The sequence below is a fragment of the Lutjanus erythropterus genome, chromosome 10, assembly GCF_056507025.1.
Source record: "Lutjanus erythropterus isolate fLutEry1 chromosome 10, fLutEry1.hap2, whole genome shotgun sequence".
Lineage (NCBI taxonomy): Eukaryota > Metazoa > Chordata > Actinopteri > Lutjaniformes > Lutjanidae > Lutjanus > Lutjanus erythropterus.
In genome coordinates, this window is record NC_139326.1 from 26,796,256 (window position 1) to 27,350,089 (window position 553,834).

At 38.9% G+C, this 553,834-nt stretch overlaps 29 protein-coding genes, 1 long non-coding RNA gene and 1 other non-coding gene across 47 annotated transcripts; 15 read left to right on the top strand and 16 right to left on the bottom strand.

Moving 5' to 3' along the window:
* The first annotated feature begins 467 nt into the window (after positions 1 to 467).
* rfk (riboflavin kinase) lies at positions 468 to 6,649 on the top strand. Its single transcript, XM_084728822.1, has 4 exons — positions 468 to 1,121; positions 2,972 to 3,123; positions 5,551 to 5,653; positions 5,879 to 6,649. Exons 1-4 carry the CDS (start codon positions 1,040 to 1,042, stop codon positions 6,049 to 6,051), a joined length of 510 nt encoding a protein of 169 aa, XP_084584948.1. The 5' UTR covers positions 468 to 1,039; the 3' UTR covers positions 6,052 to 6,649.
* Positions 6,650 to 10,444: 3,795 nt separating this feature from the next.
* pcsk5b (proprotein convertase subtilisin/kexin type 5b) lies at positions 10,445 to 109,062 on the bottom strand. The gene is made up of 37 exons (XM_084728823.1): positions 108,390 to 109,062; positions 101,858 to 101,962; positions 90,367 to 90,519; positions 87,546 to 87,689; positions 86,394 to 86,470; positions 82,143 to 82,231; positions 81,463 to 81,635; positions 77,621 to 77,833; positions 75,249 to 75,349; positions 67,887 to 67,990; positions 65,926 to 66,043; positions 60,928 to 61,116; positions 60,344 to 60,480; positions 59,609 to 59,740; positions 59,306 to 59,408; positions 54,414 to 54,607; positions 51,870 to 51,954; positions 48,817 to 48,920; positions 48,537 to 48,675; positions 45,726 to 45,841; positions 37,091 to 37,193; positions 35,908 to 36,044; positions 32,423 to 32,623; positions 29,730 to 29,798; positions 21,159 to 21,216; positions 20,918 to 21,063; positions 19,742 to 19,948; positions 19,318 to 19,401; positions 18,219 to 18,405; positions 17,906 to 18,120; positions 16,862 to 17,104; positions 16,539 to 16,772; positions 15,123 to 15,303; positions 14,820 to 15,037; positions 13,877 to 13,977; positions 12,530 to 12,740; positions 10,445 to 11,476 (listed from the first exon to the last, which is right to left on the bottom strand). Exons 1-37 carry the CDS (start codon positions 108,567 to 108,569, stop codon positions 11,064 to 11,066), a joined length of 5,664 nt encoding a protein of 1,887 aa, XP_084584949.1. The 5' UTR covers positions 108,570 to 109,062; the 3' UTR covers positions 10,445 to 11,063.
* A 6,937-nt stretch (positions 109,063 to 115,999) lies between these two features.
* Positions 116,000 to 133,067, bottom strand: LOC146320533 (ubiquitin-associated protein 2-like). Of its 2 annotated transcripts, XM_084728825.1 has the most exons (30): positions 132,912 to 133,067; positions 131,250 to 131,387; positions 130,495 to 130,572; positions 130,237 to 130,347; positions 129,926 to 130,085; positions 129,531 to 129,608; positions 128,438 to 128,501; positions 128,140 to 128,228; positions 127,740 to 127,792; positions 127,413 to 127,477; positions 127,037 to 127,268; positions 126,654 to 126,909; positions 125,366 to 125,503; positions 124,826 to 124,962; positions 123,672 to 123,910; positions 123,213 to 123,459; positions 123,016 to 123,055; positions 122,618 to 122,747; positions 122,344 to 122,401; positions 121,996 to 122,218; positions 121,729 to 121,820; positions 121,229 to 121,279; positions 120,932 to 121,010; positions 120,383 to 120,583; positions 119,638 to 119,808; positions 118,660 to 118,761; positions 118,533 to 118,565; positions 118,123 to 118,196; positions 117,567 to 117,758; positions 116,000 to 116,852 (listed from the first exon to the last, which is right to left on the bottom strand). In XM_084728825.1, the coding sequence occupies exons 2-30, from the start codon at positions 131,343 to 131,345 to the stop codon at positions 116,757 to 116,759; spliced, it is 3,585 nt and encodes a 1,194-aa protein (XP_084584951.1). In that variant the 5' UTR covers positions 131,346 to 131,387; positions 132,912 to 133,067; the 3' UTR covers positions 116,000 to 116,756. The 2 variants fall into 2 exon arrangements, with proteins under 2 accessions (XP_084584951.1, XP_084584952.1); XM_084728826.1 differs by lacking the exon at positions 118,533 to 118,565.
* Positions 122,484 to 122,559, bottom strand: LOC146320534 (small nucleolar RNA SNORD121A). Its single transcript, XR_014771520.1, has one exon. It is a non-coding gene; the product is annotated as a small nucleolar RNA SNORD121A (small nucleolar RNA).
* A 993-nt stretch (positions 133,068 to 134,060) lies between the features above and the next one.
* On the bottom strand, positions 134,061 to 142,494 carry LOC146320535 (uncharacterized). The gene is given in 14 exon segments (XM_084728827.1): positions 134,061 to 134,216; positions 134,325 to 134,418; positions 135,273 to 135,768; positions 135,855 to 137,887; positions 138,026 to 138,135; positions 138,231 to 138,302; positions 138,424 to 138,529; positions 138,659 to 138,780; positions 139,746 to 139,833; positions 139,940 to 140,158; positions 140,337 to 140,434; positions 140,633 to 140,795; positions 141,136 to 141,990; positions 142,084 to 142,494. Coding segments are annotated over 14 exon segments (4,758 nt in total). The 5' UTR covers positions 142,230 to 142,494.
* Positions 142,495 to 144,526: 2,032 nt separating this feature from the next.
* On the top strand, positions 144,527 to 146,985 carry LOC146320536 (Rieske domain-containing protein-like). Its single transcript, XM_084728830.1, has 4 exons — positions 144,527 to 144,771; positions 145,610 to 145,843; positions 145,966 to 146,000; positions 146,222 to 146,985. The coding sequence occupies exons 2-4, from the start codon at positions 145,636 to 145,638 to the stop codon at positions 146,510 to 146,512; spliced, it is 534 nt and encodes a 177-aa protein (XP_084584956.1). The 5' UTR covers positions 144,527 to 144,771; positions 145,610 to 145,635; the 3' UTR covers positions 146,513 to 146,985.
* Positions 146,986 to 147,567: 582 nt separating this feature from the next.
* Positions 147,568 to 151,698, top strand: gtf2h3 (general transcription factor IIH, polypeptide 3). 2 transcript variants are annotated; one of them, XM_084728828.1, is made up of 14 exons: positions 147,577 to 147,682; positions 147,789 to 147,896; positions 148,025 to 148,104; positions 148,204 to 148,310; positions 149,345 to 149,487; positions 149,638 to 149,700; positions 149,994 to 150,023; positions 150,135 to 150,163; positions 150,256 to 150,330; positions 150,417 to 150,470; positions 150,769 to 150,837; positions 150,943 to 151,078; positions 151,178 to 151,214; positions 151,363 to 151,698. In XM_084728828.1, the coding sequence occupies exons 2-14, from the start codon at positions 147,887 to 147,889 to the stop codon at positions 151,430 to 151,432; spliced, it is 903 nt and encodes a 300-aa protein (XP_084584954.1). In that variant the 5' UTR covers positions 147,577 to 147,682; positions 147,789 to 147,886; the 3' UTR covers positions 151,433 to 151,698. The 2 variants fall into 2 exon arrangements, with proteins under 2 accessions (XP_084584955.1, XP_084584954.1); XM_084728829.1 differs by lacking the exon at positions 150,417 to 150,470 and having other exon boundaries at positions 147,568 to 147,682.
* A 487-nt stretch (positions 151,699 to 152,185) lies between these two features.
* psmd9 (proteasome 26S subunit, non-ATPase 9) lies at positions 152,186 to 154,756 on the bottom strand. Its single transcript, XM_084729576.1, has 6 exons — positions 154,586 to 154,756; positions 154,360 to 154,459; positions 153,543 to 153,736; positions 153,333 to 153,434; positions 152,952 to 153,040; positions 152,186 to 152,714 (listed from the first exon to the last, which is right to left on the bottom strand). Exons 1-6 carry the CDS (start codon positions 154,712 to 154,714, stop codon positions 152,687 to 152,689), a joined length of 642 nt encoding a protein of 213 aa, XP_084585702.1. The 5' UTR covers positions 154,715 to 154,756; the 3' UTR covers positions 152,186 to 152,686.
* An 880-nt stretch (positions 154,757 to 155,636) lies between these two features.
* LOC146320539 (rab5 GDP/GTP exchange factor-like) lies at positions 155,637 to 161,691 on the bottom strand. Its single transcript, XM_084728831.1, has 9 exons — positions 161,449 to 161,691; positions 159,743 to 159,929; positions 159,325 to 159,452; positions 158,559 to 158,710; positions 158,392 to 158,461; positions 158,161 to 158,296; positions 157,973 to 158,067; positions 156,613 to 156,869; positions 155,637 to 156,513 (listed from the first exon to the last, which is right to left on the bottom strand). The coding sequence occupies exons 2-9, from the start codon at positions 159,898 to 159,900 to the stop codon at positions 156,097 to 156,099; spliced, it is 1,413 nt and encodes a 470-aa protein (XP_084584957.1). The 5' UTR covers positions 159,901 to 159,929; positions 161,449 to 161,691; the 3' UTR covers positions 155,637 to 156,096.
* A 3,040-nt stretch (positions 161,692 to 164,731) lies between these two features.
* Positions 164,732 to 176,539, top strand: cfap251 (cilia and flagella associated protein 251). Its single transcript, XM_084729577.1, has 20 exons — positions 164,732 to 165,004; positions 166,363 to 166,503; positions 166,629 to 166,738; positions 166,826 to 166,934; positions 168,538 to 168,618; positions 168,722 to 168,799; positions 168,867 to 168,908; positions 169,040 to 169,281; positions 169,383 to 169,559; positions 171,309 to 171,559; positions 171,699 to 171,850; positions 172,344 to 172,520; positions 172,639 to 172,823; positions 172,945 to 173,059; positions 174,134 to 174,297; positions 174,398 to 174,488; positions 175,217 to 175,360; positions 175,489 to 175,717; positions 175,868 to 175,984; positions 176,074 to 176,539. Exons 1-20 carry the CDS (start codon positions 164,855 to 164,857, stop codon positions 176,196 to 176,198), a joined length of 2,880 nt encoding a protein of 959 aa, XP_084585703.1. The 5' UTR covers positions 164,732 to 164,854; the 3' UTR covers positions 176,199 to 176,539.
* Positions 176,540 to 178,078: 1,539 nt separating this feature from the next.
* Positions 178,079 to 198,334, top strand: mlxip (MLX interacting protein). Of its 7 annotated transcripts, none has more exons than XM_084728836.1 (17): positions 178,079 to 178,724; positions 183,175 to 183,281; positions 185,102 to 185,187; positions 185,483 to 185,572; positions 185,676 to 185,717; positions 186,061 to 186,301; positions 187,102 to 187,194; positions 187,371 to 187,465; positions 189,389 to 189,980; positions 191,457 to 191,569; positions 191,857 to 191,977; positions 192,063 to 192,157; positions 192,385 to 192,492; positions 192,646 to 192,773; positions 192,878 to 193,001; positions 193,706 to 193,835; positions 196,466 to 198,334. In XM_084728836.1, the coding sequence occupies exons 1-17, from the start codon at positions 178,402 to 178,404 to the stop codon at positions 196,591 to 196,593; spliced, it is 2,616 nt and encodes an 871-aa protein (XP_084584962.1). In that variant the 5' UTR covers positions 178,079 to 178,401; the 3' UTR covers positions 196,594 to 198,334. The 7 variants fall into 7 exon arrangements, with proteins under 7 accessions (XP_084584962.1, XP_084584959.1, XP_084584963.1 ...); XM_084728833.1 differs by having other exon boundaries at positions 178,082 to 178,724; positions 192,063 to 192,178; XM_084728837.1 differs by having other exon boundaries at positions 178,082 to 178,724; positions 186,130 to 186,301; positions 192,063 to 192,178.
* A 6,033-nt stretch (positions 198,335 to 204,367) lies between these two features.
* On the bottom strand, positions 204,368 to 205,982 carry LOC146320542 (uncharacterized). The gene is made up of 3 exons (XR_014771444.1): positions 205,803 to 205,982; positions 205,053 to 205,201; positions 204,368 to 204,771 (listed from the first exon to the last, which is right to left on the bottom strand). It is a non-coding gene; the product is annotated as an uncharacterized LOC146320542 (long non-coding RNA).
* Positions 205,983 to 206,515: 533 nt separating this feature from the next.
* On the top strand, positions 206,516 to 217,381 carry LOC146320543 (leucine-rich repeat-containing protein 43-like). Its single transcript, XM_084729578.1, has 12 exons — positions 206,516 to 206,699; positions 207,445 to 207,657; positions 208,472 to 208,582; positions 210,552 to 210,691; positions 212,250 to 212,488; positions 212,622 to 212,785; positions 214,120 to 214,277; positions 214,744 to 214,894; positions 214,979 to 215,068; positions 216,293 to 216,511; positions 216,774 to 216,876; positions 217,077 to 217,381. The coding sequence occupies exons 1-12, from the start codon at positions 206,613 to 206,615 to the stop codon at positions 217,235 to 217,237; spliced, it is 1,836 nt and encodes a 611-aa protein (XP_084585704.1). The 5' UTR covers positions 206,516 to 206,612; the 3' UTR covers positions 217,238 to 217,381.
* Positions 217,382 to 218,316: 935 nt separating this feature from the next.
* clip1a (CAP-GLY domain containing linker protein 1a) lies at positions 218,317 to 247,849 on the bottom strand. The gene is made up of 26 exons (XM_084728840.1): positions 247,696 to 247,849; positions 241,925 to 242,129; positions 239,872 to 240,434; positions 238,943 to 239,067; positions 238,614 to 238,830; positions 238,314 to 238,511; positions 238,077 to 238,168; positions 237,735 to 237,795; positions 234,919 to 235,023; positions 231,969 to 232,877; positions 231,736 to 231,852; positions 231,397 to 231,454; positions 231,217 to 231,300; positions 230,924 to 231,080; positions 230,547 to 230,712; positions 230,117 to 230,332; positions 226,421 to 228,874; positions 225,186 to 225,323; positions 224,941 to 225,047; positions 224,726 to 224,846; positions 224,582 to 224,634; positions 223,008 to 223,125; positions 221,206 to 221,356; positions 221,043 to 221,095; positions 219,679 to 219,806; positions 218,317 to 219,411 (listed from the first exon to the last, which is right to left on the bottom strand). The coding sequence occupies exons 2-26, from the start codon at positions 242,013 to 242,015 to the stop codon at positions 219,183 to 219,185; spliced, it is 6,711 nt and encodes a 2,236-aa protein (XP_084584966.1). The 5' UTR covers positions 242,016 to 242,129; positions 247,696 to 247,849; the 3' UTR covers positions 218,317 to 219,182.
* A 1,947-nt stretch (positions 247,850 to 249,796) lies between these two features.
* Positions 249,797 to 256,370, bottom strand: zcchc8 (zinc finger, CCHC domain containing 8). Its single transcript, XM_084728841.1, has 14 exons — positions 256,162 to 256,370; positions 255,961 to 256,000; positions 255,799 to 255,873; positions 254,833 to 254,935; positions 254,670 to 254,747; positions 254,429 to 254,532; positions 254,164 to 254,229; positions 253,982 to 254,042; positions 253,749 to 253,885; positions 253,483 to 253,625; positions 253,256 to 253,371; positions 252,711 to 252,797; positions 251,811 to 251,931; positions 249,797 to 251,010 (listed from the first exon to the last, which is right to left on the bottom strand). The coding sequence occupies exons 1-14, from the start codon at positions 256,337 to 256,339 to the stop codon at positions 250,172 to 250,174; spliced, it is 2,148 nt and encodes a 715-aa protein (XP_084584967.1). The 5' UTR covers positions 256,340 to 256,370; the 3' UTR covers positions 249,797 to 250,171.
* A 292-nt stretch (positions 256,371 to 256,662) lies between these two features.
* Positions 256,663 to 260,904, top strand: LOC146320546 (uncharacterized). Its single transcript, XM_084728843.1, has 4 exons — positions 256,663 to 256,929; positions 258,925 to 259,054; positions 259,161 to 259,294; positions 259,387 to 260,904. The coding sequence occupies exons 1-4, from the start codon at positions 256,810 to 256,812 to the stop codon at positions 260,158 to 260,160; spliced, it is 1,158 nt and encodes a 385-aa protein (XP_084584969.1). The 5' UTR covers positions 256,663 to 256,809; the 3' UTR covers positions 260,161 to 260,904.
* A 335-nt stretch (positions 260,905 to 261,239) lies between these two features.
* rsrc2 (arginine/serine-rich coiled-coil 2) lies at positions 261,240 to 268,365 on the bottom strand. The gene is made up of 10 exons (XM_084728842.1): positions 268,033 to 268,365; positions 266,607 to 266,751; positions 266,313 to 266,353; positions 264,860 to 265,023; positions 264,452 to 264,583; positions 264,223 to 264,339; positions 262,703 to 262,788; positions 262,345 to 262,610; positions 262,079 to 262,168; positions 261,240 to 261,662 (listed from the first exon to the last, which is right to left on the bottom strand). Exons 1-10 carry the CDS (start codon positions 268,036 to 268,038, stop codon positions 261,477 to 261,479), a joined length of 1,233 nt encoding a protein of 410 aa, XP_084584968.1. The 5' UTR covers positions 268,039 to 268,365; the 3' UTR covers positions 261,240 to 261,476.
* Positions 268,366 to 268,713: 348 nt separating this feature from the next.
* kntc1 (kinetochore associated 1) lies at positions 268,714 to 295,624 on the top strand. Its single transcript, XM_084728844.1, has 61 exons — positions 268,714 to 268,882; positions 269,209 to 269,355; positions 269,555 to 269,675; positions 269,964 to 270,079; positions 270,189 to 270,267; positions 270,402 to 270,479; positions 270,565 to 270,599; positions 270,686 to 270,796; positions 271,329 to 271,422; positions 271,738 to 271,790; positions 271,889 to 272,001; positions 272,155 to 272,209; positions 272,300 to 272,398; positions 272,507 to 272,550; positions 272,656 to 272,718; positions 272,825 to 272,900; positions 273,109 to 273,234; positions 273,397 to 273,563; positions 273,671 to 273,782; positions 273,936 to 274,079; positions 274,179 to 274,235; positions 274,929 to 275,000; positions 275,955 to 276,071; positions 276,494 to 276,637; positions 276,735 to 276,830; positions 277,017 to 277,120; positions 277,219 to 277,321; positions 277,410 to 277,544; positions 277,648 to 277,767; positions 278,808 to 278,880; positions 279,255 to 279,322; positions 279,407 to 279,708; positions 279,900 to 280,072; positions 280,454 to 280,554; positions 280,918 to 281,062; positions 281,177 to 281,233; positions 281,318 to 281,481; positions 281,615 to 281,719; positions 281,811 to 281,939; positions 282,706 to 282,822; positions 282,925 to 283,034; positions 283,168 to 283,384; positions 284,274 to 284,363; positions 284,449 to 284,614; positions 285,527 to 285,585; positions 285,705 to 285,921; positions 286,003 to 286,076; positions 286,201 to 286,411; positions 286,974 to 287,086; positions 287,193 to 287,248; positions 287,610 to 287,688; positions 287,773 to 287,897; positions 288,565 to 288,700; positions 288,826 to 288,921; positions 289,168 to 289,224; positions 290,477 to 290,531; positions 291,054 to 291,117; positions 292,558 to 292,687; positions 292,812 to 292,901; positions 294,070 to 294,224; positions 294,840 to 295,624. Exons 2-61 carry the CDS (start codon positions 269,218 to 269,220, stop codon positions 294,982 to 294,984), a joined length of 6,651 nt encoding a protein of 2,216 aa, XP_084584970.1. The 5' UTR covers positions 268,714 to 268,882; positions 269,209 to 269,217; the 3' UTR covers positions 294,985 to 295,624.
* A 2,687-nt stretch (positions 295,625 to 298,311) lies between these two features.
* Positions 298,312 to 299,648, bottom strand: LOC146320549 (hydroxycarboxylic acid receptor 2-like). Its single transcript, XM_084729579.1, has one exon. The coding sequence runs from the start codon at positions 299,591 to 299,593 to the stop codon at positions 298,619 to 298,621; it is 975 nt and encodes a 324-aa protein (XP_084585705.1). The 5' UTR covers positions 299,594 to 299,648; the 3' UTR covers positions 298,312 to 298,618.
* Positions 299,649 to 307,016: 7,368 nt separating this feature from the next.
* hip1rb (huntingtin interacting protein 1 related b) lies at positions 307,017 to 340,387 on the top strand. The gene is made up of 32 exons (XM_084728846.1): positions 307,017 to 307,348; positions 319,824 to 319,887; positions 320,744 to 320,886; positions 321,575 to 321,631; positions 322,222 to 322,302; positions 322,407 to 322,483; positions 323,481 to 323,542; positions 324,982 to 325,122; positions 325,308 to 325,365; positions 326,020 to 326,095; positions 327,191 to 327,358; positions 327,492 to 327,547; positions 327,642 to 327,714; positions 328,542 to 328,725; positions 329,303 to 329,391; positions 329,499 to 329,615; positions 330,559 to 330,660; positions 330,854 to 331,048; positions 332,090 to 332,237; positions 332,436 to 332,522; positions 332,636 to 332,743; positions 332,926 to 333,062; positions 334,421 to 334,531; positions 334,650 to 334,708; positions 334,928 to 334,958; positions 335,078 to 335,140; positions 336,492 to 336,592; positions 337,048 to 337,153; positions 337,463 to 337,586; positions 337,677 to 337,738; positions 338,868 to 339,098; positions 339,188 to 340,387. Exons 1-32 carry the CDS (start codon positions 307,256 to 307,258, stop codon positions 339,194 to 339,196), a joined length of 3,213 nt encoding a protein of 1,070 aa, XP_084584972.1. The 5' UTR covers positions 307,017 to 307,255; the 3' UTR covers positions 339,197 to 340,387.
* Positions 340,388 to 341,007: 620 nt separating this feature from the next.
* Positions 341,008 to 349,603, top strand: LOC146320551 (RILP-like protein 1). 2 transcript variants are annotated; one of them, XM_084728847.1, is made up of 8 exons: positions 341,021 to 341,771; positions 343,070 to 343,220; positions 345,229 to 345,347; positions 345,469 to 345,744; positions 346,437 to 346,628; positions 347,640 to 347,803; positions 348,252 to 348,350; positions 348,601 to 349,603. In XM_084728847.1, the coding sequence occupies exons 1-8, from the start codon at positions 341,481 to 341,483 to the stop codon at positions 348,692 to 348,694; spliced, it is 1,386 nt and encodes a 461-aa protein (XP_084584973.1). In that variant the 5' UTR covers positions 341,021 to 341,480; the 3' UTR covers positions 348,695 to 349,603. The 2 variants fall into 2 exon arrangements, with proteins under 2 accessions (XP_084584974.1, XP_084584973.1); XM_084728848.1 differs by lacking the exon at positions 348,601 to 349,603 and having other exon boundaries at positions 341,008 to 341,771; positions 348,230 to 348,350.
* An 837-nt stretch (positions 349,604 to 350,440) lies between these two features.
* rilpl2 (Rab interacting lysosomal protein-like 2) lies at positions 350,441 to 353,846 on the top strand. Its single transcript, XM_084729582.1, has 4 exons — positions 350,441 to 350,924; positions 351,011 to 351,162; positions 353,035 to 353,157; positions 353,614 to 353,846. The coding sequence occupies exons 1-4, from the start codon at positions 350,631 to 350,633 to the stop codon at positions 353,633 to 353,635; spliced, it is 591 nt and encodes a 196-aa protein (XP_084585708.1). The 5' UTR covers positions 350,441 to 350,630; the 3' UTR covers positions 353,636 to 353,846.
* A 1,494-nt stretch (positions 353,847 to 355,340) lies between these two features.
* kmt5ab (lysine methyltransferase 5Ab) lies at positions 355,341 to 360,828 on the bottom strand. Its single transcript, XM_084728849.1, has 8 exons — positions 360,672 to 360,828; positions 360,342 to 360,436; positions 358,341 to 358,488; positions 357,827 to 358,037; positions 357,648 to 357,735; positions 357,350 to 357,409; positions 356,373 to 356,563; positions 355,341 to 355,931 (listed from the first exon to the last, which is right to left on the bottom strand). Exons 1-8 carry the CDS (start codon positions 360,679 to 360,681, stop codon positions 355,721 to 355,723), a joined length of 1,014 nt encoding a protein of 337 aa, XP_084584975.1. The 5' UTR covers positions 360,682 to 360,828; the 3' UTR covers positions 355,341 to 355,720.
* Positions 360,829 to 361,949: 1,121 nt separating this feature from the next.
* mtrfr (mitochondrial translation release factor in rescue) lies at positions 361,950 to 364,549 on the bottom strand. The gene is made up of 2 exons (XM_084729583.1): positions 364,066 to 364,549; positions 361,950 to 362,243 (listed from the first exon to the last, which is right to left on the bottom strand). The coding sequence occupies exons 1-2, from the start codon at positions 364,342 to 364,344 to the stop codon at positions 362,013 to 362,015; spliced, it is 510 nt and encodes a 169-aa protein (XP_084585709.1). The 5' UTR covers positions 364,345 to 364,549; the 3' UTR covers positions 361,950 to 362,012.
* A 3,974-nt stretch (positions 364,550 to 368,523) lies between these two features.
* LOC146320555 (membrane-associated phosphatidylinositol transfer protein 2-like) lies at positions 368,524 to 429,497 on the top strand. Of its 6 annotated transcripts, XM_084728855.1 has the most exons (27): positions 392,052 to 392,188; positions 392,479 to 392,728; positions 398,801 to 399,015; positions 400,623 to 400,744; positions 402,065 to 402,298; positions 402,899 to 403,234; positions 405,441 to 405,536; positions 409,403 to 409,507; positions 409,605 to 409,669; positions 409,894 to 409,965; positions 411,053 to 411,297; positions 412,230 to 412,419; positions 413,111 to 413,230; positions 413,508 to 413,722; positions 413,828 to 414,003; positions 415,424 to 415,594; positions 417,275 to 417,427; positions 419,292 to 419,456; positions 422,054 to 422,344; positions 422,861 to 423,009; positions 423,113 to 423,229; positions 424,063 to 424,179; positions 424,278 to 424,426; positions 425,124 to 425,273; positions 425,396 to 425,576; positions 425,911 to 426,039; positions 426,128 to 429,497. In XM_084728855.1, the coding sequence occupies exons 2-27, from the start codon at positions 392,651 to 392,653 to the stop codon at positions 426,494 to 426,496; spliced, it is 4,410 nt and encodes a 1,469-aa protein (XP_084584981.1). In that variant the 5' UTR covers positions 392,052 to 392,188; positions 392,479 to 392,650; the 3' UTR covers positions 426,497 to 429,497. The 6 variants fall into 6 exon arrangements, with proteins under 6 accessions (XP_084584977.1, XP_084584981.1, XP_084584978.1 ...); XM_084728852.1 differs by lacking the exon at positions 417,275 to 417,427; XM_084728851.1 differs by lacking the exons at positions 392,052 to 392,188; positions 417,275 to 417,427 and adding an exon at positions 368,524 to 369,220 and having other exon boundaries at positions 413,508 to 414,003.
* A 2,511-nt stretch (positions 429,498 to 432,008) lies between these two features.
* On the bottom strand, positions 432,009 to 434,607 carry arl6ip4 (ADP-ribosylation factor-like 6 interacting protein 4). Its single transcript, XM_084728856.1, has 5 exons — positions 434,322 to 434,607; positions 433,922 to 434,245; positions 432,815 to 432,932; positions 432,420 to 432,489; positions 432,009 to 432,335 (listed from the first exon to the last, which is right to left on the bottom strand). The coding sequence occupies exons 1-5, from the start codon at positions 434,485 to 434,487 to the stop codon at positions 432,279 to 432,281; spliced, it is 735 nt and encodes a 244-aa protein (XP_084584982.1). The 5' UTR covers positions 434,488 to 434,607; the 3' UTR covers positions 432,009 to 432,278.
* A 2,110-nt stretch (positions 434,608 to 436,717) lies between these two features.
* mthfd2 (methylenetetrahydrofolate dehydrogenase (NADP+ dependent) 2, methenyltetrahydrofolate cyclohydrolase) lies at positions 436,718 to 443,389 on the bottom strand. The gene is made up of 8 exons (XM_084728857.1): positions 443,185 to 443,389; positions 439,338 to 439,522; positions 439,104 to 439,226; positions 438,745 to 438,897; positions 438,548 to 438,655; positions 437,765 to 437,857; positions 437,528 to 437,653; positions 436,718 to 437,433 (listed from the first exon to the last, which is right to left on the bottom strand). Exons 1-8 carry the CDS (start codon positions 443,262 to 443,264, stop codon positions 437,285 to 437,287), a joined length of 1,017 nt encoding a protein of 338 aa, XP_084584983.1. The 5' UTR covers positions 443,265 to 443,389; the 3' UTR covers positions 436,718 to 437,284.
* A 5,136-nt stretch (positions 443,390 to 448,525) lies between these two features.
* On the top strand, positions 448,526 to 456,281 carry mob1a (MOB kinase activator 1A). Its single transcript, XM_084728860.1, has 6 exons — positions 448,526 to 448,715; positions 449,829 to 449,995; positions 450,807 to 450,900; positions 452,571 to 452,704; positions 453,887 to 454,050; positions 455,202 to 456,281. Exons 1-6 carry the CDS (start codon positions 448,702 to 448,704, stop codon positions 455,277 to 455,279), a joined length of 651 nt encoding a protein of 216 aa, XP_084584986.1. The 5' UTR covers positions 448,526 to 448,701; the 3' UTR covers positions 455,280 to 456,281.
* Positions 456,282 to 460,959: 4,678 nt separating this feature from the next.
* On the top strand, positions 460,960 to 470,706 carry trafd1 (TRAF-type zinc finger domain containing 1; the record flags this gene model as incomplete). The annotated part of the gene is made up of 10 exons (XM_084729128.1): positions 460,960 to 461,148; positions 461,675 to 461,728; positions 461,825 to 462,263; positions 464,344 to 464,637; positions 464,712 to 464,776; positions 467,065 to 467,325; positions 467,630 to 467,765; positions 468,320 to 468,533; positions 468,662 to 468,719; positions 469,643 to 470,706. Coding segments are annotated over 10 exons (1,749 nt in total), but the record flags the coding sequence as incomplete, so codon positions are not given.
* A 2,057-nt stretch (positions 470,707 to 472,763) lies between these two features.
* Positions 472,764 to 543,869, top strand: smtnb (smoothelin b). 3 transcript variants are annotated; one of them, XM_084728864.1, is made up of 20 exons: positions 472,764 to 472,859; positions 495,710 to 495,867; positions 498,039 to 498,117; positions 498,200 to 498,278; positions 500,065 to 500,144; positions 509,367 to 509,469; positions 514,598 to 515,289; positions 517,348 to 517,399; positions 518,749 to 519,366; positions 522,902 to 522,975; positions 532,762 to 532,947; positions 533,223 to 533,298; positions 533,522 to 533,554; positions 534,766 to 534,945; positions 535,244 to 535,306; positions 535,416 to 535,497; positions 536,111 to 536,287; positions 536,380 to 536,506; positions 536,628 to 536,779; positions 543,372 to 543,869. In XM_084728864.1, the coding sequence occupies exons 1-20, from the start codon at positions 472,809 to 472,811 to the stop codon at positions 543,523 to 543,525; spliced, it is 3,216 nt and encodes a 1,071-aa protein (XP_084584990.1). In that variant the 5' UTR covers positions 472,764 to 472,808; the 3' UTR covers positions 543,526 to 543,869. The 3 variants fall into 3 exon arrangements, with proteins under 3 accessions (XP_084584990.1, XP_084584988.1, XP_084584989.1); XM_084728862.1 differs by lacking the exons at positions 533,522 to 533,554; positions 543,372 to 543,869 and having other exon boundaries at positions 536,628 to 537,044; XM_084728863.1 differs by lacking the exons at positions 472,764 to 472,859; positions 495,710 to 495,867; positions 498,039 to 498,117; ... (1 more) ...; positions 500,065 to 500,144; positions 543,372 to 543,869 and adding an exon at positions 504,016 to 504,163 and having other exon boundaries at positions 533,522 to 533,563; positions 536,628 to 537,045.
* A 247-nt stretch (positions 543,870 to 544,116) lies between these two features.
* On the bottom strand, positions 544,117 to 551,538 carry selenom (selenoprotein M). The gene is made up of 5 exons (XM_084728865.1): positions 551,320 to 551,538; positions 547,937 to 547,972; positions 547,696 to 547,730; positions 547,503 to 547,581; positions 544,117 to 545,854 (listed from the first exon to the last, which is right to left on the bottom strand). The coding sequence occupies exons 1-5, from the start codon at positions 551,413 to 551,415 to the stop codon at positions 545,624 to 545,626; spliced, it is 477 nt and encodes a 158-aa protein (XP_084584991.1). The 5' UTR covers positions 551,416 to 551,538; the 3' UTR covers positions 544,117 to 545,623.
* Between the last annotated feature and the right edge of the window lie 2,296 nt (positions 551,539 to 553,834).

The window sequence follows — 553,834 nt, forward strand, 5'->3', positions numbered from 1 at the left end:
TTTTACATTATGAAACCTCTTCCCTCCAAAGTTAAACAGAAAAAGTGACTGCTGTATCTCCATCACAACAAAGAAAAAAAAACTATTATATGTAAGTTAAACATGAGTGTATAGTCAACACATTAGCTTAATCAGTGTTCATTATATTATTACATTTAACAGGAAGTGCTGCCAATATGGCCGCTGCTGTAACACTGATAAATGCTGCCTCTCTGCAAGTCAAAAAAACACGATTATATGTATTCAATATGAGTGTAGTCAATGTATTAACTTAATAATTTCTTATTAAAACAGTCGCAGCTGCTGTCACCCCGCTTCAAACCATTAAAACCATTTGGAACTATTGCGAGCTACATGAACCACGTGACCGGGGTGGCAGCGAGTTTAAATAGTATCGAAACTCTCATAATATATGGTGCTGCGCCCTACTCCATGAACCAGTCTCTGGGAATGTTTACTCTAGATGGGTCTTTCAATGCCTCAGTTGTAATTCCTATATTTCCGACAACACGTGAAGGCAGCATATAAGTGTCGGCCTGCTTTAATCACGTGGTCGATGACATCAGCAGAAGCGTTACGGACGCAGATGTGTACAACACATGTAACAACCGGCTCTCTATGAGCGCTGGGACTTCATTTTTTCCATCATACTGCGACTGGAGCTAAGTGAAACCGGGACTGTCATCTGTCGAGTGCCGTACAACCATCACCTCTGGATAAAACCATTTTAGGAACAGGGTGCCTCTGAAGAAGCTAACATTGGTTAGCCTAGCTAGCATAGCTGGTGAACTTTTACCATCGCTTATTAAGTAACATTCGACTTTGTCCAATAGGAGCGAGCTAGCCAGGCAGGTGAAACTGTAAAGGCAAGGACGGACATTGAACTCTACTAGGATAAGATTTCAAGTGTGTTAGCTGTCGAAGAGGTGTTAGCCAAAAGAGTAGTTGTGGCTGATTAGCCAATCCGACTTCCTTGTGTCATTCGAGGTCATTCTGTACCGTCCATCGAAGAAAGCCAGCGGTTACCGGGACACTAGTCATGAAGAGCCTCCCGTACTTCTGCCGGGGAGAGGTCATTCGAGGCTTCGGGAGAGGAAGCAAAGAACTAGGAATTCCCACAGGTGAGTTAATAATTTGCTGGTTACTGTGCATTAATTTCATACTCGTTGCGAGCTGCCACACGTCTTTTTTTCGCCTGACTCACTCTGAACAGCACGATGACGCCACATCTTGACGCAATGAGCGAGCATAGTTTTTTTGAACTGCGTAAATGTGAGTTGAGACTTGGCAGATGATTTAAACGCTATTATTTGACCGAATATAGGTCTTGCTATTATGTAATAATAGCTGTTACCCGAAATGTGGTGGCGTCACATCTTAATCAAAGTGAACTGAGGGAAATAGGTGAATACACATTAAATACATGAGTTTTTCAGAATTGGGGGGCGGGGATCACATTAGTAATTACAGTAGACATCAAAATGATATCACATGGAAGGGTCTAAATGTGTGTGATTTGGTTGAAGAGATGGTTTAGAAATCTAGTATTAGGGAAATTAGTTTTTTTTCTCACACTCAAAACTAACAAATACCTTTGAACATACATTTTTATGTATTTTATGTAGTCTGAAGTTATGTAAAACAGCAATATTATGCTGGCTCAATTGCTGAGTGCAATCACATAACATAACCATGATGTTATAGATATCCTGGAATTGAGCGAAACTAAGCATATAAATTGTGTTGTGGTCCTGCATCAACCTGTCTGGATTTATTTCGCAATAATGACCTGCTCATTGTAAATTATCCTGCTCATTACATGGTAACTTATTTTTTAAAAAAGGCACAATGTGTGTGACACAAAACATTAATTGTAAAATTATTATATGGTTTTATTTTAATAGTGACCTGCTCACTATGCATTATCTTACATGTTACATGGTAATGTACCATAAGAAGTAATAATTTGATACAAAATATTAATATTAATATGATTTTAGTAACTCAACACTGACTTTATTGTTACCCCAGCGTCTATCTAGCAGTGGAGAGCAGCCTCTTTGCTGCACTGTTGGTGCTGAGGAAAGACATCACTGTGCAGGAGGCAGAGTGGACACAGTTTTGAGGTGAAACAAACTGAGCAGACTGATTTTCTTCGCTCCAGCAGTGGTTTAAGTTGTTCATTGCAGAAGTGTTTGTCACTCAGCTGCTCTTGTTTGTTACAGCCAATTGCTGCTCCACTGTGTTTACGTCTTAATGTTATTTTCTAGGTGATGGTGTAAAAAGTATCACAATTCACTTCAAGTTTGTCTCGCAAACATATTTATTTAGACACCAAATCAAAACATGATTGCAAATGCTGCCTTTTTGGAAGTTGAAGCACATCTCCCTGTTAACTGCTGACAACTCTAGTGTATGTGCACCATAGACCATCCAGGTACTGAAATGCCCTTGCAGTTGACTTCCGCCTTTTTACGCCGTCACCATCATGTTAATCAACATTTAGAAAATAGATTTTTGACCTTTGTGAATCGATTCAGAATTGTGTAAGTCTGCATTGCGATGCATCTAATAATCGAGCATTTCTCCAACCCTGCTGGTATCATCATTTCTTAGATGACACCCAGCCCTGGAACATATAAATAAATCTCTCAGCAAATCATTTAAAATTAACATAAGATATTTGGATCTAATAATCTTGCAGAGCTTCTAAATGGTTAAAACAATTCCTTAAAGTATCAGATTGATTTCTAACAATGTAATACAATATTTTCCCACGAATGTCTAGCTGTGATTATCTTAACAAACAGTTAAAGGTTACTCTAAATAGATAGTCCTCTGGTTTTCTGCTTTACAGTGCCCTTTAGGAAAACAGTAATATCAGGAGGAGCAGTTCTGTAGATGACCTTACATGCTAACCTTTGTCTTTTCTTCTGCTGGCTCTTCCTCTCTTTCTCTCTCCCATCAAAAGCCAACTTCCCTGACACAGTGGTGGACAATCTTCCAGCAGATATCAGCACAGGGATCTACTATGGTTGGGCCTGCGTCGGTAATGGTGATGTCTACAAAATGGTGATGAGCATTGGGTGGAACCCTTACTACAAAAATACCAAAAAGTCCATGGTTAGTGCAAGAAAACTGGTATTCATTGCAAACTTGGTGTTTTAGTGTGAAAGAAAGCTTGCATATTGGAAATGTGTTTATCAAATGTCAGATAGTCTGTGACAAACTAGGGTTTAAAGGCAGTTGTGGGATGGTCACAAGCTCACTTCTTCCTCCACAGATTTGGCTGAAAATCAATTTCCCCATAGTGGGACAAAGAATATTTGTATTGGGGAAAAAATTAACAACTGCTCATTGAAGTTATGTTATACAGAGCTACACACAACATCCTGTCCTCAATGAATGTATGCATTCGTTTAATTGTAACTGATCAGTCAATATGGTTTCATTCATGATTCCACATGAATGCTCTTTGAAGAATGTTATAAACTCTGATTATTGTCAGTGTCATGCTTTCTCTCATTTGATTCAATATTTTACTGGGAAGAGAAATATTTTGGCATTTCCCAGAAAAATGGATTCAAATGTCAAAGATCATCTAAAGCATCTCACACAAATAGGACTCATTTTATTCAGACAATCATTTGATTATATTGCTTTACTAATTTTCAGACATGTTTTGGATGTTGGACTGAATTGGTCCTTTATGTGCTGCCGCTCTGGAGTCAAATGGGGAGAAAGATACCAAAACAAATGAAATTAAGTAGTTTAATAATTTAGTACTTTGTAATGACTTTTGGGAACAACTCAACAAGATTTAAGCTCGGCAGCATTCATGTGATCAGTGCTGTTGGAAATTCCCATAAAATATTGAGAATAGCATATTTGTGTCGGGTGAAAAGTGTTTCGCCATCAGAGAGTGATGTGCTGGGAAAGTCCTCTTCACTGATAAAGTTCTGCTTTGTGTTTTGTAATTTCCCTGCTGCAATCGCAGAAATTGGCTTCAGGCCTAGCAATGGGACGATAATCAATAATTCAATATTTGATGAAAAATAAAATAGTTTAAGTTTAGTTCATTTTTTCCTATTATCATTAATACAAGAATTTACAGCCCACACACTGGAAGCCTTGCTTTCTTATCATAGTGGAAGAATCATAGAAAGTATAAAAAGTGGACGGCACTTCCAGGTCTAAAAAATTAAGCTAAGATGGAAGCACATTGAACCTTCATTATTTCTAATGGCCAGCAGAGGGCGACTCCACTGGTTTTAAAATGAAATCTGATTGTTCTGTATGTAAGTTTATGAGAAAATGGTCCTAATTCTAACTTTATTTATTACCTCAGTAAACATTTTCCTAATGAGTAAATGGCCTCAGTTGCTAGTTTCAAGTCTTCTTCTACACAGCACAATGTAACTTTTGGTTCCATGTAGTGTAAAACAGACAACAAATCAGTGTATGCTTTAGGGCATGGCTACCTTGTGATTGACAAGTTGCTACCACATAGCAATGTCTGTCACCCTCAGCTCCACCCTCTTATCTAAATATGATCACTTCTGACTCCAAAAGAAACAAAATTAAGAGTGAGAATCTCTTGACACCTCACAATTCAGCTCTATCCCAATTCAGAGGGGTATGATGCAATTATAAAATGATTATCTGTGAATCTTGATGCAATAAAAGTTAAAGCTTTTAAGCCAGGGGGTGCCAGTCAGATTGTATCCATCTGCAGCTGCTGATGGTCAGCTATCCTCAACAAAACTCAAGAAGCAGCCTGGTTTAGAATGTAAAAAATCTGCACGTTTCACACACACGTCTGTTACGTTTCACCTTCCAGTTGTTTCAGCCGTGAACAACATACAGCCTGGCGTTGCAAAATTGTTACAGGTGATCATAATGTTGGGAATTGGGCTTTCAATTTCTGACTATTGAGTTTTCTGCAGCAATGGATAAACTTTAAAAAATAAAAAAAAGTGATGCAACTAAGAATCGATTACTTTCCCCACCTCTAACCAAGATGGTGACCATTGTAGTGCCAGTGGCTTCAGAACAGTAGTCCCCAAACCAGTGGGTGACATTGCAGTGGATTTACACTTGGGAAGAATAAGAAATCAGCAGTTACTTGACAGACAAAACATTGCTTTTCAGTGGGAGGTACGAAGATTTGAGATGTTTTCAAAAGTGCAAAGTCCTTCATAAAATGAACACTCTTGTCTTAAAATGTTTTAAATGAATAATGGCAAAACCTTTAGAGACACTTTTTTCAACACCCCAAAGTGTTCAGTAAAGTGAAAGCACTTGTTTTGAATGGAGTTACAAATTTTATATTTTAAAATTGTGTGCAGCAAAGTTTTTAGTCTAACAGTATTTTTCAGCATTTATTTTGCAGTTCTGTAATTTTATTAATTACAGATTCAAAGGAGGACTGATTGTGAGGACTGAACACCATTCTAATACATTCTGCTTTGATAACACAACAAGAGAAATGTAGTGTATTATATTTAACAGTTGAAGTACTCCTGTAAAGTAATATTTTTTTGGTTCTAGGAGACCCATGTGATTCATACATTCAAAGAGGACTTTTATGGGGAGATCCTCAGTGTTGTCATGGTGGGCTACATCCGTCCAGAGAGAAGCTACGACTCACTTGGTATGACCACTTTCTCACTGACTGATGCACGCACACACACGATCTCTCAAAGATCTGAGTTTTTCTGTGACTCCAGATTTGGTCTCACTGTTCTTCCATTTTACCTACTATGAGTCCATGTACACTCATTATTCTTCTCTTTGCACCTTCCTCACACATTCACTGTGTCTGTTCTGACTTCTTTTCTGCACGTCTTCATTTCTCCCTCATCTCTGTTTCTAATAGAAGCCCTCATCACAGCCATTAACAACGACATTGAGGAGGCCAAGATCAAGCTTGATCTCCCGGACCATCTCAAACTGAGGGAGGACAACTTCTTCACCAGCGCTCCTGGCTCGTCTTCACCCATGCACCCCACCGCCGCATCCACATCACAGACTATTATGAATGGTCACTGACAGCTGGCTGTGACTGTAGCACTTTGAGCACACGCACACCAGAACAACACAGAAGTTTTTATATACGCCCAGACTTGTGTGTATGTACTCATTAAAACACATCCTCATTCTGAGATCTATTTGCTGTCGCCATGGCTGCACAGGACATAATTGTAAACAACCTATCTTTTTAAATGTGTTTTTCTTTTACCTTGTCAACATGTCTGTATTTAAAGAGCTGTTTAACTTCCTGTATAGGTTTTTTGCAGACATTCAATGACTTAATACGTTATGTTTGTCTGTATATATTCACACCAGACTGCCTCATCAAACATCACAGCTGTAAATGAAGGTCTTGGTTCTCACTGGTCCTAATGTATGTTTAGAATCCTTCATGTGAGAAGATGCCTAAAATACAGATTTGTGGATGAGGGTGATCCTAAACTACAAACAGTTTTGTAACAATCTGTATATAACAAATGACACAAATAGACTGAAAACACAACTTTGTGAATAGTTTAGCCATAGTCAACTATTAGCCATTAGATGACTTTATGCATCAATGTGGTAAAATGGCATCTGTATGAGGACAGGCAGATTGAATTATGAAGTTACGAAACATTGTCTTTGGTGTCTTTGCCTTCTCCTTTCATTTTCCTCTTGAAATGTCTTTCACCTTACCTTTTGCGACATAAGCCCTCTAATGTTTATCACTGCCCCTAAAAATGAATGACCCTCTTACATCAGACCCTAGATGAGATTTGGGGTTTTTGATGCACTGTATTGTGTGTACTGTGTACAAAAACATGTTTTAAGGATAGGCTTTTAAAATAATTTCAATATATTACACCTCTCACCAGTAACAGTCTGCAGGATTGAATGAGAATTGTAGATTGATGATGAACGATCCAAGGAACACTAAAGCTGAATTGCCAAGCAAGTTCTTATGCATGTCAGTTAGTTGTGTATGCAGCTTGCCAGATGTTCAGACCTACAGTCCAGCTCTCTGTGTGTTTGTTACAGGTAGTAAAACATAGACAGGTCAGATGAAATGAAGAAGTATAAGGTCCACAGCTGTGTCTGTAATATTTACAAAGGGCAGCAGTCTGTGAAGTGTATAAGCACAAATTTACCATAATGTAGGAGCGTGAACAAAAAATCAACACATAATATCATATATCTATTAGTTATTTTTCTTAGTTCATGTGGTGTTTTAAAATTCAAGAAAATATATTCAAAGTCTGATAAGAGGAGTAGCTCTGTACAATGTGTGTATGCCTGCACCTGTTTTGCTTTTACAGAGAAAATGATATGAAACCTTCTAACATATGAGTGTGTTAAGTTGTTTGAACCCCTGTAAATAATTGTTTTAAATGAATGAAATATGAGTCTAGTTTTGAGACTATTGGATTTTAAGTCTGTATTGTAATTTAATTTGTTCCAGTGTTATTGAGGGAGTAAAATATTTGACTGCGGTTTATGAATGTTGATATTAATCATGCAACAGTGGCTATGATCCTTTCCCTAGCTGTTTCCAGGTACCTCTCTACTTTCTGGGAGTTTTTGTATATTTCCTTTAATCTGTTTAGTTTCTGTACTGAAAAGGAAATGGGTTTCTAATATCTTGTAAATGGTTTCCATTGAGGCAAACTAAAGAATCAAAGATCAGGAAAGCAGTACTTTACTGTACGCTGGCAAATTCACTGCTAAGTAAAGCTCTTCTTCCATGTTGAATGCTACTTCATCCATTATATTCATCCTCTATAGTACTTAATGTACAGAAGGAATCTCACTGTAACTTAACTTACTCTGACTTGTAATGTGCTACTGCTCCAGGCTCATTTGTTTCAATTATTTGTTATTGTTTACACCGGGACCAGGGTTACTGCATGTGTAGTTAAAGATTCAACATGCCTTTTATGTTTTCATTCTTTGTGTTATGTATAATCAAATAAATGGCTTGATCAGTGCTTTTTGAATGTGACTGCAGCCAAGGGATCTTTTGGGGATTTCAACATAATTTCCTGAATCTTGCCTGAATGTTATTGTCCTAGATTCTACATCAGTAAATATGTATATCAACAAACATTGCTTAATTATACAGTATGTCATTTTCTTTAAAATATGTCATTAAAAATGATATTTTCATGTGTTGTTTCCTTCTTAAATGTGCCATGTCATCAAATAAAGGGGACATTTTCTGTTAATTTCAGCACAAGCTGAGAGCAAGTGGGCATTAATCATCCAGATTTTCCTTTAATTGTATTTAAAGCCTAATTATTCATGATGAAATGATTTTTAGACCAGATGCATGATTTTTAGTCTAAATGCATTATGCACCTGATTTAAAACCATGTTTACTACACATACACATTTGAAATTCAGTCACACTGGATATCACTATACAGTATGTGGAGGATGTTCAGTGGCAGATGTCCCTGAGTCAACGTTGTGTCTATTTGTAGAGTTTAGTATGAGATAAGACACTGGACTCAGCCTGTTCTGCTGGGGATTTAGGGTAAAGGTTATAATTCCAAGTGCAAACTTTATGTTGATTTTTCATTATCTCGATAAATCATGAAAAATAATTCGACATGACAGTCTTAAGCAGCTAATTTAGGATTTATCTCTAGAGGCTGTCATTTTCAGGTTGTGTGAGAACACTGAATATTAGACCAGTACGTTTTTTACAGCCTGGACAACAATTTGGACGTGGACATGTGGTTTTAAAATAAGTCCTTGTGACATAGATGAGGAACCAGTTAAATTAAGACTATTATTGTTGCTACTCTGATTTCTGGTCTCTTTCTAAATAATGGTGTCTTGGAAGCCTATTAGAGCTAGCCCATTGTGCATGACACAGTAATAAAAAATTAATTAAATCAAATGAAGTGAAAACTACACTTAAATAGGTCAATATAGGCTCAAAATGAATTGTCCTCATTTAAAATGAACACGAATTCTGCTTTTGTACATAAAACAATCAACCTGTTGTCACCCGCATGTGGATTTACGTGCAGCTCTTCCTCAAATTCACCTGTATTCTCCTCTGTACAACAGCACATCTGCAGGTTAATGCAGGACACAGCATTTTCACCAAGACTGCACACTCATGACGCAGATCAAAGTCCAGCTTTATTGTGACACAATCATTCACACTCACAGGACATTTCACCACAACCAAGTGTGGACCAGAGAAAAATCTTAATTATTCACTGTTCACACTTTCTGGTACGTGGGAGACACCTGTTATTATCAGGGATACTGCTTTATAAGCTAGACGCACACAACCCTGAAGTCAAAACACCATAGAAGTAAAAGAAAATATTTTCAAGAAAAGTCCTGGTAAATCACATCTACTGCAACTTTCTGCTGCGTTTAGAGGAGAAATCCCTGAGAAAAGATTTTCCTCTCTGTGTAAACTAACCTTATAAGATCCAAACAGTACCACACATAATTACAAATGAGATTTTGCTTGCTTTGAATTTTGAGGTGACCCCTGCAGCGTGATACACAGTCCATTTTACAAATTAAACAAAGACACAGTACAACACAGCCAGTACTGACTTCAGTATTACAGCAGTGATTATTAAGTGCTCTAAACCAGATGATGCAGAAACAGAGGAAGTAGATTATATTAGCATTCTGTCCACATTTATCTAAGCAATATAAACAATAATTACTGTATCATTTTGTGATGTAAACATACAATATTTTCTTAGAGTAAAATGATTAGTTCTAGAAAATGTAAACAAACATATGAACATGAACATGACTGTCAAAGCATTCACAACTCACAACTAAAACGAAATCAAACTCTTCACACAATATGTTTAATAATATGTTTAAAGGTTTTGTAATCCGGTGGGAAATTAAAGTTATTGATGTCGAGGGAAAAGATTTGACCAGAAAAGAAATCAACAACCAAATCTGTGACCATTATGATGACTTAATGATGAAACAGAATTTAGATGACCAACGTAGGTCACTAGTCACTAGTCACTAGTCATCTGTGAACAGTGTGACCAGGGTTGGACTAGATCTTTTCACTACTGTGTAAACATCAGATCATTTTGGTCTCATCATACTAGTAGAGCTTTTACTACTACTACTACTACTACTACTACTACTACTACTACTACTACTACTACTACTACTACAGGAGCTTTACTGCTTCTCCTACTACAAATTCTTTTCCATGTTTTTTGGCAATGTTTTGCAATTTATTCCTCTGTATGACTTTTGGTCAGCTACCACTTCTGCATACGGAAACCATTCAAATGTCTAACTTGCTCTATGTAATTAGCAATTAAGTTAGTCTTTGTGATATCAATACAAAGCATTTCTCCTTTCAACCTTTACAGTTAATTTATTTCACCTTGCAGCTTTGAAGTTTTAAAGTTTAGTTGTTTAGTTTCCAGCTTTTCCAGCAATGTTTTGTAACTCATATCTTCTCTAGGTGATACATTTCAGATACCAGTTTTTTTCAGCTGTGCAGTGCATTGTGTTTGAGCTTTCAGGCTAGAGATGCTCCAAAATGTCACTTGGTAAGAAAAAAAAATAATCTTAGTTTGTTAAAAGGATAGGAAATAAACAGCACAAATATGATAAGATAGATAGTGGGATGTGTATTTAACAGGAAAATGTTGATATGATGTTGATTATCAGGTTTCAGTGTTACTTACCCCTATATTATTCTTTAGAATTTCAGTTGCATAAATAACTCAAGTATTAATGTATTGCTATGTTGGTATAGCTTAAGTGTCTTCTAGATTATGTAATTCCTAATAATGTAATTGAAAAACATTTTGGTGTAATGAAAGTGTGTATTCTTCACCCTTCTTCATCTTCTTCAGATGATCTGAAGAGATCCAACTTTTGAATTAAACAGACATCATGTATCTGAAAAGTGGTCAGTCTCCCCCTCTGTGTCAAGCACTTTTCCAACAAAAAACAATTTTCAAGACATGTGCAGACTGCAGTGATACAGAGGGGAGAGCTGCTTCTTTCCAGAGGTCTTCTGTGCTTTCTTTTCATCTGTATTGGTAGCTCTCATCATCATACTCTAGCTCAATTTCATCTTCTTCCAAGAGTCCATACTTGAACTTCCTATACACCGTCCCATCTTGTGCCATGTAGACAATATCATCATCTTCTTCTTCTTCATCTTCCTCGCATTCAATTATTGGGTCGCTATATTCCCCAAATGGAGAAGTGGTGGGTTTTGAGGCTATACCTTCATTGGTGTCCAGTTTCTTATAACCTCCAGCTTTGGTTTTGGATGTGATGGTGAGTGATTTAGAGCGAGCGCTGAGGAAGACGAAGATCCCTCCACCCACAGAGAGGATAAGTAGAACACAGACAGTGACAAAGAGACTGGCAGAGCTCCCTTGAGCTAAATCCTCAGCTTTCCCCATCACAAAGTTGACACCCAGGACACACTCCACTGAGAAGAAGGAAATGGAGCAGCCTATTAGGTTATGTTAGACAAGGGGTCAGGCCAATGGTGGCCCACATTTTGTGTGGCCCCTGAACATAACATTAAATGCATGCATTAAATTTTAATTATCTGTGGGCCATTTCAGTTGTCTACATTTTAACACACTACTCATGAAATTTGTCAAACTGCGCCACCCAACAAGTGTCTGTCAGGTTAGGAACAACAACTTGTGGAAAACTGTTGGTTGGCTGGCAACAGGTGGCACCTTGCAAGCGTCAAAGGAATTTGGTTCTGTCGTCACTGCTAGTGCTGTTAGCATTAAGAGTTTGCTCCGCTACAAACTACAGGTTAGGACTTGTGTTGGATAAGTAAAACCCCCAGACTCAACTAGTCTGTAATAGTTGGGTAAAGTTAGTGATTTTGGTGGACAACTCAGCTGTTTAATGTGGAAGTGAGATGGAAAAGCCACCATGGAAAAACAATGTATGGTTGAGGAAAAAAGGTGGTTGCAGGAAAAACTGATCAACTTTTATTTTGTCGGATTTCGGTGGAGAAATAAAGTGACATACAAAACAGGTGAATCTGATGCATAATGAATTTAATATTAAACACAATTATAAGACCAATCAAAAATCCTGCAACAAGTTTGTGGGTTTTCCTGTGTGCTCTTCAATCATGATGCCTGCTCCCTAAACTGGTGCTCAGTCATCAAAACTTTGGGAATCCCTGCATTAGATAGCCTGTCTGGTATGACTATTTTACAAAAGTCTTACTTGAACGAAATAAAATGTAGTCTTGTCTATGATGACCGGGGGCCAAGACAGCTTGGAAAATTTCTTGTCAAAGGATAATATTTATAATCATTCTGAAATACTCAAAGCCCTGTTTGTCAGGAACATTGCTGAATTAGATAAATTACACACCAACCATAACAAATGAAAGATGCCCTGAAAGAATGTGACAGATGACTCTCACACACGTAATTGCTTTTTTTTCTCAATACAGTCATCTGTGTGTTTTTTGCCGGAAGTGTGTTTTCCAGTGTGGGTTCTTGTTTACCTTGTGAGGCCATGCAGTCACAGCACTCCCTGGATATTGGTTTATCATCATGGCGTGACTCATTTCCACAGCAGGACAAGCAGCGGCCATCATCAGAAAGGATCTGGAGCGCTGGACACACTGTGCAGTTCCACATGCTGGGACCTCGGCAGTCCACGCAGGACGGGTCACATGTCTTGCAGACTGGCTCGTCGCTCTTGGACTCAGAGCCCTGCAGCAACAGAAGAGCATGTTACATAGAAACTCTCACAACTTACTGAACAGCAGCCTTGCCAAACTGCAGCTATGGCTCTAAAAGGCAGAAAGAAGTAGCAGTCCTGCATTCAAAATCTCAAGTCAAAATAGAAAAGTGTTAACATTAAAATACACATACTGAAAGCATTAAATGTAAAAGTACTGATTATGCAGAATGGCTTATTTCAGAACCATAGGTTACTGGATTATAGATATTAATGCAGTGTTTCTCAAATTGGTGTCTGGGGACCCCCAGGGGTCCGTGGCACTCTTTTGGGGGTCTGTGGAAAGCTATCAAATCCACTCATTTAAATTATCATATTAAAAAATATATATTATTATATCTTATTATTAAGAGAAATGTATAAATAGTATTGTTATTTTTCATTATAGCCTGCATTTATTTTATGATTCAACTTTTAACAGCCATTAATTATTTCCACAAACTATTTCCTCTCCACAAACAATTGTACAGGCCTGTCATATTCAAGTCCCAGGCTAGACCTATTATTGTTCTTTCTTATGTTTTTTATTGGGCCTATTTTATTTCATTCGTTATATTTTTTTATTCTAGAATATTCAGAATAATCAGAATCTGCATTTTGTTGCATGTATGCACTAAGAATGAAACACTCTTGATGTGTGTGTATGCATGTTATAGGTACATACGTATATTCTCGGTTGACATCTGGCATATATTTTAATGCATGTCTAATATCATTCTGATATATTTGTCTTGTGATGTTATTTTCAAATCTAATCTAATCTAATTATTTTTTATTGTTAATTTTTATTCCATTATATACTGCTGGCAAGTAGCTTAATTCATAATAATACATCTTAATTTATCATTTATGTTTGATATAATTTGAATCCACAGCCAAAGCTGTGGAGTAAAAAAATGCAATATCTCCCTCCAAAATGCAGTGGAGTATAAGTATAAAGTGGCATAAAAAGGAAATACTCAAGCAAAAGTACAAGTACCTCAGAACTGTACTTGAGTAAATGTTCTTAGTTATATTCCACCACTGCTAATATGTGATTTAGAGTTTGTTGTATATACACAAAACCTAATAATTTTGTAAAGCAAGTAACACACTAGTTGTCTGTCACCTGTGAAGCAGCATAGAAGCCTACGAGACACTGGGATTCACAGATGCCACCCATCAACTTGTAGCCGTCATAACAGGACTCACAGGCCGTAGCGCCCTCATCTGGAAGGAGAGAGACAGGAAGTGAGAAATGGTGTCAAATGTCACCACATTGTTGCAATTTAAGAACCTAATGAGGAAATTCTCTCCCACATTTGCACAACCTATCAAAGATAACTTTTTTGATAACAAAGATATATTTCTGTGACTTGTGAAATCCAATATACAACAATTCATAGTGAGCACCAACCAGGATTTCAATGGTGATTCTGAGTTTTAAAATGTTTGATATTTGGTCTGAACATCTAAGACCTCTTTTCATCCTCTTTTCATACAGCTAAAATGCAGTTACAATATCTACAAGTAGAATATCTACTTTGTTTAATCATTTAGATTATTTGTGCAGTTGTACAGTAAGGTGAAAGAGACAATACAGTGTAAAGTAAGCACTATGTGAACATTGTAGGTGAAATCTGATCAAAGAATTTTAATGCATTCAATGCAGTTTCATATTAAATGTCATAATTGCCAACTACGTATACTAGGTGCTGACAACAAGATGCTACCAGGACACTGTAGTGGCAGAAGTTCTAAGTTCTAATATGGTCTAAATGTTCGAATCAATCAATGTTTTCAAATAGTCAGTGAAAAAAACATTGTTTTTGAACCAATTCTGAACTTCTTATCCCCAGTGACCAGTTATTTTTAAACGTCTTTTTAACAGAAAAATACTCAGTTGGCATGAGTGTAGGGATTATGTCAACTCTTGAGAGGTTTTCTGATGTTTATGTCATTTTAAAACCCGAAAATATCCCAAAAAACAGAAACTGTGACACAACAATTTGTGGTCAATAATGTGAATCACAGAAACACAGCCCAAATAAACCATGGCAGGCTTCCTTTACCGCTGCAGGTCTTGCAAGTAGGGTGACACTTGTGACAGGTCTTAAACAAGGTGTCTTGGTAGTAGCTTGGAGGGCAGCTGTGCAGGCACTGTCCCTGCTGCCTCAGGTAGACGTAGTCCTCCCGACAGCTCAGACAGTTTCTGTTACCACGACCCCAACACCGGCTGCAGGAGGGGTCACATCGCTGGCACACCATGTTGGAAGTGTTGCCAAAGTGACTGAAAAGGAGAAAGGTGTTTAGTTTGTGATGTGCTCTGATGAAAAACAAGACAAGACTTTGTTTATCTGCGGTCTTCTTCTTACCCCTCTGAACAGAATTCGACACAGCTGCTTCCCTGCTTGAAGAATCCAGGTTTACAGGTGACACACTGCACACTGTGATGACCGACACACGACTGACAACTGATGTGACAGCGCTCACACACACGTTCGTCCTTCTCCTCGGCGTAGTAACCCATAGGACACTTCTGCACACAGGTGCTGTCTGATGGACACATGACATTTCCTATCAAGCAGAGGTGGCTACCAAGTCTTTTTTTTTTTTCAACTCAAAAGTAAGTCTCAAGCCTTTGCACTCAAGTCCCAAGTCAAGTTGAGTCCTAAACAAGTAATATTACACTATCCACCAAATGTAATGCTATTTTAACAAAGCTGGAAGTCGTTATGTCTCTGTCCATAATTTCCGACCTGTCCATTTTGCATACTGCAATTCATACTTTATTGACCACTGCACAGCTTTTGTATAATATTTTTGAATTGGACCCCAGTAACGTAACATTATTTCTTCATGGTTGTCTCCTGCAACTTGATCTGGCATGGTCAAATTGATTCATTTGGTTCAGCTGATTAAGTTTGCAAACACCTCATCTCACTCTCCCCTTCTGTTTGTGTAGGACAGGAGTCTCAAACTCAAATTGTCTTGGTGTTCAAGTACTGCAAGAAAATGCAGTATTTTTGAAAATGTACTTTTTTGTTACCACTACTAATACATTTTAGTCACACTTAACAAAAATGCAAACATCAGTTTTTAAATATTTATATATAAGTTAGCTGTGCAATGGCCACAAACTAAGCAACTCAATTTGAACCAGTCATTAAATACCTCTGATGAAAATGGCAAGCTGAGCACTGTTGGTTTTTTGCCTGTGCCACAGAGTATGTGGTTAAAACTCTACCTTTGTTACTGATCATAAATGACACTTGATAACATGCTTATCTGCTCTGCAACTGTGTTTGCTGAAAGAGAAATATTGTCAAACAAGCTATTCTTTTACAACTAGAAAAAAATAATTAAATGAAATAATTTTGCTGGCTGGATTATATTATATTTTTGACATCATGTCACAGGCCAGAAGGATACCGTATTCTATGTCTGGCATATTCTGCCAATAAAACCCTGAAAATCTTTCATACTCACTTAAGTGTCAACTTGCTGTGAATGAATAACATTAACATTAGTTGATTCAGGAAATTAAAGGAAATTAATTAATTTGTGGCACACTTTTGAACAACTTTTTAAGCTTAGGGCTAAGAGGAAGGTGTCAAGTATTTTCAAGTCAAGTGCTCAAGTGTGTGAAGTCAAAGTTGAGGTGCAAGTCTTGCAAGTCGGGTCAAAAATTTGTGACTCAAGTTTGATTTTAAGTCATGTGACTCAAGTCCACATCTCTGCTATGAAGTAATCAAAAATATTTTTTCTTCTGGCTTATTTTAATAACTTACTTAGCAGGAAGTCTGGATCATTGCAGCTGAGGCAGTGATCTTTTCCAGGCCCAGAACAGCGATGGCAGACTTTGTGACACTTTTGGCAATCCCCATTCTGGTCCATGTATGTGTCCAGAGCGCACTGACTGAACCACACACAGTGTCCACTGGCATCTTTACGCCTGGCGGTATCACAGCTGAGGCAGGATGTGGGCTCATGGCCAGAGCAGGTCAGACATGACCTGTCACACTCTGGGAAAATCAAGACACAGTTAAATGATAAACTTTGATGTCATTTTATGTTATTTTGCATGATCAAGATAAACTTCCACCTTCCCTACCTCTGCATTCATTGGTCATCTTATCATGGTAAGTGTTGCTGGGACACTTAGGCAAACACTCTCCATTGTAACGGACGGCTTTCTGGTTGCGGCACATAAAACAGTCATCAAAGTCAGGTCCATCACATGTGGCACATTCAGCATGACAACGCCCACACTCCTGTTGTTTTTCACTGGCAAAGTAGCCATCTGGGCAATCATCCACACACTTATCGTCATGGAGGAAGTAGTACTGGTCACACTCTGGCACAGAGAGAAACAAAGAGAAAATGCTTGATTCGACTAAGCTGCTTACTTGAGGCGAGCCTTTAAGCTCATACAAACAATATTGTAGCTGTTATTCAACAGACCTACATGTTAAAGTATTAGAAATAGAATTTCTGCTTCAATTTCCTTTGCACCAAAGACCATTTTTTCCCTCCTACAACTGAATCATGACTAATTGTGGTTTCCACAATGAAAGCAAGACTGGATTTGCACATATATATGCAAGTCTTAAGTGTTTGTGGTTTGCATTTGACATTCAGTCAGCCCAGACATCCTATATCTCATGCTGGCTTCTGCTTTCCACTTTTCACTTCTATAACAATATGCAATGAGAACCTGTACATTTAGGAAAAACATTCTTAATGTTATGCTAAGTCATTTCCTTCAAAAATCAGTGTGTAGGACTTAGTGGCATCTAGCTGTGAGGTTGTAGATTTGGTAGGTTGTAGCAACCAACTGATTACTGCTCGCCTCACACACCCCTTCCCGACATGTAGGACAAACTGTGGTGGCCTTGAAAATTGCAAAAAGTGCTTATGTGCTTATGTTCAGATGACTATACATGAATGAAAACATTCTTATGAATATTATATTGCATTTCTGCCATATTCTGCGATTAAATACATCTAAATCTCACACACTAAGCCATGGTGCACCATATTTCCTAGTAGTTTAGTCCTAGGATAGAGTGTATATTATAAATTTCAGTCATAAAGATGTTTAGGTAGTGTAGGTTCTAAAACTACTCTGATGTTGACAAACACCGAGCATACTCACTCTGACACAGGCCATCTTGATTGCACTCTCTACAGTGAGCTGGACAGCGATGGCATTCTGTCTCGGCGGTATAGTAGCCCTCTGGACAGTGTGATCTGCAGGAGTGGTCCAGCAGCAAGTACTGTGTCTCACAGCTCAGACAGTGAGAGGAATTTCCCTGGCAGGATGCACAGTCTGGGGCACATGGCTGGCATACACCATCCTGTGGAAACCCTCTTTGAGAGAGCCAGAGGGAGGAGAAGATTTGGTAAAACCGATGTATTACGATGGAGCATGTGCAAGTTAAGAAATGAGAAAAAAAAAAGGAAAGCACCTTGGACACTCCAATACACACACTGCATTGTGCAGGTAAAGACCCCTGCGACAGCGCTGGCACTGCTGGGCGTCCTCACACCTGACACACCCCTTTGAGCAATCATCACACCGGTTGGACGCCTTGTTGGCAAATGTACCAGATGGACAATGAGACATGCAGGTCTGGCGAGCAGTCAGAAAATGACCTGAAGCCACAGAGAAAAATCATTTCACTGACAGAAGAAAAAGAATAAAGGACACAAAGACAGTCATTTTATTTCTCTGCCCTTTTTTTAAAATCTTTGACTCTGTCTTCTATGAATTTATTTTTTGTTTCTCTTTTTTCAATCATGTCTTGTTTGTAATGCTATACTGTAAAGAACTGAGCTGCATGTTATGTATTAAAGTTGATATATAAATAAAAAAATATAAATACATTAATAAGACATTAGAATGCATTAATAAGGTTTTGTAAAACACTTTATAAAGTTTATGATCATACAGGACAACTTAAGGTTTTATAAGTGGCTGACATCCTGCGTTATAAGTTAAGCATTCATAGTGATGTATCATGTCAAAGTGACAACAAGACTTTGAGTCCTGGGTTCCACGGCACATTATAACTAACATAACTGTAGCCAGTTATAAAGATACATAGAGAACTGCTCCAACTTACCATATTAGTTCTAAGTTTATGAAATGAAATAACGTCTTGTAAACATCAATAATGCATCATAGCATTGTCACTTTGTGAGCTTTAAGTAAAGTGACAGCACTATAAGATTATTGGCAATTGGATATCACAATTATGAGGAAGGAGGAGTTTATTTGTATAGTGCTTATCAAAACCATTGTTACATAGTACTTTATGTATATAACACAATAATAAAACACCCAGTAATGAATGAATAAACAGGAAGGCATATAGAATGAATGAGGAATGAAACTTTAAAACAATGGATGATTAAAAACCATTCACAAAACTTCAAGGATAAAATGTACAAACAATCTGCACATTAAAACCTAAAAATACATAAACCAGTGCAAGACCCAAGTGAAACATCAAGAATAAAGTAACATTTTGTAGTTGAGGCATACACACAGCACAGCACGTTTACCTGAGTAGCAGCTGCTGCAGTTCTCCCTCCCTGAATCAGAGCAAGTCTTACAAGACGAGTGACACAGCTCACAGTCGCCCTGACCTGACGGTAAACAGCAGACAGAAACCAGGACAACATATGTAGACATACATGATAAAGAAGAAGGAAAAAACTAGAGGGGACAACTCTGATAAAATGTCATACAAACTGAAAGCATGTGAGATGGGATGAAAAATACACTAAAGGATGTGTTACTGAGTTGTAGAAAGTCAGCCTCACATATTACAAGTAAAACTGCAATCAAAGACAAGCTTCAGATGATTCAGTTCCTTAGTTTTCTTGAAGCGTAGGAAATTAAATTAATTTACATCCACCCAAAACAAAAGGTCAGAGTTTTGTAAATTTTTTGTAAACATTTAGTACTGAAGTCAAATGAACATACTGTTTCTGAAGTGTTGCTCAGGGCAGGCAGCAAGCTGTCTGTCCTCTAAACACTCCCCGTCCTTCAATGTGAACCTGTCCTCACAGGAGTCACAGTCGTCATATCGGGGCCCTCCGCAGGTACGACAGGCACGATGACAAGGCTCACAGTCCCTGCTCTCCTCATCCACAAAGAAACCCTCTCTACAGTGAGCCACACACTTTCCATCTGGACACACAGACACATTTTATATTACCTTTAAATGTATTATTCTTTTAATAAAATAAGTAATTAGTCAGTTTGTGAGTATAGTTTTACTGTGATGTAAACAGTTCTTTAAAAACATTTTCATAATTATTTTCAGGGATATCTTCTAAATTACAGTGTTTTATATCAAAATCAGGTACAGATAACAGTGTCCCAAGAGCTGCCTTTAACTGGAGACATTCTGAAAACTACAGAAGCCCTGAAGGCAAATTCTAATTATCCATTTTCTATGTCCAATCTAAATTGTTTTTTCTCCTCCTACTTATAACTTCAAAACAGATTAATTTTTTTTTTTTTTTCCAGAATGATGTCTAGGTTCCTTATTTATCTATTCTTTTTTGACTGTGAAAACAGTTGTTGTAATACTCATCTCAGCCACAAGAGGCTGAAGTGCAACATTACACCATTTTCTGAATAATAATAGAATTCGTGTTATCTTTCAGTTGTGTTTTAATTTTAGCAATTGCCTTTCCTGTCAGGTCTTTCTTTGGGCTAGAAATGCATTTTAATTGATGTTACATGCTTTTAGACAAGTTTTAGAACATGGCTTAGTGGTACACTTCAGCCTCTTGTGATCAAAATGAGTATTAGAACTACAACAACATTTCAAAATGATCCTGACAAAAAACTCACTTGACAGATTTTTCCCACCTGTTTCACAGATGATTAAAAAAAAATAGAAAGGTTATCCTGGCAAAAATCTTGTTCCCACCTGTTTTCCAGTTAAAAACACAGGAGAGAAAATAATTTAGATCAGACTTATAAGAACTATTTTTTTCTCATACTCCTCTCAGGGCTTCTATAAGATGAGAAGATGGTGACTGGTGTCAGCTTCTCTGGGTAAAGCGTCTTATTCTGGACCCAGAAATTTATCAGCTGATATTCACACAATAACATTTATTAAAAAACTATAAGTGGTTCAAATGTTACCAAAGACATAGAATCCATCTTGACACCAGTAGCACTGGGACTCATCGCAGATTTCACATCGTGTGTCTTCACATGAAGTACACACCATGGTGTCGTCCACACTGTAGGTCCGGTCTGGACAGGACAGATGACAGTCTGTGCCCAACCTGAGCAACAGACAGACAGATGGATAGTATCAATACGAGGACATATGAATATGTGTGTGTTGAAGTCCATAAAACTCTCAGCCAAAGAGACTTACTGGTAGTGATCGTCTTCACATTTGAGGCAGACAGTTTCCTCCTGATCTCCTGAATCCTCTGTGGTGAAGAGCAGAAATGAAAGTGAATCATTAACAGATCAGACACACTGTGAATTCAGTCTGAGGCTATATTTTGTACCTTACTTGCCAGACATTTTATACTCCTCAGTTGGAACAAAGTTATATGACATCTTACAAGTGCTGGGTGGAGGAAGTAATGTCCCAACTTAATCTGTCTGGCAACCATTTCTGTCCATTTTGTGACTGACTTCCCTTCCTATAATATAATGTAGCTAAACCCTCTTCTTCTGTTTTCATGCCTCCACCCTAATGACAGCCGTGGATGGAGGCATTATGTTTGCGGGTTGTCAGTCTGTAGATGACACAGCCCACTCTTGTGACTGTGATATCTCAAGAATGTGTTGAGGGAATTTATTTAAACTTGACAAAAATGTTCATTTGTACTCAAGGATGAAGGTCAAGGTCACTGTGACATCACAAAATGTGTTTTTCATCATCACTGAAGAATTCATATGCTAAATATGACAAAGTTCCATACAAATATTTAATCAAATAAAATGAGATGACACTTTATATCTAAAACGTTTAAGGTCAACTTCACTGTGATATCATAATGTTCAGCTCTCTGTCAGTCCTCTGTACTCCTGACTAGAATCATAAATATCAAGATAACGTCCATTTAGCCCAAAAAATACTCTACATACATTTTTAAAAATTCTTTTGAAGTGCAATAGATATAATACGTACATAATATGAGTCTGGACAGACATTGATGTGCACTGCAACAGTGAGGCATAATTTTAGTTACTTTTTATTTTAATTTAATTTATTTATTTATTTAGTGCCAATTTACTGTATTGAAGTGGTGTTCTACTTGCAGTTTGCAATTATTTGCCTTTATGTCTCTGTGCTTGTTTTACTTTGGTGTATTTAGAACTATTGTGTTTGTACAATATTTGTGAAAATCAAAAAAAATCGTTGAATTATAGTATTGCAAAACTGGAACTTGGCAAAATCCCTCTGTTTTGAATCTCAAAAAACACAAAAAAGAAAGACTGGATCAGCCTTAGTATAAACTGTTGCAGCTTCTGTGTCTGTCACATTTGCGACAGTTTAAGTTGTTCGTTGCAAAATTCATTATAAATCCATAACCCTGTTCAATACAACTGATCTTACTTCAATAAACTCCTCTCGTATATAAAAACTTAATGTGTAGCGTAAGTCTGTTACCAGTGGTGGACAAAGTACTCAACACCAGTACTCGAGTCAAAGTATAGTATAGTATAGTATTATATAGTATTCAACTACAAGTGAAAGTTGCTCAGTCAAAATTTTACTTGAGTTAAAGTACTAGAGTTCTTGCTTTTTTAGTATTGAAGTATTGAAAAGTACAAATTACAAAGTACATTTTCTAATATCAATACATGCTGTATTGTTTTCACGATGCATTTACAGAAACTTGTAACTCTCTGAAACCACATGATGATGCACTGACTTGCTTGTAGAACCACTCTGCTACACAAAGTCTATAGAAACACCTATAAAAACTTCAGCATAGAAATGCAATCAAAAACAAAACGGACAGCTGTTGTCAATTTCTGATGTAAATGTATTAAAATCACATCATAAAATTAGATTAAAGTTAACTGTAAGGAGTTCTCCGAGTCTGTTAAATAACTTTCTGGCTTCAGGGGCAGTATATACATTAATTATGTGATATTTTTCACCCCAATAAAAACAATCCAACTTTAAAAGCTACCTGGGATAATTAATAATTATAAAAACACCTTGAGATTTCATTTAGTCTTTCTCCTGCCATCACCATTTTTTGTTTGAATGAAAGAGGCAGAGCTTGCTTGTTCTTGTTACAGAGCGCCTGGATGATGTATTTCCACTTTTACATCAGTCCCATTTGAGAGGAGCTACTGTGATTGGTTTCCTTTTGTGAGGAACACAGCATGTGACCAATTGCATTTTAGAAAAGAAAAAACACCAACAGCTGACTTCAAAGCTTAGTCGAAAAGTAACAACAACCTTCCTAGAAATGTAGTGGAGTCAAAAGTACAATATTTGTCTTTGAAATGTAGTGGAGTGAAAGTAATATGTTTCCAAAAAAAAAAAACAAATACTCAAGTAAAGTACAGATACTCAAAAAATTTACTTAAGTACAGTACTCAAGTAAATGTACTTCACTACTGTCCACCACTGTCTGTTACACAGCATCTTATCTTATATCCCATCTAATCTACCATGCACTCAAATGCACTTAGATTTCACTGAATTTAGTTCCCTATAACACCAGCAGGAGGCACTCTGATAACACACAATAAACGTGCTCAGTTCACTGTAGAATTGAATGTCACTCTCAGATCAATCACCAGCTGAGTGTGATCAGTGAGGAACGAGCAAACAAATCCAACCTGGAGGCCTTCAAACAAATGTAAAAGTCAAAGAGTCTCTACAGGCATGTCAGCTCACATCTATAATGTTTGTTCATGTCTCTCATCTTCATGAAGTCGGAAGTCAGATTGCTGCCGTTCTGTTGTATTGTGTAAAGTGGTGTGTGTGTGTGTGTGTGTGTGTGTGTGTGTGTGTGTGTGTGTGTGTGTGTGTGTGTGTGTGTGTGTTCAGCTTGCACTGCAAGTGTACTTCTGATGAAGACTCCAAAACAAGCACAATGTGAGTGACAGGTTATGTAAAACACTCAAATATTTGCTGTTAATATGTTGTTGTTTTTGTTTGTTTTTGTTTTTGTTATTGGAATTTGGGAATATATGCAGAAGATATTAATAAGTAATTCAGGTGTGTGTTTGTGTGAGGTGTGTTTTTGTATATACACCAAAGGAGAAAGTTCATTTTTCTTCCAAACTAATTAATTCCTGCTGTCAATCAAAACCACCCAACTGGTAACTGAAGAGGAGCCACGCTGTCATCCCTTAGTCCAACGATGTCAAAATATCTCAGAGGACAGAGACAGGAGCGAAGAGGGGGGCAAGAGTAAGAGAAAGAAAGGATCAGACAGGAAGCAGAACAGAGAGAGAAAGAGAGGGTAAAGGAGAGTTAGAAGTGGGGGAGAGAAAGATGGAAATAACTACTAAAAAAGCACCTTCTGCAGACTTTCCCTTGGGACATTCATCCTCCCCAGAAAAGCCTACATCGACCCCCACACCCCATTCCTCTCTCAGTTTCCTTCCAGCACCCACAACTTAACACTGCACTGGTTTGCACTTCAATGCGGTCGACAAGCCACTACCTGTGAAAGCAATTACTCATACAGAGAGAGACTAGGAGAAAGGGAAGGTGGGAGGGACAGAGGAGCCGGAAATCATGCCTCCAGGCTGTGTCTATGTGAAGAGAGAAAATAGCGCCCGCATAAATATTAACTGTGCAAGCCAGGGGATGGGGGATTTCAACAGAATTTAAACTGGCAAACACATCCTGAAGTATGCACTTGTGGAATGTGCAAGCAACTCATACACACACATTTAGATTCTTCATGCACTCACAAACTACATATTACACTTGTACTTACACACATATGATGATACTTTGGGGATGCACCCAAATCCAAATAAGTTATTTGAGAAAGCACAAATTATACAATGGAAACAGATGCCTCTTCTACCCAAAGTTGCTTGTTATTATTCAGGAATGAGTACTTTTTATATATATATTTTTATCTGAATACATGTTGTCTGAATACAAGTACTCTTTTCATAATTATATTTTTATAATATATTATAATATTAACACAGATGTAGAATAGTCTAGTACTGTGATCTGCAGTAAGATTAAATAGATAGTTTGGATAATTTGAAGTGAGGTTGTATGAGGTATTTATCGATAATCAGTGTATTACTTACAGAAGATGCCTGTTGGCACACTCCAAGTTTGGAGAAGCAGAGACAGTGGTGGTGAGTTTCGGTTCATAAAACAAACTATACTACTACTACTAACTGCTTATATGTCAATATTAAATCAATTTGAGGCATCAATGTCATTGCCAATGAGGTTAGAAAATAACACTTCTGGTATACACATGCATACTTTCGGTGTTCAATCCGAGTACAGATGCAAAGACAGATCACTTTGTTGGCTGAACAAATACAGATAAAGATAATGACGTGTCTGTACCCCTCATACACATGCACCTGCATACAATCACACATTAAAGCGATTACCACCCAGTGTCAGTAAAGAGTGGAGATTGATGAATGCCTTTTTACCACTTTAAATCATCACTTCACTGACGTGTTGTGTTTAAAGAACAGATGCGTGAATAAAATTAAGCGAAACTTTCATGAGAAAGAGCTTTTTTTCAACCACAGGAATGAGCCGGGCAGCATCAAACCAGCTGAACACTGGAGGTGAGGTGAGCTTTAGCGTGCCAACAGCCTCTGAACAGCAAGAGGGGCGGAATGGTGCATTATCTGTGCAAATCATCTCGTCTTCAACAATCATCAGTGAAACAAAAACCCGTCTTGAGATGTTATGTGCGCGACCAGGGAGGAGGACTGCTGTTGTTCAGGGAAAAACTTTGAGCACACAAACTGATTAGAGATATGTCAGCAGCAATGCCCCGTAACTGAGACAGCCACGTGTCAAAGACAGACAAAATAATGAAGCTTTTTTTCATCCCAGGCAAAAGACATCAGAGAGCCCTTATCATGGGGCCAAGACCTGTGCATCACTGCCATTCTTTAAGTTACACAGAGCCTAGACGGATTCAAAACATGACTAATCCAATTATAGAATATTTTACAATGTTTATCCCATGATTAAGGAGTATAGTATGCAGAGAGGATTAATGGCTGTAAAAGTGATGATGAGTTAAAAAGCAGTACTGCAGTAATTTGATGGTGGAGATACGACTGAGTAAGGGCTGCTGCGTCTTATCACACACTGTCAGGCTGCTGAGCTCATTGATAGATCTCACACAACAGCACATTACAAACTCACACCCAAACACACACACACACAGCTCATTTACAAACTTGTGTGCTTAATCTTAAAGGGAAAGTTCACCTCAAAACCAACATCTTTTTTTTTTCTTCTTTTAAACTAATCATGAGATTTTTACTCCAGCCTGTACGGATATTTATCCAGCTAGACTGTTTCGGTGAGAGATGCAGAGTTTTGGAAATGTTTTCTTTCTAAATTTTTCTTTCAATCCATACCACTGCACAGGAAACCATGCAACTACTCATGGACAATTCTCATACTTAAGGCAGAGCGAAATGTAAACATTAATGCCATCCTCCTGGGCTGTAACCCCTCATCCATGAGTAGATTCATGCTTCCATGTAGTTTGGTAGAAAGACAACAGTTCCTACATGGTACATAGTTCAATTATATTAGAGAGAAAGAAGGCATATCTACAGCCAGTATCTCTAAAACTCTGCAGGTCACACAAGAACTATCTAGATGAATAAATAACACTACTGGCCAGAGAAAAATATGTTTTGGATTTTGAGTGAACTGTCACTTTAAATGTATAAATCAAGCAAAATGAAACTAAACGTCAAGTGGAAATATTTGGCTTCAGAGCTTGTTTGGAAACTTTTGTTGCCTTTTGACCTAGTAGTGCAGTTTTTCATAATAATGGCTAAAAAGATAACATTTTGGGGTGAACTTTTACTTTTAATACATACTTCTAAATGTCTTAAAGGGACAAATCAGCCCAAAATCAAAACTGCATATTTTCCCTCTGGCCTGTGGTGCCATCCATCTAGATTTTTTTGGTGTGAGTCGCCAAGGTTTGGAGTTTGGCTGTAGAGATGTCTGCCTACTCTCGAATATAATGGATCTAGATGGCACTCGGCTTGTGGTGCTTAGAGTGCATTTGAAAAAGTCAGCAGCAATGTCTCTCTCTCCAGAAATCATGACCCACTTACTCAAGATAATCCACAGACTTTGTTGTGAGCAGCTTCATGCAGGAGCTTTTTTTTCTGTGGTAGAATCAACTGGAATGACTCTCTTTCTACATGAAAGAAAGTAGTTCCGACATGAAACTGCTCACAACAAGGTCTGTTGAGATTTTATATTATTTTATTGGTGTTTTATTATATATACTATACTATACCATCATATAATATATCATTTTAATAATATATATATACATATATATATAAAAATTCCCTCTCTCAACCCCTCCTCCCCTTTGGGGTTGGTGTGTCTTCCTCAAGCTCGGGTCCTCTACCAGAGGTCTGGGAGTTTGAGGGTTCTGTGCAGTATCTTAGCTGTTCCTAGGATTGCGCTCTTCTGGACAATGACCTCAAATAGTGTAACTGGAATCTGCTGGAGCCACAGACCTTGCTCTTCCCTTTCAGCCGACTTTTCAGGACCTGCCTTACTCTGTGTAAGTATTTGGCTGTGGTTGACTTCCTTGCGGCCTCCTCATAGTTCCCATTTGCCTGTGGGATCACAAGGTATTTGTAGCTGTCCTGGATATCTGTGATGCTGCCTTCTGGTAGTTCAACCCCCTCAGTTCTGATCATCTTTCCTCTCTTTGATACCATCCCACCATAAAAAAACTGGGGAGCATGAAAAACTGCTTCAGATCCAAGAAATGTCTTCACATTACTATAAATGTCTAAGAGACGCAGACATAAGCATAGAAAAATGAGATAGACAATGGTGTAAGAATGCACACACTCATATTGGATGTCAATCTAAGACACTACACATCCTGTTTCATCTTCACTTTAGCCCATCGCGTCGCGTCACAGGGCCAATCATTGCAGATCTCTAATCTGCTGACTGACTTGTTTAGCTTGCAGAATTGTGATTACTAAGAGCGGGTGGGTGGCAAGGAGGCTGTGGTGGGGGTGCAAGTGAAGAAAGATATTCCACCCAGAATGCATAATGACATAATAACAGCCCGTCTCCACCTCAGACTAGTGCAGCACAATAACAACTTTCTGTGGCATGTCAGTAACCATTTCTGGGTGAGGGAAGTGCGTTCGTTTTTATGTGGCTTGTACTGACAGGGTGAGGTGTAAGAGGAAGGACTCATACTGTCTGCTTTACTCTACAACTTTTTACATTTCACAGTGCTGAGAAAAAACAGCAAATCTAATTAAAACGCCATTCAGAAAAATAGGGTTTTAGCATCCTGTTTTACTGTATAACAAAACAATGTTAATGTATATAAGGGATTTACTAAAAGGAAGACAGCAGCAGAAGAACAAATCGTTACCGGCAGCATTTAGTCACAAGTGGAAAATTATTTTTTTTAAACGTTCTGTGAGGTATAACGTCTGCCTCTGGCATAAATTAGATTTCAACTAGCTGTCCTTGTGGACTGATGTTGATCAATCGCCATCACTCTTGCAAAAAGAAAAGAAAAATCAGTAATGTGTCTGATAATTAAAGAAATTAAGCAATTAAGTGCTGTTAAGTTCTAAGAGATGGTCTACGTTGTCAGAATGACTTTCCTAATGAATGAGGCTTATTGGAATAAACAAAACATTCATTAATTACAGAACCTCTTATGTTTTTAATAAATGTAGTTGTCAGGACTGATTTAAGTAAATTTCTGATGATGTATCGGCAGTAACAGAGAACCTACAGCAAAGAATGAGGTGCAACAACAATCAATGGCAGTATCATTAGTAAATTCACACACCCACCTCACAACTACACTGTCCAACTTTATTAGGTGTTGAGTACACTGTACCCCCCCCCCCATACATCAAGTTTGTGTAAGGTATGTCTTGTCTTATAACCATGCTGTTAAAAGGATAGAAACATATTGTTTTTTGTTTATTGTATTTTTAAGCAATCACTGAAGAAAACACAAGCTTTTCTAAATATGTACAGTAACTCATTCTCCATGACCGTGGGTGTGACTTGAAAAAGTTCTCACTGGCCGAAGGATGGCGCACTGAGCTGAGAAGATGAGTGAGGGGAAAAGACTATTTTAACATCTAACACAGTGAATTAAGGATTGATTTCTACCAAGCCAGAGTTGGTGTTGTTTCAATAGTGGAAAGACTGGACAAGACGCTTTTAGTGTGTTTTATTATGTGTCGAGTTTAAATTAAGTGTGTTTTACAGAGTTAAGGCAATTACAGCTCGTCTTACTTGGATAAATGACTGAAACTTGAATTCAGAAGATGATCAGTTGTATTTTTCTGTTGAATAGGGAAAATAGGTGTGAGAATATTTACTTTCTTGACATTTTCTTGAGTTCATTTTGTATTGTTTGTCATGGCCTCTCATATCTCTCAGCTTTCATCTTAATGCATTTAACCACAGTTGTCTTTGTTTTTCAGTTGTTTTTTTTTCTTTTATCTTTCCTTTTTTTGACAGAAGTAGCTACCACAACATCACAGAAAGATGACATTTCAGCCTAGTTATGTGGTCTACTTCTCTGTGTTTGCCACCAGTTTTTCCCTCATTTTGCCCTTTTGCCTTGCAAGTAATGCTGTGACGTAATTGTGACATCGGCCCAAAATGGGTCTGTGAATGCACTTGGTTTTATTTCTACATGCTGAACAACTCAGCGGGTGAAAGAGGTAGAAGGAGAGAAAGATGTGGTCTACTCACTGCGTTTACATTGTTTGCAGCCCTCGTCACAATGGAGACAGTCCTCATTCTCTGCATCTGCAACCTCACCTGATGAAAACAGCAGATATAATAGTGAATTAAAAAATACATGAGACAGGGGTGCTTGGATAGCTTTAGCTCAGTTGGTAGAGCGTGCACCCCATGTACAGAGGCTGTGAGTCCTCTGCAGTGGCAGTGGGTTCACTTCCCGCCCATGACCCTTTGCTGCGTGTCATTCCCCCACGCTCTCTCCCCATTTCCTGTCACATCTTCAGCTGTCCTGTCATTAAAGGCATAAAATGCCCCCCCCAAAAAAATACATGAGACTAAATACTGACTTCAATATGAAGCCTTTGATCGTCTCCCAACCTGGCTGTTTTTCATTCATCCAACCCGCTATTATAAGAATGTGATCATTAAAACATCCCTTACAGTTTATGTTAAGTTCAAGCATTATTTTGGTCAACAATCATTTTCTCAACGGCTGATCATGCTTTTTCTGACTGTTTTTAATGTGGTCAAATACGGGTATCAATACTTTTAAAGACTTATATGTTGATAATGTTTTTGCATATGTTCAGCAACCCACAGACAGATTTTCACCTTCAGATATTTACTGGTGAAGAGACATCCTCTATTTACTTAGACTGGAAAAAAAAAAACAATCTGACTTTCATTAACGTGATTCTCCAATGAATTTGGAAAATATGGGGTTAATTCTTCCAGTTCATTAAAAAGATACATTCTGCTCTCATTCCTGACTGAAGCAACTTCTGTGGTTTGGAAGAGTCTCAGTTTTGTGTTTGTTGTTGTGTGGGTGATTTGCTATACTGACTATTAATGTCTGTTACACAGGTTGCTATCAGGCGACTGATGTTTCTTTGCTATATATTTATTTGCTTGTTTATAGTTGTGTTATGACGGTTTTCTCAGTCTTTGTAAGCTGTTTGGATGTTACAATATGTAACAATATCGCAATTGTCACTTTTTATAATGTCTTTTTATAAAGGGAAGATATACTTTTTATTTTGTATAAATGCTCTGATGACACAATTGTATGTTCTTGCAAAACCCAATAAACAATTAAAAAGAATACATGGTATTTAAATGATATATATTTAACTTAGTGTTGTTCAACACTGGGTGACAGATGTTTCTTAATAAGTATTGTGGTCAAGAAAAAGAAAAAATATATTTAAAGCTACTTCTAAGCCTGCACATTTTTTGTTTGTCACAACCAAACAATGAGTCACAGGTGTTTTAAGTGGAGTGTGGTATATTTTACAGACATGACAATCAAATTACTGCCTGTCTCATAAGTTACCACTGTAATGTCATTCAATTCACATCAATCAATAAGAAGGTGCAGCTTTAACAGCACTTGTCTTAGAACTACACACTTTTTAGTGAAGAGGAGAGGAGAGGAGAGGAGAGGAGAGGAGAGGAGAGGAGAGGAGAGGAGAGGAGAGGAGAGGAGAGGAGAGGAGAGGAGAGGAGAGGAACAAGCTGGTCAAACAAGCACCACGGACTACAGCAGCTAAAGTTTTGTTTTCTCCATAGTTCAAGCTGTCTGTTGAGCATGTAGAGACCTGCCTGACTCATATGATAAGAATTTCGTCTCATCCTCCCACTCACTTCATTCACCTTATATCCTCACATAAACTCTTAACGTTGCTCGTCACCTCTGTCTCACGTTCATCCAGTGTAGTGAAGTTATAACTCCCCATCTAAACCTTTCCTCCCTATCTCACAAAACATCTCACTCAAAACATCTCAGCTCTTTCCCAATCCTCCTTTGGCTGGCATTCACATTTGATCTCATACGATGAGATAAGTGCAAAGTTTTCATCTTTCACAATCTCTCTGAGGATTAAGATACATTCTGGAAATGTTGAGCAGATTAAGAACAGAAAGTAGAAGCAAGAACACAGGCATCAGACAGGCCTTGATAGACAAACTAAGGACAAATCTTTGAGTGGTGGGGCATTTTCATTTGTTTCTTTTTTCAAATGTTTTCTCTTTCTTACAGTATTTGGCTAAATCAACAGACATAATGTGATACCAGTACAGAAATGAAAGGTTTTATATTTCCTTTATAGTGTTTAAGCTTTGTTGAATGCGTTTCATGGCCATTTGTTTTTTCTCTTTCTGATAGTGTTCAGATTCTTCATTGCTATACTTATACACATAAAAAGCACCGTAAAAATCCCCTGAATCACTTTCTGTCACCTTCAGAAGCTTAAAATTCCTCCTTTTAAAGGCACATTTTTCATACCTGACACTGAAATCCAAATGAGTCTCATATTGTACTGTTTCAAAGAAGCCAGTCCAAAGAATAGATCCCTATTCTTTGGTCAATCTATGCATGTGGCTTGGAGCCCTGTGTGTTGGCATGTTTTGAATTTGAATTTTAATACTTGCTTTCAAATGGGGTCACTGTGCTGCATGTGTGTTCCCTGAGGTGACGTTTGCCAAATGCAGCTCGGGTCTGTGACAGTGGTGCTGAGCAACAGTGGCAGCTTTTATAAAATCCTCCCCAAACTCTTCTTTTATTCAACAATAGTGAGATGCAGATGGCACATTTTTTGTTCATGCTTTTATTTTACTCAAAGTGCTGACCTCTGTAGAAGTCACCAACCTATTCAGCAATTCCACTGTGCCTTTCACAGTGACATCAGTAAGGCTTCTCTCACCTGCGCTGCACTCCAGCGGGACGCAGTGGCCGTTTCTGAGCTTGTGTCCTGGGCTGCAGTGAAGGCAGTGATCTTCTGCGGTGCAAATGATGCAGTCTGCAGCACAGGGTTCACAGCGTCTCCTCGAAGAGTGGAAGAACCCCTCTGGACAGACATCCCGACACTGACCGTGAAAGCGGTACCTGACCACCCCAAACTTATCTAGATGGAGCAAAACAAGAAAAAGGAAATCAGTATGCAAAATGTTCTGAGGGACAGGAACTCTGACAAGTGAAGAACAAAGCAAACACACACATACAGCCATATACAAAATAGTTTCTAGACAGGTCTGATAACACTCTCCATATCAAAGGACAACGGCAACTGGAGCTGAATACAATAGGGGACACTGATGCTTTGGAAGACATGTTTGGTGTCCCAAGAATTATAAGAATGTTATAATGAGGTTATAACTGCTAACAGATTATCTCTTCAAAAACAATTCTGCAAACAAATGCGGGAGAAACTGTGGTATGGTCAGTGACCATATTCATATAGTTTGAGACAGCTTGAAAATAAAATATATATCAAATAAAAAAAACTGAGAAAATGTTGGAGACAGACAATCCTTTCGAGCTACTATTGTGCTTATTGGAAATATCACCTGCACACCAGCGTTACATACTGCATATTAGAGCTGCACCTCTATTTATGAAAGCGTAAATAAGGCATTGGAAACAAATATTTAATGTGGCTTCTGATATATATAACACACCTACTTCTGGTATTCTATCCAAATACAATACAGATAACTGTACTGGTTGAGCAGATACAGATGAAAATAACGACATCTCTATACACCTCTACTGCATATTTTGTTGATGGTTGCAAGAAAAATAATTATTCTTAATTGCATGAAGCCTACACCCTTACCAGTGGCCACAAAAAGTCAGACATGTTTACATGGAGCACATGCCCAGCTACGACTTAAATTGCCTTTTTTTAAAAAGGAGATGGACAACAGTTATTAACAACCTGTTAGGAATCTTGTACTTTGCTTTAATGTATAATTTTTGCAGGCACGCATATAGGTAGATGTGTGTCTATCCCTGTGTGATGCTATTTTATCTAATGTGTATATGTATCTGTGAAGTGAAGCTCAATCTCAAGGTGTTTTGTTTCTGTTAATTGCCTGTTCAATATGCAATATGCAGTCCCGGCAGGATTTCATGGGCCTTTTTGGGGATTGTTGCAGCCTAAAATGCCTGATTTCACAGATCCTTTTCTGAAAAAATTACAATGCATGTTGCAATGTTTTTAGGATTTTTTTTACAATGAAAATTACAAAAGAAAGTTGTGATTTTTCTTGTATAATTAATTAAAAACCGAAGGCAACCTGTTATAGGAACAACAAAACCGCTCTGAGTGTTCTGACTAACCTCACCGAAAAGGCTCAAAAAAATACAAAACTGATGATTCTCTTTTATTTGTAAATGAAGAAGTGCACCGTGGGGGAATTAACAATAACAAATATTGTGTTCTTTTCAGTACCTGTGACAATATTAAAGAAAATATATAAATTAAAAGAAAAGGTGAATAACAAAGGAAAATGTTGAGTAGGTTCACTGAGATGTACATGTATGATGTTTATGCAGGGGACTGCTGTGATTGGTGGAATTTATGGGAAGCAATAATGATTGGTCCAATTGTTTGTTTGAACAAAGGTTGCACAGAATTCACACGGACTGGTTAAATTTGTGTGAATTGTTGCAATTGCAACATCACAATTTCCTGAAGCGACTGAATATATAAGTTCTGCTGCCCGAGGTCTCTCACCCTAAAACAATAACAAAAGTAGTTTGGGGACATCATTAAGCAGTGTGGAATCGTGGGATTTGCTATCTCCACTGTTAAACAACTACCATAGCTGATGAAAATCTATCTGACATGACTCAAGCTGAAATCATGCATCGACTTCGTTCCTCACTTGCTGACATATCTGACATATCCCATGTTTTCCTGCAAGTTATAGCAAATAGTGGCCAGCAGGAAACACACTGTTACCTTGAATACATTAAGGATCTTTTTGGAAACATTTGTAAGTAAACAAATCAAAAAATACATAACATATGTCTAGCATTTAATTTTAATATGGAAATGTGGGGATAAAGGGAATGGGAATAAAATAATAAAGTTAAAAAAACAGTCAGTTTGTCTTTAATTCATCATATTTAACATGAAATGGTAAAGAATATACAACAGTCTTCGCTTTCATATGAATAGGACAAAAAAAATTGTACTAGTGTGTTTGCTTGTGTAATGTCAGGGCGTGTGTGTATCAGTGTTTTTAGGTGGACACTTTCATGTTTTTAATAAGCCATTTCTTTTCCTGTCTTCATCTGTTGTTCCTTGTTAGGCTCCTATCTGCAGTTCTTTTTTTTACCCTCTCCAGACAGCAGTGGTGGTGTAAAATCCCACATTATCATCAAAGGTCAGTATCTAGAATTGTCTGCTGAGTATGTACCAGTATGCATTTGTGTATACGTATGTGTGTGTGTGTGGGTGACTGGCCAAGAGAGGAGAGGTTGTTTTGAGAGAGAAATGACACGGGGAGAGACAGATGGAGGGTCTCTTCATGTTATTATTGTTATGTCTCATTGAGCCTCAGACAGACCTGCAATTAAATGGAACCACATTTGCAAACACAGTCTGACAAACTTGCCGGCTAATTGAGAGTGTGTGTGCACACGTGAGGCGTGTGTGTGAAGGGGAAATCTGGTGTTAATCTTCTCCTTGGCTGTCTGGTGTCTTCAAGTGTGTGTATAGGTGGGTGTGTGTGTAACAGAATCTCCCCAGTGTAAATATATTCATTCTGACAGCCATAATACTGTCTGTGACACTGTGATAAACACAGTTATTACTACCACCTTCAGGTTGATATTGCTTCAGCTGTGAGCCTCTAATGAAGTCCGGGTTTTATCATAATGATTGTTTTCACACTGATGAAAAAAGGTTTTTTTAATGCACTTTGGATTGGCTGCACAGGATCCTGAAGGTAAGATTTTTAACGGGAGTAAAAGTCGTCATCAAATCCAGACACAGCTTGTCCTTTAACTGATCTAAACCCCGAGAGACGTGCAGTGACCTCTGCATAAGGATACAACGAATAAATGACTGATGCCCCTGTTTAACACATCTATCAGCAGGCCTTGGCTGAATTACTGCTTTAATTAGATTCATTTACTTTTAGAGGATTGATTGGTGGAGTCTGGCACAAATGAGCCTTGGCTTGATCCATGTGATGTTACCAAAAAGCACGCTTTCATTTACATTCCAGTCACAGCTAGATAGATGGGTTTTTAAGTGAACACCAGTGCACCTCTGCAAAAAGCTACCTGTACCAAGATTGTGTTTATCCTGTCCTTTATCCTGTCAGTTTAAGTAATGCAAAGTTGATTAACACCATTAGAAATATCTAAACAGTTTCTTTAGTGTAGTTAGCATACCTCTGTCGCAGCTGGTGCAGTTGTCAGGTCCCTCGTCAGTACACTCCTGGCAGGTGTGGTGACAGAGGTGGCACTGCCTCCCCATGGCATAACGCCCCTTCTGACAGCGGATGTCACAGCGTCCATCATCAAAGAACCTGCAGGTGGGAAAGTGGTTCACGATGAACATGCAAAATCACTCAGCCACTATAAATAGTATAGCTATTTACAGTGCAACACTTTGTTTTTCCAAAAGATAGTACTTCTGAGTTGTCTGAGACACGTGTTATTAACCACCCAGGCAAATTTGAGTGAGTAAAAAGTCATTAAGTATATAAAATTAGGTCTCAAAACCATGAAGAAATTAGTGTTTTTCTCTGCTCTGAAATGCTGGGGACATGTCCGCCTCACTGTCTCAGTGTCAAACATGACAACCTGAAGACTACCTGATACATGGACACTCTGTCTAGCAATTCTATTGGACATGTCCAGACACGTTTGAACCACCAGAGACATAGGACGATGACAGGATGTGTTTTTTTCTTCTGTCATGTTGTTGGAACTGAAGAGAGCTGAAGTGAACTGCTGGTCTGATTTGAACTGAGAGTCGCTGAGGTTCATAACTGACTGTCTTTAAACCAGAATCAATCATTTCAGAAGAGACTTGAAAATTGCAGTATTAAACATTCTTATAATGAGATACTTTCTACCTTAGTATTTAAAGGGACAGTTTACCCCAAAATCAACAATACACGTTTTTCTTCTTAGCTCTTGTGATTTATTCATCTCGATTGTTCTGCTATGATTTGAGTTTTTGCAGCCATGGAGATGTCTGCCTTCATTTGAATATAGAGAACGTGGATGGTTTTCAGCTTGTGATGCTCAAAGCACTAGTCAAAATGTTATTTCTATAGCCTAATATCACTGACCATTATTTTGATAAGACGACTGAATGGAGGACAGGAAAGCAAGTGGTACATGGGGTGCATACATTACCAACTGAGCAAGATCACTATTACTAGTTAGTAACACTGTCTGTTGTGTTTTCTGGATATAATACACTGGAGATACAAGACAAATCAGACTGAAGTTGAAATTATTTCACTACTACAACTGTCAGAACCTGCTGAGAGTTTTTGGTCGTGTGGTTTCAGGGGCTACCATCTTTTGACTACGCATGTTTGTATGTCAGAGTGATTCTCACCGTGTTACAGAGCAGCTGGTGCAATCTTCTCTCTCTGGACCTGTGCACTGCAGACAGGTAGCATCACACAGGTGGCACAGACCATGTCGACTCAGATACTCTCCTGCAGACAGAGAGCAACAGTGAACAACATGACCTCAAACCTGCCTCATCTTCTAAACCAGTAAATGTGTGTGTTTGTGTGTGTGCCCGCCTTATCTTCTAGAATCACCCCCCCCCCCCCCCCCCCCCCCCAAAAAAAAAAAAAACTCATCTGATTTTTCTGACTAAATTCAAAATGACTTACTTTGGTTGCTCCGTGCTGTTTTTATTTGTTTACCAGCTTTGTTATGTGTTTGCTCACCTTACGTGAGTGACTTCAGTTGCTGTGAAGTATCCTAGCTGAACAGAAAAACAACCAACATTCAGTTGTTGTTGTTGTTTTCATTTCATTGAAGGTCCAGCTCATTATCCCCTGGCTTCTGACACCTCCTGCACAATAACAGCTACATCTCTTTTTTGTTTCTTCTCTTTGTCTTTTTATATGATGTGCAAATACATTTCATGTTTAAAAGCATCTTTGAAAACAGTCAGTTTGAAAATGTCAGTCTCTTTATAATTGCTGAATTCTTTTATGTTAGATGGAGATTTGAATCTGAGATATTTTTGGGCTCTTGTGAGATTTAAGACAAGGTGAAGATTTCCAAAACAACATTCCCAAAGCTTTTTAAACAAACGATTGATTTCTATCACAAGAATAAACAACTAAAATGAGCCATGTATGCCTCTGTTTGTGGTTTTGTTGTCTTAGGTATAACTATATAGTTGGAAAGATTGCTTGACGAACAAACTTCATGCTACCATTGCTGTGTGCAGTCTGTACCCGTCTGTATTCTCTTAAAATATGACAAATACAATAAAATCAGAGCAGAACACTATAAGAAATCTAAGTTACTAATCCTTTAATTTCAAAAGAGGTGGATGACAGTATAAAGCTAAGGGTTATATTAGCAGAGCGACATGTGGCACATTTAGCTGCACAATACATGACTACATGTCACAAAATGAGGGGCACATGAATAACAATATTATTGAATGTGACAACACATACATATGCATACGCACACACGCACGCACACACACATTTACTGCTTTTTCTTTAAATAGTTATCTTATTTTACTCAGTTGAATTGAATTAATATGCACTACTCTTTTTTATTGTATCATTAATGCATGCATTTTAAGACAGCAGACAAATGAGTTTTTGTTTTGTTCACCTAAATAGAAACTGACCTGAAACTGCAATTTTATTCATTAGATAACCACAGTTAAATCATTTCTGAAGGAATTATGTTCTCTCCATATTTGTGTGGACTCCTGCCACAGTCCAACAATATGCAGTTTAAGTGAATTACACAAACATATTTGTCTGGTACACGCTGCTTCTCAGGGGCCACTGGAGCCTTTCTTAGACCTTGAACAGGACAAGCTGAGAAGAAAGTTAGAAAACACTTCTTTGTGTTTTAGAAAACTAGATCTGAGATTTTAAGACTTAAAGGACCAGCATGTAGGATTTAGTGGCATTTAGCAGGGAGCTTGCAGTTTGCAAACCTTGCCTCAGCCTGGCTGCTGGGAAGAGTCATCCTTCAAGGCTTTCTGCCAGAAAGCCCTTTTCTAATACAGAGAGGCCTCTGTATTAGTGGCCCAGCATCAGCAGCTTTAACTATTTCAAGGAGGAGTGAGTTTGCAAATTTGAGGAGAGATACAACAGATCGTAAGCATATCACAAAGCACCATTCTGTAACAATACCAACTTGTCATTTTCCCTTTTTTCACTTGGGAATATTTCTACAGGCCCATGGCCACATCCTCCACTGCTGAATATGTTGAAAATGTGCGTAGGTTTAGAGAGGTCGGAAAGTTTTTGTTACAAGCTGGAAATTGACTTTTGGGTGCCTAAAATCTCCACACCTGGCAAAGCAATTGTTGAGTCACTGACATTGATCAAAAGCATTATCGCACTCCAGGTAGATATACTGTCAGCCTGCAGTACGCAGCAGCAGAAATCACATTTAAGTCATATTTACCAAATTATCTTTTCTTCCATTGCATGATTGAGTGTTATGTAAACTTTGGTCACATTCACCCATAATAGGCATAAAAGCTATTGTGTCCAAACTTGCTGGAGGATTTAGAAAGAAACTCCAAAAAACCCATCAACCTTCAGCTTCACACTTGGCAGCATTGAAAAGAGCCATAACAAAAGAGGCACAAACATTGTCTCCTATTCCACCTTTGTATTAGACAAAGGTGACAGACACTGGCTCAGGCATAAGGATGGAGCTGTGTGTGTGTGTGTGAGCATCCTTCAAGGCAGCGGCGAGGTTGTCTGTGCTCTCTGGCTTTCTGTGAAAAGCTCAATTGTTCCTTTCAAAACAAAAGAGCTTCTTTGTGTACAAACACAACAGGCGGTGGCTTCCCATTCAGTAGAGCTCTGCTGAAACCATTCAAACAGCCCCCGAATAAACGCCGTCACTCTCCCTCACACACACACACACACAGAGAGAGAGAGAGAGAGAGAGTCACACACACAAATTGTCTCCCTGTCTTTCTGTTTGTCTCCCCCTCACTCACGCACACAAACAAACAGGGAGCCAAGTTCTCAAGGGACGGAAAGCCGCACAACTCTACTCAGCAAAAGCAGACACTTTGGACTCCCACTGCCAGACGGGAGAAGAATGGAGTGGAGAAGAAAGAGAGCCTGTCACTCCGGGGAGTAAAACTTTTCCTCTGTTATGGACTGGGCTGACCTTGCAAGGACATTGACAGTCTACTCTGTTAGGAGGGAGAGCTCTGTTGGCAGATATCACACTGACATCCACCACACCTGGTCCTGAATCCCAATTCCCTGGTCTTCCCACCTACTGATACCTGCACAAACTTGGTCCAAGAAAGTAAGACAAAAATTATTCCCTGAACAGGTGGTCAACAGAATATTTACCACTAATACTGTGTGGTTGTTATCACAGAGAAGTGTTCCTTCTTCTTGACCAAATTTCAGTTGCACATTGTTAATCAACATAGGGGCATTTCTCCAGAGTATTTCACTTGTCCTAACTATTTAGTAAGGCAATGGCTTCAAGAGCAGTGTCAGGATTATTACCTAACATGCATGTGTCTTGGTGTGTTAAACACCTCAAGACAAAAAACACATACTAACAACCACCAAGCCACAGTGAAATTTTTTGCAGATGTGCGACCAGTGCTGATGGTAAATCTAGTCAATTAAAACAATAGATCCCTGAGTGCATGTTATACATATATTGTTTGTTATATGTATGTATGTATATATATACACACATTTTTTTTTTAAAGTAGATACATTTATATAGTCTTACACTTACAAAGCCCTCTGAGAGCAACCATAAGGCCCAGGATGAAATTGAGTTTGACACCCCTGCACTAAAGGTTACCATGCCATGTTTTGCCTCACCTAGGAGTGAAAAGTATATATCTGTATGACGGTGCAGTAGTATAATGAGCGAGACACACAAGACTTTTGCATGAGGGGCTGGGGTTTGATTCCTGTGTGAGGCAAACAGTTTATGTTTGCTTTAAAGAAGTAGTTATTTTAACTCCAAACCATGATGTTTTTGTAAACCTAACCCAGTAGTTTTGTTTCCTAAATGTAACCAAACTGTGACCTTCACCTGAACTATTTCTCAGCAAGCTTTATTTTGTAAGTCTTATCGAACATTTCATTATTGCTAACTTGACTGTGGAAGGAGAACGTGTATTTTGCATGCCTTGGTGAGGACATAACACCATCACCATGGACTGCTGGGTGTATTACATACTTTGGCGTGATATTGGGCTGAGTTGTATTACCTGCAAATAACGTGTGATGAGTTGCTTCATTGAAAAAGAAATGAATATGCCAGCATAACCTTAACAGCATCAGTAAGCTCTAGAAAAGAATGATTTCAACAAAATCCACACTCAGAGTCCTGCTGAAACACATTTTCAAGTGTTACACATAATGAATCAGTTTCACAACATGCAAGAACAAACAAAACAAAATATTTGTATAGGATATGTATGTGTCAGGGAGTGTGGCCACAGTTACTTATAAAACACCTGCTTTATCATATATAGGAGATATACAATATCTAACAATAATGTAACACTAAATATCTTACGAGTTAAAATGCTCCTACTAAGTCACAATAAGAAAAACTGTTATCTGTTCCCTGTAGTAGTATATGATGACATCTGAATTATAGCCCTGGAGTTGTCGAAATCTACAGCTACAATATTAATGGCTGCTGTATGGCAAAAAAGAACATGAGTCACTAGCAAAAAAGTTCTACATTCAGGGTCATCTTATTCCTCTCATGAATGTGAAATAGTTTAGACTAAATCCACATAAGACACTTGAGTTTGCACCTATAATAAAACAGCAAAACCTTGCATCGCTGACCTGTTTTTAGCTTCTACCTAATTGTCATTGAGTGCACATGTTTTGCTTTAAGTGCTCTGCCTGGGGCATGTGGAACTTTGATTTAATCAATCTGATTGAGTGCTGAAAAACTAAAAGTTTCTGAGAGCAATGATCTGAATGCCAATGATGTTCCTCCCTCCACGAATGTGTAAAAAATAACTTAATAAAGTGAAAACAGGGAACCTGATGTTTTAGAAAGGAAATTTTAAAAAATCCTGATAAAAAATAAATGAAATATTGCTGATTAATACACTGTCAACATGATTAGAACAGCGTATTAATGAGAACTGAAAAAGAAACAAAAACATGAACAGATTAAACATTTTAATAAGAACACTTAAGTAAAAAAAGATTTTCAAAACTAGGACTTTGAGTAACATTAATAATGCATTGTCACAGATATGTCACAGGTACACAATAAAAACAGCTTTTTATACGAGGGGGGTGTGTGCGTGTCTACTACCACACAATCTAAAGTCAATTCAAGTCATCTTAAACAATGACCAAGAATAAGTTTTTGTTAACCAAAACAGGGGAGTCATCAATCTTTATTACAAATCATCAAGAACCATAACCAGTCGACAGTACAACAATTCATCTAATACTGTAAATGCTCAAGCTGCAGGTTTGAAAACCCACACAAATAGAATAAGAATCTTAAACATTATATTTGCTGTACTTTTATTAGAAACCAGCACCACCAGAATAACTTTTGAGTTTCATCAGGTAAGGTCCAGAGACAGACAGGAGGAGAAACCAGACATTTGACATCTGTCGGTCACATTCCTGGTTGCGCAGTGATACTGTCTGTTTACTTTCAGCTCCAACAATAATAATGTAAAAAGAAAAAAAAATTGATTGCCTCATTGTGTTTGTTTTCTGATTTTTCTTAGGTGGACTAAAAACATAGTTCTCCTGCCAGATGTGTCTCTATGTCTAAATATTGAACAAAATTCCTTTTCTGAAATGACTGAAAGCAAAACTGTCACAGCTCTGATTTGGCACCACAGCAACCTGCCGGTCAGAGAACTTTACCTGCAAATGAAACATGATAATGACAGAATATTTTCTGTGCCGATCATTGACCTTCTGTGTTGAAAGTGTAGAGCAATACTTCAGTTGATATGCACTGCCATTACAATGGAATGAGGAAGAGTAGAAACTTCTAAAACTCTATTTTATTTGAAAACAGTAACATGAAGGGATGCACCGATACAGAGAAAATATAATTATTGGACAAAATTCCCTTTATCGGGGGTACATATGGCAAACCAACACAAAAGAAAAAATGCAGTTCCCTGTAACAAATATAAGTTATATTTCAATTATTTTATCCAGTGACAACAAAGTAACGGTGGAGCTTTAAATTGTTCGGTCACAGTAATGGATGGAATCAATACTCAGTTTTTGGGCAAATGTTTTGTATCCAGAATCTGCATCATGAGTGAAAAATGGGCATCGGTGCATCCCCAGTACCACAAATTCATTATAACTCACTGCAGCGTTTCCTTCCCTGCAGAAAGCTCCAGAAGGAATGACTATCGACTTGTCTTGTAGTACCTCTGGAATGAATCAATGCTGTCTGGGCTTACATTAAGAATTAATGGCATTCTCCCGCACACACACCAATAAAGACAAACACACACACTAATCAGAGGGCAAGTTTATCTTGTTTTAAATAAATGAAATGAGGTGATTTTGGTCAGTAACGTGCATCAGTCTTGGGATACGGTGACACTGTGGCATCTGACTTCAAGTGGTGGCTGATTTATGTGTCTGAGTTCATGTTTATAGGTGTATGTGTGTGATACTTATATATCTTTGTGTGTGTGTCTGTGTGTGTAGACCTGTGTGTGTGAATTTGTCTTCCCTCCCCTAAGTCAGCCCAGACAGACATTATTTTCACATTACTGAGTGAGCTTCTCTTTTTTTCCTTTGACGTATATTTACAGGCAGAAAACCAGGGCCTTTCCTACTGTATGTTCACTTTCCATCTGTTTATCGTTAACACTGGAAAGAGGAGGAGGAAGAGGAGCCAAAATAAAAATGCACACAGACTTATTCAGAGATTCACAGGCTGAGTGGCTCCTGTTTCAAGCTATGCTTCCTACACTGGCAACAAAAAAGAAGGTTCAATTATTTTGGCATCGATGCTTTGGTCACAAAATACCGACACTTTTATTCTTTTGTTTGTATTCACTTTTGTTTTCATTTGCTCATTTGTTCTTGAAATAAGTCCCAGTCATTTTACACCCTGACCACGTGTGTGTGTCCCAGTACAGAAAAAAGGTAGGTTTGTTGTAGTCCTGCCATCGCACCTCCGATGCAGTCCCTTTAAGAGGCACAGATTCTCTTATAAATTATGTGACTGTGAATGAGTGGGCAGGGGGGTTTGAGAAGGAGGGGTGCCCCCTGTGCCCCCACATCCCCCCCGCACTCCCTTTACGCCCAGTGAGTATGTCCCGTCACCCCTTTTGCGAGCACGTTCTGCAGCACAGTTGCTGCAGCACTTTCCTCTGGCAAAGATTGTTCTTTTTAACGAGCACGCAGAAACTGCCTTCCGCCCAAGATTCTTCATTTGCTTTCCACAGACCAGGAAGAAGAAATAGGGGGAGTTTGGAAGGAGGGGAGGGGGGAAGCATTCACACACACACACACACACACACACAAAAATACATGCAGAAACACACACACAGGGCAGAACCATTAGAAACGGTTGAATGGCAGACAGAGCCGTGTGATTGGTCAGGAGAGGGTTCAGATGACAGGAAGAGTTTTTTTGATCCAATCACAGGTGATGTTCATCGAGGTGGAAAATGATTGTAGTCCAGTGGAGTGATTGGATCCATGTCAGGAGAGAAGGAAAACAGATTTGGGAGAAAAAACAGAGAGAGAGAGAAAAACAAACGTCACACAATTAGCAAATTGAAGATATTTGAAATTCAAAAACTTAGTGTCATTTTACATCACAGAAAACTTAAGGTGGACCACCAGTCTGTAAAAAATGTAAGCCAATTCTTTTATTTATAAACAGTTATTAAACATTAAGTTTCACCATCATGAAACCAGTTACCTTTGGTTTATAAAGGTTGGAAACAGACTGAGTGTGCACCTGAAGCAAAGTACTCATCATCAACAAAAAGGTAACACAGTAAAGACATTTTTCTCTTAGAGTTTTATTTCTTCCAAAACCTTTCAGTCTTGGCTTTATTTTAACTAGAAGGTTGAGGCTAGAGCAGCAAATCAGAGGCTGCAGTCAAAGCCTCATAATCAGAGCATCACCTCAGCCAGTTAGTGAGAAACAGGAATATTTATTCTAAAAAACCCAGGCAAGCCAAACATGCAGAGTTCAGAAAATGAAAGCAAGACAAACAAAAATTCATGTGCAAGGAAAAACAAAAGAAATATGAGAAAATTGTTGTAGGGGAGCAGATTATATGAAACACAATAAGAAAAAGGAAAAACGGTAAGTAGATGTTTCAAGAAACTGCTCTGCCTATTTAAAAGTACGGTAAGAACAGCCAGGAAAACAGTAAGTTTATGTTGAAAAAGCAAAAAGAATGTGTGAGTGTGTAATCCCAGAGAGATTTTATATTAATAATATGAAAAGCATGAGTAAGACCTTTTGATAAAGAGCATAAAAGGCAAAAGCAAGGACACACCATCATCCTGCTTTGAAGCTTCAACAATGAGTAGTTTGATTCAAGAAGTTAGTACAAAGCTCAAAACTAAAAAAAAAGAAGGCCACAGGTGAATCTTTAGCTTTTACTTAATAATACCTTGTGCATTCATTTTTTAGACCCCATGAGATTTAGCAATTCAGTTCATCTGGAGATGGAAAATGGTCTCAGAGAGAGATGAAATGTAAAATCTGCACCTCTGAGACCTTTGGCTCTTTGATTAGCTGGGAGTGTTTGGAGCAGAATTTGTATACATTTGCATTTAATATTTTGAAAAAATACTGTGACTCAAATACATTATAAAGCATCTTTTTTCCTTGTGGTAACCCTGTCCAGTTCAATGCTTTAGCTGGTCTAAGAAATTTCACTATGGACCATACTACAATACATTATGACTATTGTATGTGTTGCAATGCAACAAGTATAAAATAAACACATTGAGGCCATCTTGTAGATAAGAAAGCTGACAACTCACCATCTTTGCAGATGGTGCTGACCACACAGGCTCCTGCCTCCAGATTGTATCCACTGACACAGCTGCTGCAGTTTCTTTCACCAGGCCCCAAGCACTCGTAGCAGCTATGGTCACACCTGTCAATGGATGCATGAAGAATTAGACTGTGCTCACAAATCCTCTTCAAAGTTGAAACTGTTCTTTAAAAGGGGTAGCTCGGATTATTTAATGAGGTACTTATCAATAGTCAGTGTATTACCTACAGTCCCTAGTCTAGAGAAGCAGAGAGGAGCACCATTACAGAAGCTAAGCGTTTACTGCAGTGGACAGGGTCAGCAACAAAATGTATTTTAGCTATGAATATTTTCACCACTTTACTTGCACCAGACAGCCTTTTCTGATGCCAAACTGCAGTTATTTGAGCCAAATATCAGTCTCTCCAAACCAGCCAAACTCCAAGGGTGAAATGAGTAATTTTACTTCACACAACATGGGAGTTTCTGGTCTACTGCTGCCTCGATCTGTTTGTTTGTTTATGTTATTGTGTGACTTTGGTGTTTAAAAAAGGTTAGTTTGGATTCACCAAAGTCATGCAGTAACTTGAGCAAACTAACTGATCAAGGAAATAGCAGACCACCAGCTGTGGTGTTATGTGACACAAAATTACTTATTTCACTTATGGAGTTTGGTTGGTTTGGAGAATGGAGCAATATTTGGCTCATATGAAGGCAATTTTCTGTCAAAAAACGCTGTCTGATGGCAAAGTAAAGCAGTGATAATATTAAGCAATATAGTGGACATTTAAAATGACACTGAGATTTTTTTTTTTTGGTACAATTCAACAATGCAACACCATTCTATACAGCCACCAGTGTAATGCTAATAATGTTAGCCTAATTTTTATCTGCAACTGTACATAATTTAAACAGAATGAATGCTTGCAAAAAAAAAACTGGGCATTATTTGAATGTTGATTTAGAATTTGAGTGTACAGTAATGTAGGCCCTTTTATAAGACTTTAAAATTTACCTGACTTGATACTTGATTCTCTGCTTAGTAAGATCTAGCTGGTTAGAATATCATACAGTCATGTGTAATTTTGCCTACAAAACAACTGCTAAGAGAGAAAACTCTTTGTGTGATCAAAGTAGACATTTAAACATGTATGATATTTCCACCTTACATCTTGTGCATTGGACCCACCAAAATATTAAAAGTAAAAATGAAACTATTCCTGGTATTTAGACTTATTTGTTCAACCTCAGTACAAAACTTACAAAAATACTGCCCTAATTCATTCATGCATTTCATTTACAACTGTAGTTTATTACTTTGGCATTTCCGGTGTGTGTGAGCAGTGTTTGCAAAGAACTGGAAGCTCTAAAGTGACGTAAGGGCATTTTGAACACGGTCACAACAAAAGCTACATAAGAAAATATGTGAAATAATCTTATAGGAGGGTAAAATGAGACAACAAGAGAAACAGTTTTCACATGCACAGTCCTGCTAATGTGAAAATGGAACAAAATCTTTACTGGAAATGATCCGACCAAGAGGGAGCTGACAGAGAATTAAGAAATCAAGTAAGGTATAGGGTCAAGTGAGCAATAAATAATTCAAGGTGGCAGAGAAAAGCAGCAGGGAGGCCAGTCCACCTCAAGGAATGATAAGAAAAGCAGACAAGATGTCTGACTGTGGAGGAGTTTGACTGTGGGTGTGATAGTAGCTACAGTAGTCATCATACTGTCATCAACTCCAGGAATCCTCCTTTTTCTCCTTAACCTGGTTAGCATTCGTGAAGGTAAGACAACAGAACTGTTTGTGGGACAACTGCTCATAGCTTAAAGGTAGAAACGATGACTACACTGAAGTGCAGTCCTGAAAAGCTTGTTAAAATGGTGCTGAAATAGTGAGGAAACACCAGTCGCATGTTTTTAAAGTGAACTCCAATTGCCAGCAAAATTGTATATTACTATTACTATTGTAGTTTTTTTGGCTTACCTTTCCCCTTATTGTTACATGACTGCAATTTTTTGATGCAAAGTATAATTATGTCATTCCCTCTTTTCAGTTTTGCAGGTTTGACCAAGTCAGCAACAGCTGAGCTTGTTGCAGGTTTAATATAATCAATCATATGGATCGTACCGTTTATCCTGCTGTAATATTATTTACACAAGTCTGCAAGATTCAGATTTAACTATAGAACATATGCTGCACGTGTCAGTTGCTTATTCTAAGCATTAAGATGTGCACTTAAGTAAAGCAGTCATGCACATGTACATTAACCTCGACTGAAAATTAGGAGTGTCACAATTTCAATATTAAAAAATGAAAATGATCAAAATTAGATTTAAATTTCATAAATCAAAATCAAACGATTCTGCCACCTACTTAGGGCATCCAGCACATGTGTGAAGAAAAAAAAACAACACTTCAAAGACGACAGTGTAGCTTACTGGCTATTGTATCACAATTCATATCACACAAGCTTTTTAAAGGTTTAAAAATGTAAATGACGGTTGTTGTCAGGGCATAAACCCAATGAACTGTTGATCTTTGCGAATCAAGACCCAACTGCCTAACAACTATATAGCCATCAGTGCAAACTAATGTTTAAACAGATGACATGAATCAAATTGTGACATTAAAATTTAAAGTTTAATCTTGGATTTGGAGACACCCCCACAGAAAACATGTGCCTGTACTTGGAATGGCTGAAAAACTTCTCTTGTTGAAGCTCTAGATGTCTCTCTTTATCTCTGTAGACTGGAGGTTTAAAAACTGTGGTGTGTTCACTGTAGTGTCGAGGTGTTGGCAGGTGTGCTGACTCACTTCCTACAGGACCTCTGAACCTGCCCGTTGTCTGAGGTCTGCTCTGACAGGTAGTAGCCAGTGCTGCATGTTGACACACAGCGCCAGTCCTCAAGTAAGTAACCATCTGCACACTTGGTGCACGCCTCTATTCCTGTGCCTGAAAAACATGCAGACACACTTCAGGGATGTTTTCAGGGCATTACAAATTACATGATGAACAAAAAATACACTGCTTTATATGATAAATGTAATTCTAATGCTGTTTGCGCTTCTTGTTAATAATCTTATTATTTCCTACCTGCGCAGGTGGCACAGGCTCGATGACAAGGCTCACACGTCCGTCTGTGGCCATTGTAGTAAGTCCCTGGGTCACAGGTCATCTGACACTTGTTTCCTTGAAGACTGAAAAGAGAAATAGAAAGAAATACAAATCTCAAATTATATCTTCATAGTTAGTGCCAGGAAAAAAGTAAATAAAATAAGTAATATTTTCCTTTAATTAGCATCAAAAAATCTGCACAGGTGAAAGAAAAATATGTGAATGTACTCTCATATTTCCAAACTGTCAGCTGAAAAACAGTTAAAGTTTGTCTGTTAAAATTTTGCGATTTTTAAAAGCCATTTCTTTGTGGGCAAATATTTAGAAAGTGTGCAAAAAATGATTCCTGCAACAGTGATATTTTGTCTGTGTTCACTTTAGCAACTGTTTTTTTCAGTTTAGTCTGTTTCACTGATGTACAGGAATGTGGTGTCTCCTAGATTCAATTATAGTCAAAAATAATTTCATGTTTTGACCAATATATGCAAGAGATTTTGGCAAGTTCCAAGATGTAAGGGTAGAGGTAAGTTAGGAAGTAGGTATGGAGGTTATAAAGTCAGTTCTGTGAAGTCACAGTGAGGACAGGTTGCTGAGCTCGCTGTGCTAAGCTCAAAAACAGCTGGTCTGTGTTAGCTCATGTTTCCCAGAAACGATCTCGTCTGGTCCTCTCTTCCTCCTCTGCTCCTAGCAGACCATGAATGGTGAACCGAGTGGGACACTGTGCGTGTGTATGTGTATGTGCGTGAGCATGTGTCTTACTGTGGTCTCGCTGGTGTTCAGAGGAAATTATGGCTTACAAGTGTCCCCACCTCCACCTCTGGCTATACTGAACACTTAAAGCCCGGTTCAAGACCACAATGTGTTTTAAACACTTCACAAGTGTTTCTTTCATGACCTATAAGGAATTTCAGCACTTTGAAACGCCATATCCTCTGTCAGGTCAAGTGTAGTTGGGGCGGTTTGAAGAGGCTGTTGTGGAAGTGGCCAGAAAATGAACTGGAATATGTCTGCATGGATACCTAAATGGTTTAGATCAGAGGCTCCTCAAAGTAAGGATCACAACCCAAAATAAGCAACAACTCCACTTCTTGTGGGTCTCCACATGACAGGAGTATACATGGGCTTTAATAAGCCTGGGTCACAGGGTGAAACTGTTTACTCAATTTAGGTCCCTAGTGGAAAACAGTTGGGAAGCCCTGGTTTCACTGGTTCATGCAGTGAACCCAAACCACAGTGTAACACAATGTGCTGGTCTAAATTAGCAGCAGTGTATTCCTGCAGCGTTAACACAAAAGGTTTTTATCCTGAAACCACAACACTGGCATTCAAGCCAAATTGGTGCAAAAAGACAAATCCTGAGCTATTTGTACTGGTATGACAGTGGACTGACTTTAAAATTAGAGCTAAATATGAACAAGCTGTAATTAATAGCAGCAGGTCTGATAGCAACAGGCTCACAATTATATAAAAGGATGCATTAAAGGGAAATTAAGTCATATATTTAAGACAGTCACAGAGTTGCATTTGTTTGTACATATAAAACACAACTACTTGTATGGAGAATAAATAAATAGAGATTTAGAAAGAAACCACGGCTGTCCTCACCTAAGAATTTTTACAGTCAAATAAGATTTGGCCATTAAGTATGAATAATCAACCATTCACTCTTTTTTTTTTTTTTGTCCTTCTGTTCAGTGGACCGCACAGTACTCTCTCCCCTCCACACAGCTGGCCAATCACAGTACGGCTCTCCCAAAATTCTGTACTCAGATCACATTAAAGACATTATTTTAAATGATGTCCATGTCAAATATTAAGTTCTAAACTAAACTAAACTTAAGTTAGAGGTGGTTTTAGACACTGTTTAAACATCAAAAAAAAGAATTTCTATTAAGCACACTGACACCTTTAGAGTTAAGGTGATTAAGTAGCTGAAATGGAGCCACTGTGCAACTTTGATGCAAAATAGTGTTAAGACACATCCTGTTTCTGTTTCTGCAGCAGTGCAGAGGAAATCCATTTTAATGTGTCTGCAGCAAGATATAAGGTGTGTAATCACTAATTTTGAGATCTCAACGGAGGAACGGTTCACCTATTGTGAGGTTCAGTGGAAGTGCACCCGCTTGCATACATTGAGAGAATTTGGATGGAACCGTCTAATTAGATTTTTTGATGACCCTAAAGCAGATATCACGCTAGATATCAAGTGCTGGAGACTGTGGGAGCCATGATGCCAATCACTGGCACATATTTTGGGAACGTCCAGTACTAAGAAATGTTCACAGATGCACAAAATATTGTACGGTATGTTTAATACAATAATTAAGTTAATACCAGTTTAAAACTTTTATTTTAGGAAACGCTGACTTTTAAACAGGGAACTACAATGACTATTTATCTGGTGTTCTGATACCTGCTGGTAATAAAACCATTACTAAAAAAAATAACTAAACAAATAAAATGGGGAAAAAAGAAAAATCTCACTTCACTTATGAAGGGATAGATTTACTAAGTTATAGTCTAAATGGGTTTCATATGTACAAAAGTCATGGCCAAACTTTATCAAGTTAAAGAAATATACTATTTGATGTTCTGTTTGTTGTTAAAGTTTTGTATATTTATTTTGTTTTTGTTTGTTTGTTTTCTCTCTCTCCCCTTCTGTTTTTTCTGTCCCCTTCTTCCCTTCTGTCTACAGAAAATTTTAACTTTTTCTCTTAAAACATAGATAACTTACCGGATTGTGTACCAAAACATCAATGCACATCTTTATTATTAGCCTATACATTCCTCTTTCCAAATATAAAATATTCATTCATTCATTTTTTTTTTTTCATGGCTTACTACCTCTTATAATGCTCTGTCACTGCAGCTGTTGAAATACTCTCAACTATCCTTTAAGTGAAGAAGTGAATAAAGGTGTGTGTCATGAGTTATATATCAACAGACACAGCACAACTGAAATCACTCGCTCTCAATGATTTAAACTTTAATCAGTTACTCTGGTTCATTACTCAGCATGGCTCCCAGCTCACCTCATTCCAGGTTTACATTCTGTGCAGATATTGGAGGTCGTGCACCTCTTACAGTTCTCTGGACATCTCCTACAAATGTTGGAATCTGAAAGACACAGGGAGAGCAAGTCACACACAGTGGCTAATAGGAACCAGGAGTCTAGTTGCATTTCAAATGAAGAAAGGGAGCAGAGGAGTAAGACAATGATGAAGAGGACGAGATGGGGTAAAGTAAAAAAAAAAAAAAAAAAAAGTGAGGGAGGAAAGGAGAGAGAATAAGTAAAAGAAGGGGCAGATGAACAAAACCAGAGGACAAAAGGCAGCAGGAAGAGATGGCAGCAGAGGAGGAGGAAAAACTGAAATGTCAAAAGGCTAAAGCTGTGGGGATGAAAAAGAAGATTGTAGCGTTGGTGAGGGAGGATAGGAATGTAGATGAATATTTCAAAAGGCAGACTAAAGGCAATGACACGCTTTGAAACAATGCACATGGACACTTCTGCCTTCAGCAGCGATGAGGATTGCCAAAAAGATACGGGAATAACATGTTTTTATTATTCCTGGGAAACCATGGAGTAGACTATGACTATTAATCATAACTGTTATTTCTACATTTAAAAAAAACACTGCTTATGTATGACACAACCTTTATAGTTTCGTTTGGGAAGTCATATGGTTGGAGCAAAGAGGCGGAGACTGAGAGTAAGTGAGGATTGTTGGTTAGATTTTCAGGAATCTGAAAATCATTATAGGGTGGATGCAGGATGAGGACAGGTCACGGACAGATTTCCATGACAAGAAAGTGCACTTTTACATTGCCTCTGGAGTGTTACTTTTCCATTTCAGTTGAGGACTCCAGGTCAAAATTAGTGCAAAAATGCTAAAAGGAAATTCATAAACAACTGATGATAATTTATTTGTTTAAGAGCAATTATATGCTGGCTCCAGTCTGTCATAGTATGTTGCATATCTTTGGACAGGTAGATACATGAAACAAGCAATCTGAAGACACCACCCTTGGCTCTGGGAAATTGTGGGAAATGTCCTGATAATTCATGCTGAATGATAAGTAAGTTAACTGAAAAATAAAGAGATTAATCCATAAAGAAAGTAAACATTAGTTGCAGTCCTGGTGGAAATACCTTTTATGGGTCCATGGCATTGTCAGAAACTGTTTACACCCTGTTCTTCTATGGACACAATAGTGAAATAACACACATGATGTACATGCTGTAGCTTACATTACTTGGTTCATAATTAGATTAGCATGTCTAAAAAGTTTTCTTGACCGGTAATGAAATCATTATATCAATGTGTCCATGTGTTAATAAAGGCAGGAATTCACCTTGGCTTGCTGTCAGACTGACAAAGAGAAAATAAACTCTAGATAGCTCATTTAACACAACACAACACTGAGCTGTGCCAGCAATTCAAAAGAAAAAAGTATCCACTACATTTTGGCCTGTTGAAATGTTATGATTGAACTTGGATCAGATCACATCAGTTCTGCTGCCAGAGGCTCTCAGAGCTGCCAGGACTTACACTGTCTTGGCTGCAAACCAACATATAGACATAATTATAAGATATACATAGATTCAGCCTCTCATTCCTGCTTTGCTTTCATCCAGGCTGGCATACATCTTGAAGACAAACCAGTATGTATACGCACACATGAAGTACAAACTTTATGTTAAAACTGCTGCACTACTCTACTTTATAATAAACCAGTGTTCAACATTAAGAAAACAAGCTGGCTTTTCGAAAACATAATCCTCCTGGAGATATGTTTTATTTTATGATTTATTCCACATGACACTGATGAAAAAAAGCTGCTTACTACCACAAACTTTCCAGTCCTGTTCGGTTTGGTCAGCGCATGAAAATAAACAACCGGCTAGACGTTACATCAAGAATACAACAGCATCATTCTGCGGTAGTGAAGAAAAGCAATTTTGTTGTGGATTACCTTCCTCGTTAAGAGTTAAGAATTTAGCTATCCTTTAAAGGTAGAATATGCAGGATTGTTTGTAAACACACCCTTCAAAGTTGGCCCCTCCTCCCTGGCTTCGACGAATGAGAGAGAGAAAGAGTATGGCCACGCTTTGGCACAATGCCAGATTTGGTGTGAATGCAGCTGAAGTGAAGCTTCATCCTGTCACCGTGTCTGCCTGTATATGCATCTCTCTTGACAGCTCTCACAGACCAAGAGCAGAAAAAAAAGACAAAGACAGCGATGTAACTGCTGGTCGCTACACTTTTATAGAGTCCGACCTCAAAACCTGCATGTTGTTACTGGCTGGGGGATACACACTACTGGCCAAAGGCTGACACCCAAAAACATCCCAGGCACAGCAAAATATGAGAAAATAAGGAAATACAGACAGAGGGCTGTGTCCTTGCAGATACAGACAACACCACACACTTCTAGTGTGTCATAAGTGATGATTAAAGGGAATTATTTTTATATGAGTTCATATATGAGGGTTCTTTAAGGAAAATACTGCATAGTGTTTTAAAACCAAGAGTCTGGAAACAAATTCTTGACTGCATGGGGTATTAAATACTAACCATGGTCAAGGTAGAAGCCATCAGCACAGTTCGCAACACACGTGTTGGAGCCCTCATTGAGGTGGAAACCGGTCCGGCATGTCGTGCATTGGTCGCTACGGCTTCCAACGCAGGTCTCACACAACGAAGAGCACTTCTTGCAGCGCTTCCTATCATCACGGAAAAAGCCGCTGGGGCACTCTGACACACACATCCTGCAGAGTGGGATGATTGAAGGGAGAGAAAAGAGGGACAAAGGATGAAAGACAGCGTTATAAATGGCAAAAGTGGAACACAATGAAGTTATTTGTATTTCTTAGAGATATATTCAGGTTGTTGAACGACATCATAAAGACAAAATGGACCACACCGTGTCATGATTAACAACCTCTGTAGCTCAGAAAATGTTAATGGGCTCAAAGTGTAAAACATATGTCTGACACAAAACATATGTCTCTTGTGTTAGAGGATTATGGGCATAATATAGTGTGCAATTATAAATATAAGCTCAAGTAAAATAGCTTTAAAGCACTAAAGCTGAAATAGTTTCATAATTACCCACTGTAAAAGTAGGCTCATTTTTCATTTATCATTAGCACATAATGAGTTGGTACAAACAGAAGTAGAGGGACTGAGTGTGTGCGTGCGGGTGCTATATGGTGAACAGGTGCAACATCTGTTGGATAACTTCACAGCCCTCCGTCACCCCCTCATTTCACCCTGAGGCACCCTTCCTAAGGTGAAAAAGATCTCCAAAATCCTCAAGAGCACAAAATACACACACACATGCACACACTCCTTAAGCCTTATTCACACACTACAGAGTTTCCTGCCAAGAAACACATATTGCACATGTGAAACACTTAATCCACGTGTGCACATACACACTGCCATGCGTTTGTCCTCCAACTTCAATACCGTTTCTCTGCTGCACTGAAATGATTATTTAACCAATAAAGATTGTAAAAACACTATAATGTAAGGCCCACCCCAAGGACACAGCCAAATGTGAGAAAAACTTTAAACAGAATTTTCCTGACCACACTGTCAGTGCAAGCAGATGTCTGTGGCTGAAAGTGTAAAGACATGAACTTGTGGTAAAAGCAATTTAAACAAAGGTTTTTCTTCCCAACATGACTCTGATTTTTGTATTTTTGGCCTTCATTCCTATCAGTTAAGATTAGGTTTTAGTCACAGAATTTGTTATCTACATTTTTTTATTACATGTGCTTCAGTAGGCCAAGAAACACAAGCTATCAGAGAAAGAAATCTAAATTTTAGTCACATTATCATAATCACTGTTTGTCAAATGTCAATAAACTTTCTGCTGAAAAAGCACACTTTTTTTTACAATATACTAAAAATTTGTAACTTTGCAAGTGCATGGTAATCAAGATTAATATGTAAACACAAACCCTCCAACAAGTACTGTGCTTTTCATTATGCACTCATATAAAAATGGATTTATCAACCTTAATTTGCATTGCACACACTTTAGATCCAGGAGGTTTTTAGAGAGTGGGGACTAATACATTTTTAGACTGAGTGTTAAATTTGACCATTTTAGGCAAAGAAAAAAAAAGAAACACAAAATCTAATCCATACAATTAAATATTTTCCTACAAGATTTATTCCTAGTGAAGTAGAACGCAGCCTTTAGACAATCACGTTGGGAATCTCTGGGACAGCCTTTTTAAATAAATCACTAATTTACATGTGAAATTGTAAAAAGTAAAAGTAAATTTTTGAATTTTCAAGTTGCTTCAAAATTAATTAACTGAGAATTTATTGGACTTATGACCTGGGCATTACTAAAATTCTGGTCATAGCCCTGTATACAATGCACATACATATGTACACATACACACACAAGTGCTATCTACAAAGTTTCAAAGACCCACACAACCTTTTGGTGACCATCAAACACATATGTAGGGATGTAATTATCTGAACATTAAACACCACCACCATCCCTCCTCCTTCCTCCCACCACTCCCCCAATCTTCATTCATCAATTGCTCCCTGTGGTGGCAGAAAAGGGCAGCACACCTCTAAAGTGGGCTAATGATAAGGCAGCGCCTAAGCTTGCATATTCTCATGCACCTGCATTGGTTTCTCTTTTATTAGTGCAGAGACCCGCCGACACAAAGGCAATTACAACAGACTTTGATCCTAATGGGATCCTAAGGGCACACACGAATGTGCAGACACACACACACACAGACGTCCGCACACTTTTAACAGGAGGAAGAAAGAGACTGAACATGATATGGCCAACAGGAAACAGCATCTCTGTTATTAGACTGACAAGGTGAAAATAATCAGGACACCACCTGCATGGTTTCTTAACTGTATTCACACTAACTTTGCCAAATAACAGGGGCAAGCACTGACCTCTGACCTTTACTGGTGGCAAAAAGGAAACATGTATATGTCCAAACAAACCAAAGCAAGTTATAGCACTGATGAGTGCATCAAAGTGGTTACATGCTACAAAATTAAAATGTGACTCTCAGATCAAAAATTAAACTAAGATATGACCCATGATCAGAATACTGCAACAAGCTAGAGATTATGTCATGTAGTCTTGAAACTGAAATGCACTGAAAATGAGCTTGCTGCCTTTGAAGTTGTGGCTCCTGTGGAAACCTCTAAAAAGCAGCTTAAGACCCACCTGTTTACACTGTTTTATTCATTGCCTTTGTATTGTGTCTCTACTTTGTGCCTCATTTTGTCTTTTGTTGTGAGGCACTTTGTGACATCTGATCTAGAAAGGTGCTACAGTAAAAACAGGAGTGGAGGCTTTGTCGCTTACAAAAGACACAGACAGCATCAAACTTAATGTTCATTCATGCTTCTTAAATGAAATAAAATATGAGATAGAGGTCAAAACAACATTTTCAGAAAACTGATACTCTAAAGTCTTTATGAATGTTCATGACTGTTGCCATTAAGTGTCATTTTTAATGCAAAGTTGACATTGTCTTTATTATGACAACTTAACATTAATCAAGACAACATGACCTGTCATAAATATGTCATAGCAGACCTGATAATTAACCTTACCACAGCCAGTGTCAGAACCAACAACATATATGACAGGTTAATGAAATGTTAAAGTTAAGGTTAAACGGTAAATGCCATGTTTATGACAGGTTATGTTAGGTTATTTTATCTTGATTTTCAACCTCTCATACCAAAGAAATCTCAAATGAATAGAAAATTACATAATTAACTGAATGACACTCAAAGACACCAGTCACAACATTCATAAAGACTCCATGTTCATGTCATAGTAATGATAGTGTCATGTCAGGATTATGACCACACCTCATTACCTTGTTCTTCTGATAATTTGGTTGATGTATTTAAAAAGAAAACATGGATAGCATTTTTTTGCTGAAATGCAGCTTATTAAATGAATATATGCAAACTGGGCTGTTACACAAATGTTTCTTTGAGGCCTGTAAAAACAATCACAATGTTGCATTGAGCTGATTAAATCCTGTTACCTGTCGGTGGATTGGTATGCACCAACGTTCACTTTACCTTCGTAAAACTTTCTGATTGAGACCCTCTCAGCTAATATTGATCCATCCCTTTATTTGTCTGTCTATAGGCTCCCAGGAGACTTCTGCCTCTTTAAAACAATCAAATGTTGCTGAAATCACATGCAAGCGTGCTGTATCTTCTATCTGCAGCACTGTGGCTCAGATGCACTTTTTAAATTAAGAAAAATAAATAAATAAATAAAATAAATTGGCTCTAGTGGAGTCCAAAGAGCAATTACTTTTACATCTTCATGTATACTTTGAGAAAGTCAGTGACACTGAATGGAATTAATAATTATATTTCCAAATTTAATCTACGCTCCAAATCTAACCAGCGCTTTGCAGTACAGAGAAAGATATACAATAGGTGCAAGATTAAACTTTTGCTTTTTTGATCTGTGTAAAAATGCTTTGAAAAATAAAATGCTTTCCCACCATTAACAAGTACAGCCATTAAATCTCTAAAGTCATACAAAACATATTAAAATGTGGGTTATAGGAAAAGTCTGTAACATATTTACTGTAATAATCATAAAATGACTATGATGTGTCATGAGAAATTAATCAAAAACACTAAGTTGAAATACTCGCTACTCTGACAACAACACTACAGCCACTGTTTGCATTCCAGGCTGGAATTACTGTTTTAGTAGATTAGACTTGTAATTAATTAGTGCTAAATGTTAGCTGAATGAGTAAGTGCCAGTTTATGAGTTGTAAGAAACCATTAATAATCTTTTAGAAGTGGAAGATGTTTATAACTTTTAGACTGAGCAATATGTTAATGGCGTCTTGCAGACAGAAATCAGAGAGACACTTAATGCAGAGCAGTGGCCTTTTGTTTTCAGGATAGCTGGTTTAGCTTTACATTGACAGACGACGGACTGGTTGCACAGCTGACATTTTGACAGTAATTCTGACAGACTCAGTTCCAGTAATTGTCCCAGTAACAGTGACAGTGACCCAGCATGAATAAGAGAAGGACCTCTCCTCAGTGGAATGCAACAGTCATTAATACACCTTTGAGTTTTCTGGTATGACATGTCCAAATGTCTGTCAATGGACCAGTTGCTCTGCAGTTATTAAGAGGTGATCAACTAGAGCTCATCGTCACTTGTTATTGTTAAATTATGATACTGCACTAGTCTTGTGCTCCTGCAGTGTTCCTGCAGCTTGCCTGAGCTTCTCATCTGGGGAGGTGGGGGTGAGGGGAAACAACTTGCTTTAACCACAGATTGTATATTAAATAGGATTTCAACTTATTTAAGAAACTCTTTATGGCTCCTTTGAGTAGAAATTCTTTGATGTTCTCCAACACAAGAACAATATTCTACTTAATACTTGTTTCTTAGGCAGACAGACCTCGTGTTGTTCTTGAACTTAAGGAAGTAGTGGAGGCAGTTGATGCAGTGATGGGGTCCAGGACCTTCACAGCCGTTCTCATTGCATTCAGAGTCACAGGGGCCTGGAGACACAGAAGTAGTAATGTAGAGAGGTTATGACTGTGGGAGTAGGTTTTATAGTCTAATAACATTGCCAGTATTAACTGACTTTGTGGAATTATTGATTATAATTTATTGCATCCTTTTATAATGCCCTTATCTAATGCGGCAGTACAAATATAGCCAAAGAATTGGCTAGCCTATCTGTGGTTTTAGCACTTACCGTTGTACTCCTCTGTGAACTCCTCATCGGTGGGCGTCAGCGTGTCTGTGGAGCGGGGCTTATCACTGCGCAGAGACGAGTACGGGTGCACAGAGGTGCCATACAGCACCAGTGACCACTCCTTCAGCTTGCCTGATGAAACAGGAGCATTGTAAAACTCATCTTATAGATCCACAGCGAGCAGCTCAACACCCTTTGATATTAATTTGATTTGTATATTTGATATAAACAACCAGATGTGTAATGTTAGCGAGGTTCTTCTGTTAAGTGGGAGAGCAGTTCAGCCATCTTTCAGCACTGGAATGCAGCAACAGAAAGAGCAAAAACCTCATACTCTAAATTATGCTACCTTCCAGGGTATTTTCAGCTACCATAAGTAGATTATATTACATTAAACTCTTAATGACACACATGAGAAAACTAGGCACAAGCTACATGGGATTATAGTGATCAACTGAACAGCTTCTCTGAAACTGCTACTCTCCATTTGAGACTTTACTATGTTGTTAAATTAGTGGGTCATTTGAGCGGTTAAGTTCACTGCCTCCAGAGCAACATGTGTGCTCCTGCTGGTCCTACACTCAATCCAGCCAAAACTTTTTCCTATTCTATTCAATTTTTAATGCGTCAGTAAATTAAATCATATAAAAATACAAATGGGTAAGCAGACTGATGATTCTCTTTCTCTCTCTCTTTTTTTTTTAAGTTCAGCAAATTAGTAACACTGTGTCATACCGGGTACTTTCTGGCTGCGGAGTTGAGAGGGTGAATCATAGATCTCTAGGACCCAGTCGCCTGCTGCCTTCTCTCCCCAGCAGTGGGTGGTCATAAACTCCCAGTTCTTAAAACCCTCCATGGAGTGATCAAACAACCTGCACGTGCACACACACACACATACACACATACAAGTCACACAGATATATCAGATGAGGAAACAACTCAAGTATTGCAAATACTAGTACAAACAAACGCAACTACTCAACCCAAGTACAATCACAGCCTCTAATGAACTGTATAAACATTGTGCAGGACTGTGGTTTATTTGAAGTGAATGTAGACTAGGTACATACAGCGCTGACACTACATTCAGTATCCCCCACTAAAGGGGACAACATTTTATGGTGTTTGAGCCCAAATTAATAATTATTCTTGTAAACAAAGCCAGCTGACACAAGTAAATCCACATTCAATCTGACAACTTATTTAATCAAAAACTCTCATAGCTACTGTAAATACAAAACCCCATGAGTCACATATTTTTCTAATTAACTGTATTTCGTATTGTCAAGTAGATAACATCTCAACAACTTCTTCTTTACCTGTTAGCAAGCAGCTGAGACTTGGTCCCTGAGGGTGAGGTCAGGTTGATTGACAGGTCCCCACGGCGAGGGTGTGTGATTGTAATACGTACAACCACGTGCTCCAGGTAGATCACATGGTGGTTGGGGTTGTCGGTGCATCCCGTCGCCTTGTACACCGACCGCACCACATGCTCTGGACGGATAGTTCTAGAGGATAGAAAAGGAAGACATGAGGAGAAAATACATTATATATGTTGCTTCTGGGACTTAACACACCAATTAAAGAAAACATTGATTAGATTTTTAACGGTCAATAAATGCTTTATAGAGGGAAAAATTGCATTGTACACACATCGATCTCTTTAAAACCAACAGTCCACAGATAGAAACAAGTGCACTCACAAGCAGCTCAACCATATTTTTGGACACAGTGGCATTATCCATGGAGATTTGCTGAGTATATCAGTACATTTTATTGCAACAAAAATTATATCTCATCTTTTCATTTCAAAGTCTCATCTATACAGTGGAGCCAGGCAGTTGCAAAGTGAAATAAAAGTAGTCACCATATTCAAATTCAGGATTTGGCTTCTGAAATTCACTCTGTGTGGCCTCAGCCATAAAATACCTGTACCTGCAGTCTGTTCTGCTCTTTCAGGGAGTGAGACTGGGGGCTGTCTCTCTACACTGAGATATTCTGCTCAGTCAACCCAAGCCAAAAATTCTGTTAGTGACTGACATAACATTCAGCATTGAGTTTCAATACCCTGGGGCACAGCTAAAAGCAATCACATGTACTTCTTTTTGATTTATCCTCCTCCAGAAACCAAAGAGCATGTACAAGGTCCATATTAAGGTATTCCATTTCCTAAACCTCAACTAGCCAAAGAAACCAAGAGTCATGAGGATGATAAGAAAGACAAAGAACATTATTTGTTCTGTCTGCTATGCAGAAAGATCGCTTAACAGCCAACGCAAACATCTAATGACCTCTTGAATAACAACTGTGGTATGATCTAATATAACAACGATACAATAAGAAAAACAGTGAAAACATGGACAGGTCCAGTACAGGGGACGGAGAATACCATCTCGCCAGAGCGAGAGCAGGAGTCTGCTGCACAACAGCTGACATATTAACAGGGGCTGCTGCTCAGGAGGTAGACCGTATCATCCACTGATCACAGATTTGCTCTCCAGCCACTCCTGTCCACATGTTGAAGTGTCCTTGGGCAAGAAAGTGAACCCCAAATTCCCCTGATGGTCACGCCAACACCTTACATGGCAGTTTTGATAAACATGCTACATAAATACATCCATTTACCATTTTATTCAAGTCACTGCAGTGCTTATTGGAGAGTTTATTCACTGGAAACTGAAACAAAGCTCATGAATTACACTGGCAAATAACGTTTAAGAGGATTACTATACTTTTTTTCACAGAGTGGAGGGTTGAAAGACAATGACTTGTGCTGTTTGATCCTGTATTGGAAACTGTTTTATTAAATTCCCTGTTGTCAGGGTTACAAACACAGCAATTACGTTTTTAGGGCCTAAGTGATACAGCACAGATGTTTATCATTACAAAGAAAATTACCTTGAGGCAATTGTCAGCTGCTGAAGATCATCTTTAACTGTGCAATGACAATGAAGCTTTTTTTTGTTGGAACAACATATTCCTCAAACTTGTCAGACCATTGATTACTAATTACTGCACAAAATACCAATTTGTTTGTGAAAGGCCAAAATTTGCCATCAATATTAAAGGAGCCATATGTACCCACTGCAAGTGCAAAAACACCCCCTCCTCCCAGGACTCAGGGAAGCTCAGGAAGAATGCTGGAGCACAAAACATGGACAACATCTTGAAATTACAATAACGAGCCCTACAGTGCAAATTGATCAGCTCTTTATAATTGTCAGCTCTCTGTCAGTGTAAAGCTAAACTCGGTATCTTGAAAAAAAGGCCACTGATCTGAAATATAGACACTAGACTCTCCAACTTGAGTGACTGCCTGTCTCACATTGCCTGTCAGGCTCCATTTACATATTGCTCAATTTGTCCATTATAAACATACTACGCGTTCTACAAGATTATTAATTATTTTTTACAACTCATAAACAGACACTTACTCATTCTGCAAATATTTAGCATTAATCTGAACTGCAATTAACATGAAATGGGCAAAATAAAACAGTTCTTCTGGCCCAGAATAGGAAAATTCAAAAGGAGCACACTAAAGCTGTAGTGGTGTTGTCAGAGTAGCATGTATATCGTTTATGAATTATTATATCAAAAATATGACATAATTCTCCTCAACTTTAAGCTTTCAATTAAGAAATACATTTTTAAGTTCCAAATTCACCTGTTGCATATCAATTAGATCAACCAATTAACCCGAAAGGGGAAAAAGTGGTTTATTATTATTTAAAGGAATCCATTATTAATCATTTTTTCCAGAATAACAAAAGGTAAACAATCTATAACAATTTCTCCTTTTGCCCTTCAACTCCCTCTCTTATCATTTACATAATTTGAGGGACTATATAAACAATTTACATTGAAACCACTGAAAACAGAGAAATACACAAGAAGATTTAAATGAGCTCATGCAGACATGATGGAATGAATAACAGAAAGAAAACACTGATGTCTCTTTCATAAGTCGTCGATGACTACTTGGAAGGCGGACAGCAGTAATGGCTGGGGAGTCTAGGGCTGATATCACAGCTCTGGCTTCTCTATGACACAACACAGATAACTGAACCATACGCATGGGACCAAGCAGAGCAGATGCACAGCTGATTACCACCAGCCTGATTGCACACAGATCAGGCAGTTTTCCTGGTGCGTGCTCCAAGTGGAGTGAGGCGAGCGATAGCAGACAGACATTACCAAACGCAGTCAGAGGGGCCAGCCAGAGGGTGTGTGGGAACACAGCAATGAGGTGACGGTTGCACTCGTGTAGCAAGTTAGGAGCACAGAACACACATGCACACATACAGTTCACACACACATCTGTAGATTTAGTGACAAAAGAGAAGAGACGCCTATAGACCTGCTTCCAAAAGACATGAGCACAATCTATGAAAAAACACTGGCACTGTCATGCATATACTCAACAAAGGGGTTCTTTAAGGGAAAAGTCTGTTTCAGACTTTTTGGGGCAATTTGAAAATTCAGTTTTGAGCTGTGTTACACATAAAACTTTCATGAATTCTTTGCCTTCGTTCCAAAAACAAAACAAAAACAAAGCCTTTTGTTTCCTGGTGATTGCCTACTTCTTTGCAAGCCTGTCATTTGGCTGGGTGAACCAAGTGTAATTCTGTTTATAAACAAAGCTTGAGCTCCCAGTAACTGGACCAATGTGTGACTGACCATTTCACACATCTAAGGCTACTTATAAATGCACTACAAATGGGGAAAAGGCTAAAACGACGGGGTTGTTTTTTTTCTTTCACACAACAACAGTGGAAATCTCTCCATAAGCCAACACACATTACATGAGTACAGAGGTCTGCGCACGACCGCCTCTGACACAAACTGGACTTAACATAAGCCTCATATGGACTGACTTGTGCACTGGAGCAGAACAGACAGAATGACACTGATAATGCTGCAGTTTCTGGCCACCGAGCCTTCAACTGAAAGCAAACCAGTTCAGGGCCCAAGTTCAGCCAGCCAGCCTAACACAGAACAGTGCTCAGGCTTCCAGCTGCATCAAGAATAACAAGCTGTGAAGCCTTGGCTCTCTCCTTGTGTGTGTGTGTGTGTGTGTGTGTGTGTGTGTGTGTGTGTGTGTGTGTGTGTGTGTGTGTGTGCGTTTGTGTGAGTGTGAGTAGTAAAGGTCTTATGTGAGAACTACCCTGCCAGAACTAATGCTTGGCCCCTATCAAGGTACAGCTTGCACAATCACACTCTCAAACACATGTCAGTGCATAAAAAACCAGGAACTGAAAAAAGATAAAAATGAGAAAGATATTTCGATGTTTTGTCACATATGTTGGTCTTAAAGTTGATTTACTTATCTGACATTTCATTTTAAACATGTTAAAACGTCAGAGCTTCAGAGTCTAATACAATTAATAAACCCGTTTAAAAATTAAGTGCGGAACTTTTGTCTCCCCCCCTCAGAGAGTGACAGTAATTACACAAACACAACTGACGCATGCTTGGGAAATGAGCCTACAGGTGAGCTCCACCATACTCCAAGTTGCTGTTGCCTGGGTGCAAAATACACAAAATGAACAAAAAAAATTGCCTGCGTGATTATGTGGCTCAGATTTTGTTTATTTGGTCATTTTTCCTTGATTTTTGTGCTTCTACCATGGATAAGTGTGCTATGTAGTTAAATAGTTTCTTTTTTGTCTGTTTATATGATCATGAGTCTGTACAGGGTACTTTATTTTGAAAATTGACCAGATTGTCTACGCTGTGTCTGACTTCCTGCCTGCTCAATCTGCTCTGTGCAGTTTGACTCAGTATCCATCAAAAATAGATTCTTCTGAGATGTGCTGCAGCGTGTCTGGTGCAATCAAGCCATTAATGATTCAACAGCAGTAGATTTCCAGAATAATTTTATGTGGGCACCCCAGTCCATATGTTTTTGGTATACAATGATATTTTGTTCAAAAGAGAGCTTCTGACTTTACAACAAAGGTTGAGGACCATGAAGAACTTGACTTGTCTGAACAGAGCCCTGACCTCAGCTCCATCACCTTTCGAATGAACTGGAACACCAACTAAAAGCCAGGTCTTATAATCCAAAAATAAGTGGCAGACCTCACTAATGCTTTTGTGGCTGAATGGGAGCAAATCCATGCAACCTGGTTCCAAAATGTTGTGGAAAGCATTCCCAGAAGAGTGGATGCCGGTATAGCAGGATATTAAATTCCATGGTTTTTAAATGAGAGGTTCAACAATGACATAGTGGTTTACTGTCTGCATGTCCACATACTTTTGGCCATGTAGTGTATAATGAAATGCTAAAACAGATCTGTGCGTGCATGCTCTACCTGATTTGTCGGTCTGCGCTCTCCACACAGACATGCTGGGTAGGGACTTGCTTCCACCGCTCTGCCTCTTTCACCATCGCCTCAGCGTCCATCAGACCAAAGCCATACAGGTGGCTGACTGTGGGAAAGAGTGAAAAGTTAGAGCTGATCGGGCCACACCAACGCTCACTCTACTGTTTCTAACCCTAACCCCAACCCTGATCCTAACCCATTCAAACTCCTAACAAAAATGTTATGTTATTTCCCACCTTGAAACCATGAAACCACCAAATATAATATGAAGGAGGGGGTCAGATTAAGAATCAGTAGAAAAGGTCCAGACAAGTATGTAGCCATTCAAAAGGCACCTAGTATTGCACGGTTTTAGGCTCCTAGTAAAGACTGTTATGTACGTTTTTACAGTGGCAAAATTGTCCACTGCTTCATCTTGTTGTTTTAACAGGTATTCTGATGAAAATCTTTAGGAAATATAAGGTAGTTGTCTACAAATAAAAAAGAATGTTTGGAAACCACTAATCTTATGGGTACAGCAGCTCAGATATGAATTCCTTCCATACTTCTCCCACCCCCCCCCCCTTCTCTGTTCTGTTTCTCTTTAGTTCCTCTTTGAAAAAACAGTCACTTGGAAAATCTCCAGGCACACTGGGCCTGCAGCCTGGCTGACCCCTAGTTCTCACTCTCTTGGTTTCTTTCCCTCAAACACACACACACACACACACACACACACACACACACACACAGGTATGCATACACACTTAAGCATGCATTTACAAAGTTACAAAACAGCATCCACCACATGGACCCTGACAGATGGCAGCTGGCGGCACAGTAGTTAAGCAAGAAGGAAAATTTTTAGGAAACTGCTCATCGCCCCTCCTCTGATTGGGAAAAAAACTAATTCACGAGTTGAAATAATGTATATTGATTTCTCTGTGACTGTATTTTTCTTTCAAACACATTGCATCCCTCCATTAATCATAAATGCAACTGTTGTGTAATTGATGAGTTGAGACAATATCAGACAATGCTGAAAAACATTAAAAACCCACAACATTATCTACTATGTGTGGTCCTGCATTCTAACTGATCTGAAGTTGTAAAAGAGTTACCTTTTCTTTTACAATTGCTCATGACGGCCATAAACATCAGCTTCACATTACATTACATTATTATAAAGTCTTATGAGGCCTTATTAGTAAAATTTTTTGGTTTTTTTATCCAATAGCAAGTAATACCAAGGCCAGGATTACCAGTATCAGCAGCTCATGTGTTATCAGGGAGCAAAATATGTTATAATTTACAATAGTTCTACTTTGTCAAACATAAGGCATTTCTTTTTACTATTCTCTGTTAATTACTTAATCACATGTATGTTTAAACACAAGATAGTTTTTAATGGTAAATTAAGGGATGTTGACTGCGCATATGTACACAACAGCAGCAAATGCAAATATTGCAGCACAAGGATGTTGTCTAACATGTGCTGGACTCATTTCTTTGGTATCAATCCTATTGACACTACTATTAAATCTCAAAACAAGACATTGTTACAGTAGATGTGATATTTTTGGGATCGATCTGCCCACCCTTAGAAGATACACAGATTCATAGTAGTGAATCAAAAATCTCAAAGATATATTAAACAAAAGTAACTGTCCAACACATCAGATAGCTTTAGGATAAGATTTTTATTGATTACCAAAAAGAAATAAACTGTGACAACTAAGATCTGCAGTGCTCTTCATGTAAGTTAACAACATGAGGTGCAGTGAACCTTTGACTGATTTAAAGATAGTTTGTTGTGTTGAATTATTAATAAGAAATTGAGATACATTCCACAGTAATCTCCTCCTCGGATGAGAAAAGTGTGTGTGTGTGTGTGTGTGTGTGTGTGTGTGTGTGTGTGTGTGTGTGTGTGTGTGTGTGTGTGTGTGTGTGTGTGTGTGTGTGTGTGTGTGTACCGTTATAACCAGCAGCATTAGTCTTCCAGTCAGGGGCACTGAGATGTCCAGCTCTAGAGGTCTTTACAATGATGTGCTGAACATCTCTCCATGTTAGAAGAGGACTAGAAGAAGTAAGCACATGCAAAAACACAAATACATTAATTTATTTATCATAACATTAAAAATCCAAAGACCAAGTAGGAGCACATAACTGAGCAGGAACTAAGTAAATGAGAAGGGACATAAAGACCTGCATTGCTGTGTACATCCTCAAACAGATCTATGTACACACTTTAAATAATCAATGTGTAAATCTAATCTACACACACGCATATAAATAAATGAAAAGGTCAGGCAGCACTGAAGATGTATACACAGGAATGAGGATGAGGAAAACGGGGGGGACGGACAGTAATAAATTTTAATATTTTGCTTATGGGAGTGACAGTATGTAGGAGGATGGGAGGATGAAAGCGGAACATAATAAGTTTAGGATAAAAGGGGGAGGAGGTTAAAACAGCGCAATGAGAAAGAAAGCGGATGAAATGCAAAGCAAGGTAAAGAAAACATAGGAATATACAGTACAGTAGATGGAAGATTACTGAGAGAGAAAATTACAGAGAGGCATAGACGGAGTGCATTGATGCCCGTTCATCTGTCCCTAGTTTCTCAGATCTCACGTGAGATCCATTACGAGATGGCAGCCATGTGTCTCAACTTCTTTGATGTCCAAATGCTACATTAAAAAGGGAAAAACCAGGAAGAAGTGGGTCACTAAGTTTCCTGGGATTCCCTTCCATCTCATATGCTGGCCAGATGCTCCATTCCCTCCCCTCATGTCACTCCCTCGCCATCTGAGACCTCCAGAATCTGCACCACTCTGAATCAGTTGACCTAAAACTAATATTTAAGGTTTCCAAATTGTAACCTAACATTCAGATTTTAAAATTTCAGAGGATCAGTTTGATTTGAGAGGGAGACAGAGAGCAACTGACAGAAAAATGTGTCTGACCTGGACACCCTGTGCCTTTGCCTGTTGAGCTGCTGGCATTGGAGGAGGTTCTTTCACAGCTTCCTGTGATCTCTTAAACAAAAACGCACTAGGACTTTTAAAATCCTTAACATCTGGGAGAAGTCTCACTGTCACACATTTAGCCGCTGATTTTCACAGATTGCACTCAAAAGTGTCCTTCACATATTTATTCCATAAATATTCTGTCAATTTTATGTGAATCTGTGGAGTACTGAACTAGGGAAAGTGTTCAGCAATGCCTTGTTTGGTTTTGTTTTCTTGTACTTTCCATCTTGTCTTTATCATAATGTCCTAAACATCTATCACATTATATGTTGAAAAACAGTTTACACGTAGATCTTGTGATCTGCCATTAAAAAATGTCTTGCTTTCTTTATTTGTTATTTGGGGTTGTATATGGTGAGCAGAAAAATGAATAATTTAAAAAAACAACATAGCATTCATTCCATGTGTGTTTAAGAGTCAGACCTCCGGAGTGTAACAATCACATGTTGACTAAGTGTGGAGTATTACTGCTTTACATGCAGTCAGTGATTTGTTCATTTTTAACATGTTGGATAGGACAGTTTCTTTTCATTCACATACAATTAGCAAACCAAGTAATAAACAACTGTTTTGGTTGAAAAAGATGAAACTGACAGAGGGCCGGGACTCAGAGAAAAAGTCACAATTATAACCTCAGCACCACAGGCAGTGCCATGGATTTATCAATATACAACACAGTTTGGCTACTAATATTTCACAGCCATGGTCAGAACCATAGATCTTAACTTGCACAAACCTCAGTCAGATAAAGGATCAATGAGTCAGGCAGAATAGATGAACATTCTCAACTTAGCAACGCTTCTGCCCCCGCCTTCTCTCTGTTAACAGGGAATGGAGAGGCGGGATGACAGGTTACCACAGAGGATGCATTTAGGTCATTTGGCTAACAGGGGAGATGACATCCCCCCTCATCCTCCCTTCAAATTGTCTACTGCTTAAATGGGTATTTGAAGCCACCATTTATTCATTGGCAAGGTCAAGCTAGAGGATCACATTCAGATTAGTCTATCAAACATGTTCCTGAGGGCTCAGACCTCTGGGACGCAATAATTTTGATTCTTAAACTTTTTCACACTGCAAGAAAATGTGTGCTGACTGTCCTTAGTGACCTAGACTGACACATTAGTCTCTACACACTTCATTCAGTTAAGACTGAAGATAGTCCCCCACCTTTCATTACTAAAACTGTGTGGAAACAATTAAAGAGTCTTAAAAAATCTGCACTGTAGAACAAATCAGCGTCTTTAAGGTGGCCCTTCATTTTAGGGTGGCGATATGCAGAAAGTCTTGTGCTTACCAAAGAGGAGGAGAACTGGGGTAGGGGTGGGGGGTCTCTGGTTTACCATTGTCTCTGGCAAGACGTGTCCAAGAAAAAAACAGTAAGGGACACACGTTTGTTACTGGGTGTTATTGCCGCCATTTAAACAACTGTTTTGCATTTAGAAATTCCCAAACAATTGGTAGGCGGCAAGATCTGCCTATCTGCCCTGTTTTTCAAAGATCAGTGCAAGTTCTCTATGGTTTGAAAATCAGTCATTATAGTAAAAATTGGACAGCAACAGCACAAAAATTCAGCTACTCTGAAAGCTGGCCGTCAACCTCTTGCAGAACTAAGAGCCTGGAAAAGAGCTAGACTTTTCACATTAGCTGTCCATCATTCCCTGGCTTTTAAGGGAAAGTAATCAAATTGACTTAATATAAGTATCTATGTACGCATGTATGTATGTATGTATGTATTGGGTCAGCTTTCTTTCTTTTTGCTAAGACATTAGGCATGTTCAAAAGTCAATGATGCCCACACTTATCAAACCCAACTGAAGAACACAGACTAATAGTTGAAAATAAAATATCAAGTAAAAAGTAATTAAAGGATGGTAGCACAGATATGTGCTATGAAAAGTCAGAATAATTAATGTTCAGATCAATATTAATAGGCTTAGCTGCCACTGTGTAATTATGGTTCCATAAATGTTTTATGGTCATTAATTAAAAGTGACTTTGGCATCGTTATCTAGGCCACGACAGCCTTCCCATAAACAAGCCAATACTAATTAATGGAGTAGCTCGCATACTGGGGAAAACCAGCAGCAAATCAGTATGTCTCATATAGGTTTCTTTGTGCTCGTCTCAAGCATAAGTATGGATCAGTCCAAGTCAAAAATTTCAACAGGCTATTGTCATCTCACCTTGGTTCTTTCAAATAATGGAAGGATACGCAGTAAACTATAATCAGCATTTTTCACTCTAAAATCTGCCTCTCAAGATTGAATTTCAAAGCAAACGAATAGAGAAGAAATAACGTTTTGTTTTGTTTTTCACCCATCTGTCCCTGCATTGGTTTGTTAAAACCTCCCAGTAGACGAGGTTCTTATGGTTATCCTTGCTCATTTCTTTTTTATCCCTCCTAATTTCCTCACTGAAGTCTCCTGTCTCCATGTTCACTCACTTTTCCATTTCTTCACTTCCAAGGACAAAAGGAAAGAAATAAAAGTTTCTGAAGCTCTAAAACGCCGCTGCTTGCTGTGCTGGAGTCGAGCTCATAAAGAGATAAATCATGTGCAGATTTAAAACATCTTAAACTTGGCAAAATCTAGAGAGAACAGCGCAAGGGACAGTTTTCCATACCAAGGGAAAAGACCTCACAACAGAGAGTTTAGTGAAGTCTAGCGTAATGGCGTCTTGACATGTTTATCACAGAAAGTTTGTTCGCTTTCATTCATCAGATAAGAGCAGATACAATCTGTATTGCACCGACTTTGTCTAAACTTTCCGTCTCTCCCTTTCATCCTGTCCCCCTTGCCTGCATGTGCATGCATGCAAGTTTATCCATGTGAGAAACTGAATGAATGGATATAAGGGAAGGAAGAGAAGGGAAAAAAAAGACCATCGTGACAGTGGTGGAGGCACAGCAAGCATGACAGAGAGGAGGTGAGAGCTAGCAGAAGAGAAGAAAGCAGGCAGGCAAGAAGCAGTGTGTGATAATCTTGTTGAGGAAACAGGCTTATGTGCCCAGCACTGCCTGGAAACCGAGAATATTTTCTACTGTGAGGATTTGGATTGGATTATCCAGGTTAAATGAAGTGACCTCAGCTAACTGAGCCGCTCAACATGTGATGATGGGGTAAAGCCCAATTCATAGTCTTAGCACCTGCACTGCACTCACTCCAGTTCATGAATTAAATCACAAATTAAGCACATCAACAGATTTTGAAGAGGGGCAGGGAAGGTGTCTGTGGTGTTTCACACATAAAGCAACCAGGACATCTAGAAGAAACAAGGGCAAGGCAGGAAATTGAAACCAACTGAAAATAAAAAAATGCTTTTATCCCCTTTTTTAAATCTGTTTATCTCTCTTTCTTACTTTTCTTATCTTTGAAAGTGCCAGTTTTCTCCAGTCCCCTCTAGCAGAAATATTTGGCAAGAAAGCACCTGGCCCCAAAATGTCTGCTGGTAGCCCTGCTAGTTGCAAACGGCATGAAATTCTGCCACAAATGACATCTTGAAACCAAGATCTAAATGGTTTATATGTTTAAAAGCAACAAAAAGGGGCAGCAAAAAATATTCACTTTGTCACAGAGGACTAAAGAAACTCTTTAAGCTTTAATAAGATCGAATCAGAGAATTTGGACTTTTCTTTCTCCAACCAATTAATTGTTTATCAAAATAGTTGCCTTTTAATTTAATAGTTAGCAACCAATCAAGCAGGTCTAATTTCTTTTAGAACATGCAGTAATCAGCCACAGTCTATATCTATTCACTGTTATGTAGAGCCTTCAGTTTTATAGACAGCTGAGACGAAACACTGTGTACAACCAAGGTACGTTATTTATAAATAGTTACAGAAGTCCAGAGTTCAAATGTCTGCAGTAAAGGAAGCAAACACCCTTGTCACAGGATCCCAGGATCCCATGACAGCATTGTGACATATGTGATAATGTACTTGAGGAGATGGAACTGAAATATATTGTCATGTCCCGGCCAAGACAGGCTATAGTACGCTATACTATATACTGGTCACTACCCGGAGTGCTTAAAGGGATAGTTCGGAGTATTTGAACTGGTTGTAGTCAGTGTACTACCTTCATTAGATGGCGGTCAACACACTCCCAGGTGCGGTGCACCAGTAACTCCTGTGTTCTGCAAGGTTAAATTACTGTTTTTGCCTTAAGAGTCTGGTGACTTTGAAGGGCGTGATATTTGGCTTATATAACAGCGGTTTCTCATCATAAACAGCTGTCTAAAGTGGTGAAAATATTCTAAATATAGCATACACTTAAACTGCGACTGATTTATTTTTTTTAGGTGGCTAAAAAAAGTTCCTCATACAACCCCAGTTCAAATAATCCAAACTATCCTTTTAATTCTATTAAACATCATGCACCGTTCACCACTGAAGGAGGGTCATGACAATTCACAAGCAGGGGAGCACTGACTACAAAAGCAGAGCACACGTACACTTTAGTGAACATTTACTGAACAAGGTTGTAGTGTATCTCTATACCCAAATGTACCCACACTCACTTAAAACCCTCTCAGAAGATTCACTGGAGACCAGGAATCAAACAGAGTTTCTCTGCCTATTTCAGTTTCACAGTCTGCACTGGCATTCAGCTATTAAAATGATTTTATGACACTCAAACCTGCTTTGGAGGAACCAGAGGGAGTCCTGTAAGACAAGCTGCCTGTTCAGAGATGCAGATGTAATACCACTAAATGTGAATTCATCACTACATAGATGCAGGATAATTGCATGTAGGGACTGAAACTCTGAACTATGCTATGCTCTTCTATGCTGAGATGATGGGTTTGAACTAGGGCATGACCAGTTGTTGATTTTTTAGGGCCTATGCCAATTCTGACATTCGAGAGTAAAAAAATTGATATTGATATATCATCCGATATTCTTTATACAGAATATAACAAACAGAATATAGAATATATAGACCCCTTTTCTGTTGGTAAACAATATGATGTGTTTTGTGGGCAGAGCTTAGGTGGAGTCAGAAAAATTCCTTTAACATGTTAGCTAACACTAGCTAGCAAGTTTTGTTGGCTTGTGTTTTTTAACAATGGCTGTAGAAAAGTTTTTCTGAATATGCATAGTCACTCACTCTCCAGTGCCACGAGAATTACTTGAAAAAGATCACAGTAACCAATGACACCAGACTGATTGTCCTGTACACACTCACTCGGTGGATGGACCAGCTTTCAACAAATGCCATGTAGTTTGGGGATCTGATGAATATATCGTCCATTGCCAGTTGGTTTTTTGTGGCACGCGATTTTTGTTATTTTATTTTGCTAACTTAATGGTCTGCAGAGTGATGGGCGCTGCTCTGTGGCGCTCCACTCTGTTCCAGCTCATGACGCTGCTGTTGGCCAGAAGACAGTGCGCTGAGCCAGGAGGATGAGAGAGAGAGGAAAACACCCTGTAGAACCATAATGGTTTCACATCTAACCGGATAAATTAAGGGTTTATCTTGACCTAACCAGAATTGGTGATCGTTGGAACAGTGGAAAGATTGATGAAGACAGTTTTGGTGAGTTTTACTTTGTTTCTCTCTGTCAAATGTAAATGAAGTGTCTGAGTTAATGAGGCAATTAAAGCTCTGTGGATATGAAATGGAAGCAGGATATTTCACACTTTGGCGATAAACGTTATTAGCCAAAATTATTTCAGGTTACTGAAAAAGCAAGCTTTCACCAGTATTTTTAATTACTACGAATAACTATAATTTTTTTAAAAAACACACAAAAAGTGCAAAATATTTGCATATATTAAACCTGAATTAAGAGAAGAAAATCAAATATACATAGAATTCTACTTATAAAACTAACAAATGAAAACAATCTGAATTATATTTTGTTTAAAAAAAGCTTTCATATATCACGATACTGATGTAGACCAACATAGTTCTGATAGACCAATATCAGGCTCTAGTTCTAACCATTATATTCTCTAGCCCACCATCTAAGAGTACATTTACACTTGTTTTACTGCTCCAACTACACGCGAGAGGCTGATCTGTGCGCATTCATGTCCTGCAGGAGAGTCCATATAAAGTCCAGTTGGCCTGAATGGAGTGAATGGAGACATACCCTGTATGTCTTTGGTTTGTTTCTGCACACATTTTCTGGTATCTAAATGCATCACCACTGCTGACTTGGCATTGGTGTATCTGTGAGAAAATGTTTCACGTGTTCCCCGTTATAGATCACTGTGACCAGGGGACAAGAGGGCATTAGAAGGTAAGCAAGGGGCAAGGGGATGAAGTGAGAGGATGAGGTTAAGTGGATCTTACTTTGCCTCCAGGGCCAGAGCAATAATGGCAGCAGCCATGGGAGCTGAGGCCGATGTCCCTGTGTGACTGTCTGTACACCGATGTCTCAGGTCTGTTGTGATCTGTAAATAGAGGAGAGGAGAAGGGAGAGTGAAGACAGAGTTAGATGGGGATGGAAGAACGATGAAGAGGAATTGCAGGAATGAAGAAGGGCAGGGAGAAAAGACAGGAGAGGAGGGAGGAGTGAAAGACGAAAGAGGAGAAAACAGATGAAGGAGAGGAAGAGAGAGGAGAAAGCGGTGACAGTAATGGCAGGCAGGAAGGGAGAAAGACAAACAGACAGACAGAGAAGGATTGAAGTCACGAGGATCAGCAGGATTTAGACACACCTGAAACTCCTGAAACTCACATTCCAGCTTTGATACACTGCCTCACTACAGATAACACGCGCAGACACTTACACACAAGTCACAACGTACTAGTTTCCCCAAGAATTCAAGAAATCGATTCATTGCCCAAGGAAAAACAAAGGATAAAGAATAAGAAGGGATAAAAGAAAAGGTATAAAACTTGTTGTTAAAGCTCTGTATGTTCGCTTTGATTGTATGGATTTTAGACAGCCAACTAGTCGGACAGCTTGACAGTGAGTCAGCCAAGAAAAGCTTGGCTAACTTCCAGTCTGAGTCTTCATCAAAGGACCTTTCCTGGACCAAAAAGTTTGAGGGATTATCTGAAGACACACACACACACACACACACACACAGAATCTGAAATGCTTTAGTAAGTAGTGAAAGTGGTCCAATAGCATTTGAGTAGACAGGACAGTATGTGCTCAAGTACATTAGAGTGACATTCAGATATATGAGGTTCTACTGTAAGTGTACAAAGCCGGAGGGAAACTGTGAGGAGAGAGAGTGTGTGTGTGTGTGTGTGTGTGTGTGTGTGTGTGTGTGTGTGTGTGTGTGTGTGTGTGTGTGTGTGTGTGTGTGTGCGTGTGCTTGTCTCTAGCATCAATATGAGGAATGTAGCAAGACACTGCCAGACAAGCAAGCTCACAGAAGACAACTGTCACTGTCCATCTGAGAAGATCATGGAAGTGATTTTTGCAGATTTGGGTCACACCAGGCCACACAACTGGACCCACAAGCACATTCACACAAGGCCAAGTTAAAAGGATAGTTTTAATTTTTTTTGAAGTGGCGTCTATAATTAGTGTATTACATGCAGTAGATGGTGGTCAGCACACCTACAGTTTGGAGAAGCAGCAGGAGTAGTGAATATTGTGTTCTTCAAAGCAACCAGACTTCTTTGGCAAAAACAGTGATTTAACCTCAGCCAGTTAGTTTGTTTTTGTGACTTTGGCATTTTAAATGGTTAATATGGATACACTGAAGTCACACATTACAAACAAAAACTACAAAGAAGCTACAAAAAGCTACAAAAGTAATGAGAGCTGAATAAACAGACTTTTAAAAATGTCTCTCTCTTTCTCTCAACTTTTTCAGTGTGAAAAAGGTCAACTGCCTATTTTAGCAGGTATAACTGGATTTAAAAAACCTGCATGTATGCACTAATTTTGGTGTAAAAACTAACCAGTTGAGCCAGCGGTAGACCAGCAACTCCTGTGTTTTGCAAGACAAAATGACTGGTTTTGCCAAAAGTCTGGTGACTTTGGAGAGAACAACAACAACAACAGCGGTTTCCCATCAGGAAATTCAGGTAAAGCAGTGAAAATATTCTAAATATGGCATACATTTATATTGACATTGATTTTTAAGGTGGTCCTTTTTTTAGGTGTCTAAAATACATTTTTCTGCTGACCCCCTCCACAGCAATACATCGCTTAGCTTCCTACATCGGTACTCCTGCTACTTCTCCGAACTGTGCCAAAAGCCACTGCAGTAAGTTAAACACTGACTACGGACTATTGTTTGTGTTATTGTGACCTCAGTTTTTTAGAGGGTCAGCTTGGATTCACCAAAGTCACACAATAACAAATACAAAGTAACTGATTGAAGCAGCCATAGACCAGCAATTCCAGTGTTGTGCACGATAAAGTTAATGTTTTTGCCAATGGAGTCTGGTACTTCTTCCAACTGGTGGTGTGCCAGCCACTATCTACTATAGGCAATACATTGATTATGGATAAGGACTTCTTACCTGACTTCAGAAAATAAAAACTATACCTTTAATGCCAAATTTTTAAGCTCCAAATCAAATGTAAATTAATGGTATAGCACAAAATAATACAATCTGGACATCAGTGAGGAAGCAATAAGCATTCTGGCTGTGCAATAAAATAAGGCCATGGGAACTTTTGCTCCTTTCAAGAACGTGTGTGTATGAGTAAGTGTGCGGTTCTTGAAATCTACCATACACACTTCAATCCTTACAATCTTTCGGTCATAGTTCTCCCCGCTGCTGTAGGTGGTGGTCAGTGTGGACGAGCATTCCTCCAGGTACCAGGGCTTGCGTCCGCTCTCAGCCGTGCTGGATATAGAGATGGTGTAGATGGAGTTGGTGTAGCCGTCACAGGAGCAGTGGTCTCTGCTGCGGCCACCATTGCCTGAAGCCCATACAAAGATGGAACCGCGGCCTTTCCTCCCCTGACAGGAAAAGATGCAGAGAGGATACAGTAAGAAGCTGCAGATTTGGCTTAGTACTTACCAAACTAAGGGTAATTACTGCTCTTCAGACTTTGTTTTGGCTAAATGTTTTAAATGTCTGTCAGAAGAGGAGTAACAAGCTCTGTGTTCAGTGTGCAGAACTCATTGTATAAAGAAGAAAAGATCAACACCAGCAACAGTAAAAGACCCAGAAAAGATCAGTAGGCAGCAAAAACAGTACAAGTCCTCAGCAGTCCTGTGGGTGTGATTTGATCCAAGTTCAGTAACTATTATGTTTCATCTGGGCAAAACATAGTGAAGTTTTTTCCCTTTGAAAAGCTGGCATTGCTAAGTACTATGCTGTGTGAGTGAGTTTATTTTCATCCAGCAGAGGACACATTTACTAAATGACATCAGATTTAATGTATTACTAGAGCCAATACTTTCATACTAATAAGTTATAAGCCAGATAAAGGACATTACTCAAAAAGGTGTTTTTTTTTGTGAAGTACACTGCATTGCATCATGTCTTATACTTGAATTTAGCTTTATTTTTTTCCATTGGTTTTCAGAAGGAAGTGTGTTTGTACATTTTTTAAATGAGTTGAAAAAGATTAAATAATCTCCATCTTTTCTTTATTTTTATTCTTGAAGGGAATAATATTTTAAACCATTTTAAACTTACTCTTCCCGTAAGGCCAGGCAATCTCTGACTCCTATTTATTTGTTTATCTTTATTTATACTGTGCAATCATTGCTGTCTGGCTGCCTAGACAGTTTTTTTGTCATTTTGTTTATACTCTGTTCTATTTGTTTCATTATTTGTGTTTTTCAGTTCTGTACAAAACTGTCTGGCTGTTTTGTTCAATGCTCTTATGTTCTGAACTTTCAAGTCGGGTCAAAATGTATTTTTATAGCTCAATATCACAAATCACAATTTGCCTCAGGTGGTTTTACAATTTGTACAGAAAAGGTTATGTAAACAATGGTATTATCTGTATTTCTGTAAGACTCACAATCAGACATTAAAAGACCACAAAATGCCAGCATTGGAACTGACTTGATTGTGTTCAAACATGAAAAGGAAGGAAAGCAATAAAGCTATAAAACATGCCTGTAAAAAAAAAAAATCCATAGAGAAAATCATTAATTTGTATTTTTACAGCAAACACAACTAAGAGTTTTTACAGTGGTTTTATGAGCATGTTTTGCATTCTACCAAGTTTGGCAGAACGCTGCAGACATATGGACATTTGTTATAACTGAGGCCCATTACATGTGTAGCCAGACAGCTGTTTAATATTCAAATCTAGGTTAACAAAAGAGGTTACACAGTGCATTATAAAAACTCATTCCAGATGAATTCAGATAACTGGGAGGTCAGCTCAGAGTGAGATCACATTGACTCAAAGTGTAACTAAAGACCCCAACTCTTTTACTAATACAGTATTCAGCCTCTATTATTTTTCATTGGAAACCTTTTCATATCAAATGCCTTTTACTATTCCATTAGACTGGCTGAGTTGAAATGATCTAAACCTGAGCATTGTGGGGAGACACTAAGGAAATTACAGTCCTTGTGATGATGACCAACTGAGTTGTAAAAGCAAAGTTCATCCAGGAGTCAGCTAAAAGACATCTGACAAAGTGACTGGCGCTGCGATTCACACTGTTTATCAAGACACACACTCATAACACTTGTGCACACACACATAAACACACACACAGATATAAGGGAATAAAAGGTGGAATGGAGTTCTTCAAAAGGGGGCTTCTGTCAGGCAGCGATAAGCAAGTGGAGCCCCTCTGAGTGAGAGGGGGATCAGACAGGAGCAAACGCTGGCAGATGAGAGTGATGGAGAGGGCTTTGAAGAGCAGTTATCAAAACAAAGAAGAAGACAAAGAATGAGAAGGAGAGGAAAACAGTGAGTAGAGAGGACGGGGGGGTGAAGAAGGGGAGAGTAGTGAAACAGTGTGAAACTGATGGACAGCTCTCATCGTCAAAAGATCGAAAGAGAGCAAAGAAAAAAGGAAAAATGATTTATTGCTCAAAGAAACTGACTCTTCATGGCTGCAGTAGGCCATATTGCGATTTCAATAAGATTTCAATTAACTGTTCAGCCCTAATTTTTCCTTGATAAAATTGTTATGGGTTGATTTTCTGACAATTTTCAAATCACAGGAAAGAGGAAAAGGGCAAAAAGTGTGTTAAAATACCATCAAACACTGTCATGCTGAATATATGTCCAGGCCTATACATCATATTCTACAGACTTTAAAGAAAACATCTTTGTTTGGTACATATCCCCACAAAAATCACACCGTCATCATTGTAATATGTTTTTCAGTGGAAATGAGAATAATGATTTAAAAATTATCCTTCCCTCCGATCAGATATATGCTGTTTAGCCCTGGCAAAAAATCCAAATATTACAGATTTTTAACTTCTCATATGTGAGAATTTGCTGCTTTTCTCTGTTATTACATAAATCTAAATCAAATATTGATCAATTGCAGATTAATCAATGGGGAAAAGAATCCTTAGTTCTAGTCCTAAAATGTCTAAAAAGCACTGAAAGCAGTTTTTAAGAGTTTTAAGTTAAGAAATATTTGATGGACATCAGTTATAGTTAAAAGCTATATACACAGACAAGGTTAGTTTAATTAAAAACACTTATTGGTGGAAAAATGTTGTGCATTCACAGCATAGAGACACACAAGGAATAAAGCCAGGAAACACAAAAAAAACATGTCACACATACAGTAGCACAAGCCAGAGTACAACCCTCTCCACAGCTGTCAGTATATCTCTAGCACCTCAGCGCTCTGTGATAAACTGTCTCTTCTGAGTGTCACATAGGTACATGTTACACTCAGAAGCATGCCATCTGCACTCAGCTTCACAAGCGCGCGCGCACACACACACACATACACAAACAGCAGGGGGACATGCAAGCACATACACATGCCCAGCTCGTACCAGCTGGACAGATATCTCCCTCACCTCTGTCATCTAAAAAGGCCAGCCTGTCAGGAGTGACAAAGACTCCCTTCTACTCACACTCCGTACCTGTCTGTCCCTTTTTTCTTCTCTCTCTCTTCTGTTTTTTTGTGACATGCCACAGGCTCTCAGCTACCAGTCAGAATTTTTCGGTTTCTGTCTCACCTCCTCAGAGGTCTACATCTGCTTAACCAAAGGGCGGAAAGCCAGTTGTAGGAACTCTGTGAATGCGTAGATGTATGTGTGTTTGAGACAAGACCAGTAAATGACTTCACCCCTCTTAACCTCTGTTATAGCTTTTTCACTCCACTCAGCCAACAACACAGCACCAGCTTGTCGTTATGCAAATGAGCTATGAATATGTAAATGAATATATGCTAATAGAGCAGGGCTGCTCTCTAATGTCCAGAGGAGCTTCACAGGTAGAGATAGCCAGGCAGGACTTTGGGATATGAGAATATGAGCGTGAAACACACACTGCTTGGATTATGTGTTTGTGTGCGTGCGTGTGTGTGTTTTTATATCTTCTCTCACTACATGAATACCAATGTCAATGTCTCGGCTGAGCAATGAAGCACATGTTCATTGGTGCATGTTTCTGTGTGTATGTGTACATGCATGTGCCCACCATGCGGATGCCATTCTCGAAGGCCTGCCTGGCCAGAGATGCAGGTCCATCTACAGTCTTTCCATCATCATCAGGTCCCCAGCTGGCACTGTAGATGTCAATGTGTTGCGGCTGGAGGCTCAGAGACTTGGCCTCCACCATATCTGTTACATCTCCATCCAGCATTCGCACACCTGATACAAAAACACAGAAATAATGCATGCACAAACCCCCCACCCCACCCCACAAAATATATATATATATATATATCTCCTATGAATTTCCTCAGAACAGAGTGAAAAAGTGTAACACTATACTAGAGATGTTCTGATACTGATCCACACTTGTCCAGTACCAGTGCCTTAAAAAACAATTAGTTGTATGTGTACCTCAAAATCAATTTGCAACAATATTGTAGGGATGACTATTGGTGCTTTCAAAAAATGTTTTTTGATAAATTTTGATTTTGAGTTTTTGATTTTTGCTAAATAATCATCAGTGATGTGTATATGATGAGTAAGTGGGTACAGGCAAATAATAAAACAGCAAGAACAGTCCGCTATGTTCAGAAAATTACTCTTGACTTTACCGTAATGCAGCCTTTAAAAGCAGAAAAACACAACAATTCTACCAAACAGAATGCTTAATCAGCAAAGGTAAATACTCTTTCAGATAACAGACAAATACAACCAATCACTCACCTCCTATTCTGGCATTGTAGGCAATTCCCACAATGCAGTGGGAGTTGTTTGCGGTTGCAGCAACTTCGCCCGCACACCGTGTCCCATGTCTGAAGAAAGAGCCGGAATGATCAGCTTATTTACAAATCAAGAAAACACAAGTACACACAGGCAGAAGGCACACAAACTACCAGATAAACACGTAGCTTTTGAAGTGGAAAGCGAGGACACTAACATGTAAACACACATTTTCATGGATAAATGTGTACAAACCTGTTGAAGAAAAGCTAAACAAAATTATTTACATGTATTAAGTGTTACAAATGTAGCAAACACTATAAATATTTCTACAATTCTTGTTTTTTCTTCATAGCCCTGACAGAGAGGAAGCTCAGCAGCAGGGAGGTAGTTTTGTAACACAGACAGGAAAAATATGTTTGGAGTTCCTCAATGCCAATGATCCCAAAATGTAGAAACACACACAAACAGAGGCACAGGTTGGACCTTTTCTGACATTTAGTGCACCCAACATGAACATGGACACACACAAAAACAATATATTGATAGCTAAACCAATGTCCAACATCAGTGATAAGACTACTCACACTACTCTAACAACTAAACACACGCGCGCACACACCCACACACAACAGGGTAACATTCCACGAGTAACTGCAGTGGTGACAATCGGCCTGGGTCAGCAACCAGCGTAAACAAACATAAGTGTGTTTGCGTCCACCGCCTCCTCAAAAACACCACTTTCTGGATCGGCACAAGCACACACTCACACACACGCACCTCCTGCAGAGAACATCTGCATCACAACACCCCCCGGAAACAGCTCTGACCGCTACCATGGAAACCCAGCATCTAGCTATCGAAACCCCTGGGGAAGACACTCAGACTGAGGCAAATCCGTTTCACAGTAACCTGATGATTTCAGGTTAACATTTATTTAACAACATGATCAAAGGCTTTAAAAATATTGAGGCATCCCTGTCCTCACTTAGCTATGCTTTACAACATTCATGCATGGCAACTTCACCAAAAATGGTTATCCTTCTCGTCTCTTTCTACAATTAAATTAAATAAAACAAGCTCATATGTAGGAATTCAATGTCTTTTTTCACTTTTCTTCACCCACAATCTGTCACCCATTACAGTCCTCCACTGTTCACTGTGCTGTTGCAGAAGCACGGTTAAGTGCACAACACACACCTAATGGTTTTGAACACTTTTCTTTAACTTATCATGAAAATAGTGGAGTGTTTAGTGGAGTGATTTAAACCTGTCCTGCGAAATAAATCTTGACAACTGGTTAACTTGTGACTGAAGAAGTTTCCAGAGACCTTGACATCTTCCACACGTAAGAAGTAAGGATGTCTCAGGTACCAATACTTCTGTATGATGCCAAAATTCTGAAAAGGTAAAATTACTTGTTTTTCTTGCAATTCTTTCTGACCTGACAGGGGCAGGATATATGCCTCGGTGTGTTAGTCTGCCATTAAATGGCAAAGGAAGAAGAAAAATTCCTACAAGCACCGATAAACAACAACACCGTGAAGGATAGTGACAAGTGCAGCTGCAGTGACAGCCCCTCCTAAACTGCAAACTGTGCCATCAAACTCTTCATGTTAACATTACACTAACAACGTATCCAAAGTTCTCTCCTCATTATCCTGAAAAACACGTTAATATTAGCTCTGTCTGAGACAGCTGGCCTTGCTGTGTACTCAACTATGTTCCACAACATTTGCAATGGCTAAACGCCCAAGGCTACTGTGTTTAGGCTAACATAACGTAACCATAGTCTGCAGAAGCAGGCTACTGTCCAGACTCCTTACTGTTCAATCTGAGTCAGAGGTCAACTTATATTCAAAGTTCAGCAGCAGAAATCACTTTTGCACTCGTTACATTCCAGACATGGGCAGCATGTTCTCCTGACAGTGATTTGTATCAGGCTTAGTAAGCATCACCCTTAGTCTTTTGTCCCAGAAGCTCAGAAGAGATTTTATTTCAGGTGGCAAAGAAAAATTACAATGGTTAAATTTTATTATTGTATTTGTTTTTATCATGGTATCAAATCAAGAATCATGGAAATTCACTGATATTGGTATCAACAACCAAATTTCGGGTATTGTGAAATCCTGTTAAGCCTTTATTGAAGCTTGATTGAGGTGAATAGAGGAGCAACACAAAGGGAATAACAGTGACTGCCACCCAATTCTGAGGATGCCTGAGCATTCAACCTCAGCATTGGAAAATGTTTGCATGTCACGTGTTCTACTCCAATTCTGTTTGGACTAGTGTAGAATAAACTATTCTTCTCCCATCTTGCACTGGCCTACCATTTATAGCAATATAACACATTTCAAACTGTAAATACTCTTCAATGTTCTTAAGATTTACTTTAAATTCATATCCAAGATGTATAGACACCCTTTGTACAGAAGTGGAAACCTTCCTTTTACTCTTTTCAAAGCTGGAATGACCTCACAAGTTTACAGAAAAGATAACACAAATCAAACTCTGTGGTTTAAAGTATAACATATTAAATGGCTGCAAATCAGTGATAGGCCCCTTTGTCACAGTTAATGAGCCAAAATGCTGGCTCCCTCTTTCAAAACGCTTCAACAGTCTTCACTCAGTTCACTTCACTCCACTAATCCATAAAATCGTCTGTCTGGCTGTCTTTCCAGTCTTTGTGTTTGCCTGTATTTTCCATTTTCTACACATCTGTGTCGCAGTCACTCAGGGATCTCTCTGTGTTTCAAACACAATCATACAATGTTTGTGCAATGGATAATAATCAGTGGGAACAATACACAGTCACACACAACAATTATTCAAATGCAAACATATATTTTAACTTTCTGAAAGCTTCAAAGGATATAACCACTTAAATTTAATTTTACTGCTTTGTGGTACACGTCTGTTTTTGATGTGTATTTTGTCCTTGCTTTGGCAAGCGAAGTCAAAATTTAATATTTATTGGTTCTTTGTGAATCAATGCTTATTATAATTTCAGATTTTTTAAACATCCATAGATCTGCTAGTTTCAAATAGAGAAACCAACACTTTATTGCAAAACTGTCAGCAAGTTTTGTGATTACTTTCTGTCTTTTCAATAAAAGGGACGTCTAACTCAGACCTAACAGGAATTTCAATTTGTTTGTCATATAGATGATCTGTGGACAATATTTAAAAGTCACCAGACACAAAAAATGAATGGTAAAGCAATAGATAGATGCCGCTGCATCCAAATGTGTTACTTCAGAGAGTTGTATGGGAGATTGAGGCAGTGATAACGTACTTGCTTTCTTTCTCCAGCTTACATTAAGAGGCACAGCTGTTAGTGCCGCTTGTACACATTGACAACAACAGATTAAAATCCGCAAGCATTACGTCATTCTTGTTGCTATACAACACAATGTTTGACAACAATCCACTGTTTGCCAGATGTAGCTAAAGTTAGCGTTATTCCTCAGAAATCTCAAAGACCGTGTACTTCTTGCCTTTCAGGCATGATGACCAGTTTTAACTTGCTGGCCACCTCACATGAACCTTTCAAATCTATTCAGCTCCCATGAGAGATGTTACTGCCATGTTTTGATTAAACTAAAATGTCTTCAGTTTGTATATCCCATAAGAGAAACTGTTGTTAAATATAGTATACACAGAATAGTAATATGAAAAGTCAGACACTAAACAGTTTTTCTGTGCACACACATGATATCATAGTCATCTATGAATTCAGCCTTTAGAAGGAAATCAGCTCATTAAGCTGCATCTGTAGGCCTCATGTCTCTTTAAGACAATACATTACCAGCAGGGACTGAGCAACTGCCAAGGCACTTGGGCTGCTGCAGCCAAACACACATACACACACCAAAAATCACTCACTAAGCCAAACTGGCACAAGACAAGTGCCTGGACAAGCGAGTCTCCCTTTTTTTTCCCTCTTACACACATACACACACCAACTCTTCAAAATAGAAAAACCACAACCCACCCACAAATGTCACAATCAAATACACTAATGTAACTCATCGCACCCACAACAAGGTCAGGATTGAGCAAACACAAACATATTGAGGCACAGAGCTTCTGGTAAAAATCAATCAGTAACTCACTGACGCACAGAACAGCATTTGGCTGACTGTAACCCCAACACACAAAAGCCACATCCTAATTCTCACCGGAACCCTACTGTCACCGGTAAAATCACATATCTCTCCCCACTTAGATCTGGAATAGATTGTGTTTTCTTACTTGTTCTCATTGGTTGCATCATATCGAGGCATGGGATCCATATCGTTGCCATTAACATCGAAGCTGGCTTGAGAGTCCTGGAGGAGACACGGAGGTCAAAACAAGTACATCAAACACCAAATTGACAGTTATAATAACAATCACGGTAGAGAGAACATCAAAAAAGTAAATTCATTAAAAAAGTAGGTCCAACACTACCCATGCGTAGGTGTGTATATTAACAGACCTGTATAAAGAAGAAGCTTCTCTAACCCAATCAAACAGTTCGCATTAGCATCACTCTCAACAGTTTTGTAAATCGAATGCAATCAGAGTTAACTCAATCTGCTGCGCAGCTCGCCCTTCGGCATAAACAAATCCAGGCATTAAGAGTAGCTAATAACAGCAGCGCAGGCGCTGTCAAACAGGGTGTGAATCATTTTATCTGCATAGTTGATTGATGGCCTTACCTGCTGCCTCAGGCCAAGAAGTTGCTCTAACTATCTGGCCTTGGTCTGAGGTAGACATACCTCAGCAGGCACACTAAGTATGTGACCACAGACAAATAAACATGTACACACAGCACACCTGCACAGCAATGGGCTTGAGGAAGCTCCCCTTCAAAATGTAGGTTAATCCATGTGTCATGATTATCTTATCCAAATTGCAGTTTCAAAAGCTAGGTGATTCTTTGCTGTGCGTGATATGACTTAGTTACATGCTCAAAAGGACAATTTATTCCTACTAACTAATATCATCACAGTCAAAATATTCGCTTTCAGACAACTGTGATCCTGTTACATTGGATGTAACAATATATCAAATATCAATACCACACAGGACAATGACAGTATTTACTGTCATGTTAGATGGAGCATTTTTTGCACATTCTTAGGCTAGCTGCTTTTATTTTATTTTATTAAAGAAGGAAAGCAGAAGCACCTTAAGTGAAAAAGGAAAAAAATATATACATATGTGTAATATGTCTTCTTAATCAAGCACAAACCAAAAGCACAGACCCTCACTTACACCGACAGGTTATGTGTAAATTCCTATAGAAACTACTGACATATTCATTAAAAGTTTAATTTCACTGACAGGTCAAGACTCCAACATGCACACACACACACTGCTGCTCATAGCCGCCCTACATGCGCATACATACACACTCACGTAGTTCTGAAAGAGGTCTGGGTGGTTCCTCTCAATGCCGTCATCTAGTATGGTCACCACCACGTCTTTACCCGTGTAGCCCCTCTTCCACGCCCCCATGATGTTCATGTCCGACTGGCAGTTATGGACGTCGTCGTTACAGTGCTGGAGAGATGGTGGCAGGAGGTGAGGAGAGAGAAGGTGATGAAGGTGAGAGGCAGAGAAAATGAAACAAAATTCTTTGGCGTTCCTGCTAATGCACAACGTATAGGGACATCACAAAATCAAAAACACATATTTGTCCCCTGGCCTGTATTGCCATCTACATTTTTGGTGTGAGTTGCAGAGTTTTGGAGATATCAAGCATAGAGGTGTTTGCCTTCTCTCCAGTATAATGGGTTCATTAACAGGACTGAGTGTTAACTGAGAGAAGATTTGATGTACACTTACCTTTCTTTCCAGTAGAAAGAAAGTAGTTCTGATAGATTCTACTACAAAAAGAAAGTAGCTCCTACATGTAACTGCACAACAAGGTCTGTGGATTATCTTGAGTAACTGGGCCATGACTTTTGGACAAAAGTGTTTTTTGTCCTTTGATCACCACAAGCCAAGTCCAATTTAGTCTGATTATATTAGAGTGAAGGCAAACAAAACTTTAGAATCTTGCACCATAAAATCTAGACAGATAAATAGCACTACAGGTCAGGGCAAAAAGAATTTTCAAGTTTTGTGGTGAACTTTCCCTTGAAGCTTTATGAGTGTGCCTACACAATGAACATTTCCACTTAACTTACAGCAAGTGTGAGCGATACCATTTTTCATACTAAGACACATTCACTGATAAATCAAATCTTGCTTAAATAAAGTCTTAAAGTGAAATGTCAGACAGCTTGGTTAAATTAAAATATCTTAAGTCATGTGACACTGTTCAAATATAGAGTCCAAGTTGAAAAAAATAAATAGTTAGAGATTAGATCCACAGGTGTGTATTATTGTTACTGTATTGAACAATCTATGTGGAATTAATGAAAACCTCATCAATATCAGAGAGAGCAAACTACAAATTAGTTTCTTAATGTTACACTTCAATCTTTCAACCCTCCCAGGGTCCATTTTATTGGCTAAAGATTAACTATTCCTCACCTGGCATCAACCACTCACAAGACATAAACGTTACTTACAACAATTGATTTATTGTGCTATAGCTTATCTTTAATCTTAATGATATACTTAATTGTCCCCGTACGGAAATTCATCTTGGACTCTGCACACATATGAGTAAATTTATAACAATAACTTTATGTGTTATTTTATCAGGAATCTGATTGGCGTTGCCAATCCAATACATTTTATTGTGATTGTTTTTTCAGATACACTGCATGTGCCTCAAGCTGTTTGCGTACCAAACAGATATTTAGATGTGTGACTGTCAACCTAAAATGAATCTGATATGATTTTTAAGAGGAGGTTTCAATGAAGTCTTTTTACTACAGACTCAAACTTCTCTTAAGTCCCTAAAATCCAGGTTTCGTCTGGAAACTTGTATGCAATTTCAGTGGGATTGAAACTCAAGTCTAAGTCACTGATACCGTGTCCATCTCATGCTTTTTTCATGAACCAATAAGAAGAAATATGTGCTCATTAATAGGTCTCGTGATTCAAATCAGACACAAAAACAGAGCTGAAATGATTTATTAATTATTCATCAATTCTTAAATTAATCTGCAACTATTTTGATAATCAAATTATTGTTTTGAGTCATTTCTAAGAAGAAATGTCAACATTTGCAGATTTTTCTCTGATTCTCTTAATGTTTTCTGGTTTCTTCCTCTGTGACTGTAAACTGAATATCCTTGGGTTCAGGATAAAACAAGACATTTGAGGACATCACCTTGAGCTTTGGGGAAAAACTGATCAACATTTTTCACTATTTTCTGATATTTTATGGACCAAACAATTAATCAATAAATGAGAAAAATAATGGCCAGATTAATTCATATTGAAAATAATCATTAGTTGCAGCTGTACAAAAATATACATATGGGCAATTGGCTAACAGAAATGTTTCAACTGTGGGCTATCAAGTGCTTTTCTGACCAGAGGAAGCATTTACTTCTGTGTAAACCCGAAAACAACCATCAAGTTCAGAGAGTTCTGAGCAGCCAGAAAAATATGTTTAAAGGCTCTGGTCAAAGTATTAAGAGTTATCTATACTAAAGTTAACAATTGACAGAGCCGAGGACATTCAACCATACATGCACACACACAAATACACAACTAAAAGAGCAATGATCTGAGGGTGTATGCAAACAGCACTTATGATAAGCCTGCAAATCTCTGCAATGTGAATTTGAATCTACTGCGTGCATGTATCTGTGCGTGAATGAGTGCATATACAACACTGCCAATCTCACAACGATTTTGAAATACAGCCAGACAGAGCGTGTATTTTCCTACCGCTGTGGACTTTCCTGTGACAAATATTTATGCATAAACACAGTGTCTTACCTTGACCTTAAATTGTCTCTTTTCAAATTGAGGAAAGGCAAAAATTTCATCACTATGGCTCTTCTATTCTTTCATTCAGTAAAACACACATACAAATCCCTCAGCTTCACTGGCCCTGCAGTAATCAGGATCATGCCATGACCTCAGCTGACCTTTGACCCACAAACCGAATAAGTGTGGACAAATAACAGTGCACAATCCTTTGAGAAGAAGGGACAAAAACAACAGAGACCAGACTAAATTACTGTATACTGAGCTCTATTTCTCTGGGATCTTGTGATATTCTTGTTTTGGTACAGTAAACAAGCAACAACAGGGTATACAGTGTACTTACAATGTACCACATACTGCTCCACTTGGCGTCATTATAGAATATGTTGTTCTGGGCTGGGCTGCTGTGGGCGGGGCTTGACAGGGAAAGGGGTGGGGCTGGCTTGTAATCCCTCTTGATCCTCCTCTTCACCACCTGCTGCTGTATCCACTCCACCTGAAACGCACAAACGCAGACATGAGACAGCAGAAAATGAGTAGGCACCAAGAAAAACCGCACAGTAATAGAATTACTTCATACACAGTACAATCAGTCAACAGGTCGAACAACAGTCTCTCTTCTTAAATAATGGGTGCTGCGTCTGCAACAAAAATGTGGAAACAGCAGATTTATTTTCATCTTTTTTGCCTTATGTGATGAATTCTGACACATAAAGATAGAGACCACCTCCAGAGAATAAGAACAACATTATGCCCGACCAATGATGACAAACAAGAAATGACAAGGAAAAGCAGCAGAGGGAAATTACATTTCACTTTCATGTCCAGATGATATTTTTTAACTCTTGGAGGAATCAATGCTAAAGAAAAATGCATTTTTTTTAACTTGTAAAGGTGGCCTGTATTAAAAAAAAAAAACATTTTCCATTTTCAACCTTAAAGTAATTTCACTGATATGGATCGTCTGTAGCTTCAGCACTTTTTAATTGATGTCTCTCTTAAATGTGGCACAGGTGAGCAAATTAAAGTGATAAATTGGATTTTCTGATGCCGGCTTGTATGAGGTACTTATTGATAGTCAAAGTATTAGCTGCAGTAGATATTAAGCAGCCCTCCCCCAGAAGCAGAGACTAGCACCAGCACAGAAGCTAAACAATGACGTACTGTGGACAGGGTCAACAACAAAACATATTTCAGGCCACTTCAAAAGGGTCCACCCAAAAAAACAACAACAAAAAAAAAAAAAGTTTACATGTACTACTACTATATTTAGAACATTTTCACCGCTTTACTTTGCCTTCAGACAGCCTTTCCTGACAGGAAACTGACATTATATAAGCCAAATATATACCTTGCAGAATATGGGAGTTGCTGGTCTACCACTGCCTCAGTATCTTAGATATTTTCACTGTTTAACCATGGCGACAGACAAAAACAAACTAAATACAGCCTAAACTTAAACTGATTGATTTTTTTAGGTGGACCCTTTTTAAAGTGGCTCGTGTTGCTGACATTGTCCACAGCAGTACAAGGCTTAGCTTCCACGCTAGTTCCCCTCCTGGCTTCTCCAAACTGGGGACATGCTGACCTGCATCTACTGTACCGAACTGTACAGTGACTGTTGATAAGTACCTCATACAACCCTGCATCCAATAATCCAAACTATCCTTAAGACTAATAAATCTGAAGAAAGCCAGAATCACCAGAACCTTGATATATTATTATGAAGTATCCTTTTAGTCATCTAAAAATTACACGTTCTATGCATTTCAGTGTTACCCTACAAGATTTTTGCAGTGGACACATTTTTTTTTTCTCCATCAGTTAATTCTTCCCTGTCTGCAAAATGGACAGGCTAATACACACACATGTGCTCTGAAGACATAAATGTCTCTCAGGTAACATCAATCTCTCAAATGTTATGGGCTCACTTCAAGGCACAAGGCATTCCTTGGCAGGAATCTCGCTCCACGTTTAGACGGAATTTTCCGATTTCAAAATCAGCATTGTTGGATCTGAACAGAGGGCTGGACCCACTTACTTGGCCCTGGTCACCTCTTTTTAAAACCCTGAAATCTTGTGTTTAGTCTAGCTGAAGTCCTGCAGACTTCATCTGTCTGAAAAGAGAAGCTGAGAAGTTAGCATGTACCAGCAATGATGAAGGCACTGGCACAACACATAGAGGGAATATGTGTAAATGAGCATCCTGAGAAGTAGATATTTCTATAATAAAGGAATGGCTTCTATAGACTGATGTTTTCACATAGACATGTTTGTTTGACAGCTTACACAGACTAAATTAGAAGCTGTTCCATTTTCTTCATGAATAGAACATGTTCAGATGAAATGTTATGCTAGTGCTTATTTATACTGTATTTTCAAAGTGAGCACTCCTGAATGATCGCCACACCATCTACTGGGAGCTGTATGCATGATGTACAGACAAAGGAAGCCATCTCATAACAGATAATCAATAGAATAATCTTTGCACTGAAAAAGTGTTTTTGTTTTGTTGCTCACTTTGCCAGATCCGTGAGTCTCAGGCTTTCGCAAACAATGTCCAACTGCAAAGACGAAGCATTTCTCCACATCAATACAGCTCCAGCAGACAGAGAAGAGAGAAAAGCTGACAAAATGACTGCAGAGTGATTATCTGGTCTCATGCACTGAAACAATCTGCCAGGCTCTCCGGAGAGTTAGAGAGGGAGGCAACGAGACAAGATAAGACGAAAGAAGGGGAGGTGATAAAGAGCTGAAGAGAACAAGTCCCAGGAGAGTCAATAAAAAAAGACCGAGCTGGAAGGGGAGGGAAGTGAAAACAAATGGCAAGTGAGACCAAAAGACACCAAGTGAAGAGAGGAAGATTGATTTTATAAATAACATTGATTTAATGACTAAAGTATGTAGCTCTTTATAGATTGTGAGGGAGGGAGAGGAAAAAAAACAATTCTGTATGTGACGTAATTTAATAACTCAAGAGTGTAGACCTCTCTTTTAAGAGTACAAGATACAGGAGAACATGCAGAGACAGAGACAAAGAGTCGAAAACCCAGTGAGACATTTTGTTTTAGCCTGGTGCTCCTCCGTCTGCTGAGGTCTCAGCTCATTTCACTCCAAGTTCTGTCAGGACCATCAGCTTCAAAGCAACCGTTTACACCCGCCATTAGTCTCAAAACAACACTGTCATCAGGAATTGTGCGTGTGTGTCTGTGCAAAACCACTAGTGTATCATTACAATTTGCATATATTAGCATAGCATCAACAACAATCTTTGATCAGCAGTGTAATTCTTAACTGCTCTCGTCTTTAACTTAGTAATTCCAGGAATGTCTGACGATAAATGCATCACTGCCTCTCATGTTGTCCTCTCTGCCATTAATTCTTCTACAGAGTGACGGGGCCGAGCAAAGACTTTACAGATGGTGAAAAGAAAAAAAAAGCTATTTTGCTGAAGCTGGATCCCAATTACTGTGTAGTTCCTCTCAGATGTCTCTGACAAGACCAAAGAACACTTTGCAGAATTTGCCTAAAATTTCATCAACTGAAGAACCTGAAGTTTCATGCATCTGCATCCAGGCAAGTATCCACCCGACTGAAGTGTCTTTGAGGCAGACACTGAATTCCTGCCACCTCAGTCAGGCCTCTATCCTCCCTATGGAGGGCTAGAGTGAAGAGATTTGGTATTATTTAAGTACCAGGCACTATTACTGGCATATTCCTCATATCCTACATCCTGACTTAGTGTAGTTGATCAGGTGTAAGGCTGGAGGGAATCATGTGATTGCTTGCATGTGTACATGCACTACTAGATCAGCTTAATTTTTTATATGCATACTTATGACTTTATTTTGAAGGACTTCTGTGATTCACAATTTTTTGAATAACTATGAAAAACCTTGTTTATACATCTTACGCCAGCGATCGCTGTGGCCAGAGACAGTATGCTTTTGGGTCATACCATTCTTGTGAACACGATATCTTAACAACACTTTGAGAGAAATTCTTCAAAGGTCGCACACATGACCACTTGGACTCAAGGATGAGCAGATTAGAGGTCACTCAAACCTTATGTGCATTCCACTCTTGTGAACGCAATATCTCAGGAACACTTGGAGGGAATTTCTTCAAAATTTGGTACAAACATCGAATTGGACTTAAGGATGAACCCCTTATATTTAGGTGGTCAAAGGTCAAGGTCAGTGTGACCTCGCAAAACATATTTTAGGCCATAACTCAAGAATTCATGTTCCAATTAGGACAAAATCAATCAAATACTGGTGATTACAAAAGGGTTACATCCAAATATATGTTGGGGGTTGTCTTGTAGAGATCTGCACTCTACTGAATATACTCTTCTAGTCACATTGTAGTTATGTTTGAGCAATGAATTAATCGTTCGAAATTGACAGCTCTTTTTACTGACTGACTCCAGAGTGACAAGTCTTGATCACGACTACCTCTGCCTTGACTCGCCCCTCCTTCCTGCCACTAGCTAGCATGTGAAGACAAAGCAAGACCACATGTCACTCACACTATTGTGCAACTCGTAAATGAACTGTATTTGTAGAAATGTATCAATGTAGTTAATTCAGTCGGGCTCATTTCAACTCGGTACTCACTCTCCCAGGCCAGAGCACCCCCCCCCCCCCCCCCTCCCTGCCCTGAAGGTCTGACTCGGGTTGCTGAAATCCTTCACTCACTCACCCAAAGGTTCCATGCCACAGTCCATCAGCACTATCCATGAATGAGTTTCATAACTCCTGCAAAATGACTCGTTTCACAGTCAGAATATGCTTGATTTTGTTCATTAGCACGTGCAAAGTCTATAAGAGCTGCACAATTAAAATTATTTCATCATGTTATGGAGGGCTAAACTGAAAGTTAGCTGGCTTGGCTGGCAGAAGCCTCTGGTGGGCATGCTCTATGGACACTGAGGCCTGTGGGAAACTCACCAAACTCTAGGTGACTGACTTGGTGACTTAAAGGACTTGAGAACCCAACTCTCTTTAGTGAGTGACTAATTCCAAACCAAAAATTATTCTCTCTTCAGGTTTTTCATCTGATTACATTCAAAATGTACTACAATTCAACCAATACAACTATTCAGATTTTATTATGGGACAAAATAGATAAAACAGTTGGAAATTATTTTTTTAAAGCAGAAAAATGTTGTCTTCACTTTACATCTAAAGTAGTGTGAAACACATTCAGCAGTTGTGCAGTGCTAGATGCTGTAAGAGTCTCCCATTGATGATCAGTGTCCTCATTTTCACACTTCTCATTCTCACAACTGCACTCACAACATCTCCAAAGCCAAAAGAAAATTATTCAAGCAAACTGTGACCAACAATATCAACATGAGTACCAAGGCAAAGGAAAAGTGAATAAGTCCAGAGATTTCAGTGGGAATGTGGGAAATGCTGATATTAATATCATGATATCCAAACAACTCAGCTGGTGTTTATATATATAAACATCTCAGGCCCTACTCTCAGAGGGGCTGATAATTTACTTTTGTTGATTTTTCTTTTCTTTCATCATCAAAAACAAGAGTTCAACCATAGTCTAATGATAATATAGGAAACACTGTGTGGCCACAATATACAGATACATACTTGGAAGTATCTGCTAACTGAGGAAGAGTGTATCCACTGAAAATAGAGTGACTAAATGTGCATGTGTTCTACTGTTTCATGTTATATTTTATGTTAAATGCTTTAAAGTGGTTCCCTGCTTTTTATCTTCAAGCTGACTACTTACATAGGAAGCTTTGCATTTCTCTCGTTTTTAAAAAATACATTTTTTGTCCATTATTTGCTGTTTCTTCAAAAGCTATCAAGGGCAATGTCATCCTTTGTTGTCTCTGCTAAAAATCACTCACTGGTAACAGCCTTCAGTTATCCACATCAATTGTGTCATGTATGCCAGTCCCGGTCCAAACAAAGACAATATTGCCCTCTATTATTGCTTCTAAAACTTGCCCATGTATCACAGCCTTTGTTTCAGTGCCAATTTGCTGGCAGGCTCTGAGGCATGACGATTGGATCTGCTCCATTCCTTTAACTCCAACTTGGTGGAGCAGAGGAATGATCTGCTAGCACCTGTACCTCTCCCGTCACCCTTTTTTTCTCATCTCCCACTCCAACTCCCTCTTTCCTATCGCACTCTTTTATACTTTTCTCATCTCTCTCCCTCATCTGCGTCTTCCTCACTGTCCCTCCTTCACTGTATTTCGGGTCTTCTTCTCTGCAGATGCCCATTTTTCTCTGAGATCAGCTGTCTTTCTCTCTAGTTCCCACTCCAACCCCCTTCCACCCTCCCTCACTCTCTCTCTCATTTGCTCTCTGTGTAAGGGTTTGCAGGTGGCTCTTGCTGGCTGGGTCAGTAACCAGGGGAAACTGGGGAAGAGTTCACTTCAATAGAACAAATGGGAACAAATTGATCCACTTTCACTGCTGTTTTTGAGATGCCGTTTGAGTTGCAGGCAAAAGAACTGAAAGCTGTGATTTTTAAAAAAGGTCAAAGGCTAGTGTAGCAGAACACCCATAACAACCTTTGGACAGGCACAAGAAGCCAGTTCTCTTGCTCTCTTAAGTAAAGTTCAGAGCCTCAGCCCGAACACAGCGCACAGTCGCACAACTTTTGAGCCCTGTGGCGCTTTGCTGGCCAGCTGTAGGTGCTCGTCTCAGGGCGTCGACTAATGGTTCATCTGTTTCACAAATTTGAGGCAAAAAACAATCTTATGGCAGAATGTCACATAAGCATCCTGACTTTATGGAAGTCCCGGGACTGCGTGGAGTCCCATAATACCTGAGCGAATGCAAATTACCCCAGATGTCCTGACAGGTACAGACACCCCGTCTGTGTTCTCTCCTTGATGCTGTGAGTGCCCTTGCCTTCCACACATGTTCATGAATACAGTGAGCTCTAAAGGCAGTTAGATGACAAAGTAATTTTTGAAATGGGCCATTGTAGATAAATACTGAACAGACTTTTTCAACCTTTTAATAATTGGATTTGGGCTAATTCAAGTAGTTTTACTATGTGTAGAATAATTTTCTCATGTGGCATGATTTCTAGAGGCTTGCAACTCATAAATACCAGAAAACACTGGAATTTCATTTTGTCGTCACAGCCATTTTGCATTTGAGTGTGTCCCCGTGAGGATTCAGCTGCAGACCACACCTGGCTCTCAGTTTTCCTGCACGTCTGGTTAAATGACTTCAAGTAAACAAGAGTCTCGCTAAGTGAAACCGGCTGGAAACACCACGCTCCTGCAACAGAACACCGTGGACAGACAGCCGTGGAGGCGTTCAGCAGTTGTTTCTCTCAACTAATCTCTGCACAGACTTCAAAAGGACATTACAAAAAGGAAAAACAACCACTGTTGTAGTCTAATTGTTGTTTACAGTAAACTTAAAATTGCTGGAAATAGAATTCAAGAAAAGAAGACTGAGTATACTTGAACTCATTTCACACCAGAAACTAATAACAGTGCAGAGCTACAACAAAAAAGTCTGTGGCTGTCCAAATTCTCTTGGAACTCCCAGTATGAATGAGTCATGGGCATACGTCAGCATAGCTGTGCAAGGTGCAAGCCGAGTGCTGCTTAAGACACAAAGAGAAGACATATCAACTACCAGCTTCGTATTTGCTCATTTGTATCAGCATATTTAGCATGTTGAAAGCCCAAAGGAACTGCAAATGTACATGTAAAATATAACTTTCTTTTCAGTTTCACTACAGCAACTTTACAACAGTACAATTATATTACATTTGTCCTGGAATGTGAAGATTTAAAGGAGCAATGTGTAACAATCGCACTTCCAGATATGAGCGCTGCAAACTAAATAGCAACTTGCAGCCACTGACAGTATATTAGACAGGTTGAAACCTGATTTAATGTATGATCTATGGTTGAAGCAAGTCGTTTCCTCCCGTACCTCCTCCTCTGACACGAGGAAGCTCAGACAGGACACTGCAGGACACTGTGCAGCATTGAGCAGCTGTTTATAATTACCAATTTTCTGTCAAGTTCAAACTAAGTCTGCTATCCTGAAAACAAAAGCCCACTGCTCCGAAAATACACACTCTTGAGTTTGAGTTCAATGACCGCCTGCCTTCTGCCTGCCAGACACAAATAACATAGTGCTCAATTTAATCTTTCTAAATCTATCTACTCCTTCTAAAACGTTATTAATGATTTCTTCTAACTCATAAACAGACACTAACTCATTCTTGTTTGGCAACTCTAATCAACGTAAAGTGGGCAACCGAAAACAGACATTCTGGCCCAAATGGAAATTTCAAAGGAAACCATGGCTGTAGCATTGTCAGAGTACTGTGTATTTCAACTTAGAATGTTGCTTTTTTATTTCTGATGACATGGATATTTTATGATTTATTCCAGTAAATATATTACAGATTTGAAGAAAGAAAATTAAACTTCTTTTAATTATTTTGAGGCTATAAAATTATCTAGACCTTCACTGTCTGTTCAGTGGTATACGAAATTCTGAAAAACATCTATAATAAACTCATAACTGAAAGGGTTAAAGACATGCAGCTATCATGAAGAAACATGTCTCCAGCCCATTGGCCCTGGAAGAGTCATTCCACCACCTGGGAAAAATAAGTGGTCTTTGACCTGAGAGGTAAGTGACAGTGCAGTTAGGCGAATGCCATAAAGCAGTAATCTGTGCTGTGCTGTATCACCATGGTAACATGCGTGCCAATGAGTACTGTGGATGGCAGGGTGCGCCTTTCATGGCACCGCTACACCCATCTGACTCACTCACACACAAACACACACGGCTGTCATTATTACAAAACCTGATTGCAAAACATCATTAGCAGTATGCCAAACTGCGCTGGTGCCAAACTAGCCGTCATGTGGATCCCAAACCCACAGACAGGTCCACAGATTACGCTGAAAGCATAGGCAGTCAGGGGAAAACATTGACAGCTCCATTCCTCTCCACTCCGCTTTTCCTCTATTTGGTTTCCCTAATCCATCTTTCCCCTCTTCCCTTCTCTCCTCAGCTCCTCTTCACTCCCCCTCTGTTGTAATAGCTCCTTTTCCCTTTTCTGTCCTTAACCTCTCCTCTCTGATCTAGTCTTCTAAAATCTCAGTCCCTCAGCCAGCTGGCATCAGGACACAAACCTTCTTCCACGATGGCACAGTGTCAGGCCCGAGAGAGCAAGAGAACCAAAGACGGAGGGAGGGAGATGAGTAGGCTGAAAGCAACAGTGATAAAAGGAGGTAAGAGAGGGAGTCTGAGGAGGAGAAAAGAAAAGGGATGACAGGTAAGGACAGCAGGTGGACACAACAAGCTGAGTGGACCAAAAACTTGTACAGAGAGGAAAGAAAAGTCAAAAGAAGAGATAGAGGACAGCAAGATAAGTGGATACCAGAAGGTGACAGGCACTGTCTTATACCGTCTTTCTGTTTCTGTCGTCTCTTCCTATTTCATCCTTTCTCTTCATAATCACGCTGATAAATCATTATCATTCCTCAGCAGTCAGCATGCATTCATGTGCATGCACATATACAAACAAACTTACATATGCCTCAATCAACTGTTCAAAACACACAACTGATTGAAAATGCTGATTCTCCAAACAGTCAATATTTATCAAAACAGACATAAATTGGATATTTTAAGTCTGACTGTAACAGATCTGGGGAGTTTCCTCTGGTTTTCTAAGGATTAAGTCTGAGCCTGTTTGATAAAGTAACCCACTTCAAAAAGGCAGACATCAACAAGTAAAGACTGAGTCAGACACAAATATGACAAATAATATTCCATTGAAGTTTTCACATGTCAAGACTGTGACATCTTCCTGTCCTTGAAACTCAGTCAAAGCCATCTACTTTAGCACACATACAAGACAAAGACATTTGTAAAGACAAATGGATACACCACGTGCTAATATTGAACACTCAAAATAGCAACTCATTGTGTATTATGATGGAGTTCAGAGTGGTGTGAGGTTCAGGCTTCATTAATAATCCAGCCAGGGTTTGATGACCTGGTGCAGTGATGAGAGGAGCACTGACAGGACAAGAGTAAGGGGTTACCTTAGGGCAAACTTTTGTTTGATGGGCTAATTCACCCAAATTACAAAAAAACATACTGTGAAGTTGAATACTATGCTTTGCAAGCCTCTGTATTTCATATTTAAGAATACATCCATAGCCTTAGTAAAGTGGAAACCATGTCAAATTTCATTATATAAATTAAATTTTTATATGCTCTGGCTTGTGGCCATAGTGCAAAAATGGGGAATGTCTGCTGAGGCACAAATTTAGGTACAACACAGTTTCATTCTGGCTGAGGGCTTCTGAAACACAGCCTGGCACCTCTGGTTAAAACAGGTTAACCTGCCATAAGGCAGGTTAGTTTCAGGGAAGGAGCTGTCAAGGAAGGGGCAAGGTTTATCTGTGAGCCATATACTTGGAATTGAAAATCTAGGATTTCCCTGAATTTCAATTTAACAGATTTGACCAATTGGCTAGTCCTTTCTGGGACACGACTCTGTCCACCAAGAGGCCTTGTATATCTTGTGCCACTCTGGCAGCGTGAAGGTAGTCAGGAAGACCCACTGTCTTAGTTCATTTGAGGTATCAAGACGACCCTGCAGCCTGAAGGCTGCATATATAGTTTCTGAATGCATTTCACAGAAACATGATAGTTACAAAAGAAAATTGAAACTACTGATTCTAATAAGTGACTAATTCTGTTATCAATCACCCCCATTGGCCAGTGATGATAAGTGCCCCCGTGAAAGTGAGAATGGCACGGGGCAAACCAGCAGAAAAGGGCAAATTCAGGTGTATGTTTATTTTGGGCAACTCTTTTGGATGGTGCTGTATAATGAAGTAGCATTTAGAAGTTGTTGGCAGGGATCACTTTTTGCCTTTTTTCCCTCAAGGAAAATGATATTCAAACAATGTTTGATCACCTACCTCTAAACCTTCCCATCCATCCATCAAACCTGAAGTTGCTGGGTGTGTGGAATAGAAAAGTAGCACAATACATCTAATTTATCACAATTAACTTGTCAGTACAGTGTGAAATACAAGGATTTTCATGTTATAGTTCCTGCCCTCATAAACACTGCATCACTGCAATAGTCCATTTGTGTGCAGGTCCACCTCCTGCAACAACAAAGGTAAGAAAGCATTGTGGTGTGAAAAGTGTATTCCACTCATTTTTCAGGCCTTTGCATTAATTACAGCAGGGATCTGATTATAAAATGTAGGAAATCAGCACAACCGCACACCCTGTTTAACTGTAACAATAGTCAGCACAACTTTTTAACTAGGCAGTTTATTATATTGTAACTGTATATTTCATAAAGAAATATAGCATTATTAAACAAAAGAACACAAACATGAAGAAACTGACTCTTTAGGAAAGAAAAGCAAATGCCAGAAATACATGCCTAGAAATCTGTCAAAAACAGAGAAATTTGACAAGAGGTCTTACAATCAATTGTTAACATTCATTTTATAAACAGGAAATAGAAGTTTGACAACATAGACGTAAATTAAGGTCCATTTATTTGTATTTTCCAGGACTTTCAGCTGCACCTCAAAGAGTTCATCAGCAGATGGAGTTTCAGCCTCAGCTCACATAATGACAACTAAGTCATCTCCGTGACAACAAATCAAACTTTACCCATTGATGATTACAGTAAGGTATCCAGGAAAAGCTAGCACTTGAGTTGTGACTATTTTGTCAAACTATCTTCAGTATCATTTAAATGCACAACAAATGTATGCACTGCATACTACTACTGTAATTCACAGAACAGTACAAAAGGCTTACCTTGGGCTCCATGGAGATGAAACTATGGCGACCACGGCTGGACAAAGTCGACCTCTTGATGGTTCGACTATGGAAGAAGTGATAGTGGTCTTTGAGATCCCCAATCTGCAAAACATGAATACAGACCTAAGTATTTTAAAAAAAAAGGATTAATTTATTCCATAGCAATTTCCTAAAAATGATGATGGGTAACCGGTCAGTGTGTTTTATTCTCATAGACTTGTTTGCACAGTTGACACAGGTGTCGGACATATATATTGTATACATATACATTCACATGACATTACAGTTTATCATAGTCATTAATGGATGGGGTAAACACCTATTGTGAGTGATAAGCACCACAAATAAGTATTTGAAAAAACTTCTTTTAGAGAAAAGTAGTAGAAAATTGATTTTTGTTTTTTTCTGTGTTGGTATGTTAATGTTTAGTTTTATGTAAAATGCATAAAGTTTTCTGGACCTTTTTCTGAGAAAAAGACAAAAAAGCCCTGGACTAAAAGGTAAGACAGAAAGGGCAACTAAGTCCAAAAAACAGACAAAGAAACACAAAAAGACAGAAAGAGACAGACTGACAGTCAGACAAATGTACAGACACACACAAACAGACGAAGACTTTGAGTGACAGAGAGATAGGACGGAAGACAGGGGATCTGCAGCCAGACAATGATAGACAGACGGCAAGCTGCTGGACGGTGATTAGTTTTAATAATTGATAAAGACCATGCAATCCGTCAGATGATCAAACTGTCATGGCTGCCAAGGGTCCTATGGTGCGTCACTGATCCATGGCTGAGCTCCACCAACACAGAGCCCATTAGATCAGCTTTCAGCTAAATGCTCATACACATACACACATTTTCCAACTTCCAGACTGATAGAATGAGAAACAAGAAAGTACCAATAGGCCTAGCTGGATCCTCTTTCAATAAACACCACGCATTAGCTAAACACGCAACACACATCAGAGGTCTTGGGTAATCTTATTAAAAAGCATACTAACAAAATGTGCTTCCATAATAGGCGGCTACCACTTTGGATGCTTCTCATAGTGTAAACAGGTCTCAACATATCGTGCTACCACTGCCTATTTAATCTACCCAACATCTGCACAGCCATTAAGCAGGCCACCCTTCCCTCTAGGAGTGTCTGCAAATGGGGAGCTACTAGAAAAGCTCTACACAGAGAATTTAAGAAACCTAAAGCCCAGGTCTAAACTTCTTCTGCACCACCCTTTTTAAAAAGACCAATGTGTTGGATTAAGAGGCATCTAGGGTAATGAAAACACAACAATTCTTATTTTATTTATTTATCTTCCATTTCTGTCTTTCTCTGCCAATAAATCCCCATATTCTTATACACTGCACCTTTAAAGGCATCTACAGTCTTTTTCAAAAATCACCAATTTATTCCAATGATAACATATTTTCAAAATCACAACCTTTGTGCAGCTTCTCAACCTATTTTTAAACTCTATACTACAAGCATGGCTAAAGTTGTAACTGTTTTAGTTACAACTTCTATGGTTGTCAGAAGTATAGATACTTTGATGCTTTTCGGATACCATGTGTTTAAATCAATACAATACTACCATACCATAGTATCAAAAGTACTGAAGCAATAACAAAATATAACAGACTCATAAAGGACTCATTCAATACCTCAGTTCAGTGCAGTCTTGTCGAAAAATTATCCTGTTTTGTGTGCCTAGGACCTTTTTGCCACGGCATGGAAAGAGGTATTGAGTATCATTTTTTTCTCTCAAGTATGTTTATTGAGGTTTTGGGGAGGATTTGTTAACACATAATATCAAAGAGCTCAGCAAATCATAGGTCTACACAATAAGCATTAATAATACCTGGAAAAATATAATGGAAAGAAAATAAAACCCTCAACAGTACAATACAGAGGTAGTGTTCGGAGAAAATAAATAATTCAAAAAAAAAACACAAGATACAACAATCAAAGTTCAGATGACAAAGAGAGTATCTTTTTTACATTAATGTATCAAAGTTTGTAATCCTGGTATTGTGACAACTCTAATGACTCCATGTGATCAGAAGGAAAAGCAGGGGTTATAAAGTCAACTGAACTTTCATTCTGATGCAATAACCTGCACAGTGAATTACAACTTCAGCATAACCTTTGGTTACTGGGAAATATGTTGAAACAAATTTGAGAAGTGAAACCACCTGCACTTCAGTGATTCATCATGTCTTGCGTCACAGGCTGGAGGTGTTAAACTTCCATGTCAATAGATACAGAATCCAGACAGAAATTGCTAATAGATGATAGAACTTTTCCCATGTAAATAATTCTGACTGTGTCACAGCTTGGTGTAACTGCTAAACTACAAGTTCAACTTTTGCCTGAGTTAGTGTGGTTCAGATAAATGCTGTTGTCCACATTACACAACATGAAGTTCATGCACACCACAGGATTTGGCCATTGTAAAAAAAAATGTGTTTATAAAAGAGTGCATAGTGCTAATGTGCTAATGTCCGATATGCCGATTGCCAGTGCAGATACCGATATATGCACAGATTTTTCCCACCTATTTGCAGAGAATATCAAGTCTTACCTGGAGTGGAATTATTATTATTATCACGCCTGCTCGTATCATGATGGCCCACTCACAGATGCGGACATAAAATATTCTTTTCAAAATGCAAATATTCACTGAGCCAAATAAGAAAACTACTGCTGACAGGTTTTCCTGGTGTCTGTTTTTCTTTGTTCATGACAAATTTGTCATAATGATCAGTAAATCATATGATGGGCAGTTCAATTTGTAATGTTGAAGGAATGTGATTTGGCTCGTCTTCACGACCAACACTGAGTAATCATTGCAAATAGGAACTTAAATGTCTGTACTGAACACTTCAAAAACCTTTACACCACAGACATACTTGCATGACATGAGCATCATTAAAGCATCATATAACAATATTTCTTTTTAAAGTCTTTACCAGCCAATACCAATGACGTGCCAGTATTATCATGCATTGCATCCTATTGAAATTAATTACAAAATACACTTTTTCTAACTTTTTGCTATATGGTGCAGATGCACCAGTTTTATTACAGCAATATTTCAAGCTCCAAGAAAATGCTGATATATATTTCACTTTTAAGCTGGTATAGTTCTACAGTGTTCAGCGGTGTCACACTACAGAATAATCTGTACCAGCATTCATCCCTATCCCCATAACCCCCAAACCCCTGCCTCAATTGGCCCAGACCACCAGTGAGCAGGGTTTAGTGGCATTTAGTGGTTAAGTTGCAGATTGCAAATACCAAACCTTAGCCAAGCGTGTGCGTTGTCAATATACAATGAAGCCTGTGATAGACACAAAAGGCACTATCTCGAGCCAGTATTTGGTTTGTCTATTCTGGGCTACTGTAGAAACATGGCGGTGCAACATGGCAGCCTCCATGAAAAAGGACTTGTGCTCTCTGTAAATATTAAGGACTCATTCTAAGGTAATGAAAACACAATGATTGTTCTTTTCAGGTAATTATACACTAATGAAAACATACATAATTTTATATATTTTATATTCCATTTCTGCCATATTCTGGTAATAAATATCCATAAATCTAACACCCTGAATCATAATTCAAACATAAAAAAAACAATAAGTATAATAAATACATTACAGCCTGTGTTTTTTTTTTTTTGGACAGACAGTCACAGAGACTGGACGACTAGATTGGAAAAAAAATGATCAGTATGAATGGTATTTGTTAAGTATAAATGTTTCTCTTGATACCTTACTTAAGCATAACAGGCTTTCCAATAACAACACCCTGTTGGCCTGATGCCTTTGAGGACTGATGTATCAGTACAGCCTCCTCATAACTTGTTATTGATGGAACCACCTCCGGTTCATGTCTGGCTACAGACCATCACCCTCCCTCTCAATGGCTCCAAATCCTCTCCCATCTCTTTACAACAGCAGTTTGAACAGATATCCACGTCTAGGGCCTTGTCAGCTGATTTTGACTCAATTTGGACCAGTGTCTTAGTCTGGGAAGGGGGCTCCATGGTTAAGAGGATTACCCAGAATTCCCCAACGAGGTGCTCTCTCACTCCATGCCAACTCTTTTCATCCATCCGTCCATCTATCGTCCCTTCTTTCCCTCCCTCCTCCTTCCATCTCCCAATGTGTGGTTATCTTTGTCTGTTCTCCTCTTTCCACCCCTGTCAAGAAGACTATATTGTCCCTCTGTCACATGTTTTCCCTACCCATCCCCCTTTTTCTCTCTTTAAATACGTTGCTTCTCTTCACAACTTAAAACCTCTTCTCATTTAGCAGTCATTTCCCCAAATCACTCATCACAAACAGTCCCTATGAAAAGTCGAGTTTAATTAAAAACACTTGTATCACATTGCAATCTACTGCAGTGTCAAACCGCAAAATATGACAGAAGTTATGTCCCTTGATAAGTTTCATTTTATTCTCTCTCATATACATATACATATATATATATATATATATATATATATATATATATATATATATATATATATATATATATATATATACGTGTTGCATGCATCTAAAAGGGACAAGGCTGATGATGATGGGAATGTCAAAGTTCACATTAGGAAATCAGTGTGTGCTGTTATCGCTCCCATGGGAGCGGCTTTCAGCTGACCCCAAAACCAGGAAGTGAAGTAAAACTCTTGTCTATGAGGTGTCAAAGTCCAATGAACGCTCCATATTGAGATGGAAATTAGGGCGAATGGTGGGGGTTGGGGGCGACACTGCACTCCACAGGGGAATTCCTATTGGGGGCTGGTATGGAAAGGGGGGGGGACTCCACACATTAGTTCCCGTCAAAGAGAGGGGATAAACGAGGCCATTAAGGCCTGCTCTCTGGGGAGTATAGTGGGTGGGCGGGCTGGATAAGGAGAGGAGGGAGGGGGGGTTCAATAGCTGTTGACTAGGCTACCCCACAACAACCTGTCAGAATGCCCCCCTCTGTTACACGCTGTCTTCACGTTGGGCGCTGGCAAGTGGAGGCTTGAACTACCCACGTATTTTGGTCACGATACTCTGGAGTATGTGTGGGGTCCACGTTTGTGAGGCGTATTTCTTTTGTCCACAAAGGCCCAAGGACTTCTCTTTAAACTTTGTCAAAACACATCTTCAAGTGACCAATTAAAGCCCTCCTCCTGGACCTGTGCAGACTTGTGTTGATTAATAAAATGTCATAATGCGAAGTGAGTCAGACAAATTTGACTCAAGTGTTTCCCTCCTGTGACTTTTACAGCTGTGTCACTGGTTCCCACATTTTGTCTTAAGTGTCAGAGCTAATGAAAATTGGAAAGTCTAAGATATCTATTTAATGGAAGAGCTGACATGCCAACTAAAAATTTAAGGCAGCAGCTCTGATAAGAACAGGGAAAACTGGTCATTTACATGAAACATGATGCCAACAAGTAACTGAACTGTGAAATTATGGAATAACTGAGAATGTCTTCACTGCCCCTGACAACTGTTTCTGTTGTACACTGTTTGTATTGTTTAGTAATATTTATATGGACGCATATAGTGTTCTGTCTGGAGCTGAAAAACAGAGAAGAAAATTGCAGGATCTTACACAATAGAGGCACGTGTAGCTCAGTGCTTGGTGATTCAAAAATGCAAGACGTAAAATATAGGCCAAGATTTTTCTGGTGAAATATGATGCTTATTTTATAACATTTTCTCTTGTAGTGGTACTTCATCATTACTCAAGACAGCCAGAAGCTTCACCCCATCAATTTGAGAATACTGACAAAAAGTATAAAAGCATCTAGAAAAGAATTCATCCTAAATGTAAACAGAGCTCTACAGTGGTGTTTTATAGCAGCTGACCTTGTGGGCCTAGTTATGGACTGACTCGAGATTACACTCATACGGATGGAGAGAGAGTGCAACGCTAAAATCTCCATCTCTTCCTCTATGCAAAAACGTTGCCAAGTTTTCCACTTAAAATGTTAATGTTGCCAAGTGAAGCAGGACCAGTCACGAGAGCTTTCAGAGTAAAACAGTGCTAAACATTGCATGAATACTACAGGAACAACACAAGAATCAGTTTTACTGTGGACCGTTTGATGTCAATTCCAAACCCATAAACCAAACAGCACTTGTGTGTCAAAAGGACCGGGCACATGAGACTGCTGTGGCTGTGAGGCTGATAGTGAGTGAGCTCCCTGTGGCTCCAGCCTGCGAACTGAACATGATCCGCGGAAACACAGCAGCGAGGAGGCACCTGTTGTGCCATCCTGCTCTGGGTCTTCTTGATGTGTTCCCTGCTGCCCAGCTTCTCTTTCAGACACAAGGACTGAGTCGGTGAATCACAGAGAAGGTTTGTGACTGGTTTGGACTTCAGACCTTTGCCGTTTGACCCTGTATCGTTTGTCTACAGGTGAAGGAACATTAACCACCATGGCATGCCTTACTTTTAAGAGTTGACAAACACGAGAAAACAAAGACTCGCCAACGAGAGGCAACTTTAGATGGAGCAATGTGCGACCTACCTGTCCCATGTTCCTATAGCCATATTTTTCCGCTATCCGCTCGGCCACATCGGGTCCACCGCCTATCCTGACTGCCCAGTGGTTGGTGTAAATCCGAGCTTTACACGGCGGGGACGCAAAGCCGAGACTGAGCGCCAGGACGCACAGCAAGGTTCTTCTCCAAGCGGCGTTGCGGACCATCTTCCCCCACTTTTAACCCGACTCTTCTCCTCCTCCTCCTCCTCAGCCGACCAGGCAAACAACCAAACTTCTCTTCTCGCCGAGCAAGACTCTCATAGAAACACAACTATCCGGACAGAAACACTGAGAGAGGGACAGAAAGAGAGGGAGAGAGGGGGGAAGGAACGGAGCCCCGAAGAGGAAAAATAGACCTTATCCTCAAACCTCTGCAGCACACATGGGAGAGTTGGAAGTTTGCGTTTCGTGTGCCCTCTCTCTGTTCCTCTCTTCTCTTTTTTCCACCGCGGAGGAGGAGGAGGAGGAGGAGGAGGAGGAAGTGGACGTGTCTGCGCGCCGTGCGTCTTTGCGCGCGAGTTCGTGTACGTGTGTGCGCGCGGAGCTCCTCGATGCTGATTTCGCTGCTCCACCAACAACTCGGATGTTGCTCGTTCAGCTCATCGGCCTTTCATGTGGCGAAATGGCTACAGCGCCTCCCCACAAATAACTAGCTGACACTCTGGAGAGTAGAAACAACTAAAGCCGCGGGGTTTCCCTGCCGAGCTCCGCTGGGTCTTAAAGATACTCTTCTCGGGTCCACCGCTGACCGACCCGCTGTACGCCAGATAGAGGGGCGGGGGGGGGGGGGGGTCAAACTGGGGGCCAGGGAGCCAGCTTCCAGGGCTACCTCCAGGAGGACCCTAGAGTAAAAGTAAGAATCATTTATACTTAAAAACAAACTGTCTGGAAGTTATCTTGGTGGGACAATATTAAAGAATGACGCTTTATTTTGGATCGATATAACATTCAATTAAACTTTTGAACAAAACAGATGAAAATACATTTAAAACAATGTGTAGATTTTTCACTTTAAGATGTGGCTACTTCTCTAGCGAGGGGGCGTTTTAACACATTTGACCTCAAACGTTACAGTATGTTTGAACCTGTAGATTAGAGAGTAACCCTCCCTGACCCCATGTTTAACCTCAACCCTGACCCTGCTCTGATATTAACATCTAACATTATTCATAATCCCAGATATTAAACATAAATGAAGAAACTACAAGCAACAAGACAGTTTTTTTCTTTTGGCCTCATTATTAGTCATAAATAATATTACCAAAGCACTATGTGAAACATGAAGGAAAGCATGGATATTAATCAAACATGTTGATGTTGCTGAAATATTTGGTTTGACATCAAGTAACATGTGTTGCACTTTTAATCACAATTATTCGTGAATCTGTCAACACTTCCAGTTTGAACAGGTGTACAAATCACATATTTAATAATTTTACATACTAACCCCTCCCAAATACTCTAGATGAAATATAAAAGAAAAATTAAGAAAAATTAAGAAAAATAATGGTACACAGCTAAAAGACAGAAAAATAAATAAATAAGGCAAAAGACAGTAAATACAAGACCTTTAAAACAGTAAGGAACACAAAAAAACATAGTTTCAACATTGTTTAGCAAAAATATATGCAGAAGTACTCTCATCCTTCAACTATAAGGTCACAAGTTGGGCCTTTCCAGACTCTAATTAAGAGGTGTCTGAGTTTGTCACAGTGTTTAAGTTGTCAAACTAAATAAAAAAAAAAAAGGCATCCAGACTTTCATGGAATTATCCTTGTTTCCTCTCAGGGGAATTTTATTTTCTCCAACTTAAGATGAATCATAATATCTGTGATCCATCATGAAATGGAGGTTAAATTTCAGATGATTATTGCATATTTCTTATTTTTGGGTTTTGTTTGTAAACAATGAGACAATAGCAGTGGAACCGGGTGTTTCTTTCAAGAGGAGTATTTTTTACTGAGACAGCGAGGCTGTTTTCTAACCATCAACAGTTGTGCATGTTTTGCGTCAGTGAATGAGATGGTCATATGTTTGCTAGTGTGTCACTTTTAATAGCTGTACAGGGATGGCAGTGGTGTATTTCCCACTAAAGTTTGGCTTTCACCAGTTAACAAGTGGATGCATTGCATTTTGGATACTGCTCCCCCTTCCTACACCTAGAAATGTGCTGTTGAATGCAAGCCTTGTCAGTCTCCTGGGCAATATTGACACAGACATACCAATGTAAAGTTGGGTAAACTATGACCTCCACCTCAGTCATCATCCAATGGGAAACAGCCACATTCATAAAAAACTATTATATATTCAGAAAAAAAACACACAATTATTCTTTTCTCCCACTAAACAGCCAGCCTTCTAAATCTCTGGACATGAGCCTAACTCAGGTGTGTAACACTCTCATACTGCCACCAACCTGTAAGATAACCTCACTGTATGCCAGGGTTATGTGTAGACCGTTGCCATGTAGGCCTACTGCCCTTGGCTTCACTGCATATTTCCCCTTAATCAGTGAAGCTCTCGATGTCATGCCCCCCATTGCAACACAGGTCACAGCTGACTAAACGCTGTCATTATGGAATGTGCCCGGTATTATCTGCAGTTGAGCCTTTCATTCAAGGCCTTTGTTGATTGATGGGTTTTTGTTTTGCAGCAGTTTCCCGGGGATGTCTCTGTGCACAGCGAAAACTCTGTTCTGCATGGGACACAAGTGAAAATCAGCATAATTGCACTAATTGCAGCCAATTTCTCGCTGAATGGACCCCGCTGTCACATCTCACAACAAGCGGGGGGACAAGAACATCTCATGGTCCCCCAGATGGAGATGAAAGGGAGTAGGGGAAAAAAAAACACCCAGTGATCGTTCTCCATTCAGCCGGATGGAAGGGCTTGTAATTTAAAGAAAAAAAAGGAGAGGAGACAAAACACAGCAGAAATTGATTTGAGGATCCGAATCAAGTACCCAGGTCACGAGGCCACCTTGAGCACCAGGGCCCCCGATTTCCATTCAGATCCAAAATGTCGCGATATCCTGCGTGACAGCCTCACAGCTACCCAAGTGTCTCCAGGGAGTGAACCGAGTGAACCCCAACAAAACGTCTTTGTCAACATCTGAGAGCCATGATCATGAGTGTCAACAAACACTCTGAGAGGCATTCCTGTGTGCATTCCTGTGCCTCTTCAATGAAATAACAGGGCGCATCGTGTGTTTCAGCCAAACACAACTTTAAAAAAAACTCCACACAACCCACAAGATACAACACAATGGAAGGCCCCAATTGGAAACTGCAGCCAAACAAGTTTTATTCGCCAAGACACAGCTAATTTGTTCATTCAGTAGCAAGCCCAACTTTTCTAGAAGGGAACCTCCCTCATGATTTTGTTGTCCCATCAAGATGAGGGCATTATCAAATATGTGTGCCTCTCTTGCGTTCAAATGTATCTTGCTTCTCCACACCTCTCTATTCTCTCCATGTTTACCCATCGTGGCCTTTCCTTCCCGTTCTATCATTTGCTTTCCTTTCCTTTCCAGATGTTCTCATTTTTGTTTGCATCTTCTTTCTCTAATGACTCTAGATCCATCCTGTAGAGCCTGCTTACCTGAAAGTGTTTTTTAATCTATTCAACCCATCAATGAGGAGTTGTAGCCATCAACTTCTCATTCTTTCCTTCATGTACTTTGCTGTTTGCTCCATTTATTTCCTAGAGCCTATCGCACTCTCTGACCCCCCCCCTTATCTATACCTCTCACTGGGTGGGCTTTCCTGGGAGTTAAGGTTGACCTTTCAACTTCACTTTGACCTTTGACCTTGTTGCTGTAGGCTCCTGCACTTAGGCCACAATAGCACCTGCCACTCACCAACTTTCCATCCTCTCTGCTCTGCATCCCACCCTCCCATCACCACCATTCCCTTCCTCTCTTCACTCACTCCTTTGTCAGGCGCAGACCAGGGTTATATAGGCTATTCTCAGAGCACACACACACTCTTTACATTCAGTGGAGAGAGATGGAAGAGGGGGAGACGAGAGAGTGCTACAGTCAAATAAAACTTTGGTCTTTTGCATCTGAGAGGAATGTAACCTCTAATCTCCATGGTACTCTCTCAGTTTGGCAATGGGTTATCATTTCAAAACAACTCAAATAATGTGATACCAGTGTGTCAGGTTTGAATATCTCAAGTCTAGGCATTCTCACGCAGAGGTCAGCACATACTTTTTTTGACCGGTTTGCATTACTTCTTTTAATGTATGCATTAATTGCTTGTGTATACTAGATTTGTTCAATGGTTTAGTGTCCCAAATATAACTCACAACTGGGCATTTCATCAGTCAGTGCAGATTAATCCAGTATAAATATGGAAGGATATCTTCTTAATATGAGGAGTTATTTTTTTATGTACCTTTGAGAGGTGAACTACCTGGTCTGGCCTCCTATGTCAAAAAAGTACCCCTGTGTATGGTCTGGACCCAGAACTTGACCTCTCAAGACGTAGAAATATGTTGCCACCTGGTGGTGACTGATAATACTACACATAAAAAATGGCAGTTACATCCAATCAGTATTTTCAGATTTGTGTCAATTTATATTTTTTATATAGAGAAGGGTTATTCTTTATCTGTTCCTAAACAGAATATCTGTGCAAACATTGTATGGGTTACATTATTTCCTTCACAGTGACTGAGAATACAATTATTAAAGGTACACTGCAGGCTTTGTCAGTTGCTATTTGTAATCACACCATTCAAAGTGGTCCCCTCCTTCTGAGCTCAGTGAACAAAAAAGACCAGCATGGTCAAGCGACCTAGAGAGTAAATTAAGAGATGGAGTGGTGTTAGCAAGAAAAAAAGCTGTGAATCAGAAAAAGAAACATTTTCTGGTTCTTTCACCGTGATTACTCTGTGTGTGTGCGTGTGTGTGTGTGTGTGTGTGTGCGCACGTGTGTGTGTAGATCAGCCGTGCCCTCAATCAAACAGACACGCAGACCTGCACCTCTTTATACATCTTTGACACAGACAGAGAGTAGAAGAGAAATACAAAGTTGCTATGTCTTTATAGAGTCCCAAACTCACACCCTGCACAATCTAATGTAGCGGCTAAGTCCCCATTGGACCGTACATTGGAAAAAATATGAATGGTAGTCTATGGAGAGAGAGAAAAAAAAATTTTGTTATTACACATTTGATGTTTGGCAATTTAAAACAATTTTACAAGACAAGAACATTGCAATGTATTGTAAGTTTGTTTATTTTTGTGTGGCACCACTCTGTGACCTACATCTTGCGTCATTAACACTGGCTCCTGAGAGACTCCTGGTCCTTTTATCAGGCAGGAAGTAGAAGAATAAGTCAGACCCATTGCTTGTGTGACTACATCCTGGTATAAAAACACACAGAGAAAGCCATGATGTCAATACGTGACCATTTGGTGTGTACTCAGTCTAATTATGTATCTTCATACATCTTGTATGACAAACTTGACTTGTAAAATTATCTTTTAAATTGATAAACATATGTGTAATTCATGGAACAATTAAAATTGGATCAAAAAATTATTCTTCTCTTGCACTGCCTAAAGGCTGATGCCCAAAAATGTTGCGAACACAGCAAGACAATGAGCAAATAAGAAAATACAGACAGAGGGTCATGGTCTCAGCAGGTACACACACTTCTAGTGGGTCATATGTGATGATTGAGAGGCATTATTTGTTTTTGAAGTCCATATATTGTTTTTTTTGTTTGTTTGTTTGTTTGTTTTGGTGTGTGTTTTTGTAAGGAAAATCCTGGATAATATGCCTTTAAAGAATAGGGGAGTAAAAATCATCTCAGTAACTTTGAACTGAATTGGGAGGAAGCGATGATCCAGTTTTTTTGTTCCCCTCGTCAGCATGTTCTATATTTATTCAACAATTAAATTCTAAAGCAAAGTAGCTCCCCAGCTTCATGATGACCAGCAGTCATAAATAGAGATGATCTTAGGTAAACTGGTGAACATCAGTCTGCACAAGAGTAGTATCTTATTATAAAGCCACATTTCAAAATATAAATCATTGTATTGCCACAGTGTACCAGTTTGGGGCTGTCTGAATGACTGAGATGCAGATAAGCTCTCTTCTTCCTGAGGTCCATCCTGCATGGCTGCTTCTTTATGTGACGGAAAATGGGGCTGACAATCCTAAACAGAGGGTGACATCAGAGTTTAACTTACCACATCTTTTCATCCTTGTTCGGCATGACTGCATACTCGACCCATTTTAGTGAATGTGTGCTTAATTACTGCAGGAATTCAACACAATCAGATTTTCTATTTGTCCTGTTTATTGTTTTAATATTTAATCTAAAAGTTTGAGTCATGAACAGATCGAGTCATAATATTAAGTAATTTCAGGTTTCTTCATTCAGTTGTACATTTTTTATTAATAGCATCATAGAATATGTATTTCATGGGAAAAGGAGGTGTCTAATGATGGAGTCACTGTAATCAGAGAGCCACCTGTGTCTCACTCAAGCTGGGCCACCATATGGCCAACTGGCTTAAAATACTATTAGAAAGAACACCATTATGTTAACTAGATTACAGAAAAGTTCATTTCAGTTTTGGGGAAGTCTTCTTTGTTGGAAAATGTGCTATTTGATTAATATCACACGACTTTGCAAAGACAGAAGAACATCACACAAGTTAACAATCTGTAATAAAATAAGCTTTCCATGGATTCTCAAAGACCAGATTTTGATCCATATTGACATGATACCATCACGCAGTTGCTGCAGATTTGTCGACTGCACAGACATGCAAATTTCCTGTTCCACCACATCCCAAAGGTGCCCTACTGGATTGAGATCAGGTGACTGTGGAGGCCACTGGAGTACAGTGAACTCACTGTCATGTTCAAGAAACCAGTTTGAGATGATTTCAGCTTTGTGACAGTGACTCCCTCCTGGGAGTAGCTATCAGAAGATGGACACACTGTGGTCATAAAGGGATGGACATGGTCAGCAACAATACTGAGGTAGGCTGTGGCGTTTAAACAATGCTCAGTTGGTACTAAGAGGCCCAAAATGTACAAAGAAAATATTCCCCACACCATTACACCACCAGCAGCCTAAACCATTGATAGAAGGCAGAATGGACCCATGCTTTCATGTCATTTACATGAAATTCTGAGCCTACCATCTGAATGTCACAACAGAAGTTGAGACTCATTAGACCAGGCAACATTCTTCCAGTCTTCTACTGTCCAATTTTGGTGAGCCTGTGTGAATTGTAGCCTTGGTTTCCTGTTCTTAGCTGACAGGTGTGGCACCCAGTGTGGTCTCCTGCTGTTGTAGCCCATCTGCTTCAAGGTTCAACATGCTGTGTGTTCAGAGATGGTCTTCTGCGAGTGAGTGGTTATTTGAGTTACTGTTACCTTTCTATCACCTCGAACCAGCCTGGCCATTCTCCTCTGGACTGAATTTGTTTATACACAATTCATCTCCGACACTGGGTTAGGGTAATAATAAGAAAACTTGAGTATAAACTTTTAACAGTCTAAAATAACATGAAAAACTGGCACAGCTGCACACACAATAACAAAAAAGACTCAGACAAGTGAGAATTCCAACTGCTCAGAACTTTTATTTCGAGGGAAATCAGGGTTAAAATTAAATTAAAATATAAAATTTAGATGGGCAGGTCTGTCTTTAAAGGGAAGGTAGTGACACAAGGAGAGTAGGCAGCCCTCCAGAAGAAGGGAGAGAGGCAGGAGGGGAAAGACAGGAAGCTACAAAATGAAGTTTGGGGGACGAGCCAGGTCATTCAGGAAGTTATGTATAAAAAAGAAAAAAAAAAGACGAGACAGATGCAGTTAGTTATTATAAACCCCACCCCCATCTGAAATGTCCTCATATGCAATCAGTGCTATAGCTCTCTCCTTTTCCTTTTTCTGGCTTCTTACAGGAAGTTTTAAATCATTAATTCTTCGTCACTCGCTCTCTCACCATCGTAATCGTCATCATCTCATTCTGTCTTTATGTAACATCTTTTCCTGCAGTTTTGAAAAAAGTAAACAAAAAGTCCTTCAAAAATAAAATGCAGCAACCACATTTCATGTTCTACTATTACATATACAGTATATATATATAAATACATACATAAATATCTTACATGTACAACCAATTTTGAAAAGAGGGGGGGAAGAGAGAACCCAAAAGACTTATGAGGACTTGAGGAGGTGGGGGGAGCGGGGCAAGGAAGCCCAAGGTTGCTCATTGTGAGGGTAGTGTGTCTTTCCGTTTTTTTTTCTGTCTTAGCTTTACACACACGCGCACGCACACACACAGCCTTTTGGAGAAGAGGGGAGTGGGAAGCATTCCTCAGTTGGCCCAGTAGGGGGAGCTGCCATAGCTGGACTTGCTGCCTTGGGTCTTCTGCTGCATGCTGTTGGACTGGCTACGCTGACCAGGACCACCCTGCGAGAACAAGTCAATTCAGTCAATCATGTCTGAAGACCAAGTAAATACTTAATGGGTTTATTTAATTTCCCACGAGGTTTATTAGGTTTTTCCAGCTCAAGAAACTTTTCCAGGAATGTTGTGAAGGACTCAAGTTCACTAGCACCACCAGCAAGAACCTACAGATCCAATTTGTCCCTGCAGTTTGGTTCCTGTCCCCTGAAATTATTGATTTTGATAATTGTTTTAAAGGCAGACTAAAACTGGATTTTCATCAACATATATTACGTACAAGATATATGCCAATACAAATTTAGACCAATATAGCAGCTGGGTTGCACCAGTATGTTGGTTAGGCTCCAGTCGTATTTTCTCTGGGCTGAGGACTCATCAGTTTCTTGCAACAACTGCTACTGATTGCTCAAACACAAGCCTTTTTCATGCCTGAATTTTTACATCTTGGGGTAAAATCAGCCTTGGGACTACTGGGTCAAAAAAAGGCCTAATAGGTTGCTGAATACTGCAGGCATGCAGGGTGATACACAAGAGCAGTCTCATTTGGTTGGTCACCTATGTCAACTAACTACAATGCTACGTGTAGCTAACCAGAAAACATGGGTTTTGACTACAATGGCTAATACCACATTAAATCCAGATTTACAAAAAACTTCTAATAATGAACTTGTTTTGTGAAAGCCTGGGTGTGACATATGCATATGCACTACAGTTTACCTGTCCGTCCTGTGTGAGGTGATGGTGCAGCAGCTGGGAGTGGGGCTGTTGGTGCGGTGGCAGGATGTGCAGGAAGGGAGCAGGGGCATAACCAGGAGCACCTCCAGGGTTCAAGGGCCCTGTTCCCCCCAGTGCTGAAGGCAGGCTGAAAGGAGGCGGTGTCCCCGTGTGGAAGCCCTGCTTGTCAAATGACTGAGGAGAAACAAGAGAAGACATATGAGGTTAAAATTAAAGCACAGGTCAAATTGATCAGGTTCATGCAATAGGCATGTGCAATAGGCTCAGAAATTAACATTTCCATTTTATTTAGCATTCTATAAAAATCTTGTCTATGCAAGAGATTTCTCAGTATCCAAGCTTGATTCACTACTTAAGCTAACGGATTAGGTGATGTGCTGTCGATGTGTACATATTTTTTAGTTTTATTTAATTCAAGAAAATAACTTGCAAAGAAGATTGTTCAAGTGTGATTTTAAGGGCTATTATTATTTTCCAAGGATATGCATTAAAGCCCTGACCTAAACGCAGACATGCCACAGGAGAGCAAGTCACTCACCTGAGTTTTGCTGTAGATTGAACCTCCCATGTCAGGTACTCCTCCACTGGTACCTGACCCTGACAGTCCTGGCGCTGAGAGGAGGAAGAAGGAAAGGAGAAGGAAAGAGATAAAGAAAGATGGGGATTCAAGAGAGAAAAGAGGAAAGCAAAAAAGGGAAGAAGAGAACGATAGAGAAGAGAGGAAAATCGAGGGGTTAAGGGGGAAGAAGAACAACTGTGTCACTTTACTGATGAGTGAATATTATGCACTGAATGTTCATTTCCACTGTTAGTAGGAGGGGGGCCAGCCAGTAGGAAGAAGCATATTAAGTGAAGAGATGCAGAGGCATGTTTCTCACTTTTCAACCCTTTGGCATGTATCCATTTATGTGCACATCAAAGTGCAACCACACACGTGCATATACACACCTTTCTCCAGAACACTCTTGACTGTAGAATCATCTGCAATTGTGAGTACATCCATTTTTCCCACAGGAAAAGGCCCACTGACTTTGTGTGTGTTGTTAGAGTGTGCGCACATGTGTTGTGTGTGTACCTTTCCCTGGGCCGCTGCCCGCTGACTTGGCCTGTGACTGGGCAGAGCCTCCGTACCCTCCCTTACTGTACTCCCCGTGGGCTTGAGACAGGTCATCAAAGGCTGAAGGAGGAGGATGAGGAGTACAGAAGAAGAGAGGAGGCAGAGCGAGCAGAGGAGAGGGAGGGGGTAGGAAGAGACAGGAGAAAGGGAACAGTGAGGTGAAGAGAAGAAAATAAGAGGAAAAAGGATGGGAAGACAAGAAGAAGAGGGGGCAAGGGAGAGAGAGGCAGTAAGGTAACCTGACTAGAATGGCAGCGGTGTCTATATTGAGCCGTGTCCAACTTCAGCAGGGGGTTTAAGCTCTGCATGCAGCACAAGCAAAAAACACACCCACAGGCCCAATTCCACACGCACATGCAGCATTTGGTGTACATGTATGAAGAGTTGGAAGTTCAATTCCCTTTTGCCTCTACACACCTAGTTTATGTCAAGGTGTCTATAGAAACATCCCGTCTCTCTCAAAGTACTTGTACTAATAAAATACAGATGTAACAAACTGTTGCTATACATGACACCAAAAATTGTCTGACTGTAATAATGTTGCAAGAAAAGACAGTAGTTGTGGAAATTTGAGCATCAAAACAGACAGAAGTAACTGGCCAGATAACCCACTCGTTCCACCATAACTAGTCCCACTGTTTAAGTTGATCAAGTACCTTGTCAATCACTTTTTGATGCTGTAACAATTTGTGGTACTTTGACAGTTTGCCAGTAATAAAAGGTAAACCTGTGCTGTCATAATTCAAATGGTACCACACAGGCTCAAGTCAGTTAAATTGATTCAAAAGTTGAATTCAAAATGCTGAATGTTATCTTCACAGGAAAATCTTTTTACCATTACTTTACTCTGAAAACAACGTGTTGTGTTAACTCCTGAAAACCAACTTCAGCTAGAGCAGTGACAACAAACTGAGCCTTCATTTGTCTTGGTTTTACCTGTGCCATATGCATGCTGTCCATAACTGGGCTGATGCTGTTGGTGGTACTGATTGGAGGGGTTGGCCATGCCCATTGCAGGTTGCTTGGCCGAAGCAGGAGGCACAAAGACGGTGGGGCCGTACTGGAAGGCTGAGGGAACCCCTGGCACACCAGCGTAGTACGGCAGACCTGTAAAATGGCAGTTAGAAAAATAAGTGAAATATAGATAGAAGAAAAATAAGTGCAATGCAAGTAGATTGCCACTGTAAGAAGAGATGGCGAGAGGGCTTTTTTTGCTAATGGGCAGTGTCACATTAATGTAATCTACGCAAAGTCAGACTCAATTAAAAAGCCATTTTCATTTTTAATTTGAAAACAATATTCCTAGACAAGCTGAAGACTTTACTGGCAGAAACCTAAACTGCACTTTAAGAATTCTTTTTAGCTTCAATTAGGCAGACATATTTCAGACTCCTTACAAACATTTACACAAGAAGCCAAAAATAACATGCATTATGAGTAAATCAGGGATTAAAGCAAGAAAAATTATTTCTGAGACTGAAAAGTTACTCAAGAGGAAATGTTTACAATGTTTTGATTGAAGTACATGCAAGTGAAACAGCTCTATGCTTGAATCCAGGCATGACGCCTGAGAACTTTAACCCCTGGTAAATGCTAAGTGCCTGAATAACTTAACTGTACATATATTTGGGCAATATCCTCACCCTTAAACATGATATGATTTTTATGTTTTTTTCCTTACCAGTGTATCCATAGCCAGGGGGCAGAGGGGGGTTGAGGAAGGCCTGGTTCTGTGTTTGCTGACCCTGGTTCTGTCCCTGGCCTTGCCCCTGTGTTCCTGCCTGCGGAGCCTGCTGGGGCTGTGACTGCACCCCAGCTGTAGACAGGCTTGTTGGAGGAGCTGGAGATGAAGAGTCATTCCTGCCAAACTTTGTTGCCTCACCTGGACAGAAAATGATTGAAGAAAAGACAAAACTGAAGTTGAAAAAATAAATCTAAAATTTCTTTGTCAGTGTCTTGACCATGAATTAACATGAATTAGCAAAGCCACAAAAATTAGACAAAAAATAATTGGCCACAGTCACTGATTAATCAAAATCACCATGTTGATTTAAAAATCAACTTAATATGCTAAAGCTCAAAAATAACTAGAAAAAATTTGGATATGTAGTTTTATGAAACTGGGCAAATTGTGTCAAGGTGAAACACCCTATCTTGAGACATAATACAATATCAGTAGACATATGAACTCAGAATTCCTGCTCAGCATTCACCACAAAATCTGATTTACCAGAATATGGATTATTGGCCAAGCCATCTCTTCCAGGCATAGTAGCAGTAGTACCAGGGAATGTTACACCATAATAGTCCTGTGTAGAAAGAGAATCATACCTTAATTAAAATGTAAAATGTACCTCTTTTTGCTTTTTCATAAGCCCATCTTAGACTGATGCCATCATTAGAAAGGATGATGGTTACTTTATTAAAGATAGCAGGTGATATACAGGGACATACATTTGAAAGCCAATTTCTGATTATAAAAAATATACTAAAAACAATATGCAACAGGGTACATAACATGACTCACCATAGGAAGGCGAGACTGCAGCATTTGCAAGTCTTCATATCCATAGATCTGCTGTTGACATAAAGATAATTGAGGGAAGAACTGGTGATTATTTAGTTCAGTGACTCTATTAAACCACACTCTTTCCTGCAAACTAGATTTTAGTTTTAGCCTCCACCCGTTTAACTCAGATTTAATGAGTAATGTTTGATCAGAACCTACTAAAACATTCATAAACACTGAAAACACAGAGTAAACTCACTGCCATATTTGTTCAATACAATGTACCCACTAATTGCAAATGCAAGGCTCACTGACTTAACATGCACAGACATGAAACCTTACAAATAGATGGAAGACAGAATGAAGATGTTTAACAGTTAGGTTAGTGACTTGACAGAGTCAACAACACCAATCTATTCTTAGTGATACAACCCTTCCCTTTAAAAAAAAAAAAAACACCTAGGGGACTAATTAATACACAAACATGTAAATAAATGATTAGGACAGCGTATAGTTACCGGGTAAGCAGGGAGCAAGCCACCAGGGCCCATGATGTACTGGTTGGCCAGGAGAGGTGGCACTCCTTGAGCCAAGTTGGGAGGAGCTTTACCTGTAGAGGAGGAGGAATAAGGATTTTTAACTTGACTTCAAGGGGGTGAGAATAACTCAGTTTTTAAGTTAAGTAATTTGATTTCTATTTCTATTGTATTAAAAGTATTTTGAAGATGATATAATCTATCAAGAATCTTCTGCAAATTAAATCCTGTGTGGACCAATGAGCCTACCAGAGGTGGTGGTGAGCAGGGGTGCAGTGCGGCTACCAGCTGCTGAGAGTGTGGTGTTTGTGCCATTAGGAGTTAGTCCTGGTGCTCCAGATGGGTGCAACCCATTGGTGGTTGAGCTGCTAACAGCCAGGGGAGCTGAAGGGCTGGGATTGACAGCCTGGCTGGATGACGATGACGAAAAGGCATGGAGGTTGCTGCTATTGCTGCTCTCCTCATTACTTATCTGATGGAAAAGGATAGGAAGAAAGACGGTCTGTAAGAAAGATCCGGCAAGATCCTGCTCTCAAATAACTCAACTGCACAACAATCGAGTATCTAAATTTTTTGGCAAATATACTACACACTTACAGTGAGGGAGGAGCTTGTGGCAAGGGCTGATCCAGATGAGTGAGTGTTGGTCACGTGACTAAAAAGAAAAAAATGATTCCATCAGCTCACTTAAATCTAAGGATGCAATAAAAGTACTTCACCCAGGACCAGGTCAGAGAATGTGGGAGATTCAGTGAAAAATATTTCCACATGAAGGATTAAGATATGTGCTTGTAACCATCATTATCCCCAGATTTAAATTCACACACAAAAATGAAGATCAAAGTACATTACAAAATAAACAATCCCTTACCTGCTGAGCGAGGGGATGGGTGTTGAGTGGGAAGGTGTAACTGCAGGGGAGGGGATGTGGTGGCTGGGTCCACTGTCACTCGTCATAATGGGAGACTCATTTTTCACGGTTCTAGATGTTGAGGACGTTGCTGGTTTAAAAAAAAAAAAAAGTGAAATATCGATTTGGTGTACATTTTTGTCTGTTGGTGTGACAAAGTGATTGTGAGTGAAGGAATAAAAGAGCAAATACAAGTTACATGAGAAAGATGGGTTAAGAATGTCCTGGTCTTAATCAAACTTCATGCACATTCAATTCAGAGATTCTTTCCTCTTCCTATCACATGAATTTAGCTATCGATATTCATTATATTGGCCACTCCAGTGCATTTTCTAGAACTGAAAACTCTGAGTACTTACTGTCCTGTGTGCTCTGTGTCTTCATGCCACTGTAGCCATTCTATGAGAGGAAGAAATGATCTTGTCTTAGTTTTATCATTCTGCTTTTTGTCAGGTAAAACAAACATTGAGCTCTTGACAAATAACTGAAGTCAGGAGTGTTCTACATCCTTTTGTCATTTGGGTCCCCTATGAAGAGAGAAAGAGTTTCCCCTCACCGTGAGTGCAGCAGCTGAGGGAACATCTTTGCTCTGAGAGAAACCCAGATGAGGTGGCAGGGACCTTGGGCCACTGCTCTCCACACGGCTGGCTGCTGCTGTAGGTGCTGCAGATGACGGCGGAGTGGCTGCACTGGGAAGACCCAGGGATGGGGATGGTGTGGCACTGGGCAAGCCCAAGGATGGTGAGGGGAAACTGGGATCCGACACGGCTGAGGGTAAGGTGGGTATGCTGCTCATGTGTTCACTGTTCACAGGTCAGAGAGAAAGGAAAATGGGGAACGATAAATATACAAAAAACGTAACAGAAATAAACGTGTTTCTAGCTGTAATGGAGCTAAAATGAAGGGGTTATTCTTTGAACCCTTTTAGCTTATCCACAGATTGTTCCTCAGCTTTCTGCACACTTATAGAAAATGCTGAAATAAACAAACAAACCTGTGCCTCTCACAGACCCACCTCATAGATCCTGGCTTGGAAAACAGGCTGCTCTGTGGCTGCTGTGTGGGAACAGATGTAGGAACAGGCATGGGTGCTGGAGCTGGGGCCTGAGCCGGGGCTTGCTCCCTGGCTGACTCGGTCTGCACCATGTCCACTGTTCCACTACCAGTGTCAGACCCAAAGTCAAGAGCTCCAAACTGAACATTAAGGCCCGATATATCTGTTGAGCCTGGCATCTCCACAGCTGATGATGGGATCTGAGTAGACAAATGTGCACAAATAAGTTATTTTCAGGGAAAAAAAACAAAAAAAAAAAACAAATGATGGGTTTTCATCAGCAGTGACTGAAAATGACCTCCTATACAGCGAAAATGAACATGAAACGGCAAATTAAAGATGACGCCTGAAAGTACAAACAGCGACACAGGAGAGAAACTTAACTTCAAACCAAAGAGGCAGAAGTACTGAGTAGTACTACTAAAAATCACTTTATCTCCGAGCAGTCTCACAACACATGCTTGTTCGAGGGGTGAGAGTGGGGTCGTATGGGCCTTTTCCATCAGCGCTTTTGGCTGAGCCAAATCATATCAATATCATACCATACCATATCAAAATTGGATTTCTACTATCACTTTCAGTTCGCCGAGCCATACCCAAGATGGACCTACTTTGGAGGGGGGCCGACCCGCATCCAAGTGGGCTGCAGTGACGTTTTGCCGGCAAACGGTGGTGACGGGCTGGTGGACAGTGTCAAATCGAGTCGAGGCAGGCCAGTTCCGTGTACAGCAAAGGGCCACTGTAGTTGATTGTAGCTGTGTGTGGGGTTAACACACTGCAGCATGGTGTATTTTGCAGACAAGCAAGCTGTTGCATGACACCGTGACAAAGGACTGTATACTTAACAGCACCCTCTGTGAGATATTATCTCTGATTATGAGAGGTAAAGTCATGGGAGTGGGGTTAACAGCTTACAGAAATTACTTTATTCAGTCAGTCCCTACAACACAGCTAGTCGTTAAGCTGGCAGTTAAGCATGTTAGAGCAGATAAATTGATAAGACTTTCAATCTCTAGCCCATCTTGCCAGCAATACTGCCTTTTTCTCTTCTGTCATTCCCCATGGAGTTTAGACTTTTTTGTCCTATACAAGGTTCAGATATCAGAGGAGCTTACCTTGGAGGGAGGAGGTACTCTGCGTCTCTGTGTCTTTAGCTGCCGCTGAGGGGCTTCTGTGATGAGAGGCTCCATGCCTGGCAGCTTTACTCCTGGAGAAGCGCCATCTCTCACAGGAGGAACAGACGACTCATGTCCTGAAGGATATTAAAGACAGCAGTCCCATTCACAATGTTGTAAAAAACAACACAGCACTAAATAATGTTTGTTAATTGTGAAACGTAATAAAGTAGCAATAAAATACAGCACTAAGACCAAAATAATTGTTAGAGCAAGACATAATGCTGACATTGTCTTCTAGCACAGGTACTGTTAGGCTATTTTTTGCAGAGAAGGCATAAGCTCAACTATATTATGTGCTGAAAATTTGTCTTTCATATCACCTCTGTAACCAGACACTTTTGACAAATATGTCTCGTCTTCTTTTCATATGTGGTTGTAATCCTCAAAAAAGGCAATAGGATATTTTAGTGTTTGCTCTCATTTCTGAGTAGCAGACTTTCATATCTTTAATGGTGTAGTACTGTGCTGAAGTCCTACCTGGTGGTGTAGGAACCTGTGGAGCATGCATCTGAGACAGACCCAGAGGCTCTGTGGTGGGAAGGATGGAGGACTGTTGTTGCCTCTGAGCCAGCTGACTGAGCACCGCTGAAGGCTCTGGCTGCAGCTTCATCTCCACTGAAGAGAATAGGAATAAATATATATACATTCATACAACTTTTGTACTGCAGTACACTCTACCTTTTGCATGGTTGTCATCAAAAACAGGCTACAACACACCATCAGCACAGCACGTCATGTCCATATGAATCACACCACGCCACGCCACCCTCATCCAGGACACTGGGCTTGTGATATTTTTTGACCTCATCATCTATAAACACCCATCTCTCCCCTCAAACAAGCATGGATTGTCAAACTGAGCTCCTGCCTGTGCAGGAGAACAGAGAAAAGTTGTCTGTAGATGTGTCTGCGTGTTTAGCTCTCAGTACTTTCTAGCTTCTAAATGAATATATGTGGTTTAAAGTTAAGTTTCTCTCCTGTGCTGCTGTGTGTACTTAGAGGTTTCTGCTTTATTTTACCATTTCTTCATATTCACTTTCTGCTGGCTGGAGTCCTGTTAAGTTACTGCTGATAAAAACAGCACTTCCTGAGTTTGCTGCTTCATAATAAAAGCTTTTACGTAACAAAACAATGGGAGACGTTTTACTGAAGAATGTATAGGAAGTGAAATGTCAAGTGGAAATGTCTAGAATGCCCAGCACTGAGATATGAATCCCTGCCATGCTGGGCTGACAAGCAGAGTCAAACAGAGTCACAACAAACAGCAAAAGTGCAAGTAAAGAGGCTCTAGTATCTCGATTGTTCTACACGCATGAGACAGAGATGAGCAGAGAAAGCTGAGCTGCCATGCCAGCGGAGAGAGAGAAGCGCTGCCAGGGGAGACAGGGTGCAGGCAGCTGCAGGCAGAGAGTGGAGTTGGAGTACAGAAGGAACAGTTGAAATGACAGTGAAAAGCAAGAAACACACAGGGAAAAAGCATCTGTAGTTGGGCCAACATTGTATTGAAGAACTAAACAGCAGTTTCTTGGGGTAAAAGGGCATTATTTTTTCCCCAGGTGTGGCGACACTGAGAATAGGACAGGGGTGTGAAGTCCCATGAGGCAGTGCGGCAAAGCGCACAGGCACATACCTGCCGCCAGTATGGGGCTTGTCCATAGAAAATAATAAGGGTGGCTGTTTCGACACACGACGTCCAGCAGTGGTGTGTTTTAGCCTTTAAGGTAAAATAGTCGTGGATTTCTTATTTATTTTGCGATAAACTTACAATGTTGGGCAGTAACAGGGCCATTCTCTACTCTCTGGGCCTTGACTTCTACAGATGGAGAGGAGGCAGGAGCCGGGCTCTGTATTGGGGGTGGCCCTGCATCTTTGGAAACACTACTGCTGTTGGTGGTGGTGAGTGTCTGACTGGGTCTCTGACCAAGCCGAGGCCCGTTGAGCTGCTCTGGTGTCCTCATGTCAGGGGCAGGTGTTGGCTTAGGTGCATTCAGGGAGCCAAAACCAGAACCCAGAACAGAGGACTGGGAGAATGAAAGAAACAAAACAAAAACTGAATATACTTATTCAATACATCAGTCTGTATTCACCGCACAAGTGTTTGCTGGTGCTTGTATGTGTGTAAGTGTATGTATATGTGGCTGTCTTTACCAGTGCGGCATGCGCATAGGTGGTTCCAGCAGAGGCGGCATGGGCATAGCTGTTGGCTGTGGCATGTGCGTAGCTGTGTGTTGCAGTGCGTCCATTGTGATGGGAATTGGTAAACACCAGGCTTTGGCCCAAATCCTCAGCTGAGGGGCCATCGACTATTGCCCCCAAGTCAGAGTCCATGGAACCCCCGGCAGCCACTCCAGCCTTAGGCAGTAGGCTAGCCAGGTCCACACTGAGAAGAAGCAAGAGGAGAGAATGGGAGGAGTGTCACCAAGGAGAAGATAAATGCACAAATTAAATAAAATGTAACTCTCCAAACTAAAGCCTCCTCTCTCTAGTGTTTTACATTGACTAGGCTTTAGGTTCAGTGGCTTACTTGTGTCCAGGTGTGATGTGGTTTGCTGGAGCAGAAGAGGCAGTGAATACTTTGGCCTCAGACAACTGTGAGAAACAAGAAGTACAAACACCGCCATCCATAAGATTAATATAGACGTGTGCTGTAAATTAACAACTATTCAGAGCAACATTGTTAGAGTTACACCATCACTCACTCTTTACCAATAGTATTTCAGGAAGTTAATGCCTACAGAGACATTAGGCTGGCCAGTGCAGCTTTAAAGTAATGTGCAGTACGTAAACAAACTTTGCACAAGCTATCAAACTGAATCACTGGGAATCTCTTTCAGATCATGTGTGTCCTTACATCCTCATTCCACTCCTCTGAATTCCAGTCTTCCAGATTGCCTCCCCATGTTCCTAAAAAAACACAGACACAAAAAACAGCAGCCAAGTTAGCGTTGCCATGTCGACATATTACTCACATGCTCCCTGCAACCATCAAAGCAGTTAAAATATAGCACCATAAATGCTTTCCTATAACAAGGAATTCATTAGCCCTTAAATCCAATGTGTATTCAATTGTCAATTTATGCTTAAATTCTGTTTTTACTTGGTGCTCTGTAGCCTGAACTTGGAAGTTCTTCCTGATCTCAAGCAAGCGAACACTAGACAAGGCTTTTAGATGTTTAAGCTGACAATTAAGTCCTTCCACAACAAAAGTAAGAAATGGCATAAAATGTGACATCTTCTGTTACTTTCCTTACCAGTTCCTTCAGCAGGTTCATTGCCGTCCCCTTCCCATGTCTCCTGGCGAGCTCCAGAGTTGGCTGTGTAGTCAGCAGGGTTGAAGGTGCTGAAAGAAGAGACAGGTTGGGAAGGTGACCCAACATAAGGGAAAATTTAAAATAAACTGTCTGGTCTCTTGTTGTTACTGTTAATTCCAGTGAACGAGGAGATACAGACATGTTTTGTTTTTTTTTTACTAATTTGTTTTTAAGATATGTGCTTGTAATCACCATCACCACCTCCTCATCCTACTTCAGGCATAACACATGTTCTTACCCCATTCCCTGGGAGGAAAACCTGTTGCCAGCAGCTGCTCTTCCTCTACCACGACCCCCTGCCCCTGAGGACACACACAAAACAACCAGATGACCTCTGAAGACCCCAATTACCCTCCACTCTTCATCTAGATTTATTTAAAAGACTGTATCGAACTTCTGCACATAAACGACAATAATTTAAAAATATTGTTTCGGTCATTGAGCTTGTTCCGGCATCACACAAAATTATGACTGACTGTTTCTGTTTAAAACCAAACCTGCATACATGTGATTCCCTGTCTTTCTATCATATTTTTATACCTGATTTTATTCTCAAGTGTGCAACTGCTTTAGGACTATGCATAAGAGGTACACTAATAATACCATAAACTGTTACAGGAATCACGTCACACAAATTTGCCCTGTCAAAAACATACAAACATGGCCCAAGGAGGTAACACATAGGCTGTCCTGGGTCTAAATGACGCAAGATCTGATTTTGGCCAAAGAAATTCCTGTAATGGAGTTTTACTTAATTGAAGGATCTAACTCAAGACATTTAACAGTTATTACTAAAAGACAAGCAACCAGGAGAATATATGTATTTCTCCACTGTTAAACGGGCCACCTGACATAAGTCATGCCGTGATTGACGGCAATCATTCTTAGATCACTTGCTGTCACAAAGAGAGTTTACAAATCCAATCACACACAACTACTTTCTCCAATCTCTATCTATTCACGACAAGCGCCCCCCCCCTACACCCACCCACCCACCACATATACTCAAGCAGCTGCAGGGACTGAGCACATTCCATACACGTTGAGTGCTGCAATATTCTAAATGCCTGCAGACACAAATAGATGTGCTGCCAGCTACATCACAAAAACATGCACAATAAAATCAGAGCTTACTCCTTATACATAGTTAACAGTTAACAAAAAACATATAAGTTAAAAAAAATAAAATAAATCATGCCACCCAATTTGATTTGCATTGAAATTATTTTGGTTTACCAAATGAACTTTGTTTATTTTCACTTGGAGTCAGTTAACAAAATGACAGACTAAACAATAAGCTTTGAAGAGGTCTTATTTTTTGTATCACTCACCTCTGCCGCGCCCCCTGCGTCCACGGTCTCCCCCCCTCTCTCCAGGAGCCACCTCAAACCCATTCTCCTCTAACCGACCTGGAATCCAATAAAAAACAAGAGAGCAAGGAAATTAAGACATTAAAAACTCATCATTTATACTTAACTGGGAGGAAGACCCTTGAGACATTTTAATCAAACTTATACAAATCAGATTAAATTTTACTCAACAATTCCATACACTCAGCACACATTTAGCAACAACACACTGAAAATAAAAAGTCAATGTCAAAGTTGCATCAAATACAAATTAAACAGACAGATTTTAACAGACTGACAATGATCATAGAATACATCTACACAATCCAGGTTCTACATCCCTTAGACATGACAAACATCATTCTTCCTTTTCTTACCTTCACGCCCTCGGCTGATGCCTCTGCCCCTCCTATTGGAACCCCCACGTCCACGACTGGTCTCCCTCTCTCCTCCTTTCTTCTCCCTGCTCTCTTTTATCTCCGAGGGTCCTCCTTCTTTCCCCAGGCTCCGTTTCTTCCCCACAGTCTCCCAAGAATTCTGACAGGTTAAACAAAGAAAAGAATGAGAGATTCTATAACATATAACTAAAATAGAATATAAAATTTTGTATGGTTCATACACTTTCATCCCAGAAGAACTGCCATATGACATAGGAACACAAGCACAACATGTGTAAATAGATGCTTACTGTGTCAGAGGTGCTCTCCAGCAGGAAATTGATGGCTCTGTTTACATCTTCATTGCAGTCATGCAGGGCTACCATGCACTCATCTTGAGTCTTCCCAGTGACCTCAATCAGCTGTGAATGTGCAAAACAAAAACAGAGTGTTAAGTGAGAACATGCGTAACATAGCGGGGGTCCTAATGTCCAGTACTTCTAAGATGATATGCAGGTCATCCAGAAAATGGGTTTGTCTAAAAGTGTGCATATGCACAAACACGTTACCTGTTTGACCTTGTCTTCAAAGTCAGCATCATTTTTGTCGTAGATCATTTGGGCTAAACGAATCTGTTCTGCTGTGGCCTGGTAAACAAACAGAATTCAGTAAGAAACAACACAGCACACACAGCACCTGGCCTCATTTTCATATTCAAACAATACATTAGCCCACAAGACACTCAATGTATTTACTTACTTCAATGAAAGACACCACAGTCCTGGGACCATGTAGTCACCCAAAAATGATTTAAAGGGTGACATGAATTGTGTTCTCTTCTGGATTTTTGTAATGGAAATGACCACTCAGCCATTAGCAAAAACCAGGGACGTAGGCTAGTGCCCTGATGCCCTTCCCCTCAAACTAAGGTGGTTTATACATAACGTCATCATGCAGATACCTATGTCAGGTCATGTAGGGAAACACTTTTAAAAGAGCTTGGGTAAACAGCCTTTTAATGCAAAAACATGCATTCTTTGACCAAAATGTGAATGTTCAGCTTTGAATACATAGAGAACACTACAGAACTATAAAAACCTCCAATAGTAATAATGATAATAATAATATTAATAATAATAATAATGGGCCTGCCCTTTCAGAAAGTGAAGTTGCATTCATTACCTATTTTGTTATCAATGTCAGCATAACAACATTCAATAATAAGTAAGGCAATCCGTATTTGTACAAGTAAATACAGACTACATCATGGAGGACAATTCCTTTGGTCTGCACACAACTTAGAAAGTACAAGGTGAAAACCCACCTGTATCTGTTTCTGTGGCTGTGTTGTTTGTGTGGTGGTGGGCAGCGTTCTGTCCCGAGTCCCCCGGGCTTGATTGCTGACCACTGAAGTCATCATATACAGTATATACAAAACAATGTATGTACAAAATAGAAAAATCTGGGGGTGAGAGAAAGGGGAGAGGTAGGCTAAGTTAAATGGCAGCCATGTGTAAGATGGTTACGTTGCATCACATTTCCTCGTGACATATAATACTTAATAAATGTCTAATGCCAGTATAATATACTGAAAATAAGCAGACTGACACTCACTGTTTAAGTATACCATGTAAGACTATAACCCCATCTGTCGCCCCAACCTCCCTGGTTAAATTTAGCCAGCCAAGAGGGGACTGTCCGGGTGTCAACTTACAACCCTCCCTCAGTCTCTCTCACACACACACAAAAAAAAAAAAAAAAAAAAAAAAAAAAAAACAGTATACAACAGCATGTTGTGGGTAGTATGAATTATGACACCTCTTCCCCATCGACGACGGCAAGATACCGACAGCTATTTGGCATTTGATGAAAAGTACTAAGTTATAACAAAAAGCCTGGGCTTTATGCCAGGCAACATGGTGTTTAAAGAAATCGAAAGCATACAACGATATTATGTCATCAGGTTATGTTACATACAGTAAATGGTTGTTAGCTAATAATACTAGCAACTGGCAACATGTCAACGTGGGTACACAACAAATGAAAGCCAATGGCCATCATACTATTGTCTGTCAATCTGACAATGTTGACTGACAGAAAAACGTTAGACAGCAACGCACTGTTTACGTTACCCATATAATATAATTTAGCCTAGCTAGTGTTATCAGTGTCTCTGTCGTCGTGTCTAACGTAGCTGTAAGTGATGACCAAATCGTTATCTTATTTTAGTGAATGTTAAAAGAGGCTCGTCGGAAATATGAGCCGCACTGGCTAACGTTCACTTTAGCGTTAGGTCGCCTAGCTCACGCTAGCTTTAGCTTGGCTAACCGCTTGTCTTTGTTCCGTGTGTGATACAAACGACAGTTAAAATGCGATATTCGACTGAAAATATATGATGGGATTAACCATAAAATTAGTTAACATTTCCAACAGTCTGATTGTTGTTCATAAAGCCCTATCGATACAGGAACAAACAATAAACAAATGTGACAAGTGCGAAGATGTACCCTTTTGTGTAAACCAAGGAAAAAGCTAATGTTGGTCCCTTCACGCTAACCTCAGTGGCAGATTTAGCTAAAGTTAGCAGCAGGATAACAAAACTGAAAGGAAAAAACACCTCACGTTACCTTAACATTTACAACGGTCGATAGCCAGTAATTTAGTACTAGGAATGTAGTACGGGTGTGAGGGTGAGAAAGTTGTCGAAAAACGCGTTAATGTTGACTTACAACAGATATCAGCGGCAGGCTAACTGCCCCGGCATGTGAGCGGCCCGTGAGCATACAATGCAGCACTACAGTACGGATACAACGCTGGCTAGCTAGTTAGCTAGCTGGCCACCGAACAGGACAAACAGGTTTCTCTGGATTCGCCCGATCGGTTTTCCTTAAACCAAATTAAGTATCACACAATATAACACCTGGATTTCTCAACCTGCCTTTAAATCGATAACATACACGTAATAAATCTTTATTCTTTCTTTTACCTGCTAACACGCTTCGCTCAGCCAGCAGCAGCAGATGCTGTCACGTGACCCACCGCGCCGTTGTTCAACGCTGAGAAGCCGAGCCTGCCAACCAAAACCCACCGAGCCGGTCAGGTGGTTCAATACCGTCCTCTGACGTGCGCGTTCCTGTCGAGGAGTGTGCTTCGCAGTATCAGGTGAAAACTATACACAGAGTTTATGTGGTGTTTTACCCATATTTAGCAAAAGTCAGCACAGATCTTATTCCTGAACTGAAATGTGTGTCAGCATTTAATTTTTCTATCTGAAAACAAAAGAAAAAAGTTTATTTCCTTGAACCAAAACAGGTTGTGTAAGTTCCTTTGATTATGTTCTAATAACTAGTTAAAGTGAACCTAGCTCAGAAAATTACTTTTTTTCTCTTTGATCATCAAACCAGTTTAATTCAATCTTTAACCCTTGGAACTGTACTGGAACAAAGTACCCCCAATGAAAAATAATAATAAAAATACACCAAAAGTCTCAGTGGTTTTAAAAACTCACAATCTTTAATCAGAAGACTAAAAACACCTTGCTATTTTTTTTTTTATTAGAAAAAATGTAGCACTAGAAAATAGTTTGCCACCTGCCAAGTAAACACCAGACACCTGACACCAGATTAAACTAAGACTGAGCACACTGAGCATTCAATAAATAGAGTATGCATCACATAAATAGCAGGTATTAAAATAATTCAGTTTCTAAATACCAGTCATCCAGGTGAGCACAGTATACATCTTTATCCTAAGATGAATTTAAATTATTATTCATAGAACTATATGTGCATGAATATCATAATATACTATATGCATCTGAATCAGCATGTATACAGCACAGAGAAACTAAGAAAAAAATAAACAGCCCACACCTACATGCAAAACACACACACATACACACATCAATCTGCAGAATGCACAAACATACAAATGGGCATAAATGGACATGAATATACATCAAGTGATATTTGTCCAATGCCCAGCCACTTAAGTATTTATAAAAAAAAATACTACTATCGAATCATACAGTATTTAGTGCACTCATGAATATCATTGCTTTGCATAACTGGCTTTTCTTCAGTGTATAAGCTACACTTAAAAGTGCAAATATTTCTTCTTAGTAAAGTTTGTTTATTCAAGTAATTTAGCCGTGATTATCCTCTCCTTGGTTGTCTCATTGGTTAGAGGGACTGGTCTTGAGATATGGCTGCAGGTGAGCTATCATGCTGTGCACACACTGAGCCTTTCTCTCCATGATCTCCCCCAGCTTGTGGACGTACTCGCCAAATGCCTGTTAAGACAGAGACAGAGAGTGATGACACACAAATGTGTATAATCAGTTTAAAATGTACAAACAAAAAGGACGGAGCTAACAAATGTGGCTTTGGCCTGTTCTGACCATGTCAGGTTGCTGGCGCAGAAGTCTCCCCTCTTTACGACATAAAGTTTCCATCTCTTCCAGCTGCTCCCAGTGGGCCTGGACGACACGCCATCTAAAGTTGAATGGGATTAGAAAAAAGACAAATATTTTATTCAAACTAAAAATCTAGATTATTCTGTTTTCTAAATCTGTCACCAATGAGGTCAGCATGATTTCTGTATGTATGCCCCTTAAACACAGTTGTACTTGAGAAATCTCTTATATCATGTTTGTCTGGGTCAAACTGATCACTACAAGGGGATGATTATTAAAACTGATATTTTTTCTTTCTCTTTATTGCATGCAGATTAACATCTAACACATATTTGTATATTTAAAATACAAATACACAACAATGCAGTGCTATATATAAAATGTAGCTTAATGTAATTTGTTACAGCATCTCAGTTCATTCTTGGCAGTTTGTCATCGGCTTCCAGGAGACTATGTTTTTCACTGAAAGAAAATTACTGTTTTTCCTGCCATGATTTAAATATGCACACAGCAGCAGCCACAGGTAACCAGCCCAAACAACACTTTAATGCAGGGCAAAGTATAATGGGAGTAAAGTAAAAAAAAAAAAAACAGTTGCAGTAGTTTGAAAAGTACTTTGCATATGTTGTTATGTATAAAAAACAAAAACAAAAAACAAAATGAATACTCTAAGTAGACTACTTGATTACTAAAAGAAAATTATTTATTTAATCCATATTTATATAGGAATGATTCTGTTCCAAGCTTTTTGGTCCATATAAGTGGCTGATCACTTTAATCATGACCACTATAAGAGGTTTCCACTGTATTTTACTGTACTGTTTCCTACTGATTTATAGTTGTGGTACCAGCTGTTGCATCACATTATAATGTGCAGAGACCTCTCAAATGAATCATGTATGATGATTGTTCAAGAAAAAATGTGGTACTTACTGGTTATGATGCAAGTCTTCCAGCGTGGACAGATGGATTATTGGACTTATTTGCTGACTGTTGGCGTTCTCTTCACTATTTGATTCTGTAGGACTGTTTGGTTGGAGCAAGATGTTTGAGTGTTTGGAATGGTTTGGATGTACTGTGGGACACTGCTCTGGCAATGTGTTCAACTGGCCCAGGAGACTCTCTGACTGTGGTGTTGAAATGGAAAATGCAAGTTTGTTGTGTGCATATCTTGGTTGCATTTGAGTGGCACTATTTGTAATTGGATGGCATGAGCTGGGTGAACCAGTGTTCTCAGAGTGCTGGACAAAGGATGAGATGGACTGCATGACAGAAGTTTCCACAGAAGCACACGAAGAGGGTTTAAGTGGGGATGTGGGGGCTTTGTTGCCCAGGACTTGAATAGCTGGTGTGGTTTGAAGTTTCTGATTGTCCTCTTGGTCCTGGAGAGAGGCCAGCATAATCTCAGGGATAGAAGGCTTCATAATACCTTGAAAAGATAAAGAAAAATGTTCACAAACCTGATTTTAAGCACTAATTTGTACACACACACACACACACAGAATTCACACTTACCTAGTCCACAATATTCATATGTGGCACAACATGCATCTTTTCTTTGCTCAGAGTGATCAGTAGCTGTCACGGTGTCAGAGCTCTTTGCTTGTGGCAGCTCCAAAAGAGACAGGTGAAATTCTTCATCCTCGTCCTCTGCAGCTTTCCCTTCTATCTCTGCACATGTGAGATGTTCTTTTCCCACTTCCTTTCTCTTATCTTCTCTCCTTTCGTTCTTAAGAGGACAGAGTGAGATGATGTTCTGTTCCCCTTGGAGAAATGAGGCTGTGGTGACCTGTTGGTCCACTTGAAGCAAGGACATACTGAGGGCGTCCATAATGGAGCTGAGTGAATTGCTAGTGTCTCCTTGAGCTAAAGCAGACATTTTGGCTTTGGCCTCTGGATGGTTGTGTACATGAATGGCAGCTGGATTTTGTGTGATTGGAGTAGTGAGAGGTAGTGTGGCTGATTGAGCATTTGAAAATTCTCTTCTATTAGAATTAACAGCAAACCATGGTTCCTCTTCTCTATGGCTGCTTGATGGCACTCCCTGTTGGGCATTTCGCAATGGTAGAGGCAGGATGTTTGAGGTGCATCTGTCATGTTTTAATTTCAGGGGGATATCACTGAGGTCATTTGGGGTAAAGAGTATGTTGTTAGGTTCACAGGCTGGGGAGAGGGGTCGCTCTGCTGGAGCTCGTTGATGGGGTAACTGAACAGGGTTGTTACTGCGGGTGGACACTAAGCTGTAGCTGTCAGCTCTGTCTCGCTCCTCAGTGCTCCCCACTCCATCAGCTGGGACATCTGAGGCATTTGGTCTTTCCTCATCCACTTCTGAATAACAGTTGTAAGACTCTACATCAGCTGGCCCTGCACCTGTCATCCTGTCTGCCTGTTCTGTCTCTGCTGTTGCCACCCAAGCCCACCTCCTCTCTCCTCCTCCTTCCAGCCTAGCTGGCCTCCGGTCTTCCTGCTTTACTCTTACCTCTGCTTCACCTGTTGCCCTCAGTGACCTTCTCTTTACAATTTTACCTTCGCCGTGTCCAAACCCTGCCCCTGTTCCTTCCAAAGATACCCTCAGATCTTCACCAATACCACCTAAGTCACAGTTATCAACCTCATCCTTATTTACATGTTTTGGAGAAGTCTCAGTTTGTAAACAAACATTTCCACTGGGGAAGGAAGATAATTGTCCTCTGTTACCACCAGTCCTAACCTCAACCTTACCTCTGTACATATCTAAAACCTCTTCCAAACCACAATATGTGGAGAGGCAGGAAGAGTGTTGGAGGGAAGGACAGGACAATGGTGATACAGTGGAAGAGAGAGAGGCCTGATTAGAGGAAGAGCAAGACAGACTTGCAGAGGGTGAGCAGAGGTGGTCAGATGAAGAAGCAGATGAGAACATAAACTGTTGCAGCTGCTGGTGATACAATCTCAGATGCCTCTCCCTCTCCTTATACCTTTCATCAACCTTAGGTAAATCTATTTCCCTTAGCTTCATTGCTTCATTGCACATGTCTGTACTGCTTTCAACTTGTCTTCTCTCTTCTATCCATCTTCTTACTCCATCTCTTCCCCCTTTCAAATTGCTTTGCTGGTTCTCATCTGTTGCTTGTCCCAAGGCCAGCCCTGCCATGACATTTTGGTCACCAATTGAGGGACCTGCACCATCACTTCCTCCATACGTTTCTCTTCTTCTACCTTCCCTCCCACCTGCTCCCTCCCTCTTACCATCTATTCCCAGTAAACCTCTGATTGGTGTAATCTGTTCAATTCCAATCCCCTTTCTTGCTGTCACACTTGTTTTCTCTTCTGATCTGCTGTTCTTGGGTGTGGAGCAGAGAATTGTATCCAACCTGGAGGTAGGTGTGGTGGGGCCAAAGGCCCCTCTTTGTCTCCCCAACTTTGGCTTTTTAGGGGGACTTTTTCCCCGGGTGCCAACACTGCTGCCCCCGCTGCTTGTGGTATTGGACAGGTTACGTTTGGGGGAAGGTATTGACTTGCTTCTTCTTCCTCCTCTCAGTCCTCCCTGTCCTCTCAATTCTTTCACTCTATGAAAAATCAAGTAGATGTAGCATCACAAATACAGTAGCAATTACTGATCAATGTGTCTATAGTCTCTGACACTACTTTAATGAAAAATCTTTATCAGATATTACATATCCCACACAGATTGTACAAACACTTACCGATCCGCGTATCTCAGTGTATTAAGTGTGTGTTCAGTTGCTAAGTGGCCAGGTGAAATGTTGGCAATCATGCATGTCATTGAGTCCCCAACAAATGAGTCTTTTAAAACCTAGAATGAGAACAATGTCCAAAATAGAGGAGAGTTTCTTGGTCAAACACGCAACAGAACCACTTTAAGTCAGCAAGTTACAAACATCTTAGTACCTGAGTAAGTTTGCTTTGTCTGAAAGGAGTGTGCAACTGTTCTTGATCAAGGGACCGAATACATTCCTTAAGCTGAGAAAGAAACAGATTACAAAGGAGAAAATGAAGTCCCACTATGTCTTCAAAAATATGCTTGACTTTATGTGTGATTTCTGAGTGTGTGTATGTGTGAGAATGTGTTTGTGTAGCTTACAGCCAACAGACTCTGGTTGATATCGGCTCCCTCCATACGACTCTGCCTGTCTGATTCTTTGGTATCTGATGCCCTCTCACTTCCAGCCAGGTCCACAAACCACATTCTATAGGAACACATCTTTTTAGTTAAGTCATTTTAAAACCAGTAATACTGGGCGTATTTGATCTGAAAGGGCAAAAATGTTTGCACCCCACAATAAGATAGCAACATAATAAAACACGTTGTCACTCACCTACCACCTATCTGCTGGTTTGGACCTTTCAGCTGAATCTGAAGCAAGGCATGGGAACGAGAGGAGAGTGGATTCACTCCACTCATCCCCTGTGTGCGCTCCTCTGTACCCTTTGAAATCACCTTTGTAAGTGTAACAAAGAATGCAGGAAGGTGGAGACAAGAGAGAAACATATTGAGATTTCAAAACATGTGGAAAATATTGCAGTAATCACTGCACTACAGCATTTTTCATAGAATTTTTCTTGTTGGCTAATATCTCAAGTCTTATAGGTACTCAAGACTATGCTTGTGGGTTTATGAGGATGTAAGCACAGGATTAACTCGTCTGAGGTGCGACATAGATATTGGACTAAGTATGTATGAACCGTATGTATGTATGTTTACTGTTACACTCCACTAAATACTTCAGCACCTAAAAGTAGTCTTGAGTTTTGCTTGTGACAACAAAAAAGGCTCAAAGACAAAAGTTAGATATTATTGATGTGGTTCCATTCTATCATAGTACAAAGTCATTTGAGAGAAAAAGCAGTTGCAACACAATGAAAACTTAAAAGAACAAATATTTTCCTGTCCCCTGCCATGAATTTGGCAAGCAAAATGATTGCTCATAATTTGAACAGACAGCCATTATATTCTGTATCTTCAAATTAATCAGGGGCACCAGAAGCTCAGTCTGTAAGGACTTGGCTAGGAAACTGGAGGGTGGCCAGGTCAGGTCCAGCTTTAAGTACACACCATACACCAGTCAGTACAAAGTGTGGACTGGTAGCTGGAGAGGTGTCAGTTCAACTCCTTGACACTGCTGTGGTGCCCTTGAGCAAGGCACTGAACCTCTAACTGCTCTGGATGCCTGTCTATGTGGCAACCCCCTCGCTCTGACATGCCGCCTCCATTGATGCATGTCTATAGGTCCTGTTTGTACATGTGTGTATTTTGGGCCTATGTTTGTGTAAATAATAACAGATTGAGAACATTTAATTTTCCCAAGAGGAATTAATAAATAAAGTATGCCTTCTTCTTTTAATGTATTCAGACACTTTGAGTGCTACATGGGCATAAGGCAGTTTTTAAAGAAAGGGACAAACCTCCAGCAGCGAGCTGACTGAGTCCACTCTTACATCACGCAGCCCAGCAATGTGAACTACCTTCTGCCCATCCTCCCTGGCAAATAACCTAATGGAGGAAGAAAGAAAAGGCAGATAATGAGACAGTCAAAATTCAGAGGGAAGAAAATCAAAGAAGAAAGGAAAAGACAGAGATTTTAACAAAACAAAAACACCTTTTCCTGTGGTCCAAGAGGTCAAACAGCTGACCACAGTAGATTTCAAAGAAACTGACATACACCAGCAAAGGTGAGTGCATGTCTGTGATGGAGAGGTGAGCAAAGATGTCCTGGACTGCCAGTGCATACAACCCTGGTCTCCCAGCAGATGAACCCAACATGGTGTGAGTCTTCCCTGCACCTGTCTGACCATATGCAAAGCAGGTGGCCTTGCCTCTATGGACACACACAAAATACAAATATTGATAGTTAGGGAGCACATATTCATAGAAACACAGAGGCAACACGCCTACAAGCATATGCTACAAGCACCAAAATTGCTTAATTTGCACTCTGCTGGAAAAGTGACAGCATGCACACCTCCATATCTACAATTACACCAATGCTACCCTACCCATTGAGCATGTGCTGCACCAGAGGATATGCTGTCCTTCGATACACCTCCTCATTGGAACTCTCCTCTCCAAAAACCTGGTCAAAGTAGAACTTGTGCTGCAGGGACAAAAGAGCACAGGTTGTACAATGAAATATGGGTTATAGTCCCTTTATGTTAGTCACAAAACAAAAACTGTATAAATGGGTGAATAAATAATTAGTCATAAAATAAATGTAATTCAGTGAATACATATTCCTATTTTAAGTCATACCTACATGACAAACCGTTGTTTTCTCTCTGGACAATATATATACCTGTAGTATGTACTGTGTGAGATCCACAGCCTCTTTGCTTTCATGAACAATCACGCACTCTCTGCTAGGAGTTGTCACAACATCTGCCTCTCTTCTCCTGCATTCTGTGCGTGTCAGAGGTCTTTTCCTCACACACACACTGATCCGCTGCCCCCCCAGTTGCCTGCAACACACACATACCAATCACAGACAATCAAAATCAGGATAATCATATCCAAAAGAAACGATGCTCACATGCAAACTTTAAGCAAACTTCACAATTTAAATGCAAACTTCACAATTTATAGCAAAAATCACAAACATGTAAATAACTAAAAGGTGCATGCATAGGAAACCTCACCTCATTGAAGTGTTGCAGCCATTTGAATACTTTATGCTTCTTTCTGAATGTCTTTCATGTTCAGTAAATGTGTTTAACATTTTGTAATTGTCTTCACTAAGATAGTAATCTACAAGTAGGCAGCTAGCAGTGAGGTGATATGATACAAACCATTGGCACTCACTTTTTGTTTGGGGTGGAAGGAGAACTCAGTGGTAGTCCGTAGTTGTAGCCAGCTGTTCTCTTTGATTCATAAACAGGTGTTGGATTGGCCATGTTACTGCTTACTTCTGTGTAGAGTTTTTCTCTCCTAGAAATTCCTTTTCTATCTTTATGCCCAGTCGGTTTGTTTCTAAACCTCTTTGATGCCGCTGTTGCAGGGCTGGGTTTTGTTTTGTGGGATGAGACGTACTTTGGTGATAATCTGGTCTGAGAACTGTATATGGAAGTTCTTTCCATGAGGTCTGGCTTGGTGTGAAGATCAGATTGATGACTATGGACATCCAGCTTGTGGTTGTTGTTCCCTTTGCAGCTACAAATCACAGCACTTCCAGTGTCATGCTCAAGCTGCACAGGTATGGTCGATCCTTTGCCCTGGCCTGGCTCATTAATTTTATTATGACTTGCGTAGACATGAACAGTGCCTACTGGATGAGAAAATAGCTTCTGCGGATGATCAGGGATTTCAGAACTGAAATCAAGACGTCTGCGAACGCTTGATGGTTTGGAAAAACTGGTTGCATTGAACTTACTCACAGCAGTGCCCTTGTCATCCTCATCAACATCTTCATCAAGATCTCCACAATCATCGTACGTAAAGCTACAATCTGCAACAGCGTAGCCCTCATCACCACCATCAGTGTTGTAATCATCATCATGATCTTCATATTCAAGGCTTTCCAGGTCAAGACTTTTAACCATTTGGACCAGATGGAAGAGTCGAGTCCTGTCCTCCATAGAGCGGATTCCCAGGATAGAGTAGTCCTCCATTGTCAGTGCTGAAAGGTGAACTGCACCGTGAACGCCCACTGAAATAAACCTGAAACACGGGAGACAGAGGAAGACAGACAGTCAGAGGAGGAGAGGACAGCAAAAGTGAGAGTTTAGATGTGCAGTGCATGGATGAGCTTACCTGTCATAGTGGTGCTGCAGCCCAACTGCTCTCAGACACTCATACAAACAAAGTGTCATTTCATCCCCTTCTTTTTCTCTCTCTTTTTCTTTTACTTCACTCCACCTACCCTGCGAGTGGCTGACATGTCGCTTTAGTCTCCCCATCAGTTACTCAAACAAAGCAAACACATGCAAGAAATTACAATTACTTACACTGTAAAAACTCAAAACAAGTATAAACTTGAATTGCCACTACACAAGCTCCATTCTGCAGCCACACTGCTTTTTCCAAGACAGTGTCCTTGCTTTCTTTCTCTCCCTCAGTAATTTCGGTCAGAGACTGATGGCCAATAGACTGGTTGATCACTATGTCATTACTACACTGCACTGTTGTGGTGGCAAGCAAAGCACAGGACACTGGTATGCTGCTGAAATTTGACACTTACTCAGGATGGAGCCAGGGCAGCACAGGGTAGTCATGTCACACATTTCTGTAATGAAGCAAATATGATAAATATAGCAGACACAGGCATGCAACTGTTGCTTCTTGATTTCTACAGTAGATTGGCTAACAGCTGCAATAGTCATGACACATATCTGAATGAGACTCTCTTCATATGCCTGCATAAGGTGAGAGGGCTGTTCATGCGTTAATGAAAGAGTACATTGCTTCAAATCATTTAATTCCTAGAGGTCCATATTTCCTTTAGGCTGAACCACAGTCCCTACAGTAAATGTGTCTTTGGATTTAAGTATCAGCAACTCTTAATTCTGCAAAGACAATCTGCACTGCAGATTAAATTACAAGTTACATGTATAGCAACACAGCATAAAGTAAACGCAAAGTGGGTTACTGACACTTATCCAATGCAGCAATGGTCTGTTGTGAAAACAAACCCCCATCCCAAAATAAATAAAAAGTTGTACTTTCAAAATGATTGCCAAGATCAAAAGGACCATCATACATTCCCTTGAATACTTGGGTGCCTGCGCTTAGCAAATAGATTTTATGTATGAAATTAATAAATGTAAAGATGTTAACACTTACCTGATTCACTCCAGAGTTTTTAGAAACAAAAGACGAATTGGTGAATATGAAGGTTTATTTGAACGAGCAAACTGAACTGACAAAATACATTAATTTTTCACAAAGTTGCGAGCTTGAGTAGTATCACTATTTCCGTACACAAAGTATGTCTCCACGGCGACGAGAACGGTTGAGGGAGGACGCTTTGTTTTCCCGCTGTTAGTGGTGAGCATAGTTCCGTTTCAGGCAGATGTTGGTTGGCCACTGTGACAGAAATTATATGTAATGTAAATGCAGAAAGACAGTCGGCAGTCGAAATACACTCAGTTCAGTATGAAAGAGAGAGATAATCCCTCAGAGGGCTTAATGCCCACCAACAAATCTACTAAGACAAAAAGCCTTCTCAGACTAAACCACTGAGACGGTTGCATAGTAGTACTACAGTGTGTGTGTGTGTGTGTGTGTGTGTGTGTGTGTGTGTGTATACATATACTCTGTACAATACAACACAAAACAATAACAATTGTACGTTGGTAAATTACTTTATATAATGTTGTAAACTGTAGAATCCCACTCAGGAAAAGTGAAAAGAAAAGAAAAAAGTGAAGGAAAAAAGATAGATAAAACAAAGTCCAATGTCCCAAAATAGATTAGCACTCTTAAAAATATCTAGTATTCATGGAAGTATTTATTCTTTTATAATTGTTATCATAATGACATGGGGATGTAACAATACATCAAATATTGCAATAGAAATGTCTTAAAACAGTACCGAATTGTGTCAGTATGTGATGGTGGTTAAATGGTTAATTTTGAAATATATATATTTTCATTTTATTTTATACAGTGACTACTACTGACTGCAACATTGTGTTGTACATACATACAATTCGTGGAAAATATTTTGCCCATGCATAGATCACGACTGGTTGCTTTTATTTTATCTTTGTTAAAGGAGAAAAGAAGAAACATCCTAAGGAAAAGAAAAACGAAATTTTCATGAGCAAAAAATGTAGTGCACATTAGATGTATTGTCAAATAATTTTTTTTTTTCAAGTTTCCATGATTCTGTTTTTTGTTTTTTTTTTAATATTGCGACAAATATCGCATCACAGTATTATCGTAGCGTGAGTTTTTGGTGTCGTTAAGTCCCTACAATGATATAAATCTTGTAAATCGCTGCTATAATCCTTTACACTGTATATTATATGCTGAACCTCAATAGCGATACATGCATAAATACTTTGTGTCTTAGCACACTCTGTCTGCAATTTAGTAAAGCAATATTAAGCCATAAGAGGAAACTAAACCATAAAGGGGAGGAAAGAAAGCCATGGAATCTCATTCATCTGTTCTTGTTTCGTTGGGGACAACATTAGACGTAACACACAACATTTGCTCTTCCTCAAACTTATAGGACCCAAGGCTTCCATGGAACGCCAACTGGTTTGGTGTGCGTGTGCCTTAAACACAAATTTTATAATTTGACACATGTCCATAAATACAGCCTGTCTGTTTTATACAGATAAAGCAGTGGAACATTCGCGCGTTTAAATTTAGCGAGATAAAAAGGTTCCGCCCAGAATATGAAGCCAAATTAGCACCATCAGTGACCAGTTGGCAGGTTACCAGGACTATCCCGCGAGAAAGAGTGCCATGGCAACCAACAACTGAACTTTGGTAGGTTGTTTTAATGTGTATTTTAATGGGCAGATCATAAACCTAGGAACTGAATTAGAGAGCAAAAGAATGACTTTTTTAAATATCCAAGCACCATGTTATCTTTCCCCTCATTTAAAAGTAAAAATAAATAAATAAAGTTAATGATTAAAACATCTGAACACTTTGCAGCCATGTCACGACTGGGACTCACAGGTCCGTAATTTAGCCTAATTGAAAGAAATATAAAATGATCCGTTAGAGATGATCCTTAACATATACTCTACAGCAATGATGACATATTTAAACCTACAAAAATCATATTCTTTTAATTAATTTCCTAATGTAGAAAAGAACATAATGTGGTAATGAAGAAGGTGAAGAGAAGGTGCATGAGTGGGATCTAGTTGGACAAACACAAAACTTCAGCTTCAGTTTTTCATGTGAATTGCACTGCAGCTTTCTTTGTGGAGAGAAATATTTTTAGACATGTAAATCATATCTGTGTTTACAATACTTTTCCACACATGCACAACATAATTTTACAGCTCCAAAGCTTTATTACACATTCACAAAGAATGTGATTGTTTAAAAGAAATCCATGCATTCAAAAACATGCATGTAACCTTTTTTTTTTTTACAAGCACACAAAAGGTGATATAAAAATGCAGGCTGCGAAATTAAATGTGCACATCATTTCACAAGCTCAACATAATAATGACCCTTATTTGTCTTTTTAAGGTGATGTGAGTCTAATACTGTAGGTCTGCATAAAACAACATTCATTACTATCTATTTTGCTATTAATCATTGTTGTCAAAATTAAAATTACATTAAACTGTATTTTTATTTATACCAGGAAACCTGCTGTAAAAAGTGATCAACATGTCATCTGAAGAAGAGACTTCTCAGACTTCCTCTTCTCCCCCTCCCTCCTCATCCTCGTCCTCACCTCCCCCTGACTCCCACTTCATCGGGAAGAAGGAGGACATTGTCAAGGCTGGGCGCATGATCAAGCTGGTGGATGGACGCAGAGATGTACTGGTCCTGTACCACCAGGGACGGCTTTATGCAATGGACATGCGCTGCTACCGTAATTTTAATGTCATTTGTGTTGACATAATGCATAAAGCTATAATTCTAAATCCTGTCCTCTCTTTGCAATGGCTCATTATGTTTGAAACACTGATTAAGAAACTTTTTTTCTATTAACAGATTCTGGTGGTGCATTACAGTATGGAGACATTGAGGTAAGATGTGTATGATTTTCTCTGAATATTGTTGTGAAATAGTTGTGCATAAGTCTAATGATTATAGCCATTTCTCTTTTTTGTCACTTTGGTGCAAAGCTCTCGTTCAAGCTTTCCTATGTTTACAATATCTGGTATATTTTTCTAAAGTTTTCTTGTGAAACTGCCACTACAGCTGCTCTCTTGTTTCTCTAATCACCTTCATGCCGTGTCAACATCAGGAGTTTAATGGGCGGCTGTGTATCGTATGTCCATGGCACAAGTACAAGATCACGTTGGCTGAAGGGGAAGGGCTTTACCAAGCTGTGGACAATCCTACAGCCAAACCCTTGAGAACACACTGGTGCTCCAAGGGTGTCAAACAGAGGATTCACAAGGTCACTGAGGTCAACGGGGATGTGTATGTAACACTGAACGACTCCAGCGAGACCATCGAATCAGATGCCTACCAAACTGAAAGATATAGGACTGTCTCACTCAAGGCCCAGTCAAAACCCAAGCCCAAGAAATAGAGTTTGATTCTTCAGCCAAGATAACTCCAAAGGACAGTTTGAGAAGTTTTGTTGTCTTTCACTGGGAAGCATAGGAAAAGAAGCAAAGAGAGAAATATCTGATGAAAATGTATGAATGATTGTAGTATAAGATGAATATATGACATTTAAACAATAGTTGCAAGATGTATTCTGCTTCAGTTTGAGATTCAGGGAAATTAGTGTTTTATTTTGTTTACATACACTTTTCTGCACTATGTTCTTGCTCTGATGGACACAGTTTGTGTAGCCAGATCAGAAAACAGCATTACTGCAAATATTTATCAAATCAGTATATATGATATAGAAATGTCTGGCCTTTATGGCATTTAATTATTCATGCCTGTTTTTTTTAAAGACAGAACTGTGATTGCTGCAGAATATTGTGGTTTCTAATTATTCAATTGTGTACAAATATCCTGTTTATTTTTGATAAAAATGATGACTGATTATTATTTTTGTGTCCCATTGTCATATAATGTCCATTGTCATTGTCCCATGTCATGGCTTTATTAAGCAAACATACCAAATATTTACTGGCTCCAGCATTTCCAGTGTGAGGACTTGCTGCTTTCCTCCTTGTTTGAGACCGTGGTCATAAAAACAATCAATTTTAAGCTGTCACTTTTGTATTCACAAATTGTTATGGCTTTTTTTTTTTTATTACATTTTATAGACCAAGCCATTTTTAATCATTAAAAATACATTTAAGAGATATTATTAATTAATGAAAATAAAAGTTAGTTGTAGCCCCATTTAAGTATTTTATATATTTATAAATGTTATATTGATAATTTGATCATGATAATATAATGATGATAATATAATAATGACTTAAATAATTTACGGATGATACCTACATACATTTTGCTGGTAACAGGCCTATCTCTGTTCTTTAACTTACTTTAATGATTTTTGCTTGTAATTTATTTTTTATTTTGAATTGCCACTTTTATTCTTTAGTAAAATATCTGAATACTTCAGGCAAAGTAAGTGAAAATACCCACATGCTGAAGGCTAGATGAAGTTTAACTACAGCAAATCAGGCGCTAGGTGGCAGCAGTGTACCCTAGCAAACGACGAGCAGAAGAGGTCGCAGCCTGATGACGTATATAGAATCCACTATCGTTGATTTGGTGGATGTCGTGAGAGGTAAAACAGGCTGTTTTTATAAATTCCACAGTTGCTGCTTAACTGTACACCACTATCAGCATATCCAGACTTAAATTATTCTCGTTTTTGTTTATACTGTGTAAAGTTTCAGGTTAAAGATGGAAGTAAACGCAAGATAAAGTTCCAGGACAACAACAGTTATCACTTTTTGGCCTCTCCATTCAAAACAAACATCTTGCCGTGATGGCATCGGGTACGTCTTGCTTACCCTGATAATAAATGTTACTTATTTTGCAGTTTGCATTTCTTATATTGTTCATTTAAGAGCAGCATTTGTAGCAGAGCTACACCATGTTAAATTGTTCCCAAATCTTCTTTCAGAGGATGAAATCAACCTGCTGGTCATCGTCGTCGATGTAAATCCGATATGGTGGGGGCAGCAAGCTCAACGTGAGCCAGAGGTAGTGCTATTTAATCGCATATGAATGTTTTTCAGACTGTGTAATTTGTAAACGTGGCTCAGGGTCAAAAACATCCATTGTTCTCTTGTATCCGTCCAGTTCACTCTGTCCAAGTGTCTGGATGCAGTCATGGTGGTAGGGAACTCCCACATGGCCATGACCAGGACAAACAAGTTGGCTGTCATCGCCAGCCACTGTCAAGACAGGTAAGCATATACTGTTATAGAACAGTTTGAAATAGTGAAAAGTAACTAAGTACTTAGGTGTAATTTAAAAGTCATTTTTCTTGACTTGAGTGTAACCATGTTGTGCTTTTATAGTTATATTTCAATACAGTTCAGATGGAAATATTGTATATTTAACACCACTACAGTGCATTTATGTGTCAGCTATTTGCAAGTTACTTTTCAAAAAAAATCACAATAAAAAAAATATAATACATTCAGATGAAGTGCCCATAAATACACTCAAACAAAGAAGTAAGGCCACAACTAAAGATTAGGTTTCATTATCAGTTAAATCTGTTGATCACTGTCTCAGTTAGCCAATAAAATGACAGCAAATGGTGGAAAAATGTTAATCACTGTTTCCCAAAGCCCAATGTGAGGTCCTCAAATGTCTTCTTATGTCCGTAATCAACAGATATTTAGTTTACTGTCCTACAGGACTAAAGAAACCACAAAATACTCACATTTGAGAAGCTGAAATCAGAGAATTTGGATATTTTTTTCCATTAAAAACAAATTATCAAAATATTTGATGATTAATTTAGTAGTTTACAACTAATAGATTAATTGCAGCCCTACAAAGAGGCAGTCTCTAGTTGGGGCCCTTGTCACATTGTCATGAATTGTTAGCAGTTTCATAAAAGAGCAATTTCCTTTTAAGGTGGTTTCATAGATTTTGTACCCACCTTGACAAATCTGCACCAATAATAAGCTACTTACGAATCAAGGTATCAGTATAAACAATCTAATAATGGCATATGATCATATTTGGCTCACATTGATAATTTTTCTGCAGAAGCAGCAGCTATTGATACTTAAACTTTTAATCTTTTCAGGGCTTTTACTGGAGTATTTTTAGATTGGTATACTTGTGTTTGTACTTCAGTAAGGATCTGAATACTTCTTCCTCCACCATCAGTTTCCAGGACTGAAGGGCCAGCTGTCTTGGTGAACGTAATGTTTTGCTCCTCTCACTGCTTACATGCATGTCGCTCCCACTTCCTTTATTTCAGTCACTTCCTGTATCCCAGTAAGAGCTGGAGAGGTGGGGACAATGGTGAAGATGATGCATCCTCCAGTGGGGATGGAAAATATGAACTCCTGTCAGTCGCCAATAATCTGATTGCTGAAGAGATCAGGAATGTCATGTCAAAAAGTAAGTACAACTCATTTTCACACAGGTAAAATAAACCTACAGTACATACGGTCTGTACTGTCTTTGCAATTAATGTATTTACAACTTTATTTTCATGTGTTTAATGATGTTGTTGGAGTAAAATGTACAATGTATCTGATGTGATTACAGCTGAAGTGAGAGGAAATTCAACTGATACTTTGTTGGCTGGATCCCTTGCCAAAGCTCTCTGCTGTATCCTTTCTTTTTTTCCAGTTTTATCAATTATAACATGTAGTGTACTTTTTTTTTCTTAATTAAGATGTGTACAATACCATCTATTGTTCGACGCTCTGTGCCCATACTGTTAGAAGATGGATTTGGTGTTTTTATCTTTTGTTAATACTTTCTTAGATAATGGTTTCCATTGCTGATCAAGTTAAAAATGTCTGCAGATTGTTTTGGCTTTTTTTATCACATGCGTTCTGCACAATGCAACAAGTGTGGCTGAGACTGAGAAGTGTTTTCCTCAATCTTTTAATATTCAGATATTCACAGGGTCTCAAAAGATCTGGAAGGTAATTATTATTAAATAATAATTATATTTTGTATTATTAAGCTTAATAATCCTATCCAGTGCATACTGTTTTCCTTTTCAGTACTTATTAATGTTGCCTTTTCTTTTTCAGTTGGGCAGGAGATAAAATCAAGAATATTGGTAGGCCCTACATGACCTAATTTCATGACTGCTTTTGTTTTATTTTCCATGACTTTGAACAGTCTCTGTATTTTTTTTTTTTTTTTGAATAGGTGATAAAAGCAGCTGAGGACTGTGCCCTCCAATACATGAACTTCATGAATGTAATTTTTGCTGCCCAGAAGCAGGTAAAATCATTAATCTTGCTTTAAGTTTTGGTGCTGTTTAATAATTTTTATTTTTATTAAAAAAGTTATTTGTATTTCAAATACAGAACATCCTGATTGATGCCTGTGTGTTGGACTCGGATTCAGGTCTCCTTCAACAGGTACATTTTTTCCATCGGCACTACAATTTAACAGCACTATAACCTGTATCGTGATAGCAAGTACCATCCAAAGCTGAACCTGAGAATACCAAACTACTCATTTATGATATTGAGTAGTTTGTGGAAAAATTCAAGTAAGACAAACGTTCATGGCAAGTTGTTCTCGCACCACTTTGTTTTTTCTATGTTCTTTTATGTGTAGATACTTTATGTTGTCATCATCATTAGTGTTAGGTGTGCCAGGAGTTTGGTGTCATGGTTCTTTGACTGTATTGTGCTGTCCTCCTTTGTTTTATAGGCTTGCGATATAACTGGAGGATTGTACCTCAAGATACCACAGAAACATGCCCTGGCACAGTACCTTTTGGTGAGAGCACAATACAGATTTCCACACTTCTGAGAGTCGGCCACATTTATCCAGTCTTTCTGTCGAAAGGACGGCTTTGTGCTGATGATGGTGTTTTCTGAACAGTGGGTGTTCCTGCCTGACTCTGAGCAGCGTTCACAGCTGATGCTACCACCGCCTGCACATGTGGACTACAGAGCTGCATGTTTCTGTCATCGAAACCTCATAGAGATCGGTTATGTGTGCTCAGTTTGTCTTTCAAGTAAGTTTGAGTCCAAGTTAAAAGAAACAAATGTAAAAAAGTCTTTGCAGTACTTCATATAACATTTTTTGTTATTCCTTCTCTTGTCCTCTCTTCAAGTATTCTGCAACTTTAGCCCCATCTGTACAACTTGCGAGTAAGTCTTATTATATAATATCTTGAAGCAGAAATTTTAAATGCAAAAGCAATTTCTTCTGAACACTAATGTTATACATCTGAAAGTGTGTAATGTGATTTCATTTTCATTTTGTTGGTATTATAATATAAAATCTTTTTGTTTTTAGGACTGCCTTCAAAATCCAACTACCGCAGATGGTCAAGCCCAAAAAGAAGAAACTCAAGCAAGCTACATGATTTTTGTTGTGATAGACTAATGTAGTGAATTTAGCTAGTTTCCTTTTTGATACACAGGCTATACATTTTGTTTGGCATAGATTTGTAAAAAGTGTCAGTGACATCTTAGAAATGCCTTTGAAGAACAAAGTTGAACATGTTGACTTGACTAACATTGACTGTCTTCAGTGTACATGTAGGCTGATGCTTTACTTGACTGTTTTCAAAATAATACTTCCAATTCCAATCTCATCATGAGAGTTTCAGGTTCATCCCAACCTGAATCTTCCCCCTTTTTATTGGAAAAGACAATTGTTTTTCTGAAAAGCTTGGTCAATAAGAATATATGCAATTATTTAACATATTAAATATACATTCAAACATTTGTCCAAAGTATATACCATTTGTTCAAAAGTCTTAATATATGATTGTTTTTGCTCAACTAATTTTAGCAGTTCATGCTGTTGGGTAAAGCTAATCCACTCAGCCTATATGGAAATGGAGTTGTTGTTTTTGAAAAAACTTAGGGGATTTTTGTAAATCTAAAATTTTTATATAATAAAAAAAAGTTTGTCACAGTTTTATTTTTTGTTTTTTTGCCATTCTCATCATGTGGATTTAGCACTTCAGATTCCCCAACTCCTTTAGCTGAATCAATCATTATGATGTGTTGAGGTGGAAATGGTTGGCTCAAGTACAGTGAATTGTGTACCAGGGCTCCCTGATTTGCTGTTGTTGATGGGCCATCTGTATCCTAAGAGTTCAAAGTAAGCCTTTACTGAAGATTGTAACAAAGTTTATTTTCCAAAGTCTCCAGTCTTTGCTTTTCAGTGTCTGTCCATCACTTCAGACCACTGCCAGATATTTCAATAGCCTCTCCAGACTTTCATAGATTTTTGTTATGGATATTCTTGATTAATTTTTAGGGGTCCTCTTACACCCAAATTATCACTTACATAATATGTGTAGATTAATTAAACCATGAGTAAAGTAAATCCATGTTCCTGGAGGAACCCCTCAAATCAAAGCAGTATATGTTTATTCAACTATCATTCAGCAAACTCAGCATAACTTCTCTAAATGAAGTACTTTGACATGTCACATTCTGAAAACTGCCCTTGTATGAAGGAAATAGTTTTAGCTCTGATTAAGATATCAAAAAGTAAACAGATGGAAATGTCTGCAGTAAATACAAAGTCCATTTGAAACCACCCAGGGGTGCCAGAAGTGCAGGAAGGGGTTTCACAGTTGAAATCCTGCACAGTGTCATAGTGATCATCGATGGATTGGAACAATATTGCATCTGAAAAACAACAAAGACAGGTTAGTGACCAATGTGAGCCATTTTATATCTACTAATGCCAATATGAATCATGCATCTTAAGGTACAGGATGTACTAAAGAGTGTTTAACACATGCACTAAGAGAAACATTTGCCTGACTCACTAGAAGCTTTGGAGCAGCTTTGTTCCTGTAGGCTACTGAATTAGACTCAAATAATAAATCTGTGTCAATCCAAACATATGACTGTAGCGCTCACCCCAGCAGACCTCTGCCTGACCATCGCTGTGGAGTCAGGCTCATCTGAGCTTTCTGGCCATCGCGGATGACTGTGACACGTAATGGTTTCTGTAAGACATGACATTGTAGTTTACACTCCAGATATTGGTAGCAAAATGTCACCTGTTGTTGTTCAATAAGAAAGTGATATAATTCGTGGTGTGATTACTAGAAGACTTTCTACTTCTAACAATTCTAATAAAAAGATAATTAAGGGGAAGAAAACTTAATATTTAATGTTTTTCATGTAAATTTCCACATCAAACTGCATCACAAAACAATTAAGGTGCCAAATTATGAACAATAAAATGCATTTTACTGTTGAACCAAAAAGCAGCTGTACATTATGTCAGTATCTTACCCCTTCACTGTGTTGTACCACAGAGGCAATATTCTGGAGGTTCTGAAAATTCCCTGTGTTCACAGAGCCAAACTCAATGACTTCATCACCAACTCTGAGCCCCTTTGGAAAAAAAGCAACCAATTACTATAACTTACTATAACTTCAAATGATAGTGATGATTTGTCTGAAACAACTGCCTGACAAAAAAATATGGTTTGTATCACTCACAGCTCCACAGGCAGGGGAGCCTTGTGTCACAGCATCCACCCGTGCAAAGGGAGGAGGAAGAGTGACCTGCTGCTCCATCGCTTCCTCCTGAGCTTCTGTCTCATCCTGTTCCCGCTTGGCTTTCTCTCGCGCATGCAGCTTGTGCAGGGCTTCTTCTATCTCCACCATAATGGCCTTGTGATCATTCTGCAGGCCTGAAACACATATGACCAAAACAGTACCTTTAAAATTACAGCACACTGATAAGACATTATGAAAAAGCTTTTTCATAAACAAATACACATATTAATACAGAGCTGCAAAGACTGATTCATTGATTGATTAGCTGATCACCTGGGGTCATATTCACAAAGCGTCCCTTTAAGTAAAGAGTAGATCCTGGTAAGGATAAAGGTTATTACCAATAATACTAAGTGTGCATCTTCTCATGGACGAGAGGTTCATGACATGAACATGAAAATTGGAATGCAAAACTACTCATTTCCACTAATCGTATCGCATATCAAATAGCAAAACAATATGTTTTTTAACCAAACAGTGCAGCCCTAAAAGCAATCTAGTTTGATTAATAGTGCTACAGGGACGAAGAAACGTTTATATTTTTGATTGTGGTCCCTTTAAACTACAAAATTTTAGTGTCACATAAGGAACAAGTAAAACATCAGGTACTGGATCTGGTTTCAACAACATAAATTACAATAACAAAATGATCTGAATGGCCATTACAGACTTACACATTATGTTAACAGGTGAGTTAATGCTAATGAAACCGTAGCAAAACTACCTGATCGTCAACAACAAACACGCTGCTGCTTACATGAAATATTGTGTCTTGCGGTTCTGATCTGATATAAATTAACATCTGCTCGGGGGTAGCCTTCCTCATCAACCAAGGGATCTTCAACTCCGACACCTTGCTGTAAACATAGATTAAGTTAAAGAAAGAAAGGCATGTTTAGCTAACAACATCCACAATTAATGCCTGTGCCCTTCAGTTAGCTTTGCGCTATATGTTTGTGTAACTGATAAACTAACACACTTACGTCTTCCAGAACATCGTAATAAGCTTTTATCTGCTCTTCAATTTCATCTTTCCTTTTAATAAGGTTTTTCACATCATCCATTGTTATTTCTAACTTTCCAGAAGAATTGTTTTCCCCTGTCATCTTCATGGCTGCTGCCCAACTGAGTGTACATCCGGGTTACGACGTCAAATGCTGTGACGCAGCAGGGTTTGTGGCGTTAAAGGGATAGTTCACCCAAAATGAAAATTCAGTCATTATCTAGTCACCCTCATGCTGATTTGAAGGTTAGGTTTAGGGTTTTTAGGTCCACATAACACTGCTGGAGTTACACAGGAAAACAGGATTGCAGAATTGTTTTACATACTAACAAAATAAACCCGACCCTTAATCAGCGTCAGAGTGAGTAGATAATGACTGAATTATCATTTTTGGATGACCTCTCTCTTTAAAGGAGCCTTCTTTTTCTTTCTGGTAGGTTTATGACAGTGTAGTTGGTTGCCCCCAAGTGATCGATGAGATTAGAAAAAAAATAATGAAATATAGTATTTTTCCTCCTAACCATTTACTGTAGCACATGGAACGGTGCAGGGGCAGAGTCTCCATGGCAAACCCCCATGTCAAATGATAAAATACTCAAACACACGTTTTCCACTCAATTTTCATTATTCAGGAATATATCAAATTGAGTTAAGTCACTTGAGTGATTTAACTACCTGATGTCTCCATACTTAACTTTGCAAACAAAAACAATTCTTAAAAAATAACTAGGAATGTTGTTCAAAGAATTGTCTACTCAAAAAAAAACGCAAACACACATTATATTGAATCATGTCAACTTTAATATATTTATTCCATACAATCAGTTTTCATAACATTAACACCTTTAATTTCTTTTGAAACTTTTCAACAGCTGTAAACAACATGTGCCTTCTGCACACAAACACAGACGGTAAAATGTGTTATAAACTGTTTTGCACCAGGTTCTTCATTTTCTATAGACAGTGAAGGCAGCATGTTGAACTCTGAAAAACATACTTTGACTAAATACAACCCCTGACTTGTAGTGGTCTAAAACTGTCATTGAACATTTTCTCCTGTAGCATATTATATCATTTCACAGTGGTCTACAGATAGGCACATAGGTATACACTATTAGAAAAAGGTGAATATTAAATAAGTACTCTTTAAGTGTTATGTGATATCTCCAAGTGCTGTGTACCCTGAGTGCTTAAATATTAATCCGGATCACATCTATTACTACAAAAATGTATTTTAATTGCCTTCATCCTGAAACAGGACACAAGTGCAACTCATTTCTTATAAGTTGTTAAAAAACCTGTGTGCCCCGTGATACTAAATACAAAAAGTTTTCCTTCATGTTTAATAGGCAGACAAATCCCAGCTTTCTCTGGTTCCAACTTGTGAAAATGTGGCAGTGGAATGTGAATCTGTTTGTTTTGCGGCCAACAAAATTTAGTGCTGATTAATAAAAGGAGTCAAGTACCAGATTAAGTGTTTTGTTAAGACAGCTAACAGTCTGTATCTTTTGGACCTGCGTGTTGATCTGTCAGCACCAATACTGACTGGTCTTTATCATCTCCTTGCAGTGATTCACCATAACTTGAAGATGAAAAGGCCTGTGAGAGCTCACCCTGAGCTGTTACCTCCTTCTGTACCAGAGCAAACTGGGTTGTTGCTTCATCCAGTTGCGAATGAACTGCTTCGACCCACTTTTGTAGTTGCAGGTTGAGAGCATCCATCCCTTGGTCAAGCTTCTCCTGTCTGCCTTTGAGCTCTTCTAACAGGTGTTGTGTGTTACGGGCAACCTGCTGCCTTTTGGTTCCCGCAGAAGGAGCACGCTGACGGAGCATGTAGCCGTCGAACTCTTCTGGACTGAGGTTGAGTGCTGGTCCATCCAGTTTTTCAATGAAGGCCACTGCACAAGACTAAAACAGGGGACAAAGTAAAGGCATGAGTGATCAAACAGCCTTGTCACAGAGTGCTATGCGGTGTACGCTGACTGAGTAACTTGCCAATAAACTTACTAAATTTGTGAAATAGTAGCCACTCTCTCCTGCCATCAGACTGTGAGGGAGACCAAAACGAATCACATATTGCATGTTGGAGTGTAGGCGAGGTGGATTGGCCTTCAGGACCACATAAATCAGGCCTGACAGAAAGTCATCAGCATTAGCGGGTTCACTGTTCGACGTGGAGAGCGCTTCAAAGACGTGCTGACTGCATTTGGACACACATGCAAGTTTGTCCTGAGGCGCTCGTTTGGCATCCATCTCAATTATGGCTGTTTAAAAAATGTAGGACAGAACAAAATGTCAAAGACAGACCCTTTCATGATGTTTACAGCATATTTGAAACATAATACATTCGCTCATGAGATTAAAGGGGTAGTTCAACATTTTGGGAAATACATTCTTTTTGCTTTCTGGCAAAAAGAACAAACCCACGTAATAACAAAAACAAACTAACCAATGGAGTCAGTGGTAGAGCAGCAACTCCCATGTTCTGTAAGGTAAAATTGTTGTTTTTGCCAGGCTGTCACACCACACATTCTGCAACACAGCTTTCCTGTGAAACTCCAGCAGTGTTTTGTGGACTAAACAAGCTAAACCCGACCTTCAATCATCATGAGGGTGGGTTGATGATGACTGAATTTTCATTTTTGTGTGAACTATCCCTTCAATGATGTCTGCAGCATATGGGAAACATACTACTTTCTCTCATGGGCTGAAAGGGATAGGTCGCCCCAAAATCAAAATTATATATTTCACTCTTGGCCTGTAGTGCTATTTATCCATCTAGAATGTTTTGGTATGAGTTGCAGAGTTTTGGAGATATCGACCACAGAGATGTCTGCCTTCTCTCAAAATAATAGGACTAAAAGGCACGGCTTGTGGTTCTCAAAGCAGCAGAAAAAATACATTTGAAAAACTTAAAAACCAGTGTCTCTTTCCAAAAATCATTACCTAGATAATCCACATGTAGGAAAAACTTTCTTTGTATTAGGAAAAAAGTAGTTCCAGTGGATTCAACTGCAGAAAGAAAGTAGTTCCTACATGAACCTGCTCATATAGTTAACCACAAAATACAACCTGGTTCTTTTTAACTGGCTAACATACAACTTTTTGACTGAGAAAATGCAAACACAGGTTTGTTTCATCTGATTTCACAGAGAATCCAACCTAGTGGCAGACCTTAAAATTATTTTGGTGGAAACATTACTGCTTTTGTGTAGGGGGATCGACAAAAATCAACAAAGTATGAAAGTTCCTCGTAGTAGCTTTAAAGGAGCAGCTCAAGATTTTCGCAAAAACACATTCTTTCTGCTTTCTAGTGGAGAGTTAGATGGCTACATCAAGCAACCAGTTAGCTTAGATTGTGAATCACCTGTTATAGCAGGCAGAAAGGGGTCGCTGGTGACTGTAGTCTTCTTATCAGGAAAAGGTACACCCAGCATCTGTGGAGTAACCCAGTTTAAGGATCTGCAAAGCAAAGGCATCTGTGTCAAACATGGCTTTAGGTTAGAGGTTTTGATCAAATACTGCACAAGTGACTTGTATATGATGTTCACTGACCGTATCCTTCTTTGAAGAGCCAGATCCTTCTGTTCATCATCACAGCTGTCATGGCAGAAAACCCATTTGTGCAACCGTGTCATTATTAACTTCTCTACATGCTCCATTATCTGAGTGACCTGAGCCTCAGGAAAGCCTGAAAATAAAAAAAAACAACTCTTAAGTAATTTAATACTGTTTTAAGAATTAAAAAAAAAAAACCCAAGAAGTGTTAAACCGATCTGTACTCACTGCTAAAATATTCAGCAAAAGACTGGTAGAAATCTTGTACAAGATCTGACTGCTTCTGAACCGGTAGACCCTGTAATGATGATGAGAGTCTAGGATCAGAACAGCTCTCACATATCAAAGGGAAGTTATACGAAGTGTCATGTTCAATTTTTAACACAGATAATTACATGGTAAGCCTCCATTGTGTTGAGGAAAGCTGTACATCGGGACTGCATGCGCTGGGAGGGAGGACTCCTTAGGATCTTTAGGAAACCAGTGAAGTCCCCAGGCTCAAGGCTCTGATAGGCTTTTAACACATTTGTATAGCTTTCAGATGACTCTAGAGGGACAAATAAACAAATGAAGTAGCATGGCTTAAAACTGAAACATGACACTCAAAATGGCTCCATTCATTGAACCACTGCTGGACAAGTCACTTGGTAAAAGAAGAAAGTGCAGGTAGCTGCACTGAGGACAGGCAGATGTTGCCGATCAGAGAGGAGAGAATAAAGTTTAGCAATGAAGTTGTATAGTGGAAGTAAATGCACAGTTTGGCCACAAAAAAAAACGCAGAATAAGTTCTCGTGTTTTACCAGCTGCTGGGTAAAGGGAAGGTCAGAATGTGGATAAAATATAGTTTTAGTGCCTTTTTACTGGGCACCAACCTTGCCTTTATATGCATACTGTGGAAAACCTTAGACCTTAAGTCTAAATAATGCTACAGAAGGCATTCACACCTGTCAGACACAGATGGGACACAAGACCCAAATAGTAGCGTTTCTGTTGCATGAGACATGTGAATGAAAAATGTGTCTTGACTCACTTGAGGTCGAAACAGGGGATTATGCTTTATGAGACGGGGCTCAGGACAGTCACCCTGAGGTAACACAACCAAACATTTGACAGATACTTTTTTGACATGATGGAGCTGAGAAGAACACAAAACTGTACTACCTGGACGTTTTGGAGGAGATGGGCTGCCCCAGAAGAGTCTCCTCATTGTGTTTATACGCCGACTTTTCTCCGTGTTTTTCTTCTCCTCAAATTTGGAGAAGGTGAGAGGAGTTCCATCATTGCTCGGCCTGCAATGAATAAATCAACATCCAAATCAAAACCCAGTTTAAATCAAAAGCACTTAGGTTGTGTCAAGCTGATATAAGACAGTTATATTAACAAAGCATTTATGCTAAGAAGTCCATTAATAGTTATGTGATATATGTGTAAGCTATTATTTCATTGTGTGTAACCATAACAGACACTAACCCATTTACATACAGACACCATCATGCTGGTACCATACCATTGTCATTACAGCTAACAAAAATGTTACGCTCTTTTGAGTCTGAATGACCATTAGAGGCAGTGTGTTCACCTTGTGTCTTGTCGCGGGGCTCCAGCTGGACGTGCTCTCTCTCTCCAGCACTTAGAGCAGAAGCCTTGCCATGCAGGGTTTCCATAATACCCACAGGCGTTCTTGCAGAGCAGCTCCTCCTGAGAAACTCTGATTCCTCTTTGCTTATCTGTCCACATTGTAGAGCTGTCACACCTACTACTGCCACCTGTTGGACATAAAATTAATATTTCAACCATAAAAACATTTTCAGTATATTCTGTAGATGTAATATAATACCTCTGACAATTAAAACATTAAAAGGAAATTTAATTTGTGTTGTGTTTGTGACTGCAGGGGCCTAAATCGCACAAGCTTAGCGTTAACTGTAGCCTGGTTGTGCTAAGCTTGGCACATAAGCTCGGCACATAAGCTCAAGCATCTTATGGCCCTGATCATGTATCATGCCGCCAGTCAACTAGGACAAGGGTTCTCAATCTTTTATAACTTAAAGGGACAATTCAGCACTTTTCATATGATGTCCACTCAGCGTTGATGATAACTGTAGTCAACTGAAGCAATGAATTCCTCCATGTGTGCGAGATTGAAAGAGAAAGCTGAGTTCTCCTACTGCAAAAAACGTTGTTCCTCCTGCATCCAGAGATATCACAGTGATGTAGTTGGTGTTGGAGGAACCTCAGGGTACTTCAGCTCGGATTTCTAGTCTCCACTGGGTAAAAAAGTAACAGCTATAGGCTAGGGTACTGATACATGGCAATGTGGACATGGGCATCATAAACTCATGCATCATGGTACATGTAGGCACTGCCAGCACAGCTCAGGAAGCAGGAGAACAGATTTCTTAGTCAATATAGCACACACTGGGGAATTACTGCTTCAGCTGACTATATTTAGGATCAACACTGGCTGGATCTCCACATCAGAACTGGTGAATTTTCCGTTTGAGGTCAACTTCTGTTTGAGAACCAAAACAATGAAGTAATGCAGCATTGTTTAATACCTATTATTAAAAAAAACTATTTAATATACACACTATGATTACAACTCTCCCCGCTGAAACTGTTTTATTTATAAATGCCATTGGTATAAAGAGGATGAAATTAGTTATTCTGGTTATTCTGCTCATATCAAAACTACAGCTAATTTCAAGAACTGCAGGGAATAAGACCCAAAAACTGACAAATATATTGTTCTGTATATAAATCTATCCAAAAGGGAATGCTGATTAGCTTTAATAAAGAATTTATCATTGTCTTATTACTACCACTAATCATGCAAAGCTTCACTGACAGTGAGTTTTTCTTTTTCCCACTTGGCCTTCATATCCGTCCTTCGCTAACTCTTTCACGTGACTGCACATGAACTATTTAAGCCATTTGGAAATACTAGACTTAAAACTACCGCAAAGCGCCTACTAGAAGAAAAGCCAACTGAACCTCAGATTTAATTCCCTGATGAATGAATGAACACTAACAGCTGATGAAAGTTGAGTGTTGGCTAGTAGCTAGTCTAGTTATCAGTTTAAGAGCTCTGCAGTGGCTGACTGTCAGCTGAGGGGATTGGAGATAAGAAACACCGGCTAATGTTAGCTAACGTCATGTAGCTAAAGCTGACAACGATTTAACTAACTTATTTCGGTTAAAGATATAAACTTCATCAACCTGCGCTTAAGTTAAGCGGTAAACATCCATAAGGATAATAACCCAATAGTTAAAATACATCCTCACCTGTCAGCTGGTGAAATCATAACTAGCCGCTTCCTTATCGGAGTGCTTTTTTTTTTCCAGCTTCTGGTGTTTTAACCGTCACAAACTCATCTTAACGTCAGCGACGACAAAAATAATCTTTCAGATGCGGCCAATAAGTGTGAAAGAAAGAAACAGGGGAAGTGAAAGTTCCCTAAATAAAAAATTGACGGCGCGACACGCAGGCAAAAGATCAGCTGCTTTCAAACCTGTGCAACAGGAAAAGCCTCGAGCAAATAACTGTGAAGTTGGACGTATTGATGTTTCGACACGGAATCGACCTTTCAAAATAAAAGTACTGTGAAAATATGTACCAATTCCTCGCTTCAGCATGTGAGAATCAGGAGCCAGACATCGTCACGTCGCTTCTGCCTCGATCATAACCTCTAAAAGTATCACCTTGAATATCTTCACTTTCAGCCCACTTTGATATTTTTATTTTCATGGTCTCCACCGGAAGTGTCCATATGCGGTTCAGTCCGCCTTGACTTCAGTTTTAGAAATTTTTATCTATCACTTACCCTGGAAACGCCAAAACCAAATAAGTCCATTTCGAAATTATAGACAATAATTATCAATAAAATGAACTGCTAAGAATGAGATTTAATGTTGATCACAATAGCTGTAGCTTTCACTGTATCTGCTCAATGACATTTTGGCAGGACTGGCTATCATCCGAAATCCAACTTCTCACACGAGAAGTGTGTTTGGCACTGACTAACCTGAGGGACATTAAACGTGGCAAACATGAAAAAAAATCCTTTTCTGTTTTCTGTATTAATTTTCTATTACTTATTACTCTATATTATAATTTATAATTTCTTATTTTTCTACGAACTGTGCCTTGTATATTATCGCTTTATACTTCCATTTCTATGCATGATTGTAAATGTTTCTTCTCTTAAAAAAAATAATAATAATAATAATGATAAAAATTAGTGGTCACAGTGCGTAACCAAACCTTGTCCGTCATAAAAGTTTTATTTTGAATATTTAATATTTACGACTATAATATTGTGTCTAACTTGACGCCACTCGAGTGCAATTGTATTTACTCACTATGACCACAAGAGGGCATCAGTATTTACAAATATGGCTGTTTGCTGCCCTCCGGTGGTTACAGTGACGAACTACAACATATTAAATTGGTCAAATCACTGTCAACGCTGACATGACAGCATACTAGCAGTAATGCTTTCAGAAAATACAGTGGCCAAACTGAACCATTCAGAAGCAAATTAACAAAAAGGAACGTGATATTGATTACTGTAAAAGACAAGCGCTCAAAGTGCTCATTCGTAAGAGGTTTGATGCTGATTATTATTAGCATTATTTAGCCTAGAGTTTTCAACAAGACTAGTTATATTCATGCTAGTACAAAAGTTAATTATGTCTGTATTAATGACTTGCACTTCGTGCCTGATGTCCAGTGGGATGGACTTTCAATTTTGGAACAACAAAGAAAAAATGTATATCTTACTTTTTATGGGCCACATGCCTATAACATATTTGACCTTTTTGTGTCTTTGTTAACCATTTTATTTCTTTTGAGAAAGTATTTATTAAATTAACTCTGCCCTGACAAAATACTCCTTCTTTCCCCTCAAATTCAAATATTAAAATCACTATTTCATGATTTAGACATAGCACAGTATAATTTGTTAACATGGTTAACGCCCACTTCACCTGAATTATAGATTTTTTTTTTTTCACCGAGGACATATATTTCTAATCATTTATGGATCACATATTTTATAACACATTTGACTTATTTGTTTGTTAATTAATTAATTTATTTATTTATTTATTTATTTATTTTTGCGAAAATAATTTTGAAAATATTGTCTAAATTTACTAAATTACTTAAGTCCTGACCAAAAAACTTCTCACCTCTCAAATTCATGTATTTAAACACTATTTCATGCTTAAGATATAACATATTAGGCCTACAATACAAGAATCGTTTAGAGTCATGAGTATTCACTGCCCTCCAGTGGTCAAAGCGAGGAACTGCAAGACACTTTAATTTAGTTAAGCGTACGTCAATAAGATCATAACAGAACTTCCGGTAAGTACTTTCAAAATACATTGACCAAACTGAAGCAGTTACTTAGTACTTTATTTCGTCTCTTAATCGGTTAAAATCTGTTTCGTCTGATGAAAATACTTCCAAATCGTCTAAATTTAATCCTGACAGAAATGTCCTTCTGTTCCCAGTATTCACAGTTTCGTAATTTACATATCATTTCAATAATCAGGATATTTTACTGACCTCCAGTGGTAAAATATAGGAACTGCAAGCAAAGTTTGAAAATGACAAGTCACATTACAAAATACTAACATTTCCGGTAATTACTTTCAAAATAATGCACGGCGACAAGGACAAAAGCGATGAGCTGAAATGAGTTTAGATTCAACAGTTCACAGATTATACAGAAATGTATAGAAATAAAAGGCATTCAAACAAAAAAAAAAAAAAAAAAAAACAGAAATGTAATCAAAAAATGAATTCAATGTATAAAAACAAAAAAAAACTTACAGTGCTTATAGACGGCTAAATCTTACAGTGTGTTCATACAGGAAGCGAAGTACATTTTCATATCAATGGGTGGAGTCATTTTTCAAGCAAATAAGTCAAACATTTGTAGGTTCCAGGTTCAAAAAATCCAAAGAATTTGCTGCTTTTCTTTGTAATTTATGAGAGTGAAGAGTCTTTCGGTTTTGGACTATTGGTTGGAAAAAATAACCAATTTGAAGGCATTACTTTGGGCTCTAGGAAACTGTGATGACAACACAGTTTCTTTTGTCATTTTATAGACTGAATGATTGTGATTATGTGACTAAGTGATTGTGAAAATAATCAGCAAGTTAATTGATAATGGAGTTAATCGTTAGTTGCAGCCTTAGTTTGTGGGATCGTTACATGTGTTGCATGTGAAATCTCTTTTTGCAGAGTAACTGGTAACTGCACCCAATAGATTAAGTCTGTGATGAACCGTGCTTTTAATTTGAAATGTCCAACCCAAACGCCTGTGTTTCGTTGTAGCGCGCTTCACTGAACGGTAACTAGGCAACCAGACGCTTCGACGATGCGAACGTTAAAGAGAGTAGTAGACCAAGTAAGACTAGCTGCTTTTTAGCTATATTAGAAAGATTGTTTTTTTAACTAAACAGCTTTATTTATTAGATATTTACTGTTGCATATTAAACCAAAGCTGATATTGCAGTGATGTGTTTGCGGTTCATTTAAAACTAATTGAAGCTAGCTTTACTCGTCGGCTAACCTAGATTTTGCCGTTAGCAGAGACAGAACGAGGAGGGGAATCCACATGAAGTTATTACAAAGAAAGGTTAACTGTCCGAGACTTTAAGTGCGTGGTTAGACATCATGTCAGATGCTGAAGCTAAGGCAGAGTGCAGCAGGAGGGCAGGAGTTCAAGAAGAAACAGAGGCGGTCAGGATGAGCGGACAGTCTCAGGTCCACACTGCAACCAGGGACACACTTTTCAAGATCACTCCCTCTAGAACACATGCGTTGGTAAGCGTGTCTTGTCAAATGTGTGTAATTATACTAAACCCAATTATACTAAACTATACTTAATGAGTATTTGTATTACTATACTATGTGTATAATGACAATAGTGGCATGTAATTAAGTAGATTTACTCAAGTACTGTAAGTACAGTTTTGATGTACTTATACTTTACGTCAGTATTTTCTTTTCATGTTAACTTCTACGTCTACTCCACTACATTTCTGAGGGAAATATTGTGCTTTTTATTCCGCTATATTTGACTGACAGCTTTAGTTACTAGTTATTTACAAGTGATGATTAATTTTTATTATAACAACATGTGAAGAGTTTATAAAATAAGGTTCTGTAATAAATAAACAAACCTACCCAACAATTTATACAAGTACAGGTGAACTCTTTAGTCGATTAATCAAGTAGTGGATTGACAAATCTTTCAAATTTTTTAGGTAATTGTTTGAGTCATTTTTCATGCAGAAACGTTTCCCGAAACATTTGAATTGATAAAAATAATCACAAGTTGCAGTCCTGTATCAAATACTTGAAAATTAACTCTATCTCAATCAGCTATTACAGTAAAATGTTTTTGCATTTAATTTTACATTTGTTTTAATGTTTTACTTTTACAGTGATGCATAATTAATAATTTAATGATATAATAGTATAACAGTCACAGCGGGCATTTTTAAGTAGTAGAGGTTGAGTATGTTTACTTTTAATACTTAAAGTACATATTCCTGATCATACTTACATACTTTTACTTAAGTAACATTTGCGATTTGCATGACTTTTACTTGTGGCAAACATTTTTACAGTATGCTATTAGTACTTTTATTTGAAATATCTGAATACTTTAGAGCTACAACAATTAATCGATTATTAAATTAATCACATACTATTTTGATAATTGATTGATCTGTTTGAGTAACCTTTTTCAGAAAAAAAAAAGTCCAAATTCTCTGATTCTAGCTTCTTAAATGTGAGCATTTTCTGGTTTCTTCACTTCTCTCTGTCAGTAAACTGAATATCTTTAAGTTGTGAGTAAAGCAAGACATTTGAGGACGTCATCTTGGGCTTTGGGAGACACTGATTGACATTGTCACTATTTTCTGACATTTTAAAACAAACAACTATTAATTGATCAATTAAGAAAATAATTAACTGATTAATTAACAATAAAAATAATTGGTAGTTGCAGCCCTAGAATACTTCATCCACCACTGTATATTAATCCTCTGCACTCGATGTCAATGAAGTTTCAAGGAAAATGATCACCTCAACCAGAATGTTCTTCCTTAGGTAAAAGGGTTAATAAACTATGAATTTCACAGGCTCATTACAGTACAAATTTGCTCTTTATTCAGTCACTGGAATGGGTATTTGGGATGAATCCAGCTCTTCCTGCCTACAGTCTGCAAGACCACGATCAGCTGGTGGTCCTCTATGCTGGAGCTCATATTGGGATAATATACAATCACACCTCAAACTCCCAGCATGTACTTCAGGTAAAAATCAGTCAGCCACTGTCAGTTTTTGCCTTCTTGGGACACATGTAACACAAAGGAGATGAGACAGCATCATGTTACGGTGTCAATTTAAGCCTACTGTAGTATATACTAAATCTTTCCAGGGTCACTGCCATCCCATCTCATGTATGTGTGTGAGTGAAGACAGACGCTGGATTGCAACAGCAGACAAGGGGCCAACAAGCACAGTGATGATATGGGACTCCTATTCTGGGTAGCTCTTGATTCTACATGTATGAATGCACTTGAATATATTAACCTTTGCTCTTGTTGGTTATCACACATATGGTGATTTTTCCAGCATTCCTGTGCATACAATGTTCGACTGCCACCCTGAGGGGTGCGTCACTGCAATGGCATTTTCAAGAGACGCAAAACATCTGGTAACCCTTGGAGCTGAGGAAGTTCAAGTGAGTATGACAACACGGTTGGAATGGACTGATTAATGAAACATTAAAGAAATGTTCTTTAGTTTAGATAACAAAATCCACAATCTAGGGAAAAATAAAGGCAAATTTACGATCTGTGGTTTTGTGGCACTTTCTGATCTTTTTTGACAATGAAAAGGAAATAGACACACAGTCTCACTCTAATTTTTGAAGTAATGATGTAATGAAGGTCAAAAGCGTGGCACCACCAAATTACTTTCTGTCATATTACATGTAAGAGTACCAAAAAACGTCTCTTATTGACATGATAATAGTGACATTTATACTTTATCAATATCAATAACTAGCTTTAGCCATGATTCTTGGATACACAACAAGGTTTTTCCTTTTGGCTGTAAATGAACTGTTCGAACTCTGCTCATTAGCAATCAAATTTCCTGCATTGGGTTAGAAGCGTTATTAATATTAAGAAATATATTGATCTTCTTGACTATCCTGAATACTTAATTCATCTCTTACTTTCTCCCACCTTACACTTTTCAAATGTAGATGATAGACAGCTGCTTTGACTATAATTTAGATTCTCTCTGATTTAGTTTTTACATCTGCAGCCACATTCTCCTCCTGCTATGAATGTCACCAGCTTCTTTTTCTCTTACACTGTCTTTCCAACTTCTTGCATGACACTTGCCACATGCTCCTTCCCCACCCCTGCCTGTCAGTCAGCTTGTCCTGGCTGCCTCAGCATATGAAACTTTCTCCTTTACCCTTATCTGCTGTACTGCAGCTGCTCGCTTCATTACTTTACAGCCCCAGTATGCTACACTGTGTTTGCTTCTTACAGCAGTTCAATTTTGTTCTCGACCCACACTTTCCATATTTGTGATCACCACCACACCTTGCACACCTTCGTTGACCCACGTACACTTTGGCTATGTGCCCAAACTCTTGGCAGTTGATGCATTTCATCACCTTTCAGATAAATTCCCTCACATTATACTTTATAAACCCAAATAAAAATAAATCCAAATCTTTTTTTTTTTTTGGACAATTTTAGCAACAAACCCAAGCAGCACATATTATGTTTGCTATTGGTTTCCACTGGCACAAAGTCTTTCTTTGTTCTCCTTCGAGGTTGTTTTTGTCTTTTTTTTCTCGGCTCCTCTCATCATTCTCTCAGCATTTTTAACTGAGCCGTTACACTCTTTCAGACATTCAGCTAATCAAAAAGCTACCGTCCATAAGCACTCTCACATACTGTGTTCAACCAACTTGCGCTCTCATTATTTTGGTGAGTTTTAGAGGGTCAGTTTTCTTTGCACAACCTCCCCCCTCAAACCTCACCACCACATGAAGGACTCCAGGCTTTGGATCTCAAGATATGTGAGAGACAGACAGTCAGACAGACAGATTGTGTGCTTTTATAGAGAGATTGTCAATACCTCAGAACTCTGCACTCTTTCTTGATATACTCTTAAAATACCAAGCACACGAAACACAACGGCTTAGATGATTACTACTGTATTTCAAGCTGGATTTAACAGCATGACACAGTTAATGTCTTACTAGAATAAAGATTTCCATCTATTCACTATCTATTCACCATGTGATGATCTTTTCACAGTGCGTTTGTATTTGGGATTGGACAAATGGAACAGAAAAGCCATTGTGGTCGACAGTAGTCAATCCAAAACATGGTTTTCAAGTAAGTAACCTCTGTCTCTTTTTAACATTTAAACGTCACCAAAGTTGGTTGGTGGATATGGCATTCAGGAGATCAACCATTCAAATATTGGATTGTTTTTCAGGGCTACATCATTTTTAATCCAAACGATAGCACTCAGCTGCTCAGTGGAAGTGAAAGTCATGTGATAGTTTACAGCAGGGTGAGTCCCCATGTTCCTTTTTATTGAAATACAATCGTAACGTGTATATTTGCTGGTCTTTTTTAAGGCCCTGGGAAGTCTGCATTACTTTGCCCTGAACTGTAAAAGGGTAATAAAATCATAAAAAAGAAACATTTGTAGAAGATGGTATCATATTGTCAGAGATTTTTCTGTCTTTTATGCAAAGAGTATTTTGATAGATATTTTGTTTGTATTAACTGTTCACCGTAGTTCCACAAGACAGTCAGCGGCGGATCCGATGCTACTGACACTTCAAAAACTGTCAACATAGCTGGCAGGTCACTCAGCCAGTCAGCATTTCACTGGAGCAAGCCTGAGGTCCTCATAGCGACCACAGCAGGCTGCCTTATGGTGTGGGATGTGATGGAAGACTTGGCTGCAAACCAAAGCTTCCCCAAAAAAAGAGTCAAGACCATTCGCTTCCAAGATGATCCCATCACTGTTCTCACTGTAACTGACAGGTAACCATAGCCAGAAATATTCATTGTTATTGTCTCATAAAAGTGGCATGCATATATTGACCTTTAATCTCTCTTTCTTTGTGTGTTGTTTGATATCACAGCTTTATTGTCACTGGTGACACTCTGGGCCATATCAAGTTTTATGATGAAAAATTCCTGTTTCTGACTTCGTTCAATGAATTAGACCTAGGCGCTATTGTTTCCATTTCCTTTTCCAAAGAGTGTACAGAGGGATACCTGAAGGACTGCCCTCTGGAATTGAAACCGTTAATCATCAGGTAGAGGAAATATACTCAATACTTTTGATTTTGCTCCCATTTTTCATTTGTTGAAGTGAAAAATATCTGTGCACAGAAAAGCTTTATTTTACTCACAGTTTGTTCATAAATTTCTCATAATGCATGTTTGTGAACACTAGTCCTTTGACAAGTAATCCATCATATCACACACCAGCATATAGAGATGCTGGTTAAACAGTGAAAGATCACTCTAAAATGTGCAGTCAGTTTTATCTTGATCACATGCCTCTGACTGGCTTGTCCTGATATAGAGGTATGCACGTGACATCACAGTAGGCGAAGTCACTGCAGTTACAAATGAGAAAGAGATGTTGTTCAGTCGACTTTACAACTAGTTTCAACAAGAAATTGGAGCAACCTCTTTACAAACTGCCAAGAGCTAAAGAAAAAAGAAGCAAATAACTTGTTACAATTCACAGAAGCAGCTGGCATCCAGCATGGTTGAGTGATATGTTTCCAACCAACCATTGCAAGCTTATCCACTGGCGATATCTTTATCCCCCTCCCACCTCCTCCTGTCTTCTCAAGTCTCATCTAGGAGATACGTGCAAGCAGCTAATTCACTACGTTACGTACAATGCATACAATTATACGATCCAGGATTCAGCCCATTGTCAGTAAGTGATATATTTGTCCAATTGTCCAATCCTAGAATCCAGGCACTGAAATTTGTATTTGCAGTTGCCTTTTTGTGTCAGGTATGTTGGATTTTTGGAAAAAATCATACCCTAACTTATATACTGTATTGACTAATCTTAGTTATGAATTTAATATTTAGCATCTGTCATTTATATTCCGTGGAACAATCGCACATCGCATCGGAAGTCCTTACCTTTGATGCATGCAAACATGCTTCTCCAATAATGCTATAAAAGAAGAAATATTTGTAAAGACTTGTCCACAAACAACCAGAATATCCTTAGTTGTCCCTATTACTTTGATGTAGACAACAAATCTCGCCTTGAAGTAACTTTACAACCAAGCAACCACTTTTGTTTTGTCTTTGCTTTGTGTATGTCCCTGGTGTCAAAAACAGGTAAATGTAAATGTCAGGAAACCTGTTAATATCCATGGACCACCGTTTCCCTGGTAAGTCATAAGGATTACTGTCAAGCTTGACTGCCTTTAATTTACGTCGATATTTGATTATTTTGCTCCTGGTTTTGCAGTTTCCCCTACTAAAGCCAGCCATGTTGCAGGATGTTTTGCCACTCAGGCCAATTGATGAGGTGTGTCCTGGTAGGAAAGTGACATCAGTGTGTATCCTCTATTCTTACCCTAACCTGAACCAGTCCCTCTTTATGCCAGGAACTTTGCTTTGTGGGAAAAATGGGTAAATGTCTTGTAACCTATATCTTATCTTTTCAAGGTAGAACTTTTAGAGTACCCTTTTATTGTGGCCAGTCCAAAGCACACCTAATAATCATGCTGTTTAATCAGCATCTCTATATGCCACACCTGGCATGTGGATGGATTATATTGGCAAAGTGCTCACTAACACAGATTTGAACAAGTTTATGAACAAAATTTGAGAGAAATAAGCCTTTAGTGTGCATATAAGAAGTCTTAGATTTTTTTACTTTAACTAATGAAAATGGGAGCAAAAACAAAAGTGTTGCAGATATGTATTTGTAGAGTGAACAATCATTTATGTCTTCAGTCTAAACTGTTTTGTGAATTCTAGCCAAGCTGACCTTTCTCTGATCTTTTTCTCTGATCTTTCTGCAGGAACTTTGTTGTGTCCACAGTCACTTCTGCAGTTGTACATGTGAATACACAGAAAGGCACTAAACAAATCCTGATAAATGAGGATAGTGAGGCTCTGCATGCAGTGGCCTGCCACCCCAAACAACCAGTGGTGGCCATTGGCAATCAAAGGGGTGTTTTAAAATTGTGGGACTATAACAGCAAAGTGATATTCTGCAGCAAGGCCTTTAAGACAGAGAAACAGATTCAGTGCATCACTTTTGACCTTAAAGGTGAGCCAAGATGCTTTACTGAATGTCTTTGTTGGGTAACACCAGTTATGTTGCATATAACCAGAGTATCACCCAGCTGCTGCATGAATTTTTCGTGTAATTCTGTGATGTTAAGAGTTATCTACCTGTCTTTTAACAGGATTATACCTAGCAGTTGGTTTTGCCAGTGGAGCTGTTCACATACTGAATTCCATCACTTTACAAAGTGATCCAGAGGAGTGTTTCCATTACACTAAAGACAGCATCCATCACATCACTTTCTCCTCAGACTCAAAGTATCTCGCCACTGCGGTGAGCAAGCCCTTTTGGATTATCAAGTGTAAAATATCTGAACTTTGTTATTAGAAACAGTGGTTCTAGACTGGAATCTGTGATATACTGTTTGCCATTTATGCCAGATCTGTGCTACCTCTGTGCTTCAGAGGGTCTCTGCAGGGCTTCAAAGTCTAAATGATCTAAATATTAGGTCTTAAAATGTCTTAAATGCAATTTTGACATGTCTTAAAAATGTATTGAATTAACATTGCATTTTTAAGTTGCATTAATTTCTGTCTCCTTTAAATGTGTTTTAGGAAGAAATTGTATTGATCACAAAAGAAACATTGAACCATTTACCACTAATGTAACCTGTGCATTAACTTTTTTTTGACAGTATGGATGTAAAATATGTTTTAAATTGCTTTACTAATGGTTTTAAAGTGGTCTGTAAAAGTCTGAAATTTGACTTGTTCATACCTGCAGAAACCCTGCACGTGACATTTATGTTTTATGTCCTTATTGTTAGGATGCCGGAAAAGCTGTGACAGTGTTCCGCTTGCAGAAAAATAAAGACTCTTTGCCTCACTGGACGTTTTTGGGCAGATACTGCTCACACTACAAGCCCATCAAAGATCTTCTCTTTGGCGTTCATCTGGACAGCACCCAACCCAGACTGCTTTCTCTGGGAATGGACCGCCAGCTGGTTAGTCAGTTTTGTCAAGGTTTTAAGACTGTGAACTAGTTTAGGTGTTTTTTGATACTGTGTTTTGTGCCAAATGTTTAGCAGACACCTCTTTGTGCTTGTGTGGGTTAAATAATAGGTGGACTATGATCTGGAACACAGTAATGTGAATAAGCTTCTCATCTTGAGCTCAGAGCGCATTGAGCAAAGCGCTGTGCCAACATGCATGACTTGGTATCCTCCCCTCACTTCAGAGCAATTTCTTCTTGTTGCCTCAGACCAATACAAGATGAAACTTTTCAACAGCACTACAAAGATGTGCAGGTCTGTGAAATCCTGTGATAAGATCAGATTACTGTATAGTATATTTCTTCAAGTATTGTCTTTACATGTACTGGAAAAATAGAATGTTGTAGTAAAGTATATGTGTGTTTTACAAAAACAGAAAGATTCTCCTCGGTCCAGCATATGGCTCCCCCATCAAGAAAGTTGTAGTCCTTCCCATGTCTAATGAACCAGAGACAAGCCCGTATTACCTGGCATACATCACAGAGGACAAGGTCAGTACTGGACTTCATTTGTAGCATTTGATTAAGTAATCTGTTTGTAACATTTGTGAAATAGCATATGCCATAAAATCAAAATGGGGCTCTGTGTATAAAATAAGTAATTTATTGCTCTTAAAAAACACACCACAAGTGTTTGTCTTACATGTCTTCAGTGTTTGCATAAAGACTTTTGGAAAATGCTTGATTTTAACTGTTCTATTTTCAAGGTTAGGAATATGCTTGAATTTATACACTCCTTGAAATATACTCCAACATAATGTAATTTGGTGTCCCATCTACACACTCGTGCACACTAAAAAATGTTTAATATTTGAAATGAAAAAAAACAAAAGACCAAACCTGTCCTCATGTTTGTATTTTTCAGCTAGATAAGTCTTCTTTTGATCCCTCATTCTGGAAATTAACAAACATTCAAATATACAATAAAATAAACAAAGTGACAGTATACATTGATTACTGTGGGTATTAAGGAATTTCTTGCAATTGCATTTATATTTTTAAATGTGAGGATAAAGGTTTCAAGAGTCTGGAAAATTTTGGTTTAGGTACCTCAAAAGTGATTGAAAAGTAAATGAATTTTTACTGTTAAAAATCTGTATGCGCCCTGTACATTTTGTTAACAAAAAATAACAACACCCTGTTGTTTCTCTTGTCAGTTTTAATAAAATATCTCTGATCATATTTTTGCAGGTTAAGTGCAGTATTGTCACTACCACAAACACTTGTGGGTTTTTTTCTGATTACATGTTCATTTTGTTGTTGTCAGCACCTCCAGCCCTGCTTTTTCCTTTTAATTTCTGACTAACCTATAATGCTATTGTTGTCAAAGTCTGCAGCTGAGAGTAAAGTTTAAAAAAAAGTAAATAAAATTGGCTCTTGAGCTTGTTTATTGTGCTATTTTGATATCTTTGCAGAGGAAATTAGTGTTGCTTTGTGAGACACACCCCTGGGCTTCTTAACCACATTTAAATTTAGTTGTGTTGTAAGCCCAGTGCTTTTTTTGCAAGAAGACACACTGATTACCATTATTGATATTACCACACTAAGATTGTGTATGATTCCCAGGTGGGTCTACAGATTTTGCCTCTGGATGGGAACCCCTACAAGTCCAATGCTTTGATATGCCATCCGACAGGGGTGTCTGCTTTTGCCTGCTCCTACGACGGCCAATTTGTTTTCACTGCAGGGGGATCTGACTGCACTGTCATGGCATGGAAGATAAGCTTAAAGTAAGGTTTAGTAGTAACAACCTGACAACTAGAACCAATTCATGTGCACAAGTGTGATCATGTCATCTTAAGGTTGTCCTCTCTCTTGATGTGAATGCAGTGCACTGGAGGCAGCAGCTGCTTTGGGAGGAAAGGACATGGAACCATTTTACACTCTTTTAGAGGGAGGCAGAGAGGGCAGGTTCTACAGGGTAAGTTAAATATTTTCCTTGTCCCCTACAACTGCTGAGTGTTAAGTGACTGGCCACAGATTATTCCATTAACTTGACATGCGAAAGATGTGTCCTCTTTGCCCATATTTTGTTTCATCAAGGTTGTTATAGTCATGTTGATTCACTTAGCTTTAAAATGTGGTTTTTAGGTTAAAGTTATTTCCTATAAACATTGTCCTGTTGTTTTACTAACAAGTTAGTATTTCAGTGTGATGGTGGAACATAATTTCTCTACACAGTGAGAGTTTTATTGAGCCTTTGTGTTAGTAGTGGCCACATGTAGTATTGATCTGGTTCTTCCAGCAGTTTGTAGTGATTTCTGCTTTAAACCAGTTTGTTGTGATGTTTAAGATGACAGGTTCAGATAAGCAATTTTTTCTAACTTTACAGAGTTTCTCTTGTATTATTATTGTGGCTACTTTCTTTCTCTTTGGTAATATTACTGCACTGTAACTTTTATTGTTACAGAAATAATATGGAAAAGGTTGGTGGGTGACTGTTTTGGATTTATTTGTGGCAAAATATAACATTCAACATACAAATGTTGTCTTCTTGCTATTGAACAAAACTGTTCATATGTGCTTCTGGATTATACAAAGATTAAGACACAATTTTTTACTCGGAGTTCCATTTTTCCCCAGCTATGAGTTTTAGACTGTCATTTCTAATACCATTTTAACCATAGATTATCACTTTTCTGTCTTCAGGAGATGGAAGACTTCTTCTATTACTGCCAAATCTGCCATCAAGGCATTGACTCACTGAAGAAACGACAAGTGTCTACCAAAATCCCCCTGTCAGAGGTTCCCTCTCTAATGAGAGCTTTGGCCTATTTCCCTTCTGAGCAAGAGGTACAATGTGTATAAGTGAAATGACATTCTTCAACAGCAAATATAGCTTTATCTGACAGTAAAAACATTACAAAAAAGTTGTTTTATATCTCAAACCTATTTACAAATTGCTTTATTATTTTCATTAGATAGAAGATATGCATAACGAGGTCAAGTTCAGCAAGTATGCCGAAACAGGAAAATATGTAACTGACATCGATCTGGAGGAGTTTATCAAGCTGTATGTCAACCATCGCCCAGCCTTTGGCATTTTTAGCAAAGAGCTTGCCCAAGCTTTTCCCATCCTTGGTGTCTGTGATAGTACAGGACAGGCTGTTCTGCAGAGACATAAGCTGCTAGAGCTTCTACAGACTCGAGGTACAGTATGCTGCCTGCTATTCTGTCAGTAAATGATTAATCTGTTCTTGATCTAATCTTGATTCTCTCTTTCTACTTTTCTACTTACAGTGCTTCAGTATCAAAGTGGCACAAACTCCAACATATGCATAATTCTGATATTTTTGACAGGAGAATGCATGACAGAGGAAGAGGTGGCAGAGTGTTTCACAACACTTTTGGGCCTCAATGAAGAGGAGGAAGAAGCAGAGGGAGGATGTTCTGAGCATGACATTCATAAACCTGACAGTATGTAAAAGGAAAACTCACTTACAAACCATGAACAATTCACACAATGGCTAAAAAACATCATCAGTTTTTGATATGTGTGTGTCTAGGTGGAGTTTCAGAATGCTCACTGGAGCATGCGATCCCAGAAGAGATATCTATGGAGATATTTACAGGTCACATCTTGGGCTTCCCATCCTCAGCAGACCAGACTGACAGGTCCTCATCTCCATAGTGATGATAGCAGTGAATTGTCTGTTAGTCCAGGACAAGTTGTGTGGAAGACGAGCCTCAGACTCTCTGCAGTTATTTGTCAGGTTTTTTTCCATGCCCTAATGTGCTGGAATTTTTCTCATGTCCAGCTTTGTTACATACTACATATAAAATGTATTTTTTAGGAAAAATTATAGATGAACAAATTAAATAGTATTTTAATTTTTACATTTAAAGGGATGGTTCACCCCAAAATGTAGATTTTTCCTCTGGCCTGTCGTGGTATTTATTCACCTAGTTTATTTTGGTGTGAGTTTTTGAGATATCAGTTGTAGAGATGTCTTCCTTCATTTGTTGTGAAAGCACACACTGATTTACCAAGCTTTAAAATCTTGGCTTCTCGGTTAAAGTCATTTAACAGAAATATTTGTCCTGTGACTTTACATGTCAGTTAGTATTTCAGTGAGCTGGTGAAACATAGTCTCTACATAGTGATAGTTTTATTGTAGTGGTTTCTTTGTATTGGTATAGTAGTATGCTCATGTAGTATTGATCTGGTTCTTCCAGCAATTTATATTTCCCTATAGATTTCCATTTTACATTTGTTTATTTTAATGGTTAACAGTACAGGCTCAACTTTCACACATGCATTTCTTAATTTTATCGAAGTTCGCTTGTATTGTTTTCTTTTGCATATGTATGAAAGTGCAGTGTCAGCACTTTTTGGTGAATTATTTTAACAAATAAATAGTTTTTAAAAGCATTCATTAGTTGTGTAAATCTAATATAGTATTACTTTTGTTAAAATGGCATTACTTTTCGTGAAGAGCGAAGTATGACTTGTTAAGGACTCAAAACTCAAAGTATAAGATAGGGTTACCCAGACCATTTCCCTATGAGGGCCAAAACTGAAAATGAATAATGGGCCATGGGTCAAAAGGGGATCCCTATTGTACTGTATTGTATTGTTAAGATGCAAAATTGTGCTAGAATCCTAATTAATTATCAGGGTTTCTACATATTTAAAGAGCAGTTTTACTTCACAAAAATAAAACAGCTTAATCAGCTACCTCTATTATAAGAAGAAACATCTGGTAGGGTTGAACTTTATGGCGGGCCAAATTTAGCCCACTGTGCAGCCCTGATGGACTTGACTTGGGACTTGAGCACAAAGACTCGACACTTACTTGTGACTTGCAAAACAATGACTTTGTCCTACCTAACACTTCATCCCATTTACACCTGGTATTAAAATGGGTTTTTGTATCCAGATATGTTATCCAGATTGTTGTGTGGATTGTGTGTATACCTGCTGATTGCATTCTGATCACATGCATTTACACCTGGCATTAACATGAGTTTTCCCTTTTCTGGATAATGTATACGGATACAGATCTTATGTTAATATAAGGTGTAAATGGGACATTAGGCATTAATCGTTTTGGAGCAATTTGAAGGCTAGATTATTTTGACACATATCAAGTATTATTATCAACATGATAATATTAAGCAGGTGAGGAATAACAGCACGTCACTCAAATTTAAATGAGAAATACATATGAAGAGCATAATATAATGTAAACTTTATTGATTTCACACTAGGGAAATAAGTCATTACAGTAGCTCAAGGATAGAAAGTACAGGTAGTGTGTGATAAATAGAATACAAATAAAATAGAATAAAATATAAGAGAAAAAAATATTTTTAAAAAATTGTCTTAAAAGCTATACACACAAAATATGGAGATAAAATGTAATTATTAAAATAAAATCACATTTAAAACGAATAAAATACATATCGAGTACAATTGTTTTCTCTAGAACCCGAAAAGTGTGTGCGACCTGTCGCTTCGGGTTATTTTGAGTCCTTCGGTGGGTGGGGCTCTGACTCAGACCAATCAGAAACGCTTTGACACAGGAACTTCCTGCTCTGGACGGTGGAGTCTCTGCAAGCTGTTTTTTGTCAGCTGGTCCCAGCGACTCTTACTTACGTCAACTATCTAACAAGACAACAACAAGTTAACTTGGGATATTAGATGCCAACAGAGAGCTTTAACATGAGTGAGCCGAGGACTTGGACTGTACGGCACCAAGTTGACAAACTTTAACCAACAACCTCAAACGCGTCTTCCAGCGCTGTTGGCAGTAGCCTCATGAAAGGGAGTTTTATTGTCCTAGCTTGCTGGCTAACATTAGCTATTCGTCTGGTGTGTTAACGTTACCGACATGGCTACTAAAGAGATGTCTTTACGGCAGAAATATCGTCACCCATCGGCGAGCATAAAGCAGGAGCAGGAGGACGACTCGGACGCTGAAGAGCCTCACCTGGGGCTGAGGAGATCCGACGGGCTGGAGTCTCAGATCATCCACAGCGGGCACTTCATGGTGTCTTCGCCCCACAGCGAACACCCTCCGAAGAAAGGCTACGACTTCGACACTGTCAACAAACAAACCTGTCAGACCTATCATTTTGGCAAGGCGAGCATGTCGCACCTCTCCATAGACGCCTCACTCACCAAACTTTTTGAGTGCATGACGCTTGCGTACAGGTGAGTCAAAACATCGGGACGTTCAGTTTCACTTAAGATCGTCACACAGTTCACATTGACGTCTTTTCAGTTCTGCACAGATCAGTAAAGTCATGCACACTTCTGTGAAATTGCTGTCACGAGTCATCTCCTCGTGTAACTTACTGCTTGACCATTCATTTGTAGTCTGCTTAGTGCCGAGGTGAAAGAAGCAACTCTTTACTTATGTAAGAGTATAGTATAAAAATACTCAAGTACTCACTCAAAATATTATCAGCAAAATAATCCGCAGAATTAATGGCTCCTGTGACCACAGAGTAAAATCACTCCATGACTAGTAAAGGTTCAGCATTCAGAATTATATATAAAGGTTTCTGTACCTTTATAAAGGTATAAAGGTACAGAATAATCTATAGAAGTAATAGCCCCTGTGACTGAGTAAAAGTTCCAGTACCACAGGGTAAAAATACTCCATGACTAGAAAAAGTTTAGCATTCAAAATTATATATAAAGGTTTCTGTACCTTTATACCTTTATAAATAATCTACAGAAGTAATAGCCTCTGTGACTAAGTAAAAGTTCCAGTACCACAGGGTAAAAATACTCCATGACTAGTAAAAGTTCAGAATAATATAAATAAAAGTACAGAAATATTACCAGCAAAATGTCACTAATCACGAGAAATAATGGACCATGTGACTGATTAAAAGTACCAATACCACAAAGTAAAATATTCCATAACAAGTAGGACTCCTGCATTCAGAATTCTACAAATAAAACTACAGAAATATTATCAGCAAAATGTAAATAATCCGTAGTGATAACAGCCCTGGTGACTGATGAAAAGTACCAAGACCACGGAGTAAAAATACTAAATGTTGAGTCATGATTTCAAAATTCTTTACATAAAATTACTGAAAAATTATCAGCAAAACGGAAATAATCTGCTGAAGTAATGGCTGCAGTGTTAGAGCTGCAATGAATAGTTGATCAACATTTTTCACCATTTTCTGACATTTTATGGCCCAACAACTAATTGATCAATTGAGAAAATGACCAACAGATTAATTGATAATGAACACAATCAGTAGTTGCAGCCTTAGACATTATCAGATTATTATTACTAATATCTTTTTGGTCCCAGTTACTGGAATGAAAGCATCTGAGAAGTATCATCTGATATACTGCTTTTTTGTAAGGTGTCCTAAGCCAAAAAGGTTGGCTCCTGCACACTGTCCAACTTGCAAAATGTCGTTTATTTGCGACTTTTCAGTACTAGACCTTCATCAGGCAAACACTGTTTGCCTTTTTCAATTTTTTGGTCTTCTCTCTCCAACGCACCTGTCTTTTTTAATAGATGTTTAATAGTAGTATTTCCTTTGTTTATAAGTTTTATTGTAAAATCTTATTCTAAAAGGTAACCAGCCAAGTAAATGCATTGTTGTAAAAAGAACACTATTTCTGAAATGTAGTTCATTAGATGCATAAAGCAGCAGAAAATGTAGTACAAGTACAAGCAACTCACATTTGTGCTTCAGAACAGTCCTTGAATAAATTTACTTGTTACTTTCCATCACTTGATTAGTTTAGGACATTATGAGCTCTGAGGACAGGGAATGAACTCAGACCACACTCGCAGTGCTCCTGAAAGAACGCTCTTTGTTTTAACTTGTGTTTGGAACAATTTAAACAGGCATCCAGGAACAAACAGTAATCTTTCAGTGCTATCGAGCCAAAATAAGCTGCCAGGGAGGAGTGTTTTAGCATGTCTTGCCAAAGTTGCCATGGGCTGTGCAAGTCTTCAATTGTATCAGACAGTTCTGACTTCATTCTTTCTTTTATGACAGATGTTTTTTTTGGTTTTTTTTGTTTTGTTTTGATAGTGCTGAACTGGAACACTGGGAAACACAGGCCCAGACTTCTTCAATCATATTTATATAAAATAGTCATAATGACATATGGATTACATAATGTTCTTGCTTAGTTGCGGTGGGTCAGGTGTTAGAGTTGGTGAGTCTGCCCCTTTCACTGCATGCATTTTGAGGAAACTTGAACAAAAAGTGTCAAAAATGCCAAATTAATATAATGCATGAGACAGTGATTGCCAGTTCTGTGTGAATTAGTTTTTATCATACTGGATATCAGCTGGCTCCACCACTGGTTGAAGGCAAGTAGTGAGAACATATATGTGACATCTGTCTCTATTGCTGTTTGCCAACTATTTTGAGAATTTTAGTCATGAGTCCAGACTTTTTTGGGGGGGAGAGAGAAAGAGAGAGAGCTGCCAGTCATTACAGATCATATTGCACATGCTCTTTAACATTTCTTAAGACTCTGGCTGCATGCGCTATTATCCAGTCTTAATTATTAAATCTGCAGGGTCCTCTAGAAATAATTGTTTTAAATATTCAGTTTAATGTGGGATATTGGCACTTGTCACGAATACTGACAAATGAGTCACCAAAGTCAGACCATTGCCATCTAATGTTTTTGTTAGTCTGACAGACAGAATAACAGCAACAGAATTTGTATTGTTTAGTGTGCAATAGTGTAAAATTGAAAGAAGCAAACAACCATATTTTGTACATAATAATTTACAAAAAATTAAATAAATAAAGGACAGGTTAAGTGTTTCTTACACACATCACCTGACATAGGTTTCTGCATCATGAACAATTACAGGTTCACTGTAGCGTCACCACCTAATATGACATCACTTTTTGTCTTTTTCTTCAAAGTATACCATCCTCCAGATTAAGTCCTTTAAATTAAAGGTGTAATTGATACGTTTACAGGCTTTAGACATCATAAAAGCAGGATATTTTTTAAGATAAAACCTAAAAGGTACAAATAAAAGTTGGATTGAAATTCAGTTGATGGTAACAAGATATTAATGCGCTCACATTACACATGGTTCTCTGTTCACAGCTGTAGTGTTACTGTTGTGCTGCTGGTGTAGAGCCAGCTGCTCAGAGGATTCCCTCTTGGCAAATGGCATCAACTCAGATTCATCGGGAAGCTTATTTTTAGAGCAGGAAAGCACCAGTACCAGTCACTGTTCTGCTGTTGTCATTAGAGGGCCATAACTCATAACAAGAACATTTGTGGATCTGCAGACCTTTCCCCTGTAAAACTGCCTTTTCTCTTTTCATTGTAGCTACTTATTGAAACAGCTTTTTCTACTCCCAAGGACACATACAGAAAGTAGGCACAAAGCAGGAAAGTAGACACAAAGTTGTACAAAATTATGAACCACGGCTACTGTCATGTCACTGTGCTGTAACCGTGAATTGCACATAGTCAGAGCAGTACACACAAATGTGTTCCTCTGATGTCACCTTGTTGTACATTTAGTAGTGCACTCAATGTGTGTTGCAGACCTGCCAACACTCCAGATATCCTGTTTTCTCCCATATTTAGTACCCTCTTATTATATTATTTTTTCTCCCTTAAATTGCATGGCCCTCAAATTGTATTATGAATAATCATCATACAGGGATCCATAAATTTTGTATGTTTGTCAATCTACACGCACAATCCACACACAACATACAATCCATCGTCACTGCAACTTGTCAACCCACAACCCAGTTCAGCCAGATAACTTAACCTTAGCTGTTGTCAAAATGTTTCACTTTATTTTGTCACCCCCATCAAAAACCTTCTGTATTTAAGTTTAAATGTTGGCAGGTATGGTGTGTTGTTTTCTCTCAGTTTATTTGACTCTTTTTTTTTTATTTGTCTCCATATCACTGTTGTAATTATCATTCTAACTTGTGCTTGACCTTGGCAAATTCCTGCTTGTTTGTTTTGCTTGCTTTATTTCTTGAAGTCTTTTCAGTACAGCGCCAGTGTTGGTCAAGGTTACCTGGACCTTTTTTCTTTTGACATTATTTCTGTCTTTTGTTTCGTTTCAAATTCATTTAAAATTTTTATTTTAATTTTACTCCAAGACACATTGTTCCAGAGCCTAGTGCAATGGCATTAGGAGTCAAATTTAAGTCAGTCAGTCGTCAGACATGTAACTCCTGTCGCCAAACGGTGCTGTCTTACCTTTTACTGAGTGATGAACTCTGGCTCAGTGTCACTGCAAGCAAAGCTTGGGGTCATTTTCAAGCATCACTATTAATACCAAAATAAGTGTTGTAAAATCACATGTTAAAAGATTCTGACAGAGACAAAATGCTGGTTTCACGATATTAAAGTTGAGCAGAATAGATTTACGATAAAACAAACTTTAACAAATCCAAAAAGTTACAGCGATGTGTTATTGTGGGGTAGAAATACAAACAACAATAAAGGCAACAGGCTTCATCTGCTGATAACACAATGGAGAAAAGTCTTTGAGAGTCTGAGTTATTGTTGAGGTACTGGGAATGTACTTTCAGAAGTTAAGCCTTCATATTTGTTACATAGAAAGTCATGTATCTCTTGAAAAATTATTTCACTGTTATTTTTCTTGTTTTTTCAGTGGTAAGTTGGTGTCTCCTAAATGGAAGAATTTCAAGGGTCTAAAACTGCTTTGGAGAGACAAGATCCGCCTCAACAACGCCATATGGAGGGCCTGGTATATGCAGTGTAAGAGATCCACACCATTTCTTTCATTTTTTATCCATAAATGGTAGGTTTTATTGTTTTAGTTTTGAGTTTAAAGGTCCAGTGTGCAACATTTATGATGATTTAGTGGCAGAGATAAAATATAATATTTGTAAATATGTTTCCATGATTGTATAATCACCTGAAAATAAGAATCATTGTGTTTTCACTGAACATTGACGTGCCCCACTCAGGAGATGACGGCATCAGCAGTGAACCCAAGCCAATTCAAGTTTGAGACGCCTGCCTTAAAGTGATAGAGAGATAAGATAACACAGAACATTTTTAATCCAGAAGGAAGTTCTTGTGTGATTCCTCCAAAATTACAGTAACATAAGAATAACAACAACAGAGCATCAAATATAAATATAAATATGAAGTGTATAAGGATGAAATGCAGTGCCTAATACACTAACAATACAAGTAAGATAAATTAAGTGCAAAAGTAAGCTAAACAGACAAAGTAGTAATGGCAGTTACACTGAAAGTAATATGAGTAATATATTGAGAGGTCATAAAGAGGTTATATTACGCCACATAACTAATGCAAAGATAGCACATGATAACGAACAGAATTGTACGTGATAATAGTGATAGCGAAAGTAATACTGCACAAGGTATTAAAACATGATACTAAATATGATAGAAAAAAATGTACATAAAGTCCATGATATTGAAAATATTGCACATGATAATGAACAAAATATAGCATACATACATACATACATACATACATACATACATACATACATACGTACATACATACATACATACATACATACATACATACATATGGGTCCTCTCCCATGGAGTTTGCCATGTTGCAGCCCCAGACAGGGTCTTTCAACTTATAAGCAAATTTCACACCCACCCTGGGTTCTCCTACAAGCTGGCAATGGTAGAATGAGACAACATGTTTGCAATGTGCAAACTAGATGCCACTATATTCTATACACAAGTTCTAAATTGAGGTGCTGCATGCATGAAGAAATTTGAATCTGATTTAAGAACCTATTGTCAAAAATAGTGTGGAGACTCCTTCATAAATATGATAGTATTTATATTGATATATCTACATTTTGGTGCATGTTGCCCATTTCAGGATCCAGGACGTCACCAGGCATTATTCTCCCCCCCAGTTTACATGTGTATGTTTATTACAACCCACATGTAACAGTACTTGCAACATTGTCCGCAAAAACAAGAACTATCACAGTATGGAACTGAGTTCTGTTTTTTTTTTTTTTAATATAATTTTTTCAAGATAAATATTGGCACAGTGTTTGCAACTTCCTGCAGTGCTAGTAACAGTTTGTTTACATGCCATGAGCAGTTTTGACAGTGACAAATAGCAACTCTCATTCATGTCTCAAAAATAAACACAAGCTGGGTCAGGCTTTTCATGAGCTATGAGCTGAGCTCTGACCTTTCACCTGAAACGGTTCATGTTGGTGTGCCCTGGTGAAGCTGTTGTCTGCATGTGTGATAAAGATCACAGGATTTCTTATAAAAGGAAAAGTAATAATCTACATTGTTTTGTGTTGTGTAATGATTAATATTCTGTGTAATTATTGATATTTGTTTGTGACACTTGCTGGGGGTCTTGATTATGACACAAAATAAACAACCAATCAGCAAGGCCTGGATGGTGAGGAAATTTGTGAGCTTAAAGAGTGCAAGTGTCACAAAAAGTTAAATGTCACTGTAACCACTTTCTGATCTTTATAGCATTAAGAAATATGTGCATAAGACGAGGAACCGTGTGTTACAATTGGGTGTAACTTTATTTTTTTTACCCCCAGATGTGGAGAAAAGGGATAATCCTGTTTGTCACTTTGTGACTCCCCTGGATGGAAGTATGGACTTGGACATTCATCGTCCTCCTGAGGTAAAACTTGGAAAAAAAAATGTCACTATGTGGTGTGAAAACAGCACACAGTGTTACTGAAATCCTCTGATGGACCATTCGGTCTCTTTCACATGTACTTGTCATTCATTTTTAAATTTCCCTTGTCACTTCCTTTCTTTGTGCTATGTGTGTTGTGGAATTTGTTGTGTTTCCCATCTCACTTTTTCCCTTTTTAATAGCAGTTTTTTCTGCACATGTAAGCAAAGACACATTTCTTCCTTTTGCATGCGAAGGGTGGACAATAAATATCTATTCTATTCTCTTTCCTCTGCAGGCTACTGGCACAGAGGGGAAATGCTGGAAAAGAAGAATTGAAATTGTCATAAGAGAATACCACAAGTGGAGAACATACTTTAAGAAAAGGGTACTGTATTGTTCAGTTTTATGGAAACACTTGGTATTTTGTAGATTTATCTATTTGATTGGTCATAAAACATTGATATTTATCTAATGTGGCTCTTGTATAGTTACAGAAGCACAAGGACGAGGACCTCTCAAGTTTGCTTAAGGTATGCAAAGCTGCATCATGCTCAACTCACCAAAGTGCTGTTAGTATCAACATGACATTACTATCAGCATCTTGTTAACCAGATGTTGATACTGATGGAATTAACCTATGCTAACCTGGTCACTTGCACATTATTTGTATACTTTCACTTTGCATCTTTGACTATGCAAACAATTGACTGCTTGCACCTAATGTAGCTTGTAACTTGCACAAAACACATATATATTTATATAAATAAGGTTAATTATTTTTTGAAGACAAAATCATCCCATGTTGGCTGAACTCACCACCGCATGCTTGGGTGTCATTAACTGGCTTGGTGGTTGCATTTTGAATATTCAAAGGGCCCAGAGGAGCAGTTATCGCTGTTTGGGGAAGTCTCTCCAGACATGCTCCGTGTCTCCTTTTATCAGGATGAAGAGACTGCAGCACGACGTATGCCTCGTAAGCATAATGAAACGCCTGCCCCTATGGAGATGGACCCCCTATTTGATATGGATGTTCTGATGTCTGAGTTTTCAGACACACTGTTCTCTACGTTGGCCTCACACCAGCACATAGCCTGGCCCAATCCAAGGGAGATTGGTGAGAAAATCATCAACTTTCTATTTTATGAAAGCAGTAGAGACATCATATATAGATTTTTAATATTTTCCTGTCACTCAATACTTGATTTGAAATCCATATGAAACAACATTTTGAGACTATCAGGCTTCTGTATTGTGATGTATTTCTGAGTGAAACAGGATAGGCAGACGGGACATAATGCTGGGAGGAATTTGAACATTGAGAGTTGGGCGATATAGCCACTAAAAGTTGATTAAAAGTCGAAAAAGAAAAGTTGTGATATTATTGGTTGAAAGTGGTTGATTGAAGCCTATATATGCACAAGTCATTTTGTTTCACAGGAAAATAACATCATTGGATTTTGTCATAAGAACAAAGAAATTGATTTTTTATTGTTTGTTTTTGTGGTTGTAAATAAGTGCACAATATGATGGCTAGGGCTGTCATAATTCACCAAATCCATGATTTGATTTGAAGTTAATGATTCAATTTGATTTTTCCATTTAAACATTTTTTAAGCACTGAGGCCTCTGTCATTGTTAAACTATCAAGTCATGTGTATGTGCAGATCAGCAGATCATTGGTTTTATGCCCTGACAACTGTTATTTGACATGCGTCAAATAGATATTTTTGTCTTTTTTTAGACAAATTCTAACTTTTCTCTTTTGTTCAGTCTATATTTTTCTATTATTATGTATTTCTATAATTATGTAGCGTCTGAATATGAGTGCTGCTTAGGACTGGATTTCAACAATATGTTATGTACCTGTCAAAATATTAGATGTCTTCCCTACCTCTGCCTCTTTACCTTCCACAGCTCATGCAGGGAACGCAGACATGATTCAACCAGGACTCATCCCCTTACAACCCAACCTAGACTTCATGGACTCCTTTGATCCGCTACAAGGTAGTCGCAAGGCGCCATCCATAGCTGCAGTAGCACTGCATACACACACTAATTTTGTACACTTTACAGTAATCAAGCGCACATGTTCTTGTAACTCTGCTATAGCAATTGGCTTAGCCTAACACAAAAAGTAGTGTGGTTTTACTAACCTCTAGCTAACATAGAGACTCTTGTTCCAGACTTATTTCACAGCCTCCGTCAGCCCACCTTCCCCTCTGTTTCCCCCACTGCATCATCTGTCACCCCTCTACCCAGCAGCAGCTCTCAGTCACAGGTAAACACCGACCCAAGGCACAGTCCCTAACACACACTACCATGATGAGAGTTTGTGCAAGGACTGTTATTTTTCCTAGATTTAGGACATTTAATTTTTTTAGTCAATTTATAAGGATTTCCACCACATCTTTTACCATATTTCTGTCTTAATATAGTTACACAAAAAATCTATGTAACATAATAATATTACTAAACTTTATTTGCATAGCACTTTTCATACATGACTTGCTGCTCAAACTGCTTAACATTAAATTTATATTCTTTCAAGAATCAAATGCTCTCTCAAAATATGGCTAAATATTTTGCCTGACTTTCATGCTTTCATCCGTCCTGAAGCTCCCCCAGAAGTAATTTATTTGGCCATATTTTGGTGAAAGTATGTTTCAGAGTTTATGTTGTGTCCATTAATACAGCTTTACTATACGTTCTTTTCTGACTGAAGAGCAGTAACTGTCAGTGAGCCCTGCCAAAGACATTTTTTGGCAGCATGTTAGTGTAGTCAAGGGCATTTTCATGGCCAGGTTTTTAAACAAGTTAAAATCTATTCCTCAATATATGGGAAGATATTGGAAATACCTAAAAAGGTGTGATGTAGCCAGTTGAAATTTTGGCAGTATCTTCTATTCTTCTTGTACATTTGTGCACCATAAAAACATCCTGACATCAATGTAAGTATATCCTTAAGACTAAAAAGATATGCATTGTTCATGACCCTGAACTGAGGAATACAAAGACATAAATGTAGCTACTCCTTCCCCTCTCATTCAAGTGTCACAATAAGAAAATTATTGTTTTCTTAAGAGCAAGTTGGTTGAAGTCAACTCTGAGCCGTCGCTAAAGTAAATTATTCATTAAAATTTAAGTGACTGATTAGTCCAGTGGTTCCCAAGCTTTTTCTGGCATGCTCCCTTTCAGAAGCTGAAAAAGGTTCACACACCACCCTCACCCCACATTCATTATCAGTCATTAACAATAATTGGAGAAACAACTGATTTAAAAAAAGGATTCAAATTGAATTTTAGTCAAATAAAAGTCAGTATAATAGCATCACCAAACACTTATTTGTTCATTTCCCCTACATCAATCATTTTCATTTAACTTAATATCATTCCATATGTCTCCCCTGGTCTTTTTGGGAACCACTGGATTAGTCTACTTCTGACATTGTCGTTGCTGACAAATGTATAAGCCATGTAGAGCATTTAGAATGTGTAGTGAGACTGCCTTTTTACTGTCATAATCTTAAAGGGATAGTTTGGATTATTTAGTATGCGGTTAGAAGCAGTGCTTATCGATAGTCAGCGTTATTACCTGTTGACATGCCCCCACTTAGGAGAAGTAGAGGGAAGTGCCAGCACAGAAGCTTAAGCAAGGTACTGCTGTGGACAGGGTCAGCAACAAAATGTATTTTATCCACCCAAAATGTCGCATGTAAAGATTCGGTTTAAGCGTATGCTATATTTGGAATATCTTTACCTAGCCATCAAATATCATTTTCAACAGGAAACCATTGTTTTGTAAGCTAAATATTCTTCTATACTGCTTCTATACTGGTGCGCCTCTCTGTTTCTTCTAACTGGAGGTGTTTCAAGTTCCATCCACTGTAGTTAATCCACTGATTGCTAATAAGTACCTCACAGAACCCTACATCAAGTAATCCAAGCTATCCTTTCAATATTCGAATGAATAATTAGTCCACTTCTGACATTGTCACTATTTACAAGTAGATAAACCACGTAAAGGGTATAGATGAGAAATGCAGTATGACTGTGTTTTTACTGTCATAATCTTAACCAACAAGAAAGAGAGAATTTACAGCTAATATGAAATTGTATGAAACTGTGTCTCTTCTCTATCATATTGCAGTAAAAGAAAGTACTAAAGTGTGTTTGTTCCCTTTTCCTTTGTCATCCGTTTCCAGGCCCAGTTAATGTCTCCCATGCAACTCACAACAAACCACATCTCCCCTCCTGGCCCCCTGCCCATCCCCTCTCCCATGGCCAGTCAAACCAGTCGAACTGGTGGCAGTGGTGGTGATGCCGCCTATGTACAAAACTACATGCCTCTGTTTCCTGGGCAGGTGGTGCAGAGTCATCAAGCAGTTGTTCCCTCAGTTTCTCAACCATTACCCCATGATCCTCTGGCACAGTGCCTCTCAGGTCAGGACATGACCTCAGCAGCACCGATAGTTCCCTCACCTCTGGACAACACCTCAGCACTTGGTGAAACTGTAACCCCCTCTGTGATTACACACACAGCCTCTTCTACTGTCACGCCCAGCAATGCAGCCACCACCTTCAGCCACGGCACAGAGTATAGCTCCATATCCACACAACCTCTACCTCCTCCATCTCAGCTCCAGCCCTTGGCTTCATTGCCTGCCACTTCTGTCCAGCACCCTCAGACTTTTGCCCTGCCTCGCCCCTTTCAGCCATCTAGTGCCAACAAGAACCGCCATGTGCAAAGGATTGCTCCTGCTAATACTCTCCCTTCCTCCCACCTCATCCTCGCAGGTCTGTTGTTGCTGATCTCAAGATCAAGATATTGTTTCTGCATTTGAAAAAATTGCACATTTAAAGGGCTAGTTTGGATTATTTAATGTGGGGTTGTTTGAGGTACTTATCAGTAGTCAGTTTATTACCTACAGTAGGTGCCAGTCAGCACGGCCCCATTTGGAAGAAGTAGAGAGGGGCACCAGAAGGTAAGCTAAGCATTGAGCTGCTGTAGACAGGGTCAGTAACAAAAGGTATTTTAGCCACTTACAAAAGGTCAAATTCAATATCAGCTTAAGTGTATGCTATATTTACAATATTTTCATCGCTTTACCTTGCCACCAAACAGCTTTTTCTGACAGGAAATTGCGGTTTTACAAGCCAAGTCATACTCTCCAAACCATCCTAATTCCATGGGTGAAATCAGTCATTTTACCTCAGTGAACACTGGAGTTGATGGTCTACTGCTGTCTTGATATGTTAGTTTGTTTGTGATATTGTGTTATTTTGGTCTCTGGACATTCCATTTACAACACGCAAATCATGCAACGCACAAACTGACTGAGGCCAGCAACTGCTGTGTTCTGCACAGTAAATTGCTGGTTGCCCCCATGGCGTTTGGTTGGTTCGGAGAGAGTGATATTTGGCATATATAACAGCAGTTTGCTGTCTGAAAAAACTGTCTGATGGCAAGGTCAAAAAAATTGTGAAAATAGTCTAAACACAGTGTACAAACTTGGGCTATCTACTATAGGTAATACACTGACAATTAATAAGTACCTTATACAGGCCCACACAAATAATCAGAACTACCCCTTTTAACATTGTCAATCTGATAGTAGAGCTGTGTCACTTCACCTTAATTACCACAAGATAGCGCTCAAGCGTTTCTGGCAAGCACAGAGGAAAACTGCTGGCAGATTTACAATGCAACTATGTTTGCGTCTGGATACATTTAGAAAATAATGTCTACAGCAAACAAATTCCATGTTTTTTTGTATTTTATTCAATCTGCAAAATAATCTTAACCAGTTCAACATGTTTTCCAGGACTGTTGGACCAAAAAACTGTTTAGGGCTTTTCACACAACATATTCATATCCCAGGGCTATCCTTAGGGCTTACAGCTCTCTTAGCCTGGGCTGAATTGCAGTGTGAAAAGCTGTTTAATATACTTACTACCTCTAATAAAGTGTTAACCTAATAAATATGTCTTAGAGAGAGAGAGAGAGAGAGAGAGAGATTGCAGTCAGCACCCCAACCTCTAAGCTCCCTGCTTTTTTTAACAGAAAAACTTATCCTAAGAAATTCACTTTCAAGATGATGATTTGTGCAAATTTTGACCTGAAAGCTGTTCAAATGGATGAGTTTATTTTCTGTATAAATGGAAGAGCCACTGAGGATAATGTAAAAAATGAGAAGTCATTTATGTATATTCATGTATGAACACGCATAAAACCAACATTGCATCCCTTAACATTAATGTTCACCGTTTCAGCCCCTTCACCATTCACCGTTTCAGCTAATGCTGTGATTGTCACACCAACACCTCTGAAAGCAGATGTGGTCCCTAATGCGGGAGTGGTCATCGCTCCTTCTCATCTTGGAGGGGTATGTTTTCAGCTCTGTCAGTGCCATCCTCACTCTTTCCTTTACTTCTTGCACCACAGTGAGTCTTGAAATTATTTGTCAGCAGAAACTTACAAAACTGCATTATTTATATTTCACTGTTCATTTTGTCCTAATGTGTGCAATTCATAAATGTGAGATTAAACTCATCTTAAAACTCAAGTGACTAATGGCACAGTTAAGAAAGATGTTTTATTGTCATGGTTCTCACTCCTCTCATTCACATCTTTTTAATTTATATTTGCATTGTCTAATTTTTCTCTCTGCAGGTATCACAGCCTCATGGATTTCATGTTGTGTCTCAAACACAGAAGTCTCCCCAGCCGATTGTCCCCAAAGAAAAGTCTTACTCTCCCAACCGCAAAAATCAGAAGGCCTCTTCTAGTGTTGGTAAGAGTTCACACTACCCAAAGCATAGCATTACTCCAAACCCACCACTTGTTACAAGTGTAACTTGCTTGTTTCTTCCCTCCAGTTCACAGTCAGTCAGGATCAGGTCAAGGATCACCACTTGGGTTAGATCAAGTTCCTAGTCCCCAGTCCCTGATCAGCAGCAGCAGTACACCTCTGGTAAAGAATGAACAAAATCAGGTTTGTCTTTGTGTGCGTTTGTTTCGTAACATAAATGGTGCCAAATTTTCCTTTAATATTTTTGAAAATATGAATTGACTGAACTCAGTGCTCCAGCAAATGTATAGCTCTGTTATTATCATCAGTAGTATGTCCCCTTTTCATTTGTAATATATGACACTCTTATTAAACCTCTGTGTAATCATTCCTCTGCTACTGTGTGACAGTGCCGGAGGACAACACATATATCCGCCGAGCAAAAGAGACGATCAAACATAAACAGTGGCTTTAAAACACTCTGCAACCTGGTTCCTACTCTGAAGTCACAATCAAATGTAAGTCTGTGTACCCCTGTGTCTCTGTAAAACAATAGTTTTAGAAAATCACATTTTTGGTCATGATTATGAACAGGAATTTGTTCCACATACCATGCTAAATATTTGATTTGCTTTATCCCTTTCTAACATTGACTGACTTTGTGCATTTAGATCACTAATGCAGTCACGTTGCAGAAGACAGTGGAGCACATTGGGAAGCTCCAGCAGGAGAGGCAGCAGATGCAGGAAGAGGTCAAGAGACTACGGGAGGAGATAGAGGGGCTAAACGCCTCCATAAGGTATATATCTCACCCCTCTTATGATATAAAAAAAAAGCTGCACAGACAATTAACACATTAACTCTCAATTGTTTTTTTTTCTTCTATCACTGCTTGACACACAGCATGTGTCAGGAACAGCTGCCCGCCACAGGGGTGCCCATCAGACGGCATCGCCAGGACCACATGCAAGAGAAGTTCAATGAATATGTTAAGAATCGCACTCTTCAGGACTGGAAGTTCTGGATTGTATCCTTTAATGAAAGAGCTAACACTGACTTACACTGTTTGCTGCTTAGTCATAACACAGAATACGATGTAAGCACTCTGCTTTGATCTGCAGCTCTTTTGTGTCTGAGTCTGTGAATTAGTCTGATCTGAACAGGGTGTCATATCCTGTGTCATGCACAGTAGAGGTAGACTTGAGAGAAGGGATATGTTACGCAACCTAACCATTTTAAAGTCTTTCTGTTGCACTACATAAAATAAATATAACCAAAAAGGACTCTGCAAATACAAATCTATCCCTAACTAAATGAAACAAAGTAGAAGTAAAACCTCAACTAAGTGACCCTACCTGGCCTAAAACCCAAAAAGCAATTATTTTTTTATTTAATGTAATTCATTAGATTACGATCAGCTGTGATAGAGGGAAGAGGTGGGACTGAGTCTTGCTGTCTTCAGCAAAGATGCCAGAAAAAAACTTATGTAGAATGACACATCATTAAGTCTATGACCTCATCTGAGACTTAGAAATGTTTTGTTGTGAGAATAGAATAGGCTGATTTATTGTGAGAATAGGTAATGGAAGCAACAGAATAAGCAATGTTGAGATTTGGACATTTAAAAGAGGTTGAGAAGAGCCCACGACAGGAGCTCAGACAGATGGTCAAGCAGAAGTGCATTTGTCTCACTCTGCAGTATAAGTGATCCTTGACCGTCTTCCATTCCAGTTCAGCATCATCATCAAGCCTCTCTTTGAGTCTTTCAATGGGATGGTGTCAACTACAAGCAGAGCAGAACTGTATCAGACCACACTGCAATGGCTCAATCATCACTGCTCCCTTCCAATGCTTAGACCCAGTAAGTAAAAGACTTTTTGGTAGACATCCAGCACAAACACACGGGCACAGACACCCAAAAGGTATTATATGTCACCAGACCTCCTACTTCATGGTTGCAATAGAAACAGAAAACATCATCATCACAGATCATTTGCAGCCCACAATGGACTGTGTTCCAGCTGCATGCCATCATGCGTAACTTCATGTCATGACTGCAAGTGAGTCAGATGTGTTTTTCACTCACACGTCTCTCACATTTTAATTTATGCACCCGTCTTCACTAGCTCTGTGCATCTCATATCCCAGCTGCATTTCACAGACAGAAGCACACCCTGGAGCATTTATTTACACTTCAGGTCCATTTTTTCAACAGTACGCATCTATTCTGAGGTTGATGCCCAATAGAAAGGTACTGAAAAAATATAATTATCTACATTTTGCAACCTAGGTGGAACAAAGTGGGCTCCTGAGCCAGAGTGCAGCTTACTCTAATTCTGTTCCCCATAGACGTTTCTTTTACCAGGGTCGCTGCAGGTCCTTAAAAAGTCAAATTCACAATTACCAATAAAGGCCTTAAAATGTATTAAACAGTCTTGTGATGGCCTTCAATGGTTTTAGATTCAGTTCAAGCACAAGAGTTGAATTTGAATGCCTTTATTACCCTGCAACAGTGTTTTTGTTTTTTGCTAAAAAAAAATGTATTTGGACAAATGTTCTCAAACACAACCAATTATTGTAATTTTTCCACACTTATAATTTTGAAATGACATGTATTTACCTGGACGAGTGTCTATATTTTTACATTTGATGTTTAGTTTTATTGCCAGATTTGCCTTAAATGTATTTAAAGTGTTACATTTGACTTGCAGATACATGTAGACATCCTAATTACTTAAGCCCGCAGCTGCAGAGCAAGGCGTGGGAATAAATTGGACGACTTCTGCCATGATTATTTATGGGAAAACTGTACATTTACTGCCACTAGACAACTTCACTACCAAACCTAAATACGTCTGCAAACGGCTGCGCTCAAAGCACACAGGTGTTGGCTAGTAGAGCACTCTCTTTTGTTCAGACACACACACACACACACACACACACACACACATACACACACATACATACACACACACACTGCCATGCTTATACCAGGATCATATACATCATGTTAATCTAAAAATATATCATGAATATTCACACATATTGAAAGAAAACTGCACAGGAAGTGCTTTGAATCACGTGGATAAGACAGACCCAGTATAGACAAATGCTTCAAGTACGGTATGATGTTTACTCTGTGGAGACGGGATAATTCAGTTTCTCAAGATTTTCTTCCTACTTTTTATCTGTCACTATCTCTGTTGCCTTCTATTTTGCTACCAAGCAACCATGACACAACTCCAACTTCAGATTCATGAGCAGAAACAGTGATGAGCTACTTTCCAATCATTTTTTTAACCTCCCACTTAGTGAAAATGCTATGCTTTTTTTCCGGTCTCAGTCTGACTTCAGCAATTGCACTTCGTGGATCTGATAATGTTAGGTGACGTCTAAAGATTTCTATCGTGTGGTCACAGTTTTAGCACCACACAGCTCAGCTTTAGGAGGCTCAGCCTATGTCGCTACAGAAGACTAAAGAAATCAAGAAGGTTATATTTTTACGTCTTTATTCCATGTCTAGTGGGGATGTCCCTTCAAATTTATTGATTTGGTTAACAATCCAAAGTGTGCTGTGGTCAAATCATCAGTTGTAAGACTGTTTGAAATCGCCCTCAGTCTGACATACAGGGCTCTTATGCATATTTAATGCAGCAGTCATGGAAAAAGTCCTGGCAAATTACAACTTTTGCCACAATGTAGAGAAGTTTAGATGGATTTTTCCTTCCCAATACTGATTACATCACCTGAACTTTGCATATCAGCTGAGTACTGATCCGATACTAGCATATTAAATAAAGAAATATGTAAAAAAAAAAAAAATGTCAATGCTTCACACTGCTAATCCTGTGTGGGTGTGATATGATTGTTATTGTTATATTGCCTGGCTCAAGTAGAAAAATAATGGTGTACAGGATGCTGCAGAGAAGTGGCAGGGTCCCATTTCTGTTTTGAGGCATTGAAGTGCATTGACTCATTTACTCATCACAGAGTTATAGATACCTGCACACCAGTTCAGCTGGGCTAGGAAGCCACAAAAAAGTCCACAGACTGAGAAAATGCAAATAGTCTTATTTAATTAAGACATGGGTGTTCAAACAAAAGGTGCTTACAGTGCAAAATAAAATATTTTTGCATTAATCTCAGCCTGTGGCTTTCCAGCCCAGCTGAACTGGTGTGTAAGTATCTCTTCTGCCATCCTTTCAAGTTTGCTTCCAGTACTGACGCACCCAAGATGAATTTATTTTGATGCCCCAAGTACGTGCAGTTTCCCAGCACCTTGATGATTTTCCATTGCACATTTACACTTTCATGAAATATATTGTTTTTGTCTTTTTTTTTTACAGCAGAATCCAGCCCTTGCCTGTAACCTAGTCATTACAAATAGCTTAGCTGTAGTATTGACCAAAGTCTGTAAGGAAGCAATACTGTAGCTTCAAAATGTTTTACAGTCATGTTATGGTTAGTAAATTGTGGCTTATTGTTTTTCAGTGGTGCTGAGTACCCTTTGCCAGCTGAGCACGAGCACGTCCATTCTTAGTGATCCATCCCTGCTGCCTGAAGAAGCCATGCAGGCTGTCACACACACAGATGGTTTGCCTGGTACTCAGAGGAGGTGAGGTGACCCAAAAGCCACCTGAACCTCTTAACAGCAATCATCAAAATGACATATCACTAGTTTACCTTATAGCCATTCAGCAAGGTCACCTCGTCTTCCACAGTTGGACAACTTCCCTGAAAAATAAATGAAAAATGAAAGCGAGACCTGGCTCACTTCTACTCTGTATGGACAATGGTCATAAATTTGTTCCGTTATAAATTGATTCTTGGGAATGATGCACACAGGGAGCCCCACCTTTGATGTCACATTTATAACAATTGTGCAAAAAGAGCTTTTATTGTATTATATTTGAATGAAAGCAACTACTACTGCCTTCACCTACTTTAGGTGAAGATCCTCTAAATGCTTTAATGAAAGGTGGTACTTGTGGTTTGCTTTTTTAAACATTAGATATTTAAGTTGAAATCACTTTTACAATGTAAAAACACAACATTGTGTTAAAAAGGGAAATATTGTTTGATTGTCCTCTCTTTAGATGTATAAAGTGTATGAATATGATGCTTTTTCCACAAGGAGATGAGATGAATATGTTTTTTTAGGACTAGCTGGGAGTGTAGTAGGTGTTTTTTTGAGTTTCCGTAACCTCCCAGGAAGGCTTCACACCAGAATGCAGGGCATCGTCTGAAACATGGTCAAGTTAACCACTCGTGGGCTGGTCAATGCATAATTAGTACAAGACAGTAGAGTGCTTTATCATCTTATTCATCCCTCATTTACTCAGGTGAATGTTATTTTGCCAGTAAACAATGGTGGTTTTCTTAGTGTTTTTTTTGTCCATGCAGAACGTCTTCCTTCATGCTTTGCTGGCTGTGCCCATTTCCATTGACTTCAACTGTAAATCATGCAAGAAAGCAGTCCTCTTCGATACACTATGTTACACACATGGGTGTCTATTGGGCAGGTTTCTACCTGGCAAGTCACAGAAAAATGAAGCAATATTACTCCACAGCCCTCATAGGGAGCGTAACTGAAATATCAGTACAGATCATACTACATTCACATGTACAGTGTTAGCTGAATACACAGTAGCTGTAGGGGTCTGTTTTTTTGTTGGTCACTCAGGGCTTTTCCATTCAGCTATGAACAAATCCGAGTCAGGATCCTTCTCAGCAGGACGAGATGTTGTTTGTAAGGATGCAGGTTAGGTCACAAGGTTTGATATACAGATGGGTTTTTTTCTGCTTTTAGTTACACTAAACTATAACGTATGTTGATGACAGCCATGGGAAAGAATAGTCTACCACGTTAAAAGACACGGCTCACAGAAACAGACCAAAAGCCATATCATAGTAGTTCAACCTGTCCATTAAGTTAATTTTTTGTGTTACTCATGTCACATTTGACAGAGCACTCTGTCGACTCCCTGAGAATCAGAACTTATTCAGATTCAGTCACCATGTCTGACATATGTCAGCCTTAAGGTCAAAAAACTGGTGATCTCTTTTTCTTATTTTATTTGTGGTTCAGCACTCCTCAGGCAGACATTGATTTATGACTTGTGTTTATATTTGCTTTTCTGCAGAACAACTGAGTTTACTGAGTTTTACGATAGCAAAAGGCACCACTGATAGTTCTTATTTGATGAATGTGCAGCTTTTTGTGTGCAGTCTGTTATTTTAGATTGCAGATGTGTTATAATGAGAAATTTTACTTTTCTACAAGATAGAAATAATTTACCTGTCAGCAGTAATCAGAATTCAGCAGTGTATAGTTGTGTAGTCTATTTACAGTGAAGCAAAGCTCAAAGACCTATTTATGAGTCAAAAATATTGTATTAGAACTCTTAACAAAATGAAAATGCACCCCTAAATGGAGCTATTGTTGTCATAATTGTGAATTAAAATGTTTTTCTTTTTGTTTTTCCCCCTTCAAACAGACAGCAAAAATGATTTAACTAATAACAGAACAGACCCGATGTTCCACTGCAGCTTGGTATTTGTGTGGTGATGTTATTGTTCTTCTTTCTCTCATCTTATATTAAAGTGTTATACAAGGTTGAATTTCCAACTTCTGTTTGCTGTTTCTGTGACGGGGTTTTGTACCAGATCATATCATTGCAGATTGGATCTGCCCAAGTTGGTTCTCCCCAAATTTAGTGTTGTATTTCATTTGTTTTAAGAAGTAAAGATATTTTCTTATGCTACATCTGGGTGTGTTTTGTTCTCTTCCATAGTTCCCAAATGTGTTCTTGCAACAAGTTTTAAGGTGCCTTAAATGACTTGGAAACACAATAAAAGCAATACAAAATAAAAATCTTGACTTCTTATTTTCAATAAATATCACTTTGCTTTAATAAATATTACTTCATCATCAGATACTGATAATAAATAACTCCCATAAGTTTACTTTCTCATCCACACTGTATAAAACTGGATTGCAAAAATTGTTTTTTCAATAATTTAAAACTTTGTAAAATAAATAAATACATTTTTTTTTGTTGAGAAAACTCAATTTCAAGGCAACTGCTCTCACTTGATTTTTGAGCTTTGAATAATCAGACTATTAAGTTTTGTAAACTAAACAAACTAAACTAAAAGAAGTTTTGTAATCTTAAAATTATATTTTATAATCTTTTGTTGATATAATTTACTTTTCCTCTTCAGATAAACTTGACTCTTTGCATTGTTGCATTGACCAAAACACACTGTTTTTTCACAGTGGGCTATGAACTACATATGTCATGAGTTAAAGTTTATGGGGTTTCTGAAACTCAAAGATCCAAGTATATCTAAAGAATAAAAGTAAATTATCTCAACAAAAGATTATTGGTTGTTAAAACTTTTTAAAAACAAAAGCGTTCTAAATCTAAAATCTATTGAAGTAAGTTGCCTTGAAATTTTGAGTTTTCTAAACACTTTGTTTGAGCCTCTGGTCCAGATGATCAAGGAAACATTTGACAAACTCATAAGCTTTCATGGTCTCCTTAAAGACAGGTAGGCTGCAGTTGAGAGGGGCTACTGTTGTGGTTAAGTGCGTATTTACACTCCGAGCGTACTGGCTGGCTTTCTGCAGCTCCTCCCTCAGGTCCGGGGCCAGCTCAGACATTTTAAACAAGTAGCAGCTAAAGGAGGAGATGTGGGCAGTGAGGTTCTCCTGCTGCCCCACATACTGTTCGATGTTCAGGTTCTCGCAGGTAGTGGTGGGAAACAGTCCAGGTCCATTCTGCAGGACACAGACTTGATCAGTACATGTGCAATACTACTATTCATTATTATTATTATCATGTACAATATTATGTTTAATATATTTTAAAATAGTGCAATATTATGTTTAATATTGTGCAATACTGCCTTAATTATCAGATGCAATATTATTTTAATACTTTTCATTATCACTGCAAATGTTACTTTCAATGTCATGGCCAATACTACTTTTTCTGTTTTAGTTAACTTTTTTACTTATTTTACTTACTGTTATTGTATTAGGCAATCTTTTTGCATTTACTCTTTATACACTTAATATGTTATATTTCATTTTATATTAAATTTTCTATTGTTTTTATTCTTATGTTGTAATTTTGGAGCATCCTCTGGAACAAGAATTTCCTTTTGATCCTTTATATTTCTACCTCTCAACATTTCAGAAAATGTACTTTTTACTCCATTACACTGATCTGTCAGCTGTAGTTTCTGGTTCTGGTTACTCAGTTTATAAAACATAATGTGTTGCTCCAGATTAATCTACCCAAAAGTGTGAAACAGTTATAACTGGACCAAATATAACATTACAGCACCACTTACATGTTAATGCATCAATAATAATGATCAAATATGACACTGACTGGAATCATTCTACAAAATGATTGGATACTTTCTTTTACATTTGATACTTTAAGTAGCCTACACATGTAATCATGATAACATAATCAAATTCTGAAAAATAAGTAACTATAATCAACCCATATGACATTTGAAAAAATGTGTCATTAGAATTACATTTTTAAGGACTACTTGATTACATTTTACATATATATCTGCTGCATATTCTATTTTTTTTTTTTTTAATCGCAAATATGATACATAGGCTGAATATTATAATAGTACTGTACATCAAAATAAGTTACTCCTCTCAGGTTGCCAGTTTTGTTGTTTCTTTACTGGTCTTTTACTGATAATTTATGGATAATGGAGTTTTTATTCCTTTTTATGTACATGGAAGATGACCATTTTGAGAAAGAGCTCCCCTTACTCTTTTCGTAAAGGGGTAAACTGTAAATGTTAAATATGCTAAATGTGTTTTATTCGCATTGAAATTCTTTTGAGATGTTTAACGGAAAAAAAGCATACTTGTGGGGCTCAAATTTATCCAAATATCTAAAAATATCCAATGCATTACATTACTAATTACAAAAAATGCCATGTAATTTCTATTTAGTAACTGACAACATTTCCAAGTAATCTGACCCAACCTTGGTCCTTAAAGCTGATGTAATTTTAGGGACAGGGCACAAGATCAGCAGCAGCCAAATGCCAGTAAAATAAGCAATTCCATGTGACTGGACAAAAAAGTTAATTCTGGACCCTGCTCAGGTCACATTGCAAATGAATGCAAGACTTTTAGATTGGGTACCACTTTACAATAAACTACCCTTAAAAATGATTTAGAAATGTGTTATAATTAGGTCGTTAATTAGTTTGTAAACACTATAATCATTAATAAGCAATTATAAATACGTAGTAAAGTAAAAATAATGTGGGCTCATTACTTGACAAGATCCAGTTACTGCTTACTTCTAATTAATCTTACTAATGAGTTACTAACATTTATAACTGGCAAAAGTACCTTTATGTAAAGTTTACAACCCATAACCATTCATCAATTACTTATTACCATTCATATTTAACCACTCGGTGTGTAAAAAGGTGCATGCAGGAAACGTCGAGGTAAATAATATTGCCAAACCCTTAGTGTGTCAATCTGGTAATGCTAAATGAATCTTTTTGCTATTAAGATATGCTGAGGATGATTAAATGATTTATTAACAAATATGTGAAGAAGCTGACAGATATAAATGCTGTTGATGGAGAAGACAAAGTAAGCGTATTAAGCAATGAAATCTGAGGCTTATCAGTTCAAATAAATGTGGCTCACTATCTGGTCACTGTTGCCTTTTTTATGGAATGTGTTGTAACAGGTTATTAATGATTTACATAGTATTTACAACAATTCAGAAATCATTCATAAGCGTAGTCCTTTTGTAACGTGGTACATTATATTGCATTCCTAATTTTACTTCAGTGACTGATCTGGAACTTTCTTTTTCTACTGATAATTACAGTCCTAACACCAATGAAGGCACTTGAACAATGGAAGCAATATATTGACTGTAACCATTTCAGCAGGAAAAGTAGGCTATAAACTAATCTCCTTACATTTCACTGATGCTCTCAGTGGTAGGATACCGTTTTTAATTAAATAAAAAAAAAACAGATTACGCCTAATATCATTTTGATTGTACCAAAACTGAATGTACATTGTAATTCTTGCTTCTTGAGCACTCAAAGAAAAAGTTTCAGTAACAACAGGAACAAGTCGTGCATGTAAAAATAAATAAAGAAATTTGATTAAGCACCAAAAGTCTTACGAGTTTGCCCAGAGCGGTAGTCGTCTCGTTCTGTATCTTCTGGATGGTTCGGTTCAAGGCCACGCCATGCAGAGGTCCGCAGGTTGCTTGTGCAGCGAACAGGAGGATGAGTACAACTGCGACAGAGAAGGACACACACTTGAGATGAATTAGACTTGATTACACACACACACACACACACACACACACACACATATGCACACACACACATATGCACACACACACAATCTGCAGTCACTACTAGAGAGTGTTTGTGTTGCGCAACTCATCAGATACTTACCAGCACGACAATCCATGACGCCAGGAGGTTTTAGTCAGTCAGTAGCAAGCTCTGTGATGTGCCCCTTTCTCTGGTCCAGCTTTCGAGGATCATTTTTATTAGGACTCCGCAGATAATCATCTTAAATATTTTCCCTTGCGTTGCGTGTATGGCCGTCACAGAAAGAGTCATGCAAGTTTAGGATTCAGTTTTACCCTCTGGGGGTTCCCTCTTTCTAGGATTCTCTCTCCTAGACAAAACCTACACATACCGTAAAGTGCAAAAGTCTGATAAAATCTTTACAACTCAAAAGGTGTGAAAATTCACAGTTTATTAAAGAGGGGTGTTTTACCCGTGATATGATGGTATCAACAATCGTGTAAATAAAAGATAAATGTATGCATATATAAAAATAAATATAATATTTGTTTTGCTGTCTTTGTGAGGGACAGGTTTAATTCATCTTAAGACAAAATTAAAAAATTTAAAAAATTTAAATTCAATTAAAATTCAGTCATCTACTCACCCTCACGCCAATTCAGTTTTTTTTTTTTTGTTTTTTTTTTTTTTTTTTTTTTGTCCACAAAACACTGCTGGAATTTCACAGGAAAGTGGCAATGCAGAATCCCCCAAACAATGTATGTGAATGGTGACCAGTTTTCAACATTAAAACAAACAGCCCAAAAACAGTCCCATTAAATGCCTCCATACTGCTTGTCTGGAGTAATCCAAGTCTCCTAAAGCAAAATGACTAAAAAAAAACTGTTTATTTACACCATGTTTTAGCATGTTTTCTTCCTGTGAAACTCCAACAGTGTTTTATAGACTAAAAACTAAATGTGACCTTCAACCAGCATGAAGGTGAGTAGATAAAGACTGAATTTTCATTTTTGGTTGAACTATCCTTTTAAGACTTGGTTTTAGGGTCAAGGTGAGAATTATGTTCAGGCTGGTTAGGGCTGGGATTAGGCATGAAAAAGAGATTAAGTTAAGTTTAGTGCTGCAACAGTGTGTCAATTAGTTTATTAGTCAACTGAAAGAAAATCAGTTGCCAACTATTTTGATTATTGATTAATTAAGTTGAGTAGTTTTTAAAGTAAAAATATCAAATGTTTGCTGATTCCAGCCTCTTAATTGTGTTGGTTTGCTGCTTTTCCTTGTCATTTATAATAATAAATGTAAAGATTTTTTGAGTTTTGGACTGCTGGTGAAAATGATGATGAAGTGTAGAAAGCCAAGTTTTCTGCCCAGTGATAGGTTTCACCACTAAGGTGCACTGTGTCATACATGATATTTGCTGGTGAAGAATCAATTAATTGTCTTCTTTGCTGTGACATCAAAGAGTAAAGAATTATTTTTGAAAAATAAAATATTTTATTATTGCCAATTCATTTTTTAAAAAGTCATGAAGCCTACATTATCCAGTCAGAAAAAAACAAAAAAGTCAAACATTTGCTGGTTCTAGCTTCTTAGATGTTTGCATTACTGCTTTTCTTAGTCACTTATGATAGCAAATGATGACCTTTGGGGGTTTTTGGACAGCTGGTTTGACACGAAGCAACTTGAAGATGTCACTTTGGGGTCTGGGAAATTTTAATGAGCATCTTTCACAATCTTTTGACAAAGGTTTTTGCCTAATGATGGGTTTCACCACTAAGGTGCACTGTAATAGAGACATGTTATATGCTGATGAAGAACTGTTTAATTGTTGTCTTCACAGTGAGATCGATAATTAAATAATTCTAAAAAAAAAACAAAAAACTAACAATAGACAAGCAGTTCACATAAAATATTCTGTTACAATGAATTTATTTTTTAAAAAGTAATGTAGCCACAACAAACAAACAAACAAACAAACAAATAAATAAATAAACAAAACAAATAAATAAATAAATAAATAAATAAATAATATAATATAAATAAGTTGTTCAAAGTGTTTTCAGTGAAGGCCATAGCCTTCACACACAGGTGATGTTTGCAAAGTCCTGCACCCATTTTCTAGCAAAGTAAATGATTCGGAGGCCAGTTTGTTTCTTACTGTAATCATGTGAAGTTGAAACATTTCTGTGGCACTGTGTCGGGATGTGTTTGGTCACGTGCTTGAACTCATTATGAAAAGCTCTAATGTTTCCCATGATGAGGTCCTCCTGGTCCCTCTTAACGAGGGACCTGATGATTGTTGGCATGTGCTTGTCGAGGTAGTTGATGATTGCACAGATCGACGCGTTGATTTCTTCGGCGGTGTTTCCCACAGGCAAAGTTATTCCCTCGATGTGCTCCAAACTTTTTGAGTCATTGTCTGTCTGTGGCTTTTCAGGAAACATGATCTTGCTCTAGAAAGAAAGTGCGAGTCATTAAAGTTGGCAATGGAGCGCACATCTCAGAGGCTGTAAGCTGTCAAAACTTTTATAATTGGTTGAAAAGGTCCCTCTATGGTGAGGAGGTAATGTGACTTTGTAGTGCCTTTTTGTTGTGTTACCTAAATTGGCCTTGACCACTGAACACATCTCCAATTAATTGCAAAAATATAAAGAAGTTGTCAAAGCAAGACTATGTTCTGTGTCACTTTCAATGCACTGTATAGTTAATAAACTTTAAATATGTGTTTACTTACGTAGTCATCTTCTGCCGTCTGTAGATTACACAGAGATTGTGCAATCCTCCTCATTTCTTCCTGAAGCTTCTTTGTCTCATTTTGCTTAAGTGGTTGTGAGAGTATAAAGGAGCTGTGCAGCATTATCACAATGCAGGAAAGCAGGAGTTCTGCAGGAGGATTTACAAAGAAAATATGGTGTCGTCATATACATAGCAGGTCAACAGAAGCTTTCTTAAGTCTAAATCTAATCAACATCAAAGAGTCAATACTCAAGATTTTATGGAGAGAGAATGATAGACTAAAGACTTCCAGAAACAATTGTGGTATAAAGAACGACTTCATTTTATTTTCTGGCCTTCATCAGGTTCACGCAAATTAAATGTTCTGTGTACCACAAGTCTTACTGGAGTTTTGACCTCTTCTTGCCTTTGCCATGCACCTTGAAAGTAGGCAAACTTGTGCCAGAAATCCCTGTTCATTTTCTAGAGAACAGTAGAGTTTAAGGTAATGTTGCTGAAAAGCTAATCTCAGATTTAAGGTAGGCTGCCATCAGACATCTCAGTCCATCGGTAATCAGGCAGCAACTATAAGGAAATAAACTGTTGGTAAAGCAGTAAAATGTTACCATTTGAGCATTTTCTTAAAGAATTATTTGCAATACTTCTAAAATAACAACATAGTTTACACACAGATACCGAGTTTTTAATTTTCTTACTCACTACAGAAAGAAAATCCTTAATTATTTCACTTTTTTAAAAGACAGCTTACCTTTACGAAGAGACATGGTTTGACTTCCGTCTTTTTGCTGAGTTTATGCTCTGACAGTGGCACACTCCATGCTTATATATCGGAAGACGGGATTTTTTTATCGCATAGCAGTTCCATGGCTGACGTCTTTGTGGTATTATCATACAAAAATCAAGTACATGTTTCTGTTTTGCAATGGAGGGCACCCACAATGCTTTAATGTAAGGAGGTTAACTCTACCACAAAGTTATCTAAGGCCTCTGATGTTTATCAGGTAGATGAAAAACAAAACCCAGTAAACTCTGCTGTCTGAAAAAGTTTAACTGCCATTTGCCACAAAAATTTAAACTCAGACAACTTGACTGCAGAGGTATTCTAGAAATTGTTGTGCCAGAGAGAATGATATTTGATGTCAAGCATGTGAGAGTACTACTGTACTGTACTCAGCAGGAAGCAGTCATTCCCGACAGCAGGGGCATTTTGTTCAAGAGTGTTGGGATAGTGGGGTCTTGTGTGTTATAGCATTAGGGGATCCCAGTGAATTCTATGTGTGCAGTTAGAGGAATAAACCATTTTTCCCAGCAGAAAACACAGATGAGCTGAAACAAGTTTTTCTCAAGTTTCAGCCACTGCAACTACATGGACACTGAAGCCCTGCAGTGAGCCCCAACTGTTGCCAGGCAACCAACAGCCAGGTGTAAACAAAAAAAAATACCAGGAGCTTTTTCCCTGAAAGTCTGGCCAAAGAAAAAGTAACCAGTGTTGCATGCTATAGCTGCTATGTTTTTCCTCCATTTTACATATGTCATACTGTAACTACTGTTGATAGGCATGAGCTCAAACAGACTTTCTGCTGTTTTAGAGAAGCAGATTCACCGCCTGTGTCTAAATGACTTTCCATGTGGACATGGCAGCTGGGTGAGTTTTTTTCAGCTGTAAATTAATTGCAGTGTTTTCTAGATTATTTTAATGTCCTCATGTCCATCATAGTAATTTAAAGCGGGCTCATCACTTCTTAATGTTAACATGTCCACCATATTATTATCAGTCTCTTGTTGCTATAGAACGAATCTTTCGGACTATAGCATTATTTTCTGGGTGTATGTATTAATTATCTGTATATGTGTTTGTAGCATGATGGGACTGCAACTTTCATTTTGTTGTGCAGTCCTGTTTTGTATAATGACCTTGATACTTTGCTTATTGTATGAGATACTAATAAACCAGCGTTCTACAACCTTTACTGTTAATCCATTTCTGACTGACAAAGAAATTTTAAAATTTATCTGGAGCTACCACTATTAAGTTTTATATTTTCCTCTGAGACTTTTCTTTTTTCGTTTATTTGGATTTGGGATCTGTAGTTATCTTAAGGAGACTCAAGAGTAGCCATGGACAAAAAAAGCACGGAGGTAAAGGCAGCTAGCCATAGAAAACTTTTTTTCAGTCATTCTATAAGCTAAACATTTTTACCATTTGAGAATAAGAACCACTTCATGCCTACATCCATAAGTGAAAATTAAAATATTAAAATCAGAACCATTATTTCCATTTAATTATTTGTCAAAACTACAGGGAGCCACTGCAGAGGGGAAAAAAGTCATATGTGGCTCTGAGGCTACAAGCTGCTGACCCCTGTAATAAACAGTTGTTATATTCCCAGAGAAAGACACAAGACAGTACAGAGGGAGCAGGGACAGAGGAGACAGATGCCCTTCTGGATCTGCTGAGCTGCCCTCATTCTCCATGGATGTATGATGGATCATGGAGCTCTCAAGCCTCGGCCCTGAGACAGCTGGCTGTGCTCACACCTGAACGCCTGGACGCTGATTTCATTTATAATTACTTTACTGTACTTCGTGTTGTGGACAGAAACGTAAGTGTTTTTTTCCTAGATCCAAATGATTTTTAAGTTTGATTCAAACCACTCCCCGATTTTCACCTGACCAGACCCCAAGCCTTTTTACAGGGTTTGATAAAACTGGTAGAACATTTAACTTACCTGTTTTATACAATTTCATTAAGAAAAAAAGAAATAAAAATGCCAAGCATATTGTTATTTCAGCTGAAGTGATGCATGTAGTGTGTTGCAGTTGCTCTTGCTCATTTTCTCATTTTCTTATTTTTCCAACTTACGGTATTTGTGGTCAGCACGACCCCACTTTGGAGAAGCAGCAGGAATACTGGTGTAGAAAGCTGAGGAATGTACTGCTGTGGACAGGGTCAGCAACAAAGTATACTGTAGCCACCTAAAAAAAAAAACAATGGAAGTTTTAGGGTATGCTATGTTAAGAATTCTTTACAGCATTACCTTTCTGTCAGACAGCCTTTTCTGACAGGTAATTGCTGTTATCTCTCCAAACCCACCAGACTCCTTTTGCAAAATAGTAATTTTAGCTTACAGAACACAGGAGTTGGAAGTCTACTGCTGCCTTGATCAGTTAGGTTGTTTGTGTTATTATGTGACTTAGATGTTTTAAGAGGTTAGTTTGGATTCACTGAGGAAGAAAAATTACTGTTTTTACTAAGAGAATCTGGCGTTCCTCTGGTGGCCGAGGGACTCTGAGCAACCACTCAGATGATCAGCAGCTGATCTTGTTCAAAGCACAAAGAACAAAGTCAATTACTGTTTGATGCTTTTACATGATTGCGAAAAGTTGTATGTGATGTTTTGTCTATATTGTGTTCAGGTATCAGTCATTGACAATGGCCTGTTAAAGTTCTCAAAGCTGGAGGAATTGGTGCTGAGTGCCAACAATATCTCAAACATCCCTGCAGAAAACCTTCCCAGCACTCTGAAAGTGAGTCTCAGTCCTGCACCAACTCACTCTTCAGCTTATCAGATCATGTGAACTTTCAACAGTTTCCTCCATTTGTCACGAAAGGGTGATTTACAGCTGAATCATAGGGAGTAGAAAATTCATAGTGTTCATAGTTCAACATAACTGACATTTTTTTAACTCAAACACTGGGTTGCACCAACAAAGATTAACTTAATCTAAGACTGGTTCTCATCAGAGTCCAGATTTAAAATTGAGCAGAGCTCTGCTGCACAATTTCAAACTGGGCTAGTCATCTTGAGAAATTAAACCTGGCCTCATTATCAGCAGAGGAGGCTAATAAATTAGGAGCCCCTTTAACTCTTGATGAACTTAAGTTATCTTTAGAAAAAAACAAATAAGGGTAAGTCACCAGGAATGGATGGTGTCTATAGTGACTAAGCCTAAAACTTAAAACCACTGAGGGGCTGCATAGATGGGCTAATAACTTAGTTGACACACTTGCCGTGTGCCGCTTCATTATGTCTCGTGAAATAAAAACATCTTCGTCATTGATTTTTGTGGATAATTTATTGCTCACTGTACTGGTCCTCAGTGTGTTACATGCAAGAGTCCAAAGTCAGTGTGCATCAAGATCCATAAATCCAACAATCACAAATACATCAACAAAAGCTTCACCTGGCATGGTGTGCCAGTGTAATGATCAAAAAACTATTTGTAACACCTGTTGCCTGACGAAAGGTTCCTGCCTAAGTAAACATGTGACCCCCAAACACAAAGGTGACACCTAGCAGACAACTTACCTACATACATACACACACCTCTTGAAATTTTACCATCCTGAGGTTTACTTAAAATTGTGGACCCTCTTAGGACCACCACTGCTAGAGATGTTTACTTCAACTATTCAGAAAGGATCATTTGGAAGAGATGTCAGTACAGCACTAATAACACAAAAAAGGATAAGGCTCCAGCTAACTGTACCAACTACCATCCGATGTCTTTACTGAATGCGGATATTAAGTTATTTTCAGAGATATTTTCATGCTATCTGATGAATAGCTTACCTAAATTAATTAACCCAGATCAGGGTGGATTTGTTAAAAAGTGCCTATAAGCTCACATATTCTGGATGCTTCTTACAGCTTGACATCACCTATATTCTCAGTTGATGTAGAAAAGGCTCTTGACCATCTTGAATGGCCCTTTTTATGGTCTGTGCTGAATCTTGTGGGCTTGGGGTCAAATTTTATTAATATGGTAAAAACAATTTATGCAAACCCTTCAGCCAGTGTAGTCACAGGCAACGTACCTCTCCTCACTTTGAAATAAGTGGAAGCAGTCGGCAAGGAGATCCAATCTCAGCAATATTATTCTTCTTATCACTGGAGCCACTGGCACAGTCTGTCAGGCTGTTTTCAAGTATTACAATGATAAAATAAAAATAAAATCAACCCAGCATTATATTTCCTTATTTGCTGATGATGTCCTTTTGTTTTTTGCTGATATAAAGCACTTTTTCTTCTAAGTATCTTTAAAATCTTTGAACAGTTTAGCTACGTCTCTAGCTACAAAGTTAAGTTGTCTTTGCTACCTCTGACCTATATAAGTAAAGAAAGTAAAGAAGACTGTGCAAATGTCAATATACCTGTAGTTGCTCACTCCTGGTACCCAGGAATTAATGTATTTACATCTTTAGAAAAAACTGTTTCTAAGAACTATACTAGAACTCTTAATATGATCAATAGTTGACAAAACATTACAAGTTAAGTTAATACTGGATTACATTATAAATTAGTGTTTAAAGTTTTGATGCAACAGAATGACATTTAAAGATTAAGATTTTAAGATTAAAAGCTTGGCAAAACATAATTTGAAGTAAACCTAAACATGATTAAATCAGGTTTGAAAATGAAAGTAATTATAATGTCACAGGTTTTGTAATGTAGTAATGATTGATTTTTTGATTGTAAATATGTTTCTTTCAAAGATTTTGGAGTTACGTGCCAACCAGTTGTCTGCTCTGGACAGTCTCACTAGCTGCCCACCTCCTCGCCTACACTACCTTGGCCTTGGCCTAAACAGTCTTGGTTCCCATGATGATGTTTGTAATCTCACAGGAAGACACTGGTTAGTTCACATACACACACACAGGAAGTGAGTGGTTTCTTTAAGAGCTATGTCAAAACCAGTTCAAGCAAAAATTCAAGTAGAATTGTGTATTTTTTAATATATGTTTGTAAGGTAAGACAGTGACATCCCATCCAATCATGTCCTATCTGTGACAGATTTCACACATGTACTAATTTGATGACACCTACTAAAGCTGACAGCGCTTGACATTTTCCAACCAAAGTGGTTAGCTGGTGATGTCACAGTGATGACTTAAGTTGACACTGTTAGGTCCCTGAAAATCGATCAAGCACATCAACTAAATGTGGTTTTAGTGGGAGCAACAAAATTACACCAACCTCCCATTTTGTCAGCTGATATCAAAGCTGGGAGACACCTTTAGTCTGACAGTCACAAAAGATTTTTTTTAAATTTTAGTATGGACCAAATTACTTGTGTTTCCTGGTGAATTCCCAGAGGTAAATACTTTGAAACATTCTGATAAGATCAGCTTAGTAAATCCAGTATGGTCATTATATTAGTAAGCCATCTTTATCAGTAAGACTTTGTCATCAGTTAAAGAGAATTGTAAATATCAAAAAATACAAAATTTTTACACACAAAGTTCACTTTGTGTGTTACTCATCATGAGTTCACATTTTGTGAAAACAGTATAATATCTTCGATGGCACTGGAGGAGCTCCAAAGTTTTTATTGCCATCAGGATAGGCTCCAGCCCCCTGCGACCCGTCAACGATAAGCAGTTACGGACAATGAATGAATGAATGACCAGTCGAATGAATAAGACTGGGGAAAATATCCAAATTAACAGAAACTTTTTCAGAAAAAGTGTTATAAACAGAGGTAAATTTTCGATTCTCGATTTCGATTTGAGTTGTGGCGTTTTAAAAAAAGGGGCATTTAGGAAGCATGGAGTCTAATGCTGCATTCATGTGCTCTATGGATAGTCCTGTCCTCTGAGTTCAGAAGTCATTTTTGTAACTTGTGTGTTTGTGAGCATTTACATTGTAATAGACAAAACAATATGAATGTTGTTTCAGATTCCTTTAAACACTTACACATACTCGATTTGATATCCATGTTAATGCTAATAAATATATTTTCTTACTAATTTAAGTCACTGTATGTGGACAGCATGATTACTGCCTAATACCTTATAACAAATTACATGTAAGCAAAAAATTTAAACACCATATGTGAATTAATAACAAATTTTTAACCAAATATTTCGCCTACTTTTGTCTGCCATGTTTCTGCATATTTGATCAACAGACAACAACTCAACAACCTGTGTAACAAAATTTTCCAACTTGAGAGGGCATTCACATTTTCCCAGTCAGTTTTCTGATTAATCCAACACCTTATGAATGCAGAGTAATAAAAGGTGCTAACTGGATTATGGGAAATGTAGGATTCAACATTTTGGGAGCTTTAGCCATATCAGTGAACCAAAAGTCAGGATATCTCAGTATCTTGTGTTTAATTTTTGCTGTGCTATCTGTGTTAGAGGGTTCAGTTGTGAATTAAAAGGAAAATCGACTGTCTCTGACCTCAGGCCACAGCTGGTGTGTCTGGACCTGAGTGACTGTGAGTTTCAGGACCAACAGGCCCTGATGAACGCCTTGAACACGCTGCCCTGCCTCAGGACGCTGGCGCTGGAGGGAAATCCCTTCACTCTGGCATCCTCCTACCCGGGCTTCACTGTGGATAGTCTCCAACGGCTCTCTCACCTGGATGCTGCATGGATCTCCCCTGAGGAAAGACATGGTTTTCAGGGGTTGGCCAAGATGAGTGGTAAGACTGTGGACTGTGCTCTCAATCAGTATATCTGAGTCCTCTGAATGTGGGCTCTTCTTTCTTTTTAATTTCCAAAGCATGACACTGCAATTACAGTTTATCACTATCATAATCATTTTCATTTCCACAGATCTGATAGTGAACCAGGCATCAGCCACTGTGAGCGTGGGCCGGATGAGGGGAGTCCAAGACCCATTGATGAGAGTGGATGAAGCCACAGCTGACTTCCCTGTTGTGACCTACAGCTATTTTATCACATATGAGTTCCTCAGTCATCAAACACCTGTTAACCTGGTGATGTATACTTCCTATCCTTCACAGTCTCTACCTTTTATTTAACACTGTCCAGAATAATAATAATAATAAGGTGGCGGTTCAAGGACATTCAACATTCAACCACTAAAACAAATTTTTCTGTTCTGGAATGCAAGTAAATAACTATAATTTGACATCTTAATCAAGAAATAATAATGTATTTTACTATTTTTTTTTTTTTTTTTTTTTTTTGTAAAACAGTAAATTTTAAAATTCATGGATAACAATAATAATTATATTTTAGCATTACAAATATAATTTTGGGTAAAGAGCTTCTTCATACTGGTGTATTAACCATTACAGAAACATAAAAAATGATTTTTACCAATGCTGTTAATTTAGGGCAGCTGTGGCATAAACCTTACATTGGGTGGTGGTCTAATAAATTTGTTAAGAACTGTACACTCTTTTTAATAACACTCCTTAAGCAGCAGTAACTGATGACACTAATTGTTGAAGCCTTGACAGTTAAATTCTTTCTCATTCTTGCTTCTTGATATACGACTGCAGATGCTCCAGAGTTGGGGGTCTCTGTTGTCATATCTTGTGCTTCATAATGCACCGCACATTTTTCAATGGGAAATAGGTCTGGACTGCAGACAGGATATTCTAGTACCCTTTTACTGTGAACCAGCACTGTTGAAACGCGTGTAGAATGTGTCTTCACATTGTCTTACTGAAATAAGCAGGATCATCGTCTTAATAGGAGGATATACTGCTCCAAAACATGTATGTGCCTTTCAGCATTAATGAGGCCTTCACAGATGTGACAGTTACCCATAATGCCATGGGAACTAACACATACCATCACAGATGCTGGTTTGTTGTTAGCACTGGTAACACTCTGGATGGTTCTGTCCCCTTTAGGAATAGGGGTTTGTACAATCTCTCCAACACACCTCAGCAAGGAAACAAAGAGGGGCGATTTAGAACAAAAAGGCAGTTAATTTGAAAAAAAAAAAAAAAAAAAATGCCCAGGCTGTGTTTGTCACATGGGAAATTTCACATTGCTATATGAAAGCCATTTTGTTATTGCAAATTAGATTAAACTTTATTGGCATTGCCCACAATAACAATTACAACAAAACAGTTTAGTATCTGTATACAGTGTAGTATTTGTTCAGTGTCTTGAATTCACATCAGTTTTATATGTGCCTTATTTTGTAAGGTTTGCTTAAAAGAGACATTCATTGTGGATTGTGAAAAGCAGAGTTTAGATGTTGAAAAAAACATGAGCAGAGATAAGTAGAACTGCAAAGAAATAAATATGTTTTCACTATCTTTTAAATCAGCGCTTGTGGTTCTGTTTACAGATATTTGCCAGTGAGTCTAAACTTGATGCAGCAGCCACAGCACATGTGACAGAAGACAGCTCCAGTGGTGACCTACAATCAAACAAAAACCGTGAAAAAGAAACTCCCAAACCAGAGACTCACGACTTGAGTGTGTATTCTCACGAAACCTGCCATGATATTGACACACATTTGATCTTGACAAGCACAAACACTGATAGAGCAAGCATTTATTTACATGGAAATATGAAAAAAGTAACTACAAGTCATCATTGCGTGAGGTGGTAGGAAAGAAGTCGGAAATAATGTGAGTGTCGTGTTTGGATTGATTTAACTTAGTAATGTATCCTGTATAACTGGGATCGACTTTTTCTTATCAGTTTCTGTGGAATTTACACAGAAGTGAAGCGCACAGTCAGAATAACCAGTGGAGAGTTGTATACACCCTGTAACCGGATGACTAGACTGATCATTTATCAACCATTATCATATGTCAAATACTCACTCACTCTGTGGTTTGTTTGTATGTTCTTCTCATCAACTATGTGTCTCTGACTTGAAAAAAGCCTGGCTTTTCTCTGTGTGTGTTTTTGTACATGTTATATCCACTGTGCCAAACCTTTACTTGTGTATTTTTCTGATCTCCTTTTCTTCAGTGTCAATACACAGCACATCAAAGCTGACATGGTCAGAGTGCATGGACTTCAGTGACAAGCAAACCCACATTATAACTGATCTAGGAGGCTTAAAGAGATTCCTCAATCAAGGACTTTATCTGAGAATAGAGGAGGAAAAGGTACAGAAAATAAGGTTGGAGGGAACAAACATTTTGATGCAAAATGTGTTAGGAACACTCATATTCTGGCATTTGACATTTAAGGTCCAGTCATGGCCTGCAGTTTCTGAGGAAGCCACGATGGAAAAAAACGGCCGAACCGTAAAAGACAAGAAAGGCAGGAAAGAGAAAGAGGTGAGCTTATCGTTTCATTCCCACTGAATCATTAACTGTAGATAACCCCTTGTATGGCAGCCCGGCCATGAGTTAATGGATCAGTTGAATAGACTTCCAGGGATATCTTGGGCAGTTCAAACCCCGTATTACAGAGACCAAGATTACTGAAATCCTTTGTCTGTTACTATGGCATCCAACGTGCTATGGATTTTTACCTCTGGTCCCAGGCTAATTTTTGTGCTCATTCAAACCAAAACAGTGTTTTCCTTTTTCTTTTTTTTAGTGCCATCCATATCATCAGTCCAAAAGCAATTGCATGACCAGTTTTCATTATAGTTTATAATTTTACAGTCTTAATCTGACCAGTGATCAGAGGATTAAAAGCTTGATTCCTGACTCAAGAGGCTGAATTGTAGTATCGATGTGCCCGTATGAAACCTCACAATGACCAAGTAGCACGGCCTTGTAGCCCATCTTACTCTTTAATACCCCTGAAAAAATGCATGTGTTTATCTACAGATGTGAAAAACAAATTTGAATTAATAATGCACTGTACATTAATTATTGGAGGGACAGGAGAAAAGGGGGAGGGTGTTGTAATTTTCTTTTGGTTGAACGTTGTGTAGTCTGACTTTTTGGAGAGAGCAGCTCAGGGTCTTTTATTTTGTCTCATCCAACACTTCTATCTTATTTGGGCCTTCCTTTTCAATATAGTTAACAGTTACATACATGTGCTATATTTCCACTACATAGTGGAACTTTTGCTTTATTTTTTGACTGCAGATCCTGCTCCTTCCACATAGCTCGAGCTGATTGTTATAGTGACACTACTATATTCCTGCAGTTGTTCTGGTCTGGAGAAGCTGCAGCCTTTATTCATGTGTACACTGGTGGTATTCATTAATAAAATCAATAAAGTTCCATTGAGATATTAAGTTTTAAATTTTGGCATATAGCCTTCCTCAACACCCCAATAATTTACATACAGTCCCAAATTAAATGTGGTCAATGATGTGAAGTAATATTCATTGTTCAAATAGAGGTCATTTAGTTGTAAATTGCTATTTAGCCCTTGATTTTAGTGTCACAAGAAGGGACAGTCACAGCTTATATGACCACTTAGGATTGTTATAAACAGTCTCACATCAGCTCATTAGCTGTAGTTGTTAAAAGTTTGTTTTGGAAGTTAAAACTAGACTATATCTGAACAGAATTATTTTATGTCTTTGGTATCTTCCCTAGACTCCAATCAAATCTGGTTCCACTAAAGACAAGCCTAAAGACAAAAAGAAGAAATCTGCAGCAGAGCTGGTCCAGGACACCCCCATCAGAAGAATCCTTGGCTCTGTCCACGTCCCCCTGCAAAGCCTGGTCAAAAGAGGTCATAAGGTTAATGTCCTCTGTGACTTTGGTGTTCTGCACACAGAGTCTAAGGTGGAAGCTACACAAACCCTTGAAAAGGTGAGTTTACATGCTTAACAGGTGTTACAGATCTCTGTTGAGACAGTATAAGGTCATTTCACTGTCATTACTATGAAATGGCTTTGATCAAAATTAAAATAATTAAAATTGACGCTGAAACAAGATTTATAATGTCGAAAAGTGATATTGACTATAAAAAGAAACAGAAACTAGCAACATGTTAGACACCAAACAGGATTATAAACTGTCAAACTGACATGGGACCTATTTCATGTGGGATATGTTTTTCACTCATCTTTAGGATTTGGGAAGGAAAATCAAAGATGACAAGAAGAAGGAGGACAAGAAGTCAAAGTGCAGAGAAGGCAGTGGTACCACACAGAAGAATACAGCAGCTTCAAAAGGTTAATAAATTGTTAGATAATAACATCAGATAACATTTCCAATAAATACTGTAACATATGTCCAGTCATTATTTTCAGGCTGCCCTATATATGTGGCTTACATCTCATAGAAAATATCACTGAAGAAGACCAAAAGTGAGGGCACACTTCTTTTCAGTCTACTTAAAATCCTGAACCCTGTTTGCTGTTGTCCTCTGTAGGCAAAGGAAAAATGAGGAAGGAATACGAGACGGATGTCCTCACAGATAACTCTGTATCCGTCCAACCCGAGCCAGTGACTGTGGAATTGAGAGTGGAGCTGGAGAAATGGCAGTCTGTGTCTGAAGCTCACCGACTTCTGCTGCCACACCAAAACTCCTAAAGCAAGCAGTCTGTTTATAGCAGCTAAATCAGACTCACATTTTTGTTGAAATGGAACTTTATCCCTGCAATCTACCAACCAGATGAAAGAAAGCTCAAATTCTTCCCTGCATTTCCTCACTACTGCTGACTGCAAACATACACTGAGCTGTTAGACTTTTATCAAGCTTTGATATCTGCATAATATCCCAGCCAAAATATGTTTCCAAATGCACTGAAAATTACTGTATCCTGTTTAGGCTACTTAAGTACCTCAGTTAAAAATTAAGACAATTAAGACAGTCCCAGTTTCTACACTCAAATTCTTGCTGAAAATACTTTACATGGCTATGGTCCAATTTAAAACCTCTAAGTTGTTTGCTGTCATGGATGGTGCATGTTACTAATGGTCTGACAATTTGAGACATAGATACATTTGTTTACTGGACTTAACCCACTCAAGTTTATCAGGTAACAATCTGAACAGAGAGATCTACTTGTGAATGTGCACACGTCTAAAACATGCTGTTAAACTTTCCTTTATGGCCTTAAGTTTATTACTTAATTCTTAATGTTTCATTGTTGTTGCTCTGTGGCTGTGAACATCACAGATTTCTCTTTACCCTTGGTCTTCTTTATTGTAATTTAATATGATCTGTCAAAAATATATATATTTGTCCTCTGGACTGAGTGTGTGTCTATCAGTCATGACCTGGTTGCTCAAGATAATCCAGACTTGTTCTGAGCCTTTTCATGTAGGAACTATTTTCTTTCTATGGTAGAATCTACTACACCTACTTTCGTTCTACTGGAAAGAGAATCACTCCTACGTGAAACTGTGCACGTCAAGGTCTGTATATTATCTTCAGTAACCAGGGTGCCATTTAGTCCCATTATATGTGAGACGGCACACATCTCTACAGCCAATATCTTCAAAACTAGGCATCTCACATCAAAACTATTTAGATGGATAAATCACAGTACAGGCCACAGCAAAAATATGTATTATTGATTTTGGGATGGCCTGTCCCTTTCAAGTAACAGGTTGCAAGCACAATACCTGCTCATAGTGTTTTCGATTAAACAATTAATACAGAGATGTTTGATTTTTAATTCATACATAAATTTCATTTATTTTTATACAGATATTCAAAACATTTTTAAAGAAATGCCTAAGTTTTCCATTGTTTCATACAGAAATTATTTTTTAATGCAAAGAAACTTTTTGGAAAGGCCCTTTTACTGGAACTGAGGGATTAAAGATAGTGTGAAGTGCTTCTTTCTTACTAATCATCCAGCAGGTCCTTCATGAAGAGCATAAAAAAGTTCCTACAGTATTAAAGCCAAACAGCACTGGGTTTCACTGCTCCACTCCAGGCAAGATTGTGATTGTGAATACCCCTCACAAAATTACACACATACTATCAAACCTTTAAAGATACATAGTATTTCCAGGCATAAAAAAATAAACTATAGCTCACCAATTTTTGCCAAAACTGACATTTGTTTTTCAATCAAGTAATTTACAGTTTCAAATAAACACATTTTATGATACTATATTACCTTTGTTATCCCCCAACAAGCTGTGCAAACAATGTTAGGATATTGATAAATTAACTGTTATGAAGAAGCCCATCACTTCTCCCACAATGATACATCCACCTACAATATCTTTTCACTCACACAAACCAAGGATATCAAACATTTTTTCCTCCAAAATCATTTACAATAACAAATACAGATTGTTAACTGCTGTATGTTATTTTTATGGATGTCGAAATTTTTGGAAATAGATTCTGAGGAGACCGTTCTCCGATAAGAGCGCTTAAGGACTGGCGTGGACAATAGATGCTTGGCAAAAACAAGCACACGAAATGCACACATACAAACCAAAACCCCAAAAAGCACCGCGTAATTTAATATGATGTGCAAATATAGTGATTGTGCAAGCGATGGTGATATAGGCTTCAAAAGGTCTGGTCATCATTACAGGAGTCGGTCCAGTGGCCAAAGACCTCACAGATGTCGCAGTAGGGCCGTTCTTCACCCTTATTGCCGTGGTAGGTGGTGTGTGGTGGGGAGTCGGGCATCTGCATTTGTGTGGGGCAGTCCTCGGTGTCATGGAGGTCAAAGCAATCACAGATGTCACAGAACAGCCTTGGGGGAGGCTTCTTCTTCACAGGTTCCTTATCATGGCTGCAAATAAAAAGAAGCAGCTGCACATGTATCCGACTGTCCAGTGATAAAAAAAAAATTAGAACTGAGTTGTAGTGGCCACAAGTTTTGGGAGAAGTTAGTCTTCAGGGCTTCCTGCCAAAAAGCTTTTATGGCAGAGAGGCACCATTTAGGACCACTTTGGCAGAATGCTTTCACAAAAAACCCTGAAGGCTAACCTCTCCCATGTGCATGGCCACACAGCTGCCATTATTATTTTGGAGGATGTCTGCTGTGACTGGCACTTACCCATCGTAATTATCCAGCTCACTTGGATTATTCCCGTTGAGAGCAGCAGCTGCCATTTTCTCCAGTTTGTCCTTGAGTTCCTCATTTTTCCTCTGGAGGTCAACAATGACTGAATTCAGGAACTCAATCTGTGAAGGAGGTACACAACAGTAGCATCAGTGCTGCTACTGGCAAATTATTATTATCCATCAACAAATTTCCTTACTCAATATCTATTTTTACAATTGATATATGGTGTCAGTCTGAAACTTACTAATGGTATTACGTGGCAAGACTTTGCATAAATCCTAAGACAAGGGCAATAGATAGCATGAAAGTAACTGCCCAAATAATTAACCCAATCTTGACTATGATGGTGAATGGTCTCTGTGAGTTGTCAGACAAAGAAAAATCGAAGCTTGAAATGAGTCAGTAAAATACCTACTTATGATTAGCGTCCTACTGAGTAAAAATTATCTTCAACAGATCTGATGTCTGCTAAGCATTTCTTGTAACTGTAATTCCCCATAGGAGTTTTAGCAGAGAGCTCAATGAATGCTAAAGATATTGAGAAATCAAGCTTGATTCATCTTTGGTGCACAGTTTTGACACCAACTATAATGTGATCCACTGGAATGAAACATAAGTACAGTGACAGTGACAGACAAACATGCACAAGTGAAGCTGATGAAAAACAATAACAAACCGCTGCCTGATGGTGGGGTAGCATTGCCAACATCAGAGAAAGGGCAGAGAAGAGGAGTTGCGATTTAAGAAAAGAGAAGAAAAAAATTGAGATTCAAATTAGGACCCACTTTCTGCCAGACAACACAAATCATCACCGACACAGATAATACAGTATAACATTTTAGAATAAACAGAGGCTGGAGGTTAGAAGTAAGAGGGTTTGAGAATGATGACAATCACTCCCCCACTACGGGAGAAATGCTCCACCTATTCATGTGTCATCACAATCACCCCTGTAGAGTTGAGACTATGTCAGAAGCTTAATATGCTTATAAAGATATATCTAATCAATTTTACACACATCTCACCTCTGTAAAACATTATACTGTAACAGCAACACAAGTCACCAGTAAACTGTTAAATTCAGAGTCTACTGCTAAATCAGAAGTAGTATTTGTTAGTAAATGTCTGAGTAAGCAGCACAGTCATTTCACAAACAGCATTCAGGAAGCCTGTTTCCAAACAACTGCCCCGAATATGATAAAATGTAAATGAGACCAAGTAATTGTCAAACCAGAAAATTCTATGGGCCAGGGTAAGGAAGCATCTTTACGCTGAATGCATAAATGGCAAATCCCATTTATTAAATCCAGGCTTATGATTGGAATTATTCAGGATGAGAGGTAAGAGATACACACCTGACTCTCTGCAGTCTCCTTATCCTCCCTTAGTTGGTCCAAAACGTCATCACCTGGAAACATCATCAGGTACAAGATTAAATGAAAAGCAGGTGTAGACCAGTTCACCCCAGAGAATTGACTAGAAATATTACCAGTGGTCATGAGTTAACACTGCTCTTACCTGAGGACTTGTTGATGGTGTCAGGTCCTGCAGCCAGGTCCTTCTCTAGTTTCTGAACACGCTCCTGTAGATTAGCCTTGTCCCGCTCCAAGGCCTTAATTGTACCCTGCAGTGTCTTAACTGAGGCACTTTCCTCATGCAGCAGAGCCAGCTGTGAAGAAAGACAGAAGAAGACAAAATATGACTCCTAATTACAACAGTTACACAAGCAAGAATTCGATTCAGGACATTATCCAATCTACACATCAAGATGAGGGAGTTTGCAGCCCTCAGCATGCTGAAGTTCAAAACTAGCTATAAAAGGCCAGTGTGTCAAATTTATGGGGATTTATTGGTGGGATATGGCAGAAATCAAACATAATTTCATAAGAATGTTTCAGGGCTGCCCCCTTATAGTCCACCAAATCTTAGTTGGTGAGAAGTGCCTTTGCTCGACAATGGTTTCATTTATTCCTAGGTCACAGAAAAAAAAAATACTGCAACATGGCCCTTTTCTTCTAACACTGAAATCACTGGCACACTGCTGCTACCTGTGCTGTAGCTGCAGTCGGTTCAGTTAGCGGTCCTATTAGACCAGGACACAGCCTCTGAGATGACCAGAGGGCAGTTTGATGACTGGGAATACAGCACCTGACCTGACCTGACCTTGACTTGATCTGAGGTGATTTAATGTTACAGTGACTCCAACAGATCTCTGACCCCAGGGAGGATAAAGACGCGGTGGGTTCAGACAGGAATAAGAGGCATAAAGTAGTTGAGGAGCAAGTTTGCAATTTAGCAAGTTAATTTTTAAGTATACATCATCCATCATGTTGATAAGTCCAGGAGCATTTGTTTGGGTGAAGTTGGACATTATTTTTTCGTGTGTTTTGTACAGGTTTATACTGTGCTAAAATCATCATCCTTGTAATCATCCTTTTTGCCATTATCATTTAATAGGGTGCTTGCTTCATGCCCCAAAAATATGTATTTCAATAATGAAACGATCATAAACGTGCAATGCCAATTTGATTATTGTCTTGAATTGACGACTACTAGTTGACTATTCATTCATGTATAATCCCCAGAGAATAAGAATCACTGTGTTTTCGTTACCTTAGATTGAGCTGTATTTGTTTACAGAGAGGGTGGGTACTCTTCCATGGAGGCTGCCATGTTGCACCACCATGTTTCTACAGTAGCCAAAAAAGGACATACCAAACCATATCTCTAGATAGAGCCTTTCATGAAGCATATGTTCTCCTACATACTTGGATGGGAGGGCAAGGTGACATGTTTGCAATCTGCAAGCGCTAAGCTAAATACCACTAAATTCTACACAGTGGTCCTTTAATAGGATGAAAGCATATCAGATATTTTGAAACAGCAAGAAGAAATGTGTCAGTAGGTTAGCACTGGCAACAACTCTTACGCACAATCTTCAAAGTTGCACTTTCAGGTTATGAAGTCCCTTGCATCATTTGCATTCACACTCAAAATGAAAGATGGCCTAGAAGTGGCATCCTGTTAAACTCTGCAATGCACGAAATGCAAGGTCCACTTTTTTCTCAATTTCAAGTTGATTATCAACTGTGAAAAGTCACATATGTGTGAAAAGAATCTGCCACATAAGCTGATGAAAACTGCAAGGAAATTTTGATCTGAGGGTGCATAAAATCAAGTTGGTGTTTCTAAATCTTTCTGTGCTTTTTCACAACATCTTGACTTGCTTGAACTCATTTTGTTAAAGTTCAACAAGTTCTGTCAATAAGATGCCATACCTCCTCCCAATAAGAGAGTACCATCATGCATCCGATTCTCACCTCACTCCTCAGATTTTCCACCTGCTGGTCCTTTTCTGAAATTAAGGCACTGTTTTTATGGATGGACTGTTGTAGGGTGGCCTTCTCCTTGTCAAACTGCTCCTTCAAGGTGTTCTCACTATCAAATACACAATACCAACTAAATGTCAGAGGTCAAATATACAGTCAGACAACGTAGAGTAGAACTGGTCCCAAACCGGCAAAACTTTGAAATTCTATCTATTATAACCTGAGATTGGGGCCTCTACAGACATTTCACAAACAGAGAGAAAATTAAAAAAGATTTCTTCTCTGGCAGTCGTTCAGTCAAAATATATGGTACACCATTTCTTCAGTCATTGTGGAAATAAAAAGTTGGAGATTCAGAGCACAATGGATTAAAAACAGGCAACAAATAAAAAAAAAAAAAAAAAAAGTCAGTAGTGAAAGCACACATGAAAATGTTAAGCTGGTGGGATGGGGCTGTTGTTAAATTATTTCCTGAATAATGACGTATGATGTATTGTGTTTAGTCTTTGTGTATGGTCACATTACATTTCTACACTCCCAGTCACCTTTACCGAGGGCCGCATGAGAGACAAATTCAAGCACGCATTTTCTGTTTCGATGTGATCTCCAGCCCACACCGATGGATTCACTGGTCAGTGGTCATCTTTCTTTAGCTTTGACCGAGCAAATGTGCTTGGCTGAAAAAGGCACACTGCTGTTTCACCATACTTGGAAATTGCAAAGTCATTATTCTGGCTTTTTTAATTTTTTTTATTTTTTATTTACCATTTTTGGTTCTTTATCGCAGCATCACTCTCATACACTGTTAATATTTTGTGATTGCTCTGATCTAGGGCTGGGCAATATGGCTTATACATAATATCTAAATATGTTTAGGCTATGGTGCAATAAATAGTATGTATCTCAATATACACACTTTCTCTAAAATACAGTAGCATAGGTCAGATATTTTTGTACAAATGCTTTGATACCAATATTTCTGCAAAATTGTAGAGATAACTATCAGAATTTTTTGATGAATAATGATCATTAATAATATGGATATGATGACTAAGTGGGCAAATGATAGAACAGTTAAAACTGCCTGGCAAATTCTGAAAATTGCATTGCTTTACTGTATGTGCCCCATCACAATATAAAAAAAATCTTAGATGGTATCTAGTTTCATATCACAATATCAATATATTGTACAGCCCTACTCTGATCAATATTTATTCATTAGCCACATCAGAATATGACTTAATGCCCTTTTTTGGGAAAGAGTGCAGGAAAATTGAACAGAAATGTAATGCGACTATAATTTACATGTTCCTAATCATCTGCCTACATACAGAGCATGTGGTTATCATGTTTGTACTATTACATGGTTATGACTGACATCACATAATATTAAAATGTGTGAAGTACCTGAAGGCATTATTTGGCAGGCTTTGAAGGGAAAGAACAACATGACATACTATTCATGGATGAAAGCATCTGTGCTTATTTAGACAGGCTTTAACATACTGTTGAATTTTCAGAGATGTGAGAAACTGCCTGAGTCACAAAATATTGTATTCTCTTACCTTTGCTTTAATTCTTTCAACTGTTTTTTGAGTTTTGTGTGCTCATCCTTGAGCTAGGAAAAAGAAAAACATAAGTCATGGTCTGAAACACAACATTTTGTATAATTCTGTGATATTCTTTTAAAACGATGTAAAGTGTTGCACCTTCACAAGATCACTCTGGCCTTTGTGATTGCTATCAAGCTCCTGAGTCAGCCTGTTTTTCTCATCTTGCAGTGTTTGCAAGGACTGTGTCTTCACAGAATCAGCCTTTTTAAGCTCCTCACTGAATAAACAAAAATGTTAAAGTCATCAAGAATTTTCTGATAATTCACAGACAACATAATTATATCAGCGGCCAGGATTAAGGATATACTCACATTTCCTGGCACAGATTCTTAGTCCTCTGAGCTTCTGTGCTAAGCTGCTCTTTGGATACATTCAGATCTTCCTGGTACTTGGCATTCTCTTTCCTCAATATGTTAAGCTACAAAAAATATAACAAATACATTTTTACAACTAAAGGCAGCACTTCTCTCACATATACTGTACTGCTCGATGAGAAGAGACACTTCACCACTGAAAGCTTTTGTTAACATTGTCTCTGAAAATACTCATCTCTTACCTGAGTCTCCATCTCCTGCTTGGAGCTCTGGAGCTCTTCTAGCAACGTTTGGGCTTTGTTCTTCTCCTGCATCAAACTGGCTTTTTCTTTTGTCAGCTGTTCCAGAGCCTCAGCAGTCTTTCCAGAGGCCTCTGTAGCCTAAATGGTGCATGAACAGGATATTTGCTAAGGACAACAGTCTAAAATCAAGAGCAGCAAATGGTTGGTTGACATCAACATTTAATGACCTCAACCAACCACCAACCAGAATAAGGAATTTGCAGGTCATTTGATGAATCTATTTATAATGTATCAATTGGCTTCAACCAAAGATCTCGTCTTAATATTATTTAATAAAGTAACTGCATGCTTAATGAGTTTACCATCTTAATTACTGATTTAGAATCCAAATTGTAGTCCATTGAAATTTCCACATACATTCTGGTTGAGAATTAACAACACAAACATTACACTAAGGAGAAAAATAATTAGTATATACTCTAAAATACTCTACAACCTGTGGTCTCAGAACGGATACTGACAACCAATTATCTATGTAATATGTAAGAAAAGGCAGGTTAAGAATACAATTTCTATAAAGAAGTGTTTTCCCCTTTTCATTAATATGTGATGAAAACTAATTTCACAGCCATATGTTGAGAAATACCACCAAGTGTATTTAAGGGACAGTTCACCCCCAAATCAGAAATTTCTTTCTACAGTTGAAAGAAAGTAGGTCCTACATGAAATTGCAGTAACCAGATATGTAAAGAACCATTAATTTTAAGTTTTTCAAATTTATTTTTTGGGGGCTTTGAAAACCATAAGCTTAGTGCCGTTTAGTTCCATTATATTTGAGAGAAAGCAGACATCAAACCATAACAATCCAAATGGACAAGCACTACAGGTAAGAGAAAAATCGACTTTTGATTTTGGGGTGAACAGCCCCTTTAACATTAATTATACCATCAAATGAAATGTGAACCCCCATTACATGGTGAGTGTCACCTTAGACCTACATAATAATGTAACCCAGAAGAATTTTGCCTTATGTTAGATCACGTTATAAGCCCACAGGCAAAGGCTGGGACCTAAGGGTCATTTACAGCAGTTAGTAAATGGAAGATGAAAGTTAGACACAAAAATAAAAGTAAAGGGGAAAGGGAAACAAAACAGCAAGCATGCAGTGAGCAGGTGACATAGCCCCAGCCACTCTAAGGTATATGTGACAGTGATTACTACTGGAGGAGGAATACCTCAAGCTGCTTAGAAATGGCATTTTTTAGTTGGGACTCAAGATGCCTGACTTGTTGGGTAGCTTCATCTCTCTCCACCTGCAGGGCATCCTTCTGAACTGTTAGATTTGAGATGCTGGAGGAAATCTCTTCTTTCACAACAGCAGAAGCTGACACCTCTTCAATGGCTTTCTTGTACTGCTTTTCCAGAAGTTCTTTTTCAGACTGTAGGCCCTTGATGTCAACATCTAATTTTTTCTGGCTAGCGCGCAATTCGTCTAACTCTCCAAGGAGTTTTGTCCGTTCTGCTAGACAATTTTTTTGGCTTGTGTGGAGAGAGGAAATGTCATGCTCCAATTTGCAGTGTCCAGCTAAAAGGCCCTCCTTCTCTGTGGTCAGGGAGGCCAACCGTTTGCCCATCGCTTCAAGCTGAGATGATAGCTGTTCTTTATCTTCTGTCAGCTGCCTAGTTTCTTGCTCGCTCTGCTTCAATTGTGTTTTCAAAGCTTCCATCTCCATCATAGAGGACTTATTTTGCTCATCAGCACTCTTAAGGTTAGAGGAAATTTCTTTATTTTCTTGTGTAACTTTGGACAGCTTTTTCTGTAGCTCATCAGTTTGTTTGCAAAGACTGTCCTTGTCAGATAACGCTTTATTCCGTTCACTGGATTCAGCCTGTAGCTGGGTCTCCAGAAGGTTCTTGGCCTCTGACATTGATTCAGTCAGACATTTTAACTCCTGAATCTCCTGAGAGAGTCCCTGGTTCTCTTTCTGCAAGGACTGCACTTTTTTGTCAGCCTCAGTCTGCAGTGATTGCAGATGCCGACAGTCTTTTGTGAGGTTATCAATCTGTTTAACAAATTCTAAATTACCCCTCTCAAAATCCATTTTTAGTTTACTGTGCTCTTGAACAAGTTCAGTTTTGCCTTTTTCAAGAGTTTCAATATCAGATTTATGTTTCTGCAGCTCATTCTGTAGGTCAGCTTTATCTCGTTTCAATGAGGTCATCTCTGCTTCAACCTCGCCTTTTTGCCGTTTAGTTTCCTCCAGCATAGTTGTTAACTGAGAAATCTCTTGAGTAAAGACAGCATTATCTCTAGAGTAACTATCTAACTGGTCCTTCGTTGTTCGGATATCACTAGCCAGCTTATCGCGCTCAAGAGACAGAGCATTTTTCTCTGATATGGCTTTTGTGTGCTTCTCTTCCAATTCTCCATTCTCCCCTGCCAAACGCTCATAATCCATTTTCTGCTGCTCTAGTGTTGAATCCAGGCTCATCTTTTCTTTTCGTATAGCATGTAGGGCCATCTCAGTTTCAGAATGCTGAAGGCGAAATGCTTGCTTTTCTTGCTCAAATGATGATACTGCCTCTTTAAATTTCTCATTGGCCTTAGACAGTTGTTCTGTTGAGACTTGAAGCTTCTCTTTTAATCCTTCAATCTCTCTGATGAGCTCTTCCTTCTCATTACATACTTTTCTTTGGATTGCAAGCAAGTCCTCTTTCTCCTGCAGAAGGTGAAGCCTCTCAGAGTCAGTTACCTGATTACTTGTCTTAAACTCTTCCAGCATCTGGGCAAGGCTCATTTTTGAGGCTTTAAGTTCTTCATATTCACGGACAGAGGTCTCCAAATCTTTCTTTGTAACACTGAGTTTATTCTGGAGCTCCTCCTTCCCTGTCTCAAGGCTCTTTTTATCTAACACAGCGGCCCTGATTTCAGAAGACAGCTCCACTTTCTCTTTTGTCAGTGTTTCTGTGAGGGCCTGTAGCTGAGTATTCTTCATTGTGAGATCTTCTTTTTCTAAGTTCAAGGATTTAAGTTTTGCCTGCAACTCAGCATTCTTAGCATCAAGAGCTTTTTTGGCATTTCTAGCAGAATCTCTCTCTAAAATAAGACTGTCCTTCTCACTTGTGAGCTTTGACCTGCTTTCACTGAGGTCGTCTTCAAGCCGGTTCCTCTCTTTGCAGACATTTTCATAGTCCTCGAGGAGTTGCTTCTTTTTAGCTTCAATTTGTTGAATGTCCTGTTGACGCTTGAGGAGCAAGTCACTCTTATCTGCATTTTGTCTTTGAAGTTCCTCGATTTGGGCCTGCTGTTTACCTTCATCTTGCCTCAGGTTTTTGTTTTCAGTCTGTATTTCCTGAAGAAGATCTTTGAGCTTCTCCAGCTCATTTTTCAATAATATTCTTTCTTCATCTGAGTGCTTGTTCTTGGTGAGTAGTTCCTCTTGATTTTTTGAAAGCTCGTCTCTGGTTATTAGCAGTTCTTTCTTCTGGGCTGAAAGCTCTTGATAACCAACTTCAAGGGCAGAGAGCTTAGTCTGCACATCTGACAGCTGTTTCTCCAGGTTGCTTTTCTCAGCCTTGACATCCTCGCTTTCTTTGCATTTATTTTCCAGATCTAGACTTTGCTTTTCCAGTTTTTGAGACAAATGTTCAACATCATGCTTGGAGGTGTCAAGCTCAGCAGAAAGACACTGGGAAAATAAAGTTGAAAGAAAAAAGGAGGGGAATATGTATACACAGGGAAAAGTAAGATGAATCCAAAAATAAACAAAGCAGATATGGGCATAAGTGATATGCAATTGGAAAGGTTAGGCTGCAGAAGAGTCAAAAAAATGGCAAAAGCTCACACCACAGCTTACACCACAATGCTTTCCAAAAATATATGGAACATTTTCACTTCAGCCCTTACTTGATTTAAATAAATGCATTATTTACATTGATACCAACAAATTTGACTGGCATATAAACACATACTGACTGCTGGCTGCTAGAGTGCATGACTACAATCACTTACTTGAATTATTGTGTTGGCATACACCACCACACCACAAGTATGTTCGATGTGTATTATTGTAATTTTGACTATTTTCCATTTAATAATAATTAATGAATAAAGTATACTTTATAAACCAACGTTGTCAATGGATTCCTCCCATGACGTAGAAATTACAGACAAAAAAATGTTGGTAGAAAGTGAAAATGTTCCACTTAAAAGAAATACCAGACTGATAAACAATGCTAGGAGGGGTACATAGCAAAAGAGGCTATCACTTGATGTAAATCGAAACATACATCATTAACTAAATGTACAGTACCTAAATGGTAAATAGTGAACTTAAACTTAATTCCTACCCAGTGAATAAATATATTTCTTTTTTGTTCTGGAAACAGCTTATTAGATTTTTCTAATAACCATAAATTGTCTTAAAATACATTAAAGACATAATTTTATCAAGCGTACCCCTGCAAGCATATAGCCAGTGGCACCATCCAGTATGGAGCTACGATGAATATGAAAAAAGCTTATTGAACTCATGATTAAACTGAGTAACTTATCAAAAAAAAAAATCTATATGACAGGTTTATGAGTGAAATGCTGTTGATAATATACATTAATGACTGTTGAAGACAAAAATTCTTACAGTTACATATAGTCTCCCATAACTTTGTTGTAAAGCTTGCTTTCACATTCTGTTTTAGTGTTAGCACTGATGTCGTGTTTAATTCATCATGAAAGGTGATGTCAAAAACATAATCTTTCATGATATTTGTATCTAGTAAATCACATTTTTCCTGATGATTCTGAATGACTGAGCCTTAGTAAAAACAACAGTACATCAAGAACCTTTTTTGGTCGGGCAAGATACTTGCAGAAATTTTAAAAACATGTTGATGTAACTAATGTGTCTACATCATTGAGGGTATGTCCTTACCTGAGCCTGTTCCTTATATGGCTGCAGCTCAGATACCAACTTCTCCAGTTTCTGGGTTTTGTCCTTGGAAGAGGAGAGGTCTTGCTTCAACTTGTCAACCTGACTCTGCAGCACCTCAACTTCCTTTGCATGGAGCTCAGAGGTCTGAGAGATGGATTTCTCATGTGAAGCCTTCAACTCCTCAACCACAGTCTCACCCTGTTTAACTGTCTTCTCCTAGAAAATAGGAAGTACGAAAGGCAATAACAAATCACATTCATGCATCTACCTACTTTTTAAGGACACACTTGAGTGAACCAGGTGGAAGAAATTTTACATTTTACAAATTATTACATATTTTAATGTCTATACAAGTATTTCTAAGTCTTGAAGTCACTGAAAAACAATTCTCAAAAACAATCACTTTTTTTGACTGCCCTACAATACTAACCAAGTTAGCAATCTTCTCATCAAGGCTACTTATTTGAGATTGATGCGTATCTCTGGCCTCTTTCAGCTCCTGCTCTTTGCGAGACTGTTCCTGCTGAAGTTGTTCATTCAAGTGTGCCACCTTCTCCTTCTCCTCTGCTAAGTGATTCTGAAACTCCTCAAGCCTCCTGAGTGAAGAAAAAAATAGAGGATACTTGGTGACAGGTTAGATAACTGATAAAACAGATTAACTATGGAATGGGATAAAATAAGATGGGAATGTTGACCAAAACTTGTCATTGTGAAATAATCAAATTCTGACATGATTGGTTTTATTTCTTTATGTGACGTAATGGGGTAATAGATGTAAGAGGAGCTGGAAATAATAAAGTGTGGTACCTTTCTTTCTGCATGAGGTCTTCATTCATTTTGGTCAGCTGTACTGAACTATCACCAGATGCCTTCATCATGTCTGAAATATCATTTGCCAGCTTGCTTTTGTCATTTGAAAGCTGCTCAAGTTTTTCATCTGCAGCCTTCAGCTTCCTCTCCAGCCCTGAGTAAAGATATGATGAGTTTTTTTTAATAGGTTTTAAGGTTTAATGAAAAAGGGGGAAAAAACATAATAAAGGAATAATGCATACTACTTACAAATAATTCATCATAAAAGAAAGCAGTTCAAATAGTCTCACCCGCAAGTTGACTTCTTAGAGACTCTGATTCTGTGGTCAGAGATGTACACTGCTCTTCCTTCTTACTGAGCTTCTCAAGTGTTTCTGCAAAAAACATGTTAGATTTTAGATACTAGAAGCTTTTGTAAACTGAAAAGACCAAATAGTATCAGATACTGATGAACTGCTTAAATCATTTACCTTGCATAGTTTTTGCTGATTTTGTTTGCTCCTCTGTGCTTTCAGACAACTTTTGTTTCTATAGAGAAAAATACTTGAATTATAAATTTTGAATTATGTTTAGTCATGTGACCAACTGATACATAGAAATATTTTAGCTGATATTAACTCAATGATTATCTCATAGTACAAGAAGGTGCAGTAGAGAAATGAAAGACACATTTTAAGTAATTTATAAACAGTGGCACAATTGTATAGTTTGTTCATTTAAGTGTGCTGAAAATGAAGAAGACCAATGACTTAAATCCTAATGCAAAAGAGGTACTGTATCCACATCCACAATTAAACCATAAGCCTCACCAGGCCTCCAAGTTCCTTTTCCAGGGTGTCCTTCTCCTGCTGTACAGTAGTCAGACTCTGCTGTAAAGACAAGACCTCCTGCTGTCTGCTCTCCAACTGAGAACTCAATTCACTAACCTGTAGCACATGTCAAGTAAAAAAATGTAGTGTACATAAGGCCCAAATCAAACAGCAAAGAAATTAAACACCGAAAATTTAGTATTTCAATGGGGAGGAGGTGAATAAGAACCCACCTTGGCACCCTGGTCGTTTCCTTGGCTCTGAACCACCTCTAACTGACTCTTCAGGGCTACAAGCTCCTGGTTACCTTGTGCTACTTGGCTGCGGAGAGCCACCATTTCTGCCATCTGCTCTTTGGTTTCTCTGTCCTTGTCTTGGGCCTGTTGTGCCAACATTGCTTCTTTCTCCTCAAGCTCCTTTACCCTAAGTTCGGCAGCATGAAGCTTTCCAAGGACATCCTCCATTTCCACAAGGTGCTGTTCCTCTGCTTTTTCAACACTGGACCGTAGTGATTCCTCCAATCGCTCTTTGTCCTCGGTCAAAGACAACAGTTGTCCCTTCAGTGCCTGCATCTCCTGAGTCCAAACTCTGGCCTCAGCTTCATGTTTGGCTCCAGCCTCCTCAACAGCCAAACTGTGCTCCAACTTCAGCCTCTCTAGTGCACTTTTGGTTTCTACAAGTTCTTCTGTCTGGGCACCTGCGCCTTTGCTAAAGGACACCTTCAGCTCCTCTATGGCTTGCTGGTGAGAGGCAATGGCAGACTCCAACTTTGAACGCCAGAGTTCAATATTGTCTGCATTCTCTTTCTCAGCCTGGCTTAAGCGCATCTGCATCTGCTCGTTGTCACCAGAGAGCCTTACAGATGTAGCCTGAAGCTGGGCAACTGCTTCACTATGGGCCTTTTCTTGAGCTTCTAGCTTCTCCTTGTATTTTGCCAGCTCTTCTTGCTGCTCAGCTTCTTGGGATGCCAACTGATCCCTCAGTGTTTTTATCTCCTCCAGAAGGGGTGAAAGAGTGGAGTTGGAGTCCTCAGAACCCTGCTGGGTGTCAAGACGCAGCTGCAGGTCAGCTACCTCTCTTGTTCGCAGTGAAAGGTCCCTCTCGAGCTCCATAATACGGGATCTTTCCGACACAGTAGCAACCTTTAAAATCAGAATTCAAAAATGTGTTCCAATCTGACATATTGAACCATTTTGTACTAGAAGAATATTACAACATATCACATGGTTACTGAACAAATGAAAAAAATGCTAAACCGCATTAATAGATAACAAAGCATTTGGTAGTTGTAAAACTCAAAGTTTTCTGACAGTTTGCTTACTTAATGAGGTGGGCATTGATCCCCAAAACAAGGTGTTATACTGACCTCTTGTGGCTATAAAAGTGTATGGTTCAAATAATGGAAGTGAACATTGAAAGCATGTATGGAACTATAGCAGTGTGTAGACATTTTCCACCATCCTTTTTAACTGAAACTCTTAATCACTGAATGAATTCCATTATTGATGTCATGCTTTAGAGGATGTATGAACTAAGAAAAATTCTCAGGGAGCACTGACATGTTCCGTTACTTCTATGTTAATCTAGCTATGTTCCAAATCTATCCCAGTGTTCTCAAACATGCATCTCTTCTTGCTGCTTTCACTTAATATTTAAGACAGTTTAAGGACAGGCAAATTATGTAATAAAAATATTTTCTTGATAACTATAAAAAGGGGACCTGTATAAACTATGGCCCTAATCCTCACAAAACTACAGAGCTATATTTTTCCTGATACCCCTTAAGACTATAAATCCCCTACGCCAACATAAGGATGCATAGTCTGGGAGGTGGAGCAGGTTTTAGACTAGCAAAACGCAGGGACACCAAATAAGCAGGACAAATGGATGCTGGGAAGGACTGGGGAAGTAGAACATAGGATAACTGAGAAAATGATTAGCTGGGACAGGGAGAAGTTTTGTCTGTCTGGTTAAGCAGTGATACTAGTAAAGCAAGAACGAGTTCAGATTGGGTAACGTATTGGAAAAAACAAACCCGCTTCCAAAAAAAGTTTGGAAACACTGTGTTAAACATAAATAAAAACAGAACGCAATGATTTGCAAATACTTCTCTGCATGTATTCTATTTTATTGTTTTTTTGTAAATATACACTTATTCTGAATTTGATGCCTGCAACACATTTCAAAGAAAAGCATCCGTGATGGTATGGGGATGTGTCAGTGCCCATGGCATGGCTAACTGTCACATCTGTTAGGGCACCATTAATACTGACAGGCACAAGGTTGCCATTCAGATGATTTCTTTTTCAGAGGTGTCCCTACTTATTTCAGCACATTCAGTGCACTATGGAGTGCTAAATACAACAAAGGAGACTCTGGACTGTTGAGCACCTGAAGTGATATTTCAAGCAACAACGGGAAAGAATTTCACTTTCAGAACTTCAAAAATTAGTGCCTTCAGTTCCCAAATGCTTACTAAGGGTTGATAAAAGAAAAGGTGATGTAAGCCCCTATCCCAACTTTTTGGAATGTGTTGCAGGGATCAAATTCAGAATGACTGTATATTTACAAAAACAACATATCTTGTCTTTGTACTGTGAATACTGTGAAGTGAACACAGGTTGAATATATTTTGCAAATCACCGCATTCTGATTTTATTCGTTTTACACAATGTCCCAACTTTTTTGGAAATGGGCTTGTAGTACAAGTAAAAGAGCTGTCACTCAAGACAGCTGTAAGATGCACGTGACGATTGTTTTGATAGTTATGACAGAGAGTTATACTTTGCAATTTAAAAGAATTATGAGCAATTAGTTTAAATGTGACAGGAGAGTTAATATTTAAGAAATGGTTACCAAATTAATCTGTAGCGAATGCCACAAATTAGGATCCTTCATTTGCAAATCGAACTTTACACAGGATGGACTGATTTGAGCATAGAAATAAACCTATATATGTGTTAATTTATTATTTGATTTATTTGCTGTAAAAGCAGAAGTATTATTTTTCTTGTGTGAAGCCCGAAAAATGCATTTGTGGGGTTCATTCACCACAAGCTCATACAAAGCAAAGCTCCAGTTACTGCTCGGCACCTTTCTGTACCCCTTGCAATTTTTTTTAGCCATTGTCCCCGGCCCAGGCCCCTTTTCAATCGCAGCACACTGCAGAGCAGAATTCATTACCCTAGTGTCTTCTAACTCTCTTTGGAGTTTCTCAGCTTTGGTCTTTTCAAAGAGAAGGCTCTGTTCAAGCTCCTTAATGTGGGCATGCTCCAGTCTGGTCTGCGTCTGTTAGTAAACAAGGGGAAGAGGAAGAGAACACACCAGTGCCACCATCACATGCCAGCCCAACGCAGACAGAGAGGGAGGGAGACAGGAGAGAGGATGGAGGGGTTTGGATGATGATAATGGTAATGGTGATGATATGTTTGTGTGTGTGTGTGTGTGTGTGTGTGTGTGTGTGTGTGTGTGTGTGTGTGTGTGTGTGTGTATGTATGTATGTATGTATGTATGTATGTATGTATGTATGTATGTATTTATGTATGTGTGTGTGTGTGTATGTATGTATGTATGTATGTATGTGTGTGTGTATGACTGTCTTTATGTATCTGGGAAAAGGGTATTGGGTGGTGGTGGGGAGTGGTGGATGAGTAGAAATGAGAAAACATCCCATGCAGGCCTTTCAGGCTGTGCCATAAACAGCTGCACACAAGGAATTTTGTGAATGAATGGTGGGAAATACAAGACGAGCAGCAAAAGAGCAGGGCATGTGTTATGGATGTGCAGGATGAATATGTTGATGGAGGCAGTTTAGAAGTAACCATGCAAAACTGACACCTGGTGAACAAAGCACACTGATTGTTACAATACAGAGAAATATTGATAATGTGTGTCAAGCCAGCAGGTAAATTAAGTAAAAATGATTTCACCACATCATGGAGAGAAAGCAGTGATGGTTGTTTCCTGACCCCTGTAACACGAAGTCCATTCATTATATTATACAGGAGATATCTAATATTGTAGAATTTTAACAGTAGAAAGTCACTATAAAGACATTTATCTTACTTTCAGCTAAACCCACTTTAAGTCTTAATTTTGTATTAATAAAGTCAAAAGTCTGTAGCATCATCAACACTCTCACTGCTTTCTCTCTTTGGTTATAAGGCCATTATCCACATTGTATATAGCAAGTATTATAAAAGAAACCACCAGTTATCAGACCACCATGTGCAGGATTTGTGACCAACTTAACAGAAATTAATCAGATGTCGGGCTCAAGAAACAGAAAGGATTATCATTTGACTTTTTGCTGTTACTTTCCTATGAATTACGATTTTATGGCAACTTAATGGAGAATTTCCTGGCACAATCTTGTGCTTCTAGTCTTATAACCTAAAGTTTCATTTTAAAAAGGGGAATAACACCAATTTTAAATGTAATGTCAGCAGCCTATCACAGGTCATACAAAATTGGGTCTTCCACAGACACCCTGACAAAATAAGCTGTCATATGTCACTAATTAACTAACTTGCGAACCACATTCAGAGGTGATGAATGACACAAGAAAAATTTGAATATGAAACTATAAAAAATACATTTAAGGGCTCACTGGACATTTTTTGGGGTACTTTGAATGAAAGCATACTGAGACACTATGTAGTCACTGTCCATTGTTAAGTATAAACTAATCTAGCCTGACACATCCATTTTTGTATAAAAATTACATTTGAATTCTTAAGCTGAGTGTTATTCCCCCTTAGTTGCAGTGAGCAAACTGAATTCAGGTCTGTGACTGGGTAGTGGAATGACGAGGGAGCATCTCCAGTGGTTCCATGCTGAGCACTGGACCAACATGAAAGACGAGGACGAGAAGGAAAGAGAAGCAATAACGTCACATCACTGAACAGGGAGGCACTGAGGGTTATAGCAAAACATTAGTAAACCTTCAACAGCTTGAAGTCAACAAAGCATTTTTTGAGTTTGCCCTATTCGGAGAGTTTTTTGTTGATGTATTTCAAGCTGCATGCAAGTTTTTATTATATCCACAGCTGTAAGTAATAAAATGTTAGTATACACATTTAAAAAGAAGATAAAGGGGTATTCTAACCCTGTAGCCCTCATTTTACACATCTATTTTGAGCTTGGATGCCTTCAAGGTAAATGAGATGGTCCCCTGTGTAGCACTGTGAAATAAATAACAAATCCTTGGATCAGATATGAGTATGATACCAATGGGCCCCAATAGTCTCTATATCATTACTTGGGATGAGAACACAATTCACTTGAGAAAAAGAAAATAAGTAATCAGAAGGTATTGTATTAAATTACTATTAAATATTATGTGAAGGAAAAGGCAGGCCACTTTGTAATTACTGCCCTAGCTTTGATAATTAAGTAGGACATGTAAACTTTTCTATCTCTCTACATTAAGTCTTTCACTAGGCTAGATCTAGTACAACAATATTAATATACTTATTAACAAGGCCTGGGTATGTATCTATTTCTGGCTTGGTCATAGCCTGGCCTTTATCAAATCCAGAGTCCTGCACTATTGGGTGCATTTGACAGCACATCATCTAATGCAAGATGAAAGCAGTATCAAACTGTCCATGCAAACACGCCTACTGAGACTACATTGTGGGTAGTTTCTACTGCCAATATACACAAGAGATAATGCAAATGCTCTGTCTGGACTGAACTCTGTGACAAGGGATACCAATTAGTCTTGTGCAATTTTAAATCGCATTGGAAACACATTGATATAAACAAAATAAATGTAATAACTGTATTGTCAAGGATTTAGAGCAAGGTTTATGTGAACTGGAATCCTAGATGGAATCATGATGCAGGATGACTTATTCATTAGATTTCTGAAAATATAAATGTCTGATTTGCAGTTTGATTTAGTAGTTTTGCATTGATCAATGTTTTGTTTTTTAAAAAACAAATTCAGTAAAATGTGTTAGTTCAAACAGTGTGGATCTATATCGGTCATTTACCTCCAGGTCTCCTTTGGTAATGCAAGCTTCCTCTACACGGAACTGAAGGTCCTCCACCTTCCTATTCAACAGAAAAAAGGAGCTTTTTTATTGTTGTTGTTTCAGCTTATCTGAGGAGCCAATGACCTTTAAGTACAATGATCAAGAGCAAGGTTAAGTCAGCTCAGACATAGATCCTCATGACTTAATAAGACTGTAATAGTATGACAACATAATATATTCATGGATATTTTCCCATTTTCTGTCTCAAACTGAGCCCATAATATCCAAAAAATTGACGACATATTGTCATGGGTAGCAATATATCAGTATGTGACTCGCAACACCTCTGGAAATCCTTACCTACGCTCCTCCTCCAGCTGATTTAGCAGCTCGACTTTGTCTTTGTCTGCAGCTTCTACCAAGGCACGTAACTGGTCCATCTTAGCCTCCATCTTCAACAGATGGACATTGAACAAAAAATCAGTATGAGTAATTTATGATCAACAGTAGGTTCATGCAGAGTATTATTATTATTATTATTATCATTATTATTATCATTATTATTATTACTATTAATAAACCACTGAGTGAGCTGACCTGCTCCTGATCATCCCTGAGCAGGCTAATTTCTTGCTCCATCTCTCCAACATGGCCAGTGGCCTTGGCAACTTCAGCTCTCTCCATGTCTCTCTCAGCCATTAGCTGCTCAATATGCTGCTGCTTCTCCTTCAAGGCCTCCTGCAGGGCTGTGGTGCCCGAAATCTTACGACTATACCTTGATGATGTCTCTGTTAGCTATGGAGAGACAGAATGCAAGCATGGTCAGACTGCTGAGTAAACAGCATTAAAAAACAGGCGAGTATGAGTTTGTTAAGACCGAGTGTGTTCATTGCTCACCAGGCCTGTGCGGCTGGGCTTGGCACTGACAGAGGATGCCACAGAGCTCATGGTACTGATGGAGGAAGCACTTGGGCTTCGCTTTAGTCCTGATGGTGTGGCCACTACTTTCCGAACTGTTGTTTTTGCTTTGGCTGGCGTGGTGGAAGGGAAGCCAATGCGTGTGACTTTATGTACTGGAGCAAATAAGCCATACTTGGGTTGGCACTGGAAATATCTGGGGACAGATAATGGAATACAGTCATGACAATGGAAGTCATAGCATAAATGTGGTTAGCAGGTATAAACAAATTTCTTTTAGTTATTTACAAATCTGGTGACTGCTGTACCTTGTGCCTGCCACTGCCCCATCATTCTTTCCCAAGGGCTCATCCAATTCCACACCACACCACTCGCCTTTGGCAAAATCTGTTTCTCCAAGGAAACGTACCACTCCTGCCTTTGTACCACCAACCTGAGAAGGAAACACCAAACATTATCCAACATTTAATCTCCTTGACAGATAAGAGAGGCCTAAAGAGTAATCAGCTTTGCCTGGTAATAAACCCTGAGTGAGATAATTCCATCAAAGCAACAGAAACAAACATTTGCAAGCTTTGAACAGAATGAGGCCAAACTGTCAGCATGTGAAACATGTATTTTTCTTTCAATTATTTAAATGCACAGCTGCATTTTGGTTTACATTACACTAAACTTAGTAGTAGTGAGCACATTTCTTTAAGCAGGAAAAGTTGAACATGAGGGTTCTTAGTTATGACTTTTATAGTGTGTCACCACAGAACAGTGCATATGATGTTTTCTTCTTGTGTTTATGTTCTTCCAATCTTCATAAATACACTGGTTTTCTGATTATCAGGCTGGTCATCAACAAGGAGTTGTGTGCAGTTAGCACTGCCGCAGAACTTGATATATTTTAAATTTCGCAAGGCATGCACTGGGTGAGCACATTGGCTAGAACTGTGTAATTGTAAAAGCTTGCGGGTGTGGATTCATGTTTGCAGAGCCCACCACAATAAACATGCAGCCAGCTTAAGGATGAAGGAAGATGCTCATCAAGATACAATCAATCCACTAAGACTGCACAGATGTTAACTAAACAGGAGGATTCCATTAGTCATGTGACTCTGTCCAAACACTGTTCATGCTGATCCTAATTTTGCTCATTTATGACACAAAGGTAGAATGTTAGAATTCTGTTACTTTGCTAAAATATCCAGGGAAGAAAAATTATTTTTTAAGATAATGAGAAAAACATTACCAATACACGGTCTCCCATCTTCAACTCCCTTTCCCCCTTCTTGACTGATCCAGTCTCTGAGAGGTTGGAGACAGATTCACTGTTAGTGCGGGCGAGGTTGGAAGATGCTGTAGCTGGTGTAGTCGGTGTAGTGGAGGAGGCCTTCTTGGCTGCCGTGGTAGTTGTGGGTAAAGCTGATTTTGTGGTAGGTGTATGCGACGCCACACTACCAACTGAAGGAGTGGGCGATGCAGCGCGGGAGGGTGGTGCCGTCTGAGTTCCATTAGCCTCCCCTTCTGTGCGAGACAACTTAGATGGACGGGTAAATATTCCTCGCAGGGCCTCACACTGGAAGTAGCGCACCCCTGCCACAGATCCATCATTCTTCCCAATTGGCTCATCTAAAACAATCCCTGCCCACTGTCCTGGGGCAAACTGTGTCTCCCCCAAAAACTGTATGTAGCCTGGCTTATTCCCATTCACCCATACACGCTCCCCAATCTGGAAGCTCTCTGTACCACTCTGTGCATCTCCTCCACTGGCACTTGCAGCTGATTTGTCAGTTGTGGCAGCTTTAGCGCCTGCTGAAAAATAAGGAGCGAGAAAGAAAACAGAGGTTTAAAAAACTCCTGAGAAACTGAGTTGTGTGAGAAAAACAAATGTCACAAATGCTGTTCTAAACATTGCATTGTCATGTGATTTGATGTGCAGATTATGTTATGGAAGCTGAATCTTTCCTCTGTTTAAATATGTTCTCTTACTGGCGAACATGACGTCCATTGTCAGGGTCTTCAAACAAAATTTAACTGTGACAATAATACTGCTGGCAAAAGAAATCTATGCTAAATGTTTGAAAATCTGGCTATAACACTATTCTCATACAAATCATTAGTTTTGGCAAGATACTGGTGTAAAAGCAGTGATGCCTCCATCTTCTCAAAGCAATTCCCAATGCACTGTACAAAAGTCACTTCGCTCATAAATGAGACTATGAAGCCCTTATTGCAAACATAAGCTAACTAATTAAAAAGAAAGCATTATAGCATCCCTTGCAATCTTTGAGGAGCATCGTGCAAAACTACTCTAAACTTACACTTAATTTCATAGAGCGTGTTTTTCACACGGTAGACAGTACAATGTTCTCCTCTAGCAAGGCAAACATTCAGTGCCAAAGGGGCTATCTTGCTAAGTTTAGGTGACAACTGTTTATCATCTTTCAACATAATTGTATTATAACAGATCTTTATTGGATTTTGTTGTATTAAAACACCAAATAGCCATTTAACTCAACAAGATGAACATGAATTGCTCTCTCTTTATGATAACGTTATACTACAGTCACTTATCATTTTGTTCATCATGCCATTTCAATTCAATAACTGGTTTAAACTGGAAATTGAATTAAGCGTCCGAAATTGAATTAAGCGTCTGAAATGTCCAAAGCTCAGTCAATTGGGTTAACCTTTTTGGTTTGTTAGATCCACAGTCTAGCTCCCACATTTCCTCCCAGTGTTCAACTAGTCTAGCTTGGCATTAGGAAAAAGAGGTTCCCAACTCCACTGTTTATTTAGAGGCTTACTATGCTCTTAGATCTGTTGTGATTTAATAATGCAACCTACAAAACTGACCAAGACCAAGGTGGGTCTCCCCTTGTATGTGTGATAAAATGGCTGGTTAATGTGTCTCATATTTTATTTGAGGAGTTGTTTGAGTTATTTTATCAGTTCTATCCATTCAATGAAAATGACCACTTCTGACTGAAGCTACTAGTCTAAAGACTTGTGCATGAACCCATGAAACTCTTTTTAGCTACAAGGTGCTACAGGCTTTATCAAGATATAAACTGGGAACAAGCACATTGTAAAACTTGTCAGTTTGCCCAAAAAGTGTAGAAAAGGTGCAGTACAATGTGTGACATAATTTCATGTTTACAACCCCTGTAGGAATAGGAAAAGAAGTCCTTGCACCACAAGTATCAACCAAACAGCCCTTGACTATGGAACATTCAAGGGCTTTTTTCAATTTTCAATTTTCTCCCACAAATTGAAAGAGTTGCACTTGGGAAGATTCTTACCTGTGCTGGGGTTGGTCTTGGGGGCTCCTGCCCCAGGGGGCTTTGCTATCTTGCTGGGCACTTTGATCCCACTGGGCTTGGCTGTGCTCATGTTTTCTCCTGTGATCTCCGAGACCCACAAGGCTTATGTCCGTCAGTGGGTACAGACTGACCCCAGAACATGAAAACAACTGTTCGCAGCTCTGTGATGGTGAAGTTGTTCTCTCTGCACAAAAATCAAACAAAAAAAAAATTTAAACACAAACAAAATATGTTAAACAAAAAGAAAAAACGGGAAAAAGGAGGATGGAGAAGAAGTCCTGCCAACAAAATGGACCCTGTTTGGAGAGAAGAAAAAAAAACAAAAAAAAAAAACAGACAGCAATAATTTAACATAGCATGAAGTAATAAATAGTAAGTACAGACATGCCTTTAGGGCATGTTCATTGACTTTGTTTTTGGTTCACTGTTAATGGAGGCATTTTGTTTCTGTTATGACAACAAGCTCCTCAGTACACACCATGTCAGAGTTAGACCTAAAAATACCCAACCAAAGGCCAGATGATATGCAGTCTATGTTGCTGCCATCATGAACTCATGAACAGCCCATCATCTGTGACCTTGACCACAAAACACGCAGTACCACAAACATAGCCTCTCACTCAATCTATCAGTCTGGCATATAAAATCATGTAAATCTGGTTGGCAGATTTTTCTAAAACAGGATTACTGTAGAAACAAGACCACCAGCAGCAGATTATCCTGTTTATCAGATTACCTCACCACAGAAACTGACCGGTTGAAGGTACTACTCAAACATGGTCCCCCCCCTTAGTTTTACAAAATGACAGCGCGTCATCATGACACCCATAGCTTTGATTAATTAAAATCCAACAAGAGCAAAAGTACTCACAATCTTTGAGCTTCAGGCCAATCTACTGTCAGATCTGTAGGATTTCAGCCTATTTCAGTGGAGCACTAACAAGATCTCTGCAGAACAGGTGCACAGATTGTCTAGGACACCAAGTCTGATGCTTGATTGTGTGACTAGTCAGTAAAACTACACACAAGCAACATAAAGAATGGATGACTTGCTTTGTCAGCAACAGCTATTGCAAAGTGTATGTTTACAAACATGCCTCTATCATGAAACCTTATTACAGCCTAACATTTGATGTAAAGCATGCAATCACCAAAGACATACTTCATGTTCAGACAATATGCAAACAACTATTAATGAAGGGATTTCAATATTATTGAATTATTGTTATTTGATACCAAGTGCAACTCACTTGTTTTCACGCACATTAGACCACGGACCCCCAGTTTGAGAGGATTTCGAGAATTCCCTCTCAGTATTTTTTATTTTTAGGTTTTAAGATAGTAAATTCTCCATAATCAATCAATGATCAAACAAGACTACATCCACTAAAAATTACATTAATCAAAACAACCAACCTTATGTCTTCCCTTGCTACTCCAACGTCCAAAAAATGTGATAAATGTTAAAACTGTAAAAATGTTAAAATCCTGGAGACCCCCTTTAACCCACTGAACGATTCCTATTGATCCCTGGTCCCCAGTTCAAAAATCATTATGTTAGAGAACAGCCTCTCTTTTGAACAAATTTCGATGTCAGGATCTGTGTAAATTTTGTACTTGGAATGTGCTTTGGCACCTTACGGGTGAGAGCTAGGAGCTTATTTTTGAGCCTAAATAAGTTACACACTGCATGTCAGTGAATCAAATCTGTGCTTTTTTTTTCTTATAATGACTATTACCACAGACCATGTAGTGTAAAGTATATTAAAATGCCTTTTACAATGTCAAGAAAATGGTTTCATTATTTTTATTAGCACAACCATCAACAACAAATGCCAGCAGGACAAACAAAAACATTTTAAATGCTTTAAAAGGATGTTTGAGTGTAAGAGAAGGTCATTCTTAAATCATTTAAATGTCCTTTACAGTGAAATAAAATCACATAAAACATTTAATCACCTAACCAACTGCTTTCTCACCTCTCAAACTGTTTTGAGTCAGTTTTTAAGTGACCTAAGACACATGATCTCACACATGGTAGAAATTTAATATAGAACTTGTTCAGCAGTGTCACACAAACATACCTTTCATTCCTGAACGAGCCTAAAAGCCATAGTATTTAGTAGGTTCACCAAAACAACCAAGGAGACACTGTGTCACACAGCCTCCTAGATATTTCTCAGCTGAGAATAAAGGGTGGCCATCAGAAAGCAGTGTCCTAGTTCAAACAAAGTGTTCCACTTTTCTCCCGCTGTCTTTGAATGATACTGATTATTGCCCCCAGGTCAGGAGGAGACCAGGGAGAGAAAGCATCTCAGAGGCCAGAGACTGCACAGTTGAAATTAAAGACACACAAAAAGAGCCCATATATGATCTTTAGTAATTCATTAAATTATTTTTTTTTAGCAATATCTAGTCCGATTAACCCTTGAGCCTGAGAAACATCACTAGAAAAGTTTTGAAAAATCATATGCACTGCAATGTCTTAGCGGCGCACCACCAGACATTACTATGACCATCTTGTGAGCATTAACAGTGGATGTTTCAGCTCTGATTGGTGAGCTAAAGCAGTCAGCTGAAAATGATCCACTTAGTCTGGAGAATTTCCCACTGCAGTAATGTTAATCTTTTGCCACTGACTCTTACTCTAATCTGTAGCTAGGAAGAAAGCCAAACACCGATAGTTTGCAAAAGTTTAAGGGAATTAATATGCTGATGTGTAATTTTTAAATAGATTCAACTTATTCAGTACTAGTCTAGCCTATACCCAAATCCCATGTAGTCTGGTCTGAGTTTTGTCTTGACATAAATAACGAAATAGAAATGGAAAGACGGCAGCCTGTAAAACAGAACTGAGATTTATTCTACTTCTCAAAATGACAGCATAGGCATAATCAGGTTCCGTGTTGGTAATGATAGATGTTTATGTGCTCAAAGTCTGCAAGCAATAGTATGGACCTCACTCATCAAAGCATGTTGGAAAAACTTCATACAGAATGAAACAATCAATCTTGTAGATGAATGTCTTCACAACACTACTACATAGTTAACTAGCTGGCTGTCCAGTGTACAGTATGTACAAAGTTGAGTCAAACATGTCTTGCTGACTACAGGACTGCAAAACCACTTATGATACAGACGTTAGCTGAATCAGCTTACATGTTTTGCACAGACAGTATGAACTCTATCAATTTCAGCCTCCCAAGTATTTATCAACTAATGGGAGGGTGTCACTGGTTACACACAGTGAGTTTTCATTTCACATTATTTTTCACTGACTAATATTAACCACTGGCATCAAAATATTGAACCCAAACAGGTGTTCAAACAGGTTTCCTTGGAATGTTTTTACTGCAAGTCCAGCATTAACTTAGTCCTAGCTGCTGAGGCATCCCTCTCAGAGTTTCACACAAAGAGCAAGCAAAACATTTTTTATGAGATTTGTAAGCCTTACACAATAAACTCACAAGTTAAAACACACACACACACACACACACACACACACACACACACACACACACACACACAAACCGATTTAACATAATCAGAAGTGTGTCTTTACTGATGTAACCCACACTCTTCCACTTGTTTTTTCATCACAAGACCAAGGCAAGCTCTGGTTCTTCCTTTTTGAGGAAACATCTGCTGGGATGATTATGTAGGCCCCTGCTAGCATCGACAGAGGAAGGTGTAGAAAAGCACTAACAGGACATTAGGAGAGAATAAGTGCCAGAAGTATCCTGCATTCTCCGTGTCAATGAACACAGGTTCGTTTTTTTAAGTTAACAACCCACATTGTCTACAGGCAAACATTAAATCTACAACACAGCCAGTGTATATCAGCACTGACTTTCATCCATCCATCAATCCATCTTCAACCGCTTATCCAAAATCGGGTCATGGGGGTAACAGTTCAAGCAGGGGAACCTAGACATCCCTTTCCCCAGCTACATTAGCCAGCTCTGACTGGGGGATCTCAACACTGACTTGTCGTAAAAAAAAATTCTGGCACTTACAATTACTCCCAGGTCCATATCTGAGACCTGAAATAATTAAATATATGGAAGGATAGTCAAGGTTTCCACTGTGGGCCCCATGGTAAAAATCAGACTTTCCAGGACTAATAGAGCCTCTTCAGCTAGAACAGGTAGGGTGTGTTACCTAAAGTTACTGAAAAACAAATGTACATATTGGTTTCCACTCCAGTGGGCTTAAATCAACTAATATGATACATGTATGTATGAACAAAGGATAATATGCCTGTAAAATAACCAACAAGGGCTATGGTTTATAAATAATATATCCATATTTTTAAGCTATGCCATGATACACAAAATATATCTTGACATACACATATTTATTCTCTAAAATAGCATATAATAAATTCTCAAATAGTGGCCAAGGACAGATAGTTTTTCACCAAATAACTCTTATTGCAACAATATTGTAGGGACGACTATTGGTGCTTTCTCAAATTATTGCCACAATGAAATTTGTGATAAATAACCATCAGTAATGTGGGTATTAAGGCAAATGATAGAGCACCTGTAACAGCCTCGTAAATTCAAAAAGTTACAACACTTTACTATCATGCAGCTTTGAAAAACAGGAAAAGACAACTCTTAAGCTAGGCCATATCACAATATCCAAAATCTAAGACAATACCTCGCCTCATATGATCTTGATATAATGACATATTGCCCAACCCTATCCTATCAATTTATAGTTATCTGACTTCCCCACAAAAGTAAGACATTCTCACTCTGTAAATTCCACAATGTCAAGCTTAAAGGCTAACCTTAATACAAACACAGAAATGTCAGAGTTTAGGTATTGCCTTTGCAGGTGAATAGACAGCAACCCATCAAAGCTTTAGTCACGTTAGTGAGTCCAAACAAGTTAAACTGCTTTTTGTTAGAAATAGAAAGGCTTAGTTGCCTGCCTAAGTCACACCTTAAAACCGCAGAACTGTCTAATGAATGCAGACTCCATTATTGCACAGCTGCATGATTATTACAGTGTGACAATGCAGTTACATAGCTAACCTAGCGTTAAGTTATCCTAGGGTCTGGTCAACGAATTGGCCTACCTCGTCTGGTAGCTAACGGATTGAGAGCTGTCGATGAGGTGGCACATCTGGTAAGAGTGAAGCCTGTAAAAAACACTATGTCAGCTAACTTACCTTACTAGCTAATTCTGTCTCTGGTGATACAATATGCCGTTTATGATGAGTTATACTAGTATGTAAATCCACATGTTCAAACACCGTATAACCCACTGACCGAGCACTGTCGTAAGCAGCAAATTCCACAAGTCCAAAAGTCTCCGCAATGTCACCGGAGCTCCAGTAGGGCACACTGCTGCTACAAGTTGAGAGTCAGCTTAACAAATGCTAGTAGATGAGATCACCTGAAAAGATATCTTGTCGTAATGTTGTTTGAATGAGCAGCCTTTTGACTGTACGGTTACCTCTCCGGCTTAAATGAATCCCAGTCTGTTATCATGATAAGAATAGACGTGATTAGTTGTTAAGTAGCGTTAGCTGTGAGGCCCGAGCAATACGGCGAGCCGGTGGTCAGGACCAAGAGAAGAAGGGCTGGTTAGCTAGCTAGCTGAACTAACACCTCAAGTAACGTCTACACTACCTGTACAACTTTCATCCAACGTTCAGTTTCCATGTTCACCAGCAGCGAAAGGACAAGCAAGTTTACGGAAATACGTGACCTCGGCATTATCCAGCTGATACTGACCTGATGTGTTTTTCTACAGCCAACGTCTTCTAAGGAAAAAAATACACAGCTAACAAGCTAAGTGTAGAACCACGACGACTACTACCGCTCGAAGCCGCAGGCAGGCACAGCCCAGCGTATGAGCCGCCTCTGTCCAACGACCAAGAGGAACGTCAACAGTAGTTACATGCGACCAAAGATGATATGTTCAGTAAGATGTCACACTCCCACACTTCTGAAAGGCAAACACATTTTCCAGACGAAACACTTGTGTTGCAGTTAGCCAGTATGGAAGCCCGTTTCCGACAATGTATTAAAAACAGATTCTGTTTATGATGAGTTTAAGTCTGAAAATAATGACTTAGTATCTCAAAATAATAACATAGTAACTCACAATCATTAAACTCAAATAATTAGTATGTCAATGAGTTAGAATGCCAAAATAATGAGAAACTTTTTTGAAATTAATGACTTGTCTCAAAATAATGGCTGAGTAACTAAAAATAATAACTTGATAGCTCAAAATAATGATTATCTTGAAATAATGAGTTAGTGTCAAAATAATAAGAAACGTGTGAAACTAACTCCTTATTTTGACATACTAAATCATTTTAGAAAAAAAAAGTCATAAATTTGAGAATGTTTCTCATTATAATGATTAGTCATTATAATGAGAAACATTCTTCAGGATCTTTTTTTCATCATATTGGCATAAATGGGCTTCCATGATAAGGGAATCTAACGGAGTCACATTAAGCAAGGCAAATACTCTGCTGGCAAGGTAGAGGTCTGTACTGGTAAACTATTGTAATATTCTCAGACAAAGTTATTATCCAAGCATTCAGCCTTTACCAAAGAAAAATGTACAAGTAGAGAAGTAGACCAGTTGCATTTCAACATCAAACTCGCACAACCATGCATACACAGCTTTGTCAGTGTTTAGGACTGTACCAAGTGAAAAGCATGGTTAATTAATGTCAGACTTCTGAGAGATTCCAAACTATATAATTATATTACCAGAAGTTTGTTTTAGATTTAATTTCTGACAGAAAAGTTGTGCAAATAAAGCAAAAAATTGGAAAACAACAGATCTCTACATTTCAAGATAATAGTCAATTTATTTTTATTTCTTAACTTTCAATCTAAAGACAGACTGTAAATGTAGAGTTAATCCTGAACCTATGGCTGCAAGGTAATAGCTTATTACAAAATGTAGCCTTTGCTTATATACATCGCCACTTTTACATGACTTTGCTCAGGCTTAAATAATTGTCCTTCTATTGACTGAGACGTTCAGCTCACCCAGACACACATGAGCCACTGTATGCCTGTATATTTGCACAAGTATGTACTGTAAGTAGGTGTGTGTGGGTATACTGTATGCATGTTTGTGAAAATCATTTAGTTCAAGTATTCTGTGTGCATTCAAGTGTTGACTGAACAGTCATGAGAAACAACTGAAATAACATTCACTGTTGGGAAATTCTATTAGCTCTGAACTCTAATAATTTTGCTATAAATATTCTCAACTGCATTTGCTAAATGATTAGAAATATCAAGGTTTATGGTCAAAAATTCATCTAACAAAAGTCCTCCTGAACTATGAGAATAGTATTTTTACCTAATTTTTTGCCAAAAGAAAACCACCTGGAAAAAATCTATCTGACACAGATGTGTAGCTAGCCACTAGTCTTAATGTACTGTTTCTTTAAAACTGTAAAATTTGCATTTGAGCAATTTATGATGCCTTTTTGCTGGTAAATCAGTTTTAAAGTGGAGAATAAATTTTATTTCAGCTGTGATATGAATCTACTTGATCAATGGTACAAAAAAGAAAAAAAAAACTGTAGACCATATTGACCAAGTTTTCTGATGTTACTGGAGCAAAATGTAAATTGTTTTAGTGCAGTTTCATTTACAAGCAATTTCATTTGCAAAGTGCACCAAAATCAGCTATTGAGCTGATAATAGCAACAGAAAGTCAACTTATTCACAAAACTCTGCTTAAGATGGTTAACTATGATGTAAGCACATACATTTGGCCATCTGTGCTGTCCATGTACAGACAAATGGAATCAAACCCACCTATAGCCATGACGACCAGACAAAATAACGCACTGAAGCAAATACAAGCATGTTTACTTGAATATTTTAGAGCAATTCAAGTGGGACAAAAATAGAAAAGACCATGTTACGCCATCATATTAAAATTAATACAGGTGAGGAAATTACCATTTTACAATTTTTATAATAAAATAAACCACAAGTAACACTACGTTACAAAAACTGAGACTAATTGGCCAAACCCATCCCTCAATGCCCCTCCCTTATTGTATGTTTACAGATCAAATGTATATACAGCATGGACATTCAATTTGGTACAAAAAATAAACAGCTAAAAAAACATGCTTGATAGGATGGTAATGAAAATGAAAATATAAGTTTCTGCTTAAAAATATCCATGTATCCTTCCGTTTCAAATCAAGAAAGTACATTTTTATTTTTTCTTAGCCAAGTTTCGTGGAGAACTTTTAAGCAAGTCTCTGATCTTAAGGTATGTCCCTGTGGCTTCAGCAACTTCGGTGAATTCTGGTGTGTCTTCAAATGGAACGATGCCAGCAGCAAAGTTGCTCCGATGAGGAACGACTGTCACCTTCTCAACATGCTTAGGAGAAGCACAATCTCCACTTCCCTGATGAGTGAAATCTGGATCGGGGCTCTGCGGGCTGTCATCTTGGGCTTTGACTGGACCAGGACTCTGAGGGCTGTCATCTTTGGATTTCATTGGTTCAGGGCTTTGAGGACTGTCATCCTCAACTTTGATTGGTCCAGGGCCCTGAACACACATCTCCTGAACCCCTGGTTCCTTTTGATTTTCACTGCTATGATAAGTTTCTGCAGGTTTCGTTGTATCCATCACTTCTTCACCCTCTTCTGTTTCTGTGTCCACATGTGCAGGTGTGGACACACTTGGTGAACTGGGTACAGGTGTTCCCATTGCAGGTGTCTCACTGTCACTATTGGTGGCAGTGTCAGCATTTTCTAAAGCTGCCCAAATCAATCTCTGCTGCTCCTCCAGTTCCTCCAGTGTCAGGTCATCCTCCCTTCCCTCCACAGTCTCATCAACGACTACCCAGTTACGCCCTCGCAGAGCTGGGGAGCCATTGGTGGGTGTAGGTGGAGGTGTACCTTTAGGGAGAGGTGGGGGAGTGGGTGTAGCAGGAGGAGTGCCCTGGGGTAATGGAGGAGGTGAACTGAAGCAAGGTGAGCCAGGAGGCAGCGGAGGTTGAAACTGGAAGTCACCTGGGCCATGAGTATAATAAGGCGTTCCTGGGTCTGAGGAAAGACACGAATAAAGCCACCCTAACATTAGAAAGCGACATTTAAGCCCCTTTTACACAAAGGTCCTGCAATATCACCACAACGAGGGCTTGTCTTTAAGATGGCTTTGTGCATTTACACCTAATCAAGGAGTGCCAGCATAAAGCCACTCCAGTGTGTCCTTATACACAGCATATCGGCATCACAGAATCACAAGATTCAGTCAACAAGTGATTCAGCAAGTTAAACTTAAAAAAGTTTGCCTTGTGTAATGATCTGTGGGAGGACGTCTCTCCTCCTCCTGGTCTGTGTGTGTCTGCTTACTGGATGCAGCGCTATAAAAAAGTGTTTGCTCATCTCTCTCTGCTTAAAATAGCTGACAAATATGTGGTATAGGTACATAAAGAACACAGTTGCAAACAGCAGTGAACATTTAATTTAATTTTTATTTAGCAGTGTCCTGACCCACCATGCCAGCTTACCCTTTTACACAGACATCAGCTCAGCTTTGTCATGGCTGTTACTACCTCCCCTGTCTGATCAGAGGCGAGGCAGAATAAAGGCACAATATTACTACACTGAACATGCTGAGTAAAAGAGGCTTTTGAGCAAACAAAGAGGCCACTGGTTCAACTATTACTAGGCATAATTCTGCATTTAAGCTATAAATAAAAACAGAAGATTTGTCTATTTTTCATATTTTATGTATTAAGTCATAGGAACAAAAGAGTGGGTATCAAGATGAAGATCAAGAAAATGACAGATTACGCCTAATAAGGTGCCTTTTGAAAATAGTGACCAAGAGGAACAGGTACCTGATTCAATATCCATATCCGAACTCCTATCAGAGTTCCTATCAGGACTGGACCTGGTCTTCTTTCTTAGCTGTGGTGATGAGTCAGATTCATGCCGTCGCTTGTTGCAGGTGGCACCAGGCTGTTGGCAAGGAAGAAAGACATGTGGACTCAAAGTATTTAAAGGCTCTGACTGCACCATCATCACACATCCTCTCTTCTTTGGTGCCAGTGAACTAACAATGGAAACCTAAAAATCCAGAGGCTATAATGACAGTGAAGGCATGGACTGCTGTATAGAGCTTTATCACACACAAACATACACAATGGTACTTTCTCCCTTATATTCCAAGTGATTAGACAATACAACAAGGTGTGTATGAATTACAGTCATTTCTGTAATTCTAATTTTCTTCCACAGTTTTTGTGGATTAGATCAGATTAGATTTTAGTGTATTGGTATTTATTATTTATGAATTATTTTACAACTGTATTTATCTTCTTACTGTATGTGCATTCAAAGTCTATGCCGTCTAATTTGTGTTGGATGGTAAGGACACAAACACTGACACTTCATATGATTTTATGAATGAATACCCTTGAGTAGTGAGGATGAGCTGGGCAAAGTGTTGTGGCTTTTTACGTTTTGTTTTTTGTTTTGTTTTTTCTGATCACTTTATGAAAACATATTGCATCTATTTATACTCTACTCTCATGCTTAAGTAATACTAAAAGAGGAAAATCATGATTGAAAGGTACACCAAGTGTTGCAGTATCTAATATGGGGTTCATTCATTTCAAACCAGAGTAGTATCATGGAGAACAAACAAAGATCTGACAAATAGTACCCAAGGTGTTTGCATAACTGTTGACAGTATTACCAACCAAACCAAACCACTTGAGGGACTTTAAGATAATTACCATAGGGAAGTTGTTGGACAGGTAGGCTGCATAGTTTTGCTTCATGTGACTGCTCTGCATTGGAATAGAGCCATACTGCATGAACTCCTGGAAGTTAGACAAAGAAGAAAAAAAGTGTGAAACGCATAACTGTGACCTGCAACCAAAGAGCACAGATTTATTTTTAAAACTTCAAATACAGTGTACTGCCATTATGATGCTGACTCCTGACAAACAAAACAATTTATAGACATATAGCTCAAAGTAACTCCATACTACTGCATTTGCAAAAATCAGTGATTTTAATTTTCTGCTAGGAAAAATATATTCTAGTTATATGTAAAACTCAAATTCAAGTATTTTCACGTATTCTACCTCACATGCAAAGTGCTGCTGAAATCGCATCATCACAGACTACTGCACTGATTTCTAGTTTTTCTTTTTCTAATTTGAGAAATACAGAAGTGATAAAACAAAATATTAATATAACTGAAATATAAATGGACTCACATACCGAGTGATATATTCAAGAACAACATTTGAAAAGATTATATTGCAGGACTTACATCTTTCATGTTGTTTGGTGTAGGTACATTGAAGCCTGGGAAATCTACCAGTTTGGAAACATCATAAGAGATGTTTTGCGAATTGGCACTGTCTGTTATATTACCATCATTTGAAACTAGGAAACAGAAAAACACAAATTCAGATCCAACTCTATATTTCAAAAAGGTTATGTTTTGCAAGAAATGAACTGACACCACATAGGATTCAATTTAATTTAAAAACATACCATTTCCATCATACAGTGCTAAGCCAGAGTTTTCCATCTCTGCTTCTTTAAGCCAACCTGGGGGGTAGCCCAGCTGCCTCATGCGGTAAATCAGAGGAGGGAGGGTGTTGCCATCTACTCCCAAAGCGGCCAACAGTTCTTCACTGTTAAAAGCACAACAAAATGTAAAACATTCAATGACCAAAATTAACTCTTACTTGTCCCAACAGATACTGCATGTGATTAAATGAGGTGTGTGTCTAATGTGTACAAAATAACAATCCTACCTCATGACTCCAGGCTTGTATTTAGCAAAACGCTCCTCCACTTCCTCAGCGTGGTACCGCTGGTTACTCTGCATGGCCTGGTTGTTGTTCTGATTAAACTCCTTTCTTCTCTCATTAATTGCAGCCATGTCTTTAGGCTAGGAGGGTAATCATGTATAAATGTAGTCAATCAAGTTATTAGTTATCTTCTTATGTTTAACTTGGGCATATGCCATGATAATGCTTGTTCTTACCTTCGGACAGTCTCTCAGCTGATGGCCACTTGAACCACAGTTGAAACACATAGATTTTGGTCTAGAATAAACAGATCAGTGATAGAGTCATTATATAGTTAACATGCCACACAGAAACAAAATACAAATTATAAACAGAAGATGGAAACAGAATAAAGCTTCATTAATAACCTCTGACATACCTTTTTTCTTTCATATCTATGTCCAGTCCATCTGTGCCAATGACTTGGCTGAAAATCTGGTGATAGCTTTGCAATAATTCAGGAAATTCTATCAACAAAATCATTATCATGTCTATTTTGACACCTTAATATTAGATCCACTTATCTATAGATCCACTTATTTGCTGCATATGTTAAAAACAAACAAACAAACGGGCGGTCTGTGACCTGTCACACTAGACTGGTGATTCTTGATTATGTGTCAATTTATATATCTAAAAGATACGTTGGAACATCCCATCCATCTGTCAGCTGGGGGTTTTCATTCACCAGAGGCTGTCCAAGTTTATCAAGACTGAAAGTAGTGAAATATAGGACACTTCCAACCACCTAAAACAGAAAAGTAAGAAAATAGTGTATGAAATTTTAATATTTCATGTAGACTATTTTAAACATCTTCTTTTGTTTTCCATGGGGCAAGACACCGTGCAACATGCAAACCACTCACGACAACAGTAAATACTCACTTTAAAGGCTTCTGTTGTTGTTCTTATGCTACTGGAAGATGCCTTCTGTAGATCTTCATCCATAGCAAAAGCTGAATTCTTCAAAGAGGGTAGAACATGCTTTGTTTTTTAAGCAAAGTCATATATTAATATTAATCACAATAAAATACATGCTGGTAAATACCTGAGGTTTCATGTGAATGGTAGATTTCTTCTTTTCATTGTTCGTTTTCTGGTGCTTCAAGATCACACCACAGATGCAATCTTCAATTTCTTGACGACACTGCCTAAAGGGAGACATTCATTATTGTTTTTTATTCAGCAACTACAATATAGTGTTTAGTAATTTAGTGGTGAGGTGCACACACAGCAGAGTAACTAATATGCTGTAATTTGATTTTATTAGCCTAATGTATGGATGCATGATAATTATTGGGGGTGATAAATTACTGACTGGTAATGGGAAATTTAAATTATTATTCCAATAATTAAATTCTAGTTGTTATAATAATAATAACTGATTTGACAGATTATGTTATAGCATTTCATTTGAATTATTGGGTAAAATGCTCTATAGTAGTACATTTGTTAAATGTTTTTGACGTGCTTTACCAGAAAAAGTCCACACTGTTCTTTGTTTTTGTTCTAAGAGTAATGTCAGCTATATTTGGTTGGGATTTTTAAATAATTCATCTTTTCTCACTATATCTGAGCCTTTTTGTCCCCTTCCTTGTTAGCCTTAAGGAGTGCACAGGGTCAGAGTTTTTCCTTGTCCTTTAGAGAGTATACAAGACAGGAGGCGTTGCACACTGTTCAGATTGTAAAGCGCCCTGAAGCAAATTACGATATAGGGCTACACACAAAAACCGACTTGACAGATTGTATGAACTTATTTTCAAAACACAAAAATGTCAAAAATTATCGGTGTCGGCTGGAAAAGCCATATCCGCGCATCCCTATTAAAAATGTGTGTTAGCATTAGCAACATGTGTAACCACTGACATAAAGCATGGTTAAAATTGTTTTGCTATTACAAACTCAATCTGGCGATCAACCCAAGCAAGTGTAACAAAACGTACGACGCAAACCACTAGCAAACAAGTGAACCAGTGTACCTATATAACACAATTAATTAGAAAATATTTCTTACTTTGAGATAATGTTGTTTGAATAAAGGATTTGAAGAAGCGGCCCGTCAAAGTTGACATCTTCAATTGTGACACCACTGTACAGTCAGGAAAATAAACAATGGTTACTTACTGATCAGTTTCGTTTAATATGAAATGAGCTTTACCTATTGTCAGATAACTACCTTGGTCGGGTCAGGATGTTCTGTTTTCTTCTCAAATCTTTATGTGATCTATGAGTTAAGGAAACAGACGGGAAAGCATACAAAAAAGACGTTTCCACGTTATGTGTTTTCTGTTTTGGTTACAGACAGGAGGTGCTAGCAGACGTTAGCTAGTGCTACATCCACAGTGCTAGCACAAACTGAGCGGCCCCCACACAAGGATATTCTCTTCAGTGAGTTTATGAATGTAGTGGTCACACTCCTCCAGCCTGCTCCGAAGCCGGTTCGTGTCCTCCTGGTCTTCTTCATCATCTGTAAAGCGTATGTGTGTCGATAGTGGCGGTGCGGAGTCATCAAGCTGCTGAAAGAGCTCACTATCCCCGATATCAACTTCAGCCATTTTTACCCAGCTCAGCGGTACGGGACGGGAGTTCAAGGGTCAAAGCATCTACTCTTCGTTTTCATTGGCCCTTCCCGTGTCACGTGTGGAGTATGTTTTAGAGAAGATAATAGTGGGTATTTCTCAGCCCACAGTAGGGTTTTACAGGTTACTAGCTTCTCTTCTTACTACAAGAACAGAAGGAGACCCTTGCTGTCAACAGGGATTTTCTCAGACTACGGAAATTAAACAAGATATACGACAAAAATGTGCCTCTCTCTTATGTTTTTTTTTGAAGGGGAAACAATTTTATAGTGGCTTCCTTGATCTGCAAGACAATACCGAGGGCTCCAATTTCACCGCTTTCTAATCAGTTGCACCGGTTTGTTGCAGCCGTTTCACTTCTTTGCTTTCGGTTGTAGTATTCTTGTAACACTTTCTACAGGACAAGACAGTCGTGACTCAGTGAGACATTTAATTTACTTCCAGCAATGTCAAGTTGCTCAACTATCCACTTAACTTTACCACAGTGGGATGGAGGGTCACGGAAAATTCGCTTTATTTACTTGACGAATCTGACATCGTTCAGGCTGACACCATGTCCCAACAAGGTGAGTGTTAAGGAGCTATCACTGCAAGCTCGCACGTTTTTGTTCTTCAAGGTTCGACGAAGATGATAGATTTGTATTTGAAGTCATATTTCACATAACTCCTGAAATTAGCTAGAGGGTGTTATGTCGGTCATCATCATCATCATCATCATCATCATCATCATCATCGTCCAGGAGGGAGGAAACGAGAGAAAATTTCACAAGAGCCTAACATAAAGAATGTATTTTTGTAATAATGGATATTCACAAGTAAAACTGAATTAATGAAATGGCCCTATCAAAATGTTACTGCTCTAGTGTCTTGTTTGTTTAAATGTTGGTGGGATAAAATTAATTCATAGATATTAAATGTACAAACATTCATACAAAAAAGACCCTAAAAGCTGTAATAAGAGTTCACCTAAAATTTGTTGACCTAGTTATTAAAGGGACAGTTCGTCCCAAAATCAAAAATCTGTATTTTTCTTTTGGCCTGTAGTGCTGTTTGGTTTATCCTTCTGCCTAACCCTTTGTTTATCCAGTAGTTATCATTGATTTGCCTTTTAATTTAACCTTTAGTTTATGCATTGTTTTGCCCATTAGTTTAGGTATTGTATTTGTGGTTTAGTTTGCCCTTTATTTTGCCCCAGTTCACCCATTATTTTGCCCTTGAGTTTTTACGTCCAGTTTTCTTTGAAATTTAGTGTGTCTTTTAGAACCAACTGGAATGCTTGTTTGTTTTTGATTTTGTATAAGTTATTTCTTTAGCAAGCAGAGAGTCGTATTGTTGCGAGGTTAGCCCATGGTGAGGTCCTTTCACTTTTGCATGTGAGTAAATGCACTGCGACACATATAGATGGCACCATTTTTGTGGTGGTGAGTAGTGCCAGCACCCCTGGACACTCCTCAGTGTAATCTGCCTCTCAACAAGTGGCCTCTGCTTCCTTAGTTTTTTTTTTTTTTTAGGTTTGGTTTACTTTAGATTGGACTGAGTTTTATATTCTGTAATATTCACTGTTAGAATTTATGTCAAGGCCTTTGTAGTATTCATTGTAATTAAGTAACCCACTACATTCATTTTCGGTTATTTTTTGTCTATTAATAATGTTTTTCTTTCTTTCCAGCAGCTCCAGTCCCTGTTTGTTTATTGCTTTGATTATTCTGATTATAAATAAAACATCAACAATAATTGTGAAAACATGTCTCGTGCCTCCTTATCAGTAAAGACCCTTTGTGCTTTACTATCTACTTTCTGAACAATATTCAGGTTTCCTTAAAGTATTTCCTGGGGTGAAATTCTCCAGGTGGTGTCTGTCAATAACCATGAGTTACCAGGTCATGATGTTTGGACAGAGACACTGGTTTTGAATTTTTCAAATGAGGTCCTTTGAGCACCACAGGAGTAGTACTATTTAGTCCCATTAGATTGGAGAAAACAGACATCTCTACGGCCAATATCTCAAGCTCTGCAACTCACAACGAAAAATCTAGATGAATAAACAGCACTACAGGCCAGGGGAAAAATATGTAGCTTTGATTTTGGGGTGAACTGTCCTCTTAAATGCACCTTTGTGGCACAGAGTCAGCAACAGTAATGTATTTGTCTGCCCTTCCCATCTGTTTTTGGAGCAGATGGAGAAATTTGTAACAAGACTGGACATTCTACAACTACTATGCTTTAAGATGTTATTACTAAATTCCACTGTAATAAACCTTTGACTTACATGACAAGTCTTATTTTGTCAGTTGCTAAATTTCACATACATAATGCAAGATTTTTCCCTAGCCTTAATATCTGTATGGCTAAATTCAGCTTGTACATAGACACATTAACCTTATGACAGAAAAGTGAACACACAGTGTTATATTTTAAAGAATTATTTTCTGTGACCCTTGGTTAAGGTATATTGGCTTTTTATTAATGTTGTTGTTGATGACCTTCTTATTTCATGTAAAAATCTGTCCATTTCCCAATGTATCTCCATATCTTAATGTCTTCATATGTATCTGTTTCAGAGTCCAGTGGTTCCTCTCTATTTAGGAGCTGATCTCTTCTCCAACACTGACATCCGTACAGAGAACCATCCCAGATACCACGCCAAGTTTGCCAAAAAAGGATTGGCAACAAAAATACATTTTTCTTCAGGTAAAATGCACAATAGAAAATAGTTCCATTAGATAAAACATTGACTTAGCTTCTATCAATGCACAAACTTACACTAACACTTGACAATGTTGTATTCCCATTGCAGCATTCAGGTTCCATGGGTTGAAGGTGCCCACTGTCAATAACAGCCTCTGGTTCTACAGTGTTCAAGGACTTTTTCGAGTAGCCTTTGAAATGTACAGTAAGCAGGAGCAGCTTGCTGTGCTTGAGAACTTCCAGGTAGAGTACAGTTTACATTAGGCTTGTCTCTACAAGACACGCTGCTTTTAATATTTACAATTACTTTTTAATATATTGTCTTTCCTTTGTAGGATGTTTGGAAATCACAGATAAATGACAGCCCTCTGAAAATGACTTACAGCCTCAGTGTGCAGCTTGATTTCACCCTATCCAGCTGCTTGCAAGATACAGAATCAGGGAGTAAAACATCACAACCTCACCATTGCCAGGCTGGCAGAGAATCATTGGAAGTATATGGCAGTGACACTGGTGATACATCAGAGGATCATGATTACTGTTCTTTTCCCAGACAGAGTTTTCAAACTATGGAAATTCAACCAGTTGTATCTACAGTGAGACAGAAATTGCACAGCTTGGATGACAAACTCTCTTCAGAGACTCAAACCTATACACAACTTGACACTGTCTTGCTACTTTTGGAGAACATTGATCAGTACATAAATGGGAATTTGGAAGAAAAGGATGTGACAGAAACTGTGTTAGCCCTGCTACAGGCAAAAGACTGGGGCTGTGTGTACTCAAGTTCCCTTCTTAGGTGTATTGGGCGTTGGCTTGGCCAACAGTTTCATGCAGCCAACAGCAGTATCAGCCAGAAAGTGGAGGGCTTCAAAGTTCATCATATTGAGCGTATTAGTGACTTGCCACCTGCTGAGGAACTGGCAACAGAGCTATTCCCAGAAGCCATGCGAACACTGCTGCTTCACTGGATGGGCTTAAGTGAGGAGTCCACCCTGGAGAAGAGACACAGCGAGTACCCAATCCTGCTCCTTATCCTCGAGTTTGCCAACCACAACCTCATCACAGGTGTGGCTCATGTGCTGTACTCCAGTCTTATATGTAAATAAAAATGAATTTCCACTTGGGCTTCAGTAAAAATCCCTGCAAGTCAACTCAACTTCCAGTATTCTAATAAGTTTATATTTTTTGTATATGAAGTTGTCCTTTCTTCCTTTGAACAGTCTTATCTGTTGCTACACATTTCTTATATAAAAACTAGGGCTAGATGACAATTCAATACCATTTCAATTTCATGTTTCAGTGGAATGATCACTTTGTTATTGTTTTACAAAATTGTTAATGATTGCAAGCAAACTGTTTAAAAACTAACAAGCAACATTCAGATTTTTTTCTGCCATAATCCATAAAAGTTAAACACTGTTCATTTACATCAATTTGATCCTTTTGAATAATTACCTTTGTTATATTGTAATATAAATTGATATTGGAAAAAATATTTTGATGTTAATTTCACTCTTAACACCCAGCCCTAGGAATAACAATAACTATCTGAAGTAGAGGTGCAACAATTGTCAACTATTAAATTAACCAACCCATCAGTTTGTTTGATTTTTTAAAAAAAGAAATCAAAATTCTCAGATTCCAGCTCCTAAAATGTCAATACTTTCAGGTTTCTTTACTCGTCAGTAACAGTAAACTGAATACTTTTAGGTTGTAGCAAAATCATGACATTTGATGTTGTCATCTGAGGCTTTAGGAAACACTGATTGACAATAAAATAGTGGCAGCCCTAATGTGAACCAAAATGTAATAACCCACAGAAATATCAAATAAAATAAAAATTAAGGTGATGTATGAAAAATCTTATTCAACACAAAACTAATTTATTTCAAGAAAGTTTGAAATATGTGATTTTTCCCCTCAAGCACATCTTTATCCATGGCGAGCCTGAAGACAATATGTATTACAATCCGCTGTTATGTTTTTCCCAATCAGGAGAAATGAAACTGAGGGATTCTGATAATGCTACATTGACTTCAGATGCCTTTCACAAAATGGATGTAAACACTGTTCACTTGAACCACATTATATTCAGTTTATGTTCAAACAATCACATATCAATATATATTTGAGTTAAAAAAAAAAAAGCTACCACAGTATTCAAACAAATATCTAAATTTAACCAGTATTAACCAGTATCAACCAGTTAAACTGATGCATCCTTTTCCAAAGATGTACAGATTAATAAACACTGAGACAAACTCAGCATCTGGCTATTTACACTGTAATGTTCCAATATGTGAGATGTTTGTCTATAAATAAATTACAGAGTCAGAGCAACATCCATGCAAGCTTGAGGGCTGGCGATGAATTGGTGGTCCTATATGATCAGATGAGTGGCAAAGGTGGCCAATGTATGGCACTAGATAGAATCCATTCCACGGGAGAATGAGGAAGAGAAGCCAAGGCCCATTCCCCTCTGGGTGTGTGTCTGAGACCGAGCCATCTCATACTGAACATCAAGGTTCCTAAACATCTCCTCCTGCTTCTGAAGGGTCTTCATGCCTTCATCATTAATTGGTTTGGAGGCCTCTGCATCATCATCCCCCTGTAAAGACAGCAAATTAAATTTAACTCGGACAAGTTCAAAGTTAGGAAGCTCAAAGTGGTGGATTCTACTCAATCAATTGACCGTTGGTTAAAGCTACTACAAGGAACTCTCAAATTTTGTTGATTTTTTAGGCCCCTGTGAACAACTTTCCACTGTAACATCCACAAAACATTACATCAAAAATAAATTATCTAAATAATAACGGGCTAATGTAAAAAAGTCTCATTTAATCTGATTTCTCTCAGAACCTGATGGCAGGCATCAATAACACAAAGAAACAGTCGATCTTCTCCTGGATGTCTTGTTAACTTGTGTAGATCGTATAAAGGCATCAGTATTAAAGTGAGACCATTTCATAACCAGCTGAAAACTCCTTGTAGTAGCTTTAAGTAAAATGCTATAGTTATACTTACTTTAATACCCATTAGTTTGCGAAATTTAACATTTTGGTCCTTATTTCCAAAGTTTAGCTTCTCCCACAACTCAGCTGTCTGGGACTTATCCTTAAAAAAATAAAAATAGAAATGATATGCATCATGGAATATACATAAATACAAATATTGTACATCAAAATATCCCTTTTCTCGTGCACATTACAGCCTGTTTAGACAAACTGAAGACAATAGGCTGGAAATTAACAGGTGGATAAATATGTAATTACAGCAAAATTCAACCTTACCCCATCTTTTTTTCCCTGCCATAGCATTTTCCTCTTTTTCTCCTGCTCTGCAAACTTCATGGGATTTACAGAGGACGGGTTATAGTAGCTGGGCACAGCAATACCAGTCTCTGCCAGTGTTTTTGCTTGAAGGGCTGCCATCTGTGCTGCCATAGCGATCTGAGGCGTGACCTGCGTCCCAGAGGCCAGGAGGGCCGCCACATTGAGGCCAGGGTTTGAGGCAGCTGCTGCAGCAGCAGCTGCTGCTGCTGCGATAGGTGCGGCCACTGGCAACAAAATACATAGACCATCGTTAAGTAACTGAATCCTGACTCATATGATCAAGCTTTTAAAACTTAGCACAGCAAGTGTTTCTCACCTGCAGCTATCTCCTGCTGTTGCTGCTGCTGTTTCTCAAACATTTCCTTCTCCTTCTGCTCCTGTAGTTTCTTGGCTCTTTCCAGTCTGGAAAGAAAACGAGTAAAGATCATGTTATAATTTGGTTCAAAGGCATACTGTGTTCACTGCTGTATACTGTGAAGTGATAATATGAGCTGTAAGTAGAGATGTTCCTGGCAATTAATTTCTCTGTTGATTAAACGCAAAATTTAATTTAGACTAGTCAACTAGTCTAACATTAAGAAAAAACTTAAAAAAGCACTTAAAATCAAGTAGAATTTATTAATTTGTTATTAATGTTAAACACTGTCCGAAACAAAAACTGTGCGTATTAAGAGCCATTTGAAGCTGTTAATCACAGTCTACAATCTCCAAATCATACTTTAAATGCCACTGAAATGTGCACTACTTTGTGCAATACAATCTCTACACATTGACATATAAAACATGACAACAATTGACTAAATGCCTCAACTTTTCAGACCAAAGGGGATCACAGTGTCTGTGGGTAAACGATCTGGAGTTGATGTTAGCTGCCAGCCTGCCACACAGTGTGGCTAATGTTAGCAGTGCTAGCAGCAGCAGCTGCGCTGCTTACAGGTTAATGCCCGTGTCTGTGTTGAATGTGGTCACATATTGCTCCATTCAAGTCATTATGTATCAGCTTATTCTGTCAGTCAACATTCAACATTACTTCCATTTTCTAGATTAAAATACTGCCAAACCATTACAAGCTGTCGTCTGTCCGATTTAGGTGATATAAACATCCAGGTTGGCCCGGCCATTGGAGCATACATGCTTACAGCTGATGGGGCCTTGGGCAGCTGCATAACATCTTACAAACAACAGTTAACTAACTAGTGAAATATTGCTAAATAGTTTAAACGACTAGTATTTCTGGTGCCCACTAGCAAGGGTGGCGACATTTAATCATATAGTCAACTAATCACAGGCATCCCTACCTGTAAGCAACAAAATCATAGCACTACATGTGGGAGACATCAGCCAAACTTAATATAAGAATATTTTGAGAATTTCCACCTTTATTTATCAGAGTCAGTGAATAGTTTTTAAAAATGAGGGGAGAAAAAAGGAGAGACAACATGTAACAAAGGTCCCTGGCCAGACAAAAAAACAAATGTGAATGTTGAAATTACATGATCTGATGGTCTTAAGACGCCCAGGCCACCAGTGCACACCACCTATCACAACTTTATGCTTCCTTGTTTTTCTACCAATTTAATTTCTTTTCATGAACAATACTCTCTGGCAAGTCAGATCGGAGTGACCTATTCTTTGCTAACTCACAGACAGCTGCTAACCATGTCATCATCTTAAAATGTCAGGTATTGATAGAGCAGTAAAAGTTTTTGTCTGTAAAAAAAGAAAAACAAAGTTTTGTAGCTGCAATTACACAGATGCAATAAGAGCCACTAATGTTACCCAGAACTGAATGACCAACCATCTATTATGTAAAATCCCTGCAAATTGTTGCCTTGCCTTCTTGCCAGGGCCTCTTGCGCATCCATAGCTGTGTTTCGGCCCCGGAAGACAGGTGGATTGACAGACCTGCTTCGACTCTTTCTGCGCACTTTTTCACTCCTTTTCTTTCGCTCCCTGGTGGAACAACAGAGAAAATTAAATTAACATACTGTTCATGACCTATTGGTAATCATGCAAGACCAGAGTTCAAATATACAAGAAATGCTGACAATGCAATTAAACCCACCTGCTCTTACTGCGACTTCTGCTGTGATGACGGTGTTTGGGCCTTGAATCTGAGCGAGACCTAGCCTTCTTCTTCCTGTCCCGGCTGCGCGATCGTGATCGCCGTTTGTCCCTACTTCTGCTGTGATGCCGCCTGAAAACAATAATATCCATCAACATGAATAAAAGTACAATGATGAGTTGTATTTAATACAACTATAGCATTTGTTAGAGAAATAGTGATACATTTATTTATTTGTGGGGCTTCACATAAAAAAGGTTCTAACCAAAGCATCATCAAGGCCAATTCAGCAATTTAATAATTAATTTTGAATTATAATAGACCCTTGATAACAATGAATGTTCCTCTGTGCCATTAAACAAGACCTGCTGAATATTTTTGTTTATGCAGTGTATCGACCAGACTAACCTCTCTCGTGAGTGTGACCTGGACAAGCTGCGGCCCTTGGACAGCCTCCTGTCTTTGCGTCTAGATCGCTCCTCTCCATTCTCTGCTGAAAGTCTCTCTGCCTCTTGCTGCTCGTCTGTTTTTCTGTGTGATTTGGATGGCTTCTGAGAGTCTCTCTTTCGTGCCTGTTTCAAGAAGAAGTTGTCTCTTTCAGGAAAATAGTGCAACAAAAAGAGTTAGTACCATGGCTTACAGCAGAGGGTATGTAATTAAATTTTGACAAGCTGAAAAAAACCTTGTCATTTAAAATCCGCTTTCATAACAAATACAGAAAGTCATTTTGTGAACATGATTGCAAGTGTAGGCATTTATGGGACAGAGTAATTTGACAACACTACTTTCTATATAATTATATATTTATATATAATTATACATTTATAATCAATATATAATTATAGGAATTACTCCAACTAATATTGGAACCTCTCAAATCTTTTCATGGTGTGCATGCAAACCTTAAGACATGATTCTCAGGAAAAATGTAAATGTGACTTGTCAGTTCAGCAATAACTATTCAGTGTCACCCACAAATGCTTTTCACTTGAACCCACTAAAAGGTGGAAGTAGGGATGGGCATCCAACTTACTTTTTACAGCTTCTTGACTTACATCATCCAAATCATACAACACATAATTAACATGAAAACAATGGTTAACTTCCTAAATTAAAATGATGCATTTCTACAGTGTATTTCTGCCAGGTTGAACGTTCTTATGCGATATCATTATCTAATGAGAACATAGTTTAGAATGGGTCATCAACAGTATGATGCGGCCTATCATATAAGAGATGAACAATAGTTGTTACTGTTAATACAGACAAATTAGTCTGACAGGCAGCACTGCTTAAGGCTAAATAAAAACACCATGAGATTCTGTTTGGGTTTCTTTAAAGCTTGATTAGTTTATTTATGCCCATCCCCAGCTGAAAGAGATGCAAGAGTTAATTCCATTTTTTCTACTTATAGTGTGAGACAAATAGTGTTTGCAGATAGTTACCTGTCCCAGTAGTAGACATATTATTTTGCTATGTCAGCAGGGTCTTCTGTTCAGTCTCTTCGTGCATTAGCACGCTGAGTATGATTTATTGTAGAAATGTTATCATGTGATCTACACACAGGTTTAACAAAAAATAAAGGAAAAAAAAAAAACTACTCTTCACCATTTAATATGCTTGCAAATAATGACAGATATCCAAGGATGAAAGCTTCCTTTGAGACATGACAACATAGGGAGGGTAAAAAAGAACCCTCATCACATGAGTAAGCCCATGTCTTTTGTTCTTAACTTTGGCGACTTATCAAACCTAATAAAATATACTCACCTCAACCTAAAACTATGAACACAACTGAAGGACTTCAAAATCACATAAATTGAGATTCTAGAAGAGTCATAGAAATGAATGTGTTAATTACCTCTTTGCTCCTGCTGCGACTCCGTCTGTATTTTCTGTCACCTGGAAACAGCAGAAAGCAGAGTGCTGACAAATAAACATTTCAAAATGACCTTTTTTAGCAAACTCGAGAACAAGAAAAACAAGTGAACAAATGTGTAAAAACATATTGAAAGCTCTGTGTGTGTATGTATAATAAGTGGACTAGATTTTTGTTTTCTGTTGTTCCCTTCCAATGAGTGTGTACTGAGAACAAATTTAACATAGCCCTAAACTAATTCTTCTGACACAATCAGCACTGTTACTGAATACTAACGTTTTCTGTCCCTGGAGCGTGACCTTGACCGTGAATGGTGGTGTTTGGAGCTTCTGGGAGATCTGGATGACTCCATGCTGTGTTTTTTTCTGTGATGAACTGGAGAAGCTGTTCTGGTCAAGTCGACAGAGTCGTTGTCACTTGTCTGAAAAAAAAAGTAGATTTGAAAAAAACAAACAAACAAAAAAACAATATAAACAATATATAAACAAGTCCAGTTGCCTTTGATGTAATCTTTTTTTGAGATTACAATGGTCCAGGACGAACGAGAACATTCACAGACACCATCCACCAGCCAAATGCTGGCAAAATATGCAAGTGGCTGGTAGATTTGCTTCACTCACCAGCCAGAAAAAAAATATGGTAATCTACTGAGGGGTTGGTAAAAATTTGAGTGTTCACTAGCACTATTTGGCCAGTTCACAAAAAAGTTCATTCTGAATCCTACCTAGCTGTATACACTACCAAATCCAGTGTGGACTACTACTTTACATTAACTCATAACTCATTTTAAAAAAAATGAGAAATACAATGGTGTTTAAGTACCAGTGTGTGATGATGGACTTATTCCTTGTATCACCATCTTCCCACTCCAAATAACACACACACATACATACAGATGCATGACTTAAATTTGTTCATGTGGGTTTTTTTTTAAATAAAAAGTCAAGTTAAGTTGGCACCATGAGGATGTGGAGCACAAGCACATTGCTTAAACCTTTTTTTATCATGCATTATCTATATGAAGTCTTTTTCATATTATACATTCTGGTTTAATGTTCTTTGCACAGCCTTATTTTATTCAGCACTTCTTAATTCACTCTACATCTTACAGTATACAAATACAAATACATATATACATATACCTCATTGCATGCTAATTTGACCAACTGAGTCCAGACAGATCAGACGGTAGAAAATAAATTCTAGGGTTACAATAATTGATATTCTTCAGTCAGTAGACCAGTACCAACATACAGTAAAATAACGCCTTAAAATGTACTCTGATAGCACTACTTTTATTCCCTTAAAATAAAATCCATCTCATAGGTCATCACGATGGCTGCTATTGATATTTACGCGTGGCCATTCTCTTCATTCGAAATACGACATCCAATACTTTAATAGGTGTCATAAGAATGCTTTACCGACCAAAATGTAAGGTTATAACAAGATAGTTCAGAAAATGGCAGTCAAGCCAAATAACAAGCTAGTTAGCCAACATGCTAACATGCTAAATCCCACTACGTTCGTCATTCATACTACCATCACATAGCTATTTTAGCATCAGATAGGTCGCTAAGCTAACCGCCATCTTTAAGAAAAAAAAACACATTTCTAAATATAATCGTAAACTTATAATAACGTTGTTTAGATGTTACTCCGCACATGTATGTATTGACTGTCATCATGTAATAGTACTTACCGACATAATCCCGAATTACACGATATGTGTACCAGTGCAGCTGTGTTGACTGTGCAGATTAGTACGGAGAGGTAGCTAGCTAGCTGCTAAACAGCCGTTGTCTAGCTCAGCTAATTTGTTCTGGGTTGCCAAATTGTACCTTTTTAATCCCCCACATTCAGGCAAATTGAAAATGAGCTGTTGAACCTGAATCGAATGGACCAAACGAGGATCCGAGAAATCGTGTTGGTATTTTTTTCATTAACACACTGAAAAAAATGTCTTGTTAATTACTCTAGTTGATTCGAATTCTGAAAATCTATAAGTCACTGATGAATACCAGCAACTGGCGCCCGAATCGTAAAACTACTGCCGTAAATGGAGCAGTAACCCAACCTGGCAACGCGAAACAGGCCTGTAATGCCCCGCCCCTCTGTACGTTGCTCGCTGAGTTTCGCCCCTGCACTGGGACTGTCAGGCAACATTTTACTCTCAGGCTGTGTACAGTCCAAACACACTTTGTCAGTCAAACCGTTAGGTTCGGATTAAAAACGGACAACACTAAAATGCGGACTAGGGTTTGGGGCCTACTTCTGCCAATCCGAGAAAAAAGGCATGATTTGTACGTGGTTTAAGAAGAGACTTTTATCTAGAAGTCAAAACTAAGGGAAATTGTACCCCAAATCCTGTGAACCTAACAACAGCAACCCGCCAATCAAGTTTAAAACACGAACAGTAGAGGGCAGCAACACGCCGCTGTAGCGTCTAGTCTGCCTAATTTAAAGAAAAAGAAGAAGAAGAACCCGCCAATTTCTTAAACTACTGTTTAGTTATGTCGATTCTGTAGCTGTCTGATTATTTCAGTCGAGCGGTAAGTTACCATCAATTGTAAATAAAATGCCTGTCTGCCGTAGTTCGTAGATATCAGTAATGTATCTAAAAATTTTGTTGGTCTTGTAACTGTCGGCCGAATTACTAGCATTAGCGTTATTACAACTTTAGGATGAAGTTAGTTAACTAGATCAGTGTTTCCAGTGTAACAACCTGATCATTTGAATCAGGTGTGTTGGAGCAGGGAAGCACTGAACTGGATGATGTTAGTTAGCCTGGTTGATTTATTTGCATTTCAGGACAGTTACTCATAATGAAACATATTTAGATTTTAAGACAGTATCACATTTCTTCCATGTATCTTAGCTCCACGACATGGCGAAGTGGAGCGACGTTGAACTTCTGACCAGCGAAGATACAAACACGGTCCGTCTCGGCAGTGTGTCAAGAGAAGAAAATGGGAGCGGCTTGTATCAGGTGGACACACTGGTCAAAATCTCCACTGCCAATGAGGTAATGAATGTTTGAATGAATGTTACTCCATTTATTTACTACACTGACATCCAGGGTCATAGCAAAGAATCCTGGGCTTCCTGAAAAAATTCCCTTTCCTTATTTCAAAGTTATTTCAATATGTAAGAATTAGCAGTGGATTATTTAAGTACAGTGGAAACACTGATCAGTGATTGTTTGGAAATGATGGTTCTTTCAGGTGCAGGCGGATCCCTGTCTCTCCTCCTCCAGTGGATCAAACTGGAGCATTGTTGTTGCTGACAAGACTGTCATCCTGTTTGACCAGAGCTATCAAACCATCTTGCTGCTGCTTCATTTTGGTATGCAGCTCAACTTTAAGTTCAACTCTTCATTTTCTATTTATCATCTGTCAGATGTCACTTTGTGTTTTCAGAGATGGTTTACAGTACAAATCAGCTGATCCAAGAATTTGATAAAATGACTGATGGTCATTACTTTCTCTGTGTTATGACTGTATAGTCCAAACAGAATCAGTCTGAAGATGCTGTTAACATTTAGTCACATGCCAAAGTTAACATATTTCCTGTCAATGCAATTTGACCTTTAAGAGTAAGTACTGTGCGTTAATGCCAAGATTTATTTTTCAGAAACTGAGGTGGATGCCTTTGACGTATGCCTGGATGGACAGTTTTTGGTGGTCTGTGAGAGAAATGGAAACTTTCATTTGATCTATGTTCCACACAAGAGAATCCTACTCACCAGGGTATGAGTAAACTTGATAACTTTGTGTGTTTTCCTCAATTGAGTTTGAGTTGCATGGTGTATTTTACTTTATGCACATTAACATCTTTTGTCATTTTCTGTGTTTGCAGGCTTTGGTAGAGAAACCACCCAGTGGAGATAAAAAAACATACCGCTATCTCATCATAGAGGAGGACAAAGCATCCTCAGGTAAAATTTCTATATGAATATCAGAGGAATCTGTTGTGAGAAATGAGTGGTAATGGTCACCAGAAACATGAAGCAATTTAGAATTTATACTCTGGGTGTTTAATCCTGTTTTTGATTTTTTTTTCTGTTGATAGGGATGTACCATGTGTTTCTACTTGTAAAGGATGGATTTTTCCACATTACAAACCTTACACTGGCAAAGATTGAGACAGGTATTAAAGCATCATGCGTGGTAGAGTTTTGTTGGAGCCATTTTGTTGAACAAATTCAAAATTCATTATTCTTTTGTCATCACAGCTGTTGAAAAAATGGATGTGGGAGCTTTGAAAGCAGTAAGTTAAGGCAATCTTCTTTTCATGCTGTAGCAAAATCTCTTTTTTGAAGAAGAGAAATGTAATTACACCTTTCCTCAACTCAGCTAGAGGCTGTCATCAAGATAGATTTCTGCTCCACCAAAGATTACCATGACGAGGGATGCAGCACAGCAGTAATGTTCAGCCTGGGCCATGAAATTCACCTAATGATCGGGGTCAGTATTCTGTTAGAGAAGTTATATTGGTTACATGCGAATGCAAACATATGTAAAATAAAAAAATTGACTCTTTACTTGGACCATGGTACTAATATTTATAGCTTATTTAATGCCAGTCTGTGTTTATACTATGCTGTTGAATGTCTCATTTTTCTGAATTTCATTTATTGGATTTTATTCAGGCACAAAGCTGTCTACATTAAATATTGCAAATGTATGCTGTGTGATTTCTTAAATTAAGCATTTATGTACAATGCTTCCAGATAGATTTTTGCCAGGTAACATTTGCTGATGGAAAATGATTTAAAACTCAGTTTTGTACTGGTAATGGGGCTTAAAAAGTCTTAATTTGAACTTGTTGCAATGGCAGAAACCCTTTGCCATGACATTAAGGCAAACCTTAAAATAAGCTTTAAATATGTATGGAAATAAAACATTTCCAGGAATTGTAGTTACTCCTTATATTAAGCAAAGCAGCATCTATTTCTTGATGTAATTTGACACTTCATTATTATCCTCATCCTCACAGGGGGACAAAGAAAATGTCTTGAGTCACTGGACAATGGACCCTCGTCAGAGCAAGATGTGCCTCACCCACTCTGTCGACAGTAGCTTAATTCCAGGTTAGCTCTTGCTGTGTGCACAGTATATAGCTACACATCTTGTGACTTTTGTAAGATTCTGAATATTTATTATTATTGATGTAATAAATATATTTAATTTTTTCAATCAACAAATGATAAATGTATTGGCTTAGGTTTTTGAACACAGGTAGGAATAAAACAGTGCACAGTAAAACGTAAATAGAAGGGAAAAGAGGAAAGATAAAGCATAGAAATGCAATCTGAAACAGTTATAAAACAAGAAAATGTTTGAAATAACTGAGAAAATTGTGTAAGAGTTGTAACATATATTCTTCTTCTGTGTTTACTTCAAAGGTGTGAGGAAAATGGTGGTGGTGGAAAACCTCTTGTATATTCTTGACACTGAGGTGAGTTCAGTGGCTTCCCCTGTGGCTGTTGGATACATCATTGAATTACGTTTAATCAACGTATTTGATCTTTACACATTGACTGTATTGTGTCTCAGGATACCCTGAGTCTTTGGGACCTACATTTCCTCGTTTTGATTCACTCCTGGCCAAATCTCAACATTCATGACTTTGAACTCACCACAGAATGTGGCTCTGCCTCCACGGTGGTGTACGTATCAGTATTTCATAACAAACTGTAATTTCAAATATACAGCGTCATGTGCCTCAGTTAAACAACATTGAAAAAGGAAATGAATCTGTGTGTGTGTGTGTGTGTGTGTGTGTGTGTGTGTGTGTGTGTGTGTGTGTGTGTGTGTCACAGCCAAGACAAGGGTAGCATGAAGATGATCACACTGACAAAACAAGACAACAGTCAGGTAGCAGTATAACCCCTTTTGAAGAAACCATAATTGATGAATATTTCAAGTCATATTCTGAGCACCTTACGTTTGTTTAATATTTTTCAGATAAACTCACTGCAGATACGATTTCTACCCTCCATGACTGTTTGCTACTCTCTGGATGTCTCCTCAGTCTCCTGTCTTGTCCAGACAAAAATAAACATGGTAAAAACAAACATTTAAGTAATGGTTACATTGATTTTACATGTTATAGATTTCTAGATTTTAATATTTCTGCACATTTAAGTAAATTGTTTTGTCCTCTGATTTTAGGATACGATTTATTTAGTTGAGGGGATGTGTGAGAACCCAGAAAGGTAGGATGTGTTTTGTATGATTTCTGTGATGTTCCGCCAGTGAATGTTTGGTGTATGTTTTCAAATATCAAAGAGTCTTTTTCTCCCTCGTTCTTCATGAATTAGTCGAGGGGAGCCGGTATCTTCTGTTGTTGTCAGATGCTTCACAGAAGCTTTGCCTGAGAACAGGTACCTCATTTTAATTGGATACATTTCTACATAATTGCAGTCTGCTTAAGCATAATTTATATGATGTCAGTATAATTTGATTTACTTGCCTTTTTTCTTTTCCCAGACTGAGCAGACTTCTTCACAAACACATGTTTGAAGAGGCTGAAAAGTTTGCCATCACATTTGAGCTGGATTTAGAGGTAAATGTGTGTATGTACATATTTTAAGGAAAAGGAAAATTCATGTGACTTTTGTGGACTAGAGGTTTTAGATTTTGGCGTCAGTCAACAATGGAATAAAAGATGTTGTTATTTGTACTAAGGGTGTTACTTTAGAGTAGTTGCAGCTGTTGGTAATTTATTACCCTGATTGGGGACATACACAACTAACTATCCTGTGTTTATTCAGCTTGTTTACAAGGTGAAGCTTGACTTTGTGTTGGAGCAGCTGGCCTCTGCATCAGTGGGTGGTTATGGACAGGATGAGTGGTCTGAACTTGTGGAGGAGGCCAGAACCAACCTGATGAAGATCACAGTCAGTATAACAGTGCTGCTTTTGAGCTGTATTTAGTCTAATCTCAATTAACAGTTCAAACATGTTGATAAATCTTAGTGTGTACGTTATATCAAATTAGAATTGTTTTCAAGTATCAGTCCCTTACTAATAGAAGCATGTTTTTTTGTGTGTGTTACCTAGGATGAGCAGTATGTGGTGGATTACTGCCTCAAAGCTCCATGGCCGACCTTTGAGACAGCTGAGAAGATGCTAAATCATGCTGCCACGCGATACTCCTGCTTACAGATCCAAGAGGCCTTGGCCAGGCTGGCAACATTCTGCAGTCTGCATGGCCCAGAAAATTTCAAGTAAATTAAAAGTCTTAGTTTTCTCTATATTGTACAGGAAATTAAATATTGGTTGTTTGCCATGTCACAAATGTGTGATTTTTAGTTTGTTATTCTGTCATCCATAGTGGCATCGCCTGGATTGAGTTTCTGTACAGCACTGACAATTTAGGAGACATTCTGACCCACCTAAAAGAAGGAGACATGAAAGGTGCACAACTCCTTTGGCTCAGATACGAGGTAAAGAACAGCTTCATGCGCTCAAGCAGGAATGTACTCACATGTACATTTCACACTAGTAAAATAACAATAGTGAAACCAAACATTTCTGTGAGCAATATCATGTGTGTCCAGGTCAGTTGTGATGTTGTTTCCTGCTGTGTTTTGTGACAGGGACAGATCGCAGCAGAGTTTGATGAGAGCAACCTTGAGGCCATGCTCAATGCCATCCCAGAAGACCTCCCATCCCAAGACCTCTGTCCTTGGTTTAGGACAGTTTTTGTTCCTTTTGTGAGGAAAGTGCTTCCAAAAGGACAGGTAGGATATATTCTCCCAAGCCTAACATACCATCATCTTCTCCATACGTTACTGTGGTGTATTTTCAGTAATAAAAGTTCTGTTATTATGTGCTCGTAGAAAATCCTGGCAAGATGGCTGGAACAGAGGGCAAGGAATCTGGAGTTAACAGAAAAGGTAAAGGAAAAAATATCTTGACCAGAAACACTTAAGTTAAAGCTACCAAAATTAGTTTTCAACTGGTTATGAAACTGTCTCAGTTTATTACTGATGCCTCTATATGATCTACATAAGTTAATGAGACCAGCAGTGAGGGGATTGGCTGTGTCCATATAGTTATTTGTAATGCCTGCTTCCAGGTCAGTTTCTCCATAAAATGAGATGAAATGAGCCTGTGTTTAAATTTTCCCAGGCAAAGTTACAGTGAGTAGTACGTTAGCCAGTGAAAATGAAGCAAGGGAATATTTTTATTTCCATAATTTTGTTTTTGATAGTGACCGCACATTACCACTTTTGTCTACAAGGCACAGTCTAAAATCAACAAAATATAAAAGTTCCTTGTAGTAACTTTAAGTAAAATTAGGCTTTGTAATCATGCACTACAATGTAGCAGAGATAAATGGTAATGAGGATAAATTAAAGTTTTGAATGATTTTGATAACTTGCAAAAAGTATTGCAAGCTAAAATTACAATAATAGATAACGGTGAAAGCCCTGCTCATCTGCTGCTCATATATACAGCACGCTATCCTACACCTGTTTAATTTAAAAAATATATAGTTTTTTACCATTGTTTTAGTTGCATAAAAACTCATAAGTGTCTGTCACAATAGTTGAACCAACGATTATAAATGTAATATGTTGTTCCAGGGTGCTTGGCCCCGGAACGGCCTGGATTTGGCAGTGCTTGGACTGCCGTCTCTGTGGACATGGATGAAATCTGTAAGTTGGCCACATTTATGTCTTTTTTGTTATGATGCCTTATAATAACTCTATTTATATAGCACCTTTAAAAACAGAGTTTATAAAGAGCTTTGACTGACAAAGCAAAAAAAACGTAGCATACCCCAGAGGCAAAATAACAACAGAAGTCCAACACAGTAGCATAAACATAAATTTAGAATTTATTTCAGTCTGCAAATAGAATTAACTTTGACATTTTGGCTTTAAATTATTTTATGTGCAGTTTCCAGCATAGTTTATTATCTATTACAACTCCAAAAAATTTCATTTCTTTTGATTTCAACATCATTTGTCACAAGTTTGCTGTTTGAGCTGGATACAAGCTTACCAAAAATTCTGAATGTGATTCTTATAAACCAATACTGAACTTAAGTAAAACCAAACCATCTCTTAAGCTATTCAAATTGTTTCTCCATTGTATCCAAAAGTTGTTTTAAATTCTTTCCACTATAAAACAAATTTGTGTCATCTGCAAATAATATAGTTTTAAATTTTTTTTGGAAACCTTACATATATTATCAATAGACAAAATAAACAACAATGGCACCAACACCGAGCCTTGGGGAACCCTGCAGATAATCTTTAATAATTGTGAATCACAGTTACTTATTGGTGTAACTGCTTAACCAAGAAAATGCCACCCCTTTAATTCCATATTTTTGTAGTTTCTTCAACAATAAATTATGGTCAGCCGTATCAAATGCTTTTTTATGATCAAAGAATACATTCATTCATCTATGTAGCACCGTATGGGGCGGGCTTTAAAAGTGATCAGTAAAATCTTTATATCAATTCTAAAATGCACAGGGAGCCAATGGAGGGAATCCGGGACTGGGATGATGTGATGTCTGTTAAATCTACCTGTGGCCATAAACTATAACTTAATTATGATGACATTATATGATACACAATTTATCTGTCTGTTTTTTAAAGGATGATTATGGTGCAGAAAACATGGAGAACCTCAAGTCTCTGGTGTCCAACCTCCGTCAGCTTCTGGACCTCCATCAGAAATACGACTGCAGACTGTCACTTTCAGTCTTTGAGAAGGTTTGTCTCTTATTAGTGATGTATTCTAATTACATTTGAGCCTCCAGCAAATATTTTAAGTACATGCAAAAACATATCAAAAATTCCCTCAACAAAACAAAAAAAGCAAAGTTTCATGTAGTTATGCTTATTTATGCCTATAGATGTCAGTGGAGAACTGGAGAGACTGCACTGTTGTGTAGATATTACAGTTTACATGTTACCTCATTTTGAAAATGAAAAAAATTCTACTTTAATCTTACTTTTAAGTACATTGCTGCTATGGCTTTGAACTACATTATATTGTAAGGTATTCACCATATACTGTAGGTACAGTTCATGGGGGCATCATGTTTGGGTGGTGTTGGTTTACTCCTGGTACAGTTGAGTGGGTTTCATGTTGTTGTTCCCATCTTAATTTATCTTCTTTGTGAATTTGAAAGGGAAGTGTTCGGAGTGTCGCGTTCTTCATGCTGGACAAAGTGCCGGCTCCAGAGCTGATCGCAGCCACAGTGGAGAGCAGTGTCCTGCCGTATGCTGAAGAGCACAAGATTCCTTTTGATGAGCTGCTTCTGCAGTACATCAAGGTAAAACTCCACCACTGTCAAACCCACTAGGAACAAACATTTAATTTTACAAATGCCTGATGATGAGTGTTTCTTCTCTCAATCTTATCCTCATCAGGATCTGCTGGACCGCTGCAGTTCTCAGACCACAACACTTTTCACAGAATGGGAAGCCAAAGCTGTGGCTGTGTTAGGTTGCATGACTGACAGAGATGTAAGTTCCTGTAACACCATCACATTTACACACCATTCACAATACTTCACATGCTTATGGTTTATGAGCACAAAAAAGACTGAAATCCACCCATAACAGCAGCAGAAAAGTCAACCATTGAAATAATAAAAAACACTTGTTGGTACTGGGATTTGTAAAATCTCACTTTATTATTTTTCTTGCCAGCTGATGGTTGATGCTGTGCTGGAGATCATGCAGAAAGCTGTTGTGCCCTGGAGTAATGTGGTAGAAAAACTAGTTCAGCAGTACCTAGAGATGGATGGACCAAAGTATGTTGACATTTGAATCCTTTTTTTTCATATTATTTTTAAAAAAGGTAATATTAGCAGTTTCTATATAATTTTCTTCAAACTGATGTATTCCACAGACAAGAGCTTTTAAAGGAGAGCTACCATCTGATGGAGATCAGGAAACTTCTGAGGGGCTATGGGATCCGAAACTTCAATCTCTCTAATAGCACTCAAATTATGGTAATTTGGATTTGATTAATTATGTGACATCTCACCTCTGTTGTACCTGCCTGTAAACCTTCTGTCATATACTGTGCATCTCCCCCAGACGCTCATAAGATACATCCTGAAGCAAGACTTGCCAATGTCTTTAGAAGACTCCCTGACATTAGCTGAAGCCTACAAACTTCCAGCCTCGCAGATAAATTATTTGTATCTCATCCAACTGATTGGCCATGGCAAGGTATGCTGACCTCTGTGGAAATGTGACTTCATCAAATGGTAATTATGTTTTTTATGTACCCAAGACATGTTTACAGTCTTTAAATCTTTTGTGCTGCCTTCAGACTGAGGAATGCATGACTGTCCTGAAGAAGCTGTCCTCTGCAGAGGCAGAGTGTGTCATTGAGCGTCTCACATCCTGGGCTCGGCTGCAGCTGCAGGACAAAGACCACATATCTGAGGAGGTGAGGAGAAGAGAGGAGATGTGTACATAAAATGCAAATGACCTTTCATTTCAGACACATGACGAGTTCAAGTCTCAATTTTCTGGATGCTGTTTGAAGACCACTGAAGTCATTTGTTGTTGCATTTTAAGATGATTTGAAGCGCAGGTTCCCAACCTTTTCCCTTACAGGACCCCTTTTCTGTAGCTGAGCAAAAGGACATTCCCTGGCTAAGTGACATGCATTATGGATATTTGAAATTATATTTAAAGCAAATCATTTCCTGTAAATTTTGCATCAGAGATGAGTTTTCCTGATATATTTAATAATTTGTGTACAATTCTGTCTGTAATGTCTTTCAAAAAACCTGATACATGATACATACTTAATAAGCTTCTACTCTGATGGATTCAGTGTTTTCTTCTCCCAACACTTGGCCATTGCTCTATCAGCTCTCTGGTTGTTTAACTGCATACTTTTCTAATAGAGGCCAAGACTGTTAAGCAAAGAGTGAAGGCTCTGTGAATATAGCTCTGGTTCTGGTCTGCACCTTGCCCTTATCCTCTGAGATGATTGGAGTTTATATCTTAAATAATAATCTAAACTTTAAAAACAACATTTTTATTTACATTTTGTCACAGAAATGAACGAAATGCTGAGATGTAGGCCAAAAAAGTTTTGAATATTTTCTTATACACTTTAAATGTCAAGGAGGCTTTGCGACTTATGGGGTCATCAAAGCATCACACTATTAGGGGTCAGGATCCCAGATTGGAACTGGTGGTTTGAAGAATTAGAGCTTGCATTACTGCTGCTCCTGACAGATATTAGATCTGATAGGTGCCCAGGAAAAATCCTGGTATGTGATTACATGTAGATGCCTACATGTATGATGTTTGTGCAGCTGAACCATCATAACCATGCCTCTAACAGGACCTATACATGAATCTTAAACCAGTCATCACCTCACGATCTGAACATACAAAGTAGAGCATTATGGTAAACATACTGTATATTAATTCTGGCATTTTGTATTTCTAAACTTTACTTTGCGTTTATAGCACAAGAAACACCAGATGGCTATAGTTCAGGTGATGGTGGAGGCTCTGAAATACCTGCATATAATTCAAAAACGTAAGTACTTACTTGATACAATGATGAATCATGAACAGCAAGGTGGCATAGGGAGTGTCCGTCATTCAGAAGTTTCAATTCCCTGTCAGCAGGCATCCAACCAGATGAGTTTTTCCTGAGTATTTGATGCATTTCTCACTACCATCTCCTTAGCTCTGACTTCAATGAGTTGGATGCTTCAGGAGAGGGTAGTTTGCTACATGGAGCAGTAAAACATAACACAAATGTTAAATGGATGCTTTAGAACATGTTTCTATAAAAACACCTAAAATTGATTGTCTAAACACAGCGCCCAGACAAAGGTTAGGAAAAGAAATGTTATGAATGTCCACCTGAGCATCTTGGATTCATACCAGGTTTCATGCCCTCTGCAGATGATTCTCTTAAAAGCATGGAGTGTGAGAACAGCCTCATCATGTTCAAGGCAATTGCCCACCTACAGGTGAGTTTCATTTAAGGAATGCTTTAAAGTGTCATTCCAGCTTTTCTTTAAGCTTTTCTTTAACCTCTAGTCTCTTTTCTTCAGGAGGACTTTGATGTTTTCTTTACACCCTCCAACTATGAGGATCCAAACATCAGAAAACAAATCCAGGAGCATCACATCACAGCCTATGAAAACACACGGGGCCGCCATTCGTCTAAGCAGAAGGCTACAACAACTCCAGTTGTGGCTAATGATCCTGATGGCAAGACCAAGACCATCTCCACAGAGGCTGGCTTACGTCGTCTAGGCAGGCAGCTGCAGCGCACCGAACAGGAGCTCTGGTCTGACTTGGCCCTGCGAGCTCTGCGAGTGGGGAAGGTGGAAAAGGCCCTAAAGATCCTGAGGTTGGTTGTTGTGCTGTGTATGAATGCAGGGGTGGGAGATTGATGGGACATGTTGTTTTCCCACCCCTGAGTTCTTATTGAAAGTTTTGAAACATTGTTCAGATTAATTCAGAATAAAAATATCAGCTGTCTAGTGAACTGTGTGGAGAATCTCATATGTTTTCTTTGTGTTCTTTCCTTCATGTCTTCAGTGAGCTGTATGAACACCACTATAACACCAGTACAGGGGAGGTTTTGTTCACTGCTGCCAAGATGTTATGCCAGATGCTGGAGGCAGATGTGCCCATGGTGATTCCTGATGACATGGATTTGCCAGCAGTAATCCATGATCTGGCCTGCCAGGCCATCACTGTGTGCCATTCAGGTGAAGACCATGTGTAAAAGTTATGCATGAACCAATGATTGGTTTTACAATAAACCAGACCGAATATTTGTCTTCAGTCTCATCTTAAATGTTAGTAACAATTAGTTACAAATCACACAGATAAAACACCAAGAGCAAAGCTGTAGAATAAGAAAATAGTAGTTTCTCAGGTATAGTTGCAATAGTTTACCTGGTCGTGCTGATGAACAGGCAACAGTGAAAATGTTTTTTGCAAATCTGTAAGAGAACCTAGGCTAAATAGTTCACATGAGACATCTTTTCTGTGTGTGAGCTCTGAACTACCCTGGCTGCTCTCTGTTACTTCAAATAATTTCTAAGTTGCAAAATCACTAAAGTTGATATTATAAAATACTGTTACAGATCTGCTTCTGGACTGTCTTGAGCTTTGCAAGTGCACACGGATAGCTATGGATGTCTATCATCAGTGTCAATTATCTGACAACTACGGCTTTATAGCTAAGGTCAGTATTTTATCTTGTTCCGTGGAGTGACATTTACTTAATTTTGGTTGGGTTTGTGCTTGATGTGTTATTTGTCCACAAACATTTCTATCAGCCACCTTATTTTGTTGATTAGTCAGTGGGAATGTACCAAGTGAATTCTCTGAGGATCTAGATTTTCAACTTCTTGTTAGTGCAGTCACAGTAATTTTTTTCTTATTGATTAATATGAAAAAGTAAAAGATAATACAATAAAAAATCTTCATATCAAGAAGTAAGCACAGAAAGCCAGTGGCAGTTGAATGGTTTGATTCCTCCCATTTACAAAGTTGTGAAAGTAATTAAATGTATATAATTTTGTATATAAATTCTGTAATGTAACAGGATTTGATGCTGGAGGCAGAGAGAGATCCATATTCTCAGTGGAGTTTTCAAGACGTTTTTAACGAAGATTGCATTGTTCTGGACCCAGTGACTGTGCTGCCAGTCCAGTATGAAATTACCAACTGCTTACTGCCTATTTCTCGGGGTAAGATCCTCAAATTAGTTATCTATTCAATGTCTGTTTAGGATTTAATAACTATAGACAGTCTATAGTTAACTGGTTTCATCAGCATATGCCTATTTATTTCCAAATTTGCAGACACAAAATTATACCCGCTGGACTGCTCCTGTCTGTCACACTGCTCATTTGAAGATGGTATGTATTTAAGTTTACATCTTTTTTCTTTGTATAGTTGTCATTTTGAATATTAACCTTGTGTCCTCCCTGGCCCACATACAGGTTCAAACCACTTGCGGCCTCTCCTGGGCCCACTGTCCAACCTGTTGCAGATGTTACAGGAGTGCAGTCAGCTGGAGCTGGCCCTGAGAGTGCTGGTCAACTCGTACAGCAGCTGCCTGCAGCACATCACCTCTAATGTGATGGACATGAAGCTCAGTGTGCAGGTATGACTGCAACAAATCCAGCATTGCTTTCAGTGCCATATATGTGGAGCCACATGCAAATGAGACTAAAAGCAAAATATTTTGTAATGTTTGCACTGAAAATGTTGCTGTAAACTGTTAACTCTTCTTTCAGCTTCATGATAACCAAGAGCTTAAGGAGTACAATACATGCTTTAATGATCTTCTCAAGACAGCTACTTCGTCTCTGAATGCTGTCGCTGTGGCTCTCTTGAACAAGGTGAGTCTGATGTCATGAGAGGGTAGTATCACACTTACTGCATTATAGTTTCTTTTTCAATAACTTTATAATTGTTTTCTATGGGCTACAGGTGTTCAACTGGAGAGTGGTTGATTGTGATTTGGCTATTGGACTCTGCACGCTCCTCTCCAAAGCAGAAGTCACCAAAATACTGTGGAAGGTTATTGACAACACCTGGCAGAACTATGATAAAATATTGGTAATACTATCACTGTTCTCCTGTACTTTGGCAAACATTTTCTTGTTTAAATGATGGAAATGACAGAGAAAGGACCACCCAAAAGGTCAAATACTGGTACTGCAAACTTATGAAACCTATTCTTATTCTGTGGTGTGACACTAACATCAGAATTCAGAGATTAAATTCTCTTGGACCACCTGTCTTCACCTGACTGACTTAACACTCTGAAATTGGAGCACATGAGAGGCATTTTTTAGCCAAATACATAGAGATTAACTTAATTTGCATATACGGTACCAGCTTTAGTGACCATTTTGAGAACAGGCAAGACACATCAGAGGTCAGCTTAGACCTTCTCATTGTTCATCGTAAGAATGTCGTCATAATCCATTTTTTATCTAGCCTTTTAATTGCATTTATTTTTCAAAAACAACTAAATCACTGTAACATTTAATATACAGAACAAACTTACAGATTATGCTTTTATAAGGGTGTGGAGAGAAAAGTTAAACAGAAGTGCTGACCATAGGGTCTCTTTTTATGTCAACAGTGGAGGTCTGCTGACAACACAAAGCACCACATCATGATTTTTGGACTCTGTTGCCAACTTGGTGACTTTCTTACTCAATTAAATGACTTTTCAGATGCTCTTAATGCCTTTAATTCTAAAATGAGAATAGAGACAAATTTAGCAACCGACATCTGTTGTACACACATGTATGCATGTATCCATTCATATTATCTTAACCAAATCTAAATACCAACTGCCTCTTGATGATTTCAGGCTGTGGCCAGGATCGGGGCCAATCTCTGCTGTTTGTACAATGAAGCAGAGGAACAAGAGAAGTTTCTCTCAGTCATCACTGATGCTGAATGGGGGATCAAGCTTAGCAAACTGGAGGTGTGTGGATGAAAACCCCCTCATGTTTATATTCACATTATACTTCATAAGCTGCTTTCTCTCTTGACTTGACGTTTATCATGCCTGTCTGCTCTGCTGCAGATATCCATCCAGTCAGTGTTTCGTCAGCGGCCTGAGTTGAAGAGTAGTCTGATCCCTGAAATGGTGAAAAACAGGAAGATCACCCCAGACATTATCCTTCAGTACTGCAGGTCAGTACCCTACATTGTTAAATTCTCCAGGCTGTTTCAATTTGACGTACAATGAGGTTTCACACTGTGCTGAAGTGTTTCCCAAAGTCTCTTCCTGTCTGTGCTAAAAATCACCCTCTGCTTCAATCTGCAGTGCTTTCGGTTTAGACCGTGACTGTATGATCAACCAGTACATTACCACCTTACTGCTGCTACAAGAGGACGAGGAAGGTGCAGGTGACCTTGGCACGAGTCAAGAGGAGATGCAGCCTCTGAGTCATGCAGATGCTCTGGAGCGAGTCCTGCAAATTATCCCGATGTTACACAGCACCAGCGAGCTCACAGACAGTCTCTGTGCTGCCATGTTCAAGGTTTGTGCATGGTGCATAACTTGGAGGAGAGAGCTCTTTAAAGTAGAGTTGCAACAAGTAGTCGATTGAATTGATTAGTCAGTCGAAAGAAAGTTACTATTTTGATAAAAAGTAAAACTTAACTTATAAAGCACCTTTCAAAACCTAGGTTACAAAGTGCTAAACAAAACAATAAAAGGTAAACAAGATTATAAAATAGAGTGATCATTTATGTCATTTTTCAATCAAAAATGCCAAACATTTGCTGGTTCCAGCTTTTTACATGTAAGAAGATTTGTTGCTTTTCTCTGTAATTTATCATAGTATATGAAGAGTCTTTGTTTCTTTTGCCGAACCAACAGTCCAAAACCCAATTTGAAGATGCCACTTTGGGCTCTGGAAATTGTCACAGTTTTTTTTTTGACATTTTATAAACTAAACAGTTAATCAGGTAACTTCAATATTAATCAGCAGATTAACTAATAATAAAAATAAAGTAAGTTACAGCCCCTAGTTTACAGCATTTTCTCATTAACATGAGGGCTTAATGCATTCTTTTCAGCACTTTTCATGAGTTAAATTTCTGATATGTTCTGATAGAATGAGGGTGTTTCAATTACTACACCCAGAGGTTGATCCAATACACTTGATTCAAGAAAAAAATACAACATGGGTATGCTTAATTAAAGGTAATTTAAAAATATATATATATATATATAACCTATATTCACATGCTCTTATAATGTAGCTATTTAAATGACAACAATCCTCTCATTGTCTATCAGATGCTACACAAATTACTTGATTTCTGGCAAGTCTGAACTATGCCACTGAAAGTCATAATAAATTCTTTTGGTGACAATTTAAGTTTGGCTTTTCTCCTAATTTTCAAAATGCTTCTCTCACACAGCTCAGTCCTTATAACTATGAGAGGATCGAAGTAGTGCTGAAGATCATACAGGCTGCAGATGAGAATGTGACAAGCTTTTCTCTCAGTCAGGTAAAAACTTGTCCCCCATTTAATATTAAATAGCTCATTGTCTTCAAAATGTATTGTGCAGCAACCAGTGTCTTTAAATCCACAGGCAATGGGCCTCCTCCAGCACCTCAAGTCCTACAAGCGAGTGTCTTCTGCCTCGGATGTGGAGAACACGTATGTCCTGGAAAACGGCCTCTTGCCAAACCCCTTGTCCAACAGCAGACTGCCCTTCCACCTGCTCATGCAGACAAAACATTTCTGGAAGATTATCTGTAAGTTTGGCACTATAGATAGTAGGGGTGTGTATCTCACTGACTGAGGCCGATACGTATCTCGATAGATGTTCAATGATACGATACGTCTTAAAAATCTTTAAATGGCCAACGATTCAGTTCAGTATGATTCAGCTCTGTCACAATACAATACGATGCAATACAAGACAATGCAGTGTGTCAGTCGTTACATTTTGATTCAATTAATGCTACATTTGTAAAGGGCTGTTAGTTGCAAAAAAATCCTGATAGTTTTACTATAGTAACAGTAGAGACACAGAGAAAGAGACATTACAGTGGTGTTAACATCTTATTATGAGTCTAATGTGTAAATGAGATGCTGAAGGCAAAATGAGAATCTGTGACAACAACTTTAAAACTGTTTAAAATATCAGTATTTCTGCAGTAAGATGATCTGCTGCTCTGTTTCATATGAAGACTGCTGTGGTTTTGATTAGTGTGGAGGAACAGTGAAGTGTTACCTGCTCTCACAGTGACATGTCTCTGTGGGTCAGACTCGTAGCGCTGTACTCTGCTGTCAGACACGTTTTGCATAAATGATCTCCAGCAGTGTGAAGAGGAGACACGGGGGGGTGCATTTGCCTTGGCATCATTTCGATAAACTTATACAATGTTACAATATTATTTCTGTCCAGAGTTGGATTCATTTTTTTGAATGAACCTTGACCTGACCAACTGAAGCAACCCAAGATGATAACTCTGCCCCCATAGGCTTGTACCATAAGCAGATGTTTATGGTTAATGTATACTGACATATCCTCAGCATGCCCATATCAGGCCAATATCAGCTGACCAGTATGTCGGTTGGGCTCTATTATTGACATTAGGAGTGTAGGTGTGTTGAGGTTCAGGAAACTATACATTTTATTATAAATATCTTTCTGTATTTAGCTCCTGAGCTCAGTGAGGAGACCTTCCCTACACTTCTTCTGATAAGCAAGCTGATGAAGGTAAAGCACACTAATATAAAAAGCAACCTTACTCTGTATAATAATCACAACAATTGTACATTAATCGGTAAAGTTTGATTATTATTCAGTTTGTTTGTCATGTTTGTTTGTCTCCTCAGGTGAGCCTTGACAAGTTATACATGTCAGCAGCAAACCACGTGTTTGAGAAGAAGATGAAGCCTTTACTCTTAGAGCAGAGGAAAAAGGGTCAGGGACACAGCTATAACAAGGAGACTTTCAAGGTGGCCAAGACCATGATGAAGTATATCCATTGCATCCAGAGCCTGGAATGGGCTGCTGCCACAGCCCACAGGATCACCCAGGAGCTGCCATCAGGTCTGACCTACAGATCACACAATGCTATACACTGCTTTTGTGTCTGTATGTACATGCTGAATTGTTTCCTGCTCGTTACAGGCTACGAGAAGACACAGTCACTTAGATTCTGTTTGGCTCTTGGGGATGCCTGGATGAAAGATCCAAATCTTGAGGTCAGAATGTTTTTTTCACCCACAGAAACTATATAGTATAAACTTAAATCTCTCACACCTTTATCTGGTTAGTTTTTATTATAAACGGATTGGTTTTAATTTATTCGCCTCTAATCTGGAGCAGGAGGCAGCACGGGCCAGAGGAGAGACCTTTCTGTCTAAGCTGAAACTGCAATTCCAGCGCTCAGCTACTGAGAATACCCTGATAACCAGCCAGCTGGACAGCCCAGAGATTCTGAAGCTGACCGGACTGCCAGCCCAACTCACAGTGGCCCTGTATGAGCACAGCAGTGTGGAGCAGCGCTACAGAGACACAGGAGCTCAAACTTATCCTGGTGAGCACACTGACACAGCAGTCTGTTGTAAAAGCAGAAGTAAAGCAATGTTTGTCTGAAAGACCAATTTTACTTTCTTTAAATCCAAATTCTTCTGGATTTAGGTGTGTTATATATTCCATTTGCTTTGCACTGCTTTTTTCAACACTGGAATTTTTTCTTATAAATATTACACTAGTTACAGGAACCATTAGAGGTGTAAAAAGTGATCCATTTTCTAAGCCTGTTCTAAATTGTTGTCTCTTGTCTTTATGATTTAAGAACAGGCAAAAAGGGACATTTTTCTAAGTGAAACAAACACTTAAGAAATTATTCCGACAATGCTTTTTTTTTTTTACCAGACAATTTTTTTTTCTCCACCTAGCAGCTATTAGCTCTAAGTATTAAACACTTGAGAGAAAATAATTTTGGTCAGACTTAATAAATGGATCGCCACAATTTTTCACTTCCAGGATTTCTGTAAGATCCTGCTTCATAACGTATGCTAAAACTGGTTGATATGTTGTAACTCGGAATTATCAACATTGTTGATTCTTTTCAACATTCATTTGCCTCTGACCAGACATACATGCAGTAGCAAAGGACATAGCCACCATCAACAATGTGGATCTCCTGAAAATTCGTAACATAATGTTGGAAAAATGGATCTGCAAAACAGGCCCTGCTGTTACCAAGGTTTGTGGCTCTGAGCTTATGCTCATTTTTACCACAGTTTCTTACATTGTGTTTTATCAAATTTGTGACCCACAGTCCATTTTCTTCCCCTTTTTCTTTAATAAAGGACATCAGTAATTATGAATGTGTCACCAACATCGAGGAGGACCCTGATTTAATGAGGTAGCGACATCACAGTTTTTGCAGCATTTTGCATGAATTGTTTATTTTAGTAATGAAAATTCAATGAAAAAGAAGCACCCTTAAATCAGTTTAAAAGTAATGATGAGTGATCACTAAGATCAAAGAATTTCTGTTGAGAATAATTTGATGGAATTTTGTGTCATGAATTGGTAGAGTACGTTTTATGTACATTCCAGCATGTATAGTATGAAAAGTACATTTTCAGTTGCATGTTCATTAGAAATGAGATTTGCATTTTCCTGTACATAAGTTGAAAGATTCTGGATTATTTGACAACCACAACGATTGGGACCAAAATGTGTCATTGCCTCTGTTTATTCTGTTTATCTGATGCTCTCAGGGTGGTGTACATGCTGCAGTCTTGCCCCATGGATGATGCCGTCCGTCTTCTAAGCCCCATCCTATCTGCCGAAACCTGGGTCAGTAATAAATTGCAGTGAGTCAAAATTGGACAAAGTGTCCAGAGAAAATGGCTGATGTCTAATGTGTACCTTTTCCTGTAGCCCCTCAGCACTTCTGGGCCACGCCTGACCTTCTGTCATCGGACACGAGCACTGCTTTGTCTCGCCCACCTTGCTGATGCAGCCACTCTGGAGGCCCAGTTGCAGATTCCCAAGACCAAAATTCAGTAAGGGACCAGGAAATCTATTTAATAATACTGATGGAATAATTAAAGGCAACATGAATTTAGATCCCCTCCACTTAAAATGTGGAGGGGATCTAAATTATGTGTATGTCCTCTAAAATACTGAGGGGGAACTACTAAGGGGGAAAATATGTGTGCACTTCCCTAAGATTCAAACGTAACCTGGGCAAGCTAGATTTGGTATGTAACTAATTAGAATATCAAACGCTGTCTAATATACTTTATGCAGGCAAAAAAAACTTGAAACCTCCAGCGCAGAGCGGACTTGTCAGTACAGACAGTGAGAGTTAAATAAAAAATAACTACACTTACCATCCTGATACATCTAAAAGTTGCTGATTTTGGTGCACAACAGAAACTGTGTCTAACTGAGTCTCAAATGTGTACTATGGCTGAATCTCTCTGATTTTCCCTGTAACGCTAATGCTAACCATCTTGACCTGTATCACTCTTTGATTGGTCAACCCCAGCACAACTAGCGATGGTAGGTAGGGTGCAAGGCCAGATCCAGAACTTCTCGATGTTGGGGGAAAATAATAAATATGCTTCCAACCCCTCTTCATGGTTATTTTAAACTTTTTATGTGGTAAAATCATTTTAATGATGATGATTTGCACATGATCCTGTATTTTATATTCCCATCATGCAGATATTACCTGAAGTGCTACATCTTTGTCTCTCAACTGGAGGCCTTAAACATCCCTTATACAGTGCAGTCTTTCCTCAGTAGTCCAAAAGAGGGCTTGGTTAAAGGGCTGTGGAAGAACCACAGTCATGAGCCACAGGTACTGTCCAACTGAAAACATTTAAACAATTCCAGCTTCATTACGCTACTTCACTATGTTGGCAATGTTACACACGGCACACAGACTGCATGCAAGAACACTGAAGCTCCCTTTTGTCCTTTCAGGCGGTGCGGCTGGTGGCAGATCTGTGTTTAGAGTATCAGGTGTATGACCCTCAGCTGTGGAACAGTCTGCTTCAGAAGCTGCTGGGCTTCAACTTGGTGAGTGGATGAGCACCAGGAAGAAAATTGTATTCACAATTAATCTGAATTTCAAGGAGTCAAATTCTATAAAAAGAAATCTGAACATAGTATCTTAGTTGTGCATGATTTCTGTCCATTGTTTCTCCTGTCTTGGAGTAATATGGTTGAAGGGGATGGACTACTCAATGTCCTTAAATACATTAAATAAAAACAGGTTGGTTGTGTGTTGTGAAATAAAACATACATGTATGTTTTCACACTCAGATCAGTCATCTTCAGAGGGTGCTAGAGGCGGCTGTGGCTGTGCCTGCTCTGTGGGAGGTAATGTTATAGTTCATTGCTTTTATTTAAATAAGCGGAAAATGCAAATGATGTTGTCAGTTCCGCTGTCACTTGAGAACATCTTGCATACATGTTCATAATTCCATAGAGTATTCGTTAAATGTCTTCAAAAATTTCACAAGAAACCACGCAACCTGCACCAGAGCAAGGACTCATCGTCGATTCAAACAAGTGACATTGCAATTAAATGGTGTCTGACTTAACCACTAGCCCACAGGATGTCCTAGATGGAGCACATGTAGAGCCAAAAATTAAAACGCCTCCAATCATAACTGCTACAATATAACTCACAATTAGTGGTGTGTATCTCACTGAGACTGATTTGATATGTATCTCAATAGATGTTCAACGTTATGATTCGATTCAGCTCTGCATTATCTTGTATTGCATCATATCGTATCGCGACAGTGTGTGAATCTTTACATTTTGATTCAACTAATGCTACATTTGTAGAGTGCTATTAGTTAAAAAAACTAATCCTGATAGTTTTACTAAATATAGTAACAGGAGAGACAGAGAGAAGGAGACATTACAGTGGTGTTAATATCTTATTGTGAGTCTAGTGTGTAAATGAGATACTGAAGCCTAAATGAGAATCTGTGAATAAACTTTAAAACTGCTGTGGTTTTGATTAGTGTGGAGGAACAGTGAAGTGTTACCTCCTCTCACAGTGACATTCACGTCTCTGTGGCTCTGCTGTCTGACACGTTTTGCAATAAATGATCTGCAGCAGTGTTTCTCATCTTTCTTATAAAACAAACTTATTCCACATTTGTGCATTATCAAAGTTTGGTGGTGCGACGCGGTACAATGTCACCTCTGTCACTGTTGTCAGCACCGTCTGTTTTGACCAAAAGAAGAGGAGACACAGGAAGGGAGTGCTTGTTTTGTTTGATCGCGGTAGCAGGCATCCAAGGAGAGTGGTGCAGGCAGAGGCAAGAGGAGAGAGAAAACGGAGGAAAGTTGCAGCGGCAGCTACCTGATGCCAAAAATGAAACACATGCGCCTCCTAATGAGATCAATACGTTAGTGTTGCATCGATTTGTTTCCAACTCATGTTCAGCTTTTTACCGATACAGGCTGTCTGAACTGATGCGTTTGTATCTTACACATTAAAGTCCAATGCATCGGATACATGAGTGAATCATTACACCCCTACTCATAATACAATCTGACTAGTAACGATAGAGAAAGGGCTGCAAAGTTAATTTTCTGTTTAATGTTTCCCCAGATTTCTAGTTTCTCCAGGACCTGGAGGAGTATGATACTGGCACCTTTTGTCTCAGGTACTAAGTTTATAATTTTCTATTCACTTCTAGTAACACAATGGATTTATGTGTCCTGATGATGACTGATCTTTATTATACAATACTTTGGTAAAATGATGGATGCTCAAGGTTATTCATTATTGTTTTATATCCATGAAGACCAGAAAGTGGCATATAATCAATACTTGAATATGTTTCCTTTTTACTCATGCAAGCTAAAGAGGACACTTTTAAAAGAAAATACAGGATTTCAATATTTTTTAAGTGTGTTTGCATGTCAGTTTTAAATTTATTCTTCTTGTATTGACTTGCAACATCTAAAGATATACTGTAAATTCGCTTTGAAAGACTTTGAAACCCTCCTGCTAGAGTTTTGTTTAGGCTTTGCAGACAAGCATATAGAAAGCAAGACCGTGTTATTAACTATTAGGAATAATTCGATGGTGATAGCTAGGACTAAAGGCAGTGATTTATTACACATTTTTGCTGCTTTGAATTTTGCTCCTGACTGTCTTATTTGTTTTATCTTTTTGGTGACAGCTTCTGTTCCTCTGAGTCCTGATCAACAGGCAACCCTCTACAGGACCTTTGTTCTCCTCCTCAAGTACGCTTTACTCATCCTCAGTCCATGAAAGTTTTAAATAGTTGTAGGTGCAGGTGGTAAATGGTTGTTAGTATTAGAATATGAACTTTCAGTACATGTAATGATAGATCATACTGTTGTGTTTTCAGTTGTTGTGGTTCTTTTCAAACACAATACTAATTTTGCCATCTTGCTCACAAAAAATCCTTGTATGCCACCTTAAAGCAACATTTGGCTGGGATTTGGTGCCCCAAGTTTTAAAATGAAATTCACATACACACCGCTGTTGTAAATGTGGACTGCTGTATGCATGCACTTATCATGATTAGATTACTTATAATTACAAACTTGCAAGTCGACAGCTTCACTAACCAAAAAAAAAAAAAGCCAAACATCAAATGAGTGCAATATCACAAGACATAGTAAACTAGCTAACTTACCAGTCCAACAGCAGGACAGTTAGATGGGCGTCTGTGTTGCAACATTTTATTTCAAAGCTCTCGCCGACAACTTAAAGCCAAGTCAACATTTACTCTCATCCGGCTCGGTCTCTCTCTCTCTTTGTATCCTCTTAGCTTGCTCCATCAACATCCTCTTAAGTTGAGCATCAACTCTGGGCAGTGGGGCTAAGCTAACGATCAAACAGCAGCTACGATTTGTGGCAGTTCACTGTTATGTCCATGAGAAAATTCTAAATCACAAAGAGCTGAGTCAGAGCAGCCAGAGCTCATCAGAGTTGGGCTGGGCAGTATTGCCTAAAATTAATAACATCACGGTATAATTTGGAACAGGGATGGTATATGTCGTGGTTTTGTTCATTTTTGATAAAATTTCAATTTTAATGCCTCTGAAGCAGTAAAATACTGGTATGGCAACCTCAAGGCAGCTATTACTATAATCTTAACTGTATTACTAGGACATATTTTACACAGCACAGAGGTATTTTAAGATCCCACATTGTCTAGGCCATTAGCTGGTGCAGGCTGATGAAAATTAATGTTGGTATGAATTTGGGACAACTTTTTTTTTTTTTTTTAACCTTCAGTCAAGCAAAGGGAAGCCTCTAGCATGGTATAGTCAAAACAAAAACAAAAATGTGACCCAATTTCACCAAAATCAGTGACCCAGTTGGTGGCGTGTGAATTAAAGCTGTACAGTGTTACGCACTTGACATGACCCAGCCACTAAAGTTTCATAGCGTGAGATCACTTATACTGTGGGAAAAACAGAGGCACCATTCATCATATTATAGGTCAGCATAGCATCAAAATGATTTTAAACTGTTATTATAAGGTAGAATAATTACATATGTTACAAAACTATAATCTCTTTCATGCACACAGGTGTGATTTACTGAATGTTGGAATTTGTTTATGAAAAATGGTGGTGTTGACCTGAATAATAAGTTGTATTTGCTTTATGTTTATTTTAAGTGTTCTGTTTCTCATCTTCCTTCACAAGGTGCCCTTTCCTGTTGAATCTGGACCTGATAGGAATTGCCAATCGCTTTGCACAGTTCAATCTGCCAGCCTTTGCCCTTGGAACTCTCCTTCTCATTCCCTGTGCCAATAAAAAGGCTCAGCAGATTCAGGTAAGTACATCAGTCAACATGTCAGTACAACATGTGAAAAGTAACAGTTTGGAAGATCTGCATCTTTCAAGCGCCAATTACAATCACACTTTCATCACCATCTCTGTCTCTGTGCTGTTTCCAGGGCTTTCTGTCTCTCTGTAACCCAGTCGCTGTCCTTGAGCAGGTGGAGGAGCTCATGAACACTGGCGAATTGGCTGGGATTCCCTCACAGGTTAGATTTCAACTTAAGTTTGACGCGACTTCCCTCTTTTCTCTTCCTTCACAACCTCAATGAGTGCTTTCACACAAATTGACACTTAAACTTCAGTTTGTACTTACACATGAACTGAAACTTTCATCCTTTCAGCAGCACTTCCACTCTAACTATTTCCGTTTCTTTAAAGTTCTTGTTAAAAAAGAAAAAAACCTTGTAAAGGAAAACGGAAGTTTTTCTTCTAAACACATTATACATGTTAGAATATAGTTGCTGAAAATGTGAAAAGGCAGAACTATGTAGTACTGAATTCTGGAGTTGAACTATTGTTCACAAATAATTTGTTCAGGATGTTTTGGCTTCAGTGACATGCCAGAGCCATGGGTGTTTCATAATATTGAGACCAAATTTTACATACTTTGTGAACTCAAAGACACTGTAAAGCAACTTAGTGTTGTACTGTATATATATTTTTGGGCTGATGATGTGTGAATGTCTGCTGCAGCATCAGTAAGGCTGTTAAACAGGAAACTAAGACGTTTCTGATGGTGTGAGGATCACATTTACAGTGTTCCACTGAACATAAATCAGCACAAATTTACAATAGCTGCCACTAGCACCATATGCACATGTATCCATGTCTGTGTGTACCATTTGACCTCTGTGGCTAAAGTATAAGGAGTGAGACTAACTCACACCAATTAAAAACAAACTATTTGGAAAATGCAATTACATCTGCTGCAAGGCTCTATCGCAGACGGTTCATGAGTGATGAAGGGCCGCAGTTTCAATATAGTCTAACCTTCACATTGACATAGGAAATTTCTGCTAAGACCAGTGATGCATCCAATTTGAATCCCTTTGGAAGCCTTTTTGCAATAGTCCACTCGCATTACCATGTCCCCTTTCAGCAAATTGGTATGAACACAAATGCTCACCTTCATACACACCTACACACACATACACACACTTGACCTCCATGACAAATTTTAGCCTCCTTGGGTGAAAAACGTGGTCACCAAAACGTTGGGGAATTTCTGCGGACTGACCTGTAGAGATGCTGGTCGCAGCTAAAATGAAACATCTGGTGAATTGAAACATGTCTGCATTGTTGCACCTTCTCATTTTGATTATATTGTATGGCAGTATTACACGACAGTACAGTTTTATCTCCGTGTTTCCTCAGATCAGGGAGACTGTGTTAACTTTCATCAGTGAAAGTGGGCAGCACCAGAAACTGTTTAAGACAAAACACTTCAAGAATCTGAAGCAGCTCATTGTGTCGAGTGGCCAGCCGAACCAGGTGAAAGACCTGGTGGACTACCTGATCAACCAGAACTGGTAAGTTTTGTTTTGAGGTATTTCTTTGTTCATGTTTTGTTTATTTTTTTGTTGTTTTGATTGTGACGTGAAACTTGGCATACGCATTAGTCGTGGTTAAGAAGTTTGTGTGATATAGCCTTTGGTGATGGGCGTGGCAAATGGCTTGGCCACGTCCTCTAAACAAACAGCGCCCATGGCATGTTTCACCAATGTGCACAAAAATTGGTATACATATTGTCTCATGGCCAGACGCACAAAAAAAGTTGCTTGGAAACAATAAACGGTGACCACAAAATTTTTCATTTTCATACATACATACATTTATGGGAAGTTGTTACAATTTTGAAAGCTGAAGATTTTCCCCTTCCCACAAACATAACAAATTTCTGCAAATGTAATAGTTATTACACTTGCAGGAAATTTTGTATTACGTTTGTGGGATTATTACATTTAAAGCTGCAGATTTGTATTACTTTTGTGGTTCCTCACGTTTGTGGGCTATTACGTCAGCAGGTGTATTATATTCCTGTTGGTATTGTTCATCTCTTGCATAAAAATCCACTGTAGGCGTATGACCTTTTCAAATGTGAAATTTGATATCTTCACGTCAGATTTTTTTAATCTGCTCTTCAGTCAGGATGACGCTGACTCACTCACTCAAGAGTACATGAAACACAGAGAGCATCAAAGAGGAAAAACACTGACAAACAGCTCACCTTCACCAAACTGCCTGAAGGTAACTGAAGCGGATATCCTGAACCCAGTTTATTTTGGTTAAAGTGGAGAATAAACACCCCAAATAGATAAATATACTTAATCAATTTTTGGTTTGATTATATTAAAATATTATTAAAGTTATATTCATTAAAGTAGTTGTATTCATCTTATTTATATGTGTACATCCTCCATTTCACCACAATCACTTTGATTATTGACTGAAGTTACAGAAACATAACAGATTTATAATCCTACTTTAATTTGTTTTTTCAGGAGTTAATCAACATGAAAAACGGAGTTTCAGGATGAACTGAAACTATTTCTGCAGCTGTATTTGTATTCTTACTTGGTCTGTCATGGGCTGAGATGCAACATTTGTACTTGACATCATCCATCTTTCAACTGTCCTTGTAATATTTGAATAAATGCTTTTCATTATTAATTGTGTAGAGGGAAAAAAAATGCTATTCTTCTAACTTCCATTCTTTTTATTTTGTTACCTCGTGACTTGTGAATGAATATGTGTATATTGTTATAATTGCTATCTAAAATGCAGCGGAGGGAACAGTTTTGTGAATGGATGCGAATAAGAATTTGCATGTCAGTCTGATAAAATAACTAATGTTAGAAGTATACTCAAAAAGGATTACTTTTGACTGTATTTATTGGTGCATGTGCAGAAATAAAGTATGTTAACCTTTTTTAGGCTGCGCTTTTTATATTAACCCCCCATTTTTCTAAACTGAAGTCTTTTTTTAAATGCAAAAACCTCATTTTCACCCACATTCTCACCCTTGGTAAAGTGTATTGTTCTGCAAAATAACCTACTTCGCAAACTTTAAGTCCATATTTAGTAATCACATTTGAGGATATTTTTTGACATCAGTTTCATTTCTATACCAACGTGATATTTCTGTAGGGAAGCAGACAAGCACACTGAGGCCTCTCTGAACTGAACTTTACAGATACTGACCTCTCAGACTGGTTTTATCCCTAACCACAGAAGAGTAATATCCCAGAAGACACAAGAATAATAGAGCTCTGTGTGTTTTGTTGTTTGTGTGTCAAACCCAAATTAGTATATTTGTATCTTCTATTTTAAATTAACAAGTTGAAATGATTATGAGTGAGTGCACACAGTGAGTGAGACGATGTTTCCAATTTGAATCCTAGGTAGAGGAAGACTTAAACAGAACCACACTGAGTTGCTCAACCAGTGTGAACCTATTTCCCTTTAAAATTTACTTTACTTAAAAGTCATTATGGGAAGCTGTTTGTCTAGATGTTGTAATACTACTGTTGTGCAGAAATGAGACGATGTATAGATTAACAAAGAGAAGCCTAGCCCAAAATTACATGTTTTTGAAATTGAAATTGGGTTTATTCTACATGTCATCCATCTGAATTGTGGGGCCTGAGATGTGGTGAAAGCAGGTGAAATAAAACCCCACCCATTACCTGGCAGGGTAGTTTCTTTGTAATTATTTTAGCATATTTCTCACCTCTTATTGAGTCATGCTACTTTCCTTTTATCATGGACGTGGGGTTTGTATGAAGATGTATTTAATTTGTCAGTATGTAGACAGAGTGAAATATAAAATGAGTTTTTGTGCATGCAAATGTACCCTATTTGAGAATGTATAACCTACTAGTAGTGCTCTCTATTACTTATCTCGCTTTAGTGTGCATTAGAACTCTATAATATTACATATTTTGTATATGAATCCATTATTTACTTTAGGTTATAACATGCACATGAGTCAGTTGAGTTTACTTTATTAGCTGAATGAAATAACTGACGGCACTCTGCATAGTTTTTAGGACACCATCTAAAAAATGGGGGAGGAGGTGGCTGTGGTATAAAATATAGCACATTTCAGGGAAATTATTTTAATCATGTGAACACTGAGAGGTGTGAAAACAGTCATGTGTCGCCCTGTTCACTCTTTCATATAAATCAAGTTGGTATGCAATTACTCTGTTTTTTTTTGTTTTTCTCACTTGCATTAAAGTGATTAAATTTGATAATCAAGCAAGTGGTTGTCCTTTGCCTAGATAAAACTATAAACTATACAATGGCATGGATACAAGCAAGCATCCATGCCATTCATGTACTTTTTAGATGTGTAAGAAACAAGGTCATTTTGACCAAATGCTTTAATCTAATGTGCACATGTGCAAAAGCACAAGTTGCCATGGTGCAAGATACAGTGCCAAAGCATTTCTATCATGCAGTGATGACATGATGCAAGTATTTAAGTAGAGAAGATACACAATACTGGATTTGTGCCGATATCTGATATGACAATATTTTCCAACACATTTTGGCTTTTTGCCTTTATATATATTCATATATATGAACACATTTTTTCTACCTAATTGCAGAAAACATCAAGTCGGTTATGGAAAAACCTTGTTATTATGCTTACTGTTAATGTGGCAGATGCAGACATAAAGTACAATTCTTTCAAAATCTGCACATTCAGTGGACAAAATAAGAAAAAAAACTGCTGACATGTTTTCTTTTCATCCGTGACTGTATCTCTTTGTTTTTCACAAAGTCATCAGGCTGGCAGTTGTTTAGATATTTGTAGTGTTGAAGGAATGTTATATTGCTTCTTTGTACATGACTGACATGGTGTGACAACACTATAGTGTACCCTTACAACATGAGTGCTCAGTAGTCATTACTACATTATTACATTATTATATTAGTACTCAGTATTCATGGGTCAGACAACCATCCTAAAACTTGGACTATTTGTAATCTCAACTATATACCTGTGAAGTTTTGTGACTGTATCTTGCCCTCTTGTGACATTATCACAGTGATTAAATCTGTTCACCAACAAATAAACACTTACCAAATAACTCGAAACTGCTCCGGTGGTAGTTCTAGTCAGTGTCTCCAGGACCATATTTTGCTAAGATGACACACACTAACAAGGTGAAAAAAAGATACTAGACACACTGTCTCAACTGTTAAACATGAATATTTGATTTATTTGGTTTATGCTCCTCAATTCATGTAATAAGTATGCGCTGAGGCTCTGTATAAGATTTTGTGTGCACTTCATGTTAACTAAATACTTTTATTATTTATTTAGTTTGACTTTGAGATGATAATAAGTAAGGACACTATATTGAGCATAAAAATCTTTATTACTTGTTCCAGCACAGAAGGCATCAACTTGACCAAGGAAAAAACATTTCAGTTTTTTTTGTGTAAAAATTAGCTTCATATAATAATTAATATAACTTGATGTCTAGCTATGAAACATTATGTAATATTTTAATAACCATTATGACATGTTTTCTCATGGTTATGGTATAGCTTACTCATAATTACAAAAAGATTTTTTACTTATAAGGAGTAATGTAAAAACATGTAAAAAAATATGATGAATGTGTGAGTTTAGAGAGGTGAAGTGTAGTTTGGTGTCTGCATAACAAAATATTTGGTTCATGCATATGTCACAGCTTAATAGCATATGTTTCACAAAGACATTTAGAAAAGTGCAGTCAGAGAGAAGTAAGACAAAGAATGTTAATGTCTTTTAAAAGAAGTGAACCCTGGGTCACTACTGTATAAAAGAAGTAAAAATAGCATCTTGTTGGCTGTAGCACTCACATGACAACATTTTAAGCAAAATGCTAGCTGCATCTCATTGATTTCCTCGATGCTGTCTCTGTGATTACAGCTGGCTGAGTGACTGGGAGCCTGTTTCTCGAGTTTTCTTCTCTGCACTCTCAATAGTGTCTGTCTGGGGCAGATGAAGAACTTTCCTGCAGATGCTCTTGAAGGCAGGGCTGGAGAAGTAGTACACCACAGGATCCAGCATGCTGTTGAGATAGGTCAGACTGATGGTGATGAAAAATGTGGTGGTCAGGTCTTCCAGGGCCGGGCAGACTTCAGATGCGGGGAGGGTGCTGGCTGTTTCTTGGGTCTTGATCCAAATCAGCAGCTGCATGATATTGCTTGGGAGGAAGCAAATGATGAAGAGTGCCGCCACAATTGTGATGAAGCACAGAGCCTTCTTAATCTTTACATGCTGGGCCAACTGTCCTGCTCTCAGACGAAGGATAATGTGGACTGTGCAGTAGACAATCACAAACAGAGGAAGGATGAAGGAAAGGACAAACTCAAACTTATGCCAGTTGAGATTAAGTTTGGGATCAGTCTCAATCATGAAGCTCTCGCAATAGGTTGTGTTGACGTGTTCCAAAGAGAAGACATGAACTGTCATTGAGATGGTGACCAACCACAGTCCAAGGGCTCCACACATGGCTTTGGAAACACTCATAGAGTTGATTGGATGATGGGGATGTACCACACGCATGTACCTGTCTGCTGCAATAGCCATCAAGAAGAAGGTACTTCCGCTGCGGTTCATTGCCAGCATGAAGAGGCAGATGTTGCAGAAAGTGCCTCCAAACTTCCACTTGATCTCAGAGATGTAGTAGCTGGCACGGAAAGGCAAAGCCATGTTGAGCAGAAAATCAGCCATTGCCAGGTTAAAGAGCAACACTGTGCTGCTCTTCCAGGGTTTCAGGTGAAAACAGAAGATCCAGAGAGCAATGCCATTTCCAAGGATTCCCAAAACAAACTCTGTCACCAGCAGTGGAGGGAGCACACTGATGAGCAGAGTCCCATTGAAATTGCACATCATGTTGAGTTCTGTGCTGCCTTGCTGGCTGATCAGAGAATCTACCCCTTGTGGTCTGTACACAGTCTTTCAAGGGAAACATTAAAAGTGGTTGTGGTTTCAGCATTTACAGGAAGTGCTTGGGTTCTGCTTTTACCACATGGTTTTAGTTGCCTCTATTGCCCTAAGATGTCTCTCTCTCTCTAAAAAAAATTATAATTGCTATTAACTCTTCTGATAAATGTGAAAAAATGCAGCAGCTGCAATAAGCCACAGCACATCACAGATGTGTTACACATCACTTTAGGGACTCAGAATGTGAGAAAATAATTCTGTAGTCAAATGCTTAACTTTTGACTACAAACAGCTACAACTGTGAGAAAACCACTCCCCTCACCCTGTCAAGGGGTGGAATGTATTCAGCAGCAAATAAACAGTCAGTTCTTCCAGTTGATGTGCTGGGAGCAGGGAAAATGGCCAAGCGTAAGGATCTGAGCAACTTGCACGAGGGAAAAATTGTGTCATCTAAAAAACCGGGCCATAACATCTCTAAAAAGGTGGGTCTTTGGGTTGTTTCCAGTATGCAGTGGTTACTTTCTACCAAAAGTGGTCCAAGGAAGGACAGTCAGCACATTGGATACAGGGTCATGGGTACTCAAGGCTCATTGATACGGGGGGGAGCGAAGGCTAGCATGTCCCAGTTGATCCCACAGACAAGCTACTGCTGCTTGCTGCGTATGGGGCTGTGGAGCCGCAGACTGGTCATAGTGCCCATACTTACCCCTGTCCACTGTACATATATTATGTAAAATATAAGTTTACAAGAGAAGAGAGTCATTATTTGTGGTACGTTTGTCATTAAATTTAGTTTTGTGTGAAATCACCCAGTAAACTACATCTCTTGTCTCAGGCAAAGTATGTTACCAGCACCAAAAACCGCTGACCCTTCTAACGTTATTTTACCTGAAGTGTTTTAGCCATCAACTCCTAGTCCTTTTATAAGGCAGGAAGTGACAGAGCAAGCAAGATCCGTATGAACATCCAAGTATGAAAACACACAGGCATCATAGCTTCAGTGACCAAAAAGGGAGAAAGTCATGATGTCATTTATGCATCCGGTTGGGTGTGTAGTCTTTCTAATTATGTATCTTCACAGTCTTATTACTTCAGCAGTTTCATGACGAACAGTGACTTTCTTTGACTTGTAAAATTATATTTTAAATTGACAAATGGGATCCAGAAATTATTTGTCTCTTGCAGTTGACTACTGTTCTTTTTTTTTTTTTTTTTCCGAAGTTAGGTCCCATGGCGCTCCACTGGACAGGGAGGGACATACAGGACAACAAGGATCTGCTACTTATGTCTGTCTTCCAGATACCACAGGACACATTCAGAGGTCTGTTGAGTCCATGCCTCAATGGGTCAGAGCTCTTTTGGCAATATGAGGGGGGCCTACACAATATTAAGCTATTATTGGCTAATATATCAATTAAATGTCTCAGTCATTCATTTTTAACAAATTTGTACTTTAGTAAATGTGATAACGCTTTGATGTTGTGGGTATGACATTAAAGACTGAAGTCTATAATGCAACCAGAATTTGAAGGAATCAGAGAAGTCTGACATCATTTGGACAGAAAAGATATGAAGAATAGTAATGAGTGAAAGGCATGGAATTCACATTCTGCACAAACTAATCTTTCAAACATCTATGACTCGTGCTGCAGAGGAGTGAAGGAGTGAAAGGCATGAATATTTGACTAGACTACATCATAGACCACAAAGGAAAAGTGTGACTTACTTTCTTCACAAGTATAAGGTGTCATTGCGAAAGCACTGCTGAGGCAGATAAAAATATAAACTATCATCATAATGACACCGGAATCTTTTGTTTGACTGACTTTTAAATCTGTCAGTTTCCATTGACACTACATTTATGAACGTGCTGCATGTGCATGCATGTATATAGTTTCCTGTTGGTGCACACATCCATTAATGTCTATGAATGAACTGAGTAAGTTTCTGTGTAGGTGTGCACCTGTGGATGTCGGAAAAGTGCTCAGTTAGTAGGGCATGTGCACCATGTATTGAGGCTGTCAGTCCTCTGCAGCGGCTGCTGGTTCATTTCCTGCCTGCAGCCCATTTGCTGCATGTCAGCCCTTCTCTCTCTACCCCCTTTCCTATCATATCTTCAGCTGTCACTATCACAATAAAGACAAAGAGCCCCCCAAAAAAAATAAAAAATAATGTAGGATGTTGGAAAAGATGCACATTCATATACAATATAAAGGTTACAATTATTGCTTTTTCTGCTTTGAGTGGGGGTGGGTGATTATTTCTTATTTTACCTCTTCTTCTGTTGAGATAGATTTCCTCTTGCATTTTCACAGGTTAGTAAACATATTGTATATAAAAAACAACAACAAGGGAAACAGTAAAATATACAGGCCATACCCACCATATCCATATCACATTTCACCACATGTCACGGATTATGTAAAGCACCAACATGTTTCCTTTGGTGAAATTTGTAAAAGACCTTTAAAGGTGATCAAAGACATGAATGCTTCTTAAAAAAAATGCAATTCATTCCATGCCCAGGGTGCATAAAAAGAAAAAGCTGTTTTTGTGTCCACCCTGGGGCCATTTGAAAGAATCTGACTTATAGATCTGGTGCTATTGTTGCTAGTATGACAGGATAAAAGGTCAGATATATATGTAGGTCATTTACCTAACAGTATTTTGACAGTAAGCAAAATCATGTGTGATTCTCTCCTCTGGTATAGAGAACACCATCCTAAAGATTCATATAAAATAGAATGGTGAGTACGGGAACGTGCACTTGTTACAGCATAATGCAGTTTTTTGAGAAGGGCTGAATTTGCATGTATGTCGCAACCACATCACCATAATCTAAAAAAAATAAAATTAACTTGGCAAGTAAGTATTTGTAGGAAGTGACTCTTTCTATAAATATTCCTGGTGAGATCAGCTGCCTTAAAGCAAAAACATGAGTCATTTGGTCTTTTTTAAATTTAGAACTAGTTTTAGTTTTAACAGTGAACGCTGCAGCAAATGAAACGTATGTGAATGTATCAGTTCTGAATAACATCTATGCACTGAAATTATTGTTTAAAAAAAATAATCATTGGGGCACTATAGGTCAGTTCGTAGAGCATGTGCCCCATGTACTGAGGCTGTTGGTCCTCTGCAGCAGCCACTAGTTCAACTCCTGTCTGCAACCCATTTGCTGTGTCATCTCTTCTAAAAAACAATCACCAAAAGACAGAAGTGGTTTTGGGTTTTTTTTTTGGATTTTTTAGTGTTAACATGAGCCCGCAGTACCTTAATTTGGAGAATGCTTTAGAAATATGAGGAAGGAAAGTATGTCTTTCATAAAAAAAAAAAAGTTTTGAGTTTAACACCTATGTTCTGTTGTGTGGTTTGCATTATGTTCAATTTTGTGAAGGGGAATGATTTTTTTGTCATTAACAGTGCTGCATAGTTATGTTGAATGGGCCTCTGATCTGTGAAGAATGGATTGGTTCATTCAAAAGTATTTTTCTTAATAATTAGAGGCTACAGTAGACTGATATGTATTATGAGGGAGCTCACAGTCACAGTTTGTGAACCTCTACTGCAATCTAGTGGATAAACTTTGAACATGATGCTTTTGCATACTGTTCTGCATGTTTTAGAGATTGTGACATGTGAAGTGTGTTTCCCTGAGTCAATTTTGAGGTCACGTTCCTCTTAAAATTTAATCTTAATCTTAATCTGTAATCTTAAAAATTTTAATACGAAAGTGTGTTGTGTGATGTCGTCTTTTTAATCTTTTATTCATTTTATTTCTAGAGATTTATTTTGACACTATGCAGTGTTGCCTTTTCATCATTTTATTTATTTGTTTAATCTCTATGTATTTATATTGGCACTTTTAAAATTGTTTTTATTGTTCTTGTCGCTTCCATTGTTCTGTCTTTTTTTTTCTACTATATTTTTGTGTCTTTTGCTTTGTGTGGTAATTTTACCTCAATTTTAGCTCAACTTTATCTTACTTTAGTTTGGCCTCACTGTTTTGACATTCTGTTGTAGCACTTTGTAAATTCTGTTTTTAATGGTGCTATATAAATAAAGTTATTGTTGTTGTTGGTTAAGAGAAGAGAAAATGGTAATTGTTCAGTTTAGTGTTGTAGGTGTCAGAGTCATGAAGTAGTTAATTTTTATCATGTTATGACATACTATAACAAATGTTTGTTAGTAGGACGGAGAGTTAAGGAGACAGGCTGAAGGAGTAGCCATTGATAAGCATTTAATGAATGAACAGGGTTTCACAACCTCATATCATAGCCTTTCATAGTTCTTTACAGTGTCAAAACATTAAAATACACAGATAACACACAAAAGCAACTGTGGGGGGAAAAGTTCCCATATCTGCTCTTTAATTACTATCTATGGACCGACGCATGTGTGCACTGAACTACTCTCACATGACTTATCAGTTATAACGTCAGTTCATATCTTTTCACATGTCAGTGCTGTCACTCTAATTTATCCCTAGATGTGAGTTAGGTCTTGCCGGGTTAGAGGCTTGAGAGTGTGTGGGCCGAGTCGCTGTGTGGAAACCAGTAGGAAAAATGTGAGAGAGCCAGTTTGGCCTGCAGGGCAAACACGTCCTTTTGTTCACTTCTCCTGTTGTCCCATCCGCCCTTGTGTTTCCTTCACCTGCATACTTGGGAACAAAACATCATGGTGGCTGCTCCACCTGGCGCAATGAACATGAAATTCCAGTCTAACAACCTTGAAGAGGACTGAAATGTAGACACAAGAAACAACTGCAGGGTTAGTTTTCTTATTCCAGTCTGCTGTTAAACAGGTGCTATTTGTGAGAGGCTGAAGAACTCCACCTGAGCTGCAAGGTTCGGAAACAACAATGACTTAACATGGTCAGCATAAAGAAAAATCAATAAAAACTAATTATACTGTCCACTTTTCAAATGTTCAACTATAAAACTTTTTATCTTAATAGATGATGTGAAGTTCTGGCTGCAGCTGTGGAATGCTAAAAGATGGAGGAAGCAGTGACTGAGACCAACAAAGCAGGTTATTCAACATACTTCAGGTCATATGGTGCATCACTGGGTAAAGCAAGAGACACACGATAGTCTAAGGTGAAAACCCATAATGCATTAGAGAAGGATATGAGGGACAGGTTACTAAATGATACACAGAAATAATAGTTAACTAAGTGGGATCCCAATTATAATTTTAGTGTCCTTCACTGGTTACCAGTTGATTTTTAACTGGAGGTTCTTATTTTAAGTTAATAGGCTTTGTATTGATATGCACTACCTTGCTTATCTGAGCTGACCACACCCTCTTCACTCCATTAATACTGGTGTCATTCCTTCAGTTAACAAAAATATCAGTTGGCTTCAGAACAATTGCCTACCATGGCCCTTATCTCTGGATTGGCCTTTCATTACATGGTTAGTTTAAATCTTTAAGTCAAGACTGAAAATAAACCTTTATTCACTTCATTACAGCCTATCTTATAACTTAGACAGGTCTGTCACCTTTGAAGGGACCGTTCACCCCCAAAACAAAACTGCATATGCTTCCCTTGGCCTGTAGTTCCTATAGTGCTATTTTTCCATCTAGATTTTTGTGAGTTGCAGAGTTTTTGGAGATTGGCTGTAAAGATATTCCTTCCACTTCTCTCCAATACAGTGGGACTAAATGGCCCTTAGCTGGTGGAACTTAAAGCACCAAAATACATTTGCATTACATTTTCAGTAGACTCTACTGGAACAACTTTCTTTTCTACTTGAACATTGTTCATTTTATTTTGAAGGATTTCTCAGAATTGTTTACATATTTGTCTATGCATCTCAGAGGCATAACTATACCTGTAACTATATTAACTGCTCTGCTTAAAGGGAAAATGCACCACTTTTTATGTGGTTGTCCATCACAACCTGTCGACTACCAACGCTGCTGGGTCACGCCCCCCAGCATCTCATACTGATGCATAAAGTACCACTTGGTTAGGTTTAGGAAAGGATCGTGTTTTGGGATAAAGTAAGTATATTATGTGCGTTATCTGAATACCAGTGAAGCAAGTTGCAAGATATGTGATGCATGTAAAATGGAACTTCAAATTTTTAATTAACATTTTGGTTTCACACAGGACTGATAACCTGTAATTCTTCCTTAATGCCACTGACATCACTGTGACATCACTGGATACCGGAAGTGCAACAGATTTTGCAGCACGAGAACTCAGCTTTCTCTGTTAATATAGAACACACTGAGGAATTTATTGATTCAATTGACTACATTTAGCATTTACCACATAAAGTGGAGAACTTTCCCCTTGATACACCCCTGATAAATTAATTTAAACCATTTTTTGTCTGTTCTGAGGGTTAGGGTTAGGTAGATTTGCAATATATTAACTAAATCATAATTTATACAAAAGCCTTTGTCAAAAATAGTAGGCGTCTTAGTCATCCACACTTTTATGACCTTTCAGTGTCTGTGATAATGAATCATTACTATTGCTAAGGGTGAGTGTGTATAAACTGACTTTTGTGTTATTAAAACAAAAAATGTTATGCTTATACTAAAAAGAGACATTTACCAAATGTAAAGGTTCAAAGAATTAAAACAATTATAATTTATGTAAATTTTTGATAATAAAGCTGTTGAATGAATCATTTACATGTCTATTTGCATATTTATTAATCTTGGAATACTAAATGAAGGCAAGGTATATCTTAGCAATGTTAACAAGGCATTTGAACTTATTTTGCAAGAAAAGAGCTACTTATTTAACTTTTATTTATTTGATAAATTTATTTTCCTTCTGAGTACCTTTGCATAGTCATATTGGTGTACACTCCACATGGAAAGGGTCTATTTTTATTGTAGCTCCAAAAATAACTGTATTTGCCACCATATCGGTAATCTGTGAATTCTTCTGTCTCAAAAATCCCATATCAGTCGGGCTCTGCCAGACTATAAAGTTGTAAAAACGTCAGTGTCACAACAGTACCGTACAGACAATCGGCACATCCGCTGATTTTAATCTGTTTCATTTCCTGGTTTATGTCCTGACTGATAACTGTTATTGTAAAAGCAGATGCGATCTCGGGGTTAAAAGAGAAGAATAATCCTCTTGGGTTTCATTTCACTGACGTGACGTCACGGCCTGCAGCTGAGAGAGCCAAAAAAAAAAAAAAAAATCAATAACAACCTATAAGGAAAAAGCTGATTTAATGACTTGTCATACCTGCGCTCTGGTAAAAGGCAGCAGGAAAAAATGACATGCATATGGGGGGAGGAGGAGGATGTCTGCGGGCAGCAAAAGGCAAAAGACACGACGATGATGATGATGATGATGATGATTTCCTCCACCTTTGGGGGAGGATCCATCCACGTAACGCTGCAAGTCAAACTCGTATTTGCTCTTCCTCCTTCAGCCGCGATGCATCAGCAGGAATGAAGCCGCCGCTCGGAGATGCCTCTTGCTCACACACACACAGTCTGGAGTACAGATAAAAGAAGAGGAAACCTCTGATATTTACCCTCGCCCGGACGTTTTTGGTGTCTTTTTTTCTGGAAAAAGACGGGGGATTATTTTATTTATTTCCTTGCCGAAACCGTCATTGTCCAAACTAGAGGATGAACACCATCAGACAGGTGCCCACACGAGTGAAAACCAGGCGGACTGAGGCCAACCTCGGAGCCGAGAGGGAGCATTTTGACAAGCAGCAGGTAAATAATCAAAACAGTGGGAATCGTAGGGTTATTGTTCACTGTGGGATGAGAAAACCTGCGCTTTATTCAGGCCTGCTCTGGCTTCACAGGGTGACCGTAGATGTGTGTGCGGTGGTCACAGTGTACCGCATAGGCCACATCTCCAATTAACAAATTAACTCTGGAATTATGTTTAATATGTTAATTAAATGGCTTGATTAATACAGTTAAAGCCAGCTATGAGGTTTTACATGCCACGTGTAAAATGTATATATCACATAAACAGTATTTGTCATTATATAATCTTACACTGCAACTTTTACTTGAAGAATTTTGAGTTTTTCATCATTTTAAATGAGCCATATCCGGAAAAACCTGTTCATTTGACATTAGAACTGCAACAATTGATAAGTTGTCACCTGATAAATTAATGGCCAACTATTTTAATAATGTATTATCATTTTGGGTAATTTGTAAAAGGAAAAAATGTCTAAATTCTCAATTTCAGCTTGTAAAATGTGACTATTTTCAGGTTATTTTGGAACCACAACAATCAATTAATTGATTATTAAATTAATCACCGATTAATCAGCTTGTGTCAACTTCAAAAGAAAAAAACAGTCAGTATTCTCTGATTCCAGCTTCTTAATTGTGTGTTTTTTGTTTTTTTTTTTAAAGTTTTTTACTCCTTTATGACAGTAAATTGAATATCTTTGGATTGTGGGCAAAATAAAACATTTGAGGGTGACATCTTGGGCTTTTGGAAACTCTCTATCAATATATTTCAACATTTTCTGACTTTTTATGGACTGAATAACCAATTGACTAATTGAGAAAGTGACTGACAGATGCATCAGCAGTGAAAATATTAGTTAGTTGCAGCCCTGTTTCACAGTCATGTCTCACAGAGCTGGCATGAGCTGTCTCAGAGGCCAGCTTCTACTAAAAATGGTCAGTTCTGAGAGATTTGACCATTTAAGCCCAACAGAGCTCCGTCTAGTCACACCATTCATTTCTCACTGAAATCTGTCCACTGGTATCATGCTGATCTAGTCCTTCCTGTTTGGCCACCTTTCCTCCCTCACAGACTTTTCTTTCTCTGTTTGTAACTGCCTTGTTTTTGGATATATAGCACTTATGAAACAGGAAAAAGGGCTTTAATTTTGACACATCTGTGTGTTAAATAAGTCAGAATCCGTTTTTTTTTTTTTTTTTTTACATGTATGTGCACTGAATGAATGAGGTTTGTGACATACAACAACAGGTTCTTTGTGGTGTCAGGCTCTTGAACTGCAGTCATCTGCAAATAAAACCATTACATGAGTGAGAGACTTGGATGGAGAAATTATTGTTTAAAATCTATTTAAGACAAACCAGTAGGTCATGGATCTGCTGATTCAAGTGAAGCACACACCCCAGTCTGACTTGGAAACATGAGACTCATACGAGGTTGAGTAACTAAACAAACTGTGAAACAGCTGCCTGGGAGTTCAGACTTACAGCACTTTCAGTATTTTGTTATCTAAAATGGGCTGAGCTTTTCCTACGTTGGGTGTATATTCCTCTGTCAATGTTTTATTTGTTTTTGAAGCACAAGGAAAGAGGTGGAGCCGAGGTGTTCAAAACCTCGCCTATCTGTCCTCAGTGCCCCTTCAACCACCATACAAAACAGCTACTATGAATTTTAGGAAATGTTTTACATTTAAAAAGACTTTTGTTTGTAGCCTTGAGTTCATATGTTGAATATTGCAGCATATTTGTTGATTAGAACAAATAAATGGCAATAAGTCGGCACAGTTTTGGTTTCAAAACTAGGCATTGTTGCCTCACTACTTCCATGCTGTGCAACAAATGTTCAACAAGTCACATTTTGTGCATGATGGACAAGTGTTAAAGTGTTGTTTAAAACTCATAACACTTTAAGAATGGATATTCTGATTTGCTGCATTGAACAGGTGTCATTGTAAATATGACTAACTTTCAGTTGCAGTGTGCAGCCACAGGGGAGCAATTCACCACTGCTTAGCTGGTTGGATCCACTGGGCAACATGCAAATGAAGTGGGCAGTGTAAGGAAGAGTCCTGACTGATTGGCTAATGGTTACAGGGAATTATTTGAAGTGGGGTTGTATGAAGTACTTGTCAGTAGTCAGTATATTCGCTATAGTAGATGCCAGTCAACAGGCAACAGACAGGGTCAGCAACAAAATGTATTTTAGCCACTTAAAGATGGTTCACCTAAAAAAATCCATATCAGTTTAAGTGTGTGCTATGTCTAGAATATTTTCACCACTTTACCTTACCATCAGACAGCCTTTTCTGGTGGGAAGCTGCTATTTTATAAACCAAATATTTCACTCTCCAAACCAACCAACCTCCATAGACAAAATCAATCATTTTGCCTGGCAGAATGCAGGAGTTGCAGGTCAACCACTGCCTTGATACGTTAGTTTGTTTGTATTATTGTGTGCGTTTAGTGCATCTGAATTATCCTTTTAAAACACAGAAGTCATGCAAATACACAAACAAATTAACTGACTGAGAAAGTGAAAGGCCAGCAACTCCTTTGTTCTGCAAGGTAAAATTACTGATTTTGCTTATGGAATTTGAACCGTTTGGAGAAAGTGATATTTGGCTCATGTAACAGCAGTTTCCCGTCAGAAATAGCTGTCTGATAGCAAAGTAAAGCAGTGAAAATATTATTAAATTATTAAATTATTAAATATAGCTAAAATACGTCTTGCTACTTACCCTGTCCACGGCAGTTCATTGCTGGTACGCCCCCCCACCTCTTCAAACTGAGTCTTACCAATCAGCATCTCCTGTAGGTAATACCCTGACATCCAATAAGCACTTCATTCAACCCCACATTAAATAATCCAAACTATCTGTTTAACATTTTTTCAGAAACTATATTGTTCAGCCCTTTACAGCCTCTTAATTAGCATTTTACCACAAGTAGATCAGTGGATGCAAAGACTCAGCTAGTCGCAGTATGTACTAAGTGATACAACTGTGCAACTACTCTGTTCTTTTACCTGTAATCTCCTCTGTTTAAAAGGCTGCTGTGTGTAGGAGGAAGCCTGTATATGTCCCTATTGGATTAATGTTTCTCTTGTCATAGAGTCCGTCAGTACTGCTGATTCATCCAGCACACTGACTGAAACTCCTCTTCTGCTCCACTCTCACTCCTGCATTCTCTTCTCTTATGTTGACCTCGGTACCAAGGTGAAATGTCTCACACAGCGTCCTCTGTGTGTGTGTGTGTGTGTGTGTGTGTGTGTGTGTGTGTGTGTGTGTGTGTGTGTGTGTGTGTATGTGTAGTGTTTGCTTTCTCTCACCCCTGTTGCCTGAGTGAGCACCCATGAGGAGTGAAGGGGGATGGGAGTACCAGCGGGTAAACACAGCTACTGAGTGGGAGTAGAGAGAAAATTAAAAGCACTTTGGTTGTGATTGTTTCACGCTCTAATAAAAGTGTCTAATGTGTTAAATTAAGTTTTTGCAGTGAGATCTTATGTCAGCGTAAAGGTAAAGTAATAGCGTGGCCCTTTGTGTTTGTTGACAAAGTGTTTCTACACCAAAGAAATCTGCAGTCCTGTATTTTTTTCCTCTGATGAAAACTGGACGAAATGCTCATGATTCAATCTTTTGACGTCAAGTGATGTGTCAAGCAGTATAACTGCACAAAGTGCACATGTAATGCTCATGCAATATTTACAAAACATGTGCTCATGATGCTCATAATATCCTTGTATTTTCACTGAAAATAGAACAGCGTTAAAGTCCTAACACAATGTCACAATAATACCATGTTCATGCTGCGATACATATCATATGTTTTGTGCTCTGGCTCACATGGTGTTTCACAGCTAATGTGCATAATTATGAACATCATGTGAATCACAAGCTAACTAAACAACTCTGCAAATTAGCCAAAGAACAGTTAAATGTTTTGTTGAATATTTCAGTGACTGCAGTATTCATAATGTAATTAAACATAAAAGTAAGACATAACCTAATAATAAGACGAGACCTCTGTCTGTGCAGCTATACAGTAGTTCTCTTCATTCTTTAACTCATCTATACTGCTATACAAAACTTAAGCTTTATTCCATTCACTGACAAAATTAGCCTACGAATGTGAACAAGCTTTTATATCAAACTATCTATCTCATATATGATATATATGATATGAGTGTTTGCATATTAGGGTTGGGAGATATGTTAAAATTTTCAAAAATTCACTACGTTATGTACACTGTGTATATGCACTGTGCCCAGTAAACAAAATAAGCTCACAGAGTGTTATAAATTAAATATCCTCACACATATTTTCTTTTTTAAATAGAGAAATGCAACTGCACGCCTTCTGAATTCAAGTTTCTGTCTTTTACCAATACGAGCCTCATTGGCTCGTTAATTCATTAAAAAACGCACTTTATTCAAACTCAACAGAGAAACATTTTGTTAGCGTGTCCACTCTTCCAACAATCACCAAGTCTGATTTGGTCGAATTAAATCCTTAATTCGCCACATGAAAAGAGTGTAGAGTCTGACTCAGCTGGTTGTTGATAGGCGATATATGTGTCCAATCCCCTAACCCTGTTGTGTATTGCTATTGCCCTGTTGGTCTGTGGTTCCAGGGTCTTCATCATAGTAGCTAAATATTCAGGTGCATCCTTTAATATAGGGCTGGTTTGTCTGTTTTGATGTGGGGTTGTATGAGGCACTTATCCATAGTGTATTTACTACAGTAGATAGTGGTCACCACACTCGCGGTTTGGAGAAGCAGAGAGGGGTACTGGTGTAAAATGTTAAGCAATGTCCTGCTGCGAACAGGGTCAGCAACAAAATGTATTTTAGCCTCCTAAAAAATCAGTATCAGTTTGCTTGAATGTTATATTTAGAATATTTTCACCTTTGCTGTGTATTGGCAAGAATCAGGCATTATGATACGTTTAAGGGCTGCACAATTAATCACAATCAGTATAAAATTGCTATATAGCCAAGTACAATATCCAAATCACAGAACCAAAACCAAATAACAGTATTTTGAAAAAGAAAAAATATATGAGAAAACAGCATTAGAATGAGATGCTATATCGCTGCATAGACTACTGAGCCTAAAAGTCTTGTTCTTCAGATAAAAGAAAATATTGTTGTTTGGTACAGACTTCAGTAAATATCACATCATCACAGTTTTAATCTTTTTTTTTTTCAGTGAACATTGTAACACACAGCTGATCATATCATCTAATTGTATTGCATATGGTAATCACAGTTTCAGTCAAAATAATCAGAGTATGATTTTTCTCTACCAAATCATGCATTTTCTATACAAGACACAATGAGCCACTGCCATTAATCTTTGCATGCTTTATGATATGATGAGATTTTTTGATACAGTGTTACAAAACATAATACTGTGATACTCACACATATAGATACTTTCCATTATGCATGTTTTATTTGTGGTTATACAGTGTGCATGACCATGACATGTGCAGTGTCCTTTCTGTTTGGACAGATGAGCAGTTAGAGGGAGAACAAGAAGAGATATCCAGTGTGGGCTGAGTTGTGTATTAGGATTATTGCCTGCGTTGATGTGAGAGAGGCCATGCCAGTTTAATCAGAAAAGGGATAAAGACGCTGTAGGACAGCAGAGGAGCAACACAATAAGAAGTTAATAAAACACCAAAATAACCTTGTAAATACTTTGATCTGAACTGAAAGTGGCATCAAGGATATGTAACTCTTCACCTTGCAGTTTGTTGCCTCTGTAACACATTTGGTCACTGCTTTCACTGATTTAATACGCTAGCCAGGTGGATTCTTATTAGTGGTACATGTAGTTAACCTCGTCTAATGGCTGTGAGCTGTGTGTGTGTGACCTTGTTTGCCAGATCCCCAGCAGCAGTCTGTTGAATTAAGCTGATAAGGACCTGCAATAAGTGCTCTTGCTGCGGGGCATTATGTCCAGTGAGAAGCACCTCAGGTGTAGCTTTGATGCCTTTGACTTCTTTACCTTCATGCACTGTGCCACACCAGGATGTCCAAGCACGTAGACACGCTGCTGAAACCCAAAGATGACAAGGTAAGCAGAGAAGGTTGGAGGTATCAATGCAGCGACTGTGGAGCGAGTGTATGGCTACAGTAATGCTAGCTGGCAGTAGACCTTATGGCCAGCCTGAGGGATTAGTCCAGGCTTTCCCTCCCTCTCACTTCTCCTCTCTGCTGCTCAGGGGATTTACTGACGCCTGAACCAGATGCAGCACTAACTTGTCGGGCAGCCACGCAGTCGACAGTGTGAGCATGTCTGCAGCACTTGGACCAAATTGCTCTGTTAGTAGAAAGTTTGGATTTCATCTGACTTACCTTTGACCGTGACATGAAGGAAATGGTATCTGTGTGTGTTAGTAGTGTGTGACCTGTGTGCAGGTTGATGTGAGGCTTGATAGTGAGATGTTTAGGAGCAGAACTGTAGAAACTGAGTTTTCTCTGTTACCGTAAAACAATAGCAGTTAAATCTGTAGGCAGTTAAAGAAGCTGACTAGTAATTTGAGCTGTAATGATTAGTTGATTAATGGATCAGGGAGACAGTTGATGAAGTCACCTTGATCTCTAAGAAATAGTAATATTCACTGTCTTCTGATGGTTGATAGACCAAATAGTTACTCCAGAAAATAAGTGGCAGGTTAACTGTTAAAATGATCATTAGTTGCAACCTTACCTGTAATTGGCTCTTCTTAACTCCCATCACTTTTTGCTCTGTGCACCTGTTAACCTCGGTCAATTCCCTCCTTTCCCGTTTCCTGTAGATGTGTGCCAGTCTATATTGAAATGATTGTGAAGATTAAGATAAGGTTAAAAGATGTTGCTTGGGCACCTATGAAAAGGAACATATAAGACACATCTCATGTTAGCTATTGTTTGCAGAACATTAGCTAACTGGGCAGCTAAACAGTTGTGTAGATTTGCTACCTACAGAGCTGCAATGAGTGGTTAATAAATAAGTGGTTATTAATGAAGTTTTAAATCAATTGCCAACTATTTTGATAATCGATTTAAGTTTTTTTTTTTTTTTTCAAGTTTCTGAACTGTGAATATTTTTTGGTTTCTTAACTCTTTTATGACAAACTAAACGTCTTTGGGTTGTGGGCAAAACAAGACATTTGAGGACGTCATCCTGCGCGTTGGGAAACGCTGGTCAACATTTTTTACATTTTTGTCTTGTTTCATCCACAACTCAAAGATATTAAGTTGAGTGTCATAGAGGACTATAATAAAAGTGAAATCAGAGAATTAGGATATTTTTTCTTAGAAAATGAAAGACAACAACAAAGACTGAAAACGATTACTTAATCAGCAAAATAGTTTGCAATTTGTTTGTAATCAACAATAAAAATAGTTGTTAGTTGCAGCCCTTGTAGTTTGATTCCCATGCAGCCAGTGCCTGTTGCTTCCACAGTTGCCTTAATCAAGGGCATGTAAAGGTATGTTTGCAGTAGCCCTCCAACAACAACAAGTGACAAGGAAGTCAAAAAGCTGCACTACAGCAGACTGTAAACTGTACCTATCATTTGGTCACCCTCCACTTCTTGTCCTGCATTTGATGTCCGTGTCCTCTCTGTCCCTGTCCTCAGTGTCTTGCTGCTCTCTGACTGACAGCCATTCTGAATGTACTATGAGAGTCTCCCTGCAGCCTCGCTGCTCAGCGGCCATCTGTTGAGGCCTCAGTGCCAGGCTCTGTGTGCCAGAGCGCGGCCCCCATCCAACCCAATCTTCTACCCCAGCTGTCGGCCTTCCTCCCTAAACAAACCCCTCATTGTCACACGGGCCTCCATGCTAGTCCGCTGCACTTGCCCTGTGTAAACGAGTGACTCGCAGTTCATTTGCGTCAGAAGCGGGCGGGGGGAGTCTCCCATTAACCGGTACACCCCTCTCTCACTCTGAGATGCCACAGTAGCCCCTCTGTGCTTTGTTGTGGAGCCATGTATATTTTGGTGGTTGTGTGTATGTGTGTTGGAGTAGGGAGGTGTGGCAACTCCCAGGTTTTGTAATGTATTAAAGAGGCTTTTATAGGGTTTTGTTGGATTAGAGGCCTCTTCTACTGATATGTGATTATGTTTCAAACAAAGATGTGACAGGGATGTCTCAGCATGTGTTTGAGGCCAAAGAACCAGGGTCACGTGCTGTCATTCATGTGCAACTTCTGCTACGTATCGTGGTTACGGGTTCATGTTAAAGGAGCCTTTTTATGCAGGATGATACTGTGGGAGAGAGATTTATCAAAGTGAGGCTGAGACTGAAGATGTTGCTGCTTTAATGCTTGAACTGTACAGTATGTTGGATTACTCTCTTATGTAATAGTAGGCTGGTGATGCTGGTTCGCCAACATCATACTGATAGTATGAGTCTCAACAGATGTGTTATCAGGACATTTGGCATATAAATAATATCGCTATTTTTAGGGTATTCTGTAATATATGATACATATCTCAATATATAAATTTACTCTAAAATAACATACTGTAAATTCTGAGGTAGTGCAAATATATCAAGATCTTACAGAGTATGATGCATTGCTGTTAATTGAACTGGTCAACAGTATATAATAGGAGTGACAGGACAAAATCAAATATCACCTTTAACACATTATTATGTAGAGATTACTATTGGTTTGATAAAATATTCCATCAGATTTTGATAAATAATCATCAGTAATGTGGATATAATGACTAAGTGGGTAAAGGCAAATAAAAGAACAGATATAAACAGTCTGGGCCCCGTTTCCCAGAGCCTTCGTAGCGCTACATGCGTCTTAAGTTGTATTTTAAGGTCTCCTTTAAGGTTACGGGCTGTTTCCCAGAGTTGGGACAACCTTAAGGGAGACCTTAAAATACAACTTACGACACACGTAGCGCTACAAAGGCTCTGGGAAACGGGGCCCAGGTAAGTTCAGAATATTACATTTTTCTCTATTTAAAACCAGGAAAATACAACACTTATGCCATATAACAATATAACAATATCCACGATTTAAGATGATGTATAGTTTCATATCACGATATCAATAAATGGCTCTGCACTAAGGGGGCACATAACAAACAAGTAGATGCATTTTTATTACATTTCTGTCATAGTTTTTCCTATTTTAGTAAAAATAAATAAATAAAAATTGGCGACTGTTTGTCCTCAAATACAGAAATAATTATGGCAAAGCATATTTGGATAATTATAAAAGAGTTCTTTATTTATTTTCATGATTTAACAAACATAATTGAAAGGCAGAGTACAGAGAAAATAAGCGTAGGCTAAAATATTCAATCAATACTGAAGTGCAATAAAATTAACATTCACATTCACAAACATGGGGTCTACTGACCATTTTCCAAGAGTATTCATTTTCTGAAGTCTGATTGAGTTCTACACCTCAGTGGGGTGCAGGCGAGTAAAGTAAGAGTTCTTCTCAGACCAAGTGTTGATCACTTTTTCAGCACACTTCCCTCACAGACAAAACACAGCACTAAATTGTGACTTAAGGCGGGGCGCACACACCACACAGTTCTTAAGCCTGATTTAGCTGTGGGTGGCGTCGCAGTAAACGAGGAGTAATTGTGCTGTCTAGCCGCAGCTTCGATCATTATATAATGGTTATGTGTTGGTGAGTCAATGATTCAAATCTCTCTTGTAGGATCTCAAATGGCAACATCCTGGTCAACCATGTTTGATATTATCAGGGGGAGTTGGTTTAAATACTTCAGCTGTGCAGTCAGACTCCAACTGCAACATGAACTTCAGGAGATTAAAATTGAAATATTAACAACTGAGACTAAAATTTGAGTTGCTCACCAACTTACATTTGCTGCAAATAAAAAAAGACTTAATATTTTTTAATTACTTAGTGTTTTTCTCCAACTTTGGCTTGCATCAAATTTTGACTACATCTTGATCATGTTTTCTCTTTGCAAATCACAGCCCTAGAATGGCACAAGGAAGAAAAGTCTGCACACTATTAGATAAATATTCAAATTCTCTTTTGGGAGATTCTCTTCAAAAGCAATGTTTTGTTCTACGGGATCTTCCTGCCAAAGAGAACAACAAGCATTTCCTATAGAGGCAGTAATCAGCTTGGATCACTATCACCTGCTGATCAAAAGACGGCAGGAGAAAAAAAAAAAGACACACCACACGGTGGCATTCACAGGACTCCAGGAAATAAGAAACACCTTTTTTGAATAACAACATTAATGTGACATTCCCTGAAAAAAATTGGTGGTCCTTTAATGAAAATGGTGAGAAAAAAGAAAGATGATTAATTAGCAATTCATTTTCAGACAAATGCCTCAGAGAATAAAATACAAATGTGAACAAGCAGTCCAAATAGGCTGAAGGCTAATCATTAACATCTATATCACTCCCCAACAAGTAAAAACATAGTTCAGTAAAGAGAAATATAGAAAAAACAATAAGGTTGTAATACAAACACATCATAAAAATGAGCATCAAGTATACAACAGTAATCATAACCCTAGCCACAGCTGCTGTAAGGTTCCATGTAGGGTTGCACAGTATGGTAAAAAAGTGATATCGCAATTTTTTGACTGAAATTACAATATGCATTACAGTTAGTGGGAAAGATTATTTTTCATTTTTATTGATTAAAAAATCTTAAAATGATGATGAGACATTTATTGGGGTCTGTACCTAACAAACAGTTTTTCATTTATCTGGAGAATAAGATTTTCCTCTTTCAAAAAAATTTTGTTCTGGTTCTGAAATTCAGATATTACTCTTGGGTGTATTGCAGTTTTGATAGTATTGCAATAAACTGCACAGCCCTAGTTCCATGGTTATTTTATGTTCATGGTTATTTATTTGAAATGGTGACCAGATAGTAGAAGTGGGCGATATGGACCTAAAATGATATTTCAGGGTTTTTTCTGGTAACAATATTCTTGACCATAGGACAAAATACATATGAATATTTTTGGTTTAGAATTTACAGTAGCTGTTGAGCTTTCCTCTTGGGATCTTTGGCTCACCTTGTTCTCAACCAGGTGTTTCTGCTTGAGGTGCTGAAATTAATTTATTGCTCCTTTTGTTGTTACAGTCCTCTTCTGAAGTCTTCTTCTGCACTTCTTGCATATTACTGTAACTTATTGTACATCTGTCCTTTTGTAATCAAACCACTTTCTGCTGAAGTTGCTCCCCTTTTGGTAACTAATTTCTCCACTGTAAAATTGCCATTATCACATTTTGAATTTTTTTTTTCTTTGTCATGGAAAAAATAACAATGTGTCTTGAACAATACGATATGGCACATCCTGCCAGACTGCCTTTGTGTTCAGACACCAAAGCAAGAAATTATGTGCATGCATCAAGGATGCCAAAGCTATCTCAAAATTTCTTAATAAATTGGTTAGTCATTTGGTTTATAAAATTATAGAAATAGGGAAAAATGTTGATCAGTGTTTCCAAAATCTGGTCCAGTCCAAAATGATGTCCTCAAATGTCTTGTTTTGTCCACAACTCAAAGATATTCAGTTTACTTTCATAAAGGAGAGAAGAAACCAGAAAATATTCACATTTAAGGAGCTGAAATCAGAAAATTTGATTTTTTTTATTGAATTTTTACCGAAATGACTGAAACCAATCATGAATAAATCATAAATAAATCAATTAATCGATTCATTGTCGCAGCTCTAGTCAGTTAACAAGACGACGACCTGGATGTGGACTCACTCTCTTGCTCAAACCCTCCCAGTTGAAGGATAGCTTCCACAGTCTCTCTCAGCTATCATTTTATTGACCATGAAAAGAGCACTCTAGTGTAACTTGACCATTTCAGGCAGTTATCGTGTTGCTTTGTGGCTGTGGTGCACTGTACCTGAGCTTGATTGAAATAGGTGGCTGTCCACAGGGACACACATCCAACAGTGTGGAGCTCCAGACTGTGTGTGTGTGTGTGTGTGTGTGTTTCTTTGTCTCTCCTTTCCTGCAACACTTGTTTTACCTGCTTAACAGGTTGACGAGCAGCTCGCTGTGTGTGCTGTGCTTCCAGTGACACTCTCAGGTTCATTATCAGGATAATAATTAAAGATTTTATTCTTTGATGCAGCGTTTGTCTTCTTTTAACCTGAGCTCCCGTGAAGCTAAATAGCACACAAGAAGTCAACTACAGCTGCTAGTTCATCCTGAATTACTGTCGGTTTTTGGTCAGTTAAAATCAGACGAACCGTAAGGAGAGCATCGACAGTCCGTCTGTACGACACTGTGTGTACACAGTGCAGAGTCATTGTGTCTCTGATTCATTCCTGACATTGCAGAACAGCCTGTTATCATTCCTTTGACTCCTGGTCTATATTTGACTTCTCATGACTTATGTATTTGCTGTTAGGTTTATTGTAAGCCCTATGACTGCCGGTTGTGTGGGTGGAGAAGCAAACTGTTCAAGTTCTAAGATTAACTCCTCTCCTCATCTCTCCACCCAGCTGAGCAGCATCAGCAAAGCCATCAACTCCACCGAGACGCCTGTGAAGGAGAAACATGCACGACGTATCCTTTAAAAGAAAAAAAAAGAGGAGTTTCAGTGAAGTTTTTCTGTTCTGTTTAGATCACGATGTATTTTCTTCATATTTTGTTGAACAATAGATACATACACAGCAAGGCAAGTCAACCATGGTATTAAAAAAATGAGTGGGCATGTGTCTGAGTCAGAAAAAACAGACAAATGGGAACAAATATGAAAAAATGAAACCAAACTATATAACTAAACTATTGAAAAGAATTAAATAAATTCAAACATAAATTGTAAATAATACAATAGAAATACAGTAAATTAAGTTAAAAGATTCACTTGTATTAATTGGTTTTCAATTTGAATTACAACTTAGTGCATTTAGGTTCTATTAATTTGTAAAATTGTGCACATTTCAGCAGTTCTTTTGCATATTTAAAATTCATACTCTCTAGGGATTTACAATAATGTCAAAAAGCACTGAAAATAGGTGGAGTTATCATACGTTTTACTATGTTAGATCAGTTGTGTGTAAGGTTATTTTTACATCTAAAAGGCCTTAGATTCAAATAGTTTATGAATGCCTTGCATATCTCTTTTCAGACAGATGTTTCATCATTGTCATCAATCATCATTACTCTGTAATTTGATGTATTTTCCGTTTGATCAAAACTCTGAGGTGTGATCTAACAACAGTCATAATTCAGACTCGTAAAACCGTGGGGCACTACAGGGGATATAGCTCTATAAAAAGAAAGCAGGTAACCTGCACATAAACTGGCATTTTTCTTAAACAGGTGTATATCATGACATGGCGTCCTAGTCATTATTTCATTGTGACATTGTGTGGAAAATATCACATGTTGTAAATGTTCCTTGACAACATGACAACAGGAATCATCCTGGGGACTCACAGGGAGAAGGGAGCCTACACCTTCTGGTCCTACGCTCTGGGTTTCCCTTGGGCCAGCAGCTCCATCCTCAGCTGGAAGTTCTGCCACGTGCTGCACAAAGTCCTGCGAGACGGACACCGCAATGTAAGGCACCAAGTACCCTGCTCCTACTGCCTGTTGTCTATGGCACCACTGAGATGTTAAAAGTGTTGCTTGACTGAAGAGCACATGGTTGGAGCATCATGAGGTCAACACATTTTTAAAATTTATTTCAAAAGAGATACAGATGCATACATACAAATTACATCCTACTGACAAAAAAGGTCAGTGTTTTTTAGAAGGCTGTAAATATGGACAGAAAGCTGGGAAAAACTATTAAGGCATAAACAGTTTTGTTCATGTGATGAAATCAAGACAAATTCTAATTGTGGAACCCTCCATGATATGATTATTGACTTAATATTGTTTTTCACTTGTATTTTTTTACATATTACTTTTTGGTTTTGTTCTGTTAGGTCTGGTAATAAAATGTAAAAGAGTTGACCTTTAATCTATTTAAATGTAACCATAGTCTTACTTTAGTTTATTAGTATTTATTAATAGTGTTACTGTTACAGAGGTCATGAACAACATAACTGTTGAGCCAGATTTAGCTGTATAGCTCATTTACACCTGTAGTCCTTGGGGTAGGTCTGTCGTTCTTTTTGCAGGACGAAAACAAACAAGCTGCTTTTAACACTGGAAAATAAAACGAGACAGGCGCCAGAAGTAGGATTTGGCTGATATACATATTTGTTACTGTTCATGTTCATTCAAGCTCTCACTTTTACAGGTTCTTCAAGACTGCATGAGACATCACAGTTCTCTGGTCGAAATTGGGAAACTATGGGTGAGTGTTTTTTTTGTTACTTTTTTAAATTTATTTTAAAAAATGCAGTAGATGACTATGTTTATATGCACAAAATATTCCTGTTTTGCCTTAATTCTAAAAAAGACAATATTCCTACTAAACTGTTTGCATGCCTAACAAAAATTACTATTCCACTTATATTCATGTTAACATGCAGCTGTACGTACTCGGTAATACAAAGTGGAATGGCTGGAGCCACTAGCTATTCCAGTATTCCACTAGTTGGAGACTTGTTTGACCGTGCAAACAGCTCCTCCCTCATTCGTTCGTTCAACCACCTTCCTGAAAAGGTGGCATTGCAATATTTGCACATATCCTGAAACGTGTTGATATCCAGGTCTTTCATAATGTTTAAAAGTAGGTGTGATTCCTCTGAGCAGAAATGTTTATTTTTTTGTGCTTACATCTCTATCCCATCTCTTCTAACTGTTGACTGGTTGACTTGTTTTCAACACACAGAGTTGGAAAATTAGTTAATTGGAAAATTAGTGTGCATGCAAACATTGTCAGTAAAGCAACAGTTCATTGTTTGTGCTCAATTCTTCCTTGTCTGCTTCTGTGGTGTCCAGGGAAACCTCCATGACAGATACGGACAGCTGGTGGCTCTGTACACCAAGCTGCTCTGCACAAAGATGGAGTTTCACGTGAAGGTAAGACCATCTTCTGTCATATATCAGATCATGCAGATGTTACCAAGATGCACATGATGGAATTCACACTGCAAATCTAAAACTCAAAAAATGTACCTCTGCAGCATTCAGAAATCCCCCCGAACCTGGAGGTGACAGATGAAGTCCTGGAGCGCACTGCAGGAACAGACATTAATAATGTGTGAGTGTCTGCAGGAAGTGACTTTTTAAAGTATCTGTTTAAAGGGACAGTTTAAATTACTTTAAGTGACGTTATATGAGGCACTTATTCACAGTCAGTGTATTAGCTACATTAGATGCAGAGAGTATCAGGATGGGAGCCAAGTAATAAACTGCTGTGTCAGCAGCGAAATGTATTTAAGCTACTTAGAAAAGGTCCACCTTAAAAAAAAAAAAAAAATCAATACCATATAAGTGTAGGCTATATTTAGAATCTTTCCACCACTTTACTTGGCCATCCAACAGCCCTTTTTGATGGGAAACAGCCATTATATAAGCCAAATATTGTTCTCTCCAAAGCAACCAAACTAAAATGGCAAAATGAGTAATTTTACTTCGCAGAACACAGGATTTTTTCAGCGGCCGCTGCCTCAGTGTTTGTTTGTGTTATTGTGTGACTTTGATGTTTAAAAGCGTAGTTTAGATTCACTGAAGTCACACAAAAGCACTGGACAAATTAACTGATTGAGGCAGCAGTAGACCAGCAACTCCAGTGTTCTGCAAGGTAAAATGACTGACCTTGCCCGTGGAGTTTGGTTGGTTTGGAGATATTTGGCTTATATAATGTGGTTGCCCATCAGAAAAGGCTGTCGGATGGCAAAACAAAGTGGTGGAAAAAATCTAAATATAATGTATACCTAAACTGAGCAGCTCATTGCTTTGCTTCTATGCTGGTGCCCCTTTCTGCTCCTCCAAACTCAGGGTGTGTCGACTGCCATCTACTGTAGCTAAAACACTGACTGTTGATAAGTATCTCATACAACCCCACCTCAAATAATCTGAACTATCCTTTTAACCTTAAATCCCAATCATCATCATCATCATCATCATCATTCATAAGCACAGCTGCTTCCACTGATGGGCCCTGCTGCTCATTTTATTACACAGCATCAGATCATCATTGGTTCTGTGTGGGGCCTCTTTTGTGTCTAATGAAAGTATCAACTTCTCTCCTGCAGGTTCCAGCTCACAGTGGAGGTGTTCGATTACTTGGACACAGAGCTGAGGCTGGCCGAGACAGGTAAAAAAAAAAATCCTCCTAAACCCTTCCCCTATCCTACTCTTCCAAGGAAGGGAAACTTGAGCCACCGTAAAGGGTTGCAGCCTGCTGACATTATCTATTTATGCACAAAGGCTAAGAGCACTTTCAAGAAGAGTTATTGTGAGCAACTCTTGTCCTGCCTGTTTTCACATGGACTGCTGGGTATTGTGGCCTTGTTTTAACTCATGTTCTGCTCCTGTTTGGCCTAAATTTGTTGTAACTGATGAGGAAATGCCTGCAATTAGAGGACATTAAGTTGATTTCCTCCCGTTTAGCTGCAGTGGCGTGTTCCTCCCAGGCTGCAGGGTGGAGGCCCGGGATCAACATCATAAACAAATTTTGCAGTTGTACTGTGAAAGAAGTGTACTTGTACTGTGTAAATGTACTCACATATGTGTTCTTAGTCTAATGACTATGTTTTAGTGTCATTATCTCAACACCAGTGTTAGCATGTTGCAGAAAGTTTATACTATTGCTGCCTCACCAATCAGCTTGGAGCTCAAGTAATAAGAGAAGTGAATGTGAAAACAAACTCTGCAACAGTAACTGACTCAACTGAAGAGTCTGCACTTTATTCGACCAATGTAACAGCACCAAGTCTTCATCAGGGTGATTTCCAGAATAGGTACAAGTACAGTCTACCACCAGAGGGCTTTATCAATTATCCAATGAGGACTAGACATTGACGTCACTTAGAAGCCAGTATCTAAAGCACTGGTTCCCAACCTGGGGGTCTGGACCCCCACTAGTGGTTGCCAAAAATTCACAGGGGGTTGCAAGCCCTTCTTGATTTTAAAACCTTCTATTTCTCAACATGTCATTCATTTTGTGAAGAAAACTAAATGAAATTCTTATTTTTAAAGTTTATTAAGTTAAGAAATAATGTAAAGGAAATCTCACAGGATAAAGGCACTGTGAAGACATGAACCCATGCTGTATTCACAGAGCCTTCACTCTGCTAAACAGCCCTATCCTTCAGTAAGAGAGTGTGCAGTTAAAATAGCCAGTGAGCTAACTGAGGCATGGGCAAGTGTCAGGGAGGAGTATGTATCATTGATGGAAATAAAAACAAAATACAGACAGAGAATTGTATAAAAGGAAAATTAATTTCTGATGCAATAATCTGTGAAAGAAAAATCAATTCGGATGTATTTTGAGCAACATTACAATCTATCAGTTGTTCTATACTGTTATTGTTATGCATTTTATATACTATGAAATATCCTTAAAATAGGTCACTTAGTCAGGGATAATGGGTTTATTCAATGATAGAAAAGAGATCCCTGAAGAAAAAAGTGTTTCGTCTGTAGCGAAACCAGTGGTACCAAACCAAAATGTTTGGTAAGTGTCAGGCAAAATTTTTTTCAGGGATAATTAACATGTACTGAATGCTCTTGTCTCTGACCTCTCTTTCCTAGTGATTCGACAGCTCAACACATCCATCGCCATCTCCACTCTCACATCAGGCCAGTGTCGGCTGGCTCCACTCATCCAAGTTATCCAGGACTGTAGTCACCTCTACCACTTCACGGTCAAGCTGCTGTTCAAGCTGCATGCCTGTAAGAACACATATTAAACCAAAAAAGGCCATTTAGTCTATAAAACCTGCTGTAACTTTGTTAAATGACCCATCTAAATGAAGTAGAACAAGTCAATTATGGTTATAAATCAAGCAGGGAGATTGTTTATGTGTCTCAAATAATTTCCTAATAATGGAACGTTTGTCCCCTGGTGTGGATTTCAGGTCTTCCCGCTGATACCTTACAAGGACACCGTGATCGTTTCCATGACCAGTTCCACAGGTAGGTCATCCACGGCCTCTGGCTGTGAGTGAATGAGACTGCTGCATCACAGGGGAGAGAATCATTTTTACCAAAGGAAGTGTGCAACATAATCCTGCCTCACCCAGTCATCACAGCACTTTGAAATAATGCAAATCACTGCATCCCCACCCCCACCCTCTGCAGTGTGTCTGTTGGTGTCACAAACACATTCACGTCTTTACTTCTGAGTTCAGAGAAGAGTTGACATTTCGTTATGTCTTCATTTATACTATTTCTGTTTATATGAACTTACTCATATATTGTTTTTACTTACTCACCATTATCTTACTTAATCTGCCTTGTCTAGTGTTGATTTTCTTTTGTAAAGTACTTTGTAACATTTTTAAGAAAAGTGCTATACAAATTAAAGTTTATATTATTACAGGGTTTGGTGAGCGAGTGTCCTCAGAATAACATGTCTAGTCTGTAGTGAATTTGTTTTACCTACTGTTTTCTTCTGTCTTGTACCACAATGACAGTTTGTTGTATCTGCCAGTGGTGATAAAACACATGAAAGCCGCCTATAACAAGTCTAGAAAATATAATATAAGACACAAATGAGACATTGTTATAAGTCTGTATGACACATGCTGTACTTTGTGTATGTGTAATTTGTTGTCCTCTGTCCCACAGCCTTAAGACTTTCTTCAATAAAGCCAGAGACATGCTGTACTTCAAGAGACTGATCCAGATCCCCAAACTGCCTGATGTAAGAGCACAGAGGGGTGGGGAGAGCAGGGATGATTTCAGTGCTGAGTCACAGCCTCCATCTTGTATATCACATGGATATGATAGAATTCACCATCACCGAAATACTGTTGCTGTTAGCTACAAACTTGGGAAACTGACTTATTATTTAAATAGACACCTATGCTCTGTTGAAATTTCACAGGGTCAAGGTAAACTTCATTTACCTTCAAGGTTAACTTTATTACCCCACAAGGGGAAATTCATGTGGTCACACACATCTCAGTGTAAACACAGAGGTACACTATACCTGTACTAACAAACGCACTGACACATGCCTAAATAGCTGGAGTAATGCTAGCAATATGAAATATGCATCATATGCAATATACAAATATACACAATCAAAATACAGTCTAACCCGAACCCAGACATAATAATAGTGATCTAATTGCTGTAAGTACAGGTGATGTGAAGAGGGTGGGTAGGAATATTGATGATCTGATCAACATTTTTGAAAATAAGGTTGTTATCTAGGTGTGCTGCAGACCTGTGATCAACCACAGTGATCCTGATTGCTGTCTCGATCTTGAGCTGTAATTTGTCATGATCTGAGGGTGCAGACAAGGCCGACGGACAGGACACAGATTTGTAGAACATGTGGAGGATCCGACAGTCTGATCTAAAGTGGTTCAGTTTCCTCAGAAAGAAGAGCCTTTGTTGTAGTCTCACTCCATGAACAATCATTAAATTTTAAGTGATCATTAATTTCAGCAAGATATTTGTAAGTTGAGACCTGCTCTTAATCTTGGTGGGGGGAATCTATGACAATCTCTTCTTCTTTTCTTCTTTATGTTGACCTGAAGAAAATTATTTGAATGCCAACTTGAATAAATCCCTGTGTCTCCCTCTCGAAACCTGATGAATTGTCAGATTGTAGGAACCCTACCAATTCTGTGTCATCTGCATATTTAAAATAAGTGCGAGCTGAAGCAGATGGTGTACAACATGAAGGTTTTCTCATAGAACACAATAAATAATCTTTTTTTAGTACATATTTCAACTGAATGTGTTACAGGTTTAACAAATCCCTACCTTTGCTCTGTCTCCCTGTCAGTCCCCACCTAACTTTCTGCACGCAGCCTCACTGGCCAAACACGTGAAGCCAGTGGTGGTCATCCCTGATGAGGACGAACCGGAGCAACAAGACGATGATGATGATGACCCTGAGCCACTTATCGAGGTCAGCGACGTGTCAACATCCAGCATACAGGCTCAGCCACAGGTATGGCACATAAATCACAGATGCATGCATGCATACAGTATACTATAGAGAGTATTATATTCTGTAGACTCACACAAGTACTCATACAGCACTACCATGATGTGTAAGCAGTTTTTCTTTTACCCTTTCTTAGCAACTGGACATATTTGATCAGACATTTGGACCTCCAAATGGAGGCTTTGATGACAGGTGAGCCTGGGTGATTTTCAATGCAAGCAGCTAATTTGGTGTGAGCATGCTGTCTGTGCCAGCACAACATGACTGTGTGTTTTGTGTCTGGCAGGGATCTCCAGATTGAGAGCCTGAAGAGGGACCTGGAGTTGTTGAGAGCAGAGCTGGAGAGAGTCAAAGCAGAGGTACAGGCTGTGGGGGATAAATCACTTGCTGCTCGGGTTTGACACCTTTTTGCTTGTGCATACAAGAGGTGTGACAGTAGAGGGCATTATTATCTATCTGCAAAGGAATCTGGGTCATTGGGTGGATGCAAATGCTCCTGACATGTGGAATGTAGCAAGTAGCCTCTGAATGAGATCAGAGTGTCCAGTTGAGAGTTTTGACGTCACAGATACGTTTCCAGCTTGCAACCTTTTCTGCATTTTCTTGTGTGTCATCCTCCCTCTCTGCAGGATATATTGTATTTTTCTATTATTATATATTATTTTTTTTTTTATTATTATTATATTATAATAAAAGAATTAAAGAAAGGATCAGGAGATAAGATTTGGCTGGTGTCAAGAGATGAGCTGGTGGGGTCTAGAAAAGTAGATGCATCTTGTGAAATGGAAATTTCTGTCACTTTGGGGGTGCACATTACACTGTCATTACCATGTCATGACACCTCTCATCAACATGAAGTCTTTATGAATGTTTATGACTGTTGCCATTGCTATTGCTATTTTGAATGCAAAGTTTTTGTTATGACAACTTGACATTAATCAAGACAACATTTTGTCAGTGTCTTTGTCATGACAATTTGTCATGATTGGCAACAGTGTACGGTACCAAGCTGAATTACAGAGGACTTGCAGAGTTAGCTGATGGACAGATGGCGGTTAGCAAGTTTAATTGTTGCTAAAGTAGGCTAACTACTGTGTGCTGTTTTCTGTAGCTACTGATAGCTAGTTAGCTTGGTTAGCTGTGCAGCTAACCACCTAATTAGAATCTCTCTTCTCCCCTCCTGAAGGCTCAGCGCTACATCACGCAGCTGAAGTCCCAAATCAACAGTCTGGAGGCAGAACTAGAAGAACAGCGTGCACAGAAACAACGCGCTCTTGTGGAAAATGAGCAGCTGCGCATGGAGCTAGAGGCTATGCGTCGCCATAATACAGAATATGACAGCTTACAGACCACCTTCATCGAAGCAGAAAGTAAGACGTATGGCCTACTCTCTCAGTCATGTACAGTACAATTTTGGTCTCAGAACTGGGCACGAGAGGTCCTGGGTTAAAAGTCCCCAATGTGTTACGGCCCAGCCCTGAGACCATAACAAATGAAGGAAGCACACGTGAGATCATCTAAAGCAAAGGAAATTAATTTAACAAAGATGAATTTATGTCAACAAATGTAACCAAAGTGTTAACTCTAACAAAGAAAACTGACAAGAAAACATACTGCCAGATTAACTTAAAATTATACTAAATGAACTAAATAAATGCAAAATAATTTATGTAAGAAATCAAGCAATTCTACATCAACATGATGTGGTGCCAGGGAAAGAGGGAGTCCACAGATTACAGGATGGGGTGGGTTTTTATGGAGGATGGAAGCAATTCTTCCAATCTCCTGTTGACCTCAGACCAGGAGCCAGCACATTTTACGACAGAACACACCACACAGCAACAAGACAAACACAAGCAAGCCCTGGCAGAGGTCCTGGAGCTGTAACAATGGACAAAATGTGGTCAAGTGCATACAGTAACCCTGTCGTATGTCTTGGTTGTGCAGAAAGATCGCAGGCCACTGAGCAGCGGTACAATAAGCTGAAGGAGAAGCACACAGAGCTGGTGGCCAGCCATGCTGAACTACTGCGGAAGGTACAGACAGACTGCAGACCAGACACATGGCTTGAGATGTTTGTTTTAAATCAGATGTCGGCACCTGGCTGTGTGTGATAACACTAAATGTGTTAATGTGCTGACAGAGTGCAGACACTGTGAAGATGCTGTCAGCAACCCAGCAGACCCAGGAAGAGGTAGAGAGGACCAAACATCAGCTTTCATTTGAGATTGATCGAATAAAACAGGAAGCTGACATGAAGGTTGGTCGTCTGATGTTTTCCTCGACTACTTGCTGCTTTTAAAATATAACATCTGTAATGACACATAAATAGTTCAGACACATCTGACTGACATGCAGAGTGGCTCTTGTCCAGGGGTCATATGACAGAAATGTCCTGTCTAAAGATTAGACACAAAGACTATAAAAATAGATTTTCACAAATTGGTATCACAGAAGCAAATCCTACCTAAAACTAAGAAAAAACTAAATCCTAAAACTAACTTTAGGATTCCTAAATACTCAATCAAACATCACTCATCAACTTTTGTTACCTTTCAACCAACGCTTCTTTTCTCATCTAATCAAGCTAAACGACATTGTAACCGTTTTTTGAAACATACTGAAACATATATTGAAACATACAGAAAAATGGAGCAAAACAACAATGGGCACTTAACGCCAAGACACATGAGTTACAGGTTTTGGTAACATCTGTAAAATAATCCAAAAATGTGCTTTTGAGTACAAAAGCAAAGGCAATAGAAGAGCAGCCATACAGATTAAACAAATAGTTACATTGTTAGCTCCTATTAGCTAAAACTAGCTGTTGTTACCAAATAATTCTTTTTCGATTTTCATTTAGGATAGGAGCATTGACTTCAGAAATTTATTTTTTCCAAAATCAGATTCTAACCCTAGTAACCATGGTTCCCAAACAGTTAAGATAGGATTAACAAGTTAGGAAGTTTTTATAATACAGCTCCAGGTCCCTTTTCCCCTCAACTTCATGGAAGACAAAATATTTCCATATGCTAGCTTTTGAGCCACTCAGATTTTGTTTTGTTTTAAATTTTTGATTTTTGACTTTTCTGCATTGATTCATAGTCTCTAAAGAGGGAATAGTGATGCATCCAATTCATCGATTTTTTTCCCACATGCCTGCAGCATAGATATATGTAAATAATGCACACTTGTCACTGTAGCTGGAAGAGCAGAAGTTTGAAATGGAGAAGCTGAGGAGAGAGCTGGAGGAGAAGATGGCTGAAATGACGCGCATCAAGGCGAATCTGCAGAACAGTGAGAAGGTGAGTGTGCAATTGTAATGTTAAATGTAGTGACGACCTTGATGATATTAAGCTAATTCCCCATCATTTAGTATTCAGAGTTGTCTACAGTTCTGTGTTTGGAGGCTTGAGGCATGTTGCACATGTCCCGATGGACACTGACAGCCATCTGCCTCCTCTGGCTTCCCTCATCGCTCTGTCTTCTCTCTGCCAGGCGTCAGAGCAAGTGAACAGCTCAATGACAGCTCTGCAGGCAGAGAAGGAACGTCTGATGCGATCTGTGAGCGAGAAGGAGGCGGAGCTGTCATCTCTGCGGCAGGCTGCGCAGGTGCAGCAGTCATCACTTCAGCAGGAGCGAGAGAGGAACAGCAGGGAGCTGGGAGAGCTGCAGGGCAAACTGCAGGAGAAGGTCAGTCAGGACGCTTGAGCCGAGCTCAGCACACAAGTTTCCACTCAATACAGTTAGTCATATTCAGCAATATTTCAGGTCTGTCTCCTTAAGAAAAAGCATGCAGGCTCAGGATTAAAGTATCTTATAGGTGTCACATTACAGTCATGCATAAATGCAAAATACCTTAAAAACACTTACTGGACATATCCCAGAGATGACTGTGCATATTTGTACAATGGCTATGTATGCATGAATTACAATATTCCAAAAGTAACCCTAAGATAATAGGCTTGTACTCTACAGTATACACTTAACCAAACTCATAATCAGTTTTTAAGACAAAAAAAATGCATCTAAGCTGGTTGATGACACAAATTCTCTACCATCTGAGTCTACCATAATAAATAGATGAAAAGGCTTGAGGCACAGTTTTCCCTATTTTGTACAGAAAAACCCTAATACTGCAGGAAAAGTATTCTAAGAAAGCAGCTCATCCCACATTAATTCTCCTTTTAAGAAACAGGTTTGTAGTTGGAACATGGCTGGCTTCCATATAAAGGTAGTCTGTGTGAGGTAAGAGCATCTAAGCTATATTTCTGGTTTAAAAGAAAGTGTGAATGCTCTGCAACAATTCTGGATGAAAAAAGATTTAAGAAGAAAATAAAGGAGAATGAGCACGTTCCTGAAGAAATGTGCACATCCTTCATTCATTATTATAGGTACTGCACCAAGCAGGATTATTCAGTCAGCCGGGTAACTTCTAAAATATCAGGCAGCAACTTCCCTGAACATGTGTTAATAAATAGCAATAATCAGTAGTCATGACTAACTGACACCTAATATATCCAAGTTCAGTTTGACAAATTCAGATTCAAAACATTTTGCATATGCACTATACAAAATGTGTGTTGGTGGTGACTCATCTCATGAGAGGTTCTGATACAAAAATCAACAGTCTAGTTTCTATATGTCAGTATAATTCTCTCGTCGTCAATATCTATTAAACAATTAATTTATGTTTGTTGTTTTGAACGTGTATTTGTGTGTTTGTGCATGTAGTCAAGTCAGGAGGAGCAGCTGAAACAGAAGCTTCTAGAGGAACAGTTTGCTCTGCTGCAGGGAACGGTCGCAGAGGCAGAGAACATCATCCAAGATGCTGTTGCTAAACTGGATGATCCCCTGCATGTACGCTGCACCAGCTCTCCAGGTCAGACTTTTATTTCACAACAATTGTAAATAGATTAACAACAGAAATGTGTGTAAATTGAGAATTAAATAAGTGAAAAAGCTAAATTGAAACTGTTGCTGGTTGACCATATGCTATATGTTGTCTACTCTGTATACTTTAACAAAGCACATGTTTTGTTTTGTTTTTTAATCCTCTGTTTGTTTCCAATACACACAGATTACCTTGTGAGTCGGGCGGAGGCCACACTGGGCTCCATAGACAAAGTGAAGAAGGGCCATGCAGATTATCTGACTAACATGGGGGGTGAGTTTGCTCTCTTCTGATTCACCAGGATCCTGCTGACCTCATGACAGTCTGTTGTGTTATGTTGTGTTAATGTGGCACACTGCTCTCTTATTGTTTGCTCTTGTAACCAGATGCTGGAGGGCTGCTCAGGGCTCTGACCCAGTTCTCCCACTTGGCCGCGGATACAATCATCAACGGCAGTGCCACGGCGCACATGGCACCCACTGACCATGCAGACCGTAAGGAATATCGCGGATTACTTCGTTGGCATTACACCAGTTATACTTGTAGTTATTTTAGTATTTATTACCCAGGCCACACATCCACATTTAAAGACAAATATCATTTATATATTAATGGCTGCATTTGAGCATGCACCTTTATTGCCAATGGTTGATCACTGCCCTTTTATGCCCCGCAGGACTGACGGAGAACTGCAGAGGCTGTGCCACTCAGAGTCTGCAGTTCCTCAAAGACCTGAAGTCCAAGACCACCCTCCAGAGGGCAGACCCAGCCTCCATTCGCGTAATCGTTCAAAAGATTCTGCATTTGGGCCAGGTGAGAGACATAAACAGTATATCTATGCTCATTTTTTAATTAAATGTGTTCTGAAACTTCCAGAAATACTTTACTTTACTTTACTTTTTCAACATGAATTCAACATGAATCCTTTCATTTCATCAGTTACTTCACCAATTATTGTCAATGACTGATGGTAATTGGGACAGACTACCTACGGCATACCAGAAAAAGTTGGGAAACACTGGGTTGAAACTATAAACCAAAATAAGCCACCATGTTCTGAACAGACACAAACACTTACAAAAAGTAACATTTCCATTTTATAATGTAAAATAGCAGACTTAACAAACCACTCAGTCCAGCACGATGGGAAATGAGACCCATCTTTTAGACAGGGGAATGTTTTTTTACATTACATCAGCTGTGCACATTCCAGTTCAAGACTCGGACCAACAGAGGGCTGGAAAGGAAAATAGTTTGGTCACCTGAATGTCCGACAGCAGCACCATCAACTGAGAAACACAAGGCACCCTGACTTTCAGCAATATGGATTTTTTTGTGGGGTTCACGAACACCATCCTGGTTTTTCTAGGGGGATCACAATTCAAAAGTTGAGAGCCACTGTTTTACAAAATCAAATGAATGACGGGTCTTTACAGAAGTGCTAATTAAATGAATACATTTTTGTGGCAGTTTGCCGCTCACAGACACTGCTACTGCAGACAGTTAATGTTTGATAAAATATGATTAGGAATAGTACCTTGTCTTCATCTAGTCCATTATATAGAAATGCACAGCTCTTCCTCTTTTATTAGGCGTCACTGCAGAGTCTGCACCGTGTGCAGTAATCTGATGTAGCTTAGCTGCAAACAAAGAGACTGATGTCAAATCATGCTGTTTATTCAGCATTTTTAAAATGTTCCTACCACAACTTGTTTCCGGGGCAGTGAAGTAAACATCCGCCAGCAATCTGACACCCACATTAATGTGAGATGAACTCTCAACTGTGTAATTTTTTTGCTTCCAAGAAGGCCAAAAATAAATTCCTGAAATATAACGTTTGATTCGATGTCTGTGGGCGTTGGATTACTGGTAAGTGAACTATTTTAGCTTCCCTCTACAAAAATAAGAAATCCACAAGAAGCAAATCCAAACTAACTCCTGAACTATAAACACTGAACATGCATCAATGTGTTATCCAGTGTTAGGATTTGGTAATACAATTTGTGGTATTTTTGCACTTATATGCATATTTCATCATTTTGTTTGGATGTCAAATCTTATTTTTTCAGCAAGACTTCTCAACATTTGGGTTCCATTGTCACCAGTATTGTTTAAGTCCTTTGAGTTTTGTATTTTTCATTCCTAATTATTTTCTTTCTTGTTATATCCAGGAGCTGCGGCCAAAAGGCATGGACATCCGTCAGGAGGAGCTGGGAGATCTGGTTGACAAGGAAATGGCTGCAACATCAGCGGCTATTGAGGAGGCAGTACGCAGAATTGACGTAAGTGGTGTAGATCTCACCTCAAGATGTACTGTTATTGTCCATCATGAATATACCTGTGATATTGTACACTGTGTTTGTTGTATCTGATAAATGTCTTGTATGACTCTGGATTTAGGAAATGATGAATCAAGCACGAAAAGACACAACAGGAATAAAACTGGAGGTCAATGAAAGGTTTGTTTATTTTTCTAAATTAGTTACACACCAACTTGTAACAAAATGCATCAGTTCTTAAAGTTAAATTAAAATCAGGACTGTAACAGTCAAAGTCATCAGACCAATAATTATATTATACATCATTTTTCAGTGAATGTTGTTAACTAAAGAAAAAGGCCACAACATATAAATGACTGGTGTATATTTTGTTTTAATTCTCTCCTATTTCTCTTACAGAATCCTGAACAGCTGCACAGATCTGATGAAGGTACTATAATTTGATGTTTCAACTGAACTAGTTTTTTACTTTTATATTCTATCCCACATATATCCTATTTTTAATTAATGCTCTAATGAACTCTTCTGTTATCATTCCCTCCTCCGTAGGCCATCCGCATGCTGATCATAGCATCCACAGACTTGCAGAAGGAGATCGTGGAGGGTGGGAGGGTGAGTCACACTGTTCTAATTTTGAATCCAAAGCTGCCTGCTTGGTTTTGTTTGAGTTCAACAGCTTCTGTTTCATCAAACCGGGAGGTGAGAGGTGTACTACAAAGCAAATTAGACATAGACAGCCTTTCTTAACATTAGCTGGCTCAACAAAATCTAAACCCTAGGTAACATCAGAGATAGCGAGTTTCACAATGATGGTCATCAACTTTCTTTAACCCAGGTTTTCTTGATCTCTGTTCCCATAAAAGGGGGCAGTTGGTGCATCATTTGTGTCTTCTTCCACATAAAATGGCGTGCAGCCTACGTCAGGCAAGAGGAACACTTCATGAAACCATGAAAAATGTTTTAAAAAACTAGGACAGAAAAAGCAACACTGTTGCTGCAAACAAGCAGGGTTTGAAATGTAGTCATTTACTGAATACAAATTACATGGAAATTTTTGTAATTGGTAACATAAACATTGCATTAAAAAGATTATTTGATCTGAATACTTCCAGTCCAGATTTTCACAAATATTTTTTCCTCTTGAAACATCTCCAAAACATTTCCAATGCAAATAAAAAGAATTTTTGCATAGGGTTCTCCACAAAGTGGAACACTTCTCTAAGAAGCCATGGATTTCAGATGCACTTTTCATGAGTTAAATAGACTATAGTTATCATGAAAAAAGTTTCATAATTTGAAAATGGCCATATTTTAAATGCTAAATTAAAAATCTGATACAGTAATCATTGACAATGTAACTGTAATCTAATTATGCATTTTCAAACATAAACTGGTCTGATTATAGTTTGATATTTTTGTAACATTATCATGATTTCATGTTATGCATTACTGCAAATAAAACAGGAGAATGATGGCAGGAAATTGTTAATCTTGTAAATCTATAAGTTAATATATTACTTTACCACTCAGTGCACTCCCATTGCCTGTTATTTATTTCTAACATGACAGCTGCAATCAACTAAGCAATTTTCTAATTGGTATTGTGTTGCTCCACCAGCAGTTTGCATGACTTTTCTTGGTGATATTACTAATGTACGGCTCAACAGTTCTGCATGTATAAAGCATCACATCAGCTTTGAATCCATATCATTTATAGAGGATATTGACAGGAAAATAATTCATGAGAAGGTGGTGCTTTTTACAGTCTATTAAGTCTGAAACTCTTAACCTAAACCTCCTCTGTAGCAGAGTAGGTGTGCAGCATAATACCTGAATTTTGAAAACTCTGCATTAAGCCTCAAGCCACCTTGTTTACTCATTAATCTTGCTTTTTTTTGTACACCCTTCTGTTCTGCTTCAAACAACAAACAGGACTAACAGTACTGTTGTTTTGCTTGTTAAGGGTGCAGCCACCATAAAGGAGTTCTATGCCAGAAACTCTCGCTGGACTGAGGGACTCATTTCTGCTGCCAAGGCTGTGGGATGGGGAGCCACAGAGATGGTGTAAGTTTTCTCAATTAATGTATTTCATGTGGCACCATGTCAGTACTTGTAAGATTATAAAGAAAGTTTGGATTTAATTTTTTGTCATTACAACAAAAAGATCATTTCAGCAGCCAGAACATTTTTTTATGGGGACACTTCTCCTGGGCCCCCTGAATCATTTGGAGAAATAATTCAGGATACCCAGAAATGTGTCATATTTTTGAGCTAATTCTGAACCTTGCACAAAATATGTAGCTGGGTATAGGCTAGAAGAGGATGCTATTATTCTTGCTGATAGCTTTGTAATTGTCCTCATAGCTTGAAACAGACCTAGTAATGATTTATTGATGTTAAAATGTTAAGTGTAGCACCCGAAATGACTTGGCCATTAGCCATTTAGCCATTAGCCGAACTGTACCGTTTCCAGTTAAGTGGATTAAAGTGGTGTTTTTTCTTTACCTGCTTCTTCACAGGGAGTCTGCCGATAAGGTGGTGCTGCATACTGGCAAATACGAGGAGCTGATTGTCTGCTCTCACGAGATCGCTGCGAGCACAGCACAGTTGGTTGCTGCCTCAAAGGTAACAGTCTAATTTACAAGAAAAAATACAATAATACAAAAATAGATACTGTAGATATGTATTACCTTGCATTGTGTTATTTACCAAAGTGTGAATATCACACACAATATTGTCCAGTTTTCCAGCATGGGAGTTTCATGTGTTGTCACTTAATTATCAAACAATTTGTTTTGCTAATGTAATTCTCTTTTTTTTTTTACCTCTTGCAATACACTCACTGTGTGACAGGTTTGTGTGAATGGGTTTGTTGGTTTACTATCAAAGCTGTGTTCACTAGTCTCACTTTCTTACGCTCTCCTCTGCATTCAGGTTAAAGCAGATCGCAATAGTAAGAGGCTGACAGTTCTCCAGCAGGCTTCTCGCCATGTGAATGAAATGGCAGCTAATGTGGTGGCCTCAACAAGGACGGGCCAGGAGCACCTGGAAGAAAAAGGTGAGTACAGTTTGATCTGTGTACTCGATCATTGTAGACTCAGTTATTAGACTGTTGCTCATCACTCTAACAACAAACACTCATGTGCAGATACCATGGACTTCTCTGGGATGTCCCTCATCAAGTTGAGAAAAGAAGAAATGGAGTCACAGGTAAGTCATGATCGTGGGACTGTGAGAGCTTTACTCTTAACAATTTATGTCAGATACTGAAAATATTCACATGTTAAGTTATACTCTCCAGCCACTCTCTAAAACACAGGTCATGTCATATTTTTGTGGTCTGTTTGTTAATATTAGGTTCAGAAAAGCGCTACTTAAACAGGACTAATATTACCAGGGAACCTGGTGATTTAGATATTACCCCCAACGACTGTTTCATGCAGCATATTGGCACAGGATGAGCAGAATCTGTATTTTACTCGAATTTACTGACATTATCTTTCAGATATGATGTCAAAACTCTGTGTAACATAGTTTCAGAAGCAGTGTTTTTCAGCAGCCACTTTAATAATCTAGTTTAGAGGTGTTTTGCCCATTTTCCACATGTTACAAGCATAAATACACAGATATAGCCAACCCTCATTTCATCACTCATTTTAAATGTCAACATAGCTGACCTCACAGCACAACTGTTAACTGCTGTTCAGTATATTATGAGCCACGGTCAAAATTAATACCTGTTCAGTTGTTTGATAACAGAAGACAGATCTTTAAAAAGCATTACAACCATTAATCATGAGATGCTGATTCACACAGGAGGAATATTATCACAGGACCTTTGTTTGGCAAAATATGGTTGGTGATTTGCTGTAATTGTGGATGTAAATTTTTGTAGAGTTTTTACTTTTCAATTACAGACATGGCAGATTTGCACGGTATTAGGATCACAGATGACCACCCCTGCTATTGCGTATTACTAAAGATCTACAGATAATATTAGTCCCATGTGAATAGGGGGAAAGATACAGTTTTGCAGGGTATGTTACTAGGATTACTTTCTCATCAGATGTGACCAAAAGCTCAGCAATATCATCTAAAACTGCAGGCTACCACTTAAATTTCATATCTTCAGACATAAATAGAAATAAAATGCAGTGTCACAGTGAAAGATTAAATAAAAGGACATAGGCTATAAACATATATAATGACCCATTCCCATTTCATATAAATAAGCTCGACATGCAGCTGATTCAGTCACTAAATTATGTTAAATGGAGCTTAATGTAGCAGAAACCATTTCGACCATACATAACCATTGGTTTATTCCTCTCCATCTCAGGTGAAGGTGCTGGAACTGGAAAGTCACTTGGAGAACGAGCGTCTGCGTTTGGGTGAGCTGAGGAAGAAGCACTACGAGTTGGCCGGAGTTCCTCTGGAGCAGGTTTCTGAGGGGAACGGAGAAACGTCCTTGGTGGCTCATCCTGGCACCATGTCACCAAAACCCAGCAAGCCTGCTCTCATGAAAAAACCTGCGCTGGCCCAAAAACCCAACATACCACCTAAAGCCATGGTAAGGCCCTTAGACAGACAGCTGTGTGTCTGAAACTGAAACTGACTAAATCTGATCTTTATCTTCTTCTTTTCTTCTGTTTGTTGCAGTTTAAGTAAGAAATGCCTGAGCAGAAGAGGAAAAGGCTCCACTAATGAGTGGTTGGATTGACCAGAGAAAGATCGCCTTTTTGTGAACACGCGGTTCCTTTAAGCTGCATTCTGACAATCCTCTGCCTCATCCTGCACCTCACCATTTTCCTTTCCTCATTTCTTTCTTCTTTTTCCTCTTTTAGTTTAATTTTTTTCTTTGCCAAAATGGACCAGACGCCTGATTTTTGACCCTTGATGCCTGATGGAATATGCTGTCTTTACCTTTTTTTTTAAAGATACATGCGCATGCCATCTGACCAGAACTCTTTTTATTTTAGTTTTGGCAATAAGAACAAAAACGGTTAATAATATACTTTTAGTTTGTGAGCCTTTTTCTGAATCACAAAAATTGTAGATGATCAAGCATTAATGCTGCTTTTAGAATAAAGACTTTGATGATAATCATAAATCAACAGCATATCTTGTACTTGTATGTGAATAGTTAGATTTAATGAATCTTTGGACTACCTTTTTGCACACTATTTTGGACGTTCATCACAGAGCACATCACATTTTTCTTAATGTGAACACTATCCTATTTATGTTGTGGGTGGTAAATGAAACTGGGGAATCACATCATTGGTGTCCATGTTACTGCAAAAGTTTTACATACCTCTGGCTTTGCCTTCATGATGGACAGTGTTCCTCTGATGTGCGAAACGGCTTACTCTCTCAACAGTACACGATTGTCTCAGAGGCCTTGAAATGTACTGTACTAATACATTGAATAATTACTGTAAAGACATACAGTCTGTATAGGAGTGTGCATCAAGTATAATTTATATCTACACTAATCTCTTGAATGTCCCTTTATTAGAGGAACACCTTAAATATTATTTTAAAGCCTATCGATAGACTTAATGCTTGTGCACAAATATCGGATGTAGGTGTCCTTAATTATCAAATGCTTCTGTTAGGCTGAACATGAAGATTTAGGGTTAGTTAATGTTAAACTATGAAGGTGTTCCAAGTCCTCTATGCCTCTGGGCGCATTTGTTACAGGGTCTTAAACTACATCTTTTTATGTTCTGTCTTTCCTCTGTATTAAATGTCTTTATACACTCAGATCTATTAATATATTTTAGTAAAGATATATGGTGGTTTTTCCTTGTAAGAATTGTAAATGTCAAACAAATGAACAATAAATGTTTGATTTAATGTCCCTTTGTGTTGCTTTGTCTTGTTCCGAGCCTTCAAGGAATTTATTTATTTTAATCAAAAACAACATATAATCACACAAACCACACATAAATAAAAAGGATATTATAAATAAGAGTATAAACTGAAATGTACAGCATAACTGCAATATTGATGCCAGTGTGTGAGTATTACACCGTTGAAATATTATTGTACAATTGAATTATTGCACAAAATTATTAGAATGTTAAGTCAGTATTGCATATGGTTGAAAGTATAAATTCTAAATAAATCATAGGGTTGTAGATGGTGTCGGTCTGACACTTAAAATAATACATAGTAATTCACTGAAAATGCTTTTAAATGTCTAAATTTGAATCCGTTTGATTTTCTGCTTATTTTAGACTGCCTGTACCTCAGGTGCCAAGTAATGTTGGGATATTTTAAAAGCACTGAAGGACATAGAAGGTAAGTATTAGTATCATGACATGCGCAGTACGACTATGAGTCAACGTGGAGAGGGCTGCTGCCTTCAGGAGCGACTGTAATTATGAAAATCTTTTGCAAACCTGACGTTAACCCCCTGCTGATTTCGCTTTCGCGGAATACGACCATACAGCGATCTTCAAAGCAACCTGTTATTATTAAAAAGTAATCTGGTCTTAGTATATGTCCGCCTGTGATAATATTAAGCAAACCTGAGCAACTGTCAGTCAATAATCTCTGTCGTGTATGTTTATTTGCATATTTGCCTGCTCTTCATGGCCACTACAACAGTTTAGCTTGTCTCAGTCAAACATAAGATAACAGCCACCCAAATGAACCTTCATTATTATTTATACATTGGCTTCACACAAGCGAGGGTGGTAATTATTTATGCACGACTTTTCGCGGGGACATTGAACGCAGCATCAAAACTAACTCACCTCTGCTGCCACTGAGTTTAGACTGTCAACAAACTGAAACAAGTTCCCTCCATGTTCACACACGCTTTGACCGGCTTATATAAACTATGTGAACTAGTTTTTCCACAGTAAATGTGAGTGTACTCGGAGTGTGAGAGGAAAGTAAGATATGTTTAATGTTGGACTTTTAAACACAGCAGAGGACAGACATGGAAACCTGCGTTATGTCAGCTTTGGACAGACCCGCGGCCGACCTGACCGTCATGGACGTCTACGACATAGCGGCGGTGCTCGGACAGGAGTTTGAGCGGATCATAGACAGGTTCGGCTGCGAGTCTCTGGTCGGTGTGGTGCCGAAAGTAGTCCGGGTCCTGGAGCTGCTGGAGGCCCTGGTGAGCCGCGGAGCCGCTGGGCAGGAGGCCGAGGAGCTGCGGAGGGAGCTGGATAGACTGCGGCAGGAGAGGAGCGACAGATTCAAGCAGGAGAGGAAACACCAGAAGGTGTGTGTGTGTGTGTGTGTGTGTGTGTGTGTGTGTGTGCGCCTACCTGACTGTGTGTGTGTGTGTGTGTGTGTGTCCTGTCTGTCTACCAGTATGTTTACCTGGAGTGTCTGTCTGTGTACCAGTCTGCCAGTGTGTGCATGTGTGTTGTTATGACCTTCATGGTTAAACCTTTCATGCTAAATAACTTTTTTAGTCTATTTTTTAGTTCATTGATTTTATGGGAAACATTGCTCATAATTAATAAACATGACTGTAAATATACCAGTAGTCCCTGGCAAGATGTAAAGTTGGCAACCTAAAATCAATAGAAAGATTAGAAAGAAACAAGTTTAGAACAATAATCATAGTGTGAAGGCAAGGAAATTGCAGTAAAAGTAGAAGATATTACTCTACACTAATATCTACAAAAATACAAGTTTTGACATGTCAGCAGCGTTCTTATTGTCTGATCAACAGTGAACAGAAAACCATCAAATAATAAAACTAGCGAAAGTGTTTTTAATCTTTCATCAGACATTAATCAACTACAACTGATTAATTTTCTAGCAATCACTAACTGATTTCTCAATAAATCCATGTAGCACTATTTGTGATAGTCATAGATAAGGTAGATATAGTGTATAGTGATATTACTATATAGCTATATTATGCCATACTAAGCCTACAACTAATTATTTTCATTAGAGATTAATCTGATGATTTTTGTCTCAACTAATGGTTTAGTCAATAAAATGTCAAGAAAATTGTGCTCAGTATAATTTCCCAGAGCCCAAACTAAAAAAATAAAAAACAAAAACAGCTAATCCTTACATTTAAGAAGCAGGAACCAGTAAATGTTTGACATTTTTGCTCGAAAGGTGACTGAAATGATTAATCGATTATCAAAATAGCTGGAAACTCATTTTCTTTTGATCAACCAGTCAATTACTTGACAGATCCTTGCAGCTCTATACCATAGTACGTTAGATTAATGTAGTAGTTGTAGTAACAGTGTAATAACAGTGTAAACTATCCTACACATTACTACGTCATACATCACTGGGCTGTTATAATGATTAGTGAACAGTAGTGGTATACTTTACACCCCTACATTTTCATTTACAGTGCACCTTCAATATGATAATAAAGTGGCATTATATAGATTTTTGAGGCTGAAGTGTTGTTGACTTTGTCATGCCTCCATGTCCATGCAGCTATATAGACCCTTTCCAAACCAATAACAAGTACTCTGAACAGACACTTGACTTTGCTGGTGTTTTCCCTCTTTTTTTTTTTCCTGTCTCTCCTGTGTTCAGGAGTTGGAGCTGGTCGAGGATGTGTGGAGAGGAGAAGTCCAGGACCTGCTCTGTCAAATCACTCAGCTTCAGGCTGAGAACAAGAGGCTGTTAGTGAGCATGCCTCTCAAGGAGTCCCCCATCACAGAGGAAGACGTGCAGAAACAGGAGGGTGGGTTGTCTGCAGCAGTGGCTCTCAGCCAGAGTTTGACAGATGAATTTTGGAAGGTTTCAAGATGATTTATGGGACAAGAAGACAATATTTTTCTTAAGCCTTTTAGGTGGAATAACCTAATGAAAAAAATCAGCTTTCAGATCTCTGTAAAAAGTATTTATTTTCAAAATATATGGCGACAGAGACTCAGTGATCCATACATCTATCTAGATATGGGATGCAAATATTGACTTTATTAAGTGAATCAGGTGTCCACTATTAGTTAATGATCTCAATGAGTTCAAACAGTGAGTTACATAGATTTTAAATTTGGGAAAAAGAGAGCTCTTATATCAGATTGGGCTCTTGGCAGATCCATTGAGTTGAGGTATCAGAATATATATCAGTAGAGAAATAGTTGGATCATTTCATCTCTATATGCTGTTTATAGTAGATTATGACGAGTACATAGCATAATCACAACATGGCATGGTCAGTTGTCCGTTGCAGTTTGAAGTCCTTCCATGCATGTTGTGCTGTACAGTATCTTGTGTGTTTGGTCTTGAGTTCCAGTGCAGATCTTATTATCTGTTCCATATGTGTGCTCACTGCAGATTTGTGTTATGCTGATTAACCATCTGCTGTGCATTACACATATTTCCCCATGCAGTCATGTGGGATTGTGCAGTATATACGCTGCACGCTTGCAAGTTTGTGTGAAAAAGCAGGCTGTGAAGAGAGGCAGACAGGAGCTTGTAAAGGAGACTATTTTTGAAGCAGACATAAATATAGGCCTAACTCTTGAGTGAGACTTTCATAGTGGCTACAGCTAGACTTACTGTCAGGGCCACAGTACACACACACACACACACACACACACACACACACATTTTATATCAAACATGTAAATGAATGAATACTGCATAATATGATTAATCTGTTTACTGTCACATTATTTGTACAGAAAAATACAGAAAATAGATGCTTTAATACCAGGGGGAAGCAACTGCAAATGTTTGACAATTAACTTAAAATTAAGTAAGAAATAAATAAAAAAAATACTTGCTTAGAAAATACTTCAAGAACCAGTGTCTAGGATTTAGTGGTATCCAGTTATGAAGTTGTAGATTGCAACCAGTTAAGTACTGCTCACTTCACCCTCCCCTTCCAAGTGTATAGAAGAAATTCAACTCAAGATGTGATAAACCGTGAAAGACTGTATTGGGAGTCAGTCTTTGATTTGTTGCAGAAACTGAAGGAACATGGCAGCTTCCATGGAAGAAGACCACACCCTCTATAAATATCAGTGGTGAAAGTAACTACATTTACTCAAGTCCTGTACTTAAGTACAGTATTGAGGTGCTTGTAGTTTACTTGAGTGCTAACATATTATGCTTCTTCATACTTTTTACTCCACTACATTTTATAACTTTAGTTACAAGTTACTTTTCAGATTCAGTTTTAATATAGAAAATGCGATCAGTATAGTAATAGTAAAAATGCTACTCATACATTAATTCATCAGAATTATAAATCCAATTATATGACTTATAACAATTTAACACTCACAGGGGCCATGTTTCTGCGTTATGAGTATTTTAACTTGTTATACTTTAAGAACATTTAGCTCATACTACAGGACTTCCACTTGTACCACAGTATTCTGGTACTATTGTACTGGTGCTTTCACTTGAATTGAATCTGAATACTTCTTCCATTCCTGGTATTCCGATTCCAAGGTAATAAAAACACAACAACTATTTTCAGGTGATCATGCGCTAGTGAAAACATACTTATGACTATTATATTCAATTCATGCTGTATTCTGCTAATAGTTCGCCCCTAAGTCTTTCATACTGAACCTGTAAGACAAATAAATGTATGTAATTTGCACATAAATGCTAAAAAAAAACAAGACGAGAGAATACACCCTGGTATGTTTTTTTCTGCTGAATGGCATGGCAGCCTCTTGTTAGATTGCACTGATGTGTGAACATTATGTCAGTACTTTCTATGATGCCCACAGGAATGTCAGAGAAGGAGAGACAGATGATGAAGCAGCTGAAAGACTTGGTGGATAAGCAGAGGGATGAAATCCGGGCTAAAGACCACGAGCTGACGCTAAAAAACGAAGATGTTGAGGCGGTGAGGATCTATGCCATATACAGCACATATACTGGCTGTGATAAATTATTTGTACAAGTTTTTGATTTACTCCATTTGACCAGATTTTGTGAAGTCATAAAATATATCTCCTGAACTGCAGCTCCAGATGCAGCAGCATCGGCTGATCAGAATCAACCAGGACCTTCGTCACAGGATAGGAGTGATGGAGTCTCAGGGCAAGTCGCTGATCCAGCAGAGGGCAGAGCTGGAAGCTGCAGCGCAGGCACAGCAGCAGGAGCTGGGGGCTCTGCAGCTGGAGGTCACAAGGCTGAGAAAGGAGCTCCGGGTGTGGGAACTGGAGAGGGAAGTCACTCACATAGAAGAAATCTGTCTTACCACATCTGGAAAATCATCACCTACATCACCACAGACGACGGTAAAAGAAAGGATCCATGAATATAATTAGGTTGAAACTATCACCCATTTACACCTAGTATTAAAATGCAATTTCTATCAGATCTTAGGCAGGTGAAAATGCAACGTTTTGGCATATGTACATAACAGAGCATTTATAGAGATGCAGAAAATATTTGTTGTTGTCAAATTTAGAGAGCAAGCAAACAAAAAGGCTGAAAGACACATGGCTCTCATTGCTGATTATACATCTACTATACCATGAAACTGCCAAAAGATTCATTATTCAAATGAAGTGCACAAAAAATAAAGCAATGCAGGTGAAAAATGAATGATATACAGTAAGAAATATCTGTGTGGGACATGTGCGCTGCATTCAAGCTGACAGAATATTTTTTATACAAAGAAAGAAAGAATTTTAAAATTGTGTTTCACAAGTTTCCCCTTAACACAACAACTTTTTAAAGGAAGTTTTGGGTGGATTTGGCACCACCTTAAATTACTCCTGTGCAGGTTTTGCTCTGTAGGACAGAGATCTGATTTCACTGAGGATGATGACACACAAAGGCAGGATCGATCTGATTATTATCCTGACTCGTCCAGAAACAGCACTCATTTCAATACCAGCTGGAAATGGGCGGATGTTTTACTGTAGTTCATCAAGTTTTACCGGTTTTCTGGTGCCTAAGTGGATGTTTTGTTATACCAATCCAGTGTGCGTCAGCTGCACCATCAAATTCCACCATCAAACCAGACTCAGTGTGGGTGGAGTGTGGAGGGGACCCTGACTTCATGGCGAACTGCTTTGAGCGTGACAAGAGTCCTTCCCTTCTTTCAAGGCCATCAAACGGAGAGAAGAATGAGGAAGAGGGCGACAGTGATGAGGACACAGCAGCACTGTTTCTGGTAACACCTGCTTAACTCCCCCCTGTACACAGTCTGACTGTGTTTAGAGCAGAGACCCACTGTAAGACTGTTTACATAAAACACAAAGCATTGTCACTCTATCATGCTGTGGCATCCATAAGGCCTTACTGGTTAAATATATTTCCTATCCTTTCCTTTTTTCCTTTAAATATTTTTAAATCTGCTCAATTTAGCTTACAGTACTCTTCTCTTTTATTATTGCATTGCTATCTTTCATGGTGGGCTTGCACCAACTGTTAATATGAATAACAACACACCACTGGTTAACATGCACAAGAAACAAACAAGACAGTGACCTGCTTACCTAAACATTGCCCTGCAACATCACCAGTGACCAACTCCACAGGGCACCTATTGAAAATGCAACATCTACTGATAATCCTCCAATAGATATTATATGAGCATATCAGCCATCTATAAGGGGGATAGTTATATCATTTTTAGTTTAAAAAAAAAGAGGCAAAAATTAGATAAAGAGATTGACAGAGTAGAAAAATAATTTGTCTTAAAAGTATTGATGGAAAAAACTAAGGCCAATGAAGACTAAGAAAGATTACAAAAACTAAAATTAGAATGTGACAATCTTTAACTTAAAGTTCAAGATATTATGCATAATTAAAGTAAAATATCATATATCATAAGAATTATGACCCAATGCTCTTTACAGAATCAGTCAAGTTTTAAATGTGTATCTGCTCAACAAAAAGATCTATGAAAGGAAATAACAATATCAGAAGTTAGTATCAAGCAGTTATTAATGTGATACCAAAAGTGGGATGGGACTCCATCTGAGTATTGAGCTATGGTAACTTTTTCTGTTTTAGGTAGTCAAAATAATTTAGCTTCCCTTCAACAACAGACGCCAAGATTGTGATTGTGCCTCTAATCGGTTGCCTAATGCAGAATTACAGAGCTGCCTGTGTAATTATGAGTGCCAGTGTGTGTTCATGCCATGCAGGGAGCAAAGCTGAATGTGTGTTTTGACTGCAGAAAGTGTCAACTGATACGGAGCCAGAGGAGGAGACAGACAGCCTGGAGGAGGATTCAGACAAACCTCGCTTCACCCTGCAGGAACTGCGGGACGTCCTGCAGGAGAGGAATGAGCTCAAGGCCCAAGTGTTCGTGCTACAGGAAGAGCTGGCATATTACAAAAGGTAAGTTTTGTTTCCAAGATAAAAATTTGCTCATCTCAATTGGCACATAACATTGATGCAAAGTAAATATGAAATTAAGAATATATTTTTAATCCTTTGGGTTAAAATTTATATTTTTATATTCTTATGTCAAAATCTAATCTTTTTTTCCCTGAAAATAAAAAAATGACATGTTCTTACATAGACTTGAACCAATTTCATACAATGATTTCAACCAGTAACATCATGACATCCACCCATCAACCAAGAGCTAAGATTCATTAGCGAGCTTGCTAGCATGGTATGTCATGTTATGACAGCCCACTTTTCAACGTTTAAATTCCTTCAAACATTATGTTCATCCTGCCAGTCGGGTTTCACTCAGAAATATTTCATGATATGGAAGCTAGATATTCTCAAAATGCTGTTTCATGTGGATTTAAACAGTTACCTCCTCCATATCCCTCAGTGAGGAGTTTGAGGATGACGTCAGCTCCATTGATTGCCCTCCATCTCCTCCACCATGCTCCAGTTCACCTGATCAGCCCGAATCAGGAATTAAACGCTTGTGAGTAATCAGTTTGACGTGACCCTTGCACACTTTTCTTCATACTTCAAGGTTTACCTTTGCACCCCTCACAAATAAAGAGCGTGTTTTTTTCATTTCATGTGAAGTGTCAGTAGTGAGTGTTACTGTGGTTCATTGTGACGGTGACAAAACATATACTGATCACATCATTGCTTCTGATAATATTTGTGGTTTTTCTCCAACTCTAAATTTCCTTTGAATCACCATATTCATTTTCCTCTCTGGACAGGATCTTCACTGCCATAATGCCAATGGTGGCAGCGGGTTTGATCGCAGATGACCCCACGTTGTTGCCAATCAGAAGACTTGTTTCCTCTGTATGACCTCGAGTTGAAATTCTTCCTGTGCTCTTATTTTTCCCCACACCATATCAACACCAGTTTGTTTCTCTCAAATTGGTTACTTGGTCATGTCAAACAAAATCTGTATGTTGTTTATACACTTGAAACTGTGATGAAGGAATCACTGTTACTGGTGCCTATTTTTACTTAATACATTTTGGTTGCATTTTAGGAAACTTGGGCTAACTAAGAGTTTTAAGTAATTGAAATGAGACAACTGGCCATGCCAGGCACTCTTATTATGAGCTCTCAGGGTTTTGTGCATCTCTTTATATAAACTGTGCTTCATTAATTATAATGCTGCTATAATGTTAAATAACTTAGCATGCAAGTGTCACACTACATTGCTTGATCCAAATATCAAAATGGTGTCACTGGGCTACACAGTGTACAGGATTTGCTTACCAGTTTGGCAAGTAGCACCTGTAATAGAGTATAGAGTATTTCTTAGAGTATGAATTGAGTTTTCAAAGCACTTTCAAGTTATTTAGTCTAGTGTCATTTATGTTTAGGTGATGTTAAGATGTATCTGATGCCAAATTATTTTTTTTTATTTTTAAATCTGGATTCACAGTGCAGTGAATAAGCTAAATGATCATGTTCCTCTGTTTTCCATTAAGAGACTGTTTGAGATACTGTGCTTAGTGCCAGCATTTAGACGTCCCCTGGATTGATGAAAAGTGGATGTTACTGTATACTTGCAACACTACAGACTGGTACCACACTCTGTGGTTTACACTAGTACAATCATACTGGTACAAATACCAGAAGAAACCTATTCCATCAATAATAAGTACTGTAAAAAACATGCCATAACAACCCATATGTGCTGTATTGCTTCTCTAAAATAATTCTTGTTCAGAAAAAAGTAATAAATTTTTATTTTTCATGCTTTGAATGTTGTTATTGTGTTACTGTCAAATACTAATATGGCAAGAACAAGTATGCTAGATGTGGTAATGGGCATAGTGGTTTATGCTAGGTGTGGTAGCTTACATCAGTGGTTCTCTAATAGGGGTCCAGGGAACCCCAGGGCTCCATGGCATTTCACCAGAGGGTCCATGGAAGGCTTTCAGATTCATTAATTTAAATTTATGAAATTTAAAAAAAAGTGTTTATAGTTTTGCAAAATGTGTCATACTTTACTGAACACTGCTACTATTACCGCTAATAATGATAATTTTCGGTTACTCGTATTTTAGTGAATTTTACTATAGAGTTCAGTGTATATTGTTTAAAATGATATGTATGCATCTTGATGTGTGTGTATGTCATGAGTCGTCTTTGGAGATATGGTGCATTTTTTTCGTCTCATATCTTTCCAAAAATATATAGGTTACATCAAATTGTTCCAAGTTTGGTTGGGTTGTAAGGGATCCTTGGCTGAGAAAAGAAGAACCTCTGGTTTCCGTTATTTTATAAAAATTGTTTTGTGTTTACAAGAATGTTTTCCGGCCATTTCAATTATACATCGAAAGTAACTGAACAGAAAATTGAGAGAAAAACAAAAATTAAAATCATAAAATCACGTGCTCTCTCACCTGATCCTCACCAGTTAAAAACTAAGAGCTCTCACTCATACGACCTGCTTACCTTCTGTCTGTACCGTGAGAAACGAAGACCCACCTTGTTGGCTCGACAGTGTGGAGGGAGTCCTCTTCACTTATAGACGATCTTTGTACTCACCTGTCGCTAGGATACTTTGCCCTCCTCTGCTGTCCACAGAGTCACGCCATTGGTGGAGGAGTGATGGGGGAAGTGCTGCTACTCTGGAAGTTGGTTACCTTCTTACAGTAAGAAAGTGTTGAACCGAAGACAAACTGAAAGAATACGCAGTTTTTTGGAGTATTGTAAGGGTTAGTTGGTGGGTAAAAGTTGACTTAATTGCGGTGTTTTTTAGGAGTTGGGTGGTTCCGTCATGGAGTTTGGTGAAGAGTCGTCGCCCGCTCTGGCTTTCGAAAAGGACGCGTTTGAGCTGACGGTAGAAGATGTGTATGATATCTCGTATGTAATCGGACGAGATTTGTTGAAAATAAGCAGCACAGGCGATGAAGTGTCGGATTTACAGTTCAGAATAGTCCGAGTTTTGGAAATGTTCGAGACTTTGGTGAATAAGTACAACTTGTCTCTGGAGGAGCTGAAAATGGAGCGGGACAACCTGAAGAGCGAACTGGACCGGATCATCAAGGAGAACTCCTCTGGCCCGGGAACGGTGAGTCTGTCTGCCACGTACAGTTGAACTTCTGGGCAGACGTACGTGGACGTTTTTACAGATGTTTTCCCTGTGTGCCTTCAAAGCAAACGGCAGGACCGAACCAGCTGGTGGTGGACCTCACAGACCCCAACAGACCACGCTTCACCATGCAGGAGCTGAAGGAGGTCCTGCAGGAGAGGAACCAGCTGAAGGCTCAGCTCATGGTGGCTCAGGAGGAGCTGCAGCTGTACAAGAGGTGAGCAACGGAGCCTAAAGTCCACCCTGAGATAGGATTTATACAACTGCCACCATGTGACATTTCTTCAAGTGCATTTTATTGAAATCTGCGGAGGTCATGAGGACAGAGCATTAGAAACCCCTTCAATACAGCACCAGCACTAACTACAGTCTCAAAAATGACCACAGAGCGAAACATCACCTCTTAAACACAGTGTAAACAAGACTGAACATTAAAAGCTTTGCAAAGGCAGGATTTATTGTAGGGCAGTTGTGCGGTACTGCATTTGGTCGTTTAGGTGTAGCTAATACATTTGTTACTCACCGGTTCTTGCTTAACACTCATAAAGCAATACCAGAAGAATGAAAGAGACTGTAGCGTTTAAAACATCTGTAGACACACTCACAATAATAATATAAATACACATTTAACATTCATAAACCTACTGTTGGCCTGTCACAGTAACTGCAATTGTTGGACAATATATTGTCCCCAAAATAATTGTGATAAATGATATTATTGCTATAAGACCATTTTATGCCACTGATATAATGATAGTATATTAACATAATATGACAACAAGTAGACAGATGCAGGGATGTTAGAAATGACAGCAAAATATGTCTCAACATAGTTTTTTCTCTTCATTCAGCTCAGTGCTATAAAATACGGCATGATATTTCACAGAGTTTGAGAGTTCAGCCAATATGATTGAAGTCATGTCCATATATCTTACGATAAGTGGATAACATAATTATCGTAACAGACCTGATACAATGTTATCCTACCCCAGTGATTCCCAACCAGGGGTACCTGTACCCCTGAGGGTACTTGGCAATTGCATGGAGGGAATTTGGAAGATTGTAGAGTAGCTCACCTTATTTGAAAAAATAGAATTCACAATATGATTTAAAAAGTGCAGCCACATATTAAGCCAACTATAAATTAAAAAAATTAATTTAGCTGTTATAGCAATTAAGAGTGCATGGAAACTAGTTTAGACAGATGAAATAGATCACTAAAACTGATGGATAATCATTGGAATGTAGCTTTTGCAATTCTGTGTGGTTGTACTATGAATGCAAACCTGACCAAACTGACCTAGATATTAACAATTCAATTGTATAATAATATTGTACAACCACAATTCAAAAAAAGTTGGGACATTGTGTAAAATCTAAATAAAAACAGAATGCAATGATTTGCAAAAACATTCTGACCTATATTTAATTGAATACAGTACAAAGATATTTAATGTTCAAACTGATTAACTTCATTCTTTTTTGTAATTATACCCTTATTCTGAATTTGATGCTTGCAACACATTACAAAAAAGTTGGGACAGGGGACTGTTTACCACTGTGATACAAAACCTTTTCTTTTAACAACAACTTCAGGTGCTCAAAGACCTGGAGGTCTCTGTTGTTGTATTTTGTACTTCATAATGCTCCACACATGGGAGACAGGTCTGGACTGGAGACAGGTCAGTCTAGTACCTGAATGCTTTTACTGCAAAGTCACACTGCTGTAACACATTCAGAATGTGTCTTGGCATTGTCTTGCTGAAATAAGCAGGGACGTCTGAAAAAGACATTGTCTGGATGTTGCTCCAAAACCTGCGTGTACCTTCAGCATTAATGGGACCTTCACGGATGTGACACGTAGCCAGAAGAAGAAGAAGAAGCAGCACAATTATTAAGCAGATATGACCTGCTGAAATTAGCCTTAACCCACTGCTACTTTTATCTTTTTGATGACAACAATGAAACTAGTTTTGAAGCAGTGGGGGAGATCAATTTAATGTCATGAATAGCTTCAGCTTGATTTTTGATGCATAACAACTTCACTTAAAACCATTCTCACTGTCCATAAAACTGCTTTCCTCTGCAGCGGGATTCTGCCGCAAGCTGAACCAGCCATGGTGGAAGTAGATCTGGACACACCAGCAGCGACAGAGCACAGTCCAACCACAATAAATGATGCAAAAGAGGAGAGGACGACCATAGGCAAACTGTGAGTAACAGGCTGGATTGCTCCACTGAATACAGTAACTGCGAATGTGCAGACAACAAAGAAGTAGCATAAAGCGATGAAGACATTTATTTGTAGCTATTCACTATTTTTAGCAGTCCACCTCAGATGGCAAGGTTTCAGGAAAATTCTCAGCAACCAGCACATGATGTTGAAGTAAGCGAGCTGAGAGATTGTTCTCACAGCCCGTCTCCTGTCTCTTAATGATATACTTGTGACCAAATGAATTCATGCTGATGCTGAGGATGTTTGTGTGAGTGCTGAATGAGGGAAAGAGAGAAGTTCGAAACTGGCAAACAGTGTCTGCCAAACTACTGCTGCTGTCAGTAATTAAAGTCTGGAATGACTCAACGTTGGTTTGTCACACTGGGTAGTTTTACTGGTATGTTCCATGTTCAAGAACAAACTCAACTAACTCTGGATCTTTTCTCTTTATAGGTTTTCATTCAGGCGAAAATAAGGAAAACCTTTCACAAGAACTGACCATGTAGAAGACAAACAGGATTTGTCGGCACAATTTTCTCATCAGTTAACCACTTTTATATTGACTATTTTTTACTATGTATATTTGTCAATCTAACAAGCACCGTATTTTGTATTGGAAATGTTAACCTAAAATGGTTTATAGTTATATAGAGCTGCTGTAGTAGAAATATATATGACATTGAAAGTTTGGTATTTTGGTTTGAAGATACCAAATTAAACTGGAAAGTATTGTCTAACTACTGATGCATTCATTCAAAATGAAGTGATTACTTGGCGTGACAATGTTTTTTTAAAGGGTAACTTCAGTTGTTTTTTTGTTTTTTTTTTCAAAGTAGTGTGTTCAACTGACTAATGGGGACAACACTTTTTGAAACTGGTCCAGTATTCAGTGAGAACAGTAGCTGGTGAAATGGGCTACAAAGTACGTCCATTGATGGTCGCCCTGGTAGCTCAGTTGGTGAAGCGTGTGGCCCCTGTGCAGGGGCAGGATCCTCTGATTTGATTCCAGCCTGTGGCCCTTTGCTGCCTGTCTCCCCCCTCATTCCTGTCTAATAAAGGCTGAAACCCCCAAAATAATCTTTATAAAGTGTACATACATATATATGTGTGTGTGTGTTCACTAAAAGTGTTTTTCTGCCACTGACAAGCTCAGATAGTTGTTCTTATTATCTGACATTATGGAGAAGATCCCTACAGACAGGCCTTTAGCAAAATCCTTTTTGTTAAACTACAAACGGCACTTTTATTGCTCACCAAAAACGTCTTTGTTCATGTTTCCACTGATACAATAATCACCAACTCTGGTTGTTTGGTCTAAATAAACCCTGTAATAAGATAAATGTGAAAACAGTTGTAGAGGAGCAAGAGGGAGGTCAGACATCACAGAAGCAGAGTGGAGAAACACACCCACCTGAGAGGAAAGGGTTTATTTAGGTGAAACAACCAGAGTTGGTGATTGCTTAACAGTGGGATCACGAACCAAGGCATTTTTGGTGTATTCTGGCATATCAAAACACGCTGCTGAGTTTAAAAGACAATAAATTTACTTGTGTAAACCGGGTCTGGTTTGTTTGGAGCGAGCGGTCTCTGGTTACACAAAAAGGATCTCATTCTTTAAAAAAAGTTTTCTCTGTAGTTAGTTTCTCTGTTGTCAGACACTTACAAAAACAAGCACTTTTAGTCAATGTGCTTTGGACAGTGTGCTTTGCCTGTGAGGACTACATTGCAGCTTACTTTCCAGGTGCAGTGATCTCACTCAATACTGGACAAGTTTCAAAAATAGTCACAATTTTAAAACATCAAAATTAGTCACAAATTCCAAAGTTACCCTTTAAATTTTTTTACAGGGCTTCATGTTAGTTCAGTGCTCTTTAACACATTTTCTGTCACTCAACTATCAGCTATCAAATAAAGGAAAAAGCACAGTCTACAAAATGTAGAAAAATAGTGTTATATTTTGAATAGTTTGTGTTTTTCTTGTGGGGTTGAATATTTAAAGAGCTTCTGTGTTATTTCAGATTAATGTGTGTCTATGTTGCAGGTTACCATCTGCAAAACTACAGCATAATTTGTCAAGACATATTGTAGTGACAGGGTAATGAGGCTTTCAGGGTTTACTTGTGAGGTCTAATCGCTGCTATTCAGGTCCTGTACCAAAATCTTATGTATGGCTCTAGAGATTTTGGATTCAACAGTGTTTTATTCCTCAATTTACAGCACAAGCAATAATTTACAATACTGAAATTGAATTGTCAATATATTCATTACAAAAAGAAACCACCTAGACAATGTGAAACCCTACTTATCCAGAAGCAGTATTTCAATTCAATCTTACATCAGTTTGCTAGTTTGATAAAAATAATATAAAAGCTTGATAAAAACAACTGTTGCAAAAATACACTTCACAAGTTCAAGCTTTAGCGTCTATTTAAAACAAAAAACATATTTCATATTTATAAAACATTGAGGGCTGCTCATCCGTAGCACCTTTTATATAAAGATGAAGAGGACAGCAGAAAGCACCAATTTATCTGAAATATGAACACTCCTGGTCGTGGATTCAGTATTTTAACCAAGGATGAGCCAAGAGTGCGTCTTTACTCCGATCACCGTAGTCATACAGCAGCTCTTCGTCTGCTCCGATGTCTCTGGAAGCCACTAGGATCAGATGAGGGGTTCCATCGATTGGGTGAAGCTTCGTCTGGCAGTTGCCATTTTTACTGTGGTTGATCAGCCTTCCAAGACGGCCTGTTTCCTTTGTAGCGTCCACACTGTAATATGTAAATGACAAAAGAGAAAAGTCAGTGGAAAGAAAGTTTTCAAAGATATTTACTAAAAGACTTGGTTCTTTCATAAAATGGACTTAATATACTTGAGTATGTTTCATATCCAAAGTAAAATTCTTTCTTTTCTTTAAAAGTGATTTCTGACTATATGCCTTTATTTGACAGCCAGTGTGAGAGAGAAAGAGAGAGAGAAAAAGAAAACACTGGTAGATAAGAGCGGTGCAACACAGGTCCGACAAACCCAAAATTACTTGGTAGAATTGTTCTGCATTGCAAGGTTTGCACTTCAAGAAACACCCTTGGTTGGGCAGTTAAAATTAATCATTCCCAGAAAGCTGACACATTAAACAAATAAATTAAAGAAAATAAAGGTTGGTGTGAAACCACTTGTTAATCCTATTGCAAAGTGGAGATGTTTGGACTTACCAGTATGTTTTTGATTGATACTGGAAGTAGTACATGTAACAACCAGTTTGGGGATCTAGAGTGTACTGGGCCTCTCTCATTTTAGCCTCAGCGAGTTCCAGTAGGTCTCCATGGTACTCCACAACAAAATCTCCCTTTTTGAAGCCACTGATAGCAAATACTCCTCTTCCTTTCCCTTCTATGTTTTTGACCTGTCAACATTCAAAAGCAACAAAGTGTGAATTAAATCGGTGCAGGCGTTACATTAAAAATATTTTATTTGTAACATTGTGGTTAGTGTTTTTTGTCAAAACTAGGAACAACTAAGTACTAATCACTAGGAATATAATTATATTGAATATTATTTGTAAAAATATCAATATCACATCAGACTGACGATTATTTTATTTTGTAATAGGACTGCTGCATTGTTTTTGTTTTGCAGTTGTACATGCTGGCTACCTTTATTTTATTTAAGAAGGAAAGCAAAAACACTTTTAAGTAAAGAGAAAATAAAAAACACAGTTTAAACAGTAAACACTCTTTTACCACATACTAATAAATTTATTATTTTTAAGGACATTTTTTCAAATCATTATCGTCATCGGTCTTTGTTTTTTAATATCACAATAAATATTCTATCTTGGACTTTTTACTGTGGTATTATCATACCTTGATATTGTTGCATTCCCACTGACCACTGGTTAAATTATACCAAATATATTTAAGAGAAAATTAAAAATAATAATAAAATAAATCAATAATCATAATTAATAATCATAATAATAATAAATTGTGCTGAGACCACTGATAGATGTTGTCTACTTAGAGAAATATAATCTTAATGAAGGATAGTTGATAACTTTACAGTATCTTAGTCTGTTGTCTGATCATTGCTGTCCTTTCTACAGCATCAGTTAGCAAACAGTTATCAATATACACAGCGCAACGTGCTTAACACATTTGGACTCAAAGTAGAACAACACATTAAATGTTACCTGCATTCCTTCTTCAATGCCCTTCTGTATCACATCATCAATGTGTCTGTGTTCTTCATTCTGTTGACAATTTGAGTAATCAGGTCAAAATCAAAGTTTCTGTTATTGTACACCTGCATAATCTTTATAGAAACCTTCACAGAAAAAAATAAACATACAGCGAAACACATGGCAGAAACGTGTAAATATCTTAAGTGCATGTACAAAATGAAAATGTATGAAGTTGGTGGGAAATGCTTTCTCCGACTGACTGCTACCAACTACTATTACAACCCAGGGAAGCATTTTTCATACAGACCTTCAACTCCGCCTTAGTTTTTCTGTTACTCCGTCTGATGGGATAATAGTCTGTGACCTTTCTGTTTTGAGGAGCTTTATTCTCTGTCCTGAAAAGAGACATTATCAAAGTAATAAGAGGTTATGATTGTGTTAAGAGTCATTTTTTATTAAACCAACATGTTGGCTTTCTGCACTCACTTCTTTGGTCCATGTTTGCGAGCAGTTCTACTCCGACTTTTGGATGCTAAAACTTTGCTGTCTGTTGCAGACCTGGCATTTGTGTGCGTTTTGGACTCTTTTTGCTCCAGTTGATCAGTGGCTTGTTCTTTCATCCCATGACTGTGACAAGCTATTTCAAGCTTCTGCTCTTTGGCCTCACAACTCTCAGATTTTCTTTCATTAGGTGTGTCTAAAATGAGGAAGACACAAAAAAGTAAATTGACAGCTGCCCCACACATTTGGCCTTAATCAAGAGCGTGAAGTTCCTACAAAACAAACAGTTAAGTTGTGTCATAAGATAGCAGGTCAGTGAACACTCATGCCGTTCACATGCACAGGAAATTTTTTGTGGTACACGTGGATCTGCTGGCCACATGTCAACATGGGGGATAACAGAAAAATAGCCAAGAGTTCACATGTAGTAGAAATGACTTATAAACTACATTTCAGATTAGTTGATTCAAACTGTTTTAATAATTAATTACCTACTCACCTTTTTTCAGCTTTGACATGTCAGGATTAGCTGCATCAGATTCATTTCCTTCCTGGATCAGCGTTGTTGAACTGTCACTCAGAGGGGATCTAGGTTTGCTTGGACTCCGCACACTCTGGAAAACTAACTGCACTTTCCCTACACAATCCTGCAAAAAGAATTTATTTATTTTCATTGTATAGATTATAATTATTTACATCACAGGACTTAAGTTATATATACACACATTCATCCAACTAGGGCTCATCAGAATGACAAGAAATTATCGTTATCATATTTTATAAGGCTGTGTTTAAAGCCTATGTAGTGATGCACAGGTGATCTGAGGTCTTTATTGCTGCTCCTATCACCTCACAACATGAGAGTTCGAAATGCTCCAAATTTAGAGGCATGTTGCAAATATTCACCAATGCTCTTCGTATCACTTTTGTCATTAAGAAAAACAGTTGGTTCTACCAGAAAACACACTAAACAGATTGCTAACTGATGAAGACTCCACCGCTCTGCCTGCCAAATCCAAATCCAGGCAGGAGTGGTAAATATCTCCATGGTAACTGTACCATCTGAGATTGTCTGACTATGTATGAGAATTGTTGGATAGTGTACCAATAGGGCATCTAGGTGCCAGACATACAGAAATCTAAAAAAGATTTTTTTAAACTAGACCTAGCGTGGTTTCTCTGTTGGCATAAATCATAATTTCAAATGCTTACATCCCACTTCAAATCAGCCTTATTCAGGGTTTGTGTATGTACTGTTCATTAAGCAATTTCTCTAGTGACAATGACACATGTTCTTTACATCCCAGACATTAATTTTCAGTTCTGCTGTATAAAACCAGTGGTTCTCAGACTTAATCTGGCACTCCCCCTTCAGAAGCCCAAAAAAACAAAAAAAACACAACCCGAACTTTTAACAAAAAAAAATCAATCCTTAACAATTATATGGGAAGCAACAAAGAAAAAGGATCCGAGTTGAATCTGAAGTGAAATAAAGGTCAGCATGTTCCCAACATTAAATATTCACATTGAAGAAGCTGCAATCATTGAAGAAGCTGCAATCAGAGAATTTGGACATTTTGTCCTAAAAAAAGGACTCAAATCGATTAATTGCTGGTCAGAATAGCTGCCAGTTATTTTAATAATCTAATTGTTGCAGCTCTAAGAATAATGACTTAGTATCTCAAAATTTCACAATCTCGCATCCAACTTTTATTGTAAAATATCCCCCAAATTTTGGAGAAATATAGAATATCACTTTTTTGAATGTGGTAATTCTATCTACTCTTTTAATCTTGAAGATATTATTTATTACTATGATAAACTGGATGACAGTGCTCTTGAGTGTTTGATTAACTTATCACTCTAAGATTGCACTTTTTTGATAGAACTAAATTACTCTACTAGTATTATTACCACTCTACTCTATTGAAATCAGTCACATTTGTGTATAACAAAAAGAGCATTAAGTTTGTTGAATATTATGGGATACATTTGCTTTCTTGTACCCCTGTTTTTTTTTTTTATTATTTATAATGCATTTAGGCTAGTTCTGTCTTATATTTTCTTCTTTTACCATTTCCATCTTGTGTTATTTCTATGTATTTGTCTTAAATTTTACATGTGCTGCTATTCTTTACCTGACTGTATGTTTTCATGTTGTTAGTTTAAAAACTCTGAAAATGAGAACCTTTAGCAAAATAATACCTTAGTATCTCAAAGAATAATGACTTAGACATCAAGTAATTATTTTCACTCAGTATTTCAATAGCTTTTCGGCTCAATGGCTGAAATGGTCCTCCATACATTACAAACAACACAAAGCTTCCTGTTGTGTGGTCTAGTTCAACGTCTGCAAGTTATATCCGACGCTGCCAAGCGGAGGCAGGACCCCCTTTCGAGTGGTGGGTTGTTAACACAGCATGTGACAAAGAGCTACTTGGTTTCTTACTTTAGTTGAAAATAATAAAAACCTAAAAACCAAACAACAAAACATATTTACCTTGTTAGTTGATGGCTTGTTTTCCTTTGTCTCTTTCCGTGAGCTGACTTTATGTTCAACAGTGTCTTCAGTTATTCTCTGCGCAGTTTTCTTCCCTTTATAAACATGGAAATAAATAAACGTTGGGATTGTTGTCTAATTCACCAAACAGTATACAAAACCCGACCATTACGGGGGAGTTTTATTTGTAAACATGTAGCTTCGCTTATTTACACTAAGCATATCCTCTATTTACGCTAGATAGCGTTAGCTGTTAGCTAATTTACAGTACTACTGTAGCTTGTGTGACAAGAGTCCGTTACAGAAAAGACAATACATGAGTAAGTTTACCTTTGGCCATGTCAAGTCTCAAAATAAAATCCAAAAAGGACGCGGAGTTTATTCAATTTCCCCTCTGTTTCCAACGTGTTTAGTTCACTGCCTGTGTAACTACAAACATCAGTCCATTGTAAGAGCGTGGTGGATTTAAAAACCATACTCCTCCTCTCATTGGCTGGTTCATCCCCGCGGGCGGACCACGAGTATACAAGTAGTTCTCTCATTGGCCCCAGCGCTGGCTGTCACACAGCCGGTAGACAAAATGGTTGTGAATAGAAGGGAACCCCAGACCGCTGGAAAATCTCGCGAGAGTGATATACTTAAACCATAATAACCCATAACCACGATATGTCTCTAACCATAACCAGGTTTTATTATTGTCCCTAACCCGAAGAATAACATTGTCAGATGATGAAGCACATTCAGTACAGATGTACCACATGCAAAATGAAAGAAAAACGAAAGTAAATCTCGAGAGCTTCACAAATCAAGGGTTCTATTCTAGACACGACCAGCTAAACTTCTCTCCATGTATTTTTCATCCCCTCTCAAAATCTCTGCTGTATTTATGACCATATTTCAAAAGAGATCTTGATCTCCGTGGGATTACAGGAGGAATTAGCGGCTATAATAATTATTATTTTTCAATTATAATGTTTGGCATAGAAAACAATACATTTACAAGTATTACAAGTATTTTCCTCCATATTCCTTAATTCCTTCATCTATTAAAAAAGTACACTTTGTGATGCCAAAGTCAGTGTAAAAATACTGTTTTGAGTGCTGCATTATAAAATTACTCAGTAAAAGTACAAAAGTATGGGCATTAAAATATACTAAAGGTGCCAAAAGTAAAAGTACTCATCTTTAAGCAGAATGGCCCATTTCAAGATCATATTATATGACTGGATTACAATTAGAGGGTTACTGATGTATAAATCTTTTTCATGCTTCAGAAAGACAGGTCAAGTCTTATATGTTTTAGCTCATGTGGTTTAGGGTAGAGAGCTTTTCCTAAAATCCAGTAATAAATCGGGGTGTTATGCTACAAAATTATCCAGTAAAACATCAGCGCTGCAGCCATAATAAGGTGACTTGTTTGACCTCTTTTCAATATCAAATGAACAAACAGGAAATGCAACACTGAGACAGGAAATGAGTAAGAGAGATATGTCATAACATGCTGAAATCAGAAAAGTCAAAGATTGCACATGGGTAAAGGTTGCATACTGCAGCTTTTACATGTAATATCCCTTCAAGCATTGAGAAATGCACAACATATTACCAACATTTTTGATTAGATTTTATTTCTTTATTTTTCATTATCTTCATTATATATTCCACAAAAACATTTTAAACAGTGTCATTTCCAGGTTTGGAGTCTGCAGCCAGCGCTTCTTTAAACAGTCGTTTTCTCTCCAGATTATCGTTTGCCTTCCTCCTCTTCTCTTGTTTCTTCAGCTCAGACTCTTTCTTCTTCACAAGAACTTCACTGAGTTCTCCGTTATATAAAACATCAAGTTTCTCTCTCATAATGTCCCGGGCACGCTTTCGATTTATATCCACAGATCTGGTTTGATGGCACTGCATGGAAAGTGGTACAAGAAATTAAATGAACATGGTTAGTAAATTACATAACTTTGGCTCCCAAAAACAAAAAATCCACCTCAAGGTCCATTAAGACTGTTGTGGAGTTTTCAGTCACCACATTTCCAATGTTTTTCTTGGTACAGAAAGAGCTTCAGTGAACTGTGAACCTCAACTTTTAAGCCAACTAAATACATATATTTACTCAAGTACTGCACTTAAGTACAAATTTGAGATACCTGTACTTTAATTAGCATTTTCTTTTAATGCTACTTCGTATTTCATACTTTTTACTACAAATGAAACATTAGTCGATTAATCAGTTAGTCGACTGAAAAAAATTAATTGTCAAATACTTTGAAAATCACGAACATTTGGAGGTTCGAGGTTTACAAATGTGAAGACTTAAATACTTTAATAATTTTAATGTTCTGCCATTTAATATTCTGACTAATTTTGAGTTGTGGACTGTTGGTTGGACAAAACAAGCATTGTGAAGGTGTTACTTTGGACTTTGGGTAATTGTGACAGCATTTCTCATTATTTTCAGGATTTTTACAAACCAAACAATCAATCCTTTAAAGGAGAAATAATCCTCACATTAATACATAATGAAAATTATCATTAGATGCACTCCCATACAACAGATCATCCACTCCACAGAATAACTCCACACAACCAACTACAGCAGTTAAATACTGCTTTTAGATTAACACATGAGTAATAATTATCTAATGATATATTGTATCATGATATATTAAATATCTTGTGATACTCAAAAATACCCAATTTTTAATGAATAGTTAAGAGCTGCAATGATTAATCGATGATTAAATTAACCCTCAACTATTCTGTTTAGAGTTACAGCTTCCAGCTTCTTAAATGTGAATATTTTCCAATTTCTTCACTGCTTTATGGCAGTAAACTGAATATCTTTGGGGCAAAACAAGACATTTTAGGATGTCATCTTGGGCTGTGGGAAACACTGATTGATAATTTTCACCACTTTCTGGCATTTTATAGTCCAAACAACTTGTTTCGATTAACTTTGATTAATCAAAAAAATAATCAACAGACTAATCGACAATGAAAATATTAATTATTGCAGCCCTAGATTATTCTACATGCGAACATTTGTGGTATTGTTGTAATCTATCCTCAGCCTTTTGAAGAAGGAAGAAGTTAGCACATATCTTTCACTTGCTCAGACTGAACAAAAAGCAGTGTTATGATGTTGGATGTTGCAGGGACTGTGATAAATACATATACAGATCCCACTGTTCTGTTCTGCATAAACAACTACTTGGATTTTATGTATATGGTGGTTTGTGCTTTATATTATAACAATTTTCCTAAAATTATTTTTTTAAATCACAATATATCACCTTGCTTAAAGTACAGCAATATATCATAGTATACTGAATCATAATCCTTGTATCAAATCACCAGATTATTCCCTATTACACAGCCCCAGTTTTTACAGTGTAATATTAGTACTTTTACTTCTTCCACCAGTGACAAGAAGTCCTTAAACTTTGACATCTACATTTCCATGACAGCTGGCCATCTGTGGGTGAAGATCATGTAATATGGTCAAAAGCCTCAGAACAGATACTACATGGATCTTGAGGTCAGACTGATTGGTCAGTTGAGATTTCCAAAGTCAAAAATGAACTTTGTCACCAAGGTTGAAACTCAACAAAATCACATTAACCCTGATTTGGATCATTCATTCACCAAACAGCATATCTATTTCACATGGATTGACAGATATTAGTGATGACAGCTACACACAGATTAATTTGAAAGCAAGAATAACCTTGACAACAATCCCACTGGGGATGTGTTTGAGCACCACACAGTTGCTGGTCTTGTTGGTGGCCTGTCCTCCGGGTCCGGATCCTCTCACAAACTGCTCCTCCAGCTCATTCTCATTCAGGACAGGAAGGTCAGTCAGGTCCTTTTTACCGGCTGCCACAACACATGGCAGCCCAGGTGTGAGCGGTCTTAGCAGAGGAGAGACACAGGGAGAACCTCTCCATATGACCCCACTGGACCCACGGCACATACAGCTGAAGAAGGGGGAAAGCCGTGACATCTCTTCAAACAGGCAAAATAAAAAGCGTTCCTACCGCATTACATCACGGTTTGTGTCACCGAAAAGAGAAATATCAATTCCTTTATCAAAAACTTATATCCCTGAAGGCATTAAGACAACAGGCCTACTGCATTATTCTTATCGTTCATGCTCGTTTGTCAATGTTTATGTTCAGTCTTTTCTTCTTCTACGCCTTCGTCAGCACCAGCCAATCTGCAGTTGTTGCGTTCTTCTTCGTGGCCAGAATAGAAGTCTGTGTCGACCCTCTGCTGCCATCTTGTGTCGGTTCGTTGATCAAAACTTTTTTTTTACTGAAACAAGGAACGTGCATTGCATTAAGGCAATTATCAAGGACTTCTAATCCTCCACGATGAAGGGCACAGACAGCACAAGAGATACAAAATACATAGACAACAAAAAAAGGCACGAAATACAATAAATGTAACATAATACAATGTAAACTAACTACAAATTAAGCATCATAAAATGTTAAATAACATAATCCAAAAAAAAAAAAAAAAAAACACACACACAAAGAAGGATTAACAGTTGTTTTAAAACATTAATTCATTTACAGTTAGTCTATAGAGGTCTTTGGCACATTTGAAATTTATTGTGTGATGTGAAAAAGGTCTATTAGGTGCCTGATTACTGTGACTTATAATTAACAATCTAATTTGTCTTGGGGTATGAGGAAAAACTAATGTCTTCTCACTCTCTGTACTATATATAGTTAGTACTCATTATTTGCTCACATTTATACATCACTAGATGATGATGGATGATAGAAACTTGTATTGGCAGCATGGAAAACTAGGTTGTGTACTGCAGACTGTAAATTACAGGAGATTAAAGGTGTCCCAAACACAGTATTGCCCTATATGCGATGAGCATATAAAAAGAGCAGTATTCAAAGCCTACAGTTGGCTGTGGTCTCTGGTTTCTGTTCTTGTATCTAGGGATTGGTGGTGTGGCTTGTGAAGAATGTCTTGATATTTTTAAGTCATGCTGTGATATACAATATATATCACGATATATCTCGATATTGTCCCTACATTCTAGTTATGAGTCTTGGTATTTTCGCAAAATATTAACACAATGACATTTTTGATAAATAATCATCAGTAATATGGATATCATGACTAAGTGGGTAAAGGCAAATAATAGAACAGCTAAAACAGTCTTTTAAGTTCTGAAAATTAGATCACTTTACTGTATTAAAATCTTTAGAATCAGAAAAGACAACCCTTATGCCATCTCATGATATAATATCCAAAATCTTAGACAATACCTAGTGTCATATCATGATACTGATATGATATTGATAGATTAACCAGACCCCACTTGTATTTCTGTACATTGTGCTGTGCTCTATACTCATTACTGTAGTGTGGATACTGCACCTGCACTTCACTGTAAATGATATAAAGGTGTTACTGAGTATGTCAACATATATAGTTAGTATAAACGTACCCACAAGTCAAGCCATAATATGTTGCTGCTGCACTGCACACGTGGTGTAGGAAGTTATTTACCCATTTAGTCATGCTGGCAACTGCAGTATACGTGATATGTTTGGCTTATAAATGTCCAAGCTGTCAATTTCAGTTGATAGACCTTTTTGAAAGTGGACATTTTGATTTACCAGGACTTTATTCATTATAGTCAATAGGCCGTTTTCACAGAAGGCATTTTGACATATTACAGTGAGAAAACCACAGGAGTAAATAATAGAAAAAATAATGACCACATAGTTCCATTTAGCTGCATCAGTTTCAGGGTGGTATATATTTTAATAGACTGTCTGGCCATGAGAAAAATCAACTTTTGATGCTGTTTTGAACATACTGAGCATATACAGAAGGACAAGGGAATAGTGTATTGTGTTGCAGAAGTGGTCTAAGAAGTTTCTTGGGGTACTTTTCCTGCCACGCATGAACTGACTGCTGCCTGCATTATCTGTGAAGGAGAAAAATGTAGAGCCAGTTTTGAAGTCTATTGGGAGAAGTGTTTCATAATTAAAAGACCTTTTGGATGGAGTAATAATATGAACCTCCTTTTCACACTGTCAAGAGTATCAGCAAGAGCATGAAGGAATGAAATAATGGATTAATAATTATCACTTCATCTGACAGAGCAGTAGGTTGGCTGTTTTATTTATTTATTTGTCATTCACACCACACATTGCTGTTTCTAAAGGATTCCTAAAAGGTCCAGTTACTGTAATAATTATGCTCATTAAATGCTGTAAATACAGTTAATGCAAACCATCTTTTCATATGGAAAGAGAAAAAAAATGGACTGTGATGTAACGCCTCCTGCTCTCTCCCTTGACAATAACTAAAATTAGTAAACCAGGAAACTAAGTAGGTCACAGGGAAAAGACAATCTCTCTGATGACCTCTGATGACATCTCTCTGAGATTGCTGGTGGTGTGTGTGTGTGTGTGTTTATAATTACTTGAACTTTATCTTTGGTGCTCACATTTGGTGCAATATAACCATGAGTCTGCCATTCTTATGTGGATCACGCAAAAGACTCATCTTTCCAATAATGTGCAACCTGCTTATAAGATTATCATATAATAGTTTTTGTAACAGCAGTAAAAAATCTCTGCAATCTTCAGCGTCAACAATTTTGTGGTTCAGAAGAAAAAAACTATGAAAAGTTCATAGACACTACAGTATTGTTTCAAGCATTCAGGTACTGACAAGGCAGTGAGTTAATTTCCTTACATTGCAGAGGAAGTGAAACTAGTCAGCATGCTCACTTTGCGTCATCTGAGGAGCGGTGGTAGCTTAGTTTCTCCCTTTTTGGCATAAAAAAGAAAGAAAAAAGAAATGCAGTACAGGTAACTATTGTTCTGTTAGAGAATAGATTTATGGTACAATCAATGATAAAATATTATTCTATAATAAGCTATATTAATATATATAAGTATTAAGACTGTGAGGTGCACAACTAAGACAAGAATTTACTAAGGGCATGTTTCCATGCAGTGCTGTGTTAAGTTCTTAGATATTCTTCAGAGCTGATTGCAAAAATACCACAAGAAATATTTTCATATTTTATGCATTTAGAATTTATAGTAACAGTGACCCTCTTGAGGTAACCCTCAAAATCCCCCACCAACCATTTAATTTTGTTAGTAATTAAGATAAATGGTGGAAATAAATGTAAAATATCCCAGCAGATGTGCCTAACATACATTAAAAATATTAATGTGGGTAATCTGAGTAAAAATAAGTTTGCCCTCACTTCACTGAAAGCTTGACTATAACACGCTAGTATGCATGATTGTAACACTACCATAAATGTACCTTAAATGTAACTTTACATCCTATAAAAAATATTCTACGGAAATACGTAACCTGGTAATACCAGTTTAGACTATATATTCCGTTACCGGCAAGGGGCGCTCTACTACCAAAACTGCTCAGCTGAATAACTGTACAATTCCGAGTTTAGTCAAGGTACCAGAAGGAAAGACAAACACCGGAAGTTTTGCGACCAACCCTTCAAAAAGTAAAAAGTAAAAAAAAAATAAAAAAAAAAATAAAATAAAAAATAAATAACAACAACAACAACAATAATAATTGTTGTTATTATTATTATTATTATTAAATATGTGTGTGTGTGTGTGTGTGTGTGTGTGTGTGTGTGTTTTATATGGCACATATATTTATGTATATTTTATTGTACTCACTTCAGCTGAGTTTCAGTTGGATTACAGAATGGATTTGTTTGTTTCACTTTAGTTTTAATTGTTTTAAAATATTAAGTTTAGTTTTGTTTTCAGCATTGTTTTAGATATTATTATTATTATTATTATTAACATTAATATTATTAAGGAGTAGTAGTAGTATTTTAGTGTGAAATTTTAAGTTCGAAATAGGTATTACATCTTAACTCACAACAGTTTGTGAAGGCAATTGCCCAATTTCACTAATTCAGATGAAATATTTTTGTATTTTTATTTTAGTTTAGTTAGTCTTGCAAGTACACAGTATCGTTTCAGTTTTTTTTTTATGTGTACCTTACTTATTTCTATTTCAGTTCACTGCAATGTTTTATTACACGTAGTTTTAATTTTTAGGTGACACAGTTCAACAGTTGCTACGCGCAGGCAGTCAGACCTTTATCTTGAAAAGATGTACCGGAAACGTGGATGTACTAGGGCTCAACTGACAGTATTTTGTGTCGTGTCTGAAAGGACTGTGAAGTCTTGCAGCGGTTCAGACTTGAGGAGTGACAACTTAGGATGGCCAGCGTTCCTCTTCATCTGTCTGCTCTTCGCTCTTCCCGGTCGTTGTGTGGACGGAGGCAACAGCTGTGGCTCTGAGCTCACACACGGCTGATACGTTTTCACCGCCGGGTCGGACCCAACCGCCAACCGCTGCCAGGGCATACTGGATATTCAAGGACATTTTGACGTTACCATAGCTACTTTGGCCTTTCTGTCGATTGAGGAAACCCAGCGTGTGCTCCATCTGGCGCAATGATGTGGCCAGATTTTGTAAACACGGGCAGAAACGGCGGTTGATGGTATCATGTAAATTAACACACCCTGCTGAGCCGAGCCGATGATGTTTCTCTCAGCGTCATCTTTACATGTCGTACCCGCACCCCTTCTTCCTCTGCTGAAGGGCCAAACAAACGGCGACGTAAAGGATATCAGTGGCTGACTTTCCATGCATTCATCCCAATTATGGCATCGTTTTCAGACCTCAGCAAGTCGTGCTGAAAGAATACGGCGTTGCTGGTGAAAGCGTTGACCCCAAAACGCAGAGAAAGACCGATGAACTTTGATTTGCTGAGTGCTGCTGGAGTGTGCTGAAGCCAGAGGTGCATCGCTCTCGGTGTGCATCAGGTCCAGGTATGTGATGAGCATTGCAAGCCATCAATTTGTCATTACCGTGCTGCCATGTTGCTAGGTAACTAACTGACGGTGGGTTTACTCCAGTTCAAATTTGATCATCCCCTTCTTCCAGAGATGCAACGTCACGTTTAGTAAATCTCATTTTACAAGGTTATTAACACTGTGTTGCTGTCATAACTCGCCGTTAAATGTGTTTACACTAACTTTGTCTTCCTGCTTTGGCTTGAAGAGGTGCAGCATATTTTCTGCTCTGCTGCTGTCACACAGGCATGCTTGTTAAAACTGATGAAATGTTCCTGTTTCTATAATGAATGTAAGTTGATCTGATGTTATTATACACTGCAGATAACAACATATTAAAATAGAAATCACTGGAATCAGAGGTGGATTTCCGGGCTTCATGTTCTTGCTCTTTTGGTGCACTTAGTTTGCAGTGACACCCAGATGTGAGAATTTATTGAAGACCCTTTTGCAAATTACAGCATGTTTGACTATCCATGGTTCCCCATTTAGATTGCAGTAAGTTTTTTTTGTATTTAACTAAAAAACCTGCAGCCCACAAGCTTGTTTTTGTATCCCTTAGGCCCATTTCTGTCTCAATATGACTTTATGAGTTTCACCATCAAGAGTCACTCCACTTGACTCAGCAGGGCCTGGGTGAGTCATTGAGGCAGTGCTGACTAGGAGGCTGTGGCGTCTGTTGTCCAGATGATGGCTCTTCTATGAGGACAGGAGCTCCTACATTGTGACCCCTTCTTTGTTTCCATCATCTCAGTATATCTTTGAATTAGTATTGCAATCTGAGTCTGCTTTTCATTTCTCGCGCCCCGAGCCTCATCCTTATAAGAACAAGTTCCAGCCTGCATTTTTTTGGAGTATGATGGGTGAGACAGAAATAAAGGAGGCACATTCCGAGATAGATTATTGTGTTGTTTCTGGGCCTGAAAGATATTGTACTAATATGCACACAGGGTGTAATCTCTCTTTGACATGTTGAAACTTGTGTCCTACCTCCTTGAAGCCATAACGGCTGCAAAGGTTGTGTAACACTCAGTATCATCAGATGCTCTGTGATCTTATAGATTTCAGTGGATTTGTCATTTTTGAAGTAACATGAAAACAGGATTTAGAGTGGTGCAGTTCACAGCAATTGCAGTTTGCAAAAAACAGATTGCACGCATTTTTTCCTGAGCTTGTCCTTTAAGTCAGTCTGTGCTTTTTTTGTTCTCTTCTGAGTCACTTTTGGTTTAGACTTGTGGACAGACTCATTACTTACGGTATGTTCCTCATTTTTGATCTGACACACACACACACACACACACACACACACACATACAGCTGCCTTTGTTGCTGATTGTAACAGTTACCACATAAAAGCTGTTGGGAGTAGCAGGATATTTTCTCATGCCATTCATTTGTGTCACGAGGAACTTCACCATAAATACACTTTGCTGATGTTGCTGCCAGTTCTTCATCACTGAAGGGCTGACTGCATCACTGATGACCCAGAATGTAAATCTTCCTCATGTTACTGCACACCTCCCCCCTCACCAGTCATACCTGTTATGACCTTAAAGACGATGTGGAGGTGTTTCTGATGTAAACATGGCGGTTCCTCAAGGCACTTGCCTAACAAGTTTTCTGATGGGGGTTATCCTTCCCTCTCTCAACAGACACACATAAAATACACGTGTGGTACATGTGGACAATGCAAATTTGAGGAGAAACCTATCCTGACTGGCTCCTTCACCTGTGCAATATAATGCAGTCCAATACAACAACTGAATTCTTCTCTTGTGGAGCTTATAATTTTTTAAAATTTTTTTACACTGTGCTTTTTATTGAGCTCATAGTGGGTGGTGGGTTGATTATTCTTTCCATGATATATTCTGACTGTGTGACTACTTTTAAAACATAATGTATTTGTTATGATCCATTAATCAGTTTAGTTAGACTCAACTACATATGTTAGCATGTCAGCTGGGGGTACCGGATGGATTGTATCTGTCTGCAACTGCTCATGTTCAGCCATCCTCAACAAAACTCAAGAAGAAGCCTAGCTTAGAACATAAACACAATATACTTGCTGATGTCTGTTACTTGTCACCATCCAGTTGGTTTAGCCATACAAAATTGTTACGGCTGATCATAATGTTGAGATTTGGGCTTTAAATGTCCAATTATCTACTTTTCTACATTGGTTCATAATCTTTAAAGAGAGAATTGTCATGCATCTAAGAATGGATATTCCCCTCACCCACTGTATCTTATATTCTGTCCTGCTTTATATATGTAAATTAGTACTGCCATTTAAAACTTTAATTATCATTATACCTGTGTTTGATTACTGCCCTTTGAAAAGTACACTAAATACTGTCCAGCATCAGTGTTAAAAGCAGACTCCCCTACAGGTGCAGCTTGATATGTGGGTTTGTTTTGCATCAGGGAAAACACTGACATTGCGAAGGACATGATGCCATTTTGAAATGTTAAGAGGTTTTCACTTCAGTGTGTGTATCAGAACATTCCCCCCACATGTTAACAATAACCTGATAATACTGATAACCATGATCCTATAATTGTATGAAATGTTTATACTGTTTCATATCTAATCAGTAATAAACATGTAGTTAAGTTGATACCTCTCTGACCGTGTTAATCAAAACTGAACATTATCAACTTTGTTTGTGGCAGAGCTGTTGTATTAGATCACATTAGACTGTATTGAAGTTTTCATGGTGAAGTGGCCAGTGAGTGTGTTTCTTTTTGTCTTTCTCTTTGTCATTTAAGATTAATAATAATAATTAAGATATGTTTATTTCTACATTCAACATTGTAACTGAGTAAATTAAAGTAACTGTAAAAGACTATTCACAGTATTTAATATAGTTTGTTCAAGTATTGATAGGTCTGCTTTGGGCTCATGTCTAGTCCAGCCTAATTAGCTGAGCTCTCAGATGTAATTGACATCACTTGTGTGCTCAGTGACGGTGTGTGAGTGCGTGAAGCTAGAGCGACTCAAAATGTTCGAAGAGGAAGTGGACTGTACTTTTTGTAAAATCACATGGTCAAAAAGCAAGCCTTTTATTTTGTGTAAGCTAAAGTAAAATTTGGCTTATTGCTCACTTTCTGATTAAAATGGCATTTGTATTATCATCACTGTTCTTAGTCAGATCAGATTAAAACAACGCAAAGTACTACACAGACTTCTTGCTGCGATGTATATTTGACATGATTTATTGTCGTTCTTGCCATTAGAACAGGTAATTGCCTCAAGCAAGTTCTGCAGCATTGCAGACATGCAGAAAGGTGCATATAGAACTATCGCATGTAAAGTCTTGGAAGAGAGCTGACAGGCACTCACTAATTTCACATTAGTCCTAACCCTCATCCTCAACAAATATAATAAAAAATGAGTATATTTGCAAGTCTGTCAGTGCAGACTTCATGGCTGGGCCCTGCTGCTGGATTGTTTTAACTCGACAACATATCTAATCACTCTAATCTTATTGGCAGTACTTTCTGTTTTTTAATTTTTAGCTCCTCTTAAAGGTCTAACTCAAAATTGTTTTACACTAGGCTTTTATAATGTTTTATAATGTTTCTTAAGGCAAATACAGGAATATTTGCCTATATTGTTGTTATTTTGAGTGCATTTAAACATACTACTATATGACCTACATAGGCAAACAAGACAATCAGCAAGAAGCCTGGCTTGGTGATTATTCTGTAAGACACTACATCAGAAGAGGAACCTTAGGTTCTAAAACTTATATGATACATTCAAAGTGAGACAGTACATTAGTAAAAGCTAAATGACAAAATGTATTTTGTGTTTTATTTTTATTTTTGATGATATATTTTGTAGTAATGGTGGTGGAAGCACTACTGCTTGCATGTAAGAGTTAGTTAAACTGGTTGAAACTAGTTTGAAACGTGGGTCTCATTCCATGAAGACTTTTTTAGTAACTAAGTAATTTTTACAGATTTCAAATATTAATTTAGTATAAATATTGTATGAGTTATGTCCTGGAAAATTAGAAATGTAGCTTAAGATTTCAAATTTGAAAAAACATTGAACACAGTCAGGATATGAAGTTGTCTGAGTTTAGTGTTGTTTTCCGAGGAAAACCGTACATGGACTTTAACACATTTGTCTGGTTTTGATCAGTAATGTTAATTCTGTGGCAAAGCATTTTTTAGTGATACCTTACCTTAATGCATCTACAGTAAGCCAAGGAATCTTAGAGGAAGACAGTAGTTGAGAGGCTGAAACCTGACAGCTCTTGAACTCTCAGGTGTCTCTCTTGAATCTAATACAGCAGACAAACATGGTGTCACAGAATGAGGAATGACTGGAGTTGATAATGAATCAGTCCATTGTCTGTACAGTTGTGATCTTTAGATGTGGCTGGTGAAGGTTTTTTGATCTGTGTTCACCAGTTGTATTTGCTGAATTTAAGCAGCTATGATGCTCTTTTTAAGGCAACACAAAAAGCATAGTGGAGACGTCGCAATAACCCTTTTAAATAAACAAGCCAATAATTTCTGAAAGCATTTAGATACTATGCTAATGTTTGCTGTCTCGTGTCACACAGGTCCCTTTCCCTAAGACTGAAATTACCCATCACTCCACTAATGTTATACAGTTACAGGAGTGCCTGACAACCTCCTGACCATCAAAATGCTGTGAGAATATGTAAATATATGCTGTATGTCTGAGTGACTGTGGAGTGGAAAATTCCTGACAGAGAAGCCTGTAGCTTGTGTGTTCTCCGTCCCAGCCTTGTTTGAGTATTCATAGCACTGCGTGGAATCTTTGTGAGGGAGTGTGTGTGTGTGTTTTGTTTTTTTTTTGTATTCGTACACGTGACAGGTCTTCTGTTCTCCTACCTCAGCCCTCAGTTTGCTTATAATTGTCTCACAACATAAGTCAATAATCATAGAGCTAATAAAAATACAGATGGCAAACAAATGTACAGCCATTGAGCAATAACATTTCAGTTGAGGAAGCAAGACAAGACTCACACTTCCTGTCAGTTAAAATTTGAATGACGTCTGCTGCTGCTGCTCACCACATCTTTTGGTTCAATGTCTGTACTCTTTGAGCTGCTTATCAGATGAGATTGCTTGTACAGGAAGAGCAGAGAAACATCAGGTACAAACACTGTAAAATGAACGACACAAGGCTTTGTTAGGACACTTAACTGTGGCTTCAACTGTTGTAACATGTTGCACCATAAGATATAGCCTAATCATAAATTAATTTGCCTGTTTGTTTTGTAATTTTCTTAATAATGTTGCTCCATTTCTGTTGAATTGGTAAAAACCTGTAGAACTCTTTTGTAATATTGGTTTGTGTAACTTCTCCATAACGTTTAAAGGACCAATGTGTAGTTTTTAATGGCATCAAGTGATAAAGTTGTAGATTGCACCTAACTGAATACCATTCGCCTACAGTGGTCTTGAAAAACATGAAAGTCCCTAAAAGGGTTGGGCAATATGTTAAAATTTTCCCACCGACCAACCTGGGAGACGTGCGAGAAGTATTGTTTTAGCACTGATATAGGAAAAAAAAACAAATGACATCCAACCCTACCAATAAATAAAACAAAATAAACTCATGAAGTCAAGAAAGGAAATATTCTTACACTTATTTTCCTTATTAAACAAACAAAAAAAACCTTCTGAATTCAAGTTTTTTTACACACTTATCATTGCCCTGTTATGTCATTGTAAAGCACAACTAAGATAAAACTCACCACAACTTTATTACTCTTTACACTATTCCAAAAATTACCAACCCTGGTTTGGTAAAAAAAAAAATCCTTAATTCACTGAGTTAGATGTGAAAATATTCTGGCTGTACGGGTTGTTTTCTTCTCATTTGTCCTCTGGCCCAGTGGGTGTGTACTGTGCAGCTGAATGACAGTGCATCGCTGGATGATGGATCCAGCCAGTTGCTGAAATATCTGCCCAATTGCACAACCCTAAGTCTCCTATCTAGAACCAATGTTTGGTCTGTCCATTCTGGGCTACTGTAGAAACATGGAGATTCAACAGCCCCTGTGGAAGAGGACCTGTCACCTTTGCTGATATAAACAGGTGGTATAGTATTGGTTCTTTACTCAGACCAGACTGTGGACTATTATAGTGGACTATGTTTGGAGGACTATTAGACGTTGATCTCCCGTGTCTTGTATCCCAGTCACCATACACAACACACGCAATCACTGTCACTCCCACCCAAGATAGAGGTAGCAGTATAATCATTAAGACAAGCTGATAAGATGCAGTGGGATAGTGACAGAGATGGGGCAGCTGCACAGCTGTTAAACAATGAATAAATAACTTTCTTCCTTTTTATATTGGGTTGCTTACTAATTTTATTCTCGTCTGTCTACAAAGTAAACAAGCTCGAACCCCATAATCTCTCTAGGGCTCATTTCTCACAGTTGGTGAATTGTTCATATGGTGGCATTAGCCAGTTTCCTGTGATTGCTTTGTGAGGATATTAGAAAAGTCAATTTATTCTACAGCTTGGCATGTAATGTGGGAATGCAGCCTGTTAAATGAGCTTACAGAAAGATACTGATGGTATTAAACTTGAGGCCCTTGAGGTTATCTTGGACTGTATAGTTAAAATTATTCTTCCCATAGCTGATAACTCCTGGGTACAAAGACTTGTGTCATGTTGGCATCATTTCTTTGACAGTCAATTGAGAGTGATTTTTATGCACTCTGACAACACCCAAGGGGATTTTAACAAGTTATGGGTGCATTTTCTATTAGGAACTCATAACACCACACTGAAATTAAATATTTAATCATCAACAAAGCAGCTTTATAAAATATCCATTGGTCTTTTTTTATTGTCTGTCAGAGGACATGACTGTTGGTTGGTTGGTTCACAGTGCTAGAGGAGGAAGTGGCAATAGGTAAATGTCCCAACACTTGTTCAAGGTTTATTTGTCAGATAAGTGGAATTCTTTGTTACTGTGACAGACTGGTTGTAAGGATTTTGCATGAGCGTTTTGTCCTGAAATACATACAGTCAGGAAGGATGACAATATATGTGGCTGTTTTTAGGCTGGAATTTTCCATTCAAATGAACTGTGTGGGTTTCCAGTACTCAGCTGAAACATCATCATGGTCAGTCTGATGTCTGCTTTGGAACTGGATAATGATGATGGATAGATGAGGAACATTACTGTTTATTGACTGTTATGCACACACAAGGGCCTAAATACTGCACAGCACCAGGATCCAGGTCTTTTTGGAAACAGCAAATTAAAATGTTAACAGGGAGCCCACAAATGTCAGTTAGTAATATAGAATTTAGCAATATTTAAAGATAGTAGAATAAATAGGGTTTTTCAGCTGCTGTTTGAAAGTGCACCAGAAAGATAGTTGGGTGTAATTCTCAGGACGTCAAATACTAATGTTCTGGGTTGGTAAAGCATCTCGAGCACAGCAAAATGATGAGAAAAGAAGAAAGTATGGGTGGAGTCTGTGCATTATTTTTTGGGAAAATCTTGCATAGTTTGCCTTCAAGCATATAATATAAGTTTAAGAAGTTGAACCTAATGGGGCATTTGTTCATAATACTTATTTTTGGGACACTGTTCTATATTTGAAATGTGTCACCGCATGAATTGTTATTTGCCATTTCATGAGTAATGACAGTATGGAAAAAAAGCTGTCTTTGAAGTTTGAAGGATTTTTGCACTGATGCGTTTTCAGATATTCTGTAAGTCATATCTTCCAATATCCTGTTGATTTTTTTTTTCTTCCATTGCATATGGTAGCAGAGAGCTACAAGTTTATTGATCTGCATGTGCATCCATGTCACAGTTTAACTTGCTGTCATAACTCAAAATAATTGACACACATAAGTAATGTCTCACAGAAGTATGACACATAAGAAGTGACAATATACAAAAACAAATATACAAAACAAATCTAACAATAGACAAAATACATTGTGCAACATGTCGAGTTACAAGCGATCACAGTTCTGACTATGTAGCTTAGGTGTGAGAATAGAAGATAACATGCTGTAAAGATTATACAACTCTTTGTGGCAAGAAAGACAGTTGATAGTGCATCTTTAAAATCAAAACTTGATAGTCTAACAATGGCATAGCATAGCCAATGGCATGCTAAAAATAAAAGTTGAATTGTGACCTTGAAATCAAAAGACAAATCAAATTGTGGATCTGGAGAATCATGATGTCCCTATTTATTTCCCAATCTTATATTTAGAATGAATAATGAAAAACATTGATGGTGGTTTGTTGGCAGATTAGTTGGTGCTGTAAGACTTTTGTATCGCTTTAAGTGAATTGATGCAAAAGAAGTCTCAGGGCACCCCCAAAAAAGTTTAAACAATTTCACCAGTCATTCATTAGTATGGGTGCCATTTCCATCGTTTGGGCACCCATAGGGGTTTGAAGCAATCTTGAATAACCCCTTTTACAATTTACAATCTCCTCTTAAGGGAGTATAGGGACGCATTGCCAGCTGGCTGGTTATCTGAAGGTATAATTTTTCTTTTAATTCATCTTGAGCGGACAATCAGGCATCATGACAGCGTTTCTGATGAGCCTCCATCATGCAGCTGGGTGCCAGCCAAGCACTGAATGGAACATTGTGTTTTCTCTGCACCTCAAGCTCCACAGCCTCTGTCCTTCTTCCCCAACCCACCCTCCCACCTCAGCTCTCTTGAACAAAGCAGGTGATGCTAATGTTGGTGTGGAGCTGTTGACAGGGACAACAGGGGTACAACCTGTCCCCACCCATCCCTGATGAGCCAGCTGATGAATGCCACATCACTGCTAATGCTCCTACAGTTGTGTTGTGTTGGAAATGACACAAAGGTGATACGCTTTGTGCAGGCTGTGCCATATCCTTTTCCCTTTGGACACCATTTTTTTCTAGCAATGTGGGTGCACTCCAATGAGGAGCGGAGGTCTTTTTTTAGCAGTTGACCACCTTCATGTGGCCCTACTTGAGTTTCATTGTATGGTAGAGGGCTGAAGTCTGTTATGGTCATCTTGATGCAGGAAAGGTGGGGGCGTTTTTTTGTGGTGGTATTTATCAGGTTATGCAAGAGGTAAAGTCGAGGCACCCTCTTTACCAGGAAACTTCTTGGCTCTTGGCAGAAACATGCAACAATATCTGCTTCCAGATGATCTGGCTATGAATTAAAAATGCCGCTTGCATTACCCAATCATTGAAGTGCCAGGTTCTTCATGCCTAATTTTTCAATGTGTCTACATGAATTGTGTGGCTGTCGCTGACCATCAAAATCTACACATGTCTATTTCAGCTGTTTTACTTTTCATCCCTATTAGGAACAATTCATTGAAATATTATTGAAATCGCAATATGACCACGTGCAGTATCCAAATTGCAGAAGCTGCAATTTTTTGATAAAGGTAAAATGTATGAGAGCGGCTGTATAATGAAGTACTTCAGTGTTGCAGAGATGCCCTGACCCTGGCTACAAACATTGTTCTCCAGCTGTTATTGGTTCAAACCCCAACAAATGTCACATCATTATTATTTTAATTTTTTTTCAGTCAAAATGAAAATTCTGATGCAAAAATGCTCATTCCCATTAACTGTGACTCATATCACAATAATTGTTAAAATCATTGCAATATTTTTCTTACCATGCAGTCCTGTTCCCTACAGTTTTTACTTTGCATGAATTCCACTTGTTTTTCATGTCATTATGGACCGTATATGCCATTTCATATTTGTTTGTGTTTTGTTTTACCCCACCCCCAGCCCTCGCAGCACTCTCTGACTCACAGGGATCATGCAAAATGAAAGCGACAGCGCTGCTTCATGTCACTATACCCACGCTCCCCTTTCTTTTCCATTGGCTGCAGACACCTGATTTCTCTGAGGCTAAAAATAGACTCCTTCAGACCCTGACTCCCCCTCCTCACTACCCCCTCACCTCTCTCCCTTTTTTCCTCCCGGTTGGACAGGCTTTGATTGGGAAGTCTCTCTACCCATTCTTTGCTCCCATGTGCTAGACAAAGCCCCACGTCTCCATTCAGAGTGGCTTGTGTCTGTGTGAGAGAGATGTCAGAATCTTTTATGTTACGACTGATATAGAGATTTTCTAGTATTTATAGGCTGTGGCCCTGATAAGAAAATCCCAAGGTGAAAAAGCCTGGTTTTCCACAGAGCTGTAAACCTGACCTCAGAACCCATCGAAATGTTAGCCAAAGTCATAGGATCATGAGCATCTTTGAAAATGGCCTTTTATGGTCAGTATGAGAGACAGCTTCTGTCTTTGGTCACTGGATAGAGCACTTTTAGGAAGGCTGCATTATTCATGCTGCACAAGAGGGTCTGAGGTATTTCACCAAAGGGCAGCAGACGGTCTCAGCTTTTTATGAGAAGCTTTCTTATCATTGACAATTAATTTGCCTTGATGCATGGTGTCCTCTAAATGAACACAGGCCTTCTCATTGAACTGATGACTGTGCGATTCACATCTCTTTTTAAATCAGAAACTTGGTATAAAAGCAATAGCAGTGATAGATGGAGATTGTTGTGATAAGATCACAGTTGTTTTTCATCCTTCCTTTTATGACTGTATTGATCTGGAACTTTTCCAGTCAGTTAAACAAGAGGTTAGTTTTATTGTACTGTACATGTGTAAGGTTTATCTGCAATGACTGAACTGAAATCCCTCTGGATGCAAGCTGATTTACCAAAGCATTTAAAAACAGATTTTTTCTGTCTAATAAAAACGTTAAACACCATTTTAACATCCATCTCTTTTCTAGTTTCTCACTGTTCCTCTAATATACTTTTGGTCTGATGATTGCATATTTTTCTATTCCTCTGTCCCCAATTCACTTCACTTTTCACATCCATTTTTCTCTCTGCTACTAGAGCATGAGAAATTGGGGCACCAAGACCCATTTCTTCCCAAGGATTCAATAAAATTGAATATTGGTATTCTCCCGTGTTTCTGCACACTCTTCTGACTCACTGCTAGATTGTTGAAAAGGGAGCCATTAGTGGTCTACTAGGTTAATTTTAAACAGTATGAAGAGAACTTGTAGCATAATTGCACAGGGTATAGGGCTCCACGTGATGCAGGTAGTAGCAGGCTTGTCTTGACGTTATTTTTTAACCAAAGTGGTATATTAGTAGGAAACACAAAGTACTTTTAAAGCTGCATGTGAAGTCTGTGAAACCCACATGTAGCTCAGTATATCTAGGCCCGTTTCTTTGCCAATTTCTTTCACACCCACAACTGTTTATAGAGAATTGTCACATACATGCAGTTTATCACCAACCGTAGCATGTATTTTGGTTGACGATGTATTAGAATCAGTGGGTGTGGGCAGGCTGTTACTGAAGCCAGGAGACAGAAACCAGAGTGCAGTGGAAATGAGCCATGGTGAGGATGAACAGCGGCTGACTGACAAAAGTGAAAGTGGAGACAGAGGAAACAGGAGAAAGAAGTATCAGCCCCGGCAGCATCTGGTCTCTACTTTCCTCGTCACTCTGACTTCATCTTGGCAGCCAATAAGGAAAGGCCCCTCTGTGTCTCCATGGTAACCCCCTGTTCAAGCAATGATGGAGAGAATAAAGGGGCAGGAAAGGGAATACATTGTGGCCTCAGGCGAAACATTTTTCTTCACAAGTTTTGTAGAATATAATTCATTTCATTTCTCATCTTCAACATAGTTATTCACAAAAGTTGCATTCCCAGTTATCAGTGCTAATAAAGTTTTTTTAATGTGGGAAACTAAAAACAGACTCAATTGACAGGGTAAAGGGGTATCTGTTTACATTTACCCTCTGATTTTGTATGCTTCAGCTATATTTTTCAATTGCCACAGAACTGCCACCATTTTCTGAAATGTAAAATAAATATTAAGTAAATATCTTCAGACACCTTGACACAGTTTGCTTTATCTTTCACTTTGAGTAAAGATTTACTTTTAGCTTATAAATAATTTTTACCATCAGTATCCAGATTTTATTTTATTTTTTTTACTTAAAGGTCCAGTGTCTGAGATCTAGGGGGTTTGATGCACAGTTTGATGCAGTAGCCGAGTAGAATAATAAATGTAAGCTACTGAAAGTGAAAATATTGAAATGGACAGTGATTAAAATATAATTCCTGTATTTCATATCATGGTCAGGGGCTGCACAAAATGCATTTGAGGGCCACTATTGGCCTGCAGGTTGCAGTTTGAGAACCCCTGCCTAATGAGCCCTTTATATCTTCAGACGGTGCGGGTCCGGAGGCCACCATGTTGCACAGCCATGTCTACAGTAGCCCACAATCTACAGAGCAAATACTGGCTTAAGATATGGCCTTCTCATGTTTTTGAGAATTTCATGGCTGCAGTAGCTTGGAAGGGAAGAGTTGGGCAACATGTTTACAATCTGCAATCTCACCGATGCTACTAAATACCGCACACTGGTCCCTTAAAATTATGTTTGATTTTTTTTCTTTTTAGTTTTCATCTCAAATTCCTACTTGAGCTCCTTTTGAATTCTTGCAGTCTTGTTGATTGTCAGTTAAATCATTTGAATATCTGATACATGGGAACCTGCTTGTGTTCTGCCATAGACTAATATGTAGGCGTCGTCTCACTGTGATAACAAGTCTCAGCCACATCACTGTAGTATTTTATATAGTCAAAGCCACTTTGCACTATTGTGAGAGATTTCTAGTAGCAATGATACTGGAAATCCATTAGTTGTTACTCGTCCATGCCTTTGTGCCAAGCTTTTGTGCCGTCAGTGGTGAGCAAGCACTCAGAAATAGGCTCCACATTAGCATGATGACCTTGATTTGAATCAACATCTTGTTGCTACCAAACACTCATAGAGGGGCAGATGGAGATGTTTGAGAGAGATTGTCTAAATCTACAAAAGCATTTCCTGCCCGAGGGTCTGTAGGCTACATGAATTAGCTAATGGGATAGACAAAATGCTAGGCTAGGGATACTTTCCTTTTCTGTATCTGTCCGAGTTACATAAGACTACTCTGTGTGCAGTTGATTCAGGCTGTCTGAGCACTTGGAGAGAATGACAGCGAGGGGAGATCCTCATTTAACCTTGGCACGTAACTGATTAATCCAAGTGTAATTTGCATATAAGGTCATCTAATTCTGGATTTCAGACCGAATTGTGGCGTTGATTAGAGATAGAGTTGGTATGTAACAGGCCCGTTTTGGAAAATGGTGGGCTGATGAGCACCACTGAGGCATAAGAAAACAATGGCTCCACTTATTAAAGCAGCTTAAAGTACTCAGCAGTCACTGGGCACAAGATTTATTTATGTAGAGTTTTAATTACATTCTGAGAGGTATCTATTCTAAACTTTGCATATTTTCCACTGTTTCAAGCTTTAGATGTAGTGAGTAGTGAGTTTTTGTGCAGCTATTTTATGAGACTCACCATCCAACCATATATTTGAGATTAGTAAGAAACAACAAAAATAGCTAATCATTTTCTGGTGTTGCTATGTGTTTTTTTTGGAGTAAATGATTAGTTTTGACATGCTTTACATTTGCCTTTGCCATAAATTTAAAGAACAGTTTTCCTAATCCATATACTGGCTAAAACTCACAATTAGTGGGTGATTAACAATTTGTTTGGCTGGATTTTGTATCTCTTGCTCTGCAGTAATCTTCTTTGCAAACTTTTCCGCTGTGTCTATGTTCGGTGGTGGTTCTTGTTCATTCTCTCTGAGTAAGCGAGGCTCATTTTTAGTAGCAGTTCTACTGTAGGAGGAAGAGGACGAGGAGAAGGAGGAGGAACACAATGGAGGAGATGCTCACGGGGTGCCCAGTATTTTTAGCTTTTCCCTTGCACTGCGATGATGAGTAAAGAACAAGGGCAGGTTGTGCATCCCACCTCCTTAGCCTGTGGAGGAGCACGGTCCTGAGAGGCAGGAGGAGTGATGGCCTTGTTTTAAGGTGCATCATGGGAGCCTAATGTATTTACAATATGTGGCACAACATGATGCATCGCTGTTTATTGTGATTTTCTTTGTCCCCTGTGTTTTACATGATCATGACACTACGGTATAACTGATGCTAATGTCACTGCCAGTGACACTGGTTACTCATGTTTGCAGCAGCGTTTTTTTATGGCGCCCTCATATGTGATCATATCATGTTGCACCTATATTTGTCTGTTTTGTGAACTCAGCCTCAGTTCAAAATGAGGCTGTTATGCAGAATAAAAGCTGGATCACACAAAATGTTTTCCCAGCTTTTGCTCTTCAGTTGTACATTGTGTAGCACAGCATACAAACCATCCTGACTGCTTTTTAAATATGGCGAAAAGATAAATGTTTGCTCTCCCCTTCTGTGCTTTATTGAAAACAAACAAAGCAAAACATGGTCTTTGTCTAATAGCCTCCACCCAGATACATCTGTCAGCTGACCCTGGAGTGTAAAAAAAGGGTTACAGATGAAAATATCTCATATCAATTGTAAATAAAGTTAATACATTTCACTTTTACAAATGTGGTATAGATTAACTCCCAAGTTTATATTTAACACCTTAAGGGGGTAGTTCAGATTATTTGATATGGGGCTGTATGAGGTGCCTATTGAATCATCAGTGTATTACTTACAGTAGATGGCAGTCAGCATGCCCCCAGTTTGGGGAACCAGAGAAGAGTACCAGCAAGGAAGCTAAGCAATGTACTACAGTGGACAGGGTCAGCAACAAAAAGTATTTTAGCCACCAAAACAGGTTCATCTGAAAAAAATCAACATCAGTTTAAGAATACACTATATTTAGATTATTTTCACTGCTTTACTTTTCAGTCAGACAACCCTAACCACTTTACCTAAGCTAAATATTGCTCTCTCCGGCCAAACTCAGGTGACGTAGGTGAATCCAAACTATCCTTTTAAAACACTGAAGTCACACAATAAAACAAACAAACTAAGCAATCGAGGCAGCGGTAGACCAGCAACTCCCTTGTTTGGAAAGAATAATAATTGGCTTACGTAGGTAGCGGTGGTTTCCCATCAGAAAGGGCTGTCTAATGGCAAAATACAGTGGTGAAAATATTCTGAGTATATCATACACTTAAACAGTTTTTTTGGTGGACCTTCTATAAGTGGCTAATATACCTTTTCTTTTTTTTCTTTTGCTGACCCTGTTCACAGCAGTATGTTGCTGAGCTTTCCGGGCTGGTACTCCTCTCTGCTTCTCTTAACTGTCGGTGTGCTGTAGATAATACACTGAATATCAATATAAGTACCTCATACAAATAAGAACTATCCCTTTAGTGCAGATAGATTTATATATGTAGTAGTCTCTCTGTAGGGAAGAATGCATATCCCATTCTTCATTAAGCCATAAGGAGGGCAGGTTTTTCAGGATGTAAATCAGTTTTGTATTCAGTTATCTGTGCCACATATATTGGATTTATTTCAGTTATACCCTTGATTAATGATGCTTCATCTTTTGCCCTTAATAGATACTCCATGGGATAGAATCTTTGTACAGTACACTTGTTTGAAATACACTTCATGGCCTTTTGAGTTATTGCAGGTGGATGATTGTAAACTCCCTCGCTCTGGCCACGGAGCAGACACACCCCAGCTTGATCAACATTGTCTTAAGCCCTTTGACATTTTAACTGGATTGGTAGATAAGCCCATCAACTCAATCAAGGGTTCTTGTAACAGTCAGGCAGGGGCTGTGTTTCCAGCGGCCGTCATAGCTGAAGTTGTCTCACTCTGCAATGTCAAGGCAATGCTGTGTGAAACTGATCTATGGTATTTTAGGCAGTCCAGGGGCAACATTTTCCACTTGTATTTTAAAGGGGTCTTGCCTCGGGTCAGTCATGAGGGAACCCCTGCCCTGCCCCTCCTCCAGCTCATCTGGGATTCACCACCTCCTCTGCTGCTCCGCCTCAAACAGGGCTAAATTTAAATGGAGCTCCACCATTGTGGAAAAAGCCTCCTGTGAGTCAACACCTCCCTCCTAGTATGTTGCTTTGTGTCAACAGCAAGGCCCAGCTGTTGCTCTCTGTCCTGTGGTCAACCTGTCTGCTGTACTTGTAGTTTTCTGCCCTCAGCTAAATGTTGCACATTCAGACAGAGTTAGTAACGCCACTTTCCATTATTGTGGTACAGGACAGCCTGGGGTGGTGAGGAAAATGGATCTCCAAGTGAAAGGTAGATTTAATGTTTAGGTGTAAACGAGAGCCCCTGGTCTGTGGAGGATAATCCAGTCATTGCTCTGAAGAGTAAGCAGGTTTCATCTGTTTAGATCAGACACTTATCCCTGTTAAGAGGAGAGCAGATGTGCACATCTTTGAGCACTTGTTTGTTTATGCTGCCTCTAGGAGTTGCACAGATGTAGCTGTGTTTACAGGCCTTATGGCTCTTGTGGTATTAAGCATCATGCTATGTGGAAAGTTCCACTGGATTGACTCTGATGAGAGGCTGTCAGACCTGTGCCTCAGAAGAAGCATTTAGCTACTGTTTAGTGTTCCTATTCAATTCAGTTTTGAATAGATTAAAAAGTGAATAACGTGATTTTATAGGTCTATTGTGTAACATTTACAGGGATCTGTTGGTGGGATATTGCAGAAATAGAATGTAATGTTTATAATAGGCACAGTTGTTATAGGCAAAATTCTACAATGGTATATGTTATTTCATATTGCATTAATGGTGCATATCACAATACAGGAATTGTGTTGTAAATTCATTGAAGAAAATTGAAAATAACCTTACCATATCACACTTTGGAACATTTGATTATTTTCTTCTCCTATTTGGAATTTCCACCTAAACAAATACAACTGCCTGCAACAATTGAGACTCAAAACAGTAAAACTAACATTCTTTGAAAATGGAGGCTTTAATGTTCCAAATGAGAAGAATAATTTCAAGGGTCACAGGTTTTAAAGTTAGCAGCTGCAAATGTGCCACCTTGTCTTTATTTACAATTTCTTTCTTCTCCTCCATGGTTTTTTATCACTCTCTTCTTCAATTAGTGGTGCGTTACCACCACAACTGTTGGTAACCAAACAATGGCTCTGCAAAGGACTGTAAGTTCTCCTACACCTACATGCTTGGTGAGGTGAAGTTTTTACAATCTGCAGGCTCGCTGCTAGATGCCACTAAATCCTACATAGTGGTCCCTTAAACAATCATACTCTTGCCTGGACAATTGTTTAATACTTCTGTTGGTTCATCACACCTTCTGAAGTCCATATATGAGGTAGTTGCAGCTTTATACACCTTAGTGCACAGTCTTGCCACAGCCGGCCACACGTTTAGCAGGCTAAGAAAAGTGATGGTGGGCAGAGGTAGAAAACAGCATATGTTGTAGCTATCGTTGGCTTCAGTTTGTCGATACAGGAGCAGGACCATTGGAGGCTGCTTTGTGATGAGCGCTGTGCAGCAGCCTGTGTTGCTATTGCGTCATTGCCTAGAGGGGGGCACAGACTGTATTTTTAGAAGGGAATGAGCATATTCTCTGAACAAACAACGTCAAGCACTCTGCTTGCGTATGCTAGGATTATTGTGACCAGGCTATTTTTAAGCTGTGTGTGTGAGAGTGCTTTTTTCTGGGTCAAGCATGGTGCCAGTACTCTCTTGAGGCTGCTGGTGGATCATGCATTACAGGTCCAACTCTGTGCACGGCATCTGCATCAGTCACAGAAGAAAGAGTCAGGGAGACACAGGTTGAAACCATCAGGGACTTGCAGCATTTTCGAGACAAGTCTGTGTCTGCAATACTGCTGTAAAGGACACATTTTGTTTATGTTTGTGGTGCAGTCAAACACTCCTGAAATCAGCCAGTTCAGAGGGCCTCATTAATCTGGAATGTATCATTTAAGGAGAAGATGTTGCGTACTAAATTTATGCCACATCCACAGTGCCTAAATATGTGTGTGCTGCGTACAGTGTTATTAAGATTAAGTGCCCACATCCCAGACTGACACTACTAATAAACACAGAAAAAATAACAAACACATTTTTGCTGGAGACAGTTTGGGTGTGTCCATTTTTGGCTATTGCTCCTAATGAGCCAGAAAAGGAGAGTTATTAAAAAATTTAAATGTGGCTGTACCAAACAATACCAAATGTGGGTTTCGCCCTCAGTCAAAGCTTTCCACAGCAACATATTGCATATTCTCTGATAGCATTATGAAACATAAAGACATAAAAGCCTACAGATAACATGTGAAGCATACTGATCAGATCTTTATATGATAGTAGATTGATTTAATTTTACTTGATTGATCAAATTCTTAACAACCGATTTATCGATCATCGATTAATCATGTAGTCTTTCCACATTAAAACATCTAAAAACACTCAACCTCTTATATATTTTGTTGGGCTGTAGACTTACATTAGTCCAGATGTTACCAACAATGATCACAACCAGAGAATTCTGTAAGTTATTTAGTGCCTTTCCCACTTGGAAAAGACAGGATACAAAGGAAGTCAAACAAACGTGAATGAACATAAAAATAATAAACACATTATCATGCTCATAAACATGATTTCTGCCAGAGTCATGTCAGATTTTTTTTTTATCTGCAATGGTGGTTGTTTGATGATGAAACAAATCCCATGATCCTACACTACTTCAGATGTGATCAAACTATGTTGTTTGTTGTTGTTTTAATATGAGAAAGACCACAGGTGACAGAATTTATATATTGTGCATTTAAAAAGCATAATTAAAGCTCACCTTTTGTCTAAAAACAAAGTAAAGCAAAATTAGATAAAATTTTAAATTTAAAAATGTTCATATACTCAGGTTCAATAGAAAGTTAATCAACTATTTTGAGTCATTAGGAAAAATGTCAAACATTTGAAGTTCTCGCTTCTCAAATGTGAGGATTTGCTGCTTTTCCCTTTTTCATTAATTTCTGACCTTTTATGCACTAAAAAAATATTGATTAACTGAAACAAAAATCAACAGGTATATAGATAGTAGTTCGAAATAATCTGTCAAATTGTAAAATTGTTGTAGTATTTCTTGGTTGCAACCGGGCACTGGGCAATTGACATGCATCAGCATCACTACAAATCCCTGTACTGCATCATCAGCCAAGGCTACTAATACATCCTGCTAGACAAGTCAATACTATGACTGTACAGAGTCACTCCGTTATGCTGCTCAGTTTGTCTCATCCCCCTACCTTTTAGGCCTGGGCAATATAATGATATTATATTGTATTGTGATATGACACTAGATATCGTGATAGATTTTGGATATCGTTATATCGTGATATGTCAAAAGTGTTGTCTTTTCCTGGTTTTAAAGGCTGCATTACAGTTACGTTATGTCATTTTGAGAATTTACCAGACTGTTCCAGCTGATATCATATTTGCCTTTACTCACTTAGGCATTATATCCACATTACTGATGATTATTTACAAAATAATCTCACATTTTGCAAAAGTACCAATAGTCATCCCTGTAATATTGTTGCAATATAATATAACAAACTTATTTTATCCCCTCAGCCACTTCCACCCTTTCGAGTACACAGCATATCAGTCACAACTTACACAATCAATAATTACCGATATTGACCGATATGAAACTTCACTATCGTGATGGGTTTTTTGGCTATATTGTCCAGGCCTACTACCTTTACATACCTGGTGTGACTATTGTGTACGTGGGTTGCCTTTGGTGCACAGGTGGCTGGACTTTGATTCCTACAGTGGTCACTCTCCAACAGATAATCAGACAATAGGAGAATCTGTCTTACCGTGTCACACTGAATGATTTCTAAATTGGTCCAGCTGTCACATCCAGAATTGCTGGCCATGAGGAAATTCTCAGAAACTCTTAGAGGTTTGTTGCAACATCAGTTGCAATCCACATTCAAACTCTTGCCTCATTGTTGAACAGTGCTTCAAGTAGACTGTGAAGCTGTTTACCATCAACACTGTCAACAAGGATGAGCGCTGTGACCTTCCCCTCTAAAGCCTGGCACTAATGCGCAGAGGCCTCTCGGGCTCCCGAGCCGCAGGCTTTTCTTCAGGCCTCTCTAGGCTAGCCTAGTTTTATCCCAGCCTTTCCCAAGAGTGCAGTTATTTTCAGCAATAACGTACAGTGTTCTGCTCTGATTTTGTCAATGCATGCATTGTTCTTCTGTGTAGAGCAAAGATATAAAGGGAAAAATGTAGAGATGACAATGTTACCCTGTTTGAACCAGGACACCTCCCAGTATGTTAGTAAGCACCTGCTCCAGGATGAGAAGTTAGACTGGCTGCATCTTTGTCCTAGCAGTACTTCAGCAAACTTATTACAGGCTTATTACGGGTGCTGGAAATCCTTGAAGCAATCCTTGGTGTTTTCAAGGTTTGAAAAGTGCTTGGATTTTGGATCAAGTGCTTGAAACTGCTTGAAATTGTAATTGCATTATAATTATTATAAATTGCTGCCTGACTGGATAGTTCGCTTTTTAGCTTGAGAAATACGATAAATAGTAGAGAACCTAATTGCTTTTGGCTTTGGCATAAAATGAAGACAACTCTGCTTGAACCTCAATTGCCGCTCTGCACACGTGGCTACACATCATGTGATCAGCCTGTCTTTGTTTATGTGTGGCCACTGATGGAACAGTGAGTGAGTTTTTCTTTAATTTGTCTCCCTTTTGTTGGATGCTATCATGAAACATCATATTGTTTGTTTATAGCACAATAACTTTTGATTTCATGTGATGTATGTCATTTTGAACATATATATGAAGCATATAAAAATGTAGTTTACCATAGCTGTAAGGTGTTGGAAAAGCTTGAATATACAATGCTAAAAATGCTTGAAAAGTAATTGAATGTGACCCTGGAAAAGATGTAGGAAATCTGTTATTAGGTGAATTGCATTTTTACTGGAGATCTGGGGGTGTCACTCAATAGGTGGTGCACCAGAGCTCTTGGCCACATCAGGAGCCTCACCAAAGCTGGCCTTTGTTCACTGGATAAGTGACGCAGTGGGAATATTAGTGTGATTGCACAGAATGGCTGGATGCCAAACTGAGGTCCAGTTGCTGCCATAGGTCAGAAAAGAGTGGATATTTGAGTTATGTAACACTTTGTATTCACATTTGAGCAGCCAAATGCAGGCAGTGCCAGTATGGTGTTGTCTTTCATCTTACATACAGTACAGTCTCATCAGCATTGTGACTTAGATCCTGTTCACTGCAGAGTCACTATAGTTTTGCATGTTTAATTAGTTTTAATTGTATTTCACTTTTAATGTTTGATTCCAATTCAGTTTACTTTCAGTTAGTTTCCAGAGTGGGTTTACTTGTTGTTTAAATATGTTAATATTGTTATGGAGGTATTTGTCAGAGGCAAGTTTTAAGAAGTACAGAATAGGTATTATGATAAACACAACACTGTGAAAGCAATTTCCTCAGTCATGTTGATATCCTGGTCTCAGTTAACATGCACTAGTGCTTCCTTATGCTTGTTGTGCTTTATTTTAGTTAGCTTTGTGAGTACAAAATATTTTTTCCAGGTAGTTTTTGTTTTTTCTAAAGTGTAGTTTTTATTTATATTTCAGTTAACTAAATTGTTTTTTTTCCACACCTACTTTATTTTTTAGTTTACCTTTAGTGAACTATAATTGGTGTTTAATGATACTTCAATCTGGATCAATATTTCAGTTCAGTCTTCAGTGATTGAATATGATCAATGCAAAGTGAAAATACCAATCCATATTTCTATGTTTAAGATACACCTTTGTGTTTGAAATTGCCATAGCATACCTGTGTCACAAATGTCTGGAAGAGTTCAGTCATAATATTGCTGAATTCTAATTTAGTTGCTTTTTGTGAGTTGACATAAATGTAACTGAATGTGTAAATGCATTTATGATATTGATGTCTGGCCCCTGTATTTAGAGGGCCCATGAATTGAATCAAAATCATATTGTTGCAGACTATGTGACTTGTGTGTGTGTATCAGCAAATATCATGTCCTTGTCCAAACAATTGCTTTAATATCGTATCATGATGAAACTTGTGATTTACACCTCTAAACTGTAATAACCTTGGTACACTCTGCCTTCAACAGCCATATCTGAACATGGATTGAACTATGCCTTCATTAACTAGACTAAATCCACTTTGCGAATATAAAAAGATTACCAATGGTTCAGCTTACTAGTGTTGATCATTTTCTTCTCCAAGGACTGAAGTCACCAATTTATCTTTACAAATATTCAATAATGTGATTTTTGTGTGTGACAGAAGGGTTAGTTGAACTAGTGGATAATATCTCCCTTTCCTTATCCTCTTCAGTTGATGTGTCACCTTAGCTGACAGTGTGTGTGCTGTCATGAGCTTGTTTTGCACTTGCTTTGGCTTAAGAGAGCTGTTCTTGCCTTAGTGGTCAAAAGCAGAATTCTGCAACTCACGCCACCCACACATTGGTTATGTATAGCCCACACCTACCCCTATCTGCCCAGTGGTTTGAAAACAATGCTTTGTGCAGTTCTAGGCTGCTATTTGTGAAACCTTGATCATGCACAGGGGGCTCTTACAACGTTATGTAATGCTCCCCACTCCAATGTAATCCCTCTTATGCTGAGTGAGTCCCCCCATGTGACACTGCTGAAGGGCTGGGAGAGACTAGGGCTGTTGGGACCGTCGGCATGGCACGGGTGTATACTCTGGCCACCCACTCCACCCCCCCCCCCCCCCCCCCCCTCCACACACACACACACACACACACACACAAACACACACAAACACACACACTGAGCTGTGGCCTGTCTATAAGAAGAGAAGTTTATCCTGGAAAATGCCTTACTTGGATCTGAGACGTTGGATGGAGACACAACGCTGATGCTCGTCCATAGTGCCCAGGGTTGGACCAGGCTTGGATGTCCAGATTGAATGTAGACTATATGTCCTAAATGATACTTCAGTTCTTTGCTCCTCTTCATCTGCACGTGAGCCACAAGAGTTAGACTTTTCCTTGGTTCTGTGTAGAGGAATCTTGCAGCTTCTGTAATGAGTTTGTGTACTGTTATCTTTTGCTGGCGATGAATACTTTTGCTGCTGATTTGAGCTGGTCTCTGCATTTGAGGAATGGATGTTGATGAAGAACATTTTTGGAGATCCATAGTCATATTTTGACTATAACAAACAAACACCACTTTTTGGATGCCTGCAGGTATTCATTTTCAAATATCTTCACAGTTTTCATATCTCATGCTTTTCTTTTATTCTTTCCTCACAGGAATCATCAATGTGGACTTCAGCTGGTGATTTGACCGATCACATATAGGAGTCTCCTCGAGTCTCTCCTGTCCCCTCTCCCCCTCCCTTCCCTCTGTCCCTCTGTCCCTCCCCCCCTTTCCCTTGTCAATCTTCTCCCTGATCCCCCTTTCCCTCCACCTCCAAGATTCACCATGCTTATCAAAGAGTACCGCATCCCCATGCCCATGAGTGTGGAGGAGTACCGCATCGCTCAGCTCTATATGATCCAGGTGAGGTCACAACACTGCACTCCCTACCAGGGTCTCACCAAAAATGAGCAGTCAGAGAAGAAATTCATTAATACAGAGGATTTTTCAAGAGTACGATTGCAGTGTGCCCAATTATGAAATGATTGGTCACACGGTGTCTGACGCTGGTGGAGTAACGGAACAAAGGGAGCTTGTGTGCTGATAGATTATCCAATTTAAACTCTCTGAAGCTGGCTGTTTCCACCCCGTCACAGGCTGCATGTTTTTATCCAGGAGGAGGGTGGAGGCGCCCCACTCTCGCTGTAAATTCAGTGCACACACATACAGCCACGATGGAGATGGACACACTGCTTTGTCTGTGTCAGACACTTTCATTTGTCTCACCAGGCCCTTAGCTAGAGACTGAGGATCTGTGTAGGAGCTTTAGGGTTTGCAGCGCCAAGCTGGAAAGGCTGATTTATTCAGCTTCAGTTATCCTGCATGGCAACATATTTTCTCTTCCTGACATGTGTACGTAAAGAAGGATTTATTTAATCCAGCAGTACTGCCAGGTGCACTGTGAGCAGCAGTACACAGAAAAGGCAAGAGCAATCATGATGACTCAGACTGTGGCAGAAAAAAAAATCATTATTTAGTTACTATTGTTTAGACATGTACGCATTTAGGCATTTAGGTGCATTGTTCTGTTTAAATGTTTTATCACTTGAGGCACATGCTGACTAAACCTCCAGCAGTTGTGTTGGGATTTGAGCTGCATGGTTATGTAATATGAATCACAAGTGGTTTTTCGTTTGTGGAAGAGCAGGTTGAAGTGACAGGCCTGTTTGATCAAGTTAAAGCATTTGCTTCTTCAGTGATCTTACATTGTGGGGGTAACATCAATGTAGAAATGCTTTAATCACGAAATAAGAATTATGAGAAGTGTGTGAAATATTCATAACTGCATGATTCAGTGAAATCAGTAGAGGTTTTATCTTAAGTTACAGACACTTTTTTACAGCCAACACAAAGCAAAATATAGACCCTGAAGTGTATTCAAAGTGTAAAAATAGATAGTAGGTCTCTGAAGGATGTTTTTAATAGCTGTTTCTATGCAAGGCTAACTGAACCTCACTTTTTCTCCACGGTCAAGTTTCTCTCTTTGGTCTGTTTTGTCTTGTTATATCTGTCATGCATGATATGCACTGATAGACAAACATAAATAATCATATTGTTTTTATTTTGACTGAAATTGTGATTGAAATATGTAATACAATTAGTGGGCATGATCATTTTTTCATCACAATTTTAATTCAAACTGGAAAAAAAAAAATTTAAATCATGATGACAGACATGTTTTCTTACATCTGGGGAGCAAGATTTTTAGGCCAGGACATCTCTGCAACTCTACAGTACTCATTATAATGGTGTTTTTTACACACATTTTTCCTTTATCAAAAAATTGCAGGGTTCTGCGATGTGGATATTGTACTTGACCGTAATATTGTGAGTTGTGTACCCCCAATAAAGAGGCTGTTTTGAAAATGTAAGGAGTAGAAAGGACAGATATTTGTGTTAAAGTGTTGGGGGTAAAAGAAAAAGGTTATCAGAAAATATACTTAATTAAAGTTCAGACATCTGAAAACTCTAAGTACAATAACAAAGTATTTGTACTTTGTCATTTCTCACTTCTGCCTACAATTGTTAATCTGACACTAAAAGTAATAAGTGTTCATGCTGGAAAAAGTTGTCCAGAGTCCACGCACTCGTACAGTATTACAACACAAGCTTTGCTCACCAGTATTACCTCATCAGGCCTCTCATACTGTGTACTATGAAAACAGTTTGTCTAAAAGTGTTTCTGGCAGTGTCTGAACATGAACTTGAACAGCTCACCAACCCAGCCTTGTAGGTTGTTCTATTGCCCCCCCCCCCGTTGTAACAGACAGGTAATCCAGTCAAGCTGTAGATGTTTGACAACATGACTCAACTGACATGCCCCAAAGCAAACAGACGTTTCGCGACTGCACAAACTTGTCACTGCGCCACACTGCTACACACTCGATAATTTGTTTGGCACCTTTGCTGTTTGGAACAGTGTATTGTGGAGACTTATTAATCATGTGAAACACTTAACTATAGATCTTCTGCAGGGCATGTCTGTGATTTTGTCAGACAGGATATTGTGCAAAAGGCATTACACATGCAAAGTCAAAGCAGTTCATATGTGCATTCTCAACCTTGTAAACAAATCAGGAGGAAGAGGAATTTTTTACCTTAGTGACCCATAGTTACCTTTCCCCCTGACCTCACCCTTTTCGCTCAGCCTCATCGCTGTGAGGCTTCTGTCACTATGGCAACCATGACATCAGCAGCATGCCGGTGGTCAGGTTTTGTTCGAGAGAGGGAGTGAATGAAAAGAGGAAATGGAGGATAAAAAGAGAGGCTGCGAAGGAGGGAGGGGAAGAAATGAGAGGGGGTGGAAGGAATAGAGAGAGATTTTGCTGGTGTCTGTGGATGGATACCCTTGCTTCATTGCTGTATGTTACCAGGGCAACTGCAGCATGTAGGCCTGCCTGCCTGCTTGCCTGCCTGCCTGCGATCCATCCCTTGTGTAAGTCTCATAGATGAAGTCAGGGCCTTAGGACAACCTGGTCATGTCTGCGCCCCACCCCACCATCTCTCCTCTCACTACCTTTCCTTTGCCCTTTACAACGCTTTCTACTTATTGGGTAGCAAACTGTAAATTCATTATTACTGCATGGGGATTTGCCGTAATGTAACGAAGCAAATGCAGAATGTGTGAGAAATTAAATATGAGAGGATCTCACTGTGTCTCATTCATTCGCACACATCCAGCATTCTCTGACTAAGCAACTGTATCTGTGGAGTGAAGTGAAAAGCAGGAAACACGCCTTACCAAGTTGACGGCAAGAGGAAAAAATCAGGATGTGACTCCCATCCTGTCAGAGGATTGAAACACATAGGCTTTGATGGTGCTAGCTTTTTATTCAAGAGTTTGATGGCTGTTTATATAAAGATGGGCAAGACAGAGAGAGTGCTATGTGGCGGAAGTTTTAGGGCAGGACATGAACTTGAATTACAAAACACAGCGGCACTTTGTCCTTGTGTACTGAGCCAAAAAGGATTTTACAGTGCAACAGTGTAGATGACAGCCCCCACTTCCTCCCTACAATGTGAAGGTAGTCGACCCACTTCCACAGCCTTGAGAAAACCGTTTCATAAATCCTGTTCCTCCACAGGTTTATAATATACAGTCTCTAGAAGAATTCAACTTTTTCTCATGATCTAGAGTTTAAAAAAAGTTGTGAAAATCGTAATGTGTAAATTTGCAATATTTAAGAACTGCAATACACATCAAATCGGCACACAACTATGATAGTATCCAATCGGGAAAAAAAGTCTATTGTCCCAGCCCATGGTAATATGTCTACTATTCTCCAAAACAAAAAAAAAAAAACAGAACAAAAACTAAACAAAATGGGACATTAAAAGAATTAATAGTAAGTTAGCATTTATATCATATTTAAACTTACTTATTTGGTGAACATTTGGCATTAATTTTAACTCCAGTATAAGTATATACAGCCCGGAATAGTTTGCTTGAAGTGTGTTGTTTGCCTCAGTCCCCTTCTCTTGACAGTCGAGGAAGTGCAGGCAGACTTCAGGAACAATACAGGGGTGCAAAACTAGCGCAGTATTGTAAATTGACAGTAACAAGCAACAACAAGTGCTATTCTGTAAGTTGATCAGCTGCTTATAATTTTTTGACATTTTATAAACTAATCGATTAATTGTGAAAATAATTGGTAGTTGGAGCCCTTATTTATATCTGTACGCAAATGAACAAAGTACACTGCTGTTTTCCATTAAGAATCGAACTTCTCATTCAGTGTTAACTTTCACTATGTTATCTACTCCCTCACTTCCCTGCTTCCCCTCAGGGAACAGATGATCCCTGGCCAGTGTTTTGTAATCTTTTTCCCCAGTGAACTGGAAAGAATCATCCGTCGCTCCAGGGGAAGAAGAGGTGAAACCAGCAAGCTGCAGTCACCTGTCAGCAGCCCAGTGAAAGGGACAGTCCGGCAATTTATCTAAATATATTGTACCAAGGTCTAAAATTTCTGAAAAAAGTTTTCTCCTTACTTGCTACAATGGCAGGTCACTGAACATTTCTGCAGGCCACATCTGCAATGGTGACAGATGACCTGAAATTTTTACCTGCCATAGCCAATATTTACCTTGTATTTGGCAGGTGGCAGTTAATTTCATACTCTGAATTAGTCTCACAATAATACACTGAGCTTTCTCTGACAGTCCACTTGAAAAGTGAACTGAGCGTGCACTGTGCAAGTGGAACGATATGTTCTATTGTCTTTTCAGGTGAACTTTTTCTTGACACGTTTATTGTCTATTTACACAGTTGCGTACATGTTTATAGTTTTGTATGCTTGTTAACTTAACATGTACATCGACTGTCTTGTGTACCGGCTGCATCTATAGCCAGTATGACAGTGCTGTGGCGTCTGCTTCATGTCTGTGGAGCTGTGTCTGGGCTGTTGAGAGCAGAGCGGGTGGCTAATGAATGACCTGTCAGAGGTAATGAGGTCCGGAGCGCTAGACGCCTCATGGCTTCCTCCTTCTTACTCCACTGATTCACTGCGTCACCTGCATCGCCTCTCCCGACCAGACTGACTACAGAAATCTGGCTCTCCATTATCCCGCTGCTTCACTAAACACTGTGTTTACTGTCCTTTGAGCTGCATGTAGAAAGACTGGATAAAGGCTGATAAGGGGAAAAGAAAAGGTGATCTGTCAGTAATCTCTGACATTTATGGCCCTTGCTCTTTGCTCCCTCTCTGTGTTTTTAATATCGTCAGCACAGTCAGCACAGTCAGCACATGGACTGTGTTCTCCTGTTTAGGTTTTCACTGATTTCATAACAATCACACATCTTCCTTGTGCCATGCCCAACATTCCTGTCTTAGAAGCTTTGAGTCACCTAGCCGTAAGTCTGTTAAACTGCATCTGCAGGCTCCACCCAGCCTGTCTTCCTCTGTGCACCTGGAATGTAAATATGGGAAAGGTGTGGCTCCATGAGCTGGTTTTGGGCTTCCTGATTTGCAATTCAGAGCTGACAAAGCCATCGGGAAGCTATTAATTTTGGTGCATGTATTGTCTTATGTTTCAGGCTACAGACACTTGTCTTAAAATGGGATTTTTCCCAAGTTGGTGTAAGGGAAGCAAATCCTAACTAACTTCTGTCTCATTCTATCTCATCTTACTTTATCCCATCTTATCTCAGGTTAGCACAGTGGTTCCTAAACTGGGGGATGGGCCCACTTCGGGGCTGTAGAGCCACTGCAGGGGAGCCGTGGATGACCAGAGGAGAAATTTTGAGTGAAACAGAGTTAAATGAATATGATTTATTCAGGGGAAATGAAGAAACAAGAGTTTGCTGATGCTATCATGCTGACTTTAATTTCACAAAAATTGAACTTGAGTCTTTTTCTAAGTACTTTTTATCAGTTGCTTCCCACTAGGTTAGGAGATCCTAAATAATCATTCCAACATCGCTTATCAACTTTTCTGTCTGTTACCTAGCAACCGACGCCTGCATTCATAATTAAGGATGACCTGTTGTCCTGGAGACAATAAAAATAGCACCTGGGACACCAGATATGGTCTGGGACAATTCTGGTTTATGTGTCATGGAATATACATAATTTTAATTGCTAGGTGTTCAAATTGTCATGATGTTTAAAATAAAATTTCACTACAATTAAGTACAAAGTGTGTACTTATGTGTGTGTATGTGAATTTCCATTGCTGTATACCAACTAAAAACAGATTTGCATTTGCATTTTTTATCAATCGAGCAAACCTAATTACTGTGATTACCAAACTGTAAAGACAGGAAGTTTCTGTGACCACTGATTCTTATCTGCAAAAGCACCTTGTCCATTCATTTGTTTCAGTTCCATTTAAACATCTGTTTCACATTGAGGGTAAATTTGTATTTATATTTTTGCATCCAATACCAAATGTGTAAACAGGAACAAATTTAAATTAATTTCATCTCACTTTTTACAGAAAAAGAGCAGAGAAGAGAGCTGTGGTGAAGGCAGTGGGGTGGAGATCCTAGAGAACAAGCCCTACACAGATGGACCGGGTGGAGCAGGCCAGTACACCCACAAGGTCTACCACATTGGTATGCACATTCCCAGCTGGTTCCGTTCCATCTTGCCCAAAGCAGCACTGAGGGTTGAAGAGGAGTCATGGAACGCCTACCCTTACACCCGCACCAGGTGAGGTTTGCTGCTACTGCAGGAGGAAGGCCACCTCCACACACCCCTTCAGAGCACGAGTGAGAGTACATTAAACTCTGCCAAAACTGCACAAAACTATAAATTTGTTATTTTAATAATAGAGATGTTGTGTGCATACTGCTGCAGCTGGGAGGTGTACACTCATTTAAAGGGAAGGTTAGGATTATTTGATCTCTGGTTGTGTGAGGTACTCATTGAAAGCCAGAATTACCTATGGTTGATGACAGTCTGCCAGTTTGGAGAGGCAGAGAGGAGTAACAACATGGAAGCTAAACTATGTACTGCAGTGAATGGGGTCAGCAACAAAACATATTTTAGCCACTTAAAAAAAGGTCCACCTGTGAAGCTCTGGTAGCTCAGCCCTATGGGTTTGATTCTTGCTTACGGCTCTTTGCTGCATGCCTTCCCCCCACTCTCTACACCACTTCCTGTCTATCTAGAGCTGTCCTGTCAAATAAAGGCTCCAAAGCCCACCAACAAAAACTAATATGATATCAAAAGGTCCACCTAAAAGAAATTTGTTTTTGTTACTGTGTGAATTTGAAAGAATATTTCAGATTCACAGAAGTCCACAGTAACACAAACAGACTAACAGATGGGTAGATCTACAACTCCTGTGTTCTGCGAGGTCAAATTATTGATTTCGACTATGGAGTTTGGTTGCTTTTGAGAGAGCAATATTTGGCTTATAGAACAGCAGCAGCAGCTTTCTGCCAGGAAACTGCTGTCTGCCTGACAGCAAAGTAAAGCGATGAAAATATTCTGAATACAGTGTACACATAAACTCTTTTTTTTAATTGGATCTTTTTTAAGTGTCTGAAGTACAGCTAGCTGCTGTCCTTGTCTACAGTCTATTGCTTAGCTTTTGTGCTGGTACCCCCCTCAGCTTCTCCAAAATGAGGGTGTGCTGACTGGCATCTACAGTAGCTAATATACTATCATTCAGATAATCTGAACTGTCCCTTAAAAACAAACATTAACTCCCTCCCCCTTACTAAAGGTTAGTTAATAATTCAAACCCTGCTTGTATTCAGTGTAATACATATAAAATAAGGGGTGCCCGTGATGATGCCTAGTCTGAAGCCCTGCTCTGGCTGCTGTCCCTTCAGCTAAAGCCAAGAGAAAATAAAGACCTCAGAGCAGGTTGTCAGAATATTATAGAGCAGACCATCAGATCGGCGTGTGGCCAGCAGCGCTCCCAGGCTGTTAGATGTTGATGGCCCCTCATTCTCAGGGTGTCAGTGTATTTGTCTGCGTGGTGCTTGACAAACACAGAGACGTGGAGGTGCTGAAAAGAGATGTGCCCTTGACTATACTGTCAGGATATTGATAGACTGCAAGTGCCTGTTGACACGTCTATTCAACCAGTGACAGCTTTGCTGCAGACGCCTCAGATGCAACAGATGGGCATGGCTCACACGTTTTCTATCCTCAGCAGTGTGAGGGTGTTGTCACTCTTAATAAAATAGTTCTGATCTTGAGCCATGCAGTTCAGAGGCAAGTCAGATGTCAGCCCATAATGCACTCTTCTTGCTTTGTTAGGACAGTTTGTTTTTTACTTCATTTTGTTGCCTCTTGTCCTTCAGATACACCTGCCCCTTTGTTGAGAAGTTCTCCATTGACATTGAGACCTACTACAAACCTGACACAGGCAACCAAGCTGACGTCTTCAACATGTCTGCAGCAGAGAAGAGGCAAAGAACTATTGGTGAGACGGTCTGGCATTAATCCTAAACCACAATGGATAAGAGAAAGGCTTACTTACTGTGGGAAATTTTACTGGTGTCATAAAAAGATGATAACTTTATCTCGGCTCTAACCACTGCCACACACCCTACATCAATGGCAAGACAAGTTAAAGAATGTGTACTTAATGCAGGAAATAACAGCAAAACTCCACGTTAAGACACATGTTTTTAAACCAATGGCCTCCTGTTCTTTCTTATTTTGGGTTACCGGTGTGACATGGTCCTATATTGTTTTTGTTGTGAATTTGGCCAAAATTAACATTTGTTCCTTTTGAGGTATTTCTTTTTTTGTTTGTTTGTTTGTTTTGCAGGCTCCCCTCTATGTATATGCACATGTTGCAGCTGTGCATATAAATGAACAAAACCAGTACAACAAGATAAAGTCAGATATTAAGATATTAATTGATGTGTATCAGCCTACTTTAACTATCAAATAGGCTACATTCCTTTACTCTGAAACTGCAAATCATTATCTCCTGTTAGAACCATTATAGTGAGCAATAAGCTTTTTTTGCAATAGTTATTTAAGGTGACAGGTTAGACTTACTAGGTTGAGTCTGATGGTGTGTTGATGTCTGTCCTCTTGTGTCTCAAACATGAGGAGTGGGTAAGGCCCACTTGTGGCAGTTTAGTGGTACTGCATATGTTTTTTTCTGTTGTGCGGTAGCACGCCTATTGAATATGAAGCTGCTCAGAAATGAATGGTTTGAGGGCATGCAGTGACCCAGTTACTACTTTGATTGTAATAATTTTAATCAATGACTTATTCTTGTGTGTTTGTCCACTTGAAACTCAAATACTGAAACAATATTAAGCCATAAAAGATCTACTGTCTAACCCACATAAGTACACATCGTTCAGTGGTATTAACAAGAGACTCCATCTGCATTCTGCATTTTTCAAATGGAAACTCCCTCTTAGCCGTTAGCAAAAAGCAGTGGCGTAGGTTTCTGATGGCCTTCTCTTCCTCATCATAGGGGGGTTTACATGTGGCAACATCATCATGCAGAAACCTGCGTCAGGTCACATGGGAAGACATTTTTAGAAGGCCTTGGGAAAATAGCATTTTCATGCTAAAACGTGTACTTTGGCCAAACTGTGATCGTTTGTATTTAAATACAGAGGGAACACAACTTGGAAGCTACAGAATGACATAAAAACCTAAAAAAAAAAGGCAAAAAATATTGAGCTGCCCTTAAAAACACATAATAATTCATGCAGTACATTGAAATTTCATGGCTCCTAATCTTTGCTTTCTGAATTTGTACTGTCTTTGCCAGATCCAATCGACATAGTGACAGATCCCATCCCTCCTCACGAGTATAAAGCAGAGGAGGACACACGGCTCTACAAGTCAGTCAAGACCCAGAGGGGTCCTCTGCGGGACGACTGGATAGAAGAGTACAACAATAACCCAGGGAAGACCCCCATCATGTGTGCCTACAAACTCTGCAAGGTGGAGTTTCGCTACTGGGGCATGCAGTCTAAGATTGAGCGCTTCATCCATGATGTTGGTGAGTAATGCAGTCACAGATGTTACAGTCTTTGATAGTTTTTTAGTTTTATGAACAATCCATTTTTGACAGGAATGTGATTTAAATCACATCCAAGTAGGCATGTAACAATGCCGAAATCTCAAGGTATGATAATACCATGATAAAAAAGTCCACAATACAGTATTTATTGCTATATTAAAAAACAAAGAAATGACAACCTGAAAAGAAATTTAATATTCAATAAAATCTCTTTTTTTTTTCTTTTTTTTTTTTACAGTTTTTTTGTTTAGATAAAATTTCCTTTTCCCTTTAGCTTAAAGTGATTCTGTTTTATGTCTTTGATAAAAAAATAAGATAAAAGTATCCAGCCATGATCTAAGCATGAATTGTCTTTGGCAATGAATGTTTGAATTATGTATGTACAACTGCAAACAAAAACAATGCAGCAGTAGTCTTTTTATGAAATCAAATTAAAATAATAAAATAGAATAATTTCCTATGTAATATCAAGGTAAATATTGTCACAGACCAATACAGTGTTGATCCCTACACTGAAGTGTAGATTTTTGGAGATGTGTGCAATATTTTCTATTACTATTTAATTACCATTCTCTGTAGGACTGAGAAAGGTGATGGTGCGTGCCCACCGGCAGGCCTGGTGCTGGCAGGATGAATGGTACGGTCTGACCATGGAGGACATCCGGCAGCTGGAGCTGGAGACCCAGCTGGCACTGGCCACGAAGATGGCCCAGTTCAGTCAGCCGGAGGAGGCCACTGAGGCCAATGGAGGCGCTCCGTCTCCGGTTAAAGACCAGGAGGTAAAAGAGGCTATTAATTCCATCGAAGCTGAGGAGGTGGTCGTCAGCTCAGGAGGAGAGACTCTCCAGCCACGAGGTGTACTCACCAAGCAGTGGTCCACTTCATCCCGATCCTCCCGCTCATCCAAGAGAGGAGGTTAGGAGCATGTCATTTTCCCCTATTCGTCTCTGTCTCCTCTGTGTATGACAGTGTATGAAACTGACAGGATTCCCTAAAAACTTGGTATTTCACCAAGATATCTGTGTTTTTGCAGGATGTAGCAGTGCACACTTTGGCGAGCTGTGTGATTATTTTGGCTCTTGCTCTGATTACATGCATACAATATGAGATCAGTTTTTTAATATATGTCACGTATGAAGGCATACAGAAGATACTAGTCATATTTTCCAATATGCATCGGGCACACATCAGTCCAAGTTACCAAGTTTTTAGGGATTCCCTGAGATTGACGCTGGTGAGAAAGGTATCTTGGGAACCTACCTCCTGACCCCTATTTCTTCGTTCACACATTATCACTTCTATATTTACACACCTCATCATACTTTGGACCCTTACTTTTTTGGGTCAGCCACCTGACTCCATTCCACCTTAAAGGTTAGGGTATACTATCAACAAAGTCGAAGTGAGTAAACACAATGTGATATTTGAGACGTGTTCGCACTAGAGGCTAGAATGTGTTAACAAGGTTAAGATTCAAGCCTGTGCAAAGCCAGAGTAGCACTTGACTTTTTCTGTTTGTATGTTTTTTTCTGGTGTAATTTCTATGTAGTAAAAAGGGGTAATCTTCCCAAAATCAGTCTTTTGAGTTTCAAGTGCTTACTCCCTGTAAAGTGTTAACGTGAAAGGTGGCTGTTAGCTTGCTTTTCATAGAGAACTGCAGCTGTGGTTGAATTGGTGTTACAATTGATTCTTATGAGGATACGATTTTAAAGATGGAATATCAAAGCACCCATAGAAAACACTTGCAACATAAATCATTCTTCAATCCATCTGTATGCTCAGTATGTTCCAAAATATTTTGCCAAATAAGGCTAATGCTGCGCCTGAAATCATATCCTATGCGCTACATACCCAAAAAGGGTACTATCGTTCAACATACCTTTGTATATTGTGGGATGTATTTGTTGATGTAGTGTGCAGTGCTTGCATACTGTAGTATGCACCTCATGTGGTGTGGATTTAATTTGAAGGTTTTGTACATACTAAAAAATCTCATGCTGTTTCAGCGTACTAAATGGCATATTAGTGTGGAATTTCAGACACAGACAAAATTCACTGTCACCTCCTCAGAACTCTGTAGCTCCATTGTAAGTAGTGTAATAGCAATATTGAAGAACTGTACACACTGAAAGTTGCTGAATGAATCAGAGTATACTGAAGAGCTCTGAGCTGAAGTTGTTGAATTGGTGTTAATAAAGTCAAACACCTCAGGAGCAGCTTTTTAGTATGCACACTTTGCTTTTTAATCCACACTCTGCCTCTCTGTCCGGCGCCTGATGTTAATTGGAATGTTTTTACTCTACTGGACTATTTTTACTCACACCTCCACATTTGCCATACTATCCGACTCACCTCGCCTCACCCATAACAACTCAGTAGATCTCACCTGGGTTATTTTTAGCTTAAGCTCTTGCATCACAGACCACATGCCCAAACACACCCATCTTTAGTGTCACCCCTACCTCCAGGCAGCGCTCACTGTAGCTTCCACCTGGACCCTGACTCTCATCCAGCCTTGTGCCTCGTCTCACCCCTGTAACTCCCCCCTGTGGTTCTCTCCTGGACTATTTTTAGCAGCAGTGCTGACATCACAGACCAGAGGAGGCTGACGCTGTTCGCAGTGACCCTCCCCTCCCCTCCCCTCCCTCCACCACTGCTGTTTCCTCTTGTGCGCTGACAGCTACAGCTGTGCCCCCCTCTCACCAGCCTGACGGCCCCCTTTTCTTCCTCCACACTAATGATATATGAAGCATAGAGTGAAGACACGTGATAGACGAGCCCTGCTTTTAGTAAAGCCATTTTCCTCAGCTGGCATTTGGTCGTCGGTGGTCTTGGAGCTCGTCTGTAGGCCTTACTTTTCACACACACACCCCCTGACCACCAAACACTCCATCTGTGATGAAGTAATGCACCACCAAGACTGTTGCATGTTTATATAACACTGAGTATGTGTGTGTGGGCTGGGGGAGATTGTGCAATATTTCTTTGTGCAGTTCATAGAGTGTGTGTGTGTTTGTGTGTGTGTGTGTGTGTGTGTGTGTGTCTTAAAAAGGGAAAGAGAGAGGCTGAAACACATGTCCCAAAATAACAATGAATTTTTTGTTCATGTGCGTTCTTTCAGTGAGCCCATCACGTCACAGCATCTCTGAGTGGAGGATGCAGAGCATAGCGCGAGACTCAGACGACAGCTCGGATGAGGAGTTCTTTGATGCTCATGGTAACTGCAGTTTTTATTTATTTATTTTTAGATCGGAGTCGATTGTTAGATCAATAGATGTGTTTCTTGTGCTCAGTTTTGCTCCCTCTCACTCTGCATGCATCTCTTGAACCACAGATCAGTTCTTAAGCTTCCCAGATACCCAGCATGCTTTGGGGCTGCAGTTGAAATAGGTGGGTGTGGCGCGACACCCATGTTCTGTCTCTGCTGGATGGGTTTGGCCGAGGACTCAGGGCAAGGTGTCTCATCCTGACGTCCGGTTCAGAAATCAGAATCGCCTCTCACCAACACACTTCACTTCCTGCATCATCGCCTACACACACACACACACGCACACACACACACACTCGGACACACACACATAAACACACACAATCGTCCAAGCAATAAATGGACCCCCCTCCCTGCCCAACAAAATTCATCAGTGTTTGTGTGCTGAAAGTGTTTGTCATGATGATGAAAATGAAACAAGAATAAAATGCTGCTGTCGTTTATTATATTGATACTGATTTAGCTGCACTTCCACCTGTTTCAACTTCAATAAATCTTGCTCTTGTTATTTTTAGTAGCTGAAAATCATTAGAATGACTGGTGTTGACATACAATAATTTATTGTGTATGGATTAATTATTGCATGTTAGGTCCCTGAAGTGAAAGCACATTACATTTTATTAAAGAACTGATTAAACTTATGACTACACTGTCATAAACTACCTTCCGTTTCAGTGACAGTTAATGCAGCAAATCCAGTTGATATTTAATTATGGTAAATAAACAAGGTGGTGTATCAAACTTTAACTTGACATACTGTGTATTTTAAAAAGTGTGTGTTTTGGCACCTGGACGAATCACATGATCATGCTACATAAATTAATTTTGGAAGTGAAATGACTTGGCTCAAATTGCCTCTGATATTAGATTTCAGTCTTTAAAGTTTGTTTGTGGTCATGGTCCTCTGGCAGTAATCATTCATCACAAACACTGGAGTTTATTTTTATTGTTATGTTCTCATTTTCTGTGTGGCAAAGAAGCATTTTTGTGCAAATAAGAAAAAGGAACGCTTTAGGAGGAGAACTGTCATCATAGATACCACATATCTGGTATACCACGGCTTATTAACCAAAGGAAATAAACACTAAATAAACAACAACAATGCAGATATAATCACTAAGAGGGTAAAAGCAAATGATAGAAAAGTCCGGTAAGTTCAGAAAACCACATCACTTTATAAAGTAAGTGATAAAATTTATTTTACTTGATCAAATAAAGCAATGCAACCTTTGAAGAGACATTTCACCGCAAAACTAAAGTCCTCTCACTTGTAGTGCTATTTATCCTTCCAGATAGTTTTGGTGTGAATAGCAGTGTTTTGGAAAAATTGGCGGTAGAGATGTCTGCCTTCTCTTGAATAAAATGTAACGAGATGGTATTATTCTTGTGGTGCTTTAAGTGCCACAAAATACAGCTGAAAAATTCAATACCATTGTCTCTTTCCAACAAGTCATGACCTGGTTACTCAAGGTAATCCACAGACTTTGCTGTGAGCAGGTTCATGTAGGAACTACTTTCTTTCTACTAGACAGAAAATAGTTCCAGTAGAGTCCACTACAGGAGAAAAGTAGTTCCTACATGAAAATATTCACAACAAGGACTGTGGATTGTGGATTACCTTTTTTTAAAGATTATTTTTTGGGCCTTTTTGCCTTTGTTGCGATATGACAGCTAAGGGGGTAGAGGGTGGGGATGACACATAGCAAATGGGCTACAGGCAGGAATCGAACCGGCAGCCGCTGCAGAGGACTAACATCCTCATCTGAGCTATAGGGGCGCCCGGACTGTGGATTATCTTGAGTAACCAGATCATAATCTGCTGGAAAGAGACACTGGTGTTGAATTTTTCAACTATATTTTTCAGGGCTTTAAGCACCACAAGATGAATATCATCTAGTTACATTATATTTGAGAGAAGGCAGATCTATGGCCAATATCTCCAAAACTCACCTACTCTCACCAAAAATGTTTTGGGTTGGTAAAGCATCCTGAGCACAGCAAATAAAAAATCAGGAAATTACAGGCAGAGGGCAGGGTCCCTGCAGATACAACGACTACTACACACTTCTAGTGGGTCATAAGTGATGATTAAAATGGATTGTATATGTGAATCTATACATTGTTTTTAAGGATATCGTTGCATAGTATGCCTTTAAGTCAGTTTTACATAGCACCAAATCATAACAGAAGATATCTCAGGGCACTATATATATATGTATCTCTCACACACACACATATACATATATATATATATATAAGTGATGGTTGAAAGGAATTATCATATATATGTGTGTGTGTGTGTATATATATATATATATATATATATATAATTCATTTCAATCATCACTTATTACCGACTACAAGTGTGTGGTGTGTGGTGTGTGGTGGTGGCTGTATCTGTAGCACCTCTGCCTACATTTCCTTATTTTCTTTTCTCATTGTTTTGCTGTGTTCAGGACGTTTTATCACCCCAAGGTGTTAGTATGTTATGTCCTGGGAATGAGACACAACAAGTAACTGTCTTTCTGGTGTGTTTATGAACATCTTGGACAAATCTTGGAAAAAAAATTAAGCGCGTAAGGAAATAAATAACTTACAAACTCATACAATTAACAACAGAGGATGTTTCTTTGAATGTTAAAACCAGTCTTACTCTGTTGTTTGTGTTTGTAAGAAACTGGCTGCAACCTGGTATAAGCTTGCTAAACAAGTCAAAATAAAATAATTACCATGTCCTTATTTGTATTATAAGTACTTTGGAAGTAAATGGAACTATATGACATTTGTTACATTCAGTTTTGGATTAAATTTTCAGTTTCCTAACATAAACTACAGTGAACAGGAGGTGGCTGCCTGTTTCTCAGAAATGAAGATACTGGCAGTGTGACAAAAATGTCCCCTGAGGGGAATTATTGGATAAAACGGGATATTCTCTTTTAGATCCTGAACCTTAATCATAGATTAATGTCAGGGGATGGATAACAGATTCCATCAATATGTTTATATAAATTTTAAAGATACGTGCTAGTTTGGACCTCTTCTCATGGTATAAAAATAAAAATAATGAAGTAATAGTAAATAATAGTAGTATTAATAATGGTGAATAGTTTTCTTTTTAAAAAATCTATTTTGGTAATAAAACCTCACCACTTCTTGTCCCCTTTCCTCCAGCACAGATGAACTTAATTTCAAAATATCATGTCCTTTTCAGCCCCCGGATGGACAGAGAGGTTCCATTTCAAACATGAAAATACCAAGTATAACATGCATTTAATGGCCACCACCAGGACCACGGCTGCCATGCTCCTTCAGTCTGGGAATAAATAAATAAATAAATAAATAAATAAATATTATCCACCCTGAGGCCACACTGGCCTTGATGCCATACCCTCAATGCCCTAGCTGATCTCAGATTTCCAGAACTACTGGAAAACTGAGCTATTTGAATTTGAAGACAGGCAGAGGTAGATACAGACACCATCACACACTTCTAGAGGGTCACTAAAGGCCAAGTGGCTTGGTGCCTAAAATTATGAAATTCCAGGCCTGTCCACCACAGTGAGTGGTGCTCTACATGAAGTAGTTCTAAATTATATTAAGTGACTGTAGTGATTAATATCTTGCGGGAAAGCTTGATGAAGTTACATCACTTTGGTCTACTGTTTCATGATATATCTGAATAAGGGAGTATAACTCACATGCCCCTGTTAATCCCAATAATTTTAGGTTATAATGTTGGTGTAATACGAATTGGTAAACCCTGACTGGCACTTAAACTCTAATTCTTCATGATTTATCTTGTGTCGCCCCTGCAGAGGATCTCTCAGACGGCGAGGAGGTCCTCCCGAAGGAAATCGCCAAGTGGAACTCCAACGACCTCATGGACAAGATTGAAGCTGCAGACACAGAAGAAACTCCTGGTATGATGAAGACCAGGAGCACTTCATCATAGACAGCCACACTGCCTCTGTAACTTGTTGTCTGTGACATGTAAAAAATGTCTGTGTGTCTTTGCAGGTGAACTGTTCAAAGAAATGACAGTGGATTATGAACGAGCAACCAGTGAGGAAAGACTAGATGAGGTACGTGTGTCTGACAGGGAGAGCATATATACTAAACACAACCCTAACCAGCCTTCTCTGAATTAAATATCCCTGAAGAATAATCAGTAGAAAAAGCCCATCAGGACCCAAAACCTCTGTTAACCTTGGTGTCATTTTAACGAACACACTCATTTGCATCAGGTTTTACAGTGCATAAGCGAAGGGATGTTTGTCCCTGAGCCTCTCTGTCCTCTTGTGTTCAGATGCGTGGCTCTGTTAGCCGCCAAGCTGATAGCTCTCCCATTCCTACCATCATGGTAACAAGGCACCAGTCAGTAAGTAAACATTTTAGCCCAAGTGCACTGTGGGCTACAGTAGCTCCACGGAGACCCCTGATCCCCCTGAACAAGCCCTTTACTTATTGCCCCTGCCCTTTTTCCCTGACGTTGCCTAAACCTAAATCCATGTGTACACCTCAGCCTCACCACCCTCTGTTCAGCTCCTGTGTACTTACAGCTGTGGTGTTGAGTGTACATGTAGTGCTTTTTTGAAAATGTTTTGTGTCAGACTTAGGCTGGGTTGCACCAACAAGAATTAATTTTTAAACCTGGTAAAATCATGGTTTAATTTGAAATTGTGTTGCACCACCCTTTAAAATTGGCTTAAAATTAAGAAAGAGTACATTAAAACCTCTCTTTAACCTCAGATCAGTTTTTACTCTAAACCTAGATTGAATTTAATTCTGTTGCACCAAAACTTTTAACTCTAATTTAAAATAAAAAATAAAAAGGAGAGGAGGTCTGACTTTTAAAATAGCTGCCTTTTTGAGATGGATTAAGAAAAGTAATCAAGTTCCTCGAAGAGAGGAGTTGGATTTACTAAACTGAGATTAGCTGTTAGTTGTGCAGCAGATCTCTGCTTAATTTTAAATCTTGATTCATTCATTTTAAAACTAGTTTTGATTTGATTAGAATTCATCTTAGATTAAATTAATTTTGTTAGTGCCCCAGTCTTAAAGGACAAAACTGCACTTTATATTGTTGTATTTAACGTGACTTGTCCTTAAGAAACATATGTTCTTTGCTGTTGGTTGAACACTTGTCCAGTTGGAGTGTAGGTTGGCTCTGTTCTGTTTCCCTTCGTGATTCTCAGCCCCTCTCTGGTTGTTTTGTTGTGTGGTCCATGTTTGAAGAGATGGACTCAAAGATGACTCGCAAATCTGACAAAACACTAACCATTTGATGCCTGGCAGTACCTGGCTTTATTGTTATCCTGATTTTTCCCACTCAATAAGCATGTTGGTTGTCATGCTGATAAAAAAAGTTGTTTTCATTAGTAAAAATATAATTTATTGAACATTCTTTAAGGGCTGTTCATTGTCAACCCCATTCATCACCCTTTTAAAAAAATTTTTGCTCCTAGGAGAGCTCATCCCAGCAGTGTCTGCAGCCTTCCAAGATCCATGTGCTCATCCTGGTTTTGCATGGAGGCAACATCCTGGACACAGGTGGAGGGGACCAGAACAGCAAGCAAGCCGACGTCAACACGATTAGTACGGCTTTTGACACAGTCATGCGTGTCCACTACCCTGCTGCGCTGGGACGCATCGCCATCCGCTTGGTACCCTGCCCTGCCATCTGTGCCGAGGCCTTCTCCCTGGTGTCCAAGTAAGAGGACACACATGCACACAGTTTTCTGCACGTTGCAAGCATTATGGGTAATGACTGAAGGTTTCTGTTTATTGACTGTGATTGCTGTTTGCTTTTGATGGAAAAGGTCCAGGTGCAGCTCATGACCGTCATCCCCTCTTCTTGTGTTTATTTCTTCACACTCATCTGTTAATAAAAATATGTTTATATATATATTTTTATTTTTTTTTTGCAGCTCTGCAGTTATTTTTATAAAAAAGTAAAAGGTTCTAACTCAATAGAGCCACCAACTCTAATTCATATATAATTCATTTTAGATGTTTATAACTCAGGAAGCATTAAAGGTCTTGTAAGCAAGTTATACCATGGCCTCACATTACTGAATAAGAACACTACTGACTATGTGAAGCAGTGATGGGTAAAAGAAAGTCTGAAAGTCTGGGAAACACAGTTGTCCTCTACCGGCTCTTGGTCCTGGAGAGACTTTTCTTGGAAAAGCTCACTTTTTAATTACTCCGAAACAGAAGTCTAAGCAAACTGGCACTGAACTATACTGCTGGAGGGAACGTGGAGAAATCATGGTTGAGCTCATGTTTTTTGGTCAGACTTTCTGGAAGGAGGAGGCAAAAATCATCCAAAGAATCCTTGGGTTTTAGTATCAGTACAACTACTTGTACAATTCACATTCCTATGTCTTCAACATATCCCTGATGGGTTGAGTACAAGCAATCCTTACTTTTTAAAGACCTGGCTGACAGAACTGAAGAACTGTCCCACTGCAAGCCTCTTTGATAAAATTGTTAAACATTTACATCTTCTGGAACAGATGACCTACAACACATGGCTTCAAAAACATCAAGAGAAAAATGTTGGGGAAACAAAATGTGATTCTTTGGACATTGAGATAAGTCTTTCACAAGAATAATTGTTAATTTGTGTGTTTTGTGCAGCCTGAGTCCGTACAGCTATGATGAGGGTTGTCTGTCCAGCAGCCAGGACCACATCCCCCTGGCAGCCCTCCCCCTTCTGGCCACCTCAGCTCCACAGTACCAGGAGGCCATGGCCACCGTTATCGTCAGAGCCAACCAGGTGTATGCAGACTTCATAAAGTCTCTGGATGGGGCAACCTTCTCTGGCCAGGTCAGTTACTGTCCTGTAGAGGTATTAGCACTATTAGTACTGTGGGGTTTCTGCAGGTCCTTAAAACATCTGGAATCCAATAATCTGAAAATGTCTTCGGTTGTGTGAAATACGATTTTGACAGAGTTCAGTCAAGTCTGTTTTATATAGTTGCATTAATTTCTGTCTCATTTTTAGATGTGTTTTTGATCAAAAGAAAAAACAGTATCAAACACACTGTAATAACAGCAAAATAAAACCAACATGGAACCAATAACCACTAATGCAAACTCTGCTGCCCTGGTCAGATTTGATCAGAGTATGCCCAGCTAGCTTCATGCAAGAAGTCTTGCATTATGCAATTTAGATTGGCAGATTTTATTCAGTGATTCATTTTAATTAATTAAAAAGAGACTAATTAACATATTTTTTGCCTGTATGAAAGTGAAATAGGTCTCAAATTGTGACTTTTAACTTTATAGTTAAATATTAAAACACCCCATTAATTTATTCTCCACATCATGGTATCCACACTATCATTTTACTTCCTTGGAAACAGCTTTTTTCATGAGCATTTTCACTTTGTTTGTGTTATTGAACTCCATTGGAGCAGGTGTGTGTATGTTTTAGGTAAACCTGAACCCTGAGGATGTATGTCAAATGTATGATTATTCGCTTTATTAACGTTATGTCTGATGGTTGACCTCTCCAGGTTTGCCTTATTGGGGACTGCGTGGGAGGAATCTTGGGATTTGATGCGTTGTGCAGCAGCAATCAGACCGTAAATGAAAGCCAGAACAGCAGCCGCAGGGGAAGCGTTGTCAGTGTACAGGTAAGAAACAAAACGTTCAGAGTAATGACATACATAATATGCCAACATTTTTTAACTCATCATAAAAAAGAATTGTAAATGACTTCCTACTTCTTTTACCTCTGATACTGACATTATTCTTTATTATATCAGAAATTCAATAAGCACCTCTCTGAAAATATGCCCTACACCTATAATTTGTGCCATGTAAACAACTATTCGATCCTATAAAGATACATGACCTCTTTCTGAAGTGCTATAAGTTTTCATAACAAATGTTCCTGAACACCCCCTTCAGGACCAGGACCTCCTCTCTCCTGGCATCATTGTCAACAGCGGGCACGGCTCAGCCTCTCCGACCCTGGAGAGCAGCCGCCACCTCAGTCGCAGTAACATTGACATCCCTCGTGCTGGTGCAGGTGACGACACCAAGAGACAGCTGCCGCGCAAGAGAAGTGACTCCTCCACCTATGAACTGGACACAATAAAACAACACCAGGCCTTCCTGACCAGGTGTGCTAAGTGTGGGGTGACAAAAATTCTTACCAGAAGATTAAAAGTCCTTGTTTTATGTGTTTTAGTTCTACAAGAGGAAGTTACTTTGTGCTGTCCTTCCAGCTTACACTCCAGTGTCTTGCGGAATGATGCAGCTTCACGCAGGTCGAGCAGCAGCACGATGCTGGATGGAAGCTCCCTGGGGAAGTTTGACTTTGAGGTGTCCGACTTTTTCCTGTTTGGCTCTCCACTGGGCCTGGTACTCGCCCTGAGAAAGACTGTCATTCCGATGCTGGATGGTGAGCTTATTTGAATGCTTCTTATAACGCAATCAATGGTAGCAAACACTGTTTGTGCTGCACATGACATGTTATAAAAAAGTAAATAAACATTATAAATATATAGAAATAATAGATCACTTTTCTATCTGCAAAAGTGCCAGCAGTTTACCTCAGATGGAGATGCACTAAATAGCATAGTGACCTGTAGAGGCTATAACCACAAAGTTCTTTTTCATCATAAAAATGTTAATTGTATGTTACATAATTTCCATACGTTTTTGAGTCCAAATGACTAATGGGAACAGCAGTTTTCAAAACTGGTCCACTATTAAGAGCGTTGCAGCCGACAGAAGCAAAACTAAGCTACACTGTAAGGTACATCCACTATGATGTCTGTTTTTGCCACTTACAGGATCAGATTGTTATTCTAAGCAGCTAGCAGAAATAGACCTTTTTTGCTATCTCCAAATTAACCAGACTTATAATAGCAACAGTAATTTTGTCATCATAAAACACACTTTATTCAAACTCTACAGAAACAAAATAAAACAATCACCAACACTGGTTGTTTGGTTGAAACAAACCATTAATTTACAGCATTATATGTGAAAATGTTCTGGCTGTACATGGCATTTCTCCCTGCTGCTTCTCTGATGTCTGACGTCCTCTTGCTCCTCTTCCGACATTTTCAAATCTAATGTGGTAAATAAAGGGTTTATTCTGACCAAATAACAGTTGGTGATTGTTGGAACAGTAGAAAGACAAGCTAAGATGATTTTGGTGAGTTTAATTTTGCTTCTGTCCAGTTTGAATGATGATGATGATCGATGAGTCTGATGAGTTTGGCAGGAGTAATAAAAAACTGGTTCTGGTTAAACAAAAGGCATCTCACTCTTTAAAAAAGAAATTATATCTCTGAAGGGATCCTTTCCTTAATGTTGTCAGTCATTACAATAACAATCTTATTATTACACAGAAGGCTACTACACATATAGAAACAGAATAATAATACAAAAAGTAAAACAAAACATAAAGTTAGGAGAGAGAAAGAAGAGAAAGGAAAATGAAAATAATATATATAAAAATGTATAAAGAATATAAATAAAATAAATAATTTCCTTTTGCATCATCTCAATCTACCCACTCATAAATTATATATACACATTTAGGCACATAGCAGCTCAGTTTTGCAGCAGAAGTCTCTGAAAATACTGGACCAATTTCAAATTGTTATCCCCATTAATCACTTAGACACAAAAACATGAGAAAATAGGGTTCAAGTTGAAAAATACCTAAGTTACCCTTTAAAAGTTTGTAAGCCTGTTTTTTAAGATATCTAAAGAAAGTTAGTGTTTCACAACTATTCCATCTTAAGAAAGGAGTCCATGGATTCTTCCCTTCTCTTCTCTCATGTCTTTGGTTCAATTTCTCCCCCTAGTGGCCCAGCTGCGGCCCGCATGTCAGCAGGTCTATAATTTGTTCCACCCAGCCGATCCCTCAGCCTCCCGCCTGGAGCCTCTACTCGAGAGGAAATTTCACCTCCTGCCTCCCTTCAATGTGCCCCGTTACCAGCGCTTTCCCCTGGGAGATGGAAACTCTGCCTTACTGGGTGAGCCCTCTGCACCAATGTTACATAAAAGCTTAATATACATGAACTCCAACCAGTGTAGACTAACAACTGATGTAGCTCAGACTTGGATTCACATGCACAGACACAAATGTCAAATTCTTGGTAATAAAAAGGCGAACATCAGCTGACACTGATTGTAACCCACTGTCCGGTTTCCCATGGATGCATGCCATAGACAACACATGCGTTTTAACACATCTAAGTAGCACACTGTGAGTTCCTTTATGCACAAAGAAAACATTGTCTCAAAGAAAAATGAAACATTTTTCTACTGTTTGTGCTTCAACGTTTTTTTGTGAAGCAGTTTATTCATCTAAATGTGGTCATAGTCCTGCTGCTGGTTTCTGTTTGGACTGGTCATTATGGTGGAGTAACCCTTAGAGCCTCAGTTTACACTTTTTATACAAATATCTGTCTACGGTCTTCCTAAAATAGGACACAGAAATTAGTAAGGTAACTGATGAGGGATGAAGAGGATTTCTCTAAATTAAAATGTATTCCTTCCACAATTGAACCAGGAGCCTGGGTGTATTAAAGACGGTTGAGAAGCTGTTCAAGGATGAAGATATTTCTTAAAGGGATATTTCGTGTTATTTTGAAATGGGCTTGTATGAGGTATCTAACAATAGTCAGTGTACACCTCCAATCCCAAAACGTTGGGACATTCTGTAAAACATTCATTTAAACAGAATGTATTGATTTTCAAAAACGTTTTGACCGATATTTGGGTGAACACCGTTCAAACTTGTTGAAGTTTTGAAAGTGAAATTCTTTCTCATACTTGCTTGATATATGACTTCAGGTGCCTGACAGTCCAGGGTCGCTGTTGTCATATTTTGTGCTTCGTAATGCACCACATAGTTTCAACAGGAAACAGGTCTGGACTGCAGACAGGCCAGTCTAGTACCTGAACTATGAACGATGTGTACAGTCTTAACTTGCATTTGTAGTTGTAGCAACAAACTCTTTACTGGCGCTAATTTTCAAGAGTTTTTAATGTGTAATGCAGAGAGTGGTGAACCTCGTGCCATCCTTGCGTGTGCTTGTGAGGATGACCGTTTAACATTTAATCAGGATATTATCCCTCGTTACCAATTAACCTGTTTACCTGTGGAATGTTCCAAACAGGTAGTTTTTGAGTAGTCAGCAACTTTCCCACTCTTAAAATGTGTTTCAGGCATCAAAATTAGAATTAGTGTATATTTACAAAAAAAAGATGAAGTATGTTGTTTTTTTTACTGCATTCCATTGAATACAAGATGAAAATGGTTTGCAAATCATTTTATTTACATGGTACAAAACATCCCAACTTTCATAGAATTGGGGTTGTATTGCCTACAGTAGATGCCAGTTGGCATGCTCCCAGTTTGGAGAAGCAGCAGGCATACAAAAGATTTTCTGACTCACAGATTTACAGTTATGTGACTGACTAGCAGTTAAGATTCAACAGAAGTTGGCTTGACTAAGGGCTTGACTCTGCTTTCTTGTCTCATGTTCAGTTGTTCTTGCTTCATATGTTTTTGTGTCTTCCTTGTCTTCTTTCTTTCTTCCTCTCTTGGCCTCCTGTCCCCATATCTGCATATGTGGCTCTCTACCTCCAACACCCCCACCCCACCCCCTGACCTCTGCCCCCTTCTGCCCCTCCACCTCCCTCTGTAGTAGAGACAGTCCAGAGCAACGCTCAGCTGCTGCTTGATAGCGGGCCTCCTCTGTCCTTTCGCTGTCAGGAGACCATCAGTGAGACCTGCATCCCTGTGCCTGTGCTAAACTGGCAGGAGGGCTCCCTCAAAGCCACACCCGCCACTATGGAGTGTGTGTAGCCTCTCCCATTCACCTGCATCTGTCCTAACCTCCATTTACTGTTTCTTTTGTCTTTGTTTCATCCTTATTGCTGTCAAGACGCTCAGATTTACCTAACATGTGTCCTTTCTGAGTATTCCCATCGCTGTAGTTTCAGGAGTCAAGAGCTGCAGTCATATTTCTGATGAATCGAGACAAAGATACACTGATAAACCAGGATACATGCTGCTTAAATATCTTATCTTTTAGTAACTAGTCTTCTATGTAAATTATTTTTTCTATAAAAAGTTTAATTTATGGTTGGAAATATAAATAATACAAAATTGCTACAACTTGCCATGGAAATACTTTGGAAAATCTGCTAAGCATCTCATGTGGTTTTGCATTTTGTCATTGCCATCACACAGTCATGTTACATTCAGTGTTTGCAGGACTAAAGCATTTGTGTTTGTGTTGTGGTTTTTAAACCGAGTTTTATTGTGTCTGCATCATTTCCATAATACCAGATTATTGACGTCAATGGGGGGTATTTCTGCTATTTCAGAGAAGTTTTGATGTGAAGATTGTGCTGCTTGTGATGTGTTTGCATAGTGTGCTGTACATGGAGCTCGATCTATACATCCTGAATATACTGTTCCCTGTGTTTCTCCTTGTGATAATGGTCAGAGGTCATCTGATTTTATTACGTCTCCAGCACTACACTGGAGATCACTACATCTGCAAAGACAAAGGAGTTTGAGTTATTTGAAGTGGGGTTGTATGATGTACTTATCAATTGTCAGTGTGTTTGCCAGGAGTAGGGGAAGAAGAAAGGGGCACCAGCAGAGAAGCTAAGGAATTTACTGCTGTGGACAGGGTCAGGAACAACAGGTATTTTAACCACTTAAAACAGGGTCCACCTAAAAAAAATCATGATCAGTCAAAGTTTGCACTAATTTTACAGTAATTTCACTGCTTTAGCTTGTCATCAAACAGCCTTTTTTAATGGGAAAGCTGCTGTTAAATAAGCCAAATATTGCTCTCTCCAAATCAACCAAACTCCATGGATGAAGTCAGTACTTTTGGCTCACAGAACACAAGAGCTGCTGGTCTACCACTGCCTTGATTTGTTAGTTTGTTTTGTTTATTTGGTGACACTGGTGATTTAAAAGGATAGTTAAGTCACACAATAACACAAACGAACTAACAGATCCAGGCTGTGGTAGACCAGCAGCTCCCATGTTCTGTGAGGTAAGATTAAATAATTTTGTCAATGGAGTTTGGTTGGTTTGGAGAGAATAATAATTAGCTCATATAATGGTGGTTTCCCATCAAAAAAGATTGTCTGATGGCAATATTCTAAATAAAGGCTAAATTTAACTGATACTGAATTTTTTAGGTGGCCCTTTTTTAAATGGCTAAAATACATTTTGTTGCTGACCCTGTCCACAGCAGTTCATTGCTTAGCTTCCACGCTGGTGCCTCTCTCTGCTTTTCCTAACTGGGGGCGTGCTGACTGCCATTTACTGTCTGACTGGATAAGTACCTCGTACAAATCCACTTCAGATAATCCAAACCATCCCTTTAACATCATTTTACTTTGCTATTAGATAAAAAATCACCTTCAGAAGATACACTAACACGTGGGTGTGCCTGTAACAGATGTTTGTGATTTGACATTCACTAAGTGTTTTATGTACTCATGCACCCGTGTTTCCACTCGGTCGGTTACAGAAATCTGACCTTGGCCGCCATGTGGCTGCTGTTTGGTTTCACATGTCCTCTGAAACCATGGTGCCTGTCGTCACATTTCTCTCCCACCACCCTCCCCCGTCACTGTGAGCTCCCCCTTACCTGTGTCTCTGTCTAATGGGATCTCCTTGTTTCGGCTCAATAGCGGATGTTGTTCAGTCTCATGGTGGTGTCTTCATGGACAGTTCGTACCCCTCATCCCCCGTAACGGGCCCCCTCTCCCGGGGCCAGCGGAGGGCCAGTGAGGTCAGCATTGCCAGCCAGGTCTCAGGAATGGCAGACAGTTACACTGCCACCAACATAGCCAACAGTAAGTGTTCTCCATACCAACAAGCCTCTCTTCTCTCTCCCTTCCACTCATACACACACTGGTCCAGTTACTCTCCCTCTTTCTCTTTCTTTCAGTCTCACTTCCCTCTATATTTCTGACTCTCCTCCTTCATCTTCTCTCTCAACCCCCGTTCCTCTGACTTTACACACACCCTGCACTACAGCTGGAGCAGACTAGTCAGCCAGATAGACATGAATACCCCGCTCCTTTTTGTACTTCTGCCTAGCCGGACATAACACTTGCATTATAACCAGGCTGTCACGCAGACTGTTTTCTCCAGTGTCCCAATATGAGCGAGCAGAGTCCTGAAGAAGAGCAAGTTTAGCGCCACTTTTCACTGTCTGTCTTACTCTTATCCACTGTCTAAATGTAAATGCAATGAACGAGTGCTGCATTTATCTAATGTTGCAATGCATGTGGACACCTGCCTCCCTCAGCCATTCCTGCATTGTCCACTCCCCAGTGCAATGTTTGCTGAGATGACCAGTACTCTGTTGTGTTTTATGTCAAATTGTCCTTCCAAGTCCCCCGTCCCCTACCTCCGTATTTCACTTTTGTTCCCAGAGCATTTATTTGTACCTCATGTTATTGTTCTGCACACTGCTGTTTTAGCAGCCCTGGAGACGCACATAAACTAATTCTGACCCCAGAGCATCAAAGGGACATTCAGCAGCTTCATTCTGCCACTACTGCTTTAATTGTTACTGTACTAACAATTACTTTTCAGCTTTGACATTCACAGTTCGCTTTGAGGCAGCTTACTGACACTGGACGCATTCCAGCATCACTCTTCAAACTGTTTAAAGGGATATTTCGGATTATTTGAAGTGGAGTTGTATGAGGTACTTATCCATACTCTACCTACAGTAGATCATGATGGACACGCCTACAGTTTGGAGAAGCAGCAGGTGTAGGGAGGTAATCAATGTACTGCTGTGGACAAGGTCAACAGCAAAATGTATTTTAGCCACCTATAAAAAGGTTCATCTAAAAAAATCTATATCAGTTTAAGTGTACGCTATATTTAGAATATCACCACTTCACCTCGCCAATTAGACAGTGTTTTGTGATGAGAAAACGCTGTTGTATGAGCCAAATATCGCTCTCTTTAAAGTCATCAAACTCCTTTAGAAAATCAGTAGTTTTACTTCTCAGAACAAGGGAGTTGGGGGTCTAGTGCTTCCTCGATCCATTTGTTTGTCAGGAGTTGTACGGGAGCTGGAAATCCTTGAAAAACACTTGAATTTTAATGTGGTGCATGGCTTTTGAATAAAGTGCTTGAAACTCCTTGAAATTGTAATTGCATTAGTTTCATAATAAATTGTTCTCAGACTGAATGGTTCTCTTCTTGGATAAAGAATTAATAAGTAATGTAACTATAATAATAAGTCAGAGAGAGCCCGATAGTTTTTGCCTTTTGCACAAAATAAAAATGACTCAGCTTGCCTGTGTGGCCCAGCTTAGTGTTATCTGTCAAGGTGGTTTTATGTGTGCCCTCTGATGAACAAGGAGTGACAACAAACAACAAAATGTGTGGATAACGTATAATGTTTTCAGGGGTAGCCTACTAGATAGGTTCTCACATTTTGGTGTAGGCCATTGTTCGTAGTAGTAAAGCAATAAAGATTTTAATGAAATTGAAGTTTTATGTCTCATTATGGTTGAGTGATTGTTATGTATTGGCTCAGCCAGGTTATATAGGATGGCAAGTCAGCGGACAGATGGGTGACACATTTTGAGAATCGAAATAATCATTTTGAATTTATATACAAATAAATATGTGATTTACCACAGCTGTAAGGTGCTGGAAAAGCTTGAAAATGTACCTTGAAAAAGGCTGGAAACAAATTTGACTTTGGAAAATGTGTAGGAACCCTGATTTGTGTTATTGTGTGACTTCAGTAAATCTGACCTAACCTTTTAAATCACCAGTTTTACACAGATATAAACACTCATTGATCGAAACAGCAGTAGACCAGTAAGCCCTTTGTTCTGCGAGGTGAAATGACTCATTTGTTGTGAAATCAGTACTTTTACTTCACATAACACAGGAGTTGCTGCCTTGATTTGTTAGTTTGTCTTTGGTGATTTAAAAGGATAGTTCAGTCACACAGAAACACCAGCAAACTAACAGATTGAGACAGTTGTAGGCGAACAACTTTACAAAATTAATGATTTTGTCAATGGAGTCTGTTTGGAGTGATATTTGGCTTATATAACGGTGGTTCCCATCCCAACAGCTGTCTGTTTGCAAAGTAAAGTGATGGAAATATTCTAAATATAGTGTAAATTTAAATGGATATAGATTTTTTTGAGTTAACTATTTTTTTAAGTAGCTAAAATATGTATTGCTGCTAACCCTGTCCACAGTAGCACATTGCTTAACTTCCATCCTGGTACTCCCCTGCTTTTCCAAAGTCGGAGCGTGCCGACCTCCTGCTGTAGGTAATACTCTCACCATCCATAAATACCTCATAAAAGCTCATTTCAAATAATCTGAAGTATCCCCACATAATGTCATAAACTGTCACATACCAACATTCATCCCTTTCTTTCTCTTTGTTTTCTCCCAATAGCCAAATCATGCCAAATTAACCAATCCAAAAAGTTCAGCCTTTTGTCCCAGCTCGCCCTATCGTCACAAAACAAATTCTTCCTGAAAAGTCCTCCTAACTCCCGTAAGAAAGCAGAGGCTGACCAGGCCGCAGAATCTCCTGACGCAGATCTAGTGGCAGAGCTGGATGGTGAGGCCGAGACCAGTGAAGGTCTCAGTCCCACTGGTCAGTACGAGAGATGCCTGTCAGCCGGGCTGGACTGTGCAATATCTGATCTCGTCTCGCTGGATTCCCAGGCTGAAGTGGACCAAGGTATTCTTCTAAGGGAGGGGACTTATGAAATCAACATGAGGCTACAGCTCTTCTCTGTGCGCTGTTCTATACTGTGTCCAAATCCAAAAACTGAATGCTGCTCTTTTTCCTTTCCTTGTGTTCTTTTAAAGTTGATTCATGAGGATTCAAGGCAGTCACTTCCATTGATGTGGAATAAATAAGTCCAGACCTTGCCCCTTTTTTCCAGATCCAACTTTTTGTTTCATGCTCATACTAACATGAATAACCATTCTCAGTTGCTCATATAATCATGTATTAGCTCTAACTTTAACTTCTTTTCTTCCTTCTGTGCTTGATTTTTCTGTTAATAACAATCATAAACTCCCGATTTCCTTCTTTCAGCTGAAGAACTGCTGGGATCGACGATGATTGTGGTTTAAAACTGAAACCTTTTCTTAAGCTTCAGGGGTGTTGCACCTTTGCGTCGCATCATGCACCTCACACTGATTCTCACGGTTTCATCTTATATATCTGCACCTCATTTACTCCATTCAGTCGCAGCACGTTGGTGGGGCACAAAGCGGCTGGACTTTGCCCTGTACTGCCCCGATGCTCTGACTGCTTTCCCCACCGTGGCTTTACCGCACCTCTTCCACGCATCATACTGGGAGTCCACTGATGTCGTGTCTTTTCTCCTGAGACAGGTGAGTCAACATTAGAATGCCCAGCGCCGCTCTTGGTGGCCTGTTAACATGTGACTAGCAGGCTGTTTGTCCACTTGAGTGACACTGAGGATGACTCCTGTAGGTCATGAGGCATGAAAACTCGAGCATCCTGGAGCTCGATGGGAAAGAAGTGTCTGAATTCACCCCCTCTAAACCTCGAGAGAAGTGGCTCCGCAAGAGGACTCATGTGAAGATCAGGGTAGGCATCAGATCTACAAAAGCTTTAACCTCTTTCACTGCCCCCACAATACACTTGGTGGGAACTTGAAGATTAATTTGAGCCAGCCCAGTAGTCAGTGTCAAGATTTTTTCTAGTTATAAATTTGTAATAAACGTGATCGTGTCACCAAGATGTCCAAGATATAATATAATCCAGCCCCCCAAATTATTTTGTGTAATTATTTTTTATAGTTGTTTCATACAAACATACAAACTATCCCTTCATTTACAACTGAAACAAAAACAGTTCTGTGCTTGACCAGCAAAGCCATGTTCATCAGGGGTATTACTGACCAATGCAATGCGACAGAAGAGTCGCTTGAGTTTGTGTCCAATGCACGGCTGACTAATTAAATGTATAGAAACTGATTTTTGTTGAGTGGGATGAAAATATGTTAGTAATGTAAATAAAAAAGTACATTTTCAGAAATATGGCACTTTCTTGTTGTGCTTTAACATTGAAGTGACCCTCCTATGAGATGCCAGTACCAGCATGGCCCCAGTCCAATTTGAGTTTAAGGCTTAGAACATTATAATTGAAGTATATGATCAGGAAACTGCATGGGATTAGCATGAAGTAGACATGTCTGTAAAGGGGAGACTTGTAGGAACCCAGATAATCCATTTTTATTTAGCTGTCTGGAGGTAATTCATTTGATTATTGCCATGACAGTTTTTCACTCCATTATTATTTCTTCCTTGTGTTGGACCTTATTTTCATCCATCAAATCAGTATTAATAACTTTTTTTTTTTGTTAAATGGCATTGGCACGAAACCAAATTATAAATGTGTTTCTTACACTCCTTTAACAGAACGTGACCGCCAACCACCGCGTAAATGATGCCGTGTTCACAGAGGACTCCCAGCAGGTGGTGACAGGTCGCTTCATGTACGGCCCTCTGGACATGGTCACTTTGGCTGGGGAGAAGGTGATTTGCCTCCCTTTTGTCATCACAACAGCACACACAGAATGCTGTCAGTAATGTCTGTGTGTAGTTTGTGCTCACAGTTTTGTAATCCTGCGCAGGTTGACCTCCACATAATGACCCAGCCTCCATCAGGAGAATGGGTCTACTTCAATACAGAAGTAACCAACAGCAGCGGCCGTGTGTCCTTTGTCATCCCAGAGGAAAAACGTCTGGGCATCGGAGTCTACCCAGTCAAGATGGTTGTCAGGTGAGATTAGTTCGACCTTTTCAGTCGGTCCTTTCCATTGCAGAGATGTTGACATGTCATAGCAGGAAAAGCACAGAAGTTACTAATAACATTAACGATGGCTCTGTGCTCTTCAGGCGTCACAGTGAGCAGAAGAGACCTCTTTCACAACAGACATGAAATAGCAGAGTAAACACAGGTGTTAACAATGATTTTAATTAAGGTTCTGTTCCATTCAGATCAGTCAGAGTCAGGTTGCTGCTATTGTGCCTGTTGGCTCACTGGAAAGGCTCTGCTACTCTAAATTGAATGGGACCTTAATTAGTATAATTGGTACAACCTGTGTTTACCCCACTATTTAATAATCATCTGGCTGCCGTTAAATAGATCTAAAGCAAGACCCTGAAACCAAAGCAGCTAAGTAGAGTTCAGCCATATCCAGCCATATCCTTTTTTTTTTATCCCGCTAAGGATAAAAAATGGTAACAAAATATATTCAGATTTGAATATGATGCCTGCTCTTTTTGCGCCTTGGAAACAGAAATATTAGAACCTATTAAAGTGCAGAGGGAAATGGGGGTAACAACTTGCATCAACTATTGATTGTATATTAAATAGAGATTCAACCTATTTAATATAATGTCTATGGCTCCGACTCGCTATCTGAACGCCAGGGTCTTCTATCTTCTAACTCTTGTTTGTTCCTTTCATTCTACAGAGGTGACCACACGTTTGCAGACAGCTACCTGACAGTTATTCCACGTGGGACAGAGTTTGTAGTGTTCAGCATTGATGGGTCATTTGCTGCCAGTGTGTCGATCATGGGCAGTGATCCCAAAGTACGGGCAGGGGCCGTGGATGTTGTCAGGTACCCAGCTGCTGCTCTTCTCCTGTCTTCTTGGGTTTGAAACAAGAGTCTCTTCCAGACTGAAGCACATTAACATGTGATATTTATCTCTTTGTTCTGTTTTCCTGTTTGTCCTCTTGCAGGCACTGGCAGGATTTAGGTTATTTGATCATCTATGTGACAGGACGACCAGACATGCAGAAGCAGCGGGTGGTGGCTTGGTTGTCTCAGCACAACTTCCCTCATGGCATCGTCTCCTTCTGCGACGGCCTGGTGCACGATCCGCTCAGACACAAGGCCAACTTCCTCAAGTCGCTGACAGAGGTCAGACTGGGAGGAAGGATGGGGGGTGACAGTCTATGTGCAGTTTTAGTACTGTTTATTTATGTGGAATGAATAAAGAATATACTTTTTTAAGAATAATTCAATGTTGGATACAGTTCACCCTGGTACATAAAAACAATCTTTTTTTCCATCTTTCTTTCAAGAACATTTTGACAGCGTAACAGAAAGTATTCTTTGGCAGATTTTATAGACATCAGACCCAAGAAAACAAATGCACAACAATGCTAACATTACTATGAGTGAAATATCAACTTGATTATTAAGAAAAATACATTATGACAAACAGTGCTGTTGGTCATTTGACTGATTCCAGGCTCACATGAAGATCTTCGCTGGCTACGGATCAACCAAAGACATCTCAGTCTACACCTCCATTGGTCTCCCTCCTTCCCAAATATACATCGTCGGTAGGCCCTCCAAGAAAATGCAGCACCAATGCCAGGTACCATTTGATTTTTTTTATTCTTCTTTTTATTCTTCTCAGATTCTGTATAGTTGATGGTACACCTCTGCTTTGATCCTCTCAACAGTTCATCACGGAAGGATATGCTGCTCATTTGTCCCAGCTGGAGTACAACCACCGCTCCCGTCCAGCTAAGTCCAGCAGCGCACGCATGGTGCTTCGTAAAGGCAGCTTCGGTTTGGGTGCGAACAGTGACTTCCTCAGGAAGAGGAACCACCTGCTGCGCACCATCTCCTCCCAGCCGGCCCCCAGCTCCCCAACAGGCAACATCCACAACAGACCGGAACGCACACAGAGCCAATCAGACGGTGAGCGGCTGGAGGGCGCTCACAGCTACAGCCAGGGAGCGACACAGCGCAGCATGAGCATCACAGCCAGCTGCTGGGGCCGCAGCAGCAGCACCAAGCTGGAACCTGGAATATTCAGCCCCAAATGAGATTAATGAGACAGTGAGAGCACCTTCAGGAGAGTGACTTTAAATACAGAGCCGAGGAAGAGACTCATGACAAAGAAGATAAATGCAAACAGTTGGCTCGCACCTGATGAGTAAATACCACAATGAAAACAACAGGTGCTACAAACCACTCTTTATTAAACTAATGCCAGTCAACACCAATATTTATGGAGAGTGGCTACAGCTATATTATATTTATTATAAAACACACACAAAACTCAACAGGCATTTCAAGAAACATCTTCCTGAAGCAGGAACATGCACACAAGTTAGCTTCTATTGTAAGAATCCAGACTGTTTCTACTGTTTAATAGTAAATATTTATCACTCTTGATACAAGGTACAAGGTCAGTTTTTCCTCCTATAACAGCAGCCTTTTAGATTGGAGACAGTTACACATACAAGCAGCACCCCCATGCAACAACACAAAGAGGTTACAGACAACCTGTAGTGCTGATACTGCACTGTAAGTGACTCCTGTGGCCACTGCAAGCACAATTATTACAGTATAGATCAACTTTGTGCAGAATAGTTTTAAAGCTTTGTCCTTTTTATGTGATAATAAGTTCACATTCACGTCTGGGAGCAGAGCTGAGAATCAGGTAAAACTGGATTGAATGTGTTTCTTCAAACAAACACACAATCATCTAGCCAAAATGAATCTTTTTAATTTTTTAGGACAAGTATCATCATTAATAAACATTTAAAAATAATGTTTGGATGTTCTGTAAGCCAACATGAAATGATTTGATCAAAAGCTACATCTTGTTGCACATACTTCTAGCATTTACAAACAGCAACGAAACCATACAGTCCAGTTTTGCTTGTGTTTCTAGTCTAGTCCCTCAGACCAAAGAACCATCCAAATATCACATGAAGCAAACTGCGAAATTACCCTTTAACTATGGTTGCAGCTGTTCCTGGGATTTTCTAGTATTTCGCCACAATTCACCAGAGTGCACTGCTGTACCCTCCTGAATCAGTGACGATGTGTGACTCAGCTGTGGGAGAAAACTCCTCCTGCTGTCCGGTTAATGTGCCAAAGTAAACAGTGTAGAGTGATATGCTGTACATGAAGAAAGACAGAGGACATGATGGGGTCTCCTGTGTAAAAATGGAATAGATTGTGAAAGTATGTAGTTAAATGCCTTCACAAGGCTTGTACATAGTTGTTATATTACAGTGCAGATCTGGTATCTGGTCCACTGAAGACCAGTTTCAAGTGTCTTCTTAACTCTGGGGGTAAACAACACCTCATTCAGGATACACCTTATTGATCAATGATGATGATAATTATTGTTATTTAAGAGTATAGATATTTTAAAAATGTATTGATTTTGTGAACAAAATGTGTTTTAAGATTACTTTAGCTAAATTGTGTTTTGTTTTGTTTTTCCTCAAACTTCAGTTGCAGCAGCCAAAACTCAAAGAGGTCTTTGCCTGGCACAGTATTGTATTTTTATGATTTTATCTTGCAGATCACCAGAATTGTATCAACAGAACTGCTATCTCGTGTCATATATTGTATGTTTGTTATTATCTATTTTGGAAATTTGGGATATGGCTTCTCTCTGGTTATCCCTAAGCTGTAAATGAGGCGTTGAATGTGCTCATAGATAATCCTCCTTAGGTTAATAAGGTCTCTTTTCTCTGTTCTGCTGCGCCTTTAGAGGAAGAAAAATCTGCAAATTGTAAATTCTGTACAATAAGCTGTCAGAAGTAGGAACACAGAGCTATGACTTACTTTATGCTGTTCGCCATTTATTTCTGAAATGGGTAAAAATGTGTGGTTTTATTCATTCAAATAATGTTTATTTGTCCCTCTAATAGGCATCTACAGAGCTGACTGCAATGGACCGATATGGGCTCAAATGTAAGGGGAAGCGTGCAATATGACTCAACCACACCACAAGATCAAACAGACTGTGTTGAGTGAATGTCACGGTGCATTGACAATCAGTTCAACTGGCACATATGCTACAGGCGTCAAACTGCAGGGGGAACCTAAACGCATCTTAGCACTCAGCAAACACACAGGTCCTAACAGTCCCTCTGTTAGTTTCACTGTTGTTGTGCTTGTGCTCAGACGAGTCTCCATTTGTTACAGCCCAGTTCTAGACTGCAACAAAAACAAGGGACACACAAGTAAACTAAATAACAAAGTAATGTATTTACTACAAAATAATCAAAAAACACAAAGTATTAGATGTGAGAAATCTGCAAAGTAGTGTGGGGAGAGGATGAGTGAGAATGTGCTGCACAAACAAAGAAAAAGAAACAAAAGCAAAGGTGTTGGGATGAGGTGCTCTGCCACACACACTGGCTGCAGCTCTGGATTTAAATGCATGGGGCACAGTGGGCCCGGGTGTGTAACATGCTGTTGAGCTCCTAATTAGGTCTGCAGGCTTAGGAAGAGAAAGCACAGCAACAGCAGTGAAACCATCAGAGGGACCGTTACAAGGTACACAAGCAATATCTGTAGAGTCCTTTAAAAAAAAAAAGTAGAGATTTTGCACAAATAACTGCCCCTGACCTGGTGATGGTATAAAATATTACCTTTGGTTTTCTCCTGTGGATGTAACTTTGTTTTTGTTGATGTTTCCATTCTAGGAGATGAGGTTTAGATGAAGTCACAGTCACGTTTAATAGGTTTAATAGTATAAGGTTATAATGTTCACTTTTTGCTTTAACTACTTCAACTTAATGGTCATTTTGGAGGCTGTAGTTTGCGATGCTGTTGAATTGTGTTATGTTCTACGGAGAGGTGTTTATAATATTTTGTCCACCCCTTTTACATCAGTGAGGGTAGACCTAAAGGGATAGTTTGAAGTTTGAAGTGGCGTTGAATGAGGTACTTATCCAGTCAGTTTATTACGTACAGTAGATACTGGTCAACACAAGTAATGTATTGCTGTGGACAGGGTCAGCAGTAAAATATTATATTGTTTTAGGCACATAAAAAAAGCCCATCTAAAAAAATCAATATCAGTTTGAGTGTATGCTTATATTTAGAATATTTTCACCACTTTACCTTGCCATTCTGATGGGATACTGCTGTTACATGAGCCAAATATCATTCTCTCTCTCTCACTCGACCAAACTCCACTGGTGAAATCCACAATTTTACCTTGCAGAACATGGGAGCTGTTGGTCTACCGCTACCTTGATCTGTTAGTTTGTTTGTGTAATTGTGTGACTTCAGTGAATCTCAACTAACTATTGACCTCAGGTACAGCAGTGGAAATATTTCAAGTACAGCGTACACTTTGACTGATATTGATTTTCTTGCGTGGCTAAAATACCTTTTGTTGCTGCCCCTGTCCACAGCAGTGCACTGTGGAGAAGTACCTCATAAAACCCCTCTTCAAATTATCTGAACCATCCCTTTTGTTCTAGATTGCATGGTGAAGGACCCAGTGCATATGCATCTATAACTTTTTTTTTAATAAGGACTGTTTTCTAGCTACCTGGTGAAAAAATATATAATTTCATACTGTAGCCAATGTGCTCCCTCTGCATTTTGACCATTTCAGAGATTCGGCTTGAAGCCATATTTATATAAACTCTTTCGAAAGCTGCTCAGTAGAAAGGCTCTTTGTACATTGATAGTTATTAGAAAAGGCACAGGCACTGCTGGAAAAAATGCACTTACCTAAAGTTAGCAACTACTCAACCATATTCCCTTCCTCAGAGATCTGAATCACCTGGATATTAAAATCCAGAGAATGTAAAGACGAAGCGGTGTGGTTATCTTAAGTTTGGATACCTCTGGGCAGACAATTGCTTCGATTCTGCTACTGATACACACATTAACCAGAGGCCTTACATTTCCCCTCTCTGCCTTACATTGACCATTGTGTTGCAAGGCCTAGAACGAACGCTGCTCTCTTCCAAATTGACTTCATGGAAAAGGATAGACTGTTCATATAGACTACAATAGGAAAAGGCCATATTTTCTTAAAAAAGGCTTTGGCTTGTTCTCACTTTGAAGGAAATGTACAAAGGAGAAATCTATTTGACATATTTCACCGACATTAGGCAATCCATCACTTTCTCAAGCTTCGTTCCCTGGGTTAATGCAATGCCACAACTGTTAAAGCAACAGTTAGTATTTGCAAGCTGTATATATATATACACCGCATACCTTGGTAAATATTTTCATTGTACAGGGTGTGTGTTCTTGTAGGTTTTGGATAACTTCATTTTATCCATCCCTTGTGTTTTTATGTACAGTGTATAAAGAGTATATAAAGAACAACTATGTAATGTTGGCCTTTTTTCACACTGAAAATGGTAATATTGTGATGAAGAATGATATGGTGCATCTGGATGATGAGGAGAGTTTCATCAGAGAACATGGATTATTCAAATACAAGAGAATTCATTGTAGTTTAAACAAACTGTTTATTTTTCTGGTTTCAGTTCACAAAGATTTCCAGAACAAGACAGAAACAATTGTGAGAAGACATCTATGAGTGGGTGTAAAAATATGATGCCAGAATATATATATATAAAAAAAAAAAAACCCCACAGATAGATCAGTTTCTTAAAAGGATAGTTTGTATTATTTAAATGGGGTTGTATGACATGCTTATGAATATTCATTGTATTACCTACAATAGGTGGCAGTCAGCACACTCCCACTCCCAGCCTGCAGGAATACTGGTGTAGGAAGCTAAGATATGTAATGCTGTGGACAGGGTCTGCAACAAAATGTATTTTGGCCACCTAAAAAAATAAATCAGTTCAGGTGTGTTATATTTAGTATATTTTCACCACACATTGCCATCTGACAGCCTTTTCCAATGGGAAACTGAAACAATATAAGCCAAATATGGTTCTTCCCATAGCAACCAAACTCCATTGGAAAAATCTGTAATTTTATTTCACAGAACACAGGAGTTGCTTATCTAACGCTGCCACAAGTTGTTAGTTTTGTCTTTTTTATTGTGTGACTATAAATAGAAATAGTTGGTTTGGAGTTACTGAAGTCAGACAATAACACAGACAAACTAACTGAACAAGGCAGCGGTAGACCAGAAACTCTGGTGGTTATCTGAGGTAGAATTAGTGTTTTTGCCAAAGGTGTCTGGTAGCTTTAGAGAGATATTTGGCTGCCTGATGGCAAAGTAAAGCAGTGAAAATATTCTAAATGCAGTGTAAATATAAACTCATATTTTAGGTGGCTAAAACATGTTTATCTGTTGACCCTGTTCTTCACTGGTACTCCTGCTGCTTCTTCAAACTAGGGGCACGTCGACCAACATCTACTGTAGTTAATACACTGACTATGGATAAGTCATACAACACTGCTTCAAAAAATCATAACTATCCTATTAACACTTAAATCGGCTTCTGAATGTCTTTTTAAGTAGAATATAAATTGGTTAGACTGACTCACAGTCCATTCAGGACTGATCAATGTATGAACTCACTGAAATGTTATAAAAACATGGTTTAAATAAATAAGCATTAATCAGTGTAAGCATACGTGCAAACTATCTGATATACACAAGTTCCTATGGCAGATGTCAGTTGACTCAGAACATTCAAGCCACTTTGCTTCTCTTTATATCTCCTTTGTGATCAGTATGGATTTAATAAGGCAAATCAATAGGAGATATCAGCTTTTACCTGGATTCAACTCATTATCAAGAGAACATGGCATGATAATCCTGTATCTTCACTAATATATAGTTAATTCACAGGCAGCTGGTTGAAATTATGATATCATTTAGCTTATTGAGGCAGAGCACGGCATCTTCTACCTGTTGATTCCCAGTTTCCTCTGGAAGGCATTCCCGTCTCCCTTGGTGGCTTGCTGTGAAATGAATGGAAGTTCACTGTTAGATGAAAGGAAACTCTGTTAATTTCACAAAGTTATAATTGAAACTCTCTCTGGTACCTTATTGATGTCTTTGTGTTTTTCTCGGCTAACGATCTCCTCGATGATCTCTCCTTCTCCTCTCACCAGTCTGTATGGAAACAGAGGTTAGCATTTTTTAAGAGAGCAAAAAGCCGGAGCTATGGAAGCTGTTACAAGAATAAATCATGGTTAAATCTGCTTAAAAGTTTGTGTGCTTATCATAAAACAGCAAGCAGAAATTAGCATCAGATTAAAGTCTAACGAGAAGACATTGTCAGTGGAAAAAAATGCAGGACATAGAGAAGACAATACTCTACTTGGTGTTAGACTGAGGTGTGTTTGATCATCCTGTGAATCTCAGCAGGTAAACAGTTCCTTTACACTCACCTGTCGTGGACTGTAAACTAGCAGATCCTACTTTAGCTGTGGCTTACCTGGTGCGCCCTGTTTCTGGGTCTACCACCCGGCGGATCACACTCTGTCTGGCTTCGTACTCCTCTTTGGTGAGGGGTCTCTTCGTGGAGAGTCGGGCTTTCTGCTCATCGGTCATCACTGCAGAGGAAAACAGAGTATAATTCACTAAATATCACCTGCGTGCTTTGGGAATTCAACTTGTGACCAACAATGGTACTAAAGAAAATGAAACTGGGCAAAAAAGTAACAGACAATTTTCTTCTGGTATTCCTATTAGATGATGCTATGGTACATACTGTAAGATAATATAAATTTATCAGGTTTCTGAGATTTTGCCATCATTTATACCATGTTATCTGTTATCTTAATATTTGTGGTTGCATTAGGCCACATTGTCATCATGTTGAGTATCTTAAACTGTCAGACATTTAAATTGCTGTCTGGTTATTGTATTAATTAGCAATTTCTTATCAATTTCCAAGAAAAAAGATGCTATAACATACAATCCATGGCTTCTTTATCAGGTACACCTGTACAAACTTATACAGTTTAGACTGTAACAAGTAGTCGATTAATCGATAAATCAACAACAGAAAATGAGTTGCCAACTATTCTGAAAATCGATTAAATAGGGATGATGCAATTACTGGTTTTGCGATAAAATTCCAGACGTTTAGTACCATTTCAAATTTTAATTACCATTAAAACCATGATTGATTACCGTGCTTTAAAAAACTCTGTCCAGCATCAACCAAGTCTCACAGATCAGTGAAAACACTCATATCACAAAGGACATGACGTCATTTCATTTTGTTGAAAGATATTCAATAAAATGTTTCCTAAAACCTGTGAAGAAATTTTAAAGTTTTTGTCCAAAACCTTTTTACAATCATATAAAACCGAGAGAAGGAACAGGAAATGCTCACATTTGAGATGCCTGAAACAGAAAAAGGTCGGTATTTTTTGTCTAATTAGTGATTCTGATCCTCATTTAAACAACCTGTGTGTTAACATGTATGATACTGTAAAATTACAGTAACATCTCAGTGTCCTCCTGAAACACTGTGTTAAGCACTGACTGTAAATATGCACAAATGTCAATGGTGTTAATTCATGTAAAGTCCCACCAGGTCCGAGCTCCACCGCCCCCTCATCACTCTGCCACACCTCCAGGTAAGATGGAGGTTTCTCTGCTGGAGGACTGGACAACAACACCTCTGCTTTCTTCTTCTTCTCCTCCTTCTTCTTCAGCTTCTCTTTCTTCCTTTTCTCCTTCTTCCTCTGTTTCTTCAGCTTAGCCTTTTTCTTCTTCGACTTCTTTTTCTTGGCTTTGCTTTTCTTCCTCTTTGACTTTTCATCGCTGGACGAGGATGAAGATGAGGAAGAGGAAGAAGAGGTGGACGACGACGAAGAAGAGCTTCTTCTTCGCTTTTTCCTTCCTGTTTTCACATCTGAGGGAGAATAAAATTAGTTCAAACGAGTTGTTTGATGGTAAAACTTTTAAACTTAAGTTGTTAGATTCCTAACCTTTAGTCTTGTGTGATGTTTTCTTTGACGGTCTGCTTCGGCTCCTGCTGCTGGACGAGGAAGATGAAGACGATGAAGACGAAGAAGAGGAGGATCGTCTCCGTTTCTTCTTCTTCTCGTGTATTTTCTCTCTACCAGCTCTGTCAGGTGATCTGCTGCGATCCATCACTACAACAAAAATAAATCCGATTGAAGATCATAAAAACCAGCGAATGTGTTGCAGCAACAACAGAAAGCTGGTTTACAGGACTGTGTTCGTCTTCAATTCCCTTCCGTCGGCGCCGAGAAATGCATGATTAAGGTTCCTAGTTCCTACTTGGTTTGAATACGATACTCAGTGACGGATAAGTAAGTAAGTATATTTACGCAAGTACTGTGGTATTTTTTTACTCCGCTGTCTTTATGTGATGAGTCCATTAGTCACTATTATACATACTACAGTTTCACTTTTTACTCTTATTAATTATTTTATTTTATTTATTTATTTATTCATTTATTTTATTTTATTTTATTTTATTTTATTTTGCATTTTTGCATTTTTCAATTCATAACTTTTGCTTTTAACAAATTATTACTTTAGTAAAATATTTTAGTATATCCCACCACTGGTAAGCACAAATATTTTTTTTTTAATTGTGACAAAAGTTTGCCTGACAGCAACCTGTGGTCAATTCATGTCCATCACTCTATATTTTTCAAAATATGAAAAATCCATTAACATCTGTATCTTCACAAGTCTTCATTCAAATGATACCAAAATGGACACAGATATTCTCTAGATGGTAGATATCAAGTGTTTCTGGTTGTGTTTAGATTGGTGAAACAGTGATATTTAATATCTTGCTGTAATTTGTACTGTATGCACAACATTTTCTTTTTCACGCAATGTTTGATGAAACCTCACCAAAATATTTGTCAAAACACCTGAAACCAGCAGAATGGTGTGTGTGTTTTTTTTTGTGCGTTAGTGACTTTTGTAAGTGTTTAAAGAATAAACAGATAAAACTGTGTCAGAACCAACATGCACAATAGCAGGACCTCACCTAAGTGGAATGCAGCAGTGATTAATATGTCTGTGAGTTTCCTGCTATGACATGTCAAAATGTCTGTTGTGCAATTAGTCCATTGTAAACTCAGATCTGTTACACTCCCTTTTGCTTTGCTGGATATGATGTTGTTTTCAGTTTTCTTTAAAAGGACGAGGCAGTGAACTTTTTAATTTATGAGGTATCATAACGTCTAGTATTTTCTGTTGTCCAAAAAAAAAGTCATAGCAGAGCACATTACACTGGTTCATCCAGTATATTTCATCATGTAGATATCCAATGACAAACCTATAACCTCAGTGAACCCACACACACTCACAAGCTTTTCCCCCCCAGTAGGCCCTCCCCTTAAAACATGTGTTGCCTCCTACAGTTCAGCTACTCCTGATCGAGATAAATGAGGACTTTAGGGTCCAGGTTATACAAGGGCACTGGGTCTTATCAACAAATGAAAGACAGTCTCTGCAGGAGAATGTGACCTTTTGAGACAAGAGTTGAGAGACAATGTGGTGGTTATGATTTCTTTGGCATGTCAAATAGAGCTGGATCAGAGGTTGGAGCAGCTATTTGATACTGGTGTTAAGAGACTTACTCATAATGGCAGTGCCTGAAAGTTGAGTTATATTTGGAATAAGTACATTAATGTGAATATGATACTGTAAAGCGAGTCACTGTACAACAGTCATTCCCAGAGATTGGGTTGTGACGCACAGATGGGTCACAGGAGATTTTGGGTTGCCTAATAAATAAAGGATAATGGGAGAAATCTGTCAAATTTAAGATTTACATCTGCAGTGCATCTTTTATAAAACATTTAAAATCTATATATTGTTTTCCTGATGAGAGGAATTAAAAACAATGAAGTGGCCTGTTTGCTCTGCCTAAATGGATTTATTTCTCATTGCACAGGTATTTAACATGTCTTTGTTTTCTAGAGGTGTGTGAAAATATTGATACACTTGAGTACTGTGATCTCGTTTTATGTATTGATTCTTAAGACTATATCATGATACAGCAAAGATGTGTGGCAAAAAAGATTTAAACCTGACTGCTAGACTGCAGTGTTTTTAATATATCTTCAATGTGTAAGAACTTTTTAAATGTATATCTTAATAAAATGACAGTTTTCCTAAAATTAGATTAAAAAAAAAAAAGCAATATATAGCAATATTATTATGAAGCTGGAGAATTGGAAATAAAAATTGTCAGGAACGTTCATTTATGTAGAAATAACCTCTTCTCAAGATTTACTGATAAGGACTGTTGTGAATTGGGTTGTGGTGGTTTGTCACTGTTCTTTACTGTAAAGAAAGAAACTATCTGAGTGTACAGAAAGCAACAACACGAGAACACATTTGTAATATTTATTTCAAAGTTTTTACAAAGGCAATTGTGAATCTTTAAAGCTTGTATATTCATAAACATACTTATTCCTGATAAAGTTAGCCCTTATCACTCTTGGTACATAAGGCTAAACTAACGTAAAGAAACACCACAGACAGACGGGCGCTGTCTGCATTCACGGCTCACCAGCTTAGAGTTAAATACTGTGACCTGCCTCCATTCATGTTTAAATATCGTGTCACTGAAGCAATAAATAAAACAATCGTCCAAGGTTCCTTAAAACTCCAAAACTCCACAGAAATACATACTGTAGCAAATGATAAATACTGAAAACCCTGTTACATAAAAACGCACAGCTTCATGAGTGAATGTAACAGTCTAAACATGGCTGGACTTAAAGGTTAAGGGGAGGTTAATGATGTCCGCAGGAAGAGAGCCTTAAAGCTATCATCTTTCCAGTCCGTGTGCAAGGGGAGCCCGGTAGGTTGCTCCCGATAAAAAAAATGAAGGGGTGGTAGTGTTGGGGACGTGGGGGTGGAATGTGTCACTGTTACTGGGATTTTTTCTGGCCCATTAGGATGCAGCTGCCATGCGGACCCTCTCTGGGGGATACAGCAGGACATTCTTGGCTGCTTTGATGGTGTTTTTCATGAGCATGGCCACAGTCATGGGTCCAACACCTCCAGGAACAGGGGTGATGAAGCCCGCCTTCTGCCTCACGCCTGAAAATAGACAGAAAAGTTATGACCTCAAAGATACATGAAACGCCAAGGAAGAATGTGCAAAAAAGCGATCATGTTCACTGTCCGGCCTGACCTTCAAAATCCACGTCTCCAACCAGTTTGTTCTTCCCAGTGACGGGATCCTGCACCCTGTTTATCCCAACGTCAATCACCGCTGCTCCTTCTTTGATCATGTCGGCCGTGATGAGGTTTGGGATCCCTGATGTTCAGTAAACACACACACAGTACAGTCAGTTTACAGATGGAAGATATATTAGATTTGAACAGTTCAGTCAGGGTTGGATGCAGGCAAACAAGCTGTGACACAAACCTGCAGCAGCCACAATGATATCAGCGATTTGAGTGTGTTGGCGAAGTTGCTCCTTTGGAGTGTAACGGTGAGAAATGGTGACCGTAGCATCACCTGCAAAAGAAATAACATTTTGTATTAATAAGGTATATTTTTAAACCTTCTAAACCCTCACATACACCACATCAACTGTGATATTACACGGTTAAATACTTTATTTGATAAACCTCTTCTGACTGCTGCACTGTTTTTGTTTTTTAATTGTACATACTTGATTCAGACATTTATTGCTAAACACAATTCATGCCAATTTTTTGCACATGAATTATGGCTACTTTTATTTAATTTTATTTTATTAAAGAAGGAAATCAGAATTGCCATAAGTTCGGAAAAATAATTTTATACAAGCAGAAAATGTACATATCAGATTTATTACTTATTAAAGGACATTTTTCAAGTCATATTTTTTCTCTGTTTTGTAATATCACAATAAATATTGTATCATAGACTTTTTATTGTGGTATTATCATATCGAGTTTTTGGTTACATCCCTGTTGTAAATTACTGAATCTCCATTTTAATTTATGTTTCACTGAAACAGGCTCTCTTGACGTGTGTATGTATACTATGGGTATTCTGTGTTAACATGGTGAAAATATTTTAATACATCTAAAATATTTCTAATAAATTTCTCCTGTGTGCCTGTGTCAAATTATTCTAAGGGACATACATGATGGGGTCCTCAGGATATTTGTAAGAGGTTCTGGGTTGAGAAAAAAAAATAGAACTTCTTCTTTAACCAACCTCCGGGCCTCTCATGACGTCCGTCTGTATGCAGTAACATGGCAATGGGCATGCCCACATTCTTGGAGCGTCCTGCAACCAAGACATTCTTCCCAAAAGTAGGAATACCTGAAAGGAAGAATTCAGATACTTGGTTCAGACAGTTTGTTCTGTAGGATTTCAACCCAAAGAGCAAGTTAAGTGGTCACTCCTGTTACCTGTGCGTTTTATAATTTCCCAGACTCCCCAGGGAGTGGCAGGAAGCATGGTGGACTGATCCAGGCACATGCGTCCCACATTAACCACGTGAAAGCCGTCCACGTCCTTGGTTGGGGAAACTGCGTTACAGACTGTGCGCTCATCAATGTGGTCTGTCAGAAAACAAAGACAAGTTGGAGTCTGGACACCAGGATCTCAAATGTTTTTTGCAGCAACACAGATGAGCTTGTAAATGTTCAAAAATGACACTTATTTAAACACATACGAGGTCCATCTTGTATCATCTTATACACATAATGACACAATTCTCTATACTCAATGTTTATCTTTCTATTCCACTGTCCCAGTTTCTGCGTACCTGGCAAAGGCAGCTGGACCAGCAGGCCGTCCACGCGATGATCTGTGTTGAGTTTGTCGATCAGGTCCAATAACTCCTCCTCACTGATGTCTGAATGCTTGAGAATTGTCTCACTAGAGATTCCTGTGGGAGGTTGAAGTGAGAACTTTAAAACACAAGCAAAGCGTTTGTTCTTTTGTTGTTTTGCTGTGTGTTTACACGCATGTATGAGGTCTGTGGGTGTTTGCTTCTTACCAACATCAGCAGCAGCTCGGGTCTTATTCAGGACGTAGGAGTGACTGGCTGGGTTGTCTCCGACCAGAATCACGCTTAGATGTGGTCTCCTGTGGCCGGCTTGTACCCATTTCTCCACGTCAGCCCGGGCCTCCTCCCGAATCTGCCGTGCTAGTTTTTTTCCTGAGATGACGACCGCCTCCTGTCTGAGAGTTGGCAAGTAAAAACACAAGAGTCAGAAAAGCGCAAACTCCCCACAACTTACATTTTAATAAGATGTGACTCTGATGTTATTCAACAACAATGTGGAATCAACTATTTTAATCACACAGGCTAGGTTGCATCATCAAGGGTTAAATTATAAGCCTGACTAAATATGTTGTACCAAACTAAACTAGCTAACCAGCTTAAACTATTTTAAGGAAGATTCACGTTAAACCTCGGTTTAATTTGACTCTAAACCTACAATAGATTCAATTCAGCTGCATTAAAACTTTAAACTCCAAATTAAAATGTGATCATGATCTAGTTTAAATTTACACTTGAGGCGGTTTCACTTTTAACATAGCAGCCTATTTGAGACGGATTGAGAAAAATAAAGTTCCTTGAAGAAACTGAACCCAGTTGAGTTTTAAGATGCATCTCTTCTTTCTTTTCCCCCCTCTGATAATCTGGCCAACAGGTTTTCTTAACCCTCATGCCTTGTTCAAAATCACTACCCTTTCAGCTTGTTCGTGGCCAAAAGTATACATATATATATGTATAATATATACCTTTACACAGTATTTAAGAACCTCCATAGAGAGGAATAAATATTTTGTCACAGAGCTGTTACAGGATTATTTTTGTGTTGTGTTTATGTTATCTAAATGGGCACTGATATATCCTGTGTCTTGATGAAGTTAATACATACTCATACATGGATGTGAATAAAGTGTCTAGTTTCTGTGAACAAAAAAATGAAGTTAAAATGAATAATTTTAGATCTAAGATTTGCAGGAAATGTTACCCAAGCCTGCATGATCATGCAAGTTCGAATAGACCACAAACATCGTACCAAATATCAACCTGAAAAACTTCACTTACTTTGATAAGTATTATGATTAATTATTTTTATGATAGAAATGACACTGACTTACAACAAGTACTGCTGAAGTGTTGTTTTTATCTTACAATGTATCTAATACCAGGGAGGGGAAAATATTGTTGCTGCTTGTCAGAAGAAAAACAAAGTTAGATTTCTTAATTCAGGGACTGTATCAATTAACTTGTGTTGTGGAAATGGATATTGAAATATTCAGTGTCTTGATGGAGGTGACATTTACCCTCAGAATTGACACATCAGGGTGCAGACCTATAACAAAGGCTTCATGTATAGAATCTTGTTTTGAAGTTTGACTCCAGAACAAAAATGATAGATTTTATAGATTGACTGAAGTCCCCTCCTGGCTTGCACAAAACAACACAGCTCCACACTTGAATATGATATACACACTCCTTCATGGATGTGAAAAAGGTGTCTAGCTTCTGTGAACCAAAACTTGAAGTTAAAATGGATGATATAAGATGTAAGAGATGTAAGATTTCACTCTTGTGCTCTATCCATATTTATCTATCACTCTATCTATATTTGTGCTGCAATTTCACACACAGGCACATTTTTTTTCATGCACAAACACAATTTTAGTCTTCACAGTACTAATCTAAACTCACTAATCTACTGGACGAGGTCTCGTTGATGCCAGTGAACAGAACTTTTGACACCAGAAACCTGAAATCAATCTCAACCATTCAGCCTGAGGAGGCACCAGTTCCAGCCTCTAAAATTAGACGCAGCACGTCTCCACCTGACGGAGCCATATGTTCTGTGAGAAGTACTGTAAGTTCGAAATTACACAGTGTATAATTGGTAGGAACAGACAGGAGGGAGAGGAGCTTTTTACAAGCATTCAATCGCCGGGTACAGTCAGAGCCACCTGAGGGTAAAACTGAAAAACACATTTCTCACTGTGTCACCAAACTATACAAACTGGGCTGACATGTTCTTCTGGTCTGCCCCAATTTTGCAAAGTGCCAAGATGGTTATGGGTTATATAACAACAAACAGAAAGCTGTGGTTAATAACTGAAGAGTAATGAGCCATCAACAGTGATGTAACAACCCTTTTATTCCACAAAAACTAATTAAACCTCACAGAAAAAGTATCACATCTTTGGGGAAAAATGGGGTGAGCCCATGGGGCCAGTGTACCAGGTCCCCGAGACAATGTGTCGAGATTACAGGACGGCAAACTACTCTTTAACCTCATATACATTTAAATACAGAGCTGGTCTACTGAGGAGAAAATCTCTCTTTTCACATGTATGACCACAGACCCAACTCTGAGGAGAGAGTCTTTACTTTACGAGGTTACTCGTTTGTTGATCAGAAAAAAATTTAATGGCCAACTTTTACATCATTTCAGTCATTTTTCAAGGAAAAATGTCGAACATTTGCTGGTTCCAGCTTCTTAAATGTGATGATTTGCTGCTGCTTTTCTTTGAGATTTATGGTAGTAAATGAAGTCTTCGGATCTTGAATAGTTGGTTGGACAATAGAAGCCATTTGAAGATGTCACTTTGGGCTCTGGGGAATTGTGATGAGACTTTTTAACATTTTTTTTTTTATTTTACAGACTAATTGTGAAAAGAAATGGCAGATTAATAGATAAGATAAATGGTTATTAGATGAACATAATTGTTAGCTGCAGGTCTCGAGGCTGGACATTTTAGGGTTAATCAATAAACACTGTCCAAAATGACATCAGGGAACAGTAAGCTTTCGTTTTTAATCATTATAAATACCCCAAAACAAAAAACCACTAGCAGAGCAAAATACATGTATGTATCAAGCCTGAATTAAGAAAAAGGATTTAATATAGACAGAATGCTGCCTATAAAGTTAACAAACAAAAACTGCAAATTGTAATGGGTGTTCTTCTAAATTTTTGACATTTTATAGACAAATAACTAATCAATTAATCGTGAAAATACTGTAGTGATTAATGGCAATGAAAATAATAGTTGCAGTCCACGTTTTTCCATTGGTTATTTGTATCTTATCTATTTTATAACTCTTTACATTTACTTGTTGCTGTATGCATTTTATTGTAAGACCTGTAGAATGTATGTACAGTAAATTATATCTAAATTGTGAAATATGGTAATAAAAGGTCTTCACAGGTTTTGTCTTGTGGCTGTTGATCTGCTGATCATGTGCAGCAGCAACATGTGGTTTTGGCTTTTAAGGCGTGTGTGCAACATTATTTCATTACACGTTCAGTCATGCAGCACTCAGCACGTTTTCAATAAATACCTGCACGAGATGCTGCTGCTGCTGCTAATCTGGCATCTGCGTGACTGTATCTCTTCCTCTCAGACATAATTTAACATCTATAGGTTTTTTTTTTCCACGCATGTCATCCAGGACAAACTAGCCTTGATGCATGTGCAGGTCTTTTCCTGGTGTCCAGACTGGCACCTCGGTCTCCAGCTGGAACCTGGCTCCTCTAACCACAGGGTGCAAGTATTCACACCGATTTCATCAGCCAGCCTGAGCTGCAATGTTACCGGCATACCGCTAGGGGTGCACCGAAATGTGACCAACTGCGGACATTTAGTTCAATAAATCAATTAAACCCGCATAACAAAAACGCACCACCGTATCCATTTAAACATAATATTACATTTCTATTAAACGCCGTATAAATAAAATCATTAAACAGGTCTAACCCTTGTGACTGTGGGAAGCAGAGCGCCGAACATGTCGTTAAAGTGGTGTTAAATTCACCCACATTAAATCACGTTTCAGAGCCGCTGCTGTCACTCACCTGGAGGCGGACGTGTGCAGTTTACAGACTTGATGCTGGGACTGTTGGCACAGTTTCCTGAGAGTCCTGATCGCTGCCATCCTGACCGACCGGCTGAGAGAGAGGGGAACACAGACACACACACACACACACACCACAGCCGATTATGAAACACGACAGCGAGAAGCACCGCCCGGGCCGACAGAGCGATGTCTGTGAAGGAGGAAGAGGAGCAGGGACGCTTTAAACACCTCCCCTCTTTACGCACCATGTCTGCGTCACTGTTATCTGCTGCCACACCTCTACTGCACACAGACGATACTGTGAATTTCCAAAGAAGAGAAAACCACAGCTGCAAGAGGCTCTGAGTCTGTCATCGAGGTTACTGGAAAAATACAGATAATTCAATATTACGATGGTGTGTAATAGTGTAACAGACACCGGGGACAGTTTTCTAAATTGCGTACTTGTACTTTTATGCTTAAAGTAAATTTTCTTGCTTGTACTTACATACATACAGAGGTGGGAAATAACTAAGTACAGAGCTTCCTTTCTGTACTTTAGTACATTTTTAAGGTATATGTGTATTACCTGGTTATTTATTTTTCTGAGAACTTTTTTACTTTTGCTCCCTAACAATTATCTGTATTTTCTACTCCTCACATGTTCCAAACAGGTTTGTTTATTGAGATTTAATGCACTTGATGGGAATTTTTGGTTATTTGTGGTTTGCATCTGTGCGCACTGCCTTCCCACTATCAAGACTGATTTCAACCTAAATGATTTCTTGCTGTATCCATCAGTGCATATTCACATGACAGACGTGACAAGATGAAAAATGATGCAACATGACATAGAAGACACAAGACAAAAGAAAAAAGATATCAATATATCAAAATGAAAAGTAATGTAACAAGGTGGAAAAAAAACATGACAAAAAACAATGAAAATAAAACATAACATGACAAAAAATGAAATAACAAACCAGAAAAGACACATCAAGATGAAAAACAAAGACAATGGCAAAAAACCCATTGAGACAATTTATTACTTGTTGCATTTCTTACATCTACTAATTTGTAATTAACATCTTGTCAGCCATTACTCCTTAAATAAGAGATATTACACTGTAAAAAGAATCCTGTAAAGTGTACAGTAACTTACTGGCAGCAATTAGCTGGTAAGTTGCTGTAAATATATTTCACAGTATGATTACTGTAATCTAATCACAGTACCACAGTCCTGTAATGGTTATTACAGTAATAACAGTACTCTAAATGTTCTTAAGGTAATAATCAGCATGCTGTATTGTTAATCACAACACTAATTCAACTACTTTAAAAGGCGTCACTGTCTTACATACTGTAAAATGAAGACACAATTTAATTTATTTAATTATTTCAGTGTTTTAGCTTCACAGTTTCACATTAATCAGAGATTAAATTAATGCTGAATGTTCTCCAAATGAGTAAGTGTCTGTCTGTGAGTCATACAGCTGTGTATACTGTGATTATGGCACCTTTTGCCTATCGCAGTATATCAGTCTATATTGGTATTGGCAAATATTAGCTGATAAATATTGGCTCTAATATTGTCTGATCTGACAGATGATGTCAACATTTTTCATTTGAATTCTTCAGCAAAATGTTCTGTTAAAGTAAAAATATGTTTGTCAAGTTTTTTTGGTGAAAAATAAATGAACATTTGAAGAGTCAGAGTTCTTCTTTGTTTTTGTTGTAATGATGATGTCAGATTTGGTTTAATCAGAGCTGTGGAGTATTAAATTTTAGTTTTTAAATTAAAGTAAAAATTACAGGTTATATGAACTTCTTTCAAAAATATAAACACTTGAAATCATCTGTCATCTTTTTGGTATTGACCATGTGAAGCAGGTAATTATTGCATCGGCTGAGAGAAAATCCGTATCATGCATCCCTACATAAAATATAACCTGTAGTTTACTGACAGCCGAGGGGAAATAAAGTCCAAGATGTAGAGAGCAAAGATCAATGATTTGATATTCCAAAGTTCTGACTGAACCAAATCAAACTGACACCACGATATGACAATAAAAACAATCAGCAGTTCTGACTCTCCAAATGTTTCTTTTTTCTAGTAAAGTTCATCATAAAACTTCAAAAACATACTTTAGGTTTCACAGAACATTTTCTCAAAAACACAAATAAGATGCTTTGGCTAACATATGTTGATACCAATACAGACATGCAGTGGAATTTTAATCTGTGTGTTAATCATCCAGCTTTTGGAGAAATTCACTGTTAGTTCAAACTATTTAAATATTTACAAGATCAAACTAACTATTTAGATTTCCACATTTGTCTGTTTTTACAGATTTATATATTTTTTTTATGGCCTCCTATAACTGTGTATGAACACACTGAGCCAGAGATCAGGAGAGAGAGTGAGAGAGGAGCTCAAACTGTTTACATATGTTTTTTTATGACAGTCTTGATCTTGGGATGCACACAGGAAGAGTGAGAGAAGCTCACTCACATTTTGAGGAGATCAAACCCACAGAAAGTTTAAGAGCGAGAGCATCACTGTAACCATAGAAACTCAATACAGCTGACCTCCCTCTGCTGCAAAGAGCCTAACCTCCTGCTCATGTGCAGAAGATGTGCACTTGATCTGCTAAACTCGTGACCAATCAGTGTCAAAGGGATAGTTCACCCAAAAATGAGAATTCAGTCATTATCTACTCACCCTCATGCTGATTGAAGAGTCAGGTTTATTTTGTTAGTCCACAAAACACATGTCACTTCCATTGTTTGGGAGATTCTGCAGCGCTGTTTTCCTGTGAAACTCCAGCAGTGTTTTGTGGACAAAAAAAACATAAACCCGACCTTCAACTGGCGTGAGGGTGTCTAGATAATGACTGAATTTTCATTTTTGGGCGTATTATCCCTTCAAGTTTTGACATTTATGTTGCAGGTCTGGGGTTCCCCTCTAGACATCACCATAAGAACTGACCTTGATCCGAAAAAATGAAAGCCACAATATCGCTCAGCGATGTGAAAGCTTGTATTGTCTTACCTTTTGTGGATCTGTGGTGACCTGACCTGCTTCAGCACTTGGTCCTCAGGCCTCATGGTTGCTAGCAAGAGAAAAAAACAAGTCACACACACAAATATATTGTCACACACTGCTAAACTGAGCAAGCTAGTGTACCAACACACACACATAAAGGAAAGGACACACATACAATTCTGATTTAACTTTTAACAGAGCTGGTCCTGACTTCCATGGGGCCCTAAGCAAAATTCTGCTAAGGGGCCGTCCTAACTGACTGGAGAGCCATGAAAACCATTTGCCACACAGTCACACCCAAGTGTTTCTGCTATAGTCCTCCCTCAGCATAATGCTCCCACCACCGTGTTTCACTGTGGAGACATTGTTCTTTGGGTTATACACCTCTCTCTTCTATCTCCAAACATAAGCAACGTCTCTAAAGAGCTCTAGTTTCATTTAATGTGACCAAAGAACAGGCTTCCAGTATGCATAGTCTTTCTCCAGGTTGTCTTTAGCATACTTTAGCCTGGCTTGAAGGTGTCTCTTCTGCAGAAGTGGAGTTTTTCTTGGTCTACAACCTCACAGTTCATTCCTGTGCAGGGCTCTGGTGATTGTCTTCTTTGAGACTACAATTCCCGACTTGACTAAAGTAATTCACTCATGTCTTGGCAGTTGTTCTGGGGTCTTTAGACACATCTTGCACTAGTTTTCTTTCCAGAGTCTTTTAAATCTTTCACTTCCTACCTCTGCCAGGCTTGTTCTGTACTGTGTGACTCTCCTTGAATTTCTTGATGATACATAGCATTACATTATTTAAAATTAACATAGCATTAGATCATTTTAAATTATTATTACTTAAATAATAACTTTAAATTATTTAAAATTCCTTGCTCTGTTAAAAAAGCACTTGGGGAAATTTTGAAAAAAAAACCCTTTAAATTTCATAGGGGGACTAATCATTTTGTCATCAACTGTATATAATAGTATATATATATGTGTGAGAGTATAACAGTCTGACAGAGGGGACATTTTCTGCATTGAACACTTTTATTTGATATTTAAACACTTTAACTACGTGTCCCATTATACTTCCCTATTTCCCTATTGTTTCCCCTAAATAATGTACCCATTTGTGGCCTTTTACACTCACACAAGTTTATGGTGAAAGAAAGGTAGGATCCTATGGGAACTAAAAGCAGTGCTTTATTTTGTCACATGACTCTCCAGAGGTCTGGTTGAATCCCTTTTTTTCAGCAATCCTCACATGGTTCAGTACCTGCATCTCTCACCATAAAATGGTCTGAAAATGTCTTTTTCTGTCATTTTCCAATCTGGCAAAAATCGATTCACACACAGGAGAGTAAAGTTTATTTTTAAATGTATTTAATATACTTTTTTGCCATTTAAGTAACAGAAAACTTAAAATGTAAATGTTGCCTTAAAGGAACATGGTAACATTATGGATTCCCACCATAACAGTTTTGTTATTGCATATTTAGGTTTATGTACTGTTCAACCAATATAGGACAGGGTGTAAAATGCATTGAAAACTACTTTGTTGTATTTTATTTTTAACTTATGAGCAATGAGCCAAAGAGCAGCACCACAACAAATGCTGGCAACACACAGACACATACCAGGAAACAGAAAACAATCATTTAAATGTAACACAAATGATGAAACATTGAAATCTGACTCACTATCTTGTTTCGAAGAGGGTTGTGATGGTTTGGTTTGATAGTCTTCACGTAAAGTTTGCTGAAATATGCCTACAGTCTTTAACACATTTGTTCTTTTAAGCTGTTCCATAGTGTTGTCTGAGGATAACAACCAGACAAACAAACTTATGAAAATAATTAAGTTTTAATGTTTTTTGCCTGATGAGGCTATTGAATATTTTCCAGTACAATTTTATTAAATTTTATCACACATTTTTAAAACAATAACTCTCTTTTTCATTCCTTACGGTTATGGGACAGTGTTGCTTTAAGGTAACGTGCCCTATAATGTACCACCCCACACCCCTACCCCATCTGGCAAAAACTTTTTCTTTTAACAAAGTGGCATCATAATGCATACTATAGTAACATAGCAAGTAACATTTTCAATGCAGTGCTTTTACTTGTAACATAGTTTCACGTTAAGTATTTTTACAATATGGTATTAGCACTTTTACTTAAGTAAAGCATCTGTATACTTCCTTCACCACTTGTTATACCACTAAAATAAATTTTAAACTGTATTTCAGGCATGGTATGTGGATGTTAGATGTGGAGAGCAGTAGTAGCGCCATCTGCAGCCGGCAGGGGGCGACAGTCTGCCTGGCGTACTTCTACACTGAGCCAATAGAGGAAGAGCCACTGTGGGTGCAGCAGTTTCATGTTAGCTTTACTGTTAGCAGACATCGCTGACAAGTGGCTCCTAGAGTCTAATAGTAAAGCAAATTTCTGTTTCTTAAACCAGGGTAAGGAGCTGTAACCGAGGCTCTCCGACGACAGCTTCGCCAAGATGAGCTTCCTGTTGTAAGTAAAGTTAGCAGCGGTTTGCTAAGTTACAGCCGGAGTCTGCGGTTAATGTTAGCTACGCTGCTTCAGCTTCGAAGTTGCTTCAAGGGAAGTAACTGGCGTTATAATAAGACACCGTTACAGAAAACGAGTCAGCTGAACGCACTGTAATCTTAATAAGTTCAAATTAAACTTCAACCACCTTTACTTACGGAGGGTCATCATTCTTTGTTGTAACAGTTGTAACATCTGTTTATTTATAGCTTCACAGCATAACTTTTTGACTAGTTAGGCTCTAACTCTGCTAGCCTGATGATTAATGCTAGCTCACGGCTGATTAGTCAACGTAGCTTATATGATCACCCTTTAAAAAATTCAGAAAAGATTAGACATGCCAACAGTAGTCATCGTCCACAACTTTGCTGTCCGCTAGACGTCGTGTAATGTAATTAACTGTTAGGCTGTTTACAGTGACACTTTGATACTGTCACATTTCCTGTTTGTTGCATTAAGTGGTTAATCAACCTAACTTTATTTACATGACACAGATTATACAGTCACGCATCTGTCACACTGAAACCAAGCCTAAACAAGTGGACATGATAAACATTTGAACGTTGGCATGGTACATGTGGCGTCACGAGTATCATTTCAACATTAAAGGGGTAGTTCACCCAAACAAGAAAATTCAGTCATTATCCACTCTCCCTCGTGCTGATTTGAAGGTCTGATTTAGTTTTTTAGTCCACAAGACACTGCTGAAGTTTCACACGAAAACAGCATTGCAGAATCTCCCAAACACCAGTTTTTGGATGAAACAAACAGACAGATAAACAAAAAAGACTTAAAACACCTCCATACTACGTGTCTGGTGTAATCTAAGTCTCCAAAAGCCCCAACATGCCATTCACCCAGTTCAGATGGTTTGCATGCTAACATAAACGTGGCTATGCTAAGCTAAGGATCTAAAGTGAAGATGGATGAGTAGATAATGACTGCATTTTCATTTTTGAGTGAACTATCCCTTTACGGTCATAGATGTTCACCTATAACGTCTCCCTGCAGCTACTGAGAGCACAACCAGACAGGAAGGATTCCCACATGCTTAGCTCCACGTTTGTTTCTTTACAGTGGCAATCGCTCATCCAAGACCTTCAAGCCGAAGAAGAATATCCCAGAGGGCTCCCACCAGTATGAGCTGCTGAAACATGCCGAGGCAACACTGGGAAGTGGGAACCTGAGGCAGGCTGTCATGCTGCCCGAAGGAGAGGACCTCAATGAGTGGATTGCTGTCAACAGTGAGTGGATGAGTAAAATACACCTATTTATAGAAAGCAGCATTTTGTCAACAAACTGTCATTTAAAACGTAAGTGATCCTTGTAAAGAGGTTGAACATTCGCATCACCAAGTGGTAACAGAAAAGAAGTATGGGCAAATAAACACACTAGAGTTGAGACTGATGTGATCTACTCTGGGTATTTGGTGCAGATACAGACATAATTCACTCATTGGATATTGGACTGATGTCACCAATCCAAATTCTATAGTCTAATGTTTTTATTCACTATAAATATGTAATAATGCAATTTTAAACGCACAGACAAAACTTTGTTGCACAAATTAATCAATGAATTTTCAATTAAACAGTCAGACATACAGGTGCAGCTTGCATTGGACCATGAACCTGCCATAAGGTAACATGAGACAGAGTGAGCTGGTAACAGTTGGCTAACTTTAATTTTAGACTCAAAACAAAGAAAAGCAAAACAGTAACTTTTAATGTAATTTAAACACAACATCTCAAGGGCTGGAAGTACTACCATTATACTATCAGTGTCAGCAGATATCGCAATACAGGTATTGGATTCAGAACAGAACTGAAAAAAATTGGATTGGTATCTCTTTAAAACACGCACAGCCAATGCAGTAAACTATTAGTTACATAATTAAAATTGTTTACAAAGTATTAATGGCCGTAGTAAATTTTAATGACTTGTTAATGCAGGTCACTGTCAACATGGTATAAAAAGACCAGATAAAACTAATGTATGTATAGATAAGTGACACATAATCAGAGGACAGAAACTATAATTAACTCTGTCTTTCAGCGGTGGATTTCTTCAACCAGATCAACATGCTGTACGGGACCATCACCGAGTTCTGCACTGAGACTAGCTGTTCTGTGATGTCTGCTGGACCAAGGTAACATCCAATGGTGTCTTTTTATACATGCAACTGGCAGGTCAGAGTGATTGGCAGCGTCGGTGGTCTGCACTGCTGTTGTAGCTTCTGATGGCAGTGGGCACAAATGAGTGCCTGAATAGTATAATACTATTATTTTAGGAAGACTGTGACTCCAAACATACAAAATGTATGTAATTTATAGGGATGTACACGATTAATCTACTAGTCGATTAAACATTGCTATCCTCGCTAGTCGGCACCAGAAATACTAGTCAGTTAAGCTAATTATTAATATACAGTGCTGGTTAACTGTTGTGTCTAAGATGTTTTGCAGCCACCCAACACTAAGGGCAAAGATTACATCTAAACACCAGTGCAATTTGGCAGTATTTAGATGTAGAAAATGGAAAATAAGGTTGTATGTAGGCTGTGTCAGAAAGAACTGGCATATGACCACTTGACCAGAGCAATGAGTGACCACATTCAGCATAAACATGTGGATGTTAACCTGCAGGAAGAGCAGGCTGCTGGTGCCAGAAGTAGGAACATTAGCTGCACTCAGTAAACCAGTATGATATAGTTTTCTGAGTGTTTTCTTACTTGTAGACTAGTCAATTGGTCTAAAGTAAAATTTCTGTTTAAATGACAAGGAAATTGGTCCTCAGAAACATCCCTAGTAATTGAAGATTGAACATGTAATCTTATATAAAACTTGCCGTACTGTGATGCAGTGAACAGCTCAGAAATGATTTACATGTCATTTGGCCACTGAAACAAAGGGAAACACTTAGGCTGACGTATGCGTTTATCTAATTTTTGGGAAAGAAGGAACTCAACATGAGTTTGCAGAGATACAAGATATCTTGAGTGCTTTAAACGGCATTACAAAACATGATAAACAGAATCGAATACTGACAGATTTCTGACTCTACAGGACAGTGATACATACAACAGTAATATTGTTTAAAACATTTGCTATGAACAGGCACATTACCACTTGGCTACAGGCAGATAAGCATTTTTACAACAGGAGAGAACCAGGATTTAACAATAATTAGTGATTACATATTACTGTTTTTACAGGCTATAAGAGACTCCTTACCTGTTTTAATGTTCTCACCATGATGGTGTTTTTTTTTAACTCAGGAACTTGAGCTGTGGTGAATGCTTGGTTGATGTTGATGCAATATTTTTTTAATCCAGAATTAGGAAATGATTTGTCATGTGTATAAAAGAACCCAACTACCGTTCCAGATTTTAAATGGTTGAGAGTTAACTAAACTGAAAAACGTCATCTGAATGTCACATGAGAGAAACAGGAATTAAACTTTGCATGTGGTCCCTGTAGAAGCTGTTTAGTTAGAATCTAGATTTGGAACTTCCTCAATCCCCAGTCCTGCCAAGACTGTCTGTGTTCAGTCTGTAATCAGGAGGAAGAGACCGGAGTTCACTTCCTGTTGACATAGCCGCCATCAAGAATATGATTGTAGATGTGCATTTCCCCCTCCTGGTCCTTTTTTTAGTTCAGCTCCAACCAGATTATGTTTTCATGTCTTGACAGAAGGGCAGAATGAGTGAATGTTAGATGTAGAGCTCTCATGTTCATGTCTCGTATCAGTCTGCGGTAACTAATGAAGTAGGACACTGATGACACAAGAGGTGCTGTTAATCTTGTACTTCCTTTGTAGATACGAGTATCACTGGGCGGATGGAACCAATATTAAGAAGCCGATCAAATGCTCCGCGCCCAAGTACATTGACTACCTGATGACCTGGGTACAGGATCAGCTGGATGATGAGACACTTTTTCCTTCCAAGATTGGTGAGTTTTGATCCTTGACTGTAAATAAAGTACTTCCTCCCACCTTACAAAAATGCCCAAATACCCTGGATTTTTTAGTTTGACCCATGTCTCCTCTGTTACAATGGAGGGGGTGGGAATTATATCCTGTACTGGAGCCAGCCGGCAGGGGGCGATCAAGATGTTTTGGCTTCACTTTATGGTAGCTGTCATGCTGCTCATCTTGATACTGCGTATGTCAGTGGTTGTGATCAAAAATGACTTTAAGTTTTCAGCAGTTTGGCAAACAAAGCTTTTTGTGATGACCATTCTGTCAGTAAAATGCAGATCAGGAAAAACCAACACCAAATATTCTGTAGTCACCAACCAACTGCATAAATTCCATTTTAATTAATTGTCATCTTCTTTACTAATTTCATGAGATTTTTTCTGCCCAACAGTCCACACTCGTATTGGTTTGTCATTTGATACAAATCTTCATCTGCAGCGAACATTAAGGTGTATTTTCCTTAAATATTTGTGTGAAATCGATAGTTGACTCATCAAGAAAAACAAATCTGTTGCTACATGCTCTTGGACTGTGCACTTACAGTGTAGTCATTGTTTTGGCTTTTCTTGGACATGTTGAATTTTAGAATGAACAACAATTGTGGGATTAATGTGCTGATTTTGAAAGTGTTCACATCCTCAACAGTGTAGCACTCATTGCCCTTTAATAAAGAGGACAGTGATAAAAAAAAATGGAGACAGTGCAGCTGAGGACAAAAACAGTAATGATACTGACTATTCAAGTCAGTAACCTGTTCAATTGACCGTGTGTCTCGTGATCTGAAGAGCAGACTGAAGCAAAAATCCCCCCAGTACAAACAGGAAGTGAAGATGGCTATGGGTCGTAGACTTCAGATAAGACTGACAGCAAAATATCTGCCACAGAATCTTCTAAGACTTTGAAGTTTTTATTATTATGTCAAAATTGGTTTGGTCCCCTTAAATTAGAGCATGGTGTTGAAAAGGAGTACAATTCCTACATCTTGCACTTAATATTGATGTAAAACTGTCATATTGAAACTGAAGGTTAGTGTTTTTAAATAAATAGCTTTTTCTGCTATTATCCATACTTGTGCTTGAATTTTGATGAGGTCGTTCAGACAGCGCATACTCTTCCCTTGACATCAGTGTTTTCCACCACCTTCTGTCCCACAGGAGTTCCTTTTCCGAAGAACTTCATGTCTGTGGCCAAAACCATCCTGAAGCGTCTGTTCAGGGTCTACGCTCACATCTACCACCAACATTTTGACTCTGTGATGCAGCTGCAGGAGGAGGCCCACCTCAACACCTCCTTCAAGCACTTCATTTTCTTTGTTCAGGTGAATTTATCCTGCTACAATGTAGGGTTTAATCACTGCTGTGTTACTTTTTGATAAGGGTAAAATTTGTCACAACATACAGTTGATCAGTTGCAGGATTTTGGCATGTGTGGTGTGATAAATGATAGTGCCTATTTGCACTAGCATACTGTAAGATAACTACGCTGAGTGTTGAGCATGTCATTGGCCCTTTAAAGTGGAAATGACACTATCCACTTTTAGATTGGTTCCCTATAAACCTTGCTTTCATCTGTCGGCCACTAGGCACGATTTTCTCCATAATAGACTATGCAAATGAACAAATACACCCCTTTTCCTCTAATGTTACTCCCCCTTCCACTTTGACTGCAACCTCCCGCAGTAGTTACTTGCTTGTGCAAGCAGTACGATAATTTTACTGAAAATGTTATTACTATGCAATGCATATGTCTGTTCCCAAATTCAATATAAAATTGTGTAGGGCTGCAACAAACACTTATTTCCATTGTCGATTCATCTGTTAATTATTTTCTTGATTCAGCAATTAGTTGTTTGTTCTATAAAAAGTCAGAAATTGGGGAAAAATGTTGATCAGATCAACCCAAGTTGACATCCTACATTGTCTTGTTTTGTCCACAACCCACAGATATTCAGTTTACTGTTATAGAGGAGTTATTGCAGCTCTAAAATTATGACAATTTCATTTTACCCCATCAGAGAACAGGCTTCTTAAATCTCTTATTTCCAAAGTGGTGATGATCATTTCTTCATGAAGCTAAGCTCTGACTAAGGCAACAGAAAGCAATCCTGTGTTGTGGTGTCTGTATTGCCCCGTCACAGAGTGTTTCCTGTAGGGATGCCCTCTGGTTGAGGGGTAGATTATAGTTCAGCATAGCAGAGTAAGGTAAGGGGGAACACATATTGATGGGGAAACTGATTTTGACACAACACCTCTTTGCCACAGAGGCACAACAATAATACCACTTGGAATTGTTAAGGGGATGAAACGTCTATTTCAATTTCACTGCTATTGCTGTTGTATCTTTTACACAGGGCCACAACACTAGTCAGGTTGTTTATGGGTTGCAATAATTGGTCATTTACGTTTGCTCAGATTTTAAATTGAAACAGTTTGTATGACCAATCTGACGTGAAATGTTTTGTTCTTTCAGGAGTTCAACCTCATCGACAGGCGAGAGCTTGCTCCCCTGCAGGACTTGATCGAGAAGCTCGGCTCCAAGGACAGATAGACCTTTCATCACCCGTCTTCCTTTTTTCATTGTTTCTTTTTCTCCTTTGTCCCTCCTCTGTGACCTCTGCTACCTCTACGACTTGTAGTCTCAACTCTTAAAATCTGTGCCTTCTTTTCTTCATGAATATTTGTACTGTACTTTTCCTTCCTTCTTTTATGCTGTCTTTGAGCCTTCTTTTCCGTTTTGCCACTAGATCATATAAAATAGTGTAGTGTAGTAAGAGTATTTTCTCACAGGACTGTGGTTAACGATTCTGTAAGACTGAATTTTATATTGGACCAAGGACATTTGGAAGTTAAAGTGAAAACCAACTTTTTTTTCCTCCAGAAGTCAACGTAGTGTTTTCATTGTCTGAACACGTTTTAGTTATTGATAGGCAATTTTCTCTTTGTTAACTTTTAGCTTTTGTAATTACATTGACTGACCAAATATCCCAGTTTTAGCTTTTTTTAAAGTGTCTCATCATTGTACAGTGGAGAGAAACAGAAATAATGGCAAGAAAAGCAGTGACGAATCAGATCTTGGGTCCACTTTGCACCTGTGACATTACAAGTGTGTGGATGTTTTATTTTCAGTTTAACATGAAAGCAGGCACAAAAATGCACCAATGTAGTTTTCTGTCACAAGCTGATATCCCACGTATGCTAATGTCCTTCTGATTGACAGGCAACTGTGAGACACCTTTGTTTTGCCTCCCCCCAACACCACCACCATTGACTGCGTTGTCATTGTTTAAGTTTAAGTTTGATAAAGCAATATATGTGTTTTGCACATTTTTGGCTATTTTCTTAATTAAAATAGAAAAATGTGAGATATGGTTCTTCCAGTGATACTTTTAATCTGCTTGATAGTTGTTATTAAAAGCCACTTTTACAATTATGACCCCATAAAAGGGTTGTCTTGTAGAAATCATCCTGTCAACAACAGAAATAGTCTAATGTGAATTTTTAGCTTTACTGTCATTTTAGTTCATTTCTGTGGTGCAGATTTATTGTGGAACTTGCATATTTGACCTTTCAATGTTGGTACTTGTTTTTTTCTGTTTGTTTGGTTTTTTTTTTTACGTGTCCCCCCTGGATTGGAAAATAGTGTTAACTATATTAATTGTACCTGTGCACGATAAGGATGAGTGACCTGACATATGTGTAATTTTCCATAGATGTCTGTTATTCTCGGTGCATGTATCATGGTCATTTCCTGTGCATAACTCTGGCTACGACAGCGGGGCTGTTTGTACTGCCATCCCTTAACAAAGGAATGCAGCTACTATTCCTGATGAATGTTGTATTTGGCAAACTTTGAACAAGGGAATTGGTCTGTAACCTTCTTCATGTTGGACCTAAATTCATATCAGACAATCATGTAACCAATTAAAAGCTGTTAGATAACTTAATGCATCACCAGGAACAAGTAGAGTGTTCATTTTTATAATGGACTGCTTTTTACGAAGTTTTCAATCTTGTGAAAACAATGTGAGAAAAAGGATTTTTCATTTACATTAACTTCATTTTTTCTACTTTTAGGCCCTCAAGTTGCTTGAAAAACAACCACCATTAACTTAATCATCTATAGGCATGTCAATATATTTTGCAAGACTGAGTTATTTTTAAGATTATAATTGAATCTATAACTATTCCTTTATTTCAGTCTCATCACATATTTTTGAAATGTATTGCTTTTTCTCACGATTTTGTCTTTAAACTTATGGCATGAAGTTACATATTAAGTTCATATTAAATTGTAAAATAAATGGTTGACTTTACCTTTTCAAATGAGGAACAAGGGCTTTGAAATGAATTAAAAGTTTTATATATTTTCAATAATGGTCCAATCATTGGGTGGTCATTTTGACTAGGAGGAGGTGCGAGGATGTATGTACTGCGTCCGAACATTTGCTGTAAATAAGATCAGTGTTTTATCTGAACAAAACTGTGCCTTACATAAAGGAAAATGTCTGATGTGACAGTATTGGTAGATCAAAAACACAATAAACACTGAAAGGACAATACTGTGTTGATATTCTTTTTATGTATACTGAATCCCTGAAAGACTGTGCAGACTTGTGCAGTAGAGACTGAGTTTATTTTATGCAAAAGGAACATGGGTGCAGATGAATGCAAACCTTTAAAATTACTTAAATATGTTAAAAAAAAATATTAGGTACATACTTAAGGTATGCATGTATGAAATTGGGCAAAATTTCAATAGACAGGGATTGCACAGACATTGCAGAGTCTGTGCAATGGCAGTTTGTACAGTCTGTACTGACTGTCCATCAGTATTAGTAAGACTAAAGTTGATCACTAAAGCTGCTGATCTTTGTAGGTCTGGAAACTGAATTAAAAATATGAATTAGATTACAACTTTTCACCCTGCTAAGTAATAGACAGTGGTGCATGGAGTATTCCCTTACAGAAATAAGTACTAATACCACACTATAAATGTTCTTTTACAAGTAAAAGTCATGCATTGAAAATGTTAATTTAGTAAAAGTATGTATCACTTAGTATCACCTGCAGTATGTACTTAAAGCAAAAGAAATCAATGCAGTAACATGTTTCCTGTGACTGTTTTACCATTATTATATTATTAGATCATTATATCTCATGCATTAATGAAAAAGCAAGATTGTAGCTGGTTGAGGGAGAGCTCTCTTTGAACTACTTTGTATAGGACTGCAACTACTGATTATTTTCTGATGATCATTTTCTCCATTAATCAGTTATTTGTTTTTCAAACATTTTGGAAATAGTTAAACATACACACAATTACCTAAAGCGACACCTTAACAATGGTCGTTCTATTAAACCGAAAATCCAGACCTTAAAAGTATTAATAAATTGGGTATACATACACCCCCGCACATATAAATATCTATGTATATCTATATATCTATATCTAGCTATATATATATTTAACTTTGTGTGTAAAAATCCGTATCTGAAAAGTAATAACTAAAACTTTCAGAAAAATATATTGAAGTAAAAAGTACAATATTTCCCTCTGAGGTGTAGTGGAGTAGCATTAAAACGTTAAAAATAAAATAGAAATACTCAAGTAAAGTACAAATACCTACAATTTGCGCTTCAGTATGTACTTGATAAATCTACTTAGTTACATAGCACCACTAGTGAAATGCAGGCAGACATCACAAGCAACAATCGATCACAAGCAGCAGATATGAAACTATACAACGGACACAGGAAGTTACGGAGACGAATGGTATAATCAAAGATGCTCTATAACTTTCTAAACCGTATAACCATCGAAGAATTTGCTTCCTTAAATGTCATACCATGTAATTTCAATAATGCACATATTTTTGACGCCTTTATCATACTCTTAGAAGAAACTGTCAGTAATTTAAGAAATAGGATCCAATTTTGTGTTTCACCCGAGACGATTTTGCAAACGCACCATGTTTACTCAACCAATCAAATTTAGGCGTGGGACACCTTAAGATATTTCGCCCTGAGGTTTGACTTACAGTGCGCTGTAACACTTAACCCATAATATGTATGCCCCTTACAAAAACAGATTACAACGGTATTTAGTTAATTTAGACTAGGTGTAATATTATAAATTGTTAGCGTGGGAGTTTGTTTAATTCTACCTATCTTAAAGGATGCGGTGTGGATAAGTACGTCGACAGCCTGTGAGGGTGTACACGGGGGAGTAACCTTCGCATCTCATGAGCAGAGGAAGAAGGAAATAACGAACTGTTTTTTTTCATGGCTATCATCAAGTAGATAGCTGTCGTTTACGGGTTTGTTCTTTTTTGGTTACATGTTCATTAGTGGGTGTTTAATTGACAAACTGTAAAATCATAACAGTTGCATTCGTTTTGGTTGGGCCGGGCAGCAGGAGCCCAAACCCCTCCGTTACATTACCGATAGGTTAACATTAGCCTCCTGGCTTCATCGTAAAGAGTATATAAAGTTAGTTAGCGTTAGCTAAATTAACGCTACGTGGTGGTTGCTGTTTAATGCTAAGCTACGTAGCTAGCTAAAGGCAAAACGGCAAAACCTTGTTCAATTTCGTCAAGGTGGTTGAAGATGCTTGCTGTTTAAGGTTGACGGAGACTCTCCTTGGTAATCCAGGCCACCGTTGTCAGCTAACGTTAGCTACCTGCCTGGAAACACTGGGTGAGCAAACCGAAGGGCTGTCAACCAGTCACAATTGCTAACGACAGTGGCAGCTACCTGTACTCTTTACATTAGCCCTTATCGTTAATGGGGTTATTTTTTGAATCACTAGCTCGGTAAATTGATTTTAATGTCAATTTAATGATTAGACGCCAACAAAACTTAAATTCCACTTGTTGAGCTAACCACTCAATATTTCCTATCTACAGTTACAAACAATGCATGTTTACCTGTCATAGTCTATGACATGTTAAAGGTCACTAAAATAGAGCCAGGTTAAAGGGACAGTTCAGCCTAAAATCAAGAATGCATGTTTCTTTGGCTTAATTGTAATTCTATGTATATATCCGGTAGGGCTTAATTTAATGATCTCTTTCATCATCGATTAATATTTTGATTATTTATCTATTAGTGATTTGGTCTGTTAAAATGGTGAAAAACACAGATATTTAGTTAACTGTCACAAAAGGACTCAAGACACCAGAAAATATTCCTATTTGAGGAGCTGAAATCTGAGAATATTGACATTTGTTACTAAAAAATGCCTCAAAAATAATTGATTGATCATCAAAGTAGCTGAGAATTAATTTAATAATGTGTTCATTGTTGCAGCACCAACATCAGGATTATTTTGGTGTGAGTTGCCAAGTTTCAGAGATATTGGCTGTGTGACTAAATGGCCCTTGACTTGTGGTGCTTGAAGTGTCAAAACAAGGAGAAATATTTTAAAAACTCAACAGTAATGTCTCTTTCCACAAATCATGGCCCAGTCATTCAAGATAGTCTACAGACTTTGTTGTGAGCAGGTTCATGTAGTAGCTATTTTCTTTCTACTGAACACCAACCTTATCAATGTGCAGGGGGCAGCTGCATTTTTAAATGTATTTCTTGCTGTTTTGCACACCACAAGCTGAGGGCAGACATCTCTACAGCTGATATGTCCAACACTCTGCTGCTCAGACCAAAAAATCTGGAGGCATAAATAGTACCACTGACAAGAGGAAAATATATGTATTTTTCATTTCGGGGAGAACTATTTTTTTAAGTGTTGTTGTTCTCTGATTAGGGCTGAACGATTTTGAAAAAAATATCTAACTGCAATTATTTTGACTGGTATTGTAATTGTGATATGATTTGTGATATTAGAGGTATCGATAATTTTTACATTATTATCCTTATTTTTATTTGATTTTTTTGTTTCAGCAATCAATACCAAATGAAGATGTTTTTAAAGTGTAAAATCTGATTTGTAACAACATTCATTAATTTAAAACATTTTTGACATAGATTTTGCTTTTAACAAATATCATACCTTCTGAGTTTTGAAAATTACAGAAAGGCATGTTGTCATTTTCATAGAATTTAAATTGCAGCCCTATTCCTGATATTTCAGCCAGGCTGGTTTGTGCCACCAATAAGTAATGCTACACTTCATTCACAGGCTTTGGGCAAAGCCATGGCAGATGAAAACACACAGTTCTGTGGCAATTGGTAAGTATGAATGAGGTACATTAAGTGATCAGTCAATTTAATATAGCAGTGAAAATAGGTTTTCATACTTTTTTTTTTTACCTTTTCTTTTTAGCAAGCATGATATTCCAGAAGCTAATTTTACAACCCATGAGATCCACTGTCGAAGAAACATTGCACTGTGTGATGTATGCCAGGAGCCAGTGCCCCGGTCAGATCTGCAGGAACACAAACAGCAGGAGCATACACAGGTAAATATCTGAACAGAAATACTGGAAACTTTGACATAATTCCCACAACAGATGTGTACTGCCTTGAAGGGCAGGCAAAATACCAAAAAGAGGAAAAATGTGTGTCATTTGCATAGCATGGATCCGCAAATCAATATTTGTGAACATCAGTTAGTCTGTCCTGAATCTGTCCTTGAAGTAACAAGGACTTTGAAATGAAGTGATATGCCGTGATAACACACCTGGAAAGGAAAATACTAGACTCATTTGAGGGAAATCTTGCCTGTGGTGGGAATTTTTGACTCTGCTTTATATTAAGTTACCATATTCAGACACCTCATTGTGCTTTATTGCTAATTAAACAAGCCAATTGTTTTCATATAAAGTGCATGTATTGTCAGTATCAGTTATAATTTGTGTTGACTGTAAGCTGATTAATGCAGCCTAGGTGTCCAAGAAAAATGTCAGAGTATCCACATTCTGCAGTCAGCTCAAATCTTAATCACTGATGATTGCAACTTCAAAAGAATTTTGTGTTTCCTTTCAGATTACATGCAAGTGTGGTTTGAAGATTGAGAAGAATCATATTGATGTTCATCAGGTATTTTTTAAGAACTTTCTTATTTATAATTGTAATATTTAACCACCTTGATTAAATCCTCTAATTGTGTTTATTCATGAATTTTCTCTCTTTCAGAGTTCTGAATGTTCTCAGCGGCTGGTCCCCTGCCGATACTGTGAACTGGAGATTGTTTACAGTCAGTCCAAAGAACATGAGGATTACTGTGGCACACGCACTGAGCCTTGCTCACATTGCAAGTGCAACGTAATGTTGAGGGAACAAGCTGTGCATCCAGTCTTATGTGGAAGCCTCACACCACCCCAAGAGAGGAACAACAGCCGGACGAGTCGCAGTCCCATAGACCCACAGTCTTCAGGACCATGGCTTGAAGCGAACTCCATCAGAAACCTCCTACAAGCCCAGGAGAGGGGTCCAAAGAATAATAATATCAGTGCAGCAGAACAACAGGTCTTTCCCCGGCCATATGATCCCAGAGTTTCTAACACTTTTAGGGGACCTCAAAGCTCAGGAGACTGGAAGAATTCTGCCCCGACAAACACAAGATTGAGCCACTGTGAGTTTATCACTGATCTGTTGATTATAAGGGACAGTTCAGCACAAAATCAAAAATACATATTTATCATCTGGCCTGTACTGATATTTATCCATCTAAGTTTCTTGGTGTGAGTTGCAGAGTTTTGGAGTTATTGGCTCCAGTATAATGGGACTAAATGACACTTTGCTTGAAAAATTCATATTAAAATTTCAAAACTAGTGTCTCTCTCCAAAAACCATGGCCCAGTTATTTAAGTTATTTGTGCGCAGTTTCATGCAGGAACTGCTTCCTTTCTAGTAGAAAGAAAGTATTTCCAGTGAATTGGATTGCAGAAAGAGAGTAGTTCCTATATGAAACTCAAAACAAGGTCTGTTGATTTTCATGAGTAACTGGGTCATTATTAGACCATGATGTTGAGTTTTTTAAATGTATTTTTTGGTGCTTTGAGCACCACAAACTGAGTGTCATTTAGTCCTTGTACTTTATTGGAGAGAAGACAGACATCTTTTTTTTTTTTTAAGATTATTTTTTGGGCTTTTGCCTTTATTTGGATAGGGACAGCTGAAGATATGACAGGAAAGGGGGTAGAGAGAGAGGGAATGACATGCAGCAAATAGGCCACAGGTGGGAATCAAACCAGCAACTGCTGCAGAGGACCAACAGCACATGAGGTGAACGCTCTACCAACTGAGCTATGGGAGCATCCCGAAGGCAGACATCTTTGTGGCTGATATATCCAAAACTCTGCAACTTGCACCAAAAAAAAAAAAAAAAAAGAAAAAAAATTTAGATGTACGAATATCACTCTACAGACCAGAGGACAAATATGAATTTTTGATTTGAGGGTGAACTGTCCCTTTAAAATTTCTGTGGTTGGGGGGGGGGGGGGGGGGGCTTAACTATGTATTGGCCAAAATGTACTAATGTAGCTTTAAAGAACCATAAAAGCAGTTTAAAGGTTCTCAATGGACAAAAGTCATGTTTATATCTAGTGTTTATGTGAACACATTGTGTATCCATTAGGGTTACACCTGTAAATCTTTTGAATCCAAATTTTTCTCTATTTCTGAATGAAGACAAGCTTGTTAATTAATCTTAAAACACACTTTATTCAAACTCGACTGAGGCAGACCATTAAATTAACAAAATAAAACGACAACTGACTCTGCCAGCCTCTGATAGCTAATATATTAGTCCAACCAGTAAATATTCTAAAGCTTGCGTTTAAATCATACATCTTTTCTCGCTAATTGTCTTCTTCTTTACTGGCTTTGATGGGGCACTGTTACACTTCTTGGTACATAAATTCCACCAAGAGACAATCGGCAGAATAGTGTGAAACCATGAAGGATGTGCATCACAAACAAAATGGTGACCCATTTTTAAAAGTTTTACTCCACAGCATGACTATCAGTCAAAAACACCACAGGATACCTTTAAAAAATGTATAAAAATGATATTGTCAACTTTTCCCTCATGCACAAATAATTGTACAGGCAAAAGGGCATAAAGTATGTAACCATGGAAAATATATTGACAATTTAGGGAGATTTTTCAGGCAAAACATAAGCTAAGGTGGTCCCTACTAATAGTGACATGGTATGAGATTTTCATGGTATGATAACAATCTCAGAAATGATCATGGTGTTACACAATTTTTATTATGATTACTTACAATGATACTTAATGGAATGATAACAGAAGTGTGATTGAACAAAATGTTTATTATAATTTCACAAAATATTATGATCTGACAGACTGTAAAATTCAACACTATAGATAAGCAAATATGTATGGTATGATAACAGCCAGTTTCCATGTCACTTTATATCGTGATACCACTGAAACTCTAGTCTAGGGCCAAAGCACTTTGCATGCGTTGCTAACTTTGATTGTCTGCATTACATTTTTGACCCACAACAAAGAACTTTTTATGGTTGTAAAAAGAGATCAGGGTTTACCATTTAGGGGTTGTTAAAAATAATGAAATGGAACAAATCCTGAAACATTTAAGACTGTTTTCTCTCACTTATAGACCTACAGAACTGTTTTATATCATTGTTTTCTGAAATATCTGTATAATTATCTTTTCCTGTAGTGCTGGAGCAGAGTGACTTTCTGACTGGCAGCAGCAGCAGCAGCAGTGCGTGGCCACATAGTGAGTTCACACTGGATGAGGATTCATCAGGCCTGGACTACATGTTGGCTCTCAGCCTGCAGAGTGACGGAGACTCAGTGGCCGGAGGTGTGGAGGGCAACCTGTGGAGTGGCATCTGGGACCACAAGATTGGGAAGCTGTCTAACACCTCAAACTCCCCACTGTCTCCACCCAACAACAACTACCCAAACTTCACTACAAGCACAAGTGCTGTTCAGGACCACGACCAGACAGGTAAAATACTGTTGATTAGAGTACTTTAAGTTATTCTGTTGTCTGTTGTTAATGATCTAATATTATTCTTATAGATACCATGCTGCCTTGTGAGTTTTGTGAAGAGCTGTTTCCTGAAGAGGACCTCATTTTGCATCAGGTTAGAGATTTGAATTTATGCTTGTGGGTACACGGTTGCTTAGAGGATTGACTCATGATGCTATATTTTTTGTGTTAGACAGCTGACAAACTGTCAGAGGCATGGTGGAATCTAAACATGTAATATGCCTACAAATCAGTCAGCGCTCTAGAAAATGGGGTTATTGTGCTCACAAGATCCTGACACGGACAAAAGCTCAACAGTCATGATAAATTGAGTCTAAGTGGCCTAAAGAAGACTCCCATGTGTCACATTTCTAGACTTGTAGAATCTTGGCATCCAGTGATAATCTTAGAGTTTTTTCTGATTTTCATTGTAGCCTGGATGTCATGTCCTCATGTTGTGCTTCCGACTGTAAGAATATGCCTTACCTGTTAGAATACAAGGTTTTCTTATAGTGAGGGCAGCTCAGAGGATACTTCGGTAATAGAAAGTGAATTAAAAAACACAAATCAGCTGCTAGCCATAGTGTGTGTGTTTGAGATGAGAGAGAAGATAATATGCAAAGTTTCTTCTCATGTGTAGTGCAACCAGACTTGGAAGTTTATTAGGATATTAAAACTTCTGTAGTGTGACCCCAGCATTAATGTTTTTTGCCAGGCGACCAATAGACACCATTGTTTCCTGGACTAAAGATCCAGTGATCAATGACACACTGACATCATGATCTATTTCTAGTTCTGCTTTGAGAATTTATGTCCATATTCAGTTAAATATGCATAATGATGGAGGAAAAACCTGCCCAGCTTTGCACTCTACAACATATCATGGAGAAAAGGAGGGCAGACAGTTTGCAATTCCAGGTCAGTGCATCATATCTGCATGTATGACAACATGACAAAAGTGAAACATACAACCAGAACCTGACTGACAGATATAACCAGCCTAAGACTCACGTTCACGCTGCCTACTGAATTCAAGACTTGCTGATATTTTGCAGTATTTGTCTTGTTTAACAGTTAGATCACTTGATAATTCAAAAGTATTGTTATTAATAACAGAGGACACAGCAAACATTGGATCTAGGGCTGCAACTAATGATTATTTTCATCATTGATTAATCTCTCAATTATTTTCTCAATTAATCAATTAATTGCTTGGCTGATAAAATGTCAGAAAATGGTAAAAAATAAAATGTCAATCAGGATTTCCCAAAGACCAAGATGACGCCCTCAAATGTCTTGTTTTGTCCACAACCCAAAGACACTTAGTTAAGTGTCACTGGGAACTAAAGAAAACAGAAAACAGTCACATTTAAGTAGCTGAAATCAGAGAAATTTGACATTTTTTTCTTAAATTTTTTTTTTACTCAAACAGATTAATGATCAAAATAGTTGACAATTAGTTTAATAAGAGATTAATAATCAGTTACTTGATTTATCATTGCAGCTCTAATTGGATTTCTATCTATACCACGCTCTAAACCTGGATTATTTTCTAGATCTTTAAACATATCCTCTAGAAACCCAATCCCTTTCCTATTATCTTATTTTCAGCCTTTCATAAAGACAGGTAGCTTTCTAAATTCTTATACTTCTTTCCATCTAAACCCTCCCCTCTATGAAATTAGTCCCACTTAAGAAATGTTGATAGACGGAGAGAAAATATCACACTTCTTGGCTTGGCCCTTAACTTTGGGAGGACCTTTGTGCTTCTGAAACTCTTTTAAAGATAACATTCTTTTCTATCAGCAGACCAGCCCTAAGTCAACAAAGAGGAAAACCAAAACAACAAAAGCATTAAAAAAGGAGCAGATAAATAAGGGTGTAGGCAGGAAATAACCGTAAAACAACAAGGGATCATGTTACAATTTTCTTTGAGTAGAACTAAGTCAAACTGACATCAACAGCTAGGCATATTTGACCCTTCGTGCAACTCAGTCTGTGGATTTTACAACGGGATGCACAGGTACTCCTGAATATTAGAATGTCTCATTGGAAAAGAAATTAAAGTGTACTTAAAGATGTAAAATATTTTAACCTAATTTTCCAGACCCACTTTCAGCTCAAGTTACTGTTCTGCTGGAAAAAATCTGCTGTGACCTACTTAGTGTCTCTTGGTGCGTTCTGTTTTTCTGTTTCTGTTGAGAAATAAATCTGTGTAGGGCTGTGCACAAATCAGCAGATATCACCCTTCTTTATCTTTGTATCAGACTGTTCACAGTCCAAATACAGTCTTTACCTGTTGTGTGGCCCTCATCTCCATCTAGAAAGGACATGATCATTTGGTGAAAGCAGATTTAACATTAGATTTTTTGTTATACTTTCATTTTCTGTTCTTTGTTTCAGACTGGGTGCAGCCCCGCCTCTGCCTTTGCGTCTTTCAGCAAGCAGCCGGCGTCTCCACCTCGAGAGGACAGGATGAGTAGGAATGCTTCAGGGCTGATGCACAGCCTCCCTGACACACTTGCCTCAAACATCCCTACTTTCCCTCGGTCAGTGTCCCCGGCCTCCTACAGTCCTCCTGCCAGTCCACTAGAGGGTGATGTGGTCATTCCATGTGAATTTTGTGGCGTTGCTCTAGAAGAGGCTGTCGTCTTTCACCATCAGGTACATCATTAATCAAGTTACATAACTTATTTTGACCCTTTGTTAGATTTCTTGAAAATACGACAATACTTTCGCAAATTGAGCAGAATTCAAATATGTCTTCTGTTGAGATTTCTACATTATAATTGAAACATCCAGCCTGCAAAGAGCATTTCTGAATATGTGTTCATGATTGTTGACTATTAAACAAAAAAAGACACAAATAATGTGACTCATGTGTATTGTTCCTGTAAAAATAAGTAAAGAAGAAATGTTTGTTCTGATGTGTTGTGGTATTATATTTGTTGTATCTTTTTATACCTAGGACAAATGTGATATGCGTCCTCAGACTTCCCATCCACTGAACAATCTAACAAAAGCATCTGTTAAAAAACCACTGAGCCCTGCTAAAGACTTTGGCCGGATGTCTCCAGATTTTCAAAGGAGAATAAAGCACCAAGGTAATGTATAGAATTTATTGTTAATATATTAAAAAACGTAAAACTAAAAGAAAGCAAATCAATAATGCAGGGAATCTGATTAGAAAATTTGCTGTGCAAACATGTTATAGATAATGAAGGAAATAAAAGAAACAAGTCTGTAATTAAAAAAAAACATTATTATAAATTTATGTGTCAACCCTATTCATTATAAAATGCAGTGGACAGAACCTGAAAAAAGAAAAAAATTTAAAAGTTTTTTTGAAACCCACATGGTCACTTTCTCTTGAAAGAGGTATAGATAAACAGCTAGTGATAGGGTAGTGAGTTGTGGTTTTGTATTAGGTTGCATTATAATGAAATTTTTTTTAAATGTGTTACATTTTCATGTATGTAAATGGTGGAGAATTAAATATTAGAGAGAAAAAAACCCAAATATTTAACATCCAATTAAGCACCAGCAGAAACCAGAGCCTGAACAGTCAACATATTTCATTGTTGATGTGTGCAGGGCTTTTCTCTGGTCCCGATGTGCAGTTATGTTTGTTTATACGTCTCGTGTCCTCTTCCTGTAGCTGACTTCATGGAGGGCTTCGGATTTGACGGAGACAGCGCCCCAGGACAAAACCTAAGGGAATGGCACAGAGGCTACATTGGGCGACCGAGTCAAAGGAAGACGTCCAACTGCGATGCTTCTGTGAAAGACAGAACCCAACATGGCAGGGAAGCAGAAGGGGCTCAGTCATCTTTCTGTGACACTGACAAGTCTGCTTCTGCATCTCCAAAGGGGTAAAAGCAGCAATCAAGTTGTCTGAATTAGCCCTAGTCTACCCATTTAGAAATCTTTAGTCAATTAATGCTTTTTTATTGCATAGTATTTAATAATCTGATATGAATGTGTTTTTTTTTCCCACCAGACTACGTCTACCAGAAAATAAAGAAGGGAGAGGGAACATAAGGAACCCAGTGACAAAGGTTTGCTTCAGGTTTCTCTTTTTCAAGTCTCATTCTGTTGTTTACTGTACATGATAGAGCAATGAATGCATTTTCTGTAGGGTTAATGTTAATGTTTGATTTGTATATCGTCCAAGTGGAATTGCATGACAGATCTCTGTACATTCAAGCTATGAAGTAGGAAAAATATAGACATTTGTTTGTTGAGATACTGTGAAGTTTTTTTTCTCCTAATCCACATTTTTGAGAGATCTTTCACTCATGAGTACACTTAAACTGATATTGATTTCTCTAGGTGGTGATTATTTAACTGGCTAAAATACATTTTGCTGATACCCCTGTGATGACCACCAAACAAATCCATATCAGTTTAAACATACATCGTTTTTAGAATATTTTCACCGCTTTACCTTGCTGTCAGGTACCTTTTTCAGACTGCTGTTGTATTAGTAAACTATGGAGTTCTCCAAATCCACCGGACTCCTTTGGGAAAAGCATTAATTTTTCCTTACAGAAAGCAGAAGCTGCTGGTCTACCACTGCCTCAGTCGGTTAGTTTGTTTGTGTTATTGTCTGACTTAAGAGGTTTAATGGTTAGTTTGGATACAAAAGGGTGACACAGCAGTAAACAAACTAACTCATCAAGGCAGCAGGCACCATGGTCTGCAAGGTAAAATGACTGTTTTTCTGAATGGAGTCTGGTTACTTTGGAGAGAGCAGTATTTGGCTTATGTAACGTCAGTTTCCTGTTGAAAAGAGGTAAAAATACAGTGTACACTTACATTAATTTTGATTTTTTTTTTTTTAGATGGTCCTTTTTTAAGTGGCTTTGATATTGTATATGCACTTTTACTATTTCAAGCCAAATTTCCAGAAGCTTTTAGCGTACTCAACATACTTTTGTCTGTAAAAAGGATTTTCAGTTGTATCTTTTTCCATTTACAGTTGCCCAAGAAGCAGAATGAAGAGCAGCAGGAAGAGTGAGAGCAGGAACATCTGGAGAAATAGAAAAACCAAATCTCCTACTCTGCTTTTCATTTATCTTTTTGCACACTTTTGAAAATCAAACATATACCTATCTGATAAGTGCCTGTGTGAGTATTAGTATCTTGCAGTTTATATTTTGATGATTGAATTCTACTATTAAAGTCTAAGCTAGTAATTTGGTTTATTCCTGCATATTCTGCTTTTTGTTTCACGATTTGTTTTCAATGTTTGTATGTCTAACATGTAGCCTTAACAGATAAATTATAAAATGGATTTTATTTACACTTAATTTGATTTGATTTTTTTTCTTTTTTAAACCGTACAAGTCATGTCATGGCTGATTAAGAACATCAAACACAGACACGTGACTTGTGTGCATTTGTCTAACTTAATCTTTACCTTGTTATATCAGCCAAGGACATTTTTTTTCCACCCCTGTTGGTTCTTTCAGGATCGTTTCGGTGTTCCCATCGGTTTCAGCATCTTCATGTAACCTAAAGCACTTTGATAGATTATTTTGTTTAAAAAGGGCTTGAGGAACCGATTTGATAAATTTATGCATCTTTGACCAAGAAAAAAAATAACTGTATTATTGAACATTTGTCTTTTTATACTGTTGAACATTTGTCTTTAATACTCTTCAGTAATATTTAGATTTTTTTAATCATAACTATAGAATTATATATGCGATGTAATGATGAGACGGCTTCTGAAGCAGTGTCTCCTGTCCAATCTTCTTTTGAATAGTGTGAAAAACGTTGTGTTCAGCTCCCCTGAATAGAATTTAAGATTTATCACATGTATTTTGTGTAACATAGGATCCACTATAGAAATACATATGGAATAGGCAACCTGGTGCCACAGACAGTTGAAAGAGTGTTTTCCTGATTAACAAAACTCAACTAAGTCAGAGTGTTTGGATGGACTTAAGGCACTCATACAACATGGATGGTTATTCCTGTTTAAGAACAACTCTATTGATGCTCTTTGTCTTGTGTGGTTATTAAATGTTTAATGAGAAATTCATCGTTCCAGTTTGTATTCTGTCAGTGTTGTTTCATTGCTCTTTATGAGGGTACCTCAGTTTGGATCACGAAATTGTATTTCTGTTAGTGTCAGTGTCATGTAATGAAGGAATGAGGCATGATGAGGTAAAACTATCTACAGTGAACAGTCTACATTGATGTAAAAGGAGAGTATGGGGGAAATGCAGTAGGTGTCTATAAGATAATATAAGATCAATCTATTACAATAAGGAAATAAGTAATAAAATATAATACAAGGCTAAAGAGTAATCCTTGTATGGAGCAATGCTGGAGTAAATACAGTCATCACTGATCATTAAAGGGAAATTAACCTTAAAATATGTTCATGTTTGATATATTTATCGGTTTATCAGAATCATACTTTAAAGCTCTTGTAGTTTTAAGTGTTTGGGACAGTTTTGCTCATAAATAGGTGCAGCCTGAGGGAAGGAAATAAGGGAATAAAAGTTACATTGCGCTCATGTAGAGCGTTGGTCATCTCAAGGACTCGACGGTGTCATATCTTCAAAACCAAACAGCAAGTAAAGTTACATTTGAATTGCTCAATTTGAAAGAGGAGTTGCACTGAAACAACAAAAGATACCCTTCTGGTTTTATGAAAAACTGTAGGTAGGGCAATAGCTGTCATTAAGGATGTTGAGGAAACTGTCCTTTCTGCACTTTGTAGTATTTTGAATTACAGTATTTTCACATTTAAAGGTCCACTGTGTAAATTTTGTGGAGATCTATCAGCAGAAATGGAATATAATATTTGTAAGTATGTTTTCAATATTGTATAATGACCTGAAAATAAGTATCAATCTTTCTTTCCTTATTTTAAAACAAGCTGTTACAGAGGGTGAAGGTCCTCTTCCACGGAGGCTGTCATGTTGCATTTCTATGTTTCAACAGCAGTTCATAATGGACAAACCAAACATGTCATCTTGGACCTTAGGAAACAATGACTGACACTTTTGACATTTTATGGACCAAACAACTTATCGATTAATTAATTAATTAATCACAAACAGGAAAGACCTGAAAAATAGATCCAAACATGAGTAGCACACGGCTGTACGAGTGCGCCACATGTTTGGATCTTTTTTTCAGCTTACAAGACTATGACAGGATTAATTAATTGATAAGTTGTTTTTAGTAAATCTTATTAAATGTGGGTATTTTCTGGTGTCTTTACTACTCTCTGACAGTAAACTGAATAGTTTTGAGTTGTGGACAAAACAAGACATTTGAGGATGTTGTCTTGAGATTTGATCAACATTTTTCACAGTTTTCTAAAATGTTAGACCAATCAACTAATCAATTAGTTGAGAAAATAATGGACTGATTAATCGATGATGAAAATAATCGTTAGTTGCAGCCCTTAAAACATTATATTAGACTAGACAATTTCACCATATTTTATATTGAGGCAATCCAAAGGAATGGAAAATAATCAAGTTACATTATTTTAATATTTTCATACTTGGATTACTGATTACATTTGAACAGGTAACTAGTAACTGTATCGGAATGCATTTTTAAAGTAACCCTACCAGCCTTGCTTATGATGTAATATATAATATAGGCTATAATATATGATGGAATAGGAGTACCACAAGGAAAAAGGCTCTGCTGCAGGGCTCTGATGGCACTAATCACCTCTCATACACAGTCGCTGTTTTGTCTCTTCCCACAGAGCGGCGCGCTTTGAATGAACGCCTGGAGAAGCCGGGGACTGAGAGGGGCGGGGCTTACAGACACCTTTCAGTGGGAATCCTCCGTTCAAAAAGCTGCCAACGTCCCGCTGTAAGAGAGCGTGCGGGTTTTTTCTGCTTTCACTGCGACTTCAGAGACGACAAAGGAGGACCGAAATATGCTCTCTGTAAGCGGGACACGAGTTTATTTTCACTGACCCAGAGAAAGTTTCTGACTTTAACTCCGCTGAAGACTGAAACGGACAAGACTGAAAAAAGAGAGGAAAAGACACAGGAAAACGGCTCCAAGTCGTGCAGGTGGAAGACCACACGTTGACCGGGGGGAGAACCAGATATCACACCGAGCTGCTCGTCTCACCTGAGCCTGACAGAAAGATTAACAACATGTCTGTGGAGAGTTACTCTGCGCTGGATGAGTCCTCCCTCAGAGCCCTGGTGAGTACAGCAACAGAGATGCTCTCAACTCAGTTTAACATGCTGCTAATCCAAGTGGACCACTGTGGTGTCACTGCTACCTGATTTTATATTGATATAACACTGTAGTCTGTTCATCGTCTTTGATTTACACATTATTCATCATGAAGTTGTATCAGACATTCATTCTCTTATATGTGGTTGTAGTCAGTAATGTGAATTATTTTCTCATTTTATTGTCATGTCTGTCACTGTTCCTACAATATAATGCATTGATTCCAGGCAGTTTCCCTCCTTTCAATAATTCATATATGACAGTTGCAAGAATATTCCTACTAACAGGTGTTGTTGTACATATTTAGTGCATTTTTTTTGCTCTGTGTCTTCACATACAAGGTACATCCCTGTTGTAGAGCTGAAACAGTTAAATTATTATTTAATTGTTTTGAAAATATAATTTTTAAGTCTCTTTAGGTTTTCAACTGTTGATCGGACAAAAAAGAGACACTTGTAGAGGTCAATTTAGGTCCAGGGGTGCAACTAATGATGATTTTAATTTTCGATTAACCCGCCAATTATTTTCATGATTAGTCTATAAAATGTCAAAAAAAAAAAATCATCACAATTTCCCAGAGTCCAAAGTGCCATCTTTAAATTGCCTCTTTTGTTCAACAAACAGTTAAAAACCCAAAGACTCTTCATTTACATCATGAATGACAAAGAAGAGCCACAAATCCTTTCATTTAAGAAGCTGGAATCTGCAAATGTTTGACTTGTTTACTTAAGAAATTACTGAAATGTTTAATCAGTTATCAGAACATTTGGTCATTGATCTTCTCTTTAATTACATCACTTAACTGACTAATCATTGCAACTCTGCATGGAAATGAGGAGTTTTAATGGGCATGTTTTCCTGTTATTTTTCATATTTCATGGAATAAATAATAAATTTATTGAGAAAATGATAGGCAGGTTAAAAGATAATTAAAATATTTATTAGTTACAGATAAAATGAAGTATGTCTGACTGTCAGGTGAGGAGTGGATTTTACCTGTGTTTACGTTACAGCTGTTGAACGCTGCAGAGGCGGAGCAGCAGAGACTTGTTTGGTGGTTTTGCAAGCGTAAACTAGTTTTAAAAGTTTTAAAAGTTGATGAATTAGTTAGTCAAAGTGCCAACAATTTTGATAATCAATTAACAGGGACAGCTCACCCCAAAATCAAAAACACATATTTTTCCTCAGGCCTGCAGGGTTTTGGAGATATCAGCCATAGAGGTGTCTGCTTTCTCTCCAGTATAATGGAACTAGATGACACTCAGTATGTGGTGCACAAAGTACCAAAAATATATTTGAAAAACTAAAAAAAAAAAAACATTTAAGTCTCTTTCTTTCTGGTTACTTAAGTTAATCCACAGACTTTGTTGTAAGCAGTTTCATGTTGAAACTATTTCTTTCTACAATTGAATGGAAGTGATCCCTACATGAAACTGCTTACACCAAAACAATCTAGATGGATAAATGTCACTACAGGCCAGGTTTTTGGGTGAACTGTCCCTTTAAGTCATTTGCCAAGCAAAAATGCACAGACTCTTGCTCATTCCAGCCTCTCAAATGTGTGGGTTGGTTGTTTTTCTGTCTCTTTTATCATTGTGAATTTAAAATATCAAGCATTTTGAAGATGAAACTTTACTTTTTATGTTTTTTTTTAAACTACACTTAAAATGATAAATTGATAAATAAATATTCTACAGATTGATTCATGATGAAGACAATAGATGATTAAGTTTCTCATAATCCGTACAGCAAACTCTGACACATGAGTGTTCAGTTTTCATTTGGTTGCTCATGATGACACACCTCAGACATTTGTTTATTAGAAAACAATGGAAGAAAGTGATATTCACTTGAATTTGACTTGTAGGTGATTCACATTATTATATTATGTTTAGTCCATAACTGAAGTAGACATTATGTCACAGGTTTAACCATCAGATCAGTATTGATGAAGTGAACATGTCTGAAAAAGACGACTTCCTGGTTCACAGCGACATTAGTCATGTCCTAATGCTTTCCTGAGGCAGAGGAAGGTGTCTGACATATGTCATGAAGACACCTGTAACACAGACACATTTACAAGGACGCATGAGTCAGCCTGTCCCTGTTCAGACATACTTACAGTGGGTTTGTCTGAATCACAGCCACACATACGCAACAGTCGCACGTGAAACATCTGGGTGATACTGTCTTTACTCAGGTTTTTAATCCTGTAATAATTACTAATAATGAACAGGAGGTTCGTGTCATTAAAGTAGGAACAATGGATCAGATCTGAACTTCAGTGTCTGATTTAAATCTCTGAAGTCATTATCTTCATTAGCTTCTTTCCCAGGACTGTGCACTTCAAGAAGAGGCCATGTCATAAAAACATGTGTATTTTTGTTCTTAAAGATTACTAAACCTGATGGCTATTTACTTTGGAACAAGGCGCAGTATGAAAGTGATGTTTTGTTGACATGCCGGAGACTAAACCGTATCAAGACAGACAGTCCACTATTTCCCCAAAGTCTGGCCAAGAGTTGTCTTCTCATTAATCAGCTGACCTTTTATCAAAAGTGGCATTACAATAGTGGGAGAGCAGGAGGTTATTAAGGAAATCATATTTTTCTGTCAGAATAATGATTTAATATTAACTAGAGACTAGTTGCTTTGATCAGTAGATGTATGAGTTTATTTATAGAGGAACAAAGCTGGAAAGATGGACTTAAAATTAAAGGTGCAATAAGCGATTATGGAGAAGAATGGTTGATTGTTTAGTCTTGTTTTCTCTCGGACCACTTGAATTACGTTATGCTTAAAAGCTGTTATGGATGTTTTTTTCCATAATTTGCATACATAAACATAATAAACAAATTATCTACTCTAGATTTTAGCAGCGGGAAGAATGTGGACATTTCAAGCATTTAGCTGGACCTCTTAAGTTTTCTAAAACTGTGTTAATATCCTTATTTATTTGAGTAGGAATCTAGATTTACAGGTGTATGTAAGTCACTGGTATCAGCCTGAAAATGAATCCTTCTGCTGATACGACTGCCTGATAAGACGATGCTTTAATTATCAGCACACAATCAGAGTGTGTCTGTAGTGTGGATGTTTTCTGAAGTGTCTGAAATAGATTGCAAAGTTGCTATTTGCAATGATTGCTCAGCCTCAGTCATGCGAAGAGGAGCCGGATCACATTCCTTTAATTCTACAAATTTAACTGCCCGTCATAAAGGTTGTTTGAAGTGGGGTTGACATAATATTTCCTACAGAAGCAGAAAGGTGCAGCAGCAACAAATCTAAGCAATAAAGTGCTGTGGACAGGATCCACAACAAAAAGGTAGTTTTTCCAATTAAAAAAGGTCTACCTAAAAAAAAAAAAAAAAACGGTTTAAAATCAGTTTAAGTTTATACTATATGTAGCACATTTTCAGTGTTTTACTTTAATGTCAGTCAGCCTTGTAGTGGCAGGTTATATAAGCCAAATATCACCCACACCAACCCAACCAAACTCCACAGGCAAAATCAGTAATTTTATCTCTCAGAACACAGGAGTTGTTGGTCTGATCTGTTAGTTTGCCTGTCTCACTGTCTCACTGTCTGTCTTCATGAATTCCAACATTCCTTTTAAAACACAGTTACACAATAACACAAACTAATAGATTGAGGCAGTGGTAGAAAAGGCTCTTTAACAGCAAGTAAAGCATTGATAATTTTAGAAATATCGCATGCACTTAAACTTGTATTGATTTTTTTCAGGTGGACATTTTTTAATTGGCTAAAATTCATTTTTCTGCTGTGCTGGTACTCCTCTCTGCTTCTCCAAACTGTAAATAGTATAAGTACCTCGACACATGACATCACGTAATCTGAACCATATCGTTCAAGAGCTGTAATCCCAACCATAACAACAAGTTTGGGAAGAACAAAGAAAAACACTAGGTGGTCTCATTTTGCCCAGTGAATTTTATGTGTATCTGTCCGTGGACCATCACAATTAGAGCGGATATAACGTACATCAGTTCCAGTATATGAGAGACTTGATGTTCTCTGCAGTTAGGTGGAAAAATGTATGCACATATTGGCATAAGAAATCATCCAAAATTAATTGAAAAATAACAGATATTTTCAAAAATCCACTATTGTGAAAACCTAGTCACCGGATTCAATCTCCGAAACAGTTTATTTCAATGATATTTTCCTCAATAATTTCATTACGTTAGACCTGATCTTGTTGTTGTTACTGTCTGAATCTTCCTGTGTGTCCTCTATCCTGTGACTGCCTGCTGTAAAAATACTGGTATTGTCTGGAGAGCTGCAGACGCAGCAGCACAATAAAACACGTATCATCACGCAGACGCTGGAATTCATGGGGTTTATTATCATGTGACGCTGACGCTCAACACATTACTGAGGTGGATTTTTTAAAATGTCTCCTCTTGCTCTTAGCACTGAGCGTCTTGCCCACAGCTTCCCTCCCTCAGATGTGACCACCGGCTCAAAGGTCACCAAGATCCCACATTTTCACTGATGATGTTTGCGGTGACTCGAGTGTCAGGGTTTTCCACACTGGAAACAAACTCTGATTAAACTTCACATGGGGATGTGGTGGAATTCAAATTCAGCTCCACAGAGACGTGAATGAAATCTAACATCTCATTCTGTGGTGTTTGTGAATGAAGTAAAAGATGATAGATTCAGAGATGCCCAGGATTAATTAAACTGCTAGTAAAAGCTGGGCGGAGGAGCGTCTATTAAACAGCAGTCGGATAACGACCACGAACTCCAGGCCTGCGTCGTACTTAATGAACTAAACAGTCAGAAGGTCATATGGCGGCCTCTCTAACGCCACTAATCCCATCTCTACTCTTCTATTCAGAGCCTAGCCTGCCTTTTATATTGCTCATTTAATCCCCTCCATGGCAACGAGGAAAAGCATTTTCCTTTCTCTCTGCCATCACAATTACTTAAATATTCACAAAAATAATCAGTTGGTGTCCCACTTTGTTTGGGAGAGAATGTTTGTTGCACGTCATCTGACACAAAAAGACAGAGAAACACTCTTCCTAACCAAACCACTCCAACCACTATCCCTTAAAAATAGATTTTGTCAGCTGACTGCCAGCTCAGAGGGTGATGATTATCAGTTGTTCCTACCCTGAATCTACCTGTGTGGCAATAGTTTCCTGTGTGCATGTTTGAAACCTGAGGGACGAGCCAGGTCTACAGGTGTTGTCTGTTGTTGTGGCACTTGTGCACCTGCCTACTTAACTAAGAATAAGGTTTGACTTAAGCATCTGTCAGCCACACGGTGATCTCCCTTCTAATTATCTCTGAAATGCCTCCCTGCTGCACTGTATCATTGCAGGTCTGCAGGAAAAGTCAAAATGTGACATCTTAGAAGCTTTGATGTTTGGGTTCCTTGGCATTTTTAGCATTCATATTGAGATTCTTAACCATTTTTAGTGGTAATGTTAAGGTTCTTGATGATTTCTACCTTTGATGGTTGTGTTCTTAACCATTTTTTGCATTAATATCTGGGTTCTTGACAATTTTTAGCATTTACCTGGTTTCTAAATCCTTTTGTTGAATTGATATCTGGGTACCTTACGGTCATTCATGTTGATATCTGTTTTTTAAACATTTTTAGTCCTGATATTGAGGTTCTTGAGGATTGTTAGCGTTAATAACCATGTCCTAAATTATTTTTTAGCAAAGATTGTTTTTTTAGTGTTAATATTGAGGTTCTTGACCATTTTTAGCATTGATATCTGGATTCTTAATAATTTTTAACGTTGATATCTGGGTTTTTGAAGATTTGTAGAGTTAATATTGAGGTTCTTGACAATTTTTAGCATTGACATCTGGGTCCCTAACCGTTTCCAGTGTTGATATTAAGGTTCTTGCCAAATTGCAGCATTGATATCTGGGTTCTTAATCATTTTTAGCATTGATGTTGAGGTTCTTGATGATTTTTAACATTGATATCTGTGTTCCTTGCCATCTTGAGGATTTTTAGTGTTGATATGTTGGTTTCTTTACGATTTTTAGTGTTGATATGTGGGTTTGTAACAATTTTTAGTAAAATGTCAGTGTATGCATGGAATCTGATTGCCTTATTGTCTTTTACATTTTGTGGTCTGTTAATGCACATGTCTGTCTCTTCACTTTTGGTTTGACATGACTGCTTGGGGACTTTTTCCACCCTGTGGCGCCTGCTGGGCTGATTTCACATGCTGGAAGTCTCACATAATGATTTGTAACTTGTCTTGCCAGCCCTGTGACCGTCCTTTTCTCCCTGGTGAGCAAGAAGCATTCACACATGTTTAAAATAGTGCAGTTTCACTCAGCGGTCCGTCCTTGGTGATATATGGGACCCCTGGGCCTTCGTTTTATGGCTCTCTGGACCCTTTGTCTGTTGACAAGAGCCCAACAGTTACAGTTGGAGAGGAAGAATGGGTTTGTTTTGTGGGCTCACAGCACAGTCCCAGGTTCTCCTCAACCCCTGGAGACGTGGTCCAAAATGTCAGCCTCATCATCAGGAATGAATAAATCGGAAAAATTATGCAGCATTATATAATCGTCTGGGACATTTTCAGATATATGTGCAGTGTGCTGTCCAACACTTGAAGCAAATGTCATCATGGGAGGTATTTGTGTAAAATGTCCTCTTTTTTCATTTTGATTTGGGCTGCAGCTAACCATTGTTTTCATTTTCTCAAATAATTGATTAGTCCTCAAATCCACAACACAAAGAAATTTAGTTTTTTTGTCAGAGGACTAAAGGAACCAGAAAATATTCACATTTGCGAAGCTGAAATCAGATAAATTGGACATTTTTTCTTAAGAAATGACTCCAAGTGAGTAATTGATTTAAATGACTATCAGAATAGTTGGCAATTAATTTTATAGTCGACAACTAATTGATTAACCAACCAGGTTTTCCCCCAGCCAAGTACTTTTTAATGGTCTTTTTAAAGTGTCAGCCAGCAACATACTGATGCCAGCATAAAGATCGGGCTCTATGGTTTCTGTGAGAACGGAATTGAGATTCTAAAAAAGCCATAACACAGATTTAATAGGGCTTTACATTAAAAAAAACATTTTAAAAAATTATATCACCTGAAAATAATATTTGCTGATGGTTAGGCTGAGTGGGGACTCAACTTAAGTCCAGTGAGCCACTGAGTTTGCAATACACTGGGGTAATCCCTAATTTTTGTTGATTTTGTTAAAGTACAAAGAAAGTAGATCTTCAGATCAACAGAAAATTCAATGGGAACTATTATAATAATACAGTAAGTGTCATTCTTAAGGCAAAAATACCAAACATTGGCTGCCTTCAGCCTCTTAGATTTGAAGATTTCAGACTTTTTTTCTCATACATGATACTAAACTTAATATGTCTGGGAAAGATGGTAAAAAATATTTTTAAAAAAGTCACCTTGCGCTGTAGAAAATTGTAATAGGCATTTTTCAGCATCTCTGACACTTTGTAGACCAACTGATAAATCTTTTAATTGAGTTGCAGCCCTAAAGTTAAGTTTCTTGTCAACAATCACAAAAAAAAAAAAAAATTCTTTCTTTTACCTATTTTATTTATCTATCCTTTATTTAGCCAGGAAGGCCTCTCTTCCAGGGAGTCCTGGTCAAGACAGCAGCACATGAAGTTTCACATAAAAGACAGTTTCATGGGTTAGAAAGCATACAGCACATAAATAATGAAAACACGTCACAAGTAGTGTTGCTGTAGTAAAACATACAGACCATACCAGCAGTATCCATATCACATTTCACCTCATGTCAAAGATTATGTAAAGCAGCAACACGTTTCCGTCAGGGCAGTGTGTATTAGATCTTTAAAGGTATTTGAAGACATAAATGCTTCTAGGGAAATGGTATTTTGTAACTCATTCCATGTTCAGGGTTAATGAGAAGAAAAAGCCATTTTAGAGGCTGCAGAGTGTTTTGGATACAAGCTGTTGCATGCAACAGATCTTCCTTTGAATACAGCCCCTCTCTGACGTCTTGCTACATACATGCACTCACAAAAAGAAAAGAGCCTTGAGTGTTTTATGCTCTTGACCATTGATAACACCTGCTGCTGCTGTGTTTATGCTGCCAGTTGGTGAACACAAAATGCTTTTGACCTCAGTGGATGTTTACGGGGTGTTTTTGTGAGTGTTTGTGAGAGGCTCTAAACTACAGACACAGCGTTCACAGTGCACACCTGATTTTTTTCTGCTGAGCCTGTCATCTTTCTCACAGGTATTTACTCCCCTCACATTTCCACAAAGCATTTCCTCTATGATTAAGTTTCAGAAGGTGTCGGCGACAGCGAGGAGGTGATGAAGAAACTTGGTGGGAACAGTTCATCATTCAGGGCAGTTTTTCCCTCTAAACTGACACTTCAGACTCTGAGTTATCTTCACTGTCACAGTGACAGCCCTGAGTCTATCACGACAACGCCAACAGTGGAGTTGCAGCGTGTAGACTTCAGCCTCTGACAGTCAATATCCAAATACCCGGCCAGGGAGCAGACAGATAAGAGGCCACTTGTTTGTTTGATAAAACAGGAAACTTTTGTAACTGGATACTGCTATAAATAGCTGGTCATTTTTGGCTCTGAAAGGATGAGAAAAGAAGCAGTGAACTTTGAGATGATGTGCATATAAACTCCTCCAAAGTTTATTTTTGGCCCGTGGCCTTTAAGTTTGAAGTTTGCTGCTCTAGAGCAATAATTCAGAGTAAATGGGCTCGCTTTCAGATGAATTTCAGCAAACAATTACTCGACGTTTAAAGTTGAAATTGAGTTCAGCGTGTCATATTTCCTCATTAAAGAGGATACTTGGTATTGTTTTGTCATTTTGAAACATTTGATACGCGAGAAACTTAGAGTGGCATTTGAATGTTAGGAGCAGTATTTCATGAACACACAGGACACCAGGCACTGTTTTGTCATTTTAAAATGTCACAAAAGAATAACATGGCAGTTTAACACTTAGTATAACAAACAAATGACAAAGAGGTTTATAAAGCTGGTGTCAGTGAGGTAATGTGATTACGTTCTTACAGTAAGTGATTTAACAGTGTGTGATCATGCATGACAATCTGTTTCACAGTGTATAAACAATGTACAGTATTACTGCTTAATATAATTATTGTCTATGAATTATGTAGTCCTGTAGTGAATACACTGAAAATATCAAGGTCCAGTGTGGTCAACAAAAACTGAATTACAGTTTGCCAAACAGACGGAGATGCAACAACTTCCAACTTCGCTTAACATTTAATGTTGCACAAAGAACAGTAAGTCAAGGCTCTGCTGTTAAAATGGCATTATGACTTGTTTAGGACTTGAAACTTGACTTGAGACTTGCTTGTCTTGACTTGGGACTTGAAGACTTGAGATTTAAGATTTGCAGTCTTTGCTCATGCATTTCTACAGTTCCTGGCACTTTGCCGCCGTCGACTATCAATAAGCAGAACAGCATGAAAACAGCAATGGGATGTGAATTGCATTGCCCCATGCACCTGCAACCAAAAGAGGACCCACTTGTGAAAAGATTGCTCCATAGTTCTAGTTGTGGTCAGAACTTTTAAGGTTTAGTCAAGATGAGCGCGACAGAGGTAAGAAACAACAGAACCAACCTGTGGTGACAGAAGGAGACTGAAGAGTTGCAGCTTGACAAACAGATGCAGCACCAGCTGCTCCTGCTGTAGAAACTGACCTCAATCACATGATCTGTGCAGTATAGACTCGATAGTTTAATCCAGTATATTTTGCCTTGATAAATGGGGGTGTTAACCGAGGGGTGAACCAGTTTTTATAAGCATCAGACGAGACAGACTCTGCTGTCTGCTCTTTGTTTCTGTGTGGTAACTAAGTGATCCTGCAGAGAAGGTCTCTGCAAGTGATCTCCATCTGTCTGGATCATCATTTTGCCAAATGGAAAAGGTCTGGAGAAGGGATTGAAGGTGTGCATTTTATCCTCTGACGACTTCTCTACCACCAAGCGTCTCAGGATAGCGAAATCCCAGTTTGAGCTTTTAATGCTTTAGTGAGGGAGAGAGGGAGACAAACACTCCAAGCTCCTGTTCAGACTGTTTTCCAGGTGTTTTAGACTCAGAACAAACAAACACCAGATATGTCCGGTCTGCTTTGTGGCTTCTGTTTCAGAGGTCACCATGTACATTTTATATATTTGTAAGACCTCAATGAATTGAAGAGGACTTGAAGATCAACTCTGGTCAATGTTCACTTCGCCTTTTGATATTCAGCACTCATTTGCTTTACCCAACCAAAGTACCATAGCAGGGCTTTGGTACATTTCAGCAGTCTTTGGCTTTACATTGGAACATGAAGGTGTGGCTCTGTTTATAGAGAAAAATAGTATACAGGAAACGGCATGCAGCACTCTGCAGGATTGGAGATGTTTTCAGTTTTCTGCCAAATCAGAATTAATTCATAGGGGGAAAAAAGCTTGGGAAAGAGTTGTACTTTTAAAATGGGAAATAGAACAGATGAAAGAGGAGATAAAGATGCAATCAGACCAGAGAGAAATGTGGAAACACTGGTTTTTCTATATTGACTCCCCCAGGAAGGAGCCATTTCCTGAGATCCCCTAGAAATCGTCCAGCGGATGTTGATGTTTTGCTTTACAGCCCACTGTTGTTAATGTTGTGGCATTTTTCAGATGTACCAGCTGATCTGTTAAATTTCATGTGGTTCCTTCTGCCTGTCAGGTTGCGACATTCACTCTTGTTGATATTGTTACTGTTGATTTTCGGAGTCAGCATGGCTGGCTCTGGTGGATCTATTAGAACAAACTGTTTGTGCTCTGCAGCCTCCCAAAGAGCTTTAACTCCCCCTCTGTTTCCTCCCATGGGACATCCCTCTCACCTCCTGGCTCTTCCGTCATTACCCGGTCACGCAGGGATTCAGTGATGTCCCATATTTGGAGAGGATTCATCATTTTGCAGCTCCTGCTGTGACCTGGGTCCAGTGACAGGACATGACCAGCAGAAGTGCAGACGTTATTATCTCTTAATTTACAAAGACGCCTTCCTTCTGTCAAACTGTATCAGATCTTCTGCTTATGACCACTGCAGGAAGACACCAATAGATTCTCCTAACAAACTGTGGACGGCTCTCTTCCTGTGATGATTATGTATGATAACTTTAAACAAAGACACTGAAATCCTGCTTTTGGACAAAGAGAAGGTTTGGTTTAATTTTGAAGCAAGTTCAACCTGGAAAATCAATGCAGTGGTGTTGGAAAATCAGTATAATGGCACAGAAAGTGACAATTTTGGCAACCAAACAGTATAATTTGACAGGGAAAAGTTTTAAGGGTACTTTTATTTGTAAAATATTTCTTCAGGTTGCTTGATCATTGCCATTCTTTGTCTATGTGGAGAGTGTCTTGTAGAAAAAGAATCCTGGAAAGAGGAGTACCGCAGATGTGAAAAAAGCTCTAGAGGGAGTTTTGCAAAATTTCATAAATAGTCTGAAATGATTGTTTAGTTTATTGTTTAGTAGATTGTTTGGTTAGCTGGGACTTCGCCAAGATAGTGATGGCCTTTGAGAGCTTCACAGTGGCTCTTCAGAAACCTATGGGTGATGTTTCAGAGACTACATCCATGTTTTATACAGTCTATGAAACCTTCCTAATCTACAGTTTAGTAGCTTGAGACTATTAGCTGCTACTTTCCAGCTATAATGCACCCAAATCTCTTACAGGCCAACTGATATCTCTGGTTCTGCTGCATAGATTCTGCACACATTTCCTTCATTTTGGGATTTATTGGTGCAAAATTGAGTCAACAAATAATAAAACAAGAATCTACTAAATATTGTCAAACCAACCCAACATTTGACCCATGATCTCACAGCATAGACTGCTGTCAAAGTGAATGGATGCTGCAGTAATGTTCACATGCGATCTGCATAATGATTGTACAGTGCTGGCAGTTTGTAGCAGAATAATGAGACAGATTTCTGCCTACGTTGGCTGATATAAAACCTTTGTGATGAGACCAGCTCCCAAATGTGGGGCACAGACAGTTGTCCCAACCAGGCTGTAACTGACCTGGATCCCTTTCTGTGACCTGACCTGCAGCTCTGAAGAGAGACAAAGTGCGCTGAGCCAGACAGCCGAAATGGGCCAAACCGTCTCACAGAGGTGTTGGATCAAACCCAAGAGTAATATGTTCCTCTGCGGTCGATTTATAATTTAAAATGGTTAGATATGCAATGATGCTGCAAGATTGTGGATTACTTTGATGTCCTGCAGGGAGCAGAAAGGTCAATATTTTACAGTTTAGATCAGATAATCGACCACGTGTGTGCAATCAAGTGTGCGCTGATTAATCCATCAGCATGTGGAGTTCATTCACTGCACTAATGTAAGACTGTAACAACACATGTGAGTGAGTTCAGATCTGTCTTCAGTGCATCATTACAGTCATATAGATGCCTGTACCTCCCTCTGACCCACATGCATTCCTCCATACGTCCGTTCTTTATGTCTGCTACCTCAAGTGTAAAGGGGACACTGCTTTCCCAGGTCTGCTCTGGGCCTCTGTCCTGCCGTCCAGTTATTAATAAAGGTTAAATCCTCCCACACGTGTAGCTGCACTCATATAGAGCATGTTGCCATATGTGCTTTAATCTTTTTTTCTCTCTGACTTGTATATTTATATATTCCACAGGTCCCCCCCTCTTTTAATGACACATGACAAAGGTGAAGGTTCTGAAATGTACTCAACATAAACGTAAAAAGTGCCCCTCTGAAGGACATTTCTATCAGCTGTTTATGTGTGAAGCTAACTGAACCTCAGCTTTTATCCATGGTCAGTTTTGTCTCTGTCTGCTTCTTCTTATTACTTACTTGTCTTGTCCATCTTTTACATTGTTTTTTGTCCTGTTATGTCTTTTTTGTCCGTTTATGGCTTTTGTGTTGTTTTTTGTCTTATGTCTTTTTCGTCTTGAAACATCATTTGCATCTTGTTAAGTTTTTGTCTTGTTACATATTTTGCATTGTTTTCATCTTGTTACATCTTTTTTGCCTTGTTATGCTGGTTTTTGTTTTTATGTCTTTTTTTTGTCTGATGTCGTTTTTGTCTTGTCAGGTCTGTTACGCTTGATATGCGCTTATGGTCATAGTTATGGTTATTGTTGCCTCCATTTAGGTTGAAATTGATTTTGATGTTGGAAAGGTGGTGTGAAATGACACAAAATAAAAAAAAACAGTAATTTCCTCTCAAATGCATTAGAACTAAAGAAAAAAAAAAAGAAAATGTAAGGAGAAGAAAATAGTGATATTTCTGTTAGAATGTAGGGAGTAAAAGTAAAAAGCTGTCAGAAAAATGAATACTCAGCACAGATAAGCACAGATACCTGGAAAATCTACTTAAGTACAGTAACAAAGTATTTGTACTAAGGTATGTCCCACCTCTGACACCAGACAATGCAGGATCAGTGTGCACTGCAGCACGGTGAGTTTTATCCTTCAGTCTGGTTTCTTTCTTTGTAAATTCTTTGTAAAGAGGTGTCTGAAACTCCCTCTTCTGAGAAACCAGGAGCCCATGCCTTCAGGACTTTCATGTATCCTGATTATATTCCCATTTTTCAGTGGGTGTGGTGTGTGCCGGCCTACTGTATGCATGCATTGTTTTCCCGAGGCGTTTAGAAATGATTTATGGGCTTCCACCTGATTCAGGTTGGAGTTTTGCCCCAAAGCGAGGCAACAAAGAGATTCAAGGGTGATCCAACATATTTCTGAACCTTCTCAAACTTTCAGTCTTCCTCGATTGTTTATTTGTGTCTGTCTCAGCGTCTGTAGCAGTCCAGCTTTCTCGGTGGCAGCTGGTAATCTACTTCAGCTCTGCTACCAGGAGTGTCCCGTCTGTCCATATAAGGACAAACTCACTTGTGTGCTTGACACAAATGAGTTTAAAGCACTGATCCGATCTGCTGCCTGGCTGCACTCTAACCTCAGCCTGCTCTGGAAATTATTACTGTAGCCCTCATTTCATGCACAAACACACGGTACCCCCCACTTCTCACTCATGCCCATGCACGTGGACTCACACACACATACACGCTTTTCTTACAGAAGGTATACATTCTCCTTTGTGTGAGGGAATTTGCTCGACACGTCATAGCTCACAAAGTAGAAAGTGTTAAGTACAAAAACAGCCAAGCACATGTGCACCCACTGGGAGTCAAAAGGTCAAGACTCGGCTTGAGGGGTTGTTGAGCTCCCAGACGGGGCTGGGCGGGTGTGTGATGTTTGGCCTGATCTCTGTAAACCAGCACACAGCACAATTGCAGAGACCTGCATATTGTATGTATAGGCCTGGGTGTTGGACGGTTTGTGTTGCAAATGAGATCTAAATTTTACTATCTATATGAAAGGTTTACCTTTTGCCTCTCTGTACCTTTTGTTGTGGTATATTCTTTTTTTTCTGGCTTCCAAAACCAGACTTCTTAAACCTGAAGTAGACAGTTTATTTCTGGCATAATTGGGCAAAAGTTAAAATCCAAAAATGTAATTTTTTTCTGTATTAAAATGTATTGAATCTCATTTTGACAGGTCCTAAAATGGACTGAATTATGAAGTTATCATTACTTTTATAACATTACATTAACCTCAGTCTCACTTTTAAATGTGTTTTTGAGAAAAAAAAATACTTGTATTGATCACAATGCAACAACTACAAAACAAAAGCAACACAGGCTCTGATTTTTCCTCTTATCTGTTGTACTTTTTTGCAAGTATTGATGTGAAATAGGCCTTGAATGCATTCATAGTGGCCTTTAAAATTGTCTTTAAAACATTTTGAATTGAACTTGATGAAACCTGCAGAAACCCTGTTTAAGCATAATGATTCAAGTGGTCTGATACAAACCCTCTGCTCCTCCTCTTGGCTCTCTTTTCAGGCTTTAGAAAATCTAACCCGTGATGGGAGACTTTGGTCACAGGTTAGTCAGGAGTTGACTGTTGAGTCTCAGTCCCAAAACATCAGTATTTCACAAGCTGGGAATGAATGCACCCTTAAATGTTAAATGTTGTATAAATCCACACACGTGTAGAAGAAACAAAAATACAATCTGGCATTATGGCATTGTGGCTTTTCCAGCTTTTGGTACTTGACAGACACATTTTCCTTACTACCATAAACATACAGTAAAAATTATACTACACCATGTAAATTAAGATAAATTATGTATTCAGCAAAGGGTGTCACAATGTCAGTGTTAAATCAGAAATCCACTTTCAAAAGCATCTGGTGCATGTGTGAAGAAAAAAAACACTACGGACCACACAGCATACCTAACCGTCCATTACATCACACTTGATACCATATAGACCAGACCTGGGCATGATGGTTCTATCTGGTCAGCGAGGTCAAAGATAAACCACACCATTTTACTTTGTTCGAACGCAGCTGATGAAATACATTGGAGTCACCAAATGAGCACTAAAGAGCATGAGGTTGATGCTGAATGTAGAGTGTTTAATAAGTCATGGACTGTTAAGTATTTTTTCACGGAGGTCAGCAACAAGGCTGTGTGCTTAGTTTGCAAAAAACATGTTGCTGTGCAGAAAACAGTATTATTTTTTGTCAAGATTTTTGTGTTTTTTGGCATTGACAGTCATTGGTCAGGAGAGGAGATATTGTACTGTTTTAGATTTTTTCCCATCAGGTTTGTTTTGTTGCTCAACAGTTCTTGTCAAAGAAGCAAACAGGAGTTCATGATGAGTTGTGTCCAAGCATCATGTGTTTGTTCTGTGTGTACAAAACAGTATTATTTTGTCATGCTATTTGTTTTTGGCACTGAGAATCCACAATGGATTATTAAAAAACAGAACTTTTTTTCTGGTACATGTTATACCTGACTGTTATGCAGCTAACAGTTCTTGCCAAAGATAAAACATGTATACAGGATCGGTTGTGTCCATAGCATCCCTGGTGTGATGCTTTAGATTACCTGTACATAATTTAATGTTCTTAATAAGATGCTGTTTGGAATGATTTTCAATATAATAAATGCTGAAGACTAAGAGTAAGTGTACAGTATGTTTTCTATGTTTAACCTTAGCGATAAAATTGAGGTACAGTGTGACAAAAATGTGTGCGACTCCGGGCAACAATCAGGGCTTCTCATGTGGCCCCTTAGGAAAAATAACTGCCCACCCTTGATATAGACTTTCTCCTCAAAGAAGAATTTGAAAATGTAAATGACGGTTGTCAGGGAATAAATCAATGATCTGTTCATCTTTACAAATCAAGACTAGATACTCTTATAATGACATAGTCATCGGTGCTAAAAAAAAACATGTTTAAATAGAAAAATCTAATCAATTTGTGAGCTTAAAACCAAATGTCAAATTGATTCATGGATTTGGAGATTCGTGACATCCCTAATTCAGCCCTGTGTACAGAGACATAAACGGAAAGACAGATCTTACATCCATTAATCCATGTTTCAACTGCTATGAATAAATGCTCTAATGACTGTAATTCCTCAAATAGAGGAAGGAAATTAAGACAAATCTGAACTTGTACAAAATATTTGCTTTCTATTAGCTGAGGGGTCTGCCTCTTTTCACTTGCACAGGTTTAACTTAATCCTGTTTCAGTGCTGCACCCACAGGTGCTCGTCTCAGCGTGTGTGTATAGCTCAGCTGTGGTGGGCAGACCCACTAAATAGTAGCTCAGTATATTTTAATACCTGAGGAAAACTTGATTTCCTGCCATATTTGACCACTTCTGAGGCTGTTTCCATATGTAGAGCAGTCAATTAAACCAGCGTCACAAACTCAAAAATCATATTTAGATCTGTTCTGTCTCATGTGGAGCTGCAGATGAGTTCAGAGGGTGTTTCTGTCCTCAGGAGTGTGTCACCAGCTGGTCGGGATTACCGCTAAACCATGAGAGCTTTCTAATTGGCTGTGATTGATTGAGCTGCTTTGGATAGGTTTGAGGTTTTGACTCCATAGAAAGCTGCTGCTCGGCAGGATGTGACTCAAAGCGACCAACAGAGTAGCACAAGCCTTAGCAGGCCTGTTTGTGAAACACTGAAACATGTTTTTTCTCCTCACCACAGTATGATTCTTGCTAAATAAGGTCATCATCCTCTGTTTTATATCCGCGAGTGAGTTCAATTTAGGGATGCAACTGGCATTTGTTTGTTTGTTCTAGTCTGGTCTATAAAATGTCAGAAAACTATGTCCAGTGTTTTTAAATAAATATATAAATATAAATAATACAAAATATTTAACAAATAACATTAGAAGTTCTCTTAATATATAACCCTAACCAGACTAAAATACAATATAAACATAATAAAAACAACATTTTAACAACTGATTTCCCTGGTTTTTTTTTTGTTTGTTTTTTGATGGCCTATTTTGAGATTTAAAAAAGGTAGCTATTAGCGAGTCTGACTCACCAGTTGCACACTCCGAGTCTAAACCTGCCATTCATTGCTTGTTTCAAGCGGCATTGCAGCATCCACTATATATGTTTTAAAAGATCCCGCGAAACAAGAATAAACACTGAAAATAGCAAATTAGTGCCTGGGATGCTAATGGTACGAACATAAACACGCTAACAGCTGTTATATTTTCTTTTGCATTGATGTAGTCATTTTATTCCCAGAATGCGCCTCCCAACATCCACCAAAACAAGTCCCCCCTTGATGCTATTTTGCAGCAGCACCGTTGCTGTACATTTGTGATTGGTTTGAAAAAATGCAACAAGGCAGGGTGTTTTTTCCTCTATAGCAGAACGTGTATGCCTGGAACCGGACCTTTCTCCAGGGCTCGCCACTGTGGACAGGTCTGGTTGTGCAAGACTAGCCACTAGCTAACGGTGAGCTACCTGCTGCCAGAGACCTGTAGAGTGTAATCTTAAATATTGGTTTGGTGATGTGTCTGTAACGTCCACAAAAGAGGGTAACTATATCATCAGCCCAGGTGTGTGGCACCAAAATGAGGCACCACTGTAATTCAGTCAGTAGGTACTGGTCATACAGAATATCACCGAGTGTCAGGACCCAACCCTTTGAGAGAGTGAGGAAGGAAGTTAGCAAATGTGACTAAATGTGAATAAAATTTGACAATGAATAAAAGTGAAGAGATCAACTCCTGTGATCCCACATTACTTCATGACTCAGTTACGCAATGCGCTTAATCCATTATCAAAATAGCTGGGAGATTAATTTAATAGTTGAGAACTAATCGATTAATTTTTGCAGCGTCATTATATTTGAATAAAAAGAGTTGGAAATACCCCTCTGTAAGCTTTACTGTGAGGCAGTTGCCCCAGTTTCTACAGTATTGTCTTTTCTCTCCTCACCCTGTCATTCATGAACACCTCCTCCATCCTCCACCTCACATTTTATCTCACCAGTTTAGGCTTACAGGTGTGACGGCAGCTTCCTCTGAGCTGGTGACAAGTTACTACAGACTGTAACATGACTATCTCCCCGCCGTCATTAAAGGTGCTGATAGCTTGGTGACGTCACGATGACTGCATCGTTTTCAGTAAACCATATTTGTGTGTTATGTGTTATTTCTGACTCATATGTCTGTTAGCAGCTGAAGCTGCGTGAAAAGCTTTCTGTCTGGGTGTAACGGCTGCTCTCTGGGTCACAGCGCTGTTGTTGTTTTGAGCCACAGCTGACGGTTGATTACCCAGAGGTCTGTGGCTTGGTTTGAAAAATGCCTTTAGGGCTGGTCACTGGTGCAAGGTGCTGTCACTGTGTAACTGGATTGATTTTTTTTCCCTCTCCACTCCCGCTGACACATTTCCTTCTGTGTAAAAACCACTGTCATGTGAAGGTTTTGCCAAATGGACGCTGTTTCCACACGAGTGTGTGTTTCCGTCTCTGGTACTTTAACGGTTATTCTGTTTTCTTTGGCAGGCGCCCAAGTTTAAGGTGTGTTTTATTTGTTTGGGTTACGCCCACTCATTGCCTTTCTGTGCAGGGAAGTTATTGGTCGACCTTTTTTATTTTCCTCTTTTCAAATACGTAAAGGAAAAGTCAGTTACAGCTGCTGGCCTCGTGCCAGCTGGATTGGCCAGTTGAATTTAGTGTGTACATGTTGCAACCAATCCAAACAGACATGCAGCCATCTGTGCACTGATTGGACCATTTAAAACGTCTTGTGTTGGATCAGATAAATGTCAAAGTGCTGATGTGCACATGCAGGGATTGTTTTTCATCTTTTCTCATCACATCGTGACATTAATTCCTCTCGCTGTGCTTGTATTTAGAAAGATTAATGTAACCACTGTGGACAGTTCTGCAGTCTGTCAAATGCTCTGAGTTTGGGAGTCATCCATAGCCATTTTTTTCTGTCTCTTAAATATTTTTGCTACACATTTAAACTGATATGCACACTACACAGGCCAAAAATGTAGACTGTTTTGAAATGCCATCACAAGTTTTTAGTAGAGGCCAAGCAGGCTTAAGGCTGTTCTGTACAGTAGATCTCAATAATGCAGAGGTTTTCAAAGTGGGAGGCAGGTTTAAGGGGAAGCTAATTGAATGAAAGTGAAAAATATTACATAAGTTATTATCAGTTATCAAAAGAAGATCATAGAATAACTTAACAATGGAGGTTAAATAGGTATAGTATGGGAGCATTGACTCTTCCTAGGTTTTTACAGGTCCTCAAGCAACACCTTTAACCACTTTAAAAACTTGATTTACTTTTCAACGTAGACAAGTCTAGCACATAGCATATCTAAGTACAGGAAACAGGAGAGGAGAAAATTGACTTAGAACTTAGGATGGATTTATTTTAGGGTCTGTCTCACTTTCCCAGAGTTAAAAGTGTCTTTAGTATAATATGTCGTCATGTAAAACAAAAGTATTAGGCTATATTGGTTCAATTGTAGACTGTGTGTGGGATAAAATAACATAATCATAATCCCATAGACATCTAGGGATTGAGTGAAACTAAACAAGTAAACTGGGGGGGTGGAGGGGGGGCTTTCCAAGCTTTAGAGGCCCACAGTCTCAGACCCCTGTAATAATGAATAAATAAATCAGTCAGTCCTAAAACTTGGCAGCGTACAGGCTGTATAATCACATCATGACATTCATTCGGCACTGAGCTTGACAGTGTGGTAACATACAGCTCCCTTGAGTGTTTGGTTAGTGTGTGTGTGTGTGTGTGTGTGTGTGTGTGTAGGCATGTGAGAAAGACACTGGACAATGACAGAAATGTGCAAGTATGTTATCATTTCCTCTCCTCTCGTGATTTCCTCATTTTCACAATCTGAAAACCCTCTGCCGCTTTCGCGCCTGGTCATTATATCATCTCACTGCTGAGGTGGACCCAAACTCACTTCCTGATTGGCAGATTTCATGACCATCTCTTTCCTTGTGAGTCAGCAGGAATGTGAGGAATGACCTATGCGAGGCCTGGCCCTTTCCCACCCTGCTCTCATCTGCCCATTTTTAGGCATACCCAAGTCCAGCTTCTCTTTCATTTTTGTCTTTTTCACTTTGTCATCCTTTCTCCCTGACAGCCACTTTACTTTCTCCTCTTATCCTTCTCTTTCCTCGTGTCTTTTTTTTTCTCTCTTCTGAGCACTTTCTCCTCTTACCCATTATTTTCAGTCAGCTCAGCACTTTAAATTTCCACAAATTATAGCATATAGGAGAGCCCCTTTGAGCGAATGCAGCTCGGGCTGCATATTTTATCAAACCACAGCGTGACCTCAAAACCACTCGCTCTCTTCATCTCTTGTGAAACCCCCCAACTCTTCCTCCTCCAGGCCCAGCAGGGGGGGCAAATCAACCCCCTTTTCAACCCATCAGGGTGTAAGGCTTAGCTTAACAACCACATCCAGCTCCCTCTGGTAGAAACCAGTTGGCGTGCAAAGGTTTGTGTCTGGACTCTACAGGTTTTAACTGGTGCAGCAGGAAACCTTTAAGTGTGTGTCTGTGCGTGAATTGTATCAGAAAAGGCCGCCGAAGGAGCATGAGCTGCTCATCTCTGCATGTGTTGACAGGTTCCTGCTGTCGACAAAAAGAGAGATCTGTCTCTCATGTGACAGGAGAGGGCTCCCTCCACCCTCCCACGCTCACGGCTGTCGCTAACATGAAAGCATCCAGGCCCGCTGACTGCTGTCTCTGTCTGCAGGCGTGCTTTTATACACCTTAATTACTCCTCTTTTACTTGAAAAAAATTAACGCTTAAAGTAATAGTTGCTGAGAGCAATGAAATGGCTCGGTGAGTGTTTTTAAGAGACCCTTTTCAACATGTGAGTCTCTGGGGCCTCCTGCAGCCCGGCTACTGTTCAGCAGAGATGAATTACAGTCAGAGAAGAAGAAGACACCTGGGTGATGAGTCGACCCGGAGAGCTGAACACACTCCTTTCTTACAGCTGAGCACCAGCTTTTGCCGTGCCTGTTTCTCATCCTCATCTGCTCCTTGCTCAGGTGGTCCTGTCTGTTCACGTTACTGAAGGCAGATCACTTGTCATCACCAATCTATAAGCCGTTCGTCGGCCGAGCTGACCCTCTAACTCCCTACCACACATTTGAATCTGAGCCAGGTCCCTTTAGTCTAAAACTGTCTGGATATCACACACCTGATTGATTCAGTACTTATCTGTTTGTTATGGATCTGATTAGACTGCTATGTGGTGCAGGGCAGGCTGTGCGTTCAGAATGTATGCATGAGAGTAGGGGAACAAAGGTTTTATTCAGGAATAAATGTTTTTCAAAATTTCCTGACTGTCTGTACTCAAGAATAACATTTTCTCAGAGCAAACATAAACAGGAAACAAAACAGGTTATGAGGGATGGTTGCAATGTTGCAATTCCTCAAGTAACAAGTAAAGAAAGTTTTAAAAAGCAACTAAAGAGGCTACTTCCTCTTTGTGGTTTCTAAGCATTTTCTATGCATACTGTAGATACAACTGTTAAAAGCATGTACATGTGAATAAGAGGGTGTATATTGGATGGGGTTGTGTATGCATGTTGTATATTTATGTATAAAAAAGAGGAATGTCTAAAGTTTGAATGGTTTGTTGAAATGAAGTGGGCATGGGGTAGTGATGTAAAAGTATTAATGTATACACTTTCCATACATGCATACATATAGTTCTTAATATTGACCTCAGGACAGGTAGCTGTTACTTTGTCAGAGCTAATGGAGTGACTTGACTGTGAGCATGCTGCCAACATGCTGACAATACGATGCAAACTTGCTGATGAACCACAGATCTCAAATTGGTGGTGGTGCTAGGCTGTAGGTCAGTGGATCACCAAAATCAGTAGGAATAATCATCGGGAGACTGTGAATGTCTGCACAAAATTTCCTGAGAATCTGTCTTAATAGTTATTGAGATATTTCAGTGTAGTTCATGGTGGTGGACCAACCATCAGACCAGCAGTGTTATTCTAGAGCAGCTAGCATGACTAGAAATGACAAATTCTCTTCAGATCTTCTTTAGGGCAGATTGGCTCAAAGTCAAAGTTCTTATAAGCGAGTGCATTATTGTCTGTGTTTGACAGGGTTAATTACAGAGAACAAGAGACAGCGACTGGAAGAAGTTACGACTCTACGTTTGTTGACTGCCCTGTACTTACACTGAGAACAAGCCTGTGACCCTAAACTGTGGATTCTTTTATAACTTTGTGGCCACAGCATATGTCTGTGGTGTCCTTGTCAAAAATGCAAATATAAGAGAGACAAGTGTGTAATATTTGTCAGCCAAATGTTTTGCATCCTGCTGTTGACATGCTTGTCTTCATGCCTTCTTTTTGTCTGTCCTTTGTATGTTGCACGTGCAGCTGGATGGAACTGTAGATCTGGATGAGAGACGCCTCATCCGTTCAGCCATCCGAGAGTTGAGGAGGAGGGAGATTGAGGACATGGAGGCCGCGCTGGCCAGCAAGAGATTTCGACCCACACGCCTCAAACAGCAGGAGGACAAGGAGAACCAGCACAGGTAAGACCACATACATGCACACACACGCGCACACTTACATACACACACTCAAAGGGCTGTCCTAATGACAAACTGCGCCCGTTCAGGTGAACTGGAGATACTGTGAAAACTGTCATAAACCCAGATGCAGCATTTCTCCTGTGGGAAATGAGAACAGTCTGGAAAAGTCACATCAGGAAATCATAATAGACTGAAAACTGCAACCACAGTACATTTTCAGCTTTCCATTGTGTGTGCACATTTCATAATAAACACTTTCACATTTAAAAGTCCTCATGTCAGATCACTTGTCAGCATTCAAGAGTTTTTCTCGTATCATTTGTTTGTCTTACTTATCCTTTGGCCCACTCAGAGCCGTCTCAGTCTTTTTCCAGGTCAGTAATACACATTTCCCAGCAGCACCTGTTGCTCACCTGAGGAATGTAGGGTAAACTGATAACTCAGCTCTAATGTCACCTTCACCATGTTGTCAATAAACAACTTTTTGCTGGCTAAGTGAATGAGAAACAGGACAAACAGGCTTTAAATATCGAGGAAGAGCATCTTGAAGTTACTGTAAACATTGTGATTGTTTGTATTTTAAAGATGCTTAGAGAAATGGAAGTCTGCAACAAACCTCATGTTAATTTTAATAAAAATGTTAGACAAAAATACATTACCCTAAGCAATGTACTGCTGTGGACAGGGTCAGCAACAAAACATATTTAGTTACTTGAAAAAGGCCCACCTAGAAAAAAACCCATCTGCCATTATATAAGCTAACTCTCTCTAAAGCCACCAGACTCCTTTGGGAAAAACAGTCATTTTACCTCACGCAGAACATTGGAGTTACTGGTCTACTGCTTCCTTGATTGGTTATGTTGTTTGTGTTGTTGTGTGACTCTGGTGAAAACACCAAAGTCACACAATAACAACAAAACAAGCGGATCAAGGCAGTGGTAGACCTTCAGTTCCTGTACTCTGTGAGGTAAAAGTACTGACTTCACCTGTGGAGTTTGGTTGGTTTGGAGAGAGCGATATTTGGCCTATAGATCAGTGAATTCTCTTTGGAAAAAGCTGTTGGACTGCACAGTAAAGTGGTGAAAATATTCTAAATATAACATGCACCTTTTTTGTGTCGACTTTTAAGTGGCTAAAATACATTTTGTTGCTGATTCTGTCCACTGCACTACATTGCTTAGCTTTCTACACTTGTACTCTTCTCTGCAAGCTGATAGACTTTATTGTTTTATAAATATATACTTATTCACTCTGAAGTGCCCAAACCTTTTTGGAATTAGGGTTGTATATTTGACACCAAAATCACAAAAAATAGCAACTTTTACAGTCTCAAGTTTTTTCTCTGTATGGATGAAATCCTGAACTCTGCAGACCAGGATGGACTTAGTCCTGTTACAGGTGTTAATTAATAACTTCTAATGTCTGGACTGAAGCAGAGATTTAAAACTGCTGCAAGTGAAGAAGATACTCAGCCATCTGCTTTCAGTTTCTTTCTGTGTCACTACTGATACTAGTGACCAGGCCTAATCATTTCCATTCACCGCTGCTCTCAGATGACCTGGGTTACAATAACATAAGAGGTGCCTCATTGAAGCTGCTTGAGGAAACATACCTACTGTAGCAAAAGCATGCACATGCACACATGTTAAAAGACACACATATACACACCTGCACAACATTTGCACACACAGAAAGGATCTGAAAGTTGCATTATCCCGTGCCTCTCAGTGGTGGAATGTGAAATATTCCACTCCAGCGTGCCACACATCCTTTAGTACCAGTGACTGCAGGGAAGCGAAGATAATGAGAGAACTTTAGGCGCGTATGAGTAACAGAAACCAACATAAAAGTGAGCAGTGAAATGGAGAAATATGAGGCTGAAAAGAGGGAGGATGAGCGAGAGCAGGCTTTTTCAGGCTCTGTGTGTCATTGCTGTCAATTCTGTATTGCCTGAGTATCACTTTTTCCAATGCTCAGTTTGGGAGTGTTTCCTCTGATGGGCCAAGAAAGCTGTGAGTTATCTTGGAAGTGTCTTCTGCTGTCTTTCACATGCACAGAGAGGCCTCAGTTTGTATTTTGTTGTTTTAAGTCACTGCTGCATGATCACAAGTTGACGGTCGGTCATAACGAATGCCATTAAAAGGACTTCACCGTTTCCGTCTGTCCCTCAGATCAGAATCCAGCGACAACTTGGACGTCCTGTCACGGAAACTGCAGTCAATCCAGGACATTGATGAGCTCACAAAAATGGTGAGTAAACAAAGAAAAATCATGAAATATGCTGACACTGCATGCTTGCAGCACTTACATTTGCGTGTGTGTTTGTGTGAAGCTCCGTGCTGCCGGCGAGTACGAGGAGAGGAAGATGATCCGAGCCGCCATCCGACAAATCCGAGATGAACAGCAGCAGGGTGAGTCCAGCTGTCTGATAACACAGAGTCCAGCTGTGTCTGTTAAATATGATACCAGTTGTCTGGAACATGAAAGATGCATCTTTTCACTGACAGGAGGAAAATGTATAAACTCAAACGATCTGTTAAATTCACACAAGTCATGTCACATTTAAGTAGGGTGCAATTTGTCACCGTCTTCAGGCAGTGTAAACACTTAAACTGATTTGTCTGAACAGGGTGCTGTAAAAATATAGTTGAGGGTTAAAATGTCAGATGTTGAAAGTCCATAATTATGTTCTGGAATCTGGACTCTGTCAGTCCTTGCAAAAGACATTCATTTATTAAATTAGGACACCTTAAAGCACATTATGCAAGAATTGATATTTTTTGCACTTTTGCACTTCTACAGTTTTGTAGTGCAATTGAATTATACACTTGCTTTTGTAAATATGGACAGCTGTACAAGTATATTTCTTATGATTAAATTACTTCTGATCAGACAGGTTGAGAAGTGAGAGTGAAGATAAATCCACTTTTTAATCCCAAAAGTTTGAAAAACAAACTCTCCTCTCTCCTCTCGCCCTCACAGGCCCCGACTCCTTTGTAGGTCGCTGTTGCAGACAGGAATATAAATTTTAATCCCCAACATTTGAAAAATAAACTCTTCCTCCAAAGTTCTGGTCTGTCCCCAGCTCTCTCCTCCAAAGCTTCCTGGCTCTCAGCAGCTGTCTGTTGGCTCTGTGCCTCTGCTCTGCCCACTCCTCCCCAAACAAGACTGAGCAAAAGTCCCACAATAGACGCACTCTGTCTGCTCAAGTTGAATATTTTCAACTTGCCCGAATACGCAAATGACACTAATTTTATTTGCTTTCTATGTGAACACACCATAACACTTCCCAGATGAGCTGCCAGTCCGTACAAAGTCAGCTCGTAGGACTGAGAGCTGCATGGCTAACTGGGCTAACTAGCTCAAAGTGTCACCCAAAATCAGTGACATAGCAGCACTTTGGTGGCTCACTTTTTGGAGTGAGCACCCCGTGCACTTAGGCTATCAGCACTCTGCAGCAGTCCCAGTTTGGTTCCTGTGGTCCTTTCTCTCTACCCCTTTTCCTGTCTCTCTTGTGATTGTACCTGGATCAACCCAAGTTACAAGCAAGAACAGACTTTCAGGGTGTTGTGTGGATATAACAGAGGCACAAGTCGGAGTACCATCAAAATGATTTTGAAGCTGTTATTTTAAGATAAAATAGTTACATAGTTTTAATGACGATGAAAATGATGTGTTTTGGCACTAAATTCTGGCAGTTAAAAAGGCACTGCACTGATTGGCCTGATGAGGGTGCTGAAATTACAGGAAAAAAAAAAAAAGCTGCCAGTTTCTTTTGATTTAGTGGATTTTAATTGTTTATAAGAAACCTGCAGGGTAAACACATATTTTTGATGAGTGTGTACGCGTAATGTAGGAGAGATAGCCGTCTGTCTGTGGTCACCATAGTTACTGTGGCAGATCTACCTATGATGTTGGATCAGATAGTGGATTCCTGTCATTCCTTAGCGCTGTCTGGTCTGTGTGAGGCCCCTGTCACTCTGAAACACAATGAAGCATGGGCTGGGTGATGCACGAAGCCTGCCCAGCTTCTTCCTTCGGGGTCACGACAGAGCACCACAGATTATCTTGTCTGCTGTCACTTCAGTGTCATAAATTCCATCTGTGAAATGTCACTGATCACCAGAAGACTGACATCAGATGGATATAATAAGTAATTCTAATTACTGTATTATTGCTGTGTGTGTGTTTTTTTAGGGACAGTGGAGCGGGGTAAAGCTCCTGGTCGCTGCCTGGAGTCTGAGAGTGTGGAGCCCCAGAGCACCATGGGAGCTGTGGTGAGTACAGCTGAGTTAATAGAGTGATCATCAGTGTCATTTATGGGAAGAGAAATGATTAAATGTAACACGTTTTAACCCAGATAATATCTGAATATCACATTACAACTGATGGGTTAACTGTCTGCAGTCTAATACTCCCTCGTGTCAGCTTTCATTTGCTAAAATGAACCCAACACAGAACAATTTGCGGGTGCTGCGTGTGTTAGCATGGCAACCAAGACACTGAGGTTTCTCTGCTGCCATGAAGAAGAATGCAGCAAACAACAACAGGCATTGTGACTTGAGTCACACACAACTGTGTCATGAATGTGGCTTCATCACACACACACACACACACACACACACACACACACACACACACACACACACACACACACACACACACACATGCTTTGGCTGCAACGGAGCAAGAAATGCATTTTTGTTTTTTACATCCTCATCCAGGTTTGGCAAACTATGAGAATAAAGATAAAATTTACTTTGAGCCTGGTGTTTAGTGAGGGTAGTAAATTGTTTTTGACAGGGATAGTCATTTTGCACATGTCTATCTGCAAAGCTTTTCACACTTTGAGACAGTTACGCACTCAAATTAAAAGTTTAGAGCAGCCTTTCCCATACTTAGGGTTGTGACCCAAAATGGGTCGCAGACCTGTTTTTATTGGGTTGCCAGTTGGCAGAGTAAAATACATAACAATGTTATTATATGAAAATTCAGGGCTATACACGTAGTCATGGGACTGAAGTTACATCCAGTAACTACTTCTTCTTTGCTACCTGGACCTGAAAACAATTCTGTTCATGATATAGAAACCAAAATAAAATAAAATAGTTTATACATGTTGGCTTCACCAAAGCTATTCAAAATGCAGTGAGTCATGTGGTTTGTTGGGTTCTAGTTTATAAACATAGTAGAGAGACTGTAAGATATAAATAGATATTTAAGTGCCTCCCCACCACTCAAACTTACAAAAATATATCATGAACCGCTTAACCATTTTTTGCACAAATCATTACCCAAATATGATTAAAAATGTTTAATAAACAAAATTCCCTCTGCATAGCCAGTATCAGGGGTCAGGTGCAGAAACATCTTTTTATTGACAACAAGAGTAAATAAATCCCATGTATACATAGTGAAATGTATAACCCAATGTTTATACAGTGAAATAAATGTAATTTAAAGTGTTATTTGGAATTTATGATAATAATATCTTAATTAGACAGTTGTGCACACATGTAAAAAATGTATTTTCTAGCCCAGATAGTATTTCAGTTTTCTTGAAGGAATTTTTCCAAACATTGAACAAATAGTCAACTTTGGCAGCCCTCAGATCATGACCCTCTCAGTGTCACAATTCCATGGTGAAAGCTAGTGCAAACTAGGATTTCGCTGTTATGTGATGTGATCAATTCTTCTTTTCAAAGTAAGAGCCCCCTTTTCACAACTGAACAGTAAAACATGGATTTTATATCACAGCCTTTCAGTAAAATTGAGAGAAAGTAATTGTTGCCATATAGCAACACCATGCAATATCTTTTCAATTCATGATGTATTTTCCTAAGTTTTGGAGCCGGGGAGACACCAGATTTCTACTTTGACTCTCAAACTGAAAATATGTGGGAACCCCTGGTGAGGGTGTGTGAGAGACACAAGAGGTTCAAATAATTTTAAGACTTTTATCTGATTTTATCAAATACTTTAAGCATTTTGATTTCATCACATGTTTCTGAATCCCTCCTCAGTCACCCTGTAAAACTCCAGATTTCAGTCTCCTCTCAGGCGTCTCCCTCAGCTGTCTGGCCCTCTAGTGGATGATAAGGGACTCTTTTTTGTAATCTTTTCCAGCATAACAGATTGAATTATATGGTTGTTGCGGGGAACAAGATGTGAAGACGTAAGACTTGACTGTTTGGGAGAGTCTGCCAGGGGCCAGATGTTATCTTATCTGCTGTGTTTGATCACAGTATTTTGATGAATGCTCTGCTTCCAGTGGATGAGATTTCTATGGAGGAAAACAAAGTTAATTCTTACTGCATGTGGTCACTGTTGTTGTAAATCAAGCCTTTTGAGTGATGGAAGTAGAGGAACACCGAGTGTATCTATGCTTTAAAGGAAAATACAGTCAGTCATATTATTAGCGTTCCAGTGGTTCATGTGAAAGGACCTTTTTTTTCCCGTCACTGGTATTAAGACACCTAGTATCAATCCCATTGTCCATTGCAGCCTGTGCTTTGCTTGCATGCATGCCTTTGTGTGTCTGAGTGTGTGTATTGTCCTAAGATAGGAAGCAATGATAGCACGTTGGCGTCACAGGATGCTCTTAACATTCAAGCCTTTTTACCTCTCTTCCTGTAAGACAGCTGAGTGGTACGGTGGTGGAGTTGAGAGCTGCAGGTGGTGTGATGGATGACAGAGGTGGGATTTTGGGGTCAGACAGACAGACAGACAGACAGACAGACAGGCAACCCACCAGCTGTGTCTCAGCAGTGGAGTCTGTGCTGGAATGGGGACGTGGCCAAAAACAACATCGGCCAGCAGCAGCAGGGCTCCTTCCACTCACATCACAGCAGCGGATCTCTTTGAGCTACGAACGATTGTCCCCTAGCAGATGGAGGTCCTAGATAGGCCTCCGCAGCAGCCAAACACACACATAAACAAAAGCACAATATGTGGACACTGCCAGCAGCTTGAAACCAACACCAGCTCAAGAATTCATGCAACAAAAACTGAAGATGGAGCGGAGGTTTTAAGAGTCGGTCTCCTAACAGTTTCAGGGGAGACTCAACGAGTGGAAGTGAAAAATATGACATTAGTTATCAAAAGGAGATCATATAATGTGTGATTTGGTTAAAGCGAGAGTTCTAAGAGTTGGGAGTAAGTATTTGGGAATTGACCCTTCCTAAGTCCCGCCCCTTTTTGCTGGTCGTGTCTAGAAGGGAACCCTAGCTTTCCGAAACTCTTGGGCATACAGGCTTAATTCAGCACAGTAACACTTCTTTAGGATTGGCAGATATACCAGCAGATGGTTTCGTTTTGAACAAACTTTGTGTCGTTTATTTAAATTAACAATGGTGGGGATGGAGAGTTATTTAAATATTTATAATATCAAATTAGCAAATAAATATATACTAACTATATAATCGTGATTCCGTAGACATCCACAGATTGAGTGAAACAAAGCAAAAAAGCTCACTAAGTTGTTTTCCAAACTTTGTCTGAGGGGAGGCCCACAGTCTCAGACTTTGAAAACCCCTGATAAAGAGTATATGTGTGTCTAATTAGTGGATTAGTGTAGCTGTTAATTTTGACTGCAGTCCAACACCCATTAAATGTTAATGACGGTTTTTAATGGGAATGCTTAACATTCAGGGAAAGCTGATGTAGCGTAAAACTTTCCTTTTGCTCATTGGAGAGAAACCATACTGTAACAGCTTATAAAAAAAACTTTAATTATACGTCTGTAGCAAAAAAAGGCCTGTTGGAAAAAGGATCTTTATTCATTATTGAGACACAAGAAAGTGCAAAATATTCAGAAATTTAAATGACGTTCTGTCAAGGTTAAATGTCACCTTTTGTCTCAAGTCTTACAGCGGTTGGAGAAATGAAAAAATAGGTCAAAACAAAGGGAGAGTCTGTCAGAAGTTAATGTGTCAACCAGGCAACCCTTTAACCTGTAAGGAAAGTGTGTGTGTGTGTGTGTGTGTGTGTGTGTGTGTGTGTGTGTGTGTGTGTGTGTGTGTGTGTGTGTGTGTTTGTGTGTGTATGTGTGTGTTTGTGGTGGGGGGGTCAGATCCCTGTGGAGACAGAAAGGGAGGGAGGGGAAGTCAAGGGAGTGGCTTGTTGGTACTGTGTGTGTGTGGTGTTGGTGGTGGTAGTGTGCATGTGTGTATGTGTGTGTAAGTGTGTGTATGATGTGGCTGAGGGAGTAGAGCGTCAGAGTAGAGGATGTCCTGACTCCAAGAGGGTTACTGCTGAGGGAGAGAGAGAGAGAGGCAGTCGGTTCAGTGAAGAGAAGGTAAATGTCATTCAGACTTTTCTGCTGCTGTCATGTGTCACAGACCAAACGCTCCTCTCTGACTTACTTTAATCATTTATTTAACTTTTTTTTTTAACTTAAAGACCATTTTTCCTCATCACTCTGTGCTTGTTTCTCTCTGACTGAAGAATGGGACGTACTTTCCTCTGTGTTTACCTTTCAGGTTTGTGTGCATAAGGGTTTATTGCTGTGTTAGATCATCTTTGTTCACTTAGTCTGACAGTTTAACTCAGAGGATGAGATGTAGATGACGCGTTAATGATGCATGAGGTGAAACTCAGTCATTGTTGTTGCTATTATACTGATATTGCCTTTACTGTTTCTATTTTTTGTCTTTTTTCCTTCTTTCTGTCATGTAAAATCTTTGAGTACCTTTTAAAGAGCCATAAGGACTTGATAATGATTTAAACTAAACAGAAATCTAGAATATTTAAGGCTTGTACTTAAAATTGTGATAACAATATATATAAAATGTCTTTTTATTTTGCAATTGTACATAATTCAAACTTTCATTGGTAAAGACAATTCATGCCAACTTTTTGCGCATACTTAAGTCATGGCTGGCTACTATTATTTTATTTTTATTAAGGATGGAGAGCACTTTAAGTGCAAATAAAAACTGCTAAAAACGAAACATCAGATTTCGTTATCATTTTTGTTTGTTTTTTAGTAATGCAATAAATATTGTATCGTGGATTATTATGGCATAATCATACCTTGATATGTTGTCACTGTTACATCCTTAGTTGAAACAGATTATTAAAACAAAAATTAAGACAAGTCTTGAATATTTAAAGCTTGCACTTAAAATATATTGAATATCGTGATTAAAAAATAGTCTTGATAATGTAAAAGACTTTGTAGACTGTGTTTAATACCACATGTTTTGAAACAATGCAATCCTATCTTTGATAGAATTCAAAGTGCCAAAACTAAAAAAGTAATAGATCTGTGCCGTACCCGCACTGTGTGTGAGCTGGTCACAAACGAAAAAAACGAAACAAAACTTATCATTATGTGTCTAAGACTTTTTTTCTTTTTGCTGTGGTATTGAAAGGGGTATCAGATTTTTTTTTTTTTTTTTAAGTTTAAAAGTTTGTTATATCTTAACATTGACTTTTTTTTATTACATCCCTACTTGATGAGGATTATTTTAAAAAGACAAATATTGACAAATATTAAATGCTTGTTGGTGATTTAACTCTTTACAGTAAGTTGACTCTGGGTCTGCAGGCTTGTGTGCTGTCTTGGTGCGTTAGGTGAGCTCAGGTAAGCTGCTGAGAGGGCGGGTGTTTAAGCTCCAGACAGAGTTTTGTTTGTTCCCTGATCTCATCATAAACATGTTGCAAGAAGTGACTTGAAGAGAGAAAAGCTTAAATGTCCTAAAGCAGGCCTAGCGGCAGCGATAGCAAGGCTTCAGCAGACTTTGGAGATGGGATGCAGGAGGGGAAAAAAGAAAGCAGAGAGTAAGCTTGGATTGGCATGTGATGATGTGCAGTAAGTCAAAAATGGGAGTTGAATTCTTCTGTGGGTTCCCTCACACCAAACTGACTGTGATACTGAGATGATTGCTACTTCATTCCAGCTACTGTATTTCAGTCGTTGGAGGTGAGCCGAGCGTGTGGTTCCTCAGGCTGCAGTAATGGAAAACGAGCCGCCAGGTTTCTTCTCTCTTCCACGTGGAGGCATGGAAGAAGACCCTCGAATGGTTTTTCTGACCTTACCAGTGTAGTGATGGATTTAACTTTCATGGAAAACTGGAGCCCTGAGAGCCAGCGTGTTAATCTTCAGTTGATCTCATCTGCCTGCTGGAGAAGAAGGAGGAGGTGTGTGTGTGTGTGTGCCTCCACAGCTCAGCCTTCAGCCTCATTGTTGTTGTTTTTTTTGCGGAGTTGAGGGTTCAGAGGAATCCAGATGGCCCACGCCTCGCTGTGGTCACAAGAGAGGACAGTTGTTTTTGTGTTTACCGGTTTGAGCTTTTGCAATTACAGTCCCAACACAAACAGGCTCCTGAGGCCAGATGGGCTGAGTGGTCCGGAGGTGCGTTGGAGTGGGACGACAATGGTGTTGGTTCCACTCTGTCAGGCCTTGACGGGGAAGCCGCTAATGACAGCACGGTGGCTGGCAGCAGGTCCCGGGCACTTTTTTCGGCTTCTCCAGTTCCATTTTTTTCCCTTCTGCCTCACTGTCTGTGAGAAATATGTTCCCTGTGGTTTAGTGGGAGCTGTGAAATGATGGCTGTCTGTCTGACTCCTGGTGGAAGCTGTAGAGAGAGAGGAGGGGCGGTTGAGGACAGACTTGTCCTCTCTAATTGTGTTTATGGCTCAAACACAATTATCTCCCCCTGTGACTCTTTGATTGAGTGACTCCACTGAGAAGAAGGAGAGTGCCCTTTGTGTGTGACCTCTCACATTATTACATTGTAGTGCCTCCAGTCTTTTGTGTCGTTGGAGAAGACGGTTTTCTGTCCTCCAAACTCATCAGACACTGTAATGACTCATTAAATGAGCATTCCACCAAATTTCTGCTCCCTGCTGTGGTGTCCCTGTCTGTGTGAACGTTTACCACCGTCTAGAAAATCTGAGAAGACGTTTTTTTATGCCCTAGAAGAATCTGTGCTGCCACTTAGGTTTTTTGCTCCATATGGAAAAAAGTGGAAGTCTTGGAAAAAATGACACTGGAGAGCCTTCTATGTAGATTTATAACACTATGATGGCACATAGTTTTTCAATTTTCTAGCTTCTTTTGAGGAAAGTTTTCCCGTTAATGATCACAGATTGATCTCTCCTGGATTTTAGCAACAAAGCTTCACTTATTTCATTTCATTTCATTTCATTTTTCCTTTATTTAACCACATAAGGCAATGGAGAATCATTTAAAATGATGACCTGGTCAAGAGGCAGCAAGTCAATACAAGACAAAACATGGATACATCTAGTGCAAGGAAATGATCTCATACAAATGATCTCATACACCAGAAAAGCAAATTCAGAAGCAGGTGCAGTGATCAGAGATAAGAGTTTGTAATGAGTTATTAAATGTGGGTAATGAAATGAGTTTTAGCATCTTTTGCAAACTCATTCCAGTCAATAGGAGCAGCAAGTCAATGAAAGAGCTAAATTGTGGTCAGTGTTGGAGATGTTGTGTAGCGAGCAGACATATGAGGGGGGTTGCCAGTGATAGTGTTATAAATGAACTGATACCAGTGGATCAGTTTGCCGAGTGTGGAGAAAGCGACAGGTTACAGTGGTGAGTATCAACTGTGGCATTGGTGACAAAGCAAATTATTTTTTGGCTTTGGCGTTACCTAGTTTTTTTCAAACCTTCAGATCTTCCTCACATTTTAGCAGGGTATATGGTATTATGATGGTATTTGTGTAAAACTTGCATAAAACAGCTCAACTCGACTCGACTCCACCGTAGATAGTACTAACTCATGGTGACACTATTCCTGAAACCACACACACTCTGTTAATAAACTGAGCAGTGCAAATCCAGATTTGCCTTCCTGTTTGTGCTGCCATCTCTTGCGACAGTGTCTGATTACGTTTTCTCTTCGGTCACTGAGCCGCTCTGCCCTGTAATCTGCTCAAGGTGGGGAAGGTCACAGTCAATGGAGCGGAAAGCCTCCACCCCTTTCTCACCTCTGCCTCTCACTTCAGGGTTTTGGTTTTCACATTCAATCGCGGCCTCTCCCTGATCAGACACTGCATTGATTAAAAGCCTTTAAAAAACCCCACAAAGGTTGCAAAATTAATAAGATTCTCACACTGTAACTGCTGCTGATGCCAGCCTCTCGTGTAGGATAACATTGTTTACACATGGAGAACTGATTGTGGCGTGTGATTGTGTGGTTGGGTGTGTATGCTTTCTTTGCTTGAAAGCTTCTGAATGTGTTTTCAGAAGCTTTTTGAAGTAATAGTAGGGTGTAAATCTGTTCTTAAGTATTATATTTTCAGTATGTCAGGTCATGTCCTGTATATTTGTTCAGGATCCACCCAAACCGTTTTGTTGGACTGTTCTTAACCCTGACGTCCCTTGTAAAACACCTTTAAGGAGATTATGTGAAGTGATATAGCGCAGATTCAAATGAACTGCACAGTGATTGATACCACCTGCAGCTCCACATATAAGAGCTTCTTGCCCTTTAATAGAAAAGATTGTCTCATAGCTCTGTGGATTAAGAGTATGTGCAGGAGTGATTGAAAGAGTGTGTGTGCACACGTGCTCCGAGGAGCCTTATTTGTGCAGCTGATTCTCCCGTGGAGTTGCTCAAGGTCAGGCAACAGAGGCCCAACAGTAGTGCCGGCATGTTCATCTTTCCTCCCTCCACGCCTCTCCAGTTTCCTCTCCATATGCCAAAATACTGCTGAATCTCCTCTGAGATCTCCCTCCTGCTGAGACTTTCCTTCACAGATGCAGGTTAGGGCAGCAGAAAGAGCTTTATTTTGTGCTGAAGTCAGACTCCAGGTGATCCGGAGGGAATAGGACTTGCCCAAGTCAAGTCAGGCCAGAAAGCATAACTGTATACTGACTGCAATTAGAGCTGCAATTAAGGATTGTCATTTTCAATTAACTTGCAGATTATTTTCACAATTAATTATTTAGTGTGCAGAAAAACTGTGGGAATTAACCAGAGCTCAGAGTGACATCTTCAGATTGCTTCTTTTGTCGAACCATCAGTCCAAAACAATTTTCTTCACTCTCCATCACCAAGACTCTTCATTTACTGTCATAGATGACAAAGAAAAGCAACAAATGTTTGATATTTTCGCTTGAAAATGTCTTAAACAATGTTGTGATCCACAAATTAGTTGGTAACTAGTTTTCTTTCTATCGACTCTACTCTGTATATTGGCTCTTTTGGCACTCAGGATGTCCCCCTCCCTTTCAGACATATACAATGGAAAGTAAAAACAGACCTTTACTTTTCCAGCTGGCCAAGCATGTTGCTCATCATGGCTGGAGCATTTGACCTCGACCTTAAACAAAAGACTGTTGTGATCACCAGCTGACCTCAAACAGATGATCGTAGGATGGTTTCCAGAGCAATAAGTTGGCAGTTTGTCCCTTAAGAAAAACCTGAAGGCATTGTGACCTTAGAAATTAAAGAGCAAGATAGTTGTGCTTTATTGAAATGCACTGAACATGTGTGACTCTGTTCCTTTTCTTTTTCTAACAGGAGACAGAGCAGGAGAATCACAGTGAGCGAGAACGCATCAGATCTCAGATCCGGGAGTTACGCGGACAGCAGACACAACAAAGCAGAGAGCTGCAGAGAAGAGGTAAGAAACACTCGTTCAGCACCAAACTGCTCCTCAAATTTATTTCATAAGTCTCCATGTCAGGATTTCTCCCTCTGCAGATGAGTAAATTAAGAGAATTACATTAGTTATGAATAAATATCTCAGACACTTAAGTCAGCCTCATTTCTATATCACTGGATGACAGTTTGCCTACTCTCGCAAAAGCTCCCCAATTTCCTTCCAAACCTGGTCCAATCCCTATGAAAACGCTGCTGTGGAAATATGTACAATGTGTCACATCTCCCTGTTGCACGGAGCAGATTTGGACATCTTCAGTGGGAAAATCTAAATCAATCTGACTTCACTCGTTCGCTTTGCTTTCAGTTAAGACGTGGTGGAATTTGCCTCTTCTTCACAGGTCTTTAGACGGTGGTGGAAATGCAGCCAGCGGGCTGTAGGAACCTTATAGTTAGCTGAAAAGTAGAACTGGGACTAAAAGTTCTGAGGACTTTAGGTAAAAATGTGGCTATATTTGAAGTGCAAACCTAACATAGTTTGTCTGCCTACTTTACTGTATGTTAAGCTATGCTACACTGTAAGAATGGTCGAAACACAACATCTTCTATGTACTGTAAACACTCACCTGAAGGTCAAGTTTAGGTGGTTACTTTTAACTCGATGCCAACACTGGACACCTCTGTTGCATGTGACTCCATACATCCATCTTGATGTAATTTCCTCTACACTGCTTGTTAAAATAGTTGGCTGAAGGAGGCTTTCTCCTAAGGTGGCGGTCAGGAGGTCATATTAGTTCAGGCTCTTTAAGCTCCTTCATTGAACTTTATTAACTGTTTGGAGTCGTTTGCAGCCATGGGCTTAATGACTTTGGCTTCTTAAGTGTGAAGTAATTTCATTAACCACTCTGTTAGCCCAACCATTAATAAAGTAGCATGAATGCCAGCCTTCAGGAGGGAATGAATGTGCTACGTTCACTTCTGGAATCCTTGATACATAGCAGGCACAGAGCTGACGATGAATAGGTTGTAAAATGTCAAAAGTGCATTGTTGACGAGTTATAAATGTTGTTTCAATCCCTCCTATTGCTTGTCCAATTTAAACACCTCAGGACAATCTATTAATTGTACAGTCCCCTTCATATAGGACTCCAGATTTAATTTGGATCATCCTAGGCTAAAGATTAAAATGTTTTTCTTCTTTTATTTAAATCCGGGCCTGGCTGACCTGGGCTTGGCCTGAGGCCGGCAGCCATAACACTGTTGTTCTGTGTGGCCTTGTCTGCCCTGGACTTGGCTCCCAGTGTCCTTCTCATGGACCTGGGGTTGGTGGTGGGGTTATGGGAAGCAACAGAGGGAAACCCAACAGCCACACCTCTGCTAAATAAAGCTGACACCAGAACAGAACAGAACTGAGGCCTAGATTTGGCAAAGAAACTCCCCACTGTTCTTGATTTATCGCAGCCTTACAATTTAAACCAGGGTGAAGCTTGGGTCAACAAAAAAAGACCACCATAGAAAACCAAAGGAGGAAGGCGCTAATCAACAAAGACATGGACATTTGTGGTTGGGAAAGGACAGTGTAGCAGCCAAGGAGGACCGGTAGTTGTCTTTTCAGCAGAGTGAAAGTAGCAGAAAATAAAAGATTGACTTGGAGCATCAGTGACCGGTCATTCTTCGTCTTTGAACACAACACAAACACATACCTCTACCTCTCAAAGCAACAGACAAAAAAGCTTACATTTACAAGCTTTTTCTCAGTAACCATGTATCCAGCTGTATCCAGCACAGAAATACAGAAACTTAACACTTTTCTTACAGAAAAATATGTAAACTTTACACACTGTTGGGCAAAACAAAAGTTACCACCTTACTTTACATTTCTGCAGTGATTAATATGTTTCAGCAACAACTTTAACTCTTAACTGATGCAGTGAGTAGCTTCTTATTTCTTAAAGAACAATGTCAGAAGACATACCTTGTGGTTGTGGAAAAGATGTGACTGTTTCAGAAGGGTCAAATTATTGGCCTCCATCAAGCAAAGAAAACAACTAAGGAGATTGATGAAACTACTAAAATTGGTTTAAGAGCTGTCCAATGCATTATTAAATTATTATATTATATTCGAGGAAGAAATGTGGTACGAGAAAAATCTTGAATGATCGTAATCGGAGATCACTTTGGTGAACATGTGGTGAATTCAAATCATTAAAAAAATCAAAATTAGTGAAAGTAAGAGCATTTTCACACTCTCAATGTGAAGAGAACTCAAGGGATTGGGACTAAACAGCTGTGTAGCCTTAAGAAAACCACATATCAGTGAGGCTAATCAGAAAAAAAGTCTTCAGTTTGTTAGGGAGCATAAACATTGGACTCTGGAGCAATGGAAAAGGGTAATGTGGTCTGATGAGACCAGATTTACCCTGTTCCAGAGTGATGGGCACATAAGAGTAAGAAGAGGGGTGGATGAAATGTCTAGTGCCTACTATACAGGCCTGTGGGGCCGTTTTTTTCCCTAACCAAAATGTAGCATAGCATGGCATGGTTCATACCAATGGATGCCTCAGGTCTTCTAGTTTCATATGATACAAGTATTTTCCCTAACAAACTTAGCCTGCTACAGCCTCTGAATGACAGTGATGTTGGCCGAGGACACGGGCTGCGTCCTTGTGGAGTTTAAGGCAGGCAAGGCAGAGTCGAAAGACCAGTGTTGACCCGTTCAGAGCAACAACAAACATGAGCTCTCCTCGGGTCATTGCTTCAGTGTGAAAGACGCATAAAGAAAACCCTTGGTTGGCCTTTGTTTGTGCTCTATATATTGACTGGCAGCAGAGTGCACAAGTGCAGGCTGCTTTTGTAGCTATTTCAGAGGAAAAAGCAAGCCTCTCATTACCCAGTAGCAGTGGGGATTTTCCCAGAAATCTCTGCACAATGGACATGACAGCTTCCCAATGGCAAAAACATGAACAATAACGTGAGAGTTTGTAGAAGCAGCAGTGTGTTTTGGCTCTCACTTCAGTTACAGTTGGCCAGTAATTGAGTTTGGGTTGAGTGCATCATTAGATATAGACACTGCAGTCTAGTGGACCATTCACGGTGTCACATGTGAGAATGGCAACCAATTGTGTGTCATAATCACGTTTTCTATTCAGGCCCTATTACATAATCATCTGGTCTGTTTAATCAACCGCTTGCTGCCATTTATAAATTGATTGTGCACAATTTGGCATGCATCTTTTTTGGGATAAAAAAGGATCAGCTGCTGTAAAGGAAGCTGTGAATGTTGTGATTGATCCTGAAAGTTGAAAGAGATTTAACGCGGCTGCCGGTCAGACTGGAGTCCCTCTTTGATTTGGTTTGTAAATGACAGCCATGCATACTTGGTGAACCCCATTTGGTTGCAGAGTTGGTGCAAACACAGGTCACACTGAAGTGTTTTCATGCCTCAGTGTGTACATGAGATGTGGGAATCTGATCCAGTCTTGGTTTTGTCTGTTTTCGTTATCTGCGGTACCTACTCAGCCTCAGATATTCCATCAGTAGGAGCACCACGGGGTGTTGGAGGTAGAGATGATCACAGGGGGAGGATGTGGGCAACGCTGTGTTGTTTGGAGTGTGGTTTCCTGACGAGAGAAGGAGCAGTGAAGGAAGTACTTGTCCCAGTCTCTATTTCACCCCCACTTCCTCCTTGACTCCTTATACTTCCATACCACCTATAGTTGAGCCACATGCTCCCTCTCTTCTTAAGTTGTGACCACTCCTCCTCTGTTACGCACATCCACCAACACAATCTCACAAATCTTGATCAGGAACTGAGGCCAGTCTGGAGGAAATTCCTACATCCCCTCATGTCTCCACGTGCCTCCTCTCTGATCCTGAGCGATATTTTCTGGCCCGGCTTCTCATGGGGCCCCGGTGCCGCAGAAGTATTTCATTTCCATCATTTCAATCTCAAACTTCACCACCTACTGCTTCCTTTACTCACATACAATAACACCCTCTGCTCTTTGGAAGAATAGAAGTAACATGAGTCAGTTTTTGCTCTGAACTTCATCTGGGCCACATTTTGTTTTTGAAACAGAGGAGGGATAAAAAGCTGCTGCAGACCCTTTTGGCACCAAGTAAATAATCAATCACTAGAAAGAGTCAAAATCTAGTACCACCTACAGCAAAAGATTGGTATGGAATAATTTTGTAAAAATTTTAAATGGAAAAGTTGACCTTTTTGTTGAGGATCCAAAAAGAAAAATTCCACCAAACTGGAATAAATACAAGCAGACTCCACTAATGTTTTATACTCCTGTCTTATTCCTGATGAATAGCAGAAGTGTAAGCTTATAAATCTTTACTAGAATATGAGAAGGGCATTCATAAGGCAGTTAAACATATAACTGCTGAAGTGTACACAGGTATGTAGGCTGGTATGCAGGTGAATACTAGGGCTGTAACAAGTGATTATTTTGACTGATATTGCACTTACGATATGGTTTCCGATATTAGAGGGAATGATAATTTTTTGTAAAATCTTATAGCTCCGGGTTTACAGCTGCAGCCAATGCTGATTTGTCCTCCATGATTCTTATTTTCAAACATGTGTAGACTTTGTCCTCACCGCTGCAGAAGGCTCATCTCTGAATTTATAATCTGATTGCACAATGGTAAAAAAAAGTTGACGTTTTTTCAACTTGAAGTGTTCAGAGGGCTCCTGCAAAAATGTAAGGTGTTCTGAGCGTGTGAAATATGAGGCACCTGGTTCTTATTAGAGGTGTGCAAAGCGTTCACTGCCTATAGACAACAACTGCAAAAAGATGCCTCTCACTGCCAAAACTGTGCTCCGTGTAATTGCGGCCTAATTCTGTAAAATATGATGTGTAGTAACTTCCTTAATGTAGAATTTTGTCGCACATTTTCCCTTGGACAAATATTGTGCCATGTTGTGATTTTGATAAAATTTTGAGTCAGCCCTAGAGAATACTGATGTACATGTGTATAGTCTGAGGACGAAGCTTCAAATCACATGGACTGCAGCAGGAAACAGATTCTGTACACTCTGTGACACTGTCTATTCCTAATACATTTTTATTAAATCAGAAAAGCCACATGGTACAGTAAGGCCTTTATTGCTCACTTTTCATTCGTTTTTTCTGTTTCAGGCTCCAACTCAGGCATGGTGTTGGTTCTGGATCACCTGGTGAAGGATGACAGCTCTGGACCTCTGCTGATTCAGCCTCAGAGAGAGGCTGTGACCACAGAGCCTGACCTGGTCCTGTCCCAACGCCAAAGGTCCGACTCTTCAGCTTCAGATCGGAGTGTCACCTCGGTGCTTTCCAGGTCCAATCTGGATCCTATGTCCTCAGAGAAGAGTCTGGGCTCAGCCTACAGGGCCCGACTGGACTCTGGAGCCTCAGACAGGAGCCAGAGTCCCTCCCAGCGTGGTCGGCTCGACTCTGGGGCATCAGAGCGAAGTGTTGGCTCCCAGTCCTACGTCAGACAGAGACTGGGGTCAGATGTCTCTGACTCCGGCGTCAGACCCCGCTTCGGCTCTGAGGCTTCAGACAGCGTTGGTCTGTTGTCAAGGAAACGGACTGACTCAGGGACGTCTGACCAGAGTGTGAGCATGTCCTCTGAGGAGAGGGGTCCAGTGGAGGAGGTGGAGGTCGCCACGAGTGGTTCAACTTACAGCACAGATTCAGAAAGCGAGGGCAGAAGCCTCCAGGGTCAGTCCAACCAGGACCACATCGTTGACCAGGATCAGCCTGATGGCGCCATTTTATCTCGAAGAGATCCTGCAAATGGCCTGCTCAATGGCAACGCCAAGGGAAAAACTGACTTCCAGAAACAAAAGGTAGAGTATGCTGTCCCAGTCAGATGCATGCCTGTTATCTCTGAGTGCAATAAACAGACAGGTGACAAATTAAAGGAACAACCTGAATTAAAGTGTGGAAAAACAGACCAAATGCAGCTTCCATACAGGGCCACTGACTGCTTTGATGAGTATGAACATGATCAAATTACCATATCTAAAGTAAATGAAAAGAAGAAAACTGAAATTAAATTGTTTTTGTCTGCTACAGCGTTCATATCTGCTCTGTAAATCTTGAGTTCTCATTTGAGAAAAACACAGTATCCAAAAGGGAGAAATGCATATTTTATAATTTTTTGGTTTCATTGAGCCCCCTAGTTTTGTGTTGATTCTGTTAATAATTAATAAGTATTATTCCGACATAGCCAATCAAATCTTTTTATGAAGCAGTGAAGTCCCTGTTCTGTCATAGACAGAGCCAAACATCATACTGATCCAGTCTGCTACACAACACAAGAGCCACATAGTCTGAACAACAATCCACTTTTCTGCTAAAGTCTCCTTCTTATCTAACTTACAAACATGAAAACACGTCTAGTCCTGAACCTTACCTTGCTGAACAAGCTGCCAAACACAAAACAACAAACAACATTCACCAGGGAAAAGTACACTGCTAACGTCATTTGGCAAGCTAGATAGCTAATTAGATGCTGGCAGCTGCTGTCAGTCAAACACACACTCCTCCACACTGTTGAGACAGAAAGGACTATATCTGATACTTCCCCAAAGACTTTTTTTCTTTAGTTTTTTAACAATAGAAAACTATTAATGCTAATTTATTTATTTATTCATTTATTTATTTTGATTTGGGTAAGCATGCATCTCCATATTAACCAAACTATTTAATTTTGGTTTAGGTACATTACTAAACTTGGATTTAATAAACATAGATTATTTTTTAATTGTGCAACAGCTGCTTAATTTTAAATTTGGTTAATTTTGTTGGTGCAACACCAAGATTTTGGACTTATTTACACAGCTTTGTCCATTGTCTTTGTAAAAACACCAAGTGAGGTGAATGTTTTCAGAAGAATAGTGTTCATTCCTCCAGTGTAGAGACAAAGAATTGTAGAATCTGTGCCAAGGGGCTCTCAATATTGTTTTTCTCTTAGTTATCACCGATCTGTGTCTCTTCACACAGTTTGAACCAGCTGAAAAGCAGCATTAATACAGTGATCATCATAAGTGCACCACTAGAGTGGGCTGTGGAGCTACAGAGCCACGATCACGTGCACCAGCAGTCCAAGCGCTCCCTGTCTTCTTTCCATTTCATTATTATCTCTGACAAGAAAGCAAAGACGCTCCATTCTTCAGTGACACCCAGGTCCCATCGGCATCCATAAACACAGCACGCTGAGCTCCTATTAGGTGCTGTTTAACTTCTGTTGCTTGGCTACACAAACAAACTGTGCACCTGAGCGTCTCTGCTTCACCTCAGCGGCGTGCGTGTCAGCCTCACCTGCTGTCAGAGAGGGATAGACAGCGTTACGGGCCAGAGGTTCTGTCTCTCTTCATCCCAGAGTACAGAGAACACACAAACACACACCGAGCTGCTGCTGCAGTTTCAACACTCACTGTTAAACAACGTCTCCGTCTTGGGGGCTCAGGTCACCATGACGCCATCATGTCACTCCTCTAAATGTGTTTATCCAAGGCTGGCCCCGGACTTCTTTTATTGTTCCCCGCAAGATACGCTCATGCTCAGTCTCCTGAGAGTAATGTAAACACTCTGGGGCCCATCATGGCCCCACTGCCAAAAAAAGAACAGAGGCCCGCTGCTTCACTCCAAACACAAATGTTACATAATGAAAACACCACCGGTCCTTGCTGTATTTAGGATTGTGTAGATCTGTGTGTATAGTGTCTTCACAGCCATATATACATACTGTAGCCCCTCATGAATGTGCATTGCTGCCCAGTTAAACACGGAGCTGTTGAGCATAACAGCTGTGTGGTTGTCAGTCCAGACACAGTGCATGTTTAACCCTTAATTGTTCTGTTTCTGATTGTCATGTTTCTTTCTTTTTTCTCTGTTTTTAGATAACAGTTAACAGCGATCTGCCCCTCACTCATGGCAAAGCAAAGGATTCTGGTAAGAAACTAGTCCAACTCTTTGTTCTGAGTTGATTTATCAATAGGAAATCCACAAACATCAACAATTTCAATAATCTTTTAAGACATCAGGGAAAGAAATTCAGACTTTCATCATTTCCAACTTCTTAATTGTGAGGATTTGCTGCATCTCTCTCTTTAAAAATCTTTGTTAATTAAATATTTTTGGCATATATAATTTGACATTTTATGTAAGGCATAATGTACAGTGACCAGGTCATCATTGCCAAATAAACCCTGACAGAACTCAATAATCTAGTAATGTATAACATTTGCCGAATTCATAAGAGGGCCCAAATAATTACAAATTTGTCAGACAGTGTTTGTTGAATTTATCGTAACTCAACAATTTTCAGAATTGCACAAATCCTCAAGGGAGTCTGGGATATTGCGGTTACTAGTTCAATGGTGAAATCAGTTAGAACAGATGGTGTGCTAACATCTGCTCATCTGTTTTATCTGAACAACCATTTATGTCCTCTGTTATTTCTCTCAGAGTTGACAGTTGTGCTGGCTGTACAGCTCTAGTAATTTTCTTACCTCGCTGCAAGATGAAATTGTCTTTTCTTTTCCTTTCCCACATAAATGTGCATCGCTTAAACCAGGCATAATTAAGAAGAGGCTTAAGTTTGGTTGGTGCAACCAATGTCATGTCCACTCTACAGACAAAGACCAACTTAGCAGTTAGGACCAGGCTTAGTAAAGACCAGTTGGTGCAGTCCTCTCCAGATGGTTTATAGCCGGTAGGACTTCAGTATATGGAGTCAATCACAGGCAGTAGTGTGACTGTACAGAGCCAGTCACAGGAGAAAGTGCATGATATAACATACATCATTTTTTTCTCTCTCTACCAGACGCTGCTTTCTGCCGTGTCCACTGTACTATAAACTGTGGTTTTCCTCCCGAGCAGCACATCTTTTTTTTCTTTGTTAGGATGACCTCAGTGAATATCTTCTCCTCTAATCACTAGTGTCTTTTTTCCGTTGGAGAGTCTGTGCCAAATAAAGAGCTTTGTACACATTATCTGACAGTATTAAGGATCAGAGAGTGAAAAAATACCCCTGAGTGGAAGAAACATGTCCTGAAAAGTCCACGAAATAGGAACTGAAAGACAGTGAGACGGGGGAGGTTAAGTCAAGCAAAATAAAGGGGCTGGAACAAAAACCTTAGAGAGAGGAGGAAAAGAGGAATGGGATTTGTAGAGGGGCTTTTGATGTGGAGGAGGAGAAGATGAGAGACTATAAGTGTGCTAAATTCAGCCTAAACAGTGAAGGGGCTCTGAATGTTTTGCTCTGTTTTCACCTCCCCTCCTGAATTATGTCTTCACAGCACCTGAGAAGAAAGATGTCGTATTGGAACAATTCAACCGTACCAACTCTGTACGTGACCGCATGCGTAAGTTCACAGAGCCCAGCCAGAGCCCGAGCATCCCCACTCTGAAGAAAGCTCCTCTGAGGAATGGGACCACCTTTGGTAGCAGCAGCAGCAGCAGCAGTGGTCTGACAAATCTCTCCAGAGCTACTGAGCTGTTTACACACACAGCAGCAGCATCCCTCAGCACATCTGGAGACAGGCCATCCAGGCCACATGTGGACTCCCACACCTCTGCCGCATCCCAGAGTCAAGCTACACCTCAGCCAAGAGGCGGGGCCAACAAACCTCTGTCTGCAGCTGGCCAATTGCAGAACTCCGTGGGTGGGACGAGACATCCAGCTGAAAAAGATGTGCACGCCTCCAGTAACTCAGAGGAAGACAGGACCCCAGGGAGAGCAGCTGGACAGCAGGTCACCCAGGGAGAGGAAGACCCGGACATGAAGACTTTCCTCACCATCGAGATCAAGGATGGACGCACCACCACCTCCTCCACGTCCTCTCCGAGGGGAAACATCGTCCCCATCACCAACATGACCCCACGCATCAACGCTAATGCTCTGGGACAGAGAGGAGGTAGGAGCACCAGCCGTACAGCTCTCAATCTCAAATAATGAGCTTAACATGATGCAGTATTTTACAAAGCATTAAATCTTTTTCAGTAATTTCTTTTTTGTTTAACCACTTAATTCCTCCTGCTTTTTAGATTGATTTTATTGACCTTTAAAGCTCTCTGTGGAGTTTAGAGTCTAGTTGTTAACTATTAGATAATTATCAACTATTTTGATAGTAAGAAATAATAATAATAAGTAAGAAAGGTCAAAATTCTCTGATTCCAACATCTTAAATTTGACTGTTTGCTGGTTTCATTGCTCGTCTGTGACAGTAAACTGAACATATGTGGGTTGTGGGCAAAACAAGACTTTTGAGGACGTCATCTTGAGGTTTGGGAAGCACTGAGCAACATTTTTCACCACTTTCTGACTTTTTTAGGACAAGCAACTAATCGATTGATTGAGAAAATAATCAACAGATTAATGAATAATGAAAATAAAAGGCAGTATTTTCCAAAGTATTGATTCAGGAACTCCTGTTTCTTTGCTCATTTAATCACCTGATACATCATGCTTTTTAGGTGAAACTTGATTTTATTGACCTTTATAGCTCTCTGTGGAGTTTAGAGATGCAACAGTTGGTCAGGTAAAAAAAAAAAATCAATGAATTGACAAATTAATAAAATATGTCAAATTAATCATTTATTAAATGTTTTCAGTAAGTTTTTGAGAAAAAAATCAAATTCTCCGATTTTGGTTTCTTAAATGCAAATATTTTGAGGTTTCTTTAGTCTTCCATGACATTAAACTGAATATCTTTGGGTTGAGGACAAACAAGATGTTTGAGGACATTGCCATGGGGTTTGATCAAATGCAGCCCAAATGCAGTACTATTTAGGTGAATTTTAATTAGACTGACCCTTTAAAGCTCTCTGTGGAGTTGGTACATTATGCAAAGCTGCAGCCCACTCTTAATTTAGCGCAGCGTACCGTACTGTGTGTCTTTCCTTGCTAATATCAACCCCCTTAGATCACAATGGAATCCCAGCGACTGTGGGAGGTGACCGGCACCAAGGAATCGGTCACCAGTGGGACGATGACAATGGTTTTTGTGAGCACATGGATGAATGGGGAGAGAATATGAAGCAGCATGGTTGTACTGAGGGGTATTTGTTATAGAGTGGGCATGTTGCTGTAGAGTGGAGGGGGTGAGGTCAGTAGTAGCAGAGAGTATATTGGGACAGAAGAAAGAACAACTGGCTGTCTCAAACCAGACTGAATAGTACTACTGTTACAGTGCAATTGAGTAAGCCTGCGAGCCCACGCAGGACAGTGTAGATATTTTCTGTCTCCCAGTGATCTGAAACAATACACACTTACTTTCATCATTCAATGACTTCTATTACAACATTAGTATAAAAAATATTCAGTGTTCAATACCTCTATCGATATCACAGCAAAAAGTTGCTCCATGCAACACTTTCAGATATTCTGTGTTCAGTGGCAAAGAAACCATAACTCATGATAGAACAGCTCCGAGTGAACATGTGAAACAATTGTAGAATAGAGGAAGAGCAGAGAGATGACAGCCGCAGGTCTGACCTCCTGACCGTGAGTTCATGGATAGCATCTTGACCCCAAAGGTGTCCCGTGAAGATGACTTTAACAGAGAAAAATAATGAGGATTAGGATTAGTCAAATAATCAGTTAGTCAAAAGAAAATGAGTTGCCCGTTATTTTGATGATCAGTATCCTTTTAGAAATTTTTCAAGCAAAAATATCAAATATTTTCTGGTTCCAGCATCTTAAATGTGAGGATTTGCTGCTTTTCATTGTTATTTATGACAGTAAATGAAGTCTTTGGGTTTCATACCATTGGTTGGACAAAAGAAGCAACTTAAAGATGCCGCTTTGGGCTCTGGGAAATTATAATGAGCATTATTCACAATTCCTTTATATTTTGTAGACAAAATGATTAATTGAGTAATCATACAGTACAATTTGTAGATTAATTAATGAAGAAAATATTGGTTTGTTGAGGCTCTGTGAGTGACTCTTTGTGATGTCACAACAAAAAATAAAATATGTAGCATTTTGTATGGGTACATACAGACAGTGCAAGTTTCTATATTGTCATATTATTAAAAGCCATATGTAGCAGTGAGCCGGTCTCCTAAAAACACAGAGTTCCTCTAATGTAATGTACAGCATTGTACATAGTGCAAACAGAATCAGCAGGGATTCATTAATTACATGAAACAAAAACACAAATCGCAGGAATCTCAGTGCGTTTCAGAAGCAAAGCTGCTGCAGCTGCTGTTACGTTCCTCTGTCCAAACAAGACGTCTTAAATTTCAGCTCTTTCCAGCAACCGGGACCTCCAACCCAAACAGTTTATTCAAGACTTGAGCTGGACCTGTACAATTACAGCCTCCTCACCTCTTCCACATTGGCAGCCCCACTGGACTCCTTCATGAGGGTCGCACGGTTGCTTTTCAGCTCAATTTGCTTTAATGGATTTTGGCTCTTTTTTGGGAACCTTCCTGTCTCCCGCTGACTAAAGGCAGGCTTGGATTTCTCTCAAAAGCACCAACCAAAAACCTTAAATGTATGCACTGTATGCGCTGTGCTGGTGTGCATCAATTATGTATTTTACGGTATAGCTGTTGTGCATGTATGTGGAGTGAATGGGTTGGGGGGGTACATGTGTGTACTCCTGCAGGCAAACAGATGAAGAGGGCTGTTTACATTAAAGGTGCCGTCATTTACATTTTCTCACTCGTCTCTAGTTGGATGTGAGTCCATGTTGTTTATGACACCGTGGCAGCTTATGTAACAGACTAATGGCTGCCACCAACATTGCAAGACCATGCACACATCTCAGCTGTACACATGCATAATGTATGGATGGCCAGGACCTTACTTGGCCTTCTGGAGATTGTTCTTGTTCAACACACAGCTGCTGAAAATTTTTACCTGAGTTTAAAGGGATAGTTAAGATTATTTGATGTGGGGTTGTATGAGGCACTTATTCATAGTCCGTGTATTAACTACAGTTAATGGGGGTCAGCACACGACCAGCAAAGAGGGGCATCAGCACAGAAGTTAAGCAATGAACTGCTGTAAATGTGGTCAGCTACAAAACATATTTTAGCCACTTAAAAAAGGTCCAACCTAAAAACAACCAATGTCAGTTAAGGTGTACTCTATATTTAGAATATTTTCACTGCTGTACTTTGCCATCAAACAGCCTCTTCTGTGTGGAAACCACCATTATATAAGACAAATATCGCTCTCTCCAAACCAACCAAACTCTTTAGTCAAAATCATTAAATTTACGCTGCAGAATTTGGTTTTAAGATTGATTTTAAGCAACTAAAAAACCCCTCTCTGCTTCTCTGAAATGGGAGCATGTCAGCCAGCATCTGCTGTAGCTAATACACTAATAATCGATAAATACCTCATACAACCCCTCATCAAATAATCCAAACTATCCTCTTTAACAATCAATACTGAAAATCTTTGTAAATTTGTGTGTTTTGTTCTTTCTGTTTCAGAGTTGACCCTTGGCCTCAGAGCAACGCCATTCAAGATCTCCTCATCCAGCCTCTCCTCAGGATCCTCCATCAAGGTACAGTCTGCATTCGCAAATTACTTTTTGGAACATCGAGTCTCCACAGAATCGTGACTGTCAAGCATGCATTAAAACACATTCCCTGTTCCTTCCAATTACAGATTAACGTTTTGTTTTCATCCACTATTTCAGACCACACTGACTCAATTGAATTACTCCGTGTTTTTTCTGCGTTCCTATCACGGCAATCACCTATAAAGGCCTGAAAAGCAAGTGAGCCGGGACAGTGAAAGACAGACAGAGTGTGAGAAAAAGAGGGAGAGGAGGGAAGAGCAGTGTTTATCAAACACAGAGTGGGTAGCCAGTCACATCTGTCCTTGTAGGGTATGTGAAGGAGAGCGAGGGAGAGGGAGGTGCTCGGGGCATTCCTTGTTTTTCCTCTGCAGACCATGCCCATTGAGATTTATCTGGGAAATGTTTCCTAAATCACACCTGTCTGTCTTTATGCACATGAATTACTGTCCATCTCCATTAGAACACATGTTGACACAAGCTCTTCATCACGTCTTGTCTCTTGGGGCTGGAAGCCAAAGATGCAACTCTCCCCTCTTAATTTATACACTCTAATAGGCTGAAAGAGTCTTACTGATGGTGGAAAGTGACTGCTGTCAGAAGGAGCCTCCCTCCTCTCAGTGACCTCTGGGGTTAGGAAAAATGGCTGAACTCCCGTTTGCTTCATTCCTTCACCTCCTTGCTCCTCCATGAAAGGAAGTGTCCTCATGAATGGAGACTGGGGGATTGAGAGGAGAAGTGGTGTCCTGTTTACTCTTTAATGGCCGTGTATTCAACCCCCTGTGCGGAGAGCAACGGTAATCTGGTTACGGGATCAGGGAACTGGTTAATTAGGGCCATGGGAGGAGGCTCCGCAAGGCTACAGGATGGATTTAAGGTGTTGGAATGAGACTGTCTTCATCAGTTAGGCCCCTGTTGAGGCACACAGACACAGGGGCAGGTACGAACAAAGACACCACAGCAGAGTCTGTCTTGTAGAGAAGGGATTTAGCAGGAAGAGGACAGACACTCTGCAGGAGATGAGGTTTATACTTGTCTGAGCTGAATGATGTTGCAACATTACCGTAACAGCATGCAGGTAATGTCTTTTTGTGAGTGCTAACGTGTTTGATGTTACTAAATATTGCCTTAAATATGCCTACTGTATTCTTAAAAAACAGTTGTGTAATATAGATTTTCTGTGTTGTTGTAATTAAATTTGATATTGGAGCAGGTAAGGCTAAAGGCTGTAGTTGCATGTGTTTTCCAAAAGCATCAGTTAGGTCACCTGCAGGCATCTGTTTGCAAGAAAATGTCTCCCCCAAGACAACACTGTCTTGGCAAGAATGAGTTAGGCTGATATTTCAACTGCTTCTGCTGGATTTGCTCAAGTTTTACCATCTGAGCCTGAGTGACTTGGCTAATGAGATTTAGCCTCAGACACTGTCGACCCGGGGGGGCCGTTTGGTTACCTTCAGACTGATCCAGAGACCACCTGGTGTATGACTTTCCCTGGATAATTCGAAGTCCAAGGTTGTGTGAGAGGAGGGGACATGAGGTACCTACTGATAATCAGAGTATTACCTATAGTAGATGTCAGTTGACAGTTTGAAGAAGCAGAGAGGAGTACTGCTTTACTGCTTTACTTTGCCAGCGATATTAGGCATCGGAAAAGGCTCACAGCAAGGTAAAGCAGTGAAAATATTCCAAAAAACAGCATATTCTTAAACTTATGATTTTGTGAAGTGGCTAAAATACATTTTCTACTGACCCCGTTCACAGCAGTACATTGCTGAGCTTCTTTGCTGGTACTCCTGCTGCTTCTCCAAACCGGGGGGCGTAGCGACTGCCATCTACTGTAGGTAACATACTGACTATGGACAAGTACCTCATACAATAATCAGAACTATTCCTTTAAAGTTGCTTAAATAAATACCTTTTTCATGTTGGTGCATATGTTCATTATAGGAGGAAAAGTGTGTGGATATAAAGGCAGTATGCAGTGCAAGATGAGTTTTAATAAGCTCTTCCTGTTTAGTGTTGTTGATTGTTGTTTATTGACCACAGTTGTTCCTGTCAGGGACTCTGATCTGTTTGGGTGGTCCTGGCTTCTCTTTGGTGGTCTAACTTCAGCACTCATAACCTCCACTATTTCCTTGGTCGTATTTTTTTTAATTCCAATAAAACATGTTGATGCTGATACCATCAGTTCTGGCAGTGGCTTACAAGCCATCCAGAGTCAACAGGGAGAGACATTTTAGATTAAATAAATAGTGGAAAGAGTCCAAAACAATTAAAGTTATTTATTTTGAAAGCAAGATTAAGATGACATTAAGACGCTCGCAGTGTTGTGATGAGAGTTAATTTCAGACAGGTGAGACCAGCAGCTTGTCCTTCTCTGAGTGATCACAGCTGCTCTTGTTCATCTCAGCTGTCGGTCCATGCCAACCACTGCACTCAGCCTTGAACACAAACATAAATAATGCCTCCGCTTTATTACCAGGGTGATGACAGGACAGTCGGTCTCTTTCCTGTAGTCATAGAGATTACCACTGCCAAGCTCTTGGTCATGCGGGTAAAGCCCTGCTGCGTGAACACGGACACACAGGCCCACAGTCAGTGACAGATTGTCTCACTGTCACACAGACTCCATTGTTAACATACTGCTGATCCACGCCACAGGCTGGTTACCCAGCCAGTTCACGTGTGTCACAGATTTGAGCCTGCAGAGCGGAGTGCTGCAACTAATGATTATTTTCATTATCAATTAATCTGTCTATGATTTTCTTGATTAATTGATGAGTTTGTCCATGAAATGTCAGACAATTTTGATCAGTGTTTCCCAAATCCTTAGGTAGCATCCTCAACCCAAAGATATTCAGTTTACTGACATAAAGGACTAAAGAAACCAAACAATTAACGCATATAAGAAGCTGATATCAGGAAATTTGGACATTTCTTCTTTACAAGTGACTAACCAATTAATTAACTATTAAAATAATTGGTAATTAATTTAATAGTAATAATGAATCACTTAATCAACTAATTGTTTCAGCTCTGGTGCCAAGTGGGGAGAAAAGGTGCAAGACAATCTAATGTATGGGTGAACGATTTCAAAACCAATGTGTTTTATTCATGATATTTTATTTCCGTCTTAGATTTGGGGTTCCTTGAGATTTTTCCCTCTTTGCTATATCTGTTTAGACTGCAATCTCAGCATTGTTTCATTTATGAGCTCTTTTGGAAGCTACACTACATTATTTTTGGAAATGCAAATAGCAGCAGAGGTTTCACAATAGCCACAGACGCTGTCACATATAATTTAATCCGATTCACACTACTACTTCAGAACTACAGACCTAAATATGTGCAGAAAATTGTTGTGTATGTGTGTGTGCTTTCTAGTCTTTTTATTTGTCCTGCCCCTTGTCTTTACTGTGGGTAAAGTGCTTTAGTGCTTTGATGCATGGTAAGACTAGAGCCATGTCCTTCTTGGGTTTTGACCCACTTTCCCTGCTGCCAGTCACATTTCTCTCCTCTCTCCCTCGAGGCCAGATTCTTCCTGGGAACCGCTCTGCTTACCTGTAAATCCCAGAAGAGACCACTGCTGCCCTTTACCACAGTGTTCCCCGCTAAATGGCAGTCATGAGTTTTTTTTTTATCTTAGATCATTAATGCACTTTGTTTATAAAAAAAATTGGTTATACAGTCACAGTAGTTAATTGTTATGGTAGAGTTATTTACAGTTAAAATCAGTTTAAAGGGGTGTTTCTGATTATTTGAATGAGGTACTTATTGATAGTCAGTGTATTACCTTCAGTAGACAGAGGTCAGCATGCCCCTTGTTTGGAGAAGCAGAAGGAGCATGGAAGCTAAACAGAGTAATGTAGTGGACAGGATCAGCAACAAAAGGCATTTTAGCTACTTAAAAAGCTCCACCTAAATAAAATCTATATCTATATTTAGAATATTTTCACTGTTTAACTTTGCTGTCAGACAGACTTTTCCAACGGAAAACCACCATTATACAAGCCAAATATTGCTCTTTTGAAATCCCACCAACCTCTGATGAATCTGAATTATCCTTTTAAAACACGTAAGTCACACAATAAAAAACAAACTAACCAATCAAGGCAGCAGTAGACTAGTAACGCCTGTGTTCTGCAAGGTAATATTACTGATTTCACCCATGGAGTCTGGTTGAGTGAGAGTCACATTTGGCTTATACAACGGCTGTTTTCTGTCTGATGGCAAGATAAAGTTTTAAAATACTCATATGAAACTACACGCATAATGCTTGTGATGTCAATGTCATCAAGAATTACAGGTTTATCATATTTTGTCATGTTTAGCTTTATGCATGCTGCATTCGGAAATACAGTATGTACAGTACCATTTCTCTGTCGATGAATCTTTAGTAGGCATTTACAAGATGCACTTGAGCATTTTACACCATGAGCAACATACACACACAGACTTCTGTCAGTGCTCTCGGGGAGCTCTTAATTTAACACAAAAGCACTTGAAGCATCCACATAAGCAGCAGCTGGGCCCCTGCTCACAGCCGGAAAGCCTAAAACAAAATCTTGGAAGGGGCTGTGGTGTCCTTCCTAACATCCTTGCCCATAGCCATGCTGTGGAGAACTGGGCCCCAGTTCACCCTCACTAAACACTTTGTCCTTCATGGACTGATCTTCCCTCTGGAGGTCTGCCTTGAATCACAGTCATGCAACACAACTGACCTGATTAGTCATGACTCAGTTACATTTTGTCAGAAAGCCATTTGAAGAGGAGTGAAACACTAACATATAATAACTGTACTCAGCCCAGGCCTAGAGCCACATCTAAACCCCCGTTGCCTGCCAATCGAGGTGTGAAGGACAAGGGCTCTAAATAAAAGGAAAGTTGAATGAGGGAGGGGTGGGTTTTCTGAACTGTTGCCACTACCATTCCCCCTCTGGCCTCCACCAGTGCCCCAGGACTGACTGACTTACTGGCTCAGTGGAATAATGGCAGGGCAGGAGATAAATACACATGTCCCCAGCACCTGGAAATAAGGGGGTGGGGCTATTGCTGCCTGGGAAACGGGATTCCTTGCATGCTCATTGGCTGTCAGGGTGTCGGCTGGTAAAGAGGGGAGATTTGTTGGGGGTATAAAGAACAGGCATTATTTTGAAAAGTCTCAACGGACAGAGAGGGCCAGAGATCCTGCACCCCAACTCAAGTTTTTGGGGCACTTAAGTGGATTTAAACTAACATTGGCTGGAGTAACATTGAGTTGAACAGGTCTAGCTATGCCTGGAGTGAACCTGGACTTCCTCCCAGCCTCAGAGGCTCCAGAGGCTTTAGGCAGCCCAGATAGTGCTTGTGCCGAGTCCGGCCTTGAGGAGGTGATCGGTAATCTGCTTGCCCAAGAAGAGATAGAAGATGAAGACGAGCAGTTTTGCAAGAGTAAATTTGAGTTGACACTACGCTGTGCAGTGGGGGAGATGCACAGTGACCTGCAGGCCTTTGGAAAGCGGGTGGACGCCCGTCTGGAGGCAGCAGCAGCTCAGGTGGCTCCTCTGGCTGAGGCCTTTGCCAGGTTGGAGGAGGAGAACCGGATGCTGAGGATTCAACAAGAAAGGCTGGTGAGGCAAGTGGAGGTCCTGTGCCAGGTGATAGGGCTGCCTGATCCCTTACTACATGTGGCGCCGAGCAAGGAAAGCTTACCTTCGATTCCATGTGAAACCAACGCTCCATCCAGTGATCCTCCAGTTTCATCCAGTGATCCTCCAACCTGCACACCCCAAGACACTGCAGTTGACGCACAATGTGATACTTGTATTCATCAAGATTCTCCATCCAGTCATTGTCCAACTTCATCCAAGGATTTTCCAATATTTTCCAGTGACCCTCAAGCTTGCAAACCTCAGGACGCTGCACTTGAAACACCACATGATGCTTCTTCCTGCACTCCCCAAGGTTTTCCATCCATTGCACCCCAGGATACACCAGATAGCCCTCTTCTGGATACTTTATCACCCCAGGAACCTATATCATGCTCCCAGGACTTAACGGAGACAAGCACAACTCAGGATTCAGGGCCTTCACCTGTCCCTCACCCGCCGACCTTTGCAACCCGTCGCTCCCTCTCTGCTCCCTCTCTGATGGCAAACATTTCTTATGACAACAGCACGGTACTGCTCTCTGTTAATGGTTCTGATCATGACCCCTTTTAATTCAGATAAGCTACATGAAGAATGGGAATGCCTTTTGTTCCAGTGTTTACAATACCTGTGGATCAGCTGGCCATGACTTTTATGTGCCTCTCTTTGTTCTGCTCACGTACTTGTTGACCCCCCTGTACTGTTCCATCGCTCATAGCTTTCCATTGGTTTTAATCTCACATTATGTTCTCACTTCATTTTAAGAAAGGCCTGACTACCATCAGCTGTCAGTCAGTTTTGACAGATTGTGTTTATGTGGAGGACTTCACTGCGATCTGTCACGGAGGTATTCTAATCCTCTAACAGCATGTGTTTCTGATCTTGTCCTGGCCAGCGCTCGTGTGTGTCTGCATGCAAGTGTTCTCTTGAGTGGATACACTTCCTGGCTGGTGGAGCAAAAAGTGACCACGTCTTAGTAGTCACAATGGCCATGGCCTTAAGTTACATAAAAGCATCTATAATGTTCACTTTGGCAGAAAAATCACGGTTTTCAATTAGTTTTCTTTTTTGCCTGGCTTCAGAGCAAGAGGTCTGACATTCCCATTACAGAGATTAATGCAGTGTCATGACATAACCACTTGGCCATCATCTTTATCCTTGTCTGGTCTGTGCACTAAAGAGATCCCATGAAAATGTATGTGTTGGTGACATTTTGAGGGATACTGAGTATTTACAGTATTATCTTCAGTTATTCAACAGCCGGAGTTCATTTTTTGCCAATCATCTGCTCCATTAAAGGTGATGGACTTCTCCTAAATGTCCCTTGGGCAGACAGATGATTGTGATAACGAGGCTTGACCTTATCTGGCCATTTTCACTGTGCCTTTGTGCATAAAATCTGTACAATATGAGCCCATTTCTCACGTGATTTTTGAGTTGCACAACTTTTAGAGTTGGACCAAATTCCAGTTTTGTTGGGCATTGTTTGCCACGCAGTATTTGTGCCTTGTTAACATTATTGCTAACAAATAAGCTTCTACCTGCTTTAGAGCTTTCAACTGGATCTTTATTGACAATTGTGAATAGCCAGAAAAAGTCCACAGGAGCCAACTATTGACTTAAATAGAGATGGATGGCTGATCACTGCTTCCTCCAACTGTATAAATATGAATAAAAAATATCCTGGTACAAGTGGAGCCAGAGTCTGCGCAGTAAGCAAGGCTGGAGTGAGAAAATCCTGACTCAACATGACATAGCTATCAGTCATAAGTGTTGTTTTAGTCTGGCCCATGTCACATCTGCTGGAAGACGTGGAATTTATGACCTATACTGCAGCCAGCCACCCGGGGGCGATAAATGTTTTGCTTCGCTTTAGGGGAGCTGTCATGTTGTCCATCTCTTTATATGTCAGTAGGACCAATGGGCCGTTTTATTTTCTATTTTACGTTTTCATTGTGAGCTCTGAGATTGTAGCTGGATGATTAGACCGTACTGTGTAAGCACATAATCATGAGTTATTGCTTTACACCGCAGACGTTTACACGTAGAGTAGGATTTGGAATTAATCACATTTCTAAAGTCATACACTATATGTCAAGTTTAAGGGGTGAATCAGACACTTTCCAAAGGGAGTATAGGTCTTCTCCCATTAGAAACTAAACAAAAAGACCATTTTTACTCCATAGTGACTCAGATGCTGAGGAGTATACTGAAGATGAATTAAACATGACTCGAGAACTAAGGTTATCTGGGATTTTCTCACCCCACACACATCCCCACCCATTGCCTGACTCAGAGGCCTTGTTTGGCTGTGTTGTGTCCCAAAACATTCCTCGTCGGTCAAGTGCCTCTCAGTCCAGTCTGTCCCATGTCCAGAAAAGTCTTAAAACTAGTGACCACCCGTGATGACACAGCGCTGCTGTGGCTGTGCTGGACATTGTCCTTCCCTGGTTGAGACCTGGCCTGGCTGGGGCCCACAGGGAGGCGGAGAACCGGGCAGCTGTGGATAGGGACGGGGCCAGCTGTCTGAGCTATATCTGTACCAAGACTGAGTTACAACAAAAGCATTGAGGCCACAGCTAGAGCCCATAGTCTGCCACAGGCATTCAGCACCATATGAAAACTTTAGAGGTGTTTTCTCTAGGATTTATGGTCACTCAGAATATTCTGGTAGATAGCCAGCTTTACTTTAATGACCTATAATGGTATATTTGTTCTTATGGCACTCTGCTCTTGTGAGCAGGCTCCTTTGCTTTCTACTTATCCTCCTATGCTCACCACTCCAACCATAAAGGATGGCTTTTTCCTCAGAGTTTATGTCTGCTAATGCATTGTTCCTCTCTGTCAGCCTCAGTGGTACCGTACCTGTCACATAAACTCTCAGTTCGCAGCAGCTCAGTATCATTTAGACACTCAGTGTGTCAGTCACACTCCATCAACTACATTAACAGTAACTTGGCAGGGTTGCTCTCACTCTCATGTGCTTACTGTCACACTCTCCATGGAGAGTTGCTGGAAGGCAGAGGGAATGGAAGAAATGATGAGATATGGTGAGAGGGCATGCTTGGTACAAAAAGAGATTATTAGAGAGAGCCTACCTCACACACTCAGCCCTATTATGGCTGCAGTGTGTTTAACAAAAATCCTCTTGTGCTTATTACTTTCCAAATGTCAGCAGGCTTCAGTTATGATTGTCCTGGTTTCATAAGTGGACAATTTAAAGAGACAGTTCACCCCAAAATAAAAAAACAACAACTTTTCCTCTTACCTGTAGTACTGTCTATGACTCAAGACAGTTTTAGTGTGAGTTACAGATTTTTTAAGATATCGGCCATAGAGATGTCTACCTGCTTGCAAATAGTTTGGTATAAATTAAATAGTATTATCTTGAATAAATGGGTCATGATTTCTAGAAAGAGACAATGTTGTTGAGTTCCTCCAAAGTTTTTTTTTTGTGGTGCCTGAGAGCCAAAAGCTGAGTGCCATTGTCACAGCAACATAACCCTAGGAAATTTGGCGCACACTTGTCTAAGGCTTCTGGGACAGCCAATAGGCAGACAGTGTGCTGTGACAGCCATCTCATTTAGTTATATTCAGGAGAAGGCAGGATACATCTATGGCCGATATCTCAAAACCTTGGAGACCTGTCACGAAAACAATCCAGATCAGGGCTGTCAATCTCAAATTCATCCCCACATCAGCATTATGATTGCCCTCAAATTGCCGGTAGTAAATGCAGGACTGTATAAAGGTATACTTGTTATCATATTACATAATTGCCTCTGCATTCAATGCACATCAGCATAATTGGCTCTGTTTACATTTTATTCATTTGGCACTGCTGCTGCATGCTACAAAGAAGACATACTGGCATGTCTCTATTAAACGTGATCTAGATGGATAAATAGCAGTACAGGAAAGAGGAAAATTGTGTATTTTTGATTTTGGGTTGAACTGTCCACTGAGCTTCAGGTCAGTGGATTCTGCTCGCAGGAGCTCTCACATATCCAAATAAGTCACAGTTACCTTTTTTCTTTTCTCTTCTGCAATCTGGGACTAATTAATGTAATTGTCCGTCTTTCTGCATGTCAGCGTCTGTGTTCTCTTGCTCACGCTGTGTGTTTGTGTGTTTGGCTTCATGCAGATGGAGACGGAGCCCATCGTGGCCTCTGAGCCAGTGTTTTCAGTCGGGCCGTCTGTCCAGGTGCCGTGTCACGTCCCAGCCATCCCCAATGGCTCCAGCACTCAGGCCAAGCCCGACGAGCGCTCTGGAAAACTGACCGCTGAACAGCTGGCTGCCATCGAGGATGAAGAGCTGCTTGACAAAATGGTACTTCACACCCAAGTTATAATTCTGGATGATTTAGAGTTAAAAGCACCACTTTGTAATGAAAAGAGCTGCTTCAGTCATGCAGAAAGTTTGTGTATTAGCGGTGAATCTCACCAGCTATGTGAAGGTATATTTGGAAAAGTCGCAGCCTGGTGTTGTGTTTGTGTGCACAATGCTATGTAAGAACTGCACACATAAATAGAGCTGTGCCACTTTGGATTTGTGCGAGGAATGACCTCTCATTGTTTCCATTTGTGCTTTTTTCCTCTCCACAGCTCGATGAGTCAAAAGACTTCGAGGAGAGGAAGATGATCCGTGCAGCCATGAGAGACCTTCGCAAGAAAAAGAGAGGTAAGGGCATAAAGAAACTGTTAGTCCAATCACATGAAAGTTTTTCTTCTATTTATGTTTTCATGAGTATTTCTTTCTTTCAAAGGTCACAGAGTGCTTTAATTTTATTTCATATTTTAACAATTTAATTTTCTCATGATTATTAGTATTTTTTCTGCCTTTTCTTTACAAATTTTAAACAAACTGGCAATTTCCACATGATTTCTATCCACTCTGCCCTCAGAGGTCATGCTGGGATGTACTCAAGAAGAAATAGGTAGGGCAGGTTGGTGTGCAGTGTGCATTAACAGCTGATATTTGCCTGTGTTTGTCTTTTTGTGTGCACCATCCTGTCATCATCAAGCCACTACAGTTTTTAAACCATTTACCCTCTCAGATCTCTGCTGTGAATAATGAAGACACGTTTTGTTAATGTGCATGAATCCTTGTTTTTTTATGTGGAGTGGTTCACACTCACCTCAGTGTGCTGTTACTGAAACGTCTGCCACATTTAGTGAATTCTCTCATTTGCAGTCACTCTCCATATGGTTTCACCAGGCGTCTGGTTGCACTGAGCTGACAGTTGAAACTCTTAATTGGATTCCCAGATCTGAGTCTGCACAAGAGAAATCTGTAAAAGTTCAGTGTGCACTCAGTGGCACTGAGCAGAGCATACCGAGGATCTAAGACTGTCCTCGGTGCCCTCTGCAGATATAGCAAAAAATATCAGACAGAACTAAATACTTTAAGAATAAATGTCTAAGATTAAGTCTGCTCTATGTTTAAATACACGCTCAGATACAAGCTGGAGGTATTGCAGGTTTTAAAGGTATATATCAGATATTTTGAAGTGAGGTCATTATCCATCGTCATTGTATTACCTACAGTAGATGGCAGTCAACTCACCCACACCCTGGAGAAGCAGCAGGAGTACTGGTGTAAGAAGCTAAGTGGTCTGACCTACCAGATGCACACTACAGTTACAAGCCTGCCAATGGTTGTTTGATTACAGCTGGCGTTGTGGCATCCGCTATCCACATGTTCAAGATAATCCACAGACTATGGATACATACCTCATACAACCCCACTTAAAAAAAATTGCACTATCCCTTTAAGGTATCAGTAGCCTGGGTATAGCTAAACTTGGCACAGCTCTCCACAGGGGACGATCAGAGTGTGTTTGCTGTCTTTGATTTGTGATGTTTGTGCAGCACATATGTCTTGACAGCTCTGGCTCGGCAGTGATCCCCCCACCTGTGGGCGTTTGTGTATTTAGAGGAATTTTACGGTGCTGTGGAAAGAATCCTGAAATGTATTGCCTCAAATTTGGAAGCCCTGGTTTAATCAATCTTTGTGGCAGTCAGCTGAGGTGATGGCAGTTTGTTTAGGACCTCGTGTCCTCCTCCTCCTCTTTTTCCACTGACATCATCTCTTCACCTTCCCCGCCACCTCTCTATCCCTCCTCTCCTCTTCTTTCCTCCACCACAGACCAGAGAGAAAAGGAGCGCGAGACCCGCCTGCAGGAGCTCCGGCAGCAGAGAGAAGAGCGAACACAGAAGGGTCGCGCCGGTGTCGGAGCAGGAGAGGTGGTGATGAGGAAGGTGGAGAAGTCGGCCGATGGCTCCAGCCTCAGCCAAGTCACCAAGACAGACCGCTTCGCCCAGTCTGGTAGTCTTTTCCTTTTCTCTCATTTCTGTTTGCATTTCTGAACCTTCCTTTAACTTTTCTTGAAGCTGTAATGAATCACTGAAGACAACAAAGAATCACTTCTTACTTACAGTGACTTCTTACTTTACAATTGCAAGACACAACTGGCATCTCAGGAGGAAAAAGGGAAAAACAGCCAAACATGATGAAGAGTAAACAGTGAAAGCAGATGGGAAAACAAATCATGAGGAGAATGACAGTCATGAAATGGAGACTGTCCAATATGTAAATAATTTAAAGTGTGTATTTGTGTGTTTAGATGATGGGAGCAGATCATCACGCAGCACTGTTGTCGAGGCCAGTTATGTGCAGAAAACAGACAGTGAGTCATTACTTTGTTTCTCCCTCTGGCTGTCTTACAATACTGCAGAGTCATTACAGTCTCATCACTAATGGCGCGCATATGTCTCTGTGTTTGTTTATTATTTCAGGAGGGACAGTCCAGTCAAAATCATACAGCTTCAGCTCTTCCACATCATCCTCCTCCTCTAACACAAGCAAAAAAGTGGGCAGGTAGGTGATGAAACAACACTTTAATTACACAACAAATTAACTGCTATACATACTATTTTTTTTCTACTGATTGTAGATTGGGTTGCACCAACAACAAATCCATTTAACCTAATATTCGTTTTCATCAGAATTTAGCAAAACTAAGTTAACTTGCTTACCCAGATCAAAATAAATTAATTAGTTAAAATAAATTTGAGTTCTGCCGGGCCAAAGTAAGAATGAAAAGGGGAGGGACTGCAGACTCAGTTGAGTCTTTAACTTCCTTTGAGGAACTTATAGAAATATTTTGCTAAATCCATCTCAAAAAGGCAGCCATTTTAAAAATAAACCTCCTCAAATATAAGTTTTAAGTTAATATTGGATCACATTTTTGCATCACAAGTTTTGATGCGACATAATTAAATTTAATCTAGTCTTAAAGTAAAAACTAAGATTAGGTTTAAATTGAATCTTTCTTAAATTTAAGCTAGTTTAAAAGTTTAGTGCATTGTAATTTTAAGTTAAATGATGATATGACAGGGTTTAAAAGTTAATCCTTCTTGGCGCTTCCCAGTCTAAGTTTAAAATCCCTTTGCTTTTATAAATGACCTTGCTCTATATGTCCATACCTCAGCGTATTTGATCGCGAGGATGACACATCATCACGCAGTGGCAGCGGTGGGCTGGCCGCTGTGGAGCGACGGCAGGCGGAGAGACGCAAGGAGCTGATGAGGGCTCAGACCCTGCCGAAGACTTCTGCCATGCAGGCCCGCAAAGCCATGATAGAGAAGCTGGAGAAGGAGGGAGGCGGGTAAGGATAAACAGAGAGGTATTACTACCAAAGAAAGAAAAGGGGCAGATCAAAGCATGTAAATATTAACACAAACTCAACTTTTCTTTTAGCCCTGGAAATCAGGCAGTCGCCAAGGTAAACAAGGTCCAGCGTTCCACCAGCTTTGGTGTACCCAATGCAAACTCCATCAAACAGATGCTGCTCGACTGGTGCCGCGCCAAGACCCGCTCATATGAGGTGAGCCAACCCACTGTGTGCTTAGTGCTCATCTTTAATGTCAGCCTCTCCTACTTTGGGAATGTTTCCATCGCTTATCTATCACTGCCTCCATGTTTATTCTCTTGGTCTTGTCCTGCAGCACGTGGATATTCAGAATTTTTCATCCAGCTGGAGTAATGGCATGGCGTTTTGTGCCCTGGTGCACAATTTCTTCCCTGAAGCCTTTGACTACAGCTCACTGAGCCCCAGCAACCGCAGGCAAAATTTTGAAGTGGCCTTCAGCACCGCAGAGTGAGTACACACACAGAAACACATTCGTCTGAGTAACATGTCCACTAACCACATCAGTTCTGTTATTGTTGTTAAGTTTTGACTGCAAGTGAACGCGTCAACCAGCTACATCAACTGCAGTGAACCTTCGTGACAGAGATGTGAAGAATATGAAGACAAACCAGAAGAGGAAACTACTGCACGCTTAGCTTTTCTCAGTGCAGATTATTTAATGTGGAGTTGTGTGGGATATTTGTACAGCAGATGCTGGTCAACACTCATCCAATTTGGAAAAGAAACTAAGCAATGAACTGCTGTAGATGGGGTCAGCAGGAAAATGTATTTTTGACACTTCAACGTCAATCTAAAAAAAAAAACTGGTATCAGTTTAGGTGTACACTATATGTAAAATATTTTCACTCCCTTACCTTGCCGTCAGCCAGCCTTTTCTGATGAGAAAACAGATGACTTATAAGACAGATATTGTTCACTCCAAACCAACCAAAAAAAAGGATTGATATTAGAAATTTTATTTCACAGAACACAGGAGTTGCAGGTCTACCACTGCCTGTATCTGTTAGTTTGTTTGCATTATTGTGTGGCTCCAGTAAATCTGCACTTACCATTTAAAACTGAGGTCACACAACAAACTAACTGATTAAAGCAGTGGTAGACCAGTAAGTCCCGTGTTCAGCAAGTAAAATGATTGATTTTGCCTATGCGGTCTGGTTGGTTTGGTGAGAGCAATAAATGAAATTTATATGCTGGTTTCTCATCAGAAATGGCTGTCTGACAGCAAAGGGGTGAAAATATTCTAAATATAATGTACAATTAAACTGATGTAGAATTTTTTTCCCCCCTAAGATACATTTTGCTGCTGACTCTGTCCAAAGCAGTTAATTCCTACACTGGTACTCCTGCTGTATGTCCCTCACACAACCCCACTTCAAATAATCCAAGCTATGCCTCTAAATTTTGACTGCAAGTGAGGGCATCAGTCGACTTTGTCGGAGAAACCACATCAACTGCAGTGAACCTTCATATTTTTATTAAGCTTGGCAAAGATGTGAAGAATCTGAAGAGAAACCAGACGAAGATGCCACTGTAGGTTTAGCCTTCCTTTTAGCAGCTCCCGAGACAGTGATGGCATGCTGCTCCCAACCCAAACCAACACATCTCCCTTTCTTTGGATCATACAGATTGCACACCTTGTCTCATTCTTCTGTAAAATCTACACCCAGCTGTTATTCAGGATTTCTCGTTACCAGCATCTACTTGATCCTGAAGTACAGAGACGGACTGAACACGTGGAAACTCCTCGACTGATCATCATGGTGTTAACTGTCCCTGTCTCTCCCAGGTGTATTGATCCACCTCGAGGCCCATTACTGCCACTACTCTTATTACTACACCTCTAAACCTCCTCTCTCCATCTCTCCTCTAACTGCCGTGACACCCTCCATCTGCTTTGAACCAGAGACCCTCATGAACAAACCCTCCCCAAACAACCACCAGGTTAAAGAAAATGGACGAGCTTTCGGCTATGCCTCCGATATTTTCTCTCTTCATCTTCTTCTCCTTCTTTTCCCTCTTACACGTGTGATATCCCCCACCCACCTGTGTGTGCGTGTATGCGTGTTCACATGCTCCCAGTAGAATAACGTCCTTGCTAATGTTGGCATTACTTTTGTATACACTCAACTCCGGACTGTCACCCAACCACAGCCCCCGTCTTCCCACCTTTGTGTTGCACTATCACTCACTTCCCTCGGGCACTCCTGACCCTGCCAGCAGTTTGCTGTTATCTAAGAAACGCAACACACACACACTGTCACACACACACACCATCCTGTGCACCAGTATGTTATGTAGAATCACCATACGGTTGTATATATGTGTTTTTATATTGCAGAATCCTTGTTGTTTTTTTCATTGTGTCATGTATTTCTGACAGAAGGTAGTCATAGTCGAGTCCTGCACAGGTCAATTTTTGCAGACTTGCATCTGCAAAGCTCAATACCAGAGCCAACCCTGTACCCGCAATTATCTCCAAGTCAGATCCGGACACGTCCACGCCCCGACCTTTGAATAAATACACAAACGCTGTCACTTTGTGTTCTCGGAAAAGTATCTGTTTCCTTATCAAAAGCTTATACTTTATGTCACTTTTTGCAAGCATTCTCACAGTTTCTGATCACACTAAATTTCTCCCAAATGTCCGACTTTGATGTCCACAACTAGCCAACTTAAGATGTGACTGTATGTCACTTTTACAGGTTCCCAGCAACATCTTTTAACCATCTGCAAAATGTGTTTATCTTTTCAACATAGATGAGCCTAGCACATAGAATATCTAAGTACAGGAAACGGGAAAAGGTAAAATTGACTGTTGAAGAGGCCAATTTAACTGCTTCTGGACAAACCTTTTATGTATTTGTTATTGTCTGACATTAAGTAAAATAACATTTGACTATATTGGTTCAATGGTTGAATGTTTATGGGATAAAATAACTTAATCCCATAGACATACAGGAATTGCAGAACAAACTAAGCAAGTTAACTAAACTTTTGCTTTATATCATCCATTTTAATGTTTAGCCAGCAGCTACCATACATCGCTGTCGCATCAGTGATGTTTCACTATTTTACCGAATATGAATTTAAGGGTCAAAGACTGTGTTGTAGGCTTTCACCAAGAAAAAGAAGCACTGGAGCGCCTGGATAGCTCAGTTTGTCGAGCGTGCGCCCCATGTACAGAGGCTGTGAGTCCTCTGCAGTGGCCGTGGGCTCGACTCCCGCCCATGGCGTCATTCCCCCACTCTCTCTCCCCATGTCCTGTCACATCTTCAGCTGTCCTGTCATTAAAGACTTAACCCCCCCCACCCCCAAAAAAAAAGGAAGCACTGTTGGCTGATATGTTTGATAATATTAGTTTATTTAGATGTTAAAATATTGAACGGTCATTTTCATTTCTGATTTTTCCAGAAAATGAAAACTATTGGTCATTTACCTGTGTCCGTGCAAATATATTTTTCACCCGTTACACAACATTTACCCGCCTGGTGCAGGACTCTGTGTAGTCACATTAAAATGGTCAAAAGTCTCTTGTCTTAATGCACAGAAAAAAACAACAACAACAAACAAAAAGGCTGAATGAGCATCACCTGACGCTCATTTGACATTTTGTTTTGTCTTATGTGTGTTTGCCACAAACTGTATGTATCATGATGTTCATGAAGCATGTCAACTCATGGATATATTTCTGAACACAGAATGTAATGTTATTGTTTCTGTTTGTGTCCTTTCTCTCTCCCTCTGTCTTTTCACCTTTAATCTCTGTCATTTGGCTGCTCACTGCTTTATCTGTTTTTTTTCCTTCTCCTCCTCCTTCCTCCTTTTTTCCCATCCTTTGTCCATTATCTCTGTCCTGTTTCTTCTCTTCTTCTTCTTCTTGTCTGGTCTTCCTCCTCCTCCACTTTGTTTCTCTCTGTTTGGGTCTGCCTTTCCTTCCTCTCCTCGTCCTGCTCCATCTCCCTCCCCCCTCTCTCTGCCGGGTGCGGGAAACAGGAAACTAGTGGACTGTCCCCAGCTGTTGGATGTGGACGACATGGTGAAGATGCGTGAGCCGGATTGGAAGTGTGTGTATACGTACCTGCAGGAGTTCTACAGGGGTCTGGTGACGAAGGGCCTGGTTAAAACCAAAAACTCCTCCTAGAGTTGCACCTAAATCTGAACCCATGGTGAGAGAGGGGGTGAGCCTACAGTATGAAGGAACCTCGCTTTGGTTCTGACAGACTTAATGGGTGGAGGGGGTGTGTATGTGCATGTTTTACATGGGACAGGGACAGTTTGGATTTTTTGAATGGGGGGTTATATGAGGCACTTATCCATAGCAGCAGGAGTACCGGTGCAGGAAGCTAAGCTACCTAACTTTAGCTACCTAAAAAGTAAACATCATTTTAAGTGTAAGCTATATTTAGTGATTTAGTAGGCAATATAACCGCAGTCTCTTGTTGGAAAAGGCTGTCTGATTGTGAGGTTAAGAGTTGAAAATATTCTGTCTGCCCACCTCTAGGGTTGAAAATTTTGTGCATTTTACTAAATTGATAGTTGAAAATGCTAACAAAAGGCTGTCTGGCAACAAGGTAAAGTGGTGAAAATGTTCTATAGATTGCATGCACTTTAACGGATACCTTTTTGTTTTGTTTTTTGTTTTTAGGTGGCTAAAATACATTTTGTTGGTGAACCTGTCCATAACAGTACATCTTTTAGCTATGTGCACTGGGACTGGGAGATGTTACACTGACTATGGATAAATACCTCATATAACCCCACTTCAGAAGAGCCAAACTATTCCTTCAAGCAGCTGATAGGATTTATATATATCAAATGTGGTGTTTCAGAAAACTCCTTTATTGGCTGCTTTTAGATTTTTGATCCTTCATGTTAATCTGAAGCTAGTCGGATCCAAAGCACCAAACATGGTATGTGTGTGTGTGTGTGTGTGTGTGTGTGTGTGTGCGTGCATGCGTGCGTGCGTGCGTGCGTGCATGCGTGCTTGTATGTGTGTGTGTGTGTCTTGAATACATTTCTGCGCAGCCAGACTATGGCCGAGGCAGAGAGCCAGGACCATCTGCAGCTCAACACTTTAAAAGGAACTGCTGCATCACAATGTTTCAAACTTAGGAGTTCAGAAACAAAGCAGAGGCTGTGTGTTGTCCACTGACTTCTTTTTATCAAGTGTGAGTTTACAGGTGTTTATGCACTTGGCTTGTAAAGCCTTTTAAAGATACTGTAATAGTAAACTGCTGAATGATCCTCTCTAGACTTCCTTAAATAACAAAACAGATTTTACAATGTTGACATTTGTTTTCTCATGCGGGAGATTTAAACTTGTACTGTTCCCGTTGCTCCACTCTTTGTTTGTGTAGGATGACTCAGAGGGTTTACAGTATGTGGAGATAATGCCACCCTGTGGTCACTCTGCAAAGCTCACACGTGAGGTCTCAGTTCCTAAAACTGTTTATTGAAACAAACTGTATTACTGACGTTTATTTATAGAGCGCTTTTAAAGTGGTTTCCACACAGAGTGGTTTAGAAAAAAAACAAGACAAAAAAGGATAAAAAAGAGGAAAGGATAACCACAACATGGAAAGGCCAGAGTTCATCAGTGCAGATGCGTGTGTGCGTAACACTGCCTCAGGGACGCCCAAATGTTTTCCATTGTAGAGCCAAAACTAAAACTCGTGGTGTGGGCTAAAAGCAAACACGACTATGATCCCAAGTTCCTTTAAATCTACAGTTACTGACTTATACAAAATGAGTTTTTTGTCATATTTGCTGAAACAGTTACTTTGTCCTGACAGTAGTATACAGGACAGATAGCGTGTTATTCAGGTTCCTCTGGCTGCTCGTAGTGCTCCTCATGGCATTTCCCAGAATCTGCCTCGCCTGAGTGAAAACAGCCAATCAGAGCCAGCTTCTAAACTAAAGTGTGGGTATTTGACAACCTGGGAAAAAGTCTCATTCCCTCACTGATTTATCTGATTTATTGTTAAATACCAACAGTTTTGGAGGGGTGGTGAGGGATGGTACTAACCCATAGACTGGGTGAAGTGATGCCCGTCACTGTCTCTCTCCTCTCCTCTGCTCTGTGTGTGTGGCTCTGATTGGTTTTCATTCAGGCACAGTAGATTTCTCGACATTGCCATTAGGAAAACCCAGAGTAGCCAGAGGAACATGATTTTTTCCCCATATTATCTGTCTCATGTAAGGCTGCAATTAATAATTATTAACATTATCAATTAATTTGTAGATTATTTTGATCAATCTTTTAGCCTGTAAAAATGGAAATAAAAAATTTAAAAAAATTGCTCATGACAATTTCTCAGAGCCCAAAGTACATCTTCTGTTTGCTTCTTTTGTTAAACCAACAGTCCAAAAATCTGTTTCAGAATCTTCATTTACTGCCATAAATAACAAAGAAAAACAGAACATAATTTCATTTAAAAAGCTGGAACCAGCAGATGCATGACAGTTTTGCTTGAAAAATGACAGAAATTATTAACCGATTATTAAAATAGTTCATAACTAATTTTCTTTCAGTCGACTAATTGATTAAACCACTCATTGCAGCAGTCTCATGTACCACTGTCAGGATATAGTGACAATTTGAGCAAATACAACTGGGTTGTTTATTTAAATAGAAATTACCAACTGTAGCTTTAATTGACTGACTTCCTGTGGAAAGTGACACTCTGTCACTGGCTGCTGTGCTCGTATTATCATATTTAGTGATCTTAAATATTTATGTAGCATTTTTTACATCACACAAATAAGACAACATACACAGAAATTACTTTTTTTTTTATTATTATTATGTTTTCAAAAGAAACATCTAATTGAATCTTTGGTCTGCTGGCCCCACTTTGGGGAGCCATGCACTAGCTTTTTTAACTATTGCAGTTCAGTCACTTTGGTTAATGTTGTGAAAAATCACCTGATGGATGATTAAATATAAAGTCCTCCTCTGTACTCCGTCTCTGGTCCTCTCCCATCCTGTCTGTTCATCCCCCTCTTCTCACACACCCTCTCTTGTATGTCTGTTCCTCAGGACCTACGCCAACTGCATGCCTCTGCTGGAGGTGGAGGACATGATGATCATGGGTAATAAACCTGACTCCAAATGTGTCTTCACCTACGTACAGTCTCTGGTCAACCACCTTCGCAGATATGAGATGTCCATGGGTCGGCCCTGTGACCTCTGACCTGTGCTCGGTGAAGTGTTCAGCCCCGACGTTTCGTCGGCCCCCCTCCACCTCTCCCTCTTCACCAGCCCTGACACCTCCAGCTCCATCACCTGATGCCCGCCTCCACGCCGACAGGCCGGGTCACAGAGTTGCACATCTCTGATGGGCACGTTGGGGATCGTGTTTTTGTGTGTGTGTGTGTGTTTGTGTATCAGTTTGCTTATTATCTGTGTTGGCAGTGGTGATTCATTATTTCAGTTCTCAACACAAAATCCTCTTTTCTCCATCGAGGGAGCGCCAAAGTTTTTCTAAGACTTTTCAAGCTTTAAAATTTTACATCTTTTTTATTTTGTAGTCAAACTCGGCTTTGTATCAGGTGATATTTAACATGCAGTGGCTGTGTTGCTATGGTAGTGTACTGAAAAATACATCAAGAGAGAAAACAGAAATATTATTATTTTTATTTCCCCTTTTAAGTTATTTATAGCTACAATTTTCTCTGCTTCACTTTTGTAATTTTAATCTGCGCGCATTGCTGTTGGTAATACCACTGAAGAAGAACAATATACTATAACGTTATGATGCATTATTTGGTTTTCATTTCGGTACTTTTGTCAAACACGGGTTGCTTGAAGTATTTTAATTAAGTTATTGATGTACTTAGTAAGCACATTACTATTTAATACGTGTGCACAGGGATGTTCTTTCTTCATTGTTCAAGTGGATGCAACACTTGTTGTTGTTGCAGTCCAGCGCAGAGTATTCGCACCTTTCTGAACTCTACGGAGCTACTGAGAACAGATTTTTGAACATTGTACTGCCTCATGTATTACTGTATCATCATATTATTTTAACAGAAAAAATGCTTGCAGCTCATGTACAAAAAAAACCTCACAGATCATTGCTCAGCATCACTGCCTTGCCCTGCCAAACACACTCACACACAGCTCTTATAGAGGGCTCCTTATTTATGCTTGAGTAGATGTTTTTGAAATTTATTATTTTGTATTTTGTTAGTGTGTACATGATGCTCAGAAAGTTTTGTTTAAAGTGATTCGATAAGCTCTAGCTACCACAATGTTATGTGAAACAAATTCACATTTTGGACAAGTCAACTGGCCTGATGACAGCCGGCTTTCTTTTTAAAGTTTATCGTGACTGAACATAACTGCCAATTGTATATTTTACAACATGGAGCTAAGGAAAATTTTTAAATGGGTATTTTTATTCAGCTTGTAAAATTCCTTTTGAGAAGATGTCTAAAATCCGATCAGAGCTGATTTTGGTTTATTTCTGAAAGCTGTTTTAATAGATTTAGTAGAGAAATGAGAATTATTCCACTGCTGCCAACTGAAAAACAAACCTTCCTCAAAGCAGTGAGCGCTGTACATAGGAGCTTAAACACATTATAAGTTCATGTTTCTGTGCACCACAGTTAAATGTGAATTAAAATTAAACCAATTTGAGAAATTAATGGGTTTCTGGAGGATTATTGCTTTGAATCGTCTCATAAAACACTTTTCCACAGGAGATTATTGTCAAACCTGCTTAAACTCCACCTGGGAGTCTGACAAATCTACACAAGATCATGAATATTCAACACAGAAAGGACCAGAAATTATTAATTTTTTCATATTTTTTTTATTATTATTTCTTCTTTCACAACACTCCCACTTGAATCCTCTTGTGTCTGTCAGTCCAACCAACCAGAACATGGAGCATCAGCCTCAGGCCAGTCAGACAGGTTTCAGCCTGAGGCTTCATTCAGTTTCTCAGCAGGTAGGAAATAATCAGACACACAAGAGAGCTCAAGTGAGGCAGTGAGGATCCTGAAGACAGCTGACACATGATGGACCAGAACAACAAAACAAAACATACACACTTCCAGTCTGTGCGTGGGCAGTAGAAAAGCACTCACAAAGCGGTCTGTTGGGTTATTATTACTGCAAAAATAAGAACAAACAGCAAGAACAACATGTGCAAATTCAGACTGCGGACCTTTAAAGGCCTGTTGCTGATGCTAAGATTTTGTCCTCGCCCAGGAGCTGATCATGATGGAGCAGCTATGGGACAGAGTGGTTCTGTGAGACTCCTACTTTTCTCCACTCTGGACAGGTTATAGGTCAGTATGTTTGACTTCTGCGTTGGACTCTGAGGAGGTGTTCTCCGTGGCGAGACTGGCAGTGGATTGTTTGTACGCCGGCTCGTCTTTGAATGGGCTGTCTTTGGCAGGAGAGAAGCGAAACTCCTCCGGCACCTCGTCCTCAGGCTGAGCCTTCTTGTAGAAGCCGAGCTTCCCCAGCAGCTCGTTGATCTCAGAGCGGGTCATGTCAGACAGCGCGATCCGCTGTGGAGGACATACACGGGTGAAATGATGATGATTTCAGAGTATACTTACTTTCTTTTCACTGTTCATGCTGCATGAAGACCTGCAGATAGATTTTCAGCTGTTGTTATGAGCTGTTTAACTACATTTTAAAAGCTACTTCCTAATATTCTTCTATATTATATTTATTGTGTCACAAATCATGCAGTTGTAGGCTAGTCGGCTATTTTACAAGGTTCATTTATTTATCATTTTACAAGAGAGGGTTGTGTACCAAGATCCCAGTTGTAGTCCCTTTATGCTGCCTGTAAAATATAATTATATAAATAGATGAAAAAAAATCACAAAAATAAACTTTTTTATGGTTGAGTGCAGTACGAGATGCGCCTGCAGCCTGTGGAAGGCCGCGAACAATTAAAAAACAGCATGTACAAATTTCATGAGAGATTCACAAATCTCACAGATCTAGGGTTCCCTTTGGGACACAGCCAAGTGTTTGGTTTGTCCATTCAAGGGTACTGTAGGAACATGGCGGAGCAACATGGTGGACTGCATGGAAGAGGACACACACCCTCTGTATATATAAACTGCTCAATCTAAGCTCACGAAAACACAATGATTCTTATTTTCTGGGGATTATACGCTAGTATTGTAAAAAATATTGATATATCGATAAACGTCAATGCTGAATATCTGAGATGCCTTTAATACTCTTTTTCGCATAATCGATACTCTGGTACCAGCTGTACTTTCTCACTCTCTTTCTCTTCAGGTTGAGAAACACAGCTGCAGTGCCGACATAGTCCTCCTCTCACTTACCCACAGCACTGTCTTCTTCTCATCACTCATTTCATATAACTGTTATCATCTTTTTTATTTAAATAGCTCTAAATAAAAATCTAAAATTTTATGTCTTTATTGTTGAGCCAATTTTTCTCATGGTATCAAAAATGGTATCCAATATCAATATTTTTCAAGGTATGGCCTTGAAATAGAGACTCCAGTGTCGTGACAACACTCCTATACATTAATGAGACACTAGGAGGCCCAAAGCATGACTCTGTAGGAGTTGCTGGGAGTAACAAGACCAGTAACTTCTCTTTTGGTTACACCTCAGTGCACCGTTAATTCATGCATACACACCAGTAAACAACAACCTGGTCATGACACAACATCTGCTTTTACACCCTGCCGTTACTATGGTTACCCCCAGAGGGCTTGAAGGAAGTAAGTCAACCCTGTGTGCAATGTGCTTAGCACCCCACTACCAACAGGATTTGGTGAATTTTGTACTTTAGTCCATGTAGAATCCAGATTAATGCTAATGTTGCTAGGTGTCTGCTGGAAATTTGCCACCGCAGCTTTAGAAAGTGATGTTTGATGGGCCTTTCTAGCTCGGTGTAGAGCAATAAAGTTTACTTTTATGATGTTATGATGTTATGTTTCTGTCGACACTGTCATAGACGTGTAATTCAAGTGTATGTTTTAGCACTGAGTCATAGTGGTGGTGTTGTACTGGACTGCATTATGATGAAAAGTGTCTCTAATATTCTGCCCTCCTCGTGGATGTTAACAGGAAGGACAAAAAACCAGAAACAACTCACCTCAATATAATGTCAACATTAAATCATATTATACTAGAATCAGATTCTACATAACAAAGACTTACATCCAGCTCTTCAAAGTAGTGGTTCAGGAGGACAAGCTCAGGGTCGGCCCCAGGAATATGCTTCATCACCAGGTTATGGCTGAGGTAGTGACGGTCAAGGAGACAAAATGCTGGAATATTTACAGTGTGCATATTATAAACAGACATATTTACTAACAAGTGTAAACAGCAGCGTATTTGAGTCAAAGGATACTAAAGAGGAATATCCTGGACCACAAAGGCTTTGACCTGCAGACAGAGACAGAAGTGGGATTAATGTTTTTCACTTAGCGCTGGTTTCACTGAGGGAGACTATGTGAAAGTCGAGATGTGAAACGTCAAATGTCTCAGCGAGCAAAACACTTTTACGCAGGGATTATGCTTCAGTCTGCCTCAGACACTGGAGCTCAGTGTCTTGTCTGTTTTTGCTGATTACATAACAGAGGGGTACTTACCTCTCTGAGCCTGTTCAGCTGTCATCCACCACATGTCTGGAAAGAGAAGATACAGGAAAAGGTTAGGAGAAGCTCTTAAAATGTGACAGCACATGGATTAGGAACAAGATAATTGACATATTTCAGCCACACAAATGTGTCTGCTACATATTTTCATTGCGCTCGATGATGGAAGAAGTATTCAGATCTTAAGAAACTTAAGAAAAAGTACTAATACCAATACTGTACTACAGGTATCGCATTTAAAACCTTAAGTAAAAGTATGTGAGTATTATCAGCTAAATGTACTCAAAGTATGAAAAGTAAAACTACTCACTGTGCAGTGAAATGATCCTTGTCAGTGTTTTACTAGTTTATCTGATATTTTTTTATTTAAGAAAATGGTGGATGATAATTTATTAATATAACTACTGCATTAATGTTTATGTTGCATTTTACTGCTGTAGATGTTTATGGTTGAGCTTATTTTAACTACTTTACTGTTGGGTATTTTCTCCAGCAATGCATCATGGGGGCCTTGGGTATTTTCTACAGCAATGTATAATGGGACACCTTTCTCTCCTATATTTACTCTCTAACTTTAATAGAAATTTAATTCAAACAGTACCGCTCTATATATATCAATAATATATATATAAATCAAGGAAGAGTCTTGTGAATTTCCTAGGACATGTGAGACAGTGAATCTGGGGTGCTGTGTGTTTTGTGATTTATGTTTAGAGGTTGAAGCCGTTAACATGTGAGAAAACTGTCAGACCTCTTATTTGTTTATATCTGTACTGTCTGTAGCATGGTGTGAAGTTGGTTAAAATAGTTTATTTTGCAAGATGGAGAAGAATTTTCTCAACCCATAATAGACAATTTCAGTTTATCACAAACATCCACTTTCAAATTTGGCAGATTTGGAGATAGACACTTTTCACTGGGCAGGAAGAGCATGAAAAATTGTAATCCGAAAACATAACCAGTAACTAAACCTGTCAGTCAAGTGGAGTAGAAGGTACAATAATTACCTCTGATGTATAGTGGTGCAGAAGTGTAAAGTTACACAAAGTAGAAATACTCAAATTAAATACAAGTATGGGAGACTGGGGACTGTTGTAACATGGGATTAATTGTAACACTGTCAGTTTAACAAATCAGAAAAGAGCTGCAATGATGTCATCAATATCATACCATCTTACTGAGCTCACAGAAGATGTGTCATGTCTCTGTAAGCAACAATGATGATTTTACAACAAAAAAGAAAGTATTTTTCTTTAAATCAAGATTATTTCTTGCTTATCGTTAATGTATTATAGATAGAATAGTTAAATAAATAGAACAGTTTGACTTACATACTGAAAAGTAGCAGTTTCTTTTGTGTAATTTGATGCTTTGCATTCATGCTACCTTGAAGCCCACATGCTAAATCAGTTAGCTATGCATTGGTTTCTCAAGGTGAGGACAGTTTTAACAGTTCATTAAAATGAGAATTTCACACACACAAGTGTTTTTGGGTAACTTTATTCGAAACTGTTTATTTATTCTTCACTTCAGTTCTTTAATAAATTGGATGGTGTGGATCTTAAACAAGAAATTACATCAGTCCCTGGTTTTATAACTCAACCCAATAGAGGGGTAGGTTGTAACAGCATAACTCTTTGTATCTGACATTATCTCACATAATTTTAGTTTTATTTGAAGGAGACATATACAGGTAATGTATATAAAAAGTTTGACAGTGCAACCACTGAGTTGCTGATGCTCAAACAAAAAGGTTTACTACCATCCCCGGTCTCCCCTACCTTAAAAATACAGTACTTGAGTAAATGTACTTAGTTACATTCCACCTCTGTTTGTGCTGCAGTTTTTGGGTCAGGTTCCTTGTTGGAAAAACACCTCAGTGAGTCTCAGTTATGTTCACGTGTCAGTGCAGCATTCAATCCTTTGTGCAGAGCATAGATTCAGGTAAAGGCTCCTGGGAAAGACGCCTGGCCTGGAAATGTGAGCCTCAGGTATTGAGTAGCAGGTGTGACTAACACAACAATCGTAACAGATAACAAGCTTTTCTTCAGTGATACTGGCAGGGTGATGTGATGACACCCTGAGGGAAAAGTGCATCTTTTCTCACACAAAGAAGGGCTGGATTACAGAATTTTTTGTGCATGAATCCCACCTCAAGTTACACCCTCAGTGCCTTTTCAGCTAAAAACTCATTTTGTTCTACATTTTTTATACATTTAATAAAATACATATATTTATGGATGGCTTGCTGTATTGGCCTACTGGGCACAGGCATCAGGGCAGCCCTCAGCCAGGCTGTCTGTTAAAGTTTCTTTGTGAAAATCAATCATATGACTACAAAGAGACACAAAAGTGCTGCAAAAAGACACAAACTACCACTTAGAGATGACAAAGACTCATAAATCCACTTCAAAGAGAAACAAAATTACTGTAGACACACAAAACTATTACAAAGAGACAAAAACTATCACATAGACACAAAATGACTACAGAGACACAAAAGTACCATACAGATATAGAAAAAAAAACACCACAAACAGACACAAAAGAGCTACAAAGGCACATACAACAACTACAAAAAGACACAAAAGCATGACAGGGACATAAAACAACTACAAAGGGACATAAAACTACCACATGGAGGCACACAATGACTACAGAGACAAAACAGTACCACAAACAGACATTAAAAAAATACCAAAAAGACACAACACAACTACAAATGGACACAGAACTGTCATAAAGAGATACAGAAATACTACAAAGGGACACACAACTTTTACAAACACAAAACGAACACAAATAGACACACACTGACTACAGAGACACAAATACACTACAAAGAGACATTAAAAACTACAAAAAGACACAAAACGACTCCAAATGGTGTCAACTATTACAAACAGACACATGAAATGACACTACAGGGACACAAAAGTACTACAAAGAGACACACACACACAAACATCACAAAGAGAAAAAAGGACTGTGATGAGACACAAAAGTACCACAAAGAGACATAAAACAACTTCAAAGGGACATAAGCAAACAAAACGACTACAAATTGTGTCCCTTTTCAATCTGGGTGTGTTCCTATAAAGAAGGGGTTGGGGTCTGTTCACATGTCGGTGCCCAGGGCCCCGCTGTCTCATAATGCGTCCCTGCATGTGTTGTAATGTCTACACAGCCTGTGTGTCTAACTGTACTGATGACGCTTGGAGATTCCTCGAGGAGAAACCCTCACGCATGCGCCCAGCTGAGAAATTTAGGGGAAAAACGCGTCCATTGAGTGAAATAAGACTCAGGAAATTTACTCACAGCCGATAACTCAACCTGCTGTCGCGTATGAATCGTAATACAACGAAGACTTACTGTACCTCCACCCTGGCTTTTGCAAGCCCCTCTAGTTTCTTCAGATCCACATCGTAGGCCGATGCGCAGTGAAGCAAACTGGCCAACACGATCAGCCACATGATGAAGTCTCCTCCTCGTCCACAGCGGGGACAACCAGGACACTGCTCTGACCAGGACCGCGACCTGCTGCAGATGTTCGTAGGTGACTGAAGCTGAAAACAGGACGAAGAGGAGGAGGAGGAGGAGAGATGATGTGCAGCGATGTCACGTCCGGACTTCTTGCCACGTCAAATATTTCTCCCCGAGGAGAGAGAAGGAGGCGGGCAGAGGACGCTCATTGGTTATCACCGAGATCCCCATCAAGATACTGTTAATCCCACAGATCTGATGTGCAAACTGTGGCTAATCCCTGCAGATGTTAACTGGAAAGAGATCACTTTATGCAACCACAAACAAACAGAAAAACTGACAATTCTATTAATCATAAATATTAATTATCATAATATATATTCTAATTTATTGAATGTGGTTGCAATAAGTAGATGGCAAGTGTTCTGTTTTATATTTAGAAACAATGATGACAGCTACTGTAATAAACATCACCACAAAATTATAAGGCTTTACATTTCAGGAGTGTGACAAATTGATCTTGAGACTAATGAGACGCTTGTGTTTAAGGTGGAGTTACCTGTGACTGAAAAAAACAGTTAAAAGTCCCCTCAATAAATGTGATGTTCGTCAAGTTAAGTGATTTTATAGGGGAATGGGGGAATTTTATAGGGGCAATTGTAACAAGGGGCCATTGTACGCTTAATTCCACCAATAAGAAACAGTCTGTCTGAAACACTTGAAGATCCAAGAGGAGTCACTGACCATTTTACTCGATCAGCTCCAAGACGAGAAAGAAGACAAGTGGAGCTGTGAGAGAAAACAGATGCAGAGCGAGATATGTAGACTGAAGGCCCTGCTAGATGATGCTCAGATCAAACATGTCTACTCTAAACAGGAACATATTGAGACTCTGAATGTACAGCTCAGAAAGACCAACTTTATGCTGCTGAAAGCTCAGAGTGACCTTTAGCAACAGACCTCCAACAGCAAACTGGAGAAAATGAAAGGAGAGAATGTGGACCATCAAAATGAAGTGGAGTCACTGAAGTTAGAGGTCCGTGTTGAAAAGCAGCTTCAAGCAGCAGCTGAACACAACATTGAGGCAACCACTCAGTCCTTAAAAGTGCAGCTGTTTGACACTGACGCTGCAGAGTTTGAGGCTCACTAAAAAGCTGAACAGCTTGAGGCTGATCTTGCATTTGAGAGGGATCAAGCTCAGAAGCTGCGGGTGAATTTGAGCAAAATGGAAGAAGGAAACAGAAGGAAGAAGCAAAGACACTGGAACGAGCCCAGGCCTCACATCGAGCCCAGCTCCAAGAACACCAAGCAGAGAGCAGGAAGATTACATCTGCTCTGAAAACTGCAGAGGATCTCCTGGAGACTGAGCGCCTCTGCTGGTAGAAGGAGAACTATCTCCCTCCTGGACAACATAAAGAAATCCAAAGCTTTCTATGTGGCTCAGCTTAATGAGCAGAAACAGGAAAACATCACCCTTGTGGACACCAAAGATGGATGAGCAGCAGTTGGAGAATCATCACATTGAGTGCAGGCGGAAAAGTCATCCCTCCTTCAGGCCACAGAAAGACTCAAGAATACCCCTGCAGGACAGGGAGCAGGAGGTGAAGAAGACTGCTAAACAAGCCCAAGCTTCACATCAAGCCCAGCTCAACGAACAGCAAACAGCAACCAAAAATATTACATATGACCTGAAAAAAGCTGAGGATCTTCTGGAGACTGAGTGCCTCCGCTAACAGCAGGAGAAAAAGAAGATGCTGCAGGAAAAGGAGCAGGAGTTGAAGGAAAAAGGAGCTCCATGAAGTTCCAACTGCAGGCCATTAAGAGTCAGATTACCAAAAAGAAAAAAAAAGAAAGAAAAAGTGGTACAAAAAACTCTTCAGTGTCTACTGCCACAATCCTGAATTCTATGCTCAGGGACAGGGACTTACTCAAACACATTTGTGCTTGAACACTTGTGACATTTGTTCCTGAGCTGGATCTCAAATGCACCACCATGGCAACACAATCAGCTATACAAAGAATATTCTTTTCACTTATTTGAGTACAGTGTATATTTATATCTTGTACTTCTTAATGAAAAGGATTTATGTGTTACAACTCCATGAGACAGTGTTAAGCTGTTTTGGAAGAAGAGTAAGCAGTTTGTGATCTGAATGTGGTTTGATGAGTTGTGGTGGACCATCAGACAGAGGAATACTGAGGGGATATAATGAGGAAAGCAGCAAAGAATAAGTTACCACAACCATCATGACACATGCACACTGACTGACCTATATACTGCACAAAAACCTGTGTTGTTGTCAGTGTGATTCATTGCAGGACGCGAAGAGAAAGGTCTCACAAGAACAGGCCCATTGAAAGGGTGAAAAAAAGAAAAGAAAGTTAAGGTTTTAGTACTGTACCCAATAA

Bases quoted from the DNA above. Each gene is read 5' to 3' on its own strand.
- LOC146320539 (XM_084728831.1), bottom strand. From the start codon at position 159,900: ATGTGGACAGATAAGCAAAGAGGAATCAGAGTTTCTCAGGAGGAGCTG. The intron at 158,068-158,160 runs GTCAGTGAACAT...TTTGCTTTGCAG, and splicing joins GCTCTTCAAAGAAGGATACG to ATCCTTAAACTGGGTTACTC. The intron at 156,870-157,972 runs GTGATTCACAAT...TTTTTTAAACAG, and splicing joins CTTTCTGCCTGCTATAACAG to CCATAATTGAGATGGATGCC.
- rfk (XM_084728822.1), top strand. From the start codon at position 1,040: ATGAAGAGCCTCCCGTACTTCTGCCGGGGAGAGGTCATTCGAGGCTTC. The intron at 1,122-2,971 runs GTGAGTTAATAA...TCCCATCAAAAG, and splicing joins AGAACTAGGAATTCCCACAG to CCAACTTCCCTGACACAGTG. The intron at 3,124-5,550 runs GTTAGTGCAAGA...TTTTGGTTCTAG, and splicing joins AAAATACCAAAAAGTCCATG to GAGACCCATGTGATTCATAC.
- mthfd2 (XM_084728857.1), bottom strand. From the start codon at position 443,264: ATGGCAGCGATCAGGACTCTCAGGAAACTGTGCCAACAGTCCCAGCAT. The intron at 438,898-439,103 runs GTACGCAGAAAC...GTTTTCTGACAG, and splicing joins GGTCCAGCTGCCTTTGCCAG to ACCACATTGATGAGCGCACA. The intron at 437,654-437,764 runs GTTTGTGTCACA...ACTGAACATCAG, and splicing joins TATCATTGTGGCTGCTGCAG to GGATCCCAAACCTCATCACG.
- LOC146320543 (XM_084729578.1), top strand. From the start codon at position 206,613: ATGAGCTCAAACAGACTTTCTGCTGTTTTAGAGAAGCAGATTCACCGC. The intron at 206,700-207,444 runs GTGAGTTTTTTT...TTATATTCCCAG, and splicing joins CATGTGGACATGGCAGCTGG to AGAAAGACACAAGACAGTAC. The intron at 210,692-212,249 runs GTTAGTTCACAT...CTCTGACCTCAG, and splicing joins AATCTCACAGGAAGACACTG to GCCACAGCTGGTGTGTCTGG.
- mob1a (XM_084728860.1), top strand. The intron at 449,996-450,806 runs GTGAGTGGATGA...TCTGTCTTTCAG, and splicing joins TGAGTGGATTGCTGTCAACA to CGGTGGATTTCTTCAACCAG. The intron at 450,901-452,570 runs GTAACATCCAAT...CTTCCTTTGTAG, and splicing joins GTGATGTCTGCTGGACCAAG to ATACGAGTATCACTGGGCGG.
- psmd9 (XM_084729576.1), bottom strand. From the start codon at position 154,714: ATGAAGATGACAGGGGAAAACAATTCTTCTGGAAAGTTAGAAATAACA. The intron at 153,737-154,359 runs GTAAGCAGCAGC...TATGTGTTTCAG, and splicing joins CGCAAGACACAATATTTCAT to GCCTGCAGAATGATCACAAG. The intron at 152,715-152,951 runs GTGAGCGCTACA...GTTGTTTTTCAG, and splicing joins TCAGGCAGAGGTCTGCTGGG to ATGCAATATTGTTCCAATCC.
- zcchc8 (XM_084728841.1), bottom strand. From the start codon at position 256,339: ATGGCTGAAGTTGATATCGGGGATAGTGAGCTCTTTCAGCAGCTTGAT. The intron at 254,533-254,669 runs GTGAGTATTTAC...TTTCTGTTTTAG, and splicing joins CAACAACAGAAGCCTTTAAA to GTGGTTGGAAGTGTCCTATA. The intron at 253,626-253,748 runs GTAGGATTGTTA...TGCTTTTAACAG, and splicing joins TACAAGCCTGGAGTCATGAG to TGAAGAACTGTTGGCCGCTT.
- rsrc2 (XM_084728842.1), bottom strand. The intron at 265,024-266,312 runs GTAATTAACACA...TTCTTGAAACAG, and splicing joins GTCGCAGCAGGAGCAAAGAG to GCACGAAAGAGAGACTCTCA. The intron at 262,611-262,702 runs GTGAGAAACACT...TTTTGTTGCCAG, and splicing joins ACAGCAGGAGATAGCTGCAG to TGGCCGCACCTATCGCAGCA.
- gtf2h3 (XM_084728828.1), top strand. The intron at 149,701-149,993 runs GTATCCTTTCTT...TTTAATATTCAG, and splicing joins CCTTGCCAAAGCTCTCTGCT to ATATTCACAGGGTCTCAAAA. The intron at 150,331-150,416 runs GTAAAATCATTA...TTTCAAATACAG, and splicing joins TTTTTGCTGCCCAGAAGCAG to AACATCCTGATTGATGCCTG.
- mtrfr (XM_084729583.1), bottom strand. From the start codon at position 364,344: ATGTCACGGCTTTCCCCCTTCTTCAGCTGTATGTGCCGTGGGTCCAGT. The intron at 362,244-364,065 runs GTTATTCTTGCT...CTTTCCATGCAG, and splicing joins CCAGTGGGATTGTTGTCAAG to TGCCATCAAACCAGATCTGT.
- LOC146320546 (XM_084728843.1), top strand. From the start codon at position 256,810: ATGTCAAGTTGCTCAACTATCCACTTAACTTTACCACAGTGGGATGGA. The intron at 256,930-258,924 runs GTGAGTGTTAAG...TATCTGTTTCAG, and splicing joins TGACACCATGTCCCAACAAG to AGTCCAGTGGTTCCTCTCTA. The intron at 259,295-259,386 runs GTAGAGTACAGT...TTTCCTTTGTAG, and splicing joins CTGTGCTTGAGAACTTCCAG to GATGTTTGGAAATCACAGAT.
- clip1a (XM_084728840.1), bottom strand. From the start codon at position 242,015: ATGAGCACAGCCAAGCCCAGTGGGATCAAAGTGCCCAGCAAGATAGCA. The intron at 238,512-238,613 runs GTGAGCAATGAA...GTCTCTCCATAG, and splicing joins AGCCCAGCCGCACAGGCCTG to CTAACAGAGACATCATCAAG. The intron at 225,324-226,420 runs GTATTCCTCCTC...TGCACCATTTAG, and splicing joins CCATTTCTAAGCAGCTTGAG to GCTACAGAGGCCTCTGGAAA.
- rilpl2 (XM_084729582.1), top strand. From the start codon at position 350,631: ATGGAGTTTGGTGAAGAGTCGTCGCCCGCTCTGGCTTTCGAAAAGGAC. The intron at 350,925-351,010 runs GTGAGTCTGTCT...GTGCCTTCAAAG, and splicing joins ACTCCTCTGGCCCGGGAACG to CAAACGGCAGGACCGAACCA. The intron at 351,163-353,034 runs GTGAGCAACGGA...TTTCCTCTGCAG, and splicing joins GAGCTGCAGCTGTACAAGAG to CGGGATTCTGCCGCAAGCTG.
- smtnb (XM_084728864.1), top strand. From the start codon at position 472,809: ATGTCTGTGGAGAGTTACTCTGCGCTGGATGAGTCCTCCCTCAGAGCC. The intron at 498,279-500,064 runs GTGAGTCCAGCT...GTGTTTTTTTAG, and splicing joins CCGAGATGAACAGCAGCAGG to GGACAGTGGAGCGGGGTAAA. The intron at 536,288-536,379 runs GTAAGGATAAAC...CTTTTCTTTTAG, and splicing joins CTGGAGAAGGAGGGAGGCGG to CCCTGGAAATCAGGCAGTCG.
- LOC146320536 (XM_084728830.1), top strand. From the start codon at position 145,636: ATGTCATCTGAAGAAGAGACTTCTCAGACTTCCTCTTCTCCCCCTCCC. The intron at 145,844-145,965 runs GTAATTTTAATG...TTCTATTAACAG, and splicing joins AATGGACATGCGCTGCTACC to ATTCTGGTGGTGCATTACAG. The intron at 146,001-146,221 runs GTAAGATGTGTA...TGTCAACATCAG, and splicing joins TACAGTATGGAGACATTGAG to GAGTTTAATGGGCGGCTGTG.
- kntc1 (XM_084728844.1), top strand. From the start codon at position 269,218: ATGGCGAAGTGGAGCGACGTTGAACTTCTGACCAGCGAAGATACAAAC. The intron at 277,768-278,807 runs GTGAGGAGAAGA...TTGCGTTTATAG, and splicing joins AAGACCACATATCTGAGGAG to CACAAGAAACACCAGATGGC. The intron at 288,922-289,167 runs GTGAGTGGATGA...TTTCACACTCAG, and splicing joins AGCTGCTGGGCTTCAACTTG to ATCAGTCATCTTCAGAGGGT.
- hip1rb (XM_084728846.1), top strand. From the start codon at position 307,256: ATGAACACCATCAGACAGGTGCCCACACGAGTGAAAACCAGGCGGACT. The intron at 307,349-319,823 runs GTAAATAATCAA...CTCTCCACCCAG, and splicing joins AGCATTTTGACAAGCAGCAG to CTGAGCAGCATCAGCAAAGC. The intron at 319,888-320,743 runs GTATCCTTTAAA...ACATGACAACAG, and splicing joins GAAGGAGAAACATGCACGAC to GAATCATCCTGGGGACTCAC.
- LOC146320551 (XM_084728847.1), top strand. From the start codon at position 341,481: ATGGAAACCTGCGTTATGTCAGCTTTGGACAGACCCGCGGCCGACCTG. The intron at 345,348-345,468 runs GTGAGGATCTAT...CCTGAACTGCAG, and splicing joins AAAACGAAGATGTTGAGGCG to CTCCAGATGCAGCAGCATCG. The intron at 348,351-348,600 runs GTGAGTAATCAG...CTCTCTGGACAG, and splicing joins GAATCAGGAATTAAACGCTT to GATCTTCACTGCCATAATGC.
- kmt5ab (XM_084728849.1), bottom strand. The intron at 357,736-357,826 runs GTGAGTGCAGAA...GTCTCTTTTCAG, and splicing joins CGCAAACATGGACCAAAGAA to GACAGAGAATAAAGCTCCTC. The intron at 357,410-357,647 runs GTCTGTATGAAA...AATTGTCAACAG, and splicing joins AAACTAAGGCGGAGTTGAAG to AATGAAGAACACAGACACAT.
- LOC146320533 (XM_084728825.1), bottom strand. From the start codon at position 131,345: ATGATGACTTCAGTGGTCAGCAATCAAGCCCGGGGGACTCGGGACAGA. The intron at 130,348-130,494 runs GTAACGTGTTTG...GCACATTCACAG, and splicing joins TTGAAGACAAGGTCAAACAG to CTGATTGAGGTCACTGGGAA. The intron at 119,809-120,382 runs GTAAGGAAAAAA...GCCATTTTACAG, and splicing joins CCCTGGCTATGGATACACTG to GTCTGCCGTACTACGCTGGT.
- LOC146320555 (XM_084728855.1), top strand. From the start codon at position 392,651: ATGCTTATCAAAGAGTACCGCATCCCCATGCCCATGAGTGTGGAGGAG. The intron at 405,537-409,402 runs GTAACTGCAGTT...TCGCCCCTGCAG, and splicing joins GGAGTTCTTTGATGCTCATG to AGGATCTCTCAGACGGCGAG. The intron at 413,723-413,827 runs GTGTGCTAAGTG...CTGTCCTTCCAG, and splicing joins CACCAGGCCTTCCTGACCAG to CTTACACTCCAGTGTCTTGC.
- pcsk5b (XM_084728823.1), bottom strand. From the start codon at position 108,569: ATGGTCCGCAACGCCGCTTGGAGAAGAACCTTGCTGTGCGTCCTGGCG. The intron at 87,690-90,366 runs GTAAGTACACTG...CCATCTCTCCAG, and splicing joins GGAGCAGTATGTGGTACATT to CACTGTAACGACGACGTCCA. The intron at 18,406-19,317 runs GTAAACGTGCTG...CTGTGGCTTCAG, and splicing joins CTGCAGCAGCTGCTACTCAG to GTCATTTTCTGACTGCTCGC.
- cfap251 (XM_084729577.1), top strand. From the start codon at position 164,855: ATGTCAGATGCTGAAGCTAAGGCAGAGTGCAGCAGGAGGGCAGGAGTT. The intron at 168,800-168,866 runs GTGAGTCCCCAT...GTCTTTTTTAAG, and splicing joins ATGTGATAGTTTACAGCAGG to GCCCTGGGAAGTCTGCATTA. The intron at 171,851-172,343 runs GTGAGCAAGCCC...CCTTATTGTTAG, and splicing joins CAAAGTATCTCGCCACTGCG to GATGCCGGAAAAGCTGTGAC.
- LOC146320549 (XM_084729579.1), bottom strand. From the start codon at position 299,593: ATGATGTGCAATTTCAATGGGACTCTGCTCATCAGTGTGCTCCCTCCA.
- arl6ip4 (XM_084728856.1), bottom strand. From the start codon at position 434,487: ATGGATCGCAGCAGATCACCTGACAGAGCTGGTAGAGAGAAAATACAC. The intron at 434,246-434,321 runs GTTAGGAATCTA...ATTCTCCCTCAG, and splicing joins AACATCACACAAGACTAAAG to ATGTGAAAACAGGAAGGAAA. The intron at 432,336-432,419 runs GTACCAGAGAGA...TTCATTTCACAG, and splicing joins AACACAAAGACATCAATAAG to CAAGCCACCAAGGGAGACGG.
- mlxip (XM_084728833.1), top strand. From the start codon at position 178,402: ATGGCTACTAAAGAGATGTCTTTACGGCAGAAATATCGTCACCCATCG. The intron at 178,725-183,174 runs GTGAGTCAAAAC...TTGTTTTTTCAG, and splicing joins TGCATGACGCTTGCGTACAG to TGGTAAGTTGGTGTCTCCTA. The intron at 186,302-187,101 runs GTGAGAAAATCA...TACCTTCCACAG, and splicing joins GCCCAATCCAAGGGAGATTG to CTCATGCAGGGAACGCAGAC.